General features: G+C 36.8%; 1 protein-coding gene and 1 non-coding gene across 5 annotated transcripts; one reads left to right on the top strand and one right to left on the bottom strand.

Moving 5' to 3' along the window:
• Positions 1 to 152,284: 152,284 nt before the first annotated feature.
• Positions 152,285 to 573,793, top strand: CNTN1 (contactin 1). 4 transcript variants are annotated; one of them, XM_069584609.1, is made up of 25 exons: positions 152,299 to 152,452; positions 300,380 to 300,481; positions 387,127 to 387,264; positions 388,500 to 388,532; positions 397,563 to 397,695; positions 401,412 to 401,584; positions 404,115 to 404,210; positions 412,497 to 412,703; positions 415,212 to 415,311; positions 415,461 to 415,642; positions 418,581 to 418,705; positions 419,349 to 419,466; positions 425,891 to 426,041; positions 429,284 to 429,411; positions 429,718 to 429,893; positions 449,794 to 449,914; positions 473,723 to 473,881; positions 492,792 to 492,941; positions 502,985 to 503,055; positions 505,929 to 506,163; positions 508,753 to 508,856; positions 516,472 to 516,658; positions 524,220 to 524,332; positions 525,103 to 525,259; positions 571,302 to 573,793. In XM_069584609.1, exons 3-25 carry the CDS (start codon positions 387,204 to 387,206, stop codon positions 571,376 to 571,378), a joined length of 3,057 nt encoding a protein of 1,018 aa, XP_069440710.1. In that variant the 5' UTR covers positions 152,299 to 152,452; positions 300,380 to 300,481; positions 387,127 to 387,203; the 3' UTR covers positions 571,379 to 573,793. The 4 variants fall into 4 exon arrangements, with proteins under 4 accessions (XP_069440709.1, XP_069440711.1, XP_069440710.1 ...); XM_069584608.1 differs by lacking the exon at positions 300,380 to 300,481 and having other exon boundaries at positions 152,285 to 152,452; XM_069584611.1 differs by lacking the exons at positions 473,723 to 473,881; positions 492,792 to 492,941; positions 502,985 to 503,055; ... (4 more) ...; positions 525,103 to 525,259; positions 571,302 to 573,793 and adding an exon at positions 466,777 to 468,248 and having other exon boundaries at positions 152,308 to 152,452.
• Positions 474,366 to 474,437, bottom strand: TRNAF-GAA (transfer RNA phenylalanine (anticodon GAA)). The gene has a single exon. It is a non-coding gene; the product is annotated as a tRNA-Phe (tRNA).
• Positions 573,794 to 576,716: the final 2,923 nt, after the last annotated feature.

The following is a 576,716-nucleotide window of genomic DNA, read 5'->3' as shown; positions in this document are numbered from 1 at the left end:
TTAGATATCAACTACAGGGAAAAAATATAAAAAGACAAACATATGGAAGCTAAACAACAAACTTCTGAATAACCAACTAATCACTGAAGAAGTCAAAAAGGAAATCAAAATATGCATAGAATGAAATGAAAATGAAAACACGACAACTGTAAATCTATGGGATTCAGTAAAAGTAGCCCTAATAAGGAAGTTCATAGCAATAGAAGTCTACCTCAAGAAAAAAGAGAAACATCAAATAAACAACCTAACTTTACACCTAAATCAACTTAGAAGAGCAATTAAAAAAAACACACACACACACACCAAAAACCCAAAATTAGTAGAAGGAAAGTAAGCATAAAAATCAGAGCAGAAATAAGTGAAAAAGACATGAAAGAGACTACTATAGCAAAGATTAATAAAACTAAAAGCTGGTTCTTGGAGAAGATAAACAAAATAGACAAACCATTTGCCAGACTCATCAGGAAAAAAAGGGAGAAGACAAATCAGTAAAATTAGAAATGAAAATGGAGAAACTACAACAGACAACACAGAAGTACAAATGATCATAAGAGATTACTATGAGTAATGATATGCCAATAAAATGGACAACTTGGAAGAAATGGACAAATTATTAGAAAAGTTTAACTTTCCCAAACTGAACCAGGAAGAAACAGAAAATTTGAACAGACCAATCACAGCACAGAAATTGAAACTGTAATAAAAAATCTTCCAACAAACAAAAGCCCAGGATCAATCACATGGCTTCACAGGTGAATTCTATCAAAAATTTAGAGAAAATCTGACACATATCCTACTCAAACTCTTCTGAAAATTGCAGGAGGAATTCTATGCAGCCTCATTCTATGAGGCTAATACCAAAATACCAATCAGACAAAGATACCACAAGAAATGAAAACTACAGACTGGTGTCACTGAATAACATAGATTCAAAATTTCTCAACAAAATTCTAGCAAACAGAATCCAACAACATATTCAAGTGATCATACATCTGGTCAAGTGGGCTTTATTTCAGGGATGGAAGGATTCTTCAATATTTGCAAATCAATCAATGTGCTACACCATACTAACAAATTGAAAGATAAAAACCATATGATTATCTCAATAGATGCAGAGGAAGTCTGACAAAATTCAATATCTGTTTATGATAAAAATTCTCCAGAAATTAAGCATAGAAGGAACATACTCAACATAATAAAAGCCATATATGACAAACCCACAGAAAACATTATCCTCAATGACAAAAATCTGAAAGCATTTCCTCTAAAATTAGGTAGAAGACAAGGGTGTCCACTCTCACCACTACTATTCTACATAGTTTTGGAAGTCCTAGCCACAGAAATCAAATAAGAAAAAAATATAAAAGAAATCCAGATTGGAAAAGAAGTAAAGCTCTCACTGTTTGCAGAAGACATAATCATTTACATAGAAAACCCTAAAGATGCCACCAGAAAATTACTAGAGTTAATCAGTGAATATAGTAAAGTTGCAGAATATAAAATTAACACACAGAAATCCCTTGCATTCCTGTACTCTAATAATGAAAAATCAGAAAAAGAAATTAAGGAAACAATCTCATTCACTATTACAATGAAAAGAATAAAACACTTAGGAATAAATTTGCCTAAGGAAACAAAAGATCTGTAAACAGAAAACTATAAAACACCGATGAAACAAATCAAAGATGACATAAATAGATGGAGAAATATATGATGTTCTTGGATTGGAAGAATCAGTATAGTGAAAATGAATATACTACCCCAAACAATCTATAGATTCAATTCAAACCCTATCAAACTACCAAGCATATTTTTCACAGCACTAGAACAAATAATTTCACAATTTGGATGGAAACACAAAAGACCCCGGATCACCAAAGCAAACTTGAGAAAGAAGAATGGAACCATCCTTTCTGACTTCAGACCATACTACAAAGCTACAGTCATCAGGAGAGTATAGTACTCATACAAAGATAGAAATATAGATTAATGGAACAAAATAGAAAGTCTAAGGATAAATCCATTTACTTATGGACAACTTATCTTTGACAAATAGAGCAAAAATATACAATGGGGGAAACACAGTCTCTTCAACAAATGGTGCTGGGAAACTTGTCAACTGTGTGTAAAATAATGAAACTAAGAACACTTCTAACACCATACTCAGAAATAAACTCAAAATGGATTAAAGACCTAAATATAAGGCCAGAAACTATAAAACTCTTAAAGGAAAACATAGGCAGAAAACTCTCCTGTATAAATCATAGCAAGATCCTCTATGACCCACCTCCTAGAATAATGGAAATAAAAACAAAAATAAACAAATGGAACCTAATTAAATTTTGCACAATAAAGGAAACAATAAGTGAAAGTGAAAGTCACTCAGTCATGTCCGACTCTTTGCGACCCCATGGACTGTATAGTCCATGGAATCCTCCAGGCCAGAATACTGGAGTGGGTAGGCATTCCTTTCTCCAGGGGATCTTCCCAACCCAGGGATCAAACCCAGGTCTCCCTCATGGCAGGCAGATTCTTTACCAGCTGAGCCACAAGGTGAAAAGATAGCCCTCAGAATGGGAGAAAATAAGAGCAAACAAAGAACTGACAAAGCATTAATGTCCAAAATATACAAGCAACTCAATACCAGAAAAATGAAAAAGCCAATGAAAAAGTGGGCAAAAGACCTATGCAGACATTTCTCTAAAGAAGAGAGACAGATGGCTAATAAACACGTGAAAAGATGCTTAACATCACTCATTATTAGAGAAATCAAAACCAAAATGAGGTATCATCTCACACTGGTCAGAATGGCCATCATCAAAAAGTCTACAAACAATAATTTCTGGAGAGGGTATGGAGAAAAGGGAATCTTCTTACACTGTTGGTGGGAATGTAAACTGATACAGCCACTATGCAGAACGATGTGGAGATTTCTTTTTTAAAAAATGGGAATAGAATTTCCATGGGACCTAGCAATTCCACTGCTGGGCATAAACACCAAGGAAACCAGAACCGAAAGAGACATATGTACCCCAGTGTTCATTGCAGCACAGTTTACAACAGCTAGGACATGGAAGCAACCTAGATGTCCATTGGCAGATGAATGGATAAGGAAATGTGTTACATGTACACAATGGAATATTACTTGGTTATAAAAAGGGATGCATTTGAATTGCTTCTAATGAGGTGGATGAACAAGGAGCCTATTATACAGAGTGAAGTAAGTCAGAAAGAGAAAGACAAATACTGTATATTAACAAAAATATATATGGAGCTTAGAAAGACAGTAGCAATGATCCTACAATCAGGACAGCAAAGGAGACACAGATGTAAAGAACAGACATTTTGACTCAGCAAGAGAAGGCAAGAGAAGGGTGGAATGATTTGAGAGAATAACACTGAATCGTGTACATTACTATATGTAAAATAGATGACCAATGCAAGTTCTGTGCATGAAGCAAGGCACCCAAACCCAGTGCTGTGGGACAACCTAGAGGGATAGGGTAGGAGGGAGGTGGGAGTGGGCTTCAGGATGGAGGGGACACATGTATACTTGTGGCCAATTCATGTTGATGTACAGCAAAAACCATCACAATACTGTAAAGTAATTCTCCAAATTAAGATAATATATTAAAAAAACAAGAAATAAAAAGTATGAAAACTTTTAAAGTGAAAATGGCAAAGTGAAGTATTTACTTAACAAGTCCTTAATTAAACCTTCAGAATACCTCTAAAAAATAAGTTATTACTATGAACAACTATACATCAATAAAATGGACAAAAAAAAATCAACAAATTCCTAGAAATGTACAACCTGATAAGACTGAACCAGGAAGAAACAGAAAATACAAATAGACCAATTACCAGTAATAAAATTGAATCAGTAATTTTTACATTACATTACATTTACAAAAGTTCAGGAACAGATGGCTTCAGAAGTAAATCCTACCACTTAGAAGAAGAAAAATATTTTGTTCTTCTCACACTATTCTAAAAAATTGCAGAGGAAGAATCAGTTCCAAATTCATTCTATGAGCCAGTGTCACCCTAATACCAAAACCAGACAAAAGAAGGAAATAACAGGCCAATATCACTGATGAACATAAAGGTGCAAAAATCCTCAATACAATGTTAGCGAACCAAATCCAACAATATGTTAAAAAGATCAAACACCCTGATCAAGTGGGATTTATCCCAGGGATACAAGGATTGTTCAATATCTGCAAATGAATCAGTGTGATAAACCACATTAAAAAACTGAAGAATAAAAATCATATGATAATCTCAATAGATTTAGAAAAAAATTTTTTGACAAAATTGAAGATCTGTTTATGATAAAAAAAAAAAAAACCTTTCAGCAAATTGGTTTTAGTGGGAACATATCTCCCCATAGTAAGGGTCATATATGACAATCCACAGCTGACATCATACTCAGTGCTGAGAAGCAGAAAGCTTTCCCTCTAAGATCAGGGGTGTTCAAAGATGCTCACTATTCCCACTTTCATTCAGCATATCATTGCAGGTCCTAGCCACAGCAGTCATAAAAGCAAAAGAAACGAAGTGAATACAACTTGGAAAGGAAGAGGTAAAACTCAGTTTTTGCAGATGACATGATATTTATATTTTTTAAAGTCAATTTACTGAATGGGAGAAATAATATCCAAAATATACAAATAGCTCATACAACTTAATTTTTAAAAAGCACGAACACCTATTGCAGAAAACCTGAATAGACATTTTTCCAAAGAACAGGTACAGATGGCCAATGGGCACACGAAAAAATTCTCAACATTGTTACTCATCAGAAAATGCAAATGAAACCCACAATGAGATATCATCTTATGCCTGCCAGGATGGGTATCATTTTGTCCACATTGATGGATTCAACAAATCTTGGACTGGAAACAGGAGAAAAATTCCAGAAATTTCCAAAAGGCAAAACTTGAATTTGCCACATGTCAACCCCTGTTTGTTTTTTCAGCATTCACCTGTATTAGGTATTACAAGTAATCTAGAGATGACATAAAGTATACAGGAAAAAATGTGTAAATTTATACAAATATTACACCATTTTATACAACAGACTTGGACATCTAGGGATTTTGGTATCTATAGGGGTCCTGGAACCAATCCTCCACAGATATGGAGGGACAACTGTATTGTGGTTATATATTTTCTTTTTAATCCTTCTCTATTAAATATATATACTTGAGTATTTATTGATGGTGATTTGATGTCTCTGATTTGCTTTAAAATCTCCAGAGGGAAAAAAAAAGTGATGATACTCTTATGTTTCTTCTGACACATGCTAGATAAAATTTGGCAAAAGGGATTTTTTAGAGACAATGAGGCATAAAGGAATTAATGTCTGGCTTTGGCTACACAAAGATTTGAAATAAAATTTATTTATATTTCAAAGAAATACAAATATGCAGATGGCACCACTCATATGGCAGAAAGTGAAGAGGAACTAAAGAGCCTCTTGATGAAGTGAAAGAGGAGAGTGAAAAAGCTGACTTAAAACTCAGATTCATGTTGATGTATGGCAAAACCAATACGGTATTGTAAAGTAAAAAAATAAAATTTAAATTAAAAAAATTCTGATAATTACCCAAAAAAAAAAAAAAAAACCTCAACATTCAAAAAATGAAGATCATGGCATCAGTTCTCATCACTTCCTGGCAAATAGGTGGGGAACAATGGAAACAGTAACAGACTTTATCTTTTTAGGCTCCAAAATCACAGCAGATGCTGACTAGCCATGAAATTAAAAGTTGTTTGCTCCTTGGAAAAAAAGCTATGACAAACCTAGACAGCATATTAAAAAGCAGAGACATTACTTAGCTGACAAAGGTCTGTATAGTCAAAGCTATATTTTTTTCAGTAGTCATGTATGGATGTGAGAGTTGGACCATAAAGAGTGCTAAATGGCCTGTTTGTAAAGTTAAAAAAATAAATAAATAAATAAATTTTTTTAAAAAAATCTCAAAAAAAAAAAAAAAAGAAACGAAACGAAACACCAAAAAAGAAAAAAAAAAGCTAAGTGGCAAAGAACTGATGCTTTTGAACTGTGGTGAGGAGGAGGACTCTTGAGAGCCCCTTGGACAGCAAGGAGATCAAACCAGTCAATCTTAAAGTAAATCAACCCTGAATATCCGCTGGAAACTGAAGGTCTAAAACTTTGGCCACATGATAGTAAGAGCTGACTCATTGGAAGAGACTCTCATGCTGGGGAAAATCGAAGGCAGGAGAAGGGAATGACAGAGGATGAGATATCTGGATGGCATCACTGACTCAACTGACGTAAGTTTGAGCAAGCTCTGGGAGGTGGTGAAGGACAGGGAAGCCTGGCATGCTGTAGTTCATGGAGTCACAAAGAGTCAGACATGACTGAGCAACTGAAAAATAACAATTGTCCGAGAAATTAAACGCCTTGTAGTTCCATATGATATTTAAATCTATACTATAGCGGAGAGTGACTTATTTCTCTATATTTTAGAAGTTTTTAGAGAGACGTCTAAATTACTGTTGTGTACATGAAGGGTTTAGCAAATAATTCTTTTTTGACTTAAGTTTAATCTCTCTTGCAATAAAACTATTTACAAGAACTTCCAATAAAAGAATAATCACATTATGTTGTATTTGAACAAGTCCTGGTAGATGTGAGAGAGAGAAAAGAAGGAATAGGGCTTGATAAGATAAAAATTCATATTTAAAGACAATAAAAATTTAAACAAATTTGTTTTCTCTCCCCAATTTCCTCCCTCCCTTCCGCCTAATGTGCACTGTGCATCTGCATTTTGATTTTCCTAAAGCCAAAAACACCTGCTCAATTATAATAATTTTTTTTTCTTCTTGCACCAGCTATGTAACTTCTTAGAAGATAACATTCTTTTTTCAACCCTGTACGGAATTACAGTGACTCATCACTCACCTTATATGTTGAGCTTTATGTATAATGCCAATATACCATTTTCTTGAAGATATCAATTAGTACAGAACAAACTGGTCAGATGGCCTGATGAGATCCTGGGTCACACCTAATCGAAGTTCTTAGCTTAAATATTTACTGTTATCACCAGTAATAAAATCATAAGTAAATATTTAAGCTAAGAACTTTGATTAGGTGTGACCCAGATCTCACCAGGTGATAATAGTGACTAGGTGACATGAGAGAAGAGAATGGCAATCTCAGTATTCCAGCCTTGAGAGCCCCATGAACAGTATGAAAGGCAAAACGAGAGAACACTGAAAGAGGAACTCCCCAGGTTGGTAGGTGCCCAATATGCTACTGGAGATCAGTGGAGAAATAACTCCAGAAAGAATGAAGAGACGGAGCCAAAGCAAAAACAACACCTAGTTGTGGATGTGACAGGTGATGAAAGCAAGGTCTGATGCTGTAAAGAACAATATTGTATAGGAACCTGGAATGTTAGGTCCGTGAATCAAAGCAAATTGGAAGAGATCGAAGAGGAGATGGCAAGAGTAAACGTTGACATTTAGGAATCAGTGAACTAAAATGGATTGGAATGGGTGAGTTTAACTCAGATGACCATTATATCTATTACTGTGGGCAAGAATCCCTAAGAAGAAATGGAGTAACCTTCATAGTCAACAAGAGAGTCCGAAATGCAGTACTTGGATGCAGTCTCAAAAAAGAGAATGATCTCTGTTTGTTTCCAAGGCAAACCATTCAATGTCACAGGAATCCAAGTCTATGTCCCGACCAGTAATGCTGAAGAAGCTGAAGTTGACTAGTTCTATGAAGATCTACAAGACCTTCTAGAATTAACACCCAAAAAAGATGTCCTTTTCATTATAGGGGACTGAAATGCAAAAGTAGGAAGTCAAGAAACACCTGGAGTAACAGGCAAATTTGTCCTTGGAGTACAGAATGAAGCAGGGCAAAGGCTAATAGAGTTTTGTCAAGAGAATGCACTGGTCATAGCAAACACCCTCTTCCAACAACACAAGAGAAGACTCTACACACGGACATCACCAGATGGTCAACACTGAAATCAGACTGATTATATTCTTTGCAGGCAAAGATGGAGAAGCTCTATACAGTCAGCAAAAACAAGAGTAGGAGCTGACTGTGGCTCAGATCATGAACTCCTTATTGCCATATTCACACTTAATTTGAAGAAAGTTGGGGAAACCACTAGACCATTCAGGTATAACCTAAATCAAATCCCTTATGATTATACAGTGGAAGTGAGAAATAGATTTAAGAGGCTAAATCTGATAAACAGAGTGCCTGATAAACTATGGACAGAGGTTCATGACACTGTACAGGAGACAGGGATCAAGACCATCCCCAAGAAAAATAAATGCAAAAAAGCAAAATGGCTGTCTGGGGAGGCCTTACAAATAGCTGTGTAAAGAAGAGCAGTGAAAAGCAAAGGAGGAAAGGAAAGATATACCCATGTGAATGCAGAGTTCCAAAGACTAGCAAGGAGAGATAAGAAAGCCTTTCTCAGCAATCAATGCAAAGAAATAAAGGAAAACAACAGAACGGGAAAAACTAGCGATCTTGTCAAGAAAATTAGAGATACCAAGGGAACATTTCATGCAAAGATGAACTCAATAAAGGATAGTAAAGGTAGGGACCTAACAGAAGCAAAAGAGATTAAGAAGAAGTGGCAAGAATACATACACAGAAGAACTGTACAAAAAAATTTTCATGACCCAGTCATGATGTGTGTGATCACTCACACCCAATCACGATGCTGTGATCACTCACCTAGAGCCAGACATCTGGGAATGTGAAGTCAAGTGGGCCTTAGTAAGCATTACTATGAACAAAGCTAGTGGAGATGATGGCATTCCAGTGGAGCTATTTCAAATACTAAAAGATGATCCTGTGAAAGTGCTGCAGTTAATATGTCAGCAAATGTGGAAAACTCAGCAGTAGCCACAGGACTCGAAAACATCAGTTTTCATTCCAATCCCAAAGAAAAGCAATGCCAAAGAATGCTCAAACTACCACACAATTGCACTCATCTCACATGCTAGTAAAGTAATGCTCAAAATTCTCCAAATCAGGCTTAAATAGTAGGTGAACCATGAACTTTCAGATCTTCAAGCTGGTTTTAGAAAAGGCAGAGGAACCAGAGAACAAATTGCCGACAACTGCTGGATCATTGAAAAAGCAAGAGATTTCCAGAAAAACATCTATTTCTGCTTTATTGACCATGCCAAAGCCTTTGACTGTGTGGATCACAATAAACTGTGGAAAATTATGAAAGAGATGGGAATACCAGACCACCTGACCTGCCTTTTGAGAAATCTGTATGCAGGTCAGGAAGCAACAGTTAGAACTGGACATGGAACAACAGACTGGTTCCAAATAGGAAAAGGAGTATGTCAAGGCTGTATATTGTCGCCCTGTTTACTTAACTTATATGCTGATTACATCATGAGAAACACTGGGCTGGAGGAAGCACAAGCTAGAATCGAGATTGCCAGGAGAACTATCAATAACCTCAGATATGCAGATGACACCACCCTTATAGCAGAAAGTGAAGAAGAACTAAAGAGTCTCTTGATGAAAGTGAAAGAGGAGAGTGAAAATGTTGGCTTAAAACTCAACATTTAGAAAACTAAGATCATGGTATCTGGTCCCATCACTTCATGGCAAATAGATGGGGTAACAGTAGAACTGATGACAGACTTTATTTTTGGGGACTCCAAAATCACTGCAGATGGTGATTTTAGCATGAAATTAGAAGACGCTTACTCATTGGAAGGAAAGTTTTGACCAACCCAGATAGCATATTAAAAAGCAGAGACACTACTTTGTCAACAAAGGTCTGTATAGTCAATGCTACTGTTTTTCCAGTCATCATGTATGGATGTGAGAGTTGGACTATAAAGAAAGCTGAGCACAGAAGAACTGATGCTTTAAAACTGTAGTGTTGGAGAAGACTCATGAGAACCGCTTAGACTGCAAGGAGATCCAACCGGCCATCCTAAAGGAAATCAGTCCTGAATGTTCATTGGAAGGACTGATGTTGAAGCTGAAACTCCAATACTTTGGCCACCTGATGCAAATAACTGACTCATTTGAAAAGACCCTGATGCTGGGAAAGGTTGGAGGTGGGAGGAGAAGGGGACAACAGAGGATGAGATGATTGGATGGCATCACCGACTTAATGGACATGAGTTTGAGTCAACTCGGGGAGGTGGTGATGGACAGGGAGGCCTGGCGTGCTTCAGTCCATGGCGTCTCAAAGAGTCAGACATGACTGAGTGACTGAACAGAACTGAACTGAGATGACTTGAAATGATTTAAGTGATTTACCTAATATATAGTTCTCCAAGATCAATGATTTTAATAGTGTAATTCTAGATATGGGAAGAAGCAAAAACAAGGAACCTTTTCCTGAATACTGTAGACTAATGAGGCAGGTGGTCCAGAGGCTTTTGACTACTGTTAACAGGGTGTAGTCCAGTAGCACATTAAGTGGCCTACCAAGAAAATCCTCACCTGACCTAGGAGTGAACATTCATATCTCTGTGAGACAAATTGGTTATGAGATGTTTCTCAAACCTTAGTTGAAATTAAGACCTAAGAAGGAGATTGTAAAATAAAGACAATTGCCCAAAATACAGTTCCACAAGAATTAAGCCGTTAGTCACTGTAGTCATTGACCTACAAATACACTTTAAAATAATTTCAGGGTGAAGATCAGGATGAGGCACTTTGTGTTCTGGGAAAACTGGCAGAACCAGCTCTCAGAGAGATATTTTCAGGATAAAAATTTATAAACTCAATTTCTTGCATCTTCCCTTATTTGGCAAAGCACTAAAACCAGTAAGATATATGTTCCTTGAGAACAGAAACCTTCTACCTAAGATGAGTGCTTGATTGCACTAATCACATATTACTGGCCTTCCCATTCAACTTTTTGGAACAGTAGTCAGAGCTCTCTGAAAGACAGTCTCCAGGTTATAACCCTCAGGTTTGTTTGAATAAAAATTTCCATTGACTATTGTTTAATTTTTTCATTGACAGGTTAGATTTCAACTCCAGTGATTTCTAACTGAGAGTAAGAAGAGAATACCAGTATACACTGAGGGTCTGGCACTGGGGGAATCAAGTTTGGATCTAAATTTAGAACTTGGGAGGTTAAGATCCCTGATCCATTCAATCATATCACTGAAAAGCCATGCCCAAGGTCTGGTATGATATTATGATGTAAGAGAAGTACATGTGTTTGTTTTACACCTTGTTCCTGCCATAGAACTCCTAAACCTAAATGATGAGAATTTCCTCAGTGATGAGAGTTATGAGGGAGTTATGTTAATGATAAGACTTTCAGAAAATGCCTAAGGATGGGGACTGTTGACTAGAAAAATCAGCCATGTCATTAGAGGGTTGAAATTTTCAGTTACATTTCCCCCTGCCCTCCATATAAAACACTCTGGGGTAGAAGAATGGGGCTAGAGATTGGGTCCAATCACTGGTGACCAATAATTTAATCAATCATACTTATGTAATGAGGATAGAATAAGAAATGGGGTCCTGAAAGCTTTTCTGGTTGGTGAACATAGAAATCTCTGGTTGGAGATTCAGGGAGAATGGCAAGTTCAGAGAGGACCTAAATCTGTGAAAACTTTTTTTGGGTTCTGTGAACCATTTTAGCAAATTAAACCATATGCATCCCAACAGACGCAGAAAGAACTTTTGATAAAACTTAAAGGAGGAAGAAGAGGGCAGCCTAGGAAGCTCTCATCTATAGCCTGTCAGAAGACTACCTTGATTATAATTGGCATCTCACATTTGAGGAGGTGGAGTGGGACTTAACCTATAGGATCTGGGGCTAACTCCAAGTAGCTAGCATCAAAATTGAGCTGAATTGTACAACATCCCATATGGCTTAGTGGTGTGGGGAGAAAACCTTCACTATTGTAATTGGTGACCAGAATTTTAGGTAAGAAGACTACAGAAATACTGAATTACCAAAATATAAGAGGGAAGAGAGAAGGGAGGTATACCAGAGTTTATACTTGAGATACTTGGCTGTCTCACTGAAAGGAAATGTTACATTTTATAGCTGTAATCACCTTACACAAAATTGTATAGGACATAAAGACACAAACTTTGTCCTAGTTCTGGACTATGAGAAGAATTCCAGATTATTGGACTTAACTTTAATCTTGTTCAGAAGAAATATGTGTGGAGAATATATTACAGAGGAAATCATGTGCCAAAAATTGTGTTTGTTTATATTGGCCTACCCAATATAAGTTATTCTGACAGTTTATTAAGAATGATTGTATCTCAAGAAAAGACAAATGCTTGTTCTGTTTATGCTCATCATAAGTATTATCTATTCTTTCATTAATTTATCTGTTAAATTTTTACTGAACATATACTCTGTGCTTTGGTCTGCAAATATGCCATGAACATGATCTTGTACTCATGGATGGTTACAAGATGTGATCACAAAGGAAATAAAAAGGAACTTACTTTAAATACAGCACAGCATAAGGCTTCTTCGCGATGAGGTTTGAGATGAGACCTGAAAAATGAAAATAGGTGCCAGCCATGCTAAGAATAGTGAGAAGAGCATTATGTGTGGGAGAAACAACATAAGAGAATCTTGCATCTTCAAAACTCAAAAAATCAGCTCACATCACTTAATTTATTAAGGCAGAAAGTATTCTGAATTGAGGCCAGAGAACAAGCAAGTGCCAAACACATGAGGTTTTACAGGTCAGAGGATGGCTTTTGTATTTTATTCTAATTATAATTTTTAGATTCATATGTATTTATAGAACTTGAATGCTAGATATGTGGAGAATAAGTTGGGAAAAGGACAAAAGAGGAGATGTGCTAAGTTGTTTCAGTCGTGTCCAACTCTTTGTGACCCTATGGTCTGTAGCCCACCAGCCTTCTATGTTCATGGGATTCTCCAGGCAAGAATACTGGAGGGGTTGCCATTTCCTTCTCCAGGAGGTCTTCCCAACCCTGGGACCAAACTTGCATCTCTTATGTCTTCTTGCAATGGCAGGCAGGCTCTTTACAACTAGCACTACCTGGGAGACAGTAAGTGCTATACTTAGTATTTATTCATTACACATCTATAGGAAGAAAATTGTGGCAGATACACCCTTTGGTTTACAGATAAGTGTTTTTCTTAGTGAAATTTTCTTAGCCAAAATTATCTAAATATGTTCATATCTTCTCTAAACTCTCAATTTATATTCATTCATCTTTAAGTCAATAATCCAGACAGTAATTATAATTCTACCTGACACAAACCATCTGTACCAGTCATAGTCTCTGTCATGGAGAAATGTAGAATAAGAGCACTGGGGCATAAAAACTAATATACCTTCCCAAGGATAAATTATTGTAAATGCCTATCTGTAACAATAAAATAGTTTAGATTTTCCTCTACAGAATATTGGGCTAAGAATGTATTTTCTAAGTTGGATTAATTTGGAAAGAGAAAATATTTGCATAATACATCAATTAAAATAGAATTCAGAGATGTTTTAACAAGAAGACTGGATTTCAAGAACTAAAGTTGCTAACTAACTTTAGCAACCTGGACTCTAGGATAAAGTAGGGTCCAAGTCCATGCCAGATCTAACTTTATTGATTAGTAACCAAGTGTAGCCGACTGAAAACTGATGGAAGTAATTCATTTATTTGTAAGAATAATACAAGAATTAATACTTCCCAGTGTTTAAATTAAATTTCATATTTTCAATCTTCAAATAGAGATATTTAAAATAATTAAGATCAAATATGGTCCTTCCTTTATGACATTCAGTTTTACTAAAAAAGAAAAGAGCATCAAGTACACATCTGAAGGACTTTAGAAACTGTTTTATCTACTACCTGGACAAGCTAAGGATATCTCCAGAGCAAGAGTATAGCAGGTTAATTTATTTCACATTGACCCAGCAACAATGTATGCAATATTACTGAAACATTTGCCTACTTCCATGGCAGGACTAAGAAAGATGAAGTCCCTTGTGGTTTATACCTTCAAAATTTTTTCGCATTCTCTGAAATATTTAATGTATGTTTCTGCAGATATCTTCCTTTTTGTTACCAGAAACTTACTTTGTAGTTAAAAACTAGCAAAACATAGACACTAAAGGGCAAATTAGCAAGCACCAATGGTGGTTTATAATCCAGGGTCAAAGTTAGCTATAATAGTAGAAAGAAAATACTTTCTGGACTCTACATTTGTCATTTTAGTGAGTGGCTTTAGCAGGCAAACAGTTGAAGATTTAGTGTAGTCTGTAAAATGATCCTGTATTAAGTTGGTGCAAAAGTAGTTGTGGTTTTACATTTTTGAACTTTGCCATTTGATGTTGATGTTGGAATACATTCTTAAACAAATGTGATTTCTTTATATACATTTTAATGGGCATTTCTTCCTTTTTTTTTTTGCTAATGACATAACTTGCTGCTTATTTTATATTTATTTTAGACTATAGAAATGATGTCAGACAAAAAGCAAATTCAAGCAATTTTTAAAATTCTAATTCAAAATGGTTTGTAAAGCGGTGGAGACAACTTGCAACATTAACAACACATTTGGCCCAGGAACTGCTAAGGAACATACACTGCAGTGGTGATTCAAGAAGTTTTGCAAAGGAGATGAGAATCTTGAAGATGAGGAGTGTAGTGAGAAGCTCCAAAGCACTTCCCAAAGCCAAACTTGCTCTTAAAAAAGGCATGGTCACTGTTTGCTTTTCGGCTGCCAGTCTGATCCACTACAGTGGATCCACTACAGTCTGAATCCCAGTGAAACCATTTTATCTGAGAAGTATGCTCAGCAAATCGATGAGATGCATTGAAAACTGCAATGCTTGAAGCTGGCATTGGTCAACAGAATGGGCCCATTTCTTCTCCATGATGATGTCAGATGACATGCCGCAAACCAACACTTTAAAAGTTGGGCAAATTGGACTACAAAGTTTTGCCTCATCTGCCATATTCACCTGACCTCTCACCAACTGACTACTGCTTCTACAAGCATCTTGACAACTTTTTGCAGGAAAAATGCTTCCAGAACCAGCAGGAGGCAGAAAATGCTTTCCAAGAGTTTGTTGAATCCCAAAGCATGGATTTTTTTTTTTTTTTTGCTACAGGAGTATACAAACATTTCTTCTTGGCAAAAATGTGTTGATTGTAATAGTTCCTATTTTGATTAATAAAGATGTGTTTGAGACTAGTTATAATGCTTTAACGTGGTTGGAATACAATTACTTTTGTACCAACCTAAATTTCTTTCGTGTCTTTCATTTTTGTTTTTAGTGTAAATTCATTGACCTACTTCTTTTGGTGCTTGCCTGTTCAGGAAGAGATACTTTATGACAGCTGTCTTTCTTTAGTCATAAAATGTGAGGAGTTTGACACTTTTTCAGTCTTTTCTGCCTATTTTCTGGTTACCCTAAATACTTAAATACATGAGCATTCTCGGTTCTAAATAATCATAATGAAGCACTTAGATTTTCTTGAACATGCCCTTCTATGTCATCTGTGTTATTATTTACTATTTCTTTACCTACTTTGTTAAAATTGTAAATACCAATTCTCTTCTCATAGACCACCTGTCCACAAGCTCTTCTCATAAGAGTATATAACTCATGGAAAAGAAAAGTCATATATCAAAGGCTTCCCTGGTAGCTCAGTTGGTATAAAATCTGCCTGCAGTGCAAGAGACCCAGGTTCGAACTCTGGGTTGGGAAGATCTCCTGGACAAGGAAATGGCAACCCATTACAGTATTCTTGCCTGGAAAATCCTAGGGACAGAGGAGCCTTGCAGCCCACAGTCAATGGGGTCGCAAGAGTTGGACACGATTTAACAACTAAACTGCCACCGTATATCAAGATGCCCCACTCCACCTGGGCATTGTTGACTGTATCAGGATGGATAACTGGTACAACCAAAGCTAATCAAATTCTCTTTTACCACAATTTTGGATTTGGGATAGAGAGGGGCTATACAAAACAACTTCAGGCTGTACAAAAACATACACAGAGAGACAAAATCAGAACTGGTCATGGGAACAGAAAGATCATTTAAAGTGAGGTTAGTTGGTACCAGCAAGCCAAAGCAACACGGAACTTGAACCGATGGCAAAGCAGGAACTAAATGTCCTAAGGAGGAAAAGTGAGAAGACTGGCAAGAAAGGAGAGACAAACTCAGTTCAGTTCAGTTCAGTCACTCAGTCATGTACTATCCTTTGCGACCCCATGAATCGCAGCACACCAGGCCTCCCTATCCATCACCAACTCCCGGAATTCACTCAAACTCATGTCCATCGAGTTGGTGATGCCATCCAGCTATCTCATCCTTTGTCGTCCCCTTCTCCTCTTGCCTCCAATCCCTTCCAGCATCAGAGTTTTTTCCAATGAGTCAACTCTTCACATGAGGTGGCCAAAGTATTGGAGTTTCAGCTTTAGCAGTCCTTCCATGGAACACCCAGGACTGATCTTCAGAATGGACTGGTTGGAGACTATGTTGCTCCGAAGAAGGAGGCAGAGAGAGCAAATGTATCAGTGTGCCACTTTCAGAAAGAGATTGATTTTCTTCCATATTTTAAAACTAATTTCCTTTCAACTAGAGTATCTGGAGTGGGTTTCTCTACTTATTAATAAAAAGTTGTCTTAAAAGTATTTTAAATTTATTGCATACTTATTGACTATGCCAAAGCCTTTGACTGTGTGGATCACAATCAACAGTGGAAAATTCTGAAAGAGATGGGAATACCAAACCACCTCACCTGCCTCTTGAGAAATCTGTGTGCATGTCAGGAAGCAACAGTTAGAACTGGGCATGGAACAACAGACTGGTTCCAAATAGGAAAAGGTGTACGTCAAGGCTGTATATTGTCACCCTGCTTATTTAACCTATATGCAGAGTACACCATGAGAAACGCTGGACTGGAAGAAACACAAGCTGGAATCAAGATTGCCAGGAGAAATATCAATAACCTCAGATATGGAGATGACACCACCCTTATGGCAAAAAGTGAAGAGGAGCTAAAAAGCCTCTTGATGAAAGTGAAAGAGGAGAGTGAAAAAGTTGGCTTAAAGCTCAACATTCAGAAAACGAAGATCATGGCATCTGGTCCCATCACTTCATGGGAAATAGATGGGGGAAGCAGTAGAAACAGTGTCAGACTTTATTTTTTGGGGCTCCTAAATCACTGCAGATAGTGACTGCAGCCATGAAATTAAAAGACGCTTACTCCTTGGAAGAAAAGTTTTGATCAACCTAGATAGCATATTCAAAAGCAGAGACATTACTTTGCCGACTAAGGTCCGTATAGTCAAGGCTATGGTTTTTCCTGCAGTCATGTATGGATGTGAGAGTTGGATTGTGAAGAAAGCTGAGCGCCGAAGAATTGATGCTTTTAAACTGTGGTGTTGGAGAAGACTCTTGAGAGTCCCTTGGACTGCAAGGAGATCCAACCAGTCCATTCTGAAGGAGATCAACCCTGGGATTTCTTTGGAAGGAATGATGCTAAAGCTGAAACTCCAGTACTTTGGCCACCTCATGTGAAGAGTTGACGCACTGGAAAAGACTTTGATGCTGGGAGGGATTGGGGGCAGGAGGGGAAGGGGACGACAGAGGATGAGATGGCTGGATGGGATCACTAACTCGATGGACGTGAGTCTGAGTGAACTCTGGGAGTTGGTGATGGACAGGGAGGCCTGACGTGCTGCAATTCATGGGGTCACAAAGTCAGACACGACTGAGCAATCGAACTGAACTGAACAAAATTTAACAAGATCTTAACAAAAGATTTACTTTAACAAAGTTTTAAGTACACATTAAACTATTGCAAACTATAGAAATTATGCTGTTCAGTTGATTGCTAAAATTTACTATCTTGCTTAAATAAAATTTTATGCTGTTGACTAGTTTTGCTTAAAATACTGTCCTTCTACATTTACCTTAATTCTACTCCTCCTGCTCAGCAGCTTTTTCTCTTCAGAATACCTCTCTCCTGCTACCCTTGTCCAGTAGAAGGACCGCTCCCTTCTCAGGTGCTTCACAATTCTTAACATGCTTTTCTCATAACCCTCATAAAATTTTACTGGATGAACTGTTAAGTGTCTATCTCCTTTTGGTTAGATGGTAGAGTTTTTCAGAAATGAATTCTGTCTTTTTGAGATTTAGATTCCTGACACCTAGTACTATGCCAAGCACATAACTCGCACAATAATATATGTCTATGGAATAAATGAGAATGCCAAGAAGATAGTCTCAGGAGAATACACATTTGAAATTTTAAAATTTTATTTTATTTACCCACCCAATGGAATAAATGAAAGATTGGATGGGTAAATAAAATAAAATTTTAAAATTTCGAATGTGTATTCTCCTGAAGCTATCTTCTTAGCATTCTGTTTTTTTCCTTCTAGAAGTTCTATACTATACTAGTGTTTTCCAAATTCTAGTCTACAAATAGGTACTTAGTTGGTAGCCTAATAATAAGTTTCTAAAATTCAAATTTAGTGGGACTGAAGTGTGGGCTGCACATTGGTATTTGTAAGCATGTTTTGAAACTCATGTTTTCAGATAATAAAACTTCAGACTGCTTCTACAGTGAGAAAACCATTTTTTTTCCAGGATCAGTTAACTTAAAAGGCTAAATCCCACAAACCCTCTTTAGTCTTCATCCTGTCAGTGCTACTTTCAGCACCTGCCATTATTATTTATTCACGTAAGTTTCTCTGTCCCAGAGAATTTGAAGGGAGTTTTACTTAAATACTCATGCCAGTTTTCTAAATCTCCCTTAGTCTTGATCTTTGGCTTCTCTACTTAAATTTCAAATTAATGTGCCTCAAAACCTAAATCTGATCTAACAAAGCAAAGGGAACTGAAAATTTAAAAGAAATGCCATAAATAACAAACTAGCACCAGAGACAGTCCCAGGCCCTGGGAAGGTTACATGGTGGAGTGAATGCTAGAACAGTGTCACATCGAACTTTAGAGCCTCTGTTCACTCTTTCTCATAGACTCAGATTCGTTGGAATCCATGCATTCATCTGTTCCAACCTTTTAATTGAAAGAGAACTCATCCCTGAGAGTATAAGTGGCTTTTCCAAATTCACAGTTAATGTAGAGCCAGATCCGAAACATACAACACTGGTGATACAATCATGTGCCTTTTCTAGGAGATAAACAGAATTTTACCCCTGTTTTATAGGTTTGTTTTTTCCTGATTTGTTTCTGTTTTTTCCTGATTATACAAACAATTTGTATACAATAATTTTGGAAAACTGCTTGACAGTGTGCACTAAAGCTGAGAATTGGAGACCCTCTAGCATAGAAATGCTACTTCTGGGTATACACTCAGAAATGTGCACATATGTTTACCAAGAATTTCATAGTAGAATTATGTTAATAACTCTCAAATGGAAATGACTCAAATGTCCATTAACACTAAAATGGATAAATAAATGCTACATATTTAGAAAATAGAGTGCCAGGTAAGACATTGAGAATCAAAACAACAACAACCAAAAAACTTCACAAAAAATAAAACCTCACGACTATATATAATAATACAGATTAATTTTACACAAATAATATTAAGGCAAATCAGCCAGACATAAAACAGCATATATTTCATGGCCATTTTTGTAAAGTTCAAAAGCAGGCAAAACTTACTATGATGAAAACAGAGAGTAGTTCCCCTGGGGTGGTAGTGTTAGAGGAATGACTAAGGGGGCAGAAAGGAACTTCTGGACTTTAGGTAATGTTTTGTTCCTTGACATGGATGCTGGTTACACAGTGTGCTTACCTTATGAAAATTCAAGGTGCTATAAATTTTTCTATCAAGGGTACTTTTATTAAATTTATTAAAATATAAATTACCTTAAGGAAAGAACAAATATCTTTAGAGAATTGAGAATGCACAGAAAATATTATTTTTACACATTTCCTACTATATTTTCTGCATATATACAATTTGTACTTTTATAATCCCCAAAGTTCAAAACTAAGTTGTTTTTCATACTGACCCCTGGAACCTATGAATATAGTAGGTTACATGGCAAAAGAGAATTAAGCTGTAGACAGATTATGGTTACAATCAGCTGATCTTGACATGAAAAGATTATCCTAAATCATCTGAGTGGGCCAGTATAGTCACAAGGGTCCTTATGAGTGGAAGAACCAAAGAGACGGCAGTGTGAGAAGGACTCAGCCCAACACTGCTGACTTTGAAGATAGAGGAAGAAAGCCATGAGCCAAGGAAAGCAAGAAATCTTTAGAAGCTGAAAAAGGCAAGAAAACATTCTCTCCAAGAATCTGCTATATATAACCTATTGAATACCTTGATTTTAGCCCAGTGAGACCAGTTTTGGACTTCTGACAGCCATAACTGTAGGATCATAAATTTGTGTAGTTTTTAAGGTACTCTTTGTAATTTGTTATAAGCAGCAGTCAGAAAATAACACATGTATTTGCATGTGTATACCATAGAATTTATGCACATGCATATGGATACATATGCACATATATGCATTTCTAGCCAATATTTAATTTATGCAGTGCCTGGCACAGGATAGAAACTCAAAGAGAATTTTAAATATATAAATGAATGAATGCATGAATAAATGAATAAATTGAATGACTACTCTGTTTTATGTATACAGATAGGAAAGAAGTTGATAGTGGAGCATTAGCTCTTGGCCTGTGTAATAGTCAGTTCATGCTGCAAAAAACCCCTCAGAACTTCTATGGCAAACAACATGAACATTCTTTCTCACTCACAAATTTTCAGGTCAGCTGGAGTAGCTTAACTTCACATTTCATATCAGATGGGTGGTTTTATGTGTTTCTCAACCTATTCTCATGGTGATGGCAGAAAGAATGGTGGTGGCCCAACTAGCCAAGCAAGCACATGACCTGCATCAAGTCTGCTAACTCACTGACCAAAGTAGATTTATATGGCTGAGTCAAAGTTCTACGGGCAGGAAGTATATTTACCTTTTGCAGGGAGAATTTCAAGGTTAAGGTATTGGAGGAAGGGAAGAATTGAGACCAAAAATTTATCATAACCTCTCTTGCTATTTACCAAAAAGTACTACTGAAACCAAATATTGATATTGGAGTATTCCAGATAAGACCTTCAAGGATCCAAGAAGGAAAGTGTACACTGTCATGTAAGAAAGAATGAATAAGAAAGATGTCATTATCGAAAAAAGAAGATTTCATCTGACCAACCTAGATAGCATATTAAAAACCAGAGACATTACTTTGCCAACAAAGGTCGGTCTAGTCAAGGCTATGGTTTTTCTAGTGGTCATGTATGGATGTGAGAGTTGGATTGTGAAGAAAGCTGAGCGCTGAAGAACTGATGCTTTTGAACTGTGGTGTTGGAGAAGACTCTTGAGAGTCCCTTGGACTGCAAGGAGATCCAACCAGTCCATTCTGAAGGAGATCAGTCCTGGGATTTCTTTGGAAGGAATGATGCTAAAGCTGAAACTCCTGTACTTTGGCCACCTCATGCTAAGAGTTGACTCATTGGAAAAGACTGTGATGCTGGGAGGGATTGGGGGCGGGAGGAGAAGGGGACAACTGAGAACGAGATGGCTGGATGGCATCACTGACTCGATGGACATGAGTTTGAGTGAACTCCGGGAGTTGATGATGGACAGGGAGGCCTGGCGTGTTGAGGTTCATGGGGTCGCAAAGAGTCAGACACAATTGAGTGACTGAACTGAACTGGACTGAACTGAATAGACTGAGAGACTGAACTGAATGGATTTGTAATGGTATTTCACTGTTGTTTGAATTTGTATTTCCTGAGGACATATCATATGGAGCATATAATCATATGACATGTCCTCTAATATACTTATTTTCCATCTGTTTATATTCTTTGATGAGATCTCTATTAAGATCTTTTGGTCTTTGAGTTATTTGCTTTCTTGTTGAGTTTTAAGAGCTCTTTGCATGATTTGATGAGTACTTTATCAGATGTACTTTTGCAATTATTTTCTCCCAGCTTGTGATTTGTGTTCTCATTCTTTTGACATTCCTTTCCACCGAACATGAGTTTTAAATTTAATAAAGTTCAGTTAATCAGTTATTTCTTTCTTAGATTGTGCCTTTGGGGTTGTATCTAAAAAGTCATCACCATACCCTAAATCATTTAAATCTGTACTATCTTATCTTTCAGGAGATTTCTAGTTTTACATTTCATATGTAGGTTGATAATCTATTTTGGGTTAATTTTTGTAAAGGGTGTAAGGTCTGTATTTATATTCATTTTAAAAATGTGGATGTTCAATTTTTCCACAACCATATTTTGAAGAGACTATATTTTCTCCACTGTATTGTCTTTGCTACTTTGACAAAGATCAGTTTGCTATATTTATGTGGATCTCTTTCTGGGTCTTCAGAGTGTTACATTTACTCTGTCTATTCTTTCATCAGTAATACTCTAGCTAAATTGCTATACCTTTGTGGTAATTCTCGAAAATGATTAGTATCAGTTCTCTGACTATTCTCCTTCGTTATAGTTTTGGCTACTTTAGGTCTTCTGCCTCTCCATATAAACTTTAGAATTAGTTTCTTGACATTCACAAAATAACTTGCTGGGGCATGGTTTTGCACTGTGTTGAATCTGTAGGTCTATTTGGGCAGAAATGACACTTTGAGAATAGGAGTATTCATGTCCATAAACATGGAATATTTCTTCATTTATTTTCTCTTTGTTCTCTTTCATTAGAATATTATTATTTATCTCATGTGGATAGAACTTATACATGCACTTTTTTAGATATATAATATGTGTTTAAAATTTTGAGGAGTGCTAATATGAATAGTATTGTTTATAGCAGCCCCCAACCTTTTTGGCACTAAGGATGAGTTTTGTGGAAGATAATTTTTCCTTGGACTGGGGTGGGGGCATGATTTCAGGATAATTCAAGATCATTGCATTTATTGTACAATTTGGTAACTCAGAGGTTAAAGCGTCTGCCTGCAATGTGGCAGACCTGGGTTTGATCCCTGGGTTGGGAAGATCCCCTGGAGAAGGAAATGGCAACCCACTCCAGTATACTTGCCTGGAGAATCCCATGGATGGAGGAGCCTGGTGGGCTACAGTCCACGGGTCACAAAGAGGCGGACACAATTGAGCAACTTATGGTTTGGTTGGTATGTCTATTATTATTATATCAGTTCTACGTCAGATTATCAGGCATTATATCCTGGAAGTTGGGGATACTTGGCATTTTGAATTTCAAATCCACTTGTTCATTGCTAATATATAGGAAATCTATTGACTTCTGCATATTAACCATATATTTTGCCATCTGACTATTGTTGCTTATTAATTTCAGGAAGGGCCTTTTTATTGAGTCTTTTGGGTTTTCTACACAGATAATCATGCTATCTTTATTTCTTCTTCCTCTATTTGTATACCTGTTTACTTTTTCTTGTCTAATTGGAGAGCTAGAACTTCCAGTGTGATGTTGAAAAGGAGTCAAAAGTGGGGCTATCCTTGTCCCTTTCCTCGTCTTAGTGGGAAAGCTTTCCATTTCTTACCATTAAGTATGACAGTGTAGATGTTTTGTAGGTTTAATTAAATGTTATAGGTTTTAATTAGTCTTATTAATTTTGTAGGTTTTATTAGGTTTAATTAGGTCCTATTTCTTTATTTATGTTTTTATTTTCATCACTATGGGAGATGGGTTGAAAAAGATATTGCTGCTGTTGTCAGAGAGTGTTCTGCCTATGTCTTTCTCTGAGAGTTTTTATAGTATCTGATCTTTAATCCATTTTGTGTTTATTTTTGTGTGTTGTGTTAAACAGTTTTCTAATTCCATTTTTTTTACATATAGTTGTTCAGTTTTCCTGGCACTGCTTATTGAAGAGAATGTCTTTCCTCCATTGTCTTGTCCTCCAATGCCTTGCCTCCTTTGTCATAGATTAATTTAACCATAGGTGCATGGCTTCAAATCTGTGCCTTCTATCTGGTTCCATTGATCAGTATCTCTGGTTTTATGCCAGTACCATACTGTTTTGATGACTAGTTTTGTAGTATGGTCTTCAGTCAGGGAGCCTGATCCCTCTTCCTCTAGCTCTATTTTTTTCTTTTTCAAGGTTGCCTTGGCTATTTAGGGTCTTTTGTGTCTCCACAGAAATTTTAAGATTTTTTTTTTGTTGTTGTTCTAGTTCTATGAAAAATGTCATTGGTAATTTGATAGGGATTTCATTGTACCTGCAGATTGCCTCAGGTAGTATAGTCATTTTTCACAATATTGATCCATCCAATCCAAGAACATGGTCCATATTTCCATTTGTTTGTGTTGTCTTTGATTTCTTTCATTAGCATCTTATAGTTTCCAAAGTATGAGTATTTTGTTTTCTAGGTAGGTTTTATTCCTAGGATTTTTATTCTTTTTAGATGCTATGGTCAATGGGATTGTTTCTTGAATTTCTTTTTCTGATCTTTTGTTTTTAGTATATAAAAATGTGACAGATTTCTATGCATTAATTTTGCTTCCTGCCACTTTACCAAATTCATTGATGAGCTCTAGTAGTTTTCTGGTAACATCTATAGGATTTTCTATGTATAGTGTCATGTCATCTGCCAACAGTGACTGTTTTACCTCTTCTTTTCCTATTTGGATTCCTTTTGTTTCTTTTTCTTCTCTAACTGGCATTGCTGGTACTTTGTAAACTCTGTTGAATGAAAGTATTGACAGCAGACATCCTTGCCTTATTTCTGATCTTAGAGGAAATGCTTTCAGTTTTTCACTGTTGAGTATGATGTTAGCTGTAGGTTTGTCATATTGTAGATTGTATTATGTTGAGGTATATCTTAGAATATTTTTTATCATAAATGTGTATTGAATTTTGTCAAAAGCTTTTAATGAATTTATGTAATGATCATATGTTTTTGTTCTTTAATTTGCTGCTGTGGCATATCACACTAGTTAATTTGTTGATACTGAAAAACCTTTGTATCCCTGAGATAAATCCCATTTGAATATGGTGTATAATCCTTTCAACTCAAAAGCTTTTGGACTGCAAAAGATACTATAAACAAAATGAAAAGACAACAGAAGGGGAGAAAATATTTGCAAACAATGTGACTGACAAAGAATTAGTCTCCAAAATTTACAAACAGCTCATGCAGCACATAGCCAGAGGAGAGGAAACATTGGTGGTGATGGTGGACTAGCCACAGGGGAGTCAGCAGCAGCTGAGAAGCTGAGGGGGGCCTTCTGCTCTGGGATGGCCTAACGGCTCTGGGGAGAGCAGTGACTCCTGGGCGGATCAGTGCAGATCAGCAGCAGGCTGGTGGCAGCAGTGAGGCTGGAGTGCCCTCTGCTTCTGGGCCTCCCCCAGAACTCCTTCCCAGAGTCTCTCCAGTGGGGACTTGCCTCGATCTCAGGCTGCAAGTTGACTGACACCCGATGGCCAGTAAAGGTCGACACACTCAACAAGGACCAGCAGTGGGACAACCAGGGCACCAGGCACGTCACCCAGCTACGTGAAGGGCATGTGCCTGCTAGTTAAAGCCTGACAAAACATGGTTCACTGGAAAAAAGAATGCACACCATGTCAGTATTCTGGCCTCGAGAGTCCCCTGAACAGTTGAAAAGGCAAAAAGATATGACCTGAAAGATCAGCTCCCCCAGGTTAGTAGGAGTCCAGTATGCCACTGGGGAAAAGCAGAGAAATAGCTACAGAAAGAAAGAAGAGACTGAATGAAGTGAAGCAGAAATGAAGCCCAGTTGTGGTTGTATCTAGTGGTGAAAGTAATGTCCATGTTGTAAAGAACAATATTGCATAGGAACCTGGAATGTTAGGCCCATGAATCAAGGTAAATTGGATGTGATCAAACAGGAGATGGCAAGAGTGAACATTGACATTTTAGGAATCAGTGAACTAAAATGGACTGGAATGGGTGAATTTAACTCAGATGATCATTATATCTCCACTGTGGTCAATGGAGTAGACCTCATAGACAACAAAAATTCTTAAATGCAGTACTTGAGTGCAGCATCAAAAATGACAAAATGATCTCAGTTTGTGTCCAAGGCAATTGATTCAACATCACAGTAATTCAAATCTATGCCCCAATAACTAATGCTGAAGAAGATGAACGATTCTGTGAACAAGATCTATAAGACCTCCTAGAACTAACTCCAAAAAAAGATGTTCTTTTCATTAAAGGGGACTGGAATGCAAGAGTAGGAAGTCAAGATACCTGAAATAATGGAGAAGTATGGCCTTAGAGTACAAAATGGAGCAGAGGAAAGCTAACAGAGTTTTGCCAAGAGACCACATTGGTCACGGCAAGCACCCTCTTCCAACAACACAAGAGATGACTCTGCACATGGACATCATCAGATGGCCAACACCAAAATCAGACTGATTATATTCTTCACAGCCAAAGATGGAGAAGCTCCATACATTCAGCAAAAACAAGACTGGGAGCTGACTGTGGCTCAGGTCATCAGCTCCTTATTCCAAAATTCAGGTTCAAATTGAAGAAAGTAGGGAAAATCACTAGGCCATTAATGTATGATCTAGATAAAATCACTTATGATTATACAGTGGAAGTGACAAATAAATTCAAGGGACTAGATCTGGTAGACAGAGTGCCTAAAGAATTTTGGATGGAGGTTCGTAGCATTGTTCAGGAGCTGTTGACCAAAATTGTTCCCAAGGAAAAGAAGTGCAAGAAGGCAAAGTAGTTGTCTGAGGAGGATTTACAAGTACCTGAGAAAAGAAGAGAAGCAAAAGGTAAAGTTCCATGGAATAGCAAGAAGACATACTAAAGCATTCTTAAGTGAACAATGCAAAGAAATAGAGGAAAACAATAGAATGGGAAAGACTAGAGAAAACTGGAGATACCAAGGGAACATTTCAGGTAAAGACAGGCACAATAAAGGACAAGAATCTAACAGAAGCAGAAGAGATTAAGAAGAGATGGGAAAAATACACAGAATAACTGTACAAAAATGTTCTTCATGACCCAGATAACCATGATAGTGTGGTCACTCACCTAGAGCCAGACCTGGTGGAGAGTGAAGTCTAGTGGGACTAAGAGGGCATTGCTTTGGACAAAGCTAGTGGAGGTAATGGAATTCCAGCTGAGTTATTTCAAATCCTAAAATCCTAAAAGATGATGCTGTTAAAGTGCTGCAGTCAATATGCCAGTAAATTTTAAAAATTCAACAGTGTTCAGAGAACTGGAAAAGGTCAGTTCTCATTCCAATACCAAAGTAATGCAATGCCAAAGAATGTTCAAATTCCTGTACAATTACATTCCTTTCACATGCTAGAAAGATTATGCTCAATTTCCTTCAAGCTAGGGTTCGGCAATATGTGAACCAACAAATTCCAGATGTACAAGCTGGATTTAAAAAGGCAGAGGAACCAGAAATCAAATTATCAACATCTGTTGGATCATAGAAAAAATAAGAAAATTGCAATAAAAACATCTTCTGTTTCATTGACTATGCTAATCCCTTTGGCTATGTGCATCACAACAAAACTGTGGAATATTCTTGAATATATGGGAATACCAGACCACATTACCTGCCTCCTTAGATCTGGACATGAAACAGCAGACTGGTTCAAAATTGGGAAAGGAGTATGTTGAGGCTATATATTGTTACCCTGTTAACAGAGTACATTATATGAAATGCTGGGCTGGATGACTCACAAGCTGGAATCAAGATTGCCAGGAGAAATATCAACAACCTTAGATATGCAGATGATACCACTTTAATGGCAGACAGTGAAAAGGAACTGAAGAGCCTCTTGATGAAAATGAAAGAGGAGAATGAAAAAGCTTACTTAAAACTCAACATTCAAAAAACAAAGATCCTGGCATCTGATCCCATCACTTCATGGCAAACAGATGAGAAAAAAAAAATGGAAATGGTGTCAGATTTTATTTTCTTGGCTCCAGAATCACTGTGGACAGTGACTGCAGCCATGAAATTAAAAGACAATTGCTCCTTGGAAGGAAATCTATGACCTACACAGCATATTAAAAAGCAGAGACATCACCTTTGCTGACAAAGGTCCATATAGTCAAAGCTATGGTTTTTCCAGTAGTCATACATGGATGTGAGAGTTGAATCATAAAAATGGCTGAGCACTGAAGAATTGACACTTTCAAACTCTGGTGCTTGAGAAGAATTTTGAGAATCCTTGGACAGCAAGGAGATAGAACCAGTCAACTCCAAAAGAACTCAAACTTAAATATTCATTGGAAGGACTGGTGCTAAAATTGAAGCTCCAATACTTTGGCCACTTTTTGAGAAAAGCTGCTTCATTGGAATAGACCCTGATGCTCTGAAAGATTGAGGGCCAGAGGAGATGGAGGTGACAGAATGAGATAGTTGGATCACATTGTTGATTCAATGGCATGAGTTTAAACAATCTCAGGGAGATAGTGATGGACAGGGAAGCCTGGCGTAGTGCAGCTGATGGTGTTGCAAAAGGTCAGACACAACTTAGTGACTGAACAACAACATGCAGCTCAATACCATAAAAACAAACAACTCAGTCAAAAAGTGGGCAGATGATTCAAATAAACATTTTCCCAAAGAAAACATACACAGCCTTGAGCAAGAGGTACATGAAAAGATGTTCAGTGTTGCTAATTATTAGAGAAATGCAAATAAATACTATAATGAGATATCACCTCACACCTGCCTGTAAGGCCATCATCAAAAAATCTACAAACAATTGACTTAGAGATGGTGTAGATAAAAGGGAACCTTCCTACACTGTTCATGGGAATGTAAACTGGTACTACCACTATGAATATCTGTGTGGATGTTCCTTAAAACACTAAAAATAGAGATACTATATGATCTAGCAATCCCACTCCTGGGCATATATTTGGAGAAAGGTGAAGGTGAAGTCCCTCAGTCGTGTCCGACTCTTTGCGACCCCGTGGACTGTAGCCTACCAGGCTTCTCCATCCATGGGATTCTCCAGGCAAGAATACTGGAGTGGGTTACCATTTCCATGGAAGAAACTTAAATGTCCAAATGAATGAATAAGGAAAATGTGGTACATTTATACAATGGCATATTACTCAGCCATAAAAAAGAATGAAATAATGCCATTTATGGCAACATGGATGGACTTGAAGATAATCATATCAAGTGAAGTAAGTCAGACAGAGAAAAACAAATATTGTACAATATCACTTATATGAAGAATCTAAAAAAAGACACAATGAAAACTATTAGCTTGTTTTAAAATGGTATAAAGTGCATGTTCATAAAATATTAAAAGAATGATCAGATTTATGTCATGATTTCTTAATATAAATGGTTTCAAAATTCTATGGATTAAGTAATATTTTCTTTATGAAAAAATTTAAGGAGCCATTTCAGTCCTCTTAATTGTCCCCTTACTATTCATGGGCCTGGTGAGCAGCACCCCATAAAGATGATCTGCAGATTCTCTCTTATTCAAGAAACATAACCAGGTTCTGCTTCTAGCATCCTCTCTGAATGCTCTTCATTGGATATTCAGTTCTTTCTCATTGCTCTGTATTCTCTGCATGGCTGCTTCAGAATCAGGTCAAGGAAGCAATTTCAATTCTATTGTTTATTGAAAGCTTCAACTCAGTATCCTTTAATCCATCTTCTGTGGCCTTTATCTCCATCCTCAGACAATCCAGCCCCAGTTGAGATTCTCAGAATTCCTGTCACACTCCAACATCTCAGGCTCCAACTTATTGACAATAAGAGACTTAAAGTTATGAATAGCTTGGATTATTCATAATAAAGAAATGTTTTATTTATGGATTTGTACTTTAAAATTCTGCTTCATATATATATATTAATAGAAGTATGAAGCATGTATCATGGAACATATATCGTGATCATTTATACATAATGGATTCATCAAGGCCTTTTAAAGACTTTACTCAAAAGGGTCCTTCATGTGACATATTCTAAAAATAAAGTAGAATTTTGGCTAATGGAACCAGAAATGATAAACTGCTTAGAAACTTACACTCAGTAATAAAATTTTACGAGATTAGCAATCTCTCAACACAAGTAGTTTCCATGAGAAACCATTCTATAACCACCTGTTGGGGAGGATAGCACACAAATAAACAGGTTGAGGTATCCTGAATCATTATTTCCTTCCATAAATATACCTGCCAGTGAAAGTGTGAAACTTGAAACCACTGACCAAGTTTGCAGCTCTGATAAACATCGGTTAGCTACTTACTGATTTCTGTTTCTGTTCCTCCTTGTTTCTACATGCTATATGATCTGTCTTCTTTTGCCAGCCCTTTCCTTTGGGTATGTCAATACTGTTACATATGCAAAGTGTGACTTTGAATAAACATTTTCACTGGAACATGGATGCTCAGGAAACTTCCTAACCACACGTGTTCCTGATATCTCATATGTAAGGTGGTTTTGGATGGCTCACTTTATTTGTTATGCATTGATATTATTAGATTAGAAGTTGGGCTCTGAGGAATCCACCTCACTGATTCTTTCAACAGATATTTACTGTCTACTGTGTGGGAGGCATTGTTCTAAGTATTGGCAATTAACATTGTTTTAAATTACTAGTTTATGCCCTTTTGGAGCTGATATTATGATGGAGAGAACTGCCTTTAGCTAAACAAACAATTGTAATATAATATTAGGCTCTGATATGAGCAGTAAAGAAAAAGCAGAGTATAAACAGAGTTGTGTGCCCATGGTCAGTCATGTCCAACTCTTTGCGACCCCATGGACTTCAGTCTGCAAAGCTCCTCTGTCCATGCCATTTTCCATGTAAGACTATTGTAGTGAGTTGTCATTTTCTCCATCAAGGGATCTTCCCAACCCAGGGGTTGAACCCACATCTCCTGCACCTCTTGAATTGGCAGGCAGATTCTTTGTCAGTGAGCCTCCCGAGAAGTTTGAATCAGTTCAGTCACTCAGTTGTGTCTGACTCTTTGAGACCCCACGGACTGCAGCACTCCAGGCCTCCCTGTCCATCACCAACTCCGAGTTTACCCAAACTTATGTCCATTGAGTCAGTGATGCCATCCAACCATCTCATTCTCTGTTGTCCCCTTCTCCCCTTGCCTTCAATCTTTCCCAGGATCAGCGTCTTTTCAAATGAGTCAGCTCCTCGCATCAGGTGGCCAAAGTATTGGAGTTTCAGCCTCATCATCAGTCCTTCCAATGAATATTCAGGACTGATTTCCTTTAGGATGGGCTGGTTGGATCTCCTTGCAGTCCAAGGGACTCTCAAGAGTCTTCTCCAATACCACAGTTCAAAAGCATCAATTCTTCAGCGATCATCTTTCTTTATAGTCCAACTCTCACATCCATACATGACTACTGGAAAAACCACAGCCTTGACTAGACAGACCTTTATTGACAAAGTAATGTCTCTGCTTTTTAATGTGCTGTCTAGGTTGGTCATAGTGTTTCTTCCAAGGAGTAAGTGTCTTAACTTTATGGCTGCAGTCACCATCTGCAGTGATTTTGGAGGGCACACCCCCACCCAAAAAATAAAGTCAGCCACTGTGTCCACTGTTTCCCCATTCATCTATTTACCATGAAGTGATGGGACCGGATGCCATGATCTTAGTTTTCTGAATGTTGAACTTAAGCCAATTTTTTCACTCTCCTCTTTCTTCATCAAGAGACTCTTTGTTCTTCTTCACTTTCTGCTCTGAAGCTCTTTGGAAGGGAGTAAAAGAAAGTTTTTCGGATTGGACTTTCAACAAAACCTTTCCTAGAAACTGATCATTAAATTTGTATATAAAGTGAATGAGGAAACATGTCTTATAAGTTTCTAATGGAAAATATTTTAGGCAATGAAAACTTAAGTTCACATCCCCATGAACTGGAAATACAATTGATGTTTTCCAGTATGGCAAGAGTGGACAGAGGAGTGACTGAAAAGACAGTGGCAGGAAATCAAATCATATAGGACTTTAACAGCCATGGGAGAGACATTAGATTTTTTCCCCTAAGTTAGGGTTAGGGTTAGGGTTAGGGTTAGGGTTAGGATTAGGGTTAGTGTTGAGTTGAGAGCAGAAAATTGACATGACAATTTAAATTTTGAAAGGATTACTGGAAATCCTTACAGTGAGAGTTATACTGTGAAGACTAGGGAAGAGAAAGTAAGAAGAAAAATTATTTTTATTTGCTATGGTTCAGGCAGACAGTGGTGTTGGCTGTGTCTGTGGCAATGGCAATGAGAAGGTGAGAAGTGGCACAGTTGGAATAGAACAGTTGCAGTGTGACTCTAAAGCTTTGGACCTGAATAATGGAGTGGTGTCCATTTTCTGAGGTGGGCTATGTTGGGAGAAGAAAAGTGTTGTAGAGAGAGGTTTGTATGTGTGAACTTTAAGATCCCCATTTAACAACCAAGTGGAGATGCCATAAAGAGAGTTGGTATCTGAGCCTAATATTCAGGGGATGGTTTGTACCAGAAATGCACCTTAGGGAGTCATTTCCAAGCTATAGATATTCTTTGGAACCATGATAGTGGACAAGACCACCTACAGACTGAGTCCAGTCAGAGGAGTTTTGAGGTTGGATTTCCAGGGCACTCCAAAAACCAGAGAATGAGGACCCAGAAAAAGAACCTTGTGAGGGAGGAGATATCCTGGGTCTCCAACCCTATACCCTGAACATCTTTGCTAAGCCAATCATGAGAACATGACAATCACTGTTTCTCTAAATCCCTAATATAGGAACCAATATTTATGCCAATAGTTGTTAATAAAATATTGGTAATAAGAATAACTTTAAGACACTTGCCCATCTCTCTCTTCCACACAATAACTAAAAAAACATAATGAAACTGGCTTTTCCTTTCGAAACTTCCCACAAAATTCTAAACTGAGGCTGGAAAAGAAACCCCAAACCCTAAATTTATTATGTATTAGATAGGTATAACTCTCACTCCTTAGAGATATTCCAGACAAGACTTTTGGTTGGTGTGGGGATTCACTCAAGTACACAAAGTAATGAACACTTAGCATATATACATAGGTGCCTTCCATGCCTCATAGTATTTGATAGTAAGATACTGTGGACTGATAATCTAGAAGCAACTAGAGCAAAGTGATGAAAAAGTCTAATTTTGACTCAGATTATCCAAAAAGGCTCAATTTTGGATAACCTCGATTTTATATGACTTCTGTTTTGCTCTTTATAATTCATTTGCCATTGTTCAGTTTCTAGAATTTCCAAAGGATTTAATAGATTTGATTTAAAGATATGTTATTAGAAGCAAACTTTTGCAATATGGTAAAAGCACTGAAACAAACAACCCAATCAAAAAATGGGTAGAAGACCTAAATAGACATTTTTCCAAAGAAGACACACAGATGGCCAAGAGGCACATGAAAAGATGTTCAACATCACTAATCAATGTTGGAGAGAAAGTTAAGAGAAAAGAACCCTCCTATACTGTTGGCAGAAATGTACATTGGTACAGCTATCTTGCTGGACAGTATGTAGATTCCTTAAAAAACTAAAAATAGAGCTACCTTATGACTCTGCAATGCCACTCCTAGGCATATACTTGGAGAAAAATGTGATCCAAAAGGACACACTCAACCCTAATATTCATTGCAACACTGTTTACAATATCCAAGACATGGAAGCAACCTAAATGTCCATTGACAGCAGAGTGGATGAAGAAGACATGGTGCATTTATAGAGTGGACTATTACCCAGCCATTAAAAAGGATGAAATAATGCCATTTGCAGTAACATGGATGGACCTAGAGATTGCCATACTGAGTGAAGTAAGTCAGACAGTGAAGGAAGAATATCATATAATATCCCTTATATTTGGAATCTAAAAATAAATGATACAAATGAACTTACGAAACAGTAAGAGACTCAAGGATAACCAGCAAGGACCTGCTGTATAGCACATGGAACTCTGCTCAACGTTACGTGACAGCCTGAATGGGAGTGGGAGTTTGGGAAAGAATGAGTACATGTGAATGTATACAGCTGAGTTCCTTTGCTGAAACTATCACAACATTGTTAATCATTGTATCCCAGTACAAAACAGAAAGTTAAAAAAATGGCTAAAGCTAAAAAAATATAACACTTTAAATATATACTAGAAATTAAGGATGTTTTAAAAATATATAATTTTGTCAATTTCCCTTGAAGATAGTAAAAGAAACTTTAATTCAATCCATTAGAAAAAAAAGTGATTTTTTTTTAATAGAAAGAATTCCCTGGGAAAGGAATTAATTAGTCATAAAGGCTATTAAATCTCCTAAAATGAACAAAAGGTTCCACTGGAAATTAGATGTTATGTTGCTGGCTGTTGTTGTGTAGTTACTAAGTCACGTCCAACTCTTTTAAGACTTCATAGACTGTAGCCCGCCAGGTTCCCCTGTCAGTGGGATTTCCCAGACAAAAGTATTGGAGTGGGTTGTCATTTCGTTCTCCAGGGGATCTTCCCACTCGAGGGATTGAACCCACATCTCTTATACTGGCAGGCAGATTATTTAGCTCTGAGAAGAGATTAAAAGAAACTTAAATTCAATCCATTAAGGGGAAAAAAACCTAATTTTTTAAAAAGAGAAGTCTCAGGGAAAGGAATTAACTAGTCACAAGGGCTATTAAATCTCCTTAAATGAACAAAGTATTCCATTGTAAATTATATAAATATTCTTTAAAATATTACTTTTACTGAAAAGATGTCATTTACATTATTAAAATGACCTAATTTGAAGAAAATATCCTTAGAGACATACAAAAACACAGGGTGGTAAGAATATTAAATATGATGAATTTTTAAGCCCTTAATCCTCCTCTTTTATCTCCTTATTTTTATCCCCCTCCCTTTTTAAAAATGAATTGCTTTAGAATCAGGAAATTTTTGTAATGTATCCTTGGTGTGATGGCTTACTGGTGATGATCAACTAATTTTCACTGATGAAGGAAGGTTATATTGTCAAAAAAATACAAAAAAAAGAGAAAAAAAACACTTTCCAAGCATAGGATGGCAAATTAGCAACTTTGAGTTCTATTTCTGTCTTGTTTCTGTTTGGCAAATTATGCTCAGAAATTGAGATTGTCTTTGGCAAGAATTTATTCAACATAGGTTCACTGTGGAAACTATAAAATTTCACAAATCAAGAGCATATGGGATAATGTTTCTTAAATATACTCTATAGCAATAATAGATGGATCAAACTATTGTTCCACACAAGGGGAAGATGATAGGACTAAAGTTCAAATTTAGTTGAGGTGTAAGTTTCTACAAGTTTGTTCTCAGGACACTGGGTTAACCAACTAAGAAAGAATAGCCAGCTGCCCAAGCAAAAGTGAAAGTCCTTTGCTGCTAGAGCATGTTGCTAGGAACAAAAGTACTGATATCAGCAGGTAAGGAGGTTTCCCTGGAGGGGCCTGCAGCTCTTCATCACTGCCAACAAAGAGTTGTTTTCCCCAAGCAGGAATTAACATCCCTAAGTCTTCAGAGAGCAGTTTAGATCAGCAGAGTAAACTCGCACAGATCAAACACTTCGAGTTGCTGGTCAAACTTCTTTGTATTTAGAGCTAAAAGTCCCCTAAGCCATAGTGAAATGAACACAATTGTATGGTAGTTTGAACATTTCTTTGGCATTGCCCTTCTTTGGGACCGAAATGAAAACTGACCTTTTCCAGTCTTGTGTCTACTACCGATTTTTCCAAATTTAGTGACATATGCCCAAAGAAGGGCAATGCCAAAGAAATGTTCAAACTACCATACAATTGTGTTCATTTCACATGCTAGTAAGGTTATGCTCAAAATTCTTCAAACTAGGCTTCATCAGTACATGAACTGAAATTTTTAAGTGTACAAGTTGGATTTTGAAGAGGCAGAGGAGCCAGAGATCAAATTGCCAACATTGTTGGACTGTGGAATTCCAGAAAAACATCTACTTTTGCTTCATTGACTATGCTAAATCCTTTGAACATATGGATCACAACAAGCTGTGGGAAATTCTTAAAGAGATCAGAGTACCTTATCTGTAGCCTGAGAAACCTGTATGTAGGTAAAGAAGCAACAGTTAGAACTGAACGTAAAACAACTGACTGGATCAAAATTGGGAAGGCAATAACAAGCCTGTATACTGTCACCCTGCTTATTTATCTTATATGCAGAGTATATTATGCAAAATGCTGGGCTGGAGGAATCATAAGCTGGAATCAAGATTGCCAGGAGAAATATCACTAACCTCAGATATGTAGAAGATACCACTTTAATGGCAGAAAATGAAGAGGAACTGAAGAGCCTCTTGGTGAAGGTGTAAAGAGTGCAATGAAAAAGCTTGAAATACAACAGTAAAAAAATTAAGATCATGGCTTTCAGTCCCATCACCTCAAGGCAAATAGAAGGGGAAAAAGTGGAAGGAGTGACAGATTTTATTTTCTTGGACTTCAAAATCACAACACACAGTGATTACAGCCATAAAGTTAAAAGATGCTTGTTCCTTGGAAGGAAAGCTATGATAAATGTAGACAGCATATTAGAAAGCAGAGACATCACTTTGCTGACAAAAGTCCATCTAATCAAAGCTATGGTTTCTCCAATAGTCATGTACGGATGTGAGATTTGGATCATAAAGAAGGCTGAACACCAAAGAATTGATGCTTTTGTGCTGGAGAGACTCTTGAGAGTCCCTCAGACTTCAATGAGATCAAACCAGTCAATGCTAAAGGAAATCAATCCAGAATATTCATTAGAAGCACTGATGCTGAAGCTAAAGCTCCAGTACTTTGGCCATGTGATGTGAAGAGCCAGCTCACTGGAAAAGATCCTGATGCTGAGTAAGAGTGAAGGTAAAAGGAGAAGGGGGCGGCAGAGATTGAGATGTTTAGATAGTACCCTGACTCAATGGACATGAATTTGAGCAAACTCCGGGAGACAGTGGAGGAAAGAGGAGCCTGGTGTGCTATAGCTCACGGGGTGGCAAAGAATCGGACATGACTTGGCAATTGAACATCAACAACAACCTGAAATTGAGTTGCTGGATTCCTGATGTAGCAATTATTTATACTAGATTTGGTAATAAAAATTTCCCTTAATTAAAAAAATAGATGCTTTAAAATTATCTTCTTATGTGAATATATAGTTTTGCATTATGAATTATATTGGCTAGAAAAAAATTTAGAACTAACATACTCTAAAATTCTGCATTAAGATTGTGTCAAAATCTTTAGAATTACAGGAAAAAAGAAAAAGACTTTCTTCTGAAACTGTTAACTCTCACACTAACTTCTGTTATTCTAGATTGATCTCTCTCCTACTATATGATTCTACTTTTGGAAGCAAAATGTCAGACCTTAGAATACCATTAGAATTAATCTGCTTTATTAAAAGATATGTTTCTGCATAGTAACTCAAATCTGATTTAAAAACGTCTCCAAAGCAGATGTATCTACCCTTAGAATGGCAATTTTTACTAGGTTCAAATTGTGCTAACACTTTATGTCATAAGCAACCAATTTTTTTACATTATTCATTTTGAAATTTTATGTTTTTCTCTGCTTCCATCTTCAGTCTTAGTTCAGGCTGCTATAACAAAATGCCATAGACAGAGTGACTTTAACAACAATGTTTATTTCTCACAGTTCTGGAGGCTAGAATGTCCAAGATCAAGGGGACAGCAAATTCAGTATCTAGTAAAGATATTCTTCCTGGTTTTCAGGCAGCTACATTTTCACTGAATAAGAAAGGGCTCTCATCTCTTCCTTTGGTTATAATGACACTAATCCCATCACCAGTAGTTCACCCTTGTGACCTCTAAACCTAATTAATTTTCAGAGGCTCCACCTCCAAATACTATCACATTGTGGGTTAGGGCTTCAATAGATGAATCTGGGGAGGGCACAAACATTCATTCAGCCTACAGCAGTCTCTTTTAAAGCATGTAAGGCAATAATAATGCCAACAATAACAACTTTTATTTGCAGAACACTTGCTCTGAGCCAAACACTCCCTTGAGGATATTACAATCATCCTAGCTCATCTAATCTTCACAACAAATCTGTTAGGCAGGGTGATTATTATCACCTCCATTTTACAGGGAAAACTGAGGAAAAGTGACACTAAGTAGCTTGCTTAACGTCATTAATTTGGGAAACGGCAGAGTTGGGATTTTAACTCAGTCTGATTTTAGAGACCATTTTCTTTATCAGCATTTTACATAGATTTTTTCCTTACTCCTATTTGTTTGTTGGTTTTTGTTTAGCTTATTAGTAACTTTTAACAAAGGGTCTAGTACTCAGGGCTTCCCAGATGGCACAGTGGTAAAGAATACCTTTGCCAAACAGGAGAGGCAAGAGACAGGGTTCAGTCCCTGGTCAGGGAAGATCCTCTGGAGAAGGAAGTGGCACCTGGCTCCAGTATTCTTGTCTGGGAAAGCCCATGGACAGAAGAGCCTGGAGGGCTACAGTCCATGCTGTTGCAAAGAGTCAGACACATCTTAGAGATTGAACAACAACACAATAGTACATAGAATGAAGGAAAGCAATCTCTAGTTCTCATTTAATAACTGATCATTAGCACTTGCTGTTGTTCAGTTGCTCAGTCATATGCCAGTCATTTGTTTGCCTCCCTGTGTACTATAGGACGTCAAGCTTCCCCGTCTTTCACTAGCTCCAGGGGTTGGCTCAAACTTATGGGCATTGAGTCGATGATGCCATCCAAACATCTCATCCTCTGTTGCCCTCTTCTCCTCCTGCCCTCGGTCTTTTCCAGCATCAGGGTCTTTTCCAATGAATTGGCTCTTCACATAATGTGGCAAAGGGTATTGGAGCTTCAGCATCAGTCCTTCCAATGAACATTTAGGATTGATTTCCTCTGGGATTGACTGGTTTGATCTCCTTGCTGGTCAAGGGACTCTCAATATTCTTTTCCAGACCCACAGTTCAAATTCATCAATTCTTTGTGCTCAGCCTTTTTTATGATCCAAATCTCACATCCATACTAGGAAAACCATAGCTTTGACTATACGGACCTTTGCTGGCAAAGTGATGTCTGTGTTTTCTAATACACTGTCTAGGTTTGTAATAACTTTTCTTCCAAGGAGCAAGCTTCTTTTAATTCCATGGCTGCAGTCATTCTCCTAAGTGATTTTGAAGCCCAAGAAAATAGTCTGTCACTGTTTTCCTTTTTTTCCCATCTATTTGCCATGAAGTGACGGGATTGGATGCCATGTTCTTAGTTGTTTTGAATGTTGAGTTTTAAACCAGGTTTTCCACTCTCCTCTTTCGCCTTCATCAAAAGGCTTTTTAGTTTCTCTTTGCTTTCTACCGCAGAGGTGGCATCATTTGCATATCTGAGGTTATTGATATTTCTCCCAACAATCTTAATTGCAGCCTGGCATTTTGCATGATGTATTGTGCATATAAGTTAAATAAACAGGGTGGCACTATACAGTTTTGACATTCTCCTTTTCCAATTTTGAACCAATCCATTGTTCCATGTCTGGTTCTAACTGTTGGTTCTTGACTTGCATACAGGTCTAATGATTCTCAGGGTTTCCAGCAAATCAGTGATTGTGTTTCAGAGCCCTGCACAGTTACTGGTTTATTTCATAACTGCTGAGTTGGGATAGCATGCTGAACTCTGTGAACAGCACCCAGGTAACTCCATGTAAAAACTGTATTTAATGTAGAAGATGGTAGAATTAAAGAGAGGTTCAGATTAGAGGCAGCTGAGTACACCAAATTTTTCTAAGTTGGGGGTATATTTTACTAGTAGCAATTAATATTTGATTTAATTCAGAAATATTTTAATATTCAAATTCAATTAGGGAGTTTCTATTATGAATTAATATAGTTTCATATAATTTATGTGTTTCCCTGGATAGCCCAATAGTATGCTAGTAGCAATGCTTTTGTTAAAAGTATTCATATCAAAACAACAAATAAAGCATGCTTTTATGTCCTCTTTTCATTTCAATACCATTTTTATTATTCAGCTATAAGTATTTAGAGAAATCCCTAAGAAGATCTTCTGTACTATTAATTTTCAGTTGCCCATAATAAATTTCTTTGCTCTTCTTCAAAGAGCTTTTCAACAAAAGATCATTACTTTAAATATAGTGGCAGGCATTGTTAACCGTATCATACAGACAATCATTCCTGAGGCATAGACTTAGAATATTGCCTGATATTGCAAAGCAAGTCAGTTTCAGAGTTAGACTGATGTTCTAATCTGTTATTCATACCACAATCTGATAAAAAGTTAAAAGTTTTGTGAATTAAAAATAATAGTAGTGGTAGGACGTGGAATTTGAGTACATATAAATTTGTATTATAGAATTCTTACATGAAAGGGCTCTTAGGGAACAATCTTGTCAAATTTCCTGGTAAATAACAGGTAAGGATAGATTAAGTGATTTACCCAAGGCCACGCAGTTTTCTCATGATACTGAAAGTATAGAATTTCATTTTATTTTCATTCTACACTTATTGACAAGATAGTGTATCCCAATTTTCTGCTGTGTGGCAGGAATTCAAAGATGCACTAGGATTGCAAGTAAAGGAGAAAAAGGAGGTAAAAGAATAGTTGCAATGTGGTGTGATTATTTCTGTGAGATGGAGAGTCCAATCCTTTCTAATACTGCTCTGCCCCTATAGCACTGCCTCCTCATATTCCAAGTCAGGAAAACAAATGCACTGTTGTTAAAATGATCAAATTTTGACTGAGAATTACTCATAATTATAATTCTAAATTAAAATCTGGAAAACTACAGATTATAGTTGGCAAAGTGTTTTGTCAAATTTTATGATATTCTCTTGCTAGAAAGATTATCAAGTGTAAGATATGGATATAAATGTGTGCATAGGTTTATTAGTGTTATTACACTTAGTAAAGTTTATTAAATTTATGAAAGTCAGATTATAGAGTATTGCATTTCTTGTATTCAGGTCTATTTTGAGTCAAATATTCACAAACATGAAGGTTTCTCCTGAAGCTTACAATTTATCCCTGACCTACAGATGCACATTCCAGCCCCCAAAGGAAACACTGAATAGATGAGGAAGTCCAATAATTAATTTCAATGATTTACTTAAATTTGGGGCTTTGGAAATGACGATAGGTTTTGTAGTACATACAGAAAGCTTAGCAGAAAAGTAATAAAATGAGAAAATCATCACTCAAATTAACCTCCAAGATTCCTGGAGGAATTGGGGCAGCACTGAGAATTGGTACAATCAAAACACTTTCATTTCACAAAAGGAATATAAATTTGAGCAGTTACCTTAAATGAGTAGTTCCCTGGTGGTCTAGTGGTAGGAGTCAGGGCTTTCACTGCCAGTGGCCTGGGTTCAACCATGGGTTCAATCCCTGGTCAGGGAACTGAGATCCCACACACTGTGCAGTGTGGCTAAAAAGAAAACAATTTAAAAAGCAGATTGATTTCTAGTTGGTTTGGCTTCCCTGATTGCTCAGAGGTTAAAAAGCATCTGCCTCTAATGCGGGAGACCTGGGTTCGATCCCTGGGTTGGGAAGATCCCTGGAGAAGGAAATGGCAACCCATTCCAGTATTCTTGCCTGGAGAATCCCATGGACGGAGGAGCCTGGTGGGCTATAGTCCATGCGGTTGCAAAGAGTCGGACATGACTTAGCGACTTAACTAACTAACTACCTTAAATAGTATAAGCATCTGGCTCAGCTGGTAAAGAATCTGCCTGCAATGTGGGAGACCTGGGTTTGATCCCTGGGTTGGGAAGATCCTCTGGAGAAGGGAAAGACTACCCAGTCCAGTTTCTGTCCTGGAGAATTCCATGGACAAAGAGTCCAACATGACTGAGTGACTTTCACTTTTACATGTATATGTTATATTTCCCCTAATAGTCTGATCCTAAAGTTTTTTATATCTGTATATTCTCTTAGTATATACCTATTTTTTCAAAATTCAAACTGAATTCTTATTTCTAAGGGTAAGATAATAGCTTGTGTTCTTGCATGCTCAGCAGCTCAGTCATGTCTGATTCTGCGACCCCATGGTATGTAGTCTCCAAGGTTTCTCTATTCGTGAAAATTTCCAAGCAAGAATACTAGAGTGGGTTGCCACTTCTTACTCCAGAGCATCTTCCTAACCCAGGGATTGAATCCATTTCTCTTGGGACACCTGCATTGGCAGGAAGACTCTTTAACATGCACCACCTGGGAAGCATCCAGAATCTGTTAATACTATAACCCTACATTTATTTTCACACAATTGCATTTCTTGATATCGGTTCATTCTCTGTCTGATCCTAGGCATACCATAGGTAGTATATCATTTTCTAGAGATGTTAAATTGATAAAATTAGTTTTGCCAAAAGCATGTCTAACATGAAAGGAATAGATCTCACAGAAAAGGTTGCGCCTGGTTTTCTGAACAGCCCTAGGTGTATCACTGAACTTCTCCATGGTTACTGCATTTTTTTTTTTTCTCTTTGAGCACATCTCTTAGGTATGAGATCTTAGGGCTTTAAAGAAAAAGATTTCTGATAAAGAAAAGGGGTACCCATAGGAGAATTCTCTTAAAATCAGATGTGACTAAGGGAAGTTTGATAGAATGTGGTAAAACATAGAATATGGAAAAAATTAATGGAGGAAGTGGAGCAAGAATGATGAGGGGAAATAAGCCAGCTATGCAAGATGCAATTTCCTGTTTGTTGTTTGTTCTTATGATATTTCTTTGTCAATGGTGTGTCTATTTTAACATTTCTTGGAGGATGTATATGTTTAAAATCACTTTTCGTATCAATAGATGCAATCACACACAATAAAAAAAAACTCTCAAAAGGCAAGTCTAAAAAGCAAATATTTTGATTAACAGGATCAATGTGATTTTAAAAATGCAAGCATAGAAAGCATTTGCTCTTTTGCTCATAGTGCTAGTGTTAAGTCGCTTTCAGTTGTGTCCAACTCTGCAACCCCATGGGCTATAGCCCACCAGGCTCCTCTGTCCATGGGATTCTCCAGGCAAGAATACTGGAGTGGGTTGCCATTTCCTTCTCCAGGAGATCTTCCCGACTCAGGGATCAAACCACATCTCTTATGTCTCCTGCATTGGCAGGCAGGTTCTTTACCACTAGTACCACCTGGGAAGCCCATTTTGTTCATTGAAAGAACTACTTACAGTTATCAGGATTCAAATCAATATTTACTTTATTAAAGGTAAAATAGCTTAACTTTCCCTTATGCCTCGGAGCTATATTTATAAATCTCATTATGAAAATAAATAAAATGTGAATATTTCTCTTAAATTTTCCTTTGATTAGTATTTGACCAACTTTATTTGAACAGAATAAATTCCTTTAAACAAGAAGCCTCACTTATTAATTTAATTAGTTAAATTTTCTGGAGCATTTTATACTGCTTTTAAAAATACGACATATTTGAACTACAACACATTGTTGAAAGCAACTACAAAAAGTTACTAGAAGATATTAAATAATATTAAAATAAATTGAGGTAGTCGATATTCATGGATCAGAAAATGACCCTGATCCTGGGAAATATTGAATGGAGGAGGAGAAAGGGGCCATAGAGGACGAGATGATTGAATGTCATTATCAACTCAATGTACATGAGTTTAAGCAAACTGCAGGAGCTAGTGGAGGACAGTGAAGCCTGGCATGCTGAAGTCCATGGGGTCACAAACAATAGGACATGACTTAGTGCCTGAACAACAACAATTGATACATGACCCACTGAATGTAGCTAGAGGTACTAGGTCAGTTTCAATGGGGGAAATAATAATCTTTTCAAAATAGAATCCAGATAATAATGGTTTCCATATGTGAAAAGATGAATTATCACTCTTATCACACACTGCACAAAATTTAACTCAAAATGGACCATAAACTCAACTCTACCAGTTAAAATTATGAACTTGGAGAAGAAAATATAGACACAAATCTTCATGGTCTTGGATTAGGCTAAAATTTTTTGACTGAAGCCAAGCACATATGATTAGGGAAAAAAAAAAAACAAAAAACGTAAGTTAAGATCTTTGTGCTGCAAAAGGCACCACTGAAAAAAATACAAAGAAAAGGCACAGAAGGAAACAAAATATTTGCAAATCATATATCTGGCAAAGCACTTGTATCAAAAATACCTAGAACTTTTATAACTCAATAAGAAGGCAAATGACCCAATTTTTGAATATATATTTCACCAGAGCAGGTTTATGAATAATTACAAGATAAGATGTCAAGCACAATTAGTCATTGCATTATAAACTGCAATAAGATATTACTTCACATCCACAATAATGGTGATAATTTAACATATATGCAGAGGACATCATGCCAAATGCCAGGCTGGATGAAGCACAAGCTGGAATCAAGATTGCCAGGAGAGATATCAATAACCTCAGATATGCAAATAACACCACCCTTATGGCAGAAAGTGAAGAAAAACTAAACAGCCTCTTGATGAAAATGAAAGAGGAGAGTAAAAGTGTTGGTATAAAACTCAACATTCAAAAAGCTAAGATCATGGCATCTGATCCCATCACTTCATGGCAAATAGAAGGGGAAACAATGGAAACAGTGACAGACTTTATTTTGGGGGGCTCCATAATCAGTGCAGACGGTGACCGCAGCCATGAAATTAAAAGACGCTGCTTCTTGGAAGGAAAGCTATGGCAAACCTAGACAACATTACTAAAAAGCAGAGACTACTTTGCCGACAAAGGTCAGTCTAGTCAAAGCTATGGTTTTCTTCAGTAGTCTTGTATGGATGTGAGAGTTGGACCATAAGGAAAGCTGAGCACCAAAGAATTGATGCTTTTGGACTGTGGTGTTGGATAAGACTCTTGAGAGTCCCTTGGGCTGCAAGGAGATCAAACCAGTCACTCCTAAATGAAATCAATCTTGAATCCATTGGAAGGACTGATGCTGAAACTGAAGCTCCAATATTTTGGCCACCTGATATAAAGAACAGAATCACTGGAATGATTGATGGCGGGAGGGGAAGAGGATGACAGAGGATGAGATAACTGATGGCATCACAGATGAATATGAGTTTGAGCAAGCTCTGGGAGTTGGTGATGGACTGTGAAGCCTGGTGTGCTGCAGTCCATGGGTCACAAAAAATTGGACCTGACTGAATGACTGAACAGAACTGAACTGACTGATAAAGAAAGACAATAACAAGTATTGGTGAATATATGGAGAAATTGGAAAACTCATCCATTGTTGGTAGAGATACAAATGGTGAAGTCACTTTGGAAAATAATCAGACATTTTCTTAAAAAGCTAAATACAAATTTACCACATGACTCATCAATTCTAATCCTCCATACATTCCAAACAAAATGAAAATATATCCACACAAAGACTTTTATGTTGATGGTCATTGCAGCATATTTATAATAACCAAAATGTGAAACATTCCAAATATTCATAAACCATGAAATGGGCAATCAAATTATGGTATATTCATACAGTAAAATACTAATTAGCAATAAATAAAAAGGAAAGATATTAAAGCATGGATGAAAGATGCCAAACACAATGATCACATATTGTTTTATTCCATTCATATGAAATGTTTCAGAAAAAAAAAATCCATAGAAATAAAATTAGATTAAGGGCTGGGTATGGAAGGAAAATATAGTAGTTGAATGATGGTCCACAAAGATGTCCATATCCTAATACTGAAAGTCTGTTTTCTTATATGGCAAAAGGAATTTTGCATAGGTAATTTAGTTAAGAATTTTGAGATGGGGAGATTATTCTGGATTATATGGATGGGCCTAGTATAATTACAAGAGTCCTTAGAAGAAAGCAAGAGTGTCACAATCAGAGAAGACAATTTGGAGATGTTGCTTCTGGATTTAAAGAAGGATAAAGAGGCTAGCTACGAACAAAGACATGCTAACAGTCTCTAGAAGCTAGAGAAAAGATGATGTAAGAAATGACTAGCAAGGAAACAGATTTTCCCTTTGAACTTCCAGAGAAGAAACAACCCTGTTAACACCTTAATTTTAGTCCTAAAAGATCCATTTTGACTTCCAACTTCTTTTTTATGGTCCAACTCTCACATCCATACTACTGGAACAACCATAGCTTTGACTAGATTTGCTGACTTTTGTCAGCAAAGTATGTGTCAGCTTTTATAATATGCTGTCTAGATTTGTCATAGCTTTTCTTCCAAGGAGCAAGTGTCTTTTAATTTCATGGTTGCACTCACCATCTGCACTGATTTTGGAGCCCCCCAAAATAAAGTCTGTCACTGTTTCCATTGTTTCCCCATCTATTTGCCATGAAAGTGATGAGACTGGATGCCACGATCTTAATTTTTTGAATGCTGAATTTTAAGCCAACTTTTTCACTCTCCTCTTTCAATTCTTTCATACATCAACACTTATTTCTACTTAATATGATTCAATATATCTATTAACTGTCTGGTTGAATTCTGCATTATTTTTGTCCTTCCTGTATAGGTCACCACATTTCTAAAGTCATTTTAATAAAATCTCTTTAGATTCCTACTTTGTTCTATCTTTTGTAACAAAAATCTCCATTCTAGCAGGAATTTGATGTTTGTGCTGAAGTTTTGTAAATAATGCTTCTCTAAAATGGTTTATATCACCCCCTACTTTTGCTGAGTCTACAAATAATTGGAATATATCCAGTAAACCAAGGATGTCACAGTCATCAGCAATTGTAGCCACACCTTATGGTGAGCTGGTGAGCCCAGAGGGAACTCAGAAAAGAACACCTGCCATTTAGCAACCATCAAACTGCAGCCAATTCTTAGGTGAACCCTGAGGAAACTCAGGATGTGAAAACACAGGATACTGGCCCCAGATAAATGAAGTGAACCAAAAAGGAAGACAATGATCACCTGAATTAAACTCTCTTATCCCCATCCATTTTAGTTCACTGTTTCATAATATGTCAATGTTAAATCTTGCAATCTCCTGCTTGACCATGCCTAATTTACCTTAATTCATGAATGTAACTTTTCACGTTCCTATGCAATATTGTTCTTTACAGCATTGGACTTTACTTTCACCACCAGACACATCCACTACTGAGCATCATTTCTTCTTTGGCCCAGCAGCTTATTTCTTTCTGAAGCTATTAGTAATCACTCTGCTCTTCAAAGTAGCATATTAGGTACCTTCTGACTGGGGGAACTTCATCTTCCAGTGTCACATAGTTTTGCTGTTTTATAATGTTAATGGGGTTCTTGCAGCAAGAATACTGGAGTAGGTTGCTCTTTCCTCCTCCAATGGAACATGATTTGTCTGACCTCTTCATTATGACTCATGTGTCTTGAGTGGCCTTGCAAGTCATGGCTCATAGCTTCACTGAATTGCGGAAGCCCCTTTGCCATCATTGGCTGTGATCCACCATTATCATTGTATTTAATACCGTGGATGGATAAGAGTCTTTTAGAAGAAATGGAGTAGTCTTCATCGTGAGCAAAAGAGTCTAAAATTCAGTACTTGGGTGCAATCTCAAAAATGACAGAATGAACTCAGTTTATTTCCAAGGCAAACCATTCAACATCACAGTAATCCAACTCTATGCCCCAACCACTGATGCTAAAGTTGACCAGTTCTGTGAAGAACTACAAGACCTTCTAGAACTAACACCAAAAAAAGATGTCCTTTTCATATACTGGATTGGAATGCAAAAGTAAAAAGTCAAGAGATATTTGGAATAACAGGCAGGTTTGGCCCTGGAGTACAAAATGAAGTAGGGCAAAGGCTAACAGAGTTTTGACAAGAGACTGCACTGGTCATAGCAAACACCCTTCTCTAACAACCCAAGGGATGACTTTACACATGGACATCACCAGATGATCAATACTGAAATCAGATTGATTGTGTTCTTTGTAGCTGAAGATGGAGAAGTTCTATACTATCAGCTAAAACAAGACCTAGAGCTGACTGTGCCTCAAATCATCAGCTCCTTTTTGCAAAATTCAGGCTTATATTGAAGCAAGTAAGAAAAAGGGTTTGATTTGATCCTTTTTGATATTCATTGGAGGTGATAAATAGATTCAAAGCATTGGATCTAGTAAACAGAGTTCCTGAAGGACTGTGGAAGGAGGTTTGTAACATTGTACAGGAGGCAGTGAACAAAAACATCCTCAAGAAAAAGAAGTACAAGAAGGCAAAGTGGTTGTCTGAGGAGGCTTTAAAAATAACTGAGGAAAGAAGAAAGGTGAAAAACAAGGGAGAAAGGGAAAGATACACCTATGTGAATGCAAAGTTCCAGAGAATAACAAGGAGATCTATGAAGTCCTTCTACAATGAACAATGCAAAGAAGTAGAGGGAAACAACAGAATGGGAAAAGTTAGAGATCTCTTCAAGAAAGTAAGAGCTATCAAGGGAATATTTCATGCAAGGATGGGCAAGATAAAGGACAGAAAAAGTAAGAACTTAACAGAGGCAGAAGAGATTAAGATGTGGGAAGAATATATAGAAGAACTGTACAAAAAAGGTCTTAATGACCCAGATAATCACAATGGTGTGGTCCCTCACCTAGAGAAGGACATTCTCGAGTATGGAGTCAAGTGGGCTTTAGAAAGCATTACTACAAAGGGCTTCCCTAGTAGCTCAGCTGGTAAAGAATCCACCTCCCATGCAGGAAACCTTGGTTTGATTCCTGTCAGGAAGATCCACTGGAGAAGGGATAGGCTACCTACTCTAGTATTCTTGGGCTTCCCTGGTGGCTCAGCTGGTAAGGATCTTCCTGCAATGCAGAAGACCCATGTTCAATCTCTGGGTTGGGGAGATCCCCTGGAGAAGGGAAAGGCTACCCACTCCAGTATTCTGGCCTGGAGAATTCCGTGGACCTTATAGTCCGTGGGGTCACAAAGAATCAGAAACGACTGAGTGACTTTCACTTCACTACGAGCAAAGCTATTGGAGGTGATAGAATTTCAGCTGAGCTATTAAAACCCTAAAAGATGACACTGTTAAAGTGCTGCACTCAATACATCAGCAAATTTGGAAGACTCAGCATGCCCACAGGATTGGAAAAGGTCAGCTTTCATTCCATTCCCAAAGAAGGGCAATGCCAAACAAGGTTCAAATACCATACAGCTGCACTCACTTCACATGCTAGCAAAGTATGCTCAATATCCTTTAAGCAAGCTTCTGCAGTACATGAACTAAGAACTTCCAGAGGTACAAGCTGGATTTAGAAAAGGTAGAGAAACCAGAGTTCCAATTACCAACATTTGTTGGATTAGGATCATGGAGAAAGCAAGAGAGTTCCAGAAAACATCCACTTCTGCTCCACTTTTATGGCAGAAAGTGAAGAAGAACTAAACAAACTCTTGATGAAAGTGAAGGAGGAGAGTGAAAAAGTTGGCTTAAGCTCAACATTCAGAAAATTAAGATCATGGCATCTGGTCCCATCACTTCATGGCAAATAGATGGGAAAACAGTGGAAATGGTGGGTGACTTTATTTGGAGGGGCTCCAAAATCACTGCAGATGATGACTGCAGCCATGAAATTAAAAGACACATACTCCTTGGAAGAAACGTTGTGACCAACCTAGACAGCACATTAAAAAGCAGAGGCATTACTTTGTCAACAAAGGTCCGTCTAGTCAAGGCTATGGTTTTTCCAATAGTCATGTATGCATGTGAGAATTGGACTATAAAGAAAGCTGAGTGCCAAAGAATTAATGCTTTTGAAGTGTGGTGTTGGAGAAGACTCTTGGGAGTTCCTTGGACTGCAAGGAGATCCAACTTGCTCATCCTAAAGGAAATCAGTCCTGAATATTCATTGGAAGGACTGATGCTGAAGCTGAAACTCTAATACTTTGGCCACCTGATGTGAAGAACTGACTCATTTGAAAAGACCCTGATGCTGGGAAAGATTGAAGGCAAGAGGAGAAAGGGACGGCAGAAGATGAGATAGATGGTTGGATGGCATCACCGACTCAATGGAGATGAGATTGAGCAGACTCCAGGAGTTGGTGATGGACAGGGAGGCCTGGCGTGCTGTGGTCCATCGGGTTGCAAAGAGTCAGACATGACTGAGCGACTGAACTGAACTGAACTGAACTGCTCCACTGACTTTACTAAATCCTTTGACTGTGTGGATCACCACAAACTGGAAAATTCTTAAAGTGATAAGCATACCAGACTATCTTACAAGAGAAGATACGAGACCTTACCTGTCTCCTGAGAAACCTGTATGTGGGTTAAGAAGGAACAGTTAGAACCACACATGGAACAACTGACTGGTTCAAAATTGGGAAAGTGGTACGACAAGGCTTATTTAACCTATATGCAGAGTACTTCATGTGAAATGCCAAGCTAGATGAATCACATGCTGGAATCAAGATTGTCAGGAGAAATATCAACAACCTCAGATATGTAGATGATACCACTCTAATGGCAGAAAATGAAAAGGAACTAAAGAATCTGTTGATGAAGATGAAAGAGGACAGCTAAAAAGCTGGCTTGAAACAATGTTAAAAAGCTAAGATCATGGAATCCAGTACCATCACATCATGACAAATAGAAAGGAAAAGAGTGGAAGGAGTGACATTTTATTTTCTTGGGCTCCAAAACCACTGAAGACAGTGATTATACCAATGAAATTAAAAGATAATTATTCCTTGGAAGGAAAGCGGTGACATATTTAGACAGCATAGTAAAAAACAGATACATCACTTTGCTGATCAAGGTCTGTATAGTCAAATTTATGTTTTTTCCAGTAGTCATATACAATGTGAGAGTTTGACCATAAACGTGAGCACCATAAAGAGTCTGCTGAAGAAGACTCGAGAATCCTTTGGACTGCATGGAGACAAACCAGTCAATCCTAAAAGAAATCAACTTTGAATATTAATTGGAAGGACTGGTGCTGAAGCTGAAGCTCTGATACTTTGGCCACGTGATGCAAAGAGCTGACTCATTGGAAAGACTCTGATGCTGGGAAAGATTGAAGGCAAAGGGAGAAATAAATGACAGAGGATTAGATGGTTACATAGTATCACTGACTCAATGGACATGAATTTAAGCACACTCCAGGAGATAGTGAAGGACAGTAAAGACTTGTGTGCTGTAGACCATGGGGTCACAAAGAGTTGGACATGACTAGTGACTGAACAGAAAACAACATATCAAAGGGATGATTTCAGTGAGCTCAGTTCAGTTCAGTTCAGTTGCTCAGTCGTGTCCGACTCTTTGCAACCCCATGAATTGCAGCATGCCAGGCCTCCCTGTCCAACACCAACTCCTGGAGTTCACCCAGACTCATGTCCATTGAGTCAGTGATGGCATCCAGCCATCTCATCCTCTGTCGTCCCCTTCTCCTCCTGCCCCCAATCCCTCCCAGCATCACAGTCTTTTCCAATGAGTCAACTATTCACATAAGGTGGCCAAAGTACTGGAATTTCAGCTTTAGCATCATTCCTTCCAAAGAAATCCCAGGGCTGATCTTCAGAATGGATTGGTTGGATCTCCTTGCAGTCCAAGGGACTCTCAAATCTTCTCCAACACCACAGTTCAAAAGCATCAGTTCTTCAGCGCTCAGACTTCTTCACAGTCCAACTCTCACATCCATACGTGACCACAGAAAAAACCATAGCCTTGACTAGATGGACCTTAGTTGGCAACGTCAGACTATTGAATTTCCCATATATACCAAACAGCTATGTTCCTAGAATATATACCAAAACATTCCTTTTTAAAATTTATGAACTCTATTGGGCTATTGTTATTAAAAAAAACAATATAAAATTTGCTTGAGAAGGATAACAGACTTTCTCAGCAAAATTAATTCTTTTGTATAACAGAATGACTATATATATAATAGTTTTACATATTCATATGGTTATATGTATACGTATGTATATATGAACATACGTATAGTTATATATATATGTATAACTATATGTATATAGTTATTCTGTTATACAATGTATGTATATATGCATACATATGTGTACATATACACACATATATACACATATGTATACATAGTTATACATACACCAACTCCGGGAGTTAGTGATGGACAGGGAGGCCTGGCCTGCTGTCGTCCACAGGGTCACAAAGAGTCGGATATGACTGAGCGACTAAACTGACTGACTGACTGATTCATACATATATATACAGTGTACTATATATATGAAAAGTGAAAGTATTAGTCACTCATCACGTCTGATTCTTTGCAACGCTATGGACTGAAGACCAGCAGGCTTTTCTGTCCATGGAATTCTCCAGGCAAGAATACTGGAATGGGTAGCCATTTTCTTCTCCAGGGGATCTTTGTGACCGAGGGATCAAACCGAGTCTCTTGCATTGCAGGTGGATTCTTTGCCATCTGAGCCACTAGTGAAGCCAACTATATATATCCATATACATATGATATTTTATCACATATATTGCTATTTTTGTTTAGTTGGTAAATCATGTTCCACTTTTTTGTGACCCCATTGACTATAGCCTGACAGGTGCCTCTGTCCATGAGATTTTCCAGGCAAGAATACTGCAGTGAGTTGCCATTTCCTTCTCCAGGGAATCTTCTTGAACCAGGGATTGAACCCACATCTCCTTCATTGACAGGCAGATTCTTTACCACTGAGCCACCTGGGAAGCCTCATCGTATGTATACATATCACATTTATACAGTTGCCTTGCCATTTCCATTTCCTTTATCCTATCTAATGTGTTGTTTGGAAGCTGTAAACACAAAAATTTCTGCATCTCTAGAAGATCAATAATACTTTCTTGAAAGTTTCAGCAACTTATTTCTTGCTCATCATGTACAGATACCTGGTAATATCGTAAATTAAGTGTTTATTTTTCTCACATATAAATGAGTTCAGAATCAGTAGTCCATGGTTGGTCCAGTGACTGAATGCAATCATCAAAGACCTAGGGCCCTTTGAGCCTACTGATTTCCTATCCTTAGCATGAGACTCTTATCCTTATGCTCATGAAAGTCTATGATCATACAAAGATATATGCTGGAATTACTATTAAAATTGCTATTATAATAGTGTTTATGTATGTACATACACTATATACTATGCATACATTATTTTATATTCTATGAATACTCTATATAATAGTTACCTCAATCACTATTATGTGTGTATATATGTATGTATATACATACATATATATATATATGCACAAGCTGAAATCAATAACCTCAGATATGCAGATGACACCACCCTCATGGAAGAAAGTGAAGAAGAACTAAAGAGCCTCTTAATAAAAGTGAAAGAAGAGAATGAAAAAGCTGACTTAAAACTCAATATTCAATATTCAGAAAGCTAAAATCATGGCGTCTGGTCCCATCACTTCATGGGAAATAGATGGGGAAACAGTAGAAACAGTGACAGACTTTATTTTGGGGGGCTCCAAAATCACTGCAGATGGTGACTTCAGCCATGAAATTAAAACACGCTTGCTCCTTGGAAGAAAAGCTATGACCAACCTAGACAGCATACTAAAAAGCAGAGACATTACTTTGCCAACAAAGGTCAGTCTGGCCAAGCTATGGTTTTTCCAGTAGTCGTATATGAATGTGAGAATTGTACTGTGAAGAAAGCTGAGTGCCAGGGGCCAGCGTGAGGAACTCCACCCATGGCAAAGGTCATGAGGAACGAGGCTTGGCATACGCAAAGGCATGGTCAAGCCTCAGGAAACCCCCTGTTCCCGATCATCTAACCCCAAAACCAGAGTCTGTTTTATGCTCTCACCTACACCTCTGACTTTACGGGGGGCTCTCCCCCGTAACCGTTTCTCTCAGAGAAGGAGTAAACGTGCAGCTCCAAGGCAATAAAAATTCTTGGGCGTGACAGGAGTGTTTCAGCTTACGGACTCCTCTGAAGGTTATCTAGCCCACCTGTATAGGTTCGTCCGGCCACATGTGATTGTTTACAGCCTCCCAATCTGAGAGGCACGAGATGTTTTAGACTTACTAAAGGCACATTCTTTTGGGGAGTTAGAAATTATTAGTAAAGTGGGTTGGTTAGGAATTATATTGGTGAAGGGTTTTTCATTTGTTGTGTCAATAATTGCTAATTCCCTGCTCTGGGTGGGACAAGGATGTCTCAGGTCAGACCTCTCTGCTGACAGACTAGCTTGTGTGACAGGATTATCCATACTCCTGCCACATGATTGTTTACTACCTCTTAACCATAAACAGCACAGAGAGTTTTGGAGTATTTTGAGAGTCTTAATTAGCATAGGACTTTTTCTTCTTGTCGAGTCAATGATTGTCGCCAGGCCTCCGTATCCTTAGGCACTTGGGAATATATTAATCAATGTATTTGGAATATAGAAAAGGAAATATAGTAGTTTTAAGGTTAGCAATACTAGGCTTTTTGAGTTAATGGATTTTCTCTTTTGTAATAGATCACTGTACTTTGTTATAAATCACTGTGTCCTTGCTATGTAAAAATGTAACTTTATCATATCTTAAGACTAAATAGATCTTAAGGGGAGCATTGGTGAAAGGATTTTCATTTGTTGGGCTGATGTTTGCTGCTAAATCTCCATATTCCCTGCCCTTATAATGAATATAACTAACATATAGGAGAAATAAGTATTAACCTTTAAGCATATAGGAGAAATAAGTATTAACCTTTAAGATTAATCCTGTTAACCTTGGGTTAAATAAATTCCTTTCTTGATTGTAACTCACTACTCCCTCGCTCTATAGGAATACAACTTTATTTGGAGGGTGGTGCCTAGTTTAAGAGAAAACACCCTTGGAAAAAATAAGATTTTTGGTTATCAGAAAGAAAGGATCATAAAATGTCAGCAGGTCTCACTCATGGCCAGAAGATGATGTACCTTTTTTATACATTTATGTAAAGCACCTGATTTTGATAAAGGTCAGGACTGCTGACCCCCGCATGACTCTGTACTCATCCCTATATGTAACAAAAGGTATATAAGCAAACCCAAAAATAAAGAAATCGGATCAGTGTCTGGAAAGACTGATTCCCCCATGTCGCTTCTTTCTTGCTCCCGTTTTTCTGGCTGAATTCCCATCTGCAGCATGGATGCTTTTCCACGTAATCCAAGTTATTCAGCCTCTTTTTCTCCACTAATCTTCCTACTACACTATCCATTTCTAATCTCTCTATATCTGTGATTAAATATATATTTTTCCAAAGATGCCGACTCCGTCCCCACCTTTGAATCACCCTGGATCCACCGGGGCTGGACCCTGGCAGCTGAGTGCCAAAGAACTGATGCTTTTGAACTGTGGTGTTGAAGAAGACTCTTGAGAATCCCTTGGACTGGAGGAGAGTCCCTTGGGGATCTCTTGCAACCAGACAGTCCTAAAGGAAATCAGTCTTGAATACTCATTGGAAGGACTGATGCTGAAGTTGAAACTTCAACACTTTGGCCACCTGATGCAAAGAACTGACTCCTTGGAAAAGACCCTGATTCTGGGAAAGATTGAAGGTGGGAGGAGTAGGGGTCAACAGAGGATAAGATGGTTGGATGTCATCACCAGCTGGATGGATATGAGTTTGAGCAAGCTCTGGGAATTGGTGATGGACAGGGAAGCCTGGCGTGCTACAGTTTATGGGGTTGCAAAGAGTGGGACACAACTGAGCAACTGAACTGACTGACTGACATACAGCCATAAAAATTGAATCTTGCCATTTGAGAAACATAAATGCATCTAGAGTGTAATTATGTCAAGTGAAATAAGTCAGACAAATACAGATATCATATGATCTCACTTACACATGAAATATTAAAAAGAAAACAAGTGAACAAAGTAATGCAGCAGACTCATAGATGCAGGAAACAAACAAGTGGTCACGAAAGGGGAGAGCTGTGAGGGCTGAAGTGATGAAGGGAATTAAGAGGCATAAACTTTCAGCTATGAAAAATACGAAGGTATAATATATAGTACAATAAATATGGTCAATAATATTATAATAACTTTGTATGGGAAGAGATGGTTGTTAGACTTACTTTATTGACCATATTGTAATGTATTTAAATGTCAAATTACTATGTTACAACCTGAAACTAACAGAATATTGTATATCAACAATATTTCACTAAAAATATAAAATAAGTGTGTTATTTAAAACTACCAATGTTTATCTGTATAAGTTGAACTGTAGAGGTACTTAGTTTTATTTTTCTACATTTCTAATTTATATAACTAGTATGCATTATCTTCATAATGCAAATATAAAATAAAGGTTGTCATTTAAAGGGGGAAATTTAGCTTCCCCTAAAATCTTAATAAAATACTCTTCCATTTATATATCTTTTCCCTGCATAAAGTTGTCAGGTCACTTCTAACTGTAAATGAACTCAGGAGGTAATTATTTCTGTCCTAAACAAAGTGGGGTTTTGATAATAAATAAGAAGTAAGGAGAGGATGTATTTTGAGTTGGCAAATGGCAGTGTCCATTGTAGATTAAGTGTGTACTGAACTTTGTATTTTAGCTGAACCTTGCCTATAAGACTGATTTGTAAATAGATGTATAATTATAATATTCTTATGATATGTATTATTATTCATTTTATATTGTGTTAAGCATGTTTGAGTTCCAGAGGTAGGAAACTGACAGTTTTTAAGTAATTAATTCTATTAATTGAAGAGATACCTGATTTTTGCTAAGTTCTTTCTTTAATTGACTCAAATTTGTCTTCCATTTTATACCCAAGGCTTCTACGAAAGTAGACAACTTTCTATTCATAGTGTTGGACCTGGGGTTGTTATTATTTTCAATACAACTTTTATCTGTTTCAAAGGCAAAATATTTCCTGACATGTTTTCCATTGCAGTAATATTTCTTTTTTTTTGTTGCCAGTGTGATTCCAGCAAATAGCTGCTTTTATAAATTAACTTTGATATTACCTAACTTATGAATATGAATGTGTCCAGTTTGTCCATTTCCTTTCAGAGAAAGCACATCTGGTACTCAGAAGCATTGCTGCAATCTCACACAAAGAGGGTTAGTTGATGAAGCTTCTTGAATATCCCAAGTGCCAATGAAAGCAACTTGGCTTCCTCTGAATACTCTATTTCATGCCCCAAATACTGTGTGAGTGTCTAAAACTGCACATGTCTTTCTGATAGGTTTTTGCTTCCATGATACCCAGGCCAATATCAAAGGCATTCCTCTGTCTTCTTGGTGCATTATCTGAATCCCAGGGTGTCTTCCAAGCCTGATGTTTTCATGGGACTGAGAGTCAATAGGCCCATCTGCCTCACCGGAAGTGCTTTTGCCATCTGGCTTGAGGAAATTGGGTCATGTCTAATTGGTTCAAAGTGAACTGGTAGTAAATCTTTCTTATGTGCAGCTCAAATACAATCATGAAAAGACTGCCTTTGAAAGGTGGAGAGACACATCTTTGAAGTGATGCTCAGCTTAGTTTACCTACATACGCTGACCAGGAAATCATCAGTCTTAATACAATTTATGGAACATCTATTATATGCAAGGTGTTTTATATCATTATCCTTAATACAAAAACCACATGTAAGTTTTGTTTTCCCACTTAGCAGATCTGTTCCTAGGCTTAGAGAGATTAATTGAGATGCCCAGAGATGTGCAGCCTAGCAAAATTACACCTTGGATCCAAATCTTCCACAGCCTCCAGGCACACCTGTTTTCTATCACTGAAAATCAGCTTGCTGTGTGATTCTTCCAGTTTCTGTGCCATTTACTTATACCATGGACAAAGGGAGTTAGGGTTTGTTTATTTGTATTTATTACTGCAGGGATTTTTCCTGAAATAACAAGCTTTGAATTTACACAAAACAAAAAAGTGTTTGAGCTCTAACATTTTCAAAAGTCAGAAAAAAGAGAAAGTCCTTGAAAAACTTCCAAGAATTTTCTTTCATTATGTTAGTCATTCTGACTTTCAGCTCTTTCTCAGTTGGTAAGATTTGTTTACTTACTTGAAAACAAAATGTTTTAAGCCAACTTATCTGTATTCATTTGGGCGGAAAAAAGTTAAGTAGCATGCAAATGTGTTACGTAAAAAGAGTATCTAGTTAAAATTGCTAGATCACTGAACTGGATATTAATAGACTCTTAAAAGCAGGCTGGGGGTCAAAGCCAGTATTTGGGATAGATAATACAGTTTGATAAAGGTGTTACAGTTTGATACAGGAAACAGTAGGTGTGGTGCTTTCCAGGTGGCATTAGTGGGCGGCACTAGTGGTAAAGAGCCCACCTGCCAATGCAGGAGACTGAGATGCAGGTTCAATCTCTTGGTCAGGAAGAACCCTAGAAGAGGTCACGACAACCCATTCCAGTACTCTTGTCTGGAGAATCCCATGGACAGAGGCACCTGGTGAGCTACAATCCACAGGGTCACGAACAGTCAGATAGGACTAAAGCGACTTAGCACATACGTATAGAACTGGAGACTTTAGATAGAACATGAGTGGGATACTATATGGTCACAGTGGTTTTGGAGAAAGAAACAAAGCATTAAGACAATAAAACAGGATATTATGCCAGCAGTATTGCTTTGTCCTATCTTATTTTGCTATGTATCTTCCTAGATGATATTCTAAATTATAGATTAAAATAACATCTTTAATATAGTCATGGTAGAATTTATATTTCAAGTGTAGATCTCTCTTCTGAGTAATGATTTCACAAACTTCTGCCCACATGTTGTCTCCACCAGAGTGAATCAGAGTTATAGTTTTCAAAACAGAAACCTTGTATTTTCTTGCAACTAATTTTTCACTTCTAGTCTTCTTCATTTTAGTAAATAGCAATGTCACTCTCCTGCCAATTGCTTATGTCAAAATGTCCCTCTTTTTGTTCACTTACCTAAGTCCTACTGATTTTATTTCCAGAAGATTTCATGACTCATTTATCTGAAAATCCATTGACATCACAAAGTTCAAGATACTATCACCAGTTATTTAGATCACAGTGTTGGAATTCGCCAGGCAAGAATACTGGAGTGGGTTGCCATTCCCTTCTCCAGTTAACTCCTAGCTTATTTTCATTTTAAAAAATTTATTGAAGTATAGTTGATTTAGAACGTGGTACTTCCTGCTGTACAGCAAAGTGATTCAATTATACATATATATATTCTTTTTAAAAATCTTGTTCCATTATGATTTATCACAAAATACTGAATATTTTTTGCTGTGCTATACAGTAGGACTTTGTTGTTATCCATTCTACATATATGCACCTGTTAACTCCAAACTTCCACTCCATCTCTTTCCTATTCCCCCACTCCCTTGGCAATCAAAAATCTGTTCTCTATGTTTGTGAGTCCATTTTGTTTCATAGATATCTTTATTTGTGTTAAAATTTAGATTCTACATTCCTAATCCCTGGGACCTCTATATCCATTCATCTGTTGATGGGCATTTAGCTTGTTTCCATTTCCTGGCTATCAAGAACAGTGCTGCTATTCTTGATATTCAAGAGTGCATGTATCCTTTTGAATTATAGTTTTGTCTGGATATATACCCCGGAGTGGAATTACTGGATCATAAAGCTGAGCACCAAAGAACTGATGCTTTTGAACTGTGGTGTTGGAGAAGACTCTTGAGAGTCCCTGAGACTTCAAGGAGATCCAACCAGTCCATCCTAAAGCAGATCAGTCCTGGGTGTTCATCGGAAGGACTGATGCTGAAGCTGAAACCCCAATACTTTGGCTACCTCATAAGGAGAATTGACTCATTAGAAAAGACCCTGATGCTGGGAGGGATTGGGGCAGGAGGAGAAGGGGACGGCAGAGGATGAGATGGCTGGATGGCATCACTGACTTGATGGACATGAGTTTGAGTAAACTCTAGGAGTTGGTGATGGACAGGGAGGTCTGGTGTGCTGCAGTCCATGGGGTTGCAAAGAGTTGGACACGACTGTGTGACTGAACTGAACTGAACTGATGGCAACTCTATATTTAGCTTTTTGAGGAACCTCCAATACTGTTTTGCACAGTGGCTGCACAAACTTACATTCCCACCAACAGTGTAGGAGAATTCCCTTTTCTCCACTCCCTCTTCAGCATTTATTTATGGAATTCTTAATGATGGCCATTCTGGTGTGAGATGGTACCTCATTATAGTTTTGATTTGTATCTTTTCATGTGTTTGTGGGCCATCTGTGTGTCTTCTTTGGAGAAATGTCTGTTCTTTTTGCTCATTTTTTTGATTAGGTTGTTTTTTGTTGTTGTTGTTGAGTTATATGCATCAACAGTCGTGTCCAACTCTCTACAACCCCATGGACTATAGCCCACCAGGCTCCTCTGTCCATAGGATTTCTCAGGCAAGAATACTGGAGTGGATTTCCCTTTCCTATTCCAGGGTAATCTTCCCAACCCAGGGATGGAACCCCGGTCTCCTGCATTGCAGGTGGATTCTTTACCATTAGAAGTTGTAGACACTCTTTGTACATTTTAGAGATTAAGCCCTTGTCAGTTGTATTGCTTGCAAATATTTTCTATCATTCAGTAAGTTGTCTTTTTGTTCCACTTATGGTTTCCTTTGCTCTGCAAAATCTTCTAAGTTTGATTCGGTCCCCATTTGTTTATATTGCCTTGGGACTGACCAGCTCATTTTCTTCATTTCCATCCCCTTACAACACAGTTAGACAGAAGTGAGTAACTTAAAATATAAATTGTACCACATCATTTCTCTTGATTAAATCTTCCCAGTGTTTTTGTTTGTTTGTTTGTTTTCCTCCACTGAACACATAATAAAGTCCAAAAACCTTTCAGTGGGCTAAAGACCCTGAATTATCAATCCTAGGTTTCCCTACCCTTCCCACCACATCATACTTAACATCCTCTATGTACTGAACATTTCAAGCTCTCTCTTGTCTCATTAGTTTTACATGTGCTCTCTCTTGGAATGCACTTATCCCAAATTTCTACATGATTAGTTCATTCTCTTTCTTTAGATTTCAACTTCAACATTATATCCTCATGAGGTCTTCTCTGACCACCTTTCCTAATGTAGGGCCTCATTTGATATTATACTCCATGCTTGTTTTCTTTGAAACTGTCATTACAACTTAAAACTGGTAATTTATTTGTCAATTTCCCTGCCCCCCCCCAACCCCCCATCCCTCCGTTACTGAGAGGGTAACAGGCAGGAAGGCTAGGGCTCTCCAAACGGAGGAAATAGGCTGCATGCATCAGATTTTTTTTAATCTCTCTCTTAAGTGTCAGGAAGAAACAAACTACAATTGTCAGATTTTTTTCTGTTCTCTGTTCAAAATTTAAAGGAGATTTCTTTTAAAATTCTGTGTTGCCATGGAGACACCTAGTTCCACCTGAACTTAACTTTTCTCAAATCTTGAGCTAACCAATGTGTTTGTCTTATGGAAAAATTTTTATAAGCTATGTAATTAACTATGTATTTACCCTAGACTCTGTCTTTCTTCAATTAGTTCCACCTAAGACTCAAAACTGATAATGGCTCAATAAACCAGTATATTTTACTCATACAAATGTTCTCTTAAGCTATGTTAATGACCCTACGTATTTGCTTGGAAACCTGCATTTCTTCAAGAATTGTGTCAGTTGTTTTATGGCCCCAGATGACTCACCTTGTGCTAATGTTATCTCAAAATGCATGTTGTGGATGAGATGCCTGGTGCCACTCTCTGAGTTTTGAGACATTTCCTTTCTCCTATTAGCAGCCTGCATATAGGTATATAACTTCTTGCTAAAAACTAGCAAGGGGGCACTCTTTCTGACCCCTTCTGATGTCTATGTCAGAAACTTTTTCTATCTCTTTTATATTTAATAAAATTTTATTACACAAAAGCTCTGAGCAATCAAGACTCATCACTGGCCCTGGATCGAATTCCTTTACTCCAGAGGCCAAGAATCCCGGCATCTTTAACAGCTCAACAGCAACCTTTCATTATTGTCACTACACTGTAAGCTCCATGATTTTCTTGTTTACTAAAGTATCTCAAGCATTTCTTAAAGTGAAAGATTAAGTATAATAAATAGTTTCTGAGTGATCAAAAAGCTTCATTTGTTTGTGTGAAGGAACATTTGAGAAGATGGACAGAGAAGCTTCTTTGGGCAGGGGTAATTTCCATGGAATCCTGGGTTTGTTGCAGGAAGGGGGAGCCCTTCCAGGGCCTGAAACTAGGCTCTTGTCTAACACTCAGAAATGAATTGTCTGAGGAGACACATGTGCTGACAAAGCAAGAGATTTTATTGGGAAAGGGCACCTGGGTGGAAAGCAGTAGGGTAAGGGAACATAGGAGAACAGCTTTGTCACATGGCTTGGAGTCTAAGGTTTTATGGTGATGGGATTAGTTTCTGGGCTGTCTTTAGCCAATCATTCTGACTCAGAGTCCTTTCTGGTGGTGTATGCCTTGTTCAGCCAAGATGGATGCTAGAGAGAAGGATTCTGGGAGGTGGTCGGACATGTGGTGCCCCTTTTTGACCTTTCCTGAACTCTTCTGGTTGGTGGAGGCTTATTAGTTCTGTGTTCCTTACCAGGACCTCCTGTTGTAAAACAACTCATGCAAATGGTTACAATGATGCCTGGCCAGGGTGGGTGGTTTCAATCAGTGTGCTTCCTCTAACAACTTCCCCCTGAGAGACTTCATAGTCAAGATACTTCTTGGGAATTGGGACAGAGGTCTCTTTCTTCTGTAACTTCTTCCAGCTGTGCATGGGCAAAGGCCTGCCTAGCAGAGCAGAAGTCTCTCTCTACCTTATCTAAGTCAAGATATTTTTTGCCTGAAACCAGCATTCACCCTAGTAATAACAGCAATTTAGTTAGAAACTGTTGGCTCTTCTCAGAGATGAAATAGACAGGGACCAAACAGGAGACCTAACAGGATGGTCATCACTGGTCCCCAGAAACAGGAGGCAACTTTTGGGGTGAGGGCTGCAGGGTTTACGATTTTTTTTTTTTTTTTTGGTTGTTGGTGAGGCAACAGAGCTGTACTCCAGGAATCGTGTTTAGTCTGAAGTTACCATCCTCTACCTGGGTGGGGGCCTGGGTTCTGTAGAAGAACTCAATGACATTGTTATGCATATTTCTTTGAGTAGGAACCTGGACCCTGTCTGGAGGCTGTACCATCATTTGATTGTTTCTCCTCTGTTTTTGTATCCCCTCCCTTCCCTGATTAGCAATTGTTTGAATCTACCCTTTGGAACTCAGGGAAGGTCAAGGAGGCTGCTGCTGCTGCTAAGTCACTTCAGTCTTGTCCGACTTTGTGTGACCCCATAGACGGCAGCCCACCAGGCTCCCCCGTCCCTGGGATTCTCCAGGCAAGAACACTGGAGTGGGTTGCCATTTCCTTCTCCAATGCATGAAAGTGAAAAGTGAAAGTGAAGTCGCTCAGTCGTTTCCGACTCTTAGCGACCCCATGGACTGCAGCCTACCAGGCTCCTCCGTCCATGGGATTTTCCAGACAAGAGTACTGGAGTGGGGTGCCATTGCAGACAAGAAATGGAGTACAGAACAGATCTGTACTCTAGAGCCCCACAGAGTTCTGTTCAGTTTTAATTTAGGGAACATGGCAACTATGACTGTGATAACTTCCTGTCAAAATGGGGTATAGGACTGCCTTAGCTTGGAGAATAGACACTGAACTGAAGTATTCCTGAGTTCCAAGTTCTAGATCTGAGTATTGTATGATTAAAATCTCGATCCCTTGGTCTGCCATTTTGGTGTAACAAACCCAATTAGAAGTAGTTGGAGGAGTGATAATTGGAAATTTAATAGACAAAATAAATCTAATTTCTTTTTAGAAAAATAGGCCTGAAACCCAGTCTGGACATGGCACTTCATGGAGACTTGTAGCCAGGTAACCAATTGACTAGCTTTATAAAAAGTAAGGTTGCCATTAGTAGCTTCCAGCAGACATTGTTTTGGGAATGGTGGCATCCAAGCCCAACATGACTCAGAAAACTCAAGTGTTTAGCAATACAAGGTCTAGTCTGAAAGTACACCCACAGTATCACCTGGTTAGTTCCCAGGATGTCTGAACCACAACTACACTATTTTGACTTTTAATTGTATAATTTTTCTCGATAGCCAAAGCAGATGTCACCATTAATGATGTCAGTGTTTCTCTAGACACGAGAAGATGCAAGAATTGGAACTCATAAAATCTTTTCCTGAAAAGATCTAGCTATCTGAAGGCCTTTCTGCCAGTTTTTCTCAGAGCACACAGTGCCTCATTCCTGATTTTCACCCTGAACTACTTTCAGGGGAGCTGAAGGTCAGCAGTTGCAGTGGCCATGATTTAATCTTTGTAGACATAGATGACAAGTGTCAGTCTTCGGTTGGCAGAGCCCCTTTTTGCTCATAAACTTGACCATGATTTTGAAGGAGGCATTTCATGACCATTTATCCCATGGTGCTGAGAATGTTTATTCTCAAGTTTGGCAAAGATTTTGTTGACAGGCCACTCAATGTGTTGTTACTGGACTAGGCTATAAAACAGTATCCAAAATTCTCTGCACCACCTGTCTTACTAGCCTCTTGGTCCAGGAAAACATTCCCTCTTGTTGCTTCTTCCCATATCTAGAGTTACACTGTTACCATCATTGATCTCATAGAACTATATATTATTTTATCAGAGGCCTCAGTCACACATTTGGCAGTGTAAGAAATAGCAATTTTGTAAAACAGGTAAAATACAAATAACATAGTCAGTAGTATTAATAAAGTCACAAATAAGACTTAGCTTCCATTACAGGTAGCCCAGTATATCCCAGGTCATCTGACATAGTCTACACTGTAGAATCTTTATCTTCCAGGGAAATTATATATTGGTACTGTCTATAAGGCACATAGCCCAGTTTCCTAGTGTTACTAGACTTATTATCCTTCAATTCAGTTAAGTCACTCAGTCATGTCTGACTCTTTGTGGCCCCATGAACCGCAGCACATCAGGCCTCCCTGTCCATCACCAACTCCCGTAGTCTACCCAAACCCATGTCCATCGAGTCGGTGATGCCATACAACCATCTCTTCCTCTGTCGTCCCCTTCTCCTCCTGCCCTCAATCTTTCCCAGCACAGAGTCTTCAAATGAGTCAGCTCTTCGCATCAGGTGGCCAAAGTATTGGTGTTTCAGCTTCAACATCAGTTCTTCCAACGAACACCCAGGACTGACCTCTTTTAGGATGGATTGGTTGGATCTCCTTGCAGTCCAAGGGACTCTTGAGAGTCTTCCCCAACACCACTTTTCAAAAGCATCAATTCTTCTGCACTCAGCTTTCTTTATAGTCTAACTCTCATCCATACATGACCACTGGAAAAACCATAGCCTTGACTAGATGGACTTTTGTTGGCAAAGTAATGTCTCTGCTTTTTAATATGCTGTCTAGGTTGGTCATAACTTTCCTTCCAAGGAGTAAGCATCTTTTAATTAGTATGATTTAATTGTTTCCAACATAGAGGAGACTTTAAACCTAAATTACATAGCCTGGTGTTACTACATAAATCAATCCCATAATTGTGGGAAATTTTGCCTCCTTTGATGAAATTTTGCTTGTTGCTCTGATTGAGCTTGAGTAATAGAAGAAAACTCAAATTTATGGCTAGAGTCAGAGCAGGCATTGTTAATTGGCCCACTGAGGGGTTCCCATCTAGTGATATCACAGTGTCCTGAATATGACTATAACTTTTTTTTTAAAGTAAATTTTCTCAGGGTGAACCAGTTAGAGCCTTGTTATAGAGAAATTTACCAAGGTAACCCAGAATTAGACACAGGTGATTGGCACAAACCCAACAATTGGACTGATTTCTAAAACTTTCATAGGATCGGGCCTATGATAGAAAAGCATTTCATTTGTATGCAAAGGTCTAAGAAGTCAAGAAAACATTATAAATGATCATATGAATCAGGTCCAGCATCTTGGGCAAACTGTCTACCTCTGATGTCATCGTCTTCTCATCCTGGTATACTGTAGTTTCTCCTCTGTTTGAACATCATTTTAAGGTGAGATCAGGTCAGCTGTCTTCTCTATAGACCAATCCAGTGCAGGGTTCTCTGGAAGTGCGAATTAATCTAAGAGTTAATTTCCCTTCAGTTTCATCATGCATGAGCTAGTTAAGAGTATCTGATAAAAATGTCCTTCCATTCAGGTTGGAGACAGCCCCTTAAATTATGTTTTTTTTCCAGTTCTGGTTGCAGGTCATGAGGCATCTGATCTTCATAGATTACTGAGATAAGCTTCAGAAATAATCTTAGGGTATCCTTTAAGAATTCAATTAAATTTTACATTAATATCACATAACAGCAAAGAACTATCCAAGAAATGAGTCTTACTAGATGTGGACCTCCATTAACAATCTGGGATTTAACATTTATTGAAAATCTTTTTCTCCCTACTATTACCATCATTTTTATCAAATATAACCAAATTAAGGCTAGTTTGTTTGCAAAATAGGTCTGTTCGAATTTTGGTCTGATGATTTACATAGCCATAATTGATCATAGGCTTTTTATTTTGCTGAGACATTTATAGAGTCTCAGACTAAACTTTTAGAATAAAACAGGGCTGGAAAACTCACACCAAAGGCTTATCACAGATTTTGCCTAACAAATCTAGGTGAATTCTTCCCTTTTTCAGTTCAGTTCAGTTCAATTCAGTCACTCAGTAGTGTCCAACTCTTTGCGACCCCATGAATCACAGCACGCCAGGCCTCCCTATCCATCACCATCTGGCAGAGTTCAATTATACTCACGTCCATCGAGTCCATGATGCCATCCAGCCATCTCATCCTCTGTCGTCCCCTTCTCCTCCTGCCCTCAATCCCGCCCAGCATCACAGTCTTTTCCAATGAGTCAACTATTCACATAAGGTGGCCAAAGTACTGGAGCTTCAGCTTTAGCATCATTCCTTCCAAAGGAATCCCAGGGTTGATCTCCTTCAGAACGGACTGGTTGGATATCCTTGCAGTCCAAGGGACTCTCAAGAGTCTTCTCCAACATCATAGTTCAAAAGCATCAATTCTTTGGCCCTCAGCCTTCTTCACAGTCCAACTCTCACATCCATACATGACCACTGGAAAAACCATAGCCTTGACTAGATGGACCTTAGTCGGAAAGGTAATGTCTCTGCTTTTGAATATACTATCTAGGTTGGTCATAACTTTTCTTCCAAGGAGTAAGCGTCTTTTAATTTCATGGCTGCAGTCACCATCTGCAGTGATTTAGGAGCCCAAAAATATAAAGTCTGACACTGTTTCCACTGTTTCCCCATCTATTTCCTATGAAGTGATGGGACCGGATGCCATGATCTTCGTTTTCTGAATGTTGAGCTTTAAGCCAACTTTTTCACTCTCCTCTTTCACTTTCATCAAGAGGCTTTTTAGTTCCTCTTCACTTTCTGCCATAAGGGTGGTGTCATCTGCATATCTGAGGTGATTGATATTTCTCCTGGCAATCTTGATTCCAGCTTGTGTTTCTTCCAGTCCAGCGTTTCTCATGATGTACTCTGCATGTAGGTTAAATAAGCAGGGTGACAATATACAGCCTTGACATACTCCTTTTCCTATTTGGAACCAATCTGTTGTTCCATGTCCAGTTCTAACTGCTACTTCCTGACCTGCATACAGGTTCCTCAGGAGGCAGGTCAGGTGGTCTGGTAGTCCCATCTCTTTCATAATTTTCCACAGTTTATTGTGATCCACACAGACAAAGGCTTTGACATAGTCAATAAAGCAGAAATAGACGTTTTTCTGGAGCTCTCTTGCTTTTTCCATGATCCAGCGCATGTTGGCAATTGATCTCTGGTTCCTCTGCCTTTTCTAAAACCAGCTTGAACATCAGGAATTTCACGGCTCACGTATTGCTGAAGCCTGGCTTGGAGAATTTTGAGCATTACTTTACTAGCATGTGAAATGAGTGCAATTGTGTGGTAGTTTGAGCATTCTTTGGCATTGCCTTTCTTTGGGATTGGAATGAAAACTGACCTTTTCCAGTCCTGTGGCCACTGCTGAGTTTTCCAAACTTGCTGGCATATTGAGTGTAGCACTTTCACAGCATCATCTTTCAGGATTTGAAACAGCTCAACTGGAATTCTATCACCTCCACTAGCTTTGTTCATAGTGATGCTTTTTAAGGCGCACTTGACTTCACATTCCTGGATGTCTGGCTCTAGATTAGTGATCACATCATCATGATTATCTGGGTCGTGAAGATCATTTTTGTACAGTTATTCCTTGCATTCTTGCCACCTCTTCTTAATATCTTCTGCTTGTGTTAGGTCCAACCATTTCTGTCCTTTATCGAACCCATCTTTACATGAAATGTTCCCTTGGTATCTCTAATTTTCTTGAAGAGATCTCTAGTCTTTCCCATTCTGTTGTTTTCCTCTATTTCTTTGCACTGATTGCTGAAGACGGCTTTCTTATCTCTTCTTGCTGTTCTTTGGAACTCTGCATTCAGATGCTTATATCTTTTCTTTTCTCCTTTGCTTTTCACCTCTCTTCTTTTCACAGCTATTTGTAAGGCCTCCCCAGAGAGTCGTTTTGCTTTTTTGCATTTCTTTTCCATGGGGATGGTCTTGATCCCTGTCTCCTGTAAAATGTCATGAACCTCATTCCATAGTTCATCAGGCACTCTATCTATCAGATCTAGGCCCTTAAATCTATTTCTCACTCTCACTGTATAATCATAAGGGATTTGATTTAGGTCATACCTGAATGGTCTAGCGGTTTTCCCTATTTTGTTTAATTTGAGTCTGAATTTGGTAATAAGGAGTTCACGATCTGAGCCACAGTCAGCTCCTGGTCTTGTTTTTGTTGACTGTATAGAGCTTCTCCATCTTTGCCTGCAAAGAATGCAATCAATCTGATTTCAGTGTTGACCATCTGGTGATGTCCATGTGTAGAGTCTTCTCTTGTGTTGTTGGAAGAGGGTGTTTGCTATGACCAGTGCATTTTCTTGGCAAAACTCGATTAGTGTTTACCCTGCTTCATTCCGCTTTCCAAGGCCAAATTTAGCTGTTACTCCAGGTGTTTCTTGACTTCCTACCTTTGCATTCCAGTCCCCTAGAATGAAAAGGACATCTTTTTTGGGTGTTAGTTCTCAAAGGTCTTGTAGGTCTTCATTAAACCGTTCAACTTCAGTTTCTTCAGTGTTACTGGTTGGGGCATAGACTTGGATAACTGTGATATTGAATGGTTTGCCTTGGAGACGAACAGAGATCATTCTGTCGTTTTTGAGATTGCATCCAAGTACTGCATTTCAGATTCTTTTGTTGACCATGATGGCTACTCCATTTCTTCTGAGGGATTCCTGCCCTCAGTAGTAGATATAATGGTCATCGGAGTTAAATTCACCCATTCCAGTCCATTTTAGTTTGCTGATTCCTAGAATGTCGACATTCACCTTTGCCATCTCTTGTTTGACCACTTCCAATTTGCCTTGATTCATGGACCTGACATTCCAGGTTCCTATGCAATATTGCTCTTTACAGCATCGGACCTTGCTTCTATCACCAGTCACATCCACAGCTGGGTATTGTTTTTGCTTTGGCTCCATCCCTTCATTCTTTCTGGAGTTATTTCCCCACTGATCTCAGTAGCATATTGGGCACCTAATGACCTGGGAGTTCCTCTTTTGGTATCCTATCATTTTGCCTTTTCATATTGTTCATGGGGTTCTCAAGGCAAGAATACTGAAGAGGCTTGCCATTCCCTTCTCCATTGGACTACATTCTGTCAGACCTCTTCACCATGACCCACCTGTCTTGGTTTGCCCCACAGGCATGGCTTGGTTTCATTGAGTTAGACAAGGCTGTGGTCCTAGTGTGATTAGATTGACTAGTTTTCTGTGAGTATGGTTTCAGTGTGTCTGCCCTCTGATGCCCTCTTGCAACACCTACCATCTTACTTGGTTTCTCTTACCTTGGTCGTGGGGTATCTCTTCAAGGCTGCTCCAGCAAAGCACAGCTGCTGCTCCTTACGTTGGTTGAGGGGTAGCTCCTTACTGCCACTGTTCCTGACCTTCAATGTTTGATAGCTCCTCTAGGCCCTCCTGTGCCTGCTCAGCCACCACCCCTCAGGTTGCTCCTCCCTGCCGCCGGCCCTGGCCTGGGGCTCTGGGTGGCTCCTTAGGGTCACTGGCCCTGACCTCGGACATGGGGTGTCTCCTGCCAGCCGCCACTGGCCTCGGATGCTGGGTAGCTCCTCCTGGCCGCCGCCCTGACCTCGGACGTGGGGTGTCTCCTCCCGGCTGCCACTGACCTCAGATGCAGGGTGGCTCCTCCTGGCCATTCCTGTGCCATCGCAGCCTGGCACTCTGGGCTGCTCTTCCTGACTTCAGACGCGGGGTAGCTCTCGGCCGAGCTTAGTGCGCTGGCCCGCCACCGCTGCCTACACATAAGGTCTCAAAAATTCTTTGAGATTTTTCTATCTGTGAGTGAGATAAACTTCCTAACTCATTTCATAAACTTACTGGAAATCTAAGAGTTTCCAATTTCTGGAGGAGTCAGAGAGAAAATATAATTGTTTTATTAATAATGTATAATTTTACAAAAGTATTGTCATAATTAGTTTGAGAGGATGGTTTTCCCTACTCCTCGGAAAACAAGATTCAAACCTGTAATTTTTCAGATAGAAACCATAAAAGTTATAATCATATTTGCTGGTTCATTCAGTCCTTTGTTAACTTTTATGAAGTCATCAGGTTTTTCATTAGAATACCAGGATATCAGAATGTTAAGAGCTCTATGTAATTTCTAGGATATCTATATTAGGAATATTTATCATACATTATAACATGAGAGGATTTATTACTCATTTGATAATATTTTCCATGTAATTTAACCAACCAAATAAACACAGTTTAATATCTCTCTTTGGGATGTTTCAGGGGCCTCCTGAAGCACCCCAAAGTTAGCTAAAGGTCAAAGGAACTTCAAAAGAATTCGACTTAGGAAGTTTTATCCAAAAAATCAATTAAAAGGGTTTAGAACATTTGGTCAGATTTAGTCAATGTTGATGGGTGTATCATTTAGCTTGTTGATATGTCAGGTAGGGCTCAAGGTCTAAAGTCTTGGACCTAGTTGCTTCTAACCAGTTTTCCTATGGCTGTGTCGTTCCTAACAAAATTCATTTATCTAACTAATTGTAATCCAATTTTTTAAAAATCCTGATCATACATAATACTTTTTAGTATTTTTTGTATCTTTTTTTTATTTTTTTTACTGAAAACACACTTCTTACTTTCCTTTAGCAACAAAGAACTGACTTTTATATTAGCATTTTATAGATTGGTGAGCATAAATACCAGTGATAATTTTTAAAACTCTTACTTTCTTAAAACATTTTAGGATGGTACCAAATATTATTCATTTATAGTCCCAAATCTCTTTAGTTTTTCTGTAAAAGGAAATCAGTGTTTAGTAGTAAATGTTTTAAAATCTTATTTTATTTGGAAGTGAACTAACTATTCAATAGACTTCCAACACTCAGTTTAGCACAACCCTTAGAAATTCAAGTCATCCCAATCTGGAGATTAGACAGATATTCCTTAAGCATAATTATTCTTAACAGAGCTTACCTAAAAGATCATATCTCATTTCCTTCTTTTTTTTAGAAGTTTCTTCACTCAAGGTAATTTCCTTATTGACAAATTTGTAACCAATATGATAATATTTAACTTATATTAACCCTAGGTACAATGAAAATATTCTACTTAATGTTAATTACTTTAAGACATGTCTATATTAGATAGGTCAACAAACAAACATTAATATTAGGTATTTACTACTAAATATTTACCAGTTCATATGAACCTGGAGTTTATAGTTTAATTTATAATTATTTGATTTGTAAGCACTTACCTTTCGTTAAGCCAATTAAATAGAGCTCATTTACAAATTAATCTCAAAAATATTATCCAGAGACAAAGACTTACTGAGACATATTTAGACAGACACAAGATCTAGCTTGACTGTCTAAGTTTAGTAATGAATTAGACATTACAATATAAAATTTATTATTAGATATTACAATATAAAATTTATTAGTTTATAAAAAACAGTTGGAATAAACAAAAATTTTAAAGGCTTTTTCCCATTTTTCTTCAGTCTCAGGAGGTAGAGATGGTCTAGATAAGTGTTTCTGAGAGCCCTGGTCTCAAGGCACAGGGAAAGAAAATCAAGTTCTAACAAAATGGTGGCAGGTCTAAACCAAATGGTGGCCAGACAAAGCAAAATGGACATCAAACATTACAGAATACAGAGTTAAAACACACATATAAACCTGGCAGTCCTCATCAGACACTCCCTTAAATACAAGAATACAGTCTCTCAGAAAACCTCCTATAGAGACACAGAACTTCAGATCCAAGTACTATCATAGTAAAGAAAAATATTTCAGGTCTTCAAAGACTTCAAAGGGAGAAAAGGAAGCCAGGTTGAAAGAAGAAGGGGGAGGAGACGGGAGAGGGGGTACAAAAGGAGTGGCCTTACAGACGTCTCCTGCCACCTGCAGATACCCAGGTATTATGGGGACTTCACCCTGGGCCTCCAGAGAAGGGAGGACTAGAACTCAGCCCTACCAGAAACCAGACCAGAACAGAACCAGAATTCGAGGGTGATCAGTCCCCAATCCTCAGCTCAAGCTGAGGGCCTTTGACCAGATTCCTGCATCCAGGACTGGGGGACTAGAAAAAAGGGGAAGGATAGGGAGGGTTAAGGAGAGGAAACAGAAAGGGAAGGGGAGAGAGGGCAATAAAGTCTCTTGTTCCTTACTGGTTGGGGCACTCTGGCCTGTTGTCCACGTCAGGAGGAGACCAGGGACAAAAAGGTCCCAGTTGTGGCCGCTGGGTCTGTTCCAGGAAACACACTGATTGAAACCACCCACCCTGGCCAGGCCCCATTGTAACCATTTGCATGAGTTGTTTTATGACAGGAGGTCCTGGTAAGGAACACAGAACTAATAAGCCTCCACCAACCAGAAGAGTTCAGGAAAGGTCAAAAGGGGACACCACATGTCCGACCACCTCCCAGAATCCTTCTCTCTAGCATCCATCTTGGCTGAACAAGGCATACACCACCAGAAAGGACTCTGAGTCAGAATGATTGGCTAAAGACAGCCCAGAAACTAATCCCATCACCATAAAACCTTAGACTCCAAGCCATGTGACAAAGCTGTTCTCCTATGTTCCCTTACCCTACTGCTTTCCACCCAGGTGCCCTTTCCCAATAAAATCTCTTGCTTTGTCAGTACATGTGTCTCCTCAGACAATTCATTTCTGAGTGTTAGACAAAAGCCTAGTTTCAGGCCCTGGAAGGGGTCCCCCTTCCTGCAATAGGTTGACAACATTCAGGAACATGAGTTCTTGCAGGATTCTTTGTCAGCTTTGTCTTGATCAAAAGAATCTGTTGCATCTTATATTAATTAATCTTACTGTCATTCCATCTGCTAGTGGTTAAAAAAGTAGGGTCATTGAGCATTTTGAGAATCATGAATGTCAGAGAAACCATATGCCAGAAGGAGAAATTTTGGGGGGGTTCACAGTAGATTGGTTTTTGGTAAAGCTGACCTATTATCTTCACAGGGGCTTGGAAGTGAAACCAGAAGAGACAGTCTAATGGCAAAATAGGCTGCCATCCAATGTCAATAAACAGTTTCTTCTTGCTTGGCTATTTATTTACTTTGCCTCCATTTAATAATATTAAATTATGATTATTTACCATAGTCAAAGCGTTTGTGGGTTTCCCCATATAGTACTTATATCTGTTTATGTCAATTTTTAGAGTAAACTGGAAAACTCCACTGCTGAAAAATGTATCTTCAGAATGAAAAATTCAAATTTTCAAATTTATTGAACTTTAAATGATAGTTATCCTTTTCTAAAATATTATTTTTTCTCAGAATCTTAAAATAAACATAGAATATACAAATGATGAATATTATGATATAAGCATTTAATATTTGAAATGAATTAATTCACTTGATACAAATTTTACTCAAAAAAATAAGAAATGATACTTTGTTGCATCAGGTGCACTAAGAGCTGATATAATTTAGTAAATTATTATCATCAGTTTGCTCCCCTGTTAGAATTTAACTACTTCAGCTGGCACTTTGAACCTGAATTAGATTTACCAACAGTAGCTACAATCAGTTCCCTTTGCATTACCTATTCTAGTCACGGAAAACTCACCATTCCCCAAACACTTCTTTCACTTCAGTGCTTTTGCTCATGCTAGTCCCACTTCTGGGAATAATTCACCAGCTCTTTTTACCTGACAAGTTCTTCTTATTTTTCAAGATCCATACCAAATGTCACTTCCTCTGAAAAGGTTTTCTTCCTTTCACTGCCCTTCAAGCAAAATGACCCTCTTATTTTAATTTCTGTAATATTGTATGTATACACACACACACACACACACACACACACATGGGGGGATGGCACATCATTCAATTATTCATCCAGTAAACATTTTATTATAATAATAAATAATTACTATTTAATTAGCCATGCACTATACTGGGTGCCAAGAGATACAACAATTATGTCACTGCTGTCAAAGACTAGCAGAATAAGGAGACTTTATATGAACAATTAGAGTATGATGAAGGCTATGAAGACCTATTAAAAAAAAAACAAAACAAGTCTTTTGCGTATAATATACGCTTTCCTAGAGAGTGAATCTAGGAATGGATAGAAGTTAGAAAGACAAAGTGGCAAGCATTCTAGGCAGAGAAGAGAGCATGTGTGAAACCCCTCAGTTAAAAGCTGACATATATTAGTTTAAGGAAGGACTCAGGATGCCAGATTGAGGGGAAGAATCACATTCAGATGAGATGGAGAGTTAGGCTGGGGTGGTTTGTGAAGACTGCTTAAAGCCTTATTGAGGATATTGGACTTTACCTAACAGTAAGGAGAAATGAGAGAAGCTTTTAAGAAGAGGACTAAATAACCAGACACTGTGTTTTCGATGAATTGTTCTGACTGTGAAGCTCAGAACAAATAGAGGAGAACACAGGTTTAGGGACGTGTAAAGAGATTATTGTAATAGTTTAGACAAACGACTTCTGTGATTCTACAGGGGCCTTCATCATGAGGATGCAGAAGAAGTGGATTGATTTACTTGTGTTTTAGGAGAAAAATTAACAGGATGCACTGATCAACAGTGAAGAGTGAGAGAGAAGAAGCAATTGAGGGAGGCTTCACGGTTTCTAGATAGAGCAGCTGAATAGGCAATCTTGCTAATTCTAGAAGTGAATAATTTTTATTTACCAATTAATATTTAGAAATACATTGATACTGTATATTTTAATGTGATCAAGAAGTATAGCATAAGAATGAGTGTAATAATACATTAAATCTAGGATATGGAATTTCTAAAATTCATATTAAAAAGACTTTCTGAAATTTCAAAGGAATATAAGTTGTAGAAGTTTTCATTACAATAATGAATGGGCATAATGGACTGGGAAATTTGCAGTAATAATAATTTCTGCTACCAAACTCATTCTGTGGTTACTTCTCAAAGGAAGCATTTGCAGCTCTTTTTATTTCCCTATTTTTACTAAGGTTCACACCTTTCTGTATTTTGCATACATGATACTTAAAAATTAAAAATAGAATCTCCAAGCTGCAGATATTCTAACTGAATATTTTAATAAGATCTTTTCTTTGTGTTAATCAACTTTCTAAAGTTTGAGCTATTTTTAGCTCCAGTTATACTTGTACCTTTGGGTCCAATTCTAATTCTCTTCACATCACAGATGATCTCTCTGCAGCATTCTCTTTGAAATCAATCAGGGCTTTCAGAAGAGAAAGTTAGGCAGTAGAGGATGAGAACTGGGTCATGGCTAGCATTCTCCTTCACATAATACTGAATTCTTTTACTTCCAGGTGCAAAGACAGGGTTAGATGACTGTCATTTAAGTAGCACAAAGAGGGCTATTAGAATAGATGAAAAAAAAAAAAGTTTACTTCAGTAAGGTTATTTCAGACTGGCTGCATCGTCATTTCGTTTCCAGAATTTTAACTTTACTAACAACTAAAATTGCTGTAAAAATAGTCCTAGTCTTAAATGGCAAGTAGTTTGTAACGTAGCGTCCTCACACTCAGAACCTTGAGAAGACCCAAAAAAGACTGGCAGAACGTCTACTCCTTGGCAGATCATCTACTTCCAGGAACTTTAGAAATTTCCATTAATTTCAAGTTTGAAGGGATTTAGAACAAAGAATATAGTGATTTGCCCATTTTTTAAAGGGGAAAAAGGAAAGCCACCAATTTGAAAAAAGTTACAAAATCTTTCATCCTTCCCCTGTGGTCTATCTTTTCATTAGCACTTCAAGTTCTGTATCAACCAGAAAAAAGAAAATAATTTCTGTGCTATTTTCATTTTTATTTTGGAACGATCAGAAGATGATTTTTCAGCCTTTTCTCCCCACACCCATAATTCAAGTAAATTGGGGTAGGTTGGGTTGGGGTAAACAAGAGTACTGAAGAATCCAGTGGGGATTTTAACTGCATGTATTACATTAGTTCATGGGATGCAGGAGAATATTTCCACACATGAAAGAATTTATGAGAAGACTATCAGGAGATTGGTATAAAATTTGCAGCTATTTCCACTCATTTATCACACAGATGTAATTGCTTATTCACTCACCTACTCATTTACCTACTGATGTAACTGGTCCTTGCTGTCTTAAGAACCTTTCAATTGCTTCTGAAATGGGAGGACACTAAAACTTCTAAAGAAAAAATAAATATCCCAGTGAATTTCTAAGAAAAAATACCAGGAATAAAGGTCTTAAATGCAAGGAAAGGAAAAGTAATTTTTGATTTCCACAGTAAATAAGTAAATATAAAAATAAAAGCTTTGACTATGCTGAAATAAAACTTGAAGGAAGAGATTATAATGCTGGAGTGGAAAGTGTGTAGATGAAGAGTCAGTTTCTGATTCTCTTCACTATACATTTTTTCCCCTTTAATGGCCTAGCAGCTAAATAATTAAAGTTCTTTATATCCCAGGGAAAGGAGCTTGGGATTTGGGAATGAAGAATAAGAATGTTCCTATGTGGTATCCAGGAAAGGTACCTTGCTTTTGTCCATTTCAAGGCCAAAATCTGGGCTCGATAGAAACCTTCGAGTAGGTTTAGCATTGGAGAGCAAGAGTGCCCTGTGTCTTATCTTTTATCTGGGTTATAAGGAAGGAGGAGATATATACAGCACTCCAATGATAATGGAGTAATAATGGATACAGTGCAGTTCTTGGAAGAGAGAGACTATTACCCATTTTCTCCTTCTCTCCATGAGTCCAGTATGAATGAGTATCTGAATGGTTCTATGGTCCCTTGAAAATGATAGAAAAGAAGGCTGAGAAAGTACAGGTGGCATGCCTTGAACAGGAACAAGGAATATGTGATGTAAACAGTACTGTATTGGCAATTGAAAAGCAAGGCAATGCCATGGATAGCAGCAGCAGATGGCAGAGGGACTGAATGGAGATCATTCAAGGTTAATATGGGTCATAATATCTTGACAAAGGCAGACTAGGGAAGAAAATGGCCATGGTTAGGTGTCAACTGCGGCCTTATGAGAAAGAAATTTCTCTCTACCCATGTGACTGATATAATTAATTTATAAGTCAGATTTACAAGAGATAATCAAACAACAGTTTAATAACATGTATACATGAGAGAAACCCAGGAAAACTAACACACCAAAATGTCCAAAGCCCTCACCTTAAATGTCTTTGATTAAAATTAAAAAAAGGATGTTGAGGGTAGCATTTGGGATCTCAAAGCAGAGGAAGGCAACTAACATGAAAATGGAAAAGCAAATGTTTGGAAAAGAAATGTTTGCTGACCATGCATAAACCACGGGGGACAGAGTGGACTTTGATCTCTAGACCCGGCTGAGTTTTTCCCATCACATCTAGTCCATATTCTTTGTGGACATCTCCAGTGATAGCTCTACTCCAGGAACAGACTCGTGAGGCAGCTAAAAGGGAGGTAAAAGGAATGAGTTTCTGAATCTTCTGTTTCTTAAAAAGAATCAACCTCAATTAATCCTCATATTTTAAAAGAGTGATTTTTAGGTTATATGAATTATATCTCAATAAAGTTGTTATTAAGAAAAAGGAATTATTGGAAAGTTTGAATGGAAATATAATTTTTGTGTTTTTAACTAAACTCATGGAATAGAAGACATGAGTACATATTTTTGAAGTGATTGTAAGTTTCAGAAAGTTACTAAGTCATAAACTTACAGTATATTAAAAAATCACTTTTCAATCAGCAGGTTGTTATTGTTGTTGTTTTTTTGCAGGCACTTATTCAAGATGCATATATTCTTTGGATAATGATGACCTAAAATGATTTATTGCTAATGATATCCAGCAAAGTTTGGAAACTAGAGAAGTAAGACAAAGTCAAAAAGAAATAGATTATTCTGAGAAGTGAATATAAGTCCTCTATGAAAGGTTATCCTAGACCACGGTGACTATGATGGAGGGTATAAATTAGGTCTTTTTTTTTTTTTTAGATTGGTTCTTTTTTTTGGATATAATAGTTTTACAATGTTATACCAGTTTTTGTTGTATACCAATGTGAATCAAATCCCTTATGATTATACAGCGGAAGTGAGAAATAGATTTAAAGGCTTAGATCTGATAGATAGAGTGCCTGATGAACTATGGAATGAGGTTCATGACATTGTACAGGAGACAGGGATCAAGACCATCCCCATGGAAAAGAAATGCAAAATAGCAAAACGGCTGTCTGGGGAGGCCTTACAAATAGCTGTGAAAAGAAGAGAGGTGAAAAGCAAAGGAGAAAAGGAAAGATATAAGCATCTGAATGCAGAGTTCCAAAGAATAGCAAGAAGAGATGAGAAAGCCTTCTTCAGTGATCAATGCACAGAAATAGAGGAAAAGAACAGAATGGGAAAGACTAGAGATCTCTTCAAGAAAATTAGATATATCAAGGGAACATTTCATGCAAAGATGGGCTCAATAAAGGACAGAAATGGTATGGACCTAACAGAGGCAGAAGATATTAAGAAGAGGTGGCAAGAATACATAGAAGAAATGTACAAAAGAGATTTTCACGACCCAGATAATCATGATGATGTGATCACTAATCTAGAGCCAGACATCCTGGAATATGAAATCAAGTGGGCCTTGGAAAGCATCACTACGAACAAAGCTAATGGAGGTGATGGAATTCCAGTTGAGCTGTTTCAAATCCTGAAAGATGATGCTGTGAAAGTGCTACACTCAATATGCCAGCAAATTTGGAAAACTCAGCAGTGGCCACAGGACTAAAAAGGTCAGTTTTCATTCCAATCCCAAAAAAAGGCAATGCCAAAGAATGCTCAAACTACTGCACTATTGCACTCATTTCACACGCTAGTAAAGTAATGCTCAAAATTCTCCAAGTCGGGCTTCAGCAATGCATGAACTTCCTGATGTTCAAGCAGGTTTTAGAAAAGGCAGAGGAACCAGAGATCAAATTGCCAGCATCCGCTGGATAATGGAAAAAGCAAGAGAGTTCCAGAAAAACATCTATTTCTGCTTTATTGACTATGCCAAAGCCTTTAACTGTGTGAATCACAATAAACTGTGGAAAATTCTGAAAGAGATGGGCATAGCAGACCACCTGACCTGCCTCCTGAGAAACTTGTATGCAGATCAGGAAGCACCAGTTAGAACTGGACATGGAACAACATACTGGTTCCAAATAGGAAAAGGAGTACATCAAGGCTGTATATTGTCACCCTGTTTATTTAACTTATATGCAGAGTACATCATGAGAAACGCTGGGCTGGAAGAAAAACAAGCTGGAATGAAGATTGCTGGGAGAAATATCAATAAGCTCAGATATGCAGATGACACCACCCTTATGGCAGAAAGTGAAGAGGAACTAAAAAGCCTCTTGATGAAAGTGAAAGTGGAGAGTGAAAAAGTTGGCTTAAAGCTCAACATTCAGAAAATGAAGATCATGGCATCCGGTCCCAGCACTTCATGGGAAATAGATGGGGAAACAGTGTAAACAGTGTCAGACTTTATTTTCTGGGGCTCCAAAATCACTGCAGATGGTGATTGCAGCCATGAAATTAAAAGACGCTTACTTCTTGAAAGAAAAGTTATGACCAACGTAGATAGTGTATTCAAAAGCAGAGACATTGCTTTGCTGACTAAGGTCCGTCTAGTCAAGGCTATGGTTTTCCCTGTGGTCATGTATGGATGTGAGAGGTGGACTGTGAAGAAAGCTGAGTGCTGAATAATTGATGCTTTTGAACTGTGGTGTTGGAGAAGACTCTTGAGAGTCCCTTGGACTGCAAGGAGATCCAACCAGTCCATTCTGAAGGAGATCAGCCCTGGGATTTCTTTGGAAGGAATGATTTTGAAGCTGAAACTCCAGTACTTTGGCTACCTCATGTGAAGAGTTGACTCATTGGAAAAGACTCTGATGCTGGGAGGGATTGGGGGCAGGAGGAGAAGGGGACGACCGAGAATGAGATGGCTGGATGGCATCACTGACTCGATGGACGTGAGTCTGTGTGTACTCCGGGAGTTGGTGATGGACAGGGAGGCCTGGCGTGCTGCGATTCATGGGGTCGCAAAGAGTTGGACACGACTAAGCGACTGAGCTGAACTGAACTGAATGTGAGTCAACTATATATATATATATATGCCCCGCCTCTTGAACCTGCCTCCCACTCTCCTCATCCCACCCATCTAGTAGATCCTTGGAGAGTGCCAACCTGACTCCCTGTGCTATACAGGAACTTTCTACTAGCTCTTTATTTTACACATAGCAGCGTACATGTGACAATGCTACTCTTCCAATTTGTCCCACTGTCCTCATCCCCTGGTGTATCCTATGTTTATTCTCTATGTCTGTCTCTATTCCTGCCTTGCAAATATCATTTTTCTAGATGCCACGTATATGAATTATTACAGAATGTTTGTTTTTCTCTTTCTAACTTACTTTACTATTTCTGACTTACTTCTAGACATACTCTAAGTCCATCCACATTACTAGAAATGATCCAATTCTGTTCCTTTTAAAGCTAAGTAATATTCCATTGCACTACTCAAAACTGTATCATACTAAAACAAAAATATAAATACAGATCAATGGAACAAGACAGATAGTCTAGAGATAAACCCACACACCTATGGTCACCTTATCTTTGACAAAAGGGGAAAGAATATAAGTTAGCTTCTACAATGTCTTATTTTCTTTTATCTGCTTCCTATTGGCTACAATTCCTTCAATATACAGTATGACTTCTTTTTTTTCTTCCAAATGCTACAGAAAAAAATATGATGGTTTTTAATTGCTTAAAAATTAATTATTTATGCAATGAAAGAAACTTGGATTTTGCTATCACAGAGTTAAAATTAGTAAAAGAGGTTTCTATTAAATCATAGAAAGAGAAATCCTAATATGTTGTCATAATTGTTATTTCATTACAGAGTAACAGTCATAAAATTGTGAACAAATTCTTATGTATCAATATATTATATAGCATTTATTAGCACCACTCAGATATACAGCCTCCATGAATGAAAAAACAACAATAATAACAACAAGACTTTGCAATAGGGTATGTGGTATGTGCTTAGTATTATATCAATAATAAATGTTTGGCTTAAAGTACTGTGTTCAAATTTTAAAAAGAAATTGTGAAATAGACTAAATTCCAGAAAGAAAATATTTTGATTAAAGTCTCTAAACATTTGAGACTCACAAATGAAAAGACCCAAACTCTCCAACTTTTAAGTCCAAGAAAGGGGCATCACCACTTATCGACTATGTTGAGGGCTACACTGTAAACAGTGTAGTTTATACTCACTAGAATATTCCTTCTGAAGCAGCTCTTCACATGGAAGAGAGCAAGTTTTTACTGTTTTATTAGCTTTATTTAAATGTTGAGAAACAGAATCCCCTTTGTCTCTTAAGCTGCAATGGAACTGCTATTTCAGGGATTTAGCATTTCCCTTACTTTACAAAACATGCTCAGCAAACTATCAGTTAACCACAGATCAGTAAGTTGGATTTATTATCATTGTGACATCTGAAATGTTTTGTAAAGCAACTGATTTAATATAATGACAAACATGAGAACTCAAAGTAAATCACGTGAATAAGATCCATACATGTCTGTCAGACTCTCGAGAGCCTCAGGAACAAACTGGCATGGTGGCAAGGGTGACACGACATTTACGTTCAGGCTTTGCCTCATCGAGGTTAATCTGGTGAACAGTATTGTTAAATGTTCGATTTGCTAAAACAGAGGCTGATGCTGCACTTAATATGCCACATTCTTCAGAGGTACCAGAAAATATATGGTGGCAGATTATTACTTTGAGCCTCATCATACTGATTTGTTCTCCCTGGAACAGACATTTATCCATGGACTTAGTGAATACCTCATTGACAATTTCAGATTTCCTCATAATATTGATTCTAATGAAATGACTCATTTTCTAGGGGAAAAACAGGACAGCACACCAGAGCCTGAGGAATTTCCCGATTGTACTATGTCTTTTGTTATACCAAAGAAGATATCCTTATTGAGTAATGAAACAGTATATTGAAGACTCAGTTACGACATTTTCTGGAAGGTACTACCTTGTGAGGTTGTGCGACTCTTCTGGAGAATGTAGTGTATGATTTTAGGCAGTGATGCATGCCATAATAGGCCTTAATTTAAATACTATTAAAAAGAAAGAATTGAGAGACCACTGGAAAAAAAGAGAAAGTGCTATCAAGTAGACCAGTTTGCAGTCATTGTAAGAAGTGGGCCAAAATCAGAGGCATAACCTAACACAAAGAAAAGACAAAATAGAAAAGTATGGTTAACAATAATTTTTCGTCTGTAGCCATAACATAAAAGTGAAGGAACCAAGGAGTGGAAATAAAAGTGATGCTCTAACCCACTGCACCAAAACAAACAAACAAACAAACAAACAAACAAACAAAAACAAAAACAGCCGTTAAAAAGAAAAAAACTACTATATGTACTTGTCAAACTTTTATTTCAAGATTGATAAAAGAATGAGACCCAAGCAGGCCAATTTAAAGGTTGATGTCTTGCTAGTGACACTTATATAGAGAAAAGAGTTGCTAAATAATCAATAAAATGCTGACTTTCTGATTGGTGATCATTAGACTTTTAACTGGCACTCAACTGGAGTAAAATGGTGAATGGGTGACTAGTTTTCCAGAACAGATTTTGTGCTTATTAAAGTTCATCAGAAAAGTATGCAATGGTACCTAAGCAATTTTATTAGAAATTACAATTTCAAAGAAAGAGATTGTGAGATTATACCAGACTAGGTTTGAGCAGTATTTTTTCAATTTATCAAAAGGAGAAATGCTTCCACAGGGGATAGAAAAATGGCTGCATTTTAGACTCTTCTTGCAACAAGTCAAATAAAATAAAATAAGGCAATATAAAATAGGATGGGAGTAGAATAACTGCATTTTCCAGTGATTTACCTAATCTCCAAATAACAGTAGGGCTAGTTATTTTTACAATGAGGAGTACATATGGAGCCAATATATCTTCGGAGTTGCTTTTTCTACTGGTTTATCAGATGGTAAAATAACTTACATTGACCATTGAACATTCAGGCAAGACCATGACAGAGCCAAATATATTAGAATGAAGACTCAGATCAACCTACAGACAAAAACATAAACCACCAAGCAAACCAAACAAATATACAAAACTAATCATATAAGATCTTGTGTGAAAGTAAGAGGATATGGCATAGGTTTCATGAGTATTTGTAGAAGTTACTACTTACAGAGATGCATAATTTATCTCTGTGTTGCTTATGTATCTACACCTACTAAGTAAATTTTATTCTCCTCTAGTGTGTTGGGCTTTAAGTTTATTTTTCTTTCATTATTATTCTAGGTTATGGTATAGGACTGGACAGTAGTTTGAGCAATTACCAGGGATTAGGAATCTTTTTACTGTCAAGTCTCTCATTGCTAGAATGAGTTCCTTGCCCATCATGCCAAATGTAACCCAACCTCACATCCATATTTCAGCCTGGAGGAAAGAGGAAGAAAAGGGGGGATAACATGTTTAAGATACCATTTTAGCTAAACAGAAGAGGGATGAGTATCATTCAAAGACAACTACAGTATCTGATTAGACTGATTTGCATCTTTGGGAGAGGGTGACTGCATTTAAATATGTTTGGCAATGGGTATTTTGGGTTGTCACTGCTATCTTTGAAAGTTAAGTATAGAAAGAAATGTGTGTATAAATGTTAATTATAAAAGAGATTGGATTTGGTGGACACAGAGAAATGACACTCATATTCATTCATTCCAACTTTCTCTGAAAATAAGCTTCCTACTCTGCAAAAGTTGGGAAGTGAAAATGACTTTAAAAATTCTCTTGAAGCTGAAGCTGAGGATGAGAGTTAAGTTCTGTCCATTAGATTGATTTCAGATGGAACTGCCTCCAATATGGAAGGAAGAAGTCTCCCTGATGCCCTGCGTGTTGTTTCTGGCAGGCACCACTGTATAATTGCTGTGTTGTTGTTGTTTTGTTCTAAAGCTGAGTTCTAGGGTGGAGGTTGGTATACTTTTGTAAGAGTCTTGATAGTATATATGCTATGCTTTTGGAATAAGAGGCCACACAGTAGCTCTGTCTCAACAGCTCAACTCCTACTGTTGTGAAAAAAGCCATGGACAAATACAGAGGTGAGTAGCTGTGCTTAGTGACTGGATTTGGCCTTGGGAAGCTCAATTCCCTACATTAAGTTAATGTCTGCTTAAAATATATATATAATAGGTCTTGTTTCCTGCAACTGAAAACTGTCTGATCACTGCTTGTCTCTATGTCAGTCAGAAACTACAGCTGCCAATAGGTAATGTGCCAGGAAAGAGAAGCAAAGTCCAAGTGAATTCTAGGATATTTGATTACATAAGAATTAATGCCCATCCCCATTTTCCCAATGGAAAGCATGGATAACAATGTGAGCAGTAAATGTTAGTCTTAGTAAGGAATATTGGCTAGGACAGTATAAGATCTGACTTTAGACTCACTCAACAAAATCACACTGAATAATGGCTAGGTGTCATAAATTGAACACTTCAAGTTTTGTTTGTTTGTTTGCTTCCATTTGGACAGAAGTGCTACCAGCAACCAATGGACAATAAATGGCATATGAAGTGTTCTTTTTTTTTTTTTTTTTTTTTTTTAGAAAATGCTAGGCCTGGTTTGGTTGCTCCCTATTCCAAATTAGTAAATAGAAAATAATTTATGGCTCTGTTAAAATGCTAATGATTGAGAGGTCAATATAGTTCTAACATTTTTTTCCTTCTAAATAGAACATCAGAAATTGTTAGAAGACATCTGATTGAAGCAGATTAAAATGATAGAAACCTAGAGGTCAGAAGATGTGGAGGCAAAAGTACAAAGGCAGACAGAAGAAGAAAAAGTTAGAAATATCAAAGAATCTCAAAAAAATTAATTTTGAAAAAAGAACACAACAATAAAGTTGCAAAATATCAAATCAGTGGTGTTGTAGAGGAATTTTAGTATTTCTTCATGAATACAGAGAAAAAAGACCCAGTTGAAAAATTAAGGGAAAATGACATCCAAAGAGAACTGAAAATAGAGATCCAATTTAAGAAATATTTACAGTTCAAAGGAAACTGAATGTAATAAGCAATTAACTTATGGGAAATTTTTCTGAGGTGAAGAAGAATTACATGTCCTGGACTGAATGTACTCATAAAATTCCAGGCAACTACAGTGAAAAAAGAAACAGGAAATTTTAAATCAAGTTTAGAGTAAAACGTTTTAAAAATTAGCCGTTAGAGAGGTTTTTAAAAATGGTGTATTTAATAACCCATATTGCACAGATATAGACCTATGTGATAAATGGTAGCACTGGCCTGACATGGTCTGACTACTAAGCATTGGCTTAATAGCATCCCTGGTTATGACATAATTGTATATCCATTCATCTTTGGGTGAATTCAACAAAAGCTATTTTAAATTATCCAAGGTCTTAAAACATATTGCTAAGAACATATTCTTATTGAGAAAACTACTTGGCATTACTTACAAACAAGAGATGAATTAAAATCAAGATTTGGTTGCTGCCCTTGCTGCCCTGGAAGTGTGTGGGCTGCCACCTCTAAGAGACATAGAAATAGGCACCAATCACTGCCCCTGCTGTCCTGGAGACATGTGGGCCATTGATGCTGCTCACTGTCTCCATAATTCCAAGAGTTTGCATGAGCTGTCACCCTTGCACATCTCCATATAAAGGGGATAAAGGCCAGCATGCACTGAGACTCAGTGGGGTGGGGGAGTGGGGGAAAGGACACCTGTGGCACTGGCCCCAGGGAATACTTGCTGAGAGAGCTCTCCAGGAAGTCCACCATAATGGCACTGAGACCTGGTCCAACCCAACAGACCTCAGGCTCTAATTCTGGGATGCTTCAGGCCAAACAATTAGCAGAGTGGGAACACAGACACACCCATCAGAAGACAGGCTGCTTAAAGTCACACTGAGCTGACAGCCACCTCTCAGTTGAGTCCCTCAGTCGTGTTCGACTCTTTGCAAAGCCATGAATCACAGCACACCAGCCCTCCCTGTCCATCATCAACTCCCAGAGTTCACCCAAACTCGTGTGCATCGAGTCAGTGATATCATCCAGCCATCTCATCTTCTGTCGTCCCCTTCTCCTGCCCCCAATCCCTCCCAGCATCAGTCTTTTCCAATGAGTCAACTCTTTGCATGAGGTGGCCAAAGAACTGGAGTTTCAGCTTCAGCATCATTCCTTCCAATGAACACCCAGGACTGGAATCCTTTAGGATGGACTGGTTGGATCTCCCTGCAGTCCAAGGGACTCCCAAGAGTCTTCTCCAACATCACAGTTCAAAACCATCAGTTCTTCAGCACTCAGCTTTCTTGACAGTCCAACTCTCACATCCGTACATGACTACTGGTAAAACCATAACCTTGACTAGATGGACCTTTGTTGGCAAAATAACATCTCTGCTCTTCAATATGCTGTCTAGGTTGGTCATAACTTTCCTTCCAGGGAGTAAGTATCTTTTAATTTCATGGCTGCAGTCACCATCTGCAGTGATTTTGGAGCCCCCCCCCGCAAAAAAGTCTGACACTATTTCCACTGTTTCCCCTTCTATTTCCCATGAAGTGATGGGACCAGATGCCATGATCTTTTCTGAATGTTGAGCTTTAAGCCAACTTTTTCACTCTCCTCTTTCACTTTCATCAAGAGGCATTTTAGTTCCTCTTCACTTTCTGCCGTAAGTGTGGCATCATCTGCATATCTGAGGTTATTGATATTTCTCCTGGCAATCTCGATTCCAGCTTGTGCTTCTTTCAGCCCAGCATTTCTTATGATATACTCTGCATATAAGTTAAATAAGCAGGGTGACAATGTACAGCCTAGACATACTCCTTTTCTTATTTGGAACAAGTTTGTTGTTCCATGTCCAGTTTGAACTGTTGCTTCCTGACCTGCATACAGATTTCTCAAGAGGCAGGTCAGGTGGTCTGGTATTCCCATCTCTTTCAGAATTTTCCACAGTTTATTGTGATCCACACAGTCAAAGGCTTTGGCATAGTCAATAAAGCAGAAATAGATGTTTTTCTGCAACTCTCTTGCTTTTTCCATGATCCAGCGGATGTTGGCAATTTGATCTCTGGTTCCTCTGCCTGTTCTAAAACCGGCTTGAACATCAGGAAGTTCACCGTTCACGTATTGCTGAAGCCTGACTTGGAGAATTTTGAGCATTACTTTACTAGCGTGTGAGATGAGTGCAATTGTGCAGTAGTTTGAGTATTATTTGGCATTGCCTTTCTTTGGAATTGGAATGAAAACTGACATTTTCCAATCCTGTGGCCACTGCTGAGTTTTCCAAATTTGCTGGCATATTGAGTGCAGCACTTTCACAGCATCAGCATCATCTTTCAGGATTTGAAATAGCTCAACTGGAATTACATCATTTCCACTGGCTTTGTTCATAGTGATGGTTCCTAAGGCCCACTTAACTTCACATTCCACGATGTCTGGGTCTAGGTGAGTGATCACACCATCATGATTATCTAGGTCGTGAAGATCTTTTTTGTACAGTTTTTCTATGTATTCTTGCCACCTCTTCTTAATATCTTCTTTCAGGTCCCTACCATTTCTGTCCTTTATTGAGCCCATCTTTGCATGAAATGTTCCTTTGGCATCTCTAATTTTCTTGAAGAGATCTCTAGTCTTTCCCATTCTGTTGTTTTCCTCTATTTCTTTGCATTGATCACTGAGGAAGGCTTTCTTTTCTCTCCTTGCTATTCTTTGGAACTCTGCATTCAAATGGGTATATCTTTCCTTTTCTCCCTTGCTTTTCACTTCTCTTCTTTTCACAGCTATTTGTAAGGCCTCCTCAGACAGCCATTTTGCTTTTTTGCATTTCTTTTCCATGAGGATGATCTTGATCCTTGTCTCCTGTATAATGTCATGAACCTCCGTCCATAGTTCATCAGGTACTCCGTCTATCAGATCTAATCCCTTAAATCTATTTCTCACTTCCACTGTATAATTATAAGGGATTTGATTTAGGTCATACCTCAATGGTCTAGGAGTTTTCCCTACTTTCTTCAATTTAAGTCTGAATTTGGCAATAAGGAGTTCATGATCTGAGCCACAGTCTGCTCCCAGTCTTGTTTTTGCTGACCATAGAGCTTCTCCATCTTTGGCTGCAAAGAATATAATCAATCTGATTTCAGTGTTGACCATCTGGTGATGTCCATGTGTAGAGTCTTCTCTTGTGTTGTTGGAAGAGGGTGTTTGCTATGACCAGTGCATTTTCTTGGCAAAACTCTATTATTCTTTGCCCTGCTTCATTCCATATTCCAAAGCCAAATTTGCCTGTTACCCAGGTGTTTCTTGACTTCCTACTTTTGCATTCCAGTCCCCTATAATGAAGAGGACATCTTTTTTGGGTGTTAGTTCTAAAAATATTGTAGGTCTTCAAAGAATCGTTCAACTTCAGCTTCTTCAACATTTCTGGTTGGGGCATAGGCATGGATCACCATGATATTGAATGGTTTGCCTTGGAAACGAACAGAGATCAATCTGTCTTTTTTGAGACTGCATCCAAGTACTGCATTTCGGACTCTTTCGTTGACCATGATGGCTATTCCATTTCTTCTGAGGGATTCCTGCCCACAGTAGTAGATATAATGGTCATCTGAGTGAAAATCACCCATTCCAGTCCATTTTAGTTCACCTATCCCTAGAATGTCTATGTTCACTCTTGCTGTCTCCTGTTTGACCACTTCCAATTCGCCTTGATTCATGGACCTGACATTCCAGGTTCCTATGCAATATTGCTCTTTACAGCATTGGATCTTGCTTCTATCACCAGTCACATCCACAGCTGGGTATTGTTTTTGCTTTGGCTCCATCCCTTCATTCTGTCTGGAGTTATTTCTCCACTGATCTTCTGTAGCATATTGGGCACCTACTGACCTGGGGAGTTCCTCTTTCAGTATCCTATCATTTTGCCTTTTCATACGGTTCATGGGGTTCTCAAGGCAAGAATACTGTAGTGGTTTGCCATTCCCATCTCCAGTGGACCACATTCTGTCAGACCTCTCCACCATGACCCATCCGTCTTGGGTGGCCCTACATGGCATGGCTTAGTTTCATTGAGTCAGACAAGGCTGTGGTTTGTGTGATCAGATTAGCTAGTTTTCTGTGATTATGATTTCAGTGTGTCTTCCCTCTGATTCCCTCTCGCAACACCTACCATCTCACTTAGGTTTCTCTTACCTTGGATGTGGGGTATCTCTTCACGGCTGCTCCAGCCTAGCCCAGCCACTGCTCCTTACCTTGTATGCGGTCACCCCTCCTGACCTCAAACATGGAGTAGCTCCTCTCACCCCTCCTGGGCCCGCATAGCTGCTGCTCCTGGATGTGGTGTTGCTCCACTTGACCACCACTCCTGACATCAGACGTGGGGTAGCTCCTCTCAGCCTCTTCCTCTGACCTCGGATGTTGGATAGCTCCTCTTGGCCGCTTTTGCACCGTTGCAGCCTGGCTCACTTGTTTGCCACCCTTGACCTTGGACATTGAGTAGCTCCTCTCGTCCGCACTTCTGTGGGGTTCGTCACAGCCAGTGCTAGACACACTCTTTAACATAACCCTGCCTACTAGAGGGACAAGACCCAGCTCCATCCGCCAGTGAGCAGGAACTAGTCCTTCCCAAAAGAAGCCTGCATAAGAATCTCTCTCTAACAACCTCACTTACCAGGCAGCAGAAACCAGAAGCAAGACGAACTACAAACTTTAGTCTGTGGAAATGAGACCACAAACACAGAAAGGCAAAATGAGAAGACAGAGAAATATGGTCCAAAAGAAGGAATAAGATAAAAACTTAGAAGAACAACTAAGTAAAGTGGAGACAGGCAATCTACCCGAAAAAGAAGTCAGAGTAATAATAGTAAGAATGATGCAAGATTTGGGGAAATGAATGGACGTGCAAATTGAGAAGACATAAGAAATGTTTGAGAGAGATAGAAAATTTAAGGAACAAACAGAGATGAAAAATACTATAACTGAAACGAAAAATACACTAGAAGGACTCAATAGCTGAAAAATTGAGGCTAAGAACAAATAAATGAGCTGGAAGACAGTGATGAAAATCACTGCCATGGTACAGAATAAATAAAAAAGAATGAAGAAAAATGAGGACAGTCTCAGAAACTTCTGGGACAATATTAAACCACCAATATTTGCATTAGAGGAGTCCTAGAAGGAGAAAAAAGAGAGAAAGAGCATGAGAAAATGTTTAAAGAGATTATAGCTGAAAATTTCCCTAACATGGGAAATGAAACATTCATTTAAGTCCAGGAAGTATAGAGAGTCCCATACAGGATAAACCCAAGGCTGAACAAGCCAAGAAACATATTAAACTAACAAACAGTAAAGACAAAGAGAAAAAGTTAAAAGCAACAAATAATATGCAAGGGAATTCCCATTTGGTTATCAGATGATTTTTTTTTAGCAGAAAATCTGTAGGCCATAAGGGAATGGTATGATATACTTCAGGTGATGGGAAGGATAAACTTACAACCAAGAATATTATATCCAGCAAGTTCTAATTCAGAGTTCACAACAAATCAAAAATTTTACAAACAAGCAAAAGCTAAGAGAATTCAGAACCACCAAACCAGCTTTACAACAAATGTTAAAGGAATTTTTTTAAGGCAGAAAAAGGGACACAATTAGAAATAAGAAAATTACTAATGGGCAGCTTACCAGTAAAGACAAACATATAATAAAGGTAGGAAATCATTCATATTTGTAAATATTTATGCACACAACATAGGAGCACTCACTGCATAAGGCAAATATTAACCGCCATAAAAGGAGAAATCAACAGTAGCACAGTAATAGTGAAGGACTTTAACAGGTTGTTTTCATCAGTGGACAAATCATCAAGGCAGAAAAATCAGTAAGGAAGCACAGGTCTTAAATGACATATTAGACCAAATGTACTTCACTGATATTTATAGAACACTTCATCTGGAAGTAGCATAATACACATTCTTTTCAAGTGCATATGGAACTATCTCCAGGACAGATCACATACTGGGCCACAAAGTGAACTGTGGCAAATTTAAGAAAATTGAAATCATATCAAGCTTATTTTGTGACCAAAATTCTTTGAATTATAAATCAGTGTCAAGAGGAAAAAAAACTATAAAAACACAAAAATGTGGAGGCTAAACAACACATTACTAAGCAACCAATGGAACACTGAAAAAAATTGAATAGGAAATTAAAAGAGAGAGAAAGAGAGAGACAAATGACAATGAAAATACAATGATCCAAAACATACGGGACATGGCAAAAGTGATTCTAAGAGGGAAATTTATGACAATACAATTTTACCCCAGGGAATAAAAATAATCCAAAATAAATAACCTAATCTTACACCTAAAGTGACTACAGAGACAAGAACAAAGAAGGCCCAAAGTTAGAAGAATCAAAGAGATCATAAAAATCAGAGAGGAAATAAATGAAATAGAGTAGAAAAGATCAATGAAAGTCAAAGCTTGTTCTTTCAAAAGATGAATGAAATTGATAACCTTCTGGCTAGACTCATCAAGAGAAAAGGGAGAAGACTCAAAACAATAAAACTAGAAATGAAAAAGGAGAAGTTACCATTGACACAACAGAAACAGAAAGAATCATAAGAAACTGCTAAACCAATCAAATGCCAAAAAAACAGACAACCTAGGAAAGTGGACAAAGTCTTAGAAGGGTACAACCTGTGAAGACTGAACAAAGAAGAAATAGGAAATATGAACAGATCAATCACAAGTACTAAATTGAAACTGTGATTTTAAAACTTCCAACAAACAAAAGTCCAGGACCAGATGGCTTCACAGGCAAATTCTAACAAACATTTTGAGAAAAGTTAACACCTACCCTTGTGCTGCTGCTAAGTCATGTCTAACTCATTTGTGACCCCATGGACTGTAGCCTGCCAGGCTCCTCTGTCCATGGGATTTCCCAGGCAAGCATACTAGAGTGGGTTACCATTTCCTTCTCCAGGGGATCTTCCCAACCCAGGGATCAAACTTGGATCCTGCATTGCAGGCAGATTCTTTACCACTGAGTCACCCTTACCCTTAAGAAACTATTATAAGAAATTGCAGAGAAAGAAACACTCCCAAACTCATTATATGAGACCTCCATCACTTCAATACCAAAACAAGGTAGAGATATTACAAAAAAGAAAATTACAGGCCAATATCACTGATGAGTATAGATGCAAAAATCCTCAATAAAACACTAGCAAAATCAAGTCCAACAACATATTAAAAGGATCATACATCATAATCAAGAGAGATTTACCTCAAGAGTACAAGGACTCTTCAATATCTGCAAATCTATGAGTGTGATACACCACACAAATCAAGTGAAGAATAAAAACCTGATGATTATCTCAATGCATGCATAAAAAGATTTTGAGAAAACTCAGCACCCATTTATGATAAAAACTATCCAGACAGTGGGCATAGGAGGAACTTATCTCAATATAATAAAGGCCATGTATGAAAACCCATAGCCAGCATTATTCTCAATGGTGAAAACCTGAAAACATTCCTTTTAGGATCAGTAACAAGACAAGGATGTCCACTCCTGCCACTTTTATTCAACTTAGTTTTGGAAGTACTAAACATGTCAGTCATGTATTTTCATGAGAAGGAAAAAAAATAAAAGGAATCCAAATTGGATAATAAGTATAACTGTCACTGTTTGCACATGGCATTATACTCTATGTAGAAAATACTAAAGATGCTACCAGAAAATTCTTAGAACCCATCAATGAATTAAGGGAAGTTGCCTGATACAAAATCAACACGTAGCAATCTCTTGCATTTCTATACACTAACAGTGAATGGTCAGAAAGAGAAATTAAGGCAACATCTGATTTATCATTGCATCAAAAAGAATCAAATACATAGGAATAAATCTACCCAAGGAGGTAAAATATTTATACTCTGAAAACTATAATATACTGATGAAAAGAATCATATATGACATAAATAGGTGGAAATATAAACATGTTCTTGGATTGGAAGAATCAATATTGTCAAATGACTATACTACCTGAAACAATCTACAGATGCAATGCAATCCCTATCAAATTACCAATGGCATTTCTCACAGAACAAGAACAAAATTTTTAACAAACTTTTTATGGAAATGAAAAAGACTCCAAATAGTCAAAGCAATCTTGAGAAAGAAAAACAGAGGTGGAGGAATCAGATGCCCCGACTTCAGACTTTACTACAAAGCTACAATCATCAAAACAGTACAGTACAGTTCAGTTGCTCAGTCGTGTCCTGCTCTGCAGTCCCATGGACTGCAGCACCCCAGGCTTCACTGTCCATCAACAAATCCCTGGGCTTGCTCAAACTCATGTCAATCAAGTCGGTGATGCCATCCAACCATCTCATCCTCTGACGTCCCCTTCTCCTCCTACCCTCAATCTTTCCCAGCATCAGGGTCTTTTCAAATGAGTCAGCTCTTCACATTAGGTGGCCAAAGTATTGGAGTTTCAGCTTCAGCATCTGTCCTTTAGATGAGTATTCAGGACTGATTTCCTTCAGGATTGAGTGGTTTGATCTCCTTGTAGTCCAAAGGACTCTCAAGAGTCTCTCCAACACCACAGTTCAAAAGCATCAATTCTTCAGTGCTCAGCTTTCTTTATAGTCCAACAGTCTCATCTATACATGACAACTGGAAAAAACAATTTTGACTAGGTGGACCTTTGTTGGCAAAGTCATGTCTCTGCTTTTTAATATGCTGTCTAGATTTGTCATAGCTTTTCTACCAAGAAGCAAGTGTCTTTTAATTTCATGGCTGCAGTCACCATCTGCAGTGATTTTGGAGCTCAAGAAAATAAAGTCTGTCACTGTTTCTATTGTTTCCCCATCAGTTTGCCATGACGTGGTGGGACCAGATGCCATGATCTTCATTTTTGAATGTTGAGTTTTAAGCCAACTTTTTCACTCTCTTTCACTTTCATCAAGAGGCTCTTTAGTTCTTCTTCACTTTCTGCCATAAGTGTGGTGTCATCTGCATATCTGAGGTTATTGATATTTTTCCCAGCAATCTTGATTCCAGCTTGTGCTTCATCCAGTCTGGCATTTCACATGATGTACTCTGCATATAAGTTAAATGAGCAGGGCTAAATAACCAGGTTTCCCTGCTGACTCAGCTGATAATTTGCCTGAAATGTGGGTACCTGGGCTTGATTTTGGGATTGGGAAGATGCCCCAGAGTAGGGAACAGCTACTGACTCAAGTATTCTGGCCTGGAGAATTCCATTGATGTATAATCCATGAGGTTGCAAAGAGTCAGACATGAGCAAATTTTGCTTTCAAAACAATACAGTACTGGCACAAAAACAAATACAGATGAATGGAACCGGATAGAAAGGCCAGATATATGCCCACATACATTTGGTCAATTGATCTATGAAAAAGGAGGAAATAATAAACAATGGATAAAAGAGAGTCTCTTCAATAGATGGTACTGGGAAAACTGGACAGCTCCAAGTAAAAAGAATGAAATTAGAAAACACCCTAATATCAAACACAAAGTTAACCTCAAAATGGATTAAAGACCTAAATGTAAGGCTGGCTGCTCTAAAACTCTTAGAGGAATACATGGGTAGATTGCTCTCTGACATAAACTGCAGCAAGATCTTTTTTTAAAATGTAATTTATTTAAATTTAAAAAATCTAACAATCTTTTGTTGGTTGCTGCCTTACAATAATTCAAATAAGCCACAATTATACATACATATCCTCTCTTTTTAGCTTCCCTTCCCTTCCCCCATCCCATCCCTTCAGCTCATCACAGAGAATCAGACCGGGTTCCCTGTGCTACACAGCAACTTCTAACCAGCTATCCATCCTACACCTGATAGTGTGCATATGTTGGTGCTGCTTTCTCTATTTTTCCCACTTATCCCTCCCTCACCATTCATCCATTTACTAGAGTAATGAAAATAAAAAGAAAAATAAACAAATGAGAGCTCAGTTTAGATCAGTCACTCAGTTGTGTCCAACTCTTTGCAACCCCATGAACCACAGCAAGCCAGGCCTCCCTGTCCATCACCAACTCCCGGAATTCACCCAAACCCATGTCCGTTGAGTCAGTGATGCCATCCAACCATCTCATCCTCTGTCGTCCCCTTCTCCTCCTACCCTCAATCTTTCCCAGCATCAGGGTCTTTTCAAATGAGTCAGCTCTTTGCATCAGGTGGCCAAAGTATTGGAGTTTCAGCTTCAGCATCAGTCCTTCCATCAGTCCTGTGAACTGATCTCCTTTAGAAGACTGATCTCCTTTAGGATGGACTGGTTGGATCTCCTTGCAGTCCAATGGACTCTCAAGAGTCTTCTCCAACACCACAGTTCAAAAGCATTGAGTCTTCGGCACTCAGCTTTCTTTATAGTCCAATTCTCACATCCATACGTGACCATTGGAAAAACCATAGCTTTGGCTAGATGGACCTATGATGGTAAAGTAATATCTCTGCTTTTTAATATGCTGTTTAGGCTCGTCATAGCTTTTCTTCCAAGGAGCAAGCATCTTTTGATTTCAAGGCTGCAGTCACCATCTGCAGTGATTTTGGAGCCCCCAAAATAAAGTCAGCCACTGTTTCCACTGTTTCCCATCTATTTGCCATGAAGTGATGGAACTGGATGCCATGATCTTAGTTTTCTGAATGTTGAATTTTAAGCCAACTTTTTCACTCTCCTCTTTCACGTTCATCAAGAGGCTCTTTAGTTCATCTTTGCTTTCTGCCATAAAGGTAGTGTCATCTGCATATCTGAGGTTAAGCACAATAAATATTTGCTATTGCAATATTCTGATAAAAAGAAGACAATGAAAAAAGAAGAAGAAATCTTTGTTTACCATTGGTCATGAAATTATTTACCTGTGTTTTCTTCTAAAACCTTATATTTCTTTTGACAATTAGGTTTATTAATTAATTACTGTGTATGATATACTATGATAGTCAATATTTGCTTTTCATTTAAATTAGCTGCTTGGCCTAGCACCATTTATTAAAACAAAACATCACTTCATTTCTCCACTGGTTGTCAGTGACACTTTTGTCTTTGATTGCATATGTGTGTGTTGAATTCTGGAATCTCTATTTTATTTTGTTGGCTTATTTACTATCCTTATGCAATACTACATTATTGTGATTACTGTAGTTTTACCATAAATCTTGGTATCTTGAATTGTAAGTCCTCTGCTTAATATTCTTGATGATTATCTTACATTGTTTTCTTTCTTTCAGTTTTCTTGAGATATAATTGATATACTTTTAGGGTTAATTTCCTAGCTTCTTCTTTATTTCATATAAACTTTAGAATCAATTCTGTAGCTTTCACATAGACACCTACACAAACCTTAATAACTTAATTGCAATAGCACTAGAACTATAAATAAATTTAGGGAAACAACATTATACTATTACAATTAAAACAATGATAATTCTTCTGGACAGATTTGTAATCCAAATAATTACAATATTTTATAGAAAATTGGCAAAATTCACAAAGTGTGTTTTGAAGTCACTGAGTTTTGTTAGCTTAGAAAGATATCCTGGGATCTTGAAAATCAAAACAAATAACTTCTGTCTTAAGGAAAATACATAACTCAGTGAAAATGTTTCCTGATATACTTTTTCCTTCTAAACATCCTCTGTAATTGTACTGATCTATGGGGGTTCGATTACTAGCAAATGCTTACATAGAGCTTTCTGCTTTAGCAGTGGTTTTATAAGTGTAAATTTCTGCTATAATGGTTGAATTTCCCACAGTGATATCAATGGAAGCAATTTAAGCACCATTTACAGCAAAATAATGTCAAGCAAAGGTCATTTCCTATGACTGAGAAGTTGAGATGAAATTAAATTATTCATGTATAATGACAAAACCAAAGTCTGCAAAAAATTATCCTACCTACTGGAAAGTGTGATTAGTAAGTAGATCATTTACATCCTGATCAAAATAAAATAATATCAGAAATTTTTTATCTTAACGACCTCAACTCCCATTTTGCATTGGAAAGATTGCCAATGAAAGTTATCAAGTTGGAAAATGTTACTTTCTAATTTTTTACTTCAATAGTCACCAAATTTGACTACTACTGATCTATCATCTATCATTTTAAATTCCTCTAGCAAAATTTGTATCCTTGCGTGCAGCATGTAGACATAACCAGCTCCTAAGGTTTCTATTAAGTGGGAAGAGATTTATGTTCACTCCCCTCCTTTCTACCTTTTTCTACCTCTCCTCATGGTTCCTGCCTCCCTATTCTCAAGAGTTTGCATACTGCTGCTGACAGTCTACTTGTGACTACATCCCAGAGATGGCTAGTGGTTTCTAATGTCTGTGCCCCGCTGACACTGCTAATTACATTTTCCAGTCCCTCTCTCAGATATGGCCATCACACTGAGTTCAGTAAACTGCAATATTTACAAGTCTAGTCCTTAAAATCTCCTGTTAAGATCCCCCTTCACTCACTCTTCCCTTCTCCATTAGCCAGGTGCAAAGGTTCCACAGAAGACTCAGAGGCCCTTAGTGATAGACATTTGATAAAAAGAACCTGGGTACCTAAAGGACATTCAGGGCATCCCCTTACAACAGGCTCTACCCCAACTCATCTCCACATTGGACCTTGATGGGAATCAAAAACAGTTCACTATTTCATTAAGTCTTGGGGTTTGGGAATTGTTTGCAACAGAAATTAGTACATTTTGACAAATACAGTGCCCTTATTTCAAATCATTTGTCCACTCTCTATTTACCTTTTGGACTACAGATAGTTGGCTCAGTGCAGTCAAGGCCTATTATTTTACAGCCTGCACTACAAAAATGTATTAAAAAAATTTTTTTTAGGGATTTGCTTGAAGAATGAAAAGGAGGGGTAGGAAGAGGACCAGGAAGAGGAGACACAATGTAACAGATAATATGTGCGTGAAAATCAAAAATATTTACCGTCTAGTGTTTTATTGAAGAAATTTGCCAGTCTCTGCTCTAGAATATTATGAAAGTCCCAAATCTTTTGTAGAAGCCTTAGTGTGTCAGGACTGCCCGTCATAAGATCCCCAATATCTACAGCAAGGATACTGACTGAACTCTACCACAATTTTCAGTACCCAAGTATCCAAAGCTAGGGAGTTTGGGATGGACGTGTACACACTGCTATATTTAAGATGGGTAACCAAAGAGAACCTACTGTATAGCACATGGAACTCTGCTCAATGTTATGTGGCAGCCTATTTAGGATAGGAGTTTAGAGGAGAGCAGACACATGTATATGTATGACTGAGTCCCTGCGATGTTTACCTGAAATTATCACAACACTGTTAATTGGCTATTCCCCAATAAAAAACAAAAAGGTAAACAAAACAAGGAACAAAGCGCACAGGGCTCTACAGAGATACAATCTTGACATGGGGTGGGCATCCTCATGCAGCCCTGAGCCCCACTTTTTAACATGGGCTCCCAAGGTGGTTCTCTTTTTGCTCAGAGCCTTACAGCTTCCCTTGGAGTAGGATTATAAGCTTTTGGTTTTAATTCTTCAAGGGCTGAAAATCAATCTCAAATGCTTAGGAAAGGAGAAAGTCCTCCCAATCTCTCTCATGCTTTTCATGTTCTAACTTATGTTTCAAACTTCTCTTATCAGAGGAAACTTCGTCCCCAAAAAATCTCTCTCAGACATAAAGACATGAATGGAGATTGATTCTTGTTGTTTACTTAGGGAGAGTGTATCTGAGGGTGTGAATGGTTGGTGTGCTTAAGGTGTTGTCTACACTAGCATGCAGCTGGTTAAAAATAATCTTTTACACTTGCAGTTGTATAGGACTGACACTGAATAAAAGTATTTAAGATTTCAAGTGGCCAGTAAAGAAGGTATCTATGCCAGGCATTGCCTTTTTTGTTTGTTTGTTTGTTAATTTTTATTTTTACTTTATTTTACTTTACAATACTGTATTGGTTTTGCCATACATTGAGGCAGGCATTGCCTTTTGAAAGTATGAGTGTCCTGTCCCTGGAATGATTTTTTAAAATTAGTAATAACTTAGTCAAATATATTTAAGAACATTTTGAAAAGTAAAAACTGAGGCACTGGAGACAGGGAGCAAATACCACAGCCTCTCTTTGTGAGAGACTATTATATGCACCTCATTAAGATTGTGAGAGGCAGAAATCTTAATACCTAAGCACAGGGATGAATTTTATAATGGTGGTGTCTATCCCAAACAGTGAAAAATCTGGCAACTGAGTTATCATAGAATATATCAAAAAAAAAACAAACAATTTTCAATCAGTGAAGAACTTTAAAATCTCTTGGAATCCAAATTAATGCAGGACTAAATCATAGTTTAATTAGAATAAATTTAAAAGCAAAAAAAAAATAGTACCAAAAAATGGGCTGATTGCCTAAATAACACCAGACTTTCTGACACTTGCTGACCATGCATTTTTTTAATCTTGTCAATATTTTGTCAAAAAATAAAGCTTATCTCAGAGACGAGCAATTCTTATTTCTGGGATTCTAAGAAATCTCTGGGATTCTAAGTAATTCTAAGAATCTGTGGGATTCTAAGCAATCATAGAAGTTTTAATGAGTTTATGTTGGAAAAAGTTTCCAAGAAGAATTAAGCTTTAAACTGTGGGTTTCACAGAATATGCTAAAAAGGCCAAATCTCATCATGCTCTATAAATATTTTAAGCTACATACCCATATTAGAGTAAATCACTTATTTCTCCAAAGCAAATGGACTGCTGAATGCAATGGCCCACTCTCTCTTCCATATTTGAGAGAACTACCGCAGAGCCAAGAGACTCTTGTGCACAGAAGAACACATGGATGGAACAAATCCTGTTGCCAAGCTCCCTCCAATGACTTCCAGGGAATTAACACTGACAGGTTTCCTGATGTCAGCTCATCTTCTCCACCAGGCTTCTTAGCCATTTTAATTCCCAGATGAATTGACTGGATAAACAAATCCACAGTAGGTTGACATCAAAAACTAATGCTTTCTGTTCCGTCAACAGATTCAATAACTTTAGTTTTTGGACAAGGTTTGCCCTCTCAGGGAAAAGAATGTCAAAACCTTTTGTAAAACCCTAAAATTACTCTTACTTGTTCAAAGTTATTTTAGACAGAATGCTTGAAGACAAGATAATTGGCACATATCCTCAGTGTTTAATGTTGCTGGTTTAAACTAGAAGGAACATGTCATACACAATTTTTTTGTATTTCTGTGATAATGGTGATGTTTCTTAGTAGGTGAAAATCTTAGGACTTATGGCAGGAATTTTAAAAATTTGCTCTTTTCCTAAAGGAATATTATTTTTGTAAAGAACACATTTTAATATATTTAAACATTTTTATCATTCTAATAATGATTAATCTAAACTTCAGAGATGAGCTAACGATGAAGTTCTGAAAAAGACTGGCATCAAAGATTATTCTTGGACAGTGCTAATGTGTATAGTACATGGTTAAAGTCTAAAAGCAGACATATGGCTTCTATAGGAGGGCAGTTTGCCTGAGTGGGCAGATCTGTACTCTGAGAATGAAACACTACCACTTGCTTACAGGCCATTCCCATCTTTATCTGCTTGTCGTAAAATAAACTGGGAGAAGTTTTCTTCTGGCATTTTATTCTCTTATTTTCCTTGTCACCCTTCTCTTGCCTTCAACAGCAGAGCCCTCTGAATGAGGACCTCTAAGAAGATTGCAGTTGTTTCTGCCCACTCAAGACCTTTGTCCTGTAATTCTAAACATACAGATCTCATATTTTCTAGTGTCAATTCTAATAAATTTGATATTAAATTGATGTTCCCTAAAGCAAAAGTTAATTTCTTTCCTTCCATAATAGTTTAGATTACCTACACATTTTAGAAGTATATTTTAAAAGCTTATTTACTGCTATTTAATGTATTTTATTTTCCCTTGCATTACTTCACAATTTATTTGAATAGTTGATGGTTTCATATAAAACTGAGTACAGCTGAGTTTTTGTCTCACTTCTTATAAAAAATTGATATGCAAAAGTTGTACATATTTAATCTATAACTTGATGAGTTTGTACATAGGCACACACTGGTGATACCATCACTGCAATGGAAGTACTAAACATATCCATCACTTTAAAAAATTTCCTTCTGTTTGCATGTGTGTATGCCTGTGTTAGGAACACTTAAGGTGAGAATTTTCGTCAACATATATTAAAACACACAGTCCTGTATTTACCAGGAGTCTCTAGAATTTATCCATTTTGCATAACTGAGACATATCCATTGAGTAAAAATCCCCTGTGGCCCTGTTCCCCTATGTATATCTCGTTATATTTTCAATGTTACCATGTTTTAGTAAAATAGTTATAAAAATCAAGTTTTTGTAGAAAATCCATCTAAAAATAGTAGTCTTAGTAAAATAACAATTTAATGCAATGCTATCTTTTATATACAATTTATTGTATATAAATACAAAATATCTGTAAAATATTCTGTAAAATATCAATACAAAAGTTTTTAAGAATGCTTGTGAAAGTACAAAGCTGTACTTCACTCACATCCTGAAGAAAACAAGAATCACTTAGAATACTTTGCCTCACACACACACACACAAAATCCTTCATTAGGTCTGAAATGACCTACAATCTTATGCAAAATTATTTGAATCAAGCTAAGTAGAAACTATTGAGAAACTATCAATGAAGATAATTTGATGATTTAGATAGGAATCAACAAGAAAGGCCATTAATCATCCTGCTGATAGAGCAAATATCATACCCTAGTGATGCTTCTGAGATGATGGAAGGCTAGGCAAACAGGAAAACTGCTGTGGCTGTTAAGTGTTCAAGAATTTTTTTCCAAGCAAAAGTAACATGTATTATGTAGACAGGAAGAGGAGACAGAATTTGCTTTCATGGGAATTGTTTAAAGACAGCTATTTTTCCCCAGACTTCAGATATTTTGATATATCTAAGATCTTACATTTATAAAGCAATATACAAAAAATGTAATAGCCATACCTACTTAACAACAACAAAAAAACAACTTCTGTTAACTATATAGGAAATTGTAAGGAATGTATTGTTACTCTATTTAGCCCAAAATAATATTCACAAGTGGGTCAGTGGAAAACCTTCTGAGAGGTCATGCTAAATTTCAGGGGCAGAGATATTATGATATAAATATAATTAAGTAATTTAAGATGCAAGTTAGAATTAAAGCAATAAGATTCTGTGACAAATAGTGAACTTATGTTTCTTGTAAGTACATGAATTTAGACCTTTATCACGCTTTCTAATGACAGATGGGGATTAAAAAACAATAATGTATTTAAATAGAATATTCCCAGTAAACATCTAAATGCTATTTAGTGCCTAAAAAGGAAATGAAGAAAAGGAGAGCAGGGCAGGGACTGTTTGAGAATGAAGGAAGGATGGAGTAAGGAAAAAGAAAAGGAAAGGAAAGAGGATAACAAAGAAAATAAACCCTTTCCTGAGGACTTTAGGAACTGTGATAGGTGATTTCACATATGCCACATGATCTCACTCTTAAAATAACTTTTGAGATAAATATTATTACCCCACTTATATAGATAAACTGAGATCTATGAAATATTTCTAAAGTAAACTGAAGCCAGGATTCAAATTCATTTTGACTGTTAAGCTCATTCATTTTTTGCGCTCTCATAATTCATCCTTGGGAATCATAACGATTAATCTTCATGCATTTAAATGACTAATCATTGCTCAGTGAAGAGCATTTAAGTCTTAAAGCTGCTCATTGTCCATTCAGAGCTTGAATTTCCAAAGGGACCTCTGTGTTTTTGGCTCCAGATCATGTACAGGGGGTTTTAACTGTGGAATCCACATGCGGAAACCACGGAAGGCAGTCCAAGGAGACTTCAATGCCTGTCAAATTGTTAGAATGTACTGACAAAGAAGTCCCTCTGTGATGACCTCTGTGTTCTGGGTTAGGAACAGTCATTTCCCTTTAACATATAGAGTAGTGTAGCTTCTGAGAAGCAAGAATATTGTGGAGAAACATTCTCCTTTATAATTAACTTCTGTATTCCTAGACAAGATGTAACTGGCTTTTTGTCTCAATATTTCAGTAATTTTCTATACTACTCTCTCTGTCTCTGATTTTGTTCCCTATGCCAAGTTGTTCTCCCTTATAAGCTCTACTCTTAGTTACTAACCTGACTTTCTCCCCATTCCACATTCTCTTATCTGATTTTTTGAATCCTTGCTCCATCTTTTGCATCCTCCCATCATCGATTCCATCTTGGCTGCTTTTCTGAATTTGCCTCTTGCCCCTTTTTCATTTTAAGCCCTGCTGTGTGTTCTGGTTTGGGCCATCTTGCCCCCTAAAACACTCTATGGCATCATCGATTTCCCCCTTTTAACAAATCTTTCCCAACATCATACCAATAAGCTATATCTCTAATCTATATCTCTCTTGCAACTGTCCTTTCTCAATCTCCTTTTCAGTAAAACTTTAAAAAAATGTTGTCAATGTTTGCTGCCTCTACTGTTCTCTTCTAATCTTTTTCTGAATCCAGGCCAATCAGGCTTTTAATTCATTGAATCAGCTCTTGTCAAGGTCTCCAATGACCTGTTCATTGCCAAGTATAATAGTCAATTCTCTGTTCTCATGTAATATTTAATAATATTGAGCATTTCTGAATTCTTATTTCTTCACTTGCCTTCTGGAATATCTCTGTCCTTCTCATTGTCTCTCTGTCTCTCTTCTATCTCCCCTCTCAGTACCCTTTTTCCTTATTGGCTACTCCTTCACAGTATCATTTGCTGGTCCTTTCCAATCTCTCCTCACTCTAAATTGGAGGGTCCATAGTTTAGCTCTCAGATGTCTTACATCACTCCCTAGATGATTTCAGCCAAATTAGTAAGTTTCAAGTTTATGCATCTAAGCTAGCTGTTTCTGCTGAACTCCAGACTCATATACTCAACTGTCTACTTAGCATGTCCACTTGAATGTCTAATAGGCATCTTAGGCTTAACATGTCCAAACTAAATACCAATATGTCACCATATTCATCCTACTAACTAAAACAACTTGATCTTTGTTCAAAATGCATCTAGAATCTCACTACTTACCATCAGTTCTACCATTATTACCTCTGCCCAAGCTACTGTAATATTGTTTGCATTATACCAAAAAGCTATTAACTAGTCTTTCTACTTCTACACTTATTTCAGTATTTGGTTTATTTATTAGACAGCAGCTAGAAAGACCTTTTCACAAATGTACGGTCAGGTCTTATTACTTTGCTGACCAGTGACTTTCCAGCTCACTGAGAGTAGCAGCCAGAGTCTTTGTAGTGGCTACAAAGCCAACCTTCCTCTTCTTGACTTTCCAGCCTTGACTCCTACCACTTTCCCCTCCCTGTTTATTCTACTTCAGCCACACAAGCTTTGTTGCTGTTCTGAGAAGAGCAAATTCAGGAGTTTTGCACACGCAGTTTCTTCTACCTGGAATGCTCTTCTCCTGACTGTCTCATGGCTCCCTTCTTCACTTTGTTCAGGTCACCACACTTATGTTGCAACCATCAGAAAAGCCTCCCTGACTCAGGGTTAAGGAGCACCACATTTGTTTTGTTGAGTTTTTTTGTTAGCCATCTCATCTTCCTAGACTATAAATTCTAAATTCCTTGCCCATTTCTTTGACATGTCCCTTATGCCTAGAATAATATCTGTCTTAGAGTAAATGTCAATTAATATTGTTGAATAACTACATGAGCATCATATAAGATACTAATCTGACTTGTTTAAAGAAGAGACATTTTATTAGAATTAACAGAGATAGGTTTTAAATATCAAAGATTTTAGGCAAAAAAGAGATGGTAACATCCACCATGTCCTGGTAATTTACTTTGATAGTGACAAAATAAAACCCTGTTAATCTACCTAGGAGTTCACAGAAATTCAATGAGTTTTGCCATTGCTAATTCTGTTCTGTGACGAATACTGTTTTCAAACATAGCTGGCATTGTTCATGGCCTACCATTATTTACTGTGGGCCAGAGCTAGGCTCTGGAGACTGCCTTGCTTATTAAACTAAGTAGGTATCATGTCCAACAAGAAGGAAATAGCATGGGACAAAAGTCAATAGGTACATAGTTTAGGTAAGTCAGTCTCACAGGGAAGGGGGTATAGGAATAAAGTAATAGGATATCCTGGCACATGGATGGGGCATAGACCATGCAATTCAAGAATCAGTTTATGAGTCAGGAATCCTTCTAGTAAATGACAGAAACACAACTCAAAGAAGCTTTATCAAAAGACAATACACTGGTTCATGTATCAAGAAGTCTAAGAGCACTGAAGTTTCAGTCTCAGTCAGATTCAGGACTTAAATGAGAGTGTGAGTACTCTGTCTTGTTCTTCACTTCATGAATAGGCTCAGGTTACATGGTAGAGAAGATTCTGTTTAGCCTGGCTTGAGTTTTTCACATGTATTCCTGAACAAGTCACAAGGTCCAGAAAGATGGGAGAACTTTGGCTAGTCCTGGATCATATTCCATTGTCCGTGTTTCATGGGGAGTTACCAGACTCATATAGTCTCATAGAATAGGTTCCCCAAAGGAAAGAAGAATTTTATTATGGAATAAGGAGCAAAAACTACATAGACAAAAACAATTGACATCTATTATATAGGCAATACAAATTCAGAAAGACAGGTGTTTGACATGAAGGAAGCTTTTCAATGTGTGAAAAAAGGAGAACTCTTTATGTGTGTCAGGAATGTTTAGAGATGGTAAAGATAGCAGTGGAGAGTCAACAGGAGGCTATTGCAATATTCGTTTTTACCTAGAATATCAGTAAAAAACAGCAATTGAATAACATCAAACTAAAAGATAAAAAACAAATTTTTTACCATCTTTATCTTTTGTTTTCCACAGAGTAGCAGGTAAAAGATATACTCCTTCCAAATAGAATATTAATTTAAAATGAGCTAAACTCAAGATGTCAAAGAAATATCAGTTATGAATTCTCAGCAAAGTTAGTGAAAATATAAAGCATTTAATTACTGAAAAATGAATATAATACATAAATAGTTTCTATAAAATATAATAAAATGATTTACCATTTACCTGTGTTCCAGTTTTTGTTATAATTATAAAATTATCTGTATGGGTTTTCTATAGAATCCATTATCGTCTAAATTATCTTTTACTATTTTTATTTTTCATTCTTTCTATTTGACTATTTCTGTTTCTTTGACAGCTAATTAAGAGGTGTTTCTCTTCCAGTGTAGGAGGGAAAGATATCTTTAGTAGAGAAGAAAACGATCAGGTTTGGGAGTTATTGGCTGAGCATGTATTCTTCCCTGAACTACTGCCTCTGTCTATCAGGAGTCAAAGAATATCCTGGATACAGCATTAAGGCTCAGAGGTTAAAGCATCTGCCTGGAATGCTGGAGACCTGGGTTCAATCCCTGGGTCGGGAAGATCCCCTGGAGAAGGAAATGGCAACCCACTTCAGTACTCTTGCCTGGAGAATCCCATGGAAGGAGGAGCCTGGTAGGCTACAGTCCATGGGGTTGCAAAGAGTCAGACACGACTGAGCGACTTCACTTCACTTCACTTCAGTCCTGAAAGCCAAAATGAATTTCCCTGAATAATGAGGAACTGTTGAAAATAAACATTAATGATTACTTTAATTGAATTATTAACAAAATCAAATAATTACATAATTATATAATTAACATCACATAATCAATAAATTCAACATTAAGAAAAACTAAGATCATGGCATCCAGTGCCATCATGGCAAATAGAAAGGGAAAGTGTGGAAGCTGAGTCTTTTCTTGGACTCCAAAATCACTGTAAACAGTGACTGCTGCCATGAAATTAAAAGATATTTGCTGCTTGGAAGGAAAGCTATGACAAACCTAATACAGCATATTAAAAAGCAAAGACATCACTTTACTGACAAAGGTCTGTATAGTCAAAGCTATGGTTTTTTCAGTAGTGATGTATGGATGTGAGAGTTGGACCATAAAGAAGGTTGAGCACTGAAGAATTTATGCTTTTGAACTGTGGTGTTGGGAAAGACTCTTGAGAGTCCCCTGGACTGGAAGCAGATCAAACAGGTCTATACTAAAAGAAATTAACCCTGAATATTCATTGGAAGGATTGAAAGAAGCTGAAGCTTCAATACTTTGGCTACCATATATGAAGAGCTTACTCACTGGAAAAGACCCTAATGCTGGGAAAGATCAAAGGCAAAAGAAAGGGGCAGCACTGACTCAATGGACATGAATTTATGCAAACTCTGGGAGATAGAGAAGGATAAGGGAGCTTGGCAGGCTGCAGTCCTTGGGGTTGCAAAGAGCTGGACATGACTTAGTGACTGAAAAACAGCAACAAATCAATAAATATTAATGAGTATATGAAGTATTACCTGTCATAAATTCTTACACTTTGTGAATCATTTTTATTACATCTGACTTTTTTATAGGAACTTGATGTCCCTAAATTCTTCACCCTTTTATGTGACTTGTCCTCTTTAAAAACCAAATAACAGTTTGCTTTTCCCTCTCTTGCCTGATCTACAGAAAATAATGTTGTTTATCAAGTTTCCCTCCCTAAAAATTTCTTGGTAACTTTTAGGAATATTTTATTGTTTCACTAATGCTTCCTGTATGTCACTTGGCATCTTCAATTTCAGCTGCTTCTCTGGACAGCTATATAGATCACAGATTGCTAGGTCAATATTACTCCTCCATGAGCTCTTCTAAGTTTGAGAACACATCCATCCTATGATTCCTTAAAGTTTATTATTTAAGAAAGTTTTACTCAAAGAACAGAGAACTTTTACTGAGATCAGAAAAAATTACAATGTAGCCTGGGGAAGGAAATCATAGAAATTGCAGCCGTGAAATTAAAAGATGCTTACTCCTTGGAAGGAAAGTTATGAGCAACCTAGATAGCACATTAAAAAGCAGACATTACTTTTCCAACAAAGGTCCATCTAGTCAAGGCTATGGTTTTTCCAGTAGTCATGTATGGATGTGAGAGTTGGACTGTGAAGAAAGCTGAGTGCAGAAGAATTGATGCTTTTGAACTGTGGTGTTGGAAAAGACTCTTGAGAGTCCCTTGGACTGAAAGGAGATCCAACCAGTCCATTCTAAAGGAGATCAGCCCTGGGTGTTCTTTGGAAGGAATAATGCTAAAGCTGAAACTCCAGTACTTTGGCCACCTCATGTGAAGAGTTGACTCATTGGTAAAGACTCTGATGCTGGGAGGGATTCGGGGCAGGAGGAGAAGGGGATGACAGAGGATGAGATGGCTGGATGGCATCACCAACTTGATGGACATGAGTTTGAGTGAACTCTGGGAGTTGGTGATGGACAGGGAGGCCTGGCATGCTGCAATTCATGGGGTCACAAAGAGTCGGACATGACTGAGTGACTGAACTGAACTGAAGTGAACTGAAACAGAAGTTTCTAGTTCCATATCTGTCTGCCAGGGATCTCCCATTACTCTCCTAACCCCTAGACTTACCACTCATGTCTATGTATCTTTCCATTAGGGCTCTCCCATGTGGAATCCAGACATATAAACTCAAAAGATACTGGGCAGAACATTTAGTACTTCAGTATATGGAAATATTCCTTTCTGGAATAGAATTGGATTTACACTTGTATATCTAGAAGTCCCCTTTAAAGAGTTTCCCAATCCAAATCCAATCATAATACATATATCACACACACACAATCTTCATGAAAGATCACTTCTATTTCCATCACAGAACAACAGGCAAAGTTGCAATTTGTCCTGACAACACTATTTAAAAGAAGTTAGTAAATGAACTACATTTTAGAAGTGAAAGTATGAAATTTAAGACTGAAACTTACTCTCTCATTTTTATGAATACAACTTTGTAAGTCTCTAAGAATGATCCGGACTTTCAAATATGCAAATGATGTATCAGTGTGAATTTAGGGAGTAAATGACTATCACAAATTGAATCTTCAGTCTTTCTATGAGACATTTCTAAAATTGCCTTGATTTGGAAATTTCTGGAGCAGAAAGCAGATTGCCAAAGTCTATGTTTACAAACTTAGCTTCCCTGGTAGCTCACACAGTAAAGAATCTGCCTACAATGCAGGAGACCTGGATTCAATCCTTGGGTACAGAAGATCTCCTGGAGAAGGGAATGGCTATCCACTCCAACATTCTGGCCTGAGAATTCCATGGACAGAGGAGCCTGGTGGGCTACAGCCCATGCGGTAACAGTCGGATTTCACTGAGCAACTAGTACTTTCACTTTCATGTTTGCAAGCGGCACAGTTTGTAATAGTCCTTGCTGTTGTTGTTTAGTTGCTGCTGCTGCTGCTGCTGCTAAGTCGCTTCAGTCGTGTCTGACTCTGTGCGACCCCATAGACAGCAGCCCACCAGGCTCCCCCATCCCTGGGATTCTCCAGGCAAGAACACTGGAGTGGGTTGCCATTTCCTTCTCCAATGCAAGAAAGTGAAAAGTGAAAGTGAAGTCGCTCAGTCGTGTCCGACTCTTAGCGACCCCATGGACTGCAGCCTACCAGGATCCTCCGTCCATGGGATTTTCCAGGCAAGAGTACTGGAGTGGAGTGCCATTGCCTTCTCCTACATTGACATAATTTTGAAAATATGTGGAAATAATGCTTCCCTTTCTAAGGGTTTGGATATCTATGTTAATATGAAAGAACAGCAGTGGCAAGATTCCATGTCAGAAAATGGTGCTACTTTACAGAAGAGAGGGGATTCTTTTGCCCAGCAAGATTTCTGCAATTTTTAGCTGGTGGATAGCAGGCAGATACAACTGAGGTTTGGATGATAACTGTGAAACTGAAAAACCTTTGTGATTAATTTGAATGGTGGTTGTATTTGAAAACATAATAATCTCACTCACTTAATGGACATGAGTTTGAGCAAACTCTGGGAGATAGTGAAGGACAGGGAATCCTGGGGTGCTGCAGTCCATGAGATCGCAGAGTCAGACACAACTTAGCAACTGAATAACAACAACTCATGCATGAACAAAAGACTATTAAATAAGCAAACATGCAATGCACGCAATAAGGAAAGATAGAAAATAATTAGACAGTTCAGAGGAAAGCCATTCCAGGCATAAGAAGGCAGAATTAGGAACAACATGAGGGATAATTTATATGGAAAAACTGAGTACATGTAAGTGGAATTTGGAATATGAGACAGGAAGATAAGTTGATCTGACCTTGGAGGGCTTTGAGGATCACACAAAAATGCTTGTACATTATTTCATAATAATAAGGTTGTAGCAAAAGCTTTTAGCCAAGGAGGGGCATAATCAGGGCTGTGCTTCTGAAGTCAATCTGTTTCATGGCATGGAGAAGGTAATTTTAGGATAGAGGAAGAAAATAAAAAGTCTGGGAAATATTTGACATACTAAGTGCCTGTTCTTGAAATTTGACATACAGAAATCATTAATGCATTTCAAGTGAGAAAAAATAGTTTGACCTTTAAGGGTCCACATTTCATGTTTATTTAGCTTATATAAATTATTAATCTGAAACTACTCCAGATGTTTTAAAATGTTTATAAAGTTTATTCCTGGAATTTCTGATATTTGCAAATACATAGCAGTCAAATGAAAAATGCTCAGAAGCAGAAAAAAAGAAAGCTGTCCTTTGTCCCTCTGGCCATGTTTAGTGAGTGTGTGAAACAGAATGCCTACAGGATTACTTAGTCTAAAAGCACAGAGCTGACTCCGCTGGGTGGTGGCAGAGAAAGGAGAAGGCATTCACAAAGTGTTCTTGAGGACATATTTGCCTCAAGACAAGGACATTTTCTTTTCAAACCTTTTTCATGTTGAACATTTTAACTGACTTAATCTTTGGAGAGTTAAGAGAGTATCTGGAAGATGGAATTGAAAGCTTCCTCTGGAGAATTCTTATGAAAAAAAAAAAAGCCCACAGTGTTGGAAGTAAAGGAGGTTTTATGTATTACTTAATATGTGTTAAAATGTTATTAGCATTCATGCTAACAAGAGTAGAAGAAGTTCACCATTCTCTGACACTGAATCTTCTTTATCCATGCTCTCATTTATCTAATAAAGGTTTAGGAGTATGAAGCACACATCACCCTACTAAGGATAAAAGTTTAAAAGTACGAAGCACACATTACAGTGTGGGAGAAATGTCAGGGACTCTAGCTTAGGGCACACTAAGCAGTACGATAGCTAAGGAACGTGGGAACAGGAAACAGAATGATGTGTTCAGAAGTGGGAGGTGCCAGAGAATGCAGCTGATTAAAAGGCAGAGATCAGATCATATATGCCTTGCATAAACTATTAAAGGATCTGGAATGTACCCTGTAGCAAGTATGATTCTTTCGGATAGCCATTTCATATACTGAAAATCTGAAATGTATGAACACCATACTTACAAACAAAATCTCTTCGGATTCTCATTTCTTTTGATCATCGTTTGAATTTTTATGACTCACTCAATATCAACACAATAAAGACAGATTGTTGTTAAAACTAGAACTATCTGCTCTGACAGATTGTGGGGTCACTGATATAGGCCCTAAATGTGTAGTTGGGCAAATTGAAGTACTTTGCAGTGAGAAAATATTTTGTTGTCAAAGCAATAGCATCTGTGAGTGAAAATTTTGATTGTGAAGCACGGAATAGGAAAAGAGCTATGAACACTTAACAGAATTGGCTTAAGTAAATGAGTTAATTTTTGTGAAATACTTAGACCAGTATTTGACACATAGCATTCAATACATTTTAGCTACTAATAATGATAGTGTCATTTAATTTTTAAAAGAAGATTGAAATAGGAAGAAATAAGAAAAATTCTATATATAGAAGAGAATTATCTGCTTGTTAATTCAGTGTGAAGATATCCCAAGTAATACTACAACAAACCCTCATCAGTACATCTTCTGTGCCAGGAATTGATGTAGGCTGTGGGGACAAGTAGGAATCAAAGGAGAAAAAAAGCCTTGCTTTGGGGAGGTTACACTCTGGGAGTTTCTGGTTTAGATTTTGAAGTCTGGAGCCAGGGTCATATAACTGACTCCAAATCCAACAATAGCTCTTCCCACCTCTCTTGCAAAGCCTAGTTAAGAGCGTCCTGGGGAGGGGTAAGACAGTGGCCGGAAGAGATGGCACCAACCCAGGGGCTATTGCTTGGGTGCAGAACTCACTCTTCTTCTGGCTGCTGCTTCTGAATCTCCTGGCCTGGTGCACAGCCCCACTTCACCTGCTAACTTCTCTGTCTGTGGAGTGATGGTCTCTTTAGAGTATGTGATATTTTTACTGTAAGACTGTTTCTCCTACTCTGTAATGGGTGCCAGTAGAGCCCAGTTCAGTTTTGAACTGAATACTGATCAATTATCAGATCAATTATAATTTAGAAGCATGCTTTTCTCAGCAACCTGATCTAATTTATCATTAGAAAACTGATACTTTCCAAGCAAGAAAAAGTATCCCCCTTTTTCTTTGTATAAACTATATACTAATATGTGGGAATAGATGATCCCAAAGAAAGGCAGAGATTTCCATCATGCCTAAGTTTCTACTTAATACCCTGAGGGCTCCTTTTCACCAGGTTTTTGGGCTCCAGTTCTGCCTCCTATAGGTGAGTGATGAACACTGATCATAAGAACAGCCCTGGCTCTGTCTCTAGCCCTTTCAACTCCAGCCCTACCTCTCACCAAAGCAGTAGCTGCTAGAATACCCTAGAGGAAGACATGGCCTGTGTTCACTTCAGATCCAGCTCTCCTACCAAAGCCACTGGGCATATGCAGACTGACTGGGATGCTCCCACACTAGGAAAATGCCTTCAAGACTGTGATAGGTAACTGTTTCATTTAATTTCATAGAGACAAAGTTAAAATAAGAAGACAGAGAAATATCTTTCATTTGAAAGAATAAGGAAAAAGCCCTGAAAACTTCTAATAAAGCATAAATAAATAAATAATTTACCTGATAAAGAGTCCAAAACAATAATAATAAGAATGCTAAATGAACTGGGGAAAGAAAAGATTAACGCAGTGAGAATTTTAACAAAGAATGAGAAAATATATATATATATAAAACAGAGCTAAAGAATAGAATAATTGAAGTGAAAAATACATTAGAGGGAATTAACAGGAGATTGGTAGATACAGAAAAACATAAGCAATCTGGAAGATAGACTAATAGACATTACCCCAGTATAAAAAGAAAATTCTAAAGGCACCAAGAGAAAAACAAAAAGTCACATTCAAGGGAACTTCCATAACCCTATCAACTGACTTTTTAGCAGAAACTTTGCAGGCCAAAGGGAGAAGTGCTGAAAGTAAAAATCCTACACCCTAGTCTACTCTACTCAACAAGGTTATCACTAAGAATGAAAAGAGAGCTAAACAGCTTCTCAAACAAGGAAAAATAGAAAGAGTTAATCAGTACTGAATATTTACAGAAAGTGTTATAGGGTCTTTTTAAATGAAAGAGAAAAGAACATAGAAAAACTACAAAACAATCAGAAAACAATTAACAAAATGGAAATAAATATGTATGTAATATACATGTCAATGATCACATTAAACATCAATGATGACTTACAGGATAAAAGCAAAAAAATATGATCCATCTATATGGTGCCTACAAAAGACTTACTTCAGACCTAAAGACATATACAGAGACTGAAAGTGAAAAGATATTACATGAACATGGAAATTAAAAGAAACCTGCAGTAGCAATGCTTATATTGGACAAAGTATATTTTGAAACATAGACTGTAATGAAAGACAAGAAAGGCTTTATATAATTTTAAAAGGATCAATACAAGAAGAGGATATAATGTTGGCATACATAAATGTACCTAATATAGGAGCACATATTACATAAAGCAAATATTAACAGATGTAAAAAGAGAAATTGACCATATTACAATAATATTAGGGAGCTTTAATGACCCACTTACATAAATGGATAGATCATCCACATAGAAAATCAATGAGAAAACAGTGGCCTAAATTGACACATTAGATCAACTGGACTTAATAGGTTTCTATAAGACATTCCTTCCAAAAACAGAATAATAAACATTCTTTTCAAGTCCATATGGAACATCTTCCAGAATATATCTCATCCTAGGAACAAAACAAGTCTCAACAAATTTAAGAGGATAGAAGATTTTATAAAGCATCATTTTTGACCAAAATGGTATGAAACTAGAAATCAGTCTTAGGGAAAAAATGAAAAACACATACATATGGAGACTAAACAACATGGTACTAAAAGACCAAATGGGTTAAGGAATAAATCAAAGACAAAATCAGGAAATATCTTGAAATAAAACACAACTTTCCAAAATCTATGGACTGTAGCAAAAGCAGTTCTAAGAGTGAAGTTTATAGTGATACAAATCTACCTCAAGGAAAAAGGAAAATCTCTAATAAACAACTTAATTTACCCTCTAAAGGAATTAGAAAAAAAGAATAAATGAAACCTAAAGTCAACAGAATGAAGGAAATAATAAAGCACAGAGAGAAAGTGAATAAACCCAAGAGCTATATTTTCTTTTTTTATATATGAGGAAAATTGATACTTATTAAGAAAACAGAGAGAGGACTCAAATAAACAGCATAAGAAATGAAAATGGAGAATTATAATCAATGTCACAAAAACACAAGTCAGAAGACAATACTTTAGTTATGTGTCAGCAAATTGGACAACCTAGAAGAAATGATAAATTCCTAGAGATAGATAATCTTCCAAGGATGAATAGGAAAAATGGACAATCTGAACAAACTGATTTTTTACTGAAATTCAATAAATAATCAAAAGCTTCCAACAAACAAAATGCCAGCACTAGACTGCTTCGCAGGGGAGTCCTACCAAACATAAAATGAGTTAATCCCTATCCATTCAAAGACAGAACACGCCCAAATTCATTCTGTGAGGCCAACATTAGTATTATATGAAAACCAGACAAAGAAAGAAAATTACAGACCAATATTCCTAATGAATATAGATCAAAAAATCCTCCAGAAAATATTAGCATTGGCCACCTCATGTGAAGAGTTGGCTCACTGGAAAAGACTCTGATGCTGGGAGGGATTGGGGGCAGGAGGAGAAAGGGACGACCGAGGATGAGATGGCTGGAAGGCATCACTGACTTGATGGACATGAATCTGAGTGAACTCCTGGAGTTGGTGATGGACAGGGAGGCCTGTAGTGCTGCAATTCATGGGGTCACAAAGAGTCGGACATGACTGAGCGACTGAACTGAACTGAACTGAACCGAAATTCAAGAGTATACAGAAAGGATCATATAGCATGATAAAGTGGGGTTAATTTTGGGGGTGAAAGAATGATTCGGTATCTGCAAATCAATCAGTGTGATATACCACACTAACAGAACAAAGGATAAAAATCCCATAATCATCTCAATAGATGCAGAAAAAGCATTCAACAAAATTCAGCAGCATTCATGACTAAAAACTTTCAACAAAGTTGTTATGGAGGAAACATACCTCAATATAATAAAGGCCATTCATGACAAATCCACAGCTAATCTCATACTCAGCGGTGAAGGCTAAAAATTTTCCTCTAAAATTAGGAAGAAGACAAGAATTTTCATTCACCATTTCTATTGAACATAGTTTTGGGAGGCCCACCCATAGCAATAACACAAGTGAAATAAATAAATACATTCAAACTGGAAGGGAAGAAATAGAACTGTCACTGTTTATAGATGACATGCTCCTTGGAAGAAAAGCTGTGACAAACCTAGTCAGCGTACTAAAAAGCAGAGACATTACTTTGCTGACAAAGGATCCTATAGTCAAAGCTATGGTTTTTCCAGTAGTCATGTATGGATATGAGAGCTGGACCATAAAGGTTAAGCACCAAAGAATTGATGCTTTTGAACTGTGGTGTTGGAAAAGACTCTTGAGAGTCCCATGGACTGCAAGGAGATCAAACCAGTCACTCCTAAAGGAAATCAATCCTAAATATTCATGGGAAGGACTGATGCTGAAGTTGAAGCTCTAGGACTTTGGCCACCTGATGCGAAGAGTCGACTCATTAGAAAAGATCTTGATTCTGGGAAAGATTGAAGGCAGGAGGAGAAGGGGATGACAGAGGATGAGATGGTTGGATGGCATCACCAACTCAATGGACATGAGTTTGAGCAAGGTCTGGGAGATGGCAAAGGACAGGGGAGGCTGTCATGCTGCGTCCATGGGGTCACAAGGAGTTGGATATGACTGAGTGACTGAACAACAACAAATGATATAATATATAGAGAACCCCAAGACTCTAATAAAAAACTAATAATAAATTCACTGAAGCTGCAAATACAGATTATTATACAAATATCTGTTGCTTTTCTATACTCTAATAGTGAATTATCAAAATAAGAAAGCAAGAAAACAATCCCATTAACAATTGCATTAAAAAGAATAAACTACTTAGAAATAAACTTGCTAAGGAAGTAAAAGACCTATGCTCCAAAAAATAACATTAATGAAGGAAGTTAAATATGATTCAAATTAATGTGGCGATATCTCATGTCCATGGATTGGAAGAATTAATATTGCTAAAATATCTCTACTACCCAACACAATCTACAGATTTAATTCTATCCTTATCAAAACGGTCATAACATTTTTCACATGTTTAGGAAAAATAATTCTAAAACTTGAGTGGAAGCACAGAAGACCCCAAGCAGCCAAAGCAATCTTGAGGAAAAGGAAAAAGAGCTGGAGGGCACAAAATCAGATAGATCAATTCAAAAGGATAGAGAACCCAGAAACAAACTGATGCATATATTGTAAATTAATTATCAGTTACTTAAAGAAGGTAAAAATATGCAAGAGTGTCTCTTCAATAAGCAATATCAGGAAAACTAAAGAGCTACATGCAGAAGAAAGAAATTAGAACATTTTCTAATGTCATATACAAAAATAAACTCAAATGGATTAAAGACTGAAATGTAAGGATGGAACCTATAAAATTGCTAGAAGATATCATTATACTATAATCTTTAATATAAGTCTTGTGTGTGTTAGTTGCTTAGTCGTGTCTGATTCTTTACGACCCTGTGGACTGTAGCCCAGGTTCCTGTGTCTTTGTGATTCTCCAGGCAGGAATAGTGAAATGGATTGCCATTCCCTTCTCCAGAGTACATTTCCCACCCAGGAACTGAACCAGGGTGTCGTGCACTGCAGGCAATTTTCTTATCACTGCTTCACCTACACTCCCGATATAAGTCTTAGCCATGTTTCTTTGGATCTATCTTGTCAAGCAAGGGAAGTGAAAGCAAAAATAAGCAAATTTTACCTAATTAAAATTAAAAAACCTTTTGTATAGTGAAGAAAACCATAAACAAAAATGAAAAATTATCTAACTCAAAGGGAGAAGATATTTGCAAATGTCTGAAAAAGGCTTAATATTCAAAATACCAAAGAGCCCATACAGTTCAAAATCAAAAAAGTAAAACAACCAGTTTAAAAATTGGGAATCCATTTTCCCAAAGAAGACAAATTTAGCCTACAGGAACCTGCAAAAGATGCACAGCATCACAATCATTAGGGAAATGCAAATCAAAACCACAATGAGATATTGCCACAAACATGTTAGAATGACTATCATCAAAAAGATCACAAGTAACAAATGCTGAGGATGTGGAGAAAAGGGTATTCTAGTTCACTGTCAAAGGGAATGTAAATTGGTGCTGTTGATATGGAAAATAGTATGGAGTTTCCTCAAAAAATTCAAAATAGAACTATCATATGATTCTGCAGTTCCTCCTCTGAGTGTACATTTGAGGAAAATGAAAACACTAATTTGAAAAGATATATGCATCCCAATGTTCATAGCCACTATTTATAATAATAAGATATGAAGCAATCCCAGTGTCCATCAACAGATGGTTAGATTTAGATGTTGTAAATATACGTATGTGAAAATAATATTATATTATGTATATAAGACACAATGACAAAATGTACTATTACTCAGCCATAAAAAGGAATGAAATATCACCATTTGCAACAATATGAATGGACTTGGAGGGTATTATGTTTAGTGAAATCAGACAGATAAATATGGTATATTTTCAGTTAATTGTAGAGTGAAAACATAAAACAAATGGATGGATATAAAAAAATAGATGTGGATTCACAATAGAGAGGGTAAACTAGTGATTACTAATAGGGAAAGAGGTGAGGGGAAGGGTAAAAGAGGGGAAGGGGATTAACAAGTGCAAAGGAGCAAACTACTAACAGTAAAATAAATAAGATACAAAGACATAATATTCAGCACAGAGAACAATCAATATTTTATACTAACTTTGACTGTTATGTGCTTAGTCACTTTGTCATGTCCGATTCTTTGCAAGTTCATGGACTGTAGCCCACCAGGCTCCTCTGCCCATGGGGATTCTCCAGGAATCGATACCGGAGTGGGTTGCCATCCATAACCTCCTCCAGGGGATATTCCCAACCCAGGGACTGAACCCATGTCTCCCACATTGCAGGCTGATTCTTTACCATCTGAGCCACCAGGAAAGCCCAAGAATACTGGAGTGGGTAGTCTACCCTTTCTCCAGGGGAACTTCTTGACCCAGGAATCAAACTGCAGTCTCCCGCTTTGCAGGTGGATTCTTTACCAGCTGGGCTACCAGGGAAACCCATAATAACTTTAAATGGAGTATAATCTATAATATCAAATCTCTATATTTTACACATGAAACTAATATAACACTGGAAATCAATCATATGTCAATAAAAAGATTTTTCCACTTACCAGAAATAATGATGAAAGGAATACTAAGATGTAAAATTTCCTTATCACTGGAAATTTTTAACTAGAAATTAAATTAATTAAATTAAATCACATATACAAAGCTGATAAAGTACTCCTGGACTGTGTTGAAGGTAGCTTTGTACTATTCAGACTCTTATGGATTTTCTAAATACATTTTCTGAAATTGTTTAACTGCTGTTTTAATTTCTGTATTTTGATACAGGATTCTCTGGAATATCTCCTTTAGTTTCATGAAAAGCCAAACTCACAGAAAACGTAAATCCAAAAAGGATACTAGTATTCTTTTCAACTCTTTCAATGAAAACAAACAATTTTTTTTTTTTAGTGTAGCATGTCCAAGCAAGCTTACACTGAAATTACGCACACATAAGTCATTTCTAAATAATAAAACTAGTTTTTCTTTAACTAACATACATAGCATTTCTTTATTTCAGCTTTATATATATATACATAACTGAAATAAAAATCTTATATATAAGCATACATACACATAGCTGTATATGTAGAAACATATATATATGTGTGTATGAAAGTCGTTCAGTTGTGTCCAACTCTTTGCGATCCCATGGAATGTAGCCCACCAGGCTCTTCTCTGTCCATGGGATTCTCCAGGCAAGAATATCGGAGTGGGTTGCCATTCCCTTCTCCAGGAAGGGAATTGTGTGTATGTATATACATATATATATATATAAGGTTTTTAATCTTTTTAATCTTATGTCTGCTTGGAAATGTTTCTCTCTGCTTGAAAATATTTATTTTTTTCTTTCTTTTTTTCTCCTCAGCCTATATAGACTCATCTCTTTTCCTCCTTATTTCTAGAATGTCAGATTTACTATCAAAATCACAATGCCTACTTTCTTCCATAGGCCAGTTTTCTGGGAGAATTCCATGGCCTATGCCTTGCACCTAGTCATGCACATCTCTTCTTCGGATTCACATAGAGATAGACCAGGGCCGGATGAGTCAGAGTCTTTTAGGCCATGAGGAAAAAAGTTTATTCTTTTCTTCTGAGAGCTGGAAAATTGTTATATTTTTGAGCATAAGATGACATATCTATTTATATTTAAAAATATCATTCTTTCTATTGCTGAGTAGGAAAATGATGGCAGAGAGCCAAAAGAAGGCAGTCAGCCAGGGGCACTTATCAAGCCAGAACTGACTGTATCTTGGGCTAAAGTTAGTAGTGAGAATATATTGTATTCAGATAAAGTTCTCAAAATGTATATAACTGGCATGAGAAAAACTTTAGCTACATAAAAACCGGAAGTTGGGCTCTTAAATTATTACTTTGTCCTCTCTCATTTGGTAATTACTAACAAAAGGAATACTTAAAAGGGCACAAAGTTGTTCTAGTGAGCATTTCTGCAAAAGGGCTGAGAGCAGTTGTTAGTAATTGCTTTTGCATTTCTTTGCCTCTTTTTTTTCAGGAAAAGAGAAAAAATTAGAGCTTTTAACACTCAAGACGTTACCAAAGTTGATGAAGTTATAAAGATACAGTTTATGCATGTGTTCATTTTTGTCTTTTTTAAAATTTTTATTATTTTTTTTTAATTTTTATTTTTACTTTATTTTACTTTACAATACTGTATTGGTTTTATTTTTGCTAGTGCAATCACATCCCTTCATGGATCACAACCTTGTCACAGTGAAAGGGCTTGTGTAACTCAATGAAGCTATGAGCGATGCCATGCAGGGGTATGGAGACAGATGAGTCAGAGTGGAGAATCCTGACAAAATGCGGTCCATTGGAGGAGGGTATGGAAAATCACACCATTTTCCTTGCCGTGAGAACCACATGAACAATATGAAAAGATAAATGACATGACCCTTGTGCAATTACATAAGACTCATCTGTACTCCCTTTGGGTAAGTAAATATCTGACTTGGGAAACACATGTATTTTCTGCAAATATAAGCACTTTAGTGTATAAATGGAAAAGCATTAACAAAATAGAACTACATCATTACCATTAGTCTGCTTAGATATTAAATATATGTGTTGTTTAGTGGCTTAGTTGTGTCTGACTCCTCTGTGACCATATGGACTATAGTTCCATAGGCATTTCTGTCCATGTGATTTCCCAGGAAAGAATACAGGAGTGGGTTAACATTTCTTTCTCCTTGGGATCTTCTTGACTCAGGGACTGAACCCAGGTCTTCTGCATTGGCAAGTGTATTCTTTAACATAGAGCAACCCCAGAATTCCATCTTCCCTCCTATCAGGGATTTTTGTATTCTCCAATATAAGAAGGGTATGGTATATAAGTTTTGGTGTCAAATAACTCAATAGAGTTCAGAATTAATGTCATCAACAGAAAAAAATCAGTACCTCAATTCTTTAATATGCTACTGGATATGAACGAGATCAGCGGAGAAATAATTGTAGAAAGAATGATGAGAAAGAGCCAAAGCAAAAACAACACCCAGTCATGTATGTGACCAGTGTTGGAACTAAAGTCTTATGCTATAAAGAACAATATTGCATAGGAACCTGGAATGTTAGGTCCACGAATCAAGGCAAACTGCAAGTGGTCAAACAGGAGATGGCAAGAGTAAACATCGACATTTTAGGAATCAGTAAACTAAAACGGACTGAAATGGGTGAATTTAACTCAGGTGACCACTATATGTACTACTGTGGGCAAGAATCTCTTAGAAGAACTGGAGAAGGAATCATATTCAACAAGAGTCCAAACTACAGTACTTGGATACAATCTCAAAAATGACAGAATGATCTTTGTTAGTTTCCAAGGCAAACCATTCAATACAACAGTAATCCAAGTCTCAGCCCTAACCAGTAATGCTGAAGAAGTTGCAGTTGAATGGTTCTATGGAAGACCTACAAGGCCTTTTAGAACTAACACCCAACAAAGATGTCTTTTTCATTATAGGGGACTGGAATGCAAAAGTAGGAAGTCAAGAGATACCTGGAATAACAGGCAAATTTGGCCTTGGAGTACAAAATGAAGCAGGTCAAAGGCTAACAGAGTTTTGCCAAGAGAACACACTGGTCATAGCAAACACCCTTTTCCAACAACACAAGAGAAGACTCTACAAATGGACATCATGAATGTCATATATGGTCAATACTGAAATTAGATTGATTATATTCTTTGCAGCCAAAGATGGAGAAGCTCTATACAGTCATCAAACACAAGACTGGGAGCTGACTGTGGCTCAGATCATGAACTCCTTATTGCCAATTTCAGACTTAAATTGAATAAAGTAGGGAAAACCACTAGACCGTTCAGGTGTGACCTAAATCATATCTCTTATGATTATACAGTGGAAGTGACAAATAGATTCAAGGGACTAGATCTGAGGGACAGAGGGTCTGAAGAACTATGGACTGAGATTCATGAGACTGTACAGAAGGTAGTGATCAAGACCATCTCCAAGAAAAATTAATGCAAAAAGGCAATATGGTTGTTTGAGGAGGTCTTACAAATAGCTGAGAAAAGAAAAGACCTGAAAGACAAAGGAGAAAAGACTTACCCATCTGAATGCACAGTTCCAAAGAATAGCAAGGAGAGACAAGAAAGCCTTCCTCAGTGATCCATGCAAAGAAATAGAGGAAAACAATAGAATGGGAAAGACTAGAGATCTCTTCAAGAAAATTAGAGATACCAAGGGAACATTTCATGCAAAGATGGGCACTATAAAGGACAGAAAATGTATGGACCTAATAGAAGCAAAATAAATTAAGAAGAGGTGGCAAGAATACACAGAACTATACAAAAAAGATCTTCATGACCCAGATAACCATGATGGTGTGATCACTCACCTAGAGACAGAGATCCTGGAATGAGAAGTCAAGTGGTCCTTAGTAAGCATCACTATGAACAAGCTAGTGAAGGTGATGGAATTCCAGTTGAGCTATTTCAAATCCTAAAAGATGATGCTGTGAAAGTGCTGCACTCAATATGCCAGCAAATTTGGAAAACTCAGCAGTGGCCACAGGACTGGAAAAGGTCAGTTTTCATTCCAATCCCAAAGAAAGGCAATTTCAAAGAATGCTCAAACTACCACACAATTGCACACATCTCACACGCTAGCAAAGTAATGCTCAAAATTCTCCAAGTCAGGATGCAACAGTACATGAACCATGAGCTTCCAGATGTTCAAGCTGAATTTAGATAAGGTGGAAGAGGCTGAGATCAAATTGCCAACATCTGTTGGATCATCAAAAAAGCAAGAGTTCCAGAAAAGCATCTGCTTCTGCTTTATTGACTACACCAAAGCCTTGGACTGTGTGGATGACAACAAACTGTGGAAAATTCTTAAAGGGATGGGAACACCAGACCACCTCACCTGCCTCCTGAGAAATCTGTATGCCGGTCAAGAAGCAACAGTTAAAAATGAACATGGAATAATAGACTGTTTCCAAATTGGGAAAGGAATATGTCAAGGCTGTATATTGTCACCCTGCTTATTTAACTTATATGCAGAGTGAGTGAAAGTCGCTCAGTCATGTCTGACTCTTTGTGACCCCATGGCCTATACAGTCCATGGAATTTTCCAGGTCAGAATACTGGAGTGGATGGCCTTTCCCTTCTCTGGGGATCTTCCCAAACCAGGGATCAAACCCAGGTCTCCCACACTGTGGGCAGATTTTTTACCAGCTGAGCTACAAGGGAAGCCCAGAGTACATCCTTAGAAATGCTATACTGGATGAAGCATAAGCTGAAATCAAGATTGCCAGGAGACATAGCAATAACCTCAGATATGCAGATGATACCACACTTATGACAGAAAGCAAAGAAGAACTAAAGAGCCGCTTGATGAAATTGAAAGAGGAGACTGAAAAAATTGGCTTAAAACTCAACATTCAGAAAACATCAACATCAAAAAAGATCATGGCATCTGGTCCCATCACTTCATGGCAAATAGATGGGAAACAATGGAAACAGTGACAGACTTTATTTTTAGGGAGGTGTAAAATCACTGCAGATGGTGAATGAAGCCATGAAATTAAAGACGCTTGCTCCTTGGAAGAAAAGTTATGACCAACCTAGATAGTGTATTAAAAAGCAGAGACATTACTTTGCCAACACAGTCTGGCATGCTGCGGTCCATTGGGTCTCAAAGAGCTGGACATGACTGAGTGACTGAATTGAACAAGAAAATATCTGTACCTCAATTCTTAAACACCATTTTTGTCCAGACACCCTAATCTTTTATTCAGGATTTTTTTTAGATGATTGGCAGGGAGGATTGGTGAGTTTATTAAAGCCAGAATGCTTCCTCTGTCCCATTATAACCAACGTCTAAACAGGAACTTGGAGTCTACCTGGAGAATTTCCTATATACTGACAGTTTTTTGTTTTTGTTTTTGTTTTTTTTTTTACCATTTGAATTCAGTTCAGTTCAGTTCAGTCACTCAGTCATATCTGACTCTTTGTCACCCCATAGACTGCAGCACGCCAAGTTTCCCTGTCCATCACCAACTCCCGGAGCTTGCTCAGACTCACATTCATCAAGTCAGTGATGCCATCCAACCATCTCATCCTCTGTCATCCTCTTCTCTTCCAGCCTTCGATTTTTCCCAGCATCAGGGTCTTTTCTAGTGATCAGTTCTTCACATCAGGTGGCTAAAGTATTGGAGTTTCATCTTCAACATCAGTCCTTCCAAAGAGCACCCAGGACTGATCTCCTTTAGGATGGACTGGTTAGATCTCCTTGCAGTCCAAGAGACTCTCAAGAGTCTTCTCCAACACCTCAGTTCTTCAAAAGCATCAATTCTTCGGTGCTCAACTTTCTTTATAGTCCAACTCTCACATCCATATATGACCACTGGAAAAACCATATCTTTGACTAAATGGACTTTTGTTGGCCAAGTAATGTCTCTGCTTTTTAATATGCTATCTAGTTTGTTCATAACTTTTCTTCCAAGGAGCAAGCGTCTTTTAATTTCGTGGCTACAGTCACCATATGCAGTTATTTTTGGAGACCTCCCAAATAAAGTCTGTCACTGTTTCCATTGTTTTCCCATTTATTTGCCATGAACTGATGGGACCAGATGCCATGATCTTAGTTTTCTGAGTGTTGAGTTTTAAGCCAACTTTTTCACTCTCCTCTTTCACTTTCATTTAGAGGCTTTTTAGTTCTTCTTTGCTTTCTGCCATAAGGGTGGTATCATCTGCATATCTGAGATTATTGATATTTCTCCCAGCAATCTTGATTCCAGCTTATGCCTCATCCAGCCCAGCGTTTCTCATGATGTACTCTGCATATAAGTTAAATAATCAGGGTGACAATATACAGCCTTGACACACTCCTTTCCTGATGTGGAACCAATCTGTTCTTCATGTCCAGTTCTAACTGTTGCTTTTTGACCTGAATACAGATTTCTCAGGAGGCAGGTCAGGTGGTCTGATATTCCCATCTCTTGAAGAATTTTCCAGTTTGTTGTTATCCACGCAGTCAAAGGCTTTGGCATAGTCAATAAAGCGGAAGTGAGAGGGGTGTGAATATCTATCTTGTGTTTTCATAGTTTGGCAAACAGTGTAAATTTTGAAACTGAGATTTTAAGAATAAAATGAGAAATTACCTGACTACCATTGGGAATAGTTATAAATAATATTTTGAGTGTGTTTACTTACTAGATTGAATGTACAATTTTTTTTTCTTTTTTGTTTAAGCTGTGAATTTCACTTGGCACAGCTTCCGAGAATGATAGGGGAATTTAGAAGCAGCTAGAGTTGCCCTCATTTTCACTTTTGTTGAGATTGATGGCTGAGGCTTGATAGAATACAAATTTGGGTGACTCCACCTTGCAAGTGGGAACATCCTGCTTACTTAGGCAAAATACACATGTTATTGTGTTGATTCGACTTTTTGCATAAATGATTAGAACAGAAAAGTCACTATAAAAAAGGAAGAAAGAGGAAATGAATATTGACTTGCTGAACTTGAGCACTGTTGAACTTGAAAAAGCTTAAGTGAAGACAGAAAGTAATTCAGAGAATAGTGGAATCAGAATCTAAGTATCTGGATTTGAACAACAGCCCTGACACTCAGAATTGTGACCTTGGGCAAGCTATTTGCTTTCTCTGGTTTCAGTATCCTGATGCCTGTTTTAAAGATTAATCATCAAATCCTGACTCAAAAAGAGCCTGGCACACAGGCTCTTGAATCTGAGAACTCATTGTTCTTTTATTCCAAGTTGCCTGGCTTTTGCTATATTTCATTATTTTTGAAAGTTCTGGCTTAAGTATTTATTAATAATGTTACAAAGTAAATCCAAAGTAAGATAAGCTTAAAAGGAAGGATACTGAATGAGCTTTGTATTTTTTCTCATTTCTTTTTCTGGGAAGTTCTCCTAAAGATTTGTACCATATACGTTGTTTTATTCTTTTAGCGGTTTCTATACTTTGAAAATTGTCTTTCAGCTAATTTTATTTAATTATCCACGTATAAAGCTATTGACTTCTGCTACTCTTGTTACTATTATTTGATGGTTTTGATCCAGATATCTTTTGTAGCTGTCAGATATTTTAGGACAGTTTTTCCACCTTTAAAAAAGTGATCATCCAGATACATTTGAGGAGCATAATATGTTTAACTGATCTTTCAAAATAAGTAGAATATTATGATTAAAAACAGATAATTATTAGAAAATTGAAGGTGCCTTTTCAAATTTTAGTTATGCTTCAATAATTATAATTTCTAAGAGTTCTAATATTCTACCCCTAAGATGATACTGGAGTAGGTCACTGAGAGAACATGACCCCCAGTTGACCCTTGATTTGGACCCAGGCAATCAGAGACTCCTCATCCTCAACCCCGGTCTTTGAATGTATGTTCTGCCTGCCATTGCTGCACTAGGAGCCACTTCAGGGATGCAGTCTTGAGAAAGCAATGTGGTCTGAGACCATCTGGATGGTGTACTGAGTGAACCCAGTTAAAGGTCTTTATATATACTTGTAAGTTTCTGGTGTGCCAAGGTGGGTGGAAGTTTCATCTTGTGACCACCAAGACAAGGCTCATTTTAAGTTTCCTTGCTTATTGAACCTGGCCTCTACCAATCTTCTCTGGTCTGCCTCTTTCTTTGATCTTTCCTTGCCCTCTGTGTATGAGGGCCACTTTCAAATTTTCATCTGGGAAGCTCCTGAGTTTGCAAACCAACAGGTGATGTCCCTGATTTCTCTACCTCTCCTTCCTGCCTGAAGATGTGTCATTTAGCTCTGATTTCCCTTTTTGATTTTGTGTGTGTGTGTATATTAATTTATCCCTTGACCAGTATCTTTTAAATTTTTTTCCTTGGAAGGATATATCAGTAGTATACTTTATGAGACTTGCATTTCTAAAATCATGTTTCTTTTCTCCTTTCAAATAAATGGAAAAGTGGATTTGACTCCCAGGAAGAAAGTCAAGAGTTCAGTAAAAGCTCAGTGTCAGAATGAGATACTTTTATTTGTATTCTAGTTAAGACCAAGACTGGCAATATTAAGTCTTAAGACATAAAATATTTCTAATGCAATGACTTTTTACACCTGTTTCATTGGCGTTATTAACACTAAATACCTCCAGGAAATCTCCAGTGTTGTGTGTTTACTTAGCTGGGACAAGAAAAGAGAGGACAAATTTATAAACATGTTTTTAATCCACAGAGATCAAGTGGTAGCAAAGGAATTGTTCTGGTGGACAAAACCTTAGGGCAATAATAGAGAAAAAGACAAAGGAATGAATATAGTATCATCCCAGGAGAATATTTTTTGTCTTTACTAGATTAATTTTATTTTTTGTTTATTTTTATTAAAGTATAGTTGATTTACAACATTGTATAGTTTCAGGTGTACAACAAAATGATTCAGTTATACACACACACACATATGTATTCTTTTCCTTTATCAGCTCAGTTCAGTTCAGTCACACAGTTGTGTCCGACTCTTTGCAACCCCATGAATCGCAGCACGCCAGGCCTCCCTGTCCATCACCAACCCCTGGAGTTCACTCAGACTCGCATCCATCGAGTCAGTGATGCCATCCAGCCATCTCATCCTCTGTCGTCCCCTTCTCCTCCTGCCCCCAATCCCTCCCAGCATCAGAGTCTTCTCCAATGAGTTAACTCTTCGCATGAGGTGCCCAAGTACTGGAGTTTCATCTTTAGCATCATTCCTTCCAAAGAAATCCCAGGGCTGATCTTCAGAATGGACTGGCTGAATCTCCTTGCAGTCCAAGGGACTCTCAAGAGTCTTCTCCAACACCGCAGTTCAAAAGCATCAATTCATCAGCGCTCAGCTTTCTTCACAGTCCAAGTCTCACATCCATACATGACCACTGGGAAAACCATAGCCTTGACTAGAGGGACCTTTTTTGGCAAAGTAATGTCTCTGTTTTTCAATATGCTACCTAGGTTGGTCATAATGTTTCTTTTCCTGGCTGTAGTCACCATCTTCAGTGATTTTGGAGCCCCCCAAAATAAAGTCTGACACTGTTTCCACTCTTTCCCCATCTATTTCCCATGAAGTGATTGGACCAGATGCCTTTATAGGTTATTACAAAATATGGAGCACTGTTTCATGTACTATACAGTTGGTCCTTGTTGGTTATGTACTTTTATATAGTAGTGTGTATATGTTAATCCCAAACTTCTAATTTACCCCCTTTCCACTTTTTCCCTTTGGTAACCAAAAATTGGTTTTCTATGTCTGTGAGTCTATTTCTATTTTGTATATAAGCTCATTTAATCTTTTTTTTTTTTTTAAGATTTCACATATGAGTGGTTCATGTTTCTCTGTCTGACCTACTTCACTTAGTATGATAACCTCTAGGTCTATCCATGATCCTGCAAGTGGCGTTACTTTATTATTATTATTATTATTATTTTAACTTCCCGGGTGGCTCAGACAATAAAGTGTCTGCTTACAATACAGGAGACCCAGACTCGATCCCTGGGTCAGGAAGACCATCTGGAGAAGGAAATGGCAACCCACTGCAGTACTCTTGCCTGGAAAATCCCATGGATGGAGAAGTCTTGTAGGCTACAGTCCATGGCATCACAAAGAGTTGGACACGACTGAGCGACTTCACTTTCACTTTTCACTTTATTCTTTTTAGGCCTGAATAATACTCCATTGTCGGAGAAGGCAATGGCACCCCACTCCAGTACTCTTGCTTGGAAAATCCCATGGACAGAGGAGCCTGGTAGGCTGCAGTTCATGAGGTCGCTAAGTCGGACATGACTGAGCAACTTTACTTTTACTTTTTCACTTTCATGCATTGGAGAAGAAAATGGCCACCCACTCCAGTATTCTTGCCTGGAGAATCTCATGGATGGAGGAGCCTGGTGGGCTGCTGTCTATGGGGTCGCACAGAGTCGGACACGACTGAAGCGACTTAGCAGCAGCAGCAGCAGCAGCAATACTCCATTGTATAAATATACCACATCTTCTTTATCCATTTATCTGTCGATGGACATCTATGTTGCTTCTATGTCCTAGCTATTGTAAATAGTGCTGCAATGAACATTTTCAAATTATTTTTTCTGCAGATATATACCCAGAAATGGGATTGAGGAATCACATGTTAGCTTTACTTTTAGTTTTTTTAAGGAAGTCTATACTGTTTTCCATACCAATTTACGTTCTCACCAACAGTGTGGGAGGGTTCCTTTTTCTCCATTCTCTCTTTTATTTTTAGCATTTATTATTTGTAGATTTTTTATGATAGCCAAATCAGTGTGAGATAATACAAAATTTTTTGATTTGCATTTCTCTAATAATTGGTGATGATGAACATCTTTTCATGTGCCTTTAGCCATTCGTATGCCTTCTTTACAAAGTGAAAGTCACTCGGTCGTGTCCAACTCTTTGCGACCGCATGGACAATTCAGTCCATGGAATTCTCCAGGCCAGAATACTGGAGTGAGTAGCCTTTCCCTGCTCCAGGGGATCTTCCCGACCCAGGGATAAAACCCGGGTGTCCCGCATTCCAGGTGCATTCTTTACCAACTGAGCCACAAGGGAAGCCCAAAAATACTGGAGTGTGTAGCCTATCCCTTCTCCAGGGGATCTTCCTGACCCAGGATATGAACTGGGGTCTCCTGCATTGTAGGCAGATTCTTTACCAACTGAACTATCAGGGATCTTCTTTAGAGAAACGCCTATTTAGACTTTTGATTGTATTGTTTGTCTTTTATCATATTCAGCTATTTGAGCTGTTTGTATATTTTGGAATTTAATCCTTTTTCAGGTACCTAACCTATAAATATTTTCTTCCATTCTGTAAACCGTCTTTCATTTTGTTTATGGTTCCCTGTGCAAAAGCTTTTAAACTTAATTAGGTTCCATTTGTTTATGTTTCCATTACTCTAGCAGATGAATAAAAAAAAAAAAATTACTGCTGCTATTTAGGTCAAAGAGTCTTACCTGTTTTCCTCTAATATTGTCATAGTATTTGGCCTTACATTTAGGTCTTTAACCCATTTTGAGTTTATATTTTTGTGTGGTGTAGAGAATATTCTAATTTCACTGTTACATATAACTGTCCTATTTTCCCAACACTGCCTATTAAAGTATCTTTTCTCCATTTTATATTCTTGCCTCCTTTGTTATAGATTAATTCACCATAGGTGCATGGGTTTATTCGGGGCTTTCTATTTGGTTCCATGGATCTATATTTCTGTTTTTGTGCCAGTACCATAATCTTTGACTGCAACTTTTTATAGTATAGTCTTATGTCAGGGAGCCTGATTCTTCCAGTTCCTCTTTTTTTTTTTCCTCTCTCAATATTGTTTTGGGTATTTGGGGACTTTTGTATTTCCATATGACCTTTAAATTTTTTTTCTAGTTTTGTGAAAAATGCCATTGGTGACTTCATAGAGATTGCATTGAATCTGTAGATTGTTTTGCATAGCATAGTTCTTTTGACAATATTAATTCTTCCAATCCATGAACGTGACATATCTTTCTCTCTGTGTCATCTTTGATTTCTTTCATCAGTGTCTTATAGTTTTTGGAGTGTTTTGCCTCCGTGTGTGTGTGTGTGTGTGTGTGTGTGTGTGTGTGTGTGTTAGTTGCTTAGTCGTGTCCGACTCTTTGCAGTCCCATAGACTGTAGCCCACCAGGCCCCTCCGTCCATGGGATTCTCCAGACAAGAATACTGGAGTGGGTTGCCATTTCCTTCTCCAAAATGAACTATAGAAGATAGGTTTATTCCTAGGTATTTTATAAGTTTTGATGTGATGGTAAATGAAGTTTTCTCCTTAACATTTCTTTCTTATTTTTTGTTGTTAGAGTATAGCAATTCAGTAGAGTTCTGTGTATTCATTTTGTAGCCTGTCACTTTACTGAATTCATTGATGAGGTCTAGTAGTTTTCCAGTAGTGTCTTTACAGTTTTCTGTGTATAGTATCTTGTCATCTGCAAACAGTGACAGTTTTACTTCCTCTTTTGCAGTTTGTATCCATTTTATTTTTCTTCTCTGATAGATGGGTTAGGACTTCCAAAACTATGTTGAAAAAAAGTGGCAATAATAGACATTCTTGACTTTTTTTGATCTTCTAGGAGAATATATTTAGAATGATACCTCTATAAGCATTTGTCATAGTCTCTAAACTAGCTCTTCAAATATTTCACAACTGCAGGAAAAATTCCTTTATAGTGCTACAATCTTTTACAAGGTAAATAATACTACAAAATAGAAGTAATTCCGCCCCCACCCCCACCTCACCTCCTCTCTCTAACTTTCAGCTTCTGTTTCCCTGAGACAAAATTTGTTAACTCATTTGATGACTTTTTTACTATTTATTATAATCATAAACTATAGGTTTATTCTATAAACCATGTCTTCTCTACTTGTCATTTTCAAAACATCTAAAGATGAATATTAACATTTCTTAGGTTAAACTCTTTTAGGTATCCCAAACATGATCCACTCTTCTGCTCTCCTTTCTTATAAAACCATTTAGGCAAATTTTTACGAAGTGGAAGCTTGTTGTGTTCTGTTGTTGTTCATTCCCACAGTTGTGTGGACTCTTTTTGACCCCATGGACTGCAGCAAGCCAGGCTTCTCTGTCCTTCACCATCTCCTGGAGCTTGCTCAAACTCATGTTCATTGAGTCAGTGATGCCATCCAACCATCTTGTCCTCTGTCATCCCCTTCTCCTGCCTTCAATCTTTCCCAGCTTCAGGGTCTTATCCAATAAGTCAGCTCTTTGCATCAGGTAATAAAGTATTGGAGCTTCAGCTTCAGCATGAGTCCTTCCAATGAATATTCAGGACTGATTTCCTTTAGGAAGGACTGTTTTGATCTCCTTGCAGTCCAAGGGACTCCCCAACACCACAGTTCAAAAGTTATCAACTCTTTGGCATTCAGCCTTCTTTATGGTTCAGCTCACATCTGTACATGACTACTGGAAAAACCACAGCTTTGACTATATGGACTTTTGTTGGCAAAGTAACATCTCTGCTTTAAATATACTGTCTGTTTTTGTCATAGCTTTTCCTCCAAGGAGCAAGTGCCTTAATTTCAAGCTGCAGTAACAATCCCCAGTGAATTTGGAGCTCAAGAAAATAGTCTGTCAGTTTCCATTGTTTCCCCATCCGTTTGCCATGAAGTGATAGGACTGGATGCCATGATCTTTATTTTTTTTTGAAGATGCTGAGTTTTAAGTCAGACTTTTCACTCTCCTCTTTCACCTTCATCAAGAGCCTCTTCAGTTCCTCTTTGCTTTCTGCCATAAGGGTGGTTTGTCATCTACGTATCAGAGCTATGGGTATTTCTTCTAGCAATTTTGATTCCAGTTAGAAATTCATCCAGTCCAGCATTTCACATGATGTATTATGCATAAAAGTTAAATAAGCAAAGTGACAATATACAGTCTTAATATACTTCTTTCCCAATTTTGAACCAGTCTGTTGTCCTATGGCTGGTTCCAGCTGTTGCTTGTTGACCAGAACACAGGTTTCTCAGGAGCAAGTAAGGTATTCCCATCTCTAAGAATTTTCCAGTTTGTTGTGATCCATACAGTCAAAGGCTTTAGCATAGTCAATGAAGCAGAAGTAGACATTTTGCTGGAATTCTTTCATTTTTTTATGATCAAATGAATGTTGGCAATTTGACTTTTGGTTCCTCTGCCTTTTCTAAATCCAGCTTTCATATCTGGAAGTTCTTGGTTTCCATACTGTTGAAGCCTAACTTGAAGATTTTCGCAAATTACCTTGTAAGCATGTGAAATGAGGGCAATTGTGTACTAGTTTTAACATTCTTTGGCACTGTCCTTCTTTGGGATTAGAATGAAAACTGACATTTTCCAGTCCTGTGGCCACTACTGAGTTTTCAAAATTTCCTGGCATACTGACGGCAGCACTTTAACAGCATCATCTTTTAGGATTTGAAATAGCTCAGTTAGAATTCCATCACTTCCACTAGCTTTGTTAGTTCTTCTGTGTATTTTTGCCACCTCTTCTTAATCTCCTCTGCTTCTGTTAATTTCATACAATTTCTGTTCTTTATTGTGCCCATCTTTGCATGAAATGTTCCCTTGGTATCTTTAATTTTCTGGAAGAGATCTCTAGTCTTTCCCACTCTTGTTTTCCTCTGTTTCCTTGTGTTTTTTACTTCAGAAGGCTTTCTTATCTCTCTTTGCTATACTTTGGAAGTCTGCATTCACATGAGTATATCCTTTTCTCCTTTGATTTTCACTTCTCTTCTTTTCTCAGTTATTTGTAACAACTCCTCAGACAACCATTTTGCCCTTTTGCATTTTCTTTTTCTTGCAGATGGTTTAAATCCCTGCCTCCCATACAATGTTACAAACTTATGTCCATAGTACTTCAGACACTCTATCAGAACTAATCCCTTGAATTTATTTGTCACTTCCACTGTGTAAACATGAGTGATTTGATTTATGTCATACTTGAATGGTCTAGTGGTTTTCCCCACTTTCTTCAATTTAAGCCTGAATTTGCAATAAAGAACTCATGATCTGAGCCACAGTCAGTTCCAGATCTTGTTTTTGCTGACTGCATAGAGATTCTGCACATTCAGCTGCAAATATGATCAATCCTATTGTGATACTGACTATCTGGTGATGTCCGTGTGTAGAGTCTTCTCTTTTGTTGTTGGAGGAGGGTGTTTGCTGTGAGCAGGGCATTTTCTTGGCAAAACTTTGTTAACCTTGGCCCTCCTTCATTTTATACCCCAAGGCCAAACTTGCCAGTTATCCCAGAAAACTTGACTTCTTACTTTTGCATTCCAATCCCCTATGATGAAAAGGATTACTCTTTTGATGTTAGTTCTAGAATGTTTTGTGGGTGTTCATAGAACTATTAGCCTTCAGCTTCTTTGAGAAGAAGAAGACTTGGATTTTCTGTGATATTAAATGGTTTGCCTTAGAAACAAACCAAGATCATTCTGACATTTTTGAAATTGCATCCAAGTACTGAATTTTGACTCTTTTGCTGACTATGAGGTCTAATCCATTTCTTCTAAGGGATTCTTGCCCACAGTAGTAGACACAATGGTCTTCTGAATTTAATTCACCCGTTCCAGTTCATTTTAGTTTACTGATTCCTAAAATGTTGATGTTCATGCTTGGTATATCCTGTTTGACTGCTTCCAATTTACTTTTATTCATGGACCTAACATTCCAGGTTCCTATGCAATATTATTCTCTACAGCTTCAGACTTTATTTTCAGCTCATTCATATCCACAACTGGGCATTGTTCTTGCCTTGGTTCAACATGTTCATTCCTTCTGGAGCTCTTTCTGCACTCTTCTCCAGTAGCATATTTGGCACCTACTGACCTGGGAAGTTTATCTTTCAGTGTCATATCCTTTTGCCTTTTCATACTGTTCATAGGGTTCTCAAGGCAAGAATGCTGAAGTGGCTTGCCATTGCCTTCTCCAGTGGACCATGTTTTGTTAGAACTTCCACCATGACCCATCCATCTTGGGTCACCCTACATGACTTGGTTCATTGTTTCACTGAGTTAGACAAGGCTGTGATCCATGTGATCAGTGAGGTTAGTTTTCTGCGATTGTGGTTTTCATTCTGTCTGCCATCTGATGAGTAAGTATAAGAGGCTTGTGGAAGTTTCCTGATGTGAGGGACTGGCTATGGGGAAAACTGGGTCTTGCTCTGGGGGGGGGCAAGTCCATGTTCAGTAAATCTTTAATCCAATTTTCTGCTGATGGATGGGGCTATGTTCCTCCCTATGGTTTGGCCTGAGGCTAAACTGTGGTGGGGGTAATGGAGACCTCCTCCAAAATGACTATGCCACCATGCCTCAAGTTGCAGGACTACTGCAGTCAGTGCCCCTGAGTTCTCAACAGACCACTGTCAACTCACGCCTCCACCAGAGACTTCTGAACACTCACAGACAAGTGTGACTTAGTCTCTTGTGGGGTAACTGCTCCTTTCTCCTGGATCCTGGTATGCACAGGTTTTGTATGTGCCCTTCAAGAATCTCTTGAGTCTCTGTTGTGTTCTATAATGACATTTTATTGGCTAAATAACATTTTCCGCCCCTCTGGAATTAAGATATATTATATGTTTGTGATACATTTATATGGATACATTATACTTGCATGCCATATTTTTATATTATATTTATGTTATTTATTTACATGATACTTTTTTTTTTGGCATGGGAATTTCTTCTGTAACCTTCTGTTGCAAAACTTCAATCAAGACTTTGTACTACATTAGCTTATTGCACATCTGGGTTCCTTGTTCTTTTTTGCACTGAACCTAGAATCCCCTTTATTTCTCTCCTCTAATTCATCACCTGTTTTGTGTATGTTAGATCTAGTCCTAGATTGCTGTAAGGATTTCATTGATTCTAGGATCAGTAGAAAAAAAATCACAAATTTATAATGATATTTCTAATTTCAATGCCATACCATATGGTTATTCTTGCCTTTCCTCCATTCCATTCTTGTATTTCCTCTTTCATAGTACAGATCTGACAGTGAGTGTTACCCAACTTTCTTATTTGGACAATCCTACCATACTTGTAGTATAGAATCAGAATTCATATAGGTGTGAAAATTATACATATTAAAATGTCTTTAAGATTTGATATGGTTTCTTTCTTTTTTCCTAGATTTTGTTTATAGTTAAACCATTCTGTTTAAAAGTTAGATCTCCCCACACTACTTGAGTGTGGTCATATTATTAATCTGAATCCATTTATTTTCACTGAATACAATTCTAATGTTTTTTTCTGTTTTTATTTAATTTTAATATTTTAAAAGGGAAAATATTCTTTTAAAATTGAAAGCTGTTTAAAAATTAAGCTAAAGAAGTATTATTATCAGCTATGAACCTTCTCCTGGCTTCTTGCTCTACTCTGCTCCTTGCAAGTAATTGATTTCATTATTTTGTGGCTTATTCTTCCTGTTCCTTTTTGCAAAAGTAAGGACACACACATGGTATATCAATGTACTAATATGCACTTTTTTCATTATTATAACTTAAAAATCACTCCATATCTATTCATATAAATCTTCCTCACTCTTTTTACAGCTCATAGTTTGCCTTTGTGTGAATGTATAGTAGTTTATCCAACCAATCTCAATATTCAGATAATAGATAGCTTTCAATATTTTGCCATTACAAATAATATACAGCACATGTTTTCATAGTATTCTAAACATATCTTCATGGTAACTTTTTAGAAGTGAGATTTCTGGTAAAAAGTGTAAATGCATATATAATTTTGTTCAATATTGCCAAATTCTTCAGAAGGATTGTGCAGTTTTGTACTCCCAAAGCAACTTCCAGAGCCTTGTCAAGCAGAGTGCATTATTAGGCTTTTGAACTTTTGCTAACCCAATAGTGAGAAACAATATCTTAGCATAGTTTTAATTTTGTATTTTCTTTAATATAAGTAGCATTGAACAGCATTCATGTGTTTAGCGATCATATGCTTTTCATGACTTCTAAGTTCATATCTTTTGCCACATTTTCTATAGAATTTTTGTAAGTTTTATATTCTGTGGCCTATTCAAGTGTAACTGTTATAGTACCTTCAATTACCTTATCTCTTACTTAATATTTCACTGTGCAGTTTTTAAATTTAAATGGTACACTTTGCTTCCCAACTATTTACTTTTACAATAGTCAATGATCTTACTCTGCTTTTCCTTTCTTATTCTTTCCTCCTTCTATTCATTAGTTGCATGCAGTATTTGTACTTTTTAAGAATATATGTTTACAAACTATTTTTTTCACTCATGTACCTAAACCTATATCTAACCCTGTATTAACAGTTCTACAATTAGATATATTAAACACTCATCTTCTGTCCTTTTGTAAAAGGCTTTTGTAAAAGCCTCCCCAGTCATTATTTATTTTGACAAGGTTCATCTAGTAGAAGAATCCCCATGAAGAGAGTTAATGGTTACAGTATATAGTGAGTTCCTTCTCATTCAGAGTTCTTTATTATTATAAGCTTAATACTTGGAGGATTGCTTGACTGGATATAAAATCCTTGGCTCACACTTTCCTTAGACTTTTAAACATGCTGCTATGACCTTGATTTTCATGTTGTTCTTGAAAAGTCTGGCACAGTATAGTGGTTTTTTCTTTTAATTTGATGTTTTTGTCCAGGAACCCTAATAATTTTGCTTTTATATTTTAAGCCGAATAGTTTCAGAGTTTATTGTTCTGGGTCAGTTTCTTCAGGTATACAATGGACCCTTACAGTATGTACATTTAGCACTTTTTTGAAAGTTTTTTTGAGTTACAGTTTTAAATACCACTTCTGTTAGATAGTTTTGCTTTTCTTCTTCTGAAACTACTTATCTGCATGCTAGGCCTTCTTTCCTTACTTTCTGCTTCATTCAGTATCTCTCTAACCACTTTTATTTCCTTATATGACTCAATTTTCTTGATTTTCTTTTTCTTTCTTCAATGTCCTTTGTTAAATTTTCTTTTGAATTTATTATCCCTTAATCATTTTGCAATTTATTATTTTCAAAGCTGGCTTATCTTTTTTCTTAAATATCTTTCCTGAGTTCACTAAACTCTGCTTGTGTTCTTCCTGTGAGGAATTTTTTGGTTGCTATTTTTATGTCAATTGTTTTTACTTTTTAAATTTTTGATTCTTGATTTTAAAAAAAAAACTTCAAATTTTTGTTGGAGTATTTAAACTTCCAATTAAAATGTGATGTAATTTCCTCCTATTTGTGTGTTTTATTTTTTATTTTTTCAGGATAAATTTTTTAACGGAAAATTTTGATTCACATTTTCTTTGTTCTTCCCTTTTAATAGCTTTGTATGAAGTTTGTCTTATATTTTTGTACTCCTGAATTTTTAATGGACAGGATTTTTCGTTTGAGTGTTACCTCTCTCAGTTCATCAAAATATAGATTAGCTAATGGATATGTTTTTTTTCTTTTGGTAATGCTAGAGGATGACAAGATGTTTTATTTTTGCCCCTTTCTGTTTCTGTAAGATAGTTACTTCCCATCTTCTTACCCTTTCCTTTCCCTTTACTACTGTATCTTCCCCAAATGTACCATTTTTTCTCTATTTACCTTACTCCTCCAGAAGCAGCTCTTCCCTAAAGCTCCTGCCTCAGTTTTAAATGCCTTATCCATGGTTGGTGCAGGGAATTTCCAATATTTGGGTAATTGATATTGAACACTTTTTCGTGTATGTACTCTGTCTCTCTTCTCAAGGAATCTCTTATTTTCCACACCTACAGGAGTGTAGTAGCAATGAGAACTTTCTTGGACTTTGATAGTTGTCTTTCTCTGCATAAGCTAATATGTTTCAAGGACTGTTTTTTGTAAATATGTAACAGAACTTAATCTGGTCTGTTTATGACTTAACTGAATAATTTCTCAGTTCTTCCTTTCCTCCCTTCCCATAAATTAAGCTTACACTTACTCAAAGTTTAAGGAAATTTAGTATATGGTAGGGAGTGAAAGTTTGACTACCTAAGCAGAAATTATGAGGGTGTTCGAATTATTTGAAGAAATTAGTAAATCACTATAACTAGGAAATAAAACACCAGATTGTTTAATATAAAAGTGTCAGAAAGCTTTTCTTAGATGGACTCTGTATCAGTAGTGCTGACTAACTCTCCTGAGCCCATCAGCTGCCAAAGGAGCAGATCCAGGCAGCCTGCTCCGAGGACACCAGATGGACAGCTCTACAGGACAGTGCATCCAGGGAGAGCTGTCATTCTGTGATTAGTTGAGTGCTCACCAACAGTATTCATTGATTACTTTATTGCCTCCCTGGGATATTACAAAAAAAAAAGTCATGGTGTCATGATGGTTGTTTACCTAATGCTAAAATATCTGTTGAGCATGAACTATGCGCCATGCATTGTTCTAGCAATGGGAGAGACAGTAGTGAATAAAACAGACCAGGTCCTTGTCCGTATGAAGCATATATCCTGTAGAGAGAAAGAAACAAGATAAACAAATAAAGATTGAAACACCAGATATTATTTTCTATATTAAAGTGTTGTGAAGGTAAAGCAACAGTGTGATATAATAGAGAATCTGAATTAGGGGATGTCCTTTAGGAGTGCTATCACAGGAGTCTTCTCTGAGATGATATTTAAGATTAGTCTTGAAAACTCATAGAAAGCCAATCATATGAAGAACTAGAAAAGCCTCTTAGAAAGAAGGAATGGCAACTAAATTTGGCTTATTCAAGGAACAGTCAGTATGACTGGAACATATTAAGCAAAAAACTGAGTGATTTGAGATATCAGAGAGATAGAGGTGAGCCAGATCATAATGGGAAAAATATTGGACACTCAAAATGTGATGCAAAGCCATTAGAGAATTTAAAATGAGGGAGGACTTAAATGTGAGGGGAATTTAAGAATGTGAGGACCATCCTCCAGTGAAAGAATCTAGCTCCAACAACCCTGGGTCTCCCCTCAACTCTGTTGACCTCTTCTAAACATCCTTTTCAAAGTATTGTGGAATATATAAAAAAACCTCAACCCTACTCATATTTTTAAGCCCATAGTCCAAATGAGCCTCTGGAGGGTCTCTTTTCTTTTGTAAATGACTTAATCTATGCCCTAGTTCTTTGAGTTTGTACTAGAAATCTGCTAGTCAACCAAAGAATTCTTGATAGTATAAGAACTACCTGTTTAACCAGGGATGGCTAATAAGATGGAAAAGGCAATGACAACTTAGAAAAAGTTCAGACATTCAGGCAAACTGCAAAAGTAGATTAAACGGCTTCTAGCCATATGTTTAACATATACATGTATATTTGAAATATATGAAATATGTCACATATATACATATATGTCTAAAATTTAATATAGATAGATAGATATAAACTCCCCTCCCCTCCAGATAGAAAACCTATTAGAGAGGAGTCCAGGCTTTGAGTCAAATATTTTTTCAGTGTCAAATGGTACAAATTTGAGGAGAAAAGAATAATTATATCCATGTAAAGGTTAAAGTAAAATTTCTTTTGAGCAGATTATCATTTAATAATTGGATAGCAGCAAAATTCTGAGATTTCCCAGTAGTATGTAATACTTTTCTTAAGCTGTGTTTGGTACTTTTTTGTTTACTGAGGTACTTTTGCTATATATTCCTCATGTTACTACTGAATACTTGGAGGAAGGGTAATAGAACAAATGAAATGGCATTTCTGACTTAAATTTCTTCAAAAATAAAAAATAATTAAGACTTCTAAAATATAAATTTTACACATTGTCTGTTTGTTTGGATGGATTTCTATTTTTTAGGTTCTTTTATAAGCAAATTGCTGTATTTCTCATAATTAACTTTCAAGGTAATAGTTCACTAAGACAAAACATGATTTAGCTGTTCTTTTCATAGTAACTATTAACATGATCCTAAAAAAATCTAAGTTTTGCAATTTAAAAGTGAGCAAACTAAAAAAATATTACAATTTTAAATTATAAAATGGTATCAGTGTTATTCCTCTATTTAATTTAAATTTGTTTTTTAAAGCTCTAGTGCATTTCCCATCTTCTTTAAAGGCTTCTCAGATAACATGTAACAGAAGGTAGAAGGGATTAGCTCTTTTTTCCTTAGTTCTTATCAGTATTCCTAATCAACCAAATAACACCTTTGCTTTTCATTTGCAATGAAGAGAGATATATCAGCAAATGACTACAATAAAATGTTATAGCATCACAATAAATTTATTTGTAAAAAACAGATGTACAAAGATAAAAGTAACTGTGTCTGTGGGTTTGAGAGGAAAGCTTGGGTTTCATCAAAGAAAAAACAACTAACACAGTTTTGGAGAATACGCAAGACTTTATTTGAGTGAAAACAGCCTGTGTAGGGAGGAGGAAAGAATAGTTTCCAGGACTAGAGAACACTAGAGTCAAGTAAAAAGCACGGTATTATGGATGTTCTGCTTGTGTGTTTGTATGTGTGTACATTTCTAATTCTTCATCCTTTTTCCCCTCGCAGGCAACAAATATATACTGAGTAACTATTATGTCCCATGGACTGCTTGTTCTAGAAATGAGCACATAACATTGAACAAAAAGTCAGTTTAAGCCTTAGTTGATATTGAATTCTAGATGAGAGGAGGGTAGGCAAATTCTGCAAGAAAGGAAATAAACCAAATGAATATAAAAAATGTATAGTATTGTATTTGATAAAAAGAGTCATTGAGGAATATGAAGTAGAGAAGGGAACAGGAGTTCTGGGATGAGGAGGTGTTGATTTGAAATGAAGCAAATAAGGGTAAGCCCATTCAGAAGATAACATTTCCATTTTAATAAAAACCTCAATAAAGGACAGAAATGGTATGGACCTTACAGAAGCAGAAGATATTAAGAAGAGATGGCAAGAATAAGCAGAAGAACTGTACAAAAAAGATCTTCATGAACCAGATACTCATGATGGTGTGATCACTCACCTAGAGCCAGACATCCTGGACTGTGAAGTCAAATGGGTCTTAGAAAGCATCACTACGAACAAAGCTAGTGGAGGTGATGGAAATCCAGTGGAGCTATTTCAAATCCAGAAAGATGAAGGTGTGAAAGTGCTACACTCATTATGTCAGCAAATTTGGAAAACTCAGCAGTGGCCACAGGATTGGAAAAGGTCAGTTTTCATTCCAATCCCAAAGAATGCTCAAACTACGGCACAATTGCACTCATCTCACAAACTAATAAAGTAATGCTCAAAATTCTCCAAGTCAGGCTTCAGCAATACATGAACTGTGAACTTCCTGATGTTCAAGCTGGTTTCAGAAAAGGCAGAGGAACCAGAGATCAAATTGCCAACATCCGCTGGATCATGGAAAAAGCAAGAGAGTTCCAGAAAAACATCTATTGCTGCTTTATTGACTATCCTAAAGCCTTTGACTGTGTGGATCACAATAAACTGTGGAAAATTCTGAAAGAGATGGGAATACCAGACCACCTGACCTGCCTCTTGAGAAATCTGTATGCAGGTCAGGTAGCAACAGTTAGAACTGGACATGGAACAACAGACTGGTTCCAAATAGGAAAAGGAGTATGTCAAGGCTGTATATTGTCACCCTGCTTATTTAACTTATATGCAGAGTCCATCATGAGAAACGCTGGGCTGGAAGAAGCACAAGCTGGAATTGAGATTGCCAGGAGAAATAATAATAACCTCAGATATGCAGATGACACCATCCTTATGGAAAAAAGTGAAGAGGAACTAAAGAGCCTCTTGATGAAGGTGAAAGAGGAGAGTGTAAAAGTTGGCTTAAAGCTCAACATTCAGAACACTAAGACCATTGTATCTATTCCCATCACTTCATGGGAAATAGATGGGGAAACAGTGTCTTACTTCGTTTTTGGGGGGCTCCAAAATCAATGCAGATGGTGATTGCAATCCTGAAATTAAAAGACACTTACTCCTTGGAAGGAAAGTTATGAGCAACCTAGATAGCATATTAAAAAGCAGAGATATTACTTTGCCAACAAAGTTCCATCTAGTCAAGGCTATGGTTTTTCCAATGGTCATGTATGGATGTGAGAGTTGGACTGTGAAGAAAACTGAGTGCCGAAGAATTGATGTTTTGAACTGTGGTGTTGGAGAAGACTCTTGAGAGTCCCTTGGACTGCAAGGAGATCCAACCAGTCCATTCTAAAGGAGATCAGTCCTGGGTGTCCATTGGAAGGACTGATGCTGAAGCTGAAACTCCAATACTTTGGCCACCTCATGCAATGAGTTGACTCATTGGAAAAGACCCTGATGCCGGGAGGAATTGGGGGCAGGAGGAGAAGGGGACGACAGAGGATGAGATGGCTGGATGGCATCACCAACTTGATGGACATGAGTTTGGGTAAACTCTTGAGTTGGTGATGGACAGGGAGGCCTGTTGTGCTGACATTCATGGGGTCGCAAAGAGTCAGACACTACTGTGCAACTGAACTGAACTGAGTTTATTCAGAAAAGAAGGAAGGGCATTTAAAGAAAGGAGGTCAGCAGGTGCAAAGGCTGTACCATCGGAATTTGCCTCATTTATTTGAAGAATAGCAAGCAAGCCAAAGACGTTTCTAATCCTTTTCGTTCTCTTCATCCTTATGCTTTAAGCATCATCAAAGTCTCTCAATTACTAGGCATGACTTATTATTTTTAATGATATATTTTTCACATTCTTTTCCAAACTATGAATATTATCTTAAATTCTGAATACCGACAATTCTTCCTTTAAAAGTCCACCTAAATATCATCTCAATTTTCCTCTCTCAGACATACTGTGATTCTGTTTTCATAATGTTCCTCTGTGCCACTAGCCAATATAATTATTTCAGTCTGAGTATTTTGAGTTTGATATGATTTTCAATCATCCACATAGAAAAATTTACTAGAAAAATAGGTTTTTGAGTCTGAAATGCAGAGTATATCCAATGTTAGAGAAAGATTTAGAAAAATTATTGTATAGGGGGATGTTAGAACCAGAAGAATTTGTGCTACCACACATTGGAAGAGGTAATAAGAATCAAGCATTGGGTATAAAATTATTCTCTAATTTAACATTGAAAGAAACAGAGAGAAAGAGACAATTTGGAGACGAAACTTTAGAATTCTTAGAGAACTAGGATTAAAACTATAAGAAAATTAAAAAGTGATAAGGATGTATGAGGGCCACAATGGAAATTTTTCAATTTTCTAGGTCTTGTACCATAATTAGAGGGAAACCCAGGGTTAGAGTAATTTTTCATGAAAAAGACAAACATAGTTTTTATGAAAAAAGAAGTCTAGAAAAATGGATATTGACAATCAAAGAGATACAAATAATAATTGTTGAAAAGGAGACAGGAGACAGGAAGACGTAGGTGGAGAAGAAAGTATTTTTAGTTGGAATTGAAACTAGTCAGCCTTCAATAAGAACATTCATGAAAACTCAGGAAAATTTGTAGTTACAAAAGCCTAGTAAACTAACAATATCAAGCAATAATTTACCAATTTCTGGATAGATGATTTCTTTTCAACTTTTATGCCTTCTAAATTTTTATAGTTTGTATAATAAAAATAACTATTACATTGTGTTAGATCATGCAAGAAACAGATTCTAGAATAAAATTTTGTATGCAGAAAATTTGGGGGGCTAAATGTTGTTTAGACAACTTTGTGGTTTTTTTTTTTCCCTTGAGTATAACTGTAATAGCAATTTCAAAATCTTTGTCTGCTAATTCAAATATCTGCCTTTACTTTTAAGTAAAATCACATTTTCCTGTTTTGTTTTTGGAAGAAGGGTATCAGAAGCACTCAGGTTTGTCTAGTTGTTTTAGATTATATTTTGGACATTGTGACAATACATTTTGGAGATTCTAGATATTTTTTAGTTTGTTTTTGAAGAGTATTAATGTTTCACTTTTTGTGTCAGAAGGCTGTTACTTTAGCAGCATGCAAAGTTCAAACTCTGTGCCCCCTTTGGCAGTCAGCAGTTGAAATTTCTGGTAAGTTCTTATATTAGTTTCCTTATGGCAGCTGTAACAAATTATCACCACAACAAAACAAAACAATAATTATCTTCTCATTAAAAACAATAACATTTATTTTTTCATTGTTCTGAAGTACAGAATGTCCGAATCAGTATCACTGGGCTAGAATCAATGTGTCAACACAGCCACCCTCTTTTCAGAGGCTCTAGGGAATATCTATTCCTTGCTTCTTCCAAGTTCTGGTGGCTGTGGGAATTCCTTGGAAAATGGCTGCATCACTCCAAATTTTGAGGCCAGAATTCTCAAATCTCTCTCTGCTCTGCTTTCACATGTCTTCTGCTCTGCACATAGTAAAATCTCACTTTGTGTCCCTCTTATAAAGATATACGTGATTGTATTTAGGATGGAGCAGGATAATCTGAGATAATCTTCCCATCTCAAGATTCTTAATCATATCTGGAGAGACTTTGCCATAAAAGGTAACATTCACAGGGTCCAGCAATTAAAGAGCATTATTCAGCCTACTACAGTTCCTTTAGCCTTATTTGGCCTGCTAGGAGTCTGACCTGTATATACACAGTTCCGAAGTCAGTTTAAACTTGACTTATACTCGGGATTGAGGACTCTCCCTTTATCTCTCCTTTCTGGAATTTTTCTCTCATTTTCTTTCTTCCATCACTATCCAGAACTCTGTCCTCCGTTTCTTCAAACCAGAAAGATTTTTTTTTTCTTTTTTACCATGTTATCTTTTGATTCCTCAAGCCAGAAAGGTTTTATTTATTTGTGTATTTATTTGTTTTAGTTTTATCCATCCTGTTTGGCACCTACTGGAACTTTTCCTCAAGGCCAAAGTGTATAAAATGGGAAACTCATTTTCTACCATTTCTTTTTCCCACATATAGAGAAGATACCTCATCAGATTCTGCCTGCTTTTGGTTTTTAACAGCGGCCTCAAACAGGTTTTTATTTTTTCTTTTTGCCAGAGCTTATAATTTGTACATATGTATATGGAGGATGGTTCCACAACAGCTATTCCTCTATCACCAGAAGCTGAACTTTTTTTTTTTATTTTTTAAGAGTACATGGGACGTTCACCAAAATGCATTATAATTTTGCATTTAAGCAAAGCCTCAATAAATTGCCAAAGTTTAAAATCCAAAAGGTTTAGAATATTTTTCTGACAACAGTAAAATTAAACTAAAAATTTAAAAAGACAAGCAGGCAAACCTAAGGTGACTTTGGATCAAAAAAAGAAAAAGAAAAAAACAGAGATTAGAAAATATTTGAACTGAACTATATGACAAGACATTAAAACGTGTAAGATATACTAAAGCACTACTTAGAAATAATATTACAGCATCGAAGGCAAATATTAAAAAAGAAGAAAGGCTGAAAAATCAATGACATATACTTGGATCTCAAGGACAGAGAGGAACACCAAGTTAAAAGTGAATGAAGAGGAAGAAAATAATAGAGATAAGAGCAGAAATCAATGGATTACAAAACAAACATACAATAGAATAAAATAATAAATCAAGAATTGATATCTGAAATGGTTAATAAAACTTATAAACACTGGAATAAGGGAAAAATACAATTTCTTGAGAATGAAAACGGATTATATATACAAATCTAATAGATGTTAAACACATAAAGGGTATTATAAATAAATTCAGACCAATAAATTTGGATGAAATGGACAAATCTTTCCCTCTGTTCTTTTCCTTTTACTTCTTTTGGTTGTTTTGGGAGTAGGATATATATTTGGGTAGATGATCTTTCATAAAGGTGCTGATATTATACTCTTAGCAAATAGTTTTGTATTGTGCAACTTTGCCCCTCTTCTTATGGCACTGGAAACAGGTTTAAATCCAGTCTCTATCCTCTCAGTTAGTTATTAGAGTAGAACAAAGGTCTTCTAACCCCCTGTTCTCTGGCCCTGTGTCTGCCTCAGATGGTGAAACTGTCTGCCATTTCAAGAAAGTATTAAAGAAAATGGGATTTTCAGTATCTACAATGGCAGTTAAAAAGAAGGGAAAGGACATCCTAATTAAGGCTGTTAGTAAGAGTTAGTGAGAGTTAGTATCTGACCTGCTCTCAGAGAAGAGAGATTGAAGTTACAGTTTAATAACTGAATTGAGAATTGGCCCCTCCTATGAGTTCCATCAGTTGAAGGAATTTAAAAGACATATTGGCTATGAATTAAGGAGTAACATGCCCTTTTGTTATATTACACATGGATTCTTATGAACCAAAATGAGCACTACTACAGAATCCACAATAGTGAACTCTCGTGAAACAGTGGAATCTGTGTGAATATATCCTTGCAATGTTAGCATATGACTTTTCTGTAAATCCAACTTTTTGGTGCATGATAGTCATTGTCAAAACAAAAAACATTGTATTCTTACTCTTAACCACCAAAAAGATTGCAGAAGCTCTGGGTGAGCAGCAGGTTGCTACTGTTGACTGTATTTCTAGTCTTCAGCACTTGAAAATTATCTGCCCAGCCTTCTTCCCACCATGTGGTTCTGATAGTGTGTGTGTGTGTGTGTGTGTGTGCGCGCGCGCGCGCACGCATGCATGGCTTGTGTGTGTGTGTACATGTGCACAAGCACATCCCTTGGCCTGTGTTTCCAATCGGCTCTACAAAAGCTAGGTCAGTGGGCTGATGTGATTTTCCTTGAGATGCTGCAGGCTGGGATCAGCATGACTGTCTTCAAACCAGTTTCTGCTGTGTTAAGTTTGCTTGAAATTTTGATTGGAAAAGTCTTTTTTTTCTTACTCTTCCTTCTCTTTCCTATATCAGGCTGTTAGCAACTGTTCTCCTGGGAAGCTTCAAAGTGATGAAATGGTGGGTGGATCAGAGGAGAAAGAAAGGGAATGCGTGCTGTGGAAAGCTGTTCTGTTGCTGTAGTTTCCTTTCCTTTCACTGAGATGTAATCACTAGTTGGAGAAAATTGGAATGTTTCAAGAGTGAGAGCCAGTGCAGGGTGGAAGAGGAAGGGGATGGCAGGAGAATTCAATAATAGGGCCAAGGGGAGATTAGCAATGTAATGCCCAGTAAATTGTGCTGTGGAACTCTGCCAGTGATTAGAGAATCAGAGCTACTGGGGGAAAAGGCAAATTTTCCTAGTGTTTCTTTTGAAAATTTGCAAATAAGTTTGCTACCGTGCTGCCAGGTAAGGGAGGTTTGAGACATGTTTCTGCAGTTCTATTCTTCCTCACGTTAGGGACAATATGTGCTAGAGGCCACTGGCCTAGCTGACCACTCATTTTATCTGCTTTCTTTATACCCAAACACCAGCCCCAGTTACTCTGATTTCAGTCTGGTGAAGCAGATCCCAAATTTACAAGCAAACTGAATCTCAATTACTGATTATGCCTTACATAATTTCCAATTAAAGTGACATGCTTTCGTATATATTTATAGATGTTGGAAGATGAGTACACCATTGTGTCAGTTCTGAAAGCTTCAAAAGGTTGTGTGGTTTGGAGTATGAACTATCCAGGACTATACAGCCAAAAATTTGCTGTTCATTGAAGTAGAAAATACAGTGAACTGATTTCTACATTCAGCTTTGTCCCTAACTAGGTACATGATCTTGAACAAATTATAATGTCTGAATTGCTCCTTCATAGAATAATGGATGGAAATTGACGGTTTCTAAGTTTCTTTAAACTTTCATACTTTGTAATGTACATATTCATCAATGAGTATATGTTGGATATCTCCTACATATGAAGCATTATATACCCAACTAAGTTTTTTTTATTAACTTTTGTTTCAAAGTAATAAATTTCCATGGCTACTTCAATTTCCTCAGTTGTGAAACTGGACTCATAATGGGCCTTCTTAGTTAAGAATATAAATACTGATTGTATCTGAAAGTGATTTGGAAAATGTAAAATGCACTGTAGCAGATCAGTTCAGTTCAGTCACTCAGTCATGTCTGACTCTGTGCCTCCATGGACTGCAGCACGCCAGGATTCCCTGTCCATCACCAACTCCTGGAGCTTGATCAAACTCATGTGCATCAATTCAGTAATACCATCCAACCATCTCATCTTCTGTCATTTCCTTCCCAGCATCAGGGTCTTTTCTAAGGAGTCAACTCTTCGCAACAGGTGGCCAAAATATTGGAGTTTCAGCTTCAGCATCAGTCCTTCCAATGAATATTCAAGATTGATTTCCTTTAGGAGTGACTGATTTGATCTCCTTGAAGTCCAAGGGACTCTCAAGAGTTTTCTCCAACACTACAGTTCAAAAGCACCAATTCTTCAGTGCTCAGCTTTCTTTATGGTTCAACTCTCAAAGCCATACATGACTACTTGAAAAACCATAGCTTTGACTAGATGGACTTTTGTCAGTAAAATTTTGTCTCTTCTTTATAATATGCTATCTAGGTTGGTCATATCTTCTCTTCCAAGAAGCAAGTGTCTTTTAGTTTCATGGTTGCAGTCACCACCTGCAGTGATTTTGGAGCCCAAGAAAATAAAGTCTGTCACTGCTTTCATTGTTTTCCCATCTATTTGCCATGAAGTGATGGGACCGGATGCCATGATCTTAGTTTTTTGATTGCTGAGTTATAAGCCAGCTTCTTTCTCACTCTCCTCTTTCACTTTCATTAAGAGGCTCTTTAGTTCCTCTTTGCTTTCTGCCATAAGGGTGATGTTATCTGCATATCTGAGGTTATTGATATTTCTCCAGGCAATCTTGATTCCAGCTTGTGCTTTATCCAGTCTGGCATTTCGCATGATGTATTCTGCATATAAGTTAAATAAACAAGATGACAATATACAGCCTTGGCATGCTCCTTTCCCAATTTGGAACCAGTCCATTGTTCCATGTCGAGTCCTAACTGTTGCTTCTTGACCTGCATACAGGCTTCTCAAGATGCAAGTAAGGTTTTCTGGTACTCCTATCTCTTTATGAATGTTCCACAGTTTGTTGTGACCCACAGAGTCAAAGGCTTTGGTGTAGTCAGTAAAACAGAAGTAGCAGATACTGCAGCAGATACTGCAGCAGATACTTGTGATGTATTTACATACGTGGGAAAACATGTACTCCAGAAACAGCCATGGAGGTTTTATTCTCTGAGATGATAACCAATAACCTGGAGACAATTTGCTTTATCTGAAAATATATGAGGCACCTGTGACCAAATAGACCTCACCTAATAGTGTTCCCAAATTGTGTGTGTGCACACATTTCATTCATTGGCATGTTTACAATAGTAATATTTATCAAAGAAATGAAGGAATGAAACAATGAGGATAGAATAGAATTTTTAGTAATCTTTTCACTTTCAATTTCAACTTCCATGCTAACCTCAGCGCTCAGTAGTTTTCTTTGATACTCTGCTTTCTCACTGCTTAAATCTAGAGGAGGGTGTGCTAGAATTGATTGTGACTCAATATATGCTCAGGGATCAAAAGATGTTAGTACTGACTATGTACACTTTTTCTATAATATTTTACTACCTTGTTTCCTGAGTCCCTCTTTAATAAGTTCAGTGGATTATTCTTACTTTATTCCCTAACACCTAACACAGGATGTGGCACAAATTAAGTGCTCAGTAAATGCAGTAAGTCATGAACAATTTGTCCAGTTCAATGACATAATTGGTATGGGTGCCTAGGTGAAGGCACAAGACTAATGGGAATATTATGTGGAAATATGAATGATGGGATCTTGAAATTTGCTATTGAATTTTAGTTATTTCTATTAGTGTTAAGAGGATTCTTGACATAAGAATCTTGTCTATTGTTCACTATAAATTATGTCTAAGATCCCTTCTGCTTTTCAAATAAATTAATTCCTCCATTTTCATGAGGAGAACATTTTATGAAGAATCTGGCTTAACAGTGATGACAATCTTAAATATGAAGCTAAGAGCCTACACTTGCTTAGCATTTTAATAACAATGTCATCTTCTCTACAGTTGTCCAGTGACCCATGCCCATCATAAGCTCTGAGAATGCGAGTTCTGTCATGCTCTGCACTAGTTAAGACAACTACTTAATTTAGGTGGATGAAGAACTTGGCTCTTTGCAGAAAGAAGGCAGCCTGTGAAGAAGAAGACTGTTTCCTTATATGGCATTAGAATAGGATGCCTCCTTACCCCCAATGTGACTTGTGATTTTCTATGATTATCCCTAATCTGAGCAATGGCTTGAATTCCAGGACTTTCTGACTCCCCCTAGACCAATGGCAGAGATAAAAGTGGGCAGAAAATGGTTTTACCATCCTCCTCCTTCACCTAAAAGGTAGACTTGGGATCATGTAGGTTTGAGTTGGCTTATCCATCCTCTGCTTCTCAGAGTTTGAGTACAAAAGAATCACAATCAGTAGAAAGGGAACAGATTGATTTATCAGTCTGGTGGTAATTGTTTGAAAATTTTTGCCATCAAATGAACTGCCCAAATAAAGTCTCTTAAGCAGTTTAACCTTAATTGCCTTCCTTTAGTCTTTTTTTGAGAGGTGATTATTGCAACATTTTCCCTTCTAAAACATTGTTCCTACCAGGGGATATTTTGGAGTCTCCCTGCTCTATAGAATGAGATGTTCAACCTATTTCCCCTCAGGGAAACACTGCCATGTTACATTTAGGAATAAAAAAAGAAAAAGAAACTCGAAACAAAGTCTGCAAGATTTTTTCCTTTTCTTATGATTTTTTTTTCCACGTAATTATATGTATTTTTCTATCTAGCTTCATTCGTTACCGAAGTTCGTGCCCCTCTATCTAGGCACTCACTCTTCCTAATATTTTGGCCTGTCAAATCTTCCAGAGCAGATGGTCCCTTCAGGAGAGCCCTGGAAAGTATTGGGTGTCTGGTTCTGCCTGGTCCCTCCCTCCCTCTTGGGGTCTCAGATGACAAGTCAACAAACCAGTTTCCTCCTCTTAGGGGTCACGGATCCAGTGGCTGCTGGGTTTGGTTCCAGGGACTGCAGAGACCGGTGCGGTTGGGTCTAGCAGCAGCTACCCTGTTCCGCAGCAAGCCCTGGTCTTGGGGTGAGTGACATCCCATTTGACCAATCAGAGACGCGGCTTTCTCTCTAGCGCCCGCCCCACTTTCCTTGCCGCTCCAATAACCGCTCTAAAAGGCCCGGGTTCTGCTGTCAAGTAGCTGGGGTGGGCTCGGCCGAGGCGAGTAGGGGCGCCGGGTGGGGAGATGCGCTCCCAGGTGTTTGCGGCGGAAGTGGGAAACCTGTAGGTTATGGTCCAGCTGTGCCGCGCCGAGGCGAGCAGAAGCAGGGAACAGGTAGGAGGCAGGACTTTCCCTTCTTTGCAGACAGAATGAAGAATGCGTATTTTCCTGCGGCTGTTGCCTCCCTTCCCCTTCCCCCAGCCCCGCCCCGCCCTCGTCACCCCCCGATCTCCTGCGGTCTCCGCAGCTCTCGTTGAGAAGGATGGCAGGAAGGGCTGGGTGAAGGGAGTGTCGTACCGGGAAGGAAGGGTGCGGGCTCCGGGAGCCCGGGGTGACGGGCAGGGCAGCCGGCAGTGCCTTGGGAAAGGGGACCTAGCCCCCGGGTCTCCTCTCGTCAACTTTCCTCTCAGAGGCTGCGGCCGACACCGCGGGAGATGAGCCCAAGAGGTGCCAAGTCGACCGGGCGGGGGAGGGTCTGGGGGAGCAGACATGTCAGCAGCCGGTAACCCAGGTCTTCCTAAACTGAGATGAGCGTCTGCTCCTCCCCACGCCTGTCCGCTCCCGCTCGTTTCCTCTCTCCTACCTTGTCTCTAGACTAGCACAACCCTGAAAAACTGGGAATGGTTGCGCGGAGAGGAAAAGGGACTTGTTTTCTCCCTGGCCCTTGGGGAGTGGGGGTTGGGGGAAAAAACCTGCAACTCGAGGGGCATTTTCCAATTAATTACATCTCCATTAAGAAGACATCAGTCCGTCTCCCCTATTTGCTGCAGACTTGAGGAGGGGAGAGGCAGGGAAGGCTTGGCCTCTTCTCTCCTAGCGTGGCGTTTTCTATCCTAGTTTTTAAAAGATGGGTTTATCCTGGGGGATTCCCAGAGAGTTAAGTAATTGTGCCAGGATGGGCTCCCAGGGGCTGCAAGGCAGCCTCCCTGGCTGACCACATCTGGGTAGTAGGTGTTGGCCCAGTGCCGGTTCCTGCTAGAGTCAGATTGCTGGAATCAGTAAGCAGAACTGCAGAGAAATTGGGCGCTGCATCACTATCAGGGTCTGATGACACCCTGCTTTGAAAATTACTCAAACATTCTGGTGATGGGAAGAAGGAAGATGGGAGGAGCTGTAACCTCTCCTTATTTATTCATGCCCCATCCAGCATGGGCATTTGTACATATACTTGTGTGTGCATATCTCCAAGGTGGAGCTATATATAGCTCCTGCACACCCAGCCCTGTTTGCCTGCTGCTGAGCAGGCTGGCTTGGCCTTCTGAAGCAATCTGGAAACACTGAGTGGGAGGGGAAAGAGGGAATCAAATTCTCCATTGGGGGAAAAGCCAGAGAAGATGCACTCAGACTGAGGAAACCTTGCATAAAATAATATTTTTGTGTTGCCCATGAAGATTAATATTTCCAAATATTATTTTGAATACATTCTTGGAATGCTAATTTATCTTCATCCATTTCCCTGCATTTTCAGCTTCACAGTGTAGCTTATCAGCATGAAATGTAGCATACATATCAAATAAATATTAATCATATCTGGGATGCTTGTGTCTGTATCTTGATTGTTTGATGGTAAATTTATTTGGTAAGTTGTAGTTGACAGTATTTGGAATCTGGAGGAATTGACCCACACATTTTATAGGATATAAAGCTAAGGGACCTTTAGAACCTCAGAAGGTAATTTTGATATATTTTTTGTAAAAATTTTACTTATAGATTTGATATTTAAACTTTTGCTGTTGTTTTATATCAAGTCTATTTGCCCTACATGGACTTTCTTTGCATTTATTTCCCCATTGCCTGGAATTATTTAATTTTGGTGATAACCTTTCCATTTTCTTAGATGAGAAAACTAAGATTTTGAGGACAGAAATAATTTGTTTAAAATCTTCCCCAAATCCACTATTTCTACCCTAACATTCGAAAACCTACTGTGAATTACTTGCATAGCAGTTTGCCATCAAACAGAATACTTCAGTGTCCCATGGTTTTTGGTCCTGGTAACAAAACTTGATCAATATTGATATCACTAACAGTATAGGCCAAGGTTGGATGGGAGGGCATATTGGCAGGAGAATGGATACATATATATGTGTAGCTGAGTCCCTTTGCTGTCCCTTCTGAAACTATCACAGCATTGTTAATCAGCTACACGGCAATATAAATTAAAAAGTTAAAGAAAATCAGTATAGGCCAAGGTTATTCAGTTAATCAGACACTAAGTATCATTTGATTGGTTTAATTTTTTAATTTTTTATTATTTGTATATCTGATTTGTCTTCTAATTAGGCAGTATGTACTTTGTAGAAAAAGATCAAAACCCCTATTTGTGTATACATCAAGATGAACACAGTTCTAAGGAGGCTTAAAGATTCTTACTGAGGAAATATCATCATAAGAAATTGTTTGGATGAGTGCAGCAGTGGTTTGGGGTAATCTATTAATTGATAGAAGGCTCTGTGTTGGGAACTAATTTTGGAAACTTCCTTTGGCTCCATTATTCTCTCCATGGGGAGGAATGAATGACATGAGGCATTTCTATATCCTTCCACAGAATGATTCTATTTTCCAGTAGAGGTTATGAAGATGTACATTGTTATTCTATGGATTCTCTGATATCTTCTTCCCCTTGAGACAAAGTTGAAAAATAGATAATCCGTATTTCTCCACGCAAAACATGCCATCCCACATGCCTTATTAAAAAAGAGATCAACAAGGTCCATCCATTTCTAATGATAAATTGGCCATGGCCTGTGTCATATCTAGAACTTATCCCCTCTAAGTCATCAGTAAGTCCTTCCTCAAGTCCAGTCTTCAGTTTTTTTTAGTGGTGCATTCATCTTATTCCCTTTTAATCTGCCATTTCTGCCATATTGCCCATCTCCTCCTTGAAACTGAGACAATAGCTACTAGAAGAAGAAATACTGTTTATAGTAATTATACTGTATTTAGAGAAAACAATTTTTTTTTTTGCTTTTCCACCATTAATAATCATCATCCACTGGCTTTTAGCAAAGGATACTGCAGTTTTCTAGGCTTTTCTGATTTGTAATCAGTTTTTTTTTCTTATGTCTACTTCCAGATGCCCACCATCTATTCAGTAATTAATTTATTTCATTTCTATTCTCAGTCTAATTTGTATTTTTCTGCTTTCCTTAATGCCAGTTTCATCTGTCATTGTATGACTCCATTAGTGCAGTTATCAAATATCCCTGTGTATAAGTTTCTCTGCTTAAATCTGAGATGCCAAATATTATTATTGATATAATGTATTTTTAATGTTCCTTATTGATTCAACTCTGCTTTGAATCTTTCACTGTGCTTTTACTTTGTATCTTGAAGAGCACTGGCTTTGGAGCAAGAATACGTGAGTTCAGATCCTTAGAACAGGAAATAGCAGTTGTATGAACTTGGAAATATAGCAAGGATGGGACATTATTTCACTATGGTTGTCTGAATGACTTACTGTATAAAATTGTATTTGAAAGAATATTCATTTAGTATTAAATTTAAATGTTAAATGATAGCTTTTTATAGTTATAAGGAAATACAGAATCATTCAAGAAAAATTGGAAATAAAGATAGTCTCATCATGCACAGAGATCTACTATCAACCTTCTAGTTTTATTTTTATGAATATGCATACATGTTTTAAATTTACAGATCTGAATTTACAGTGAATATGCATTTTGGCATTCAGCTTTTTTCTAGCATAACAACACACCATAAATATTCATTTATTTCATTTAATATTCTTACTAGCCATGTTCTTTTATGGCTGCCAGTTTTTGTTTGTTTTTTTTGTAACAAAGCCTTTAGATAATTTCATTTTTCACACTTGCAGAACTAAACATAGATACTCATTAGTCTTTACCTTTCAGATCATTTCTGTACTATAACTTCTTAGATGTTATTGGATCAAATGTATAAATATTTCCAGACTCTGAATGCTAATTCCCAAATTGCTGTTACAAAAAAAAAAAAAAAAGGTGCACAAATTGATACTCAGTTTAAACTGATTGACCGTAATCTCATTAACACTTATTATTATGGTTAAAACAACTGTGACTATTTCGTAGTCAAAATTATATATCTAGTCATTCTTTGAGTTGTGTCTCTATGATTTTGAATGAGTTTGACATATTTTCATTTCTCAAACCTTTATCTTCTCTTTGTATTTCTTTATTTGTGGATTTTACTTGACTATTTCTCTATTGGAATATTCATAGTTTCTTCATATAATAACAAATCTGATATAAACTGTGAAATTTTTCCTCACCCTGTTTTTTTCCCCTTTCTTTTTTTATGTTGAACATGCAGAAATTTATAACCTTACTGTAATGTAATCTATAAATCTATTTGCAGTGATATTTTTCATCACTTTAAGGCCCATAAAACTTTCTGCTACCTGCAAAGAATTGAATATAACAACATGCATTTGAGAGTGCTTTTGCTGAAATTTTTCCTTCTTTGAAGTGGGATTTGGCTTATGTATATCATGTATCTCTGTGTGAAATGGCTCTTGGGGATGTATAAAATACACTCACAGTCTATTGAGATCCCATTATTATTTATGTGGCTTTCCCATGAAGTGAATAGTACCTTAATTCTTTCTGAGCTACTGTTGTCCATTTCAAAAGTGCCACAGGGCAGAATGTACTATGGAAGATATTAATGACCAGGTTACTCAGCCAGATAAGGGCACATTGTTTGCACAATTATCTGAATGACTCAGACACTAAATCTGCTTTTGCCAGGATTATCCAGATGGTCCTTAATTCACTGGATAATTGCTCACCCCTGCACTTGATTTTGATGATGTAGACTTGACTCTGCCATTGCTTTTCCTACATTGTTTTGTTGGTTGCTATTCTCTAAGTGCTTAGGGTTTGTCACATTCATTTCTTTTCCTCAGAGGCGTTTTCTAAGGTCCTTGAAAGGACACATTTTAGAATTATTCAGAGCTTTGCTTGAGACCTAGCTCAGCCACTTACAAACTGTGTGATTCAGGGCAAGGTATTTAGTTTCTTTAAACCTTTGTTTCCTATGTAGGAAATGAGGATATTCTGAGCATGTTCAGACTTCAGAGCCCCTACTTCAGTCCCGCTGTCCTGTAGTCTTCTCAAGCACATTCTCTGCACTATCAGTTATCTTTCTGAAACCAATCTCAACAGGTACCTCCTCTGCTGAAAAATTTTTAGTGGAGTTTTTTCTCTCTCTTTCTTAAATAACAAACTGCCTGAAGTTCTTTAACTCTTTTTCTTAATTAAGGACCTAATGTCCTTTATGAAGTGGTCCTTGTTTACTTCTCTAAATTCATTTCCTCATCATTTCAGTTTCTTCCATCTCCAATATTCCACAGTGCCAGTCATACTAAACTTTTTGCATTTCACCTTATTTATTATATTCTTCCTCTATTTTCCCAAACCCCACTTCCCCTCCATAGTCTATTTTCTGCCAGACATTTTCTGTCTCCTTGTCTGCCATGTAGTTGGTCTGCCTCACCTCTTTAAGGCTCTGAAGCTGCCACCATCTTAAGGAGGACTTTCCAAAATTTCCAGGCTAAGTTTTAACTCTTATTCAGTGCATTCATAACAACCTGTGGGTATCCTAACCATAGCGCTTACAATACTGTGTTATAACTGTCTATTTACTTGCTTGTTACCCCTATTGTAAACCCTTGAGGACAGGGCCAATGCCTTATTCCTCACTGGGCCCAGTGAAGACACTGATGTATATTTCTGAAGAAATGAATTTAAAGAAGGTTAAGACTAGGTACCTTTTTAAGATGTCAGAAGATTACAGATTTATATCTCTACCTTTGAAATAAGAAATAAAACTAGAGGCTATGTCAATCGTCTTAATTTTTCAATGATTGCTGGGTTTGTTGATTTATACAGCAAGACAGATAAAAAAGAATCTTTTAATAAGTAATTTGTCAAGATAGGGCTTCCCTGATGGCTCAGTTGGTAAAAAATCCACCTGCAATGCAGGAGACCCAGGTTTGATGCCTGGGTCAGGAAGATCTGCTGGAGAAGGGATAGGTTACCCACACTAGTATTATTGGGCTTCCCTTGTGGCTCAGCTAGTAAAGAATCCACCTAAAATGTGGGAGACCTGGGTTCAATCCCTGGATTGGGAAGATCCTCTAAGGAAGGGAAAGGCTACCCACTCCAGTATTCTAGCCTAGAAATTTCCATGGACAGTATAGTCCATGGGGTCACAGAGAGTTGGACATGACAGAGCAACTTTCACTCAATTGTTTGTCAAGATAAGGCATGCTTAGGACATTGAATAACTAACAAATGCTAAATCAGTAGGTAATTCTTAATTCTCCATTTTAGAAGAAGAAATAAATGTGTAGTTACATGGATTATGTAGATATATAAGTTTAGCTGTGTTTGAACTAAATACTTGTGAATTGAATTCTCTTTCTCTTCATTTAATAAACAGCCTTTGATTGGTATGGATTCTGGAAGTTTGTAAAGCATCAGTTCTGTTCAGTTCAGTTGCTCAGTCATGTCCACCTCTGCAGACTGGCTGCAGCACGCCAGTCTTCCCTGTCCATCACCAACTCCCAGAGCTTGTTCAAACTCATATCCATCAGGTTGGTGATGCCATCCAACCATCTCATCCTCTGTCATCCACTTCTCCTCCTGTTTTCAATCTTTCCCAACATCAGGGTCTTTTCTAATGACTCAGTTCTTCTCATCAGGTGGCCAAAGTATTGGAATTTCAGCTTCAGCATCAGTCCTTCCAATGAATATTCAGAACTGATTTCTTTAGGATAGACTGGTTGAATCTCCTTGCAGTGCAAGAGACTCTCAAGATTTCTTCTCCAACACCACAGTTCAAAGTCATCAATTCTTTGGCACTCTGCTCTCTTTATGGTCAAACTCACATCCATACATGACTACTGAAAAAAACCATACCTTTGACTAGATAGAACTTTGTTGGCAAAGTAATGTCTCTGCTTTTTAATATGCTGCCTAGATTGATCAAGCTTTCCTTCCAAGGAGCAAGCGTCTTTTAATTTCATGGCTGCAGCCACCATCTGCAGTGATTTTGGAGCCCCCAAAAATAAAGTCTCTCACTGTTTCCATTGTTGTTCCCTCTATTTGCCATGAAGTAATGGGACCAGGTACCATGATCTTGGTTTTCTGAATGTTGAGTTTTAAGCCAACTTTTTCACTCTCCTCTTTCACTTTCTTCAAGAAGCTCTTTAGTTCTTCTACACTTTCTGCCAAGGGTGGTGTCATCTGCATATCTGAGGTTATTGATATTTCTGCTGGCAATCTTGATTCCAGCTTGGGCTTCATCCAGTCCAACATTTCGCATGATGTACTCTGCATATAAGTTAAATATGCAGAGTGACAATATACAGCCTTGACATACTCCTTTTCCTATTTGGAACCAGTCTGTTGTTCCATGTCCAGTTTGAACTGTTGCTTCTTGACCTGCATACAGATTTCTCAAGAGGCAGGTCAGGTGGCCTGGTATTCCCATCTCTTGAAGAATTTTCCACAGTTTATTGTCATCCACACAGTCAACGATCAATGGTGTAGTCAATGAACCAGAAATAGATGTTTTTCTGTAACTCTCTTGCCTTTTTGATGGTCCAACAGATGTTGGCAATTTGATCTCTGGTTCCTCTCTGCCTTTTCTAAATTCAGCTTGAACATCTGGAAGTTTATGGTTCATGTACTGTTGAAGCCTGGCTTGGGGAATTTTGAGCATTACTTTGCTAGTGTGTGAGATGAGTACAATTGTGCAGGAGTTTGAGCATTCTTTGGCATTGCCTTTCTTTGGGATTGGAATGAAAACTGACCTTTTCCAGTCCTGTGGCCACTGCTGAGGTTTCCAAATTTGCTGGCATATTGAGTGCAGTACTTTCACAGCATCATCTTTCAGGATTTGAAATAGCTCAACTGGAATTCTATCACTTCTACTAGCTTTGTTCATAGAAATGCTTCCTAAGGCCCACTTGACTTTGAATTCCAGGATGTCTGGCTCTATGTGAGTGATCACACCATTGTGGTTATCTGGGTCGTGAAGATATTTTTTGGTGCTAGAAAATTAACTCACTTTTCTTCCCAAAAAATTATTTGGAATGATGATGAAACTAAGACATCTACTTTTTTTTTTAATTTTAGTTTTTTATTTTTTAAATTTTAAAATCTTTAATTCTTACATGCATTCCCAAACATGAACCCCCCTCCCACCTCCCTCCCCATAACAACTTTCTGGGTCATCCTCATGCACCAGCCCCAAGCATGCTGCATCCTGCGTCAGACATAGACTGGCGATTCAATTCACATGATAGTATACATGTTAGAATGTCATTCTCCCAAATCATCCCACCCTCTCCCTCTCCCTCTGAGTCCAAAAGTCCGTTATACACATCTGTGTCTCTTTCCCTGTCTTGCATACAGGGTCGTCATTGCCATCTTCCTAAATTCCATATATATGTGTTAGTATACTGTATTGGTGTTTTTCTTTCTGGCTTACTTCACTCTGTATAATCGGCTCCAGTTTCATCCATCTCATCAGAACTGATTCAAATGAATTCTTTTTAACAGCTGAGTAATACTCCATTGTGTATATGTACCACAGCTTTCTTATCCATTCATCTGCTGATGGACATCTAGGTTGTTTCCATGTCCTGGCTATTATAAACAGTGCTGCGATGAACATTGGGGTACATGTGTCTCTTTCAATTCTGGTTTCCTCGGTGTGTATGCCCAGCAGTGGGATTGCTGGGTCATAAGGTAGTTCTATTTGCAATTTTTTAAGGAATCTCCACACTGTTCTCCATAGTGGTTGTACTAGTTTGCATTCCCACCAACAGTGTAGGAGGGTTCCCTTTTCTCCACAGCCTCTCCAGCATTTATTGCTTGCAGATTTTTGGATCGCAGCCATTCTGACTGGTGTGAAGTGGTACCTCATTGTGGTTTTGATTTGCATTTCTCTAATAATGAGTGATGTTGAGCATCTTTTCATGTGTTTGTTAGCCATCCGTATGTCTTCTTTGGAGAAATGTCTATTTAGTTCTTTGGCCCATTTTTTGATTGGGTCGTTTATTTTTCTGGAATTGAGCTGCATAAGTTGCTTGTATATTTTTGAGATTAGTTGTTTGTCAGTTGCTTCATTTGCTATTATTTTCTCCCATTCAGAAGGCTGTCTTTTCACCTTGCTTATAGTTTCCTTTGTTGTGCAGAAGCTTTTAATTTTAATTAGATCCCATTTGTTTATTTTTGCTTTTATTTCCAGAATTCTGGGAGGTGGATCATAGAGGATCCTGCTGTGATTTATGTCTGAGAGTGTTTTGCCTATGTTCTCCTCTAGGAGTTTTATAGTTTCTGATCTTACATTTAGATCTTTAATCCATTTTGAGTTTATTTTTGTGTGCGGTGTTAGAAAGTGATCTAGTTTCATTCTTTTACAAGTGGTTGACCAGTTTTCCCAGCACCACTTGTTAAAGAGATTGTCTTTACTCCATTGTATATTCTTGCCTCCTTTGTCAAAGATAAGGTGTCCATATGTGTGTGGATTTATCTCTGGGCTTTCTATTTTGTTCCATTGATCTATATGTCTGTCTTTGTGCCAGTACCATACTGTCTTGATGACTGTGGCTTTGTAGTAGAGCCTGAAGTCAGGCAAGTTGATTCCTCCAGTTCCATTCTTCTTTCTCAAGATTGCTTTGGCTATTCGAGGTTTTTTGTATTTCCATACAAATCTTGAAATTATTTGTTCTAGTTCTGTGAAAAATGTGGCTGGTAGCTTGATAGGGATTGCATTGAATTTGTAAATTGCTTTGGGTAGTATACTCATTTTCACTATATTGATTCTTCCAATCCATGAACATGGTATATTTCTCCATCTATTAGTGTCCTCTTTGATTTCTTTCATCAGTGTTTTATAGTTTTCTATATACAGGTCTTTAGTTTCTTTAGGTAGATATATTCCTAAGTATTTTATTCTTTTCGTTGCAATGGTGAATGGAATTGTTTCCTTAATTTCTTTTTCTACTTTCTCATTATTCGTGTATAGGAATGCAAGGGATTTCTGTGTGTTGATTTTATATCCTGCAACTTTACTATATTCATTGATTAGCTCTAGTAATTTTCTGGTGGAGTCTTTAGGGTTTTCCATGTAGAGGATCATGTCATCTGCAAACAGTGAGAGTTTTACTTCTTCTTTTCCAATTTGGATTCCTTTTATTTCTTTTTCTGCTCTGATTGCTGTGGCCAAAACTTCCAGAACTATGTTGAATAGTAGCGGTGAAAGTGGACACCCTTGTCTTGTTCCTGACTTTAGGGGAAATGCTTTCAATTTTTCACCATTGAGGATAATGTTTGCTGTGGGTTTGTCATAGATAGCTTTTATTATGTTGAGGTATGTTCCTTCTATTCCTGCTTTCTGGAGAGTTTTTATCATAAATGGATGTTGAATTTTGTCAAAGGCCTTCTCTGCATCTATTGAGATAATCATATGGTTTTTATTTTTCAATTTGTTAATGTGGTGAATTACATTGATTGATTTGCGGATATTGAAGAATCCTTGCATCCCTGGGATAAAGCCCACTTGGTCATGGTGTATGATCTTTTTAATGGGTTGTTGGATTCTGATTGCTAGAATTTTGTTGAGGATTTTTGCATCTATGTTCATCAGAGATATTGGCCTGTAGTTTTCCTTTTTTGTGACATCTTTGTCAGGTTTAATAAAACATTGCATTGCTTTTATTAAAAAAAAAAAAACTTTTGTTAGAATAACAGAAATATAGAAAGTCACACAGAAAAGAGTCATGAAATCAAGATTCAGTTCTGAGTAAAGAACTTTGTCAGTACCCCAAACCCCCTCTTCCAGCAATCATTACCACCTTGTTCTTCCACAAAAGTAATCACTAATTCTGACTTCCAGACCATAGAATTGTTTTGCCTGTTTTTGAAATTTGTATAGACAGAATCATACCATATGTGGCTTTTTTTGTATCAAATTTCTTTTGCTCAGTCTTTCTGTTGAGATATATCCATTCTTTGAATGTAATAATAATTCATTTTTGTTGTTCTATAAAATTCCACTGTACTCCAACACGGACCTATCTGTTCTACCTGTTAGATGTCTAGGTTGTTTTCAGTTTTGTGTAATAGTTTTCTTATACATTCTTTTACATGCCTTTTGTAGCACATGTATGTATATGCATTTTTTGCTAAGATATGCCTAAGATTAGTTTCCTGTGATTGTGGTTTTCAGTCTGTCTGCTTTCTGATGGAGAAGAGTAAGAGGCTTATGGAAGCTTCCTGATGGGAGAGACTGACTGAGGGGAAAATTGGGTCTTGTTCTGATGGGCAGGGGTCATGTTCAGTAAATCTTTAATGCAATTGTTTGTTGATGGATGGAGCTGTGCTCCCTCCCTGTTATTTACCTGGGGCCAAACTATGGTGGAGGTAATGAAGAAAATGGCGACCTCCTTCAAAAGGTCCCATGCATGCAATGCTATACTCAATAGCTCCAACCCACATCAGGCCATCACCGACCCACACCTCGACAAGAGACTCCTGGACACTTACGGGCAAGTCTGGGTCCGTCTATTGTGGGTCAATATACCTTTCTACTGAGTCCTGTACACACAAGTTTCTGTTTGTGCCCTCCAAGAGACTATTTCCCAGTCCTGTGTAAGTTCTGGCGGCTCTGTGGTGGGGTTAATGGTGACCTCCTCCAACAAGGCTTATGCCATACCCAGGTCTGCTGCACACAGAGCCGTTGCCCCTGCAGCAGTCCACTGCTGACCCGTACCTCCACAGGAGATGCTCCAACACAGTTCTGCCTGTCTCAGTCTCTGTGGGGTCTCTGGGTCCTGGTGCACACAAGGTTTGTTTGAGCCCTCTGAGCCTTCCTAGTAGGCATGGGGTTTGATCCTAAACGTGATTTCGCCCATCCTACCATCTTTCTGGGGCTTCTACTTTGTTCTTGGATGTGGGGTATCTCCTCACAGTTGCTTGAGTGTGGCACAACTGCTGCTCCAGCGCCTACCATCTTGCTGGGGCTTCTCTGCTCTTGGACATGGGGTATCTCCTTAAAGCTGTTTCTGCACCACACAGTGGCCGCACAGCCTGTACCTCAACAGACTTTTTTCCCTAAGCTTCCCTTCTTTGTCTATCACTTCTATGCACCAATAGGGTGGCAGTGAGAAAGACCCAGCAAATGAAACTCTAAAACCCCAAGATGGATGGGTCATGGTGGAGAGTTCTGACAAAATGTGGTGAACTGAAGAAGGGAATGGCAAACAACTTCAGTATTTCTGCCTTGAGAACCCCATGAACAGTGTGAAAGGCAAAAAGATAAGGACACAGAAAGATGAACACACCAGGTTGGTAGGTACCCAATATGCTACTGGAAATGAGTGGAGAAATAACTTCAGAAATAATAAAGAGATGGAGCCAATGAAAAAACACCCAATTGTGGATGTGCCTGGTGATGGAAGTAAAGTCCGATAATGTGAAGAACAATATTGCATAGGAAGCTGGAATGCTAGGTTGATGAATCAAGGCAAATTGGGAGTGGTCAAACAGGGGACAGCAAGAGTGAACATTGACATTTTAGGATTCAGTGAACTAAAATACACTGGAATGGGTGAATTTAACTCAGATGACCATTGTATATACTACTGTCATCAATAATCCTTTAGAAAAAATGCAGTAGCCATCATAGCCAACAAGAGCCCAAAATGCAGTCCTTGGATGCAATCTCAAAAACAACAGCATGATCTCTGTTCATTTCCAAGGCAAACCACTCAATATCAGAGCAACCCAAGTCTGTGCTCCAACCAGTAATGCTGAAGAAGTTTCAGTTTGAGTCTATGAAGAGCTACAAGACCATCTAGAACTAACACCCAAAAAAGATGTCCTTCTCATTATAGGGGACTGGAATGCAAAAGTAGGATGTAAAGAGATATCTGGAGTAATAGGCAAATTTGGCCTTGGAGTATGAAATGAAGCAGGTCAACAGCTAGTAGAGTTTTGCCAAGAGAATGCACTGATCCTAGCAAACACCGTCCTCCAACAACGCAAGAGAAGACTTTATATGTGGACATCACCAGATGGTAAATACCAAAATCAGATTGATTATATTCTTTGCAGCCAAAGATGCAGAAGTTCTATACAGTCAGCAAAACAAGACCAGGGAGATGACCGTGGCACAGATCATGACTCTTTATTGCCAAATTCAGACTTAAATTGGGGGAAAGTAGGGAAAACCACCAGACCATTCAGGTATGACCTAAATCAAATCTCTTATGATTATACAGTGGAAGTGACAAATAGATTCAAGGGATTCGATCTGATAGTGTGTCTGAAGAACTATGGACAGAGTTCGTGACATTGTCAGGAGGCAGGGATCAAGATCATCCCCAAGGAAAAGAAATGCAAACGGCAAAATGATTGTCTAAGGAGGCCTTAAAAATAGCTGTGAATAGAAGAGATTTGAAAGACAAAGGAGAAAAGGAAAGATATACCCATTTGAATGCAGAGTTCCAAAGAATAGCACAGAAAGAGAAGAAAGCCTTCCTCAGTGATCCATGTAAAGAACTGAGGAAAACAATAGAATGGGAAAGACTAGGAAGCTCTTCAAGAAAATTAGAGATACCAAGGGAACATTTCATGCAAAGGTGGACACAATAAAGGACAAAAATGGTATAGACTTAACAGAAGAATAAGATATTAAGAGGTGGCAAGAATACACAGAAGAACTATACAAAGAAGATCTTCATGACCCAGATAACCATAATGGTGTGATCATTCACCTAGAGACAAGAGATCCTGGAATGTAAAGTCAAGTGGTCCTTAGTAAGCATCATTATGAACAAAACTAGTGAAGGTGATGGAATTCCAGTTGAGCTATTTCAAATCCTGAAAGATACTTCTGTCAAAGTGTTGCACTCAATATGCCAGCAAATTTGGAAACCTCAGCAGTGGCCACAGAACTGGAAAAGGTCAGTTTTCATTCCAATCCCAAAGAAAGGCAATGCCAAAGAATGTTCAAACTACTGCACAATTGTACTCATCTCACACACTAGCAAAGTAATGCTCAAAATTCTCCAAGCCAGGCTTCAACAGTACGTGAACTTTGAAATTCCAGATGTTCAAGCTGAATTTAGAAAAGGTAGACGAACCAGAGATCAGATTGCCAACATCTGTTGGTTAATTGAAAAACCAAGAGAGTTCCAGAAAAACATCTACTTCTGCTTTACTATGCCGAAGCCTTTGACTGTGTGGATCATAACAAACTGTGGACATTCTGAAAGAGATGGGAATAGCAGACCACCTTACCTACCTCTTGAGAAATCTGTATGCGGTCAAGAAGCAACAGTTAGAACTGGATGTGAAACAACAGACTGGTTACTAATTGGGAAAGGAGTACATCAAGGTTGTATATTGTCACCCTGCTTATTTATCTTATTTGCAGAGTATGTCATGAGAAATGCTGGACTGGATGAAGCCCAAGCTGGAATCAAGATTGCTGGGAGAAATATCGATAACCTCAGATATGCAGAGGACACCATCCTGATGGCAGAAAGCAAAGAAGAACTAAAGAGGCTCTTGATGAAAGTGAAAGAGGAGATTGAAAAAGTTGGCTTAAAACTCAACATTCAGAAAACTAAGATCATGGCATCCAGTCCCATCACTTAATGGCAAATAGATGCGGAAACAATAGCAACAGTGGCAGACTTTATTGTGGAGGGGCTCCAAGATCACTGCAGATGGTGTCTGCAGCCATGAAATTAAAAGACTCCTTGGAAGAAAAGTTATGACCAGCCTAGACAGCATATTAAAAAGTAGAGACAATACTTTGCCAACAAAGGTCCGTCTAGTCAAAGCATTTATACAGTAGTCATATTTGGATGTGAGAGTTGGACTATAAAGAAAGATGAGCACCGAAAAATTGATGCTTTTGAACTGTGGTTTTGGTGAAGACTCTGAGAGTCCCTTGCACTGCAAGGAGATCCAACCAGTCCATCCTAGAGGAAATCAGCCCTGAATGTTCATTGGAAGGACTGATGCTGAAGCTGAAACTCCAATACTTTGGCCACCTGATGAGAAGAACTGACTCTCTAGAAAAGGCCCTGATGCTGGGAAAGATTGAAGGCAGGAGGAGAAGCGGATGACAGAGGATGAGATGGCTGGATAGCATCACCGACTCAATGGACATGAATTTGAGCAAACTCTGGGAGCTGGCGATGGACAGGGCTGCCTGGTGTGCTGCAGTCTATGGGGTTGCAAAGAGCTGGTCATGACTCAGCGACTGAACTGAACATAAGGTTAAGTTGCTTAATCAATGAATAATGCTTAGTAGAAATTCCTAGATTTTCCAATGATCGAGCCAATTTCCAGTTCAACCTTTGGTGTGTGAGATTTCAAGTTACTCAGTAGCTTTGCCTTCAGTTGGTTTTTGTAGTCTTTTTAACTTTAATAGTCTTCTTAACTATTATAGAAGGTGAGAATGTGTGGAGACGGATGTCTCATTATGGTTTTAATTTGCATTTTCATTAAAATATTGTTAAATATCTTTATATATATGTATATAGGCTGTTTGAATATGGTGTTTTGGTTTTGTTGGGTTTTAGTCACTAAGTCATGCCCGACTCTTTTAGACCCCATGGGCTGTAATCCTGTCAGACTTCTCTGTCCGTAGGGTTTCCCAGGAAAGAATACTGGAGTAGGTTGCTATTATCTTTTCCAGGGACCTTCCTTACTGAGTGATCAAACCTTTGTCTCCTGCATTGTCAGGCATACTCTTTGCCACTGAGCCACCTGGGAAGGCAATGACGTTTGAGAGTACCACTCAAAGAATTTGTCTACTTTACTGTTATCTGCCTTTTATTTATTGATTCATAAGTGGCTCCTTATATTAATATATTTTGAATTTGAGTGCTTAGAAAGTATTTGCAAATCTTTTCCCTGGTGGCTCAGATGGCAAAGAGTCTGAGAGACTCTTGAGAATAATGAGTATTTTTCTCTTATCCATTCTTTGTAACTTTTTAAACATCTTAACTTATTATGCTGACTAAGAGCTCTAGGACAGTTCTGAGTAGAAATGGTGTTAATTGACTCATTCTTTATCTCATAAGAAAATTTCTCAAAAGTTCATCTTTAAGTATCAGATTTTTTTGTAGATAACTTTCATCAGGCTAAGATGGTGTCAAATTTATGTTGGTTGCACTGTTGAGATGAGATATATTACCTCTTTTTATTCTGGTAAGAGTTTGTGAATGATACATTTTAATTTTCTATAGAATCAACTAGTGAAGACATTTGGCACTAGAAATTTTTCTCTGGCAATATTTTAAACTAAAAGTTCATTTGCTTTATATATTAAGAAAAATTCAGTTACTTTGTCTCTTCATATTTTCTATGTATTATTTAATCTTTTTTGTAAGTTGGACTTGTCTAGGCGTTTGCCCACCTAAACTGTCAAATGTATTAGATATTGTTCTTGAAAACAATCTCATACTATCTTTTTAATATGTATATGATTTTTAATGATGAATTTCTTTTCATTCTTTTAAATCCACTGACAGAGCTGACTATTCTTAATATTTTGTATATATTTTAAAAGATTTCAAAATGCAACAAATTATGTATAGTGCCCTATCACTTTTTTATCTTGGCCAATTTTTATTTTCACATATTGTAGTGCTAACACATCTTTTTTAGTATTTGCATGCTGTCTCTCTACAATGAACACAGTTTATTTATGTCACTCTTATTGGATCTTTGCTTTATTTGTAATTATTTTTTTAAAGAATGCCAAAAGAATACCATTCTACATGTACTTTGGTACATTCCTTAGAATACTTCACTAATACATTTCTAGAGTGAAATTTCTAGCAAAGAGTTACATCTTTTGTAGAGTATCAGTATTTCCAAATTGTTCCTCAAAGACATTATAACAATTTATAATCTTCTCCAACACCACAGTTCAAAAGCATCAATTCTTCGGCGCTCAGCTTTTTTCACAGTCTTAACTCTCACATCCATACATGACCACTGGAAAAACCGTAGCCTTGACTAGATGGACCTTTGTTGGCAAAGTAATGTCTCTGCTTTTGAATATGCTATCTAGGTTGGTCATATCTTTTCTTCCAAGGAGTAAGTGTCTTTTAATTTCATGGGTGCACCATCTACAGTGATTTTGGAGCCCCAAAAAATAAAGTCTGACACTGTTTCCACTGTTTCCCCATCTATTTCGCATGAAGTGAAGGGACCAGATGCCATGATCTTAGTTTTCTGAATGTTGGGCTTTAAGCCAACTTTTTCATTCTCCTCTTTCACTTTCATCAAGAGGCTTTTTAGTTCCTCTTCACTTTCTGCCATAAGGGTGGTATCATCTGCATATCTGAGCTATGGTTTTTCCTGCGGTCATGTATGGATGTGAGAGTTGGACTGTGAAGAAAGCTGAGCGCCGAAGAATTGATGCTTTTGAACTGTGGTGTTGGAGAAGACTCTTGAGAGTCCCTTGGACTGCAAGGATATCCAACCAGTCCATTCTGAAGGAGATCAACCCTGGGATTTCTTTGGAAGGACTGATGCTAAAGCTGAAACTCCAGTACTTTGGCCCCTCATGCAAAGAGTTGACTCATTGGAAAAGACTGTGATGCTGGGCGGGATTGAGGGCAGGAGGAGAAGGGGACGACAGACGATGAGATGGCTGCATGGCATCACTGACTCGATGGACGTGAGTCTGAGTGAACTCCAGGAGTTGGTGATGGACAGGGAGGCCTGGAGTGCTGTAGAGTCACAAAGAGTCGGACACGGCTGACCGACTGAATGGAACTGAACTGAACTGAACGTGAACAAGAATGTTTTCTGTTGTATATCTCCCTTGTGGGCTTCCCTCAAGTGGCTCAGAAGGTAAAGAATCCTCCTGCAATACAGGAGACCTGGGTTGATCCCTGGGTTGGAAAAAATCCCTTGGAGAAGTGGGATGGCTACCCACTCCAGTATTCTTGCCTGGAGAATTCCATTTTCAGAGGAAACTGGTGGGCCACAGTCAGTCCATGGTGTAGCAAAGAGTCGAACGTAACGGAGCTACTAACATTTTTGCTTTTTTTTCATCCTCCCTTGTACTGAGTATTATCAATCTTTGAAATACTTTTAGAGGAAGTTTTTCTTTCTAAATGAAACCACTACTAAAAAAATAATATAAATGAATTGCAACTATGCACTGATGTCATCATAAAATATAAAATTGATATTTCCCTATAGATTTTTTACTTTATACATAAAACATTTTTGGCTATTATTGGGATTGTAAAATATTTCAAATGAATTTGGCACTAAGTTGTTTCTATAAAATTTAAGTGCTAAAAACTCTTGCTTTCATTATTTGTTATAGCTTTTCAATATAATATATGGCATGTCTGCTTGTGCAGGAAAGAATATAGTACTAGATGTTCATTAACATAGGTTTTTAAAAATTGAGATATATTTATTACAGAAAATTCATCTGTTTAAAAAATAGATTTTTATTGGAGTATAGTCGATTTACAATGTCGTATTAGCTTCTGCTGTACTGCAAAGTGTGTCAGTTATACGTGTACATACATACAGTCTTTTTTAGATCCCTTTTCCTTATAGGTCATTATTGAGTCTTGAGTAGAGTTCCCTCTGCTAACAGTCGGTCCTTTCAGTTATCTATTTTATGTATAGTAGTATGTATATATCAATCTCAGTCTCTCAATTTATCCCTCCACTGTTTCCCCCAACTTGTAACCACAAGTTTGTTTTCTACATCTGTGACTCTAATACTGTTTTGTAATTTCATTTGATTATTTTTTTAGATTCCACATATAAGCAATATCATATGATAACATTCACCTTTTAAGAGTATACAATATTTTTTGTTGTTTTTATAGTACTCATTATCTGTGCAACCATCACCTTTACCGAATTCTAGAACAATTTCATCACTCCAAAATACAACTCTTAATTGTTCCTCCCATTTCCTAACCACTTAGTTAGGAAATAGTCTGTCTCTATGACTTTGCCTATACTGGACTTTTCATAGAAATGGAATCACACAATGTATCCTTTTCTAGCTGTCTTCTTTCACTAAGCATAATGCTTTCAAGGTCCATCCATGTTTTAGCATATATCAGTACTTTTTATTGCTTAATAATATTTCATTGTATGGATATACTATATTTCATTTATTCATTTATCAGTTGAAGGGCATTTAGGCTGTTCCCACTTTCTGGCTACAGTAAATAGTAGTGTCATGAATGTATGTGTACACATTTTTGAATTAATATATATTTTTAGCTCTTTTGGGTATATACCTGAGAGTAGAATTGTAGGGTCATATGGTAACTCTATAAAAAAATTTATTTATTTTTAATTGGAGGATAATTGCTTTACAATATTTGTTGATTTCTGGCATATATCAACAAAATATACCATAGGTATATGTAGACATAGATTTAAATCTAAATTCTGGCACTTAGTAGATATGTATTCCTGAGAAATCTACTCAGTTCTTATAATTATGAGTGGTTTCATTTCCTATTGAGGAAAATACATATGAAAGTAAGTTTGCAATATTGCCTGTCATCTATTTTCTAGGTGTAGTTTAAATGATTAAGCTAGTCAGGCAGGGCCTTTTCTCTTTCACTTGCCTAATTATGGCCTTGTCAATGTTACTTGTTCTTCAAGGAAAACAGTTTCCAGATATGAAAAAGGACTATTTCCCATAAATGATCTATGAAGTTGAGCTAAAAGTAGATCTTCTGCTAGAAGTGGAGAGAAATAATGTGATTAATACCTTTTCCTTAATTTATTATATATTGTATTTGTCAGTGGAAGGAAGGGAGAGAGAGAAGGAGAGAGAACAGAAATACATCTCCTGTGTAGTAAGCTTTGTAGAATAAATAAATCAGACTTTTCCTTCCTTCAAGAAGCTTCTAATATAAGTGGGGGAAATAGATGAAAAGATAACCCCAAATTGTGTGTTAATGTTAATTGAATACTGTATGCCAGGGACATTTACAAGAGTATGACTGGTTTAAGTAACTGAGAGAAATCTAATATATGACAGAGTATATACTAGATCTCCTGGATTGGACAGGCAGGTTCTTTACCACTAGTGCTACCTGGGAAGCCCATAAAGTAGCAAAATATATGGCCAAAGAGGAGAAAATAGTAGATCAGGAAATCTCTACTTTGTATTTTTCCCTAGAAGCAGTGGTTCCAAGAAAGACTGTGATTTAACTGAATATTGTTAAATGTGTTGGGAGAATTTAATGAAGTTAAAAATAAATATTAGGTATGAGAGGACATTGCAATTTCAAAAATGTGGAAATTAACTAGATTTGAAGCAGCATATCTAGATAATTACTGATAAGAAATATTGCTACAAATTGGCAGGATTGTATTCTCCAAATCATCTTTTAAAATCTCTCATAATAATTTCATTTTGACTTCATTTTGCTATTCAGTTCAGTTCAGTTCAGTTCAGTCACTCAGTCGTGTCCGACTCTCTGCAACCTCATGAATCGCAGCACGCCAGGCCTCCCTGTCCATCACCAACTCCTGGAGTTCACGCAGACTCACGTCCATTGAGTCCATGATGCCATCTAGCCATCTCATCCTCTGTCGTCCTCTTGTCCTCCTGCCCACAATCCCTCCTAGCATCAGAGTCTTTTCCAGTGAGTCAACTCTTCGCATGAGGTGGCCAAAGTACTGGAGTTTCAGCTTTAGCATCATTCCTTCCATAGGACACCCAGGACTGATCTCCTTTAGAATGGACTGGTTGGATCTCCTTGCAGTCCAAGGGACTTTCAACACCACAGTTTTGGTGTCTTCTCCCAACACCACAGTTCAAAAGCATCAACATTACAAAAATTAATATAGAGATTATGAGTCATTGCATTTTTGCTTTATGCCTTTAGATATACTATCTGACTTGTTGCAACAACTCTTGAGTTGTATATTATTATCCCTTCAGATGAGGGACATGAAGCCTATTTAAATAAAATAACCTACGATCATTAGTTAGTCTGGAACTGAAACAGTTCAAATGCAAATCTGCCTGATCCAAGTGGCTGCATGTGCTTAATCACTGTCACGTAATACTCTTTGCAGCCCCATGGCTCCTCTGTTCATGGGGATTCTCCAGGAAAGAATACTGGAGTGGGTTGCCATTCCCTCCTCCAGGGGATCTTCCCAACCTAGGGATCGTTCCAGGTCTCCCACATTGCAGGCAGATTCTTTACCATCTGAGCCACCAGGGAAGCCCTAGAATACTGGAGCTGGTAGCTTATCCCTTTTCCAGGGTGGCTTCCTAACCCAGGAATTGAACCAGGGTCTCCTACACTGCAGGCAGATTCTTCAACAGCTGAGCTACCATGGAAGACCAGTGGCTGTATACTGTGGGCCTACTTATATAATTTTATGGACTGCTTGTTTAAAATCTAAATTTAAGGACCAGACTCTCCTTTTCAAGGTGTTGTACTACATATATATATTATCTATTGAACAATAACTGTCTCTGTTTCCTCAAAAGAATTTTTTTTTTTTGCTATCTATCTTCCATACAAATGACCCACATTACTGCTGTTGTGTCTTTGTTCATGCTATTTATTGTAAATAATGGTAGCTGCTTCCACATATATCCAAATTCTCTCCTTCTCAGATGCATTTCATTTAAAGCTTAGGGCTTTAAGAGATTCTCGAACTATTTCTAAAGACAGTGGTAATTTCTGAAACACCTATAGTATTTTTTTTTCTAATCATATCAACTAAAATTTATTTAGAATTACTTTTAAGGCACTGATCTTAATTTAAGGAAGCTTTCACAATTATAGAAGTGAAATATTCCTCACATATAATTTGTGTATATTATTTAATAGTTTCATGTTCAAGTTTCTTCAGCTGTCTTGAACACAAATGTGTGGCCAGACTCTTTTGTGTCAATTTCACCACAAAGTACATTTTATTGAAAAGTTGATAAGTGAACTAAGTATTTTATTTTTAACTCCTATTGCTTTTACTTTTACTGCCCTCTCAAAAATATCGTTGAAGTAACATGTCATCTAGAGAATATTTCTCTCCCTTAAATCATAGATTTATATAATATTGAAATAATCATAAGAATTGACTTATTTATGTTATTAAGTAGATTAAAATAAAGTCATTGTTTTTGTTTAGTCACTAAGTCGAGTCCAGACTCTTTTGTGACCTCATGGACTCTAGCCCACCAGGTTCCTCTGGCTATGGGATTTACTAGGCAAGAAGCTGAGAGTGGGTTGCAATTTCCTTCTCCAGGGGATCTTCCAGACCCAGGGATCAAACCCAACTCTCCTGCATTAGCAGGCAGATTCTCTACCACTGAGCCACCAGGGAAGCCTATAAAGTTAGCCAAAAGCTGTAGCCTCAAGGTTAGTTAAGGTCTCCATCATACTCATTTATAAGAACTAAAGTATATGAAAAGTAGGATAGAGTTACTCAATAATTTCTATTTCTTTGTGTTATAATTTCTGGATTATTTGACATATTTTAGGTAATTTTTAAAATATTTATTTTATTGAAGGATAATTGTTTTACAGAATTTTATTGTTTTCAGTCAAACCTTAACATCAGCCATAGATATACATATATCCCCTCCCTTTTGAATGTCCCTCCCATCTCCCTCCCCATCCCACCCCTCTAGGTTGATACAGAGCCCCTGTTTGAGTTTCCTGAGACATACAGCAAATTCCCATTGGCTATCTATTTTACATATGGTAATGCAAGTTTCCTTGTTACTCTTTCCATACATCTCATCCTCTCCTCCTCTCTCACCATGTCCATAAGTCTATTCTCTATGTCTGTTTCTCCATTGGTGCCCTGTAAATTAATTCTTCAGTACCATTTTTCTAGATTCCGTATATATGTGTTACAATACGATATTTATCTTTCTCTTTCTGACTTACTTCATTTGTATAATAGGTTCTAGACTCATCCACCTCACTAGAACTGACTCAAATGTGTTCCTTTTATGGCTGAATAATATTCCACTGTATATATGTACCACAACTTCTTTATCCATTCATCTGTTGATGGGCATCTAGGTGGGCATCTAGGTTGCTTTCATGTTCTAGCTGTTGTAAATAGTGCTGCAATGAACAATGGGATACATGTATATTTTTCAGTTTTGGTTTCCTCAGGGTATATGCATAGGAATGGGATTGCTGGGTCATATGATGGTTTTATTCCTAGTTTTTAAAGGAATCTCCATACTGTCTTCTATAGTGGTTGTATCAATTTACTTCCTACCAACAGTGCTAGAGCATTCCCTTTTCTCCACATTCTCTCCAGCATTTATCGTTTGTAGACTTTTTGATGATGGCCATTCTGACCAGTGTGATGTGATATCTCATTGTAGTTTTCATTTGCATTTCTCTAATACTGAGCGAAGTTGAGCATCTCTTCATGTGTTTGTTAGCCATCTGTATGTATTCTTTGGAGAAATGTCTGTTTAGGTCTTTTTCTCACTTTTTGATTGGGTTGTTTGTTTGGCATTTTGGAAATTAATTTTGTATATTATATTTTAGAAATTAATCCTTTGTCAGTTGATTCATTTGCTATTATTTTCTTCCATTCTGAGGGCTGTCTTTTCAACCTGCTTATAGTTTCCTTTGCTGTGCCAAAGCTTTTAAGTTTAATCAGGTCCCACTTCTTTAGTTTTGTTTTTATTTCCTTTACTCTAGGAGGTGGGTCATAGAGGATCTTGCTTTGATTTATGTCATCGAGTGTTCTGCCTATGTTTTCCTCTAAGAGTTTTATAGTTTCTGGTCTTATATTTAGGTCTTTCATCCATTTTGAGTTTATCTTTGTATATGGTGCTAGGGAGTGTTCTCATTTCATTCTTTTACATATAACTCTCCAATTTTCCCAGCACCATTTATTGAAGAGGCTGTCTTTGCCCCACTGTATATTCTTGTGTCCTTTGTCAAAAATAAGGTACCCATAGGTGCCTGTTTATTTCTGGGCTTTCTATCTTGTTCCATTGGTCTATTGCTGCTGCTGCTAAGTTGCTTCAGTAGTGTCCGACTCTGTGCGACCCCATAGATGGCAGCCACCAGGCTCCCCCGTCCCTGGGATTCTCCAGGCAAGAATAGTGGAGTGGGTTGCCATTTCCTTCTCCAATGCATGAAAGTGAAAAGTGAAAATGAAGTTGTTCAGTCATGTCCAACTCTTCACAACCATATGGACTGCAGTCCACCAGGCTCCTCTGTCCATGGGATTTTCCAGGCAAGAGTACTGGAGTGGGGTGCCATTGCCTTCTCCATCCATTGATCTATATTTCTGTTTTTTTGTGCCGGTACTATACTGTCTTGATAACTGTAGCTTTGTAGTATATCTGAAGTCAGGAAGGTTGATTCTTCCAGCTCTGTTCTTCTTTCTGAAGACTGCTTTGGCTATTCAGGGTCTTTTGTGCTTCCATAGGAATGTGAAAATTTTTGTTCTAGTTCTGTGAAAAATGCCATTGGTAATTTCATAGAGATCACATTGAACCTGTAGATTGCATTTGGTAGTATAGTCATTTTCACAATATTGATTCTTCCTACCCAGGAACATGGGATATCTCTCCATCTGTTTCTGTTTCTATCTTCTTTTATGTCTTTCATTAGTGTCTTATAATTTTCTGTGTATAGTTCCTTTGTCTCCTTAGGTGAGTTTATTCCTAGATATTTAATTCTTCTTGTTGAGATGGTAAATGGGATTGATTCTTTAATTTCTCTTTTTGATTTTTCATTGTTAGTGTATAGAAATGCATGTGATTTCTGTGTATTGATTTGTGTCCTGCAACTGTGCTAAATTCACTAATTAGCTCTAGTAATTTTCTGATACTAGGTAAGTTTTTCTATGAAATCTTTTGCTAAATTTTTATGAAATGGCTTAACAGATGTAAATTTTTAAGCATAGTTTCTCACAAAAGAAGCATTTGAAAATAGAAGTTCTGGGGAGGTCATGCTGAAGATATTATGCTTTTCAGGTTCTACCATGTTAACAAAAAAGTATTATGAAGGCAGAGAAGAAAATTATTATTCAGGGAGAATACCGAGGAACTCTCAATATACATAATAAAATAAGTGAAAAAGTAAGCAAAATTTCCAACCAAAAATTCTTCTGTTTTGTTACCTTACCAAATACTGAAAAGTAAATTTATATGTCTTTCCCATATTTAGTCCTATGGTTTAAATTATATTAATTGGCAGCATCATACTGGTTTTTTTTTTGATGATATTTTCAAATTATACTCTGCTCCATTTCTCCTTGCTAAGAGAAACTAGATGAAGTCAAATGCCTTCCCTGTGTAGTAATTGGAATTCTTCTGATTCTCTTTCTCCTTGACTACCTAGATGGTAAGAGATGGCTTGATTAATTGTGTCCTCATTCTATTCTATTGTTAGAATTTGGAGTACTAACTGAAAAATTTCAGGCTTGACCACCAGTGAAGTTGCTCAGTCATGCTCGACTCTTTGCAGTCCCATGGACTGTGGCCTACCAGGCTCGTCCATCCATGGAATTTTCCAGGCAAGAGTTCTGGAGGGGGTTGCCATTTCCTTCTTCAGGGGATCTTCCCAACCCAGGGATCAAACCCAGATCTCTTGCACTGCAGGCAGATGCCTTATCATCTGAGTCACCAGGAAAGCCACCAGGTTTGATCACATATGAATATAAATCTAAAATCAATATAAAAGTTTAAAATTGTTAGATTTTTATTGAATTATCCATACAATAGCTCTTCTCTCACTATAAGAATAGTGGAGAGTTGACTTAAGCATCTTGTTTGTTTGAATAAGGAGAAGGAAATGGAAACCCACTCCAGTGTTCTTGCCTAGAGAACCCCAGGGACAGGAGAGCCTGGTGGGCTGCCATCTATGGGGTCACACAGAGTTGGAGACTACTGAAGCGACTTAGCAGCAGCAACAGCAGAAGGCATATTAAAGATTTTCAGCATTTCAAACACTATATGTTCATTTTAACCATTAGCAAACCCAGGAAGTTTATGCAATTTTGGCACTAATAAAAAAATGGAACAGACTTCAGAGTGTCTTAGTATGGGTCATTTCTGGAGTTAATAGTTTAGGAAGTAGCAATTATAAAATTTTATTTAGTGTCACATATTACTGAATTATAGCCACTTCCGTCTGTCCATTATTAAAATGTTGATCATTAATGATGCTATTATATCCATCTGTATTGGAAGGTAGAAAGATATAGTAGCATATGTAATTGCTAATTCTTTATTAGAATATTCTCGTCTCTTGTGCGTGTGTGTGCGTGTGCACATGGTCAGTCGTGTCTGACTCTGTGACCCCATGGACTATAGCCTGTCAGGCTCCTCTGTCCATGGAATTTTCCAGGCAAGAATACTGGAATGGATTGCCATTGCTACTCCAAGGTTCTTCCCAACACAGGGACGGAACCCCTGTCTTTCATGCCTCCTGCATTGGCAGGCAGATTCTTTACTACTGTGCTGCCTGCTTCCCAGGTATCTCTTGTATCTTCTCATAAATAAATGTTGCTGGGTAATGTTATATACTATATTTTTTAAGAAATGACACTTTGCATTACCTTTCCTGTAGACTTTTCAATTCGACAATTTATTCAGTTCTGACCTGGTGACCTTATAAGATGTAAGTTGTCAGGAACTCTAATATAAATTGTTTCATAAACACATATAAAGGCATTCAAAATGTAAGGTTTAATTTCAGTGAGCTAAAAATGCATATATCATATTAACATTCTGCAGTTTGTGCAACTTTTGAATTTTTATACACTCTAGTTCCCAAGAAATTGACTTTTTCAGAACCTGCTGAAATGGAATATGACTTTAATGTTAAATTTTATGTTCTATTTTCAATCCACTCACTCAAAAATGGACTGCAAGTGTTTAGTTTCTCATAAAATGTAAATATTGATCCTTTCAAATCAGAACCTCAAGTCCTCATGGTCATTCTGCAGCTGACTGAAGAAGTTCCCTCTACATTGAAATTATTTTGTAAACATTTTTATGAAACAAAGAAAAAATAGATATAGAAAGGAATGAGAGTACAATATATAACACTATAGATTATGAACTGAATTTTATTTGCTGTAGATATCCTCTAAGCCTATGGTTCTGAAGCATGAAAATAAGTATCTTTGGAAAACCTTGTTAAAACATATTCTAAAAGCTTCTGATTCAGTAGTCTGAAGTGGGGCCTGATCATTTGTATTTTAACAAGCTCTCAGGTGATGCTGATGCTGCCTTCTCAGGAATCACTCTGGGTATTGCTCTAATTACCTTTGGTACCAATCCTTTGTTAACTGGTAACACTTGCCTTGAGAAAATGATAATCACACCAACAGTATTAGCTAATGGAAGAAAATAACAAAACAGCTTAGTTAATTATACAGGATGATGCTGAGTAGCAGGCTTCTTTGCCATGATTTAACATTAGCCACATATTTTTTCCCTTGCTATCAAAAAATAGCAAAAGTAATATTTTATGGCCTGATTTGATAATTCTCATGTTGGAGAAAATATTTATATTCCTGTTGCTTTTGAGAAATAAGTCTGTTATGGTCTCAAGTGGGAGATTGGTCATTGGAACCTAGGTCGAAATGGCTGCAATGTCCATTCTTCTTTCTCTCCCTCCATGTTTATTGATGCATCTCTCTTTCTTTCTTCCCTTCCTCCCTCCCCTCTTGCTTCCTTTCTCCTTCCCCTCTCTCTCTCCCTCTATTTGTCCTTTTTTTAAAATTCAAATCTAAATATCCTGGAATAAGAAATGAACTCTAACAAATGCAGAAAGGTAGCACCCTATGAGAAGCAATGTATCCTTTAGACTATATACTCAGTACATATGGTGACAGCTTGCTTATGGTACCTTGCTCTTCAGTTCAGTCCAGTTCAGTCGCTCAGTTGTGTCTGACTCTTTGCAACCCCATGAATTGGAGCACGCCAGGCCTCCCTGTCCGTCACCAACTCCCAGAGTTCACTCAAACTCATGTCCATCAAGTCGGTGATGGCATCCAGCCATCTCATCCTCTGTCACCCCCTTCTCCTCCTGCCCCTAATCCCTCCCAGCATCAGAGTCTTTTCCAATTAGTCAACTCTTTGCATGAGGTGGCCAAAGTATTGGAGTTTCAGCTTTAGCATCATTCCTTCCATATAACACCCAGGACTGATCTCCTTTAGAATGGACTGGCTGGATCTCCTTGCAGTCCAAGGGACTCTCAAGAGTCTTCTCCAACACCACAGTTCAAAAGCATCAATTCTTCTGCACTCAGCTTTCTTCACAGTCCAGCTCTCACCTTCATACATGACCACTGGAGAAACCATAGCCTTGACTAGATGGACCTTAGTCGGCAAAGTAATGTCTCTGCTTTTGAATATGCTATCTAGGTTGGTCATAACTTTTCTTCCAAGGAGTAAGTGTCTTTTAATTTCATAGCTGCAATCACCATCTGCAGTGATTTTGGAGCCCCAAAAAAATAGTCTGACGCTGTTTCCACTGTTTCTCCATCTATTTCCCATGAAGTGATGGGACCAGATGCCATGATCTTTGTTTTCTGAATGTTGAGCTTTAAGCCAACTTTTTCACTCTCTTTCACTTTCATCAAGGGGCTCTTTAGTTCCTCTTCACTTTCTTCCATAAGGGTGATGTCATCTGCATTGGATGTGGGTAATATGTATGTCTGGAGATAGGAACACTATCTACATTTTCCATGCATGTCTGGAACTCATAGGCTTAACCTGCAGTGCAAAGGGCATCCAAAGGTAGGCAGATAGTCTAGCTACAAAATAATTACTGCTGTAATTATGGTTGAAACCAACTATGATATATTCCCATGGTTATAGAAATGATAAATCAATAAAGTCTATTTACTAAACTAAAATAAAAAATTCACTAAACTTAACTAAAATGAATGTCATGCTACTTTTCCTGTAAAGAGCTTAGAACAATATCTGTCATATAGTATGATCACTATTAATATATTTTTTGTATATTTTGACTTTCCAACTTAAAAATGTTTTCTTGCTGTAAGTTCTGGAATAAGCTCTTTAACATCAACTAGTCATGTAAATTAATATTTAAAATGAGTGAATTTCTGCTCATCAGCTGAGTGTCAACATTAGCAATATAAAATCGTTTTCAAATATACTTCATTTCTTCTACTCAAGTCAATTCTGTTGTTTCCTTGAGGGAGCATTATAACTTCACAAGAAAATAGTTTCATAGCTCGCTGTAAAAAATGTGGTTTTGTTTTTCTTGCATTGGTTTAGGTTGAGATTTAGTATAAAATCACCACTGGATAAAATCACTCCTGTAAGTGCAGTGTACCTAGTAATTGGAGGTAGCTCTTTAGTATTTCTTAAGCAAAAACGGGGACCTCTTGTAAATAATTGTATTTATGAATTTTTGTAAAATTAGATTTTTCACATCTAGCTCTGTATTATTCATTCTTTAATCAGGTTTAAAGACACTAAGTAAAATGGGATTTCTTTGGTTGTATATATTATCTATAGGCTTCCCAGGTGGCTCAGTGATAAAGAAGCCACTTCTCAAAACAGGAGACATGGGTTCAATCCCTGGGTGGGAAAATTCCCCTGGAGAAGGAAATGGCAACCCACTCCAGCGTTCTTTTCTGGGAAATCCCATGGATAGAGAAGCCTGGCAAGCTATAGTCCATGGAGTTACACTAAAGTCAGACATGACTTAGTGACGACAACAATAAATATTTTATCTCTCAGGAAGACAAATTCTAAATTTTTTATTGACTGGCTTATAAGTGCAGTAGATTATGGTTTAATTTTTTCTCTGTTTTTAAAATTATGTTTTTGTGTGAAATTCAGCCGTTATAATGTTTTTTTTTTTTTTTAATTCCATCTGATGGATACCTCTTTTTAAAGCAATGTATATTCTCATTTGAAACCAAGAACTCTCTGGATAGATTTAAAGGTGGTCCTAAGTGTTATGAAAGGTTTTTCAGTACCTTCTCTGGTAAGGAAACTGGAGCTTTCCAGTCAACACTAGGAGTTGGCTTTAATGAATTCAGGCTTGTCTATAGAGCCCGACAAACAAAAAGTTGACTTTAATGAATTCAGGCCTCTGGGGAAGGGGCTGAAGTAACTCTATCCCTCCTTAGCATGCTGGAACAGTGTGATTGAACAGAGTGCTTATGTGGCACTATAAGGCAGAAATTATCCCCTCTTTACAGATGAAGAAACTGAGGCCCCTAGAGATTACATGTTTAGCGCTACAAGTCACAGGTGGCATTTAGACTCAGATCTGATTAACTTTGTACCTGTCTCTCAAAGTTTTCCCAGGCTTTGCTGTTCTCTTTATCTGAACTGACTGGCTTGTATATTTCTAGGCTCTGGTTGCCCATCTGATAAAAATTTGGCATTTCTTTCCATCAAAGCATATTTTACAAAGGTGCCCTTAGGAAGACAGTTTCATTGAATTTTATTTTCCTTCATGGTGTGGGGGGGTTAAATCTTTAAGAGTTGCTTTTTGAAATCACCATTATCTGATTACCTGAATGTTGCTACAATTCAAAACTTTTTGAACATTGAACAATTAAAGTTATTTACAAAGTTATTCGTCCTTTGAGGACAGAAGGGTTGTTCATTCAGCTGGAAATAATGTACTCAAGATGGAAAATTTAACAGTTGCTGATTCATCACATGAGATAATGCATATTTATGGATATTCTTTTGTAATAATAGACCATGCTAAATAAATCAGTAATATGTGAAGACAATGGGAAGATGAAATAATAGTCACTTTGATTTAAAATTGAGGTTAGTTGTATTTTCAGAATATAGTATTTAAAGAAGCTTTATATATAGACCCAATCATTTAGCCACCACAAAATTCCTTTAGTCTAAGAATTTGCTATATAATTTCTAGGCTATTTTATAAGCAACTTCCAAGTATCAGACCTTCTTAACCTGATCATCTGGCAAATAAAATACAGATACTAAATATATCAGCTAAAAGAAAGGAAGCAGTAACTTTTATGAAAGAGAATTCAGCTTTGAATCAGGACCAGAACTTGACTATATTTCATGTAAAATTGTGGAACTCACTGTGCTTTGAGGTCAAGAAAATAAATAATTCTTATTTGCTTAATGTATTCTTTCATGCTTCAGAGGAAGTATATAATATACTAGTTACGTAACTGCTGAGACTTTTAGGCAGCAAAGGAAGTATTTATTAAGTATTTACCATGTGTTAGCATCATGCTAGGGCTTCCCTGGTAGCTCAGGTGGTAAAGAATCGGCCTGCAATGCAGGAGACCCTGATTCTATTCCTGAGTCAATAAGATGCCCTAGAGAAGGGATAGGCTATTCACTCTAGTATTCTTGGGTTTCCCTGGTGGTTCAGATGGTAAAGAATCCACCTGCAGTGTAGGGAACTGGGTTCAATCCCTGGATGGGGAAGATCCCCTGGAGGATGGCCTGGCACCCCACTGCAGTAATCTTGCCTGGAGAATTGCCATGGACAGAGGAGCCTGGCAGGCTATTGTCCATGGGGTCAAAAAGAGCTGGACACAACTGAGTGACTAAGTACAGCACAGCACAGCATCATGCTAAAGTTTAAAAGAGTAGAATTTTATTAAAAGATCTGCCTTGCTGGTCCTGATGCTGACATTCAACTATGTGCTTAGACTAATCTGCTTATGAATCTACTCTCCATATTCTTAGTTTATCTCCAAAGAATGTCAAAGTCAAAAAAGAGAGTTCAAAGGAACATACTTATTAGCAGTAATTTGATCTTTTAAGAGGATGAGATGGTTGGATGACACCACCAACTCGATGGGCATGAGTTTGAGCAAGCTCTGGGGGCTGAAAGTGGATAGGGAAGCCTGATGTGCTGCAGTCCACAGGGTCGCAAAGAGTTGGACATGACTGAGTGACTGAACTGAACTTATTTTTTAAGTTCTAGCTTCTTCATTGTCTTTCAAAGATTTAATTCAGAATATGTTTCAATACTATAGATAGATGTAGTCTAAGTAATAGATACCCATTTCAAAGGTTATGTGTGTGTGCCTCTGTGTGTGTATGCATGCATAAGTGTGGAGCAGTATAAAAATATTATGACACACAGTCAAGTGACATTTAGTTTGTATGGCTGTTTTGTGTCTTTGAAAACTGAATTTCATTTGAAGTGCCAAGGGTAATATGGTTGCCAGATATATGAATCCTATTATAAATCCCTTTGAAAAAGTAGCTATAATCAAGTAGTTTTTTTAATGTAATTCAACATTTTAAAAAATAATCTTGTCAGATTATTTAAATTGAAGACCAGCTATGATTGTTGTGTCAAATATAAAACTAGGAAAATACATTTTTGCCTTTTGAGAGAACTTTATTAGTTGATCCTCTTTCTTCTTTTTCCAAACACCAAGCATCACAGTTCATCAAGATGTCCTCATTTATCAGAATTAAGATAGTGATGCCCACATAAACAATGCAGTGCTTTGTATCTCAGTCCTTGAGCATCTCCAGTGCTCAACTTTTTGCTTTTACCATCACATACCCCCCAAAAACTCAATGAAATAGGCCACGTGGGTGATGGTCATAAAAGCACTCAGGACCAGCTCCCATTTTGTCTCTTATGTTTCTCTCTTCTTTTTACTCTCTTAAGATCTCTTATGGATCTTTTTTCTAAGTTTTAAAAGTCTTTATGTTATGTAAATAACTCTGAAATATCTTATTTTCATTGACAAAGAGAAATGCCAATTTGACTTTGGTACTCAGTTCTAGTTCTTAATGTACCCTCTGTCATTTATTGTCAAAAGGTGCTGATTGCTATTGAGACATGTTACATAAATTTGAGCTGTTGGGGACAACAGACTTATCCATCAACTAATAAGTACCTCATGGTTCGGCTACATACAGTACAAAAAAAAATGCAGGTCAGCATTTCCTTTCTTATAATTCTGTAACTCAAAAAAGCTTGAGACATACAGCACTGGTGATAAAACATGCTTTTGACCTGAACTTATGGTAGCAAATCTGTTCTGAACTGATCTGAGATGATTTTTGTCTTATTTATTCTATCTGAAGTGAATATGCACAATTTTTCCTAAAGAAATATTGATATTTTGATTATATATTACTATGCCAGACAGATACATGGTGGTGGTGGTGTAGTTGCTAAGTTGTGTTCAACACTTACAACTCCGTGGACTGTAGCCCCCAGGCTCCTGTGTCCAAAACAAATATATACTCTTCCAAAAACTCCAGAAATATTCTAATTCAAAACATATCTGGTCCCATGAAATTTGGACATCATCAGATGGTCATGGATGTCATCATATGGTCAATACCAAAATAAAATTGATTATATTCTTTGCAACCAAAGATGGAAAGCTCTATACAGTCAGCAAAAACAAGACTGGGAGCTGACTGTGGCTCAGATCATGAACTTCTTATTGTAAAATTCAGACTTAAATTGAATAAAGTAGAAAAAAAAAACTACTAGAATATTCAGGTATGACCTAAATCAAATACTTTTTGATTATACAGTGGAAGTGACAAATAGATTCAAAGGATTAGATCTGATAGATAGAAGTGCCTGAAGAACTATGGACACAGGTTGATAACACTGTATAGGAGATGGTGGTCAAAACCATCCCCAAAAAGAAATGCAAAAACTCAAAATGGCTGTCTGAGGAGGCCTTACAAATAGCTAAGGAAACAAGAGAAGTGAAAGGCAAAGGAGAACAGGAAAGATATACCCATCTTAATGCAGAGTTCCAAAGAATAGCAAGGAGATATAAGAAAGCCTTCCTCAGTGATCAGTGCAAAGAAATAGAGGAAAACAATAGAATGGGAAAGACTAGAGAGCTCTTCAAAAAATTAGAGATACCAAGGGAATATTTCATGCAAAGATGGGCACAATAAAGGACCAAAATGGTATGGACCTAACTGAAGCAGAAAATATTAAGAAGAGGTGGACAGAATACAGAGAAGAACTACTATACGAAAAAGATCTTGATGACACAGATAACCACGATGGTGTGATCACTCACCTAGAGCCAGACATACTGGAGTGTGAAGTCAAGTGGGCCTTAGGAAGGATCTCTGTGAACAGTTAGTGGAGGTGATGGAATTCCAGTAGAGCTATTTCAAATATTAAATGATGATGCTATTAAAGTGCTACACTCAATATGCCAACCAATTTGGAAAACTCAGCAGTGGCCACAGGACTGGAAAAGGTCAGTTTTCATTCCAATCCCAAAGAAAGGCAATTGCAAAGAATATCAGACTATCACACAGTTGCATTCATCTCACATGCTAGCAAAGTAATGCTCAAAATTCTCTGAGTTAGGCTTCAACAGTACATGAACCCAGAACTTCCAGATGTTCAAGCCGGATTTAGAAAAGGCAGAGAAACCAGAGATCAAATTGCCAACATCCTTTGGATCATAGAAAAAGCAAGAGAGTTCCAGAAAAATATCTACTTCTGCTTTATTGACTACACTAAACCCTTTGACTGTACGGATCACAATAAACTGGAAAATTCTTCAAGAGATGGGAATACCAGACCACCTAACCTACCTCCTGAGAAACCTGTATGCAGGTCAAGAAGCAACAGTTAGAACTGGTTATGGAACAATGGACTGGTTGTAAATTGGGAAAGGAGCACATCAAAGCTATATATTGTCACCTTGCTTATGTAATTTATATGCAGAATACATCATGTGAAATGCCAGACTAGATGTAGCACAAGCTGGAATCAAGATTTCCAGGAGAAATATCAATAACATCTGATATGCAAATGATACCACCATTATGGCAGAAAGTAAAGAAAAACTAAAGAACCTCTTGATGAAAGTGAAAGAAGAGAGTGAAAAAGCTGGCTTAAAACTCAAAATTCCAAAAACAAAGATCATGTCATCATGTCTTATCACTTCATGGCAAAGAGATGGAAAAACAATGGAAACAGTGACAGACTTTATCTTTTTGGGCTCTAAAATCACTGCAGATGGTGATTGCAGCCAATGAATTAAAAGATGCTTGCTCCCTGGAAGAAAAGCTAGGACAAACCTAGATGCATATTAAAAAGCAGAGACATTACCAGAAAAGCTCTGTATAGTCAAAGTTATGGTTTTTCCAGTAGTCATGTATGGGTGTGAAGAGTTGGACTATAAAGAAAGCTGAGAGCCGAGGAATTGATGCTTTTGAACTATGGTGTAGAAGACTCCTGAAAGTCCCTTAAACAGTAAGGAGATCAAACCATTGGGAAAGACTCTGATGCTGGGCATGATTGATGGCAGGAGGAGAAGGGGGATAACAGAGGATGAGATGGTTGGATGGCATCACCGATTCAACGGACATGAGTTTGAACAAGCTCCATTAGTTGATAATGGACAGAAAAGCATCGCATGCTGCATTCCATGGGGTTGCAACGAATTGGACATGACTGAGCAACTGAATTGAACTGAACTGAAAATAATAATAACAGTAGCTACCACATAGAATTGTGGGATACTTGCATCATGTGATGCATATATTAGAAAATGCCTAACACATAAGAATCACACTCATGCTGCTTATTATGAAGTTATTCTTCCCTAGGCCCAGTGACTAAAGTTATTTTTATGCTATGGAATTCTATATAATTCATTCTTAGCTAATCAAGAGAGTTGTTTTCATTGCATTTCATTTCATTTCATATAGATTTTCCTTCTGTAGGATAATTTTTTTCAGAACCTTTTTAAGATATATCTAATAAAGCAATTATCTAGTGAAGAAGCCATCTTAGCATGATATTTACTCATGTTTATTATTGGAAGCACTCAGCTGACTCACATGTGACTTAGTTTTAACTTCTCCATGAAGCAGAGGAAATTGAAACTACAAAATATTTTGTCTCATGAAATACTTGGTGTGTTGTTTACTCTTGATGAGTCAAGTTTTATAGCTAAGCCATTAAATAAACTCATAAGGTGATCATATCCTTTGTCCTGCAAGAATCTCATTGAAATGAGCAATAATAAGCTACAAAATTAGAGTTTGGGTGGTAAATATGGCAAGGGATGATATTCATAATAGAAACTTTGTTATGTCTTTGCTAGACGTAGTGAAATCTTACTAGAATGAAGGAACTACTAACATGACCGAGAAGCCCTGTGTGTGTTAGAACAGACTCACCAAAAAAGGAAAGTGGAAGACCATATTGTGATTTTCATGAACCCCAGGCACTTCTACCTTTATGGGTCCATTTCTCCATAAAAAATAATTACAAATTATATTTTCCAATATATATTTCCAATATATATTTTCCAATTTTCTTTACTTAATATAAAGATAAATATAATCCAAGCTGATTTATTCTTATATATTTATTAATATTATATCTGTTTTCTCTTCTTTTAAAGCAAATTAAAATTAAAACATTTTTATGAACTCCTAAAAGTAACATGGACCATGGACATTGTGCCTGCTGTACCTCTCTCATGGATAAATGCTGTCCTCGATGCCGATAGAAATTCACCAATGCTTTTTGTTAAAAGCCAAATATCAGCGCAACACCTTGATTTCTACAAGAAAATTTAACAGGCATAAAATAGGAGCGTGACCCAGCCAACTAATGTTCTTTCAATAAAGAAAAAGAAAACTAATCTTCAAATTAAACTGGCACATCCTGTCCTGACTTCCTCCAGTTCTACTTAGTTTCTTTCCAATATCATCCCAGGCTCCTGGATCTCTTGTTAGCATAATGAAAGTAACATGATTGAAAACTACTCCCTTACCCTTTCATTTGTACTGGAAAGATTTGGAAATAGATTCTCAATTTTTTTTTTTTTTTGGCAGAATCTGTCTCAATGTTCAGTATTTAAAAAGCATGCTCTTCTCTGTGAGCACAACAAACAAAACACTCTGATTCAAAAGACAGTGACATTTGAAACAAAGATAGAGTATATTCTTGTGCATTTGTTACTACAACACAGTAGAAAATTTTGGAATGTGTTAGGTTGACTTATGAATTATTTTTAATTTTAATCAAAGAAATAAACAACTGCAGTTTACAGTGGCGCAAAATCATAATGAGAGAATGATCTGAAATAAGAAAATCCTCATGGAATGTAAAACACAATTGCCATATTAAAACTTGAATAAAAATAGAGACCACTGATGGCATTTCAAAAAATCAGTAATGTAAATGACATATTTAAGAAATTCTTCCTGAACTTGGAAAAAGTATGAGTAACAAAAGACAAAGGAAGTGTGACCAAAATAGCCTTGAAGTTCCCCTCAGCTTAACTAACTTTCGAGAGGCTTTTCCTGACAATGGGTCTCTCTGATTTCCTTTTCTTGAAGGATTTACTTTAGAAAACTTCTTGAAAATTCTTTCTCTGCCCCTGTGAAATTTATATAAATCATTCCTCAGCTTTCTAGCCAGTTTTATAATCCAGGAATGTCTTTTTCAAAGACCTAGGAATCATTCTTTCAAAATATAGCCATCAAGAAATATGGCACCCCCAACTCTCAGTTTCTGTTGAAGAATAGGAAACTAACCTCAACAAGCAACAGTTAGCAAACAGATGGTCTAATCACAATGACCCTCCCACTAACATCTTTTAGTACTTTTCTACTAGCTCAGTTCAGTTCAGTCACTCAGTCATGTCTGACTCTTTGTGACCCCATGAACTGTAGCACACCAGGCCTCCCTGTCCATTGCCAACTCCTGGAGCTTATTCAAACTCATGTCCATTGAGTCAGTGATGCCATCCAACCATCTCATCCTCTGTTGTCCCCTTCTCCTCCTGCCTTCAATCTTTCCCAGCATCAGGTTCTTTTCAAATGAGTCAGTTCTTCACATCAGGTAGCCAAAGTATTAGAGTTTCAGTTTCAGCATCAGTCCTTCCAATTAATACTCAGGACTGATTTCCTGTAGGATTGACAGGTTGGATCTCCTTGAGTTCCAAGGGACTCTCAAGAGTCTTCTCCAACACCACAGCTCAAAAGCATCAATTCTTCTGCTCTCAGCTTTCTTTTTAGTCCAACTCTCACATCCATACATGACCACTGGAAAAACCATAGCTTTAACTAGATGGACCTTTGTTGGCAAAGTAATGTCTCTGCTTTTTAATATGCTGTCTAGGTTGGTCATAACTTTTTTTCCAAGGAGCAAGCATCTTTTAATTTCATGGTACAGTCACCATCTGTAGTGACTTTGGAGCCCAAAAAAATAAAGTCTGCCACCGTTTCCGCTGTTTCCCCGTTTATTTGCCATGAAGTGATGGGACCAGATGCCATGATCTTAGTTTTCTGAATGTTGAGTTTTAAGCCAACTTTTTCACTCTTCTCTTTCACTTTCATCAAGAGGCTCATTAGTTCTTCACTTTCTGCCAAGGGTGGTGTCATCTGTATATCTGAGGTTATTGATATTTCTCCCGGCAGTCTTGATTCCGGCTTGTGTTTCCTCCAGCCCAACGTTTCTCATGATGTACTCTGCAAATAAGTTAAATAAGCAGGGTGACAATATACAGCCTTGATGTGCTCCTTTCCCTATGTGAAACCAGTCTGTTGTTACATGTCTACTAGTACACATTCTATTAGCTCACCACTGATCTAAAAACTCTCCCACTACTTGTTTCAATGGAGTTGAGTTCAGTCTCTTTTCTTATTACAATAGTTCTAATAAAGTCTTCCTTGCCTGTTTAAATTTGTCTAGTATAATTTTACTTTGACACATCAAAGTCAGATCTTTGAGATTCAGTGGGCATTTAATAAGCATCTAATAATAATAGCAATAATAATAATATTAACAAATACAGGGATAACTATTGACTGTGGTCCATTCCCAAAGCAGCTCTTCTTAGTCCAGGACAGTTTTCCAGAGAAACTATAGCCGTGAACTCAGTAGCTGGGGGACATGTGTACTGACCAGCAAAGGAGACTTGAAGGGGGCTGGCAACATGTACTACAGACATGTTTTCTGTTAAAACTAATTTTAACTGCAATAAAGAGAAAATATGATGAAAGTGGTTTAAACAAAGTAAAGGCTTTATCTTTCTCATGAGTCTAGGAGTCAGAGATAGGCAGTTTAGACCTGTGAGTGGCTCCAGGACTTCCTTAAGGATCTGTGTCCTTTCTCCCTGGTTATAGTGTCCTGCTTAGTGTGTGGTTTCATCCTTGTATTCAGGATGGCTGCTAAAGCTTTGTGCATATGACCACATTCCAGGCAGTATACAAGCACATATTCATAGCTCACTCATGTTGTTGTAAGGCAGAGCTTGTATATTGACTGTCTTGTCCCTTCAGTCCTCTGCCCGTCCCCTTGTTCCTGCGTGGAATGTGGTCATATGCACAAAGCTTTAGCCTTTACTTTATCATTTATCATTCATCACCTTCCTCTGTACATAAGAAACCAACACAATATTGTAAAGTAATTATCCTCCTATTAAATATATATATATATTTATTTCTTTTTATATATTTATGTATTTACATACATAAATATGTATATATGTATATATATGTATGTATATGTATATATATATTTAAGCTCTATTGGGAAAAAACCCTTAGCTTTCCCAGTAGTACTACCCAGTGACTTCAGTTAACATCTCATTGTTAAAAGTAGATCACATATTCACCCATAGTTATTGAAACTTTCTGCTGTCTACCTTCTTGTAGGAAAGGAGGTCAGATGAGAAGGATTGGGGATGACTCTAAACATCCATTGCATTTGGCAAACTGAACATTTTCACATTTGGGATAAATAACTTTCTTAACCCTGACAAAAGTAGAGATCCAATTCTACAATTATATGATGCTTAAAAATAGCAGAGAAAAAAATGCATAAAATTATGCAATAGGCCTAAGCTATATTCAGAAAATATTACATAATAAAAACTGAAAATAAGTGAACTTAGTGTTGAGTTAATCAAGAAAAATATTAAGAAAAAATGCTTAAGGAAAATAAAGAAGAAAAAATCATGAAAAGCAAAAGTTTACGTTTATAAATTTGAAAAAAAATGAGCAGGGGGAATGCAATTATTAAATTAATCCAATATTTGTTCTTTACAAGGTTGGTGAAATAGACGAACCCTTGGGCAAAATGTATAGGGAAACAAAGGAGAAAGGCACTATGTTATGTTAGGAATGATAGAGAGGGTATAACAACATATTTTGGGTGTTTTCTTTCTTCAGGATAAAGAAAATACTGTGATGGTCATATGTTAAGAAAAGGCAAAAATATGATGAAGTGAAAGTTTTTTAGTAAAAGGAAAATGAACAAAATTGATCCTATAGATAATAGGATAGCATGGAGAAAATGGTTGAAATAGTAACTTAGTTTCAAAACAATGCAAGTCTAGTGGAAATGGAAGCACTGATTTAAAAGTAAATTTAAAAACTAAAAATTAAGTATATATCCTCTATATTAGAATTTTCCTTACAGGGATTTTTCTTGAGGGGAGAATGAGGCATATATGTAGATTTATGTGACTAGATGTGCAATGTGGTGCTATTCATTACCACTATTTACTATAGAAAAATAATGAAAAAATAAATATGCAAATATAGAGGATTGTGGCTCATACATGCAAATGTATTAATAGATTTAATTATATGATATTGGTGTTATCGAGAATTTCTTCTCTACAAAACCAGAGATTTCATATGCTCCAAACTAATAAATACACAAATACATATTTATAAACCCCCAGGTTTCAGCTGTGGCTATCTCTGAGTTAGGGAGATTATTAGTGGTTTTAATTGTCTAATTAATTCTAATAAATGAACAAAATGAGCAAATAACATGCATATCTTACTTTGTAGTGTTGCACTAAACCATGCACTCTTGGGGAATGTATATTTGATTTTGGTAATTATTACATTCCTGGTTCAGGGTGAGTTCTACAAATATTTGTTGAATCAATGACTGAAAGAATTTATACTATAAAAGACTTTAAATTGCAAATGAGGAGAGTTAGGGAAATTGCTTCTTAAGTTATTTGCCTCACTATGTGGAAGGGTTAAGGCAATTTTGAGCCTATCATGGGTCAATTTAGGCAATTATTTTTCCTTAATGGATTCCATATGTGTAGCATCTGATATAGGGCTATTATGAGATTTTATATTGACTTTATTGTTATCTTTGAAAACATCCAATTAAGTTTCACAAATATAATTTGATGTGGGAAATAATGAAAACATCAATGATAAATGGAGATATACAATCTCAAGAGAAAAGTTTCTGCCCCACAGTTCAGAATAGAATGGTAACATAGCATTTGAATCTATAATCATAATGGTATATGCTGCTGCTGCTGCTGCTGCTGCTAAGTCACTTCAGTCGTGTCTGACTCCGTGCGACCCCCATAGACAGCAGCCTACCAGGCTCCTCTGTCCCTGGGATTCTCTAGGCCAGAATACTGGAGTGGGTTGCGATTTCCTTCTCCAATGCATGGTGCATGCTAAGTCACTTCAGTCATGTCTGAGCCCATGCGACCCCATAGACAGCAGCCCACCAGGCTCCTCTGTCCACAGGATTCCCTAGGCAAAAATACTGGAGTGGGTTGCCATTTCCTTCTCCAGTGGTATATGAAATTGCATCAAATACGTTTCACTGATTCAGTATTCAAATTCTCAAATTTTAAAAATGATGTCCTGGACAATGTATCACAGTTTTATAGACTAGGCTCATGGCCTGCCAGGAAAACTGTATTTCAGCACTCTGTTTACTTTCTCTAATATAAAAAATGTCAAACGGAATCACTGACTCTGATGGTCTTTACTGCAAAAGAAGACTGAAATCCACATTTGCTCAGAAATTCTATTAGTGCTTCTATTGAGGAAGGGCAAAGAAAAGCATTGAATTGTTAATGATTTACTTACAAATATTTTTGACCATGTGTTTGGATAAACTAACAAGAGTTAATTGCATAAATTTCTTTCTTTCAAATAATTTTGCTGATGTAAACCTCCCAATCCAGTAACTTTCTTTGATAATCCCCTTAAATATAAAAATACTAATTTTTGCCCATATAAATTAATAAATGATGTAGGCATTTTGTATCATTATCTGCCCTTATTCATAGAGTTGGTGTGTGTATATATATAGTTGGTATATATTTTAATTAGACACAAAATTACAACTGCTTTCATTTTTTAAAAAATCCTTTACTTCTATTTTTTAAATTTTTTTAATACAAATTTATTTATTTTAATTGGAGGTTAATTACTTTACAATATTCTATTAGTTTTGTCATACATTTTTACTAGAAAGCATATTTTTTCAGTCAGAGATATGGTAACCTATAGAGGAATTAGAGGCACAGTCTTTGCATTCTGTTTACAAAAAAGATGCACTTTCTGGGTATGAACTTGGGCTTTGAGGGAAATAGGTAGACCAGGAGAGGATATTTATGAATATTATAAGTAGATATATTTGGTCATAATATTTTGTGACTGATGTCATATTTAATTTTCATTTTTTGAGACACAAAATACAGTGTTTCAGGAATATAATGTTGCCCAGTAACAAAAAGTTTATAAACCCATATGAGGCTCCATTGATTTTCTGGTTTTGTTTTTTTCCCAGTCATTAATAAATAGCTTAAAAATGAAATCTGAAATATACATTCAAAGCTTGAATTCTTTATATGCTATAAAACTCAGATTTTTTTCCAGGTGTTAAAATTTATTTAGTGGCAATATTTGGCAGCAAAATACAAGGGTTATATTTTCCTATGATGCCATCATTTTCAGAGTGTTCTGATAGATCTTTTTCCTGAGAGGAAGAATTCTGAGATTTTGACACCATGACACAAAGAAAGCCAACAAGCTTGAAAAGCAGCATGAATTATGTAGGTTGACTGTGTGTGAAAAAAATCTTTATTTCCAAAAGTATTTGTTCATCATTGAAATAGGAAGAAAATTTGCAGAATATTTCCAATTTGATAAAATACCACATATAATACATTTTTAAATTTATATTTAATAGGAATATAGTTTATTCTTTGTCCTGAGTTTTTGCATTCACCTTTAATGCCAAGTAGCTCCATTTAATTTGGAAAGTTTGTGCCTGATAGACAGAATACAACCTCTCAATTGATCTCTGTGATTGTGAAGAGCACTGATGATTGATCTGATTGCAACTCCAGCAGTTAAAGGTGTGTTCATTTCATGATCAAGTAGCTTGAAAACATTTCTCTAAAATTAATGCTTCTTTTCTATTTGGTGATTCTTTCAGTGCACACCAGGGTTTTTCTTGCCTGGGTTTTCCCTGAAACCCCCCTTTTGACATTTCCATTAAACTATAAAAAAATTAGTGTTTACTGATTAACATCTCACTTTAAGAGCTCTGCTAAAAGCCATATTCATAAATCAAAGTCTGTGTTTATCACTGGTAATTAACTTGACAAAAGTCAGTTTTCCAGGCTAATCGTCTTCTTGCTGCTTTATGTGATGGCTGTCAGTTCAGATCTACAAAGCAATTGGAGTCTGCTAAAGTGGAGGGGAAGGCAGAAGAACTAGTGGTTAGGTCATGTTCTCTAGCTGGGAACATATTCTAATTAAAATTCAGAAGTATAATGGAAAAACAGAAACATTCAAAAATGTTGACTTGAGAATCACATATGTATAATTATGTAAACCAGCTTAAATAAGATCAAACTGGTGGTAGGAGTTAAATGTGAGTCAGTGTAATAAGTATCCTAGGTTTGCCATGTGAATGTTACTGAGCAAGATGCTTTACAGGTAGTAGATCATCTATGGCACTGCAGAGTTTTGTGGTTATGAATGCTGCCTCTACAGTGAGACATGCTCAAGTATTGGCCCTTTGCTAGTTGTGTGATTTTGGAAGCACTACTCAACTTTATTCTGCCCTCATAAAAAAAAATCACATATCTTATATCCTTATTTATTTGATCCCTGGGTCAGGAAGACCCCCTAAAGTAGGAAATGGTAACCTGTTCCAGTATTCTTGCCTGGAAAATTCTATGGACAGAGGAGCCAGGTGGGCTACAGTCCATGGGGTTGCAAATTTTGGACACAACTTAGTGACTGGGTACACACATACACATATGTCTATTTTAATATATTTTTTGATTAAACCAAATGACGACCTTAATCCACTGCCTGGCATTTAGCAAATGCAAAATAATTACCATCTATTATAATTCTAACTATTATTATCACAATCTGCTACTAGGTGAAATGCCAAGTACACAAATTGTTACAGTATAATATAATAATATAATATGCATGCTAAGAAAAAAAAATATATGAACAGATTGTCCTTTGGTTTCAGAAATGCAGAACCAACATCTGGGCTTGAAAATCTTGGAAGAGGAGGAGAAGTTGATTTGGGTAATGTTCTTTAGAAAGATAGCTAATGTTTATCAATTAAGGTGAGGATATCTCACCTATTTAAAAGGTATTCAAATCTTTAGTTGAAGAGTATGAGCAAAATGATGCATCAGGAAAAGCACGATGTGTAATTGAGGAATAGTAAAGCATTCCTTGTACTGGAGCATAAGATTTTGTAGTAGAGCAAAAGATTATTCTTCAAAGATGGCTAAATATTGTTGAGTTTAATATACTTCAATAATCAATAGATTGTTTAAAGTTTCAAAGGATACTTTAATTACTTTTTGCAGGCCAAAATATTCCATTATCAGAAAGTCCAACAGAACCAAAACAGACTGAGATTTCCTAAAAAATCTCAGTTAGCCTCTATTTAATAATTAAAGCCATTTATAAACTTGTATTAGAAGTGCTAGGTTTTATGGAAGTTGATTAAATACCATTTTTTAGAAGCAGCAAGAATCTTAAAAATATATGACAAGATGCTTAAAAATGTACATATGGTTCATACAAAGAAAGGACACAAGTAGAATCTTTTAAATAATATTAAACACCTCTATCTTTGTTTGATAGATGCATGGGTCTATCGAGGTATGAGTCTTGCTTCTACAGCAGAATCGCCTGTGGTATTTGTCAATTTACACAGCTTTGAACTGACCCTTAAAGATTCTGGGGCTTCCTTGGTGTGTCAGAAGGTAAAAGAATCTGCCTGCACCGTGGAGACCTGGGTTTGATCCCTGCATCAGGAAGATCCCCTCGAGAAGGGCATAGCTACTCATTCCAGTATTCTTGCCTGGAGAATTCCATGGACAGAGGATCATGACAGGCTACAGTCTGTGGGATCACAAAGAGTTAGACACAACTAAGTGACTTACCACTTTCACACTTGAAGATTCTGATTCCATTTGTTAGAATGCAACTCAAGGCACAAATAATTTTCGGAAACAAAGGGATTTCAATTGTGAAAAGAAAGAGCAGAGACACTTTCCTTTTTTCTACTTTTAAATTATTAAAAGAAAAAATATATAAACCATGTCTTTAACAAAACTAGGAGTATCTGTACTCTTGAATCACAATTTAAGAAGCTTCCAAGGTGGTGCTAGTGGTAAAGAACCTGCCTGCCAATACAGGAGAACAAAGAAATGTGGACTCAATCCCTGGGTCAGGAAGATCCCCTGGAGGAAGGTGTGGCAACCCACTCCAGTACTCCTGCCTGGAGAATGCCATGGACAGAGGAGCCTGCCAGCCTACAGTTCATGGGGTCATGAAGAGTCGGACACGACTGAAGAGGTTTAGCATGCACGTTGTCAAATACAGTAGATATCAATCCAGGGTTTCCAAAGATCCTGACAGAGACATCAGTAGTCATATGTCTCACAAATACCCAGCTAAATACAAATGTTCAGAGTATGCTAAAGAGAAAAAGGCAGCAATCTTTGATATGAGCCAGTGGAAATATGTTTAAATCATTTATATGTTTTAAAGACATGTAAAACGATGCTGTGAAGTGCTTAAGATCACAAAACGCATAGAGGTAAAACTTTGAAATCTTTAAGAATGATACAAAACGAATTCAGTTAAGCTTGTCAGATTTAGCAAATAAAAATACATTCAAATTGCAGATCACATGAGCTATAATAAAAATTAAGTCATTATTTATCTGGAGTTCAAGTTTAATGAAGAGTCCTGAATTTTATATAGCAATGCCACTTGGGAGGTGGTCTAGAGGAGTGCCCAGAGGTGATGTTTGACCTCTTTATGGAAAATCAGAAGCAAGGATAATCAAATGTTAGAATTTGATAGAACTTCATGTTTAATACAGGCCTATCTATTTTGTAATCCTTTTTACTACTGTGAAAATAATTTTCAATATAATAGATGAACAGACTTCATTGATAGTAACACAAAGGAGAAGCTACCTTGGTATAAACTTATCAGTAAATGTCTAAGACCCATTTGAAGAAAACATACTGAACTATTGAGTGTTAGGAAGATATGCATAGATTTAAAAAATATTGTATTTTGTTATTGTGTGGGAACACTCATGATGTCAAGAAACCTGTGGTTTCTATGTGAATTAACAGATTTAATGAATACTTCTAAGAAAGACTCAATACACATTTTTGTAAACTAGACAGTATAGTAATTCTAAACTTTATAAGGATAAACACATTTGCAAGAACTGCCAGATAAATCTGACAATGATGAATAATAAAGGCAGTATGCCGACACTGTAATAAAATATAAATATACTGTTGCTAAAATGAGTGCTATGTAAAAATATCATATAATACATATCAAAATTATATTTAAGCAAAAGTCATGTTCTGTTTTAACACACTGGATGGCTATAGAAATAAAATTGTGACAATCATTGCATAATGTGGATTTACTCACAATGTGTATATATATATATATCTGTATATATAATATATATTTTACATTTTTATTAAAGTATAGTTGGTTTACAATGTTATGTCAATCTCTGATGTATGGCAAAGTGACTCAGTTTTACACATATATACATTCTTTTTTTCAAATATTCTTTTCCATTGTGGTTTATCCCAAGAGTTTGGATATAGTTCCCTGTGCTATACAGTGGGGCATTTTGTTCACAGTATATTTTTGAATCTTTGCTATTGTTTTAATCTTTAAAATTTTGCTCCAGTTCAGCTCTTTGTTACCTTCTATCTGCAAATTGCAATTGCTCTTTAACTGCTTTTAATAGTTGCAAGTCTTTAGGTCTTTTGTTCCACCTCAGTTAAAATGATCTTTTGCAAATGCATATGATAGTGTGTTAACTTCCTTACATAAAGTAGGCTATTCATTACATACTGCTGCTGCTGCTGCTGCTGCTAAGTCACTTCTGTCATGCCATCTCTGCGCGACCCCATAGACGGCAGCCCACCAGGCTCCCCCGTCCCTGGGATTCTCCAGGCAAGAGTGGGTTGCCATTTTCTTCTCCAATGCATGAAAGTGAAAGTGAAGTTGCTCAGTCCTGTCTGACTCTTCGCGACCCCATGGACTGCAGCCTACCAGGCTCCTCCGTCCATGGGATTTTCCAGGCAAGAGTACTGGAGTGGGGTGCCATCACCTTCTCCGTTATTACATACTAGACAAGTGTAGTCATAGTAGCATGGAATGAAGGACGCTCTAGAACCCAGCCTTACCTCTGCAGTCTTGTCTTTAGCACTCACATAACTCGGAAAGTTCTTCCCATCTCCTCACACACACATGAGTATTTCTCACTGCCTGGAATTTCGTTTCAACTTGTTTCACCTGTCTAATTTGCACTGGGATGACCCAGAGAGATGGTATGGGGAGGGAGGTGGGAGGGGGGTTCAGGATTGGGAATTCATGTACACCTTGGTGGATTCATGTTGATGTATGGCAAACCAATACAGTATTGTAAAGTAAAATAAATAAATAAATAACAACCCCCTCCCCCCCAAATTAATTCAGCTACTACACCTGACCTCTCCAGTGGATGGACTAAGTGTACCATCTCTGAATATCTCCCTGTGTCTATTTAAGAGCTCATGAGTGAATCTTGGAATTTCTAAATTATATTCCATTCTTTATATTACTTAATATACTCCTCAAGACAAAATTTCATTTATCTTTTTGCACTTAGTTCCCAGTATACATAATTAATGGTTAATAAATACTGAAGTGACTTGTTAAATATCAGTTGGAATCCTTTCAGTAAAATATACAACACAGATGCCCAGACAAGTGATATCTCAAACAACTAACCAAGCAGGTAAGCTAACACTAAAATTCCTGGAATATGAAGGTGGACATCATATTTCTAATTTTATTGGCTATATACTAATATCTGTATCTTTATTTTACTTATAAAACAAAGTTTTCATAATTTTAGTTGTTGAATTCAGTTAAATTTATACATAAAATAAATAAATAAATCATAATCTGACCCTTCAGCTTTAATTGAAACCTATTTACCAATCTTCTCATAAGACTTTGATTACTTTAATATACTTAATTAATTACTTATTTCTACCAGACATTATAAATATTAGCAGAATACTTGAAATAACCTTCGCACTACATATTATTTTTTCTTTGTTGTGTTCAGTTGCTAAGTCATACCCAACTCTGTGAAGCCCTGGACTATAGCATGCCAGGTTCCTCTGTCCACTATCTCCTGGAGTTTACTCAACTTCATGTCCATTGAGTTGGTGATACTATCCAACCATCTCATCCTCTGCCACCCCTTTCTCCTTTATTTCATTTATTTTTACTTCACAAGTGAGGGAATATGAGATTTAGTGGTGAAGCAAGTTGTTCAGCGTAACAAATAGTGAATGTCAGCTGTCAGAGAAACAAAGTAGATTAATTAATTTTACCTCAGACTTTATTTTTCTTGATTACAAATATGATCCTGTTTTTATCTTCTGTGATAGAGGTATATAATAAATAATACCACATGAATTAAATTTTAATAGAAAAAGTTTTTAAAATTCTAGAAGTAGAATCATAATGTTATCATTACTAATTAATTACATTTGAACTTATTACATTTTTAAATTTGCTTGGAGAGGCAGAATTTCTTTCTTCCTCTCATTTTAGATGGAAAAAAAAATTGAGATTTCTAAACTTTTCCAGAGTTTTATGTACACTTTTAAGAAATGGAGCAGATCTATTTCTACTATAATAGGCCTTTCTCTTAAGTTAGACAAACTGGCCCAATAATATCACATTACAATGAGAGTTTGGCTTAAAATGTTTAAAATAGAACCTGTGTAACCTAGCCACAACTGGAGGGAGCCAATAATGTTCTCCTACTGTTTGATGACAAAAAGAACTTCAGGGAAGTTTCATTTATCCTGCTCTTTCACTATGCAGCAAGGTGGCTGCCAAGTTGAGTTTCACAATAGCTTAAATGGTCTAAAACTAAAAACATTTGGTAGAGTGGTGTTTCACCATAGTAGCTCCATGGCTTGATAGCTGATCCAAGAGTTTACATAAAAAAGGAAAAAGGAAAATAGTTTGTGTTTGTAGCAGAGAATTCTGTCCAAATTAACTTGCATTTGATTACTTAATACTTCAGAAATGACAACATTTTCAAGGGAGTAAAGTTTGTCTTTGCTGCTTTTTGACTCTTCTGTCACTTCTGTATCTCATCCTCTTTCATGTCCTTTGACTTATATCCCTAGAGACAGTTCAGGCTTCGTTACTAGTTCTAAGTCTCCCTGAACTTGAAGACTGTCTGATAAGAATTACTCTTTCCATGAATATTTGCTTTATAATGTGGTACTCTGATAATTTCCCACATCAATCATTTATCAAAGGTCTGTTATGGCAGGTATTGAGTTAAGCATTAGCATGTGTTCTATATTCAACTAATATTACTGGAAGAGAAAATGATACAATGATGACTAAGACCCAGTCCCTACTCTGGAGGAGATTATCGTTTAGTAAGAAAGCTAGATTAGCCAATAATTAAATTCTATTGCCTTGCAATAAATAATGTGTAATATATACGAGTACAGTGTTATGAAAATGTAGAGACTAGGACAAGTTATTCTGCAGGATGATGACAGAGGGAAGGGAGGCTTTGTTGAAGAAGAGAATTTGAGTCATATATTGTGGCTATGTTTAGGAGAGACATGTTGAGACATTCATAAACCAATAGGATTGGGAAAGGACCCTGCAAGTCCTTAGTCTTTCTGTTCAGTTTGGCAAAAACACATGGGATTGGGTAGGGAGAGTTAAGAGATGTGCTTGGACAATTACCCTTGCTCTAGACTTCCAAGAGCTTTTTTTGAAACACAAATGAGTTTGAATTGTTACAAACTGGGCAATGGGGGAAAATATTTTTTAAAGTAATTAGAAGTGACATAAATAATGTTACAATAGTTAAGGACACCAGCTTTGCCTCTTACTAGCTATGTTAACAAATTGCTTATCCTTTTTCTGTGTCATTTCGTCTATAAAAGAGGGCTGATGTGTATGATTGGTGTAAAGATTAAGTGAGAGAATATAGGCTAAATATTTAGAATTAGTGTTTGGAAAACAAAGACCACCATAGATGAATGCATCAATTAAATGAGAGTGAAGATGCATCAAATTAAGGGGATTTCTAGAGTAAAAGAACCTGTAATTGGTGACTGGTTATTCCTGATAGGAGAGATAAAGAAAGAGATGAAGTTATCTCTTAAGTTTTCCAGCTTGAGAAACAGATACGGTCATATGAAACCCCACAGGCCAGAAGTAATTGAAAGACTTGCTGTTAACACTTTTGTACAACATCTTTTCAAGAAAACTCTGGTACATTCAGTTCTCAATAGAATACAGAGGACTGGAACATAAAATAGAGGCAGTGTGGGTAGATACAAGGTGATGTTTGATGCTCTTGTCTTTTCTTCTAAGTATAGCAACACACTGGAGTTTTCAGCAGAATTGAGACCTGATATGATTTACATTTTAAAATATCAGCTTGGTTGCTGTGTGCAGAATGAATTGCAGAGGTCAAAAGAAGAAATAGTGGAGTCAGAGGTTATTGCTGTAAAATAATAGCATAAATAACAATACAAAGAAATTGTGAGAAAAAAACAAGTCATAATGCCAATGGACTCAACTTTGATTTACTGTTGAAGAAATGCTCCTTAATAGGAATATGTGATACAAAAAAAAAAGACAAATTCATTATAGGCAATGGAAAAACTATTTTGGTAAAAGAGGTTTGAATCTGCATTTCTTCTTTCTGGGCAATGAGTAGTCCTGGTTTGGAGAAATGGAATATCTGTGAAGAAAAATATTAGGAAATAAAGCTGTGTAGGCAAGAGATCCAGATAGTGGAGGGCATAAAATACAAGTTTAGGAATTAGTAGTTCCTTCTGCAGGTAGCAAAAATAACTGTAGATATCTGAAAAGGACAATGCAGTGTACAATTTTGCACTTTAGACAATTTGATTTGGCAGTGGTTTTTAGTATTTTAAGGAGCTGTCTGGGCTTCCCTCTTGTGTCAGTAGTCAAGAATCTCCTACAATGCAGGAGACATGGGTTTAATCCCTGAATCAGGAATATCCTCTGGAGAAGGAAATAGCAATCCACTCCAGTATTTTTGCCTGGGAAATCCCATGGACAGAGGAGTCTGGTGGGCTACAGTCCATGGGGTCACAAAAGAGTTGTGACTTAGCAACTAAACAATAACAACATTGGATGCAAGAGAATCTACTAGGGAGAAAAGTATCTGGAGGGATAAGAGGTGAGCATCTGGGCAGAGGTCAGGTTTAGTCTTTATTGTTAAGTGAGAGACAATGGAAAGAAAGAATTGATGTAATGGGTCAAAGGAGAAGGAAGAATGAAAGGTAACTTCAAGTTTACATAAAAGATACATATCACTTTTAATCCCTCAAGAAACTGGTGAGGTAGGCGATATTCTTATCTTACAGAGGAAGAAACTGAGGCGCTAAAGGCATAGTGGTTTGCCAAGTTCTTGTAGCAAATGAGTGTCAGTTGGGATTTTTAAACCAAGGTAAATTATACAACAGTGTCTCAAAATGCTCTGAAATAATTTAAATTCCTAGAGATTGATTATATATGTATATTATACTCTGTTTTCAAGATATTTATTCCCATGGAATATGTTTTACTTGACACCTGCTGTGCTCATTTGAAAATACTCTGATGGTATACTCCAGGTATTAAATAAATCAAAACTGCATTTAAATAGAACTTTGGCTTTTATTCTCATTATTTTCATTTAATCATAAAAATGATTTTAATATGTTGGTTTCTAATCTCTTATATGTTTTATTATATCTGCTTCCTTACTGATTTAATCAACTATGACAACTCCAACAAGCAAATAAAAAAGTGAAATAAAGTCAAAGGATCAAATTGAGGAAACAATTTAGTAGAAGATAAAATGTTTTTACAGTAAGTCTAAACTCAAAATTTAAAATAGTTTAAAAATTATAGGTGTGACATTTATTTGTAATCTATCTTTTCTTTCCAAGTTAGTATTAAAATGTGTTAAACCCGAAAACAGGTAAAATTAGGTTCTTATACTTGGTCTTATACCATAGAATTCTTTAATATTAATGAATTATTTCAATTTAATTATTTCACTTATTATAGAAATGATGAACTTGATTTCTGTCTTCTTAGTTACATCTAAAGAGCACTAATACTTTATCTCTCTGAAATTCTATTCCATTTTGCAAGAACAGTTCAGGGACTGAACTACATAATAATTGTACAGAACTGTCCCTTTTTAAATATTTAACATAAATAACCATAAATTCATACTAATTGATCTCACACAGTGAAATATACATTATAGCAAAGTAGGTACACAGTATATATAAAGTAGACAGCCTATATCTTCACTGTTCACCTTTCAAGGATATTTTTGACTGAAAAATATTTCTTTTGATTGTTATGCTTAATCTTATACATGTTTTTGCAAATAGCATTGTAAATTATATTAATACTAACATAATTTTCAGTGAAGGAAATAAGGCTTCTGTTGGGTGTCTAAGAACCATAATATAAGATCAGTGCAGTAATTATTTTCATTAATAAATGGTAGGTGTGAGGTCCTGAGTGAACACTGAACAATAAGAATATATAATAGCAAAAGTAATAATTACATTAGTTTATTTAATTCTCCCAAGAACCTTGGAAACCTGATCTTCCTAATGATCACTCCATTTTCATGGATAATAAAAATGAAGTTTAGAGGTTAAATAACATGACCAAAAACATGAGATGGGAGAGCCACAATTATAATCCAAGTGTATATGACCTTGAGTGCTATAAAGTGCTCCTAATTACTATATTTTTAAAACATTTAAAAGATATGTCAATTGGCTAATGCAAATGTATGATAAAATAAGAATCCTAAATTTTGGTTAAGCCAACAAGAGATTATATTGATGTTCTTTTTCCTTAGCATGTTAGCATTGCTGTAGACTTATTTACTACATAATTTGATCTAAGCTTTAGAAAGATAATATTATATTTGTAGTCACATGATATAGTGCAGATAAGAATTAGAAGGGTCTGAAATAAATTCATCAATTAACGTATTGGTGTAAACAGTAAAAATAAATAGTATAAATGATATTTAGTGAGTGCCTAATGTGGGCTGGAGACTGGTGTAAACACAAAGTCCTCACTCTCATTGAGCTCACATTTCACAAAAAGTAAATATATGTCAGGTAGTAACAGGTACTATGAAGAGTTTCAGTAAAGTTGGTTAAAGGAGAGAGAGAGTATACAGAAGAAGGGGCTTTGGGGACTGGGGTGTTATGGATAGGATTTCACTGTTTTTTCATACTTGAATAAGGAAGTCTTGAAAGTGTCTTGAGAAGGAAGGAATGAAGTACTATATTAAGTACTTCTACTGGTATTTATACAATGGGAACAGAGGATTGACCATTAATCTGATGATGTAGACATCTCTAGAGCCTTGAGGAGAGCTATTGTGGATTGATAAGATGATAAGCCTGATCAAATTGGTTCAAGAGAACAGAAGAAGAGGAAGGGGGTTAGTATTAGTAGCTTTTTTGAGTTTTGCTATAAAAGAAAGCAGAGAAAAGGAATAGTAGTTGGATGGGAATGTGCATTAAGTAAGGTTTGTTATTTTAAAGATGAAAAAATTCCTTAAATCAGGTTTGCATGATGATGGAAATCATCCAGAAAAGAGGAAAATCAAGATGGCAACAGGCAGGATGATAGTCTAGAGTACTGTCTTTGAGGAGCCAAAAGTTATGGATGAATTCCAAATAGATAGGTGGGATTAGCTTTAGGTAGAATTAGGGTGGGCTTCCCTGATGGCTCTCTTGGTATAGAATCTGCTTGTGATGCAGGAGACCTATGTTCGATCCCTGGGTCAAGAAGACCCCCTGGAGAAGGGAATGGCTACCCACTCCAGTATTCTTGTCTGGAGAATTCCATGGACAGGGGAGCCTGCAAGGCTATAGTCCACAGTATAACAAAGAGTCAGAACTAACACTTTCACTTGGAAGGCATAAACAAAACATTGTGCGCACCAGAACCTAGAAGAAAGGAGAAGTGACCCCATAAGAGACTGAGCCGGACTTGCTTGTGAGTGTCTGGGAATCTCTGGTGGAGTTGTGGATCAACATTGGCCTGCCATGGGGTTGGGGCACTGAATACAACAGTCCTGGCATAAGTCCCTTTGAAGGACTTGCCCCTACCATAGTTTGACCTCAGGCCAAACTACAGGGAGAGAACACAGCCCCACATAAACAGAAAATTGGATTAAAGATTTACTGAGCTTGGCCGGGCCATCAGAGAGAGAAAGACCTAGATTCTCCACGGCCAGCCCCTCCCATCAGGAAGTTTCCACAAGTCTCTTACCCTTATCTATCAGAGGGCAGACACAATCCAAACCACAATTACAGAAAACTAATCAAAACTGCAATTATAGAAAACTAACCAAACTGATAATTTGGATTACATCCTTGTCTGATTCACTGAAACTATGAGCTGTGCCATGTAGGGCTACCCAAGATGGACAGGTAATGGTGGAGAGTTCTGACAAAACATGGTCCACTGGAGAAGGGAATGGCAAACCACTTCAGTATTCTTTCCTTGAGAACCCCATGAACAGTATGAAAAAGCAAAAAGATAGGATACTGAAAGATGAACTCCCCAGGCTGGTAGGTGCCCAATATGCTATGCAGAAGAGTGGAGAAATAACTCCAGAAAGAATGAAGAGATGGAGTCCAAACAAAAACAATACCCAACTGTGGATGTGACCAGTGATGGAAGTAAAGTCTGATGCTATAAAGAACAATATTGCATAGGAACCTGTAATGTTAGGTCCATGAATCAGGATAAATTGGAAGTGGTCAAATAGGAGAAGGAAGAGTGAACACTGACTTTTTAGGAATCAGTGAACTAAAATGGACTGGAATGGATGAATTGAATTCAGATGACCATTATATCTACTACTGTGGACAAGAATCCCTTAGAAGAAATAGAGTATCCCTCATGGTCAACAAAAGAGTCCAAAATCCAGTATTTGAGTGCAATCTCAAAAACAACAGAATGATCTCTGATCATTTCCAAGGCAAATAATTCAATATTACAGTAATCAGGTCTATGCTCCAACCACTAATGTTGAAGAAGCTGAAGATAAATGGTTCTATGAAGATCTACAAAACCATCTAGAACTAACACCCCAAAAAGATGTCCTTCACATTGTAAGGAACTGGAAAGCAAAAGTAGCAAGTCAAGAGATACCTGGAGTAACAGGCAAGCTTGGCCTTGGAGTACAGAATGAAGCAGATCAAAAGCTAACAGAGGTTTGCCAAGAGAAAGCGCTAGTCCTAGCAAACACCCTCTTCCAACAACAGAAGAGATGACTTTACAAATGGACTTCACCTGATGGTCAATACTGAAATCAGATTGATTATATTCTTTGAGCCAAAAATAGAAAAGCTTTATACAGTCAGGAAAAACAAGACCAGCAACTGACTGTGGCTCAGATCATGAATTCCTTATTGCCAAATTCAGACATAAATTGAAGAAAGTAGTCAAAACTACTAGACCATTCAGGTATGACCTAAGTCAAATCCCTTACGATTATACAGTGGAAGTGATTCAAGGGATTAGATCTGATAGATAAAGTGCCTAAAGAACTATGGACACAGGTTCGTAACATTGTACAGGAGGCAGTGATCAAAACCATATCCAAGAAGAAAAAATGCAAATAGTCAAAATGGCTGTCTGAGGAGGCCTCACAAATAGCTGAGAAAAGTAGAGAAGCAAAAGGCAAAGGAGAAAAGGAAAGATACACACTTCTGAATGCATGTATCCCAAGAATAGCAAGGAGAGATAAGAAAGCCATCCTCAGTGATCAATGCAAAGAAATAGAGGAAAATTAGAATGAGAAATGAGAGCTCTCTCAAGAAAATTAGAAATACCAAGGGAATGCAAAGATGGGCACAATAAAGGACAGAACGTTATGGACCTAACAGATGCAGAAGATATTAAGAAGAGGTGGCAAGAATACACAGAAGACCTATATAAAAGAGATCTTAATGGCCTGGATAACCACCATGGTGTGACCACTCACCTAGAACCAGTCATCCTGGAGTGTAAAGTCAAGTGGGCCTTAGGAAGCATCCCTATGAACAAAGCTAGTGGAGGTGATAGAATTCCAGCTGAGCTATTCAAATCCTAAAAAATCATGCTGTTAAAATGCTGTACTCAGTTCGGTTCAGTTTAGACTCTCAATTGTGTCTGACTCTTTGTGACCCCATGGACTGCAGCACATCAGGCTTCCCTGTCCATCACCAACTCCTGGAGCTTATTCAAACTCATGTCCATTGAGTTGGTGATGCCAATCCATTCTCTGTCATTCCCTGCTCCTCCTGCCTTCAATCTTTTCCAGCATCAGCATATTTTCTAGTGAGTCAGTTCTTTGCATCAGGTGGCCAAAGTATTGGAGTTTCAACTTCAGCATCAGTCCTTAATGAATATTCAGGACTGATTTCCTTTAGGATGGACTGGTTGGATCTCCTTGCAGTCCCAGGACTCTTGAGAGTCTTCTCCAACACCACAATTCAAAATGCTGCCCTCAATATGCCAGCAAATTTGGAAACATTAGCAGTGGACACAGAACTGGAAAAGGTCCATTTTCATTCCAGTCCCAAAGAAAGGGCATGCCAAAGAAAGTTCAAATTACCACAGAATTGCACTCATTTCACATGCTAGCAAAGTAATGCTCAAAATTCTCCAAGCTAGGCTTCAACAGTATGTGTACTGAGGACTTCCAGATGTTCAAGCTGAATTTAGAAAAGGCAGAGGAATCAGAAATCAAATTGCCAACATTTCTATGTTGGATATAGAAAAATCAAGAGAATTCCAAAAAAACATATATTTCTGCTTCATTGACTATGCTAAAACCTTTGACTGTGTGGATCATAGCAAACTGGAAAATTCTTGAAGAGATCGAAATACCAGATCCACCTTACCTGCCTCCTGAGGGAAGCCTGGTGTGCTGCAATCCATGGCGTCACAAAGAGTTGGACATGCATGTACTATTTTGTAAAGATTGGGTGAAGCTTCACGATATGTGGCTGTGACTGTTGAAGGAAATATCATTAGAGGTTAGTAACGTAAAGTGAGAGTCTTCCCTGGTGGCTCAGATGGTAAAGCATCTGCCCGCAATGCGGGAGACCTGGGTTCGATCCCTGGGTTGGGAAGATCTCCTGGAGAAGGAAATGGCAACCCACTCCAGTACTCTTGCCTGGAGAATCCCACAGACGGAGGAGCCTGGTAGGCTACACACCATGGGGTCACAAAGAGTCGGACACGACTGAGCGACTTCACTTTCACTTTCAACTTAAAGTGAAATGGTATTCAGTGATTATTTATATTTTAATAAAAATTTCCTAAATATCTCCTCTGTGCCAGGAATCATCCAAGGGATCCTTGAACAAGCAGACATTGTGAACAGAAGTGACAAAAACCTAGTTCTCAAATATCCTACATGGTGATTTAGGTTATTTCTTTTTGCCTAGAAGCCTTGAGCATTTTAAAATCTTATATTAGCAGAAAGAGTCAAAGGGGAGAGTGGAAAGAAGAGGTGGTTCCAGGTCATGACATAGTGAAGGGGAGTACACAAAGTGTATGGGGTAGTCTACATCACAAGAGGAAGTGCCTATAAATTACCAAAAAAAAAAGAAAAAAGAAAGAATGTGTATTTTCAGCTTATGACATTTACATGAACAAGGATTGTGTACAGAAACACAATGGCTCAGTGAGAAGAACAATATAATAGTTTTCAGAAGATTATGGTTTTAGCCCCACACTTAACTAGTTATACAAAAGAGGAAAGAGACTTGTGGCTGCTTCAGTTTAAATTAGTGGTATCAGTTCAATTGCAAGGTGTTCTTACATTGGTTAAATGAGAGTATAGGTTCTCTGAAGAGCCTGATACATTTTTGTTATAAGAAAATGGTAATTGACAAGGCACATCTGCAAATCTTCTGACCTCTATTTTGTGGTTCTTTAATCTTTATAATCATTATTTTTATTTATTTGACTATAATTGAGGTAAAATATCTCTATTTAATATTTTAATGATTTTTATATTTGTAAAATATGTTTACATTTATAAAACACTTTTTTATGATGAGCAAGTTAACAAAATAAATTTAGAATATATTATTCCCTTTGACAACTGTACACTAATATAAAAACAAGGACTTTATTATACCTTGTGTGATCACATGTTATAATAGATGAGCCTTAGCATACAATTACTGCTTTGTCTGATGTTTATTAGCCCATGCTTTGGTGCAATTGAATTTGTCCTAAATTCACTGTTTCAGAGCTACACCATGTGTAAGTACATTCATTGTCCTATGATAATACTCTCTTGCTTGAGTTAAGAGACTATAACTTTAGGACTGTAAGGGTCTTTTCTTTAGGTTCTAGAAACTCCTGTTAAAATGTTGAAAACATGTAGACATTAAAATATTTCAAATGATGGAAGCATTATCCTTATCTGATACAATTTTGAAAAATAAGCATGTAATCTGTACAGGATGAGCTCATTTCTCATTTTCCCTTTTGGTGCAAGCATTACTGAATGTTATCTAAGTGGATAACAACTTTTAGATTATTTTATTTAATTCCAAATAAGATAATTCCATGATACATTAAATTGTTTATAATTCTAATCTGTATTATTGGGACTTTCCAATAAGTTTGAGACTATTACTTCATCTTCTTAAATGATATCACAAAAGTTAAAAAAGAAATTTGAAGTGTAGCATTTTAACCCTAGAATGCTTTGGAATCTTTTAAGATATATAACATCTGATTTATAAAAACAATAATGCTGTTTTCCCTTAGTCTCTTCCATATTAACACATAGGCAAATAAGAATTTAAATTCAGAAACATTCTATGACTGCCCGTTTGGAATGTAGAGCCTAGATTACACAACTACAGTATATGTCATTGCCTTTGGTGGTTTTAATAACAAAGTATCTGGTGGTGGTAGTGGTGGAGAGGATAGAGTGAGTGAGCATAAAAAGCTAGTTTATCCTGTGCAGGGGCTGAAATGTGACTGGAAATAATTCTACCAGTTCCCGCTAAATTGAGTAAAGAGAAGAAAACTTGACTCTCCTTACCAACTTGCCTCTTTCCTTTTAAAAATCTTTATCCTCAATATTTGTTGCTTTATCAACTGCTATATACTTCTATATACTGAATATACTTCTATGAAAAAGGTTGAAAATACTAAAGAAAATTATAAGTGCTCATAGCTCCACCAGAATAGATACTCAATACTTTGCCTTACATCTTTTGGTATATTATTTATAATGAATACTGTAAGGAATTTTACTAGAAAAATTAGACAATTTATGATGATACTGTTTTGTAATCTCCACTTAGATTTGGCTCTCTACCTGAAGCAACATTAGATAGCCTTACATTTTCTTCAAGATAATATTTTTAATTGTTCCAGCACATCCGCATACTAACATAAGGATATGTTATAATTTATTTAGTCTACTATTGAAAATTCATATTGTTTTTTAATTTTTTGTTGTTATAAAATAACCATAATTTTAAATTTTGATTTGTATTGACAGATTACATTTAGGAAGTTATCAGTTGATATCCCAACTAGTATGAGAATCCTTACTTCCTTGTATGTTTCACAATATTGGATATATTATATTTATGGATATATAAATATATCCATATGTCCACCATGTATATATGTAAGCATGTGTAGGCATGTAGGTGTATATATAATAAAGTACAATATATAAATTTAAATATATTAAACATAAAGCAATGATGACATCTCATTTTATTTTTTAATTATTGTTTTATTTTGCATTATTAAATATTGGTAAAAATATTTTTCATGTGTTACTGTCTATCTCTATATCTTCTTTTTAAATTCTTAATTATATGTATCACTCAATTTTTTTCTTTTGAGAAATAATCTGTAAAATTTATTTCTATTTTAGTGATATTGTCCTTTTTCTATTAATTATGCTGCAAATTTTCCCCACATCCTTACTATTTTCATAGTTTTTAAAAAGCAATCGATTTACTTTCTTTTTGTTTTGAAATGCCATAATTATTACATCTAATGTTAGGTCTGTTTATGTACCTCTAGTTCATCAAAAATATGTGCCTATTTTTACTGCTACTGCTTTTATATTATTATTGTTTTATAGTAGGTTCTAATACATTTAATACAATGCTTCTTAATAAATTCTGTAAGTTATTTAAATTGCTTTGTTATTCTTGCTGTTTGTTCATTTGTCCTTCCAGAAAAAAAAAAAAACAGCTATTTATTTTCTTATTTCTTCACTCTTCTAAAAGAGTACGTTTGGGAAAGAGAAGTAACAGCAAATTTGTGGGCTAATGGAAGTAAATGATGGGTATTGAAAAAAATGTTGATACAGAAGAAAAGGGGAGACTTACTGAAGTGATGTGAGTAAGCTAGAGGAATGGGATCTTATGTATAAGTGGAGGTTTTGATTCTGTAGAATAACATTTAACATGGTGTTTACTAAGTAAAGGTGGCTAAGGAGGAGGAAATGTTCACAGTCTGAGAGAAAGTACGAAAATGTGGGATGATTAGAGAGTGAATGGTCTGGTTTAATAGACCTTTTCAGGATACTGTTCCTGAATGTAAGATGAAAACCATTCAGTATGATTAGATGGTGTGATTTATTTTTCTAGCCATGTTTAGATTCATAGGTGTAGGCACATAACAAGTGGAATCAATTTTAACTGGGATTAGATTAGTCAAGAGAAAAGCAAGAAAAAGACAGGGAGTTGGAATTTTAGACAGTAAAGTGATTGTAGTGATGTTTCATGAAATTTGATCAGTAAAGAAAGTAGTGAGGACCCCATGGACTATACACTCCATGGAATTCTCCAGGCCAGAATACTGGAGTGGGTAGCCTTTCCCTTCTCCAGGGGTCTTTCCAACCTAAGGATCGAACCCAGGTCTCCCGCATTGTGGGTGGATTCTTTACCAGCTGAGCCACAAGGGAAGCCCGAGGAGACAGAAAACAAGTGGTAACTCCGCAGACTGTAGGTCCTCGTGGGGCAGGAGAATCACTGGCATCAGAGTGCTTAGAGTGAGTGCACTGGGAAGAAAGAAGGTGATAGTCAGGAAGTGTGATGTTGTAAATTGAGACTGTTTGTTTGTTTTGTTTTGTTTTCATTGGTACGACCAGAGGAGCAGAAGTAGTGTTGATCTCTAAAAGAGTCTAAATCAAGAAACCCAGAGTCCTGCATTTTGAAGGAGTTATGGGTATAGATAGTAAAACAACCAAAAACTGAAATGAGATTAGTGTTGAAGATAGTGACAATGAGCTGAGATTTCTGAGAAACTGGTACCTGACCTTACTAAGCAAGGGTTCTAGATGGATGGGTGACTTAATATTATGAAATTAAATATGAGCATTGTTAGGGAGACCTAGTGCACTAGATGTTTCCTATGCCTAGACTATTTCCTCCCAGTCTCCCCAATAGTTTGCTCCTTCTCATTCATTTAAGAGGGTTTCCCAGGAGGTTTGGTGGTAAAAATCCAACTGCTAATGCAGGAAGTGTGGGTTCAGTCCTTGGGTCAGGAAGATCCTCTGAAGAAGGAAATGGCAACTCACTCCAGTATTCTTGCAGGGAAAATCCCATGGACAGAGGTTACAGTCCATGAGGTTGCAAAGAGTTGGACACAACTTAAGAGACTGAGGATGTACACATTCATTAAGAGGTTTTGCCCCAATCTCCAATCTAAAATAGTCCCTCAAGGCTTTCTCTACTTTGCATTTACTTGTTTTTATTATTTAATGGCATTTATGACTAATGGAAAATGTCATTTATTTAATTCTTTTTTATACACTGGTTCCCTTATAAAATATAAATATTTTTAAAACAGTGATTTTGTTTATTTTGATTGTGGGTAATTTCCCAGACAGGGTTTCTGGCACATAGCAGACAGTCAGTAATTAGTTGTTGAATGATCTGATGGACATGCATGGGTTTAGTCTCTCCCACTTTCTTGTAACTTCTTCCTGAATCTGAATATGTTTTCTTAAAGCCATCTTCCAACTCAGAGCATTTATTTTTTGTAAAAATTCCTATTTAGAGCTTTCTGCTCAAGAAAGATTCTTTGGAGGGAATGATGCTGAAGCTGAAACTCCAGTACTTTGGCCACCTCATGCGAAAAGTTGACTCATTGGAAAAGACTGATGCTGGGAGGGATTGGGGGCAGGAGGAGAAGGGGACAACAGAGGATGAGATGGCTGGATGGCATCACGGACTCAATGGACGTGAGTCTGAGTGAACTCCGAGAGTTGGTGATGGACAGGGAGGCCTGGCGTGCTGCAATTCATGGGGTCGCAAAGAGTCGGACATGAATGAGCGACTGAACTGAACTGAACTGAACTGAACTGAAGAAAAGGTTAACAGTAAGCTTGCTCCATTTGCCTTGTGATGGTTATTGAAGTTAGGACTCAAAGATATTGTCACTCATTACTTCAAGAAAGACTCACCAGTTGGATAATGAACTTGAGGTATAGTTACCTTCTGATTTATTGTTTTCAACTATCACTATACAGTTATGTCTAGCAAACAGCTACCCAAAGTTTAGCAGTTGTAAACTGGATGCACCTTTTAGTATGACTGTACACTCTGTTCACAATTTTTGGAAACCAGAAAGATGAATTGAAAATCTTATTAGTCAGAAAAAAATGAGAAAATCCATTTATCTATCTTCACTTGTTCTTTCTTTATATTAAAATCTAAATATATTTATATTTTTGTGATAAATACAATATACTGAGGTAAACTTGTATTCTTATGTTTTGACTCTAAGTAGAACTATTACATAATTAATTAGCATCTTATTTGTTGTTGTTCAGTTGTTCAGTCTTGTCTGATTCTTTGCAACCCCATGGATGCAGCATGCCAGTCTTCTCTGTCCTTCACCATCTCCTGGACTTTGCTCAAACACAGGTCCATTGAGTCAGTGACGCCATCCAACCATCTTGTCCTCTACCATCCTCCTCTCCTCCTGCCTTCAGTCTTTCCCAGCATCAGGGTCTTTTCCAAAGAGTTGGCTCTTTGCATCAGGGGGCCAAAGTATTGGAGCTTCAACTTTAGCATCAGTCTTTCCAATGAATATGCAGTGTTTATTTATTTTAGGACTCACTGGTTTGATCTCCTTGAAGTCCAAGGGACTCTCAAAATTCTTCTAAAACACCGCAGATTGAAAACATCAATTCTTTGGCATTCAGCCTTCTTTGTGATCCAAATCTCACATCTGTACATGACTACTGGAAAAACCATAGCTTTGACTATATGGACCTTTGTCTGCAAAGTGATGCATCTGCTTTTTAGTATACTGTCTATGTTTATCATAGCTTTTCTTCCAAGGAGTAAATGGCTTTTAATTTCATGGCTACAGTCACTGTTTGCAGTGATTTTGGAGAAAATAAAGTCTGTCACTGTCACTGGTTCCATTGCTCCCCCGTCTATTTGCCGTGAAGTGATGGGAATGGATGCCATGATAGCTTTTTTTTTTTTTAACTGATTTATTTTAATTGGAGGATAATTACTTTACAACTATATGATGGCTTTTGCCATACATAGACATGAATCAGCCATGGGTACACATGTGTCCCCCCATCATGAACTCCCCTTCCCGCCTACCTCCCCACCCCATCCCTGTGGGTTGTCCCAGAGCACCAACTTTGAGTGCCCTGCTTCATGCATTGAGCTTGCCCTGGTCATCTGTTTTACATATGGTAATATATATGTTTCAATGTTATTCTCTCAAATCATCCCATTCTTGCCTTCTCCCACAGAGTCCAAAGTCTTTTCTTTACATCTGTGTCTCTTTTGCTGCTTTGCATATAGGATTGTCATTACTGTCTTTCTAAAATCCATACATATGTGATAATATGCAGTCTTAGTGTTTCTCTTTCTGACTTACTTCACTTTGTGTAAGTGGAGTATCAATTCTGGTTTCCTCGGTTGTATGCCCAGCAGTGGGATTGCTGGGTCATATGGCAGTTCTGTTTCCAATCTCTTAAGGAATCTCTACACTGTTCTCCAGAGTGGCTCTACCAGTTTGCATTCTCATTAACACTGTAAGTGTTTTTCTCCACACCTTCTCCAGCATTTATTGTTTGTAGACTTTTTGATGGCAGTCATTCTGAACGGCATGAGATGATGCCTCAATGGGGTTTTGATTTGCATTTCTCTAATAATGAGCAATGTTGAGCATCTTTCATGTGCTTATTAGCCATTTGCATGTCTTCTTCGGAGAAATGTCTGTTTAGTTCTTTGGCCCACTTTTTGATTGGGTTGTTTGTTTTTCTGGTATTGAGCTACATGAGCAGCTTGTACATGTTGGAGGTTAATTCTTCGTCAGTTGTGTCATTTGCTATTATTTTCTCCCATTCTTAAGGCTGCCTTTTCACCTTGCTTATAATTTCCTTCATTGTGCAAAAGATTTTAAGTTTAATTAGGTCCCATTTTTTATTTTTCTTTTTATTTCCATTCCTGAATGTTGAGTTTTAAGCCAGCTTTTTCACTCTCATCTTTCACCTTCATCAAGAGGCTCTTTAGTTCCTCTTTCCTTTCTGCCATAGGGTGGTGTCATCTGCATATCTGAGGTTATTGATATTTCTCCGGGCAATCTTGATTCCAACTTGTATTTCATCCAGCTTGTCATTTTGCGTGATATACTCTGCATATAAGTTAAATAAGCAGGGTGACAATATACAGCCTTGATGTACTCCTTTCCCAATTTTGAACCAGTCCATTGTTGCATGTCTGGTTCTACTGTTGCTTCTTGATCTGCATACAGGTTTCTCGGGAGGCAAGTAAGGTATAAGCTGGTATGCCCAGCTCTTTGAGAATTTTACACAGTTTGTTGTGATTCACACAAAGGCTTTAGTGTAGTCAGTGAAGCAAAGGAGATATTTTTTTCTAGAATTCTCTTGCTTTTTCTATGATCCAACGGATGTTGGCAATTTGATCTCTGGTTACTCCACTTTTCTAAGTCCATCTTGACAATCTGAAATTTCTTGACTCATGTACTATTGAATCCTAGCTTGAAGAATTTTGAGCATTGCCTTGCTAGCATGTGAAATGAGTGCAATTGTGCAATAGTCTGAACATTCTCTGGCATTGCCCTTCTTTGGGATTTGGTTAAAAACACCTTTTCCAGTTCGGTGGCACGGCTGAGTTTTCCAAACTTGCAGGCATATTGAGTACAGCACTTTCACAGTATGATTTTTAAGAATTTGAAATAGCTAAGCTAGAATTCTATCACCTCTGCTAGCTTTATTTCATAGTGACGCTTCCTAAGGTACTTTGACTTCATACTGCAAGATGTCTAACTCTAGATGAGGGATCATACCATCATGGTTATGCAGGTCATTAAGATTTGTTTATATAGTTCTTCTGTGTATTCTTGCCACCTCTTCTTAGTCTCTTCTGTTTCTGTTAGGTCCCTACTGTTTCTGTCCTTTATTGTGCCCATCTTTGCATAAAATATTCTCTTAGTATCTCTAATTTTCTTGAAAAGCTCTCTAGTCTTTCCCATTCTCTTGTTTTCCTTTATTTGCATTGTTCACTTCAGAAAGCTTTCTTATTTCTCCTTGAAATTTTTTGGAATTCTGCATTCACATGTGTATACATTTCCTTTTCTCCTTTGCCTTTAGTTTCTCTTCTTTCTCAGCTATTTGTAAGGTCTCTTCAGACAACCATTTTGCCATTTTGTATTTCTTTTTTGGGGGGTGGTCTTGATCACTGCCTCCTGTACAATGTTATGAACCTCCATCCATAGTTCTTCAGGCACTCTGTCTATCAGGTCTAAGTCCTTGAATCTATTTATCAATTACACTATATAATTGTAAGGGATCTGCTTTAGGTCATACCTGCATGGCCTAGTGGTTTTCCCTGCTTTCTTCAATGTAAGTCTGAATTTGGCAATATGGAGTTCATGATCTGAACCACAGTAGTTCCCTGTCTAGTTTTGCTGACAGTATAGAGCTTCTCCATCTTCAGCTACAAAGAATATGGTCAGTCTGATTTTGGTATTGACCATTTGGTGATGTCCATATGCAGAGTCATCTCTTGTGTTGTTGGAAGACGATGTTTTCTACAACCAGTGCATTCTCTTGGCCAAACTCTATTAGCCTTTGCCCTTCTTCATTTTGTACTCCAAGACCAAACCTTCCTGTTACGCCAGGTCTCTTGAATTCCTGCTTTTACATTCCAGTCCCCTATGATGAAAATGACATCTTTTTTTTTTTTTTTCCTTTACTGTTAGTTCTAAAAGGTCTGTGGGTCTTCATAGAACTGTTTAACTTCAGCTTCTTTGGCATTAATGGTTGGGGCATAGATTTGGATTACTGTGATATTGAAATAGCATCCTATTTAGTTTATATATAATAAACTAGAAAGAACATGGATCGCAGACATTCTAACTGGTGTGAAGTGGTACCTCATTGTGGTTTTGATTTGCATTTCTCTAATAATGAGTGATGCTGAGCATCTTTTCATGTGTTTGTTAGCCATCCGTATGTCTTCTTTGGAGAAATGTCTATTTAGTTCTTTGGCCCATTTTTTGATTGGGTCGTTTATTTTTCTGGAATTGAGTTGCTGGAGAGGGTGTGGAGAAAAGCGAACCCTCCTACACTGTTGGTGGGAATGCAAACTAGTACAACCACTATGGAAAACAGTGTGGAGATTTCTTAAAAAATTGCAAATAGAACTGCCATATGACCCAGCAATCCCATTGCTGGGCATACACACCGAGGAAACCAGAACTGAAAGAGACACATGTACCCCAATGTTCACCGCAGCACTGTTTATAATAGCCAGGACATGGAAACAACCTAGATGTCCATCAGCAGATGAATGGATAAGAAAGCTGTGGTACATATACACAATGGAGTATTACTCAGCCGTTAAAAAGAATTCATTTGAATCAGTTCTGATGAGATGGATGAAACTGGAGCCGATTATACAGAGTGAAGTAAGCCAGAAAGAAAAACACCAATACAGTATACTAACACATATATATGGAATTTAGGAAGATGGCAATGATGACCCTGTATGCAAGACAGGGAAAGAGACACAGATGTGTATAATGGACTTTTGGACTCAGAGGGAGAGGGAGAGGGTGGGATGATTTGGGAGAATGACATTCTAACATGTATACTATCATGTGAATTGAATCGCCAGTCTATGTCTGACGCAGGATGCAGCATGCTTGGGGCTGGTGCATGGGGATGACCCAGAAAGATGTTCTGGGGAGGGAGGTGGGAGGGGGGTTCATGTTTGGGAATGCATGTAAGAATTAAAGATTTAAAAAAAAAAATAAAAAAAAAATAAAATAAAATAATAGGTGTTTAAAAATTAAAAAAAAAAAAAAAGAAAGCTGTGGTACATATACACAATGGAGTATTACTCAGCCGTTAAAAAGAATACATTTGAATCAGTTCTGATGAGATGGATGAAACTGGAGCCGATTATACAAAGTGAAGTAAGCCAGAAAGAAAAACACCAATACAGTATACTAACACATATATATGGAATTTAGAAAGATGGCAATGATGACCCTGTAGTCAAGACAGCAAAAAAAACTCAGATGTGTATAGTGGACTTTTGGACTCAGGGGGAGAGGGAGAGGGTGGGATGATTTGGGAGAATGGCATTGAAACATGTATACTGTCATGTAAGAATCAAATCACCAGTCTATGTCCGATGCAGGATACAGCATGCTTGGGACTGGTGCACAGGGATGACCCAGAGGGATGTTGTGGGGAGGGAGGTGGGAGGAGGGTTCATGTTTGGGATTGCATGTACACCTGTAGTGGATTCATGTCAAGGTATGGCAAAACCAGTACAGTATTGTAAAGTAAAATAAAGTAAAAATAAAAAAGAAAGAAAGAAAGAACATGGTATAGTTGAATGAGCCTTTTTTGTTGTCAAGGACTAACTAGGATAAAAAATGTAAATTAATTTCCCTTTCTTTTCTTTTTAACATACCAGATATGTTATTTATCTTCTTATAGAAAATAAAATTATTCACCTTAATTTGATGCTCAAGGCAAGAATTTTTTTCCGTGTTGTCAGTGGTTATTATGTAACATGATGCTAATTGTTGCTGCCCCATTTTTATAAAATGTCATTCTGTAATCAAATCAGTGATTTAATGTTTCTAATCATTTACATTTTAAGCCTCTGTTATTATGAATATTTTACACAGTAATTTGACTTATGTTTATGTACTCGTAATATTTCAAGTTCAAAACAAAGTGTTCTTTTTTTGTTCTGAATATTTCATAGGCTACTGAAAGAGAAATTTGCTGCCACTTTCAACTCCGCTTCCATTTATTGAGCACCTACCAAATGAAAAGTGCAGTCAGCTTAGGCTGCCATAGTGAAATACTGCAAACTGGATAGTTTAAGCAACTGAAAACTTATTTGTCACAGTTCTGGTGGCTGAGAAGTCCAACATTATGATTGGGTTCTGGTGAGGATTCTGCTCTGCAGACAGCCACTTTCTCATGGTGTCTTCAGACATGACAGAGCAAGAAGAGGACAAACTCTCTGGTATCTCCTCCTATAAGGACATTAAAATCCCGTCTTGAGGGTTCCACCCTCATGACCTCATCCCCAAGGACCTACATCTAGTACTCTCCCAAATACCATCCCCAATACCATCACTTTGGGAAGTAGGGCTTCAACATATAAATTTGGGGGACATAATTCTGTCAGAATGGACCTTAAATTAAGAAACACACTACTTTTTTCCACTTTTTTTTTAATTGAAAGATATTTGCTTTACAGAATTTTGTGCGTTGCTGTCATACATCAACAAGAATCAGCCATAGGTACACCTAAGTCCCCTCAGTTAGATTATAGTTGCCAGAGGTTACTACTATTTATATTTCCTGTTAGAATGTGGCTCTTTATAATTCAAAATTATATTTTCTATAGATTATGAAACACTTATGGACACTCTACACTGTAAGATTTTACATCTGAACAGACTGTGAGATCTGAGGTTTGATGTTTGTTTTATGAAAATGGCTTTTATATGGAAAAAGCTAGACAGGAAAGTTAATGAACACTTTTGCTCACATGACCCAGTTTCAACAGCTATCAACTCAAAGTGAATGTGGGTTTCTTTTTACCTCACAACTTACCCCAGATCTGGACTCAATCTTTTCTCCGAGTTCTATGATTCCTTTACTACTTTAAGTCTCCAATTTTGCTGCTGCTGCTAAATCACTTCAGTCATGTCTGACTTTGTGCTACCCCATAGATGGCAGCCCACCTGCTAGGGAACTTTATTGCTCCTGAGTGGATTATTATTTTTCTGTTTGTATTTCAGTTGACAAAACAGGACAAATATGTTCTGTTTGATCTTAAAAATCAAATATATTGTTAGTTTAAATGTATTAGTAGATTACTTTCTCTAAATTATTTGATCATTGTATATGGATGTCCCTTCCCCAGTTTTTTTCTTTTTAATTCTGATAATTTTACCAGATATGTTTTGGTGTGAAGTAAATTATTTCCCAATAGCTTCCCTGGTAGTTCAGACAGTAAAGAATCCACTTCCAAATATGTAGTATGAACTTTCAAAACACAGTTTCAAATCTTTTCCATTTTTTTTCAGAATATGATTTAAAATTGTAGTTTTTGGTATTTGTTCTGTGTTTTGGTTTTATTTTATAAGAATATAAGTGAGTTACAGTTCAAATTATTCAGTTAATAGTCATTAACTTATGGTTTGCCGCATGGGGACAGCTTTGGCCAATACAATCAGAATTTTACTAGATCTAATTAGAGGTGTGTTACACAGTATTTCCTCTTTGATCTTATGGTCAAAGGCTAAGGACGAACTGTTAGCTGGCTTCCCCAAATTAAACTTTACCCAAACTATGTGCTACAACACATTGAAATGTTTCTTTGGAAAAATACTCTTTAAAGTAAATTGAGGAAAAAAATCTGGATTTGTCAGATTAAACAAGTTTGTCAAAAACATGCATTATAATACTCAGAAGATTATATGTAGCCTTTTTCTTCAGAAAAGAATTCTTGTAGTATTTTACAAATGTATTTGATTTCACAAATCATTTTTACATTAGCTAGAATATTTTTTCCAGTTTTTTGTTCACTTGAATTTAGGGAGTTCTTTGTGTTTTCAATGAATAATCATTACAAGCTAGAATCATAGAGAAAATAGAGTGTTGTTTTGAATATGCTGAATTTGTAAGATTAATCAACCTTTCAAACTAACAGCAGAATTTTAATGTAAGTGGAGTGGCGTGTGATAGCTGATTGCTCTGTTTTTTAGTGTCAGTTGTTACTGCGCACCTTGGCTAGCATGGGCATCACAAGATCTCCATGCTCCAGACTGTACACTTTTGATTCCTCTTTAATTCATTATCAAGCTCAACTGTATTACCCTTTGGTTTATTATGAATAAGCATATATTTAACTTAAACTAGACTTTCTTTTACTTTGAAAGGAATAGAATACTGAGTACTTATATTATGAATTTTACTTTTGTAAATACAAAAAAATCACTCCTAAGTTAACCATCTACAATTCCCAAAGATGAGGAAATTCATTTAAACTATCACACAAGAGAGATTAAGGGAAATATCTTGACTTTTGATGAAATTCAGTCATCAGAGATGGATTACTAAGTATACAGTTTAACTTTGTAAGTAATAATTAAGATGAGAGAGAAAAGAATTGGTCAGTGAGCATACAGTAGAGACTATCATGTTGGAGGACAGTTTAGAATTTAAAATGATCTTGAAAATTCAAAAATTGATCTGAGTTTATCCAACATAAAATCATAATTAAACAGAAAATTTATCTGAAATATTGGAGATAAGTAATATGTGCAATCACAAAAACTGAACATGGATTAAAAATTTTTTTTAAAAAGCTAAAATATAGTCCTCTTTATATAGTATCCAAGGGTAAAAACGCTACTGCATATAATAGTGAGAAGAAGAATGGACTTGTGCATAGCTAGCTCAGTTTGAGTCTTCACTCTTCATGTATAAGAACAGACAGAGAACCTGCTTTGTGGTGTACCATGTGAAAGGTCTGGAGGTACAACAGCGAGTAAAATCATACATGATCCTTTGTCTTCTGTGGTTTCTGTTTAGTGGATGAGAGAAATTAATCACATAATAATGAAAATATGTAGTTAAATAATGAGATGAGTGGTTTAAAGGCAAATAAGATCAGATTTTAAACTGCATATTAAGGGAACCTTAACCTTGAGTGAACTGAAGATTAACAAAGACTTTACTAATAGAGATATTTAAGTGCAATCTGAAAGTTTAGTAGATTTAGTTAATGAGGATGTTATACAGCCAAGAATATTCCAGGATGGGAAAAAAGAGTAAGAGCAAATGTTATATTGAAGAAAGGCACATAGTGTATAAGGAGAATAGAAGGAAGAGGCACTGATGAGAAGATTTTAAAGTCTGAGGCAAGGCCTTTAATAGAATATTTAGAAAACTCTACTATCATCTTCTACAGTATGTAGAAACATGTGTAATGGGGAGGTTGCTCATGCCAATGACTATAGGGTGTTGCAAGCATTTAGTAGAGGGACAGTTCAGTTCAGTTCAGTCACTCAGTTGTGTCCGATGCTTTGCGACCCCATGAATCGCAGTACGCCAGGCCTCCCTGTCCATCACCAACTCCCGGAGTTCACTCAGACTCATGTCCATTGAGTCAGTGATGTCATCCAGCTGTCTCATCCTCTATCATCCCCTTCTCCTCCTGCCCCCAATCCCTCCCAGCATCAGGGTCTTTTCCAATGAGTCAACTCTTCTCATGAGGTGGCCAAAGTATTGGAGTTTCAGCTTCAGCATCAGTCCTTCCAATGAACACCCAGGACTGATCTCCTTTAGAATGAACTGGTTGGATCTCCTTGCAGTCCAAGGGACTCTCAAGAGTCTTCTCCAACACCACAGTTCCAAAGCATCAATTCTTTGGTGCCGGGGTCCAGCCCCGGTGGATCCAGGGAATTCAAAGCGGGGATGTAGTCAGCGTCTTAGGAAAGAACTATTTAATTAGAGATATAAAGAGAGATTAGGAAAGAATAGTGTAGTAGGAAAATTAGTGGAGAAAAGAGGCTGGTATTCCTTGGTTTACACGGAAAGCTAATAAAGTCTCAAGAAACTGGCACCGTCTATGTTAGGCCACAGGCACTCACTTGAATATTGGAGGGTGCCCCACCTTGGGCTCCCTCTCGCATGGGTCTTAGAAGCCAGGGCAAATAAGTAGACACAGAGAGCCTCCGCATTCCAAGGGATCAGCCTGAAAAGGAGAGGGAGGGAGAGGGAAAAAGAGAGAGAGAGAGTCAACACGGGGGAGGCCAAGCTTGTGCAAAATCCCCATAACTTTATTTTAAAAAGGTGTTTATATACCCTAAGTTTTACACTGGAGAAGGCAATGGCACCCCACTCCAGTACATAATGGAAGATACAGAGTCATGCAGGGGCAGCAGTCCTGACCCTTTCTGTGTATCTTTTTGTATACAAAAGGTCTCAGTTCAGTTCAGTTCAGTCGCTCAGTCGTGTCCGACTCTTTGCGACCCCATGAATCACAGCACGTCAGGTCTCCTTGTCCATCACCATCTCCCAGAGTTCACTCAGGCTCATGTCAGTTGAGTCAGTGATGCCATCCAACCGTCTCATCCTTGGTCGTCCCCTTCTCCTCCTGCCCCCAATCCCTCCCAGCATCAGGGTCTTTTCCAATGAGTCAACTCTTCGCATGAGGTGGCCAAAGTACTGGAGTTTCAGCTTTAGCATCATTCCTTCCAAAGAAATCCCAGGGCTGATCTCCTTCAGAATGGACTGGTTGGATCTCCCCACAGTCCAAGGTGATTTACATCATCTTCTGGCCAAGAGGCCTGTTAACGCTTTATGGCTCTCTTCCTTAATGAATGTTAATCTCATTTCCCCTGAAGTGTTTTTCTTTAATCTGCATCACCCTCAAAGCACTAAAGTTACATCCCTATAGAACAATGGTGTAGTGGGTTATAACAAAGAAGGTACTTAACTCAAAGATCTATGTTGCTACTTGTTTTTTTCTGTACACCAACCATATAAACAAATAAAAGATATGAAAATTTGATAGCAAGTATTGGCTCAACAAATGAAACCCTTAGTCAGTCCTATTCTAAAGATTTTGACTCCTCAGAAGCCCCTACATTCCTAGGATGTTTTGAGCTTCCTGTGCCTCTCAGGTCAGAAGGCTGCAAACAATCACGTGCACAGCTGTAAGAGTCCTGTAGGCAGGTTAGAAAGCCATCAGAGGGGCTTTTGGATTGAAACATTCCTATTATGCCCAGAAAACTTATTATTTAAAAGTTCTAAATTAACTTTTTCCAGAAAAAGATGGTGGCGGGACAGCCCCTGTTAATGTCAGAAGTGTAAGCGAAAAGCATAATGCAGTACGGCCTGCAGACTCTGGTTTTGGGGGTAGATGCTTGAGAAAATCCAGCGAGGCTCCCTTGAGGCCAGACTCGCCTTTGCCTATCAGACCCCTTAACCTCATGACCTTTGCCGTGGGCGGGACTCCTTGTGCTGGCTCCTGGCACTTCAGTGCTCAGTTTTCTTCACAGTTCAACTCTCACATCCATACAAGACCACTGGGAAAACCATAGCCTTGACTAGATAGACTTTTGTTGGCACAGTAATGTCTCTGCTTTTGAATATGCTATCTAGGTTGGTCATAACTTTCCTTCAAAGGAGTAAGCGTCTTTTAAGTTCACGGCTGCAATCACCATCTGTAGTGATTTTGGAGCCCCCAAAAATAAAGTCTGACACTGTTTCCACTGTTTCCCCGTCTATTTCCCATGAAGTGATGGGACCAGATGCCATGATCTTCGTTTTCTGAATGTTGAGCTTTAAGCCAACTTTTTCACTCTCCTCTTTCACTTTCATCAAGAGGCTTTTTAGTTCCTCTTCACTTTTTCTGCCATAAGGGTGGTGTCCTCTGCATATCTGAGGTTATTGATATTTCTCCTGGCAATCTTGATTCCAGCTTGTGCTTCTTCCAGCCCAGCATTTCTCATGATGTACTCTGAATAGAAGCTAAATAAGCAGGGTGACAACATACAGCCTTGACGTACTCCTTTTCCTATTTGGAACCAGTCTGCTGTTCCATGTCCAGTTCTAACTGTTGCTTCCTGACCTGCATACAAATTTCTCAAGAGGCCAGATAGTCTGGTATTCCCATCTCTTTCAGAATTTTCCACAGTTTATTGTGATCCACACAGTCAAAGGCTTTGGCATAGTCAATAAATCAGAAATAGATGTTTTTCTGGAGCTCTCTTGCTTTTTCAATGATCCAGTGGATGTTGGCAATTTGATCTCTGGTTCTTCTGCCTTTTCTAAAACCAGCTTGAACATCTGGAAGTTCATGGTTCACATATTGCTGAAGCCTGGCCTGGAGAATTTTGAACATTACTTTACTAGCATGTGAGGGTAATGATACTAAATTTCCTGGAATCCTTGAGTGGGTTTCTCTGCTCAGCTTATTCAGTAAATGCCAACAAAGCTTTTCTAAACAGAGAAACACCATAGTAGAGTCTGCTACATGGCTGAAAGTATTGGTAGTTGGAGATTGGGAATCAAATACAATATGACAAATGTTTTAAAAGTAGGATCCACTTAATCTGATGATGTATATAATGGGTCTGAGGTAAAGCAAGATTGTGACTGCCACAATTGAGACATGAATCACTGTATGGGTGGTAGTTCTTTTCAGTCAGAGAGAAATATAGGGACAGAAGCAGATTCCATCAAGTGAGAGATGATGAGTTTGTTTTGGAACAGGCTAAAGGGCTTGTGGGACATATTCAAGTTTGATGTCCAGTAGATAATTGAAAATCGGAACATGGACTTCAGAATATATTGGGAATGAAGATAGAGTTGAAAAACATATGTTGATATTAATGAAAACCCAAAGTAGGTAGTATTTCTCAGGGATAGTTAGTAGAATAAAGAGAAAAAACAAGTCAAGATAAAAAGTAAAATTTTATGTGCTTTGTTCAAAATTCTTCTGTCATATAAAACTTAGCTGAGTTCTATAAAGTTGTCTTAAGGAAAGCAAATGTAGTGATGCAAGGAACTGTATATTTTTAATATACTCAATCAGAGTATTGAAAATTTCCACTTTATTTTACATAATATCTAATCTGGCACTTACTAGTGGTCAAATAATATTATGATGTAAAATGTTTTCTCTTCAATTATTCCTTAATAACAGAGTTGTTTTACTTTTAGTGTCTATTCTTTTCATGTTACTTAAATATTACCTGGGAAGTTATCAAACTAAGATAATTTTCCAATCACGTTTCTAATTTTTCCCTTTTTTAAAACTAAAAATAATTTTAAAAGTGTTTTTCTTAATAAATTTACTTTCTTAACCCAGGAAATTGTAGGGATGATTAATATCTTTTCAAACTTTGAATTCAGGGTCCCAACAGTAAAAATATTAATGTAAGAAGTGATTTCATTGCAATATCTTATCATTTTTTACTACTGTAGGTTAATGACAATAATTTTAAAATTAATTCTCTTTCTAGTACAAATGGAAATTGGCTTTACAACCTTACTTCATATTCTTATTCTATTTTGTTATATTTTAAATTTCTCATGACATTTGTGTAACATCTCATAATTACAAATTATCTGTAGCTGCCATGTTACTTAATTCTGACTTCAACTTGGTAGCATAGGAACTAGTAATGCTATTTTATGTAAAAGTATACTTCAAGTGAGAACCCAATGTTTTATAGCTCATAAGGGTAGAGAGAGCCCTCAGATCAGCTCCTCATCCTCACTATTCAGAGTGCTTTGACTACACCTGAGCAGTTTCAAAATATTATATGTTTTGTTAAAGCATTTGCTTGTGTTGTACTTCCAAATCCCTTGTGAACACAGATGAAGTTAGAAAACCATATACTTTAAAGAAAATGGCTATAACATGATTAATTCCACCATCCCACCCCACCCCTGATGTTTTTATATTTAATGAGGTACAAGAGTCTCCTCTGAGATTGAAATGAGAACTTTTTTTGTGTTATAACAAAGAAAGATTATTTTCATCTCCAGCAGTTCCTGGCTGATCACAGTGTTCTGTGCCACAGAAAGGCCTGAATAACTTTATTAAAGAAAGCACTGAAGCCAAGAAGTAGCATTCTGTCTGTCTGAATTGCAATTGCACACAGGTTGGCTTCTCATTTTTGCTGCAGTGTTTTCATTATGGTAATTGAAAGGCTGCCCTCTCAATTCACAGCAAAATGAGAAATTTAGACAAGAAAGTGGATCTTTAGCAAGAAATTATCTCTATGGCATCCTTTGTACCTTTTTCTCAAATTTTGTATAATTGAAGATTTTATGGTTGTGCTATCAAGGGCTATCTACTTTGATATTATTATACATAAGATTCTGTTATTTACAGTAACTCTTACAAGCTCTGGTGGTCTTCTCTGAAACAGTGTGATGTGAAGGTCAGTGTGAGACACTCTTCCAAAAGCAGCATCAATAAAGCATCTGAAATCATATTGGGGTTCTCTAGTTGTGACTTATTTGTAAATTACAAAGTGGTACTTACTATAGTACTTCTGTGTAGAAGTATAAACAATTTATTATTATTATTTTTATCTGTGGACTCAAAATGTTTGTTAAAAAACTTAAGTGTAACAAGTCTATCAAAGTGAAATGTAACTAAAATTAAATCTTTATCTCAAGCACATGAGCAATTTGATTAGTATTAATAACGAGAGAAGAATCAGTTCAGTTCAGTCACTCAATTGTGTCCAATTCTTTGCGACCCCATGGACTGCATCACCCCAGGCTTCCCTGTCCATCACCAACTCCCAGAGCCTACTCAAACTCATGTGCATTGAGTCGGTGATGCCATCCAACCAATTTATCCTCTGTAGTCCCCTTGTCCTCCCACCTTCAATCTTTCCCAGCATCAGGGTCTTTTCCAATAAGTTGGTCCTTCTCATCTGGTGGCCAAAGTATTGGAGTTTCAGCTTCAGCACCAGTACTTCCAATGAATATTTAGGACTGATTTCCTTTAGGATTGACAGGTTGGATCTCCTTGCAGTCCAAGGGACTCTCAAGAGTCTTCTCCAACACCACAGTTCAAGGGCATCAATTCTTCAGCGATCAGCTTTCTTTATAGTCCAACTCACATCCATACATGATTACTGGAAAAATCATAGCTTTGACTAGATGGACCTTTGTTGGTAAAGTAATGTCTCTACTTTTTAATATGCTCTCTAGGTTAGTCATAGCTTTTCTTCCAAGGAACAAGCGTCTTTTAATTTCATTATACTAAATCGGATCTCTTAGTAAACTTGATTTTAATCCTCCTCAATATCACAAAGAATTATGATTCTTGTGGGAAAAACAGCAGAATATAAAGTGTATCTCACATTTGCCCATGGCCAATAATTAAAATTCTATTTATAAAGAGGATAAACAATGAAATTGTAGATTTAGTGTTTAACAATATTTGTAACAACTTTTATGAATTACTGTAATTACTGTATACTTAACCAGTTAAAATGAAACAAGTAGCAAGTATAAGGACTTCTTTAGCTAGATATAGTTTATAAGATCTTTATTTAAAATTTTAACATTAAAATTTTAACATTTTCTTCATCATGGATTTTTGCAATTATTTTGATGTTTTAAAATATTACATTAAAATGTTACTTATTTTGATTGCTAATTTTGAAAGGTTCTTCTTAAATTTTGCACTGGGGCAATGCCTTATTTTTGTCACTGTGGTCCTAGATATTTTAAAGACAATAATGAATTTTAACATTTGCAGAAATATACCTCTAGGAAGGGTTTCTCCTTAGCCTGTTAACTAGTTGTCTGTGAATATCTTTTTGGCATAATGGTAGTAGGAAGAAAAAAAGAGAAATATTTATTGAGAGAATAAGACACAAGGGTTTCAGAACTGTACTGCAGAGAAATGAGAAGAGAGAGACTGCCAGATTATTTTGCAGTCTGATACAGTGTTCTTTTTAGAGGTCATGAAACTGAAACCTTAACCTCGTCACATTTGGAGAGACCCTGTAGCCTTAGGTATGCCAAGCTTAGGTATGCCAAGCTTAGTATTTCAATTGTTGTTGCTATTTAGTCACTAAGTCATGTCCAACTCTTTTGGAACCCCATGGACTATATCCCACCAAGCTCGTCTGTCTTTTTTAGGCAAGAATACTGGAGTGGGTTGCCATTTCCTTCCCAGAGGATCTTCAGATCCAAAGATCGGACTCTCATCTCCTGCAGTGGCAGGCAGATTCTTTATACCTGAGCCACCAGGAAAGCCCTTTGTATTTCAATAAATATTACCAAATCATTCTTTTTGAAGCAATCAAGTTACCTTAGCACCTAAAATGATGTCAAATTACCTGGAGATAGGGTCCCTGGTGGAATACATTGGCAGTTTTCATAGCCTCAAATTATACTGAGAGGTAGATTCACCAAGTGTGATATCTAGAAAAAGTATAGCTCTCTGTCCTAATCTTTTTGAGAAAATTTTTAGAGGAATTGTAATTCATTTTAGCCTTTTCTAAAGAGCAATTTAGATGTGACATTTGAAACTGGAAATAAAACTGGTGCTAGAATCAGTTCAGTTCAGTTCAGTTCAGTCACTCAGTCGTGTCTGACTCTTTGCGACTCCATGAATTGCCGCACGCCAGGCCTCCCTGTCCATCACCAACTCCTGGAGTTCACTCAGACTCACGTCCATGGAGTCAGTGATGCCATCCAGCCATCTCATCCTCCGTTGTCCCCTTCTCCTCCTGCCCTCAATGTGGTGTTAGAATAATTTGTACTAAAATACTATGTAAAACCCAGAAATTTTCTATCTCATTTTTTTAAAAATATTGCCATTAGATTTATTAACTGTTCATCTGTATACAGTCAGAATTTTGGATATCAAGGCCATGAAAATAATTTTAATATAGTTTTTGCCAATTTGCATTTCAAACTAGTAATTTAGCCCATAAAGAGTACAGAAGGCTTAACAGATAACATATAATTAACAAAAATAAAATCATAAAAAAATTCTAAAATTTGTGTGTAAAAGGAGATTATCAGCGACTATGCAAAAGAAAATAATTCTTCCTGGCTAACTTAGTGTTTTTTAAATTACTTGAGATATACTGGATAATCTAAGCATGTGCTATGTGCAAAACAAAAATAGGAATCAATTTAAATTTTACTAGTGACAGTGAAATAAGCTGAGGCAGGTGCATTATGAAACAAATGATATGAAACTTCCTTACTAGGATTTCAATTTTAATAAATTGTTTTCCAATTTCATGAGTTAAATCTTAAATTTTTTATTAAGTCACAAGTCTCAGTGCATTTTCATTTGTTGATAAAATATTGTGTGACACACTGAGAAACCTGCTCCAATTGGAAACTCAGAAAAGAAATCCAATAGGATCTGGTGAAACCCTTAAACTGGTATGCATTTCAAAAGGAAACCACATTCAAAATAGATCTCAATGTGCTATAGTTTTTTTAAAAAATGATCCCTGTGAAAGCTGGTTGACTTACTCAAAATCACAGTTACAAGATATTAGAAACTCGCCTAAAACCATTTCTTTTTTTTTTTTTTATTCTTTTTTTTTTTAATTTTAAAATCTTTAATTCTTACATGCATTCCCAAACATGAACCCCCCTCCCACCACCCTCCCCATAACATCTTTCTGGGTCATCCCCATGCACCAGCCCCAAGCATGCTGCATCCTGCGTCAGACATAGACTGGCGATTCGATTCAAATGATAGTATACATGTTAGAATGTCATTCTCCCAAATCATCCCACCCTCTCCCTCTCCCTCTGAGTCCAAAAGTCCGTTATACACATCTGTGTCTCTTTCCCTGTCTTGCATACAGGGTTGTCATTGCCATCTTCCTAAATTCCATATATATGTGTTAGTATACTGTATTGGTGTTTTTCTTTCTGGCTTACTTCACTCTGTATAATCGGCTCCAGTTTCATCCATCTCATCAGAACTGATTCAAATGAATTCTTTTTAACTGCTGAGTAATACTCCATTGTGTATATGTACCACAGCTTTCTTATCCATTCATCTGCTGATGGACATCTAGGTTGTTTCCATGTCCTGGCTATTATAAACAGTGCTGCGATGAACATTGGGGTACATGTGTCTCTTTCTATTCTGGTTTCCTCGGTGTGTATGCCCAGCAGTGGGATTGCTGGGTCATAAGGTAGTTCTATTTGCAATTTTTTAAGGAATCTCCACACTGTTCTCCATAGTGGCTGTACTAGTTTGCATTCCCACCAACAGTGTAGGAGGGTTCCCTTTTCTCCACACCCTCTCCAGCATTTATTGCTTGCAGATTTTTGGATCGCAGCCATTCTGACTGGTGTGAAGTGGTACCTCATTGTGGTTTTGATTTGCATTTCTCTAATAATGAGTGATGTTGAGCATCTTTTCATGTGTTTGTTAGCCATCCGTATGTCTTCTTTGGAGAAATGTCTATTTAGTTCTTTGGCCCATTTCTTATTGATTAAATACCAGAAGATTTTCCTCTTCACCAGCTTGACTCGCTATAGTCTTTACTTCAATGATCAGTACTCACATTTTTCACACTGGCTAAAATATAGTTGCCTCGGTATCCTTGCCTTGAGAACTCCATGAACAGTATGAAAAGGCAAAACGGACACTGAAAGATGAACTCACCAGGTCGGTAGGTGCCCAATATGCTACTGGAAATCAGTGGAGAAATAACTCCAGAAAGAATGAAGAGAAGGAGCGAAAGCAAAAACAACACCCAGTTGTGGATGGGACTGGTGATGGAAATAAAGTCTGATGCTGTAAAGAGCAATACTGCATAGGAACCTAGAATGTTAGGTCCGTGAATCAAGGCAAATTGGAAGTGGTCAAACAAGAGATGACAAGAGTGAACATCGACATTTTAGGAATTAACAAACTATAATGGTCTAGAAAGGGTGAATTTAACTCAGATAACCATTATATTTACTATTGTGGGCAAGAATCCCTTAGAAGAAATGGAGTAGCCATTATAGTCAACAAAAGAGTCTGAAATGCAGTACTTGGATACAATCTCAAAAACGACAGAATGATCTCTGTTCGTTTCCAAGGCAAACCATTCAATATCACAGTAATCCAAGTCTATGCCTCAACCAGTAATGCTGAAGAAGCTATAAGTTGAATGGTTCTATGAAGACCTACAAGACCTTCTAGAACTAACACCAAAAAAAAGATGTCCTTTTCATTACAGGGGACTGGAATGCAAAAGTAGGAAGTCAAGAAATACCTGGAATAACAGGCGTTTGGTCTTGGAGGACCGAATGAAGCAGGGAAGGACTAATAGAGTTTTGCCAAGAGAACACACTGATCATAGAAAACACCCTCTTCCAACAACACAAGAGAAGACTCTACACATGGACATCACCAGATGGTCAATACCAAAATCAAATTGATCACATTCCTTGGAGCCAAAGATGGAGAAGCTCTATAGAGTCATCAAAAACAAGACCGGGAGCTGACTGTGGCTCAGATCATGAACTCCTTATTGCTGAATTCAGACTTAAATTGAAGAAAGTAGGGAAAACCACCAGACCATTCAAGTATGATCTAAATCAAACACCTTATGATTATACAGTGGAAGTGAGAAATAGCTTCATGAATTAGATCTCATAGACAAAGTGCCTGATAACTATGAACTGAAGTTTGTGACATTGTAGAGGAGGCAGGGATCAATACCATCCCAAAGAAAAAGAAATGCAGAAAGGGAAAATGGTTTTCTGCGGAGGCCTTACAAGTAGCTGGAAAAAAGGAAAGTGAAAGGCAAAGGAGAAAAGGAAAGATATACCCATTTGAATGCAGAGTGCCAAAGAATAGCAAGGAGAGATAAGAAAGTCTTCCTCAGTTATCAATGCAAATAAATAGAGGAAAGAAATAGATAGGGAAAGACTAGAGATCTCTTCCAAAAAATTTGGAAATACCTAGGGAACATTTCATGCAAAGTTGGGCACAATAAAGGACTGAAAACATATGGGCATAACAGAAGCAGATATTAAGATGAGGTGGCAAGAATACACAGAAGAACTATACAAAAAAGATCTTCACGACCCAGATAGTCACAATGGTGTGATCACTCACCTAGAGCCAGACATCCTGGAATGCACAGTCAAGTGGGCCTTAGGAAACATTAGTATGAACAAAGCTAGTGGAGGTGATGGAATTCCATTGAGCTATTTCAAATCCTAAAAGATGATGCTGCGAAAGTATGCACTCAATATGCCAGCAAATATGGAAAACTCAGCAGTGGCCACAGGACTGGAAAAGGTCAGTTTTCATTCCAATCCCAAAGAAAGGCAGTACCAAAGTATGTTTAAACTACCAAACAATTGCACTCATCTCACACGCTAGTAAAGTAATGCTCAAAATTCTCCAAGCCAGGCTTCAACAGTATGTGAACTGTGAATTTCCAGATGTTCAAGCTGGATTTAGAAAAGGCAGAGGAACAAGAGATCAAATTGCCAGCATCTGTTTGATCATCGAAAAAGCAAGAGAGTTCAAGATAAACATCTACTTCTGCTTTATTGACTATGCCAAAGCCTTTGACTGTGTGGATCACAACACATTGTGGAAAATTCTTAAAGAGATGGGAATACCAGAGCATCTAACATGCCTGTTTAAAAATATGTATGCAGGTCAGGAAGCAATAGTTAGAACTGGACATGGAACAACAGACCGGTTCCAAATTATGAAAGGAGTGCGTCAAGGCTGTGTATTGTCACCCTGTTTATTTAACTTATATGCAGAGTATATCATGAGAAACGCTCTACTGGGTGAAGCATAAGCTGGAATGAAGATTGCCAGGAGAAATATCAATAACCTCAGATATGCAGATGACACCATCCTGATGGCAGAAAGCAAAGAACTAAAGAGCCTCTTGAAAGTGAAAGAGGAGAGTGAAAAGGCTGGTTTAAAGCTCAACATTCAGAAAACTAAGATCATGGCATCTTGTCCCATCGCTTCATGGCAAATAGATGGGGAAACAGTGAAAACATTGACAGACTACTTTTTTCGGCTCCAAAATCACTGAAGATGGTGTTTGCAGCCATGAAATTAAAAGATGCTTGCTCCTTGGAAGAAAATTTATGACCAACCTAAACAGCATATTAAAAAGCAGAGACATTACTTTGCCAACAAAGGTCCATCTAGTCAAAGCTAAGATTTTTCCAGTAGTCATGTATGGATATGAGGGTTTGACCATAAAGAAAGCTGAGTGCTAAATAATTGATGCCTTTGGACTGTGGTGTTGGAGAAGACTCTTGAGAGTCCCTTGGACTGCAAGGAGATCCAACCTGTCAATCCTAAAGGAAATCATTCCTGAATATTCATTGGAAGGACTGATGCTGAAGCTGAAACTCCAATACTTTGGCCACCTGATGTGAAGAACTGGCTCATTGGAAAAGACCCTGATGCTGGGAAAGATTAAAGGTGGGAGGAGAAGGGGATGGCAGAGGATGAGATGGTTGGATATCATCACCGACTCAATGGACATGAGTTTGAGTAGGCTCTGGGAGTTGTTGATGGACAAGGAGGCCTGCAGTCCATGGGTCCCATAGCATCGGTAACAACTGAGCAACTGAACTGAACTGTGCTGAGAATATAGTTAACTGAGCAGCTTAATTTTCAACTAAGCAATAGTAGATGTCAACTGTTATTTCTTTTCTAATACTCTTCTCCTACATAGTCTGCTAAATATGGGAAAATCTATATATTTAAGAGGTTATAGAGTTTAGATCAGAGAAGGCAATGGCACGCCACTCCAGTACTCTTGCCTGGAAAATCCCATGGATGGAGGACCCTGGTAGGCTGCAGTCCATGGGGTCATGAACAGTCAGGCACGACTGAACAACTTCACTTTCACTTTTCACTTTCATATATTGGAGAAGGAAATGGCAACACACTCCAGTATTCTTGCCTGGAGAATCCCAGGGATGGGGGAGCCTGGTGGGCTGCCGTCTTTGGGGTCGCACAGAGTCGGACATGACTGAAGCGACTTAGCAGCAGCAGCAGCAGAGTTTAGATAGCTCAGACATAGGAAATGTAAGAATATATAATATACGTTGCTACAGAAAGTTGTTAATTTGTGATTAATTAATGTAACTGTAATAAGTGAAAAAGGTTTGCATTGCTGTTTGATGATTATCTGTTCCACATTGTTAACAAGTAGAATGGGCAACTATGGGCTGAAGTTGCCTACAGAGCAGTTCCCAACCTTTTTGGCACTAGGGACCCTTTTCTTGGAAGTTCATTTTTCCAAAATGGATGATTCAAGTGCCTTACATTTATCATGTACTTTTTTTCCTATTGTTATGACATCACCTTCACCTCATATCATCAAGCATTAGATCCCAGAGGTTGGAATCCCTGGCTAGAGCACTATCCTAGGAGGAGAATGGCCAGTTTTAAAATCAGACTTGTCTTAGGGTGGGTGGTGGAGCTCTAACATAAGTGACTGAAAATAAAATACAGAATATGTTCTTATTGTTTAACAATACTAATTATTTAAGTATGCCAATTTTATAAAGAGATTTAGTTGTTGCAAAAACAATGTAGATGTTCCTTATCTCCTCTGTCCTCCCCAACTGCTATCTATTAAAAGAAAGATGTGAATGTGGAGATGGTGGGGGAGTGTTTTTCTTTCCCTTTAGAAGTGGCCTCTATAGCACCAGGAAAGCATAGGGTAGCAGTAAGGAAAAAAAAAATTCCTTTGGAAAATAAATACATATTTTCTTCTTCATTTGAGGTCTCTATCCTTCATCTTAGATTATGCTATATGGATTCCATTAATTTCTCAAAACTTCTGTTGTAATGCTGAAAGAGTAGACTGCTTTGTAAATAAGGACATATGGGATATACACATAGCAATTTGGATGGAGTTACATGGCAAATGGCAGAGGATGGTTAGAACCTAAGTCTCAAGGGCTGCTGTTGCCTGAGATTTCTCAGGAAATCATCTTGTACCTTTACATGTTAAAGTGAGTTTGCTTGGGAGAAACCTGGATAGCACAAGTTGGAATATTAATTTTGGCTTCACTTCTTTTTCTCATATTTATATTTTATCTGTAAATAATGTAATATATATATTATATAGAACAGTGAATATTCAAGTGATTCTAAGTAGAGTTTCTAAACTGCTTTCTTAGCCGTAAAGATAAATGTCTTTTATGTATATTGTATAATTAAAAGCAAGGAGAATATGTTCTTTCCTTGATTGAAACAATAACATCTGTGGGTTTATAATCATAATCTCTGTTGCTTTCACTTTATGACAGATGAATTACATAAGCAAATATCTGGAATAGGGATTTTAATTATTATGTGAGAAGTTGAAAGCCAGAAAATAAACAACTAAAATCTAATCTGGAATTAACATTAGGGAAGAAGCAAAATATAAAGCAGGCATGCACTACTTGTTCAAGTGCTATATAATTTGAAGATTAACTTTATGCCTATAGGATATATCAAGTTGAATATTTAAGATCACCAAAAATGATGTGAGTATAATTCCATACTGTCAAGCTCAAAATTAATGTTCAACAGATATTGGGAAGCCACTTGAATGTATCTGAACAGATCAATCATGTGATTAAGGCTGTCACATTATCTGGAATCAGTGTGCCAGAAAAAAGTGGAATAAAGTTGTTGTGATTATCTAAACAGTAGATTGAATGACTTCATTAGAACAGGACAGTGAGACTAAAAAGGTGTTGTTGTTGTTCAGTCACTCACTCCTGTCCAACTATTTGCTCTTCCCTGTCCTTCACTGTCTCCCTGAGTTTGATCAAACTCATGTCCATTGAGTTGGTGATACCATCCAACTATCTCACCCTCTGTCATCCCCTTTTCCTCCTGCCCTCAATCTTTCCCAGAATCAGGGTCTTTTCTAATGAGCTTGTTCTTCACATTAAGTGGCCAAAGTATTGGAGCTTCATTTTCAGCATCAGTCCTTCCAATGAATATTCAGAGTTGATTTCCTTTAGGATTGACTGCTTTGATGTTTTTGCACCTGTCTTTTTCTGTCAAGAGTCTTCTCCAGCACCACAGTTCAAAAGCATCAGTTCTTCAGTACTCAACCTTCTTTATGGTCCAACTCTCATATCTTGCATTTTTTTTTCCTTAGGAGTGGTTCTGACCACTTCCTCCTATACGATGTTATGAACCTCTGTCCACCTAGTTCTTTGGGTACTCTATCAGATCTACTCCCTTGAATCTTTTGTCACTTCTACTGTATAATCATAAGGGATTTGATTTAGGTCATACCTGGAGAAGGAAATGGCAACCCACTCCAGTATTCTTTTGCCTAGAGAATTCTGTGGACAGAGGAGCCTGGTGGGCTACCATATGTGGGGTCACACAGAGTCAGACATGACTGAAGTGACTTAGCAGCAACAGCAGCAGCAGCATACCTGAATGACCTCATAGTTTTCCCTACTTTCTTCAATTTAAATATAAAATTTTCAATAAAGTGTTCATGATCTAAAAATGTGTAAACTCCATTAAAATTGCCACTTAGAAGCACTTACCTTCAAAGAGAAATAGAAGTAAAATGTACTGTTTCAAGATAGTGAGGAAGAAGGGATTAATGAATACTGAGCCTCCAGTAGTCATGTATGAATGTGAGAGTTGGACCATAAAGAAAGCTGAACACCAAAGAATTGACACTTTTGAACTGTGGTGTTGAAGACTCTTAAGAGTCCCTTGGACTGCAAGGAGATCCAACCTGTAAATCCTGTAGGAAATCAATCCTGAATATTCATTGGAAGGACTGATGCTGAAGCTGAAACTCCAATATTTTGGCCACCTGATGTGAAGAACTGACTCATTTGAAAAACTCCTGACGCTGGGAAAGATTGAAGGCGGGAGGAGAAGGGACGAGAGAGGATGAGATGGTTGGATGGCATCACCGAACCAATGGACATAAGTTTGAGTAGGCTCTTTGAGTAGGTGAGGGACAGGGAAGCCTGGTGTGCTGCAGTCCATGGGGTTGCAAAGAGTCGGACACGACTGAGCAACTGAAGTAAACTGAACTGATCTTTACTATATGCCATCCGCAGAATGCCACTTACACACATTATATCATCTGTCAATAACAGAAATACAGTCCACAGGAAAAGAAAGAAGTTATGAAGGGGATTAGCAAAAAGGGGCACCATGAGTTTCCAACCCTAAAATCTCTAGCAGGATTTGGAAATTCAAGAATTAAGCATCATGATTCTGGAAAATCTATGAAAAATCTAGAAATGATCATTAAAACATTGAAAGTACATTAAACAAGTCATGTTTGATCAGAGGAAAAGATAAGAAAATGCTGGTCCAAATTTTGGCTAAAGTCTGTAACTTCTATTGGGTGTGAAACACACCCACACACACACACACACACACACACACACACAAGCAGGTGATAAAGAAAGATGAGTCAATAGAGAGTTAGTGGAATGTCCAAAATAATGCTTTATCATAAAAACCAGAAAGAAAGGAAAAATTGAACAATGGCAATATATGCTTTAGAGGAAATAAGAAGAAAGAGGATTAAGACTAAGTTTGATATTTTGAAAGTAGAAAGTAATTGGTGATTACTTTTTTTTTTTTTTTTTTTGAGAAAACCAGAACAAATTTATGGTCTTTTGTGAGAAAAGTCAGCAATTCAAAGACTAGGCCAGGATATAGCAGATCTAAATTCAGACATTTTTGAGAAGAGGATATTGTTGAAAACGCAATGTGGGAAATTTCTGTGATTGCCATTGGAAAATACAATCAAGCTGAGGCATTCAAACTGTTTAATTACTGGACTTAGAGAAAATTGGTCCATATGCAATCTGGAAGGGCTGAGAGGTGAAGCAGAAGCACAGCAGGAAAATAAATATCAGTAGAAGACTCGCTGAAGCTGAAACTCCAATACTTTGGCCACCTCATGCGAAGAGTTGACTCATCGGAAAAGACCCTGATGCTGGCGGGATTGGGGGCAGGAGGAGAAGGGGACAACAGAGGATGAGATGGCTGGATGGCATCACCAACTCAATGGACATGAGTTTGAGTGAACTCTGGGAGTTGGTGATGGACAGGGAGGCCTGGTGTACTGTGATTCATGGGGTCGCAAAGAGTCGGACATGACTGAGTGACTGAACTGAACTGAACTGAGAAGACTCTTGAGGGTCCCTTGGACAGCAGAAAATTAAAACAGTCCATCCTAAAAGAAATCAACCCTGAATATTCATTGGAGGGACTGATGCTGAAGCTGAAGCCCCAATCCTTTGGCCACCTGATGCCAAGAAGCAACTAATTGGAAAGACCCTAATGCTGAGAAAGATTGAGGGCAAAGGGTGGGGGAGTAGTGGGTAAGAGAGGATGAGATGTTTGGATGGAGTTATTGACTCAATGGACATGAGTTTGAGCAAACTCCAGGAGATAATAAAGGACAGGGAAGCCTAGGGTGCTGCAGTCCATCAGGTTGCCAAGAGTCAGACATGACTTAGCAACTGAATAACAACATTTATGAGATGAAGACTTCTGAATAACCTCACTCACTAAGATTCAAAAAAAGGCGAATGAATGATCGTGATCATTACAGAATTCTGATATTGCAAATCTGGGTTCTGTGTTTAAAAAAGAACCATTGTCTTGTTGCAGGAAAGAAACAGTGTCTTGCTGGGTAATATCTTGTGTTCCTCAGCAAAGTACCTCTCACAATATACAGTCTTTAAATGAAGCAGGAGTTCAGGAAATGAATGAAAAAGTAGTGAGTTTTGAACAGAAGAATGAAAAGACTAGGATGATATTTTAGAAAGGTCACTCTGTCTGATAAGGATTTGCTCTGGGAGTAATTGTAAATAGCCAGGCTCTTGCAGAAACATAGATGACAGCTGTAGAAGAAATGGACCATGATTATTTAAATGGGGATAAAGATAAGGGGATAAATTTGAGAGATGTTTGAGTTGATGAATCATCAGAACTTGGCTATCAGAAGTATGAGGTGAGTGAGGGAGGGGGCTAGGATGGTGCTCAGGTTTCTGGCTTGAGCAGTAGGATGAAATTTGGTATCAACAACTAAATGAAGAGAATTTAAAAGGGATTAATTGGGAGATGGGTAATGACATGATAATGAGTTTAAATTGCATTATATTTGTTAAATTTGGTATCTCTGTTGACCACTAAGTAAAGATGATCAGTAAGCAGATCTGAAAAAGGAGAGTTGGACCTGCAATGTTGAGATATGGGCTTTATCAGCATGTGCTTAGCCATGCTTATTAAATCATGTCTATTAAAACCATGGAGAGAAATAAAATTGCCAACAAGAAATATACATAAGAAGAAAATAGAAGGAAAGATAGATGTCTGAGGAATTTCAACACTAAAGAATGGGCAAAGGAGCTCACAAAAGAAACCTAGGAGTAATTTAGGGAGTGGAGATGAAATAAGAGGAGTGTCGTGCCGCTGAAGGAAGAGCTAAGGGTGACAAGGTTGAATAAATGTCAGAGAAGATCAGAACTAAAATTTTATGGACATTTCAGATTACTTTTAATTAGGCCACTGACCTTGATAAAAGAAATTTCAGGGGAGGAAAGTGGGAGGGAGCCATCTGCAGTGTTAAGAAGTGGGTGGAAACTGAACTCTTGGAGCTAGCTAGTATGTTAGAGAAGTGAGACAGGGTTGAGGAGAGTAATGTAAGATTCAAATAGAAGCTGAGAGTTCAAGATCCTTTTCAAAAATTTGGTTTTGGATGATGAAACAGGGCTATAAGTTTACACTGTTATAGTCCCCAAACTTCCCCCCAAAGTGATACCTGGTATATGGAGTGAACTGTGGATAAAGGCCAGGTTCAAAGCACTAACAGTGTGTGTTTTTTTGTTGTTTTTGTTTTTTGGTTTACAATGTTATTCAGAGTTGTGAACAGGAAAGAGAAGAAGCATTATTGTGAGTCATTTTTGCTAAAAGCAGACAAATCCCAGTTATACCATAATCCCTCCTTATAATTTCTCATTTTCCTTATATTCCTGCTATTCAAAGCAGGCCAGAGTATTTTGTCTTTCCTCCACCTAAGATATCACATAAGGTTTTAAAAGTACTCTTTTCACAGAATTTTGAACTACACAGTTTACCAAAATTAATTATGTAGCTTATAACAATTTAGAAGTGTCAAAATGTATTGTTGTACTTTAAGTGATTCACCATCCTTCAGGATAAAATATATATATTATCAAATAGTAGTACTAACAATATTTGACCACAAAGTCCCATATCTATATGTATGTCTTTATCTTACTCATACCAATATCTATCTATCTATCTACATGTATGTATTTATACACACTTTCCATATTTGGTCTTTTATAGGCAAATATGCATAAATACAACTTTGGCTGATATATTATCCCTTGTAAAGATTCTATTCAATACACTGTAGCCATTATATCTCTTTTGACTCTGATATTAATATTTGTAAAAAATAGCACCTTCAATAAAATTAGCTCCATGAAAATTAATACCAGAATTAAATAAAACTGAATTCTAGATTTGTTGTATGAAACAAACTGCTGATAAAACATTCTATGTAGGTCTATAGCCTATTCCCTTTCTGCACTGTCTTAGCACTTTTCACTTGAGAAAATGGCAATATGGTTAAATGCATTTAATTTTTACTTTTACATTCATCCTCCACATCAGTGCAGATTCAGGCATTTTACCATACTTTCAATCTTCAAAAGCTATATTTATTTTTTTAATATAAGAATGGATATACAAACCTAGGGAATGATTTAAGTATACATAACATAACATTTTATTGATTTTGTATGTCAAATTTGTTCTATTGTGAACATAAGAAGTGAAAGAGACTTCAAAAACCAAAATGAAAATGAAATAAAGTAGTAGCTTTATGATAGTGCTCAGCATTCTTTACTTGAAAAAAAAAAAAGTTCTGACCTCTGCTTTGTTCATGTTGCTATTCTAAATACTTTGTAGCAAGTGTTAGATATGACACCTGTTCTTAAGACACATATTCTTCAAAATGATGGAGGAAATTCTCAAACCAATATATCAGCAAAAATTTGTTGGCATTATTTATAACTGTTAAAAGCATATGTTTAGAATAGAACATAGGACTCCACTGTGGTTCAGATAGTAAAGAAGCTGCCTGCAATGTAGGATTTGATCCCTGGGTCAACAAGATCTCCTACAGAAGGGAATGGCTACCCACTCCAGTACTCTTGGCTGGAGAATTCCATGGACAGAGGAGCCTTGTATGCCATATAGTCCATGGTGTCAGAGAGTCAAACAAAATTGAGAGATTAACACTCGCTTTTTCACAGGAGTCCAGATATATTCGGATCAAATACAATCTTCATAGATCTTATTTTTATCAGCACATTTAGCATCTTCCTTCTCTAAAATTTAACCTCATTGGGAACAAAGACTTGTTCTCATTGATTGTTGTTTGCAAGTTCCTAGCACATAAAATGAGCTCAATAAACTTCTGTTGGTGATTTTTATTACTTTAACATAAATTATTAAGGACTTCCTAGGTGGCTCAGCGGTAAAGATTTCACCTGCCAATGCAGGAGATGTAGGAAATTCAAGTTCAGTCTCTGGGTCAGGAAGATCCCCTGGAGGAAGAAAAGACAACCCATTCCAGTATTCTTGCCTGGAAAACTCCATGGACAAAGGAGCCTGGTGGGTACAGTCCATGGGCTCACAAAGAGTTGGAGGTGACTGAGAATGCACACACGCACAACATAAATTATTATTTCTGTGATTATGGATGCAATTTTATCGTGCATTCTGATTACAGTATTGACTCATATTCAACATTATCAACACAAACTTCCATATTTTTGTCTTTTTTTCTTCTTTGTTTTGAAAGCTATGATTTCTCCATCATGTATTGATACTGTTTTGCAGAAGACAGGGAGGCTCTCATGAGGAAAAACATGGGATTGCAAACCAAGAAGACTGTAAAGTAAGGTAATAACTTGCTGTAAGTAGGCTGAGTTCATCAGTGAAGATAGATGAAGACAAAATGAATTAGACATAGGAGAATCACTTTCAAAATTAGGATCAAAAAATGAGGATTGTTGTTAGGAGTCTTACATTTGAAATACTTGCCTGGAAAATTCTAAAGTAGTATATAGACATAGTATGATTGGAATACCATTCTAAGAAGGCAGTGATAATTATAGTATCAGGAGAATTTCAAAGACCGGAATTCACTTTTCAGTGACAGGTGAAGAAATGGATCTATTCATTGAGAGCAGGAGAAAAGGGACAGACAGAGAAGGGGCTGATAGAGGTTGGATGGCATCATTGACTAAATGGACATGAGTTTGAGCAAACTCCCAGAGATAGTGAAGGACAGAGAAGCCTGGTTGGTGCAGTCCATGGGGTTGCAAAGAGTTGGACATGACAGTGACTGAAAACAGTAGCTCTACTATCCATGGGAGGAAAACTTTGCAATCCCACAAGACAACATATAGTTGAATAACGATTATACCAAATGCAACTGAGTTAGTAGTAATCTCCTCCCAAAGTGAAAAAAATCTAATGGTGATTATCATCTTTTGTGAAAATTTTAACAAACAAACTCAAGGTGGTAAAGTCTGTACTTCAAAAAAGCATTTCACCCTTTCCTACCAAGTCGAATTTTACAAATTCCTACAGAAATGTCACACAAGGTATCTCAGCATAAAAAATTGTTATTAATCTTCTTTCATTATGATAAAAGAACATTTAAATTGTCTTTCTTTTCTACTTCCAAAATTTTTAAATCTTTAGATTTTTAAAAATCAAAGTTACTAAAATTTTGAGAAAGAAATTAGACCAAAGTCAGTCTTAAATATTTTTAATGTTTAATGAGAAAATGGTTATTTTTCTTTATCTATTCAATAGAGAAATATTAGTTTTAATAACTTTACATACTGTATTTGAAGAAGAGCTAACATATTCAAATAGAGACTTCAATTAATTTTTTTCAATATAATGCATGTTTCTTTAGGTACATTTTCTTCTGTAGATCTTAAGTTGGGGAAATTTTTAAATATGAAGTATAACTCTAGAAGCTTGGGTAGTTTGCCTTTAGCTCTACAATTCTTTTCTTTGTTATTTGTTACATATTTGAGTACAGAATAAAAATCAAGTTGGCCCAAGGTGTTCTATAGGCTGTCAAATGCAGTTTATTTAGAATGTCATTTTTTGTTCTTCCAATTATTTTAATTATTTGCACAATTTTAAATAGGCAAATAAAAGTTTTAGAATCTGGGAAAAAACCTCTCTCTCTAGCTCTGATATCCTGATAGGAGTAACATATAGAGGTATATTATGAATAAGCCATAGTTCATTTTTTTTGTACTGCCTACATTTTACCTTTTTTGAAGAAACTTTGCTCCCAATTTCAGGCAAAACAATGAGCTGTACGTCTAGAAATCATCATTTAGGAATAAAAGTGTCCAAACATCTACATTCATGAATTTCATGAAAGACTACAGAGAGTTACACAATGTTTCGTTATTTGTACACACTAGCAAGTTTTCAAAAACCTAAGATCAAGATTAAGCAAGAATTATCACAATGGCAACTTGAAATTATACAAAATTCCCTTTGGAATTAAGGCCCCTCAAAAGCCAGCAAACAAACACAAAGCTTAGATGTCAATATAAGGCAAAAATGTACCATAAGTAGTACCTTACTGTGTACATTACTTTAGGGGTCAGTTATGATGGCAACCCACTCCAGTATCCTTGCCTGGAAAATCCCATGGACAGAGAAGCCTGGTAGGCTACAGTCCATGGGGTCGCAGAGTCGGACACGACTGAGCGACTTCACTTTCACTTTCACTTACAAATCTTGATGGTAGAAAACAAAAGTATATTTGTGAAAACTACAAATGCAACTATTTAGGACATTTGCTTCATGATGGCCTTTAATTCTGATGCAGTTCATAGCACTGACATTTCTCTATTATTCTTTTGTTTTATATTTCTATTATCATGATTAAGCTGGGAGAATCTGCAATATTATAAGACAGATAAGATTATGCTTAAAATGTGCTGACTTTATGATATGCAAATGATATTAAGTCCTTAAAAGAAGATATAAGCAAGATAAGATATCACTTGAAGCCACTGTTGATTTGTGACTTTGGATTTACAGAGTGAAATACAGTAGTATCAGTTATCCCTAATTTTTAATTTTTTAATTTAATCCTCAAATTTCTCCTTTTCTCCAGATAGTTTTCCACCTTTAAAAATGTTCAGTCAGCTTCCATTCATAAAATTGAATATGAAACAAACCAAATCTTTCTCTATGCTTCTTTCCTCCTTTTCTGCCTTCTCCTACATTTTAGATTTTAAAAAAATTAGTCTGCACACTCTATTTCTACATCTTTATCCCCCACCCTGTTCTGGCCCCTCACTTTACTATTGGATTAAGACTGACTTTGCAGAATCACTAGTTATTCTGAGATTTCCAGATGTAGTGATTTCCACACATTTCTCATCTTCCTAGAACCCTGTGAAGTAGGGGACATTCTTGGGAATCTCTTCTCATTAACACATTATTTTTGTTTGTTTTTTACTTCAGTGATGCTGTTTTTAACTTGTCGTATCCCTCTCTAATTAGAGTTCTGCAGTGTTATGTATTTTTTGCCTCATTGTGTAGGTCCCTCCCTCTCCCAGTTCTAGACTCTTCCCACCTATATGCTCTCATTCTCTTGATGTTAGCTCTCACCCCTCTATAAAAATGGTACTCAAATCCCTAGCTCTATCTGTACTTACTGCTTTGGGTACATATTTTCTACTTTCTTTTTGATTATCCTATCATCTCATACTGAACTTAAAAAAAAAAAGCATTTCCTTGTCCCCCAATCTTTATCTCCTAGTCTTAATTAATAATATATTCATGCATCTATTCAACCACCTTATAATATTTATATTATCTCTAATTCCTCTCCTTTTCATCCTCTATATCCAGTCAGTTACTAGGTCTTGTCACATAACTAAAACCCTTTTCATATTATATAAAAACTTTTTCTGTTTTCATGGTAATAAACCATTCCCAGGTCTTTAGGCAGAGAAAGGACTGTTTTATATATACAATCTAGGAACACAGAATTCCTTCAAGACCTTACTTTTTGTAATAACCCAGGATGCTATCCTGACACAATATTCAGCAAAATGTGAAAGAACAATGTCTTTAGAATCAAGCCAGGAGTGGAGTGTTAGAAAAAGAATCCTAATACATAGATCTTGCTATTAAAAACAGTCATAATATTGATTTTGTAAGACAAGTAACCTTTTTTGCCCCTGTGGGAAGTTTTCAGTAATAAATACACAAATCTACCTCACCTATTTTTTGAGGGCAGGAGGAGAAGGGGGTGACAGAGAGTTGGATGGCATCACTGACTCAGGGAACATGAGTTTGAGCAAACTCCGGGAGATAGTGAAGTGAAGGACGGGGAAGTCTGGTGTGCTGCAGTCCATGGGGTCACAAAGAATTGGACACAGTTGAGTGACTGAACAGCAATAACAACCTCACCTATGCCCTTATATATGCAGTGTTCTAACGAGTGTAGAAATTGTGCAACAATGCATGAGAGCACTGTGTGGATCTCCAGTTTTCAAATTTTGGTCCTATAGCTATGTAATATTGGTAATATACTTAATTACTTTAAACTTCAGATTCATGATCTAACAAATGTTACTAATACTACTATCTCTTCCAGAGTTTTTAGCAAGGGAAAATAAAGAAAATATATGTGTGTATGTATATATATATATATATAAATTAACAACTTCAAATTTACCTCAATTGTTCTCCATCTACTATTTCAATAGTACAAGATGCCAGATTATGGATGTTCTTACACTAATGTAAAGAAAAGGAGAAAATGTTGTTGCTTTTGACAGCTCACTATATATCGTTAAAATTTTATCTCTGAAAATATTTCACTGAGGACATTAAAAAAATAGGAGAACGTGTGTCCTATTTTTCTAATAACTAAAGGTATCGTCCAGAGCCTAAGGTTTATACTGAAAGTTACTGTTAGTAATTTGGACAAAATGAGGAGGAGGCTTTAAACACACTACAAGAAAGTATATTGGTTTTTCATTTCTATGTTATGATTATATTTTATTATTCTCTTATTTTAAGGTCAGCAAACTACAGGTCATGGGCCTTATCCAGCCTACGTGCTGATTTGGTAAATAAAGTTTTATTGGCATGCAGCCACACACATTTATATATGCATTATCTAGACTGTTTTCCCACTACAACGGTAGAATTGAATAGCTGTCACAGAGAACTGTCCGTTTACTAAGCATAAAATATTAACTATCTGGCCCTTATCCTAGAAAGTTTGCTGATCCCTACCTTTTTGATCACTTAAAAAATATTAATTCACTTGAACTTCCATTTTTCTCAATTTTATACATAAGTTAAAACAAAGAATTCTTTAATCTGGAATATGAGTAGTCTTATTTTTCCTTCCAAAGTATATCTTATAGATCAACAATGGAAAGCTGCGTTAAAAATGAAGACACATGTATACCCATGGCTGATTCATGTTGATGTATGGCAAAAAGCATCACACTATTGTAGAGTAATTATCGTCCAATTAAAATAAAATAATTTTAAAAAATAATGAAAAGCTAATTTCTACATGCTGCTGTAAACATGTACAATTCCTAGTTTGTTTGTTTGTTTTTTTTTAACAAAACAATGCCAACAAAAACCCCTTAGGAAAGAGCAGCCTGTTTCTTTTCATCAGATTTGTATTAGAATTTTCTAGAAATTGTTTCCTGTAAGAAGCTTTCCAACAACTGATCTTTTCCTTTTTTTTAATATTAAAAAGGATAGTTGGGGAAATGTCCATTTAATAGTCAGAAGAGCCATGAATTTGATGACACAGTGATGGAATTAGTTGCCTAGTGGAAATTATTTTTGATTGAAATTCAGGGAATTCTTGATTACTTATTGTGTTCATAGTAGTTGAAACCATACTTTCCACATGGGAAAACAATTCCTATTTTGCAAGATTTAACAAAATAATGTATGTTAAAAGCTTGGTGAATAATAGTCTCTCAGTGGTAGCTATTATATTTACTATAAATATTGTTTATTAAATAAAATGTTTCAAATTATTCAACATATCTTTCAAAAAGTCTACTTAATACTCAATTCCCCATCTGTTTGTTTTGAGTTATTTAGCAGTTCCTCTGTGTGCTACTTCTCATTTTAAAAAAATTAATACAAATTTAATACTCCTCAACTTTTTCTCATCTGTAACTTAAAAGAATTCTACCAAAGAGATTTATAATTTAAAGTCCAGTCGTCTGGTATCATTTGGGTGTGTAGATACACCTAAAGGTACAATTAGTTTGGGAGCAAGAATATACACAGCAAAATGGAAGAGATTTAGGGGGTTATTTTGCTTTTTTAAAAAAAATTTATTTTATTATTATTATTATTTTTACTTTACAATATTGTATTTGTTTTGCCATACATCAACATGAATCCACCATGGGTGTACCCATGTTCCCAATCCTGAACCCCCCTCCCACCTTCCTCCCCATCCCATCCCTCTGGGTCATCCCAGTGCACCAGCCCCAAGCATCCTGTATCCTGCATCGAACCTAGACTGATTTAGTTTTTATCAGGATTTTCAATTTCCTAAATATCAACGGTCAGGAATTACACCTTAATAATATGTACACCCTCCAAGAAGTTTGCTGTCATTTAATACATTATTTGTAGTGTATTTTAGAGCTAAGTCCTGAAATTTAAGTATTCTTATTATTAGCTATGAACAGGTAAGAGATATTTTGTGATTCAACATAAAAAATCTTCAAAGTTAAATAAAACTGGTAGTAGAAATAAAATCTATTTTTAAAAGAAGAAATTGATTACAAAAGTAGCACTTCCACTAATATGAAAATAAATGTGCAAAGTACAACAAGATGGATATTGGCTAGGTTATAAAAGATATTCATAGGCAAATATAGTTCAATGCAATCTAGTTAATGTTCCTCCTCCTTCCATTGTTATAAAGACTCATCTGAGCTGGAAATATAAATTTACATGAAGTCACTCTTGTTCTTGGAGTAAATATAAGAACTTTGAGGTTTAGAATTTAGTCTGTATTTCTAAAATCTAAGAGGTCCCTAGGTCAGTGGTGCCCACTGGAGAAGAGTGGAGAAACAGCTCCAGAAAGAAAGAAGAGGGTGAGCCAAAGTGAAAACAATGCTCAGTTGTGTTGATGGAAGTAAAATACGATGCTGTAAAAACAATACTGCATAGGAACTGGGAATGTTAGGTGCATGAAGCAAGATAAATTCATTTCAGTTCAGTTGCTTAGTCATGTCCAAATCTTTGTGACTTATGGACTGCAGCATGCCAGGCTTCCCTGTCTATCACTGACTCCCAGAGTGTGCTCAAACTCAAGTGCATCCAGTCAGTGATGCCATCCAACCATCTCATCCTCTGTGGTCCCCTTCTCCTCCTACCTTCAATCTTTCTCAGCATCAGAGTCTTTTCCAGTCAGTTCTTCATATCAGGAGGCCAACTGTTGGAGCTTCTGCTTCTGTAAATGGTCAAACAGGAGAGGGCAAGAATGAACATTGACACTTTAGGAATCAGTGAACTAAAATGGACTGGAATGGGTGAATTTAATGCAGATGATCATTATATCTACTACTGTGGGCAAGAATCCTTTAGAAGAAATAGAGTAGCCCTGGTAGTCAACAAAAGAGTGTGAAATGCAGTACTTGGGAGCAATCTCATAAAAGAGAGAATGATCTCTTCATTTTCAAGGCACCCATTCAGTGTCACAGTAATCCAAGCCTATGCCTCAACCACTAATTCTGAAGAAGCTGAAGTTGAACAGTTCTATGAAGACCTACAAGACCTTCTAGAGCTAACACCCCCAAAAGATGTCCTTTTCATCATATGGGACCGGAAGGCAAAAGCAGAAAGTCAAGAGATACCTGGAGTAACAGGCAGGTTTCGCCTTGGAGTACAAAATGAAGTAGGGCAAAGGCTAGCAGAGTTTTGCCAAGAGAATGAACTGGTCATGGCAAACACTCTCTCCCAACAACACAAAAGACAACTCTACACATGGACATCACCAGATGGTCAATACTGAAATCAGATTGATTACATTCTTTGCAGTCAAAGATGGAGACTATCTACATAGTCAGCAAAAACAAGACCAGGAGCTGACTGTGAGTCAGATTGTGAACTCATTGCCAAACTCAGACCTAAATTGAAGAAAGTAGGGAAAACTAATAGCCCATTAAGATATGACATGAATCAAATCTCTTATGATTATACAGTGAAAGTGACAAATAGATTCATGAGATTAGATCTGATAGACAGAGTGCCTGAAGAGCTATGGATGGAGGTTTATACAGGAGGTGGTGACCAAGATCATCGCCAAGAAAATGAAGTGCAAAAAGGCAAAATGGTTGTCTGAGGAGGCCTTAAAAATAGCTGAGAAAACGAGAGAAGCAAACGGCAAAGGAGAAAAGGAAAGATATATCCGTCCAAATGCAGAGTTCTAAAGAATAGCAAGAGAGATAAGAATGCCATCCTCAGAGATCAAAGCCAAGAAACAGAGGATAACAATAGAATGAGAAGGACTAGAGATCTCTTCAAGAAAATTAGAGATATCAAGGGAACATTTCATGCAAAGACAGGCAAAATAAAAGACAGAAAGAGTATGGACCTAACAGAAGCAGAAGAGACTAAGAGGTGACAAGAATACACAGGAGAACTATACAAAAAAGATCTTCACGACCCAGATAACCACGATGGTGTGATCACTCACCTAGAGCCAGACATCCTGGAAATGTGAAGTCAAGTGGGCCTTAGGAAGCATCACTATGAACAAAGCTAGTGGCGGTGATGCAATTCCAGTTGAGCTATTTCAAGTCCTAATGGCTGATGTTGTGAAAGTGCTGCACTCAATATGTCAGCAGATTTGGAAAGCTCATCAGTGGCCACAGGACTGGCAAAGGTCAGTTTTCACTCCAATCCCAAAAGAGGAAGTGTCAAAAAAATGTTCAAACTCGTGCACAATTGCACTCATCTTACATGCTAGCAAAGTAATGCTGAAAATTCTCCATGCTAGGCTTCAACAGTATGTGAACCCAAAACTTCCAGATGTTCAAGCTGAATTAAGAAAAGGCAGAGGAACCAGAGATCAAATTGCCAACATCCATTGGATCATAGAAAAGCAAGAGAATTCTGGAAGAACATCTACTTCTGCTTCATTGACTATGCCAAAACCTTTGACTGTGTGGATGACAACAAATTGCGGAAACTTCTTAAAAGATGCTAATACCAGACCACCTTACTTGTCTCCTGAGAAGCCTGTGTGCAGGTCAAGAAGCAGCAGTTAGAACCAGATAAGAAACAGACTGGTTCCAAATTGGGAAAGAAGTACATCAAGGCTGTATATGTCACCTTGATTTTTTAACTTATATGCAGAGTACATCATGCAAAATACCAGACTGGATAAGCACAAGCTGGAATCAAGATTGCTGGGAGAAATATCAGTAAACTCAGATATGCAGATGACATCACCCATATGGCAGAAAGCAAGGAGGAACTAAAGAGCCTCTTGATGAAGTGAAAGAGGAGAGTGAAAAAGCTGGCTTAAAACTCAATATTCAAAAAATGATCATGCCATCACTTTATGGCAAATAGATGGGGAAACAATGGAAACAGTGACAGACTTTATTTTCTTGGACTCCAAAATCACTGCATATGATGACTGCAGCCATGAAATTAAAAGATGCTTGCTCCTTGGAAAAAGCTAGGCCAAACCTAAACAGCATATTAAAAGCAAAGACCTTACTTTACCCACAAAAGTTCATATATTCAAAGCTATGTTTTTTCCAGTAGTCATGTATGGATGTGAGAATTGGACCATAAGGAAAGTTGAGTGCCAAAGAATTGATGCCTTTGAACTGTGGTGTTGGAGAAGACTCTTAAGAATCCCTTGGACTGCAAGGAGATCAAGCCATGGAAATCCTAAAGGAAATCAGTCCTGAATATTCATTGGAGGGACTGAAGCTGCAGCTAAAGCTCCAATCCTTTGGCCACCTGATGCAAAGAACTGACTCTCTGGAAAAACCCTGATGCTGGGAAAGATTGAAGGCAGGAGGAGAAGAGGACAACAGAGGATGAAATGGTTGGAGGGCAGCACCAACTCAATGGACATGAGTTTTAGTGGGCTCTGGAGTTGGTGATGGTAGGGAAGCCTACCATCCATGAGGTTGCAAAGAGTCAGACACAACTGAGTGACTGAACTTGGCTGAACTGAACTGAAGATCTTTTGGATCATGTATATGTCTTTTGAAAAAAGACAATATGTAGTCTAAAGACTCTTGTTTTTGTATGAGGTTCAGAGCTTATTGAATAAGACATGATGTGTTTCCTGGAATGATCCATTGCACTAAAGGGTAGGCTTTCTTTTTTTAAAGAACTTTATGGAAGGATTACAGAAGTCTACTTTTTTAAATGAAAATGTATGACTCCTTAATGAATCAGGCTTTGTCTTCACTAGACTGTAATCACATACTCACTTATTAGGTTGCCTCTGTTAGTAAGAACTGTCTCATCCATAAGCAGCTAAAAGTGGAAAAGCATGAAAATAAATTGGATGCAAAACAAACTCAAGATCTTGAAAGGTAAGTGATCACTAAAAGGAATGATAATCTTGGTACATAAGTAATGACTGTGCTAGGTCTTTTAAGCTATCTTTGAATAGAGGGGTAAAGTGCTAGGAACAGGCAAATCCACAGCCGTGTCTGGGACAAAGGGTCTCAGATGAGACAAAAGGATGAAGTCAGATGTGGAGAAATATTTTTGTAAGCCACCAGAAGACACACTAACACTGCACTCACACATGGGTCTCTATTTCCTTGGGCATCTGTCATGATCATTCAAAATAGAAAATTTAAACCTCAGCTCAGACTGGGCCATTGCACATGGCCCCAGTCCTATGTTGAGTATGTGTCAGAGACTCCTGGGTAAACATTCCTCTCCTTTTCTAAGGGCCCCATTGGAGACAAATCCCCCACCACAATATATTAGGAACAACTTAACTGTAGCATGAATTTTGTTTGTTTGTTTGTTTTTTACTATTTTATGTGGAATAAGGGGATACTTGGCCATTGTCATTTTTCTTTCCATAAAATTAGTTACCAAACTGAAGTACTCGAACAAGAGTACCCAAAGCCACACCATTAGGTGAATAAAGGAGCATAAAAGGCCATATGTTTCATTATGTCTGTGTGTGCAGTGTGTCTTCTCAATTGTACTCTATTACAGTCAAAGTGGATCTTTATTGATTTATTTAATGTCTGCTTTTATTTTGGTTCCTTCACCTGGTTTCACGTTCTCTTAGGAGAACAGAACAGCTTTCCCTTAGAGAAGCAACATAAGTGATCAGAGTAACTAATCTTCAGAAACCAAGGGCTCTCATTTCTGTTCTCTTCTTTCTACTGTTTTTCATTAGTCATCTTGGGAGGTTAAATTTTCTTTAGAATACAAATTGGATGTAGTTTTGCCTTGTCGCTTAAAAAATTGTTAATCTTGGAAGTTAAATCTTGTGACAAGACAGCATTTCAATTAATATAACAAAATGTGTCTAATTTTCAAGGAAGAGGTCTGTAATTCTCCTGTAAGAAAATACTGAGTAATGAAAGTATGTCTGGAAAAGATTTTTTCCCCAGCCCCTCACATGATTTTTCTCCATAACTAAAAAAGGTGGGTGGTAGGAGAGGAGGCAGCAGGGGAAGGCATTCTAAACAATAACTCCAGTTTTCAGTTCAGCAGAGGAAAGCCCGTAGCAGCCTTCTCTAACTTACTGAATCCAATGAACATAGTTCAGTCCTCACCAGGTTTGTTCTCCACAGACTACACACTCGACCAGTCAGCATCCCTCATTCCAAAGGCCTTTCTTCTTTGTGTCTTCCATCATGCCACGTTCCACTGGATTTTCTTGAGTCTCTTTGTTTCTCTTCAGCTTTCTTTGCTGGTTCGTTTACCTTTGTGTAGTCTTTAAATGTCTGTCTTCTGCAGGCCTCTGTTGGCAGTAGCCACCTTTCTCACTTCCCAACTCTCCTACTTTATAGAGTGCAGCTAAATCTTTAACAACTCAGGCCACATAAAAATACTAACTACACTTAATCCTGTACATTAGTTTCCTATTGCTGTGTAGCATGTTGCCACAATTTTGTGGCTTAAAACAACACTCATCTAGCATTTCACAGTTTTGTAAAACAGAAGTTTAGGTGGAGTTCAGTTGGGGCCTCTGCTCAAGGTCTCAAAAAGCTGAAATCTATCTAGAGGCTAAAGCTAAACCTCGTCTGAGCAACTTGAGTTTTCTTCCAAGCTCACTAATGTTGGCAGAGTTTAATTTCTTGTGATTATAAGACTGGCATTCCTATATTCTTGATGGCTGTTGGCCAGGGCCTGTTCTCAGTTCTTAGAAGCTACCTACGATTTTCGGCCACCTGGCCCCCTACCTAGGCCTTCTCATACTGCCAATCTGATGTCCTTTTAAAAAGTGAACTGATTATGCCAAGCCCATATTATCTCCCTTTTGGTTTTGATTAACTCAAAGTTAACTGATTAATAATTATGTAGTAGGAATTTTATCCCATGACATGTACAGCTTCTGCTCAGCATGGGAGAGGAAATTGTGTATACAAGATATGTACACCAGGGGTTGGGAATGTCAGAGACCATCATAGAATCCTGCCTATCACAGCTAGTTCTGCCATCTATTAGCTGTGTGAATTTAGGCAAGTTATATAATTTCTCTGTACTTTGTTTTTTTCATCTTTAAAGAGGGATAATAAAATAACCTTTGTGGAGTTATTTTGAATATTAATGGGACTGATATATGTAAAATCTTTAGTTCAGTTCAGTTCAGCTACTCAGTCAGGTCGACTCTTTGTGACCCCTTGGACTGCAACATGTCAAGCTTCCCTGTCCATCACCAACTCCCGGAGCTTGCTCAAACTCATGTGCATTGAGTTGATGATGCCATCCAACCATCTCATCCTCTGTTGTCCTCTTTCCCTCCTGCCTTCAACCTTTCCCAGCATCAGGGTCTTTTCTAGTGAGTAGTTCTTTGCATCAGGTAGCCAGACTATTGGAGCTTCAGCTTTAACATCAGTTCTTCCAATGAACACCCGGGACTGATCTCCTTTAGAATGGACTGGTTGTATCTCCCCGCAGTCCAAGGGACTCTCAAGAGTCTTCTCCAACACCACAGTTCAAAAGCATCAATTCATCAGTGCTCAGCTTTCTTTATAGTACAACTGTCACATCCACACAAGACTACTGGAAAAACCATAGCTTTGACTAGATGATCCTTTGTTGGCAAAGTAATGTCTCTGCTTTTTAATATCCTGTCTAGGTTGGTCATAGCTTTTCTTCCAATCCTTAGACCTGTGCCTAATACACAGTAAATGCCTACAAATTTTCAGCTATTGTTATTAATCTATTTCCTCCCTATAGATATCACACCTGCTCCCATAGCTTCAAGATTACTGATATGTAACTTTCAAATTAATATCTCTTATCAAGATCTCTTTTCTGAGCTTTAGACACTTAAAATTTCCTACTTCATATCTCTACTTGGATATCAAATAAACAATAAATTACAGTTTTTAAATCTAAACTTATGATTTCAGTTGCAAATTTGATCTTTTCTAGTAATTCCTATCACAGAAAATAGTAAACTTTCATGAAGTTCCTTATACTTTCCAACTTTCTCTTCCTTTCCTGCCATTCATTCATTAATTTTTTTATTTTTATATTCAGCTATGTGCAGAGCATATAATGGCAGAGGATATAAAAGAGATGTCATTAAAAGATAGAGTCTCTTTCCTCATAGAACTTATAATCAAGTTAGGGAGACAGACTATATTCTATCACCCCAAAGTTATTAAAACAAACCATCTTTCAATATCTTTTGCAAACTCTCAAGTCAAAGCCACGACCTCTCTTTCCTGAACTAGAGCAATACCCCCTCGGTGGGTTCTTACATTGACTCTTCCTCCACTTTTTTCTCCTCCTTGTCTTCAAGGAAGCTTTATTATCTCACTCATCTACAGAAGCCCTTTCAATGACCTCCTGTAATATGTAATACAAAACAAATCTTCATAGCCTGGCATGATCCTGGCTAGGCTCTCCAGCTCTATGCACACTACTCACTCCTCCCTGTCTGTGCTTTATCCTTATGATCTTCTTCCCCCTCCTCCACAGTGCCTCATTCCTTCATGCCTCAGCAGTTTGCACCTGCCAGTCCTTCTAAATGGCCATTCTTTCCCTTTATTGCTCTGTCTTTGCCTGATAATTCTCAATTAAAATTTTATTTTTCATGAAAGTCTCCCCTAATCCCTCCAGAATAGATCAGGATCCTCATTATTCTCAAAGCACTATATGAACCCTCTTCATGACGTTTAATATAGCCTATTTTAATAGTTATGTGTTTATCTGGGCCAGTATTTAATTAGTATCTGCCATCATTCTGAGCAAGGAGTGTTTGAGACAAGATCAAAGGGAGGGGCTTTGGCCATGTGAAAAAATAAACTTCACAGTTGTGTTTCACTTATGAGGAAACATGACATAGTTTGTATTTTAAATGTAAAGGCTAATCTCAGAATTGGTCTTTGAAAGGACTTTGCTTCCTGTATAACTGTGTTTGTGTTAATTCAGACCAAGCTTACCATAATAGCATTTGGGAAGGAACACGTTCATGATCATGATGGTTATTGAAGACCTGAACAAGAATGTGGAAAAGTGTCCTATAAATTGTTAAACTCAAAACAAGATTTTGTTGCTGTTATTGTTAATATCACTAAAATATCAGTTTATCCAAACACTTGGGCTTGGTTGAATTTGATCCGTTTGATTGTACCCAAATACTTGGTTTCCTTTCCCAAATGATTTACGTCTATTTGTGTTTTTTTCCCTTTAAATTTACACATGTTGTGTATGTGTGTTATACCATTATGTCTATCAATATGCAGCTATGAAGTAAAGTCCCCAACTCTTTTGGTGCCAGTGACCAGATTGTGGAAAACAATTTTCCCACAGATCAGGGTTGGGGGATGGTTTCAGGATGATTCAAGTGCATCCCATTCATTGTGCTAATGATAATGTGTATTATCAGCTGTTCCCCAGGGCTAGCATCACTGCTTCAGCTCTACCTCAGATCATCAGGCATTAGATTCCGCTAAGGAGCATGTCACCTAAATCCCCTGCATCCACGGTTCACAGTAGGGTTTGCACTACTGTGAGAATCCAATGCCACCATCTGGCAGGGGAACAGATCTCAGGGAATGTGAGTGATGGGGAGTAACTATAAATACAGATGAAGTTTCACTCACTCTCCTGCCTTTCACCTCCTGGTCTTGGCCCAGTTCCTAACAGGTCATAGATAAGTACCAGTCTGTTGCCCAGGGTTTGGGGACCCATGCATATGTGTACATACATTTTGAACACACACACACACATATCATGTATGTAGGGTATATATGGTATATACACATTCTTCCTAAGATATATTTTGGTCTAGGGTTCAGTATCATAAAACTGGACACATGCAGCAGTGATGTTATTATAATTTTATTTAAAATGTTAATTTTAATAAACTTCAATAATGCTGAATAAGATCATACTTGGGATATAACCCATCAATATGCTTTATGAACAGTAAAATAAGTATGAAAAGTAAAACAAGTTCCTTTAGCTTAAAAGCATTTACAGATTTTCAGAATATACTTTACAAGTATTCTAAAACACTAGTGGTCAAAGCAATAAACAAAAACTTCTGGAGGATGAAAATGCTACTATTCTTTATAGAAAATATAAAATTCATCACTAAAAGTAAAAACATCTTTATCTTCAAGCTAACTGACTGTAGTTTCATAATTATTGATTTGTAGATATCTGCTTTGGATTATTTCTGAAGCAAAACTTGAAACAATTTAAGGGAAGCTGTTTACTTGGGGGATATGTATGTCTATTTTCATTTTTTAAATATAAATCTATTTATTTTAATTGGAGGTTAATTACTTTACAATATTGTATTAGTTTTGCCATACATCAACATGAACCCACCACAAGTATACACGTGTTCCCCATCCTGAACCTCCCTCCCTCCTCCCTCCCCTTACCATCCCTCTGGGTCGTCCCAGTGCACCAGCCCCAAGCATCCAGTATTATGCATCAAACCTGGACTGGTGATTCATTTCATATATGATATTATACATGTTTCAATGCCATTCTCCCAAATCATCCCACCCTCTCCCTCTCCCACAGAGTTCAAAAGACTGGTCTATACATCTGTGTCTCTTTTGCTGTCTCACATACAGGGTTATCGTTACCATCTTTCTAAATTCCATATATATGCATTAGTATACTGCATTGGTGTTTGTCTTTCTGGCTTACTTCACTCTGTATAATAGGCTCCAGTTTCATCCACCTCATTAGAACTGATTCAAATGTATTCTTTTTAATGGCTGCATAATACTCCATTGTGTGTATTATATGACAAAATTGTGTGTAGTAGAATATACAAATGTATTTATAGTAACTGTGCTTTGAAAAATTTTCCAATTCATGATAAACACTCAATGATATTGGGTTCTGTTTTTTTCTTTTTTAGAATTCTCAAGTTCAAAAATATCAAAACAGATGATAAATTCTTTGATGACTACTTATTAATATTAAGTGTCCTTTCAGTGCCCTCTTGGAAAATACCCATAAAAGTAAATCACTGTACAGATACATAAAACAAATAAAGGATAATTAATACTGCATAGCATAGTGCTCAATATTGCTGAGTTAATAGAGTTTGAAATGAGTTATCAGAAATGGGCTGGATAATTGGGGAAATGTCTTGGAATTAATAATAAAAACAATAATATTAGTAACACTGCTACCAATAATAATACTGTTTCAGTTCAGTTCAGTTTAGTCACTTAGTCATGTCCAACTCTTTGCGACCCGATGAATCGCAGCACGCCAGACCTCCCTGTCCATCACCAACCCCCGGAGTTCACTCAGACTCATGTCCATCGAGTCAGTGATGCCATCCAGCCATCTTATCCTCTGTCATCCCCTTCTCCTCCTGCCCCCAATCCCTCCCAGCATCACGGTCTTTTCCAATGAGTCAACTCTTCGCATGAAGTGTCCAAAGTACTGGAGTTTCAGCTTCAGCATCAGTCCTTCCAATGAACACCCAGGGCTGATCTCCTTTAGGATGGACTGGTTGGATCTCCTTGCAGTCCAAGGGACTCACAGGAGTCTTCTCCAACACCATAGTTCAAAAGCATTAATTCTTCGGTGCTCAGCTTTCTTCACAGTCCAACTCTCACAACCATACATGACCAGTGGAAAAACCATAGCCTTGACTAGATGGACCTTTGTTGGCAAGCTAATATCTCTGCTTTTCAATATGCTATCTAACTGTTTTAGTGTTATATCAGAGACACTTTTCTAAACACTTTATCTGCTTTAGCTTGTACAGTCCTCACAGTTTTACAAAGCAAAATTATAATTCTATTACAGTTAGTTCTGTTAGTCTCTAGTTGTGTCTGACTCTTTGTGACCCCATGGACTACAGCACACCAGGCTTCTATGTCCATCACGAAGTCCCAGAGCTTGCTCAAACTCATGACTATTGAGTCAGTGATGCCATCCAACCATCTCATCCTCTGTCTTCCCCTTCTCCTCCTGCCTTCATTCTTTCCCAGCTTTGGGATCTTTTCCAATGAGTCAGTTCTTTGCAACTGGTGGTCAAAGTATTGGAGCTTCAGCTTTAGCATCAGTCCTTCCAATGAATATTCAGGGCTGATTTCCCTTAGGATTGACTGGATTGATCTCCTTGCAGTCCAAGAGACTCTCAAGAGTCTTCTCCAACACCACAGTTCAAAAGCATCAATTCTTCAGCGCTCAGCTTTCTTTATGGTCCAACTCTCACATCCATACCTGACTACTGGAAAAACCACAGCTTTGACTAGATGGATGTTGTCAGTAAAGTAATGTTTCTGCTTTTTAATATGCTGTCTAGGTTGATCATAGCTTCTCTTTCAAGCAGCAAGCATCTTTTAATTTCATGGTTGCAGTCAACATATGCAGTGATTTGGGAGCCCAAAAAAATAAAGTCTGTCACTTTTTCTACTGTTTCCCCATCTATTTTCCATGAAGTGATGGGACTGGATGCCTTGATCTTTGTTTTAAGAATGTTGAGTTTTCAGCCAGCTTTTTCACTCTCCTCTTTCACTTTCATCAAGAGGCTCTTTAGTTCCTCTTCACTTTCTGCCATGAGGGTGATGTCGTCTGCATATCTGAGGTTATTTGTATTTCCCTCAGCAATCTCGATTCAACCTTGTGCTTTATCCAGTCCAGCATTTTGCATGATGTACTCTGCATAGAAATTAAATAAGCAAGGTAACAATATGCAGCCTTGATGTACTCCTTTCCCAATTTAGAACTAGTCTGTTGTCTTATGTCCAGATCTAACTGTTGCTTCTTTACCTGCGTGCAAATTTTTCTGGAGGTGATCTGGTATTCCCTCTCTTGAAGAATTTTCCACGGCCAAAGGCTTTGGCATAGTCAATAAAGCAAAAGTAGATGCTTTTCTGGAACTCTCTTGCTTTTTCTATGATCCAGCAGATGTTGACAATTTGATTTCTGATTCCTCTGCCTTTTCTAAAACCAGCTTGAACATCTGGAAGTTCTTGACTCATGTACTGTTGAAGTCTATCTTGGAGAATTTTTAGCATTACTTAGCTAGTGTGTGAAATAAGTATAATTAGGCAGTATTTTGAACATTCTTTGGCATTGCCTTTCTTTGGGATTGGAATGAAAACTGACCTCTTTCAGTTCTGTGGCCACTGCTGAGTTTTCCAAATTTGCTGGCATATTGAGTGCAGAACTTTCACATCAGCTTTTAGAACTTGAAATATTTCAACTGGGACTCCATCACCTCTACTATCTTTGTTCATAGTGATGCTTCCTAAGGCCCACTCGACTTCGCATTCCAGGATGTCTGCCTCTGGGTGAGTGATCACACCATCATGGTTATCTGAGTCATTAAGATCCTTTTTAAAAAATTCTTCTGTGTATTCTTGCCACCTCTTCTTAATCTCCTCTGCTTCTGTTAGGTCCATACCTTTTCTGTCCTTTATTGTGCTCATATTTGCATGAAATGTTCCCTTGGTATCAAATTTTCTTGAAGAGGTCTCTACTCTTTCCCTCATAGCTCAGTCGGTAAAGAATCTGCCTGCAATGCAGGAGACCTGGGTTTGATTCCTTGGTCGGAAAGATCCCCTGGAGAAGGAAATGGCAATCCACTCCAGTATTCTTGCCTGGAAAACCCCATAGACAGAGGAGACTGGAGGGCTACATTCCATGGGGTTGCAAGAGTCGAGAGTCAGACATGACTTAGTGACTAAACCACCGCTAGTCTTTCTCATTCTATTATTTTCCTCTATTTCTTTGCATTGATTACTTAGGAAGGCTTTTCTTATCTCTCCTTACTATTCTTTGGCATTCTGCATTCAGATGAGTGTTTCTTTCCTTCTGTCTTTACCTTTTGCTTCTCTTCTTTTCTCAGCTATTTGTAAGGTTTCCTCAGACCACCATTTTGCATTTTTGCATTTCTTTTTCTTGGGGATGGTCTTGTTCATTCCTGTACAATGCCATGAACCTCCATCCATAGTTATTCAGGCACTCTGTCTATCAGATCAAATCCCTTGAGTCTATTTGTCACTTCCACTGTATAATTGTAAGGTGTATGTTTTATGTCATATCTGAGTGGTCTAGTGGTTTTCCCTGTTTTCTTCAACTTATGTCTGAATTTGACAATAAGGAGTTCATGATCTGAGCCACAATCAGCTCCCAGTCTTGTTTTTGCTGACTGTGTAGAACTTTTCCATCCTCAACTGCAAAGAATGTAATCAATCTGATTTTGGCATTGACCATCTAGAGATGTCCATGTGTGGAGTCATCTCTCACGTTGTTGGAAGAAAGTGTAGGCTATGACCAGTACATTCTCTTGGCACGACTCTGTTAGCCTTTGCCCTGCCTCATGTGTACTCCAAGGTCAAACTTGCCTGTTATTGCAGGTATCTTTTGACTTCCTACATTTGCTTTCTAGTCCCCTATGATGAAAAAGACGCCTTTTTTTTTGGTGTTAGTTCTAGAAGGTCTAGTAGGTCTTCATAGAACTGTTGGACTTCATCCTCTTTGGCATTAGTGGTTGGGGCATAGGCTTGGATTTCTGTGATACTGAATGGTTTGCCTTGAAAACGAACAAAGAACATTCTGTCTTTTGTGAGATTGCACCCAAATACTGCATTTTGGACTCTTTTGTTGACTATGAGGGCTACTCCATTTCTTCTAAGGGATTCTTGCCCACAGTAGTAGATATAATGGTCATCTGTATTAAATTCACCCATTCTGGTCCATTTTAGTTTTCCGATTCCTAAAATGCTAATGTTCACTGTTGCCCTATCTTATTTGACCACTTCCAATTTACCTTGATTCATGGACCTAATATCCCAGGTTTCTTTGATATATTGTTCTTTACAGCATCAGACTTACTTCCATCACCAGTCACATCCACAACTGGGCATTGTTTTTGCTTTGGCTCTGTCTCTTCTTTTGTATGCATTTCTTCATTCTTTATGCTTCTACTCTTTCTCTTCATTTATTCACTCTTCTTCATTCTTAATACTATAGTTAATCTCATTTTACATTGAGAAATCTGAGGCTGATTAGTTACATAGCTGGTAAATTGCATACTTACAAGCTGAGGCCTAACTAACACCCAAGTTTTGGTTACCTATCAAATTACCTGGAAAAAGCAAGAGTTAAACCAATCTTGAGAATTTTCTACTGAGTAGACAATGGGAAGGGCATTTGTGTTGTGGTATGAAGACCACAAAAAAGCATGAAAGATCCTGTAAATATGCATTATACTAGAGCAACATGTTGGAATTAAGAGCATTTGAGGAAAATGTAATAAATGTATATAGCCAGAGAACCAAGATTATAGACATACTTTGACGGATAATGTTAAGTGACTTTCCCAGTTTCACCTCCAGTATCCTCTACTTACAAACTATTAAATGGGATTATTACTGCTGGAGTTTAGTATAAGAATCCATATTCTGGTCAGGGTGGTCAGTTAAAAAAATAAAATACTGAATCAGAAGGGATCTTGGAAAATTATCTATTCCTGTCAAGCCATGAAATGATATGCTAATTTTGATAGAGATCTGAAGATGTGGGAGCATCAAATATTACAGTTCTTTATGATAGATTAGATTAAAGGAATAAAGGATAAGGAGACCAGAGAAGGCTTTAAGTCACTCAGTCCTGTCCGACTCTTTGTGACCCTGTGGACTGTAGCCTACCAAGCTCCTCCGTCCTTGAGATTCTTCAGGCAAGAATACTGTAACAGGTTGCCATTTCCTTCTCCAAGGGATCTTCCCAACCCAGGGATCAAACCCGGGTTTCCCGCATTGGAGGCAGACACTTTAACCTCTGAGCCACCAGGGAAGCCATATGATAGATTAGATTAAAGGAATAAAGGATAAGGAGACCAGAGAGGGCTTTAAGTTTATTCCCATGGCCAAATAAAGAAAACATTCAAAAATTATAGAAAAGAGATATAAACTGTTTTCTTAGAGAACAGAGTAAGTTTGGTTTTTCTGTTCTGCATCTGAAACATCAAAGGGGACCCACATTCGCAGTTTGTAAAAGTCAAAGATGGGAAGTTAAATGAAGAAAAGTGATGAAGATTGGATCCCAATTCCATTAAATACATTTATAATTTTAGAGGGGGTGATTTTAATGGAAGGATTAGTATAAAAATAGAAGCACATGGGGCTCATACCTAAACACTATTTTCAGTTGAACATTTTAAAAGAAAAATATAACTAGGTAAGCTTGAAAAATATATGTGAGAAGATGCAATTTGTATGTCTTGCCTTCTATGTGTAACTCTAACTTCTAAAAGGTTTTATTTGTTTGAGATTTGTTTATTTCTGTTTGGCAGGATAGTTTTCTTTTTTAAAAAGAAGTAATGTAAATTACTTCAAAGTCAACTCTGGAAAACATTTATTTTAAATGTTGGCAATATTATTCCCTTACTAAGCATTTTCTTTCTTTGGGCATTATCATTATCCTGTTAACAATACTTTAGGCAAATATAATTTAAACTTACATTTATTTAAGAATCTAAATCCTCATTCATTCTTTGTGTTAAAAATATGTGAATTCGATGATACATGAGAAGAGAAAAAAGACAGGAAACTACTGGGAGGGTAAATTGCTTCATTTAAAATGATGTCTCTCACTAATGCTGGCTTACAATTCTATAATATTTCTAATAATGCTAAAACAACTTTTCCTAGTATTAGTTTAAAATATAGGTTAAAATAATATGATACAGAATTATAAACTTCTTACATCTTACTGAACATACACACTCATGGATTAAATTCATCAAATATTTATTCAGTATCTATCAGTTCAGTTCAGTTCAATTCAGTTGCTCAGTCATGTCCGACTCTTTGTGACCCCATGAATCGCAGCACGCCAGGCCTTTCTGTCCATCACCAACTCCCGGAGTTCACTCAGACTCATATCCATCGAGTCAGTAATGCCATCCAGCCATCTCATCCTCTGTCGTCCCCTTCTCCTCCTGCCCCCAATCCCTCCCAGCATCAGAGTCTTTTCCAATGAGTCAACTCTTCACATGAGGTGGCCAAAGTACTGGAGTTTCAGCTTCAGCATCATTCCTTCCAAAGAAATCCCAGGGCTGATCTCCTTCAGAATGGACTGGTTGAATCTCCTTGCAGTCCAAGGGATTCTCAAGAGTCTTCTCCAACACCACAGTTCAAAAGATTCAATTCTTCGGCACTCAGCTTTCTTCACAGTCCAACTCTCACATCCATACATGACTACTATGTACATCCATACATGAAAACCCATAGCCTTGACTAGATGGACCTTTGTTGGCAAAGTAATATCTCTGCTTTAGAATATGCTATCTAGGTTGGTCATAACTTTTCTTCCAAGGAGTAAGCGTCTTTTAATTTCATGGCTGCAATCACCATCTGTAGTGATTTTGGAGTACAAAAAAATAAAGTCTGACACTGTGTCCACTGTTTCCCCATCTATTTCCCATGAAGTGATGAGACCAGATGCCATGATCTTCGTTTTCTGAATGTTGAGCTTTAAGCCAACTTTTTTATTCTCCACTTTCACTTTCCTCAAGAGGCTTTTTAGTTCCTCTTCACTTTCTGCCATAAGGGTGGTGTCATCTGCATATCTGAGCTGATTGATATTTCTCCCGGCAATCTTGATTCCAGCTTGTGCTTCTTCCAGTTCAGTGTTTCTCATGATGTACTCTGCATATAAGTTAAATTCGCAGGGTGGCAATATAGAGCCTTGACGTATTCCTTTTCCTGTTTGGAACCAGTCTGTTGTTCCATGTCCAGTTCTAACTGTTGCTTCCTGACCTGCATATAAGTTTCTCAAGAGGCAGGTCAGATGGTCTGGTATTCCCATCTCTTTCAGAATTTTCCACAGTTTATTGTGATCCACACAGTCAAAGGCTTTGGCATAGTCAATAAATCAGAAATATATGTTTTTCTGGAACTCTCTTGCTTTTTTGATGATCCTATATCCAGCGCTAAATTCTGGGACTACTACAATACTTTTAGTATTTATGGTTTCTCTTTTCAAGATGGGCTTCCCTGGTGGCTCAGAGGTTAAAGCATCTTTTCAAGATGCTCATGGTTTGGTATATATATATAAACAAATTATTACAGCATAATGTTCAGTTCAGTCACTCAGTTGTGTCCGACTCTTTGAGACATAAAGTAATCCTTTTTTATGGAAAGACAAAGGATTGGATTACTTGTGATTGAGTGGAACAGAATGCTAATAAATATTATCAAGGAAATGTAGATCTTTGGTTTACAAACCTAGAAGTAAATATACTTTCTAAATATGGAATGAGCTTTATGTTTATTTAAAATACAAAGGCAGTATAAGGACTAATTGAATTTCTTAGAATTTGATTCTCAAAGACTGTTTTTTTTTTTTTTTTCTTCATTTGGAGTCTGGAGCAGAGTCTTTATATAGTGTCATCAACATATATTTAGAAAGTAGGGATTTAAAATGTGAAACATATTGCCAGTGGTCTGTTACTTATTTTTCTTGACATTAGTACCATCAGGAAGTATATTTGTTAAATGCATCAAGAAGTTAATGAAAAAATTATCACTTTGCTAACAGTTTTACTTAAGGTAATACAACCCTTATACAGGCAATGAAATACATTACTTCAATTTTTAAAAAATAAATTTTACTATGCTTAAGAATAATTTATGGAGCATTCCTTTTCTGGCTGCTGTTAAATGAAAACAATCTAAAAATATGACTACCAAACACTTCTTTTAAAATGCTTTTCTTAAAAGGTAAGAAAGCAAAGATTCGAAAGGGGATGAAAACCAAGTGAAAACAGCAACCCAAGAGGTAAGCAAGGGCGACACTGGGACAGACGATGAAGCATAGTGCTAGCCCTGGTGGAATCTGAAGTGTCTCTCTCAGAGAACCAGGGTGCTTATAAGGACATCACACTGAGTGAGTCTATTCGAAATAAAACTACCACCAAGAAAGTGCAGCAAAGAAACATGCCTATCTAGACTTTGCACTGGGTGGAGGAACACAAAATTGCCCTTAGAACTCAGAAATAATACATGGCTTTCTCTAAGATTTGCTGACAGAATTTACCTTTTGATCCAGTAAACTTTAGCCAACAATTTAGAGTGGTTCCAGGTTCACAGTCAGTGAGTACAAATAAAATAAACCATTTGAAGCGTGAACCCAAATTCAATGTTTAGATAAATTTCTAAAATAATTAGTTACCAATTTAAAAATTACAAAGGATAAAGAATAAATTAGAGTTGAGAGAAGATTAAAGAAAATGATAACAGAAGATATAGTCTTGCAAAGATGTACTGGAAAAATTATTTAGAAAGTGTATTTAATATTCCAAACATTAGAAAAGAAGTATATTTAATATTCTAAAAATAAATGTGAAATTAATTTTCTATTTTTATTTTCTATAACAAATTACCACACGTCATAAAACAACATATTGCACAAATGTCACCAAATGAAAATCAAAGTATAGGAAGGATACAATTAATTCTGGAAGCTCTAAAAGTGTTAGTACTCAGTCATGTCCAACTCTTTGGATCCCATGGATTGGTCTGCCAGTCTTCTCTGTCCATGGAAGTTCTAAGGGAGAATCAAATTAGTTTCTTATTCATTTGGGATTTTGACACAAGTCAGTTCTTTGTGGTCAAGGACTAAGCTCCTTGTCTTGCTGTTGGCTCTCTGTTAAGGCTTTCCCCCAGTTTCCAGATGCTGCCACATGCCTTAACTTTAGACCCCTTTTTATTTTCAAAGCCAGCAATGGTAGGTTGAGACCTTCTTACATCTTATCTCTCTGACCCCTTCAGTCCAAGTTGGCAGTGTCTCTGCTTGTATAAGATTCACAAGAACTTGGTCGATTTTCCATAAATATCAAAGAATTCATTTTTTTTTCTTTTTTTTTCTTTTTTTTTTATGAACCCCCCTCCCACCTCCCTCCCCATAACATCTTTCTGGGTCATCCCCAAGCACCAGCCCCAAGCAAGCAGCAACCTGCGTCAGACATAGACTGGCGATTCAATTCACATGATAGTATACATGTTAGAATGTCATTCTCCCAAATCATCCCACCCTCTCCCTCTCCCTCTGAGTCCAAAAGTCCGTTGTACACATCTGTGTCTCTTTCCCTGTCTTGCATACAGGGTCATCATTGCCATCTTCCTAAATTCCATATATATGTGTTAGTATACTGTATTGGTGTTTTTCTTTCTGGCTTACTTCACTCTGTATAATCGGCTCCAGTTTCATCCATCTCATCAGAACTGATTCAAATGAATTCTTTTTAATGGCTGAGTAATACTCCATTGTGTATATGTACCACAGCTTTCTTATCCATTCATCTGCTGATGGACATCTAGGTTGTTTCCATGTCCTGGCTATTATAAACAGTGCTGCGATGAACATTGGGGTACATGTGTCTCTTTCTATTCTGGTTTCCTCGGTGTGTATGCCCAGCAGTGGGATTGCTGGGTCATAAGGTAGTTCTATTTGCAATTTTTTAAGGAATCTCCACACTGTTCTCCATAGTGGCTGTACTAGTTTGCATTCCCACCAACAGTGTAGGAGGGTTCCCTTTTCTCCACACCCTCTCCAGCATTTATTGCTTGCAGATTTTTGGATCGCAGCCATTCTGACTGGTGTGAAGTGGTACCTCATTGTGGTTTTGATTTGCATTTCTCTAATAATGAGTGATGTTGAGCATCTTTTCATGTGTTTGTTAGCCATCCGTATGTCTTCTTTGGAGAAATGTCTATTTAGTTCTTTGGCCCATTTTTTGATTGGGTCGTTTATTTTTCTGGAATTGAGCTGCAGAAGTTGCTTGTATATTTTTGAGACTAGTTGTTTGTCAGTTGCTTCATTTGCTATTATTTTCTCCCATTCAGAATTCAGTACATTAGACAAGAGACTCATGTACATATCTTTCCAAGAAAATCTCCTCTGCTTTTGACTTCTGCTGAGATGACTGATGGGATTTATTATAACTTCCTTAATTTTTTGTCATTTTTTGCTACTGATTACTTTGGCCTTTTGATCTTTCTGATATAGCTCAGAAAGATAATCTCTTTATTTTATATTAAAATTAAATTTAAATGAATATCTTAATTTTAGCATCTGTGATAGGATGAGAAGTTCCAAAATCAAGTCCTGGTTTCTTTTTGTTGAACAGTTCCTCTATCAGTTTATCTCTTTCCTCTTGCATTTACAACTGAAGAAATCAATCTGCACATTGAACACTTTACTTATAAATCTACTCACCTAAATATCCAAGTTCATTACTTATAAGCTCAGCTTTCTACATAACTGCATGTCCCAATCCTGCCTCAGTTCAGTTCAGTCGCTCAGTCGTGTCAGACTCTTTGCGACCCCATGAACCGCAGCATGCCAGGCCTCCCTGTCCATCACCAATTCCCAGAGTCCACCCAAACCCATGTCCATTGAGACAGTGATGCCATCCAACCATCTCATCCCCTGTCACCCCTTTCTCCTCCTGCCCGCAATCTTTCTCAGCATCAGGGTCTTTTCCAATGAGTTAGCTTTTCGCATGAGGTGGTCAAAGTACTGGAGTTTCAGCTTTAGCATCAGTCCTTCCAAAGAACACCCCGGACTGATCTTTAGACTGGACTGGTTGGATCTCCTTGCAGTCCAAGGGACTCTCGAGTCTTCTCCAACACCACTGTTCAAAAGCATCAATTCTTCGATCCTCAGCTTTCTTCACAGTCCAACTCTCACATCCATACATGACCACTGGAAAAACCATAGCCTTGACTAGACGGACCTTTGTTGACAAAGTAATGTCTCTGCTTTTTATATACTATCTAGGTTGGTCATAACTTTCCTTCCAAGGAGTAAGTGTCTTTTAATTTCAGGATTGCAATTACCATCTGCAATGATTTGGGAGCCCAGAAAAATAAAGTCTGACACTGTTTTCACTGTTTTCCATCTATTTGCCATGAAGTGATGGAACTGGATACCATGATCTTTGTTTTCTGAATGTTGAGCTTTAAGCCAACTTTTCACTCTCCTCTTTCAATATAAACAAAAATCCCTTTTCCTCTGGTTTCCACTAATTCATATTCCTATTAATAGTTGTTCATGACCATTTATATTTTCTATGAGGCAACTTACGATTTCTCTGTCATATTTTTTATTTTCTTCTGAGCCCTTATCGACAGTCCTTAATTTCCATATTTTTGCTAATAATCTACTCAAAGAAATCTAGGCTTTTTCTTCTGTGTTTCTTGAAATTCTTCCATCCTATACCCAAAATCTGATACCAAAATCAATTCCACATTTTTAGATATTTATTATAGATATTTAGATATGTATTACACCTCAATTCTGATAATAAAATATATATTAATTTTCTATTGTTGCTAACAAATTATTACAAACTTAATGGCTTGGAATATAAATTAAACATTTTATAGATCTGAAGAACAAAAGTTCAGTACAGTTCTCATTGGACTAAAGTTAAGCATGGCAGTTTTGTTCCTTCCTGGTGGCTCTAAGACAGAATCAGTTTTCTGCCCATTCAAATTACTGAGTTAAATTCCTTGTGGTTATAGGGCTAGGGTCCCCATTTTCACACTGGCTATAAACTGAAAGTTGTTCCCAGGTTCCAGAAGCTGCTGCCTTTCTTGATTTATGGCCTTTTCCTTACCTTTCTACAGCCAGCAACAGTGGGCTGTCCTTTTCGTATTGCATCTCTTGACCCATTCTTCTTTCCTTTGCTGCTTTTAAGAACTCATGTAATTGGATTGGGAATATCCAGGATATCCTCGTTTGCATATAAGGAAATATATTTTCAGGTTCTGAAGTTTAGATCATAGGTATCCTGGGAGGAGAAGAAGGGGTATTATTCTAACTACCAAAATAATATTTAAAGAAAAAAAAAGTTTGAAAATATGAGCAAGGAACCAGACACTGTAAAAATTAGAAGCAGTTTTTAAAAAGAATAGAAATGAAACATATTGTAATAGAAAATTATAAACTGAAACAGCAGTTTAACAGAATTGACCGAGCAAAATTTGTGATCCAAAGAAATAATTATTAAAGAAAGAAATATCATTTTTTTAAAAAGTGCAAATTACCAGACAGACTATCATCGACTATGTAACAAATGATGAACAGAATGAAAAAATGTAAAATACGTAATTAGTGCTCTAAAATCATAAAATAGAATTAAGGAAGAGGAAGAAATAGTTAAAGAAGTAACAGCAGAGAATTTTTCAGAATTGAAAAATGCTTATTCTTCAGGTCTTGGAAGACTAAGGAATCTGAGATAGGGTAAAGTATAAGAAAGTTTACAAGTAAAACATAAAAATGAAACTGCAGAATATCAGCTTTAAAGGAAGAACTGGAAGCAGCCAGTGAAACAAGAGACAGCATTGCTAAGTGAAAGGTAATTAGACTAGCGGGCAACTTCTGAATAGCTAAAACGGAAGCCAGAGTTACAGGTATATGAGATCTACCAGATCAGCCCCTACTTCATGCCACTCACCTCTGTCTTTCATTTATGGGTGTTATGGTGAAAGTCTTATTTGTATATCTTCACTCAACCTTTAAATATTGTGAGATATTTCTAATATCTTACAAATATGAGCATAAAAATAAATAACAAAATAATATCAATTTATTCAACAAATATTCATTATCAGCTCCCTGTGATGCTCACTATAAAACAGATTCTATTCCAGGCATTGGGGATATTAAAAAAATATTTATCCCTGTCAAGTTATCTATTTATATCAGTCTTTCATGGCCTAGTGATAAAAAAAACTCACCTGCCAATGCAGGAGATGTAAGAGATGTGGGTTCAGTCCCTGGGTCCCCTGGAGGAGGAAATGGCAACCCACTCCAGTGTTCTTTTCTGGAGAAACTACATGGACAAGGAACTTGGCGGTCTACAGTCCATAGGGTCGCAAAGAGTCGGACACGATGACTAAAGTGACTTAGCACGCATTCATAAATTAGAAACTTTAAGTGTAAAGTCACACCTGTCTTATTTACAGAGTAACTCTCCTCATTTGCCTGTCAGTTATAAACCTTGATGTCTCTACATCTTTCATATGATTTTCAACATTTCCATGCACTCTTGTAAATGCTACAGTTTACTCAGGACTTGACAGCTATCATCAATCAAAAGTAATTTGTTTAGCACCAAATGTGTGCTCACTCTTATACTTGGCACTTTGGGGAACAATTGGAAAAGCACTGTAGCCCCAGTGTATCTTTTAATGCCTTTAAAGAATATTTATTATAGTGAACTTTGGCAGACTCTCCACCTTGTTATTACTGGTGAACAACTGAATTATTTTAGATGTTTAATAAATTATATCATAATTATTGAATAGATATTAAAAGTCATGGCTTTATTTTTGAGCATGCCTAACGTAAGAAAATCACATGACTTTTTACTCCATTTCATCAAAACAATATTCAATAAAAGAAAATCCAGGGAGGCACAAGGCATTTAGTGCTTGAGATTTAATGAAGAATAAAATAAAATGACTGAGAACTTTTTGTAAAGCAAGCATAAGCTTTATTTTCTCCCAGAATTGCCCAACAGCATTCATCTATAGTTTAAGAAAACATTTTACTAATTACTAGTGAATAATCATTTACTAAATTCTGTTAGATGTATAATTTTATCTAGAAAGTGTATAATGTCTTGTGACAACTCTTTTGTAGAGGATAGAAGATTAGTGTCAAACAAAATTGGTTTGAATTCTAGCTTTGCAAATTATTAACTGTGACTCCTTAGGCAAAAATCATTTTTGAGCCTTCCTCTCATGATAAATAAAAACAACTGACTCAAATGCAGTCACTGCAGTTATATGTCTTTTATTTTTCCCATAACTTGAAATTTGTCATGCCCATTTTATCAGGAAGTCCAATGACTCTTGAGGTTCTCTCTACCCTCACACCCACTGCCAAAGATTCCAGAGGATAACTCCATCTAATGCTTCTGCCCTGCAACCAAATCCCAAGCAGAGAGAAAACTGGGGAGTCCGTCCGTTGCTTTCCATCAGCACACACAGAGCTGTTATGGAAAACCGGTTCCCCAGAACATTCCACTTAGTGATTTTGCACTTCTATAGGGAAAAAAAAAATCTGTCTGAACTGATCCCTTCACACTGTGGGCTTAATAATTCTACCTGTTGTCTAGAAGCTCAGCTATCCGTCCTGCAATGTCCATCATCATACCATCCTGAACATTCATCCATGTCCAGGACCAAAAGGGTGCCAGCTTCAGCCTTTCCTCAGAAATTTCTAAATCATGGTTATGAGCTTGGGTCAATGGCCTGTTCTCCCTTGCCAGAGAGTGACCTTGTTGAGGCTCCTGTCTACAACCTCAGTGAGAAACAGATATCCTTTAAAGAAGTTTAAATAGCATTAAACCACAAAAGGATCTTCTCTAACCCCAAATAACCTCTTGGAGGGCTTCCTTTGTGGCTCATCTGATAAAGAATCCACCTGCAATGCGGTAGACCTGGATTCGATCCCCAGGTTGGGAAGATCCCCTGAAGAAGGGAAAGGCTACTCTAAAGGGAAAGGCTACTCAGGCCAAAGTATTCTGGCCTGGAGAATTCCCTGGACTGTACATATAATTCATGGGGTCGCAAAGAGTCAGACATGACTGAGCAACTTTTACTCAACCTCTTGGAAAATTTACTCCCACCTCTTGTGGGAGGTGAGCCATAATTTAACAGGTCATAAAAAGTACTATTATTATCTTTCCCCAGGAAAACAGGTACCTATTAGGTTACTGAGGACAAATGAAATGACTTTTTAAAAAAGAAATTCTTTCTGGATTTCTTCCTATTAGGTTCTGCCTCACCAGACACATCGTGCATCCTGTTGCTTCAAGAATTAATGAGATGATATATAGCAAGTTCCCCTCGGTGCCCACTATTTAGCAAACACTTAAAACATTCTAATTTTATCCTTTGTTTTATATTCTTAATTTTTAGTTTAACCCTTTATTGTTATTTCAATTTTTCACATATATTTTCTATGTGAGATTATAAAACCTGTAAAGGAAGAGAGTTATGTCTTGTACATTTTTTAAGCCTCAGCATAATGCCTTACAGGAAAACATTAATTGCTATGTAATTACTGATTTAATTATTGCTCTGAAACTTATTTTTCCATCTTTAGATAATATAATCTGCTTTTTAAATTATTTTTCTATTATTCTGCTATCATACAAATGTTAAGTTATTATTCTGAGCAAAAGCTTGAGAGGGAAAGGATAGGAAATTCTAACATATATATTTTCATTTTGATTACTAAATCATCTATTAGTCAATAACACCTGAACTGCTTAGAAATTTTCATGAACAGTTGAAATGATGGGTTTCTTTCCTTTTCAAAATGGTGAAAAAAGAATACATTTGTATGTGCTACAGAGAAGAAAACCAAAGAAAACTTAAATTTGAATTCTAGGTTTCTAATGATACCTGTAAGAGTATAGGCAAGCCATTCAATGTGCCTTCTATGGCACAAAGGGTAACAATAAAGCAGTTATTATAATGATCAGAGGAAATAATTGTATAAGTGCCCTATAACAGAAGTCCTTTAATTTAAAAAATGCACACTTTTTTTGAAAAAAATGGAGAATAAGAGAAATAATGCATAATCTTACATCTCAGATACAAGCTTTTATTAACATCTTGAGATATTTTTCAGTCACAGATAAATAAATTTTAATATTCTATTTTTTACTTCATCTTATAGTGTGTTGAATTTTGAAATTTTTATATCAAAAATTCTTCAAAATAACATTTTAATATTATGCATTATATAATTTGACCATATCTCATGGTTATATAAATTTCTTTCCTAATGTTTCACTTAAAAATAATTTAATTTTTAACATCCTTTCAAGATTCTGATATTCATCTTTATGAACATTTGTAAGATTCTTACATTTTAGATTTATACCCTTCATACTTGTTACTTTAATATCCCTTGATCCATTTCATCTTAAAATACTTCTGCAGACCCATGACTAATACAAATCTGTTATTTACTTTACTGATGCTCACACATCTGTGCTGCCCTGGGCTAGTGTCAACAGCACTCACTTCACTATTGAGTGAGTCTACTGGCTGCATGCGCCTCTCTCACTCAGCTTAATTGTTCTCCCCTTTCTACAGTCCACACTGAATCTATCCTTTGTTACACTGTTATAGTAATTCAAGGGATTCCCTGGTATCTCAGATGGTAAAGAGTCTGCCTGCAATGAGGGAGACCTGGGTTCGATCCCTGGGTTGGGAATATCCCCTGGAGAAGAAGATGGCAACTCAACCCAGTATTCTTCCCTGGGAAATCCCATGGACAGAGGAACCTGGAAGGATACAGTCCATGGGGTCACAAACAGTCAGACACGACTTAGCAACTTCACTTTCACTTTTCTATAATAATTCATAGATTTCCCAGCATCAAATTGTTCTTCTACCCAGAATATTCTTTCAATTCATTTATTTTGCTAGGATTTTATTTATTTTTTAGCACTAAAACCACATCTATACTTTTTCCTTTCTGTGCTTTGCTTATTAAGTTTGGTGACAGAGTTGTAGTTCTAGGTATATACAGTGAAGGTGGTAGACTAAATCATATTCTACAGAGTTCAGTGCAAACATGGGAAAATTAAACTTAAATATAATAATAGCTTGCCATAATATAGCCCCAGGAGCCAATACTTTGGAAAATAGGATCAGTATTCAATTTATTGCAGCAATAAATTGAACACTGAGCTCAAACCAACAAGATAAAATATTTTAGACATACATACAAACTTTTCTTTTTATATTTGAAAATATAATTTTATAAATATGAGGTGGTTAGGGATCTGACTGGACACCAATCCATAGGAAATAAATAATTGTACTTTTTAGAAGGACCACAAGTATATGCACCAACAAAGCACAGAAGCTGCTGATATAACTTGTGTCAAATTACATTGAGTTGATAAATCAGAAGAAGGATAGTCCTTTTCTCACCATGTTTCTGAGATTCTGGTAGTAAGTTCTAGTACATGAGACTCAGACAAATATGTATGCCTACTGCTATTAAATCTTATATCCAATTGGTCTTTGGCACTTGTTTTATCCAGCTGATACCCTTAGCTGCCTCTCAAGGGTAACACAGAGGAAGTTTAGGAGTCAGTGAGCTCTCCTTGCAGCTTCCTGAGATGGGCAGTCTTATGGATAAGAAAACACATTCCCTCAGAGAGCTGTTCCCACTCTCTGTGATACTATCACTTCATTCTACCAGCATACCCCTTACAAGACTGATCCCTAGGTCAGAGCTTCCAAATGTGGTCGTGGACTACCTAAACTAATAGGAAACTCACAGTTCTCACCATGCATCATGGAGTCCCACAGGAGAGCAGAGTGGGCTTTGCTCCCTTCTCCCTGTCTATGCCTTGTGGTCATCTCCCAGCTGTCCAGTTCCCAGGACCTGACAGCACTGGAAACATCTGGTATTTTTGTCCTCAGTAACCTGCAAGCAGGAAGGAAAGCCAGCACCCTGCATTCAAAATCATATCCAAATCTCAAGGAAGGGTTTTCTGTCCACCTCTCCTACACACTACCATCACCCAACAGAGAGAGCCGGGAAACTAGTACGACACTCTATTTCTCCATACATTCTTCTCTCCAACTCTCTTTCTGAACCTTCTTTTAGCATCTCTTCTATGTTAAAATATCATAGAAAATCAGTCTTGTTTGTTTCCCAAGGAATTATGACCTTGACCCAAACTTGAGGGAGACTCCTTTGCAGCAGTTAAGGGTTGAGCCTTTTTTCTCAGCCAGCTGAGGATTGCCAGGATTGAACCCTGCCTTTACCTTTCAGACACAGCTAGTAGCAGACACTTTCTACTACTCTATGGCTGAGGTTAGTAAGGAACACTTTCTTCAAATTCTTTATTGTATGTTGTGATGCTTTTGAACTGTGGTGTTGGAGAAGACTCTTGAGAGTCCCTTGGACTGCAAGGAGATCCAACCAGCCCATCCTAAAGGAGATCAGTCCTGAGTGTTCATTGGAAGGACTGATGCTAAAGCTGAAACTCCAATACTTTGGCCACCTCATGTGAAGAGTTGACTCATTGGAAAAGACCCTGATGCTGGGAAAGATTGAGGGCAGGAGGAGAAGGGGATGACAGAGGATGAGATGGCTGGATGGCATCACAGACTTGATGGACGTGAGTCTGTAGTTTATCACTCAGTTACTGTTTACATTTAAACCAATGTAAAGATGAACACTTTTAAAATTTCATCAGTTTATCTTTGGTTTTGCTTAATCCATGTCACTGTATTACTCCTGGTTTATTAACTTGTTCTAGCAATAAGGACAGGCAGCAGTAGTGCTCATCTCTTTTACCACTCAGTACATCCCAAATTCTCTACTATGGTCTGAAATTCTTAATGTTCCCTTCAGTGATGCTCTTTGTGATCAAAGCTGGACCATTTTCCCTAGCAGGGTAGTTAAAGTATATATGGGCATTGATTTTTTTTTTCTTCTGAAGCAAAGACATTGATTCAATCAAATTGAATCAATATGATAGCCTCAAGGATAAATTTTGTAAGAACTCAGAATTATGGATCATTTATAAATAAATAATCTAGAAAGTAGACTATATTTTTAAATATTGTAATCATATACCTATATTTCATTACTCTAGAGTCTAAAACATTCATTTATGTACAAAATCATTTTTGACCTTCACAAAATAACTGGGAAGTAGGTAGCTTATACAGATTCACAGGTTATTAGTAGTAAAACTACAAGGTAATATAGATACCCTTTGTTAGGATATACAAAAATTGAAGATACACTCCATATGAGAAAATAACCTACTTTCATCTTTCCCATGATCACTGTCAATGATTGATGATTCATCACTGGAGAGAGAGGGTTATACTGAAGAGAAACAAGGGATAAAACTCCTAAAGATGCAGCCTTATCAGTCCACAGATGTTTCAAGGGAGCCACTCCATAATCAGCACTGTTTAAAATTTAATGGATGATTCAAAAACAACATAAACTGTGGTTATCCGTCAAAGATCTCATAATCCATGTGTGGACAAGAAATTAACCTGAAGAATTATTAGAAAAAAGTTAAATGTTAAATGTTAAGTGTGAAATGCTGATCATAAGAATTCATAGAAAGGAGAGGGCAGTAGAGATTGATGACCTAAGAGGGTAGTTCTGAGAGAAAATAACACACGAGCAGAGCTTTGGGGATAAAGGTGATCTGGTTGCTCAACTCTCAGCTCCTCCACTAACTGTTTATATTTTCCTGGGAATATTACTAACTTCTTTGAGTCATACTTGGCTGTTCTTATAGTAGTGACACAAGCAGACAGTGTTTACTTTCCTTAATTTAAAAGTTGTTGTAAGAATCAATAAGATGTTTTATATAAAATACTCAGAATGCTTGGCCAAAACAATACATTTAATCATTATCACTTCTGTTTCCTCTCTTCTCTTTGAAATAGGTAAAATCAGGATATGTAAAGGAAAGAAATTAAAGCACTGAAAAAGGCAGAGCAGAGAAAATATTGTAAACCAAAATACTAAAGTAGGAATCCACAGAGTAGGTATAGAGATGGAAACAATATATAGTCTTAATTTTCAAAGACTTTTTTCTATATTACTATCTTGATTTATAGTTAATTGCCATATTTATTGTTTAGCTATGAGATCTTGGCCAGTTTTGCTTTCATGTTTAGGTTTTAGTTATATTTGTTTGTATTCTCCAAAAACCTTGGCAACGTTTGTTGCCTATAGAAACTCAGGAAATGTTAATTACATGTGCATGCAGTAAGTAACTATTTGTTCTGCATCTGTTCTGTGAATAAAATCAGGTTGTGTAGAAAACCCAAAACATATTCCTGAAGCTTGTTGACCTTAGAAATCAAATTATGATATTCGTGAGATGGAAAATAATGCTTGTGTTTCTCTTCCACTCCAAGTTATGCCTCATTCTCTACCACTCTTCAGACAGAATGAAGCACTTCTTTTATATGGCTCCCTTTGTCTGGAATAAAACTTTGTCTGCCACCTTATCCATCTAGAAAATGCTTACGTTTTTCTAACACTGAATTGAATGAAACTTTCCTCACCTGCTTTCCTATCTCAAGGAGATTAGCCAGCCTATCCTTTCTGTTTCCTCTAAATTTGGTGATTATTTTTACCAGTCTACCTATAACATTATGGCATCTGGCTGTTCACTTCTCTCTTCATTAGATTAGAAATTTGAATACTAGGTGGAGGTGGAGGTAAGGAGGAAGCTCATGTCAGTAAATTTGTAAATTTGTATCAGTTCTTTTATACATATCTATTAAATGTCCCACAGTTGAGGATTTTACCTAGAAGTATGTAAAATGAGAAAGTATTTGAGATCTTGAGAAAATAAGGAGTTTAGTCAAATATCTCTGTTGTTGCACAATGAGAAAATGAACTGAGATAAATACCCTCTTCGAGTAGCACTTTTCATGAATATTTTTTAGCTATTCCTGTAAGAGACAGCAACATTATTTTTGTGTTGCTGAAGTGCTTTGAGAGTAATGCCCTGGTGACAGCATAAACAAAACACAAAGGCCAGTTTGTTTTCATATCTAAATGGGGGATTGTTGGTGAAGCTCTGTGCCAGCCAGTGCAGAGTGGAATAGTGTTTTATTCCTCTCAAGATAGATGGATTGCTGAATTGCCTGAGTTCCTGCTGTTTTATTCCCTGCCCCTTGAATTTGAAAATGAATAAATGGTCTTTATTTTTTTCTGAATGGGTAGTGAGAAAATATATAATTTCAATAAAATTCAGCTCATAATATTGCCATTAAAAATATGTCTGCCTGGTATTTTATCCACCCAATATATTACCAAAATATTAAGCACCTTATTTATTAAATATTCTATTTTAGTAGTTTATCATTATTAAAACAAGGGATGGACAATTTGCCAATAGATTACATTTTTGAAATGTTCCTTCGAATGAAGTGAAATAAGTTTTAACTCATTGATAATGCCATTATTTGAAACTTTTTGCTGAGAGATGATAAATTCAACATATCCTTTGAGTGCCATGGTGAAAATTCTCTATAGGGGATAGACATAAAAAGAAAACATAGTCCCCACAATCTGGGAGATTTAACAAATAGAAAAAAACAATTATTAGGTACAGAGGGTGATAACACAGAGGGATAACAAGTTACAATGACTACGAGAAAGTACTTCCCATGGAGATGAATAACTGGAAGCAACGGAACTTGGAAAAGGAGTTTCACTATTGAAGAGGGAGAAATTAGAAGATAATTGGATCATGGAGATTTTTAAATATGAAGAGAGAATCTGATTTTTGTTCTGTAGATATAAAGGAGTTATGATGGCTAATTTTATGTTTCAGTTGACTAGGCTATATACGCAGTCATTTATTCAAACACTAATTTGGTTTTACTGCGAAGACATTTTGTAGATGTGGTTAGCATCTAAAATCAGTTGGATTTAAATAAACATGTCAGTCTCCATAAGGAGGAAGGGCTTCAGCTAATCATTTGAAGGCCTTAAGAGAAAATACTGAAGTTTCCCAGAGAGGAACAAATTCTGCCTTAAGTCTGTAGCATCAACTCCTGCCAAATTTCCAACCTATTTATTACTCTAGGGATTTCTTATTTGCCATCCCCGCACAGCCCAACCATCTGAGCCAATACCATAGAATAAATATCTTTATCTATATACACATATACATCCTATATACTATACATGTATATTCTCTATGTTATACTTATATTCTCTATGTTATACGTACACACATATTATATTGGAGCATCCTGACTGAATCAAGAATTTTTGCAAGTTCTAAACAAAGCTATGTTTATAAATTTTATGACAGAATTAAGTCTTGTAATTTTAAACTTTTACTGAACATTAATTTGTGCCAGGTTTAGGACTTCCCTGGTAGCTCAGCTGCTAAAGAATCCACCTGCAATGTAGGAGACGCTGGTTCGAGTCCTGGGTCAGGAAGATCTGCTGGAGAAGGGATAGGCTACACACTCCAGTATTCTTGGGCTTCCCTGGTGGTTCAACTGGTAAAGAATCTGCCTGCCACATGGGAGACCTGGGTTTGAAACCTGGGTTGGGAAGATTCCCTGGAGAATGGAACAGCTGCCCACTCCAGTATTCTGGCCTGGAGGATTCCATGGACTGTATAGTCCATGGGGTCCCAAAGAATTGGACACAACTGAGTGACTTTCACGTTCACTTCATGCTACCTGCTACTGAGGAAAAAGAAGCATAAAATAAAGTCAGTTTTAGTAACATATTGCACTCCTGAATGGCAGGAAATGCTGTTTTGTTTTGTTTGTTTGTTTGTTTGTTTCAAAATTCTTTCATTTGACCAATCAATGCAACATTCCTATGAGATGGATGTTAATAATGAGGCTACTATTATATTTCTAATTTTAGAAATGAATAAACTGAAATTAGAGCTAGTATATGTGAGACTCAGGACCAAACTATAGGCTACAGCTCATGAAATGTTGTGTATTTAGCCGTTAAAATACACATCTTCTCCTAAGGTAAAACAAACTGACTATGGTCAATGACAGGTGAACGGAATAAACTATGTTTTTAAGTATTCATTAAAGGAAACGTAAATAGTTATATTTGTTATAGAAAAGGATCCTCAAGAAGACTTCATGGATGGTAGAAGGCTTACAAAGTGAAAACAGGGAAGTAGCTTAAATCATGATTACCAGATCTAAGAAAAGTTAAAGTACGACTTCAGACAACACTTTCTACCAGTTTTAATAAACTTGATTTAAACTGTAACAATAGTGCTATTCAAAGTGTGATTTTAAGACTATTAACATCAGCCTGACCCAGGAGTTTACTAGAAATGAAAATCTGGGAACTCCAACCCAGATTATTTATATGAGAATTTCTTAGAGTGAGGCCTTGGGATTTGTCTTTTAAAAGAGTTTACTGAGTAATCCATGGCATATAAAGTTTGAAAAACATTTCTCTACAGCAATAAGGACCAGTAAATAAGAAGCTGAAGTGAGCTTCCCCAGGACAGCAGAATGAAAAATAAACAAGTGGAAAATAACTAGAATTAATAATGGTTAATGAATTGTCTTTAATGCTTCCCTAGTGGCTCAGATGGTAAAGCGTCTGTCTGCAATGCAGGAGACCCAGGTTTGATCCCTGGGTTGGGAAGATCCTCTGGAGAAGGAAATGGCAGCCCACTCCAGTATTCTTGCCTGGAAAATCCCATGGACCATGGAGCAAAATGAACTGTCTTAGGCTATGGTACAAGATGAGGATCTGGGATAAAAATAAATTCAAAAGGGACAGACCTTAAGTAGGATTATGAAGAAGATGAAATTCTGTCACTCAGGTGATGATGAGTTTGGATACAAAGTCAGAACAGATTACCATAGCATAAATGAAAGTGGTCAGGGTGATATGCATCAAGGATCAAAGCCGAGTTAAAGATTAGGGAAGATGTGGTAATCTGAGGAGGCAAAAATCCTGGGACCAAAGAACAGCTATTTTAGAATGAAGCTAAAGATGTAAAAATCTATAACCAAAGGTCTGAACTTGAGTATAAACTATTTATTTGGAAGCAGAAAGTTCAGATCTGTTAGGCCAACTCCATTAATGTTGCCAATTTTTCATCCTAAAGAATTATGTCTTGTTAATAGGTAATGCAATTACAAATTGTGCCACTACGAGTCCAAAAAATATGTTTGGCACTCTCTACATGTCAAATGCAGTGATAAATAACAGAGATAAAAATTTAAGTGAGACAAATGCGATCTTTGCCATTAGAGGAGTCAGGTATTAAATTAAAAAAATATTATACAAGCACTTAATTATGATTGCTGTAAGTATTACCCAGAAAAAGTACAGGTATTATAAGAATGAATTACAGGATACTTAGCCAGCCTGCAAAGAGGAAAGGTAGGAGAGCCAGGAATGTTTCCCAGAAGAAGTAAATTTTAAGTTATAAACTCAAAGATGAGATAACATTGATTAAGACATGATTTGGGGGAAGGGCATTCTAGGGCAAGAATGCAACATGTATGGAGACTGGGAAAAAAATTAGGATGGTCAGGGTAACTAGAAGGTAGTGAATGGAGGGGAATGCACAAGATGAGAATAGTGTGATACAGAACCTGTTATACCCTATTGAAGAATTTAATGACATCCTAATTGTAGTAGAAAAACACAGGACAGTATTAAGCTAGTAAATAATATAATGAAATTTGAGTTAAAAATATATTATTTTAGGTGATATGATAAAGTATTTGATACAAATCACAGTAATTCAAGTCTATGACCCAACCACTAATGCCAAAGAAGCTGAAGTTAAACGGTTCTATGGAAACCTACAAGACCTTGTAGAACTAACACCAAAAAAAGAGAGATGTTTTCATCATAGGGGACTGAAATGCCAAAGTAGGGTGTCAAGAGATACCTGGAATAACAGGCAAGTTTGGCCTTGGAGTACGAAATAAAGCAGGGCAAAGTCTAACAGAGTTTTGCCAGAGAATGCACTGATCATAGTAATAATCTTCTTCCAACAATACAAGAGACGATGCTACCCATGGACATCACTAGATGGTCAATACTGAAATCAGATTGATTCTATTCTTTGGAGCTGAAGATGGAGAAGCTCTGTACAGTCGGCAAAAACAAGACTGGGAGCTGACTCAGATTGTGAAGAGCCCCTTAATGCAAAATTCAGACTTAAATTGAAGAAAGTAGGGAAAACCATTAGACCATTCAGATATGACCTAAATCAAACTGCTTATGATTATACAATGGAAGTGACAAATAGATTCAAGGGATTAGATCTGATAGACAGAGTGCCTGAAAAACTATTGAGGGGGGTTTGTAACTCTGTAGAGGAGGCAGTGACCAAAACTATCCCTAAGAAAAAGAAATGCAACAAAGAAAAATCATTGCTTGAAAAGGCATTACAAATAATTGAGAAAAGATGTGAAAGGCAAAAAGGAGAAAGGGAAAGATATACACAGTGGAATGCAGAGTTCCAAAGAATAACAAGGAGAGATAAGAAAGCCTTCTTAGATGAACAATGCAAAGAAATAGAGGAAAACAACAGAATGGGAAAGACTAGAGATCTCTTCAAGAAAATTAAAGATATCAAGTGAATATTTCAAGCAAAGATGGGCACAATAAAGGACAGAAATGGTATAGACCTAACAGAAGCAGAAGATATTAAGAAGAGGTGGCAAGAATACACAGAAGAACTGTACAAAAAAGATCTTCATGACCCAGAAAACCACAATGGTGTGATCACTCACCTAGAACCCAGACATCCTGGAATGCAAAGTCAAGTGGGCCTTAGGAAGCATCACTACAAACAAAGCTAGTGGAGGTGATGGAATTCCAGTTGAACTATTTCAAATCCTAAAAGATGATGCTGTGAAAGTGTTACAGTGAATATGCCAGCAAATTTGGAAAACTCAGCAGTGGCCACAGTACTGGCAAAGGTCAGTTTTCGCTTCAATCCTAAAGAAAGGCAATGCTAAGGAATGTTCAAACTACCACACTATTATACTCATTTCACATGCTAGCAAGGCCATGCTCAAAATCCTTCAATCTTGACTCCAACAGTATGTGAACTAACAATTTCCAGATGTACAAGGTAGGTTTAGAAAAGACAGAGGAACCAGTTTAGATATTTAACTTAACTCCTTTGTATGAATCTATTGGATCATACAAAAAGCAAGATAATTCCTGAAAAACATCTACTTCTGCTTTTTTATTACACTAAAGTCTTTGTGTGGATCACAACAAACTGTAGAAGAGTCTTAAAGACATGGGAATACCAGACCACCTTACCTACCTCCTGAGAAACATATATGCAGGGCAAGAAGCAACATTTAGAACTTACATGGAACAATAGACTGGTTCAAAATTGGGAAAGAAGTACATCAAGGCTGTATATTGTCACCCTGCTTGTTTAGCTTCTAAGCAGATTGTGTCATGTGAAATATTGGGCTGGATGACTCACAAGCTGAAATCAAGATTGCCAGGAGAAATATAAATAATCCCAGATATGCAGATGACACAACCCTCATGGTAGAAAGTGAGTAGGAGCTAAAGTTCCTCTTCATGAAGTTGAAAGAGTAGAGTGTAAAAGATGGCTTCAACTCAATTTTCAAAAAAATAAGATCATGGCATCCAGTCCCATCACGCACGGCAAACAAATGGGAAAAAATGGAAATAGTGACAGCAAACTCTGGGAGATATTGATGAACAGGGAAGCTTGGCATGCCGCAGTCCATTAGGTTGCAAAGTGTTGGACACCACTGGGCAACTGAACAGCAACAATAACACAGGGAAAACTTTTAGATTACCATACTAATTCAGGAAACCCTGATGATGACTCAGAATATGTTAACAGTAGTGAGGAAAGAAAGAAGTAGACAAAATCAATATATATATTTATCAAGTACAAAGCAATGAGCTGGTAGCCAAAAAGGAAGAAGGGAATATAAAATATCAAATCTAGGTTTCTGGTATGAATATGTGTGCTCAGTCTTGTAGTAGATAATGGTCTCGAGCTCTGAAGATGCTTTGTCTGAAGATGTAAGTTTGGCTTCATTATACACTTCCTTCTCCAGGGGATCTTCCTGACCCAGGGATCGAACCTGGGTCTCCCACTTTGTAGACAGACGCTTTACCGTCTGAGCCACCAGGGAAGTCCTTATATACAGTAGGTCAAGTTATTAGAGTGGATGAGAATGACTTGGAGAGAAAATGAAATGAGAAGAGATCTATCTTTCAATCTTTAAGGGATGGTAGTAAAAACGTTGCACTGGCAAAGAGACTAAATAGGAATGGTTAGAAAAGCAAAAGATTTTTGTATAGCTTTATAAATGTCTTGTACATGCTGCATGCTAAGTTGCTTCAGTCCTGTCTGACTCTTTGTGACCCATGCACTGTAGCTTGTCAGGCTCCTCTCTCCATGGAATCTCCCAGGCAAGAATACTGGAGTGGGATTCCCCTCCTTCAGGGGATCTTCCTGACTCAGGGATTGAACCCATGTCTCCTATGTCTCCTGCATTGTCAGGCAGGTTCTTTATCACTAGCACCACCTGGGCATATATTTGCCTTTATCAAAGATTTTTCCTTTCATAATTTTTGTATTTCTAGTTGTAGTCTTGTCTTTTCCACTTAGAGAAGTCCCTTTAACATTTCTTGTAAGCCTTATTTGGTAGCAATGAACACTTCCAGCTTTTGTTTTCTGTAAAACTAGCTTTTATCTCTCAAACCTGAATGATGTCCTTTTCCTGAGATAGAATCATCTGAGTCATTGTAACCTGATAAAGCAAAAGGACTCAGAAAGAAAATTTGGTTGAATTCTTCAATCAATCAATAAACATTTGTCACAAACCTGTTCTTTGCAAGCTCTGTGCTAGATACCTATTATTCAGCAACATAAAATGTGGTGCTAGCTTGCAAGGAGCTTATGTGATAAAAGTAACTAACAAAATTTTAACACTCAATTTGTTGAGCCACTGTATGAGGTAAGTCTTTTTTTTTTTATTTTTCGTGTTCTTTAATTTAATTAAATCTCACAGTATTCCTGTTATGGAGGCATTATTTTTATTTTTGTAATTTGCATTTAACAAATAAAATATTGTAATGCAAGAGGCTTAAGTAACTTGGCTGTGAACAAACAGCAAGTGTAAAATACAATACTAAGCTATAGGGTGTAAGAAATGAGATCTTGTGCTTTCAATGATTAGATCCACTGACTCTTTATAACTCATTGGGAAGGCAAGAAAAATATGTTTTTTTTAAATGAACAAACAAATTAGGAGAAGAAAATGCTCTTTAATTTTTCTTTGTTTAGACAACATGCTCTACTATTAAATAATACTTGTGAACTTATTAAATAGAAAAAAATAATAGTGAGCATCTTCAGCAGCTAGAGTTTTCCCAGTTTTAATAAAAAAGGAAAGAGATAGCTTAGTTGGTGAGAGTACAGAAATAGATCAGCTCACTCCCTGAAAATCAGAAGTTAGATAAGTTAAAGCCATCAAATCAACTTCTCTGGCATTTATCTCCACACCAAATTTGAACACTTAAACTACTAGAAATTTAGGAGCTAGATAAGAAAATTATCAAAGGGCTGAGGAGAATCTCCCTAAAGAAAGCAAAGTTGAAACAACAGCTGAAGTTGTTAGAATTAATATGAGTTAATCAGTGTTCTGTTTAGCTGAACCAACATGGATATATAAGACAACGGAGAATTCAGGTAGGTCAGGGGCAAAGCAGAGAGTGTGGAGATAATAAAACTTTCCCACTTATGGATAAATGAGTTTGGACAAAAAATCAAAGCAGACTGTCAAGCATGGGTGACAAAAGTTCAAAGTCTCCTGACCGGTATCCTGGAACAGAGACAAATAGTACAGATTTTTAGATAGAAGCTTAATATATGAGAATCTTTAGCCAAAGATCTAAAATAAATAAAACATTTATTTAAAGGTAAGCAGCTCAATTCCGTGTGATCAAATCTATCACAGTGCCTGATAATTCAAACTTGAATAACCAAACCCTCTAAAATAAGCACACACTGTGTATTGATTATTCTTTCATGCATTCAGCACATATTTGGTACCCTGTATAGCAATCACAGTGATACACATTATACCTGTGATAAATGTAAGGCAAATGAAACAAATATGGTCTTTGCTGTAGTGAAAATTATAATGTAGTAGAAAAGTTAGACATTAGCTAAATAATTACAAAAACATGTTTTTAATTAAAATTTTGATCAGCTATAAAGGAAAGTTAGTATTGCAAGAATTATTTATAGAAGGACAATCTTATTTTATAAATTGATAGAGAAAATTGTATAACCTGAAAGATGAGTCAATTAGCCAAAAAAATATTTGGAAAAAAATTACCGACAGAGGAAAAATAAAGTCTTAAGTTTAGGAAAAACAGGGAGATGGCCAAAGTAACTAGGATATAGTGAAGAAGGGGGAAAAGAGAACACAATGAAGCTGCAGGATTAGCTAGAGGCCAACAGGACATTATATGCTGTGTTAAAGATTTAGAATCTTACCTTAATTTTAGTTCAGGAAACACTGAACATTGTATGCCAGTAAACAACATGATGACATTGGCATATTAAAAAATCCTTTTGGGTAATCTCACTATGTATTTGGTATGGATTAGCCAGCAGCAGAGTGGATATGGAGAGTCACCTTTAAGACTATTTCGCTAGTTTAAGCAAGAGGTGATCACAGCTGGAACTTCGCTATTGACAATGAATACAGAAAAACATAGATGGATACAATATATAATAAAGTGGAAACAAAAAGAGTTGAAGCCATAGACTCTAGGCATAAACAGGATGATGTAGGGAGATGTCATTTACTAGGATAAGAAGGAATGGAGAAGATAAGATTTGAGAGAAATATTGAGAATTCAGTTATCTAAAAGTGAGATATAACCAAGTAGAACTATGGAGTTGATGTGTTGGATTTCAGAAAAGATATCTTGCTGAGAGACAATTTTGAGTTCATCAACATATAGGTAATCTTTCAAGTAGAAAAAGATTATATCTCCATTTCTAGAATAAATAGATGATTGATGGTAACATTTCCTAGCACCGAGGAGAAAAAGAAAAAACAAATTTAGAGAAAGTCAAGTTTATTTGTGAACTGCCTGAGACAGACCAGTGTAAACATCAAGAGCAAAACTACCCTGCTGGATCTGGGGTTCGGAAAAGAGATTTTGGCTGGAGATGAAGTTTTAATTCAGTATGCATTACTATAAAGTTATTAAAGTACACAAGATAATGGTTATATTAGTTAATTATCAATGGTGATTGTCTTTAACAACTGTCTTGCAAATTATCTGACATTTACAATTATCTTTAAAAATGGGCTTTCTCCATCAGACCACTGATTCTAAGTTACTGGAGATAATGATGTTCAGATTCCTGGCACCAAGTTAGGTTTTGACCTATAGCCCATGTCAGTGAATATTTGCCATGTCAATGAATATTTTGGGGGAAAAAAAATGCTCAAGTCAATGTCAACTGGATTGAAAGAAAGATAGGTGTTCTTTGCATTCACACCTGCATTTCCCAAGCCAGATTTTTTCCCTGCTATTTAATATACCTGTTTTACTCTGTGTCGTTCATATGGATGATTTTTCAAACATAATTATTACTGGCCAGACAAGAAGTTTGCATCTGATGATTTTGTACCAAGGGTCAGTCTAGAATATATGTTATTCTTATACAAAGACTTTCAATTCCTATATTCAGTCAATTTTCTATTTTTAATTTAAATTCATATATTTCAGTGAAGTATCACTTCATTCAGAAAGACCCTCACATCCACTTCCTACAGCTAAAATATTAACTATATTTTTAAGATACATTATGAATGCCTCTCCAGTTTCACAGGAGAAATACCTGTAATAAAGTCTTTTCCAGGAAATTACAGTTGCAAGACTAAAGATAAAACTCATGAAGAAGCAAAGCCTTATGCAATAACTCTGTGAAGCAAACATTTTACAAGAGAACTTACTGGAATATTAATATCTTGCTATGAAATCAGGTTTTCGGTAGAAAAATAAAATTCATTATGAAGTATTTATATGAAAAAGATACAAAATCACCTTATTAAAGTATAACAGATACACTTTACATTGAACCTATGGTCAAATAAAAATGGAAAGAATGTGAATAAAAGCTTCTGTCCAAGGTGTTACTTATGGGTCAAAGCATTCTTTTCAAAAAGCTCAGAAATCTTAAAGACCTAAAAGTTTACATACTCTTTTTGACTAAAAGAAATTGAGACAGAATGAAGTAAAAGTAAATTATCTTGACACTAGAAATTTATTTATATCAGACTATTTTGCAAACATTGAAATTTGTTACTAGAGAAAAGAAACAGGGTTATACTTTAAAAATTATTTTCTAAGGTGTATGTAGAGATACACAGTGGCATGTACACAGAGCTTTTTGGGGAATCTCATGCAACAGAACTGACTGCTGGTATCTCTGGATTAAAGTTAAATGTGTCTTCCTTCAAGAGTATTTAATCTCTTAAAAAGGAAAACTACTCTAAAGATAACTTAAAGTAAATAAAATTAAATAAAGATTATTATGATTATTTGGCAGTTATACTTTTCAAAGACTTAAAAGTTTTATATTTTTCAATTATACCTGTTAGCATTAGCAGAATTCTTAGTAGTTTCATTCTATATGCTGACTGAACTACAGTTGGGTAATTTGTATGAGACCTTGGGAATCATTTGAGTATATTAAGTTTTGCAAGCTCACTGAAATATTGAGATATATTAATGGACTTAGAACTCTTTAGTGTTGCATGGACAATGTCACTCAGATTTGGAGACATGTTAGGATACCTGTTGCGTATAGCTGGTTTTTTTTTTTTTCCTTAACTGAAAGATGTGTGCCCACTACCAGCTTAATAAATAAAAGTGTATGCAAATAAACTTCTCTGTATTCCTCTTCCCCAGTAATAACCTTCTTCTTCTCCTTAGCAATAAGTACAATCCAGAATTTGATATTTATATCCAGACCTTAAATTTCATGTATCATATATACATATACCTTTAGGCAAAATATAATATCATATCACTTTGCTTATTTTTAGATTTTATGTAATAGGAATTATGATATATGAGTTATACATTTTCCCCTAGCATTAAGCATGCAAGCTCCATCTATGTTGATAGTTGTAGCTTTGTTTTTTTTTTTTCAATTCTTGGCTAATTTAAAAGAATATTGTTAAAGGAAATTACAGTGTAATAAATCTGGGCTTTGGTCACATGGAATTTTAATTCTGTGTTATTCTTTATATCGTTCTACGCTTGTGAAAGTTACTTAAAACTGTCTCAGCCTGTTTTCTTATCTACCAAAAGGGATCATAATGTCTTCTTTATAAATTATTTTAGACATAATTGTAAAATGTACATTTGGAGATAAGTATATAGATATATAAAATATTATGTATTGGGAACAATAATAAATGATTTTTTCTTTTCCATATTTTTCCTTTTAAGTAAGTAGTGATTGTCAGACATACTTTTAATACAAGCTCACTACTTGTTGGACTTTTGGGACATACAAGAGCAGAGACAGTTCGTGGAAGTGGTTCAGTGGTTTTATACTGTTGAAGTGGTGTGAATTGTATACTTGGAAAATCTAGATGTGACTTCAGGCTCACTTGTTCATTGATCATGTGACCTGATCAAATTTCTTAATCTTACTTTGAGTAGGAGGCTTCATTCTTAAGTGGAGGTAAATGCTACTTGTCTCACAAGAGCTTTGTGATGATCAAATTAAATCCATGTATTAAAGTACTAAGTGTGTTCTAGCCGTATTATATGTGTTTAACACATATTAGCAGTTTTCCCTTTTGTAGTCAATTTACTAATGATGTCAAGATATTTATTTAATGTAAAGCTTTTAAGTACATTTTCTTATCTACATCGCAGTGTTTCTTCCTCCGTCTTCTTTTCTCTGCACTTTCAAACCTAAGTTGTTCTCTCCACTTTCATAGCTTAAACAGTTCTGACCACTCCCAAACCTATTTAGTGACGTGTAGCTTCTTTAGCCAAATGTCTTAATGAAAGTTCTATAAGTATCCAATTCTTTATCAACTCTTCATCTTGTTTCCTGGTATACCCCTCTTTTGTTACATTCAATGTCATAATCTAATTACCTCACCATCTTCTCATAACATCAGTGGTTCTTCTTTTCTTTCTTTCTTTTTCCTTTGGATAGAGGCAAGAGGAGGGTACACTGAGTGGCCCAAGTCTTAACGTCTTCCATGATTTCTCCCTGTCTTTTAATCTATGTAGTCTTACCACTTTAATGTTTAAATAGTTCTGGAATATCTCTATTTCTGCTTTGTGGAGGCCCTCATCACTTCTGGTGGACTAAAATGATGTTCTATTAAACACAGTCTTTTAATCTGTTACTGTATCCAATCTATCTTCCAGTCACAAAACCTAGTCGTATTACTCCCTTGGTGAAATCTTTAAATATCTCTTTCTCTGTTGAATAGCTTCAAACTCCTTAACAGTATTAAAAATGTTGTATATAATCATGATTTTTAACTATTTTTGCTATCAGATTTTGTATAATCTCGTGTCATCACCTGAAAATATATGTATTATATCCAAAATTATAAAAAGATACTTGTTTCTCAAGCATGTCATGTGATGTCCTGTTTCTCTACAAATGCATGCTTTTCTCCTTACTAAAAATGACTTTCCCTTCAAGACAAATTTGGAAGAAAATAAATTAATATTTCTAAAGTCCTTACTGTGTCAGAACTGTGTTAAGTGACATAAAGGCATTGCAATATTTGAATCTGCTAATAACTCTGTGATGTCAATGAAGTTCCTATTTACACATGAGGAAATCAAGGCAGGATTTAAACTCTCATCTGCATGACTACAAAAAAAATGTATTTTTAATTATTGTAGTCTAGGGCCATTTATTTAATTCATACAAAAGATAAAGCGATAGAGGTTTAACTTGATTTCTACATGATAAAACTCGTGTTCGTGGAGTATGGGTATCATGCCATGGTCACATAAATTTGTAACCCAGTAGGACCCTATGGCACCTTCCTGCAGCAGATATCTACCCCTGGTTCTCAGCCTGCCTTCTGTTTGTAGAAAAGCTGTATTTTCCCAGGGCCCTCCTGAGTTACAAAAGCCTGGCTCAAGAATTAATGATGGGAAAGATGTGAATCAGTTCAGTTCGATCACTCAGTCGTGTCTGACTCTTTGCAACCCCAGGGACTGCAGCACGCCAGGCCTCCCTGTCCATCACCAACTCCCAGAGTTTACTCAAACTCATGTCCATTGAGTCAGTGATGCCATCCAACCATCTCATCCTCTGTCGTCCCCTTCTCCTCCTGCCTTCAATCTTTCCCAGCATCAAAGACGTGAATATATAGTGACATAGGTAGCAGTTGAGTAGAAGTGCAAGCATGCTCAGTCATGTCTTTGAGACCCTATGGACTATAGCTCTCCAGGTTCCTCTGTCCATGGGATTTTACAGGTAAGGATTCCTACTGCAGGGGATCTTCCTGACCCAGGGATGGAAGCTGTGTTTTCTATGTCTTCTGCATCAGCAGGTGAATTCTTTACTACTGAGTGGTGGTGTAAGTGGTTTGAGCCAGGAGAACTGGTAACAATTTAAATAATAAATCAGCCATATGGCAGTCACAGAATCTTTAGTTCTTCCCTAAGCTACCTAGGTAACAGTATCTCAAATATAATTCCTAAGTTTTTAAACAGATGCTAAAATCCCACCAAATGGGAGAAGTTAACTACTTGATGTCCGTGATCTATGGGAACCTGAGAATTGATAATGTTAACCAGTGATGCCTGTAATGTTGCCAGTTACCTCTTCATGTGTAAGCTGATCACATACCTTGGGACTCCTCTCTCTCAGTTTGCCTTTAAAAATGCTCCCTGAAACTCATCTGGGAGTGTAAGGTTTTTGAGCATTAGCTGCCCCAGACTCCTTGTCTGGTGCCTTACAATAAATGCTGCACTTTTTTCTTCACAACATCTCAGCGTTATCCTTGGATTTACTCTGCAGGGCAAGAAGACTCAATCTCTTCTGGGTAACAAATTCAGAAAGTTTGAATTTAATTTCAGATTTGTGAAATATCATAGCCCATGTAAGTTTTATTTACCATTCAGATTCTTCAAATATCACCTCTCCATGAATCATTTCCTAATGCCGCATGAGCAGGTGGTGAATACCCAATTTCTTCTACTGCTCTGCCTCATTGTATAACACTTATCTATCAGTTACTTAGCATGCAGTCACAGCATGCTTTAGTAGTTATCTCATTTGCATACCTTAACACATATCAGAAGTGATTATAGTCATCACCCGGCATGTATGTCTTTATGTGTTTTTCTCACTAAAGTATGAATATCTTTGGAGCAGTCATTATACATATTTGTCTTCCTAACATGTAGCACAATTCATTGCATATAGAAAGTACATAATAAATATATTTGATTGAATGAATGTGTTATAATTAGGGGATGACTATATTATAGTTAGGACAACTTGAGAAAAGGGGAAATAATGTCTTAAATGTTAGAAAATAAATGCAGCCTGCTCCCACTCCCCTTGAGCTCAGGAATGTGGAAACTTTGGCAGACTAAATTATTTTCTTAATTCTACATGGCATTGTGTATTCTTAAAATGAATACAAATTATGCATTTTTCCAAATGACAGGTTAGGTATATATCTTAATAGATATTGCAAATTTAGCTGACTAAATATGTTTTGATTTATTTACAACTTTTGATTCGATTTATTGAGCCTATTGTACATTACAGAGTTTGCTCCATATTTTATATGTATTATAAATTCTTAATATTGAAAGCCTCTAGATCTGCAAAGAGATCAAATTCATCTAAAAGAGGCACCTCTGTTTTCCATACACTTAAAAAGAGAGGTTAAGTGTGTTTCTTAAGCATAGTCAGGCTTCTGGAAAATGGAAATCAGTTCTTGTCACTTTCTCAGGCTTTTTCTTGTGTGGGAATACAATAGGTTGTTTTTACTCCTGTGTTTCCCCTCAAGGTTTCCCCTATCCTGATTTCCTAGGGACTTACCATCTCTATAGCTTTTGTTATGCCATACTTATCTCTGCTGAGTCTAATCTTGGTCTAGTCTAGGTTGATGAGGTGTTTGCGTGTGTATTCTCTCCCCACATTTAAAACAGTTGAATCTGTTAGGTGCAAACCAAGTCTCAAACTCAGTTCTACTTTTAGGTCAGTCCTCTTCCTTCTTTTTTTTTGCAAATTTAATTAATTTTTTTATTTATTTTTTTTTTACTTTATTTTACTTTAAAATACTGTATTGGTTTTGCCATACATCAACATGAATCCGCCATGGGTGTACATGCACCTAACCGCTATGTGGTCTTTTTATTTGCTTATTCAACCCTTCTTCTTGTTAAAAAAAAAAAAAAGTGATGATAGTTTATATGACTTTGGTAGACCATTTAACTTTTTGGGTCTTAGATTATTTACCTGCAAAATATGTCACAGGGTTACTGTGAATATTAATTAAGAATATGCATGTGATAAATTTTAAATTTATAGATCCCTAATGAGATTTCCTGATGACTCAGGTAAAGAAGCCACCTGCCAGTGCAGGAGACACAGGTTCGATCCCTGGGTTGAGAAGATCCCCTGAAGAAGAAAATGGCAACCCACTCCAGCATTCTTGCCTGGGAAGTCCCATGGACAGAGGAGTCTGGCAGGCTACAGTCCAGGGGGTTGCAATGATTTGGACATTACTTAGTGACTGAATAGCAACACAAATTAAACATTATCATTCAAAAAGGTAGCTGCTAGCCATGCATTGATATTAAATACTTGACATGCAGCTAGTTTGAATTGAGATAATTTATAAGTACAAAACATATGCTGCGTTTTACAGGCTTGGTACAGAAATTTTGAAAAATGAAGGTCAGTGGCTCAAAGATTTTATTTGTTGATTGCTCATTGAAATGATGATATTTTAGACATATTTGGTTAAATAAAATGCATTATTTAAAAAAATAAAAATAAAACAGTTGAATCTGAAAATTCACCAAGTAGGTCCAAAGATATCATCATCATTTTAGATCTGGGTCTTGGAAATTTGTATGCAGGAAAAATATTGACTTTCCTCTCACTCACTGCAGAAGGAGAGAAGGACAAAGCTAATGCTTTTCCTATCCACCTGGTTATACACTATTGAATCATGTCGATTCAGAGAATTTAAATTTCCAATGTTTATATTTGCAATTATTTTTGGTTTTGTCAGCAATTTATATCTCTTAAATGCTTGTACACTGTATCCTTATACATGATAAGCTAAATTTCAAAGTTTGTGATTTTCTACTAGTTTAGACATTATCTTCATACAAAACAACTTCTAGATGACTAAATTGATAAAACTCTTGGTGAAACTATTTGGTGTCATCTGAGGGGCTCTGAAGAACTCTGGTACCAAGTTCTTTATATCTCAGGGCAGAAAAGATTCAGTAAGAGGCACAGTGAAAGATAAGAAGTGATTTATTAGAATAGGATGCTTGTGATGTTTACAAGCGGGCAGGCAAGAGGGTGTCATGCCTTGAGAACTTACTAGGCTACAGTTTCATAATCAAGGGAAAATGGGGAGGGGAAGAAGAATGTCTTTATCTTTCTTGAGTAGACATCATGCTTCCTTATCTTTCTTGAGTAGACATCATGGTTCCATCATCAGCTTCTCCTTCAGCTTCAGCAGGGGAGTTTCTTTGTCCCTACATGGTCAAGCTAGGTCCACAAATTATTGTGTTTTTATGTGTGTAGAGGACATGTCCTAGGGATCATTAGTTTACTGACCTCACTGGGCAGGATGTAGCTATCACACCACCATTGGTTTATTGTTTGAGGACATGTCTTGTGCTTCTGTCTCATGGTTTTGTTGCTAAACAAGCCTTCTTGTTTTGTAGTTAAGCAAACATGCTTTCTTGAGTAATCATTAACTTATAGGGATCTCATACACACACACACACACACACACACACACACACACACACACACACACACACATATATATATATATATATATATATTGCTTACAATCCCCTAGTGGGATTAGCTATTTATTAACTATTTAATTACCTACTTTGTCCCTTTATTCCATCCCTGTCATTGGCAGGAAATTTATCCTTAGCTATAACTTCTAAAACTTTTAAATGTTAGAGGTCTTTTGTATAAAGAATAAAAAATATTACTCAATTAAATAGTATAAAACAAATTCTACTTGTTGTTAACTTGAATTTTTTATGTTAGAAGCAATATGTATTTTTAAATGTACAAATAGAATCTGAGTTGGATACAACAGAATATTGAGGAGTTTGGAAGATATAATGTATATAGTAATTGGAGAGTTAATTTCTCAGACACGTTTAGAATATTTTAGCATAATCTTTATCAGCTGAATATACCTATTTTTTCCCTGGCCTAGCAAGGATTATGCTCTTATTGCACTTGGAAGGAAAACTCTCTCCCTGACCATCCCTAAACTCCATCGCTGTTGCCATGCCTCCTACTGCCTTCGCAGGCAGGTATAAATTTTAACTGGTTTATTGACTGAAAATCACCATGATCATGCCTCCTCCGAGAGTGAATTGCTCTCTGTAGTGTAATCTTTAGATGGGAAACCTTGATTATACTCTGAGAGTTATTCTCTACTCCAGTCCTGAGCATGAATTTGAAGGCTTCGCTCTGGCCTTACAAATGGCAAAGTGTGGTGAGATAGAAATATTGCCTTTTTGTGTATGTGGTACCTGTGTATATACAAAATATAAGATATATATAGTATATATATGTATGAAAAGGCTTTGAAAAGACATGGCATTAAGCTTCTAAATAATCTTAGTAACATCTGTTCTCTTTGGTGGATAAAGTTTAAATAGTTTTTACAATGAAGATACTTTGGGAAATAGACAAACATTTATTGTACATTAAATGCATTTGCCATTTCATTTTACATGGATCTCTCATTATGGTAATTTTTCCAAATACTACTGTGATATTTCAAAATGCTACCTGTGTTTTCTCTTGATGAATATTAGCATAATAAAAAGCATAATTAGTTTTAAAGCTTACTTGTTTTTTGAGGCAATGAAAAAAGACTAGTTGAAATCATGGCATGTTCTTAGGAGCTTAAATTCTGAGAGAAAAGGCTTTCGAACTACTGACACACCCAATGTACAGGTGCTCAGAATCCAAAATAGTCAATGGTGATGAACAATGATGTACTCACTATGATGATATTTTAAAAAAGAATCCTCTTCCATATTATTGAAATAAAAATTAATTATTTTTAACTTAAAATCTTCTAAGAAGTGTTATTCAAATGAGCCCATATAAAATCTCCTAGAGTATGATTTATAGCAATTCATCATTGTTCTTTTTTCTTAATTTTCAGCTTAGCACTGTTGATTTTCCAGAAATCGTAGGAAAAAAATCAACTCTATATATCTCACTTCTAATATAAAATATTCAGCCTAAATCTGCAGAAATGATGTGTTTTGAATAAAAGTAAACAGATGTTATAGCATTTCCTCAGAAGAGTCCAGTTTAAACATTCTGCAATATGCAAATGCCATCCCGTCTATGTGAGTGTTTTACCCTGGTGGATGCTGCAGGGTTGGAGGTTTCTGCCTGTGCTTTAGGTTGTAATTTTATTTGTGGAAATAAACCAGTCGCGGAGCTCCAATTGTCTTAGCGATGAGGTGATCAATAGCCCATTACTGGATAGAACAGCGACTACAGGAAGTGCATTGAAGATTTTAATGCATGAATTATGCATGCGGTGCTCATTCTTTAGTCTCTGAACAGAATGACAGGGTTTGTGAAGTCGCCTCAGATAGTTTCTTGCATTAAGTGACTGCAGTGAAATGCTTAATATTTTCAGGCATAGAAGCAGCATTGACTCTAGCCAGCTGAATTTGGATGTAAATCCCCCAGCTCCTAGCACAGAATGCTTTATTTGAAAGTATTGCTATGTAGCGAGCCAGCTTTACTGTCATCTAACCTGCTCTCCCCAGAAGGTTGGCTGAAGGATGGGAGCGGCTGTGCCTGCCTCTGAGGTCACAGCTTGAAGTCCTTTTAACTTGCTTTTTGCAGCAGGAGAGAAGCGTACTGTGGTGTAACTGTCGCCGCATTCATTCAAATGGACAGTTTGCAATAAATACTATACTCAGAACGACAGATAATTCAACATATGAGGTAAGTCCGAGGCTTTCCTCTAGGTTAGAAAATTGCAAGCGAAAATGTGCTGAATTCGGATAAGGATGATGCAGTGTTAGTAGGACTGACTTACACCTCAGTATTGCGATGCAGTGTCGGGATTCTCAATTGTTACGTTAATTGAAGGCTGATTTTATTCTGTATTTTTGACAATATTTGTGCCGCAGGGTATTTTATTTTGCACGCAAAAGCTTTTCAAGACTGTACCCGAGCTCAGATGTGTGTGTCTCAGATAGACTGAAACCTGCAAATTGGGGAGGGGCGGCACCGTGAGTATGAGTGGGATCAATAAAAATTACCTCCTGTGGAGAAGTTTTAGCAGGGCTGTGGTATTCCTTGGCTCTTATTGTTTCCTTAATGTCAGTATTTTCAAATTATGGTAAAAAATGTTGATAAACACCAAAAATGTTCACTCCTTTCCCCAGAAGCAGAGGAAAGCACTGAGGTACTGTGTTGCATACAAATGGAACAGATGGAATTAAAATAATTTGGAATAGCTTGTCCTTGAAGGAAGACCTTGTTGTCAGAAACAAAACAGTCTGACTTCTACCTGTGGTGTTCTCTTTTTTCCCTCTTGTCCAGAATACCCTACCCCAAAAAGAATATATAGACGGCAGATTTCAAAATGTATGCTCCCCCTCCATGACAAAAAAAAAAAGTTTTATTTCATTCTTGGTCTTTAAAAAATTAAGCTTATATGATTGCAGAACTCATTATATAGAAGCCAAATAAAATTTACAAAAACTCTGTAAAACTGAAAAACATAGCTCTGTATTCTGCTATATTTGCCAGTCTTTGTGGATTAAAGCTGCTTGCTTAAATACCATGAAATAATGAATAAAAATGCAAGTTATGTGCACTATGAAATAAATTTTTAAACCTTTTTTTAGGGTGGGAAAATATCATTAATGAATATTCAGTAAGAAACTCTAGATATATAATAACATTTTTAAAAGATGCTTTTCAATAATATTTATACTATTACTGTATATATATATGTATACACATAGGCATATATGCACACATATGTACACACAATATATAATTTATAAAACATAATATATGCCATATAACATGTATGTCATATAAAGTAGATAATATAACATTATCTACTCAAGTATGTTAATTAATGTTGTTTTTAACAATGTGTTTTCTAAATAATCTATCAAGAACCAGTGATAGGGACTTCCCTGGTGGTCCAGTGGTTAGGACTCCAAACTTCCACTGCAGGCGGCATGGGTTCCATCCTTGGTTGGGGAACTAAGATCCCACATGCCACACGGCATGGCAAAAAATAAATCAGTAAAATAGAACCTTAAATTTTAAAAAAAAATCAGTGATAGATAAGGCCAACTGTTTTTGCTAAGATAGTGTTCTTGCCTGGAGAATCCCAGGGACGGGGGAGCCTGGTAGGCTGCCGTCTATGGGGTCACACAGAGTCGGACACGACTGAAGTGACTTAGCAGCAGCAGCAATAGTGGGGATTATTTATGAAAAATAAAAAGGAAATGTAGAGCACTGACAGTAAGATCACAGGAGAAATACCCTTCAAGCATTTCACAGTGCATTTCAATTTTGCTACAGTGTTACCTTGTTACTTGGGTTTCCTGTCAACTGTCTGGTGGTGGTGTGGCACTTGGTTCCCAGGACTGTTCAATGTGTTTAAATCTTCCAAGCTCATCTAGTTTAGATACATAAATACACTCACACTTGGAGTGAAGCTCTTCCTTAGGGAAGGGAAGAAAGGAAGGAGAGGTGTCTCCCAATGCTGAGTCATGGTATTCAGTTCTGTTTAAATGCCTTCTGGGTGAGGTCCCTCAACAGCTAGTAAAATGGAATCTGAAAGAAAATGAGAAAGAATGGAGGGGACAGAAACGTAGTGTATTTATAATAATAAATGTATTTAATAATGTATTTATTGTGTTGACATACTAAATTCTGAGTAACGAATATAATGGCAATGCTACTTGTTGGAGCTTGTTGAAGTGACAGTAGAAGAAAAGCCTCCATGCTGGGTGACAAGACCATAGCAGTAGAATTAATGGGCCAACATGGGACAATTGTATAGACAAAGGGGTCCATGTAGCACTTCACTTGTACAAATCTAAGCCTCTTTGTCATTGTTCTGGTCTCAACTCAAGCCATTATTCAGTCTCACTGAAAATATCTGATGGTTTCTATAAAGAATATTCCCTAGGTCATGTGAGGAGACTCTAGAATGAGATGTGCTCAGTTCCCAGTTTCCACATTAGCTGCAACTAATTTTTATAGGTTATCAATTGGGAGAAACTAGCAAGAGATTAATCAGAATATTTGAAAATCAACCACAACATATGAGGTAAAATGCCATAAATGAATTTAAGTAATGATTACCATGGCAAAGTATAATCATACTAAATTCAGCTGGAAAGGAAACTGAAGATATAAAAAGGATATAATAAAATGGAAAGAGAGAAAATGCAATGTGAAACATCAAAAGTCAACTTTTTGAAAAAATAAATTTAATTCATAGTTGATATATTTATTAATACCCCTAAATATCAATTTATAAGATTTCTGAAATATTATAATTCACTAATATAAGATTTTGTAATTTAACTTAAAAAAGGAACTTTAAAGGTGAGTTAATAAACTAAGAAAGCAGTTGAGAATAATATTTTAAATGATAAGCAGACCATTTTGTTATAGGGAATAAATACATATATTGATAAAGAATGTTGACATGTACATCATAATAAATCTAAGAAGAAAACTGTATCCATCTATCTATACTATATTCAGTATTGACTAAGATTGTAGAAAAGTTATGAATCCTTTATGGAAGAGTGGAAGAGTAAAAGACGAGAGATGATTAGCCCATTTTCCAAGCCTAAAACACACATATAAATTGATTAAATCTGAGTTAATATTTATATGGTACATCATGAGAAATGCTGGGCTGGAGGAAGCACAAGCTGGAATCAAGATTGCCGGGAAAAATATCAATAACCTCAGATATGCAGATGACACCACGCTCCTGGAAGAAAGTGAAGAAAAACTAAAGAGTCTCTTGATGAAAGTGAAAGAGGAGAGTGAAAAAGTTGATTTAAAGCTCAACATTCAGAAAACTAAGATCATGGCATCAGGTCCCATCACTTCATGGCAAATAGATGGGGAAACAGTGGAAACAGTGGTGACTTCATTTTTCTGGGCTCCAAAATCACTGCAGATGGTGACTGCAGCCATGAAATTAAAAGATGCTTGCTCCTTGGAAGGAAAGTTATGACCAACCTAGACAGTGTATTAAAAAGCAGAGACATTATTTTGTCAACAAAGGTCTGTCTAGTCAAGGCTATGGTTTTTCTAGTGGTCATGTATGGATGTGAGAGTTGGACTATAAAGAAAGATGAGCACCGAAGAATTGATGCTTTTGAACTGTGGTGTTGGAGAAGACTCTTGAGAGTCCCTTGGACTGCAAGGAGATCCAACCAGTCCATCCTAAAGGAGATCAGTCCTGGGTGTTCATTGGTAGGACTGATTTTGAAGCTGAAACTCCAATACTTTGGCCACCTGATACGAAGAGCTGACTCATTTGAAAAGACTCTGATGCTGGGAAAGATTGAGGGCAGGAGGAGAAGGGGACAACAGAAGATGAGATGGTTGGATGGCATCACCGACTCAATGGACATGGGTTTGGATGGACTCTGGGAATTGGTGATGGACAGGGAGGCCTGGCATGCTGTGGTTCAGGGGGTTGCAAAGAGTCAGACATGACTGAGTGACTGAACTGAACTGAACTGAATCCTCTGTAGGTTTCTTAATATTTAGAGAGGTATTAATAACTTTTAATACACAGAAAAATTTTTCAAATATAAATTTATAACAAAGAATGATACTAAGAGATTTCATATTCTTTTCTCTTCCATTGGAGAAAATGATAAAATTAGTTCCTCCTTAAAATATTTTCTCTAAGAAATTATAGCTTATGAAGCACTTTCCGTTTATATATGCTTTTAGGAGCTGACTCCAATGGTTGTGTTATTTTACCACAGCTTAATGCATGTTTCACCAATTTATTTCCTCTGATTATAAATAAGCATTTTACCCATTTACCCCATTATTTATTGTTTCTTAATAACTTTTAACTGTACAAGACAACTCAGTGCAATGAAGAAGCATTTATTAAGGTCTTGTGTGATTTTGCTCAATACTTGCTTTAGATGCAGAAAAAGATGAAGGGCTATATGTTCAGTAAAACAAATAATTCAAATGCAGGGAAAAAATTAGCATAGCACCAGCCCAAAAATATTTCGTTAAATGGTTCAGTTTCACAGGAGAAAGGAGGAACTAGGCTCAGAATTTTTAAATGAAGTCCAAGAGAATAATATCCATAAACACATGGAAATGAAAATTAATACTATATATCCTTGTGTCAGGACTGAATAGAGGAATTTTCTTTGATGGAACTGAGAATAAACTGAGAATAAACAAGGTGGGAGCCGGTTATTAAGACTTTAACCTGCAGAATAAAAAGTTTAGACATAGGCCTAACAATCATTGGACAGGACACTCACAGACATTATTTAATCATACTGGAGACATTCAATGCTAAAGATATTTCTAAACCTCTGAATCAGATGAATTCTCAACTTTTCTTATTAATGGTTGCTAATCCTGAATTAAATATTGTATTAACCGTACATTTTTATCTGTATTCTAGTGCTTTGCCTTGCTGACCCTGGAGGGGCTGTGGCTCCCAAAGTGAGCCAATATTGGGAGTTAGTAAGCCATTGGCCCTCAAATTCCCTTTTCAAGTACAAACTCATCATTCTAAAGCACTGCCTTCAACCACTCTCTTTATTAGAGTTCTCACATCTACCACTTCTTTCTTCCTAATTGCTCCAGGGAGGAGTACTTAGAGTAGACCACTAAGTACAGCCACAATGCCCCAGTGAAAGTAAAAGTTACTCAGTTGTGTCCAATTCTTTGCAGCCCCAAGGAATTCTCCAGGCCAGAATACTGGAGCGGGTAGCCTTTCTCCTCTCCAGGGGATCTTCCCAACCCAGTGATTGAACCCAGGTCTCCCACATTGGAGGTGGATTCTTTGCCAGCTGAGCCACAAGGGAAGCCCACAATGCCCCAGGGCTCTCTGAAATAATTCAAACTGGCCAATCCCACATCCACTTTTATCTTGCATCCTTACTGAGAAAAGCATAATACTGTAAAGGCTCATGCCTACTGTTGCCCTTCTCCCACTGCCTTCTGACCAAGCCCTCATTATTCCCACAATTCCCTGCAAGTCCCCAGGCATATGCTGCCTTCTCGGAATTTGTAACAAGCTATTAACAAGCTATTTTTTCCAGTGACTATCATCCCTAGATCTGTTGGCTTTCCATACCTAGGTAATAATAAAATATATTAAAGCAACAAACTTGAAAAAAAATGAACATCTTTAATGTTAATTGACATCTATAGAAGTATTGTACTCCTAGTGTTTAAAATAAATCAGTCAAGTCTTTCTCAAATCATTACCTTTTTATTAAAATGCTATATTGTTAGAGCAAGTTTGTGTGCCCAATGCACAGTAAGACTAAACAAACCAAAATGTTGGAGTTTGGAGCAGAGAAAGGTTTATTGCAGGGCCATGCAAGGAAACAGGTGATTTATGTTCCCCCAAATCTAGAACTCCCTGAAGGGTTCAACAAAACTTTTTTTTAATATCACAAATATATTAGCTCATAGTTCTGTAGTTGGAAGTCCAGGCACAATTGGCTCACCTGATTCTCTGCTTGCGTGTCATAAGGCTTAAATCAAGCTGTTGGCTGGACTACATTCCTTTCTGGAGACTATGAGGTGAATCTACTTCGAAGTTCATTCAAGATGTTGGCAGAATTCTGTTCTAGTTCTAGACTGAAGGTACCATTTTCTTTACTAGCTGTCAGCTGAAGGCTGTTCTCAGCTTCTGGAGGATACCCTTCCTCCATTTTGAAGGCACAACAGTGAGTAGCAAAGCATTCTTAAAAGCCAGGGGAGGGAGGGGGATTATAGGGATGTGATCAACTCATACACAATTCTCTGATTTGCTGATAGTGAGAATTAATCACAGGGCAGTATCACAGGAGTTAATATTATCAATCCTCAGGCTCCAGTAGGCATGCAGGTTATGTGCCCATGCTCATCAAGTAGTTAACATCTTCTATTTAATGAGAAGAGGGAGGGGTTTCACATCTGTAAAACAACTCAGGAAATGTGCATCAGATACTGTAATCTAAGGGTACTCCAGAGAGGAGCTAAAGCAGAGGATATGCAGAAATGCCTATCTTGAAAGATCCTATACATCCTGCTCCATTACAATATTATTTAATTTAAGAGAAATTTCTCAGTGAACCTCCTGTAAGTACAAGCTCAATTCTCTTGAAAGATGTGGTTAGAAGAGGAAGCATATTATTCTAGAAATGTAAGTGGACAATTCATTTTTAGTCTCATAACAAGGTGTGCAGGTCTAAAGTTTTAAATATTTTCCTGAGTCTGCTTTAATTTGTTGCTGTTCAGTCACTAAGTAGTGTCAAACTCTTTGTGACCCCATGGATTGCAGCATGCCAGGTTTCCCTGTCCTTCACTGTCTCCTGGAGTTTGCTAAAACTCAAGTCCATTGAGTCAGTGAGGTCATCCAATCATCTCATCCTCTGTCATCCTCTTCTCCTGCCTTCAGTGTCAGGGTCCAGCATCAGGGTCTTTTCCAAAGAGTTGGGCTCTTCACATCAGATGGCCAAAGTATTGGAGCTTCAGCTTCAGCGTCAGTCCTTCCAATGAATATTCAGGGTTGATTTTCTTTAGAATTGACTGGTTTGATTTCCTTGCTGTCCAAAAGACTCTCAATAGTCTTCTCACACACTATAGTTTGAAAGCATCAATTCTTCAGCACTCAACCTTCTTCATGGTTCAACTCTCACATCTGTACATGACTACTGGAAAAACCATCACTTTGACTAGATGGACCTTTGTTGGCAAAGAGATTTAACTGCTTTTTAATATGCTGTCTAGATTTGTCATAGCTTCTCTTCCAAGGAGCAAACATCTTCTAATTTCATAGCTGCAGTCACCATCCACAGGGATTTTGGAAACCAAGAAAATAAGATCTGCTACTGTTTTCATTTTTTCCCAGTCTATTTTCCATGAAGTGAAGGGATTGGATGCCATGATCTTCGTTTTTTGAATACTGAGTTTTAACCCAGCTTTTTCACCCTCCTTTTCACCTTCATCAAGAGGCTCCTCTTCTGTCATTACGTTGGTGGTATCACCTGCATATCTGAGGTTGTTTATACTTCTCCCAGCAATCTTGATTCCAGCTTGTGATTCATCCAGCCTGGCATTTCTCATGATGTACTCTGCAGAGAAGATAAATAAGTAGGGTGACAATATACAGCCTTGACGTACTCCTTTCCCAATTTGGAACCAGTCCATTGTTCCATATCTGGGTCTAACTGTAGCTTCTTGACCTGTAGATTGGTTTCTCAGGAGGCAGATAAGATGGTCTGGTATTCCCATCTTTTTAAGAATTTTCCACAATTTGTCATGATCCACACCGTCAAAGGCTTTAGCAAAGTCAATGAATCAGAAATAGATGTTTTTCTCAGATTCTTGTGCTTTTTCAATGATCAAATGAATGTTGCCAATTTGATCTCTGGTTCTTTGCCTTTTCTAAATCTAGCTTATACATCTGGAAATTCTCAGTTCACATACTGTTGAAGTCTAGCTTGAAGGAATTTGAGCATTACCTCGCTAGCATGTGAAACAAGCATACTTGCACAGTTATTTGAACATCCTTTGGCATTGCCTTTCTTTGTGACTGGAATGAAAACTGACCTTTTCCAGTCCTGTGGTCACTGCTGAGGTTTCCAAATTTGCTGGCATACATATTGAGTGCAGCATTTCAGAGCATCATCTTTTAGGATTTGCAATAGCTCAGCTGAAATTCCATCACTCCACTAGCTTTATTTATAGTAATACTTCCTAAGGCCCACTTGACTTCACACTCCAGGATGTCTGACTCTAGGTGTGTGGCCATACCATCAAGGTTATCTAAGTCATTAAAACTTTTTTTGTATAGTTCTTCTGTGTACGCTTGCCACTTCTTCTTAATATCCTCTACTTCTGTTAGATCCTTACTGTTTCTGTCCTTTATTGTACTCATCTTTGCATGACATGTTCCCTAATGGTATCTCTAATTTTCTTGAAGAAATCCCTAGTCTTTCCTATTCTGTTGTTTTCTTCTATTTCTTTGCATTGTTCACTTAAGAAAGCTTTTTTTAATCTGTCCTAGCTATTTAGATCTCTGCATTCAGTTGGGTATATCTCTCCATTTCTCCTTTGCTTTTCACTTCTTTTCTCAGGTATTTGTAACTTGTAGTATGTTATATCTACTACATGAAAATGAGTACAAGTGTCTCAGTGGGTAAAGAATTTTCTTGCAGTGCACTAAATGCAGGAGATGGGGGTTTGTTCTGTGGTTCAAGAAGATTCCCCTGGAGGAGGGCAAGACAACTCACTCCAATAATCTTTCCTGGAGAATCCCATAGATGAGAAGTCTAGCAAGCTATATTGCACAAGGTCGCAAAGAGTTGGACATGACTGAAGGGACTGAGCGCACACACACACACACACACACACACACACATCAAGCAACTAAATCAATATCCTAGGGAAATGCCATCTTACGCTCCTTAAGTATCAAATTCTGAAACTGTAATTATCCAATGCTAGTGTTGTTTAGATAACATCTTTGACATTCAGTAGGCAGCTATATTGGAGAAGGCAATGGCACCCCACTCCAGTACTCTTGCCTGGAAAATACCATGGATGGAGGAGCCTGGTAGGCTGCAGTCCATGGGGTCGCAAAGAGTCGGACATGACTGAGCAGCTTCACTTTCACTTTTCACTTTCATGCATTGGAGGAAGAAATGGCAACCCACTCCAGTGTTCTTGCCTGGAGAATCCCAGGGATGGAGGAGCCTGGTGGGCTGCCGTCAATGGGGTCATACAGAGTCGGACACAACTGAAGTGACTTAGCAGCAGCAGCAGCAGCAGCAGGCAGCTATATCTCATCCTAAACAAAAATATTTCTGCTACATTAAACCTAAAATATTTAATTGAATTGTCTTAAGAATGTGGTCTTTAAGAAAAGATTGTTAGTAATCAGTGAGCGCAAATCTTTGGAGTAATGACAAATGCACTTAACCACAAGACTAAGAAAAATTGAGCCATACAGAAGCAGTGTGCAGAAGAATATATGTGAAAAGACATTTGTGATGTATTTCATTAGTGTGCATTATCCTTCAAAAAATTATCAGTGAAAGAAGCTGAGAACAGTAAATAAATTTAACAGGTAGAAGAATTAAAATGTGAAATGCATGTTTGAATGTTTTGGCTTTTAACTTCCCTTTCTGCTCCATGATTGTATGATTACAAATAATTATTGCCATCACAAAATCCTTTAAGAGATAAACTTTTGATGAAATTTAGTAGAAATTTGGAGACAGTTTAGGTTGGGAACAGGTTAATAAGACACCAGTCATGCTAGCAGATGGAAGGGCAGCAAGGTAGGTGGCTGGGAGGGAATCTGGAGGCGGAGATGTGCCAGAAAGAACATAGAAATTTAAACAGATGGAAGATGATATATTAGTTGGCAACAAGAGAAGCTGGGTGACAAACAAACAGAAATCTACTGAAGAACTGGGTGAGTAGGCAACCAAGAGGTGAATTAAGTGGACTTAAGTTAAATAAATCAGTAAGAGGCACCCAAGTTACAGAATAGATAGGTAAGAATATAGAAAACTACAAATTTTCCCTTTACTTGAACCCAGGAATTGACTTTTATTATAATTTTTAAGGTGCTTTGAAATCCTGATGAACAATGAGCATCTATGAAGGGACAATTTTAGGAGAAAATTCAGAGGTGCTTACTACTGAGGATAAAAATTGCTTGACAATATTGTAGTGTTTTTCGCCATACAATGACATGGATCAGCCAAGGGTGTACATGTGTCCCCTGATTCTGAGCATCCTCCCATCTCTCTCCCCATCCCATCCCTATGTCATCCCAGTGCACTGGCCCTGAGTGCCCTGTCTCATGCATTGAACCTGGACTGGTGATCTATTTCACATATAGTAAGGGGCTAGATCTGATAGATAGAGTGCTTGATGAACTATGGAATGAGGTTCATGACATTGTACAGGAGACAGGGATCAAGACCATCCCCATGGAAAAGAAATGCAAAAAAGCAAAATGGCTGTCTGGGGAGGCCTTACAAATAGCTGTGAAAAGAAGAGAAGCGAAAAGCTAAGGAGAAAAGGAAAGATATAAGCATTTGAATGCAGAGTTCCAGAGAATAGCAAGGAGAGATAAGAAAGGCTTCTTCAGCGATCAGTGCAAAGAAATAGAGGAAAACAACAGAATGGGAAAGACTAGAGATCTCTTTAAGAAAATGAGATTCCAAGGGAATATTTCATGCAAAGATGGGCTTGATAAAGGACAGAAGTGGTATGGACCTAACTGAAGCAGAAGATATTAAGAGGTGGCAAGAATACACAGAAGAACTGTACAAAAAAGATCTTCACGACCCAGATAATCATGATGATGTGATCACTAATCTAGAGCCAGACATCCTGGAATATGAAGTCAAGTGGGCCTTAGAAAGGATCACTACAAACAAAGCTAGTGGAGGTGATGGAATTCCAGTTGAGCTATTTCAAATCCTGAAAGATGATGCTGTGAAAGTGCTGCCCTCAATATGCCAGCAAATTTGGAAAACTCAGCAGTGGCCACAGGACTGGTAAATGTCAGTTTTCATTCCAGTTCCAAAGAAAGGCAATGCCAAAGAATGCTCAAACTACCACACAATTGCACTCATCTCACATGCTAGTAAAGTAATGCTCAAAATTCTCCAAGCCAGGCTTCAGCAATACGTGAACCATGAACTTCCTGATGTTCAAGCTGGTTTTAGAAAAGGCAGAGGAACCAGAGATCAAATTGCCAACATCCACTGGATCATGGAAAAAGCAAGAGAGTTGCAGAAAAACATCTATTTCTGTTTTATTGACTATGCCAAAGCCTTTGACTGTGTGGATCACAATAAACGGTAGAAAATTCTGAGAGAGATGGGAATACCAGACCACCTGACCTGTCTCTTGAGAAATCGGTATGCAGGTCAGGAGGCAGCAGTTCGAACTGGACATGGAACAACAGACTGGTTCCAAATAGGAAAAGGAGTACGTCAAGGCTGTATATTGTCACCCTGCTTATTTAACTTCTATGCAGAGTACATCATGAGAAATGCTGGACTGGAAGAAACACAAGCTGGAATCAAGATTGCCGGGAGAAATATCAATAACCTCAGATATGCAGATGACACCACCCTTATGGCAGAAAGTGAAGAGGAACTAAAAAGCCTCTTGATGAAAGTGAAAGAGGAGAGTGAAAAAGTTGGCTTAAAGCTCAACATTCAGAAAATGGAGATCATGGCATCTGGTCCCATCACTTCATGGGAAATAGATGGGGGAAACAGTGGGAACATTGTTAGACTTTATTTTGGGGGGACTCCAAAATCACTGCAGATGGTGACTGCAGCCATGAAATTAAAAGACACTTACTCCTTGGAGTTGCTTTAACCTGCATACAGATTTCTCAGGAGGCAGGTCAGGTGGTCTGGTATTCCCATCTCTCTCAGAATTTTCTACCGTTTATTGTGATCCACTCAATCAAAGGCTTTGGCATAGTCAATAAAGCAGAAATAGATGTTTTTCTGGAACTCTCTTGCTTTTTCCATGATCCAGTAGATGTTGGCAATTTGATCTCTGGTTCCTCCTCCTTTTCTAAAACCAGCTTGAACATCAGGAAGTTCATGGTTCACGTATTGCTGAAGCCTGGCTTGGAGAATTTTGAGCATTACTTTACTAGCATGTGAGATGAATACAATTGTGCGGTATTTTGAGCATTCTTTGGCATTGCCTTTCTTAGGGATTGGAATGAAAATGGACCTTTACCAGTCTTGTGGCCACTGCTGAGTTTTCCAAATTTGTTGGCATATTGAGTGCAGCACTTTCACAGCATCATCTTTCAGGATTTGAAATAGCTCAACGGGAATTCCATCACCTCCACTAGCTTTGTTTGTAGTGATCCTTTCTAAGGCCCACTTGACTTCATATTCCAGGATGTCTGGCTCTAGATGAGTGATCACACCATTGTGATTATCTGGGTCATGAAGATCTTTTTTGTACAGTTCTTCTGTGTATTCTTGCCACCTCTTCTTAATATCTTCTGCTTCAGTTAGGCCCATACCATTTCTGTCCTTTATCGAGCCCATCTTTGCATGAAATGTTCCCTTGGAATCTCTAATTTTCTTGAAGAGATCTCTAGTTGTCACTTTAATCCCTTGAATTATTTTGAGTCCAAAGCTAATAGCAGTATCTTCCCAAGTTCTAAGTGCCCAGTTTATGTGTGTATGTGTGTACAAACACACAAAATTCTCTTGAGCTGAAGAAGCATATTTGGCAAATCTTGCACATATGTTAGCCACTATGCCAGAATTTAGGGATACAAAGATGAGTATAACATGAACCTTCCCATCAAAGAGTTTATATTCATGTAGAATAAATAGATTTATATATACCAGATACTATGGTACAATCTAACTGATGGACTGAAGTTATATTCATGTGTAATAGACATGTGTATCATCCTACATGATTGTGAATCTGTTGAGGTCAGGGACCACATTTATTAATTCAGCAAATGTTTATTAAGCCCCTTCTAATATACAAAGGGAAATATATTGCTTGTTTCCATGAACAAAATTGTCTATTAAAAAAAGGAGAGAAGATAACAGAAAGTTTACTGAATAAAGTTAATACTTCTAAAGATATAAGTACTCTTTGGAAAAGACCCTGATGCTGGGAAAAACTGAGGGCAATAGGAGAAGCAGGTGACAGAGGATGAGGTGGTTGAATGGCATCACTGACTCACTGGACATGAGTTTGAGAAACTCTGGGAGACAGTGAAGGACAGAGAAGCCTGGTGTGCTATAGTTCATGGGGTCACAAAGAGTCAGACACAACTTAGCTAGTGAACAACAACAACAAAAGATATAATAAGTACATATAAATCAGGCTCTAGCAAAATTAGGGGTGACCATCAAGGATAACTTCTTTAATGAAGCAGAAAAAGATACTTAAAAATGTTTAAAAATATTTATAAAATGTTTTTTTCAGTGTAGTTGTGAAAAATGGTGATGACTATAAACTTCAGAGGTCCACACTGAAAACGGATAGATAGTTAGTAAACACAACTTGAAAGGAAAAGGTTTGTGCTGAGATCATGCTTAAATAAATAATGTCATTTAATCCTCTCTAGAAGAAAAAGCAAGAGAGTTCCAGAAAAAACATCTATTTCTGCTTTATTGACTATGCCAAAGCCTTTGTGTGGATCACAATAAACTGTGGAAAATTCTGAAAGAGATGGGAACACCAGACCATCTGACCTGCCTCTTGAGAAACCTATATGCAGGTCAGGAAGCAACAGTTAGAACTGGACATGGAACAACAGACTGGTTCCAAACAGGAAAAGGAGTACGTCAAGGCTGTATATTGTCACCCTGCTTATTTAACTTCTATGCAGAGTACATCATGAGAAATGCTGGGCTGGAAGAAACACAAGCTGGAATCAAGATTGCCAAGAGAAATATCAATAAACTCAGATATGCAGATGACACCACACTCCTGGAAGAAAGTGAAGAGGAACTAAAAAGCCTCTTGATGAAAGTGAAAGAGGAGAGTGAAAAAGTTGGCTTAAAGCTCAACATTCAGAAAACGAAGATCATGGCATCTGGTCCCTTCACTTCATGGGAAATAGATGGGGAAACAGTGGAAACAGTGTCAGACTTTATTTTTTGGGCTCCAAAATCACTTCAGATGATGACTGCAGCCATGAAATTAAAAGGTGCTTGCTCCTTAGAAGGAAAATTATGACCAACCTAGACAGCATATTGAAAAGCAGAGACATTACTTTGCCAACAAATGTCCATCTAGTCAAGGCTATGATTTTTCTAGTGGTCATATATGGGTGTGAGAGTTGGACTGTGAAGAAAGCTGAGCACCGAAGAATAGATGCTTTTGAACTGTAGTGTTGGAGAAGACTCTTGAGAGTCCCTTGGACTGTAAGGAGATCCAACCAGTCCATTCTAAAGGAGATCAGCCCTGGGTGTTCTTTGGAAGGATTGATGGCTAAAGCTGAAACTCCAGTACTTTGGCCACCTCATGTGAAGAGTTGACTCATTGGAAAAGACTCTGATGCTGGGAGGGATTGGGGGCAGGAGGAGAAGGGGACGACAGAGGATGAGATGGCTGGATTGCATCACTGACTCGATGGATGTGAGTTTGAGTGGACTTCGGGAGTTGGTGATGGACAGGGAGGCCTGGCGTGCTGCAATTCATGGCGCCACATCGGACATGACTGAGAGACTGAACCGAACTGAGAAGACTATGAGATCCTCACTTTGAAAATGGGAAAACTGGGAATTGGAGATTACTAAAACTCTAGCTTCAGGAATAAGAGATCAAAGCTTCTCTATATCCTCATAATTTTACTAACTTTTCTTGGCACTCTGAAGGAATCTTCAAATGCTAATACTCATATATAATCAATGACCTTTTGAATCTCTATGTTCATAGGTTTGTTCATCTTTCATTTTAAATTAAAATGGGCATAGTGGAGGCAGTGCAAAATTGAAAATTAATTTTTATTTTGATTTACTAATAGAAGAAAATCAAGTTTAATTTGAAAAAAATCATCTGTAAATATAATTTAAGTTTAAAAAGGTCACTTTGCTCAAGTATGCAAAATCTGACTAATGGATAAGGAAAAAGATGCTACTTGAAGAAATACATAAATTTTGCAAAACATCCAAGTCATGTACTCAGCTTTTTACCGAGTAGTCTGATGAATAATGTTTTCACTAAATTTATATTAATTAGTTCATTATTGATTTCTCTAAAATATGAATTAATGATTAGAGTAATTTTTAAATTCTTTTGTTGGGAGATATGCTTTTAGAACCTTTTTCTCCTTACCTCTTCAGAAGGAAAACTGATATTAACCAGGGGAGTCTTCTGTATATGATTGAAAAATAGAAAGGGCACATGTATTCCCAGTGTCTAGTACAGTGCCATGAACAAAGTAGTTGTTCAATAAGTCTGTATATAATGAATATTCACATGAATTAATGTTACTGCATTTTATTAGTTCTAAGACACTATTGTTTAAGTCACACTATCAAGTGAATAGACTTTGGGTAAAATGTTTGTTATGTTAATTGTACATATCAAATGCAAGATGAATCCTGTAGTAGTAGATATTTTCTTCTTTTCTTTGAATTTTGGTTGATTTATAATATAATAGTTTCAAGAGTAAAACATAGTGATATTTTTATAGATTATTCTTTTACTAACTTCAATACTCATGTGAAAACTTCATTTAAAGCTATTGCAAAATAATGTCAAAGATCTCAAACTAGTTAGGAAAAAGAGATTTTTTGGAAGGATATGATGTCATGTGACTCAAGGCTGTACAAGTAAATGATAGGAAGGATGAGTTGGGATGTAGCTGGGCCTAAAGTATGACTGTACCTGGAGATTTGATTGTCATGTCAAAAATGCCAACCTCTCAGAGAGATCAGCTTTGAAATACGCCTTAGGGAACATATCTGGCTACCAGGATTTAGTTATCTTTTCAACTTGCAGCCCCTTCCTTACCACTTCTACCAATCAGTGAATGTATTTTATAGTAATTTTTTACAAAGAATGTGTTGAAATGGCAAGTTCAGGTGATTGGAATGAATCAAGTTTTTTTTTTGTTGTTTTTTTCATTATTAATTAGAAAATTAATGTAAAAACATTTAGTGATTTAAAACTTCAACAAATATTCTGTCCAGCAAATGTGCTGTGGCTATTTTAAGAAAAGAAAAATTATGTCTTATGCAGATGCTGTTATGTCAACAATAGGCATAAAAATAATGAAAATATTTTAAATTATTTTAAATAATGTTCAACATATTTTCAGACTCTATAGAAATATTTGTTCTGATTATGTCCATATCCCCAGCATTTAGCACATTGCCTGATATATTGTGAATAGTTGGTGAATATTTATCATTAATATATTGATAATAAGGTCTTCTTCACTCACATAATTAATTCATAATAGCAATAGTGAAATGGACTATAGCGAGAAAGTAGAAATGTTGTGTGCTGTGCTTAGTCACTCAGTCATGCCGACTCTTTGTGACTGCATGGACTGTTGCCTGCCAGGCTCTTTCTGTCCATTGGGATTCTCCAGGCAAAAATATTACAGAGGGTTTCCATGCTCTCCTCCAGGGGATCTTCCCAACCCAGGTATCAAACCCAGGTCTCCCACATTGCATATTTAAAACATCAGTGAGCGGATTCCATGTTTTACATATTCATACCTATATAAACATCTTATTAGCTATGATAATGTTAATAACTATAATAATACAGCCACCATGGCTTCCCAGTTGGCTCAGTGGTAAAGAATCCACTTGCCAACATAGGAGATGCAGGCAATGAGGGTTCAATCCTTGAGTCAGAAAGACCCCCTAGAGGAGGAAATACAAGCCACTCCAGTATTCCTGCCTGGAAAATCCCATGGACAGAGGAGCCTAGAGAACTATAGTCCATGGGGTCACAAAGAGTCGGACACGACTCAGTGATGGAGCTATAATAAATGACAAAGTATATAAAACTATATATTTAGCAATAAGTGGCCTACAACATAACCAGAGATCCAAGCCAAAAAGAACGTGTCTTGTTGACTCTGGCTTTATATCATTTATTAAAGATGACCTGAAATTGTGCATTTTTCTCTGGAACTTAAGATGTTGAGTACATAAAAAAATTCTTGAGGGGAGTAGGACTAAGCAGAAACAATAATAAAGATATTGAGAGAACTGGTTATTTGTGCCAGAACACTCAGCTAGAAGAGAGAAAACATGGCCAAATGTTTACATGGATATATTTGGATGAGACCTTTGCAGAAGAGCATGAATGCCAAATGCTGTTGGTTTTTAAATAAATGACATATTTTAATCATTTCTGGAGGAAAAAAGAAAATTCTTTAGCACAGTGGTTATTCTGAAGTTGCTAAGTACAAACAATAATAAATCTAGTAATTTTCTCTTTTTTTAATTGCAGTAGGATACAGCCCTCACCTATGGAAATGTTAATGCCTATAGATTAATGCCTCCTTTTATTTAGATTTAACTTAAATAGATGCTTCATGCAGTAATGAAGAAAATATTTTTAGTAATCCAAGAGGAAGATTATTTAGAATTTGTCTGTCTTGTCCCTCATCTAAGATAACATGAAATTATAGATGAGTTCATATAAAAATTGTGACTAATCCCTAATTTTTGCATCTGAAAACTGAGTTTCTAATGATTGAATTTTACAGTTTAACAGCCTTCTATTCAGACATACCTACCTATAGAAAAACAAGCTTCAAAGCATACATGGTTAAAAATTCAAAAATAATAAAAAAACTTCAGCAATTTTCCCCTTAATTGTAGAATTCTTAATTCAGATGTAATGTTCCTCATGTAATTAATTTCTTAGCTCAGTGGAACTTTTTTTTAATGAATTGCTTTTGCGTCTTTAAATTATCTGTCTAAAGAATGATTCTTAAGAAAATAAATTTCAGTGAAAGAAAACTACTTCTCTGTGATTCAAAACATGTCAAACTCCTAGATCTTAGCCACAGAGCTATAATGTTGGAAGATATCATTCATGAGCATTGGCAAGGAAACGGGCACCCCTTGAGACATGCTAAATATCAATATAAACTTAATTCTTCCTTAAAAGAGCTAGTCATGCATCAATCGATGTGCTGAAAATAAGTGTTTTGCTTATATGACTTAAAAACAAAATTTTCCATAGTTTATAACTGAGGAAGAAACAGGAGTAAATGTATTAAAGTTGAAACAGAGGTTGTATGAATTTCTATTGCTCATATGGGAGGCTGGTTAGGATTAAATTGGCCCAGCAAAAAACAGAAATGTAATAGATGCTACATGGAGAAAAATAATGACAATCATAATGCCTAACAATTAATAAAATAGGGAGAATAAAGAGCACAAATTTGTTAAAATTGCCTGTAGATATTACTACCTGTTTCAAAGCAAAATTTCATGTGTTTTGTTGACAGAATAAAATATAACTTAAAGATAGAAATGGGTATACCAACATGCACATTTATTTAAATGTTATCACTGGAATAACAATAAATATTTAAAATGCGTTAATAAAGCCCAACATTTTATTTTTGCATAAAAATTATATCTTTGTCATATATGTGTCAACATAGGTGATTAGTTTTTTTTAAAAAAAACTTAGTATTGAGTCTTTGTGCAATGCATAATTGTGTATGAGACAAATTGCAAAGAAATATAGCTACCTATTTATTACTTTGTTAAGAATAGAGTGGCTAGGTTTGAGCTCTAAAGAAACACATCAAAAGTGCATTTGAGTAGAATGGAAATCAAGTATTCCAAATAGGCAGTCAAAATAATTCTACACAGATTGAGTTAACTGGGGAAACTGAATTATGTGATAATTTTAGAGCCTTATCTGCTACTGCTAAGTTGCTTTTGTCATGTCCGACTCTGTGCGACCCCACAGACGGCAGCCAGGCAGCCCACCTGGCTCCGCCATCCCTGGGATTCTCCAAGCAAGAACACTGGAGTGGGGGTTGCCATTTCCCTAAATAACATGAATTCAGCAAATAAATCAATGGAAAAGATCCACTATATAGATGATAGAAGAGATTACTTTAACACTGACACTGTAATAGAAGTTAGAAAAACATATGGATATTTTATAATTGATATGAAAAGAGTTAGAGTGAATCTACCAATAATTGACCAAACAAACGAAAAAATGGCAAAGATTGGGAATAAGAATGTTAACAACTCAAATTCAAATACTTCCAAATAAGTTTCCTTATAAATTTAAATATTCACTTACTTCTTCCTATGTATCATCCCCCACCAAGCAGTTTTTTTTTCCTTCAATATTTCTAACAAAGTAATTTAGATCTGCTAAAGCTCTCACTTTTGTTTTCTACATGCATATTTCAGAGTGAAAATTGAATTTGCTAGTGGGTACTCCATCTTTGATCTGTGTCACTTTCAAGCATTGAGTGACTTATTATTTATGCCAGCTAAAAATGTGAACTAAAAATCATTTCAATTTTAAAGATCTCAAAGATCTTAGGGAAAAATTGAAAAGCAGTGACTTAATAATGTGAATAACAACTAGAATTATATCTTACTATTCATGTCACAGGAACATTCCTAAAAAGGGAGCAGTAGAATTATAGCCTGAAGGAGTGAGCTGTTTCTCCAGAGCTTCTAAACTTCTCAACTCAACAGATACATTGTCATTGGAGAAGAAGCTTTATGCTTGATAGAATGAATTCATACAGCTGCAATTTGACATCAGAATTTAAGATAAGAATTTTTATATGAAGAATGCATCTGATGTTCTTTTAAATTATTTTTTTCACAATGATATTTCTGTAACGTCAAAATTTTTCCTAGTGTTCAATGTTAGAGATTTTACTTTTTGTTTATTCTTCATTATAATACCATTCAGTTAATAAGTAATGTCCCCTAAGCAAGTTTACATGACATCCTTCATATTGAGATCTCATTCTTCTATCACTGTGCTATAATCTTCATTGACTATTATTAATACATAAAGATGATTTGTAGTATTAAATAAAGAATTTCAAACAAATTTTCAGCCTGATTTTCAGGTCATGTACAATCAAAGTAAAACAAACTCAAATTAGGAAGAACATTTCTATTTTCACCCCTGTGAGATACAGAGTACTCTCTTAGTGGGAAATATATATGAATCAGTAAAGAATCAGTCAATCAACCAGTCAACTCTGCTGAGTGATTTTAAAGTTATGTATTTGTTGATACTTACAGCTTTTCTTCCTTGAAAGAAAAGTTATGACAAACCTAGACAACATATTAAAAAGCAGAGACATTACTTTACCAACAAAGGCCCATATAGTCAAAGCTATGGTTTTCCCAGTAGTTGTGTATGGATGTGAGAGTTGAACCATAAAGAAAGTTGAGCCCCGAAAAATTGATGCTTTTGAACTGTGGTGTTGGAGAAGACTCTTGAGAGTCCCTTGGAGTGCAAAGAGATCAAACCAGTCAATCTTAAAGGAAATCAATACTGAATATTCATTGGAAGGGCTGATGTTGAAGCTGAAGCTCCAATATTTTGGTTACCTGATGACTCATTAGTAAAGACCCTAATGCTGGGAAAGAGTCAGGAGGAGAAGGGGATAACAGAGGATGCTAATGATAAGACAGTGAAGCCTGGCATGCTGCAGTACATGGGGTCACAGAGTTGGACACAATTGAGCAACTGAGCTGAACGGAACAACTTTAGCATTATAAGTGCTGCTTTTTCACAGGAAACTCTGCTCAAAGTTATGTGGCAGACTAGAGGCGAGGGGAGTTTAGGGGAGAATTCATTCATGTATAGGTATGGCTGAGTTCTTTGTTGTCCATCTGAAAATGTCACAGCATTGTTGACTGGCTATACTCCAATACAAAATTAAAAGTTATTCAAATTAAATTGTGTTTTATACAAAAGCACCCCACAATTTGCACATTTTTTTCTGAACATTCTTTCTGTGGATATGCTTTCCTATACTGTTCATTTTGAAATCAACACACAACACATCTAATTGTTCATTTATTTTTAAAAGACTGTCAGCCTAAAGTTTCTGAGAACTTGTCCAGAATTATTTTTTCTCTGAAATGATTCAATACGCTTCAACTGTTGCATTATCTATATCTCAAACAATGTCATACAGGGCTTCCCAGACAGAGTGCAGTAAAAGGAGGGTAAAAGAAGTGAATAGTAACTAAAAGCTTTGCTTCTTTATGAATCATAAAAAAGAATGCACTTGTTAAAGCCTCAAATCTATTCCTTGATTATGCTTTGTATTTTAGAAGAAGCTTCCACAAGATGCAGAAACACAGTCTGAATCTATTATTGTTCCCATTTCAGCTGACATAATCAAAATTACCCAAAGTGATGATATCAGAATACGAGCTTGTCTGGAGTAGGTTTGTATCTAAATAAATAAGATAGATAGTTTTGTATTCTTCAGTGATCTATGAGATTATAGTTGGTTCAGATATATACCAATTGATTTGAAAGCATTTATTAATTGGAGTTAAGTAGGGACTTCCCTGGTGGTTCAGTGGTAAAGAATCCGCCTGCCACTGCAGGAGACACAAGAGCTGCAGGTTTGATCCCTGTGTCAGGAAGGTCCCCTGAAGAAGAAAATGGCAACTCACTCCAGTATTCTTGTCTGGAAAATCCCATGGATGAAGAGTCTGGTGGACTGCAGTCCATGGGATTGCAGAGTTGGACACGACTTAGCAACTAAACAACTAAACAAATTTGTTAATGGGAGTTGTGGATGAGGCTACTCATCTTTGCAATATCACTGCACTAAACCAAAACCACGGAGAAGGCGACGGCACCCCACTTCAGTACTCTTGCCTGGAAAATCCCATGGACGGAGGAGCCTGGTAGGCTGTGGTCCATGGGGTTGCTAAGAGTCGGACACGACTAAGCAACTTCACTCTCACTTTTCACTTTCCTGCATTGGAGAAGGAAATGGCAACTCACTCCAGTGTTCTTGCCTGGAGAATCCCAGGGATGGGGGAGCCTGGTGGGCTGCCATCTAAAGGGTCGCATAGAATTGGACACGACTCAAGTGACTTAGCAGCAGCAGCAGCAAACCAAAACCAGTTATGAATCATCCAGTCTCCCATTTTATCATTTTTCAATTTTAGCTTTAAAACACCCTCTCTTTTTGGCATAAGGATGATAAACTCAGTGTTAATGGTTATATCCATTTCAATTGCCTTCAACAAGAATATCTACACCATTGATCTAGATCACTTATGCAGAACATAAGAGAAATATTCCAGTTGGAACTCTGCTTAGGATTGGATTTATTAGGCAGTGATTTGCTACAAAGTCATTTCCAAAAGCCTTGCATAGACTGCTCTTCAGAAAACTAATAATAGAGCAACTATATGATCAAGTAATTCCACTCCTGGGTATATAACTCCTGTGTGTATAATTCCTGAGAACAAACAAAAATACTAATTTGAAATGATACATACACCCCAGTGTTCATAACAGTACTATTTACAACAGTCAAGATATAGAGACAACCCAAGTGTCCATTGACAGATGGATGGATATATGTGTGTGTGTGTATATATATATATATATATGTGGAGTGTGCACTAAGCTGCTTCAGTCGTGTCCAGCTTTTGTGATCTTATTGATCATATCCCTTCAACTTCCTCTGTCCATGTGATTCTCCAGGGGAGAATACTGGAGTGGGTTGTGATGACCTCCTCCAGGGAATCTTCCTGACCCAGGGATCAAACCAGTGTCTCCTGCATTGCAGGCAGATCCCTTCCCACTGAGCCACTGGGGAGATCTTGTATATATGGAATATTATGCCTTTAAAAATAATGAAATTCTGCCATTTACAGCAATGTGGATGAACCTAGTGTATATGTCAGAGAAAGTCAGACAAATGTCAGAGAAAGAAAAATGCTGTACGATATCACTTTATGAAGAATCTAAAAAATAACAAATGAATATTTTAATATTAGGAAAACAGAAACTGACATAGCTATAAAAATAAAACAAGTTTTTACTAGTGGGGAAAGGGAAGGCAGGAGGAGCAAGATAGGAGTATGGGATTAAGAGATACAAACTATTATATATAAAATAGATATGCAAGAAAGATATATGTATATAAGCACAGGAAATCATAGCCATTATTTTGTAATAATTTTAATGGAGTATAATCTGTAAAACTATCGAATGACTATGCTGTATGCCTAAAGATAATATAATATTGAAAATCAACTGTACTTGAATTTTAAAAAATAGACTTGTAGTACTCCGGTACTCTTGCCTGGAAAGTCCCATGGTCGGAGGAGCCTGGTAGGCTGCAGTCCATAGGGTCACTAAGAGTTGGCACGACCGAGCGACTTCACTTTTGCTATTCACTTTCATGCATTGGAGAAGGCAATGGCACCCCACTCCAGTATTCTTGCCTGGAGAATCCCAGAGATAGAGGAGCCTAGTGGGCTGCCATCTATGGGGTCGCACAGAGTCGGACACGACTGAAGCGACTTAGCAGCAGCAGCAGTAGTGGTGGAAATTGGAGCTTTTTGGATCAAGCTCTTAGTGAAAGGTACTAACAGAGCTTGCGTGTACCTGGTGTATCAACAAATACTCTTGCAAAAACAGGACTTAGAAATAGACGTGACTTGGTCTTTAATTTGCATGCATCGTTTTTCACTTTTTTCTTTCCTTCTTTTGCTCTTTGCTTTCCCAGTGCATTACTGATGAAAGCCCTAACTAATATGTGTGTGTGTGTGTGTGCAGTGCCTGTGTGTATGCATTTGCATGCATGTGTAAATGCTTTAAATCATATTTTACAGAAGATCAGATATTCATATGAAAGAACCAGTCAAAAAGGAAGTTCAACATTTTGTGAGCCCCCTAGGACATATGACTTTAACATTTCACATCTTATACTCTCTGGGGTTAGTCTTGCTATAGAACTATATGTTCGTTTTAGTTAAATTAAGCTTTAATTTGTAAAATTGTTACGTGTGTGTGTGTATATATATATGCATAAATAGCTTAGGAATAGCTGAGAAAGGTATGTGTATATATATGCATAAATATATATATACACATACACATACCTTTCTCAGCTATTCCTAAGATTGATGTGAAAGATATTTTTGTTACCATTTCATAGACGAGGAAACAGATTCAGAAAAGTTGGCTTTATAAATGCCATGAGACTGGGTAAATACTAATTTTTAATCTAGGCCAGTTCTATCTAGGACCACTGTTCTTTCTGTACAAGGTAGGATTGTTGCTTGGTTTTCAAGCTTTTTAACACATTTCTTAGGTTTCATTTTATTTATCCAAAAATGTTTATTAATATATTGTAAATCACATCATCTTTTTTGCATAATATTTTTCATCTCCAAATGGCACATTTTCCCCTTTTTAATACTATTAAAATTAAGATGCCACAAAAATTCATGTCATAATGACATTTTTATAAAATTTGAAATTAAATTGATAAAACAAATGTTGCAAAATAACTCAGAAGGCAGTTTTTTTGTGTCCCTGTGCTTAGGTAACATAAGTAATATGTCTTTGCTTCCTTTCTCACTGAAAAAAATATTCTCCACTTCTGCCTAAAAACTTCATATAAAGATTCAAATACTATTTCATTAATTCTGTTCTTATAAGTCTCCCAGGTGAGGTGAAGTTGCTCAGTCGTGTCCAACTCTTTGCGACCCCGTGGACTGTAGCCCACCAAGCTCCTCTGTCCATGGGATTCTCCAAGCAACAGTACTGGAGTGGGTTGCCATTCCCTTCTCCAAGGGATCTTCCCAACCCAGGGATCGAACCCAGGTCTCCCGCATTTCGGGCAGACGCTTTAACCTCTGAGCCACCAGGGAAGCAAACTACTGTCAAATCTTCCTTTATTAATTTTCATAACCTTCTAAATTTGTTTTTTTAAGTCCCTTGGTTTCCTCCTGAAAAGATAATTCTCATGAGCTTCCCTGGTAGCTCAGATGTTAAAGAATCCATCAGTAATGTGATGACCCAGATTTGATCCCTGGGTCAGGGAGATCTCATGAAAAAGGTAATGGCAATTCATTCCAGTATTCTTGCCTGGAAAATCCCATGGACAGAGGAGCCTTGCAGGATACAGTCTGTGGGGCTGCAAAGAGTTGGACACAACTGAGTGACTAACACTTTCTTTCACATAGTTTTTGAAGAGAATTTGATCTAATATCTGTCAGTTTTTTCAGTGATTTCACTGAATAGTTACTGAGGTTTTTTAATAACAGCTTGATTCATTGCAGTATCTTTTCTCCATTGTTGTTGTTGTAAACATTACTCTGTCTTCAAACTTACCTGTAGTTCATGATATCTCTGAAGTGCTTTTTCAGCTTAATGGGGAAAATATATGTGAAAAATTGAGTTTTAGAATTTCTTGCTGAACTTTTCTGTGTTTGCCTTAACTTGTGTGTGTTTTGTTACAAGGGATAACAGGAGCAAAGTCAGGTTTGAAAAAAATTGAACTGTCCAAACAACTGACCCTAAGACAGGAGAAAAGCAGAGTTAGATAAGATTTCAAATGAATGGACTCATTCAGATTCAAAACAATGGTTCCATATTGAGGGGCAAATGAAACAGTAGCCTAAGAAACTGAGGCTGAGTCCTTGTTGAATTGCCCTACCCAGACAGAAAATGTTAGTGAAAAAGTAAACTCAATCCAAGGCACTGCTGCTGCTGCTGCTGCTAAGTCACTTCAGTCGTGTCCGACTCTGTGCGATCCCATAGAAGGCAGCCCACCAGGCTCCGCCAACCCTGGGATTCTCCAGGCAAGAACACTAGAGTGGGTTGCCATTTCCTTCTCCAATGCATGAAAGTGAAAAGTGAAAGTGAAATCACTGAGTCATGTCCAACTTTCAGCGACCCCATGGACTGCAGCCCACCAGGCTCCTCCATCCATGGGACTTTCCAGGCAAGAGTACTGGAGTGGGATGCCATTGCCTTCTCCAATCCAAGGCACACATGACCTCAAAACTATTTTCAACAATTAACGAATCATAAATCACTCATGTTTATTGTCTTGTTCTGATTTTATTCATTCATCTAGTATCAATTTATTGAACACACACTATATATGACATTCTATGCTAGGCACTGGAGCCTTAGTGCTAGGTGTTAGATAACTATCTTTTTTCTGTAGATTGTCACCTAATTTAAATGAAAGTAGAAAAACTGCTGGTAGAAGGGTGGTATATTTTGAATACTAAAGGGTGAGGATTTCTTCCAAGCCAGAGCATGAAGAAATAATTAGGAGTTAGCCTTAGCCCGTCTTCTCCTATTACTAGATTTACACATTTGGTCTTGTTTTAGAAAGATACCTTTATATGTCTATAAACTTGGGTCAGAAATCAGCTGGAGAAATTTAAAAAAAAAAAAAATACCACCATGCAAAAAAAAAAAAAATACCATCATGCAAAAATTTGACCATTTGAAATACGAGGATTCAAGGAGCCAAAACAAGGTAAGCAAATAAGTTTGGCTTCCATTATAAATTCTGTTTCTAAATCTGAAGTCATGTGCTATGCCAACACATTAAGGGGATTTCTGACTCATAATTGGAGGACCGAGGAGTATTTTCTGACACAGCTGATTTCAGAACCGAGACCAGAGTGATGATTAGGAGTTTATGAAAAGGAGACAGGCAGATGGTGGAAGGAGGAAGTGGAGGAAGGAAGTGAGAATGAATCAGGAAGGGAAAAGAACTTGAGAAAGGGCCCAGAGACATGAGGCTCAGATGTCTTGTAGTTCAGTTTCCATGGGATGTTGGTAAGGCAGCAGTGGCAACAGTCACTGGAAAAACTCACAAGGAAAGACAATGAGAAGCCACTGCATTGTATTAATAGTGACCTCATTGAATTTTTGTATTTAAGCATATCATTCTGACTCCAGAGAAGGCAATGGCAACCCACTCCAATACTCTTGCCTGGAAACTCCTATGGATGGAGGAGCCTGGTAGGCTGCAGTCCATGGGGTCGCTAAGAGTCGGACATGACTGAACAACTTCACTTGAACTTTTCACCTTCAGGCACTGGAGAAGGAAATGGCAACCCACTCCAGTGTTCTTGCCTGGAGAATCCCAGGGATGGGGGAGCTTGGTGGGCTGCCATCTGTGGGGTCACACAGGGTCAGACACGACTGAAGCGACTTAGCAGCAGCAGCAGCATTCTGACTCCAATTTTCTTTTTTATTTATTTACTTAATTTTAATTGAAGGATAATTGCTTTATAATATTGTGCTCATTTCTGCCATACTGGCTGAAACGTTTTGAAAATATTTTTGAGTGAGGAATGGCTGCCAAGAAGGAAGAATACTAGAAGATATTGCAGTGACTTTGGTGAGAGATAATGGCTTAGATGAGTGGTCTTCAAGCCTTTTTCCTTAATTACCCCCTAAAGAATTTTTTAATGTAAATATTCTCTCATATAATTACGAAATGACTTACAAACTCATCATAAGTTTAAACAGTTGCAAAAATGTAACTTTCAACATATTGTAAACTTTGACATTTTAAAATAAATCTGCTGTTTCACACCTAAATATATTCGTTAGACTCTGGAGAGTATTGAGATTCCATTATTATGATTAATTTAAAAATATTTGAAATAGATCTTGTAAAACAAGCAGTTCTCCAGATATCAGGTGGGTATTCAAGAATTTAGCTAAATTTTGGCACTATTTCCCCTGAGATAGGATCAGATTCCAACCCTTTAATCACATTGTTGGCTCCTTCAGCAATCAGTCCTCATTCTTGAAAGTGAAGTCATTCAGTAGTGTCTGACTCTTTGCAACACCGTGGACTGTAGCCCACCAGGTTCCTCCATCCATGATATTCTCCAGACAAAAATACTGGAGTGGGTTGCCATTTCCTTCTCCAGGGGATCTTCCCGACCCAGGGATCAAACCCAGGTCTCCTGCATTGTAGGCAGACACTTTAACCTCTGGAGCCACCAGAGAAGCCCAATCAGTCCTCATTCTTAGATGCTTTCAAAAAGTCACCTTGTTAATGTATCAAAAGACACCTGTAATCAACACTTTGGGAATTTCAGTCATTTGGGGAGCTATGAGCCAAGAACTGTGGACAAAGACATCAGAAATGTATATTTTGGCCATTTGAAAAGACAAATGTTTATTTCTTATAAAATGCAATACCATAACACTCTTTTCAAAATCAAGTGAACATAAAGGTAAAGGTTTATTTCTGTACTCTGAATTCTATTTAATTGTTCTATATTTCTATCATTATACTAGATTACACTATATTGATTATTGTCACTTCATAGTAAATTTAAAATTTGGAACTGTTAATTCAACTTTCTTATTTTTTTCACTATCTTTTGACTATTCTGGGTCTTTTGGATTTCCATATTAATTTTAGGATTGATTTGTTAAATTCTGCAAAAGCCAGATGGGATCTTGAAAGAGATCACATTCAATCTGTAGAACACTTTGAGGAATATCACATTTTAAAGTCATTAAATCTTCTGATCCACAAACACAAGATGGACATCCTTTATTTATCTTATTTAGCTTCGTAAACAATGTTTTCTAATTTTCAATGTAAAAATTTTACATTTCTGTTAATTTATTCCTAAGTATGTTATTCTTCTACATTTATAATAAATGTAATTGTTTAAATTTCATGGTTTGATTCATATTTGTATATTTATCTTATATCTTGCAACCTTGATAAGCTCATTTATTAATTCTAGATTTTTTAGTGAATTTCTTAAGATTTTCTACATATAAGATTATGTCATTTGCCAATAGAGAAATAGAGATAGTTTTATTTCTTCCTTTACAATCTGTTTTGTGAGATGTGTGTGTGTGTGTGTGTGTGTCTAACTCTTTGGTTAGTTCCTTGAGTATAATATTCAACAGAAGTTACAAGAGCAGAAGACATGTTTGTCTTGTCCTTATCCCTTGATGCTGGGAAAGACTGAAGGCAGGAGGAGAAGGGGGCGACAGAGGATGAGATTGTTGGATGGCATCACCGACTCGATGGACATGAATTTGAGCAAGTTCTGGGAGTATTGGTGATGGGCAGGGAATCCTGGCATGCTGTAGTCCATGAGGTCACAAAGAGTTGGACATGACTGAATGCCTAAACTGAACTGAACATGAATCAGTCTTTCTAGCATCCAACATCAGCTTCCTCACTGCTCACAACCTGACCAGATACTCTTGTCTTACACTTTAGGGTGAGTTTTGAATTTGTAGCAGCATCCCCCTTTAAGGTACCAATTTTTTTTTTTTATTAGTCAGACATGTTAAACTATACAACAGTTATAAACAATCTTAGTATCTGTTCCAACCTAAAAGCTTATTTATTCACATCACGTCTCTTACTTTGTTATTTGGCATATGCGGCCCCTTAGGCCACTGTGTTAGGGGAAAATATGGCTGGGGAATTTTAAGGACCAGGCTTAGAAAAAGGCCTTAGACAGAAGAATCATAAGGCTCTAAACTTATAAATGCAGAAGAGAAGACCAAAAGAATAGTGCTTGTAGTCTCTGCCAAATATTAAAATATTTTGTCATCATAAAGTCAGCATGAACCTACTATTTTTACCAAAGCCTTCTTTCATGTTCCAGCACTGTCAAGCACAGTACCAACTAATTTCTCCATTAACTAATGTTTTTTTTAACAATTTATTCAGTACGCATACCATGCCTAGAACAATAGAAGAACTTAGAAAGCAAAAATAAGGCATATTGGAGATAAATATATAAATAATCAGGAGGTAATTCAGAATGCTAGAGGGATACAAGAAGACACAATGCTTCATTTTACTGTAGGCTGTTGGAGAAGTTCAGGTTTTAATTATCTGAGTCAAAGAAAGTGACACATGAATCTTGTGTTTCTAGATAGAGGAGGCTAAAAATAATTGTGGCATAGTCAGATTTTAAACCAAAATCAAATTAAATTTTTGTTGTTCAGTCACTGAGTTGTGTCCAATTCTGTGACTCCATGGACTGCAGCATGCCAGGCTTCCCTGTCCTTCACTATCTCCCAGGGCTTGCTCTAACTCATGTTCAATGAGTTGGTGATGCCATCCAACCATCTCATCCTCTGTCTTCCCCTTCTCATCCTGCCTTCCGTCTTTCCCAGCATCAGGGTCTTTTCTAATGAGTCCACTCTTCATATCAGGTGGCCAAAGAATTGGAGGTTCAGCTTCAGCATCAATCCCTCCAATGAATACCAAGGATTGATTTCCTTTAGGATTGACTGGGTTGATCTCCTTGCAGTCCAAGGGACTCTTCAAGAGTCTTTTCCAACAGCACAATTCTAAAGTATCAGTTCTTTGGTGCTCAGCCTTCTTTATTGTCCAACTCTCACACCCATACATAACTACTGGAAAAATCATAGCTTTGACTCTATGGACCTTTGTTGGCAAAGTGATGTCACTCCTGAATGAATCACCTTCTTGACTGTGCAGTTATGAATCACTTATATAAACTTAATAGAATCTCAATGTATCTAATTATTCTATAAACCTTAAATGAATTTAACACATACAGAAATATGTGACACATACAGAAATATGTGACTGTCTTAAGAAGATTAGTAGTGAGTAGAGGTCTAGTATTTAAAATTAGCATACTCAGAATTTATTTTGCTCTAATTTGTATTTTGCTCTTTGTTTTTCTGCCAAAATCTTGGCTCTCTATGCACCGAAGCTGAACAAAAATATGGAGACAGAGTTATGGAGGAGAAGGAAAGCTTGGCTTTATTTTCTCTGCCATGCAAAGGAGGAACACAGTAGGCTAGCACCTCAAGAACTGTTCCTCCCTCCCCAGGGAATTGTTGTTACTCAGTTGCTAAGTCGTGTCCAGTTCATTGCCACACCATGGACTGCAGCATGCCAGGCTTCTCTATCCTTCACTATTTCCCAGAGTTTGCTCAAACTCGGGTGCATTGAGTCAGTGATACCATCTAACCATCTCATCCTCTGTTTCCCCCTTCTCCTCCTACCCTCAATCTTTCCCAGTGAAGTAGAAATTGCCAGGCATTCAGTCTTGTTTTCAATAAATATCTCAATCCATTAGCCTAATGCTATAGCCTTTGTCACAAATTCCTGGAGCATGTCCTTGTCTGAAAAATTATTAGCATTCAGATCCAGGGAAGGGCAGTAATTAACTTCTGTTCTATATGCCTGAGAATCCACCTGCAATGCAGGAGACCCTGGTTCAATTTCTGGGTTGGGAAGATCCACTGGAGAAGGGATAGGCTACCCAGTACCGTATTCTTGGGCTTCCCTTTTGGCTTAGCTGTAAAGAATCCTCCTGCAATGCAGAAAACCTGGGTTCGATCCCTGGCTTGAGAAGATCCCCTGGATGAGGGAAAAGCTACCTACCTCAGTATTATGGCCTGGGAAATTCCACGGACTGTACAGTCCCAAAGAGTTGGACAAGACTGAGCGACTTTCACTTCATTTCACTTCTTTATCTCTGAGGGAAAAACAACTGGTGATTATTAATCTTAAACCCTATGCCTGATACATTGTAAGTGGCCAGGAGGCATGAAAAAGGGTGGCAACTTAATCCGAGGATCAAGAGAAGCCATAAAGATGCTAAACATCTTGACCTTTAAACTGATGGGTTAAAAATGACTAGGAGCCAGTGAAAAATGTATGGATTAAAAATATAAAAACAGCTGTAGGTCCCACTTCTGGGAGACCCTTTACCCCCTCTCAGTATCTATGCTGAGAGCTTTGTACTTCTCTTTAATAAATCCTGTTCACTTACAACCAAGAGTGTTTGTGTTTGTTAAGTTCATTCCTTGACTCCATGAACAAGAACTCAGATTCCCATTTCACCAGAATCAGGGTCATTTCCAATGAGTCAGCTCCTTGCAAAAGGTCACCAAAGTATTGGAGCTTCAGCTTCAGCATCAGTCCTTCTAATGAATATTCAGGACTGATTTCCTTTAGGATTGACTGATTTGATCTCCTTGCTGTCCAAGAGACTCTCAAGACTCTTCTCTAGCACCACAATTCAAAAGCATGAATTCTTCAGTGCTCAGCCTTCTTTGTGGTCCAAGTCTCTCCGTGACTACTGGAAAAACCATAGCTTTGACTATACAGACCTTTATGGCCTAAGTGTTGTCTCTGTCTCTCTCTCATTTAATATGCTGTTTAGGTTTGTGGTTATGTAATAAGGCAGGGATATGTGGTGAGAATCAAGCAATAACAGTGTTGCTTTTTTCTTCTGCAAAGTTTCAAAAGGATGATATTGCTGTTAGGATTAGGGTGTCTGCTGGGTCTTAGCTGCTCTGGAATCCTAATCTTGATAAGCCTCTGTGGTCTCTTTAATCTTGACTAAGGTGGTTTGCTACTTTTGCATTCCAGTCCCCTATAATGAAAAGGACATGTTTTTTGGGTGTTTTTTCTCAAAGGTCTTATCGGTCTTCATGGAACCGTTCAACTTCAGCTTCTTCAGCGTTACTGGTTGGGGCATAGGCTTGGATTACTGTGATATTGAATGGTTTGCCTTGGAAATGAACAGAGATCATGCTGTCATTTTTAGATTGCATCCAAATACTGCATTTTGGACTCTTTTGTTGACCATGAGAAATGGCTACTCCATTTCTTCTGAGGGATTCCTGCCCACAGTAGTAGATATAATGGTCATCTGAGTTAAATTCACCCATTCCAGTCCATTTTAGTTTGCTGATTCCTAGAATGTCAACATTCACTCTTGTCATCTCCTGTTTGACTACATCCAATTTGCCTTGATTCATGGACCTGACATTCCAGGTTCCTATGCAATATTGCTCTTTACAGCATCAGACCTTGCTTCTATCACCAGTCACATTCACAGCTGGGTGTTGTCTTTGCTTTGGCTCCATCCCTTCATTATTTCTGGAGTTATTTCTCCACTGATCTCCTGTAGTATATTGGGCACCTAACGACCTGGCGAGTTCCTCTTTCAGTATCCTATCATTTTGCCTTTTCATACTGTTCATGGGGTTCTCAAGGCAAGAATACTGAAGTGGTTTGCCATTCCCTTCTCCAGTGGAGTATGGAATGAAGCAGGACAAAGGTTAATAGAGTTTTGCCAAGAGAATGCATTAGTCATAGCAAACACCCTCTTCCAAAAAGAGAAGACTCTACACATGGACATCACCAGAGGGTCAAAACTGAAATCAGATTGATTATATTCCTTGCAGCCAAAGATAGAGAAGCTCTATACACTCAACAAAAACAAGACTGAGAGATAACTGTGGTTCATATCATGAAATCTTTATTGCCAAATTCAGACTTAAATTGAAGAAAGTAGGGAAAAGCACTAGACCATTCAGGTATGACCTAAATCAAACCCCTTATGATTATACAGTGGACGTGAGAAATAGATTTAAGGGACTAGATCTGATAGAGTGCTTGATGAACTATGGACAGAAATTTGTGACATTATATAGGAGACAGGGATCAAGACCATCCCCATGGAAAAGAAATGCAAAAAAGCAAAATGGCTGTCTGAGGAGGCCTTACAAATAGCTGTGAAAAGAAGAGAAGCGAAAAGCAAAGGAGAAAAGGAAAGATATGCATTTGAATGCAGAGTTCCAAAGAATAGCAAGGAGAGATAACAAAGTCTTCCTCAGTGATCAATGCAAAGAAATAAAGGAAAGCAACAGAATGGGAAAGACTAGAGATCTGTTCAAGAAAATTAGAGATACCAAGGGAACATTTCATGCAAAGATGGGCTCGATAAAGGACAGAAATGGTCTGGACCTAACAGAAGCAGAAGATATTAAGAAGAGGTGGAAAGAATACACAGAAGAACTGTACAAAAAAGATCTTCATGACCCAGATAATCACAATGGTGTGATCACTCACCTACAGCCAGACATCCTGGAATGCAAAGTCAAGTGGGCTTTGGGAAGCATCACTATGAACAAAGCTAGTGGAGGTAATGGAATTCCAGTCGAGCTGTTTCAAATCCTGAAAGATGATGCTGTGAAAGTGCTACCCTCAATATGCCAGCAAATTGGAAAATTCATCAGTGGCCACAGGACTGGAAAAGGTCAGTTTTCATTCAAGTCCCGAAGAAAGGCAATGCCAAAGAATGCTCAGACTACTGAACAATTGCACTCATCTCCCATGCTAGTAAAGTAATGCTCAAAATTCTCCAAGCCAGGCTTCAGAAACACATGAACCGTGAACTTCCTGATGTTCAAGCTGGTTTTAGAAAAGGCAGAGGAACCAGAGATCAAATTGCCAGCATCCATTGGATCATCGAAAAAGCAAGAGAGTTTGAGAAAAACATCTATTTCTGCTTTATTGACTATGCCAAAGCCTTTGACTGTGTGGATCACAATAAACTGTGGAAAATTCTGAGAGAGATGGGAATACCAGACCACCTGACCTGCCTCTTGAGAAACCTATATGCAGGTCAGGAAGCAACAGTTCAAACTAGACATGGAACAACAGACTGGTTCCAAATAGGAAAAGGAGTACGTCAAGGCTGTATACTGTCACCCTGCTTATTTAATTTCTATGCAGAGTACATCATGAGAAACGCTGGGCTGGAAGAAACACAAGCTGGAATCATGATTGCCGGGAAAAATATCAATAACCTCAGATATGCAGATGACACCACCCTTATGGCCAAGAGTGAAGAGAAACTAAAAAGCCTCTTGATGGAAGTGAAAGAGGAGAGTGAAAAAGTTGGCTTAAAGCTCAACATTCAGAAAACAAAGATCATGGCATCTGGTCCCATCACTTCATGGGAAATAGATGGAGAAACAGTGGAAACAGTGTCAGAGTTTATTTTCCGGGGCTCCAAAATCACTGAAGATGGTGATTGCAGCCAAGAAATTAAACGATGCTTACTCCATGGAAGGGAAGTTATGACCAACCTAGATAGCATATTCAAAAGCAGAGACATTACTTTGCCAACTAAGATCCATCTACTCAAGGCTATGGTTTTTCCAGTGGTCATGTATGGATGTGAGAGTTGGTCTGTGAAGAAAGCTAAGCGCTGAAGAATTGATGCTTTTGAACTGTGGTGTTGGAGAAGACTCTTGAGAGTCCCTTGGACTGCAAGGAGATCCAACGAGTCCATTTTAAAGGAGACCAGTCCTGAGTGTTCATTGGAAGCACTGATGATGAGGCTGAAACTCCAATACTTTGGCCACCTCATGTGAAGAGTTGACTCTTTGGAAAAGACTCTGATTCTGGGAGGGATTGGGGGCAGGAGGAGATGGGATGACAGAGGTTGAGATGGCTGGATGGCATCATCGACGCGATGGACATAAGTTTGGGTAGGCTCCGGGAAATGGTGATGGACCGGGAAGCCTGGTGTACTGCGATTCATTGGGTTGCAAAGAGTCGAACATGACTGAGCCACTGAACTTAACTGAAGGTGGTTTCCTATCACCTTATCTTTTCTTATCACCTTATCACCTTTATCACTTCACTGGGAGAAATATATATAACCTCAGATTCAAGGATGGCACCTTCCATCCTTATGGCATAAAGTGAAGAGGAACTAAAGAGCCTCTTGATGAAAGTGAAAAAGGAGAGTGAAAACTTTGGCCTAAAACTCAACATTCAAAAAACTAAGATCATAGCATCTGATTCCATCACTTCTTGGCAAATAGATGGGGAAACAATGGAAACAGTTAGATACCTTGTTTTCTTGGCCTCCAAAGTCATTGCAGATGGTGACTACAGCCATGATATTAAAAGATGCCTGATCCTTGGAAGAAAAGCTATGATCAACCTAGATAGCCTACTAAAATACAGAGGCATTACTTCTCTGACAAAGGTTCATCTAGTCAAAGCTATGGTTTTTCCAGTAGTTGTGTATGTGTTAGGTAGATAGAATAGGAAAATGGAGTCCAAAATGGCATGGGTAAAAAACAAAGAAGGGAAAAACCCCCAAAAATAGGACAAAGGAAGGTCCTCAGACCTTCCTCGGAGTTAGGACCTCAGGTAACACAAACAGTCCTCCTGGCTACCCAACTTACACAGGGCAGGTTCACAGGGGAGGAGACAAATGTATAAAAGGAGGAAGCCTAGAAGGATTGAGCCTCTCTTCTCTTTTTTGGGGGTCGGCCCACTCTCACTCCTTGAGGGAGTATTATCCTTTGTTTTTCCTAATAAAATTGAGCTGTAACACCGATTCACCCCTCACTTCAAATCTTTGCTGTGGCAAGACAGAACCAAAGGAATTACAACCGCCCCCCCCCCCCCCCCGCCATTTCTTATAGGCAAGAAGATGAAGCTCCAATAATTTGTCCACCTGATGCAAAGAACTGACTCATTGGGAAAGACTTTGATGCCTGGAAAGATTGAAGGCAGGAGGAGAAGGGGATGGCACAGAATGAGATAGTTGGATGGTATCACTGACTTGATGGACATGAGTTTGAGCAAACTCCAAGAGTTGGTGATGGGCAGGGAAGCCTGCTGTTCTTCAGTCCATGGGGTTGCAAAGAGTTGGACAAGACTGAACTGAACTGAACTGAAAGTGGATTCATGGATGCTTGTCCCTTGATCAGCAACTGTTCTGCCCTTTGGAACTCAGAGGTCATGAAAGCTGGAGTCTTGCCTATAAGAAATGGGGGACAAAAAGGACTCCATGCCTAGGAGTCCATAGGACCCTGCTCAGCTTCATTTTGTCAAATATTTCATAATATAAGTGGATCAATGCTGGGTCCTTTATGCAAAGGGAGAGAAAAATACAGTTGGGCTTCCTAGAGCTATTTATTTACTATAATAATTTTTTTCTTGCTGATGTTTTGGTGGTATGTTAATGTTTGCTTTCCTGACACTAGAAATTCCTTTTGATTGTTTCTTAACTTCAAATATTTTGGGACTTGTAATTAAAGGCTTTGCCTTTATCAGTAACTACTGGAAAAAATATCTGCTTTGAGGAATTAAAATTTTGTTAAGCTAAAGCCACAATTTATTGAGATTATTTTTATATTCTATTCTTTCTTGAGGTGATGCTTCCTTTCTTTGTTTGTTTGTTTTTATTTCAAATGTAATTCCTTTCTTCCAGGGCACAAGATATTTTTCTCCATAACTGAAAATATTAATCACCATGGAAATTTTATATTAATTAGATATAGTGGCCATTGGAATTCTAAATTTTCTTTATACAGAAAACATTGCTATTTTAATTTGTAAAGTTCAGTTCAGTTCAGTCACTCAATTGTGTCTGACTCTTTGTGACCCCATGAACTGCAGCACGCCAAGCCTCCCTGTCCATTGCCAACTCCCCGAGTTCACTCAGACTCACGTCCATCAAGTCAGTGATGCCATCCAACCATCTCATCCTCTGTTGTCCCCTTCTCCTCCTGCCCCCAATCCCTCCCAGCATCAGAGTCTTTTCCAATGAGTCAATGCTTTGCATGAGGTGGCCAAAGTATTGGAATTTCAGCCTCATCATCAGTCCTTCCAATGAACACCCAGGACTGATCTCCTTCAGAATGGACTGGTTGAATCTCCTTGCAGTCCAAGGGACTCTCAAGAGTCTTCTCCAACACCACAGTTCAAAAGCATCAATTCTTTGGTGCTCAGCTTTCTTCACAGTCCAACTCTCACATCCATACATGACCACAGGAAAAACCATAGCCTTGACTAGATGGACCTTTGTTGCTAAAATAATGTCTCTGCTCTTCAATATGCTATCTAGGTTGGCCATAGCTTTCCTTCCAAGGAGTAAGTATATTTTAATTTCATGGCTGAAATCACCATCTACAATGATTTTGGAACCCAGAAAAATAAAGTCAGCCACTGTTTCTCCATCTATTTCCCATGAAGTGATGGGACCAGATGCCATGATCTTTGTTTTCTGAATGTTGAGCTTTAAGCCAACTTTTTCACTCTCCTCTTTCACTTTCATCAAGAGGCTTTTTAGTTCCTCTTCACTTTCTGCCATAAGGGTGGTGTCATCTGCATATCTGAGGTGACTGATATTTCTCCCAGCAATCTTGATTTCAGCTTGTGCTTTTTCCAGCCCAGCATTTCTCATGATGTACTCTGCATATAAGTTAAATAAGCAGGGTGACAATATACAGCCTTGACGTACTCCTTTTCCTATTTGGAACCAGTCTGTTGTTCCATGTCCAGTTCTAACTGTTGCTTCCTGACCTGCATATAGGTTTCTCAAGAGGCAGGTCAGGTGGTCTGGTATTCCCATCTCTTTCAGAATTTTCCACAGTTTATTGTGATCCACACAGTCAAAGGCTTTGGCATAGTCAATAAACAGAAATAGATATTTTTCTGGAACTCTTGCTTTTTTGATGATCCAGTGGATGCTGGCAATTTGATCTCTGGTTCCTCTGCCTTTTCTAAAACCAGGTTTAACATCTCATGATGTACTCTGCATATAAGTTAATTGGATATGTGTAATTCAAAGTAAAATTTCAAAGCAGTATTTCAAAGCAGTTTTTTTATTCAGTTTGTTAACGGGATTACAGAGTGTGTCTATTTCTATTATTACTGTCATTTGAAGAAACTTTAAAAGTTATCTACCCCATCTTCCTTTCAAAGTGCTAGGTTTCATAGAGCCCCTTGATTATGCCAAGGTGCTTAGTGAGGTAAACATTGTAAAGCTCTATTATTGTGAAATCATAGACTTTAGCAACTATCATAGACATGCTGAACCATGATCAACTGGAAAGCTGTATTTCCATTGTGTACTGTGTGTAAATTGTTATTGTTGTTATTGTCCAGCTGCCCAGTTGTGTCTGAGTCTTTGCAACCCCATGGACTGCAGGACACCAGGCCTCCTGTCTGCCGCCATCTCCCAAAGTTTGCCCAAGTTCATGTCCATTGCATTGGTGATGCCATCCACCCATCTCATCCTCTGACACCCTCTTCTCCTGCCCTCAATCTTTCCTAGCATCAGGCACTTTTCCAGTGAATTGGCTCTTTGCATCATCAGATGACCAAAATACTGGAACTTCAGCTTCACCATCAGTCCTTCCAACTAGTAGTCAGTGGTGATTTCCCTTAAAATTGACTTGTTTGATCCCCTTGCTGTCCAAGAAACTTTCATGAGTCTTATCCAGAACCACAGTTTGAAGACATCAATTCATTGACGTTCTGCCTTCTTTGTGGTCCAAGTCTCACAACTATACGTGACCACTGAGAAGACCATAGCCTTGACTATACGGACTTTTCTAGGCAAAGTAATGTCTCTGCTTTTCAAGACACTGCCTAGGTTTGTCATAGCTTTCCTGCCAAGAAGCAATCATTTTCTGATTTCATGGCTGCAGTGACCATATGAATGGTTTTAGTGATTTTGACCCCAAGAAGAGGAAATCTGTCACTACTTCCACTTTTTCCCCTTCTATTTGCTTATATATTGAGAATTTAAGATATTTTTTTAAAAAACTTTCTATTCCCATCTTAAGTGACAAGCTAAAACCTCAATGTTTTTCTTCCCTCAAAATTCATGTGTGGAAATCTAATTTCCAGTGTGATGGTATGTGGAGGAGAGACATTTGAAAAGTGATTAAGTCCTGATCACTGGTGTCCTCTCAAATGCAATTAGTGCCCTTATAGAAGAGGCACTAGGAAGCTCTCTTTTCCCTTCCACCATGTGAGGACCCAACAAAAACACCACCAGCTATGAGCCAGGGAGTGAGCTTTACCAGACACTGAATCTGCCAGGGCCTGGATCTTGGACTTCTCAGTCTCCAGAATTTTGAGAAATAAATTTCTGTTGTTTATAAGCCACAGCCTATGGTATTCTGTTACAGCAGTCCAAATGGGCTAAGGCATCATTCATCTCCAAATATTTTTCAATAATTCAGCAATTCCAGTATTTTTAAGCTTTTCATTACTTAAACATGCTGATACACATGAAGATATTTCAACAAATCAGTCAATCAAAGCAAAATATGTGGAACATTTCTAACCCACATTTAACTTAAATTCATTTCTTAAAATTAGGAAGGATAAACCAATATTGAGAAACCTATTGTTTTCATTCATCTAATTAATAGATCGGAGAGTACTCAAGTAACCAAAGATTGGTCTGCACTAAAATAAAAACTGGTAACTCAAATGTAATTTCTAAAGTAGGTCAGGGTATAATTCAGAGAGAATGAAAATGCTGTGTAAGTGAAAACTAGAGAATCTGAGGATTGTGGAACTGATTACAAGAGATGTGTAATTTCTTTGGGTAAGATTCTTAATTTAACCTATCAAATTCTGAAATGTCAATAAAATGATAAATATGTCATATATTTTTACTGGTAAAATTTTTAAATTTTTCTCTGGTTTGTATTATTTGTTTTCTTAATTGTTACCTTCTCCATCTTTAGCATTAATATTTTCTAAAGGATATCCACTTTCATGTTCATTTGCTGTAGGGATTAAATAAGTTAATTAGGTGGGATACTTGAGTCAGGTTGAATGCTTATTAACAGTGACCACTCAATATTTATTAAGTGATATTTAATTTATTAAGTGATACTTATTAATTCATTAAGTGAATCCTCAACTAATGTATCTAAGTTGAATTATGTCAGTAGCTGTTTATATCTGGTCCTATTAATTTATTCTGCAAATATCTTTGTGTAAAGCATTGAGCTAGATACTATGAGACCTATTCACAGTAATATGACTATATCTGACCTTCAAAGGTTTACAAGCCATAGTAAAGCAAAGAGGCAACTTTTTACCTAATAGAGTTTTTGTTTTAGGTTATCACATATCCCATCTATATTTTCATCTATGTTTTCCTTTCATATTGATTGAGGCATTGCTCCTAGTCAAGTAATGTTCTTTTGAAAACCCCTGTTCATTTCTTACAATGCCAGTTGGAAATAGTAGCCATTGACACCATCATGATCTGTTATCACAAGAACACAGATGAGTTTATTGTACTAGCCACTATCCCCACAAAGCTCTGGAGAATAGATCATAAATCATTATATTTTCATTAGAAATGAGTACACAGGGAAGAGAACAACAGTGACATAAAGCCTTCAGCAGTAGGAAAAGTTTAAGTTACCTTGTGTGAAAGAAGTTTTACTTTTCTTTAGTCCATCGTAAAGCTTGCTATTCATATTGGCTCTTGGACCTATTGCAGTCATCTCTGGTATTTGCTTGGGCCGCATCCCACATCTTGGGAATCACTGTGTAGTTACAGGAGAGGTGGAAGCAGAGGTTCACATTGAAAGGGTGCCTATTTTATATGACTCAGAATTAAAATAAAAACCTAGCCTGCTTGAGGTACAATAGCCATAACAAATTCTATAAAAGCTACAAAGGGTTAATATGAAGATGCTCAAGACAAACACTGACCTCCTCAGTAGCATCTCTCTGCTCCTCAATTCCAGGCCCTACAAGCCCTGTACCCTGCTCCAACCTCCTAGAACTACTTTCTTCTCCCTAAAAGCTGTGCCTTTTGCTCCTCTAGATGTGTTTGCACATGCTCCTGTTTTTAATTTTCCTTTTAATTTGCGCTGCCATTGATCCCTCGTAATGCATTTCCCTCCTCCTAGTCTGAACATCCATTGTTGGTTGTTGCCATTTACTTGTCTGTACATCTCAGTAGATTATAAATTCCATGTGAAACTGACAGTAGTGTCTTTCACCAACAGCTGTAACGTCATAAGTCCCTAGTACTGTTGTGGAATGCTTAAAAGAAAAAAGGTGTCAAGGAAATAAAACTCTGGCAAATTCATAGTTTTGCTTGAGTTGTGGATCTTGAGGGTAGTTACTTCCTATTTAGAGATTTTAACTATTACTGTCATTATTCATTTTACTTTCCTTCCAGCATATTAAGGTCAATATTTGTGTGAAAAATGAAAAAAATTTTCTGATAACCTTGAATAAAATACTATATATATAATGAGTATTTTATATAATGAATAAAATGCAAAATAATACAATAATAACTTATGTAATATTCTAAAAGATTTGACCTTGGCACATTCAAATATGCATTCAAATACTGAAAAAAAATCTAAAATTAAATCCATTGCTGCATTCCTTTTGCATATATGCATATTTTTATAATCAATCAGAAAGAACTATATACATAAAAATATTTTATATATAGTTTCTCAATAAATGATACTTATTATTATGTTAAGTTAATTGAAAAATCTGCAGTGGTTTTTCATTTCCTATTACTCTCATGGTTTGCAAGTTAAACACAAATGAACTGTCACAGCCATTGATTATTTTGTCCCTTGGACAAGATATTGAAATTATTTTGAATTGCAAATATAAATATATACTTTGAAGATAATTATTATTTTTCTCATATATGTACATATCTCATTGTAATTATTCAAGGAAGAGGGCAAAAAAAATGAACATAAAATGACAAAGTTCTGTAAAGAAGTAATTACACAAGGCAGAATCCATTTATTACAGCAAAACTGATTACACCTTGTATAAAATGCTATTTTATTGGTGATTTTTTTTCAATTCTTAGACCAAAAAAGTGAATTATGTTCTGTATTTTAATTTTCAATCTAAGACCAAACATAAAGTTACTTTAGCTTCCATTTCTTGATGTAAGGGGCATGTTGATCTACAATCAGCTAGATAGACTAGAAATATTCAATTTCTAAACCCAAAGTTTTAAATTTCTGGGCATTATTTTTGAAGGAAGTTAATAAATCAAATTTTAGTGAGAATTCAATTACTGAGTACCTACTATGGTGGATGCTATAGCAGGGATATGTGTGGGTGAAGGAATGTTAGAGATTTGAGAGACACAGTTGCTGAATTAAGAAGCTTATTATCTGGTATGTAAACTACACATGTGCATGCAAGAGCACACACATTTACACACGCACAGACATGCACAAGTACAAAGTGTCATACCGTTGTACGTGGTCAGATCATAAAGAGTGATCTGAGTTGAAACACTAATGAGAACGGTGACATTTTGGGTTTAAAGCTATTTTCATGTTGGGTTACACAGAACAAGAAGACAAGCAGCTAAAGATGCAAAGGAGTGATTAAATGCAGTTTCTTAAATTCCTAGTCAGTACATCCATCAGGAGGAAATACTAAAGTTAAGCCAAAAAAGCATAAAGAAGGGTTCAAATCCATACTCTTACCTAAGCCCCTTTTATTTTTCTACCTGCTACCATGAATTGTATACTAGTAGTCATTCTAACAATTCAGTTCAGTTCAGTCACTCAGTCGTGTCCGACTCTTTGCGACCCCATGAATCGCAGCACGCCAGGCCTCCCTGTCCATCACCAACTCCCGGAATTCATTCAGATTCACGTCCATCAAGTCTGTGATGCCATCCAGCCATCTCATCCTCTGTCGTCCCCTTCTCCTTCTCACCCCAATCCCTCCCAGCATCACAGTCTTTTCCAATGAGTCAACTCTTCGCATGAGGTGGCCAAAGTACTGGAGTTTCAGCTTTAGCATCATTCCTTCCAAAGAAATCCCAGGGCTGATCTCCTTCAGAATGGACTGGTTGGATCTCCTTGCAGTCCAAGGGACTCTCAAGAGTCTTTTCAAAAGCATCAATTCTTCGGCGCTCAGCTTTCTTCACAGTCCAACTCTCACATCCATACATGACCACTGGAAAAACCATAGCCTTGACTAGACAAACCTTTGTTGGCAAAGTAATGTCTCTGCTTTTGAACACGCTATCTAGGTTGGTCATAAGTTTTCTTCCAAGGAGTAAGCGTCTTTTAATTGCATGGCTGCAGTCACCAAAAAATAAAGTCTGACACTGTTTCCACTGTTTCGCCGTCTATTTCCCATGAAGTGGTGGGACTGGATGCCATGATCTTCGTTTTCTGAATGTTGAGCTTTAAGCCAACTTTTTCACTCTCCTCTTTCACTTTCATCAAGAGGCTTTTTAGTTCCTCTTCCCTTTCTGCCATAAGGGTGGTGTTATCTGCATATCTGAGGTTATTGATATTTCTCCCAGCATTCTTGAGTCCAGCTTGTGCTTCTTCCAGCCCAGTGTTTCTCATGATGTACCCTGCATATAAGTCATTCTATACTAGTAGTCATTTAGTACAGGCAATTCTATACTAAATATATTTGTAGTCATTTACAAAGTTAATGCAAAGACAGTAAGAAAGGACTTGGATCTGTTAGATAAAACAAAGCTGGAGGGCAATAACACAAGGGAAATGTATTATTCCATAAGCCTTGTAAGAAGCCCAACTGCAATGAACATATATTGCATGACTCTGGGGTAGGGGGATATAAATTACCTTTTTAAAATGTCACTGTAGCAATCTTATGGACAGCAGACTACAAGATGGTGAATTTGGGGTTTAGGGATTCTGGATTAGAATGGTAGCAGAGGCAAAGTGGTTGCACTGGAATATTCTGAAGCTAGAGTCTAAAAGATTTGCTAATAGATCAGATATGAAAGCAGTGGCACCCCACTCCAGTACTCTTGCCTGGAAAATCCCACGGATGAACAAGCCTGGAAGGCTGCAGTCCATGTGGTTGCTGAGGGTTGGACACAACTGAGCGATTTCACTTTCACTTTTCAATTTCATGCATTGGAGAAGGAAATGGCAATCCACTCCAGTGTTCTTGCCTGGAGAAGCCCAGGGACGGCGGAGCCTGGTGGGCTGCCGTCTATGAGATCACACAGAGTAGGACATGACTGAAGTGACTTAGCAGCAGCAGCAGCAGATATGAAAGAAGTGAAAGAGGTAATCAATAATCATCTCTTTTGTGCCTGATCAACTGAGTGAATAATAGCTCCATTCTTAGGAGTGATTCCCAATGAGGGAAGAGAGGATAAAATAATTTACACAAAAATTTAAGGTTATGTTTTATATTTTACATTGCCAAACAGGATAGAATCAATTTGGCTAAAATTACTGAATTTAGTGAAGAAAATCATACAAATTTGCACCATTCTAAATTACTTTGAAGGTTTATCCATTATTATTATTATTTTTGACTGGAAGTTGTTGGCAGTGGCTGTTTAACAAAAATATTTGAGACATTTTTTTTTCTGCCATGTATGAGTAGCAAAACATTTAGGCATACCAAAAAAATCTGGTTTCATAAGTGGCATTCTGTAGATGAAAGGTATTTTCATTTTTTTACAATGTGGATTTATATTTGTTCTTTGTTCACCACTCATTGATGAGGTTAGATAATTTTTGAAATGGAATGATAGCAAGGTATTTTTAATTTTCTTGGATCCATTTCTTAAAGTTTACCTCAGAAATTGTCTAGTGTGACTCTTAATTTTACAGATAAGAAAAGCATTAACCCATAAATACCAAATGAATTGGTAAAAATACACAGGCATTTACTCAGACAGTCTAGACTAGAGTTTGATCTGTTTGGGTTGCAGTGGGGTTTTACTGTTGTTGTTTTGTTTTTTTACTCTATTGTGATATAGAGAAATTATGATAATTTTTATTAAATTAAAAACATGTAGTTTATATGAAATGTAATAAATAGATATTAAGAAGAACCATTAAATACATTGATGTAGATTCCAATAAAGTCTTCCACAACATAACTGAAATGTTGCTTCTATCCTACCTTGAGCATTTCTAGTAAGTTCATGTTATATGCACTAAAACATTGTCTTGTTGCATATTCAAAAGCAACCTTATGAGTTTGATACTATTATTATCTCCTTCTAACATATTAATAATCTTAGGGTGAGAGGTATGATAAATAGGCTAAAATGATAATTGTAAGAGTCCAGTCTAGGATTTAAACCCAAGTCTAGGTGATACCAATTCCATCCTGCTCTCCACTCTGTCCTGTCATTTTTAGTTGGGAAGTGAGTATAAATATCACAATAGTGTGGCTTCATTCTTACAGAAAATAAATATTTTATTATTGAGACAGAAAGGGACAGGTAAGTAAGGAACATTTTCTGTAAAGAACAAAATTTAGGTAAAAAATAGTGCTAAAAATTCCTGTGACATATAAGAAATATTTTAAATTCATTTTTAAGAAGCGTCTCACAAATGAAAGAATTATCATTATCACATATTCCTAAAAATTTTAGCAATTTAATCATCTGCTTCTTTATACATAATGTGATACACTATGGAGTATATAAAACAAAACTCATGTATCAAAGAATAGTTAAAAATCTCTTTCTATTTTTCAGCTTTATTGAAATAATTCACCCATAACATTTCATAAGATTACGATGAAAGACAGGTTGATCTGATACACTTATATATTGCAAAATAAGTACCACAGTAGTGTTAGCTAACACATCTAATCACTGTAATCCTCTTTATTAAACACAACTTTGATAAAGTTTACCTTGGTTAAGGTTCTGATAAGATAGGTATTTTAGAACATGATGCAAGCTCTCCACTATGGGCTTATTCTTAGAATATTTTTGAAACCAAGCAAATAAAAATTAGCAATTTTTAAAAATTTTTCAATTTTGCTGCTTTCAAGCATTCATGGTAAAATTTTAGTGTTTTATATCAAAAGACATTCATAATCATATGAATAGCTTTAACTATCTTTGGGAATCCTAGGATATTTGGTCAAGGATCTTGCTTTTAAAACATCATACACTGTAAAATTTAAATTGTATTTAAATTTAAAAATAAAAAAATTTTAAATTTAAAAATATAGAAGTATATTTTATTTTTTATTTTTTATTAGTTTTTTATTTTTTAAATTTTAAAATCTTTAATTCTTACATGCGTTCCCAAACATGAACCCCCCTCCCACCTCCCTCCCCATAACATCTCTCTGGGTCATCCCCATGCACCAGCCCCAAGCATGCTGCATCCTGCGTCAGACATAGACTGGCGATTCAATTCTTACATGATAGTATACTTGTTAGAATAAAGGCAAAGTCTATAAAATAAATAAATTAATTTAATCATTCCAAATTTTCCTGTCTTCTCCATCTTATACAAATTGTATCTCAGCTTGTCATTTTGTGCTTTAAAAGCCTGCAATGGCTCCTCATTGCCCCCAGGCTAAACAACTTCCAGTAGCTGTCAACTATTGGATATTCACTATGTGCTGAGCCCTTTGCAGCCACTGCTTCTACACCTCTCAACCACCTTGCTACAGATGGAGACTGAGAAAACTAGGGCTAGGGATCAAAAATAAAATTCAGGTCTATCTAATTTCAACACCTTGAATTCTTGCCACTAGAAAATGATAGCTCACAGTAATTATATGCCTCATTTAGGGTAAATAAGAATACCTTACTGGGTTATAGGGAAAATAAAGTGAATAATCTCTTTAAAGAGCTTAGAGTCTAGTATATAATTAAATAATTAAATATTGGCTATCATTATTATTATAAAATACTTCAGATATATAAGAGCTATAAATATATCAAAGCTATCAAAGTATTTATTCAAAATTAAACTGAAAAGATAGAACATTACAAATACATTTAAACATACGTGTACTCATCCCTAATTACACTCACCTCCACCCTCTGCAGGAGAAGGCAATGGCAACCCACTCCAGTACTCTTGCCTGGAAAATCCCATGGACAGAGGAGCCTGGTGGGCTGTTGTCTATGGGATCGCACAGGGTCAGACACAACTGAAGCGACTTAGCAGCAGCAGTAGCAGCAGCATGTACCCTCTGCAGATGTAGCCATTTCTTAAATTTCAATATTTATTCTTATTTATGGTTATATTCAATTACTAAAGTGGTATATATTGTTAATATATGAAAATGGTTTCTCATTTTATAATGAATAAGATCAACTATATTCTGTACTCTAGCTTTTAATGATATATATTATACTTATGAAAGTCACCATTATTATTATTTAAAGTACTGGCTCATTTAATTTCACTATCTAGTGTTCTGTTTTATGAATGAAAGAGATTTCTTCGTCTATTCTCTTACTGATATATATTTAGATTTGTTTCCAAAATTTTACTCTTTCATAAACTGTTATGGAAATAATAAAATGATGAAAGTAATATAAATACTTTTTGATGATTATGTTTTAGGCACTAAGTAATTTACAAATATTGAATTATTTAGTTTCACAACAATTTTTAAGGATTACTATTTTATGCCATGTACATATGGGGAAAGAGAGTCAACATTACAGAGCAAGTACATGATGCTGCTAGAAATCAAATGAAACAAATATATTCAAAAGTTAGTTCTCCTAACCATATATCTCCCTGGACACACAAGTGAAAAGAGCTCTAAGGCTGATTGTTAGTCCTATCTGTATGTTAGAATCCTCCAGGTGCTTAACTAAAAAGGACATATGCCCAATCCTCCATGGATCAAGTGATTCAAAATCTCATGGGATAAAGTCTGGGGACTCTATTATAGTTTCACTTAAACAGTTTTATTTTGAAAATAGTTTTGGTTTATTTCACTGCACTGAGGCTTCCATATATTCTGTTTTGTATAAGGATAAAATTGTAATCATATAATAATATTTTATCAAACAATCACTTTTAAAATAAGCATGCATAAATACAAAATAAACATAGCTTACTTTTCCTTAATCATGATACCCTATTAAAGTAATATATCCTTCATCATAGGAAAATTTGGAAATATGGAAAACATAAAACCGAAAATATCATCCATAATGACACAATACGGAAAAGACCATATTTTGGTATGATTCATTCATATGCTATTTTCTCTAAATACTGAGTAGATGTTAGCTAGGGGTTTTAAAGTTGTTGTTGTTTCTTTCTTTCTTTCTTTTTTTTTTTAAGTATGTTCCTTGCCTTGATGGAGAGTTTTGAAAAAATGTGGTCCACTGGAGAAGGGAATGGCAAACCACTTCAGTATTCTTGCCTTGAGAACCCCATGAACAGTATGAAAAGGCAAAAGGATAGGACACTGAAAGATGAACTCTCCAGGTTGGTAGGTGCCCAATATGCTACTGGAGATCAGTGGAGAAATAACTCCAGAAAGACTGAAGAGACATAGCCAAAGCAAAAAGAACACACAGTTGTGAATATAAATGGTGATGGAAGTAAAGTTTGATGCTGTAAAGAGAAATATTGCTTAGAAGTCTGGAATGTCAGGTCCATGAATGAAGGCAAATCAGAAGTGGTCAACAGGAGATGGCAAGAGTGAATGTCAACATTTTAGGAGTTAGTGATCTAAAATGGACTGGAAGGGGTGAATTTACTCAGATGACCATTATATCTACTCCTGTGGGAAAGAATCCCTCGGAAGAAATGGAGTAGCCATTATAGTCAACAAAAGAGTCTGAATTGTACTACTTGGATGCAATCTCAAAAATGACAGAATGATCTCTGTTCATTTCCAAGGCAAACCATTCAATATCACAGTAATCTAACTCTATGCCCCAACCAGTAATGCTGAAGAAGCTGAACGGTTCTCTGAAGACCTACAAGACCTTCTAGAACTAACACCCAAAAAAAGATGTCCTTTTCATTATAGGGGACTGGAATGCAAAAGTAGGAAATCATGTAATACCTGGAATAACAGATAAATTTGGCCTTGGAGGACTGAATGAAGCAGGGCAAAGGCTAATAGAGTTTTTCTAAAAGAACACACTGGTCATAGCAAACACCCTCTTCCAACAACAGAGAAGAGGACGCAATACCTGGACATCACCAGATGGTCAATACCGAAATCAGGTTGATTATATTCTTTGTTGCCAAAGATGGAGAAGCTCTATACAGTCATCAAAAACAAGACCAAGAGCTGACTGTGGCTCAGATCACGAACTGCTTATTACCAAATTCAGGCTTAAATTGAAGTAGGGAGAACCAATAGACTATTCAGGTATGACCTTAAGCAAAGCCCTTGAGATTATACAGTGGAAGTGACAAATAGATTCAAGGGATTAGATCTGATAGACAGAGTGCCTGAAGAACTAAGGGCAGAGGTTTGAGATGTACAGGAGGCAGCTATCAAGATCATCCCCAAGAAAAAGAAATGCAAAAAGGCAAAATGCTTGTCTGAGGAGGCCTTACAATTAGTGGAGAAAAGAAGAGAACGAAACACAAAGGAGAAAAGGAAGATATACCCATCTGAATGCAAAGTTCCAAAAAATAACAAGGAAAGATAGGGAAGCCTTCCTCAGTGACCAATGCAAAGACATAGAGGAAAACAACAGAATGGAAAAGACCAGAGATCTCGTCAAGAAAATTAGAGATACCAACAGAGCATTTCATGCAAAGACAGGCACAATAAAGGACAGAAATGGTATGGACCTAACAGAAGCAGAAGATATTAAGAGGTGGCAAGAATGCACAGAAGAACTACACGAAAAAGATCTTCACGACCCAGAAAACCATGATGGTGTGATCACACTTGGAGCCAGACATCCTGGAATACAAATTCAAGTGGATCTCTAAGAATACTAAGAGGCATCACTAAGAACAAAGCTAGTAGAGGTGATGGAATTCCACTTGAGCTATGTCAAATCCTAAAAGATGATGCTATGAAAGTGCTGCCCTCTATATGCCAGCAAATTTGGAAAACTCAGCAGTGACTACAGGACTGGAAAAGGTCAGTTTTCATTCCAATCCCAAAGAAAGGCAATGCCAAAGAGTGTTCAAACTACCGCACAATTGCACTCATCTCACATGCTAGGAAAGTAATGCTCGAAATTCTCCAAGGCAGGCTACAATAGTACGTGAACCATGAACATCCAGATGTTCAAGCTGAACTTAGAAAAGACAGAGGAACAAGAGATCAAATTGCCAACATCTATTGTTGGATCATCGAAAAAGCAAGAGAGTTCCAGAACAAATATCTACTTTAGCTTTATTGATTATGCCAAAGCCTCTGACTGTGTGGATCACAACAAACTGTGGAAAATTTTGAAAGAGATGGGAATACCAGACCACCTGACCTACCTCTTGAGAAATCTATATGCAGGTCAGGAAGCAACAGTTAGAACTGGACATAAACTACAGACTGGTTCCAAATAGGGAAAGGAGTATGTCAAGGCTGTATATTGTCACCCTGCTTATTTAGTTTATATGCAGAGTACATCATGAGAAACACTGGGTAGATGAAGCACAAGCTGGATACAAGATTGTCAGGAGAAATATCAATGACCTCAGATATGCAGATGACACATCCCTTATCACATAAAGCAAAGAAGAACTAAAGAGTCTCCTGATGATTGTGAAAGAAAAGAGTGAAAAAGTTGACTTAAAATTCAACATTCAGAAAACTAAGATCATGGCATCTGGTCCTATCAGTTCATGGGAAATAGATGGGGAAACATCTATTTTATTTTGGGGCACTTTAAAATCACTGCAGATGGTGACTGTAGCCATGAAGTTAAAAGACGCTTGCTCCTTGGAAGGAAAGCTATCATCAATCTAGACAGCATATTAAAAAGCAGAGACATTGCTTTGCCAACAAAGTTCCATCAAGTCAAAGGTACAGTTTTTTCAGTAGTCATGGATGGATGTGAGAGGTGGACTATAAAGAAAGCTGATTGCTGAAGAATCGATGCTTCTGAATTGTGATGTTGGAGAAGACTCTTGAAAGTCCCTTGGACTTGGACTGCAAGGAGATTCAACCAGTCCATCCTAAAGGAAATCAGTCCCGAATATTCATTGAAAGGACTGATGCTGAAGCTGAAACTCCAATACTTTGGCCATGTGATGAGAAGAACTGATTCATTTGAAAAGACCCTGATGCTGGGAAAGATTGAAGGCCAGAGAAGAAAGGGATGACAGAGGATGAGATGGTTGGATGGCATCACTGACTCAATGAACGTGAGTTTGAGTAAACTCCAGGAGTTGGTGATGGACAGGGAGAGCTGGCATACTGTAGTCCATGGGGTCACAAAGGGTTGGACTCAACTGAGCAACTGAACTGAACTGAGCCTATGCTTATGTGCTCAGTAGCTAAATCATGTCTGACTCTTTTTGAGGCATGGATTTTCACCTGCCAGGCTCCTCTGTCCTTATAATTTTCCAGGCAAGAATACAGGAGTAGGTTACCATTTCCTACTCAAAGGATCTTCCTGACCAATGGATTGAACCCATGACTCTTGTGTCTCCTGAATGGGCAGGCAGATTCTTTACCACCGTGCCACCTGGGAAGCTATAACCTATGCAGGATTCTAAAAGGACCTAAAAAGGACTCTTTATATATATGTCAGTTAAGTTTAAACATTAAAAAAAATATATAGAGAGAGTGTTAAAATGCAATATTGAAAACATAAGTCAAATATATAATTACTAATTTTTCACTAAGGTTTCTAAGATATGAATAAATTGATGTATGATTTTTAATCATAGCTTATGGTTCTAGACTCTAGAATTTTAAAGAAACATATTTTATAAAATGAAAAGGAAACAGATTTGTGTGTCTTTGTTCTTTTTCATATTTCTATTGCTGAAACAGAGAAAAGATAGAAAGTATTTTTTAAGATAAAATTCCCTGATTTGTAAGGAAAGCAGCAAGGAAGCCCTGCTGCCTTCCCTGCAAAGACAGAGAGACTATGGAATTATTTAAGAGGCAAACAGGCTGAGTGCCTCTCAATAAATAATATTGAAACCTGTGACAGACATGAGAGGGAAGAGATAATTTTCCTTGATTTAGTAGCTGGTAGAAAATTAGAGATACCAACGGAACATTTCACGCAAAGATGGGCTCAATAAAGGACAGAAATGATATAGACCTAACAGAAGCAGAAGAGACTAAGAAGAGGTGACAAGAATACACAGAAGAACTATGCAAAAAAGATCTTCATGACCCAGATAACCATGATGGTGTGATCACTCACCTAGAGCGAGACATCCTGGAATGTGAAGTCAAGTGGCCCTTAGGAAGTATCACTATGAACAAAGCTAGTGGAGGTGATGGAATTCCAGATGAGCTATTTCAAATCCTGAAAGATGATGCTCTGGAAGTGCTGCACGTAATATGTCAGCGAATTTGGAAAACTCAGCAGTGGCCACAGGACTGGAAAAGGTCAGTTTTCATTCCAATCCCAAAGAAAGGCAATGTTAATGAATGTTTAAACTACCGCACAATTGCACTCATCTCACACGCTAATAAAGTAATGCTCAAAATTCTCCAAGCCAGGCTTCAGCAATATGTGAACTGTGAACTTCCTGATGTTCAAGCTGGTTTTAGAAAAGGCAGAGGAACCAGAGATCAAATTGCCAGCATCCAGTGGATCATCTAAAAAGCAAGAGAGTTCCAGAAAAATATCTACTTCTGCTTTATTGACAATGCCAAAGCCCTTGACTGTGTGGATCACACCAAACTGTAGAAAATTCTGAAAGAGATGGGAATACCAGACCACCTGACCTGCATCTTGAGAAACCTATATGCAGGTCAGAAAGCAACAATGAGAACTGGATAGTGAACAACAGACTGATTCCAAATAAGAAAAGGAGTACGTCAAGACTGTATATTGTCACCCTGCTTATTTAACTTATACGTAGAGTACATCATGAGAAACACTGGGCTGGAAGAAGCACAAGCTGGAATCAAGATTGCTGAGAGAAATATCAATAACCTCAGATATGCAGATGGCACCACCCTAATGGCAGAAAGTGATGAAGAGCTAAAGAGCCTCTTGATAAAAGTGAAAGAGGAGAGCAAAAAAAGTTGGCTTAAAGCTCAACATTCAGAAACTAAGATAATGGCATCTGATAATCCCCATCAGTTCATGGCAAATAGATGGGGAAACAGTGGCAGACATTATTTTGGGGGGCTCCTAAAATCACTGCAGATGGTGACTGCAGCCATGAAATTAAAAGATGCTTACTTCTTGGAAGGAAAGTTATGACCAACTTAGAGAGCATATTAAAAAGCAGAGACATTACTTTGCCATCAAAGATCTGTCTAGTCAAGGCTATGGTTTTTCCATTAGTCATGTTGGATGTGAGAGTTGGACTATAAAAGCTGAGTACTGAAGAATTGATGCTTTTGAACTATGGTGTTGGAGAAGAACTTTGCAATCTCGTGGCCTTTAAGGAGATCCAACCAGTCCACCCTAAAGGAGATCAATGCTGAATGTTCATAGGAAGGACTGGTGTTGAAGCTGAAACTCCAATAATTTGGCTATCTGATGCAAAGAACTGACTCATTTGAAAAGACCCTGATGCTTGGAAAGATTGAAGATGTGAGGAGAAGGGTACAACAGAGGATGAGATAGTTGGATGGCATCACTGACTCAATGGACATGAGTTTGGATAAACTCTGGGAGTTGGTGATGGTAGGGAGGCCTGCCTTGCTGCTATCCATGGGGTCACAAAGAGCTGAACACAATTGAGAAACTGAACTGAACTGAACTGAGAAAACCTTCGTGGGAGGAGAATGTATGAGGACAAAGAACAAGTTTTCCGTCTCTGACTGCCTTTTAATTCATCCCACAATATCATGCCAGTGGGGTACAGGCCTGGGCTGGCAGATATTCACTTCATGGGGCCAGTCATTTGAAAGTTCTTTAAAGTATTTTGACTGAAGCTGTAAAAAATTATAGCAAACAAAAAATCCTTCTTAGGCTATTCTCTGTAAGAGTTCAACCTTGTCTTAGGAAATGCATTTCTTATCTACCCATTTAATGTAGGAGAGAGGTCTATTAAGAGGTTGGTGAGAAGCAGCTAGGCCGATCATAAAAATCACTGTCCCTCCTTAACTCAATTTTAGGCCATAATGTGAAGCAGAAAAGACAAAAATTGTGACTCTTATGGGCGCTTTAAAACAAAACAAAATTACTAAGATAGTTTAATATAGTGATACAGTTAGAATGTGATTGAAGAAAATAAAAGGGCAGTTGTTATGTCATTACTTTTCAGTCTTCAATTTATCCCTGCAGGTGTTGTGCTAATTGTGCTTGTTTTTAGGGCCATAGAATAATTATGACTTTCAAGACATTTGTTAATTTATACATGCAGAGATTTTTTTTTTATGTTTATTAAACACTTCTTGAACTGTGGTGTTGGAGAAGACTCTTGAGAGTCCCTTAGACTGCAAGGAGATCCAACCAGTCCATTCTAAAGGAGATCAGTCCTGGGTGTTCTTTGCAGGACTGAAGCTGAAGCTGAAACTCCAATACTTTGGCCACCTCATGTGAAGACTTGACTCATTGAGGGCAGGAGGAGAAGGGGGCAACAGAGGGTGAGATGGCTGGATGGCATCACCAACTCGATGAACGTGAGTTTAAGTGAACTCCGGGAGTTGGTAATGGACAGGGAGGCCTGGCATGCTGCAGTTCATGGGGTCGCAAAGAGTCAGACACGACTGAGTGACTGAACTGAACTGAAGCACTTCTGGAGTAATTAGGCATTATGGTAACTTCCGGGAATTTTATAATTTGCATTTGTTCTGTGATCTATTTTGAGATCTTGTGTGTGTGTGTGTGTGTTTGTGTGAAGAGTGTGAAGTTTTTGTCTAAATTCATTGTTTTTGCCTCTGGATGCCTCATTCTAGTAGCATATGTTGAAATGATTCTTTGCTGCCCTACATTGCCTTTGCTCCTTGGTCAAAGTTGACTGTATTTATACAGGTCTATTTCTGGGCTCTCTATTCTATTCTATTCATCTGTGTATTTTTTCACCAATGTCACAGTATCTTGATTACTAGAGCTATAGAACAAGGCTTGAAGAAGTGTAGTGTCAGTCCTCTGACGTTGTTTTTCTCCTTTAATACTGTGTTGGCTATTCTGGGTCTTTTCCATTTTGATATAAACTTCAGAATCAGCTGTCAATATGCAAAATAATATAAAGTAACTTGCTGGAATTGGGATTTTATTGAATCTATAGAGCAAATTGGGAAGAATTGACATCTTGACAATGCTGGATCATCTTTCCTGTCTTTTCCTCTATGGATAAAATTTGCCAAAATATTTATTGAATAAAAGAATAAACTAAACTCCTCCATACCAGAGCCACATCTGAAAAGTTACATTCCTTCCAGAGCTTAGCACTGGCCAAATAACCAGCTGGCCAATAGAGTCAAACAAAGGTCTACCACCCGGAAATTGCATCTTTGCATTGAGCCTATCTGAAGGTGAAGGATATATTGATTAAATATACTTAGCAGAAGGTGAGAAGAACAGTATAATTACAATGTACCAGAACTTACATCAGGTTCAAAATCTATGTGATTACATACGTGCCAGGTGGGTTGGGAGTTTTTCATTCTCAGCAAAACATTGTATACGAATGAAGAAGTTTTATGTGAAACAGTGTATTAAGTATTAATGCCTATTCAAATAAAAATATTAATTGCAGAAAACAAAATTTCACCCTTCAAGAGAAGGAAACACATCAACAGGAGAAAACAAAACCATAACCAAATAATAATTACTATTGGCATTATTAAAGATGTCCTGAGGTTGGGTACCTATAATAATTGACCAACCTTCTTGTGTATCTTAGGAGTAACACCTGATTTAGTTGAGATATTGTCTGTCTTTTATAGAAATGCTAATCATTTTTGTGACATAACTTTTTCAACAATTGTGTACTTTGGTTCTGTTCAGTTCATTTCAGTCGCTCAGTCGTGTCTGACTCTTTGCAACCCCATGGACCGCAGCACACCATGTTTCCCTGCCCATCACCAACTACCTGAGCTTGTTCAAACTCAGGTCCATTGAGTTGGTGATGCCATCCAACCATCTCATCCTCTGTCATCCCCTTCTCCTCCTGCCATCAATCTTCCCAGCATCAGGGTCTTTTTCAGTGAGTCTCTTCTTCATATCAGGTGGCTAAAGTATTGGACTTTCAGCATCAGTCCTTCCAATGAATATTTAGGACTGATTTCCTTTAGGATTGACTGGTTTGATCTTTTGCACTCCAAGGGACTCTCAAGAGTCTTCTCCAACATCACAGTTCAAAAGCATCAATTCTTTGGCACTCAGCTTTCTTTACGGTCCACCTTTCACATCCCTACGTGACTACTGGAAAAACCATAACTCTGACTAGATGGACCTTTGTCAACAGAGGAATGTCTCTGTTTTTAATAGTCTGTCTGGTTAGTCATAGCTTTTCTTCCAAGGAGTGACTGTGTTTTAATTTCATGGCTGCAGCCACCATCTGCAGTGATTTTGGAGTCCAGGAAAATAAAGTCTGTCACTGTTTCCATTGTTTCCCATTCTATTTGCCATGAAGTGATGGGATTGGAATCCATGATCTTAATTTTCTGAATGTTGAGCTTTAAGCCAACTTTTTCACTCTCCTCTTTCACTTTCATCAAGAGGCTCTTTAGTTCTTTACTTTCTGCCATAAGGGCGGTGTCATCTGTGTATCTGAAGTTATTGATATTTCTCCCAGCAGTCTTGATTCCAGCTTGTGTTCCACCCAGCCCAGTATTTCAAGAGATGTATTCTGCATACAAGTTAAATATGCAGAGTGACAGTGTTCAACCTTGGCATATTCTTTTCCCAATTTTGAACCAGTCTGTTGTTCCATGTCCAGTTCCAATGGAAGCGTTGCTTCTTGACCTGCATATGGATTTCTCAGGAGGCAGATAAGGTGGTCTGGTATTCCCATCTTTAAGAATTTTCTATAGTTTGTCATGATCCACACAGTCAAAGGCTTTGGAGTAGTTAATAAAGCAAAAGTAGATGTTTCTCTGGAACTCTTTTGCTTTTTTGATGATCCAACAGATGTTGGCAATTTGATCTCTGGTTCCCCTGCCTTTTCTAAATCCAGCTTGAGCATCTGGAAGTTCATAGTTCATGTACATTTGACGCCTATGGAGAATTTTGAGCATTACTTTGCTAGGGTGTGAGATGAGTGCAGTTGTTGAGTAGTTTGAATATTCTGTGGCATTGCCTTTCTTTGGGATTGGAATGAAAACTGACCTCTTCCAGTCCCATGGCCACTGCTGAGTTTTCCAAATTTGCTGGCATATTGAGTGCAGCACTCTCACAGTATCATCTTTCAGGATTTGAAACAGCTCAACTGAAATTCCATCACCTCCACTAGCTTTGTTCATAGTGATGCTTTCTAAGGGCCATTTGCCTTTGCATTCCAGGATGTCTGGCTAGGTGAGTATCACACCACCATGGTTATCTGGGTCATGAGGATCTTTTTTGCATAGTTCTTCTTTTGCATAATATCTTCTGTTTCTGTTAGGTCCATACCATTTCTGTCCTTTATTGAGCCCATCTTTGCATGAAATGTTCCCTTGGTATCTCTAATTTTCTTGGAGAGATCTCTGGTCTTTCTCATTCTGTTATGTTCCACTATGTCTTTGCCTTGATCACTGAGAAAGGCTTTCTTAGCTCTCCTTGCTATACTTTGGAACTGTGCATTCAAATGGGCATATCTTCTCTTTTCTCCTTTCCTTTTAGCTTCTCTTCTTTTCTCAGCTATTTGTAAGACCTCCTCAGACAACCATTTTGCCGTTTTGCATCTGTTTTTCTTGGGTATGGTCTTGATCACTGCCTTGTGTAGAATGTGTACTTATAGTTTCTTAAATGAAACTTCACTTCTTCAAAGGCAAGATATTTGTAATCTGATATTTTGCAACTTTTTAACAGTCCTGTCTGTGAGGCAACTTGCCAATATCTCATAATATAATATATAGTAAAAGAAATATAAAGGGGAACACATATTATTTTTTGCTTCTCTGGAATGCTAAGAGAGATGTTTGATTCAAGAGAATACAAATCATCACAAACACCCTTTCCCAGAAATTCAAGACATCAATCAAAGCAAATGGAACAAAAATGAAAACAGCTAGAGAGTGAGTAAAGAAAAACATGATGGAGTTGAAAACACAATGCTTTTATTAATTGAAAAGAATGACCTACTAAGATATGAAAAATTAACCATAAATATTCTGGTGGTTATTATTATTATTAAAGATTTCAAATATTGTTCAAATACGAACAAAGAATGAAGGGTCACTTAGATAATTCAAATAAAAATATTGCATTTTGTCTAAAATTTTCTGCAAAAATTCTTCTTTTTTACCTTGACTGTGGAGATCGTTATATCATAACCAAGTAAGAAATTTAATTTTCAAGTGAAATTAAAAATCTCTTACAATGTCAATGGTAATTCAAGATTTTGTACAGACATATGGACATATTGAATTCAAAACTGATAATTAAGACTAAAGGGCCTTGAAAAGTCATAATAAACCTTGTATTATGCTTTCAAAATTAGTTCAAGAGTGGACACATTTCTGCTTTTTAAAACTTGTGAGATCTTTATTCTAAGAAACTGATACTAAACTAGTGACATTTACTAAATCTTCAAAACACCCAAGAAACTGTTTTCTTTTAATCTTTTAAAAAAATCTTCAGCAAGAAATTTTGAGCAAAAGCCAAAACATTTTTTTAAACTCATAAAGAAAATAATTCTGGCAGGAGTGCAAAGAGCTGCAAGGTTCCTGCCAAGATGCAACTGTAACTGCTTTTTTCTTTTATTTTAAAGTCAGTGGGCATGATGGGTGAAAAATTAATCTCAGGTGTACACTTCTGCTGTTTAATTTATCTTCGTTTAATTTCTGTACTGCATAAAACAAATTGATTTAAAATGTTCTACCCATTACTGAACTTCCAAAATATTAGTTCTTTGCAAATCCCCTCCCAATGCCTATTCTCTAACCCCAAATTCTGGTCTCACTTACTCAAAATGTTTCACTACTTGGATGTCTAATAGGAAACTCAAACCTAACATACTCAAAAGTAGATTTTTTGTCAAGTCACCTTCCTACCAAAACCCTACCTCCCCTCTGCCAAATGGAAGCAGTTCTACTACCATGGGGAAGCTGAGAGATAAGCACTCATTTCTGAACTCCTTCCTTTTGCTTATCTTCTACTTCCATTTTTTATGTCTTACTGGTCATACTTGAAGTCAAGTGCCACTTATTTTGTGCCTACTAAATCTCTATGATCTAGCCCAGTGTACACGATAGACACTTAAATATTTTAAAACAAATAAAATTGCCTGTACAACTGCTTCTACCACTAGGTACTGCTGAGTGAATTGATGAGTTTACCTACCTACGTTGCAAGTTGTATTGACAGCTGCACTGTATTAGAGAAGTCATTAGATCTTGGAAGAGAAATGGTATCATATCATTCCTCTCAAGATAAATACATGGAATTATCCTCGTCAGGGTTAACTATTTAACAGTGATTAAGTTCTAAATGAAGGCAGTGTCATAGCCATTCACAACTGTGGTGCTTTTTCCCTCAGTCATCAGCTTGTTTCTCTGACATGCAAACCTTCTGTGGCATTGAACACACACATACTCATACACCAGTGTGCACACACACACACATATATATATTAATCACAAGTTCTGTGCAAAGTATTTAATCCTTAATAATATAAAGACACATATATATATGGCACATTCTGTTCCCTAATTTATAATGTAGTTCTGGTGATGAAAAATTAACACAGATGTACAAATGTCTTGTGTACATTTTTCAAATGATTCTCGCTACTGACATAGGCTGGAATAACTTGCCCAAAATGAAATAACTATATGAGTAAGTTCTGATATTATCCATACTCTTGTCTCTCAGTCTCACTGTCTTTTGATAATACAAAAATCTGAAATACTGTGACCATATGTACAGATTTCCCAGGAAAATTTCATAATCAGATATTTTTCTCTACTTATTATCTTCATAAGCCATTAAGACCTATCAGAAATATCAGATTTTGACAAAGAAACAACTTATCCAAAATACTTTTTTCTTCACCTCTTAAATTGTCCTCAAATGTTTAATAATCAAATGTCCATATATTCTTTGGAAGTGGCCTTGCATTTGGAAGGCAAGCAAGAGCATAATAATGACATATCAGGGAGTCAGAAAGGGAAAGGGACAAGACCTCATAGAAGGATATTGTCGAGGACAGTTTTTCTTATAAAGATAATCTTGATCTAGGTTTTAAAATACAGGAAAGGTTTTTGTTTTCTTATCCATTGTAGGGAAAGAGCAAATTAACCAAGATGGTGATGGTCAGGCTCTGTCACCCCACAGCCTCTCCTTCTCATCCTACATTTAGTAAATATACGGTTATATAACAGATCACTTATAGCACTGCACATGTGCCTCATGATGTACCTGCTTGGCCAAGGGCCACTTTTGCTCTGTAAATCTATATAAAGTCCACCTGGAAAGCCCTTGCAGCTGTGCCATGGCCGTGTCCACTGGGTCAGCTTCAAGGGAATGCAGCATGTCTGTAGCTGCTACGTCTGCTGTGCCAGCCAAGAGAAAATAAACATGTCTGCAGTTCCTACAACTCCTTGAGTTTTCTTCCAGCTTCCCTGCTCATGCCTTGCCTATCCTGTGTTCAGCGCACAATGAGATACAGTAAGATCATGAACTGAGGTTAAGAGTATTAGCTACATTATTGGTTCATGTAAAGATTACTTGAGTTAATACTTAAGTTTCTAGAACAGAGGCTAGCTTACAAAATGAGAGGTGATAGAGTGTGGTTATCTTAACTACTAAGCTAAAACATATAAGTGAGTTTTTAAATTTCTTTAATGTATAATGCGTACTACATATGATAGATAATAGATATTTGTTGAAATTTATATCACTGATAAATTTTGAGGCAGAGAGTAAAAGCAAGTCCGTTAAATTTTCTAAAGATCAATTTTAATATTATTCACTAGGTTTCAGATATTTGGATACATGTTCATTAAAATAGTAAATGCATAGGTAAAGTTTCCTCTTAATAGCAGGCATCAAAGGGATATCCACTGAGATTGCTCTGAATCTTGAGCCTAACTAGACTCAAAGCTTCTGAAGTTTGAAAACTTGCCTCTACTTCAGTTTACAACCGTGGCTTGTATAGCGCCCTTCACATATTAGGTACCCAGTCAGAATTTGCTGATTGATAAGACTTGGGTATGACACAAGAAATCATTATTTACATTTAGAAAGAATAAAATTATTTCCAGAAGTTATAGATCCTTTGCTTTTATATTTCAGTTTTTAAATAATCCACATATTTGTTCTGTAAGTTCATATAATGGAGTGATATCCACTCTGGCCTTACAATTTAATCTTTGATATAAATTTGAATAAAAAGGGATAAAGTTCTCTGTATAGCCCATGACCATGTTACCCCTATCAATGTGAAAACTTGATGCTATGAATGCATCAGGGTGCAGAAGGTGGGGCGTGTCACCAATATCTCTTCTGGCACAGAACACTGAAGAAGAGCCTGAAGAACAGTGGTCATCAACAAAAGTATTCAGAATTGAATATCATGACCATATTTTCTTGCAGAACAATTCAGCAAAAGAAACTTAACTCACTGCCTGTGGAAGAAACCAAAAGTTCAACACATGACATTTAAGGTCCTATAATTTGACAACATTTTTCTCCCTGCTTATTAAATGCTCCCATGAGTGCAGGCCCTGGTATATTAAATGCCTCAGAGTTCTCTGAATTTGACACATACTTTCCTACTGTATGCTTTTGGTATTGTTGCCTCCTCCTGCTTGCTTGGATCTGTGAGTCAAAAGTAAGACCAGTGATTTGCTTTTAGTAATAGCTCATTAAGTTTATTCAACAGATATTAAATTGAATATTTTCAATGTATAAGATATTATGTCAGGTAATATGAGACCCTGAAAAAGGAACAATGCAATCTTATATTGAGCCATTTCTAACCATGAAATTTCCTCACTGAATATGTCTTTGATTTACAAATAGTTATGCTGCTTGCTACTATGAAATGTATCAATTTGATAGATACTTCATAAATATATATGGAAATTATGAATAATTAAAAATTACCACCCAGCTACCTTTACATGATTATTTTATTTTATACTCTTCAAAGAAAATGAAACAAACTTCTTGGTCTTTGAACAGCATTCAATAAAAAAAAAAAGTCTATTAAATCACACAAACATTCAATGACATCCCCTTACATGTGTTTCAAAAAATGAATACTTATTAAATTGTTCTAGTTGAAGCACATTTTCAAAAAGTGATTCTCTTATGCTGTTTCTAGAAATAAGGGCCTAAAATATCTGAGTAAAAATCAGTCATAAGTTTAAGTACTGAAACAATGACAGGAGTTAGTAACTTTTCCTTGTTTTTTAAAATGAAATGTCGGTGGTTACTTGTTGCCATTTCAGAGGTCTGTGCCTTCTGTGTGGTATTTCTCTTAATCTAAACAGCAGCCAATAGGATCTACAAGATCATCAGCTTCATTCTGCAATCATGGATGCATCAATTGTGGGAGAACAGCATGAAATTTTATGTACCTTTATTGGTGAGGTAGATAAAGGTCTGCTCTTTTATACACAGGACATACAGTTAAATCTGTGCAGCACAGAGCAGTCTCTCACATCATGGGCCTTTGCAACTGCTTTGGATAGAAGGGCTTAGAGTGGAGCCTCAACAGCAGAGTGGCAGCAGCAATAAAGCCTTGCTGTTAGATGTGGTCATTTCCACAGAAGAATGAAGCCATACAAAAGGGAGACTATGGCCCAGGAACTCTTTAAAACTCCCAGTGTAAATTGAGTGAGGGTTTCAACCTGCCACCTTTTCTTCACAGATCTTGTCCTTTTGTGCATGTGTGGGAAGGAAAAAGGCAAAGAAGTTGAAAGTTCTGTCTTCCTGGCAGGGGAAATTTTTTCTGCTGTCAAGGACTTATTAAATCCTACTTTGGATTTTTAGATATGGTTCACAGGGAAAGTATCACAGAGTAGGTTTCTTTGTAGTAGTACAGCTATCTCAGATCATTTTGAACTACAGTTAGGCAACAAGAGAAGTTATTTCATTATAGTCCAACATGAGGGTCTCATTTTAAAGTAGGAAACCTTCCAGGTAGGTGTCAAAGCAATATATCAAAATGCCTCTTCACTACAATGTAGCAAAGTAAATCAGATATAGACAGAAAGGATATTCAATTCTCACTCAGACAAATGCTGCAACAAAGTATAGTGTAGACATAATTTTAAGAGGTAGGTTATTAAGTGTCGCATATATTTTGATTTTTAGAGTGCACTGGCTAAAGATGGGGCCTAATGAATTCAGAAACCATTTGCATATTCTCTGACTGGTGGAAATATTCCAACCTTAACTTAATTTATTTATTATAATAGTTCTTGAACTTTAGTATGCCTACAAATTACCTGGGAAGCTCGGTTAAAATGGAAATACCTGAGCTGTTCCCTCAGAGACTCTAATTATTCTTGAGAATTGTCAGAAATCTATTTTATTAACAAGTACACCCAATACTGTTAATGTACGTGGTTCCTAGACCATACTTTGGAAAACACTGACAGTATTTTGAAAAATATGTTAATCATTGAATGTACAAAATATCATTTATGATTTAGAGGAAGAACAGCTAAATATCTTCTTAAAATTTAAATGGTAGAAAGTAAAGGATTTAAGTCTGCCTGGAATAGAATTCAAATTTAACTCTGTTTTTAGTTGTGTTTCTTTGGGTGATCCTCAGAACTCGGTCTGTCTCTCAAAATCTCACAGAAATTTGGCAAGATATGGCAGAAAGTGAAGAGGAACTAAAAAGCCTCTTGATGAAAGTGACAGAGGAGAGTGAAAAAGTTGGCTTAAAGCCCAACCTTCAGAAAACTAAGATCATGGCATCTGGTCCCATCACTTCATGGGAAATAGATGGGGAAACAGGGGAAACAGTGTCAGATTTTATTTTGGGGGGCTCCAAAATCACTGCAGATGGTGATTGCAGCCATGCAATTAAAAGATGCTTACTCCTTGGAAGGAAAGTTATGACCAATCTAGATAGCATATTCAAAAGCAGAGACATTACTTTGTCAACAAAGGTCCATCTAGTCAAGGCTATGGTTTTTCCAATGGTCATGTATGGATATGAGAGTTGGACTGTAAAGAAAGCTGAGCGCTGAAGAGTTGATGCTTTTGAACCGTGGTGTTGAAGACTCTTGAGAGTCCCTTGGACTGCAAAGAAGTCCAACCAGTCCATCCTAAAGGAGATCAGTCCTGTGTGTTCATTGGAAGGACTGATGCTAAAGCTGAAATTCCAATACTTTGGCCACCTCACACAAAGAGTTGACTCATTAGAAAAACCCTGATGCTGGAGGGATTAGGGACAGGAGGAAAAGGGGATGACAGAGGATGAGATGGCTGGATGGCATCACCGACTCGATGGACATGAGTTTGAGTAAATTCCAGGACTTGGTGATGGACAGGGAAGCCTGGAATGCTGCGATTCATGGGGTTGCAAAGAGTTGGACACAACTGAGTGACTGAACTAACTGAACTGATGAGATAATATAAAAGGAAAGTGAAAGCAAAGTCACTCAGTCGTGTCCGACTCTTTGCGACCCTGTGGACTGCAGCCCAGCAGGCTCCTCAGTCCATGGGATTTTTCAGGCAAGAATACTGGAGGGGGTTGCAATTCCTTCTCCGGGGGATCTTCCGGACCCAGGGATCGAACCAGGTCTCCTGCATTGGAGGCAGACACTTTAACCTCTGAGCCACCAGGGAAGCCAAGACAGTATGTAGGCTGGGAATTTACAAGTTTGATTGTTTGTTTGTTTGTTAGCACATATAAATGTTGTACTGTGTGCTGTGCTTGGTCACTCAATCATGTTCAATTCTTTGCAACCGCATGGACTGTAGCCCGCCAGGCCCCTCTATCCATGGGAATTCTCCAGACAAGAATCCTGGAGTGGGTTGCCATGCCCTACTCCAGGGGATCTTCCCAACCCACGATCGAACCCAGGTCTTCTGCACTGCAGGAGGATTCTTTACTGTCTGAGCAGCCACTAGAAAAGCCCCCATATACATATTGAAGTGAAGTGAAGTTGCTCAGTCATGTCCAACTCTTTGCGACCCCATGAACTGTAGCTTACTAAGCTCCTTGGTCCATGGGATTTTCCAGGCAAGAGTACTGGAGTAGGTTGCCATGTCTGTCTCCAGGAGATCTTCCTGACCCAGGAATCGAACCCGGGTCTCCTGCATTGTAGGCAAACGCTTTACCGTCCAAGTTACCTGTTGCTCCTTAATTGTTCCTATGTGTGTGAAGTTACCATGTTGCTTTCAGTTTTGTTATTCATCCATCTGACTGCATTTAGTTCTTTCCAACCTGAACCATAATGTAAACCACTGACAACACAAAGATTATCAAGGCAACTCCAAATTACCATTTCTAACTCTTACTAAAATTCACCTGCTGTGCTTTACGTTTCATTTAGCATTCATTTGATATTTTGAAGAGCAATTCTTTGCTGTACCCAGCAGTGGATTCTGAGGATTCAAAGTAGGATAAGATATGGAGTTGAATAATAAATAGATTCTTTTAATATTAGTATCATTGATTTAAAATACCAGTTTTAGGTGTACAATATAGTGATTCAATATTTTTATGGGTTATGCTCCATTTAAAGTTATTACAAAGTATTGGCTATATTCCCTGTGTAGTGCGTGTGTGTGTGTGTGTATGTGTGTGTCCGTGAGTGTGTAATCAGTTGTGTCTGACTCATTGTGACACAATGGACTGTAGCCTGTTCCTGTGCAATACAATGCTTGTATTCTTGTATCGTTTTTAATATTTGTTGTTTTAAGGATCTTGAGTTTATTTATAAACACTTTATATAAGAGTGTTATCCAAGTCTATGCCCCAACCAGGAACGCTGAAGAAACTGCAGTTGAACAGTTTTATGAAGACCTACAAGATCTTTTAGAACTAACACCCAGAAAAGATATCCTTTTCATTATAGGGGACTGGAATGCAGAAGTAGGAAGTCAAGAAACACCTGGAGTAACAGGCAAATTTGGCCTTGGAATGCGGAATGAAGCAGGGCAAAGACTAATAGAGTTTTGCCAAGAAAACAAACAAACACCCTCTTGGTGTTTGGTCATAGCAAACACCCTCTTCCAACAACACAAGAGAAGACTCTACACATGGACATCACCAGATGGTCAACACTGAAGTCAGATTGATTATATTCTTTGCAGCCAAAGATAGAGGAACTCTATACACTCAACAAAAACAACACCGGGAGCTGACTGTGGCTCAGATCACGAACTCCTTATTGCCAAATTCAGACTTAAACTGAAGAAAGTAGGGAAAACCGCTAGACCATTCAGGTATGACCTCAATCAAATCCTTTATGATTATACAGTGGAAGTGAGAAATAGATTTAAGGGTCTAGATCTGATAGATAGAGTGCCTGATGAACTATGGAATGAGGTTCGTGACATTGTACAGGAGACAGAGATCAAGATCATCCCCATGAAAAAGAAATGCAAAAAAGCAAAATGGCTGTCTGGGGAGGCCTTACAAATAGCTGTGAAAAGAAGAGAGGTGAAAAGCAAAGGAGAAAAGGAAAGATATAAGCATCTGAATGCAGAGTTCCAAAGAATAGCAAGAAGAGGTAAGAAAGCCTTCTTCAGCAATCAATGCAAAGAAATAGAGGAAAATAACAGAATGGGAAAGACTAGAGATCTCTTCAAGAAAATTAGAGATACCAAGGGAACATTTCATGCAAAGATGGGCTTGATAAAGGACAGAAATGGTAGGGACCTAACAGAAGCAGAAGATATTAAGAAGAGGTGGCAAGAATACACAGAAGAACTGTACAAAAAAGATCTTCACAACCCTGATAATCATGATGATGTGATCACTCATTGAGAGCCAGACATCTTGGAATGTGAAGTCAAGTGGGCCTTAGAAAGCATCACTATGAACAAAGCTAATGGAGGTGATGGAATTCCAGTTGAGCTGTTTCAAATCCTGAAAGATGATGCTGTGAAAGTGCTGCCCTCAATATGCCGGCAAATTTGGAAAACTCAGCAGTGGCCACAGGACTCGAAAAGGGCAGTTTTCATTCCAATCCCAAGGAAAGGCAATGCCAAAGAATGCTCAAACTACTGCACAATTGCACTCATCTCACATGCTAGTAAAGTAATGCTCAAAATTCTCCAAACCAGACTTCAGCAATACATGAACTGTGAACTCCCTGATGTTCAAGCTGGTTTTAGAAAAGGCAGAGGAACCAGAGATCAAATTGCCAACATCTGCTGGATCATCGAAAAAGCAAGAGAGTTCCAGAAAAACATCTATTGCTCCTTTATCGACTGTGCCAAAACCTTTGACTGTATGGATCACAATAAACTGTGGAAAATTCTGAAAGAGATGGGAATACCAGACCACCTGACCTGCCTCTTGAGAAATCTGTATGCAGGCCAGGAAGCAACAGTTAGAACTGGACATGGAACAACAGACTGGTTCCAAATAGGAAAAGGAGTACGTCAAGGCTGTATATTGTCACCCTGCTTATTTAAATTATATGCAGAGTACATCATGAGAAACGCTGGACTGGAAGAAACACAAGCTGGAATCAAGATTGCCGGGAGAAATATCAATCACCTCAGATATGCAGATGACACCACCCTTATGGCAGAGAGTGAAGGGGAGCTAAAAAGCCTCTTGATGAAAGTGAAAGAGCAGAGTGAAAAAGTTGGCTTAAAGCTCAGCTTTCAGAAAATGAAGATCATGGCATCTGGTCCCATCACTTCATGGGAAATAGATGGGGAAACAGTGGAAACAGTGTCAGACCTTATTTTGGGGGGCTCCAAAATCACTGCAGATGGTGACTGCAGCCATGAAATTAAAAGACGCTTACTGCTTGAAAGAAAAGTTATGACAAACCTAGATAGCGTATTCAAAAGTAGAGACATTACTTTGCCAACTAGGGTCTGTCTAGTCAAAGCTATGGCTTTTCCAGTAGTCATGTATGGATGTGAGAGTTGGACTGTGAAGAAGGCTGAGCACCGAAGAATTGATGCTTTTGAACTGTGGTGTTGCAGAAGACTCTTGAGAGTCCCTTGGACTGCAAGGAGATCGAACCAGTCCATTCTGAAGGAGATCAGCCCTGGGATTTCTTTGGAAGGAATGATGCTAAAGCTGAAGCTCCAGTACTTTGGCCACCTCATGTGAAGAGTTGACTCATTGGAAAAGACTCTGATGCTGGGAGAGATTGGGGGCAGGAGGAGAAGGGGACGACCCAGGATGAGATGGCTGGGTGGCATCACCGACTCGATGGACGTGAGTCTGAGTGAACTCCGGGAGTTGGTGATGGACAGGGAGGCCTGGTGTGCTGTGATTCATGGGGTCGCAAAGAGTCGGACACGACTGAGCGACTGAACTGAACTGAACTGAAAGCTGATTAATAATATTGTGATAGTTTCAGGTGACGTGTATCTAATTTTATATATAGCATTGTGTACCACTTATTCCCAGTGGCAACTGCTGGCTGTTCTCTATATCTGTGAGTCTGTTTCTGTTCTGTTATATTCATTTGTTTATCTTTTAGATTCTATGTGTAAGTGATAACATTTAATATATGTTTCTCTCTGATTTATTTCACTAACTATAGTACCCTCCAGGTCAATCAGTGTTTTTCTAAATACTAAAATTTTATTTTTTAATGGCCGAGTTATACACACACACACACACACACACACGCACCATTTCTTCTTTATCCATTCCTCTATTGATGAACACTTAGGTTGCCTCTACATCTTAGCTATATAAATAATCTATGAATCTATAAAAAAGCTATGAACATTGAAGAGCATGTACTTTAAAAATTATTGTTTTCATTTCCTTATGAATATGTACCCAGGAATGGAACTGTAGGATAATACGGTAATTCTATTTTCAGTTTTTGGAGGAATCTGCATACTGTTTTCCATAGTACTGTGCCAATTTGCATTTCCACCAGCAGTGTTTAAAGCTTCCATTTGCTCAACGACCTTGCAATCATTTGTTGTTGTATAGTCTCTTAAGTTGTGTCCTACTCTTTTGTGACCCCATGGACTCTCAGTTCAGTTCAGTGCAGTCTCTCAGTCGTGTCTGACTCTTTGCGACCCCATGAGTTGCAGCACGCCAGGCCTCCCTGCCCATCACCAACTCCCGGAGTTCACTCAGACTCACGTCCACCAAGTCAGTGATGCCTTCCAGCCATCTCATCCTCTGTCGTCCCCTTCTCCTCCTGCCCCCTATCCCTCCCAGCATCATAGTCTTTTCCAATGAGTCAACCCTTCACTTGAGGTGTCCAAAGTACTGGAGTTTCAGCTTTAGCATCCGTCCTTCCAAAGAAATCCCAGGTTTGATCTCCTTCAGAACGGACTGGTTGGATCTCCTTGCAGTCCAAGGGACTCTCAAGAGTCTTCTCCAACACCACAGTTCAAAAGCATCAATTCTTCGGTGCTCAGCCTTCTTCACAGTCCAACTCTCACATCCATACATGACTACTGGAAAAGCCATAGCCTTGACTAGACAGACCTTAGTTGGCAAAGTAATGTCTCTGCTTTTGAATATGCTATCTAGGTTTGTCATAACTTTTCTTTCAAGCAGTAAGCATCTTTTAATTTCATGGTTGCAGTCACCATCTGCAGTGATTTTGGAGCCCCAAAAAATAAAGTCTGACACTGTTTCCACTGTTTCCCCATCTATTTCCCATGAAGTGATGGGACCATATGCTATGATCATCATTTTCTGAAAGCTGAGCTTTAAGCCAACTTTTTCACTCTGCTCTTTCACTTTCATCAAGAGGCTTTTTAGCTCCCCTTCACTCTCTGCCATAAGGGGGGTGTCATCTGCATATCTGAGGTTATTGATATTTCTCCCGGCAATCTTGATTCCAGCTTGTGTTTCTTCCAGTCCAGTGTTTCTCATGATGTACTCTGCATATAAGTTAAATAAGCAGGGTGACAATATACAGCCTTGACGTACTCCTTTTCCTATTTGGAACCAGTCTGTTGTTCCATGTCCAGTTCTAACTGTTGCTTCCTGGCCTGCATACAGATTTCTCAAGAGGCAGGTCAGGTGGTCTGGTATTCCCATCTCTTTCAGAATTTTCCACAGTTTATTATGATCCATACAGTCAAAGGTTTTGGCATAGTCAATAAAGGAGCAATAGATGTTTTTCTGGAACTCTCTTGCTTTTTCGATGATCCAGCAGATGTTGGCAATTTGATCTCTGGTTCCTCTGCCTTTTCTAAGACCAGCTTCAACATCAGGGAGTTCACAGTTCATGTATTGCTGAAGTCTGGTTTGGAGAATTTTGAGCATTACTTTACTAGCATGTGAGATGAGTGCAATTGTGCAGTAGTTTGAGCATTCTTTGGCATTGCCTTTCCTTGGGACTGGAATGAAAACTGCCCTTTTCGAGTCCTGTGACCATTGCTGAGTTTTCCAAATTTGCTGGCATATTGAGGGCAGCACTTTCACAGCATCATCTTTCAGGATTTGAAATAGCTCAACTGGAATTCCATCACCTCCACTAGCTTTGTTCGTAGTGATGCTTTCTAAGGCCCACTTGACATCACATTCCAAGATATCTGGCTCTCAATGAGTGATCACACCATCGTGATTATCTGATTTATGAAGATCTTTTTTGTACAGTTCTTCTGTGTATTCTTGCCACCTCTTCTTAATATCTTCTGCTTCTGTTAGGTCCCTACCATTTCTGTCCTTTATCAAGCCCATCTTTGCATGAAATGTTCCCTTGGTATCTCTAATTTTCTTGAAGAGATCTCTAGTCTTTCCCATTTTGTTGCTTTCCTCTCTTTCTTTGCATTGATCGCTGAGGATGACTTTCTTATCTCTCCTGCTATTCTTTGGAACTCTGCATTCAGATGCTTATATCTTTCTTTTTCTCCTTTGCTTTTCGCTTCTCTTCTTTTCACAGCTATTTGTAAGGCTTCCCCAGACAGCCATCTTGCTTTTTTGCATTTCTTTTCCATGGGGATGATCTTGATCTCTGCCTCCTGTACAATGTCACAAACCTCATTCCATAGTTCATCAGGCACTCTGTATCAGATCTAGGCCCTTAAATCTATTTCTCACTTCCACTGTGTAATCAAAAGGGATTTGTTTAGGTCATACCTGAATGGTCTAGCAGTTTTCCCTACTTTCTTCAATTTAAGTCTGAATTTGGTAATAAGGAGTTCATGATCTGAGCCACAGTCAGTTCCTGGTCTTGTTTTTGTTGAGTGTATAGAGCTTCTCCATCTTTGGCTGCAAAGAATATAATCAATCTGATTTCGGTCTTGACCCTCTGGTAATGTCCATGTGTAGAGTCTTCTCTTGTGTTGTTGGAAGAGGGTGTTTGCTTTGTATTGAGATATAGCCAATTAACAATTTTGTGATACCTTCAGGTGAACAGTGAGGGGGCTCAGCCATACGTATACATATATCCTTTCTCTCTCAAACTCCCCTCCCATCCAGGCTGGCACATAACATTGATCAGGGTTCCATGTGCTATACAGTAAGTACTTGTTGATTATCCATTTTAAAATATAGCAGTCTGTACATGTGAATGCAACTCTTCAGTTTTCCCAGCACCACGTGTTGAATAGATTAGTCTTTTCTCCATTGTATATTATTGCCTGCTTTATAGTAGATTAATTGAATATAAATGTGTAGCCTTATACTGGGATCTCTATTCTGTTCCATTAATCTATATGTCTGTTTTTATGCTCATACCACATTGTTTCAATTACTGTAACGTTGTAGTATAGTCTGAATACAGGGAATGTGGTGGCTCTAACTTCAGCCTTTTTATTTTTTTAATCAAGATTGCTTTGACTATTCAGTCTCATGTGCTTCTATTATCAATTTTAGGACTATTTGTTCTACATCTGTGAAAAATGTCCTAAGTATTTTGATAGGATTGCATTAAATCTGTAAATTGCTTTGGCTAGTGTGGGCATTTTAGTATTATTTCTTCCAATCCATAAACATGGGATATATTTCCATTTCTTTATATCATCTTCAATTTCCTTCAACAGTGTTTTATAGTTTTCAGATATTAGGTCTTTCACGTTCTATTTTAAACAGGAGTGTTATCCTGCTTTCTCTTTTCTTAAGTTCACTATTGATGTATAGAAAGCAATAGATTTTTGCATGTTAACATTATATCCTTCAATTTTATATAATTATTGTATTAGTTCTAAAAGCTTCTGGTAGAACTTTAGGATTTCCTCTATAAAATATCATGTCATTTATAAATAGTGATAATTTTACTCTACCCTTTTCTTTTGGATGTTTTTTATTTTTATCTGATTGTTGTGGATTGCAATCAGAAAAATGTGGCTAGCAAAAGGCAAAATGGTTGTCTGAGGATACCTTACAAATAGCTGAGAAAAGAAGATAAGTGAAAGGCAAAGGAATAAAGGAAAGATATACCCATCTTAAGGCAGAGTTTCAAAGAATAGCAAAAAGAGATAAGAAAGATTTCCTAAGTGATAAATGCAAAGAAGTAGAGGAAAATAATAGAATGGGAAAGACCAGAGATCCCTACAAGAAAATTAGAGATACAAAGGGAACATTTCCTGCAAAGATTGGACAGAAACGGTATGGACCTAACAGAAGCTGAAGATATTAAGAAGAGACGGCAAGAATATACAGAACGATACAAAATGATCTTAAAGACCAGATAACCATGATGGTATGATCACTCACATAGAGCCAGACATCCTCAAGTGTGAAGTCAGGTGAGCCTTAGGAAGCATCACTGCAAACAAAGCTAGTGGAGGTGATGGAATTCCAGTTAAGCTATTTCAAATCCTAAAAGATGATGCTGTGAAAGTGCTGCACTCAATATGCCAGCAATTTGGAAAACTCAGCAGTGGCCACAAGACTGAAAGAGGTCAGTTTTCATTCCAATCCCAAAGAAAAGGCAATGCCACAGAATGCTTAAACTACTGCACAATTGCACTCATCTCACACGCTGACAAAGTAATGCTCAAAATTCTCCAATCTAGGCTTCAGCAGTTCATGAACCAAGAACTTCTAGATGCTCAACCTGGATTTAGAAAAGGCAGAAAAATCAAAGTTCAAATTGTGAACATCTGTTTGACCATAGAAAAAGCAAAACAATTCCAGAAAAACTTCTATTTCTGCTTTATCGACTATGCCAAAGCCTTTGACTATGTGGATCACAACAAACTGAAAAATTGTAAAAGAGATGGGAATACCAGACCATCTTACCTACTGCCTGAGAAATCTGTATGCAGGTCAAGAAGTATATTCATGTCAATGTATGGCAAAACCAATACAGTATTATAAACTAAAATAAAATAAAAATAAAAATAAGATATGTAAAAAAAATAAGCAGTTAACATAACAACAACAACAAAAAAGTATAGCCAGTTAGAACCAGACATGAAACAATGGACTGGCTCCAAACTGGGAAAGGAGTACGTCAAGGCTGTATATTGTTGCTCTGTTTATTTAACTTATCTGCAGAGTACATCATGTGAAACAATGGATGGATGAAGCACAAACTGGAATAAAGATTGCTGGGAGAAATATCAATAACCTTAGATATGCAGATGACACTACCCTCATGGCAGAAAGTGAAGAGGGACTAAAGAGCCTCTTGATGAAAGTGAAAGAGGAGAGTGAAAAAGTTTGCTTAAAACTCAGCATTCAGAAAACTTAGATCATGGCATCTGGTCCTATCTCATCATGGCAAATAAACAATGGAAACTGTGACAGACTTTATTTTCTTGGGCTCCAAAATCACTGCAGATGGTTAGTGCAGCCATGAAATTAAAAGATGCTTGTTTCTTGGAAGAAAAGCTATGTTAGACAGCATTTTAAAAAGAAGAGACATAACTTTGCCAAGGTCCATCTAGTCAAAGCTATGGTTTTTCTATTAGTCATGTATGGATATGAAAGTTGGACCATAAAGAAACCTGAGCACTGAAAAACTGTTGCTTTTGAACTGTGGTGTTGGAGACCACGGTTTAGAGTCCCTTGGACAGAAAGGATGTCAAACCAGTCAGACTTAAAGAAAATCAGTCCTGAATATTCATCGGAAGGACTGATGCTGAAGCTGAAACTCCATCCCTTTGCCACCTGATGCAAAGAACTGACTCATTGGAAAATACCCTAGTGCTGGGAAAGATTGAAGGCAGGAGGAGAAGCAGATGACAGAGAATGAGATGGTTGGATGGCATCATCACCTCGATAGAAATGTGTTTGAGCAAGCTTTGGGAGTTGGTGATGAACAGGGAAGCCTAGCGTGCAGCATTCAATGGAGTCGCAAAGAGTCGGACACGACTAAGCCACTGAACTGAACTACTGTGGATAGGACTTCTGAAACTATGTTAAATAGAAATGGTAAAAGTGAAAATCTTTGTCTTCTTCCTGGTTTTAGAGGAAAATCTTTATTTTTTACCATCAGGTATGATGGTAGCTGTGGATTTGTCATAAATGATATTTTGTTAAGATATGCTACCTCAGGCGTGACTTAGGGACTGAATGGCTTATCCTGTTTCCTTTGTGCCATCTTTGATGAAAGCTTTAATCACAAATGAATGTTGAGTTTTGTCAAGTGCTTTTCCAGTGTTATTGAGAGGAACATGTAAAATTTATCTTTTGTTTTGTTAATACAGTATATCATATTGTTTTGCGGATATTGAACCACCCTTATATCCCTGAATATAATTCCACTTGATCATATTGTATAATCCTTTTTATATTGGTGAATTTGATTTTCTAATATTTTGTTGAAGATTTATTGTATCCATAAGCATCAGAAATATTGGCCTATAATTTTCTTTTTATAGTTCCTTTGTCTGGTTTATGTATCAGAAATAATGTGCCTCATAGAGTGAGTGTGGGAGTGTTCCCTCCTCTTCTATTTTTGGAATAGTTTGAGAAGGATAGATATTAAGTATTGATTGTAGAATTCCTCTATGAAGGGTTTTAATCTTGGATTTTTGTTTGCTGGAAGTCTTTTGGTTACTGATTCAACTTCATTATTATGATTGATCTGTTCAGATTATCTATTTCTTCCAGATTCAGTCTTGGAAGATTGTATGTTTAGGAATTTATCCATTTTTGTAGGTTGTTTGTTTTTGGCTGCAATATTCCTTATTACTTTTTGTATCTCTGTGATAACAGTTGTAATATTTCACCTCTCATTTCTCATTCTGTTTAAATGAGTCCTCTCTCTTTTTTCATAATAAGCCTAGCTAAAGGTTTATCAATTTTGTTATCTTTCCAAAACTAGCTCTTACTTTCATTGATCTTTTCTACACTTTGTATACATTTTATTTATTTTTTTTCTAATAGCTATTATTTTCTTCCTTCTGCCAACTTTGGATTTTGTTTGTTCTTTTTCTAATTCTTTAGATGATAGATTAGGTTGTTTATTTGAGTTTTTTCTTGTTTCTTGAGGTAGGTCTATATTGCTACAAACTTCCCTCTTAGAACTGATTTTGCGGTATCCCATTCATTTTGGAAAGTTGTGCTTTTGTTTTATTTGAGGAGGTATATTCTGATTTCTTATTTCATTTCTTTACTGAACCATTGGATTTTTAGTAACATGTTTAGTCTTCACATGCTTGTATTTTTCCCAGTTTTCCTCCTGTAACTGATTTCTAGTTTCATACCTTTCTGATTGGAAAAGATGCTTGATATAATTTCTATCTTCCTAAACTTCTTGAGATTTGTATTGGGGCCTAGAATGTAATCTATCCTGGAAAGCATTTCATTGCTGGTTTTAGATGGAATGTTCTATGTCTATTAATTAATGCCTATTAATCAACTTGTCTGATATATATTTTAAAGTAGTTTTCCTTATTGCTTTTACATCTGGATATGTTCTTTTATATGTGAGGTACCCTACTATTTTTGTATTATTGTCAGATTTTCCTTTTATCTATTATTGGTTGATTCATATATTTAAGTACTCCTCTATTAGGTGCATACATGTAAATAAAATGTTATATCCTCTTCTTATTAGGATCCCTCTATCATTATATAATGCCCTTCTTGGTCTTTTGCGTTTTGTTTCTTTAGTTTAACGTCTACTTTGTCTGACATGTGTACTGCTATCCCAACCTTTTTCTATTTATATTTTTATAAAATATCATTTTCCATCTCCTCATTTTCAGTCTGTGTCATTAGATCTGAAATGAGTCTTCTGAGGATAGCATTTTTTTCCTTGGCAGAGATATCAGTGGTTTATTGGACAGGGAGATCTTACAAGTCTAATACAAAGAGTCTTGGAGTGGCAACCCATAGTGTACAGCCGATAGCATGCAGGATATAGTCTTTTTGTTTGTTTGTTTTAATCTGATCTGTCACCTCTGCCTTTGAGTGGAGTATTTAGTCCATTGAACATTTAATGCAATTATCACTGAGCATGTACTGTTCTTATTTGGTTTCAGTTGTCTTTGTGGTTATTCTCTGTCCTTTCTCTCTTTTTTTTTTTAGCCTGTTCCCCTATGGTTTGATGATTATCTTTAGTGCTATGCTCTTATTCCTTTCTTTCTAGTTTTTGATAATCTATTGTGTGTTTTTCATTTACAGTTACCATGGGTTTCTATTTGTTTTATTGATAGTCATTTAACTTCAAATACATTCTAAAACAGGTACAATTTTTACTCTCCTCCTCCATGCTTTGTGTTTTTGATATTTTGCATCATCATGTCTATCCCTTACATGTTTATTGTAGCTATATAGATTTTACATTTATTGTCTTTTAATCTTCATACTTGCTTATTTAAATTGTTGATCCACAAACTTTATTATATATTTACCTTTACTAGTGGAATTTTACCTTTCCTATAAATTCTTGTTGAAGCCTATTCTTTTCCCATTAAAATTGCCATTTAGCATTCCTTTTGGGGTCAGTTTGGTATTGCTGAACTCTTATTTTTTCTTGTTTGAGATATTATATTTTTCATCTTTAATTCTGAATGATAATTTTACTGATTATAGCATCCTAGGTTTTAGGTTTTTCATTTCAGCACTTTAAATTATAATGTCATTCCCTTCTGGCTTGTAAAATTTCTGCAGAAAAAATAAACTGAAGCCTTATAAGAATTCACTTATAAGTGACTTTTTGTTTCTCTCTTACTACCTTTACAATTTTCTCTTTATGTTTAACATTTGTCATTTTAACTATGACCCATCTTTGTATGGGTCTCTTTGAGTTCCTCTTGTTTGGGACTCTTAGTGATTCCTGTACCTACAAATCTGTTTCCTTTTTCAACCTCAGGAAGTTTTCAGCCATAACTTTATCAAATACATTTTCTACCCCTTTCTCTCTTCTCCTCCTGAATCCATACAATGCGCAAGTTAGTACACTTTATGTTGTCCCCAAGGTCTTCCAAGCTATCCTCATTTCTTAAAATTTGTTTTTATTCTGCTCTTATTTGGTGATTTCTATTATTCTGTCTTTCAGATCATTTATACATTCTTTCTACATCACCGATTCTTAGTTCCTTCTAGTGTAATTTTTAGTTCAGTTATTGCATTTTTCTAAAGTAATTGATCAGAAGAAGGAGTGGCTAGGGCCAGATCCAGGTTTGAACTAAGACTTCTCTTGTGCTCAATGGCAGTCATCCCCCTATCAAAGGCAGAGTTGGTGCCCAAGGCACTGGAGCAGAAGCCCTGAAGTTTGTATCTGAGCTGGTTTCATTCTAATTGTGTGAAGTCTACTGGCAATGGCAGCTTTCATCCTGTTGGAGAGCAACACCAGTGCCAGAAAGGCTGGAGCCAGTGCCAGGTATGGGCCAAGGTACACGCTGGGGCAGTCACAGAAAACTGGTCAGAGTCCTAGGCAATTTTCAATGTACAGTTTCTGCACTGTTACTGGGAGTAAGCAAGCATCTGTATGCATGCTTCTTGAGAAAAGTCTGTTTCTTGTAGCTCTCTGGTAAGTTTCACTGGTTTTCAAACCAGCTAAGGGAACTCATCTTATCAAGATCTGAATCCAGGACTGAGGTGTCTTATATGTGATTCGATTCCTGGGGAAGATCCCTCAGCCTGGGATATCCCCATTCCTCTTCTGTGTCTCCTGCTAAGGGCTTGGATCCGATCCATTCACTTCTTCTCCCTTCCTACCTGATTCCATGTGGATCTTTTTTTAAGGTTTGGTTGTAGGAGATGTTTTCTTGCTGGTCTCCAGGTTGTTTTCAGCAGGAGTTGATCCACATGTAGATGTAGTTTGATGTGATCATAGTCGGAGGTCAGCCTAGAAACCCCTCACTCCGTCATCTTGATCTCCCTCATAAACCAATTCTTATTAATACACTGATGAGAAAGAGTTTGAATGGAATCCCCCATGTATATGTTTGAGTCTTAAATCTTTTTTGACAAAGCAACCCTTCCCTTGTTCATTGTTCATCCAAAATCAATAATTTGGGAATTGCAAATAATCAAGAAATCTTATCACCTCATTAGCTTATTACTGTATTTTCTGTTATCATCTCAGTTTTGTAATTTCAAACAGAATAATTATGTACTATTGGCATCATGTCCGGAGAGGGCAATGGCACCCCACTTCAGTACTCTTGCCTGGAAAATCCCATGAACAGAGGAGCCTGGTAGGCTGCGATCCATGGGGTCGCGAAGAGTCGGACATGACTGAGCGACTTCCCTTTCGCTTTTCACTTTCATGCATTGGAGAAAGAAATGGCAACCCACTCCAGTGTTCTTGCCTGGAGAATCCCAAGGACAGGAGAGCCTGGTGGGCTGCCATCTATGGGGTCACACAGAGTCGGACACGACTGAAGTGACTTAGCAGTAGACATCATGTCAGTTTCATTGAGGAGACAATTTCAACTCAAAAAGGACTTCTCTACTTTCTTGTATTTCAAGCGATATCTAGCTACACGCACACATACTCCTGAAATGGGGGACAAAATTCTGTAGGACTTTATTTATCATATAAAAGTGAGAGTTTCTTGAAATTACCCCAACAAAAAGCATATCAATTAAGACATGACTGAATGACTAATACTTTCACACTTCTTTCATATCAATTAGTCCTACATGACATAATGTGCTGACAAAAACTTACATGTTATAAATATCATGAATAGGATTGCATTATTTTTAAATCCTTCTGCAGGCATTACATCATTTTGGAAATAAACAAGCAATTAATTTATTCATAAATTCAATTATCTAAAAATATGAACAATCAGTTGTTTTGTAAAATGCAGGGTATGCTGTCAACACTCAGTAAATACCCATATCTTCAAAAAGCCTTCAGATTTTTTTTTCCCTCAGCAGCCTCCAAGTCATTAATTTCACAGTCCAATAATTTTATGTTTATTAAAACGCTTGAAACATATTATTTTGCTCCTCTTTTTATCTATACTTCACACACAATCCAGTATCAGGTTATTTCAGCAGCTAATGTAGTTGCAATCTGAAAACTGTCATATCCTACCTGTTAGTTGAACAGTGTCTGACTCTATTCTGGAAGAGAAGGACACTGTTTATAATCATTTTCAAAAAACGCATTTTTCTTGGGTGTGTACTTTATTACTTGGCTTAGAACAGTATGTTCTTCAGAAATTTTTACTAAATATACTTAATCATAGCTGTAAGCTGCTAAAACACTATTAATAACTTTGCAGAAAAACTATTAAACTTAGACAAAAATAATTTGATAATAGAGTTTTAAGCTGAGACAATAATAATTTGATAATAGAGTTTAAAGAAGTGTGAGGCTGAAGAAGACCTCCTAAAGTATGTAATTATGTAGCTAGAGGAAGTTATGTCTATGTTTAAGTTGTTTTCAATAATCTGAAAATTATACTGGAACAGTATAATATTGATGTGAAAGTGCTTAATATATAATGTATATAGTATCCCCTTTCTGAGGGATAAGACTTTTAAAATATATAATTTCCCTTTTCTAAAACATTCACATATTTTAAATTCAAAACTAATTTGAGTCTTCCCTGGTGGCCCAGTGGTTAAGACTCCACACCTCCACTGCAGTGGGTGTGGATTCCACCCCTGGTCAGGGAGCTATGATATCCCACATGCCACACAGCCAAAAAACAAACAGAACAACAAAAAATACTGACTTTATTTCTGGAGATTTTTAGTTAATTTCACTTCAGTGTTTTGACTTCTATTATGTACATGTCACAGGACTGAGTGACTGAACAACAGTGTAACTATGTCAAAAGGCTTTTACTTACACACACAGATGTGTACCTATATGCATGCATAACTTGTGTGTGTGTACCCAGTCACGTATGACTCTTTGTGACTCCATGGACTGTAGGAGGGTCCTCTGTCCATGGAATTTTCCAGGCAAGAATACTGGAGTGGGTTGCCGTTTCCTTCTCCAGGGGATCTTTCTGACCCAGGGATTGACCCCATGTCTCTTGAGTCTGCAGCATTGGTAGGTGGATTGTTTACCACTGTGCCACCTGGGAATCCCCATGCATAATCTAGTCCTCACAATAATCTTCTGAAGAATGAACTTGAATTTCCATTCTACAGACTGGGTAACTGACACCTCAGGAAGGTTAAGTGATGGGTGCAGCAGAGACCGATTTTCAGATTGAGTCTGAGGACAAAATAGTCCCTGATTTTAAAATGTAGAGTAAGAGATATTGATGTCTTTTTACCTAGGATAATCTGAACTCAGCACAAACAGGTTTCCTCTATTTTCTGGAAACTGAAATTCATGGCAAATGTTCCTTAGAACCAGAGCAGAGTGATGAGTATCATAAATAAAATTTTAGGTTAAATATTTTTAACATGATCTTTTATGAGCTTTGTTGAGGATCAGTCAGAATAGATGCCTGAAATCCTGCCAAATCTTTTTTTCTTTCAAAAGAAATGCCACCATTTGCTAATACATATTCATGTTTTATCCATATTTCTAAATTTTGTTCTCTTTCAAGGTAAATGCTTGTATAAGCATCAATTCAATGAAATATTAGATTTTGGTATTGTTGGCGCAAACTCTGATTATATCCCAATACTAAATACTTTGTGAATAATTGTGAAAGTGAAGTCGCTCAGTCGTGTCCAACTCTTTGTGATCCCATGGTCCATGGGATTTTCCAGGCAAGAGTACTGGAGTGGGGGTGCCATTGCCTTCTCCAGGAGATCTTCCTGACCCAGGGATCGAACCCAGGTCTCCCGCATTGTAGGCAGATGCTTATGTTTGCTAATGTATAGTTGAAGATATTTTAAATAATTTATATGAATTATCTCATGACAGAACAAAACAAGACAAGAACTAGATGATACCTGTCTAGCAGAAAAATGCATACGTAGATATGGACCAGATTTATCAAAAGAGAACCATAGCATCATCTACAGTAAAGAGGCAGGGGGGCGGGAGGAAGAAAAGCATGGGAAGACAGAAGAGAGCATGAAGGAAGGAGATAGAGACTGTCACCCTGTGTTGCCTTATATTTTTGTTTTTGTAGTTGTTTAAGTACATAAGTAAGTGTCTTTGTAAAGGATGTTGAATTGTTTGGAGACCACTATAGCACCAATACATGTTAGGGAAACAGCAGTCACTAGACACCCATAGAGCTGTGGTTAAGCTGTGAGATGAGCCATCTGCAGTACCTGGTGAAAAGGCCTAGGGGAGGGTAGGAGAAACCAGGAGCTGTTTTCTAGCACACCATGGCATGTGGACAGGAATGCATCCTCAGGTTCTGCTCATTCTGTTCTTTTGGATACTGAGAAGAAAAGGTCTGCTTCTTTTATTGGCACATCTTTGAGCTGTTTTCTTCTTATGCCACTTCACTTGCTACAACACTTTCAGGAATATGGGGGCTGGGAGCCGGCTGGATTACTGAGTGGTAGGTCCTTAAAGGAGAATTAAGAAGAGCTGTTTCTTCTGCACCAGCAAGTGTGGACTCAGCCTTGCCCCTCTCTCCTCTGCTGCACTCTGAGACGATGAGATCAGGAGTCACAAGTGATGGGATAACTGGTGACACAACAGAACAAATCAGTAGCAGAAAGTGATGTGAGAGATGCTTTTATTCTGAAACAGAAAGAAATCCATTAAATAAAATAAAATACGTGCTGCCAGAATAATCACTCACTGTCCTATTGAAATAGACAATATTGGAGTGAAGGAAAAGATAGTTTGCCTCAGGATAATGGAAAATGTCTCCTTCTGATGAGGATGAAAATATTGAAATTGGAAGACAGTCTTTCAAAAACACTCAATAAAATACATATTAAAAATGCTTCAAAATATTGCTGCTTAGACTATCCTCTTCTCGGGTGTATATATAAGCAGCAATAATCCATAACTGAGACCAGAGCCCCAGTAAGAAATACTCTTTATTACCTATTGTAAGTATTTTATGCTTATTTGAAGGAACTAAAGTTAAATTTTAATTTGTTTGTGGCAAGTGTTTTGAAATACAGTTATGGAATGGTCCATTCATTTCTTCAGTAAATATATATCAAACGACTTCTCAGTGCCAGGCATTAGAGACACAACAATAAACAAGTAACATGTCACCGTCTCTTGTAGCCTGATGGGCCCTAATGCCTGGCAGAATAATAGTTAATATTTATTTACTACTTTCACAGTAAGCATTTCACATGTATAATCTTATATGACACTTGTAAGAGTTCTATGAAATGCACATTTTTTTTCATATTTTGTACATGAGTCAGAACTTGAGTAATTTTCCCAAAGTTGCAAGCTAAAGACTGGTTGAGCCAAGTTTCAGACAAGATCTGGCTGACTTTCCTGGATTTCCTTTGACTATGCCTTACCTCAGGTTCCCATATACTGTGGGTGTTGTCTAAGAAGGCAATATAAAATAATATCCTTGACCTAGAAAATTATTCTGTATCTTATTTTTAGTTTCTTGAAATTGCTCACTCATAGTTACTCTTCCTTTAGACCTGCCCTCATTCTTTTGCAGATTCTCTATATAGTTAATAAGGTAAACAGACCAAGATCTCACTCACCTAATTTGTCAAAATTAATAATCTGAAGGGTACTCTTCAGAGTAATTGTTCTTTAATTTTACCTGATTCTTTTTCTCTCTGGTCAGTACCTCTTCCTCTATAGTCAATAAAAAAAAATTGTACCAGCATCCCTTGCTCTTAAGATGAATATTATTAGTATGTAGAGTTATTATTTTCAATTATTTGTTATCAATTTAAGTTTATTAATTGACAAATTTGAACTATTTAAAATCCAATAATCACTGACACATTAAACTGCACATGCTTTGTAATTTGCAAAATGTTTGCAAATATATTATCTAAATTGATCTTTAGAAAAAGAACTGTTTGATAGACACAACAGTTTTGGCATAGTTTATGTCTGCCTTTCTCCCCTCCTCCTCATTAAAGGAATTCATCTTAATTAGTGTGTATAACTCAATGAAAAGAATTACAAACCAATGGGCCAAGAAAATGCTGAAATGTACATTTTTGGAGACAAACTTTAAGAGATATAAATAATGTGTATAGGTTTCATAATTTTTAATTTAGGTTTATTTTTGAATATTAATGATAACACAATGAAAAGCTGAATTCTTCAAGAGATCATTTAATTGATTCCCCTGCCTCCTGAAGGAATTTATCTTTATTCTTCACCTTTATTTACCTGTTTCTTTTCCTTTCTAATCAGTTCTGTTTAGGTAAAGAAATAAAATAAAATTTAAATTAAAAAGTCTAGACAATACAATCTATACATTTGTGTAGTTCTCATCTTCTTACCAATGTCCAAGAGAAATAAATTGGTCATAAATCAATCTTGGCATTTAAAAATCCTCTGTTGAATATTTTTCCTCTTGCAAAGATATTTAAAAATTTCCCGTTGCTCCACTGATCCATTTTTACTATGTTTGATCTAAAAATTCAACTCATTTTTTTCAAGAAATAAATGATTTTTCACTGAAAAATAACCTATACACTAAAAGGAAAAAATATTTTTTCCTGATCCATGTAGTAACACTAAATATTTTTACCAGTCTTGGAAAATGCTGGAATTCTAGCAAATTAAAGGCAATAAATATGGCCTTAAAGTCCATCACACTTAAAAAAATAAGTAGTACTCTACATGTCATTATTATGCAAGAAATCAGTACCATTTTATTTTGGCTGCTTTAGATAGCATTTAAATGTATCTATATATTGATAATAATAACATTAGGTATTTTCAGAATTGCTTTCATGCTTTAATTTATATTTTACATTCAATTCTATGTCGAGATTCTTATATCCTATTTCTTACCTATTCTTTGAAAATATGATTTCATGTGTTTTCAAATTGAAGAGCCTATTGCATCTCAATTGAAGAAGTCAAGTCTCTTTCTAATGCCCTGGAATATTTGAAAATTTGTTATAGTGCCACCACCAGGTCCATCTGAGACATATTTTGCAGTGTTTTTAATAAAATGATTAACATGCTTTCAACTTTAATAATATGTAGATCCAAACAAGTCTCTCATTGCACTGACCTCTGTACATATAAGCATTCCTGTCGATCTGTGAACTTTTTAGGGGCAAGCAGACTATGTCTTTCTTTTTGATTCTTTTATCTGCATGCTTGGTCACAGATGGATCTACAAAGATGATGATGAGGCTTAAGTCAAAGAGCCCCTCACTAAAATGAGGCTATTTCAGTGCCTTGAAACCAATATAATCATGTGGTCAGAAGTTTTTACAAAATTTTTTAAAAGCAAGATATTTTACTTAGACTGATGCATAGTTTTGTAGCATAGTTTATTTATTTATTTATTTATTAGTATTTTTTAAATTTGGCTGTGTTGCATCTTAGTTGCTACATGTGGGATCTTCCATGTGTAGTGCAGGATCTTTCATTGCAGCTCATGGACTCTCTAGCTGTGGTGAGTGGACTCAGGAGTTATGGCACGTGGGCTTATTTGCTCCATGGCGTGTGTGATCTTAGTTCCCTGACCAAGGATTGAACCTGTGTCCCCTGAATTGCAAGGCGGATTCTTAGACTTCCCTGACCACCAGGGAAGTCTCTGTCGCTTAGTTTATATTAGTAATTTTGTCTTCTTATCTTTAAAGATGGCTCTCCAAATTTTAAAGATTTTGACACACAAAACCTAGCTTCTCTCTTATAAGGAACAATTATTTACATTTTGTTGAACGAATAAAGGAAAAAAGTGAAAGCAGGGAAAGGGAATAAACATGTTATTGATCAATATACGTTAACACTTAAAAATTTAGCTTTTCTGGCAAAAGTTTTCCCTAAACCACCAACAGGCAATGCTAACATATAACTCTTGTACAGTGTCTATGAATTTACAAAATTCTTAAACAGATATGGTTGTAGTGATGATTTAGTTTCTAAGTTGTGTCCAACTCTTGAGACCCTGTGGACTGTAGCCTGCCAGGCTCCTCTGTCCATGGGATTTTCCAGGCAAGAATCCTGGAGTAGGTTGCCACTTCCTTTGCTAGGGGATCTTCCCTACCTAAGGTTTGAATCCGGGTTTCCTGCATTACAGGGGGATTCTTTTACTGCTGAGCTACTAGGGAAATTCTTATACAAATATATATATTTTACTAAATCTTTCTACCAGCACTTCAGGTCAATCATGTGCATAGTGGCAGGAGTATGGATAATCCTGTCACACAAGCTAGTCTGTGAGAGGTTTGACCTGAGACATCCTTGTCCCACCCAGAGCAGGGAATTAGCAGCAATTATTGACCCAACAAATGAAAAACCCTTCACCAATATAATTCCTAACCAACCCACTATACTAATAATTTCTAACTCCCCAAAAGAATTTGCCTTTAGTAAGTCTAAAACATCTCGTGCCTCTCAGGTTGGGAGGCTGTAAACAATCACATGTGGCCGGACGAACCTATACAGGTGGGCTAGATAACCTTCAGAGGAGTCCGTAAGCTGAAACACTCTTGTCACGCCCAGGAATTTTTATTGCCTTGGAGCTGCACGTTTACTCCTTCTCCGAGAGAAACGGCTATGGGGGAGAGCCCCCCGTAAAGTCAGAGGTGTAGGTGAGAGCATAAAACAGACTCTGGTTTTGGGGTTAGACGCTCGGGAACAGGGGCTTTCCTGAGGCTTGATCACGCCTTTGCGTATGCCAAGCCTCCTTCCTCATGACCTTTGCCATGGGCGGAGTTCCTCACGCTGGCCCCCGGCAATTTTCCATTCCTTTTCTTTCCTTTTCCTTATCTTTCCTCTTCCTTCTTCTCTTCTCTTTATGCAGGTGTTTAATATTATCCAACTGCCATAAAGTTAAAGCTTTCTTTTTGAAATTTGAACCTAAATTCTACTGAACACAAGATGAAAATGTGGTTGCTGTTCAGTCTCCTTGTAATAATATCTTTTAAAACTTGTCTATCAGGTAAGAAATATCCTGTCTATAACATGTAACTTCCACAATTTATGTCAATGTAATTAATATTCTTTTCACTATATTGAATCTGGTGTATAAAGTTCAGAATTAATATTTTCTTTTGCCATCTGGATCAGGCAAGTAAATGCATATATATTAAGGCTGACACTTTTGTTCTTTTTTCTTTTTGGTTTCAATTAAAATTTCATAAGATAAGTTAATCAATCTTATATAGTGATGTGCTGGTAAATGTTTAAAATCTGAATATCTGGGAGGGAAAAAATATCCCTGCTGTAGCATTTGTCAATTCCTACAGAGTAAATTGTCCTACTGTGTCATTTTCAACTGGAAACCATTTAAGGTGGTGGGAGTAAAGTTATGCAACAACACACCATTATATAGTATATTCACTATAGGGGGTAAAATCAACTTAACCTCATTAGTATACATAAAAGTAAAATATAGTAAAATATTAGAAAATAAAGGGTTTTAAGCTTTTGATACCTTTGTTTATTTTTATAAGTTAATATAATTTAATTTTTATTATTGGCTGGTCAATCTTTTGAAAAACAATTCAAAAATAATCTACAGTGTATTCAAGGACTTAAGAATAACAATGCAGTTTTAAGTATACTGTAGTTTTAGGAAAAAAACACTATATTTCTATTTTTCAAAGATAAGTGTGAAAGATTCAAAAATATTTTCTGAAGGAACATTGTATTTTTATCTGAAGCAGTGTGTTTTCTAACAATATTTTCTAATACCTCTGTTTCAGTTACCTTTATTCAGCACTTGGTGAGTTGCTATTAAGTTCAAGATATAGATGGATCTCATATTTTCATTTATGAACCTCCCTTGATTGCTTTAATAATGAACTTGATGGGCACACACATATAGAACTATTTGCATATATGCATACATATTATTTAAATATAATAAAGAAAAATTTGTGGCAAGGTTATTGCTGTCTACATTTATGAATAGAATAAAACAAAGATATTCTTATTAGTTCTGAAAATTCATGCCAATTCTTTAAAATTTTGGTGCTGTAATTATAAAAGTGCAAAGATAAGAAATAAATATTTCCAAAGACATGGTCATACTTCAGCCTTAATGGTGAAGAGCTGATAATCTAATTTCATTAACTAATATCTCGATTATTTGAGTAACATTTGAAATCAAAACAAAGAGCAGCTTTGGGATTAATATTTTTCTGTTTTTGTCTTTTTTTTTTTTCTTTTTAGAGTTTACATGGCACAGAAGGTATGGTCATGGAGGTAAGTTGATGAAAGGGTAAATTTTTAAATATATTTCTTCAAATAAACCGTATTTCATCTCTACATTAAGCTATTAAGTTTTTAAACTTATAGCAAGTGGTTACAATTAGAGCAGTTGGAAATTTTGTAAATGTTTTATCTGAGGTCTTCATGTAACTGATTTGATTACCAAAATAAATGAATAGATACACCACAAGCAAATATCAAAATGGAGGATTGTAGCAGATAGAATATATTCAATGCAACCTCTATTTTCCCTTCATGTTTTTTAATAATCCTATAGTACTTAATTTTGCAGCAATATTTTTAATATTGTAAAATTCTAGCTTGTTTGAAAGCCTTCTGCTTTGCTGCAAGAAGGAGAATTAACATTAATAAGCTTGGAACCTTAAGATTCAGTTTAATTAGAAATCCAGATAGTGGAAAATTTATTGTTTATCCTTCACTAAATATAATTAGCGGTCCCGATAGTTTAGATTATATTTTAACCACTGAATAGTTCTTGCTAGAAATATAGACTGGAAAAACTAGAGTCTAGAGTAAGATCAGTCTGGACTTACATATTCAACCTGGTATTCACTATGTGATCTTGGGCAAGTTATTCAATTTCTATGAGACTTATGTTTCCTACATGTAAAAATCACAGGATTCTTGTGAACACTAAAAGTACAATGTAATGATAACTTACAGCACTGCTGCTGCTGCTAAGTCGCTTCAGTCGTGTCCGACTCTGTGCGACCCCATAGACGGCAGCCCACCAGGCTCCCCCATCCCTGGGATTCTCCAGGCAAAAATACTGGAGTGGGTTTCCATTTCCTTCTCCAATGCATGAAAGTGAAAAGTGAAAGTAAAGTCATTCAGTCGTGTCCGACTCTTCGCGACCCCATGGACTGCAGCCCACCAGGCTCCTCCATCCATGGGATTTTCCAGGCAAGAGTACTGGAGTGGGGTGCCATTGCCTTCTCCAACTTACAGCACAGTGACCTACATAGTAAACAAATAAAGATGGTAACACTGGTAATCATTGAAAACCACAGCATAATGGTAAGAGAATGAGTAATTAAGAAGAATCACTGAGTAATCAGTGCTATTGCTTCCACGCCAAAGCAAGATTTTCATGCCAGAGTGAGTCAGAATCTCCATCGATAGGGGATTTATAGAAAGGAACGTCTCAGCAAGAAGCATATCAAAGATATTTCTGTTTCCTCCTTGTGAGTTAGCCTATATAGTGTGAATATAGGCTATATAAAGATCAGTGACATATGCTCCTTGATTTCAAGAACCTTACATATAATAAGGAATAATAAAAGTCAGTGGATAACAAATTCATAAGAAAAATATGATAGGCTTTTTAAAATAATTGAGGAATTAATAAATATTTAATGATGGAGCTAGTAGGCAAGGGAAACCGGAAGTATTTCAATTATTAGAAATGGAAATAATTCTTAGAGGAAGTAGAACAAATGAACTACACAAGTGGGTAAATATGGACTGTGTTAGGTCACTAATTCAAAGAACACTTGTTCTGCAGGATGTTGGTAGGACTTCACTGTCAAATAAATTTGAGAAAGGCTAGTTCATTACACTTCAACAGTTTATTATTATGCATGTTGTTTTTGTTCAGTCCCTCAGTCGTGTCTGATTCTTTGCAACCCCATGGAATGCAGCACACCAGTAATGGACGTGTTAGTTTCCTAGGACTGCTATAGCTATAATAAAGCCACCAACTGGATGGCTTAGAACAACAGAAATTTATTGTCTCACATTCTGAGGCGAGATGTCCCAAAGAAAGGAGATATCAGAGTCAGGTTTCTGCTGAAACCTGTATGGGAAAGCTCTTCCCTTTCATCTTTCAGCTTTTGGTACCCCAAACACTGGGCTTCCATTGTGGCTCAGATGGTAAAGAATCTGCCCACAATGCATGAGACCCAGATCAAGAAGACCCCTTGGAGAAGGGAATGGAAACCCACTCCAGTATTCTTGTCTGGAGAACTCCATGGTCAGAGAAGCCTGGCAGGCTACAGTCCATGGGGTCACAAACAGTCAGACACAACTGAGCGACTAACACACACACACACATCCGGAACATTCCTTGGCTTATGGCAGCAAACACAGGCAGACATAAGGTAGGTGTGAACAGATGCCCAGATTGTTATGCAAAACACAGTGTCTAGAGCTTTGAGATTGCACCATAGGTCAAGGAAGTGGTTGTCATTAACAAATGTGAAAGGCATTTCTTAGGCAAATAAAATCATGCAAGGAAAATTTAGTCAACTTAACCATTCTGATAGCCTGATCTTAATTTTCCTTCTAATAATTGGATTCCTGTACATTCTCAAGACCAACTTGTCATATTTTAGTTACGATATATTGCTGCACTGTTACCTATTACCCACGAGATTAAAGAACTCACGAACCAGAGTATTCAAAGCCTAAGCCCTAAATGTCCTTATTCTCTTATTAGTGAGAAATGTTTGAAAATGGAGATAATAATAATGCTTTGAGCCAATTTAAATATTGTCTCATTTAGAGAGTTTACTGTATTTTAAGAGGGCTTACAACACTCCCCAGGCCATATCCACTGAATATTGCAAACACTGTAAAAATTCAAATATTAGACTGCTAAAATTTTGTTATCATTGCTTTCTTCCTGAAACTCTCATTAAAACATACTTATGCAAAATTATGTTTGAAAACTAACAGATTAAGTTGACATATTACAGAATGAGAAATAGGATTTCTTTCATTGAATATAAAATGAATAAAAATAACTCTCAAGAACAAATTGTAATTATACTTTCAATTTCCAGAGATAAAATAGGATAGCAAGGTTACAGTGGATCATCTCTACATAGCAGGAGGTTAAGTATTTCATTTACGATCGTACACTAACTGACTACATTAACTGTGAGACTGAGAATGCTACTGAAAAAAAGCAGCAGTTTTTGCCTTTCTGTTAATCTTCTTGATCAAATTTAAGAAATGAACTTACTTCTGCAATAGATGGAGAAGGAAATGGCAACCCACCCCAGTGTTGTTGCCTGGAGAATCCCAGAGACGGGGGAGCCTGTTGTGCTGCCGTCTATGGGGTCGCACAGAGTCAGACATGACTGAAGCGACTTAGCAGCAGCGGCATATGGTAGAAAATAAATTTGTATTGAGTAAATCAAAGAACTATTTGAAGTAATTTTTTCAACTAGCTTGAGAAGTTATCTATATAACTGTGTGCTCCTTTTTAGAAGACTATATCTAGCACAAAAAAAGAGCATATGTTTTAAAAACAACCTAATTTTGTTAACGTATTTTCCATTTGTTTCTATACCCTTTAACCTCATAATACTTCCAAAGCATGATAATTTGTCATCTAATTATTTCTATTGCCCTAGACATAAAGCAATGGATAACTTAATTTTTGTTAACAGAGATTATAATGCTTGTATTAATGGATCCTTTGCTGAACCTTGTGTTGTATTACCCCTGAAAAGTTATTTTTCCTCAATCTGAGTGCCCTAGCTCAGCTAACAGAGCAATGAGCTTGGATAGTCTTCAAGCGGGTTCTGAAGCTTACATTCAGAAGTTAACACTGAGCATACCAAAGCAATTCGAAGCTGCTGATGAATAATTTATCTTCCAAGAGCCCAAATATGTCCTCAAAATAAAATGTATATTGTAATTGGTAAACCACCTAATGAAATACATTATTTTATTCAGGCTTGAAAATATTAGAAAAGCAAGAAATATTTATAAAATTTATAAATATATGCTAATATTTTATAAATAGCATTTGTAAAATAATACTAACTAGAAACACTAATGTGATATCAAGTGTGTCATATTTTCTTTTTGTTCTTAAAATGGGCAAAAGGAAATATCTTAAATATAATATTTTGTCAAAATGGAAAAATTCAGTGTTTTATTGGAAACTAGTTTCATATTTTATCACTTAAGTGATTCATTTTCTTTTCCTGTAAAGGGCAAATGGAAATGGAGCACTTGGAAATACCTGCATATAATTTTGGAAAAGCACTTGAGAATAAAATAGCTTGGGGCACTGATAATATTCAGTTTGGCCTATAAACTTCAACCCAACTCACCCCCAAAGTGTTTTATCTTTACTTCAATCAGTAGAGGGATTGCCAATCAATAGATATAGTCTGATCATTATTAACATATGGCATTCCATTATTTTCAATGGAAATTGCCATTGCTGATATCTTTTCCAGAAAAAAATATGCCTTATGATCATGATGAGGAAACTATAAACATATGTTCAGTTTTCTCAAAGCTGATGAATTTTTATCTCAAAGTCACATATCTTAAAATCAAAAGATAATGATATCAAAAGAACATTTAAAACCATGTATTTTATGAAGATATGCAAGTGTACAACTAACCTCTACCTCCACACAGATGTATATTTATGTGCAGCTGTGTGTATTTCAAGGCACCATACAATACTTGAAATAATTGAAGCAATTAGGAGTGAACAAAACTCAACTATTTCAAATGATGAAACTAGTTATTTTAAGAAAATTAATAAATTATTAATTAAATTGAGAATTCAGGAATGTTATAATCCCAATAAGGCTTCCCTGGTGGCTTAGATGGTGAAGAATTGACCTGCAATGCAGGAGATAATGACACTACCAGAGGACTCTTTAGAAGCAGGTGCTAGACAGGCCAGGATTAGCTATTTCTATATTGGAAATACAATACTATTAAAGAATATTTATTAGTGCAACTGTGCACCTATTGAGATGAGTTCAAATTTTTTAAAATTGTATGTGATCACAATTATTAAGGAAGTACATATTTAATTAGTGGAAAGTATTTCCAGTTTGCTACTTATTCCAAAATTCTCCAATGTATGCTGAAACGGATCTAAGGAAAATCTCTAATCTTGAAGACCTAAAATTCTATTAACAGTATCTTTCACAGAACAGAACTTTTAAACTTGAATAAAGTCCAGCTTATCATTTTTTTTTTATGGATCATGCTTTTGAAATTATGTCTCAAAATTCTTCACCATATGTTAAGGTCTGAATCAAGTTATTGACTGAATTAAGGACAGCCAAAACCTCTAGTTCATTAAACTGTAGCCTCACAAAAGACCATTTAAAGTTCTTATGTTACCTCTAATGTAACAAGTTCACGGTTCACATATTGCTGGAAGAAACACAAGCTGGAATCAAGATTGCCGGGAGAAATATCAATAACCTCAGATAGGCAGATGACACCACCCTTATGGCAGAAAGTGAAGAGGAGCTAAAAAGCCTCTTGATGAAAGTGAAAGGAGAGCGAAAAAGTTGGCTTAATGCTCAACATTCAGAAAACGAAGATCATGACATCCGGTCCCATCACTTCATGTGAAATAAATGGGGAAACAGTGGAAACAGTGTCAGACTTTATTTTTTGGGGCTCCAAAATCACTGCAGATGGTGATTGCAGCCATGAAATTAAAAGACACTTACTCCTTGGAAGAAAAGTTATGACCAACCTAGATAGTATATTCAAAAGCAGAGACATTACTTTGCCGACGAAGGTCCATCTACTCAAGGCTATGGTTTTTCCAATAGTCATGTATGGATGTGAGAGTTGGACTGTGAAGAAAGCTGAGCACTGAAGAATTGATGCTTTTGAACTGTGGTGTTGGAGAAGACTGTTGAGAGTCCCTTGGACTGCAAGGAGATCCAACCAGTCCATTCTAAAGGAGATCAACCCTGGGATTTCTTTGGAAGGAATGATGCTAAAGCTGAAGCTCCAGTACTTTGGCCACTTCATGTGAAGAGTTGACTCATTGGAAAAGACTCTGATGCTGGGAGGGATTGGGGGCAGGAGGAGAAGGGGACGACCGAGGATGAGATGGCTGGATAGCATCACTGACTCGATGGACGTGAGTCTGAGTGAACTCCGGGAGATGGTGATGGACAGGGAGGCCTGGTGTGCTGCGATTCATGGGGTTGCAGAGAGTCGGACACGACTGAGTGACTGAACTGAACTGAATGTAACAAGTGGAAACTCAAGATCTATCCAGTATAGATAAGTGGACTTCTTTTTACGTTTTATAATTGCACCAACCATTCATTCCTCTTTAAATTTGATGATCTTTTCTGTTGATAATGATAGCAATACCATAATCATCAAGCTTGTGTATAAATACAATGTATTTAGAAGATATTCATGAGCTTAAACTCCCCTAAAATGTATTTATTTTAATATTCTGAATAATTAGTATGTTTAAATTTTTTAAAATTGCTCAGAATTGTCACACTATTCATTATTCATCAAGGGTTAAAGTGAGAATAGTATTAATCTTACCTTCAAGAAGAGAATCAAAATATGTTGATAAAATTGAACTTCACTGCTCATCTTTTTAAGCATTTTTGTGTGAATTGGGAAGAAACAGCAGAAGCTCCAAAGCATCAGAGTTACTAAATTTCTCCAGTTAGTAAAGCTGGGCAATTGACAGAGATTCAAAGAAGTGTTCATGAGATTGTTGAAGTGGGAGAAGAAATATCACATGACTTATGTCATAGATATGTGCTTAGTCGCTCAGTCATGTCAAACTCTTTGCAACCCCACGGACTGTAGCCCACCAGGCTCCTCTGTCCATGGAGACTCTCCAGGCAAGAATAGTGGGGTGGGTTGTCATGTCCTGCTCCAGGAGATCTTCCCAACCCAGGGATCAAATACAGGTCTCCCTCGTTGTGGCTGGATTCTTTACTATCTGAGTCACCAGAGAAGCCCAAGAATGCTGAGTGGGTAGCCTTCTGCAGGGAACTTACCAACCCAGGAACTGAACTGGGATCTCCTGCATCGCAGGCAGATTCTTTACCAGCTGAGCTACCCAGGAAGCCCTTTTTTTATCATAGATAATTCCAAAACTATTTCTTTCTTAAATCAAAAAATCTAGAACCTACATACAAATGAAGGTCTTGTTATTAAGGATTTGAGATTCATTACATGTTTCCCTGTCATGCTATTTCTTCCTAAAGGCCAGAAAACATTGGTCATCATCAGCTAATTATTAGAAGCAAAGCAGAAAACATTATAGTATTTCTAGTTTTTAGTCTCAAGTATATGGAAATAAACAGCTTAAAGCAGGACTTCAAAAATCATTAGCAAATGACTTCTGTTTACACCTTGCATTCATCTTCTTACTTAGGGTTGCAGTAGGCCTATGGAGTCCTTAGGGCACATGCCCCAATTCCTTTTTTTTTTTTTTTTAGTGTAAATACCATATGGAATGAAAGACTTGTATAAAGCAACAGCTAGGAAACCAATGTTGAGCTAAATCCCATTTTCTCTAGTTCCTCCAGTTCTGATCCAGTGATTTATCTGTGATCTGAAATAGGATGATGCTATATAATGTAACTGAGATCCATAAATTCTTGAATGGCATTTTCAGCAAATTCCAACTAAAAATGAGGCTTCTCCCTTTGAAATATTTTAGGTCAGTTTAGAAAAATTAGTACTGGGAAAATTAATACTCTTGATATTGTGAGAAACTAACTGAGGTTTTTGATTAATCATCTGTGTACACAAAAATGTGTATTGACATGATGCTTGTGGTACCAGAATTAGAAGAATGAATAAAATTTGGCTTCTGAAACTTTTGAAATTAGTCTAAAGGGTGATATATGTGAGACATGGAAATTAAATTTTGAAAAGATTGGCAAATTCATGAAAATGTGGGTTGTCTCAATGTAATTCTCACAATAGTCAAATGAGGTAGGTTTTAATATTATCTACATCTTATAAGGAGTGATATCAGGCTTGGAGATATTAAATAAGTTTTCCAAAAGCACTGATAAACTTCACTAAGGCAAGATTTAAAAGATGTAATTAAACTGCTTGTTAAGAGAAACTAGGAAAAAGCTCTTATCCTCAAGTTTAATGTTAGAATAGCCAATTTTTCAGTATGACATTTGCCTTACACTTGCTCTTAAAAAAATAAATTGGAAGAGTGAACCATAGCTTTTGATTAAGCAGAGACCTACAATGATCCCACATAAGAATATTCCTCCTTTCTAGCCATATATATATATATATATATATATATATAAGTATAAAGTCATCTGGAGCATCTGGCTCTGTGCTGGGCTCTATAAAAAATGTTCCAAACTGATGACATGTGAGTGATTCTCTTCCTCATCCTGCTGTGAGGTGTCACACCTCCTCTCCAGAGAGGATACGCTGTCAGGAACAACTGCTTCAACACTGGTATTTTTGTGGTAGATTTTAAACCAGCTGACCAGATCCCATATCCATTTACTGATAACTCATGGATTGTTCAGTAATTTACAGATTGTTCTAGATGCTACCAGTGCTGGTCACATGTTTAAAGAGAAAAACAAAACAGGAACTGACCCAAGAAAAGGACTCATTTCCTCAGAACTTCTAGAAATGTATTCATTCTATTGTTTGAAAATTGTTAAACAATTATTATATTCCACACTGCTAGACAGCTGTGGAGGAGAGTGCGGTATAGAAATTATGGCATCTGCAATCTAGTAAACCTTTCCCCAGGCATCTGCAATCTAGTAAAACAGAAAATTGCATCAAGAATCACAGCAGCTGTGTTAAGTGCCATAAGCCTGCTAGGGAGTGATGAGAATGTGGACCTACTAAAACTAGGAGGAGTTTGAGAGCTGGCTCCCCGAAGGAGCTAACTTTATGATTGTCATTAAGGATTGTACAAATTTTGATGCGAGGAGAGAAATGAGATGGTGGTGCCAGAAAGAGGAAAAGCTCAGAGGCATGAAAGCATGGCTTGTTTGAGACACGCTAATTAGTTAAGCATGGCAACGCAGAGTGCTTTTCAGAAAACGATGAGAGATAAGTAGAAAAGAATTTTGAATAAACCTAAATATTTTCCTCAGAATCATAGAGGCAAACATCTTTGGTTCAAATGACACTGGAGATTCCATGTTTCTGACCTTTCTTTCAAAAAAACCCTTTTTAAATGTACTCAAATTTTCTTTGACTTCTAAAATAAAGGAATATAAAATAATTTTATTTTTCTTATAGTTTCTGAGGAAGACAAAGGATTTGGACCAATTTTTGAAGAACAGCCAATCAATACCATTTATCCAGAGGAGTCACCGGAAGGAAAAGTTTCACTAAACTGTAGGGCACGAGCCAGCCCTTTCCCAGTTTACAAGTAACGTACCTCATTGCTCTTTTCAGAATGAAGTGTTGGACTAAGATTACAGATCAGCATCTATGATCCTGTACCTATAGAGAAAGTTATGGCCTAAAGCTTTCTACAAAATCTAGGGTCATTATCAAAAATATTGTCATACAGCTAATTTTTAAACAGTTGTTTAATACTGAAATAGTTTCTTAAACATATGCATATAATTCACTTCCTATTTCCTGCACAGAGAATGCCAGTACCATTTAGCATTATCACTTAAAAATTGGCTAATGGAGATCATGCTATTAAGTAAGAAAATGGTTACCTGAAAAATATGCAGAATTTAAATATATGCACTTGAGGATAAACTGTTTTTCTATTTATTGGCCTGCTGCTGCTAAGTCATTTCAGTTGTGTCCGAGTCTGTGTGACTCCTAGATGGCAGCCCACCAGGCTCCTCTGTCCCTGGGATTCTCCAGGCAAGAATACTGGAGTGGGTTGCCATTTCCTTCTTCAATGCATGCATGCATGCTAAGTCGCTTCAGTCATGTCCAGCTCTGTGCGACCTCATGGACAGCAGCCCACCAGACTCCTCTGTCCACAGGATTCTCTAGGCAAGAACACTGGAGTGGGTTGCCATTTCCTTCTCCATGTATTGGCCTGGATAACTCATATATACAGATGACAGATAATAGTCTATATTAACCACATTTACAGAGCATATTACATAGATAATTCTAGAAAACACCATTTTTCAGTAGTCTCAAATCTATATTCCACACAACAAAACAAATTTTTTAAATGACTCTACCTATCAGACAATCTATATATCTCTTCATGTTTTTTCTGGAGTACCTATTAACACTATCAAAAGTAAATTTATAAAAAGTAACCATCAGTTTTCATGCTTTAGGGTGTTCAGAAAAATATACTAACAGTTTCTAGTCTGATATAAAGAATAAGATTTTTAAATTAACCAAATGCCAATGGATTTTGGTTCCATGAAAACAAAGCAAGTGATTGACAGGGAAATTGGGGCTCTTGTGCGTTCATATCACCTGAGTTAATTGAAGGTTGTCATTCAACAAAGTTGATTTTAGTAGTAGATTTTTCTTTTCATGGATAGAAAAACAACTTTTCATTGCTCTTAAACATTTATTATCATGAAGAATACACATTCCTTTCATTTCATTATACTTGAACTCATTTCCTAGTGCCTTTAACTATAATTGCAAAATTTTTCATAAAATAAAATATAAATTTATATGCAAAATCGCCATCTTGGAGTGCAGTATAAGTGGATATTTTATAAATTATATAAATAACATATTTGTTCCGAAAATATTTGATGGGCTAGATTTATTTCTACCCTTAAGTCGTTCAGGATGGGAGTTTACATAAACTTGGACTTGGCATAGTGTAACTAATGACAGGCTCTAGAGAAGTACAGAATTTTACATCAAGTACAGAATTTTATAGGAAAGGAAGCTGTGAGCTATATAAGTAAATTGACTTGCTCCAGAACTAGTAAATCACAGCTCTAAGACTGAAACACAGGTTTTATGACTTTCAATGACTTTCAAGGAAACATATAATTTTTTTTCATTATTCATCTATCTAGACGGGTTGATAGTATTTGAAAAGCTATTTTCAGTGATGGTTATTCTGTGATTCTCTTTCCTTGATGTTCATACACGTGGAACCTAAGCAAATCAGCCTCCAGGCTCCCATGGAGAATAAAAGAACAGAAAGAGGTTGTTCTCAGATAGTGTTCTAAGAACGTGTGCTTCTCTTTGCTGCCCCACTGCCACCATAGAGACTGTAAGAAGCAAAGTTTTACATCACTAAAATTGTGTACATATTAACACCCCCTTACATCTGCCTCCCCAAAGTCCCATTTAGTTTTCTTACCACAATTTAAAAAATAACAATAAGAAGCAAAACTTGGCTTGGCAAACATATCACCAACTTCCTCCCACAGACTACAGAAGCATTTAAGTCCCCAGGGCAAGTATGCCCTTATTATCTATACAGTAATATAGAAAACTGATGGGAAGAAGTAGATGTCTAATTTTTGTGAAGATGGTCTGCATTTGACAGCAAAGTGAGAAAAAATTATTCAGCTCATGATGTAGCTTGTCTGACAAAATAACACTTGCCATAATGAAAATTTACTTAATATTCAAGGAAAGCCATACTAATCTTGGTAATCATGCAATTTGTCATTCACATAGTACTTTGATATTTATAGTATGTTCTGTGATAATTTGTTATTCATGGCAACATCATGAAAGTTAAAACAGGAAACTTTTTTACTTATCAGTCTTGAGACTTTCACTATCTTGCCCTGTCTCCCACAATAACAAGAACTCTAATAAAAATTGTATTTAAGGCTGTGTGAAAGGGATTATAACAATGGTGAATATTCTGAAAAATCAACTAGACGGGTGAACTTACCTAATCACAGCAAAATTTAATCATTATATGACATTAAGAACAGAATCAGACCCACTGGGAAGAAGTTAAATCAAGAAATAAAAATTTGGAGTGAATATAATGGGGAGGAATTTATATTGATATCCTATATTTTGATATAACTAGTGCTTCATAAGGGAAACCACTGCCTTGGCAAATGCTAAGTGACTCGACATTGGATGGTTCAGGCAGGGACAATATTGCTATCAGCTAGGATGAAGGGGATGATTTATTCATAGGGCTGATATTTGGTAGGTTTTGAAAAGCAAAGCATGATTTTCTGTGTTTGCTTTTAAATTACTTCCCGCACTGTAAAAAGTAAAACTAAAAATGTTCTAGTAATTTGGTTTATTAAAAATATTATAAAATTATTAGGCCTTTCTGGCAAGATGCTAACCCTAATCAGAATTCTGCAGCCAGGAGGTGAGTGATGGGGCCACAGCCCATTGGTTGACATAGCTCTTGTTTTAGAACACTGCAGAAGACATGAAACTTTAACCCTAAAAGAGAATGATTATAAAATAATGTAAGGGGTCAGATTAATTGAAAACTATTTTATATATGCAATCCTCTCATCATCTCACCATGAAGGTTTCCTGTTTCTAGTTAGTTTATTCACCATCACCATCAATATACCTGCAATAATGTATCTGTGGCCTAATACCAGGACCCAATTGACTTTAGCCATTTTCAAATGGTGTGATCGGCCTCTAGTGGTCAGAATATGACATTAACTGAGTAAAACCCTGATTTCTATTGGTTTGTTTTACTCAAAATGAAATTTTATGCAAAAATGACTTTGATATTGATATCTTATATTTTGATATCTTATACTTTGGTATCTTGTATTGATATCATATTTTATTTCTACTAGAGTAATATTTTAAATATTTATATAACATTTATTTATTCTTGAATCTAACTACTGCATAAATGGTTATCATTTATGATCCATGTATATCTGCTAAGAAACCAGTTTATGTAGCAAAATTCAATGAAATATTTGTCCTTTGGAATGCCTCATGCTAAAAAAGGAAATATCTCATATACTTGAACATTTACCTTTCTGTGCCTGAACTAAATTATAAATCATGAGCCCAGAGATATGGAATTATAGAATATGAAGAAGTACCACTCTGAGTCAACTATTTAATCATCTTCTTTCATATGGAGCTGTACTCATATTATTTTAGAACAATGTTATCCCAGGATACTGATTTCAGTCCTCCTGACATTTGATATGGCATTTACTTATTTTTTCATAGATGGAGAATGAATAATGGGGATATTGATCTGACAAGTGATCGGTACAGTATGGTAGGAGGAAACCTTGTTATCAACAATCCGGACAAACAGAAAGATGCTGGAATATATTACTGTCTAGCATCAAATAACTATGGGATGGTCAGAAGCACTGAAGCAACCCTGAGTTTTGGATGTAAGTAACTGTGACTTTAAAATGGGTATGTGCATTTAGGTAAAGAAAATTTTAGACATTATCAGAAGAATTAAGCATAAAAAGGAGAAATCCAGGAGAAAGAAAAGTGAGAGAAAGACTTATAGATGAGGTGAGTTTTACAAGATTAGTGGGTCTTAATTGTATGGAGAAGAAAAACAATTCCAAGAGAGCAAAGTGTTATGAGGAATATTATGAATGTACTTAAAGTAGTGAAAAATAACATTGGAAAATAAACCAAGGTCAAGTTCAGAAAGATCTTGAATAAGTTTCTAAAAACTACTCTCAGTGGAAATGCTAAGCTTTGGATTCTCACTGGGGATGATATTGTTCCCAAGGTAGTGAAAATCAGTTCTTGGAGGGAGGGAACCATTTTATATATTACAACATAATGGTCTTATTCCTTAGTATTTAATTTTTCTTGTTAGTAATGAATTAAATGTTAACTGATTTAAGTTTAAATTAAATAAAACTTCTCCTTTCAGGGACAATAATAATGAAAATACTTTGAGAAACATTGTGCTAAACTAAAAGTTAGAGGTTACTATGAAATAAAAATGTGTATTGGGAGAAGAGTTAGACTAGATGTTCTCCATAGATGATTTTATAAGTCACCATTTAAATATTTTACAAAGTGAATTATAGGATGAAAGTGACATTTTTAAAAGGACCCAAGTGGTACTGATTACCAGAAGGGAGTGAGACAAAATCAGCAAGGGCAGCCAGATTAAATTCACGTGGCGACAGTGAGAGGGTAAATGATAAACTCAATCCTTGAAGAAATATGCAGCAGATTCACTGAAGGAAAAAGACCTTGCATATTTCCTTAAGGAAAGTCTAGTCAAAGGGCAGAAACATTTTGCTCTCTTTAAAATGGAATGGGAGCAATTAAGACCAATTTCAAGGATAAAAGGAAGCACTTCAATGGTCTCTTCACATTTAGAGGAGACATTGTTATCCACAGTGAGATAGACTCCAACTAAGTTTTAGAATATGAATAGCATTCCAGGGAGACATCAGGACAGGAAAAGTAGATTTGAAGGGTTCTTTGCAAAAAGATAATTATTGGAATAATAATTTTTCAGAGATATAAACATATTAAGAGAATTAAAAACTAGATTTCGTAATTTGAGTACTGACCATAGCATATTAAAAAGCAGAAACATTACTTTGCTGACAAAGGTCCATTTAGTCAGAGCTATGGTCCATTCTGAAGGAGATCAGCCCTGGGATTTCTTTGGAGGGAATGATGCTAAAGCTGAAACTCCAGTACTTTGGCCACCTCATGCGAAGAGTTGACTCTTTGGAAAAGACTCTGATGCTGGGAGGAATTGGGGGCAGGAGGAGAAGGGGACGACAGAGGATGAGATGGCTGGATGTGAGTCTGAGTGAACTCTGGGAGTTGGTGATGGACAGGGAGGCCTGGCGTGCTGCAATTCATGAGGTCGCAAAGAGTCGAACAGGACTGAGTGACTGAACTGAACTGAACTGATGGCCTTTCTAGTAGTCATGTGAGAGCTGGACCATAAAGAAGGCTGAGTGCCAAAGAATTGATGTTTTCAAATTGTGGTGCTGGGGAAGACTCTTGAGTGTACCTTGGACAGCAAGGAGATCAAACAGTCAACCCTAAAGTAAATGAACCCTGAATATTCATTAGAAGGACTGATCCTGAAGCTGAGGCTCCAATCCTTTGGCCACCTGATGTGAAGAGCCAACTCACTGGAAAGAACCCTGATGCTGAGAAAGATTAAGGGAAAGAGGAGAAGGGGGCTACAGAGGATGAGAAGGTCAAACGGCATCACCAACTCAATGGATATAAGTTTGAGCAAATTCTGGGAGATAGTGAAGGACAGGGAAGCCTGGTGTGCTACAGTCCATGGGGTCGCGAAGTCGAACATGACTTAGTAGCCAAACACCAACTGATCACACATAAGGAACTGGAGATGAGACAAGACTGAAACAGGATGAGAACCAGTAACACAAATGAAGAATCAGAGAGTAGACTATCCAAGAAACCAAGCAAAGTGTGAGTTCCAAATACACAGAACACAGTGAAGGAAATAAAAACTGAGGAAAGTCCAGAATTTGAAAAAGAGCAAGATTATTGACCTTCACGTTCCTCAGCGAGGATTCTGCCCTTCATCCTTACTCCTTCTCCCCACTGGAGTCCTCTCTCAGACTTTCTCTGGTAAAGCCCTGGATTTGTCTGTTCACATCATATTTCCAGATACTCTTACAGAGAGTCTTCCTAAATCTGAAGCAAAGTTTAGGAAATGCACAGTCTTCCGGGTTGTCACAACAGTTACACAGATGCTGCCAATGTCCATATTCTGTAATGTGTGCACATTCCAGTGTCTGAAAAGGCTGGAGTAAGCTTTGGATAAGCTTCACCAAACCAACAGAGAAATATTGTATATAAAAGTGAATCAGCAGCTGAAAAAGAAACTTTAATGAGTATCAATTTTTCCATTGCCCAGAGAATGAATGTTTTCCTTCTTGCTTTCATGACTAGATCTTGATCCTTTCCCACCCGAGGAACGTCCTGAGGTCAGAGTGAAAGAAGGGAAAGGAATGGTGCTGCTCTGTGACCCTCCATACCATTTCCCAGGTAAACTTAGCTCTTCTATGATTATAAGCATCTAGGAAATGAAGTGGGAACATTTTATTTCTTAATGATATTGGAGCATTTATAATTAAGACTCAATATTTGTATAACCTAATACATCACTTACTAGAGCTTATAGATGCTTGCTTTTTTGATTCTTTAAACAGTTGTCCCTAATTCCAAAGGTCTATGATCATTTCAGCTTATAAATGACATGCATGTTGGATTATGTTCCTAGTAAAGTATTGTTACACTGGAGAAAATATGGTAGATTTTCTACAAATAATTCCTGTAATAGAATAGTACCAAGGAGGAAATAATCATTTTATTAATAATTTGGCATCTAAAATATACTTCTGTAACTGCTGCTAAGTCACTTCAGTCGTGTCCAACTCTGTGTGACTCCATAGACAGCAGCCCACCAGACTCCCCCATCCCTGGGATTCTCCAGGCAAGAATACTGGAGTGGGTTGCCATTTCCTCCTCCAATGCATGAAAGTGAAAAGTGAAAGTGAATTCACTCAGTCGTGTGTGACTCTTAGGGACCCATGGACTGCAGCCAAATATATTAGGAGCTGTAATTAAACACCAGAAAGAAAGAGACATAATAAATTATTAATCTCTTTAGGAGTTCTAATCCACAAACAAAATGTGAGTTCCAAATACATATAGTAAAGAAAATAAAAGCTGAGGAAAATCCAGAATTGGATGCAGAGCAAAATTGTTGACCTTCACATTCCTCAGCGAGGATTCTGCCCTTCATCCTTACTCCTCCCCGCTGGAGTGCTCCCTCAGACTTCCTCTGGTAAAGCCCTGGGTTTGTCTGTGCACATTGTATTTCCAGATACTCGTATAAAGAGTCTTCCTAAATCTGAAGCAAAGTTTAAGAAATGTGCAGTCTTCAGAGTTGTCACAACAGGTACACAGGTGCTGTCAATGTATCTCTGTACACAAGAAAGAGGCTAAACTGAAGTTCATCTGTTACAAGATTCAGCTTTGGAATACATGTTTTCAGTAATTTGATATGGCTAAAATGAAAGCTACAAAACCATTGATTAAAAGATGAACACTGCATATATAATATCTTCATTCATTTCATTTATCAAACATCTTCCTCAAACAATATATTTATACCACTTTTCTCTCATAAAAAAGCATTCTGGGTTCTTATAGTTTTCATCTTATGTCATAAAGTTGTCTCTAAATATCTCTATGTAGAATGATTCATAACAGACTATTATAAATCTGGAATATATTAATATGGAATATACATACATATACATATATACTATTCTGATTGTGTATAAATAATAGACTGTTTATAATCAAATGTTGATCATTTTTTTCTTATAACTGTGGGAGAAAAAGAATTAGTTGGTATACATAGGAGACTCAGTAGACATGAATCTGAGCAAACTCCGGGAGACAATGGAGGACAGACGAGCCTGGCATGCTGCAGTCCATGAGGTCGCAAAGAGTCTGACATGACTTAGTGGCTGAGCAACAACAAAAGGAGAAATTTATGAATTCAAATGTTGTAAAAAAATTTTCAATGAAGGAGTGGTCTTTTTTTTTTTTAAAGAACTGACAAAATTTTGAAAAAATCCCCTCATGTTCATAGTGTTTCCCACAAACCATTGGCATGTGCTTTGAGTGAGATTTTCATTAAAGCGCTTTGAGCAGAAGAATCACAGGGCATCACTTAAGATATAGAAAGACAAATCTGGTTACTGTTCTAAGAAAAGACTCAACAGAGTATAAAAGTGAAACCAGGAGTTCAGTTAAAGGTACTGCCATCATGTAGGCCATGAATGATGGACCAGAGCAGGGGAACTGGAGGTAGGAAGAAGTTGTTAAATTCAAGATATAGTTTGCAGGAAGAGGTAAGAGTACAGGCTGGCAGACTTTGTGTGTGAGGAATAAGAGAAACCCAGGAGTCAAGATGACATCAGAGTATTTGTCATGAGCTCTGGAGAGGACGGAGTTGTCTGGAAGAACAGGTGTGGATGTAAGAGTGAGGTACCTAATTTAAAATTCCAAAAAGAGTTGTTCAGTTGGCAGTTCTATGAATGTGGAACCCAGGGGCAACTTCTGAGGTAGGAGTATCAGTTTGTGATACAGCATTATACAAATTGTTTTCAAAGTCATAGGACTGCATATCATTACCTAGGGAAGTAGTATAGATAGATATAGGGGGAATGGTTCAAGGAACACAAACTATGGGATTTTCCTGAGATGGGTCTTGTTTTCAAGCCTCTGGTGGCATCTTTACAACTTTGTTGACTGAAGAATTTCATGGACCAAGACTAAGGTTGCTAGAAGCTTCAAATCATTAAGCCAAATGAGTATATTACCTCTTCATCCTGATAAAGATACAAATGTTTATATGGGTAGGGGCAGGACTGGAAGGTCTTTTAAATAAGCCAAAGAAACATCATTAATCACAGAACAGAACCTGAACTACTCTTCATCTCCACTTGTGCTCTTAGTGGATTATGACCTCTTTGAACATTAGACATGACACCTTCAGATATAAGAATGGACATATGCTACAAGACCATAGTGTATATGTATGTGTGTACTATTTTACCATTTCCATGTCATAAATCTATCTTTCCACTATATGCAGTTAAGGTTTTATATATTGCAGTTAATATTTCATGGAGTTGGATTCTGAAACTCAAAGAATATTATATATGCAACTATTTATAGTAGTCAAATCTTGTTGGCTCTATTTGGTGATCTGATAACCTAAAATTTACTCCTTACTAAGTCAAGTTAACTTAGCCATAACTATATCTCAGTTTACTTGTTTAAAATTTGAGAGTAATAATTCTTGTGCCACCTACTTCACAGACCTTGTTATGAGATTCAAATTTAATGTTTTTAAATTATAAAATGGATATTTAATTTAAAAGGACTATTATTAAAGTAAATAAAATGTATTTAATGCATTTAATATTATATTTTGAATCATCATTAAAACAAATAAAGTATATCTCACTTCACTAAGAATTTTTTTATTCACAACTATTGAATTCACCTCTGATTTATGCACAGGAAAAAGATCTAGGGGACAATCTCATCATTTACAATCACTACATTTTTCTATGGATTTGGGTGTTCTACAATTTCTTGCAAAGAGGAAACTCTTATTTGAACCAGTTTGTTTATTTATTAGAAATACTTATATTTAACCATATCAATAAAAATGTTGATTCAATTTTATAACAACACTTGATATGCAACAGATTGCCGCGTGCCTAGCACAGGATATGTGTCCAACAAATATTTGAGGAATGAGAAAGTAAAAGAGTAAATAAATGTGTTCATTAAATTGATAGATACATAGTGATTATAATTTTAACAAAAGATAAATTTCCTGTTTAGATCTTGTTTTATTAAATAGAAGCATTAATTCATTAATGTGTAAAACTTTCTAAACCTCTGGGTCCTCAGAAAATGGAAAAATGATTCTTTGATTCCAAGTAATTTTGAGAACCATCAGAAACTGAGTTACACATCTCACAAAATAGAAATCATATATGTGCATATTTGGTAAGAGAATAAAACAAGGCCCATCATATGAAGAGTGAGTACTATTGAGAAAATATAGGATATCTAATAATAGACATGGTGTGGATTTTTAAATAAATAATAAAGTGGGAATACTCTGAAGAGAAAAAACTCATTAAATGTTAAATATGATATTGAATGAATCTCAATAGACTAGAAAGGTAAGCATAAAAATAGACAAGCATGCTAGACCATAGTAGGGAATATATGAGTCCACAGTATAACATGGTATAAATTTCTTTCTAAAAGAATTTAATATATAGGTTACTATAGGTGTCAAAGAAAAGTTAGAAGCTATTGTGATTTTATTGGTATAGGTAAATTCTGTTCTAATGAGGTTAATTAACAATAAGAACAACAACAAAAAGTACAAACATCTTCAAAAAAGTTTGTAGACAGAGAGAGCACTTAAATACTTCAAATATATTTCAAGGAGAAATGTAAAATTATTTATCAAGCTTGGGTAAGTGGTATATTTCAAAGTAATACAATGAAACTGATCAAATGCACTATAATTGGCCCAAACAAATCCCCCCTGTAATATGGTCCAGACTCTCTTGAGGCAAAGAAAAAAATCCCACACACCTATCAATAAAAGCAATGTTTTTGAAACAGTCCTGGTATTTACTCTTCCTAAAAAATAATTTTATAATAATTTATTATTTAAGCCAGACAGCAAGGCTATGAGGAAAATAGCTGCTGACTTCTTCAGAGATGGTGAATTTTACCATTTGCAGGGAGTAAAGGAAGACACATAATCCACTGAATGCCCGTGAGAACTGGGTCAGAGTTTGGCTCTTGATTACCTAAATTAAGCTTCATTCTTAAGTCTGATCAGCAGGCCAGCAACCACACCAATTGTGGAACAGTTTTGGTAGTTCCGGGGTGGAAAAGGAAATTAGAAGATCAGTTCTGCCTTCCTATTGCTAAATAGAGTCCCTTGGACTTCAAGGAGATCAAACCAGTCAATCCTAAGGGAAATCAGTCCTGAATATTTATTCAAAGGACTAATGCTGAAGATGAGGCTCCAATACTTTGGCCACCAAAGAACTGACTCATTGGAAAAGACCCTGATGCTGGAAAAGATTGAAGGCAGGAGGAGAAGGGGATAACAGAGGTTGAGATGGTTGGATGGCATCACCGACTCGATGGACATGAGTTTGAGTAAACTCCAGGGGATGGTGATGGACAGGGAAGCTTGGCGTGCTGCAGTCCATGGGGTCACAAAGAGTAAGACATGACTGAGAGACTGAGCTGAACTGATTGCTATACATCCTTGGGCAAGTCAACCTAGCTAAACCTCTGTGTCCTTATTTTAAAATGACAATAGTGATCTCTAGCTTTGATTTAGTGAGAAAAGATAGCCTCCAACATATTGCAACTATTCTTTTGTCCAAGTAGATGGCTTATCAGTAGACAAAAATCTATTAAATAAATTTATATTATCAATATTACAAGTCCCACAAGGGCAATGACCAAATTTGTCTTGTTTAGTGGCACATAGAAGTGGTACCCCACTCCAGTACTCTTGCCTGGAGAATCCCATGGACGGAGGAGCCTGGTAGGCTACAGTCCATGGGGTCGCGAAGAGTTGGACACAACTGAGCAACTTCACTTTGACTTTTCATTTTCACGCATTGGAGAAGGAAATGGCAACCTGCTCCAGTATTCTTGCCTAGAGAATCCCAGGATGGGGGAGGCTGGTGGGCTGCCATCTATGGGGTCGCACAGAGTCAGACATGACTGAAGCGACTTAGCAGCAGCAGAAGATAACTCAGTAAACTGAAGGGGAGGCCCAATTTTGATCCGTTGGTCAGGAGGATCCATGGAAAATGGAATGGCTACCCATTCCACTATTCTTACCTGGAGAACCCATGGACAGAAGAGCCTGACAGGCTACAGGCCATGGGGTTGCAAAGAGTTGGACACACTGAGCAACTAACACTTTCACGTTGAATATTTAGGAAAATACCCAGTGGCCCTTAAATCAGCCAGACCAATTATTCTGTAGTACAAGATTTATGTTTTTACCAACATCATGGCAATAACTTCTCTGACCTAACTTTTCTCCCTTTAAGATTCAAAGAGTAAAACATCCTGTTCCTCTTCTCTAATGAGTGGTACACAGAAAAATTTCTTAGAATTTAGAGAAACTGAGTAATATGGTAGTTAAAATAGCCTGACCAAAGTCATATTAATATTTAGTCTAGAATTAAAAATACAGGTCTCCACACTGACATAACTATGGAGTACTCACAATATTCTAAATTAGTTTTGTGTGTGATATCTTGAAATATTGTATAGCTAAGAAAATTCTTCTGTAAGGAAATCTGTACTTTCCTGACTCTTTCTGATTTTTTTGGAATTTGTGTCCAGAAATCATTACAAAAATATTAATTTTCTTTATAAGTGAGAATACAAAAATTATTTCAACACTAGACTAACTCATATCTGTTAAATATACTATAAATATTATTTTGATTCACAGTCTGTTAAAATATATGATAAATGTTATTTCTAAATACTATAAACATAGAATTATTTGTTTCACAATTCCAAAAACCTGATTTCAGCAATTTAAGCAGCCTCCAAAGTTTCTGCTTATTTTGTTTCTTCTGTGGTTTTTACCTGACCTTCTTAAATCAGCATAAGGATAACAATTAATATTAATAGAATCATTCACTTCATGGCAAATAGATGGGGAAACAGTGGAAACAGTAAAAGACTTCATTTTCTTGGGCTTCAAAAATCACTGCAGAGGGTGACTGCAGCCATGAAATTTTAAAAATGCTTGCTCCTTGGAGAAAAAGTTATGATAAACCTATTCAGCATATTAAAAAGCAGAGACATTTCTTTGCCAACAAAGGTCCGTATAATCAAAGCTATGATTTATCCAGTAGTCATGTATGGATGTGAGGGTTGGGACCATAAAGAAGGCTAAGCACTGAAGAACTGATGCTTTTGAACCATGGTGTTGAGGATGACTTTTGAGAGTCACTTGGACAGAAAGGAGATCAAACCAGTCAATCCTAAAAGAAATCAACCCTGAATATTCATTAGAAGGACAGATGCTGAAGCTGAAGTCTCTTTGGCCACCTGATGCAAAGAGTCAACTTATTGGAAAAGATCCTGATGCTGGGAAAGATTGAAGGCAAGAGGAGAAGGGGACAACAGAGGATGAGATGGTTGGATGGCATCACCGACTCAATGGGCTTGAGTTTGAGCAAGCTCTAGGAGATGTTGAAGGACAGGGAAGCCTGGCATCCTGCAGTCCAGCCACAAAGATTTGGACATGACTAAGCAACAGCAACAAGAATCATTCACAGATACAAAGGTCTAGAAAGATGTATACTAACAACAAGAATGTTGAGTTGAAGAAATATGGTGATTTCATTTTCTTTCATACTTAACTTTGTATTTTTATTTTTGGAAAACAAACAGTAAACTTCTGTAATTAAAAAGTTCAGATGGAAAAACAGAATAATCATCTTCATTTACTTTTATGAGACTGTATCTTGCTGGAGAAAATTATATAGCTAATTTAAGTGGAATCCCCTGGACTATTATTTTCAATCATACTGGATGTATATAGTATGCAATTCTTTTAGTTTTTCATATTCAGCTCTTTTTCATGCTCCATTTATCAGCGTTACCAGTCGATCACCTTGAGTTCCATTAAGCAAAATGGTGTCAGGTCATGATTATTTCATTTTTAAAATATCTTGATTTTCCACCATCTTGCATCTAAATCTTTTCTAACTTGAACTAAGAGATCTTTTTCTGAGGGTACCTTTTTTTAAAAATTCCCCTGAGGGTATTTTTTCCCTCTGTCACTATCTCCCTAGTGACAGTTGTCTTCACATGGTTATAATGTTTTAAAGGGGATTAGGATTTTGAGACTGAGAAGTATGTATCACCCAGCATTCCTTCTCATACATTACTGCTGTGCATGACTACTGGATTGCCATCCCTCAAAACATAAAGGGGAGATCCGAATGGAAAACCGGGAAAAGCAGCAATTTAATGAGGAAATTCAACTTTTGCCCTAACCAGCCAGTATGCTTAGCCAAAGGAATTTACAACAGTTAAAAGTTACCATATGATCTGCTTCTTAATATTTAAGAAAACAAGTAAAATGCCTTTTTTCCTTTTCTGTAGTTTTTACTTTTTAATGTGGCCAGGATAGGTTGCATAAACTCATTTCTAAATCTGTCATGTACAATAGGAGAATAGAAAGATATAAAGCTACAGTACAGTTGATTTTATCTTTTAAATGCAATAGAGAAGATGGAATTTGAAACTACTAGACCTGGATTCAAAATCCTAATTCTACTTAGTCATGAAATTCTAAGCAAGTCATTTAAAGTGAGTTGCATTTAGCCCATAATTAATTAAAAGAATATTAGTAATTCATGAATAATTAAGAAACATATTATTGCTTAGCATCACTTTATATTCAAACTACAGTAGCTTTTAGAAAATTTGTGCTGTTTATCTTGGCCTGCTTCCAACATTTGCTCTACAAAAGCCTAGATTAGATTATGTGCTAGTTTATTTCTAGAAAACAAGACTTTTCCTTTTGGAGAAGAGCTTAAAACTGAGTCAATAATATTTGAAAAGCCTAGATTAGGTTATGGACTAGCTTACCACCAGAAAACAAAATCTTTGCTTTTGGAGAGAGTTTAATACTTAGTCAACAATATTTTCTTCTAGATGATCTTAGCTACCGCTGGCTTCTAAATGAATTTCCTGTATTTATCACAATGGATAAACGAAGATTTGTGTCTCAGACAAATGGCAATCTCTACATTGCTAATGTTGAGGCATCTGACAAAGGCAACTATTCTTGCTTTGTATCCAGTCCCTCGATTACAAAGAGTGTGTTCAGCAAATTTATCCCGCTCATTCCACTACCTGAACGTAAGTATGTTTGTTCCTCTGTTTTTGTAAGGTTCTCTACTTATGACATACTTATAATAATGAAAAGAAATATCCAGTGGGCAAACCAGCTGACCGCTTCACCAGGACAAATAGAGGACATATACTTTGAAAGTCTTGATTTTTCCTTAGATTTTCACCTAGAGAAGAATTACATCATAAAGTGTCCTAAGGTGGTTGAGTTTGGATTGGTTGCCTCCAGTTCAGTGAGTGTATAGAAACCCAATTGATTTACTAGCAAAATGCCAATATATTGGTTATAAATGGGAATCACCACCATCTTTTTTTTGTTTTTTGGTCAGTCCTACTTCTTAGTCAATTCATGAAAGTGAATGAATGATTATATCAAAACAAGCTGCAGTGATTACAGAATTAGGGTGAAAGGAAAAGCAATCAGATCATTTTTTATTTTTAAGGACTTATTTACATGAAGCAAATAAGTATATAAATTGCCTTTCTTTTGTAAGTAGTGTAGGGTATGACTGCTGTGGTACCTTATTGAATGACAGTTAAGAGTTAACACACTCTGAACTGGCCTTTCTTCAGGCTTCAGCTGAATGAACTGCATTTCATTTTTTAATGGACCTCTTCCTGCGAAAATCAGAATACAGTGCTTTCTTACTTCAGGTTATTTTTATCTCAGTCCTGCTGCAACACTCATATCACTCAATTCAAGCTTCTGAGGAAATACTGGCTCTGTTGTTGACGGACTTAGGTTGCAGTCTTACCTCTAAGTTTTGTATAATAATGGTGGCAAGTCTATCACAGACATTCTATTTTATTATTATTCTCAAGATAGCAGTCATATGATTAGTATTCAATAAACATCTTCGTATTATCTGGCTTTTTTTTCCCCTCTCAAATCTTAGGAAATACTCTCACCAGTATCTCACGGAATGAAAAGGAACCATCATGTGAAAACTTCCCTCATTTTCTTCCCTCAAAATTCAGTGCTTCTTCCCTTCTTTCTCAGTGGAAAAAGTGTTTTTCCTGCTGCTCAAGCTAATTGCTCCAGCTGCTCTGATTTACATTCCATTTGCTTCATTTAAGGCTGTCATTGCATCACTCTTTCTTTTCTGAATCTTCAAACGGTCCTCCATTTGTTTCCCTCTGCATATTCTTTTGTATTCAATGCAAACAGTCTTGAGTAATCAAAACCACTTCTTACTTGCTAAACCCAAAGGACATTTTCAGGTCTGATTCTGTATGAAATTTGACCCTTGTTGATCTCTCCTGCCTCTCTTGAAATCTCCTTTCTTTTCCTATTTTTTATGACTATTTCTGCCTCTGCTTATTTCCCAGCTGCCTCGGTAACAAACTCTATGCAGTATCCTTCATCAGATCTTCCTCATTCTAATATTTCTTTCCAATCTTTTTCTAGATAGTCTCATTCATTTCCACCTTTATTTCACTAGAAGCCCTATGTGCTGACCCGAGATTCACTTCTCCAAAACTTTTCCCTAATCCTACCTGCATTCTGGGCTTGACACGCAGAAGCTTCTCAAGAGTGTTAGATTTGAAATATTCCAAACACATCTTTCATCTCCTCTCTAAACCTCCTCTTCTGGTGTTCTTCATCTCATTGAATAATACTATCATATTTCTCACCAGTAACTCAGGAGAGACTTTTAATCGTCAACTCCTTTCCACTGATATCCTGAGGACAGTGAACACAGCAGTTCTCATTTAGTACATAAGCACTTGGGGAGTTTGAGGAAAATGTGAACCCAAAGATAATGATTCATCTGACCCAGGATGTGACCCAGTAATCTATAGGTTCAGTGAGTATCCCAAGAGATTTTAATGAATTGGATTTTTGATCTGTATCTTGAGACAACATTGATCCAAGAAGCAGTTCTTTTGATTCTGGTTCTAAAACACAACTTAGGTCTGTGTTTTCCTTTCTGTCCCCACTGTGACTCTGCTCTTGTTCAGGCCCTCACTTAGACCTCTGACTCTCTGCTATATTTTTCTTCTCCCTATTCCTTCCCTTAAAACTGCCAACAAATCTTCTACTTAAACTAAAGGTAAAATTTATATTTTGTCTCTTAACAAACCCTATTAATAGCTAACCATTGAGGAAATTGGTCTCAAAATCTTTAATATCAGTTTTAAACCTTTCTATATTGTAGATTCAAGTTCATCTTCAACTATATACACTTCAATATCATTTTGATTCCTAGACTTTTTATAATTGCCTACACACTCCTGAAGTTGTGTCAAAGTATGCTATTTCCTCAACTTGAACTGGTCTGGTTCAAATGTCCTCTTTGCCTGAGATTCCCTCAGCCCTTATTTATTTCCAACAATCCTCCTTGGCCACCATTTTTTTAGAACAATTACTATTGATTTGGTTTATATTTCAGGTCTTTGTGTATCTATTTGTCTTTCAAGTGTTCTAGAGTATAAAGTACACACTCATGTTATGATTCTAAGCAGTGTATTTAGCCTTTTTGCTCTGCTTGCTAATTTTGGTTTTTCTTAAATTAGGAACAACAAAACCATATCCTGCTGATATTGTAGTTCAGTTCAAGGATGTATATGCATTGATGGGCCAAAACGTGACTTTAGAGTGTTTTGCACTTGGCAAGTGAGTATGCTCACAGTTTTCATTAATGTATATAGAGTTTAAATCTTGTATTGTTAGGAAATACATGTTTAAAATATTTAGCTATAAACATAGAGTAAATTGCCTTTTAAGTGCTGTGGACCATTAGCTCTTATTATTTTCTATTTAAGTCCTGTTCCTGATATCCGATGGCGAAAAGTCCTAGAACCAATGCCAAGCACAGCTGAGATCAGCACCTCTGGAGCTGTCCTCAAGATCTTCAATATTCAGCTGGAAGATGAAGGCATATACGAATGTGAGGCTGAGAACAATAGAGGAAAGGATAAACACCAGGCAAGAATTTATGTTCAAGGTAGATACATTGTTTTAATTTTCCACATATTTAATCAATATCTTCCTTAAAACCATTTTCTCACTTGAAAAACTAGCATAAAATGATTAAGCTTAAAAATAGTAATGTGTATTACACTGCAAAAAACGATAAAATATTGATCTTTATGTCTAACTAAGTCACAAACATGAGTAGAGAAGTTAGGAATTTATGCCACTGGTATTACAGGAACATGAATGGATCAATAGTAGTGTTCTTGATACTTTTCAGAAAATACAATTCATATGGCTTGTTGACTTTCTTCAGGCTCTTTCTTATTTGTAGAATAACCTATGCATTATGACATAGTTTAAGCCAGTGATTCACAAACTTTACCATGTTTTAAAATCATCTGGAGGGCTTATTTAAAGACATAAATTGCTGGTTCTTATACTCAAGAGTTTCTGAGTTAGAAGGTCTATTTGGGGTGTGAGAATTTGTATTTATAAAAAGTTCTTAGGAGATAATGCTACTTGTCCAGGAGCCACTCTTAGAGAATTACTGGTTTAAGGAAAGTTTTTCTTTGACACAAGTTTTTGATACAAGTATTTAATTGAAATAAGCTTTATTTGGGAGGAGAGAATATAGTTTCTCAGCCAAAGCTTAAAACTTTACATACTGAAATCCTTCCTACAATGTTCTCCAATGTGAAATTTGCAGGTCACACCTGAATAAACATCTAAGGCTTCAATAAGGTCATTCACTGAAAGTACTGATGAATGTACACAGAGTGCGTCCTCAGAGGCAGACACAGTAGGAGCTAGAAGAGTTAAATATAGGAAATATTTTGTCCTTGAGGAGTTCATACTCTAGTCATACCATATGAAAAACCTCCAAATTTATACAGTCATACACAGTCAAATAAATATCTACCCCTAATGTATATAATTATAAAGAAAATTGTGAGTACAATATGGGGAATTACATATGATATTGATAAAGCATTTAATAGAGGGGTACTTTAGTCTCATCAAAGTATGGACGATAGGAAAAACTACAGATGATGCCAGAGGTGAACTGGAATGCCAGTAGACTAAAGGGTACTGTGGCAGTGTCGAGACCAACCCTTACCTCCTATCCCTAGACTCCAGGCCTCTGTCTATATAGGATGAAGTAAGCATCTCCAATGACCCAGCACATGCAGCCTCATCAGCACCATCTCATAACATCCACTAGAATTAGGATCGTTTTAACTTTCACCTTGTGCATTTCATTTGCCTTAAGAAACCCTTGGACCCCAGGGCCGTCTTATGGGCTACACTTTCATACCCACATAGCTCTGCATCTTTCCTACTCAGACTCTATATTCTCCTCATTCCTAACTTCTGAAGTTCTTTTAACATGCCTCTAGAACACATAGTCCATCATTATCAGAATCCCCTATATCCGTAACTTCTTTGCACATTCCCTTTACTTATATTTTACCTGTTTTTATTTATTTATTTTTTATTCACATTCCCTTTAGTCTTTGCTGCAACTGACACTGTTTCTACTGCAGACCACTCAAGCAGTGGCTGAATTTTCTTTCACAACCCTCATCCCCAGGTGTGACTTGTACACTTGTCCTCCTTGCTCTTTATTGCTATTGCTAGACTATCTTTCTTTTCCTTTAATCATCTAGTTTATAATCTTATGTCAGGTTACCTCCCCAACCCATTGTTCTAATAGTTTCATTATTAACAGCTATCACCACTACGGGTCTTCTCATGACTTCATTCTTGGTGACATAAAAATCACATGGACTATAATAATTTTTCTAATGGTCTTGTGTCCCACTTCCTTTGAACTCCTCTCTTCCAAAGCTCTCGTTCTACAATCTTCCTCAGCAATCCACTCCCAAGGCTGAGGGTTCAGACCTTATTGTTACCAAAAGCACAATCCCTTTACAATCTTAAGTTTAAGTGTTTAAACTCTGATCACCACCTTTCAAGGTCCAATACCTAGATTCCTACGGTCCTTTTAATCTACCACCAACTATAATCAGTTGGTCTTACTCTGTTTTAACTTCCTCTCACTTTCCCTTACTTGGCCATCTCTTTCCTAAACCTGGGTTCAATCATTATCATTTCTCTGCACACCAGCTTAGCTCACTCATCTCTCTCCACTTTGTCTTGCTACTTTGGAAAAGAGTAATACTGGAAAACTCTGGCTCTCTGCCTTAGTGTCAGAACCAAGGAACTTGAATATGACTTGAAATGAGCACTGCCAAGTTGATTAGCCTATGTCTAGTTAAACATCACAGCATCACTAACTTTAAATAGGCCCTTAATGTTGCCTGGTGACTAGACTATTTTTCTTCAGATTTACTTACTCTCTCATTTTATTAGATGACCATATCATGCCTTCATGGTTTCCATTAAACCCACAGTAATTCCTTCTACAACCTTCCTCTAGGCTAATAACGTGGCTTCCTATTTTACAGAGAAAATGGTAGTAATTAAATTAGAACTCTGACAAACGTCTGTTCTGTTTCTACTAACACTTGCATCTCCACCCATCTCTTCTTACTCTAGAGTCAGCTATTCTCTGAGGACAACACCTCCACTTGGGCACTGGACTCTATCCCTCTTACACAATAAATTGAAACATAATTCTTTCAGACCTCAAATATCAGTTTGGAAGATTCATAAGAAAAAGTTCAGTTATTTTAGTGTTATTTATGAATCAGCTTTCCAACAAAACATGGTTCACAAATAGAAAAACAATTATAAATTGAATTAGAATTACCTTGTCTCTAATAATGTAAAGTTTACCTACAGACCTATATACAACTTTGATGATTCTATCATTGATTCTAAGACTCAGAGAGTATCTGATGTATTCTCCAGAAGAAAGTCAACTAAGTATAATATTTGTCATCTTGAGTTGATGACGAATGCTGAGACTTGCATTTGCATTTACAATGTTCTTTACTTTTTAGCATTTCCTGAGTGGGTGGAACACATCAATGACACAGAGGTGGATATAGGCAGTGATCTCTACTGGCCTTGTGTGGCCACGGGGAAGCCCATTCCTACCATCCGATGGCTGAAGAATGGATATTCGGTATGTGTGTTCAAGTGCTTTGCAGTTCTTGAGCCTATGTTCAGGTAACATTTCCTATAATCCCAGGAAAAATTAGCAGGAGTGGCATGTAGGCCCTGAAATATAAAAGTTTCCTTTTAAAAAAAACAACAAAAAAGTGAACATGAAGTATCTTTTTTCAGCTTAAACAGTTTTCTGTAATCTTATGTCTACCTTCTCTTTCTCTCTCCTTATTGTCTCCTTTGTTCCACTTCCCCCTTCTTCCTTTGCATCCATCTCCACTACCTGATATTGTCCTCTTTTTCTTACCACTGTTTCCCTGACCCCACAGAAACAGAGGTAAGAGTGAAGGTCCTACCTTTAGCCCTGGGGACAAGTAGCAGCAGTGGGGTCCTTCTCTACCTTCCCACTGTAATCTCTCAGCTGGGCCGAGAGGGAAAAAAGGTGGACTCTCTGCTCTGTAGGATGAATAGAACAAGAGCCACTGGGCATGGTAAGTGGGTTTTACTTCCCCATACCATGAAAACCCCACTCCACTCGACTTAATTAACAGTGGGGGAAAAATAATGTACTTAAAATGGAAGACAACCAAGCCCAAACCCAAATGAAAGCATTTCTGTTAAAGTTTTTCAAGGAGACGTGTTTTACTTTGTGTTCTTTTCAGTATCATAGAGGGGAATTGAGGCTGTATGACGTGACCTTTGAAAATGCTGGCATGTACCAGTGCATAGCTGAAAACACACATGGAGCAATTTATGCAAATGCCGAGTTGAAGATCTTGGGTCAGTATCACTTTTTGTTTCTGTCAACAATCAACAAGAAAGCAACACATTAAAAAGTATCTTGGGTTATCTAGATTATATTTAATTTCATATTACTTTCTTGAATTAATAGTTTCTTGAATTAGAAATTAAGCATTTCTAAAATGTGGTTTGTATTAGAATGGTATTATTTTCCTTTCATTGAAGAATAGTAAATAAGTTGGAAGCAGTATAGAGTATAAAGGTTTTCAAAATGTTTTTAATGGTAAAGCAAACTTTACACATGTCAGTTTTTGCAAGTCTTGCTTTCTCCTATGTCTGGGCAACTAAACACTGCCAGAACATCACATAGTACAGCTGCTCTCTCAATGCCTGTGAGGCAGCCTCAGAGAGTCTTTGGCACTTAGTAGCTTTATCAGTCGGAGAAGGCAATGGCATCCCACTCCAGTACCCTTGCCTGGGAAATCCCATGGGTGGAGGAGCCTGGTAGGCTGCAGTCCATGGGGTCGCAAAGAGTCCGACACGACTGAGTGACTTCACTTTCACTTTTCACTTTCATGCATTGGAGAAGGAAATGGCAACCCACTCCAGTGCTCTTCCCTGGAGAATCCCAGGGACAGGGGAGCCTGGTGGGCTGCCGTCTATGGGGTCGCACAGAGTCAGACATGACTGAAGTGACTTAGTAGCAGCTTTATCAGTCCCTGGGTTTCATATCCTACAATTGCTATTCAAAACTTCAGTCCCCTTACCCTACACTGAGTTTCTTCTTCATGAAAATTGAAAATCATGGAGATAAAATGTTTCGACTTCCTATCCGTCATTCAAAACTATCTAAATCTTTATTACACTTGTCTTTTAGATACTCTTTATCCAGAGGATGATGTTCTCTGTATTCAACACATATCCCTTCTCTTTGTGTGTATATGTGTGTGTGTGTGTGTGTAAATATGTGTATGCGTATCTCTCAAGATGCCTCTCTTTCTGGTCATGTTTTCCTCTCAAATTCTCCTCTCCATTGTGTTTAGTGACCCAGTGCTGATACTTCCTATATTATTTCTTCTTGATCACGTCATTTTCTCCTTTTCATCCTTCCCTTTGCTCAGTTGAAAATCTTGCTCTTTTCCAGAGTTCCATTGCTCTGGCTGCATTCCGTTTTCTTCCTCATTCTCGCACATATTCTGTGATATTATTCCTGAATTATTATTATTTTGAAATTAAAATTATCCTGGAGGATATCTTCTTCTCCCATTAACTATCAATGACCCCTTAATGTATATCTCTGGGTAAGATTTTTATCCTCAGCTGATATCTCAGTATGAAAAACTTCTTAGCAAAAATGGTCATCTGGGTAAATTCATAGATATCCAAAACTTAGCATGTCTGAAATTAAAGTCACTGTTTCTCATTCATCCAGAACTTTTCCTCTTGAAATGTTTACTGTTCTATAGAATGAAACAATCCATTACATTCTTTTCCCCTATAAATCCTTTTACCCTATAAATCTTTCTGAGATTTTTTTACATTCTTATTTTCATTACAACTACCTTAAATAACACCTTACTATATCATACCTTTTTCATACTACTTGAAGTGGCTATCATTGAGTTTAGTTATATTTTAAGTAATTAATCCAGATGGGTAGGCTTCCTCTTCTGGATATGATTACTGAAAAGATAAAACAATAACTCAGTGCAGCTTATTTGATTTTTGCTACACCAAAGGGTAGTTCTTCAAAACAGTTGTACCACTACAAATTGAGTGACACTGAAAGAATGTGAAAGGCAGTGAAATAATAATCAGAAAGTATTAAAGAAAACTATCTTTTAAAAGAGTTGAAGCCTTCTTAATTTTAACTTTCCCTGATTCTTCTTAAATTTTAAGGATCATATTCCCTTTCTTCCCCTTAAAGTCAAATTCCTTGCTTATATATTCAATCTAGCTTCTTTGGGTATCAAGCAGATGTTTAGGCTTAGGCTTCATACTGTATCACTTTGGTGAAAAGTACAAAGAAATCATTTTGACTTTTAGGAAAGATATTTGGTAAGTTTCAATTATATCCCAAATGTAAATTCTTTTGTTTTCTATTGTAATTTCTTCTTTTTTTAAAAATTAGTTTATCATTTTTTTAATTGGAGGATAATTGCTTTATAATATTGTGATGGTTTTTGTAACACATAAACATAAATTGGCATACATGTGTAACCCCCATCCTGAGGCCCCCTCCCACCTTGCTCTCTATCCTATCCCTCTAGGTTTTCCCAGAGCAGCAGCTTTGGGTGACCGTAATTGTTATACATGACAAAATGATAAGAAAATACAACAGTTCAGATTGAAAGATCTCTTTGTCTTCAAGCCAAAAATCTTCCAATCATTTAATGTCTATTAATGTACTAATTAAGCAAACTGAGCATTTTGAGATTGAGATCAATTCCTAAGCATCTTTATATTTGTTTCAATCTATTTTTTTGTTTATTGCCTATAGAACTGCTGTTTCTCATTCTTCTTTCCTGAGTTATTTAGTTAAATTTTATTTATCTATGAAATGATTATTGTGTACTTTTGCTGTACCATATGTTAGTCTATATTAGCCTTGTCTAACTCAGTGAAACTAAGCCATGCCCTGTGGGGCCACCCAAGATAGGCGGGTCATGGTGGAGAGGGCTGACAGAATGTGGTCCACTGGAGAAGGGAATGGCAAACCACTTCAGTATTCTTGCCTTGAGAACCCCCAAAACAGTATGAAAAGGCAAAATGATAGGACACTGAAAGAGGAACTCCCCAGGTCAGTAAGTGCACAGTATGCTACTGGAGATCAGTGGAGAAATAACTCCAGAAAGTATGAAGGGATGGAGCCAAAGCAAAAACAACAGCCAGTTGTGGATGTGACTGGTGACAGAAGCAAGGTCCGAGGCTGTAAAGAGCAATATTGCATAGGAACCTGAAACGTTAGGTCCATGAATCAAGCCAAATTGGAAGTGGTCAAACAGGATATGGCAAGAGTGAATGCTGACATTCTAGGAATCAGTGAACTAAAATGGACTGGAATGGGTGAATTTAACTCAGATGACCATTATATCTACTACTGTGGGCAGGAATCCCTTAGAAGAAATGGAGTAGCCATCATGGTCAACAAAAGAGTCCAAAATGCAGAGTCAGACATCCCGGAATGTGAAGTCAAGAGGGCCTTAGAAAGCAACACTACGAACAAAGCTAGTGGAGGTGATGGAATTCCAGTTGAGCTATTTCAAATCCTGAAACATGATGCTGTGAAAGTGCTGCACTCAATATGCCAGCAAATTTGGAAAACTCAGCAGTGGCCACAGGACTGGAAAAGGTCAGTTTTCATTCCAATCCCAAAGAAAGGCAATGCCAAAGAATGCTCAAACTACCGCACAATTGCACTCATCTCACACACTAGTAAAGTAATGCTCAAAATTCTCCAAGCCAGGCTTCAGCAATACGTGAACCATGAACTTCCTGATGTTCAAGCTGGTTTTAGAAAAGGCAGAGGAACCAGAGATCAAATTGCCAGCATCTGCTGGATCATGGAAAAAGCAAGAGAGTTCCAAAAAAAATCTATTTCAGCTTTATTGATGATGCCAAAGCCTTTGACTGTGTGGATCACAATAAACTGTGGAAAATTCTGAGAGAGATGGGAATACCAGACCACCTGACCTGCCTCTTGAGAAACCTATATGCAGGTCAGGAAGCAACAGTTAGAACTGGACATGTAACAACAGACTGGTTCCAAATAGGAAAAGGAGTACGTCAAGGCTGTATATTGTCACCCTGCTTAGTTAACTTACATGCAGAGTACATCATGAGAAACACTGGACTGGAAGAAGCACAAGCTGAAATCAAGATTGCCGGGAGAAATATCAATAACCTCAGATATGCAGATGACACCACCCTTATGGCAGAAAGTGAAGAGAAGCTAAATAGCCTCTTGATGAATGTGAAAAAGTTGGCTTAAAGCTCAACATTCAGAAAACGAAGATCATGGCATCTGGTCCCTTCACTTCATGGGAAACAGATGGGGAAACAGTGGAAACAGTGTCAGACTTTATTCTGGGGGGCTCCAAAATCATTGCAGATGATTATTGCAGCCATGAAATTAAAAGATGCTTATTCCTTGGAAGGAAAGTTATGACCAAACTAGATAGCATATTCAAAAGCAGAGATATTACTTTGCCAACAAAAGTCCGTCTAGTCAAGGTTAGATTTTTCCAGTAGTCATGTATGGATGTGAGAGTTGGACTGTGAAGAAAGCTGAGTGCTGAAGAATTGATGCTTTTGAACTGTGGTGTTGGAGAAGACTCTTGAGAGTCCCTTGGACTGCAAGGAGATCCAACCAGTCCATTCTAAAGAGGTCAGTCCTGGATGTTCTTTGGAAGGAATGATGCTAAAGCTGAAACTCCAGAACTTAGTATTTTGGCCACCTGATGTGAAGAGTTGACTCATTGGAAAAGAGTCTGATGCTGGGAGGGATTAGGGGCAGGGAGGAGAAGTGGACAACAAAGGATGAGATGGCTGGATGGCATCACTGACTCCATGGACATGAGTTTGAGTGAACTCCGGGAGTTGGTGATGGACAGGGAGGCATGGTATGCTGCGATTCATGGGGTTGCAAAGAGTCGGACACAATTGAGCGACTGAACTGAACTGAACTGAAGCTCAATAAAGAGAAAAGAGAATATACATGCATGCACATGTGTATATATATGTATGTATATGTATACGTACACATATATATGAACATAGTCTAGATTCTGTCACTAGAAATTCAAATATTACATAAGCATAAAGTCATTCTAATGACTGGACAAAAGCAACTATTTCATTAAAACTAAACTGATTCAAGAAAAATTCTCATTTTATAAATGAATTTAGACTTTTTAAATATAATTCTAAAAAAAAAAATAAATAAATAAATAAATATAATTCTATTACATTTTCTCTCATTTTACAAACAGTATGTTACCCATAATATTTATTGAACCTAGACAGAGTACCACATGCTGTGTCTGGTATACAACACAAGTTGGTTGTTTACTTATATATTTATCGTCAATTATAAAACACAAACTAAAAGAACAGTGGAATAACCTATATCTTTTCCATAAGAAGTGTGTTCCTCAGAGTATGTTCCTCACTTCCTAGAAGTGCTGAATTTCAGTTTCACCCCAGACCTACTGAGATCTCAGCAGCATTTTTATCGAGATCCTCCTATGGTTCTGATGCTCTGATAAAATTTGAGAATCATGGAACTAGATGATGAAGCACCAAGACCTGGATAAAGATATACTTAGACTCAGAAAAAGCTGTAGAAAGGACAGTTACAGATGACTGGAATATGTGGAAATAGAAGGAATTCCCCCAGAGTCTGGGGGAAGATGAAGAGTTTGAGAAATGAGCCAGATGTGGGGACACTAAAGAAAGTGAGATATCATTAAGAAAGTGATTCTAGAATCTAACCTGTTTTCATAATTTTTGTTCTATACTTTGAGGTAAGGAGATGTACCATGTACTCCTCAGTTAATTGAAAACATCATTCCCATAGCTGTTTGTAGGTTGGTCTTAAAGGCAAGGGTCTGTTTATTAAGGCATCTCATAGTGTCTGCACATAGTTGGTGCTCAATAAATGTTTGTATAATGAAAAAGTAGTCTTCTAGTTTACTGAAAAGAGCATGCTTGTGAATCAGATGAACTAGATTCAAATGTAACTCCCACCTGATAACCCTCTGCCTGCTATACCTTTGGCAAGTTACATAATCTTAATAGATATTAGTTTTCTCACTTGTAAACTAGAGACTGTTCAAAGTATGGTTAAAGAATACTAATTATAAATATGTGTCAGTATTAATAATGGTGCTCCATTTCCTCCAGCCTTTCACTTAACTTCCCTTGTGAAATTGAGTCAAGAAAATTGAATTAGATGTTACTTAAAAATTGCATTTGACTGCAACTAAAATTTATAATAATCCAGTTATCACCAAGAATTGCATATTTAAAATGGGCAAGATTTAATAAATAAAATATACCTTAGTGAAGTTATTAAAGCAAAGAAAAACTACTAGTATTATGTATGGAATGTCTGTTGGTCATAGTGGATAATATTTGGTGAGATGAATCCTTTCTGGCTTCCCAAGTGGCTCAGTGGTAAAGAATCCACCTGCCAATGCAGGAGACCCAGGTTTGATCCCTGGGTTGGGAAGATCCCCTGAAGAAGGAAATGGCAACCCACTCCAGTATTCTTGCCTAGGAAACCCCACGGACAGGGAATCCTGGTGGGCTACAGTCCATGGGGTCACAAAAAATCAGACACAATGACCAATAGCAACAACCCTTTCTATTGCTTATTAATGAAAAGGAAATAAAAAGTGCTATAGTATAGAAGAATTTTCTTTTTAGTGAAAAAATAAAATAACTAGTTCTTTCTTTATAGCTTTGGCTCCAACTTTTGAAATGAATCCTATGAAGAAAAAGATCCTGGCTGCTAAAGGAGGACGGGTTATAATTGAATGCAAACCTAAAGCTGCACCCAAACCGAAATTTTTATGGAGTAAAGGCACAGAGCGGCTTGTCAACAGCAGCAGGTTAGTCCAGAATGCAGTGCAGCATTTGGAAAAGTTTACTTTGTAAAGAACCTGTTTTCACATTCATAATGTAGGTATTTTTGTTCTAACTTTTCTCCACAGATGATATCACAGTTCTAAGTTAAATTGAAATACTTACCCATCACTGTCCCTATCTATTATAAACATTTAAACATCTATAATTTATAAGGATACTTTAAAATTGAGGCCCAGAGATTTGTGATAAATTGCCCAAGGCTTCAAAAGTAATTAACAATGGGAAATAAAACAGAATCTAATTTTTTCCCTAACAAGCACATCTATAGCCATTCATATTTGATTTAATTTTATGCGATTAGTCTATTAAACATTTCAGTGGGGAAATAAAAGGTGATTTCAAAGTACAAGCCACCTCTTCCCATCTTCCAAAGTGAACAGGAACTTCTAATCTTCCTAACTACCCATCAGTATTTTAGAGGCTTTGGGATAAAACATAAAGCATATGGCTTGCATAGACTATTTGCATAAAAGCCAAACTGAACGGTTTTTATAAGTTTCCCAGAAGAAGTTATGATTATATTGAGTACTAAAGTATGGGGAGAAGCCAGTCACATTGGGAAATAAGAGAGGTGGGATATGAAGGTTGAGGAGCAAGAAATATTTCATTCAGGGGAGTGTAGTATATGCAAAGGCCCTAAGGAAGAGGGCAGAGGATGTATAAAGATTGTAAGAACTAAAATCAGTGTGGCTGTCTTTAGAGGAAAATGAAGTGTTAAGGGATGACACATAGTAAGCCAGATGATCAGCAGTGTTTTTTGTGCTGAGAGACTTGGTTTCATCTACGAGTAATGGAAATCTGTCTAGAGGCTTAAATAAGGAAGGGAAAAGTAGCTTTTGCTTTAAAAAATATTCTGGCAAAAATGTAAAATATAAATCTTCTTATAATAATCCAATAAAGAATGTAAGATGGGTGCTACCATCTCTACTTTTATATACCTAAAGCCTGGAAAGGTTTAAGTAACCTTCTGAAAATATGTCAAATGATCTCTAAGCAAGAACTTTGAACTTGTGCCATGTTGATATGAAATGAACGTATTTCTCTTGTTAGGATAATTGCAGGTATGACTATGTATATGACAGAAATGGAGTGGGAAGGGGTATGCAGGGACAGCAGCTGTTTCCCAGAACACATGAACTTTTATAGTTAACATGTTTGACTGAGTTATTAAGACTAACAGAATGATACCTGAAGAATTAATGTTAAAGGACAAGTCAATTTGTGCAATAAAGCATTGAAACTTTAGCAGTCAGACAACGAATGATACAGACCGTAATCAAAAGGTAGTTCCATTCTCAGGTATTCACTGCTACAACAGCCTGGGCCACGGCATTCCCAACTGGCTGCATCATTAGCTCTCTCTCCTTATTGAAAAAAATCTTGCTCTGATTCCTATGAGGACTCATGTCATAGGCCTCTGCAACCATGGATTTCTCAGAACCATGCTTCATGGATTATACTGAGATAATTTTGGCAACAAGTGACTGATTTATTAAAGACCACATGGTTCCTGGCTTCTGTGACTGTTTGTGTATATCATATTTTCTGAAAATAAGACATATTTCACTTGTATATGAAATCTAAAATATGACACAAGTGAACTTATTTATAAATCAGAAACAGACTCACAGACATAGAGAAGAGACTTGTTGCCAAGGAGGAGGAGGTGGGAGGAGTGAGGGGTTGGGAGTTTGGTTTTAGTAGGTGCAAACTATTATATACAGACTGGATAAACAACAAGGTCCTACTGTAAAGCACGGAATAGTCAATATCCTGTAATAAACCAAATGGAAAACAATTTTAAAGGTTTATAAAATAAAGTAAAAATCCAGGGATAGATAATCCAATAATGACCCTAAGTGCAAACATTATATAATAAAGTTATATAACAATATATAAAGTATTAATATATATAATATAAATCATGTATGATATATCATATGTGATATTAATGTCTTATGAATTACATGTAAAAATTATAAGAAATGCGTTTTTGGTCTCCTGGCTCTAAGGAAGAGGCAGACAGGCAGAGGAAATAGATTTAAGTTCTGTCATATGAAAGATTTAGTTTACATTCATAGAAGAATTTCCTAAGTAGTAATTTATACAGAAGCTTTCACTAATGGAGGTTTTACAATATCTTTGTTTGAAAGTTTCTAAAAATAAAATATGTTTGTATTTCTCTGTAACTGTGGAAATAGCAGTCTGTTCTAACTTCTAAGTCTGAAGTTCTGAGGTCACTTTCCTGGAAGATCTGGTCTCATATCTTTCAGGCTTGTGACTAGTCTAAGTCTATCTCACAGTGGCTTAAAAATCATTTTACAGTGGTGTGTAGACAGCCACTGCTTCAGTCAGACTCCATGTAGTTCATATATTCAAAATCAGGTTGTTTCAGTGCCTCTTCAGTGTCCCATGTCTCCCTCCTTAAGGAGTTTCTGGAAAATAGTATTTTTCGTTTTGTTTTTTCCTAATGAATGTATATGTTTATTGATATGTTACCTCGTTGGAGACAGGGCTAAAAACAAAGCAGAGAAAAATTCCTGACATCTAATGCAAAGATAGATAAATAAGTAAAACTGAAGTACTTTTCTGACGAAATAAGTATTAGGAAGAAAAATTCTGGGAACAGGGATAGCAAGAGGAATGCCCGGACAGTAGCAGAGCCATGTGTGCCTGTGTACATCTCGTAATATCTAGAGTTGTCAGGCAAAGCTTTACTGAAGGTGCCACTGTGGAAAACCCCGAAGAATGTAGGAAACGAACTGTGAAATTTTATTGGGCCTGAAAGGACAATCTGAGGACTGTGGCCCTTACTATGCATGAGGTGGAAAAGTCACTGGAGGGTCCTGAGCTGTAGAGTGACACCAGTGAGCCAGAGAGTGATGTGATAGTAGTCATATGACATACATCTTCAGGTCTGGCTGACATGTGGGAAAGGAGACTGGAGAGACAAGGATGGCAGCAGGAAGGTAGGATGACTGTGATAGGCCAAGAAAAAGATGAAGATCGCTTTCCAAAACAATTTGATGTTGGGAAAGAATGTTCTAAACAAAGGCAGAATGTTTCATCTTTAAAAAGTCTCTGTCAAGCAATTTATATAAAATGTTAATGATACAAAGATGTTAGTGTTTTTAATCTAATACATAGAATAATAACATTTCATTAAATTAATTTTGTGAAGTTATGTATTTTTTTCATTTCATAGAATACTCATTTGGGAAGATGGCAGCTTGGAAATCAATAACATTACAAGGAGTGATGGAGGTGTCTATACATGCTTTGTGGAAAATAATAAAGGGAAAGCTAATAGCACTGGGACTCTTGTTATCACAGGTAAGACAACATTTGATTAATTTTACATTTTTTTAAAGTTTAACAATGCTTAGTTTCTAATGTGCCATAAGACATGTGATTCTGTACTAAGCTTATAAGACAATTCATGTCTTGATGCTTCCTTTCAAAAGCCTTCTGGGAAAACTCTTGCTTTGTGAAACTATTCCTGGAATTTGATTAGTAGACATCTTACCCCTTTGCCCAGGGAACTCAATTATATTGATTTCTATTTTGTAATATACTGGATAATATGGGGTCTCCTAATTTTTTGAAATGTGCTTTACTCCTTTATTTAAAAATATTTAGATCCCACACGAATTATATTGGCCCCGATTAATGCTGATATCACTGTTGGAGAAAATGCCACCATGCAGTGTGCCGCTTCCTTTGATCCTGCCCTGGATCTGACATTTGTTTGGTCCTTCAATGGTTATGTGATCGACTTTAACAAAGAGAACATTCATTACCAGCGGAATTTTATGGTACGTGTTTTATTTATGGCATGTGCTTATTTTCATCTTATTAACATTCTGACAACCCCCATGTGTCTGCATTGGAATTTTTATTACTAAATCATATACCTGAGACTGAAAAGCAGGCAATATTTTTTTCATGGGCCTCCTTGAATTAATCATAGTATTAAGACTTTCTAAAAATTATTAGCCCTGAGGATTTTGGTAGTGAGCCACTAGGGAAGCCGAACAATATTGGAGTGGGTAGCCTATCCATTCTTCAGTGGATCTTCCTGACCCAGGAACAGAATCATGGTCTCCTGCATTGCAGGTGGATTCTTTACCAGCTGACTACCAGGAAAGCCCTCATTATGTCCATTTTCTCTTTATTGTAATACAATTTTTATATTAATGTGCACTCTACCTCATTATATCTATACTTTAGGTTCTAAGTGACTTCATTTCAAATGAGGTAAGAGCAAAGAACTTATCTTTTGCTATAATGATGATTTTAAGTCATTTATTTTTTTTTTCATTGAGGGTAAGAAATAGACAAAATATATACATGGAAAGCTCAACATTCAGAAAACTAAGATCATGGCATCTGGTCCCATCACTTCATGGGAAATAGATGGGGAAACAGTTGAAACAGACTTTATTTTGGGGGGCTCCAAAATCACTGCAGATGGTGATTGCAGCCATGAAATTAAAAGACGCTTACTCCTTGGAAGCAAAGTTATGACCAACCTAGATAGCGTATTGAAAAGCAGAGACATTACTTTGCCAACAAAAGTTCATCTAGTCAAGGCTATGGTTTTTCCAGTGGTCAGGTATGGATGTGAGAGTTGGACTGTGAAGAAAGCTGAGCACCAAAGAACTGATGCTTTTGAACTGTGGTGTTGGAGAAGACTCTTGAGAGTCCCTTGGACTGCAAGGAGATCCAACCAGTCCATTCTGAAGGAGATCAGTCCTGGGTGTTTTTTGGAAGGAATGATGCTCCAGTACTTTGGCCACCTCATGCAAAGAGCTGACTGATTGAAAAAGACCCTGATGCTGGGAAAGATTGAGGGCAGGAGGAGAAGGGGATGACAGAGGATGAGATGGCTGGATGGACATGAGTTTGTGTAAACTCTGGGAGTTGGTGATGGACAGGGAGGCCTGGCGTGCTGTGATTCATGGGGTTGCAGAGTCGGTCACGACAGGGACTGAACTGAAAATACATGGAAAGGTTTGGAGAAGTAGTTCATGTGATTTTTAAAGGTCTGAATGGCTGTATTTTAAGAATAGGAAGCATGGTGATATCACTGTATAGAAATAAAGAAAATAGAGGAAAAGGAGGAGGAGGTAATGCAGGAATAACAACTTCCGTAGGAACACCCTTGGTTGCGCTGATAAGGCTCCTTAAGTTGTGATGAATTTAAAGTGCAAATTGATCCCTGCTCCTGTCAGTCTGTTCTCTAGGAAGGCAATCCTTTAGGAGACTAAAGATCTATCTAGATCATATGCTTAAGTAAGAGACTAAGTTACTTCTTTTAGAAGTCAGTTATAGTAAGTTTGAATTAACTCAGTATAGTATTTAAGATTTTTCAAGTGCTATGAAATCTGAAGTTTGATACATACCTATCATAATATACTTTCAAATTGTCTGCTGCTGCTGCTGCTAATCTGCTGCTGCTAAGTCGCTTTAGTCGGATCCGACTCTGTGCCACCCCATAGATGGCAGCCCACCAGGCTTCTCTGTCCTTGGGATACTCCAGGCAAAAATACTGGAGTGGGTTGCCATTTCCTTCTCCAACACATGCTAAGTCACATCAGTCATGTCCGACTCCTTGTGACCCCATAGATGGCAGCTCACCAGGCTCCTCCGTCCACAAGATTCTCTAGGCAAGAATGCTTGAGTGGGTTGCCATTTCCTTCTACGTTCAAATTGTTTAACTATCCTTTAAAAATTCATCTAGAGCATCACACTTTAAAAAGCCAAAACAAGCATTCAGTCAGGTGGAGATTGATTTTACCAGGCTGGAAAGACTTATACTTAATTCTTTATTAGATAGATGCATAAAACAATTATCAACACAGTATCAATATTTATGCCTTCCATATGTCCACTGTAATTCCAGTTTCTTTCTTTCTAATCTAACAGATCTAGGTACAACTGTGCATATACAGAGAATCTACTCTCTTTCAGTGTCTGAACCAAATTTACACTTTAAAACTAAACAGCTGGGAATTTATAGAAGACAATTTTAACAGAACATGTCATACTTTTTCCTTATATGTCTATTTCGATGTGCTTAATCATAAGCATGCCCAACATTAGTAAATTTAGTACCATTGTCTTTGATAATTTCTTCACATTATGTTTTGTTTTGCAAGAAAAGCAAATGCCACTCAGTTTTCATTCATTTGAAGAAAAAAAAAGTAAACAAAATAGAGGTGAATTTTGAATTTTAGTTCCTTGGTGTTATATACTGAATAATGTCTAAAATGCAGCAAGTATAATTTATATAAGTACTTACTTTTATCTGCAGTGGAGTCTATAAAAATAAATTGGCAGTTATAAATTGCCCAAATTAAGCTGAAACTTCATATGTCGAGCCTCTATTTTCTTTAAAATAATAGTTTCTTTTTGTTGACTGATTCAAATAAACATTTCAAAAGAAAGAAATTAGAGGAAGGAAGAAAGGAAGGAAGGGAGAGAAGGCGAGAGGAAGGAAAGAAGAGAAAGAGAAGTTGGGGTAGGGGAGAGGAAAAAGAAAAAAGGGTCATAAAGAAATAACTGAAATACTAATTAAGAAATTAAAATTAAATTGGCTGATAATGATGTAAAAGTTGGCTTAAAGCTCAACATTCAGAAAACTAAGATCATGGAATCTGGTCCTATCACTTCATGCAAATAGATGGAGAAACAGTGGAAACGCTGGCAAACTTTATTTGGTGAGGGGCTCCAAAATCACTCAGATGGTTATTGTAGCCATGAAATTAAAAAATGCTTACTCCTTGGAAGAAAAGTTATGACCAACCTAGATAGCACATTAAAAAGCAGAGACATCACTTTGCCAACAAAGGTCCGTCTAGTTAAGGCTATGGGTTTTCCAGGAGTCATGCATGGATGTAAGTGTTGGACTTTCAGAAAGCTGATCACTGAAGAATTGATAAATTTGAACTGTGGTGTTGGAGAAGACTTTTGAGAGTCCCTTGGACTGCAAGGAGATCCAACCAGTCTGTCGTAAAGGAGATCTGTCCTGAGTGTTCATTGGAAGGACTGATGTTGAAGCTGAAACTCCAATACTTTGGCCACTTGATGTGAAGAGCTGACTCATTGGAAAAGACCCTGATGCTGGGAAAGATTAAAGGCGGGAGGAGAAGGAGAGGACAGAAGATGAGATGGTTAGCTGGCATCACCAACAATTGACATGAGTTTGAGTAAACTGCAGGAATTGGTGATGGACAGGGAGGCCTGGCATGGTGCAGTCCATGTGGTCGCAAAGAGTCAGACAGGACTGAGTGACTGAACTGAACTCAACTGAACTCAACTGAATGATGTAAAAGTCTTTGATCATCATTCATTCACTGTACTCCTTCCTTCTGGATGTTAACCACAGAGGTTCATACTTTCCCCTCAGAGAAGCCAGAGCAGACCCTAACTGCAGGCCAATGCTATGGCCTCAGGGACTTAGTTTCAGCTTCATTTCACCAAATAAGGAGTATAATAATAATCAGTGGCAGAAAACGTACTCACTGGCTAAATATGCAAATTCAGTTCAGTTCAGTTCAGTTGCTCAGTCATGTCCAACTCTTTGTGACCCCATGGACTGCAGCAGGCCAGGACTCACTTCAGTTCAGTTCATTGCTCAGTCCTGTCCAACTCTTGGCGACCCCATGAACTGCAGCACGCCAGACCTCCCTGTCCATCACCAACTGCCAGAGTTCACCCAAACCCACGTCCATTGAGTCGGTGAGCATATTGGGCACCTACTGACCTGCAGAGTTCATCCTTCAGTGTCCTATCTTTTTGCCTTTTCATACTGTTCATAGGGTTCTCAAGGCAAGAAAACTGAAGTGGTCCATCACCAATTCCTGGAGTTTACAAACTGATGTCCATTGAGTCAGTGATGCCATCCAACCTTCTCATCCTCTGTCCTCCCCTTCTCCTCCCGCCTTCAATCTTTCCCAGCATCAGGGTCTTTTCAAATGAGTTAGCTCTTTGCATCAGGTGGCCAAAGTATTGGAGTTTCAGCTTCAACATAAGTCCTTCCAATGAACACTCAAGACTGATTTTCTTTAGGATGGACTGGTTGGATCTCCTTGGAGTCCAAGAGACTCTCCAAAGTCTTCTCCAACACCACAGTTGAAAATCTTCAATTCTTCAATGTTCAGCTTTCTAAAAGTCCAACTCTCACATCCATACATGACTCCCAGAAAAACCATAGCCTTAACTAGACAGACCTTTGTTGGCAAAGTAATGTCTCTTCTTTTTAATATGCTATCTAGGTTGGTCATAACTTTTCTTCCAAGGAGTAAAAGCAAAGGCACACTTTTAGCACTTTGTAGATGGACAAGTCGATTTAATTCTGTAAATAATTTTAAAAACCAGAAAAGAAATGTATTTTAAAATAAATTGTTAAACTTCACTCAGTCTTTTGAACCTAAAAAAGACCAGTAACACTTTCCCTTGCATCTTCCTTCTTTTTCAAAGCAGTTTCAAAGTCATACTTCACTGTTAAATGTTTCTGATCCACATTTTGTAAGAGAGTCCTAATGAGTAGCAATTGCTTCTGAGGTTACTAATAGATCACTCTCGGAAGAAGAGGCTCTTCCAATCTAACACTCAGTTAATGAACACATGATAGTGATGGCAAGTATGGGGAAAGCAAATGTGAGGAAAGGATCACAGCTGCCTGGATTTGTCTATTATTCAAGTTGCACTATTAAATACATCAATATATAATGCTGGAGATTTTAAAATCATGTTTTCATATTTTATTTAATTCTGGCAACATTTTAATTATTAAATATCATGTAGTCACTCAAAAATATAATATTGAACCCATACTATGGCAGAAACAGTGATACGCACTAGAGTAAAGAAAACTCTGAATAAGACAAATGCAGGCACTATTGAGATCTATTTTGATGGGGCTTTTTCTGTAAACCTACATCACTGGAAATGCCTTGAGCAGTAACTATGTAGTTTCCTTTACTTACAGAAATACCTGTTAGACCATAACATTTTGAAGTGTATCCATATTCCATTGGAGGTCAAAGAAGCCCAGCTAAAGAATTGTGGACTGACTGGCATGACAACTGTGGGTTCAGCAAAAATTGTTTTTTAAAAGGCAATCATCAAGATTATGACTCAGACATTGGAGTAGCTAAGTAACTGTGCAAGGACTCAGAACATGTGAAATTCCTAAAAAATTTATTCAGATAATTTTGCCTATATTACATTACACATAATAAAAGAAAGCCCTTTACATTTTTTGTAGGAAAAAAAACCACAAATACAAGCACTGATCTAAAATCATAGCTACCCTATGAGTTTAAAATTCAAATTTAAATAATTTGGAAAAAAATGATGTGGTAGTTATCGCAGTTAACAAAACTATCATCATATTTAAATCATTTACATTGCTAAAAATTAATAAAAACTCTAATTCATGAAGAATATAGACATCAAAATTTAAACTTGTAATTTTAAGAATTTGTTTGTATTTGCTAGTTTGATTTCAGAAATATATCATAGTCAATAATCAAGCATTCTTGATTTTAGCTTGCTATCTTTGATCTTGCCACTATGTGGCAACCTTACATAAGGTTTTAAATTTCACAACATGGACTCTGGAAGTTTTTTCAAACTAAACAAATATATTTCCTTAGATCGAAGATGTATGATTTTATTTTTTTCTTTCTACTTCTTCAAATTATATTCATATAATTATCAAGGGAAAAGTAACTATAATTTTGAAGATGTGCATTTCCTTTAAGAATTTATAGTGATCTATAAAATTTAAATACATAAATAACATTTCTATTACATTTATAATCTTGCTTTATGTAAAACTCTTTTGAATTAATTAATTTTAAAATGGAGCTATTAATTTTAAAGCTGTAAGTAAAGAGTAATGATTATAGAAAAAGACTTAAAAGTTAAGTATATAATTTACCTGCCATGTTATTTATCTTGTCACTATTCAAATAAATATTCACTGAGTATTGTATGGCTATGTAATCAGGGTCAGTAAATGTTTCATTTGAACTTGAATTTATGCATTGATGTTAAGTATTCTTATATTTATACATATATATGAATTACAAATGTCATAACTTTGGAACTTTGATACAATAAGCTTATAATTAGTTTATCTGGCATTCTTTTATTCTGTTAAAATTGTATGGCAAATACATAAATTTTTCAAGTCCAAATATAAAATGATTTTTATTTTGATTTTCCAATCCAGTAGCTACCTCTCCTGTAGAGTAAATAAAAAAGTAGCATGATTTTACTTACTAATTTAATTTTTAACCCCTTTTGTTCTAGAAAAGACCTGAGACACTTTACCAAAAAATATATATTTATAACATATCATTTTTTGCCTCTCCCATGGTGATACCTGGTATGCAGTTTTTTTTTTTTTCAAGAATTTTTGACATCTACTTTGAGTCATTTTCTATCAACTATTCATCAATTCTCCCTGTCAGAGCCACTATCTAAGTTTAAGTTTCTTTAACTTTCTAATTCTGGTATTGCCACTGAAATAACTTAGCTCTTTTTCTAATTAAAAATAAAAGTTAAAATTATAATTCAGGTAGAAGATTTTATATACCTGTTTTGAATTCATAAATATCATATAAATTGTTCAGAGACTTTGCCATAACTGGAGCTCTAAGCTCTATGTTTTTTCATTTCTTATTCTGTGACTCTGAGTCAGTGATTAAGTCTCCCTAAGTTTCATATTTCCCCCTTGGTAAAATTTTATAATTCACCTACTTCATTAGTTACTTCATTGGGTTTGCAACATGGATTACTTCACAGTATTTTTGTGAGAATTCAATGAGAGAATGCCTATAAAGTGCTTGGCACAAGATCTGGCAAACTGTAAGTGGTTTATTACTAATACTTTTATAGTAGAGCAATCATTCTTCATTGAAAACTCCAGAAGATTTTGCCAGATAGTCTTGTCTGGTTACAGATCCCATTTTTCATGATTTATATTTTGCACTGCTTGCTTTGCTGAATACCTAGTCTGAGACAAAGGATTCTAGGTATTTCCTTGCTGAGAACAATGGAGAGATGATAAATAGTCAACATTTTATTGAGTTTGGCAAGCGTTGGGCCTAATGTTTTTCTTGTGTTTCTCAGTTGATCTTCATATTTTCTATGGAGCATATATTGCTGTGATTGTCTCAATTTCCAAGATGAGGAAACAGCATTTGAAAGGTTAAGTAGCTTATCCAAAGTCATATAACTTGCTGGTGGTAGAGGATTTGAAACCAAGATGGTTTGATTGCAGACCCTGTGGTCCTCCCCACTTCAGTTTCCAATCCATTGGCTGGTACTCATGTCTATATCTATTTAAATAATCTCCCTCCCATTATTTGCAACACTATTAGACAACAGTTGAACAGCAGTTCTACTCCTAACTTATTCTATATCTTGTTTAATGAACTTTGTAAAAATTTCATTCACTTTTGGTTGTGTTGGGTCTTTGATGTGCACAGGCTTTCCTCTAGTTCAGGTGGTGGGGTGGTGGGGCTACTCTTCATCGTGATGCCTGTACTTCTCATTGCAGTGGCTTCTGTCGTTGTGAAGCACAGGATTTAGGTATAGTGACTTCAGTAGTTGTGGCTTGGGGGCTCTAGAGTATGTGCTCAGCAACTGTTTATTTGCTCCATGGCATAATGGAATCTTCCCAGACCAGATCAAACACCTGTCCCCTGCATTGGCAGGCAGATTCTTATCCACTGTAATAACAGAGAAGTCTTAATGAAATTTTTATGTTCACTCAAAATTATCCAAATTACCTTATTCTCCCTACACTTTTAGCAAACGTTTTGTACATAGTAAGTCAAGTCTACAGAGTTTCCGGTGGTTCTTAATGATCTCCTTTAGCAAGATAGGTTATATGTGTGTTTGCAGGTATGTGGCAACGCATTTGTTCTGACTGCATAGACAACATTCAAAAAAGGCAGATATTTTTTACCCTAAGGCTAAAAGGAAATATTAATTCTACTGAAAAATGTGTTTAAATTTGAAACACATATATCTCATACTAGAAAGTATTATGAATTTGAACAGATATTTTGCTTCTGTGTGTATGAAAAGAGAGTAACAATAATAAAAAGGAAGTCATTATTTTTCTTTTAATTTCATTGGTTCTCTGTCATTGTCAAGCAAGAAGGTAATCATTGTCCAGAGTAATGAGGCAACAAATATCTGTGGAAAAAGCATTAGGCCACAATCCAGGCAAATAAATCAAATTAGACCTGAAGAAACAGAGAAGAAAGACCAAGAAGACACAGTGAGATGATGTAAGCTCTAAAATGATGGTTCTACACCAGGAACAACTTTTCTCCCCGGGGAAATTTAGTCATATCTGGGGACATTTTTGGTTGTCACAGCTGAGGGGAGGTGGTGTAGTATTGGCACCTGTCTAGCATGGGTGCTGCTAAATGTCCCATAATGATGAGGACAATCCATGACAGAAAATTATCTTGACCAGACTGTCGATCAGGTCAAAGTTGAGAAATGCTGTTCTCAAGGAAGATTAAAAAAAAAAAGATGATAAGAGGACTGAAAAGTCTTAAGCATGGTATGTTGGAAACAAGGAGAAGTTATATTATTTTGAACAGATGACAGTGCTGAAGACAAAGGAATGATGAGATATATAAAGATACATGAATCATCTTTCAAAATATATTGAATGTATTTTGTGAATTTAAGACTCTGAAATTCTGATGAATGGTGGCAGAAAGAGATATGCAAAAATTCTTCGGACATAGTTCTATGACCTACAAACAATTGAAAGTGTCAGTTACCTCTGCCCAAATTGTTTCTCTACTAACATTAATTAATTGGAAAAGAGAATTCTATCATACCACATCTTGTATGAATTTTCTCAAACTCCCTTTTGCTATTGTAAAAAGCCTACTTGTACCATGTTTTACATTTTGCCATTTTCCCCCAGTAAACATGGAGGGAGGTAGGTTCCTATGCTCACTAGATGTATCTATACTTAGGTTGGCTTTTTCTGTATCATCACACTTCCAGTGTAGAGATCATGCCAACTAAAGTTATTCTCTAACAGAGTTCCACAGTCTAGCCTTTAGGAAACATTTGTTGAAGATCATGCTCAGTTCAGTTCATTCACTCAGTCGTGTCCAACTCTTTGCAACCCCTTGGACTGCAACACGCCTGGCTTCCCTGTCCATCACCAACTCCTGGAACTTAATCTCATGTCCATTGAGTTGATGATGCCATCCAACCATCTCATCCTCTTGTTGTCCCCTTCTCCTCCTGCCTTCAATCTTTCCCAGTATCAGGGACTTTTCTAATGAGTCATTTCTTCACATCAGGTGGCCAAAGTATTGGAGCTTCAGCTTAAGCATCAGTCCTTCCAATGAATATTCAAGACTGATTTCCTTTAGGATTGACTGGTTTGATCTCCTTGCAGTCCAAAGGACTCTAGAGTCTTCTCTAACACCACAGTTCAAAAGCATCAATTCTTCAGCACTCAGCTTTCTCATATCCATACATAACTACTGGAAAAACCATAGCTTTGACTAGATGGACCTTTGTTGGCAAAGTAATAAATAGAACTAAGCGTATATGGCTAGAAGTCTTTATTCTTCAGAAATGCATTGGCTTGAAAAAGTTTCCAAAAATTCATTCAAAATTAAAGTGTCATTTGTTTTACATAAAACTCCTTGCATACTTAACTATCACTGGAGTAATTATTCTGGTTCTTTATGCTTGCAAAATATAGTGTGAATATAGAAATACATATATAAAATAAAAGGGAAAATAAGCATAAACTTTTGGTGTCTTAGGAATTTTATTTTATAATTTCATGTTGTTGATTTTGATGTTTTATTTATTATATCACACTAGAAATATATTATTTTGTCATTATTTTGTCATATTCCTGCAAAATAGAACTTTTTTAAAATCTAGTTTTTAAAAACAGAACATTATCTAAAGATCTCGAATTCTGTTGTGATTTTGCCCTTGACAAATTACATGGCCTTCAGCAAAGCAGTCACTCTGAGCCTCAGGCTTCTCATCTGTCATATGAGGAAGTTGGGCCACAGCAGAAATTTTGAAAAACAGCAACAGAAGGCTTTTAGCAGCAGAATTCTTTTCCCAAAGAAAAGTTAAATTTAAATTAAAACTCAAATAAATATCCAAGGTGAAGTTAAAATTACTCTGACTGAAGAAATTGTATGCACAATTTCTGAGAATCTGTTTGTGAGGATTTCATGGTTGTAGGAGCCCAAAGACCTAACTGTAGGGTCTCTCACATCTTCCTATCCAAAAACACATCTTGTTCTGATCCCTTCTTTCTACCAAGCAATCCATGAAGGTTTTGGAACTCTAAGGCTAATGGAAGTCAATTCAAAAACCACAAAATTAAGCAATGTTCCAGGTTTTCTTTCAACTGTAAAATATGGGTGCTAAACCTACGGCTTTCATGGCTTTTCCATCATTTAAAATGCCTAGTAGACATCTCCTTCCTTGTGAATTTTAATTTAAAATGATCCAGTTGACCACAATTGAACACTTCAGCCATCAGAATAGCCAAATTTAGAGATAGTCAGTGTTCCACTGATCCTGTAAGTACTGAGCAACATCTTAGTAGTTGTCCTACATGATTTCCCTAATATATTTAAGTGTGTCTGTTTGTTATGACAATACTCATTTTCATAAATTTTTTGTAAGCTCTATCTTTTCACATTGTTTGTTTTTTAACATTCAAGCAAATTTAGAGCTGATACATTACTTAAAATTACACTAACTTGAATATGTTAATTATGCCATGTGTGAAAATTATTTTGTGATTAAGATAATGGCCTTACTTTTTTGGAGATTCAATTTAATGTTTTAAGAAATGAATTATAGTATCAGTAATTTATTTTTAAGGGTTCAACACTAGGTAGATGCATAACTTGATATATAGATAAAAGCAAATATGGCAAGAAATTTTTAATTGTTGAATCTAATTGATTAGTATATGGGTGGCCATTGTACTATTCTATTCTCTTATGCTTGAGTGTTTAGGTTAAAATTTAAATAAAAAAGAAAATAATAATATGTTGTATTTTTCCTGTTGTGAAAAAAATATCCACTTTTACCTACTAAACTGTGAACCTAAATTCAAATGTTTGATCCATGAAGTACTGCTTTGGCAGCAGTTTAACTTGATGAAAATACGTTAACTATTGAGCCTTCTTTGTTGTTGTTGTTGTCTGGTCATTAAGTTGTGTCTGACTCTTTTGTGACTGCACAGACTGTAGCCCACTGGGGCTACATTCTCTGTACATGGGATTTCTCAGGCAAGAATACCGGAATAGGTTGCTATTTCCTTCTCCAGGGGATATTCCGAACCCAGGGAATGAACTTGGGTCTTCTGCTTGGCAGGTGGATTCTTTACCGCTGAGTCACCTGGGAAGCCTTCTACCAGTAGCTTAAATTAAAATCTCAAATTCCTTATCCATAAAATAGAAAGATTAATTATATTGCCCTGAACATTATACAAAAAATAAGAAAATATATTTAATGTAGCTAGCACATTGCCAAGCATCTAGCCTAGTGTGTGTGTGTGCTCAGTTATGTCTGACTCTTTGTGACCCTATAGACTGTAGACCACTGGGATCCTCTGTCCATGGGAGTCTCCAGGCAAGGATAGTGGAGTGGGTTGTCATTTCCTCCTCCAGGGGAACTTCCTGGCCTGGGGAATGAACCTGAGTTTCCTGCATCGCCCGCATTGGCAGGCAGATTCTTTACCACTAAGCCAAGCATCTAAAGAGCCTTTAATAAATAAGTTAGATCAAATAGTTCACAGTAGCAATAGCAATGGCAGTAGCAATAGTAGAAGTTGTACTGGCATTCTTAATAGTGGTATTAGCAGCAGAAGTAGTATCCTAGTAACAGCAACAGTAGTGGCAGTAGTAGTGGTTGTAGTAACAGTAGTGTTGTGTCCTCATCTTTAAAATAAAGTTAAGAATAGTACCTCTCTTCCGGGGTGGTGGTTGTAAATGAATTTTCACATGCAAAGTATTTGTATTAGCCTCTGGCACCTATAAAACCCTTACTAAATATTAGTTGTTGTGTTGATGATGGTGATGTTAAAGTTTGCAGTTGCATCTGATGAATTTGCTACAGTTATCCCTTCTTTAACCTAGCAAGCCAAAAGTAAAAAAGAAAAATATTTTCCTAGATATAGCATGTTTCATACATATTTATTAATTTTCCTTATAGGTTTCTAACATATTCTCTTTAAAGGCTCTGCTTTTGTCCACCCTTCTATATTTGTCTCTTCATTCTGAACTTCAATATAACAAAAGAAATGTTTCTATAGAGACACTGTGAGTTCTAAGCTTTATTCAGACCTTGTATATACATACCATTTAGCATTTTTCTTTGTTCATTATGGTTAATTAAATTTGTTAATACAACTTAGTAATTCAGATTCATTTACACTACAGGAATAATTTTTCAAAGTTAGTTCATGGAGAGGGGGAAGGAAGGAATGGACATTTATATTTTGGAAGTCTTTTGACTTAAACTTGGGAAATTTCTCAGTGGTAAACCACATATACACTTTGGAACATCCCTGAGCTGTGCTATCACAATTTCCAGTATGTGATTCAACCCTCCTCATATGAAGGGAAGCATTTTGTAATTCAGCCAAGCAGTGGTTTGTAGTGAAAATATAGAGAGCATTTGTATCTAATTTGCGGCTAGAATGTGCTGAGATCCATGATCTTTACTTGCTTTGTAAGCGTTCTGTCAACCACTGAGAACCTCAACTTCTCTTGAGGTATGGAAAGCCCTAGCATCATTTATAAAAGCTTCAGCAAGGCTTTTGTCCATACACAACTCTACTGGAAGTGATATATTATATTTTTTCTTTGCTTTCCTTTTGAGGTGTTTCAATACCACACCTTCACCAAAAATAGACCAATGAGAATAAATGTTTAAGTACCTTATTATTGTTTTATGTGAGTAGACCTATCATTAGCTACGTAAGTCCTAATGTTTAAAACAGGGCTGACATTTAAAATGAGTTTAGCATTAAACTTTTAGAATAGTTTAGTTAAAAGTTTTTAAGGAGTTAATTCTGAAGATTCAGTAAGTATAACTTTAATATGATACTTTAAGACATAAACTAGTTTGTGTTTTTCATTGCATGTGAAAAGTATAAAAAATATGACCACATTATTCCTCTCAGAATTAAGTAAGTGAATATAAAGAAGCAATATGCTTCAAACTGAGATTTGGGGAGGAAATTATAGCAATTTCATTAAAAGAAGATTATTAGGTATATAGCATTCAAGTATTTTACAAAGGGTAGTTATGGTTCCACAATTTTTAAAAATTATTTTTGCCCTCATTTTTTTAATTATAAGGTTGAATTTTTAAAAAATTAATTTTTGAAGTGTTTTATTTTTGTTAATTCCAATCTAATCACATCGCTCGTTAAAACAGCCAGAGTTTAACAACAGGATTATCTTTCGTTAGATACATGAAGCAACCAAAGTAGTGAGTTCACATAATAAAAGCATATAATAGAGCTAAGTGCTTTTCACTTCATGCAAACATTATTCTTTCTCAAATATAGCTATTATCTTGTGTCATAATAGTGTTAAATTGTTTTATTTAGTATCTTTTCATACTGAATATTTAGTGTCAAAAATTCAGTCTATTAAGGATGTAAAAGTACATCAGTCTGTTTCATAAATATATAGTGATTGATTATTTTTATTTTACTATGGTTACTTTACATTATTTTTTCTCACTAGAATTTTCTTGAAAAATACGTGCCAGTTAGCCTCTATGATGGCTCAAGAAAAACTCTATTACTTTCCCCATATACACAATTTTACTCCGTATTTACTTCAAATATTTTTAAAGAGTTATAAATGATAAAATAATATTTATTTACTTCCTCTCTTACTTTAATTCTACTTAGTAGGAATATGAGGAGTTGATTATGAGGACTTGGCCAACTACAAAGGTGGGCAAGCTCCCAAGACAATCCTCAATTCTGAACCCAACTACAAGTTCCAAGAGTTGCCAAAACCACCCTCAGCTTTGATTTTCTAGAATTCCCTGAAAGCTATTATGCTTATGATTATAATTCATTACCTGAATGCTGCTGCTACTGTTTAGTCACTAAGCTATGTCCGACTGTTTAGTCACTAAATTGTGTCCGACTCGTTGCTACCCCGTGGAATAACATGCAGATTAAAATCAGCCAAGGGAAGAAGTGCATGGGGTAGAGTCCAGAAGATGTACCAAACACAGAGCTTCCATTGTTCTCTCCCATGGAATCAAGATGCGTTACTGTATCACTTTGGTGTGTGGCAGTATGCACAGAGTATTGCCAACCGGGGAGTCTTTCTTGAGCTTTGATGTCCAGAGATTTAGTTGGGGCTTAATCATATGGCATTGATTGATTGCCCAAATATAATAGTTAATCTCAATCTCTAGGTTGATGGTTACTACATGACTCAAAGCTGCTACTTGGAGAAGGAAATGGCAACCCCCTCCAGTGATCTTGCCTGGAGACTCCCAGGGACAGGGGAGCCTGGTGGGCTGCCATCTTTAGGGTTGCACAGAGTCGGACATGACTGAAGTGACTTAGCAGCAGCAGCAGCAGCAAAGCCGCTACTAGAAGTCACAATATTCATCTTTTGGCATGGCCAGCCCCTACTCTAAAATTACACAGTTGCAGCTAATGGCCACCCTAAACCACATGATTAGAATTGTTTAGTATGACCCAAGATAACCAGGCAAAGAAAGATACTAAAGATTACCTTCCAGAAGCTGAGGCAAAGGCAAATCTCTCTTTGTAAATTGGTGATTTGCATTACAAATTTGGAATCTGTAAAGGCTTAATTATTATTTTTTTTTTTTTGGTAGGCTTAATTCTTTACAACAGATATTGTCGTTGTTGTCTAATTGTTAAGTTGTCTGACTCTTTAGACCCCATGTACTACAGCCTGCAAGGCTCCTCTGTCCACCAGATTTTCCAGGCAAGAAAAATGGAATGGGTTGCCATTTCCTTCTCCAAGGGATCTTCCAAACTCAGGAATTGAACCCATGTCTCGTGCAATATAGGCAAATTCTTTACCACTGTGCCACCAGGGAAGCCCCTATCACAGGTGGTTGTATAACTTAGAGGTGTCCATTTTCTTATATGTCACCTGCATTCTTTCCTCTATAAATTTACATATTATTCCTAAAATGTTTATATTTACTCATGAAATTCATTTGTAAATAATTTGAAATATAATATTAATTGACACTTGATCTCATGAATATGGACAGCAACAGTTGCTCTTAATTCAGCTATTTTATCTTATAATATGATCATTATCTTACCTGAAAAATCACAAGAAATTACTAAAATAATTTATAAAAACATTGTAGATAATAATTCTTTTAATTCATTTATGCAATATTTATTGGCTGAATTCCTCTTGTATGTCAGATATCACAATATGTAATTTGTATATAATAATAAATAAGTCCTAAATTCTTTCTCAAAGAATTGCAATCTAGTAGAAGAAATTAAAAGCTAAACAATTAGAGTCAGTTCAGATTAGTTCAGTCGCTCAGTCATGTCTGATTCTTTGTGACCCCATGAATTGCAGCACACCAGGCTCCCTGTCCATCACCAACTCCCAGAGTTCACTCAGACTCACGTCCATCGAGTCAGTGATGCCATCCAGCCATCTCATCCTCTGCCATCCCCTTCTCCTCCTGCCCCCAATCCCTCCCAGCATAAGAGTCTTTTCCAATGAGTCAGCTCTTCACATGAGGTTGCCAAAGTACTGGAGTTTCAGCTTCAGCATCATTCCTTCCAAAGAAATCCCAGGGCTGATCTCCTTCAGAATGGACTGGTTGGCTCTCCTTGCAATTAGAGTAGAAAGGAATAGTTACAATGAAAATATACAAGGGACGACTCCTTAACTGGCACTTTGGATTCCAGAGGAGAAAGGAGCAGCTAACAACTTGAAGCTAACCAAGTGATAGAAGTGGGAAATGAGAGAATTCAGGCAATGGAAACGATACATAAACAAAGGTCTGCAGAAAAGAGAACACATAGTAAAGTGTACGTTACTGGGGTGCAGGAAGTGGGAAAGGAAGTAGCAAGAATGTGTACTTCATCCTGACACCAAAATAAGTCTCATCATGTGCTTACAAAATGCTGCAATTGTGATGCTGCTAAGTCACTTCAGTCGTGTCTGACTCTGTGAGATCCCATAGACTGCAGCCCACCAGGCTCCCCCGTCCCTGGGATTCTCCAGGCAAGAACACTGGAGTGGGTAGCCATTTCCTTCTCCAATGCATGAAAGTGAAAAGTGAAAGTGAAGTCACTCAGTCGTGTCCGACTCTTAGCGACCGCATGGACAGCAGCCCACCAGGCTCCTGAACATGCTATCCTAACTCTGCTGCTGCTGATGCTAAGTAGCTTCAGTCATGTCCGACTCTGTGAGACCCCATAGACGGCAGCCCAGCAGGCTCCCCCGTCCCCGGGATTCTCCAGGTAAGAACACTGGAGTGGGTTGCCATTTTTGCTTGTAGCTAAAAAGTAAGTACATATTATCTCAAGATCTGATGTCAGAAGTCTTAATAAGCATGTCGACTTGTCCATTCAGATGATGTACGTTTGGTCTTATGTTCCTGGCACTGCTGTGCTGGTCCTAGAGATACAGCACATACAGCTGTATGTGAGTAACACAGGGATTCAAAGCTGAATAAAATAGGAAAGGCTTTTCCTTCAGGGAAACCAACTTTAATCATATAATTGTATAAATATTTTACTGAAATGAGATATATAATTGCACATTAAGTAAATTGTGCTACGGCTAAACATAACAGAAAGTAGAAAGACTGCCTTAAGGAAATGACTTGAACTGATTCTGGTCGGGGAGGGTAAATGTTATTTTGGTGAAGGAAGGAAGAGGGTAGGATATAAGGACACCAAATCCAGGAGAGGAAACACTCTGGAGAACAAGAGATAAGAGATAACAAGATATATTAAACCCTAAATAGGGAATGTTCTGGAAAGCAGAGTGTAAGTGAAATAGTGGCACTTGGTGAGCTGGAATATTGGACAGAATTTAGAGAATGGATCCAGGTTGACCATCATAACACTTACAGCTTTTATTTCAAGAAGCGGAATATTTTTAAAGGTTTTTGTTTGTTTTTATAGAAAGGGATAATTTGATCATATTTGCATTTTTAAAAGGTTACTGTGGGTGCCAAGTGGAGAAGAGAATAAACAGGACTGGGGTGGAGGTCATGACCAAATAGGATATAGTAGTTCAGTGACAGATATTAGTAGCTTGGACAAAGGCAGAGGAATGGTGATGAAGAGAAAGGGATAAATTCAATAATTCATATGATGGAATTGAAACTGAAGAAGAGAAAGGGTTGAGAGTTTTCTCAAAATTTCTGGAAAATGTGCTCTCACAGATGATAAGAAAAGTTGAATTTTGGGGGACAGAAGGTCAATCATGCAAAATGAGTTTAAGAAGCAGGAACCAGCTTGAAATGGATTGAGGAGTAAGAGGTAAATAAATGGCAAAAGCTAAAAACAGAAAGTTGGGTTTTGATAATTAGGTATGGTCAGGAAGCAAGCAATCATACAAGAATTAAGCAGCTTAATATAAGGAAAGAAGAATAGTTGATTGTTTCTAGAGGAAACAAGAAAGAGCAGTGAGAGGTAAGCTATGGGACTGGGAACAAACACCAACAAGATGGCAGGGAACTGGGAGAAGTAAAGGTCACTGAGAAATCCTTAATAAAAGTATGACCTATAGGACTTTTAAGAACAGAAATATATATTGGATGATAATTGCTCTACTTTGTGGGATACAACCAATTCCTTGAACTTCAACTCTCCTGTAAACCTACTGTACTAGGGGAAACATTGTGTTAATAGGTTTCAAGGCAAAATAGAGAAAGGGCTGGTCCGAGGCTCCTTAGTATGGCAAAAAAAAAAAAAAAGGACAAGAGAACAGAGGGAAAGAAACCCCCTACCTTAGGAATGCACAGAAATCTTGAAATCTGGATTTTTACCCAATTTAGACCTCAAGGGGCAGGAAGATCTACAACTAACATGAAATTGTGTTATCTCTAGCTGTGTTTTTACTGAAACTGGCTAAGAGCGAGTGCGGCCACTGACCAGATATTTATATGGAGATAGCAGTATTCTGTTACAGTCAATTGAATCAATTTGTTCAGATTAACTAAATTCTTAATTAATCTTATTAATCAAGCAAGGATTGCAACCCAAATACTTTCTAAGACTAGCAGGAAATTTAATATGTAAAGGGCCCACTGGCAGTACCAATGGTGAAGCAGAGCATTCATTTACATACAGTCATTAAATAATCAAAAGTTAACATTAGCAAATATGTCATATAAAAGAAACAATGCCTTCATGAAAAACTGACTTAACCATTAGTTTTTCATCCTTTTATCTGTCTGGATATCTATGATCGCAATAGTAAATCAACACTTTGGATTTGTAGGAAAACCAAATATCTGTTTAAAAATTGAATTTTCCATATTTGTCTTTTAAGAGGATATTTGGAGATAATGAGCATGGACTATGTTATGCTTCTCCTAACAAAGAAAAAAAAGTAACTATAGTTAAATTACTTGGATGCTCTGTCTCACTTTTATCTTTAATAAAATGTACAAATTAGGACTTATCTCATAGAACTGTCCACAGAAGAGAATAGAATGAGAAAAGCTGTACAGAGGAGACTTTTGATAAATATTAGCTATTTTTAGAAATTGCATTGAAATGGTACTTTGTCATTCACAAGCAAAATTCCTTTAAGCCTTTTTCAAAAAATATATGTTAAACACTATTCTAAGCACTGGGCATAGAGCAGTGAACGAGACAAAAATCCTTCCCCACATGGAGCTTATATTATGGCCCAAATGGAACATGTTAGTAGAACTGTCCATTTTAACATTTTCTACACACTTTCATTATCATTGTAAAATGGACTGACACACCTTGAAATTAATAATTCTTTGTAGCCAAAGAGCATATATGTATCCGCATTGATATTCAACATCAAGTTTCATCCTGTGGGTTTTCTCAAAAGGACCTCTGATTATAAGAATAATAGGATGCTAAAGACATTTCTGAAGGAGATCAGCCCTGGGATTTCTTTGGAAGGAATGATGCTAAAGCTGAACTCCAGTACTTTGGTCACCTCATGCAAAGAGCTGAGTCATTGGAAAAGACTCTTATGCTGGGAGGAATTGGGGGCAGGAGGAGAAGGGGACGACAGAGGATGAGATGGCTGGATGGCATCACTGACTTGATGGACTTGAGTCTGAGTGAACTCTGGGAGTTGGTGATGGACAGGGAGGCCTGGCGTGCTGCTATTCATGGGGTCGCAAAGAGTCGGACACGACTGAGTGACTGAACTGAACTGAACTGAAAGACATTAGAGCTAAAATGGACCTTAAGTAATTCACTCTATTTTCCACTTCAGATGCTGAAGACCAGAGGTTTAAGTAACATAAGAACACACTGTCAGCACGTCCAAAAGAGATGCCTTTTAATGAAAATGTTTTCATTTTTTTTAGGGGAAAATGTACCTCTCATATAATAAATACCACTTAATTGGTGAAAAAGTTACTGATTTGAATGACTGCTATTTTTGCCTACAGCTGGATTCCAATGGGGAGCTGCTCATCCGAAATGCCCAGCTGAAACACGCTGGGAGGTACACGTGCACTGCTCAGACAATTGTAGACAATTCTTCAGCCTCTGCTGACCTTGTTGTGCGAGGTAAGAGTTTCGACATTTTAGCATCATAAAACCAAAGCTATTTGACTTGCATAAATATGTATAATTTTCTGGTAACTCTGGTACGAATTCTTATATATTTAGAGTCTCGATATTTGAGAACAGCTCTTCACCCATGCCTAAGACTGACTTATGCCAGACAAGTAGTAAACAAAACTGATTTTGTTTGTTTTACTAACTACATATCTTCTAGAAACTTATACCACATACCTCCTACTAAATGTTTATGCTTTTAAACCTAGTACTTACCAGAAGTTCTCAGTTTCTGCTAATACTTTTTGTGTTTGAACAGCATGTTTCCTTTTTTAATCTTTTATGGAAAAAAATATACTAATGATGTTTATTAGAACCTCAATTGTTTTTTTTAATTAATTTATTTTGATTGGAAGCTAACTACTTTACAATATTGTAGTGGTTTTTGCCATACATTGACATGAATTAGCCATGGGTGTACATGTGTCCCCCATCCTGAACCCTCTTCCAACCTCCCTCCCCATCCCATCCCTCAGGGTCATCCCAGTGCACCATCCCTGAGCACCCTGTCTCATGCATTGAACCTGGGCTGTTTCACATATGATAATACACATGTTTCAATACTATTCTGTCAAATCATCCCACCCTTGCCTTCTCCCACAGAGTCCAAAAGACTGTTCTTTACATCCGTGTCTCTTCTGCTGTCTCACATATAGGGTCATCGTTATCATCTTTCTAAATTCCATATATATGCATTAGTATACTGTATTGGTGTTTTTCTTCTGACTTACTTCACTCTGTATAATATATAACCTCAATTGTTAACACATTTGCCACTATCATCTTAGAATAAAAAATGATTTTACAGGTATCATGTTTCTATTTGTTGCTGATTTTCAAACCTGTGCTTATTGAAAATCCCACCACTTTGCTACTGATCTCTGCTGTATAGCTGTGAGGCCAGCTCAAAACATGCCTCACTTTATTTAAAATCATTCATCTGCTCTTCACTCACTGTCTAAAGAATGAAGACCTTTCCTTTTAGCTAAGCACCTGAGAAGTTCCATACTGTGTGGTGACCTCGGCCTGTTTAGCTTTAATCTCTCACCATTCCTGCTTATCAACTAGTCCACAGAAATATCCTAAGATTTTTTACCTCTGTTCCTTGGTTCACAACATTCCTTCGACATCCTGTTTTCATTGCTTGTTGCCCAAGTCTTAGCCATCCTTCAAGGTGAGGTGAAAGTTGCTCAGTCAGTTGGTCTGACTCTTTGCGACCCCATGGACTATACAGTCCGTGAAATTCTCCAGGCCAGAATACTGGAGTGGGTAGCCTTTCCCTTCTCCAGGGAATTTTCCCAACCCAAGGGTTGAACCCAGGTCTCCCACATTGCAGGCAGATTCTTTACCAGCTGAGCCACAAGGGAAGCCCTCCATCCTTCAAAGGTTCGCTCAAAAGTACAAAACTCATAAATCATTTTTTGATGTCCCAATTATTAGCCGTCTTTTCTAAACTCTGTAACAATAACTATTTTCTCTAATGAGTTTTATAGCAATTTGTACATATGAGTTATCTCCTCTACTAAGTTGTGAAATTCACATATGCATTTTTATTATTAATAATATTTAGTGAGCTGCAGAATTTTATTTAACAGCTTCATAGTTCTCTTTTTCCCTCTGTCTCAATAGCATGTTAAAATTTGTATTTTTTCACACTTTTCGTTACTAAAATATTTATTGACCATTTTTATTGTACTTTTCATCCATTTTTGCATAATCATATAAATTATTAGTAAATGAGATCATACACATGGTTTGTAATATTACCCAACTAAATCCAGATCAAAAATATAATTTCACTCAATCTCATACATGTCTTGCATTTTCCTCTAGAGCAAAGGCAGTATGGAGTCCCCCATCTCACTCAGAAAATATTGAAAACACTTATCTCAGTTAAATATATGCTTCAGTAGAGTATTAGAAGTCTAGCTGAAATTTCTTCATCCAAATAAACCTAGGTATTTATTACACACAACCCTTATTGAAAATTAATTAAACTCCAAGGCTACAAAATGTTAAATAAACTTCCTATAGGTTCAATATTTCCATTAAGAGTATTTTGTTTTCTTGGACATCTGTCTGAGAGTTATCTGGGAGAGGAATTACTCACTATTTTTAGTAGTCAGACCACTTGCTGCTAAGCCGCTTCCAAGGATAGCCTATGTTTGCATTTAATTGACTTTGTTTGCATGTTAAATGATTACTATTAGCATTGCAATAGGTGTGCTAAGTCACTTCCCATGTGTCCAACTCTTTGTGACCTTATGGACTGCAGCCTGCCACTGCACTGCAGTCTGCACTCTGCCCATGGGATTCTCCAGGCAAGTATACTGGAGTGGGTTGCCAGGCTCTCCTCCGGGGATTCTTCCTGACCCAGGGATCGAACTGTGTCTCTTACGTCTCTTGAAATCGGCAGGCAAGTTCTTTACCACTAGCACCACCTGGGAAGCCCTATCACAATCGGGCTTATATTATAATGTATGTACATCAGTGTCTTCATACAACTTAGATGTTGTTGTGTAGTCACTAAGTCGTGCCATACTCTTTGCAGCCCCATGGATGGTAGCCCACCAGACCCCTCTGTCCATGGGATTTCCCAAACAAAGATACTAGAGTGGGTTGCCATTTCCTTCTCCAGGGCATCTTTCTAACCCAGAGATCAAACCCCTGCCTTCTGAATTGACAAGCGTATTCTTTATAGATGAGCCATCAACATTGCAGCAAACTCCTGGTATGCAGAGAGAAGAATAAGTTTTGCAGATATAGTCAAAGAATATTAATAATCTTGACCACTCATACTAAGTAATTAATAATCATCATAGTGTGTATTTTCTATGAAAGTAAAAACCAGTATAAAAATGTATAGCAGTTATTATGTGAAAATATAAGTTTTTACTTCTAAAGCCTTTTAGCTCTAAGAAAAATAACTTAAAACAATGGAAACTGAGTTCCTGCACTATAACAGAATGTTAAAAAATCTATAGCCTGGTGGGTTACAGTCCATGGGTTGCAAAGAGTCAGACACGACTGAGTGACCAAGCGCAGCACAGCACAGATAAAAAGTATTTCTTCAGTTCAGTTCAGTTCAGTTCAGTTGCTCAGTTGTGTCCGACTTTTTGCTACCCCATGAATTGCAGCATGCCAGGCCTCCCTGTCCATCACTCCCGGAGTTCACTCTAACTCACATCCATTGAGTCAGTGATGCCATCCAGCCATTTCATCCTCTGTTGTCCCCTTCTCCTCCTGCCCCCAATCCCTCCCAGCATCAGAGTCTTTTCCAATGAGTCAACTCTGCACATGAGGTGGCCAAAGTACTGGAGTTTCAGCTTTAGCATCATTCCTTCCAAAGAACACCCAGGACTAATCTTTAGAATGGACTGGTTGGATCTCCTTGCAGTCCAACGGACTCTCAAGAGTCTTCTCCACACCACAGTTTAAAAGCATCAATTCTTCGGCACTCAGCTTTCTTCACAGTCTTAGCACTGAAAAAGTCTAAGCTATAATCATTCTCCAAATTTTATTATTAATAATAAAGATTTTTGCATCAATAAAAATTTGAAATTCAAATAGTCAGATGCATTTCTACATAGCTTGTGTAGAAAATATATATAAAGTAAACCTTCAGATATGATTTATATATCATGGAATATAGAATTAAGGTTTTCCTTATTTCTTAAAATAATGATGAGTAATGACATAGTATGACTTTAGTAATATTGTTTACCCACCTCATTATGTTTTTTTATTTAGTCTAGGAAATCATAACCTGGAATCCATGGATAGGCTTCAAGTGGCCTATGGACCTCCTGAAGTTAAATGGAAAATTCAATGAGTATCTAGATTGTCCTGAGAAGAGAATTTATCACTTTCATTAAATTTCCATAGCCAGCAAAGACCCAAAAGGCCACTTTTAGCTAAAAGACCAAGGAATTTAATCTATTATTTTTTTTACCCCATCTAGATGAAGATTCTCAAAAAAAGAAAACATAAGGGATTATTTTTCACTTCATGCTAATAAAAAACTAATGAATTTTATGTAGTGAGGTCTAATAGCACATTTAGATTATAAATTGCTTTCAATCAGTTTTCTCTCAACTTTTCAAGAATATATCTGTCTATAAATATATTAACCATGCTATATATTAGACAATATATGAGCTTGCTAAATCCGAGGTAAATTAATTCTCAACAGCTTAGATGATAAAGAATCTGCCAGCAATGCAGGAGACTGTGGTTTGATCTCTTGGTCAGGAAGATCCCTTAGAGAAGGGGCTGACTACCCACTCCAGCATTTTGCCAGAGGAATTCCATGGACAGAAGAGCCTGGTGGGCTACAGTCCATGGGGTCTCTGAGTTGGACACAACCAAGTGACTAATGTATACACACAGTACTAATTCACACTCAGATATCAGTGATCTGAACTGAAGTTTGTAAAATTATGAGAATGTCAGTGCTATGAGAGGGACAGTGAACAGATTAGAGGGGAAAGTAATTTCTTCTTATGATCATTGAGGAAAAAAATTTGACAATATATCCATCTTAGTACATATGCCTTATCAGAAGGCTTAAACAAAAGTAGAAATATTCAGGGATAATTTGGACAATGTGGATCTTTTAGCCTGTGTTCTCTTGCAGTAAATGAATACATAGTGAAAATTTTGTATCCACCTTACATTCTATGTGTGTGTGTGTGTGTGTGTGTGTGTGTGTGTGTATTTGCAAGCTTGGATGGATGGTTGTGCAGGTAAAGCCCGATGAAAGTAATTTGAATAAGAGTGAAAAATATATTTTAAGCTTTTGCCTTTCAGCATCATTTTTAAATTGAGTTTAGAATGGAGGCAGTGAATTAGTTAAATATGAATGTTTCTAAATATAAAACTGAAATTAAATTTAGAAAAACACATAGCTGAAGGAAAATGTAACATTAGATCTGCTTTTGTAGGACTTTTTTACCCAGAGATAACTCACTTCCCCGCTTATCCATTCAATGTTTGGTAGAACTGAGAAATAAAGAAGACAATAGCAATTGTTGTCAACTGAAAACAATTTACAGAAAATGGACCAATAATCGAATATAAGCCATTGTCATTTTGTAGCAGTCATAAGTGTTTACATGTAAAAACCTGTAGAACTTCAATTGCTTTACCCACTAGTTAAGTCCACAGATGCTCAAGGAAAAGAAACATAAAAGAGACACACCTTGCCTATTTCTCCAGTTATGCAAACAATTTCAAGTTATGAGTTAGTGCTGGCCGTGTAATTTTCACCTTTGATGCCCCAAACTGCCTTTTCTACTAGTTCTATCCTTTCAGTTTGGAAATATTTCTCTTACTATTTCTATAGTGTAGACATTATTCCTGTAAATGTAACCTTTATTTAAACAATGTTGTTCTGGAAGCCCAAGATATAGAATTCAAGCTGCCCTGATTGAAAGAAATGAAAAGTTTTTCTTTTTGGCAAAATGTTCATTCACTGTTTTAAAAATGCACAAGAAACACAAAACATTTTAGATAAGTCAATAAACGTTCTTCATCACAGCCAAGGCAAATATAAAGGAATACCATCTCTGAAATAGTGAGCATTCAACACAGCCCTTTAGGATTCCAACAAATTTAGATCAATCAAATATTGAATTATGTAAAAAATGACAAGCCATAAAAATGAATCAGGGAGGATTAAAAACAAAGCAATAAAGTCTAGAGTCTATCAGGTACTCTAATCATCAGAATAAGAATTAAAATTATCATGCCTAAATCTTTAGACAAATAAGAGAGGAAATGATAAATATGAGTTGGAAATAAGATACTATGAAATGAAGCAGTTTGAGGGAAAAAAAGAACTACAAACAATAAACAGTCATTGGGAATTTAAAATAAATCATTGGATGGGTTAAACAACAATTACAGACAAATTAAGAAAAGATTAGGGACAGCATTCATAGCCGTTTTCTTCATGGTAGTCCAACACCGGAAACAAATGCTCTCAAACACAAGAGTGGTTAAACAAACTGTGGTATACTAGTACTGTGGAATACTATTCAACAATAAAAATAATAATCTATTAATGTGTGTCATTTGGATATATCTCAAGTGAATGCTGCATGGAAACAGCCAATTTGCATACGCTATGATTCCATTTATTTAGCACTGTTGAAATGAAAATTATAGAGATGGAGACTAGATTTTCAGTTGTTATGACTTAAAGAAATTAGAAGAAGGGGAGTAGTTGTAGCCATAAAAATGTAGCGCAGGGAATCCTTATAATGAGATTGTTCTGTATCTTACCTGTGGTCTTGGTCACTGAAGTCTACACGTGTGATAAAGCTAAAAGTTTCTTAGAAATAAACAAGCACACAGACACACAAACTAGTGAAATCTGTACTATAAGTTTGATGGATAGTATCAATGTCAATTTTCTGGTTGTGCTAACATATTTAGTTGGGCAAACTGCTGTGGTGAGTAAATGAATGAAGGATATTCAGGACCTTCCTTCATTAATATTCACAATTGCATGTGAATCTATTATTTCTCCAAAAATTTTTAACAAAAAAAAATCAATAAACATAAAACACACTGAAAATATAAAGAAAATATGTATATGTTTTCTCTTTTTTCAAAAATAGCATAATATTACTAGGAAGCGTAGATCACAGCATACCCAGAAGTCATGTTTGAACAAGTGGCAGCTACTAAACTGCCTTCTGAGGAAGTTGATCCAAGCCTGGGAAGGACCGAGTGGGGCTGTAGCTTTGGGACCAGAGTTGAATTACCAAAGGCAGTAGCGGAGAATGTGTTGCCTGCTTCTTTACCCAGAACCCTCCTTCACTCTTTTCCCCTATGCGTTACTGTATTCTTTTCAAATAAGTATTGGATATATTTTTAAAGAATGTCATTATGGAGGGCATCAAATTATACCATTCCAGAGTAGCCAAATGTTTAAACCCGGCCTGAGTTGGCAAGTCTCTTTTATTAATAAAACCACACAATGCTTGTGATAAAGTGGTCTTTAAATGGTTTTCAGAAATTATTGTTCTAGAGAATTCATGGAAAATGGTTTGAAAGTCATATTGTTTTGTTTGTAGAATGGATAAAGAACATTAGAAATGTGTTTCAGAAAGATAATAAGATCCTCTTTTCCTCCAGTTTATCCTGTGCAAACCAAATAGAAGTCTCAACAAATAATTGAAAAAACACTTATGAATATTTGGCTAGAAGTCAAGGAAGGGAGCTCTGATGTAAGGACAGGAATGTTATGGGAATGGAAGAAGGCGGTTCAGGTGGTGAGAAAAGAGTTAACTCCAGCTGGTTTTCCCTCACCCTCACACAGTTTTAGCACAACTGAACTTTAAGCACTAAATCACACCAAGGAAGATAATCAGCTTCAAAAACTCTAAAGTTAATCAAGAACCACTCAACCTATGTATCAACAATAAGTAAAAAAATAGATACAAAATAAGATGAAATATTCCCCAGCTAGAGCTAATATAAAATGATATGATAAAAATATAACATATAAAAAATGAAGGTAACTTTTATAAGAGATTATAATACCTTCTTGGTATTATGACATTTATAGTAATTTGTAGATAATTTTAGTGACTTATTTTTCTATTAGAGCACACACTGACCTCAATTTAAAATAATATTGTACTAGTGAAAGGGGCAATTTCAGAATAAAACTTTAAAACACAGGCATGTATGATATAGCCAAGGGGATGTAGAACTCAAATTGTTTAGTAGCTAAAAGACCTTTATAGTCTAAGATTATTTTTAGTTAAACAAACAAAAAACAGCTATTTTTAGGCTTCTTAGAAACCAAATCAAGACGATTGATACAAATTTCCATTTTGTTATTGTTTTTGTAATAAAGGTTGTACTTAATAGGTCCCATGAAGGTATAATTCAAGTTGCTTCATCAAGTAAGTTTTGGTGCACATCAACAGCCCTGTTGTTTTCAGCAAAATGTTTCTAGAGGACTTAATGCTTTTCAGTTAAAAGAAAAAAGTGTCATTTATAAGGAAAGGTTTCTCAGGATTCATCTCACAGCACTTTTGGGAACATTTATGTAGCTTGCCAAATTTAAATTCTCTTTTATGAATGAACTTTTGGATAATATTCAAAAATGGACCATAATATTAGGCCACAAAGGCAAGAAATTAGGCTTTGACATACGTGTTTTACTACTTTCTGTGGCATTTCTGCTGTATTATAAATTTCCCTGGTACTGCTACTAACTGTTAGCACCCTCCTGACACCTGGCTGAACATAATGTTTGTCACTAAAATTGAAAAAATAGAAAATGTAGTCATGATTATTCTTTTCATATCTGCCCCCCATTTTTATATCTTAAATACCATATTAAACAACATTTCTTAATACAAGGCTGAGATTAAAAAAACAAACAAAAGATAAAAAGACTTTGATTCTCTGAAACTTTTAGTCTGATTCTCAATACTAACCTATGCTATGTGAAATTTGGAAATGTTTTGGAAAAAGAATAACTGAAGTTAAAGTGGATAATACAAAACTATGCAAACTATTGAATCCCCAAGTCAAGTTTGTATTGTTATATTAGAAACTTACATGCATAGTTTTAAGTAGATTTTTATTTAGACAAGAATATTATGTGTATGCATATTTATACTTTATTTCTAATGCCAAAATACAGTTGCAGAATGGAAATGGATGTAAGTAAGATGTCATCTTTGTTTGATGGAATCCCCTGAAGTTTTTATTACTTGGCCTAATGACACGGTTACCAGATTCTTTCTTAAGGAGGTCATTTTGGTTGATGACTAGCTCACTTTTAAATTCTGTGTTGGCTAAGTTAAGCTAATATGGTCAAATAAATAACCTGATGGAAGCTGGCAATATAATTTTTAGTCTGAATAATACTGCTATATTTTAAACAATCATAATAGTTGGCTAAGTCTTTTCTACAGAAAATGCCCTTGGGTATTTATTATTTCCAGATGTTCTGTTAGCAGAGTTCACATCCAAAGCACACTCTCTTTGCTATCCAGACAAACTTAATTTTGAACCATTTACTTGGAGATGTTGTTCCAGATTCATTAGTACTCTTTCTTAAAAAAATATGAAATAAACATTTTCTTTGTCTGAGATAAAAGGGCTCTAATGGCCCTGTTATTAGAAAATCATGCACTAAAATTACATTTTTTTCCCTTCTAACTTCTTCCAAGTAGCAACATGAAATACCTACATTTATCTTAACGCTGGAATATACAGTTTCAAATCTAGAATTAGTCCTAGAGGTCATCTAGACAGTTCCCATCCCTTTTTACTACCAAATTTAGATTTCCAGAGAGACTTGCCTTGAATTACCCATGTATTTTGTGACAATTATCTTGGAAGTTCAATTCAATTTTCTGATAATAGATGTCTTTCAGATAGTAGGAATAAATAAACTCTATAGTTAATTTCTAAAACTTTTGTACCTAAGGCTTTAAAATTTTAATACTTTAATGCTTTAAAATGTTCAATAGTTAATATGGTATAATAGCCAAAAGACGACCAAGTCTGTTGTAGAATTGCTGCTATGAAAGCTACTGATTGCAGTTCTGCTCTGCTCACTTTCCCATTATTGTCCAGCACATGTAATAAATAGTGGTTGGGGTTTTAAACATCAAGGGAAAAATAAAGCCAGAGACATTTATTTTAAAAGGTTGAAATACCTCCTCTTGGGTTATTTAATGTTGTATTTGTATGGTTAACTCAGGAACCTTGGCTATTTGTGAACGCAGGACAATGAGACTGCCGTCGTGTCAACAGTTAGTGGAACTCTTGGTGTTTAATCAGGATTTAGACTTCTGCAGTATCTGGCATAAATATTCGCACTGTGTTCAAGAATTCCAATATTCAAATGATCAAATAACCAAATGTGGATTTATGTTCAAAATTATTATTTAAGTAAGGCATGCCTTAATTAATTCAAAAGGACTTTCACATTAATTAATTTAATAACTATAAAATTAGGAAGGACAGATTAAAAAGTTTCATGTGATATACACACAAACTTAGACAGACATAAAATTATGCATGCACCTTACCACCCTTCACCTGCTAACACACTCACTGTTAGTGAAGACATCCAGAAAAGAGATCACTTATATAGGCAGAAAGATGTGTCCAGATCGTCATCGCCAAATTAAAGATAATAGTTGAGGTAGTTTTTCAAGTATTTGGGTCATAAAAACACACATTTATTTCAGATTCTTGGATAATTGCCTTTGCTTTCCACTTACTTTGGCCAAGAAAATTTGCCACAGAGACAGACTAAAGATTCCATCTCATCAGTCCTTGTAGGCAGAGACAGGAAAATGGCCCTCCCTGCCCACACTGGTTACAACAACGACTGACCGGGCGCCATTCAGAGGCATCCTAACCCCACTTGGCTCTATACCACAGTAATACATCTATGAATAGTGAAGATTGCCCAGAAATTAAGCTTTCTCATTTTCATTGAGAATCAACTAATTCACAAGCTACTAAGCACCAATTCTCCATAACTGTTAAATGCTAAAGCTGAAATGCATATTTGTTTATAATAAATGCAGAATTTAGAAGTAGCTTGATTATTTCAAAGCTAGAACTTACTAGTGGTTCTATTTATAAAAGCTCTAGTAAAAATTAGCAGCTTTCCTAATTACTGCTAAAATTACAAAGTACAGTAATAACTTGAAATTGTATTTTTCAATGTCAATTCAATGTATATTGACATAAATTCAAGGAAATGTTCAATTATATCAAAGAAGTATGTAGTTCTTTCAGACTGAGATATGATATTTTAAACTTTAAGACGGATCTTGGAAGTGATTTAGTTTAACCCTTCGTTTTACAACTTCAAAAATCGAAACATAACAATATCAGGGTTATAAACTGGTAGATGACACTCTGGAGAATGCACTGATATAAATTTAATAACTTTTTTTTCTTCATTGAAGTACAGTGAGAGAAGTTTCATTGCAGGATTTCTTCTTTTTTTCAATTAATTGTTCTCTTTTTCTAATAAGCTAACTGGTCATGTTTTGGCAAACTGGAATTTATTCTTTGCTACAGTGGGTTTATATCCATGGCTCCCTTAAAAAAACAATCCACAAACTGCTTCCCCTCACTCTGATTCCAGAAGAGAAAGCAGGAAAGCTTTATAGAACTTAATAGCCTGGCATGTTGTTAAACACTTCATTTCACTAGCCCATAATGATCTTAATACATTAATGTATATTTACCAGACAATAATCCAAATTAAACTGACAAATATGTCAAATTACAAGAGGGGTACAGATAATCAGTGATATGCACAAGCCTTTACGAGCATGCTGCTGCTGCTGCTAAGTCACTTCAGTCGTGTCCGACTCTGTGCGACCCCATAGACGACAGCCCACCAGGCTCCCCCATCCCTGGGAGTCTCCAGGCAAGAATACTGGAGTGGGTTACCATTTCCTTCTCCAATGCATGAAAGTGAAAAGTGAAAGTGAAGTCGCTCAGTCCTGTCCGACTCTTAGAGACCCCGTGGACGGCAGCCTACCAGGCTCCTCCGTCCACGGGATTTTCCAGGCAAGAGTACTGGAGTGGGGTGCCATTGCCTTCTCCCTTATGAACATGAATAAGTGGCAATTGGCTCATATTAAAAAAATTAATTTTAATTTACATTGGCAAAATATATATTTATAGCTCTAATCTTTATGCTGTGAAAGATATATATTTTAATATAAAATTAAAAGATCTGTTATTACATAATTTAATGTATCAATCAGCTCACTTCAGTCACTCAGTCGTGTCCGACTCTTTGTGACCCCATGAACTGCAGCATGCCAGGCCTCCCTGTCCATTACCAACTCCCAGAGTTCACTCAAACTAACGTCCATTGAGGCGGGGATACCATCCAGCCATCTCATCCTCTGTCATCCCCTTCTCCTCCTGCCCCCAATCCCTTCTGGCATCAGACTCTTTTCCAATGAGTCAACTCTTCTCATGAGATGGCCAAAGTATTGGAGTTTCAGCTTTAGCATCAGTCCTTCCAAAGAACACCCAGGACTGATCTCCTTCAGAATGGACTGGTTGGATCTCCTTGCAGTCCAAGGGACTCTCAACAGTCTTCTCCAACACCACAGTTCAAAAGCATCAATTCTTCGGCACTCAGCTTTCTTTACAGTCCAACTCTCACATCCATACATGACCACTGGAAAAACCATAGCCTTGACTAGATGCACCTCTGTTGGCAAAGTAATGGCTCTGCTTTTGAATATGCTATCTAGGTTGGTCATAACTTTCCTTCCAAGGAGTAAGCATCTTTTAATTTCATGGCTGCAGTCACCATCTGCAGTGATTTTGGAGCCCCCCCAAAATAAAGTCTGACACTATTTCCACATCTATTTCCCATGAAGTGATGGGACCAGATGCCATGATCTTAGCTTTCTGAATGTTGAGCTTTAACTCAACTTTTTCGCTCTCCTCTTTCACTTTCATCAGGAGGCTCTTTAGTTCCTCTTCACTTTCTGCCATAAGGGTGGTGTCATCTGCATATCTGAGGTTATTGATATTTCTCCTGGCAATCCTGATTCCAGCTTGCTCTTCTTCCAGCCCTGTGTTTCTCATCATATACTCTGCATAAAAGTTAAACAAGCAGGTTGACAATATACAGCCTTGACGTACTCCTTTTGCTATTTGGAACCAGTTTGTTGTTCCATGTCCTGTTCTAACTGTTGCTTCCTGACCTGTGTATAGGTTTCTCAAGAGGCAAGTTAGGTGGTCTGGTATTCCCATCTCTTTCATAATTTTCCACAGTTGATTGTGATCCACACAGTCAAAGGCTTTGGCATAGTCAATAAAGCAGAAGTAGATGTTTTTCCGGGACTCTCTTGCTTTTTCGATGATCCAGCAGATGTCGGCAATTTGATCTCTGGTTCCTCTGCTTTTTCTAAAACCACCTTGAACACCTGGAAGTTCACAGTTCACATGTTACTGAATCCTGGCTTGGAGAATTTTGAGCATTACTTTACTAGCATGTGAGATGAGTGCAATTATGAGGTAGTTTGAGCATTCTTTGGCATTGCCTTTCTTTGGGATTGGAATGAAAACTGACCTCTTCCAGTCCTGTGGCCACTGCTGAGTTTTCCAAATTTGCTGGCATATTGAGTGCAGCACTTTGACAGCATCATCTTTCAGGATTTGAAATAGCTCAACTGGATTTCCATCACCTCCATTAGCTTTGTTCGTAGTGATGCTTTCTAAGGCCCACTTGACTTCGCATTCCAGGATGTCTGGCTCTAGGTGAGTGATCACACCATTGTGATTATCTGGGTCATGAAGATCTTTTTTGTACAGTTCTTCTCTGTGTTCTTGCCACCTCTTCTTAATATCTCCTGCTTCTATTAGGTCCATACCATTTCTGTCCTTTATCGAGCCCATCTTTGCATGAAATGTTCCCTTGGTATCTCTAATTGTTTAATATATGACAAATCATATACTATATATAATAATAAAATACATATTGCAGTATACATTTATTATATTATTCCAGGATATATAGTATTTACTAGAGACTTACTTTTACCAGGCACTATTTTAAGAGATGGATGGATACTGCTGTTATCTCCATTTTACCCATGAGGAAATTGAGTCCCAGAGAGGCTAAGTTACTTGCCTAAGGTTATTCAGCTACTAAGCAGAAAGATAAGATTTGAATATAGGCAATCCCGCTTCACATATAATGCCCAGTTCATTGCTGCAAAGCAATGTAATTAAGCACTAATTCAAATATATTCAGAGATAAAGTAATCAATGTGAAAAGTTAAATTGTAGGCCTTTTTTTTCCAAGAAATGTTAATTTTATAGAAAAGTTACTGATGCAAATTTTGCAATTTTATTTTGCCCATAATGTATTTGTAATAGGTCTGATGGCAAAAGAAAGCTATAATATTTTTTCCTCTATTAACATTATAAATTATAACTACAATAGCAAAAAGAGTAAATAAATCAAAATAGATAGTTTTAAACTTGATTTTTACAATGTGTTTTTTGGCCTTAAAAATAGTTCATTCAAAATGTTTAAATGTTTTAGATTAAAATGTATGTGTCTACAGAACTTTCATATAAATTTTTCAGGTCATCCTAACAAAACTGCTGCATGTTAAAAGTGCAAGGACTTATCTTTCTCACTTTTCTTTAATATTTATCTTCCCCAGATATAAAATCAGATCAGATAATTTTTATTGTGCATCCTTTTTTACTGTTGATATATGGTTTGTTTTATCAAATTAGTTAAATTGTCCACCCAAACACCCTGAGGCATTGATAATTAGAAGTTAATTTACAGAGTAAACTTTTAAGTTACTTGAAATTAGAATTTCTTAATATCTTCTGTTCTTGGTTAATTTTATTTTAAAAAGAATAGAAAATACCTGAGCTTCATTATTGAAAAAATAATCAACAGGATACTCAATGATATATAATTCTTTTTAAGCAAAACAATTTTTTTGGTATGATTTTTGTGAAATCTGCCATTTTGAGTCTCAGAAATGTGCAATTATTTCCTCATGGTACCTTTTGCAGACTGGCTTCCTGCCACCCCCATCTTCTTCCCACCAGCCAACCTCACTAACCTGGTCACTAATCAGGTCACAGAATTTTTTACACCTAAGTAAAAGAAAATGAAGGAAATCAGAGAAAACCTTTACCCTCTAAACCTGTGGTCAGTTTAAGAAGCTGCCGAGAGAGGATTTTTGTCCCTTTGAATTCCTATCACATAGCTCATCTGACTACCATCATCACTGGGGTTAAGTGAGATAGACTCAAAGAGTCTATCAAAGAGAGTCTTCAAAGAGAAGGGCAGAGATGTTGAAAGGGTAATCCAGCCTACTATGAATCTCCATTGGTATTCTAAAAAGCCAGCTATTTCATGGTTTACACCTTCCCTATTTCCTCCTTAAAGGTGACTACATGATTCAGTCCTTGTATACATGTATTTAAATCTGGCTTAGGATATCTCATTAGATTAGTACGATGGGAAGCTCTTTCTGCCAAACACTTTTGCATTATAATGTTTAACTGACCGATACACTCATGAGTGAATGCAGATTCTGGAATAAATCCAAAAGATTTTTTTATTTTCCAAAAAAGTAAAATGTCATTTTGATTTCTAATTGTCCAGTGCTAATAATAGTCATTCTGTGGACATGGGATGAGGTGAGGAACTTGGTTGGGGTCCATGTGCGTTTCTCAGGACAATGCTGAAACACCAACCCCTTTATCTGAAAGTACATTAGGATGAAGGTAAGAAAGAGCTAGCAAAATTAAAAGGATGTACTTGAATCTGCTTCATTTTTACAAAAAAAATGTACAAAATTATGAATTTTCAATATTCTTAGCAGCAAATAATGTGTGACCCACTAGAATGTAGGTGTGTACAGAGTAGTCTGGACTCTGTCACAGTGAGGAATATACTCCTGAGCATCAGCTCACTACATTCTTCAAGGCCTCAACAGCCAGTGTTTGAGCCCCCTGCACATCTCTGTGAATTTCTTCAGGGGCAAGGGACTGTTCCTGAATAGAACATACCAGGTGCTTCTGATTGTGGTTTAAATAACTTGGAGGACCACTATTTGATATATTCCTTCAAAGGCTGGAAGCTACTGTTAACTAATTTAAGAAATAGCAGTCTAATGTGCAACTGTTTAGGGAGGCTTCCTGTGTGACTGTTCACAACTCCCTCTCTCTCTGCAAAAATACCAAGACTTCATTTGAAAGGGAGAAAAAAGAATATCTCAAAAATTATCAACTTCAGCTCTCATAAAAAGACTTGGAAATCTCTAACATTTGAAAGACACATAGAAGTGACAAATGCATTAAGTAACCTTTGTTACCATTTATCATAGGATTAAATTTGCAACAACTAGTCAGCAATTTTCCTAGCAAGTTTTTCTATACACTATTACTCCTATTCAAATAACTATAACTAGGAGGATACTAGTGGTTACAAAATAGCGTAATTATAATCAAACTATCCCTAGTTATAGTAAGGAAACATAGGAGGATGACCATCTTGTTAATGTCATGATTTTCTATAATGGTATAGTTATACTAGTATATGCATAGAGTCATTAAAAGATCCATGTGATGCAAAGGGAATGGCCTGGCTTTTGGTATTAGGTGAGCATAGATTTTAAAGCACTTCACCTGCTGAATAACCTGTGGTCTTGTAGGTCTCAGAGTCCATATTTATGTAATAGAATAATAACAGCTCCAGTTCACGTGTTGCCCTTGATGACTTTTTATAAACATTTCGTTTACTTTGCTCCCCTTTTGCCATAAAGTCCATATAGAAATAAATAATAAATATATTTCTCAAGACACAGGTTCCTATAACTTCCAACCCCCATCTCTGATTAATTTTTTAAGTCACAGCTTAAATTTACCCTCAAGCTCTTTTTCTTAATTAAAAGTCTTGAAGGCACAAACATATTTTCAGAAGGTAGACTTGTTCTTTGTGGAGTGAAACTACAAAGGCTTTAGGAGTTTTTTGTTTTGTTTCACTTGTTTATAGAGGGGAAGAGGGGATTCGGTTACAACTCTTATTCTTTAGAAAGTCAGTCATTATTTCTGAGGTTGAATGGGCCAAAGCTTGTCTCTTCAGGCTTCTTTTCGGACTCTCATCCACAATGTCTAGAAGTTGCTCTCTGTTCATATTTCAACTTACCAATTAAGGATATATGACAAATTTTCAAAGTACATGGCTTCCTGCTCCTAAATGGGCATCAACACTTGCCCTTCAGCCTTGATCTTTCCTCTTGCAGGTAAAAACAGAAAAGATGGAGAGAAAAACATGGTGGATCCTTTTCTCCCCGTCTGTGCGAGCCTGCCTCCAACCTGGTGATCGCTGACACTCACTATTTGTGTGAAAACTTTTTTTTAACACATTATACTAGATTTTACTAATTAATTCAATATTGTAGCTTCTGACGTTCCCCCTACCAAAATCCAATTCCTAGAGGATTTTTTCCTTTTGAACACCTAAACATACTTTGAACAGAAAGATACTTGAAAATAATTTTATAGCTTTACTAATATCTGAAAACTGTCTGCTGAACTAACCCAGTACATCATATGATGGCCAAGTAAAATTTTTGTGTTTTCATGTCCTGTCATTCTTTGAAATTGCATATATCAGAAATTAGCTCATTATCTGAAAAAAATATGAAAAACTGGTGAATTATAATACGAGAGTATTGCCACTGAATGGACTGTTTGATTTCCCAAGCAGGTAATGAACAATCCTGTTGTCAAATTCACTAATGAGTCATCTTAATTAGGATGTAAGCCAAGGGGCATTATTCCAGTGGCCTTCTGTACCCTGGTTCCATATATATAATTTGGCAAAAAAAAGATGTAAAGCAGCAAGAAACAACTGAAGCCTGCTCATGGCCCTGTAGGGTTTTTGGAACAATTCCTGGAATTGGGAAGTGAAATTGGACAGCATGTGGAGAAAACTGTCATCTCAGTAGCTAGATTTAAGTGAAGATAACAAAGTGATTAACAGCATGTATACATATTTAATTGTTAACTCCTAGCATCAGCCTTCTTGGATCTTTATTTTGAAAGGAAGGTCAAGACTTTTTGGAAGGACATGGGTAGAAATGAGAGAGTAATTTTGGAACTGCTTTAATTTCATTATTTGAAAATATTTTCCTTTCCCCTCTTTGGTCAAATAAACGTGCTTAAAATTCTTATTTCTTCAGAAGAAATACTTTTGCTCTTCTTAAACGGGCTTACTTTTAGGCATGGGATATTATATGAACATCTCCTTTAGTAACTGTAGCATTCCTATCTGTGGTTGGAAGAACTCTTAGGGAAGTTTTGAGAGAAATATATATGAATCCCAAATATTTATGTAATTAAAAAATAATTGCTCAGTCATCTTAAAGGAATACATATCTCTGGCTCAAAATGGTATGTATTTCCATCATTTTTTACTTCTCATTTTCTAGTCTCAATTATTGTCACAGAAAGAAGCATCCTAGAATGTAGACTGGAGATCTATGGCAGTTGTCATTTTAATAAGATTTTCAAAAATAATTTGAGATTGTCATATATCCATAAATATTGCCATGGAGATGTACATGAATCAGCATTGTAGGCACCTTAAGTGATCTCTAATTGAAAGTATACCAGCAATATATACCATCAGATATAAATATAGTTTGGGAAAGGATTGATAAAAATTAGAAAGGAAACCACATGATAAGTATGAAAAGTGCCAGGAAAAAAAGAATGCTTTCCTTCTCCAGTTTCTTTAGATAAACTGTATCAATATCAACTAGAATTGCACAGATTCATTTACCTCCCTTTAACCTCATTCTCATTTCTAATGGGGATCTAAGTTCATTTTTATCATGCAGAAGGTTAAAATACCATTGTTAGGGATTAAAGCTACCATATTCCCATTTAATATTCAGCTTCATCTTAATACAGCCTTATGCTTCAACAATACCACACATCAATTTGTGTTATATTACCTTATGATAAAGCAGTTGCCTTAACTAATTTTCAGAGCAAGGACAGGCTTGTAGTAAAAAAGGGACTTCAGTTGATGTATTTTTGTAAGGAGAAGCCACCTGCCTTAATATAACTGATGTTCTTTCAGCATTGTTATTTTCAGATTATTTTATTTTAAAAGGGACAGTAATTTACACTGAACTTTTCATTAAGCTCTTCATTGGCATTTAGCATTCAAACTGCTCATTAAGATTTACTATTTTAGTAAAAATAAACCGTGAACCACGGGATAGGATATTATATGTGATGGTTTGCTCTTAATTGCTTACTGAGCAATTACAAGTGGAAATAGGATGACATTGGGATACGTTTCCTGTTTAGTGTCAAGGCTTATATTAAATGTGTGCTATGTGGAGTGGAATCCCAGAAGGACAAAAGTATGTTGGATCCAATTCCAACCACAGTTGTTTAGAAAGCCAGTCAGTGTTTAAGCAGAAGAAAGTGCATTAAGGTTTTAGGCTAAGTATTGTCACTGACTCATGATGCTAGACTACTATACATCCTGTTTAATCTTGGAGGATCCCAGTTTCAAATCTTCTATGCCACTTGACTTCAGTGAAAATGAGTCTCAATTACTAATGGAATGAATAATGGGACACATGTGTCTTTTTCAATTTACAATAGCTAGAACATGGAAGCAACCTAGATGTCCATTGACGATGAATGGATAAAGAAGTTGTGGTACACATACACAATGGAATATTACTCAGCCATAAAAAGGAATACCTTTGAGTCAGTTCTAATGAGGTGGATGAACCTAGAACCTATTATACAGAGTGAAGTAAGTCAGAAAGAGAAAGATAAATACTGTATTCTAACATATATATACAAAATCTAGAAAAATGGCAATGAAGAATTTATTTACAGGGCAACAGTAGAAAAACAGATATAGAAGATGGACTTATGGACGTGGGGAGAGGGGAGGAGAGGGTGAATGTATGAAGAGAGTAACATGGAAACTTACATTACCATATGTAACATAGACAGCCAACAGGAATGTGCTGTATGGCTCAGGGAACTCAAACAGGGGCTCTGTATCAACCTAGAGGGATGGGATGGGGAGGGATATGGGAGGGAGGTTCAAAAGGGAGGGAGTATATGTATAGCTATGGCTGATTCATGTTGAGGTTTGACAGAAAACACCAAAAGTCTGTAAAGCAATTGTCCCTCAGTTAAAAAATAAATTAAAAATTATTGATGGAGAAAATATAGTCAACTTACAATGTGTGAATAATCATTTTGAAAAAAAATTTTCCTCTATTTTTCCTCAAATGCCTAAAAACTATTTCACAGAGTGTTACTACCTTCCTAAAGAAGAAATGATGGAATTGAGAAATAATTGTATTTCTGTTCATTTTTTTCCTTCTAATTATTTTATATATGAAAGAGACTGAGTGGAAATCACATCTGTATTTTGTTCATACATAGGGTTTTTTTTCTTAAAAATTGGTAAATTTCAGGAAAGATGAACAAATACTTTTATAATAATAAAAACAAAGCCTTAGAATGTAATACAATAGGAATTTATCTGATGTATTTATGTGATGTATTTATCTTCATTTATCTGAGTTAACAGATCACAAAAAAGATATAAAAAGCTATAATCAATGTAACACAGTTTTTTATCATTTTACCAAAATGCACACTAATGCCCAAGTAATTCATATTCTCCACAACACAAAAGGTCTCTAAAGGAAAGCTGTCAAGGCCATTTTTTAATTTGAATCTGGTAATATTGTTTTTAAATGATTGTTTTCACTGTAGTAAACTAAAAGCCTCATGGTAAATCAGTTGTGTTCAAATCTTAGCTTTAGCATTTGCTAGCTGGATAACTGTGGTTATTTTATTTAATCTATCCATGTCTGGATTTCCTCATCTATTATATTAAGGAGTGAAAATAATGTGCTTACATTTTAGGGTTATTTGTAAGAATTATAAAAGACTCAGATATAATAAGGATTTACTAAAATATATTATTTTGTTTGCCAGTAGTCAGTGATTTAATGGTAAATACATTGAGAACCTAGACAAATTTTGGAAAAGTGAGTATGGATATGGCCAGTGAGATTTCACTGAACCACAGAAGGTGCTTCATAACCACTCTGGCTATGTCCAGAAGGATGTTCAGTTTCTAAATGCTTGCCTTTGTGCTGAGGAACTAGTGGCTGCATTATTTTATTTTCTATCACAGCACTTTTCTCTCCATTTTGAACAGAAAAATGGAGCAAGTAACATGAGCCACACTGCTTAGAAAACCTTTCTCCTGGGAGACAGTGCAAGGCTGGCCATGTTTCTCTCCGCAGCACCCCTCTAGCTTTGCTGCATCCTGGTTCCTTTGTACACAGTAGAGGGCCTTCACATGACCAGTTTTCCTTATCTCCAAAATATTTACCAGAAACACCTTAATTTTGAGTGGAAAGAACTGGGGTTTACCAGAACAATCTGATAAACAGATCCTTGTTAATTATTATACAAGTATTAATCCTGTCCAATAGCTCAGATGTACAGAAAGCTCTTACCGGTGTAACAATGATAGTATTAAAGCTAAAATTTACTAAGGGCTTTCTGTAGACCAGGCCTAGCCCTACATTCCTTAAGGATTTTTATTTTAATCCTAACAACAATCTGGTCAATTTTTATTACTCCTATTTTATGTATGAGAAAATGAAAGCTTAGCCAATTTGATAAACTTGCCCAAGATAAATCAAGGCACTGACTTTAAAGTCAAGCCTTCTTTAACTCTAAAATCTCTGTTCTTTGTAGTATATTTCCTCTCAGGTATTTCCTAGGGGATATTTGTATTTAATTCCTACATGGGAAAAAATCTACTTAGTAAATTAATACCAAGTTATATTGCCGCACTATGGTTTTGGGGTTATCAACCAACTCCTTTCCATTTATTTTCTCAATTTCACCTTCTTAATGCAATACAGTTTCAGAGCAAATGAAAGAATGGAGATTGTATTGTGTATAACTGTTATGTTTACAGAGCTCTGAAGGTCAATGTGATAAATGTATTTATGTCTTCACCAAATATTTATTAAGAAGGGTCAGTATAGGCCAGGCATATATCAGAGAAAGAAATGCATAAATATAATTACAGCCTTTTGCTTCATATTGTTCCTCAGTGAATGGGATGAATTATTATGCATATAATGTCCCAATTAATACATTATTAATATGCAGCTTTAACCTGACCTTTCCAAAAGTCATTCATTTGCCATCGGAAAATTTCAGAGAGTAACAGTGGGGAAATGATTTACACCTTAATGATAAAAGACTAACCTATGGAAATTTTGCCTTAAATTCCCTTTAACACTTTCCTTATGCTCAGAAAATGTGTATGAATGCCTGCACTATAAGACTTTCTCTTTTCTTAAAAAAAATATAGTTTTAAATTTTTCATTTCTAAATTTTAATTTTAATACTCTGAAATATTCCACTCAGTAATTGACTTGGGCTGATGCTTTATGTGAAGTAAAGAACATTGTGGTTCTGATCAAGAATGTGTATTGTTTTTCAATGTGGTCTTTACATATGGAAAATGCAACATGTTCTTTCTGAATATCAAATGTGGTTTATATAATTTATGTGGCTATTTTCATTAATTTTGGATGGCATATTATTGTTACTTTTAATTAACATCAGTAAGTATAAAAATACTATTACAGATTATATATTTATAAGAATCTATTTGCCCTTATTAACTTATGTTTTTTGTTTCTAAATAAAATTTACTATCGTAAATAGGCTGTGTCTTGTGTTATTTTACTGTTAGTAGTAATGCAACTGTGTTGTTCTATACACATTTTTCTCTTTGGGACCAATTACAAAGAAATTGGTGCAGGTTTGGATGTTATCTATACCTCTGTAAAGACCAAAGCCCATGTGGAGAACAAGGCCCTGTAGATAAAGCAGCTGATCTGACATTTAAATGGGAAGGCACTTAAATAATGTGCCCATTTTCTCTAGCTGCTCTCAAGATTTCTCTTTGTATTTGCTTTCACCTAAAAGATAAAAACATGTGTTTTATTTAATACTTTAAAAATTTGCCACTCTACTAACATCGTTGGTTATTTTGTTCACTGTGCCTAATTCAGTCGAGAATGGCCTCCTTTTTGATGCAAAGAAAAGTGATGTCATTGTCTGAAATGTCTATTTTAGGAGTTCTCTGGCCACAGAACCTTGTTTAGCATTCTAAGTTATAGACACTACATTACCATCTAAGGAACTTTTTCTCACAGTTTTAAAAAGAAGAAATCATGATGCAAAGTATAAGTATGTTGTAAACCGTAATCCTGGCATTTGCTGCTGTCTTTTACAGTTGCTTATTTACTGTGCCATTTCACCCTTTCATGACAAAGATCTGTTCAAAGCCTGAAAGTTATGTCTCATTTATCTTTTCATTTCTACCACTCAACACAGTGTTCTCAGTTTAGAGAATAAATGAATGATATTAATATTGAGTTATTAAGCATCTGTGAAATCCTATTTTTAACATTGTCTTATGCAGTAATTCTTCTGACCTAAGTTTCTTCAGTATGTTATTTGATGTTTTTAGACCATTCCTGGTATGCCTGAATTATTAGTTGTTTTCTACCTTTTATACACATAGAAATATTTCTTTTAATATTATTTCTATTACTTTAACTAACATAGAATGTATTACCCAAAATGGTACATACAGTCATTTTCAGAAATTTCTACTCCAAGTAAAATAAATTAACTATAACATTTAAAATTATTAAAAAGTATTTGTTCCATTTTGGGGAGGCAGAAAGAAACTATGACTAACTATCCTCATATCTAGACAGTGTTATCTGCTCTGATTCATTTATTCAGCAAAATTTCATTAAATCTCACTATGATTAAAATCTGTTAGGTTCCTTGATGTCAATTGTATTTTATGAGTCAAAGATTATCATACGTATCCTGAATAATAATGCCATTTTTAAAGGATGGCATTTATCTCTTTTCATAAAAAGACATCATGAAATCATTTAGTAAAAACTACAAATACCATTAGTATTGCTTCTTATAGTTTATGCTTAAAAGGAATATGGCAACACTGATTTCATTGTGTAAATATTCTTTAGAATAATTGCAAGGAAGACAATTTTGTATGCCAATATGCACCCAATTCACTGGATGGGATTCATTGATTCGTTACCCAAATTTTCATTCCAGGCCCTCCAGGCCCTCCAGGTGGTCTGCGAATAGAAGATGTTAGAGCCACTTCTGTGGCACTTACTTGGAGCCGTGGTTCAGACAATCATAGTCCTATATCTAAGTACACTATCCAGACGAAGACTATTCTTTCAGATGATTGGAAAGATGCGAAGACAGGTGAGTTTATTTGTTTGATTAATCTGTTCATGTTTTGAGATGAATTCTTTTTTCTTGTATTATCTACTGTGAAAATTTTCTTTAAAAAAATTATTTTTTCAGTAACCCCACACTTTGGTAGTAAACAGAAAACCACAACAAACTAAATGTTTTAAAGCTATAAGGGATGAAGCAGCAGCATGTCTAATCTATTAATATAATGGGGGAGCAAAGAGAGGCCTCCTGGGTTTCTTATTTGAGCTATACATAAGTCTAAGATGTATTAGGAAAAAAGTATAGAGGAGGTGTTTTTTTGGCAAATGGTATCTATAGCATTATTTATTACCCTTTTTATCCAATTACATAGGTACTATGAAAGTGAAGTCGCTCAGTCGTGTCCGACTCTTTGCGACCCTGTGGACTGTAGCCCACCAGGCTCCTCTGTCCATGGTATTCTCCAGGCAAGAATACTGGAGTGGGTTGCCATTTCCTTCTCCAGGGGATCTTCCCAACCCAGGGATCGAACCCAGGTCTCCTGCATTTCAGGCAGACGCTTTAACCTCTGAGCCACCAGGGAAGCCCACATAGGTACTACAGTTCTGCATTGAAAAAAAAAAAAGACAGTTGATCATAAAGATTAAACACTTAAATCTTACTGCATAACTCCAAGTATGCTCCTGTCTGGCTTGAATTTCCTTAAAACAAGTTTTAAAAGAAATTTAGTAGCTCAACAATTTTTCCCCTCATATTTTATTTAGATTTTCTAAAAGAAAAAAATTCTAAGAATAAGTGGGTACTTTCCCTTGTGTAGAAGTTATTACCATTGTCATTTGTTATCACGTCTTCAATATCACATGTTTCCTTATTTTTTCAGATATCAAAGAAGATAGAGGATTGTTTTGATAAAATAGCCTGTTAATCCTTGTCATTGTTGACAATATTTCTAACCAAACTTGTAGTTATCAGAATTTATTTTAGATGCATAGGAAGAGGCATAAAATATGGCCTTTGTTATCACAAAGGGGAGAAAAAAAGACAAAACTGAATAGAAAGCCCCCTTAAACAACAACAACAACAAGAAGAATTAGTCCCAGCAAAAGTTAAACCTGCTCATTTTAATCTTTACATAGTGGAATTTATTTGTATTGCTCCCTGAGAAGTTTTAATTTAAATTCACCTTTTTAGGATAATGTCTTCTTATCACGGGAAATTAATGAAATATAAATTTGAAATCTATAACAAGGGTTTAGGATACATTTTTGGGTTTCTCAGGTAGCTCAGCTGGTGAAGGATTGACCTGCAATGCAGGAGACCCTGGTTCAATTCCTGGATTGAGAAGATCCTCTGGAGAAGAGATAGGCTACTCATTCCAGTATTCTTGGGCTTCCCTGGTGGCTCAGACAGAAAAGAATCTGCCTGAAATGTGGGAGACGTGGGTTTGATCCCTGGGTTCGGAAGATCCTCTGGAGGAGGGCATGGCAGCCCATGCCACAGTGGAGACTGGTGGGCTACAATCCATGGGGTTGCAAAGTGCTGGACACAACTGAGCGACTAAACACAGCACAGGATATATTTTATTGTTAAACAATTCTCTACAGTACCTGAATGGCCTAGTAGTTTTCCCTACTTCTTTTCAATTTAAGTCTGAAGAAAGAAAATTTAGAAAACTCAGCAGTTGCCACAGGACTGGACAAGGTCAGTTTTCATTCCAATCCCAAAGAAAAGCAATGCTAAAGAATGTTAAAACTATCACACAATTGTACTCATTTCATATGCTAGCAAGGTCATGCTCAAAATCCTCTAGGCTAGGCTTCAGCAATACCTGAACCGATAACTTCCAGCTGTACAAGACGGTTTTAGAAATGGCAGAGAAACCAGAGATCAAATTGTCAACATCCATTGGAGCATAGAAAAAGCAAGAGAATTCCAGAAAAACCATCTACTTCTGCTTCATTGATTACACTAAAGCCTTTTACTCTGTGGATCACAACAAATTGTGGAAAATTCCTCAAGAGATGGGCATACCAGACCACGTAAACTGCCTCCTGAGAAACCTGTATGCAGGTCAAGAAGCAACAGTTAGAACTGGACATGGAACAACAGACTGATTCAAAATTAGTAAAGGAGTATATCAAGGTTGTATATTGTCACCCTGCTTATTTAACTTCTATGCATCTTACATCATGCAAAATACTGGGCTAGATGAAGCACAAGCTGAAATCAAGATTGCTGGGAGAAATATCAATAACCTCAGATATGCAGATGACACCACCCTAAAGGTAGAAAGCAAAGAGGAACTAAAGAGCCTCTTGATGAAGGTGAAAGAGGAGAGAGTGAGAAAGCTCACTTAAAACTCAACGTTCAAAAAGCAAAGCCCATGGCATCCAGCTCCATCACTTCACAGCAAATAGACGGAGAAACAGCGGAAACAGTTACAGACTTTATTTTCTTGGGCTCCAAAATCGCTGTGGATGGTGACTGTGGCCATGAAATTAAAAGACTCTTTCTCCTTGAGAGAAAAGCTATGAAAAATCTAGACAGAGGATTAAAAAGCAGAGACATCATTTTGTTGACAAAGTCCATCTAGTCAAAGCTATGGCTTTTCCAGTAGTCATGTATGGATGTAAGAGTTGGACTATAAAGAAGGCTGAATGCCAAAGAATTGATGCTTTCAAACTGCGATGTCAGAGAAGACTCCTGAGAATCCCTTGGACTGCATGAAGATCAAACCAGTCAATCCTAAAAGAAATCAAGCCTGAATATTCATTGGAACAACTGATGCTGAAGCTGAAGTTCCACTACTTTAGCCACCTGATGTAAAGAGCTGACTCATTGGAAAATACCCTGATGTTGGGAAAGATTGAAGGTAGGAGGGAAGGGGAGGACAGAGGACAAGATGGTTGGATGGCACCACCGACTCAATGGAAATGAGTATGAGCAAACTCCGGGAGATGGTGAATGACAGGGAAGCCTGGTGTGCTGCAGTCCACGGGGTCACAAAAAGTTGAACACAACTGAGCGATTCTGTATATAAGTTTATGAAGTTCAAATGAATTAGAAACAAGTGAAACATTTCTATTACATTATGCTTGTGAGTATAAGAATTATTTATAAACATACTTGGCAAAATACAACCATTGAAAAACAATTTTTAAAACCATTTAGATATTTGATAAAATAATGCACAAGCAGTTTCTTCTTCTCCAAATAGAATGAAAATGGATGACAGTGATAAAACAGTAGATGATCTTCAATATCCAGTCAAATTAATGTTAATTATAGATACTGGAGAGCAAATGAAATACACACGTTTAAAATTTGCTTTGGCTTTGAGAAAGGAATAATAATTGCAATCATCTCCATTAATTGTGTATGCTTACTGTGTAGCTCAATAAAATATTTTTCTCACTAAAAAAATTATTTTATTATAAATTATGTTTCATGAGAAGGAAGATTCTTGTTTGATTCACTATTCTATTCCTAGCAACTAATTAGGGCTCATAAAGTTCATTCATTAAATGCATACATACTAAGCTCCCATTGTGTGTCTGAACCTGTCCTAGATGCTGGATTCATAATTGACCAGCTGTAAGTAAATGAGAGAGAAAAATAAAAGCAAAAAAAAAAAAAAAAAAACCCCAAACTAAACGCCATAGCCCTATCTTTAAAGAGCTTACATTCTACTAGGAGAGATTGTAGGAAGCAACTAACTGAAGTGTAAAGTAAGTAACATGGTGTTTAGTGCTAAAGAAAACAGGGAAGGGAGATTGGGAAGCAAAAGTTGCATTTGAATAGGGTGCTTCTTATATTAGCATAGAATCTATTTGTTATGGTTCCTGTTTCCATGTTATATCTTTTACAATTGCCAATCTATTTGTATCTTTGAATCTAAAGTATATTTTCTGTTGACAGCATATAGTTTGATCTTATTTTATATCTAGCCTACAATCTCTGTCTTTTGATTAGAGTATTTAATCCACTAACATTTGATATTATCACTTGTGTAGTTGAATTTATATTTGCCTGATATTTTTGCCTTCTAAATATTTCATGTTTATGTCTTTCTATTCCTTCTTTATTGCTTTCTTTTGCATTATGAATATTTTCTAGCATAAAAATTTAGCTAATTTAATGAGATTCTCTAAATATATAAACAGTTATTACTCTAGAGCTTACCTGATTTACCTGAGTTTATCAGAATAATCTTCACATTTTTACCGACAATATCAGTGAGATATAGAAACATTGCCTTTAATGGTGGTCTCTCAGCATTCTTCTGCGTCCAAACTCTATTGAATACATCTGGTGAAGCCTACAAAGAAAAAAAAAAAAAACTTGTCAACAGGAAAAGACTCTCCTTTATCTCCCAGGGATTAAAAAAAGTCATGCCAGCATGCACTCTGTCTTTAAATATCTATGAAAAGTTAAACTGAGTTTTTCTTATGAACATTTGTGACTACTTCTCTTCCCGTAACTCTATCAATGATGATTTAATTCATTAGATTTCCTCACAAATTCAACCCTCTGCTGGGCTCTGCAAAAACTATTATTATTTACATTATTTTGTATATTCTTCTTGTTAGTTGTATCAGTATTGTTGTCTTGTGATTGTGTCCTAATGTTGTAGCCATGCGTTCCAGGAAACAAACTCACTCAGAAGGACACTGTAGAGAGTGGAGTGCAGTTCATTACACCGCGGGCCCAAGGCAGAGTCTCCTCTTAGCCAAGGACCCCAACCAGTTTTTGTGAAAACCTTATATACCCTAAGTGTACATGCTCAAACCCACCTCCCCAAATTCTCTGAAACTAGTCTGAACAAAGGAAAAGAGAGACACAAAGTTAACCCGTGATTCTTGTATGCCTTAAGCCTAGGTAGTTAACAGTGGACAGTTATCAATAGGCCTGTGGGCATACCCCAATAAACATAATAAAATTTATGATTCTATTCAGTTACACAGATAATTAGGGTATTCTTTTAGGTGAATAGACTCTCTACCTAGAGTGGAATGTATAGATAAGAGCCCTGGGGCTCTCCCATCCGGGGGAGAGGAGGGTCTGGTTTCCAGTTGGTATGTCATTTCCATAGATACTGGGCATATAGCTCAAAGTCCACAGTCCAGCCCAAAATGGAGTCCTGCTTTCAAGATGGAGTCTGTTTTGTCTGCTTCTTCCTTCACTAAGTGGAAGTGAAAAATAATTTTTGCAACCAATGCAGAAATAAAAATCACATGGTTTTTATTTATAGTGGTGTCCACTGAAGAAAGGGGATGCCAAATTAAATTCAGTTTTATGAAGGTAATTATTTTAGGTGTCCAATAGGTATTTTTCAGATACCAGCTTTCAACATTCTAAAGATTAAATTTAGGATAATGACATGAAATAATGGAAAGCACATCTTTAAAACAATCTACTGTAAGTATTACTTCTCTCAAGCATTTTTGGGGATGAACAACATAAATTTGATACCATTCCTAGAGTTCCTCGAGATGCTCAGGTCAGATTTAGAATGTTATGTTGGGTTATATGCTACTGCTTTCAGAGGAAAAATTATAGAATACTTCTGGTGATGGTTTGTGTGGAAGAGAAATGCTGGCCAGAACATAAAATGGCCTGGAAATTGTGCTATGAGGAACAATTAAGAGAATCCTGGATATGTTTTCAAAAAAAAGAAAAGGAAGAAAAATGTCTTTATGTTTAAAGTTCTATCATGTGAAAGACTAGAATTGTTATAAATCTCTGCAATTATCATCTCAGTACATAAATGTTTCTCTGAATTTTAGTTTATTTCCACAGAATAAACATTTGTAATTTAAATTATTGAGTGTAAACGTGCTTAAGCTCATGAGTTACACTGCAAAATTACACTGTAGAAAGTTATAAATTTTTACTTCCACCACCAGTACATGAATTTCTCTTCTACCACATCTCTACTTAGTATTTCATACTTTTTTTTAATCTTTGCCAAAGTAATAGTTTAAAAAATGAAAAAAGAATTAGGCTCCTTGTAGGAAATCTGCATTTAAAAAATTTTCTGTTTTCTTGTTTGCTTTCCTGTAGCTTCACTTTTGTTGTTCTCATTTCAAATATAAATTTCTGAGTTTTTATGAGGCTACATGCAAATTTTCCTTAGAGAAGAATCAATGAATCATACACTCTGGGATGCCAAAACACAATCTACTTCTCTTTCTCTTCAAGGAACTTTGTCATACCTCTGGCTCCTCCCTGAGTCCTGCCAAATGGTCTATGTGTTGGGTCTAGAGCTTCTAACATCACACAGAGTAGTTGTGTCAGCGCCAGAGAGACCTTTAAATGCCCATTTTCATTTTCAAACAATGGACTAGTTTTTTCAGCTAGAATCCCCAAGTGGGTAATTGTTTCCAGGTACTTTAAAAAACTTGTGTTTTAGATTGAAATAAAAGATCCTGAGGATTTGAATTGTATTTAAATCCTGAGGAAATAGCAGCATTTACTATGGCAACATTGGAGAATCTAGAACAGGTGATACATTGCCTGGAGTTATTTTTGAAACATCTACTTTTTCTTAGTCTGGAGGTCATTCTGTGTGTTTCTGAAGCTGTTCAAAGAATTAATCAATGTGGCTTAGAAGGCACAGCAATACAAAGCATATGACAAAGCACCACAAACCAAAACCTTGTAACTTTTGGCCTTGGGATACCCATAAGGCTTGCTTCTCTTTTCCTCCAAAGAACAGTTAGAATTTGTCTTTTCAATTCTGAGCATTATGGGCTAAAAGTATTTGAAAATATATCTCTATGTTTTGCTCAGGGCTGGTTATCAAAATAAGACCTTCAAAAGAAGGGTCTTTTGATCTGAGTATTAAAGTAAGATTTATGTTTCCTATTCTGTATACTTTTGCAACCAATCTAAATACCTATCAGGTTAATATACTGTTGTAGACATGTGTTCTGGGAAACAAACTCGCTCAGAAGGACAATAGCAGATAGTGAAGTGCAATTTATTACACCGCGGGCCGAAGGCAGAGTCTCCTCTTAGCCAAGGACACCGACCTGTTTCCGTGAAAATCTTATATACCCTAAGTGTATGTGTTCAAACCCATCTCCTCAAATTCTCTGAAACTAGTCTGGACAAAGGAAAAGAAATATACAATCAAAGTTAACCCGTTATTCATATGCCTTAAACCCATGATTCGTATGCCTTAAGCCTAGGTAGTTAGCAGTGGACAATTATCAGTAGGCCTGTGGTCATACCCCAATAAGCATAATAGAATTTATGATTCTATTTGGTTACACAGATAATTCATGTATTCTTTTAGGCTATGGAGAGTCTATATACGAGCCCTGGGGCTCCTCCATGGTGGAGGTGGGAGGGGGTCTGGTTTTCCAGTTGGTATGTCATTTCCATAAATACTGGGCATATAGCTCAAAGTCCACAGTCTGGCCCAAGATGGAGTCCTGCTTTCAAGATGGAGCCTGCTCTGTCTGTTTCCTCCTTCATTCCCCACTCTTGATGCTCTTAACTCATAGTATGAGCATCACTCATAGGGATATATTGCACCCTGGCTCTCTGACTGCCAATTTGGGAGAGTGACACAGACCTTTGGGTTGCAAAGTTCATAATACATTGTAAAATGCAGTGTCCACAAAGCAGAACTATCAAGGCAACTGTAACAATGGTAAATATAATTTTCCATCAATCAGTCTTCACCCAAGATAGGACGGAGGTCCAGAAAGGAATGTTTTCATTTGACATTGTTTTTACCTGGTTTTTCATGTCATCTAAAGCAGCTGATACATTGCCAGATAAATCAGGAATATATACACAACATCCAACCTTAATTATAGCACAGGTCCCTTCTTGAGCAGCTGTGAGCAAGTCCAAAGCATTCTATTTAGAATTACTACTTTTCTCATTTGGATTTGTTCTTCATTTAAGGCTTGGATGGCTTTAGCACTATCTAGGAGGGCTTGTTTTGTGAAATTAGTCAAGGCTTCTAATTTAATCATAGTATCTGTTGTCCCTATAGAATGTATGAATAAGGCAGCAATATACTCATACCATTGAAACACAGACCTTGTCCACCTAGCATGTAAATAAGGCTTTCGTTACTTCTATGAAACTGGTGTTTACATCAAACATAACCCCATGACCCAAGTCTATTGACTGTAGGTCTGTCTTACCAAGAGAGCAGGGAGAGATTATGATTGACAAGAGAAAGAAAGTCTCTTTTTGTCATCCCAGAAATGAGCAGAGTGGTTTAAAATCTCCTTGGCAGAGCAGTGATACCCACCAAGGAAGTCCATCCATCACAGACAGAGGCATAGCCCCACATACCTAGTAGCTGGAGGTGTTGTGGAAGTCCACATAGGAATGTGCCCATGAGATGAAAAGATTGTCCTGAGTTGAAAGAGAAGTTAAATTCAAGATCATGTTGATGAGGCCAAGCAGCAGGAGTTGATTATGCAGCTTCTTCCTGAAGGGGCTCGTCCAGGATCTTCTTTTCCTTCTTCTTCTTGGATGATCTTAGTCTCTTGAGGGTCAGTGGGGTCCGTCTGCGCAGTCCACTCAGCGTTTTCTGGGTCTGCGTGGTATGTTCTCTTCATCCTCATGTGGTGGATCCAGGGAGTGACACCTGCAACTTTAACTGCTGTAGGGGTGGTTAGAACAGTAAATGGATCCTTCCAATGTGGGGCCAAGGAGTCATGTTTCCAGTCCTTGACCCACACCTGATCCTGGGGCACAAATTCATGAATCTATTCCCCGAGGGGAGTGGCACCCTTTTTTGTACAAACTTAGTTACCTGCTTTATTACCTTACCCAGTTGTTCCATCTGCTGTGAAATCTCATCTCCCCGTACCTGAGGCAAGTTTGTTGACACCTGTTTTATTATGGGAGAGGGCCTCCCATACACAATTTTGTATGGAGAATAGCCATGGGACCGTGGAGTCATCCTGAGTCTGAGCAGAGCCATTGGAAACAAGTCCACCCAGGAGCAGTCAGTCTCTATGATCCAGTTGGAGAGGGTCTCTTTAAGTGTCTGGTTGGTTCCTTCCACCATCCCAGAACTCTGAGGCATATATGCTGTATGTAATTTCCATTTGATGTTTAAAGTTTTGCTTACTTGCTGTACTGAATCAGCTACAAAAGCCATACCATTGTCCAATCCAATGCTGGTAGGAGATCCAAATCTGGGAACTATCTCCCTAAGCAGGCACTGGGCTACTTCTGATGCTGTTTCAGTTCGGGTAGGAAAAGCTTCTACCCATCCCAAGAATGTACATACCATGACCAGCAGGTAACTGTAGTGTTGGTGAGGTTTCATTTCAGTGAAGTCCACTTCTAGGTGTTCAAAGGGCAGGGTGCCTTTTAGCTGAATCCTCAGAGATTTCTGTTTGTGCCAGAGGCAGCAGGCTTGTGAGCAGGCAGTGCAGTTCTGAGATTCTGTCTTTTTGACAGCTGGCGGGTCTGGATTAGAGCATATAGTTCAGCCCATTGAGCAGACCAGTGTAATGTCAGAGAGCTAGCCTCAATGATGGCTTCTTCCATGACTACTGCATATCCCAAAAGTCATTGTCCTTGTTTCACCAGGCTGGTGCTATTGGTGTACAGGACCAAATCTGGGTCCGAGATTGGCTGATCTCTCAAGCCAGGTCTGCTGGCATATTTCCTTGCAGTCATGTGAGGGCCCACCTTTCTCCCACTGAAAGGAGAGTGGCCAGATTCAGAGCCTGACAAGGCTCAATAGTAACATGGGGGTTTTTATATAACAGTCCCTGGTATAGAGTAATCTGGGATGCTGACAGCCATTTATGGGGGCCCCCTCACAGGAGAGTGTTGACCTCATGTGGAACTTTTATGATCAAATCTTGGCCCAAAGTCAGCTTGGTTGCCTCCCAGACCAATAAGGCAACTGCAGCAACTGCCCATAAGCATCCCAGCCACCCAGTGGCAATATTGTCCAGCCGTTTCGAGAGATAAGCCACAGGTCTGTCCCATGTCCCCATAGTCTGAGACAACACTCCCATAGCCACCTTGTCCTTTTCAGTCAGGTAAAGAGTAAACAGTTCATATAGGTCTGACAGGCCCAAGGCAGGTGCTAATGTAATTGTACTGGGTTTGAGTTCTATCACCAGTGGGACTTGTTTTGCAAGCCTGGGGGGGTGGGGGGGAGGGGGGTGGGGGTTTTCTTCCTCCCAAACCTCAGGGAATTGTTGTGTTAACTCTCTCTCTCTCTCTCTCTCTCTCTCTCTCTCTCTCTCTCTCTCTCTCTCTCTCGACTGTTTAGCCCGTCTGGTTTCCCTTTTGGGAGATCATGCAACCTCCATTCATCTTGAAGGGTTATAGAGAGGAAGAGTAAATAGGTGGTTGATCTCACTCAAAGAGTGGGTCTTTTCTGGGGGGGAAAGGTCATTTGTGCCTCCAATTTAGCAAGTCTCTTTCCAACAAAGGTACTGGGCATTCAGAGATGTATAAAAATTCATGAGTCACTTGGTGTCCCCCATCTGACATTTTTGGGATAGGCTTGAGACACAAAGCCTGCATTTATTACCATCTGAGACCCAGCAGCCTCTGGATCTATTGGCATATAAAGTCTACAGACCTTGCACAGTCTTTCGTAGAACTCAGAGAGTGATTCGCTTTCCTGTTGAATCGCTCTGGAGAGTTTTGCCATACTCATAGGTTTTCGGGGCCCCCCTCTTGAGCTGTCCAACATCTCTCCAGGTGGCCCCTCTCTTCCTCTGTGTTACAGTCCCAATTGGGCCTCTCATCGGGGGTGGCTTGTTCTGCTCACCACTGAGGTTTGTAGTACCCTCAGGTGCCATTTCTCTTAACCATTTTCTGACCTCAGTTAGGATCCTGTGTCTTTCCTCAGTGCTAAAAAGGGAGATCAGTAGTTGGATTATATCATCCCATGTAGGGTGGTGGGTTCAAAAAATAGTCTCCATTAGACTAATCATGGCTCGTGGCTCCCCCAAGTATGGTAGGGTGTGTCTCTGCCAGTTTAATATATCTGTAGAGGAAAATAACAATACGCTACAGGGGGGTGATGGTAGTGCCCCCATGCGTCCTAAACTGGAGGCTGTTGTAGCTCTCTGAGGGGCATCTGTAGTGGGGTTCTTTCCCCCTGTTCCTTGGCGGAGCACAGCTTCTGTCTAATTCCTGTGTTTTCTTCCCCCTTCCTATCAGTACTCACTGAGAAAGGTGGATACCATCTAGGAGGTCTGGCTGAGATGGAATTCTGGGAGTGTTGACCAAAGGTCTCCATCAATGGGATCGGAGCCTGCTGAAATGGCAGCTCTAGGATCTCTGGGAGAGCTGGTGAAAGAGCAGAGGCTGCTGCAGGAATTTCACCTGGCCCTGGATTGGGCATTAAGGTGGCCTCCAGTCCTGGTGGAGCACTGGGAGGCAGGTGCATCATTATCCAGTATGGGGGAGGAGTCAGTCAGTTCAGGTCAGTTCAGTTCAGTCGCTCTGTCGTGTCCAACTCTTTGCGACCCCATGAATTGCAGCATGCCAGGCCTCCCTGTCCATCATCAACTCCCAGAGTTCACCTAAACTCATGTCCATTGAGTTGGTGATGCCATCCAACCATCTCATCCTCTGTCATCCCCTTTTCCTCCTGCCCTCAATCCCTTCCAGCATCAGAGTCTTTTCCAATGAGTCAACTCTTCGTATGATGTGGCCAAAGTATTGGAGTTTCAGCTTCAGCATCAGTCTTTCCAATGAACACCCAGGACTGATCTCCTTTAGAGTGGACTGGTTGGATCTCCTAGCAGTCCAAGGGACTCTCAAGAGTTTCTAGCAACACAGTTCAAAAACATCAGTTCTTCCGTGCTCAGCTTTCTTCACAGTCCAACTCTCACATCCATACATGACCACTGGAAAAACCATAGCCTTGACTAGACAGACCTTTGTTGGCAAAGTAATGTCTCTGCTTTTTAATATGCTATCTAGGTTGGTCAGGTCATCCCTGTCCAAATCCTGTAGAATTTCCTTTTTTATCATCAGTCAATCTTTGTGCCATTAATATTTTTTCCTTTCCCTCCTGGAATACAGAACCTTGTCCAAGTAGGAGGGTCTTGAGCTAACCCTAGCCATGAGTCAATATATGGATTTTGATCTGGGTGTCCTGGCTCTCCTGTGACTATTGTATAGACTGCTTCCACTATTTTTAAGTTCATGTTATTCTCTGGTGGCCATCCTATCACAGGGTATGTGGAGGCAGTTAGGCATCATCTTCACCCCATAGTCTCCTCCAAATCCCTTCTTTAAATTTTTAATCATGCGCTCCAATACAGTTGCCTTAGATTCACTTTCCCCCATCTTGCTTACCTTCTTGGACCTTCTTCTACTTTTCCTTTTTGTTCTGTCTATGAAGTTCTCAGTACCCTATCTACTTCTGATATTTCCACTCAATGAAACACTTAAATTGCCATTATGCCTCATTCCTAATTGAGGTGAGAAGAGCCTTACCTGCTAGATCCCAGACGGAGAAGGGGGATTGGCATGTCTTCACCTTCTGGTCAGCACGGTCAAACCAATACACCACATGGTCCAAGACTGTTTCTCCCTTAAATTTAAAAGTCCATTCTGCCTTGGTGGACTTGATCAGGTGCAGATGAAAACACAGATGGGTTAAATATTCCATGTCCTAGGCTATCTCTGGAAAAGCCAATTTGTACTCACTTATGTATTCCGCCCCTTCTAGCCTGACAATTCCGAGGGTATCAAGAATTTCACAGCAGATGGGACACCTCCTGGAGGAGGGTAGAATACGAGCACACAAGGACCAACTTTCTTCTCATAAAAATCCCCTGGCTGCTTCTTGGTAATAATTTTCCCCAAGATGACATGGATACCACCTCCTAAATGACCTTCACAAAATTCCTTCCTAAGTCCTAACACACTTGTCAACCTGTGTACCAAGCAATCACTGCCACCTGTTTATTCCAGGCCCCTGTGGGTCCGTGCCCCTTCTAGTGCCTCCCAGGGGGTGGTGATCAGGCCCCCTCTTCCACCCTGCCGGGTGGGTTCCTCCTCATCTGAGCACTCAGTTCCCTTGCTGCCATTCACTACCTGCCAAAGCGAAGAAACCAGGCATTCAAAGGCTGAATTCTTCCAGAGAGGCGAGGTGCCTTCCCCCTCTAAGAGATTCAAGCCACAAAGCCTCTGGGTGGCCTCAAATGAGACCTGTCTCCTCAAAGTAAGGAGTTTCCTGGCCAATGCACCAAATGTTGTAGCCACGCATTCCAGGAAACAAACTCACTCAGAAAGACAATGGCAGATAGTGAAGTGCAGTTTATTACACTGCGGGCCCAAGCAGCTTCTCCTCTTAGCCAAGGACACCGACCAGTTTTTGTGAAAATCTTGTATACCCTAAGTGTACGTGTTCAAATCCACCTACCCAAATTCTCTGAAACTAGTCTGAGCAAAGGAAAAGAAAGATACAATCAAAGTTAACCCGTGATTCATATGCCTTAGGCCTAGGTAGTTAACAGTGGACAATTATCAACAAGCCTATGGTCATACCCCAATAAGCATAATAGAATTTATGATTCTATTTGGTTACACAGATAATTCGTGTATTCTTTTAGGCGATGGAGAGTCTATATACGAGCCCTGGGGCTCTTCCATGGTGGAGGGGGTTGGAGGGGGGAGGATCTGGTTTTCCAGTTGGTATGTCATTTCCATTAATACTGGGCATATAGCTCAAAGTCCACAGTCCAGCTCAAGATGAAGTCCTGCTTTCAAGATGGAGCCTGTTCTGTCTGTTTCTTCCTTCAATATAATATTGTACCTTTTTTTTTTTTTAAACAGAGAGAAGCCTCTGACCTTATACAGTTAAAACTCTGATTTTCTACACTGATATCCGTAAAAAGTGACCTGACTCTGAACTGACTCAGTTGAAACTCAGGAACTTGAGCTCTCAGTCCTAATTCCGGGTACTTGCCTCTGTTGTGCAAAGTACTCACCTTTCTTTCTGACTCCAGAAATAGCAAACAGGTTGCAAGAGACTTGGCTGAAGAAAGGTGGCACAGAGTCCCTCTGCTCCTGATTATTGTCTGTTTGGCTAGGGGCATGAAACTCTTTCCAAAGGAAAGATGACCTTTCCTTCCAACCTATCTGTTTGGGTGGTTTTGGAAAAATAAAATACATCCAGTAGCTTCTACCAAGGCTAAAGGGATTGGATAAAATTACAAGAGGTACAAATCCTTTTATAGGAACATTTAGGGCTATGAATAAAATGAATAAAAATGAGGTAAAACACAGTAGCAGTGGAGGAGAGAAATCAGAAAGGACCAACTCAGAATTAAACAGAATGGGAGAGAGCATAAGAGAATGGGGACGAGCTTTATCCTCTGCTTTAGACAAGGCAGGATAATTTATGAGTTTAATATAGATATAAAAGCCAGAAAGCATGGATATTTTTTGGAGGGTTCAAGTAATATAATGCCCTCTTTTCTACTATCAGTAGGCTGCCTGATTCAGGGTTGAAGGAGAAAATAAAGTGATTGTTATACACATGGTTGTGCTGAGACATTGTAGACTCTAAATAAGCACAATTTCTGTATTTGTATTTATTTACAATTTCTACAAATATTTATCAAGTACTTTTAAACACAAACATATATATGGAGATATATATCCATAAATGACAAATAGGAGTAAATAAGTGGGACATAGAGATATATTATAAGTATGGCCTGGTATGGACATAGCCGATCTCAAGGTTCTAATTGTAAAATGATGATATGGGCTGCTTAGCTCAAGATTGGACAGAAAAAAAAAAATTAGAAAGCAAACTTTTAAATCCTGTTCTTGTGATGTGGTATGAGTCAAAAGTCCTGATCCCTTCTAGGGAAGGAAAGCAAGCCAGATACAGAACCACATTTAATTCTAGACACATTTTTCTAAAATGATTGGTATTAGTCATTTTTGCTAGATTAGCCCTACTACTTATATAAATGGTTTTCTACAGGGAGTATTGTAAAGATATGACAAAAACTTTTTTGTTTTAGATACTTACTATCTCATAGGTGCTGAGGTTAGTGTATATTAATAAGAATGATCATAACTGGTTTTTGTTCTTAAAAAGAGGAGCTTTTACACCTTTAGCTACATTTGTAGATATATTATTAGCTTATTGATGTCAAATTCTTTCTTTAATTATTCATAAGGTACATCTTGAAAGTCTATCTTCCTAACACCCACTTCCAGTTTCCTGTTTTGAAAGTCATTTGCATCACTGGGCCAAGGGTTTCCCACTGAGGCCTGTCCTCTCTTGGTTGTAATGTAACTCCAAGGCTCTTTGCTTGTTCTTCTTTCTTTACCTCAGACTTCATTTAGTCACAGACCTTACATCTTCATCTGGAATCTAAAACTTACCCTAAATTGACTCCAGTTTATTTTTCTTTATCTCTCACCATTCTTCCAAATATTTTCTGTTCTGTAGTCAAGTATGACTTTCTACTCAGGACATACTCCTGAGCTTCTATTTGTTTGGAGATATTTTAGTATTGGACCTTCATGCATGTTTGGAATCAGTTTATCAGCTGCAGTTTTTACCACACATCCATCAGGGTATTCCTGTTCTGACCCAGACTTCACCTGCCCCTACCTGTTGACTGCCCAGCTGCTTGGAAAAGCCCCAGTGTAGGTTTTACCATCTTGAGAGCACCATGCCCTTGCCAAGAATGGACCTTCAGAACAGTTTCAACATTTCCATTCTTCAGACATTTAAATGGGGCTGGGGTTTTGCAGCATAAGCCTCCTTGACCTTTCTGTTACACTTTTTAACTTGTACTTTCCAAACTCACAAACTCGCAGATATTTCCACCAGTCTCTGCCTCTAAATCTCAGTATTAATTCCCTAGGTCTATCATAATGGAGAAAGCAATGGCATCCCACTCCAGTACTCTTGCCTGGAAAATCCTATGGACGGAGGAGCCTGGTGGGCTGCAGTCCATGGGGTCGCTAAGAGTCAGACACGACTGAGTGACTTCACTTTCACTTTTCACTTTCATGCATTGGAGAAGGAAGTGGCAGCCCACTCCAGTGTTCTTGCCTGGAGAATCCCAGGGACGGGGGAGCCTGGTGGGCTGCCGTCTATGGAGTAACACAGAATTGGACATGACTGAAACGACTTAGCAGCAGCAGCTGTCATAACATGTTACCACAGATTCGGTGGTTTACAACAGAAGTATAAAATCATGGTGCTGGCAGTGCTGTACCGCCTCCAAGGATCTCAGGGAACAACCCATTCCTTGCCTTTTCCAGCTTCCAGAGGCTCTAAATACTCCTTCACATGTGGCTGCTTCACTTCAGTTTTTGCCTTTGTGGTCACATTTCACCCTCCTCTTCTCAATGTTTCCTTGTTGTGTTTCTCTTATAAGAACACTGGTCGTTGGCTTTAGGATCCATCTAGATAATCCAGGATGATTTTAGCCAAAGATTTTTAACTTGGTTTTAGTCTTAAAATTAAAATGATTGATAAATTCTTTGCAAAACAAAGTCACATTCAAGGTTCTGGTGATTTGAACATAGACATATCTTTTGGCGGGGGAGGGACAATCACCATTCAAATCATGGAAGCTCAAAATCATTAAAAGGCATCTAGTGAGGAAGACTCTACCCAGTGTCATAACAATGAGCCCTGTGTTTTCCCTTTCTCTGTGAAGAGTCCTGCACATTCAAAACTTCATCTTCCCTCTTCCAATTACCTAAAATTAGTTCTTATATATATGAAATAAGACAAACAGATTCTGATATGGTGTGAGAGTATGGTGGAGGAGATAGAAGATAAAGAGGCAGAATTAAAACAAAGGCAAAAGCAAAGCCAATGTTTTAATCAGAATGTCAAAAATATGTCAAATATATAAAACAAGTCCTTAACAAAATAAGACATTGGATGGTAAAATTAGTGTCTAGGAGAGTTCTGCCACATGTGGCATCGTGACACATGGGATAGGCTGAGCCATATAGGAATTTGTCCAAAAGTAGAAACTGACATTGTGATGCTTAGCATTTATGGTGGCAGTTGGTACAGTATCTTAAAAAGCTATGTATTCATGGTCTGCAGTGTTAGATAAAAATTTAGGAATCCCCTAAGTAATAAGATAATGAGTCATATGCAAGCTTAAGGGAACACATTTTTCAAATAAATGATGTATATCTGTTTTAGATGCATATGTATGTGTAGATTGATTATTAAAGACATATGAAAGTATTTTGTTGTTGTTGTTGTTTAGTGGCTAAGCCATGTCCACCGAACTATTGCTTACCTGGATTAATAAATAAATAAATAGATAAATAATCCCTATCTATGGGATTTCCCAGGCAAGAATACTGGAGTGGGTTGCCTTTTCATTCTCCAGGGGATCATCCCAACCCAGGGTTTGAACTCGTATTGACAGGCAGATTCTTTACCGTTGGAGAATTTTTTAAGGAAGCCCTAAAAAATATTTTATAAGAACTAACTTATGCAGATGACACCATCCTTAATGGCAGAAAGTGAAAAGGAACTAAAAAGCCTCTGGATGAAAGTGAAAGAGGAGAGCGAAAAAGTTGGCTTAAAGCTCAACATTCAGAAAACGAAGATCATGGCATCTAGTCCCATCACTTCATGGGAAATAGATGGGGAAACAGTGGAAACAGTGTCAGACTTTATTTTTGGGGGCTCCAAAATCACTGCAGATGGTGATTGCAGCCATGAAATTAAAAGATGCTTACTCCTTGGAAGGAAAGTTATGACCAACCTAGACAGCATATTCAAAAACAGAGACATTACTTTGCCAACAAAGGTCCGTCTAATCAAGGCTATGGTTTTTCCTGTGGTCATGTATGGATGTGAGAGTTGGACGGTGAAGAACGCTAAGCGCCGAAGAATTGATGCTTTTGAACTGTGGTGTTGGAGAAGACTCTTGAGAGTCCCTTGGACTGCAAGGAGATCCAACCAGTCCATCCTAAAGGAGATCAGCCCTGGGTGTTCTTTGGAAGGAATGATGCTAAAGCTGAAACTCCAGTACTTTGGCCACCTCATGCGAAGCATTGACTCATTGGAAAAGACTCTGATGCTGGGAGGGATTGGGGGCAGGAGGAAAAGGGGACGACAGAGGATGAGATGGCTGGATGGCATCATCGACTTGATGGACATGAGTTTGAGTCAACTCCAGGAGTTGGTGATGGACAGGGAGGCCTGGCGTGCTGTGACTCATGGGGTCGCAAAGAGTCGGACATGGACTGAGTGACTGAACTGAACTGAACTGAACTGAAAATAATGTATGGTCCTGCCTTGGTTGAATGTTTTCTAATAGTTCAATTAAATAAACAATCTTGAAGCATATCTTACCCCTAAGGTATAATTTTCCTATTAATATCTAGTAGCATAAATTCTGAATATTAAATAAATCTGAATGAATTATTTTAACATTTATTAATAACTGCCCCAAATGATTTGGGTTTAAATCTAAAAAGCTAACAACAAAAGGGTATAAACATATAGGTACTGTACTAATCAATCATTTGCCACCCATACACTATATCAGTTTGAGTCCAGAAAAATTTTAACTTCCTGAATCATACCCTCGCATCAAGAATTTTTCTGGATTCTGTCTTCAGAATACATATTCTCAGTGTTCAGAGTGTAGGCGGTGGACTAGCAGCAAAGACCTGAACTGGGAGTCAGTTAGAAGAGCAGAATCTTAGTGCTCCTGACCTATACTTACTAAATAAATGATACATATGTGTGTCTGTCTTTCTAAGGTCTAAGATTTTCTTAAGGACCTCTCTTCCAATTCTTTATATGTAATTAACATGTTGTCATCCTAGTTTTTATTTATATTTGACTTAGTGGAATATGTGCCATTTTCTCAAAAGAGTAAAATAAAAATAGGGAATTATAAGAGTGATATTACTCAACTAATATTCTCTATTTAATATTTGTTTTATTTAGATCCCCCAATTATTGAAGGAAACATGGAGGCAGCAAGAGCAGTGGATTTAATCCCATGGATGGAATATGAATTTCGTGTGGTAGCAACAAATACATTGGGTATGGGAGAGCCCAGTATACCATCAAACAAAATTAAAACAGATGGCGCTGGTATGTAGAAAAAATGTTTTAAAATTTAAAAGTTTTAGAAATTCAGTGATTACTTTTAATACATAATTGAACATATTTAGAAATAATGCTGTGAAGTAAGTAATTAAAAATGTATATATATGTATTTCACACATGTGTGCACATTATGGGCCAAGAAGTCAAAAATCAAAAGAGAAGATACAAAGCTTTAAAATATTTTTACATAACTAATGGAAAAGAGGTAAATAAAGGCAAGTCTGTGATCCTCTAGACACTACTTAAATGAATTTGGCGTTTAGAATAGAAGTGAAAGTGTTAGTCTCTCAGTCATGTCTGACTGTGACCCCATGGACCCACCAGGCTCCTCTGTCCATGGAATTCCCCAAGTAAGAATACTGGAATGGGTTGCCTTTCCCTTCTCCAGGGGATCTTCCCTACCCAGGGATCAAACCTGGGTCTTCCACATTGCTGTCAGATTTTTTACCATCTAAGCCACCAGGGAAGCCCATTTAGAATATAAATTTTAGAATGTAAATTTTGAAGCTTAACCAGGCAGAGTCATGTAAACAGTTTCCTTGATCTGGAAGGCTCGCATTTTTTTCTGTCTTTCAGAGACATTTATAACTGAATGGTCACATGGATGAAAGTATGGGCAGGAGAGTAGGATGAGCAGATTGTGGAGAGATAGTGAAGGAGACTGTCAGATCTGCACACCTGGGGAGTCAGAGCACCTTAGAAATAGTTATGTTCTTTTGAGTATTAAGTGTCACTCTAAATGTGCTCTTTTCAGCTCAACCATAGCTATTCTTCCAATTTCGGTTCAATTTTTATGCTGAAAACCAACTCCATTTTAATAACTGTTCATACAAGAAATATTCCACTCTGTTTTCCTTCTCCCTTGCATTTCTAGGCAAAAATATTGTTCTGATTCTAATAATAACTTTTCTTTATCATTCCTTGTCTATGAAAAAGAAAATGTTTTGTAGACTCTCTGAGTCTGTTTATTTTTACTATGCCTTGCCAAACTTCAGTGCTTTATTTGGCGAAAAATATTTTAAATGGATGACAGAACGCCATTAAAATTCTGCTGTGATATCTTAATAACGTTTATCCACATTTCTGGCTACATCAATCCCTTGGCCTAACTTCTAAATATAATTATGAATTGTACTGTCTTTAGTTTTTAAAGCTAAATTATTCACGAAGACTGCCATCAGTAAACTCTCTCTTAAAGTTTCATGTAACTTCATGTAGTTTACCAGATAAAACAGATGATTCTATAATAAAAAAAGAATAGAAACACTAAAATACTGATCTATTCTGAGTATTTTCACATACGTTTCAGTTAGTCCTCCTAATAATGTTTTGAGGTAGGTATTATATTGTTGTTATTGTTCAGTTGCCCAATTGTGTCTGACTCTGCAACCCCATGGACAGCAGCACACCAAGCTTCCCTGTCCCTCACCATCTCCTGGAGTTTGCCCAACTTCATGTCCATTTGATCGGAGATGGCATTCAACTATTTTATCCTCTGATGCCCTCTTCTCCTTCTGCCCTCAAGCTTTCCCAGAAGCAGGGACTTTTCCAATGATTCAGCTGTTCACATCAGTTGACCAAAATAAGAGATTCAGCTTCAGCATCAGTCCTAATGAATATCCAGGGTTGATTTCCTTTAAGATTGACTGGTTTGATTTCCTTACAGTCCAAGGAACTCTCAGGAGTCTTCTCCAGCACCACAGTTCAAAGGCATCAATTCTTTGGCCCTCTGCCTTCTTTACAGTCCAGCTCTCACAAAACTACATGACCACTAGGAAGACCGTAGCCTTGACTATACTGACCTTTGTCTGCAGAGTGATTTCTCTGCTTTTCAACACACTGTCTAGACCTGTCATACCTTTCCTGCCAAGAAGCAATTGTCTTCTGATTCATGGCTGTGGTCACTGGCCACAATGAATTTAAAGCCAAAATAGAGGAAATCTGTCATTGCTTCCACCTTTTCCTCTTCTATTTGCCATGCGGTAATGGGGCCAAACACCATGATCTTAGCTTTTTAATAGTTTTAATGGAAGGTATTATAATCCAATACTCATTAATAAGCAGTAGACTCAGAGACACTAAATAGTTTGCCTAGGTTGGTATAACTATTTTCAAGATTCAGAATTCAGATCCAGACCTGATACATTCAACTTTCTCTCTTAAAGGTGGTTTCTCAAGCAGGTTTTAAAAGCACAGTCATTTACATGAAATTTTATTAGTGTTCTAGTAGAAGTTCACATTTCATTCTCAATTACAGAAACATATGACTTAAATAACATTTTTTATTTGCCATCATATATCCACCTGTGAAATGAACACAATTGTTTCTTTTACTCTACTTCACAGAAATCTCATTAGGATACAGAGATAATATAAATTGCAGCTTTAGAGAATGCAGATACCAGACAGCCAGGATCCTTGAGTTTGGTTTTTATTATTAAAGCCTCATATGTTTGTAATAGAAGCTTCTATGTGATGAACTGAACATAGTTGTCCCTTCTTGAAAATCAAAAATAAAAAAGAACTGGGACATTATCTGACAGGTGGTTTAAACCACATAATTCTTGCTGAGAGGTCATGTACTTGCTTCAATAAGTATTCATTTTCTAAATAAAATTGCAAAAATATCAAATGATTAAATCAGTCAAAATAAACCAATTTCAGTTTAAAATTATAACAGATTTACCTTAGATATAAGCTTTTTTTTTTCTAATTTCATAGAGCTTGATTAATTTTCTGTCCTATGTTGACCAGTAAAATGTGAATTAATTCTAATCCAAAAATAACATTGTTCATGGGGAGGGAAGATATTTTCTCTGGCATCGACGATGTTAGTAGACCCTCCCTTTTCCTTCTGAGAAATTTTGTTACCAAAAAATTATTTATTTCAAAACTTATTGCTTTAATATACTTTGGTTGATCATCTGGCCAGAATTATCATAAGAATTTAGATTTTTTAATCTCAGTATAGAATCAATTAAATGAAATGTTTTTAAGAGCAACAATAAAAATGTTCAGAGAGAAAGATTTAATCTAACTGTTTCATATGTGAATCTCTGAATATAATTTATATTTAATATTATATTTAAAAGACTAGAATACTTTTTGATGTACATTTTGCCAGGAGTTTTCATGTGACTCCGAAGACTTTCCAACCTTAATGTTTTCATATCTTTAGAAATGCTGGAACAATTTGTTTCAGAGTGATATCAAACCTAAAATTTTGGTAAGGTTATTACTTTCAACCAATAACTTTTGGCATCACCTTCATGAAGTATCACCTCTAACATTATGTTTGCTGAAATGTATTTTGTTAAGGACTTAATTCTCTCTCTAGTGTGCTTGGAAAACAACTTCTCTTAAAAGCCTTCAAACACAAAACAAACACATGAAGCAGTAACAGTCATTCACAATGCAAGATATGACTCTATAGTGACATAGTGAAATGATGCATTCCTTTCAATTGTGAAAAAATAAAACCTATATTCTGTAATACATTTGTTAACCTTTCATAAGAAAATATTTTAGATCCTTTATTAATTAACTTTATGCCTACTATCATTTATGTACTTTCTGTGTGTTATCCCAGAGTGCTAAACTCTCTACTTTCATTGCTCAATTTAATTCCCACAGTAACTTTATTCACTTGTATTATTATTTCTAATTTACAGACAAAGAAGTCAAGATCCCATTCAGTTAATGTGAAGCAGAGCTGGAATTTAAATTAAGGGCTTTGTAATAATAAAAGCTTTATTCCTAAACAACTTGCTAGAAGGACAATGTGCAGTATTAAAGTTCTGGGACATTGATCCTTTAGTAGAATATTAGTTCCATCATTTAAAATCTCTGTGATTGGAGACACATTACTCCACCTCCCTAAACCTCAATTTTTTTCACCTCTAAGTGGAAATTATTTACCTTATGAAGTCTTTTAATGATTAGAAACATGTAAGGAAAGCAAAGTCAGTACTTTCCAGCATGTAATATTTGCTGAATCAAATTTTTATTATGATCTCAATGCTCATTTTATGCTTTAATATGGTTATAAAAAATATTATCTACTCTGAAATAAATCACCAGCTTTGGTAATGTTTCCATTTTTCTAAACATAGTAGAGAATCATATAATTTCAATCATCTTACAAGAATATGTCTATATATTTAATACAATAAAATTCAACAGACTTTCTCTTTAATTGCTGTTTTTTCTTTCATCCTGTTTTTGAAAAATTGAGTATTCATAAAATTGGACATTTATATTTTTTACCCGTACAAAAAAATACTTTCTGAAACAGGGGGTTATTTGTCTTGTCATGTACCATTATATCAAGTCTCTAAGAGATGCCAACATTTGTTATATGAGATAAAGGCTAGTTCCCATTTGATGGGAAGGGTACTGTGTGCCTCATTGTGCTGACTGAAAGACAGGACATTATCTAATGCAGCATACACCCTTATCTGTCCAATTACTTAATGTTAAGATCACAAGGCACAGTTGGGTATATTCTTTGGTTTCAGACAAGTGCATTATAAAATGGATGGTCCCAAATGAAGAATTAGAAGATGTGTTTGTAACCCATTTAATTTTGACTGTAAATGAGAGATAACAAAAGCATCCTTCAAAGTGATGTGTCATTGTAAGACCAAACCCTTATGGTTAATAGCTCTGTAGGTACAGTTGGCAAGCCAGTATCCTAAAATGGTATACTCCGGTTTGCTTTAAAAGCTTTTGCCATTTATTTACCAGACACAACTAAGAAGGAAAAGAGAAAAAATACTATAACACTGGAATCAACGCTTTCATACCATGTTTAGAACTTAAATTTCATGTCCAATGAAGATATTCTGCTCTTTCATATACTTTTATCTTTTAGATATGTTTGATAAAGGAGAAGAATGATATCAAGAACATATTTAATAGCCAGTAAGATACTATATTAACTTCAGTAGCTGTCACTAATAATACAATAGAAAAATCTTGTTTTAAAGTGCTAACCTGAGTACCCAGTTAGGTGTGATACATAAAAATCCTCTCGGAGTTCTATGAGTCTTAATACACTGGACTTTCTTACATGCATTCATAAATTCATCTCGTCCTTCCCTCATACCTCAGTTGGCAAAGAATCTGTCTGCAATTCAGAAGACCCCAGTTGTAGAAGGGATAGGCTACCCTCTCCAGTATTCTTGGGCTTTCCTTGTGGCTCAGCTGGTTAAGAATCCATCTTGTGGATGGATGTGGGAGACCTGGGTTGGATCCCTGGGTTGGGAAGATCCCCTGGAGAAGGAAAAGGCTACTCACTCCAGTATTCTGGTCTGGAGAATTCCATGGACTATACAATCCATGGGGTCACACAGAGTCGGACATGACTGAGCGACTTTCACTTCATACATTCATCCAGCAAACTGTTACTGGGGATTTTGTAATACATTGTAGATATTTAACATATGAATTAAAACTAGTTGTACATATTTAGCTTGTACTATATTAGCATCTTCAGGACTGAAATCAGATTTTATTCGTATTGTAACTTTAGTGCTTAGCACAGCTTAGTATCTATAAGTGGTACTTAAAATTATTTGTAGGAAAAGAGAGGAAAAAGAAGGAAAAGAGGATGGTTCTGGAAGTTGTAAATTAATAGAGGATAGTGAAAAGAAAAGTAGTGATCAAAGCTACAGTGATAATTGTATATAAAAATATAGACAAATCCATTAATAATTGCAATTTGTTTTGTTCAAAATAAAGTTAACATATGCATTAGATGCTTTTGTTTTTAATACAGTGAGATAAACTGGGAAGTGTTCATTCTTTCACTTAAATGAAATATCCATAATTGGTCTGAGTTCTTTATATTAATAATAAATTTACTATTTATTATGATTATTTCAGTTTGTAGCATTCTTTTCTGCCCATCTGAACTTTCTCCAGATTACTTGATTTTAGATTAACATTCCACTGAGAAATTAACAAATTTACTTTGTTACATGCTTTAAAATTTCCTGTTTGACAGCAAAATTTAGATTAATAAGCAAACAACAAATTTGGCCTGATAAGCCCTAAAGACATTAGTATTTTTGTGAACTATCTCAGACCCTATATCTCTTTTATCTGATGCGTGTGTGCTAGATTGCTTCAGTTTTATCAGACTCTTTGCAATGCTATCGACCACAGCCTGCTAGGCTTCTCTGTCATGGGATTCTCCAACAAGAATACTAGAGTGGGTCCCCATGCCCTCCCCCAGGGGATCTTCCTCACCTGTAAAGAGCATCAATTTAACATGGTAGATGCATTAAAATTGTTAGCAATGTGCTCCACCATGAGAACAGTAGATCATGGGTTATGGGCAACTCATCTGAATATCCAAATGTGCAGTTCATTTTATTTTATTAATTTTTTGACTTTATTAATTTTATTAATCTCTTCAGAAAGAAAATATATTTACAGATAGAATAAAAGCAGATGTAAGACTTTAATCGCTTTGTTTGGCTAGATTCTAGAGTATTACTTGCCAGTTTGAATTTCTTACTAAAAAATTTGTTTTAAATCACAAATTCTGATGCAAATTAAAATAAGAAGCTATTGGGTTAGCCAGGAAGTTTATTTAAGTTTTTCTGGATGATATTATGGAAAAACCCAAATGACTGTTTTTGATCGACCCAATATATCCATGGTAACTTTATCTCTGTAAAAATAGCTTTTAAAATTAAAGCAATAATTAATAAGAACTGAATAATCAATATATTCTGTCAAGAGCCTCTACTACATGATTTTTATAATTTAGAATATGTCCCAAGGTGATTTACATATTGTTAAATAAAATGCTAAAGTCCCCAAAGGTACTTCTATGCAAATTATTTAAGTGCTAAATCTAAAAATAAAATTGACAGCATTAGTTTCATAACTTAGGAAAGATGAATCATGGTATTGGCTTGATTTTCTTTTTAAATATTTTCTAGATCTACAACTAAAATTCAAAAGCCATCCTATAAACGTCATTAAGGAATCACTGTTAGACTGAAATCATGGCAAAAGCATGAGTTAAAAAACCTCAGTACTTTTAATTGTTTATTTGTGATTAATTCAAGAACTTTATATTTTTCAAAATATTTATTAAAATTATTTTTAATGATCTATCATTAAGAGAACACCTAGTTTGCTCACTGTTAAATGCCCTGGAGCCTAAAGTTAAATAAACTTCCTTGTGCTCAGGGTAATTTACTTCCTTGAACGGAATCACTATCTGACCAAGTCCAATGCAGGACTAAATACAAATACAGAACAGCTAGTTGCTCAGATTCATGTCAGATGTGTAGTCCAATTCCCTTGTGAAAAAAATGTCCCTTAGCTGCTAAATTTACAACTGAACATTAAAGCTCAAAGAAGGAAATTAAATCAATTATTATTCCAAGTAAAGTATAAGACACTCTGTTAAGAGATAGAGCTACTTTTATTTCTGAGCTTTTGTTTGTCTTGTTTTCAGCATAATGAACTCAATGGATGATCTTTGAAGAGCAAAATTATCTTTAGAATAAGTGTTATGAAATAGGAAAAACATTCACTATAACATAAGCAGACTATTTGATTATAATAAAAAGGATTATAGTGAAATGCTTTGGCAAATAATACTTGCCCTGATGAAGGCAATACCTGATTCAACAAATTCCAGTATAAAAAATTATTCTGGAGTTACTTTTGAAATTACTTGTCTGTCATCACAATATTTATACTTAAACACACAAAATTTGATTTATTCATTGATTGCAAGACAACATGCTTTTTGTTTCTCTATAGCACGTAGAGTTTAGGCTTCAGAACATGAGTTATGGAGTTTAAAGAATTTCCAAGAGTATTCTAATGTTTCAGCCTTCAATATGTGTAAGGTATAGTTCCAGACGAGACAATGAAGAAAGGAATATGACCTCAACGGAGACAGGTTACCTTTATTCAGGCAAGGAGGGACGATAGTCATTCTAACAACCAGGCTGAGTGGGTACGGGATTAGGAAGGCTTCATATCTAACGGGAGGTTTTGCAGAAGTGATTTGGGAAGATTTAGTCAGGCGGGGCCTCTGGGTAATCTTTAGCTGAGATGGCAGTTTGGGGATAAATAGGGTTGGCCGGATGGGCAGGGTCCTGGGCAGGGGTTGAGGGGTCCCATGCTGATGCAATCTGCCCTGAGTATCAAGGTGGGACTTAAAATTTAGTCTTGTCATCCCCCAAGTCAGATTGTTCAGCAAGGGCCCTTGAAATTGTTATCTTCTCTTCTAGGCCTGAGGACTCCTTTAATATGTATTTCATCTAAAGTGCTACAAGTAAATTAACTTTCAACACCCCCAAACACTAAATTTAATTTCTAACTCTCAAGTAGTGACAGTTGAATTAAAAAATCTCTCAAACTTCACATTAATTTCTTAATCTGGAAAGTAAGCCATATAATTTTATAGATATAAAAAATATCTTCCATTTTGTTTGTTTCTATATAATTACTATACATAGTTCAGCAAAGAATTTTCATAACTAACACAGAGGAAATTTTGAAGTATTTGAGAATCACAGTTACATTAGGATCTGTAAATAAATACTCTCTCCAAGGTGTTGCTGTTTCCTTTTGAAAGGACTATTTGGAAAGTCAAGGAAGAAACGACATTTCATCTGTTCTTTAAACTTTTAAGAGAACTGGGAATAATATCTCAGACTGAGTCATAGCAGTTGTGTGGGAAAATGTGTGTTCACAGTAAAGACACGGTCTTCTTCCGTGTAGCTGGGTAGCTGGTCTCCAAGTGCTTGGAGTACAGGAATAAACTGCTTTAATATTTATCTGTACAACTCCAATCAGATGCAAATCCAATAAGATGTAGCCTACAATAAGATACAGTATTTAATCTTATTTTTTAGTCGTGTTCAACTGTTTTGTAACCTATGGACTATAGGTTTTCAAATAAATAAAACATGGGAAGGCAAATCTGCCTCACTATCTTTTGTTGAAGTAAACCAGCACATTCATTTTGTCCATGAGATTTCCCAGACAAAAATACTGAAGTGGGTTCCCATTTCCTTCTCCAGGGGATCTTCCCAACCTAGGGACTGAATCCACATCTTCTGCATTGTAGACAGATTCTTTGCCAGTGAACCACCTACAAATCTGATAGGAGAGAGAATAACTTGGAGAAAAACAAAAAGCCATTGGAGTTGGTAGTTAAAAGCAATTTTGTGATTTTTGAGAGAGTGATTTCAGTAATATGAAGACATAGAAAACAGATTATGCATCGTTAAAAAGTGATTATAGAGTGAAGTACAAAAATAATCATGTATCAGTTCTTTGCACCTCAGTGACAGGAAAGGGTGAGATGGCTTGGAGGTTAAGTGTAAAGCAGTATTATAGGATGATTTTTAAGGCTGAGAGATTTCAAAGGATGGTCACTACAGTAGAGACACTGAAAAATCGAGTGATGTTATAAAAAGATAGAAGTAAGGGAGAACCCTGACAGGACAGGGTTCCTGAAGAGATTTAGGCGTTGAAAATGAGAACACAAGAACAGTATTAGATTTGTAATGTTTCCAAATATCTTTGGGAAGCACAATCCTATGTTAACGTGCATGTTCCATTTCTTAACAGTTATTTGTAGACTGAGGCATGAAACTAACCCAACAGTATGTTGTTAGAAGTTTATAGAGTTCAAAACAAGAGCTCTGAAATATTTTCCCAATAAAATGTGTCCAATCTTTCAAAATCATATTAAAAGAAAGGACACAGAAAATAATTTAAAAAGGGAAGGCAAATTTGCTTCACTACCTTTTGGTGAAGGAAACCAGCACATTTCCTATAGCACTGAATTAATTTTTATCTTGGCAGAAAATCAGATTATTACAGCAACTCTGGGGCATTGTCATTATAATAGAACATATTGTGTGCAGCTTGTCTTTCCTGGTAAAAGAAAAAAAAAATGTGTATGGTTTCTAAGTGAATAAGAAATCTAACATCAGAAAAAAATCACATGGCCTCTCTTTTGTGGTTTTATTTGTTTGTTTCAGCACCTAATGTGGCTCCTTCAGATGTAGGAGGTGGGGGTGGAAGCAACAGAGAACTGACCATAACATGGGCGGTAAGTGTTAAGAAGTTACACATGTTATTTGTTGCTTTACCTACACTTAATCTCAAACCCATTTTGTTTCCTGAAATAAACAACAATGCCTCAAGAACAAATAAGAATAAATTACTAAAATATTTTTTTTTCTCTAATGCATGCCAGATTTTGCCTAATTTACTATGGCTTAGTGTGCCATTCCTATGCAAAAATAAATTATTGATGCTATAGTCTCTATAGGCCTAGGCCTAAAAGATTAAATAAACATTCAATTCTTTCATTCCAGAGACAAATGTACTCTGTACTCACTGTGGCCTCATAACCCAGTTGCAATTCATAATTTTTGCTCTGGACTTTCAAAATTTCAAAGATTCAGTTAAAAAATCTTTTGTATCAGCATCTGTTTTTAAATTGGCCCTTGCTCTCTGATTTGAAACTTACTTTCATCAGCACATGTAATTTACCACTATAGGTCAGTCTTAGAAGGCCCCACAAATGACTTATTATTAAGGTATCCAAAATATTTTATTAAAATTTTATGACCCAAAGGGAGCTCTATATCAGAGATTATAATGTTTGGAAAATAATGCATCCTAGCTGGATTTTTGAAGTGACAGAGATATTGGGGATGGGGAAAACTTTGATAACATAAATGTGTCTGAATTAGATATCTGGCATTTATGTAGATAACATGCCTTATATAGCTCTATGTATCCATTAAATACTTTTAGTATTTAATCTCTGCTGATGGTCAAAGAACACAATTAAGACTCCAAAAAATTCCGAAAACTACAGATATAACGAACAGGTTTTATTCTTCATGTGTGTCAAATTAATTTATACAATAAGTGGATATTTAGCCAAAGTTGACTTCACTCTGTATTGTATAGTCATATTTTATACTTGTCATTACATCATATATTAAAGTAGGATTTAGGAAAAAATTGCCTCGTCTTCATTCAAATCTCAAATGATTTGACAGTTTTAGTGACAGTGTGATACACAAAAAGTGAAGATATTAGAAAATTTGAACATTTTACTTCTTTAGGTTTTATGTTCTCAACATGTATAGATGTCTGCCTCACAATAAGATGAGAAGCTTGTCAAAACATTCAGATTGGAACTCATTTACCATAAATTTGAAATCAAGTCTCTCAGAACAGGACCAGAGAGTCACTACATTCTGAAAGCTCCGAGGCTAATTCTAATATGTTAGCCGCTCAGTCATGTCTGACTCTTTGAGATACCGTGAACTGTAGCCTGCCACGCTCCTCTGTCCATGGAATTCTTCAGGCAAGAATACTGGAATAGGTTACCATTCACTTCTCCGGGGGATCTTCCCAACCCTGGGACTGAACCTGGGTCTCTCACATTGCAGGCAGATTCTTTACCATCTGAGCCACCAGGGAAGCCCAATTCTGATATACTAAATTGGAAAAATTAAGTATAGAACTATCAATAAGAAAAAGAAATGTTTAAAGTCTGGTGGGAATGTTAGGCTATTCTGTTAATAATGTAAAATTATGTTATGTACCTCCTTGTGATCATGCTTTACAGTTTCTATATTGTGCAACCAAGAACAACTTCTTCTTCCTTTGAACTTTGTACATTTACGTGCATCCCTGTTTAACATAAGGATATTCAAGCTACTATGTTGTACTTAATTAAAGGTTCTCCCTCAATACACTTTAACTGTGATATTTCTGTGTAAAAAGCAAATATATAATGGCCAAAAAAGATTAAATGATGAATTCAGTTCAGTTCAGTCGCTCAGTCATGTCTGACTCTTTGCGACCCCATGAATCGCAGCATGCCAGGCCTCAGTAGAATTTGTTTTAAGTCAGAATTTAGGGCTGACATGGACATCTTTATTGAGTAATTGACATGTAAGAAGTTGCTCAGTCGTGTCCGATTCTTTGTGACCCCATGGAGCCTAGCCTACCAGGCTCCTCTGTCCATGGGATTTTCCAGGCAATAGTACTGGAGTGGATTGCCATTTCCTTCTCCAGGGGATCTTCCTGACCCAGGGATCGAACCCGCATCTCCCACATTATAGACAGACGCTTTACTGTCTGAGCCACCAGGGAAGTCCAATAATAGCTCTAAGAAAATGTAAAACAGAGGTCTTTCTTCAGTATTAGAGTCAGACAGGGTGCCTAGCCAGTCACCTGCAGATGGAGGCAATGCTGTCTTTTTCTCATTTCTCCTTCTTTCTTTTTCTGTGACCAGTTTCTACTGTTCAGTTGCCGTACAGATATTCCAGGGTATAGTTAACTTTCTTATTATAGTCTTTCAACTCTAAAGAAAGTCATTAACTTATCCATTGAATGAATACTACTTGAGACTTTGTTTAGGTTTTAGAGATAAAGAGGTAAACGAAACTGTCAATAACCCTGTTCTTATGAAACTTACGTTCTACTAGGCAAGAAAGACAATAAAGTAGACAATCAGTAAATATATAGTGTAGATCATAATAGTGTAAAAGAAGGAAAAAATAACTGGGGATGTATTATATGGATTATTGCACAAAGAATCTTAAAATGGCAGATCCTGTGGCCAGGCAAAACTCTGTGTAGCTTTTTAGCCTTCAGAAAGTGAGGGAAGAGCCTTTGACTCAGGGAATGCACCCTTGATGGAAGAAACTGAAAGTAAAAAGACCCAGAGTGAGAAGTACCCCTCCCCCAGGGTGTTTCAGAAATAGTGAACTTGGTAAACAAAGTCTCACGTGTTGCAGCTCGTTTGTGCCAAATTTTTGTAGGCAGCTCTCACTTAGGAAATAAAAATGTTTTTACAGAAAGCTTGCTTCCATGTGTAGCATTTTTGTTTGCATATGATTTTCTTCCTGTTACCTGTATTGCTTAAACCTATTTAACATTTTAATCTCTATTTAGCCATTGTCAAGAGAATATCACTATGGCAACAATTTTGGTTACATAGTGGCATTTAAGCCATTTGATGGAGAAGAATGGAAAAAAGTGACAGTTACTAATCCAGATACTGGCCGCTATGTCCATAAAGATGAGACCATGCGTCCTTCCACTGCATTTCAAGTCAAAGTCAAAGCTTTCAACAACAAAGGAGATGGACCCTACAGTCTCACAGCTGTCATCCACTCCGCACAAGACGGTAGGTGAAAGAAAGGCCCCACTGACATGATGAGGGATTAAAAATCTGGTTCTCTAGTAGGCATTTTGTTTGCAGTCTTTTCAGTATTATTTTGAGCTAAGTCAGCATGTCAGTCTCTTTATCTAAATGACAAGAATGTTGCCAAAATATTTTTCATCCTTTACATTGTGTTTATGATAGTTAAATCGCCACTAAAATCATTGGCTTAGACCCTATTCCTGATCTCTTAATTATAATTTTGCTGTCAGAAATTCTCTAGATTTGAGAACCTCAGTGTGCCTGTTCATCCATAAAATTCACTAGTTTACCAACTCTTTAATATATTTAATTAATAATATAATGTTTTTATAAAATTTCTCCATTTAACTAAAAAATGTGTAATGTAGCATTTATGTAACTTTTTTTGTCATTACAGCAGCATGTTCATTAGTGTTAGTCGCTCAGTTGTGTACAGTTCTTTGCAACTCCACAGACTGTAATCCACCAGACTCCTCTGTCCATGGAATTCTCCCAGCAAGAATACTAGAGTGGGTTGCCATTCCCTTCTCCAGGGGATCTTCCTTACCCAGGGATTAAACCAGGGTCTCAAACATTGCAGGCAGATTCTTTATCAACAGTAGCATCCTGGAATTTTATTAAAGGGAATTTAGGCATAATTCTATGAAAAGGGGTCAGAAGGCCAATTGAAGTTTTTTTCTTGTATATAAAAATATATATGAAAGGGATAAAATTACTGATACTGGTTCTCTGTTTTTCTAGAAACTTTAATTGAACTGATCATGTTCCTGAAGAACTTTATATATCTGTGATAAATGATACATAGTTTTAAATGTAATTACTAATTTCTATGATTTCCTATTTAAGTTACTACATTTTTATTATTTATTTTCCTATTTAAAAAGATAATACTTCCTTATTATACCTTTCTACTCATGTGCACTAGGTAAATAATTAATAACTAAAAGAGAAAATAGAACTTTTAATTGCTTTCTGACCTAACACATTTGTGCTTGAATAAGTTTCACTTTGCACATGTGTGACAAGCAACCATGGAAGGGTTTTAAAACTTAAAGCTATGTGAAATATTCTTATGATTTCTTAGAGGAAAAGCATTATTTGTTAGTTTACCCAATTTACATTATGTTTGGTCCACAAGAAATATTTAGCTATCCCTGAAAGTTTATGCTCTATAGTCATAGATTTTTTAGCTTTCATATTTGTTAAAAATGTATATATTCAAATCATTCCATGATCTTTACTTCTAATACAAATATAAACAACTATCTTATATATGTATCTATGTACACACACTCTTTTTGAAAGATAAAACACATAGAAAAACAAGTAGAAATTTCTAAATTTATCATCAATTCTGGACTTTTTAATCCTCGGTAATGAATTTTACATTTTCAAAACTAGCTCTAATTTGGAAAAAATATTATAACTTGACTCAATCTTAATAGTTTGAATGACATATGTACAACTCACAGAGAAATTAAAATATAAAATATTTTACAAGTTATCTTCTCACCCAGTATCATTCCTAATGTATTTTTTGATGCTAAAGTAATCAGGTAAAGGTCATGCTTGTCATGTCTTTAGTTATGGCCATCTGTATTTAATTACATTTCTTTCCTAAATGTTTCAAAAGCCTCATAAAACCTGCATGTGCCGAAACTTGTATAAATGTTCATTTTCTCTTTTACTGCTAAGAAATCAATCATAGCACCACACATTTACCTTGTTTTGGAAAGACAACAGTGTTCACATGCAGGACACTTTAGCATAAAAGAGAATTATGGCTTGTTAAGAAAAGACAATAAAAATTGATCATTCCTGATCATTCCTGCTTAAGATTTCCTTAGTTTTTTTGTGTAATTTTTGTAAGGGATATAGAGTACTTTTTTTTCACTGAACAGAGGCCTTTTTGATACATATTTGACTTGATGCCCAGTTGGAAGATTAGACTTGTAAAAGCTTTCCTGAGCCCAAGAAAGAGTGAATGTCACAACTTGTTTCAAAGAATCTTAAAAAAAACTTAGCTTAAATGTAAAAGAAAAAGAGGAAAGTATTGCTGTGTATCTTTAGCTCATATAAAGAGCATGAGAAAGTTGAAAATTAATTGTTAATGAATAATTTTCTGTAAGAAATACCTACTTTCTTATTTTTAATAATATATAGAGAGTTGATAAGTTGAACATATTAATAATAAATTTTGATTTGCATTCACAAGTTTTCATAAACAAGTTAATTAAAAGAAATATAAAATATTATTATGGTTCTTGCTCAAGGATATCAGAGAAATTATTATGGATTTCCATATTTTGTAAAAGTGTGTGTGTATGTATATGTGTCTCTATATTAACATTCATATATATGAATATGTGTGTGTGTATATCACTGATGGCCATGACATAAATAAAAATAGAGGAAGAAGTAATAAAATTATTGAACTATTTCCTTTGGAAATATTAAAACTATTTTAAATACTAAAATATAGTTTCATTCGTTCATACAGCAAATGGTGCTATTTGAGTTTCTTAATATAAGCATCTTATGTAAGAATGCAATGTTCTCATCAAATTTCAGCTCCCAGTGAAGCCCCAACAGCAGTAGGAGTAAAAGTCTTATCATCTTCTGAGATATCTGTTCATTGGGAGCATGTTGTAGAAAAAATAGTAGAAAGCTATCAGGTGAGTTCAATTTTTATCAAACTGAAATACATCTGCTCATAATTATCAGCATATGTTTTCAAAAATGTTGCATCTTTCAATGTTCTGTGTCCTTCTGATTTATGTGACAACACTATATTTTCTGTGTTCAATATGTTGGATATTTATCAATTAATTATTATGAGCAAAGTGGAGATTTCCAACCAACTTAATCTATGAGAGATGTAGAGTCCTATGCGTAAGTAAACAATTGACCAAAATAAAAACTAAAGTAATAACACTCAGGCTTAAACATGATCTTTTGAAACAAATGTTCTCATTACATCTGATGAATCTCAAGTTTTGGGGAAATCATTTTGGTAATTTAAAATATTTATCATATTTGACTTGACTCAGTAGTTCCACTTCCAAAAGACCCTCCTTAGGAAACACTTCTAAATATACTAAATATGTATCCCATTATATTATATATGAAGGCAGAAAATTGGCAAACTCAAAATATCACAAAGGTAACTTCCTTTGAAATAAGACTTAAAAGAGTAGTAAGAATTAGCCAGCAGGAAAGGAGAGGACTTGTTTTAGTCAAAGGAAATAAGACCTGGGAAATTAAAGCTAGTTCGGTTGGGATCTTTATTATGAAATTTAGACTCAATTGTGTAGGAAAATTGAAGTCATCTCATAGCACAAAGACTGAAAATTAAGAGGAACTGACCTCATCCTACCTTTGCCAATGGGCAAATGGATGCCAAAGTGTTTCAGTGACTTGTCTTAGCACCAAGGGAAAATGTCAGAGACTGCCTAAAATTCAGATGTCCGGATTCCAAATGCTATGCTTTATGCCAAATCACAGACTCCCTTTATTTTATTCAGTGAGTGGACAATAACTGACCTTCTGGCCGTGGCTGGTGAGCTGCCCACCAGCTCAATTTGCCCTCAGTTCTTGTGCTTCATCATACATCAGTGGAATATTCATTTCATGAGGGTAGCATTTTGTCTCTTTTGCTCTCAGTGTCAAGAACAGTGGGCATATCATAGGCATTAATGAAATATTCCCTGAGTGCTGATAGAAATACTGAATTATGGTCAAATAAAATGCTGCAGTCTAAATTTCTCAAGACCATGTAACCACAGGAGCAGCCTAAGGTTTTAAGTTGCAAACATTCTACCTAACAGGAAGATCTTTCTTGGTATCATAGGTTATGATTGGGGTAGTTAGATGTCAAAATGTTTTCAGATTAGTCTTGCAAACATTTAGCTGAAGTTATCATCAAAACTGTGGAGTTATAGAAGTGGACTGTGAAGATCCAATATTCATTACATATTTAACTTCCATTTACTGCTGGTAAAAAAGAAATGGGAAACAGAGAAATTCAGTAAATGTTACAAGCCCCTATAATAAACTAGTCCAAGGTATCTTGAGAGAACACATCAATATTTAGAGTTTTCAAGCTATATTTTAGACATAGATTTTCTTCTTTTTTAAATATTATTGCTTTCTAAGTAATAGGAGAAAAAAGATTAATACATACCCCATGCATTGTCAAAATGCTGAAGATATATTTTTCTTTGTTAAAAACATACCACCGAAATACATCTTGTCTTTGTCAAATAATTATATATTAACTATTTTATAACTTCTGACATGCAGATAATAAAAGATTGTATGTCCTTTGATGCCTGGCACCAGTGAATTTAGACAATAATCAGAATATATGCTCTTGATGGGGAAATTAGCTAAATTAAGGATTGCCCAATTAAATAGTCAGCAAAAAATAATCTTCAAATAATCTTTAACAGCTATGATTTCCTCAAATGACAAAACACTGTATGCTAGCAAGTTTAGTTTCATGGATTTCTGGTGTTTAGCAACTCCACATTAGAAAATTATGAGGTTTGTTGCTGAGCAGACATGCATTTAATTTCTCAGCTCTGTTTCTTAGGAATTTTGTGGAATGCTTATTCAAATTGTCTGAGCCCTAATTTCCTCACCTACAAAGCTGAGAGTAGTCATTGCCTCGTATCCTTCCATCGTGTGGAAGAAATTAAATAACCCACACTTAATGTTATTCCCTTTTTCATGTAATTGGACATTTGAAGAAAACAATGATGACATTAATAATGATAACTGATAATATTTGTTAATCCTTATTATATTAAACATTTAATTAAGCTCATCATTTTGAATCCACACAATCACAAGGAATAAATACTATTATTTTTTTTTCCAATTTAAAGATGAAAAACTTGGAGGTTTAAAACCATTTATCTGAGTAATAATTGGTATATCCTGACTTGAACCTAGGTCTTGCCTCTCCAGAGAATAGTTAAAAGTGTTGGAAGTAAATCACAAAATTATTATTGCCATTTGTTCCTTCTTAAAAAGCCTTTACATTTTTCGCACAGAGCCTTGAATATCAAAGAGTCAAGCATGACAGTTTAAGAGACAATCCATAACATTTATTCTCCTCTAAGAAAATGTTCTTTACAGGGAAAAGCTTGGCTCGCTATAATATGGTTATTGTTTCTGTTTTAAAATATGAAGGAAAAAGTCAATGATTTAACAAGACAGATGATCATGAAAGCTAATACTCCACTACACTTCCCATGAAAATGTACTATGGGTATAAATTATAAAGAAACAGAAAAAAAGCAAATTAATAAGATAAATGAAAAGCTGTGTGATTGACCCCCATCTCAAGGTTAATTCCCTGAGATTTAAGTGAGAATTGTAGGCAGTTGGAATTAAAAATAAACCCTTGTGGTTTTAAGTTTGTCTTATAGAAAGTTCAAGTTTTATTTTCCTCCCCGCCTCCATCTGTCCCACCTTGGCTAAAGAGCTCACCACTTCTAACCTTGATCTTAATTTCCTGCAGTGTAAGTGAACTAGAAGAATTCAAGAAGTGTTTCTTATCAAAGGCATATTAGAACTCTGGGCTCCTGCTCAGGAATCCACAAAAGACTTAGTTTACTTACCCAGCAGGTAAAGAATTCCCTTAATGAAAACAAGCACAGTGTGCTATCAGGAATAACAGAAAGCCTCTTAGCAGCTGAATGAGAGATTAATGAAGATGATTGATTATTCTTAAAAGTTATCAATCCTGAGTAGTTTACTCAGATGTCTTAAAAAGTCAAATTATTGTGGAGAGCAGAAGCTCATGTTAGGAAATATGGTATTTTCTTATTTGGAGAAGGCATGTATCTTCATCTGATCTCCTAAAAGGAAAGTCAGACATAGGTGTAGAAAAAGTTAGTGATTTTGCTGTTGTTATTGTTGCTTATTTATTTGTTTTAAATATGATCTCAGGGAGTAAATAAGAGGAAAAAGTAGAATGAACAGAAGAGTGAGAAGCTAGGTTAGAAAAATGCTTTATCATGTTGGCAAACACTGGGGGCAACTGATACTTCATCCCTTGGGATCTTTGAGGAACATCATAAATGTGGTTCAAAACTGACCCACATGGGATGAAAGGGGAAGCTTTCAACCACTGTAATTGCCCACAGATTAAGAATGGCCCCAGGGGCACCACCTCCCTTCCCTGCGTGAAGGGCAGGGCAAAGTTCACACTGCAACATCAAGAATGATACAAGACAGGAAGTGAGAGTTTAGTGGAAATAGCAGAAGAAAAATGCAGGTAGTACTTACGGGAAGCTGGTTGAAGCCTGCATAGAACTGTTTAGTTCTTGAACCAATGGCTAAAATAAAAATGAACTTTGCATAGCTTCCAAGAGGTGTTAAGAATACAGATTTTGAAAGATTTATATTACTGCTCTTCTTAAGCCATAGAATGTACTAATGCATGACTTAGTCTGCGATCTGGATGCTATCAAGCTATTATACAACATCTTTTAGAGGTTGAACTTTTTGTTGCAGAGCCTCAGTTTTTATTTAAGTAACTATATTTAGATTATTTTCTGGAAAACTGTATTAAATCCATAACAAAAAAACATTCAGTTGTCATGTCCAACTCTTTGTGATCCCATCCATCAGTTCTCCAGGCCAGAATACTGGAGTGGGTAGCTTTTCCCTTCTTCAGGGAATCTTCCCAACTCAGGGATTGAAACCAGGTCTCCCACATTGCAGGCAGATTCTTTACCAGCTGAGCCACAAGGGAATCCCAGGAATATTGGAGTGGGTAGTCTACCCTGTTTCTAGAAGATCTTCCCAACCCAGGAATTGAACTGGGGTCTCCTGCATTGCAGGTAGATTTACCAACTAATCTATCAAGAAAGCCCATTAAATCTATAACAAAAAAAATATTCAGTTATCGCAAGATTTTTTTTCAGAAATTTAGATTTTGAAGGAGAGAATTTGGAAATCTGCAACAAAAGTTTACTACTGAAGTAGAAAATAACAATGGAGCAAGTCTAATTTTCAAAAGTGCTATATGTTTTTAAGCACTACTATAATTGTAACATCTAGGTCTTTATTTATTTATTAAAATTTATTACATTTCCCTTGGAAGGAATATAACTACTATCTTTATTCAAAAGTGGTATTTTTGTAGCTCATAAATGTATGGAAAGCATAATTATTCTTTATTACAAGTATGAGTTAGTCCTTTTTCTGAGGCTTTTCTTTTCAGATTTCCAATATTGTTACAAAGAGTCAATTTTCTTGGGGTGAAATTATACACTTAGATTATTCCATCAAAGATATTAGTAATCTATGTAGACTTAAACGTTCTGATTTCTTTTTTTAAAGATCTGTGAAGGCAAAAACATGTTTGCTTGGTTCACTACTATATTCCCAGCACCTAGCACAGTAGCTGGTACAAGGTATATACACAATAAATATTTATTCAATGAATGAATGAGTGCCATACATCAACTGCAGTCATCTGTACATCATGTTCAAAATAATTAATATTTGTCCTCAAGCAATTTATAATCTAGTAATAGCAGAGACCAGTAATGATGCAATTCCATAACTGTTTAATAAACACTAAGATAGATTAACACTAGACTTGGAGTGTTGTGCAGATTTTAGGAACATGTAAATAAAGAGTTAAATTTATATACTACCACAGCATGCAATAGAAATAAATACACCATATGTTGCTCTAGCACGTGAAAATGAATTTATGGTCTATTGCAGCAGCAGCAGCAGCAGCATCCTTAAAGCCACAGCAGCCTCATTTATTTGTTTATTTTTACGCTAGTTCGTTCAGGCTGTCTTTCGGTCTCCCTAGTGATCAGTCAAAAGCCATGCATTTGTTCTGCTCCATTCCTATGGGTTCACTTCATTCCAGGCAGTTTTCTCTCAGGTTAAAGTTGGTTCTTCACCTCCAAGGGCAACTCAGGGCAAGGATCAAAATGCAGTCGCCCAAATTGTCTATTTGGAAATTATCTCTAAGTGCATGGTCAATGGCTAGTTCAAAAAAAAAATACAATGCCATATTTTATATAGACTGTTTAATTTAGAATTGTTTGAAAATATTGCAATTTATATGTAAATGCATGATTTAAGGAGAGAGCTTATTGAACCAAAAGAATTTTATATCTGATGCTTTCATTAGTAGATGCTTAAAATACTGTAAAAATGTCATTCAAATCTCATATTATAAAATAAGGAAATCAGAGATTATTTTGCATACTCATTAACTCTCTGGGTTCCCTAGTTACCACGGCACAACTAAAGCAATGCTGAAGTTTATTGGGAATTTCAGAGGAGACCGTGTAACATAGATCTGTGTCAAAATCAGATGAATATAGTAATTAGACACTTAGGATATAGATACAAAGAGTAAATTAAAGAAAATTTGTTCTTTCCTTCTCTATTGCCAAAACGCCTCATGGAATTTTGGGTAAAATGTGAAAAAATTTGTCACTGTTAAGTCCTTATTTTAGTGCTTAGTATCTTAGGAATATTTAGTTAAAAATCTTTTCTTTTCCTTTATGGTTTATCACAGAATATGGAAAAGAATATAACAAAAATAATGTATATATGTATGCAACTGAGTCACTTTGATGTACAGCAGAGGAGGTTGGCACAACACTATAAATCTACAATGCCTTAAAAAAAAGTTTCTCCTATTTAAACTGCATAGAAAAGTTGTGATATTGGAATGAAGATTGTGAAAGGTAGTCTCAGTCAACAGGCATCCATATAAAAGTACCTGAAGCTCAGGGGCTTCAGTTTTGATTGTTATATAACAAAGTGTTGTTCTTCAGTCACTAAGTCGTGTCCGACTCTTTGTGACCCCATGGACTGCAGCATTAAACAAGGTAAACACTACTTTCCAGACTTGTTGAGAAAATAATACACGTGAATGATCCTGCTTTAGTACCTGGCATTTCACTGGAATATAAACGTGCATTTTATTTCTCTTCAGCCAAGCAGTGGAAGAGGCCTTACATGTCACGCAGTTCCAATGCCCACTGAAATGTAGGCTGTCTTCCTCTTTCTCAGATGAATGTAGGCACTGCCTGAAGGCTCCCAGCACGAGGAAACTCATGCCTTCACAAGGATACTCCTACCGCCATGAATCTTTTCTCTGCCATCTGACTTTGGAACCACTTGGTATAATTCTACTTCCTCAGTTCTGAGCCATCCTTGGTCAGAGAGCAGAAAAGCCAAAGAGATTCTATCAAAACTCTTCGGAAAAAATGTATTGGCGTCAGAAAAAATGAGCACTAGTCAACAAGATAAAAATATATCAAAGGAAACCAATCAGAAATTAGTAACTGGCCTTTTAAAAAAAAAATGTCCTCATTTTGTTACTATGGCAATTTGAGCTGTCCAGTTCCATTTTATAATGGGTTTATGGGTTTATGTAAAAAATAATTTCAGAATTATATCAATATTAAATATTATCTTATTGGTTAATTGTGAAATTAAAACCTCATTGTTTTATAGACAGGACATTTAAAATATAAAATAGAGGTAAACTTATAAACAAGCTTTTATTTTCATTTATAACAGATATAATTATAGATTTTTTAATCAAAAATTTATTTGAGGAATGAAAATTATAATTCATGGTTTTAACTTAAAATTTAAGAGCCTATGAAGGGTGTCATTGATATGCTAGATGGTAAAAGTAATCATTTCTAATCACCACATGAATGAAATTTTTAAAAACATTTTAAAGATAAATAATTTCTGCAACCAGTTATTAGGTATAATATTTCTCTGATAGCTGGTCTCTATATAGGTTCAAAGAAGATTCTTTTACCTATTTCTGAAATAAGCTAGCTGAAAATAATTATGCTAGCCTGTTTTAGACCACGTGGTTGTTTTTATCAGTGACCCTTGACAAATTTGCAATCATATAAAAAGAAATAAAGCAGAAAACCAATGATATAAATTATTGTGTCAAATGCTTCTAAACAGAGACCAGTTTTATGTTTTTGAGAGCAAACCTTATGCAAAGTTTTTTGGCTTTTTCTCTTTTTTCATCTGTGTATGGCTATTTCAGGCCTCGAAGTGAGGCTTTAATTTGTTTTCGACATCTTTAATCAGATCTGCATTATATGCTTTGCCATAGTCTAAGACTGATAGAAATGGAACAGCAAGTAACATTTGAGAATCTGATGCCCAGCCATCATCAATGGTGTCATAACAAGTTGAAAAGAATTTTTTACAACTGAAGTGTCTGAATCATGAAAAAACTTTACTTAACTTGCATGTTTGCAGATTCGGTACTGGGCTTCCCATGACAAAGAAGCAGCTGCACACAGAGTTCAAGTTGCTAGCCAAGAATACTCGGCCAGGCTGGAGAACCTTCTGCCTGACACCCAGTATTTTGTGGAAGTCAGGGCGTGCAATAGTGCAGGGTGTGGACCTCCCAGTGATATGATTGAGACCTTCACCAAGAAAGCACGTGAGTCTCAATATTTGCATTACATGCTTGCCAAAATTCCCAATTGATTGAATGATACAGTTACAGGTGAGAAAAATTTACTATCTAGCAATCTGAGCACATTTGGGTTTCAGTTTTAGCCTTTAAAATCACACAAGTTTTAAAATACAACAAAAACATTGTTAGTTATTGTAGATGAAAAATGTGGCAGATACTTTCACTAATTAATATCCATTTCAGAAATAAAATTGCAGAACCTCCTTTTCTAAAGACTATCTACAAAATCTTGCATCATTAGATAATTAGTTTATTATTTTAAACTTGATTTTATAAGAATGCATCAATAGCATGAGAAAATGAAAACTGTAATTTTTCTTTGCTTTGATTTATGTCATCATTGTACAATGCAAATGCAAGTTAAATTTTGAAGTATTATCTTCACTCTCTTATTACTGTATGTTCTCATTGTTAATATAATAAGACCTCCTGCCCTGCTCACCTTTTCTGCTCATCCTCATCTCCCTTGCTTCACTATGAGAGCTCCTTCTTGAAATTAAGTTGAACAAATAGAAGAAGAGAATTTATATTCAGAATCCTGGGAAGTTTCACAAGAATTTGAAGACATTATTACCATTAGAGTTTGGAAATTTATTTGGGTGAAAAGATAGTCCTAATGGTATAACAGAGCATGGAGGTAGGATTCAGACTTTGGTATCAAAGAGGGGTTTCAAATTTGTCTCTATCACTTACTCAATTGTGTATGGGTAGACATATTACTTCAATATTTAAACATCAACTTTGTAATTTATAAAAAGAGAATTCATTCCTTTGTTATTTTTTCAATTTATTAATTTATCAAAAGTATGCTATGTGCCCTCGACAGCTCTAGTTATTGAGGATAGAGAAAAGATCAAGCCAGACCCAGATCCTCTTCTCACAGAATTTAACAAACTAATGGCAAGAGAGGGAGAGAGAGAAGGAAGGAGAGAAAAATATGACAAATAAATATGATAACATCAAATGACAGAGCAATAGATTAAATAGATAATAAGGGAGGAGGAGACCAAGATGGCAGAGCAGAGGACTTGAGCTCACTTCCCTCAATGAACACATCAAAAACACACCTACATGTAGAGCAATTCTCTCTGAAAACAAACTGGAGGCTATTGGAAATACTCTTCTACAATCAAGGCTCTTAAGTAAGATCTACATAGAATCAAGTTGAAAGGGAGAAGTAATCAGGTTGGGACCATAGCCCTAGCAGGGGACATAGAAGTGGAAGGGGGATATCCCAGACTCAGAGATCCTCCCTGGAGAGTGGTTTGAGCCACATCTAAGGTTCCCCAACCATGGAATCCAGTACCAGGAAGATGAGTCCCAACAGCAGATTTCAATAGTGGTGGGACTTATAAGATGGCTGTAGAAAAATAAAATCTCATTCATGAAGAGAAAAATCTGCTGGAATGATTTCCTGGGACAGCCCCAGCATATGTCCCAGCCTGTACCAGATGCCTTCTTCAGAACAACTCCCCAGTAAAACAAAAGCTACATTGCCAAGGAGATTGTGCAACTGTGGGGGATAGAACTGGCAAAGAACAAGCACTGGATCTGAATGGAGCAAAGAAAACCATTGCTTGTGCTCACAGAGGCTGTGAATTGGGAGCTGTCTCAAGCTCTGACTGTCTTGCCAGGACTGTCTTATCTCATGCTCTAGCCTGCTCTGGGCACCCACTCTAGTACCCTTGCTCTAGCAGTGCTTAGCCCTGGGGGCAAAGATGCCATTGCTGGGGGGGAGAGGGAGAGCACATTTAAAGGGAATGAAACCAGCTTAAACTTGACCCTCAAGCCTTCTGCTCCAGCACCTTGGGACCCAAAACTACCCCCAGTAGAATGGTGATGGCCACTGAACATAGGAAAAGTTCCAGCTCCCATCTACCTTTGGATAGAGCACTTCCATTTCAGCCCCATATCCCACCAGCATGCTCTAGGAAAATATGTGATCTGTGCTAATTATAGATCCAGCTCTCCCACCAAAGCCACTGGGCATACGCTGACTGATAGAGCAACTACAACATAGGAACACACTTTCAAGAACTGGATAGAAATACAGTTGAGCTATTTCAAATACTAAAAGATGACACTGTTAAAGTGCTGCACTTAATATGCCAGCAAATTTGGAAAATTCAGCAGTGGCCACAGGACTAGAATGGCTCAGGTTTCATCCCAAACCCAAAGAAAGGCAATGCCACAGAATGTTTAAACTACCTCACAATTGTGCTCATTTCAAGTTCTAACAAAGTAATGCTCAATATCCTTCAAGCTAGGATTCAATAATACATGAACTGAGAACTTCCAGATGTACAAGTTGGATTTAGAAAAGGCAGAGGAATGAGAGATCAAATTGCCAACATCCATTGGATCATAGAAAAAGCAAGGGAATTCCAGAAAAAATATTTATGTCTTCCTTGACTACACTAAAGCCTTTAACTGTGTCAGTTCAGTTCAGTCGCTCAGTCGTGTCTGACTCTTTGCGACCCCATGAATCGTAGCACGCCAGGCCTCCCTGTCCATCACCATCTCCTGGAGTTCACTCAGACTCACATCCATCGAGTCCGTGATGCCATCCAGCCATCTCATCCTCTGTCGTCCCCTTCTCCTCCTGCCCCCAATCCCTCCCAGCATCAGAGTCTTTTCCAATGAGTCAACTCTTCGCATGAGGTGGCCAAAGTACTGGAGCTTCAGCTTTAGCATCATTCTGTCCAAAGATATCCCAGGACTGATCTCCTTCAGAATGGACTGGTTGGATCTCCTTGCAGTCCAAGGGACTCTCAAGAGTCTTTTCCAACACCACAGTTCAAAAGCATCAATTCTTTGGTGCTCAGCCCTCTTCACAGTCCAACTCTCACATCCATACATGACCACAGGAAAAACCATAGCCTTGACTAGATGGACCTTAGTCAGCAAAGTAATGTCTCTGCTTTTGACTATACAATCTAGGTTGGTCATAACTTTTCTTCCAAGGAGTAAGCGTCTTTTAATTTCATGGCTGCAGTCACCATCTGCAGTGATTTTGGAGCCCCCCAAAATAAAGTCTAACACTGTTTCCACTGTTTCCCCATCTATTTCCCATGAAGTGATGGGACCGGATGTCATGATCTTCGTTTTCTGAATGTTGAGCTTTAAGCCAACTTTTTTTGCTCTCCTCTTTCACTTTCATCAAGAGGCTTTTTAGCTCCTTTTCACTTTCTGCCATAAGGGTGGTGTCATCTGCATATCTGAGGTTATTGATATTTCTCCCGGCAATCTTGATTCCAGCTTGTGCTTCTTCCAGTCCAGCGTTTCTCATGATGTACTCTGCGTAACTGTGTAGATCACAATAAACTTTAAAATTCTGAAAGAGATGGGAATATCATACCACCTTACCTGCCTCCTGAGAAACCTGTATGCAGGTCGAAAAGCAACAGTTAGAACCAGACATGGAACAAGGAACTGGATCAAAATTGGGACAGGCGTAGGTCAAGGCTGTTTACTGTCACCCTGCTTATTTAACTTCTATGCAGAGTACATCATTAGAAGTGCTGGGCTGGATGAAAAACAAACTGTAATCCAGATTGCCAGAAGAAATAACAATAACCTCAGATAGGCAGATGCCACCACCCTTATGGCAGAAAGCAAAGAGGAACTGAAGAGTCTCTTGATGAAAGTGAAAGAGGAGAGTGAAAAAACTGATTTAAAATTCAACATTCAAAAAACTAATGGTATCCAGTCTGATCATTTCACAACAAATAGATGGGGAAACATTGGAAACAGTGACAGACTTTATTTTCTTAGGCTCTAAAATCACTGTGGATAGTGACTGCAGCCATGAAAATAAAAGACACTTGCTCCTTGGAAGAAAAGCTATGACCACCTTAGACAGCATATTAAAAAGCAGAGACATTACTCTGCTGACAAAGGTCCATCTAGTCAAAGCTATGGTTTTTCCAGTAGTCATGTATGATGTGAGAGTTGGACCATAAAGAAGCCTGAGTGCTAAAAAATTGATGCTTATGAACTGTGGTGATGGAGAACACTCTTGAGAGTCCTTTGGACTGCAAAGAGATCAAACCAGTCAATACCAAAAGAAAGCAAGCCTGAATATTCATTGGAAGGAATGATGCTGAAGTTGAAGCTCCAATCTTTTGACTACCTGAGGCAAAGAGCTGACTCATTTGAAAAGACCCTGATGCTGCAAAAGATTGGAGGCTGGAGGAGAAGGGGACAATAGAGGATGAGATGGTTGGATGGTATCACCAACTTAACGGACATGAGTTTGAGCAAAGTCCTGGAGATAGTGAAGGACAGGGAAGCCTGGCATGCTGCACTCATGAGGTCGCAAATAATCAGACATGACTGAGCAACTGAACAACAAGAAGTGTTTCACCTAATTTCAGAGTCTGAGAAACTTAAACCTGAATACAGAGGAATTAGGAATAGTTTAAAAGAATAAGGAAAAATATCCTTAAAAAATGACTAATAAAAAGAGGTAAATAATTTACCAGATAGAGTTTGTCATTAGTAATAAGAATACTAACTGAACTTGGGAAAACAATAAATGAAGACAGTGAAAATCTTAACAAGAATTAGGAAATATAGAAAGGAATAAGTCACAACTGAAGAATGCAATGACTGAAATGAAAACTAGATGGAATTAACAGCAAACTATGTGATACAAAAGATCTGGAAGACAGAATAATGGAAATAACCCGATCAGAACAGCAAAAGAAAAACAGACTTTAAGGGACTAGTTTAAGGGACCTCTGTGACAACATCAAGCATAGCAACATTTTTATTATAGAGCATTCCAGAATAAGAAGAGAGAACAAGGCCAAAATATATTTGATTAAATTATGGCTGAAAATTTCCAAACCTGAAGAAGGAAAGAGATATCCAGATACAGGAATCACAGAGGATTCCAAACATGATGAACCCAAGGAAACCTAAGACATATTATAAAGAAAATGGCAAAAGTTAAAGAGAGAATTTTAAAGTCAGTAAGAGAGAAATAAAAAAAAATCACATACAAGGGAACCTCCATAAGACTATTACCTGACATTTCTACAGAAACTTTGCAGGCCAGATGGGAGTTACCTAATATATTTAAAGTGCTAAAAGGGAAAACCCTACAAACTAGGATATGTTATTTACTATGGTTATCAATCAGAATTGAACAAAAGATAAAATAAGCAAAAACAGAGTTTATCAATACTAAATCAATCTAACAAAACTTTTTAAAGAATCTTCTCCAAGTGGAAAAGACAAGGCTACAATAAGTAGTAAGAATTGATAGAAAAGAAAAAAATCCTACTAGTAAAGTCAAATATATAGTAAAGGCTGTGGATCGAGCACTTGAATAAGCAACTATGAAGATTATAAAAAGAAATTATAAAATTAACTATAACCACAATAGACTATTAAGGGTTAAACATGCAGAAGTGAAATATGACATCAAAACACAAAACTTGCAAAGGAGGTTTAAAAAGTAGATATCTTAGAATGTGTTTGAACTTAATCAGTTTAAGACAGGCAGATATATTCATAGGTCAACATATATGAACTCCATGGTAAGTACAAATCAAAACCCACAATTATACACACAGAAAAACTAGAGAGATAGGAACACAAGCATGCAAATAAAGAAAATCATCAAACCACAAGGGAAGAAACTAAAAGAACAGAGAAGTGCAGAAACAACCAGAAAACAAGTAACAGAATGGCATTAAGTACATGTCTATCAATAATCATTTCAAATGTCAATATGCTAAATGTTCTAATCAAAAGACATAGAGTGAAATAAAAGACATAGAGTGAAAAAAAAAAAAGGCATAGAGTGGTTGATTAAGTAGAAAAAAAGCCCCATGTATTTGATACTTTCAAGAGACTCACTTTAGAGCTAAAGATACACATATACTGAAAGTGAGGAGATGGCAAAGATATTTCATGCAAATGGAAACTAAAAGGGACTAGGGTTACAGGATTCAGAGGTACAAGCTGCTGTATATAAAATAAATAAGCTACAAGGATATATTGTATGGCATTGATATACAATTACATAGCTGCTATTTTATAACTTTTTAAAGTGGTATAATCAAAAATATGAATCACTGTTGTACACCTGAAACTAATATGGTAAATCAACTACAATTCAATTAAAGATAAGTTATACATAAAACCCAAGAAATAACCAAATATGAACATTTAAAATGGCTTGGGTGGGAGCCAAATTCTAATCGGATAGTTGGGAATGTCCTTTTAGAGAAGACCCTATTTGACCTAGGATATGAGTAATAAGAAGGAGGACTTGGCTGAGGAGATTCTATCAGGCAGAGAAAATAACGAGTACAAAGCCTTTACATGAGAGGAGTTTGGTGTGTTTTAAGTGTAGAAAAGACAATGGTTCCAGCTCTGAATTGTGGAGGAGTCATATGAAGCAGGGTCTTACAGATCATAGTAAGGAGTTTAAACTCTAAGTGTCATAAGAAATCACTGGACAATTTTAAGGCAGAGAGTGATATCACATATATATATATATATATATTTAATTTTCTGCCTCCTGGGTAAACAAGGAACATGGTAGAATAAGAGGGAAAGCTGTATAGCCAATTAGGAGACCTTTTTTAATATTCAAGGAAGAGCTGATGGTGACCAGAGATAGAAAGGGATAGAAAGAAGCAGAAAATTTTCTGCAGGCAGAGTTGATAGTTTTCAGCTAATTTGTATGTTGGCAATGAATGAAACAGAAGATTGAATAGATTTTGGCTTGAAACATTGGGAGTTTGGTTGTGCCATTTAGTAAATTTGGGAAATAGAGAAAGGTAGATTTAAAGGGTACATAGTAAATGTCTGTCTTGATTATATTGCATTTGGGAAACCCTTTAGACATTGAGGAGGATATAGGAAGTTGGACACATATCTGTACAAGTTGAAAGATTACCTTGAGACAGAATCGTATGTATTTAAAGCCATAGGCCCAGATGTAAGGTTTGGGGAGATTTATACATAGAGGAGAGATGAGTTCCCAGGATCAAGTCCTAAGTCTTCCCAACATTGGGAAACTTGGCAGAGGTCATGGAGCTAGCAAAGAATGATTAATGAGAAGGAGCAACCTGAGAGACAGGAGGAAAGATTATAAGAGATTATTAATTTAAGAAAATATATTCAAGAAAGAATTAGAAGGTTAATTCTCTGAAATGCTGTGAAAATGTCAAACTTGAATAAAAAAGTGACATTAGATTTGGCCAACTGGAGGTGACTGATGACCTTGAGAATAGCAGTTTCTAAAGAGTGGTGGAAAAGAGACAACCAACTGAAGGTTGCTGAGAAGAGAATATGAGATCATTATATTACCTTACCTCCCAGGGCCACGAGGTACATTAAATAAAACCATGGATGCAGAGCACAGGGCCAAGCACGTAATATAGACATCAAAATCAGCTATTTTTATCCCCATATCACTATCAGTGTTCTGATTCCTGATGTGATGCAGCTTGCAGAGCTGAAGTTGCATGTGGTTACCATCAGCAGCATATTGTTACTTTTACAGCTCCAAGCCAGCCTCCGCGGATCATCAGTTCCATAAGGTCTGGTTCACGCTACATAATCACCTGGGATCATGTGGTTGCACTGTCGAATGAATCTACAGTGACGGGATATAAGGTATACAAAAGATTACTAGATTATTTCCTACACAAGCTTCATTCTTATAAAGAGTGATTGGTAATTGTTTTTTTTATTGTTGTTTTGTCAAAACCCATCCAGCTCTTATTCTAGTTGTGTAGTGGAATCAGATGACATAGTGCTATGATAAATTTTGAAATGAGAAAAGATCTTCAGTGAATTCCAGGAAAATACAATATCAAGTGAACAAAATAGAATAACTACTTTAATGAATAGAATTATTAGAATAATTAGTGTTTAAGGAAGAGAGGAAGAATCGATATTTGCTTGGCAGTGATTAAGATAATGTTGCCAAGCATATAGTGAATTCTTTGATGTATTGAGGCACCCTCTGTAACTGAACAAAAATGGAAAAAAAAGATTATTTCTATAAATTATTTATATCACTATCACATTTTTTAATGGATACCAAATTTTAGGAATAGTGTGAAAAATTCTAATTGTGAGGCAATTTTTTAGATTATTTCAATATATTGAAAGAGCCCTCATTTTATACCTTTTTCATTAAAAAATACATTTTTAATCTCTATTTTAGATAGTTTCAAAAAATGAAATTCAGATGCTTAGCCTAAAATAAATAAAATCTATGTGATTTAAAAATAATATGGATTTTTTAGCTAGTTTACACATAGCTTCTTAATATTTTTTTAAATTATTATAAGTGTAAGCATATTTATTCAAATTTAGTATTAGGGAATTGGTTCACTATTACCCATTTATTAAATAGTTATATTCTGAAACTTTTAAAGGTACTCTATAGACCTGATGGCCAGCATGATGGCAAGCTGTATTCAACTCATAAACACTCCATAGAAGTCCCAATCCCCAGGGATGGAGAATATGTTGTAGAGGTTCGTGCACACAGTGATGGAGGAGATGGAGTGGTGTCTCAAGTCAGAATTTCAGGTAAGCACATTTTTATTAAGTACTCATAAGTTTCTAGGCCCATATGGGTTCCCAAGTACAAATGTGGGACTGATATTCCCACTAATATCAGTATTATTTGTAAGTAGATTTGAAATGTTAAAGATGCCCTGAAATTTAATATTTGTCCCCTTATGTGTCACAAAAGTACATTGGCAACATATCAGATACTTACTTATTATTATCTGAACATCAAAACACAATGGCATTTATTAAAATAATAAATAATAATATACAAACTTATACAAATAATATTATCCAAAGATAATAATATCCAAACTTCTCTAATATCAAAAGAAAATTCATTGGACTACTATTAATATTTTCCTAAACACTCTTTCCTTACCTTACATATATTAGCATAATAATAAGAAAGATAGTAGATGACAATTCTTTCTTTACCAATATATCTATTTGTCTCAGTATAGCTATTCCTTTTCTGAAAACTCTATTTTCACAGCATTGGTTAATTTGAAATAGATATGTAAGGCATTGATTTTTTTCCTCTATTTGGATTTGTAAAACTCTACTAATTTTTTAAAATTTTGTTGCTTTTCTCTCACTCTGTACACATGGTTTAGTTTATACTGGATTAAAATCAATGTTATTTTGAGAATTTTATGAGACTATGAAATTCTAGAAGATGCTAAATCAAAGATGGAGTAATTGATTTAGAAGAAAATTTGATGATATATAATTAAATAGATGAATATGCTATACTTTAACCTAATAAAAAGTCCTTTAAAACAATGCCAGCATTTTTTGTCCAAACATAACTATACAAAGAAACTGTTGAATTAACATGAAATGTCAGATGTTAGGTAAATAGTACAATTCGAGACTTTAAAAAGATGTTTGGATTTATTTGCAAATTATTTAAATTATTTGCAATGAGAAAAGCATAAAAATATGAATGGAAATTTTATGTTTTCATATGAATTTAAATTATTTACATTAAAAACAATTTAGTTTAGACATTGTTATTATGTCTTTTTAAAAATTTAGAAATTTCAAAAAATGAAAGGAAAATAAAATAAATAGTCATATTCCAAACACTCTAACTGCTTAACTAATGTTCAGTGGAATTTGCTTTAAGTTACCCTATAGACATTTGTAATTTCATGTGTGGGCTTTTATTGAATATATCCTGTCGTATCCAGATTTTATCAATTATGTTTCATGAACATGGAAAAATTCATGAGTTTTATTTAAAATCTCTGTAGCTCAAACGGTAAAGAACCTGCCTTCAATGCAGTAGACCTGGGTTCGATTCCTGGGTCTGGAAGGTCTTCTAGAGAAGGGAATGGCAATCCAGTCGAGTATTCTTGCCTGGAGAGTCCCATGGACAGAAGAGCCTTGTGGGCTATAGTCCGTGGTGTCGCAAAGAGTCAGACACGACTAAGCAACTAACACTGCGACTACTATTCTCTCAAACAAATGTGCAAAATTATCTACCCATTTCAGTTTTTTCTATCATAAATAATACTATTTTCACTGCATTTTTATAAATCTTTCTGCAGGTTAAATTTAAATAATCTTCCTGAAGGTTAAATTCAAACAATGAGTTAAAGAGTTTTACTTCTATATTTCAAATTTTCTTTGAAAATATATATCAACTGTGTTCCTATTATTATTGTGTATGAGTGCATTTTCTACTGCACCACTCCAACATTAGTCTCTATCTTTTAAGTCATCACTATTTTGATAGGAGAACACGGCATCTTTGTATTTTTGAAACTTTTCCAAATTTTGAACTTGGATAGCACACAGATTCAATAGTTTTACACTTAGAAGGGCTCCTTCACAAAGGGAAATTATTTTGAAAGTGATAAAATGCAAAAAATCCTGAGTAAGTTACTTTTGAAAACTGACCTTCCCTCTCTAGAAGCCAGACAGTGGCATGCTGTTCATTTTCACCCTTGATGTGTTCCTAAAGTGAAGCAAAAGGTAATTTCTGGGATTTAAACTACAGAAGTTTGTAGCAGTGACAGTAGCATCAGTAGAGTTGTAACCAGTGATGTTCTGGTAAATGTTGAACAATTGACCCTCTGAAGGAGGGAGGAAGCCCTGGTGCATAGTGTTTGCCAATTTTTATGATGTAAATATTTTCATCATGTCTGATTTCAAGCTTGCTACATGATGTCCCTAAACATGGAGTTGGAAGGAGGTGCTCGGGAGCACAAGTTTCCCTAGTGGCTCAATGGTAAAGAATCTCCCTACAATAAAGGAGATGTGGGTTCAGTCTCTGGGTGGAAAAGATCCCCTGGGAAAGGAAATGGCAACCCACTCCAGTCTTCTTGCCTGGGAAATTCCATGGACAGTGGAGCCTGATGGGCTACAGTCAATGGGATCACAAAGAGTTGGACACTTGGCGACTAAACAACAAGCTCAGGAGCACACTGTGATAGGATTGTCACCATCCAGATGCAATAGGCATAACCTCATGAGCACTGATGAAGATGAACTGCTGTAGAGTGATGAGAGTGAAAGTGTAATCCACACAGCTGGCAGATTCCTTACCAGCTGAGCCACCAGGGAAGCCCGAGAACACTGGAGTCCGTAGCCTATCCCTTCTGCAGGGGATCTTCCCCACCCAAGAATCGAACCGAGGTCTCCTACGTTGCAGGCAGATTCTTTACCATCTGAGCTACCAGGGAAGCCTAGGGAAGGGATTCCCTCCTACCTCAGTTGGTATAGAATCTGCCTGCAGTGCCCGAGACCCGGGTTCAATTCCTGGTTTGGGAAGATCCCCTGGCAAAAGAAGCAGCAACCCACTCCAGTATTCTGGCCTGGGCAGTCCATCCGACAGAAGAGCCTGGTAGGCTACAGCCCATGCAGTCGCAAGAGTCGAACATGACTTAGCGATTAAAACCAACCAAAGCGATGAAGCTGAGTATTTACTATCTTTGTTCTAATTTTTTTCAATTAACTAATAAGTTTACATAGTTTCAATTTTAAGAACAGCATTTTAAACAACCCACTCACAAATTTCCTTAAAATGTAACAGTCACCTTTTGGCAGGTAGTATGGACCAGCTGCAGCACACCAAGTTTATAGTCTGATTTCAGGGTGTAAATGGCCCGTGTACAGAAGACACAGAGTATGATTTTTTAGAAACTTGAAATATACTCAGAAGAGTTTCCTTTTATTGCTAAATAATAGAAAATATTTTTATTAATGCAGAATTTCTGTTATTTATCTCTTAATTTGGTCAGAACTGTACCAAAAAAAAACCCCTCAAAAACCTGTAGACTTAATATTAAGAGATACCAGGTATTTTATGAACACACCATTCTAGAATTTTATCATGTATTATTTTCAAGTTATTTGTAATGGGAAAAGCATTTGAATACATATGAAAATGTTAGACTTTTAGTTAAGTTTAAAAAACTCCCAGTACTTTCCTTTGTTTCAGTTTTTGTGCCTAAAATATGTCACTATGAATATAATATATTGCTACATTTTCATGTCTATATGCATCATGCTGTTCATTCATTTTCTCATTCAAAAAATATACATTAAATGCCTAGAATACTTCAGGCATAATTTACATACTTAAAATGTTCTACCATTTGTATATTTCCACATACTTTGGAGTCTACATCACAATCATCCCCCTCTGGCTCTACTATAATTCTAAAATTTCTCTTGGCTTCCAATTTTGGCTTCCTATATATAGCCCATTCTCTGTATAACAGCCAGACTGATCCTTCCAAACATAAGTCAAATCATATAGCTTTCCTCTTAGAAAAACATCCCATAGAATAAAATCAAAATTCCTCACCACTCGCCTGTATAATCTGATCCACCCAAACACTCTTCCCTCAATTGATTTCACCTGTGCTGCTTTAACCTTTTTTGCTTCTTGAACACACCAGCATTTTCAACCTTTAAACATTATTCAACCTTTAAGCCTCTGTACTTGTTCTTGCTGCTGTTTGGAATTCTGTGGATTTTGGCACTGCTGATTATTTCTAGCATTTTTGTTTCTGCTCAGATGTCACCTTCTCAAGGAAGGATTATTATATGTCCATCAATGTAACATAGCCCCCTCCTCTAGTGCTTTTCATATCACATCATTTTTTCAATTTATTCATATTTATAGCTATTAGAATTATTTATTAATTTATACCTTTTATTGTCTATAACCTTACTTGTATCTAAGCTCTATGGGAGCAAGTTCTTGCCTGCCTTGCTCAATCCTTGAATCCTTAGAACTCAAGGAACATATCTGGCACGTAACAGGGTATTAACAAATAATTGTTTAATTAGTTCATGGTTTCTGTATAGAGGAAGATTTAGTTATAAGAATAATTGGGGCAACTTAAACTGTAATTTAGATGTCTAGAATGTTGATATGCTATCCTATTGGGCGCATGATTTATGCCTTGCGAATCTACAAATTTGTTTCTAAAACTTTGTATTAGAGATATTCTAGAAAATTTATTAGACATGGTAATCTGTAACTCCACTTATCTCTGACCTGAACACTGTCATCTGCTCTCTTAATAAATTATTCCCTGTCAGATTGCTTATAGTTCACATAGAGGCAAACATAACTCTGCAAATGTTTCATCACAAGCATAATATGCCTGATACACTCTATATTGTCTTTTAAGAATCCTTTGTTTTTATAGATCATTGTGAATGAAATTAAGAATCAAGTGAAATTTAACTATAAATTTTAATACAAAGTAATTTATCTTAATGGCAACCCACTCCAGTATTCTTGCCTGGAAAATCCCATGGATGGAGGATCCTGGTAGGCTACAGTCCATGGGGTCACAAAGAGTTGGGCATGACTGAGTGACTTCACTTCAGTTTACTTCTTCATGAAATATACACTTATAAAATTTCAGAATATAAATTAACAATACATATCCACAGAGAAGCAGTATTTCATTACTGATGTGTCAATGTGCATATTTTGAGCTTTTGTTTTTATTTTAGTTTTAAACACACTAAAGCCATCTTAGTCAAATCAAGACTTTCAAGGACATTTTAGAGTTTGGACTACTTGAAATCAAAAAAAGTAGTTATTTTGAACCCTTTACAGTGGTAGTAATATGACCAGATATTTGCACTTGAAAAATTACTTTGTTGTTTGTGGAAAATATATACAGTAGGAGAGTAAGATATAAGGAGATGAATTACAAGGTTATTATCATAGAATGATTAATATGATGATGGTCTGGATTGGAAAGAAGGCAGTGGTAAAGTCTAGGGTAGACATCTTTTCTGCTTGATTTAAAGTTACTATGTATTTATTTTGTTGACTTTATGTATTCTAATAAATCTGCAATTTATCCTGATGTTACCATAGATGATATGATCTAAACATTTAACCTACTATTTTTGGTAACTCCAAGCTATTAAGTTAAACTACATAACCAAAGCCACTGACTTCAACACTGATGAAAAACACATTTTGTTTTTTCAGTTTGTTCTCTTCACAGTAGAGAAGTTAAAGGGCTAGGAAACCGTTCTCTAGTGAAACCTTTAGTCAGATGTCTGACTATGTTACTCACGTGCTCCCTTCTCCACTGTCTATGTTTAATTCCTACTTTATGAAATTTAAATTTGTCATTAAAATCAGCAATTTTGCAAATACCTTGGTAAGCATTTTCAAAACCAAAAATAATCTGAGTGTCTAATTTTATACAATAGCCTGTATATACATGGTGGTCTAAGGCTTGCTTTAACTTGTCTTATTTACTGACAGGATGCCATTTACTTAAGTGATCTCCATATCTGTACCCTTGTAAATGTCCTGTATCATTTGGAAAATACATTTCAATAAATAAGTTAGCTACTAGCCTAAAATTTTGAAATGGTGTATTATATCACAGTAAAGTTATAGTTGAATGCCAATTTTACAGGTTCATCATCATAAATTTAAAGTTTTATATTTGTGACTATGAGATAATCAAATATTGTCATTCAAGAAATGCTATCACTCAAACCATTTTGAAATAATCAAATATTTTTTTCCTTTGCTACATTCTGTGTGGGATGCAAGAGGGTGAATTCAACCTGTATATTTCTAGGCTGACAAATATCTTACATTTAAAATTACCTCTAAAATATAAATTCCTTTTATTATCATTCTGTCATGACTACCCACTTAAAATGTTTTCTGATTCTATTGCAGTGCTTGACACTCCTAGTTTTGTAACAAGACTAAAATAAATGAGAAGTTATCTGAGCAAACTAATACTTTTTCACATCTTTATATTTGATATAGAGACTGACTCAGTGCCCTGATCATTCTCAATATATGAATGATCCATGTTTGTTTCAGCAGTTGATGGACAGGGTTAGGGACTCCCAGCAAAGAAGTTCTCAGAGGTTTACTTACCCTTCAGAAGCTTTGGCGGGTAATTCTAGGAGCAGATTTTGTCACTTCGTCAGACCATGGATAGCATCTCTCCATCTAAACTAATCTGGGTTCTCCTGAATCTTCTCCAAGGTTTTTATTTATTTATTTTTTAGTTACTAGTATGTTCACACAAATCCCAAGATATTTTGTTCATTAACTTTGTTGAGGACATAATTTGATTAGAAAGTTCCTCACTGGAATACATTATAAAAATAGAAGAGAAAATGAGAAATCATCCTCCAATATTTCAGTCCAGTGCAGTCACTCAGTCATGTCCGGCTTTTTGTGATCCCATGGACTGCAGAACGCCAGGCTTCCCTGTCCATCACCAACACCCAGAGCTTACTCAAACTCATACCCATTGAGTCGGTAATGCCACCCAACTATCTCATCCTCTGTCATCCCCTTCTCCACCTGCCTTCAATCTTTCCCAGCATCCGGGTCTTTTCCAATGAGTCAGTTCTTCGCATCAGGTGGCCAGAGTACTGGAGTTTCAGCTTCAGCAGCAGTCCTTCCAATGAATATTCAGGACAAATCTCCTTTAGGATTGACTGGTTGGATCTCCTCGCAGTTCAAGGGATTCTCAAGAGTCTTCTCCAACACCACGTTCAAAAGCATCAATTCTTTGGTACTCAGCTTACTTTATGGTCCAACTCTCACATCCATACATGACTACTGAAAAACAATAGCTTTGACTAGACGGACCTTTGTTGGCAAAGTAATGTCTTTGCTTTTTAATATGTTGTCTACGTTGGTCACAGCTTTTCTTCCAAGGAGCAAGCATCTGTTAATTTCATGGCTGCAGTTACCGTCTGCAGTGATTTTGGAGACCCAAAACTAAAGTCTGTAACTGTTTTCATTGTTTCTCCACCTACTTGCCATGAACTAATGGCACCAGATGCCATTGTAGTTTTCGGAATATTGAGTTTTAAGCTAACTTTTTAACTCTTCTCTTTTACTTTCATCAAGAGGCTCTTTAGTTTCTCTTCACTTTCTGCCATAAGGGTGGTGTCATCTGCATATTTAAGGTTATTGATGTTTCTCCAAACAATCTTGATTCCAGCTTGTACTTTATCCAGTCCAGCATTTCTCATGATGGATTCTGCATGTAAGTTAAATAAGCAGGGTAACAATATATAGCCTTGGTGTACTCCTTTCCCGATTTGGAACCAGTCTGTTGTTCCATGTCCAGTTCTTACTGTTGCTTCTTGACCTGCATAAGATTTCTCAGGAGGCAGGTTTGGTATTCCCATCTCTTTAAGAATTTTCCACAGTTTGTTGTGATCCACATAGTCAAAGGCCTTGGCATAGTTAATAAAGCAGAAGTAGATGTATTTTTGGAACTCTCTTGCTTTTTCAATGATCCAACGTGTGTAGGCAATTTGATCACTGGTTCCTCTGACTTTTCTAAATCCAGCTTGAACATCTGGAAGTTCATGGTTCACGTACTGTTGAAGCCTGGCTTGGAGAATTTTGAGCATTTCTTTGCTAACATGTGAAATGAGTGTAATTGTGCGGTAGTTTGAACATTCTTGGCATTGCCTTTCTTTGGGATTGGTATGAAAACTCACCTTTTCCAGTCCTGTGGCCACAGCTGAGTTTTCCAAATTTGCTGGCATATTGAGTGCAGCACTTTCACAGCATCATCTTCCAGGATTTGAAATAGCTCAACTGGAATTCTATCACCTCCACTACCTTTGTTTGTAGTGATGCTTCCTAAGGCCCACTTGACTTCACATTCCAGGATGTCTGGCTCTAGGTGAGTGATCATACCATCATGGTTATCTGGGTCATGAAGATCATTTTTGTATAGTTCTTCTGTGTATTCTTGCCACCTCGTCTTAATATCTTCTGCTTCTGTTAGGTCCATACCATTTCTGTCCTTTATTGTGCCCATCTTTGCATGAAATATTCCCTTGGTATCTCTAATTTTCTTGAAGCTATCCCTAGTTTCCCATTTTATTGTTGCATTGATCACTGAGGAAGGCTTTCTTATCTCTCCTTGATATTCTTTGGAACTCTGCATTCAAGTGAGTATATCTTTCCTTCTGTCCTTTGCCTTTTGCTTCTCTTCTTTTCACAGCTATTTGTAAGGCCTCCTCAGACAACCATTTTGTCTCCAGTGAAAATAATTTTTTCCTCTGATAAAATTTACTCTCGAAACATTCCATATTTGTGTAACATATTTGCTCTGCAGAGCACTGATTCATTCAATGGACATCTACTAAACACCTGCAATATGTCAGGCTATCACTAGGTTACTGGTTACAACAATTGGCAAGCCCTTCTGAAGCTTACCTGCAGCAACATGGATAGACTTGTAGATTATCATACTAAGTAAAGTAATTCAGACAAAGAAAGACAAATGTCTTATGATATTACTTATATGTGGATTCTAAAATATGATACAAGTGAACTTATTTACAAAACATAAAAAGACCTGCAAACATAGAAAACAAACTTATGGTTACCAAAGGGGAAAGGGAATGAGGAAGGAATAAATTAGAAGTTTGGGATTAACAGATACACACTACTTATATGTAACACAGATAAACAAGGACATACTGTATAGCACTGGGAACTATATATTCAATATCTTACAATAAACTATAATGGAAAAGAATATAAAACATGTATGTTTGTACATATATACACACATAACTGAATCACTTTATTGTATACCAGAAACTAATACAACATTGTAAATCAATTTATAAAAATAAGGACACTAGTAGATATCAGGAAAATAAAGCATTAAGCCAAATAATAATGTTTATCTAGATATATACTTATTAAAGCCTGTAAGAAAAAAAAAATAAAAATAAAGCCTGTAAGAAAAAAAATAAGCTAATATATCATGTTTGGGAATGCATGGAAGAATTAAAGATTTTAAAATTTAAAAAATAAAAAACTAAAAAAAAAAAATAAAGCCTGTAAGAAAAAAATAAGCTAATATAGAGAATAAAAGAAGTAAAACTGATTTAAATAAGATGTGCAGGTTAAGTCTCCTTTAAATATGAGATGTTTAGGCTGAAGCCTAAAAAGGAACTAGACAGACCACACAAATGAGGCTAAGAGTCACAGAGACAAAGAAGGAGCACGACATGTTCAAGAAGCTGAAAAACCAGTGTGACTATTACATAGAGGAAGGGGATGAACTGGAGATATTAGCAGGGGCAAAGCCATAAACAGCCATGATTCCATCTCAGACTCATACTCTTCTCCTCTCATTCTAATTCTCTCCCTCTTCCTATCCTGAAAGGTTTTTGTCAGGAGTTTGTACTTTATTCTATGTTCAGTGGGAAAATATTGATGAGCCTTTACAAGATGAGTGATGCAATCTGATTTAAGATCATCCTTGCTATAGGGCTGAAAACAGTTACAGTGGAACAAAAGAGGAATTGGTGGGGCTGGTGAGAAAATAGCAAGTTCGAAATCCAATCATTACAAGCAGATTCTCCTTCAGAAAGAATTGATATATAAGATAGTTTAATTTTTTTTATTGTTCTAAGATGTAAAGCAAATTGCAAGACATTTTCTAGGATAAATGACTAAAGAAGACATTATATACAATTCAGAGGATGAAATGTACATTTTAGAATGTTTTTAATAAAAATTTTCAGGTGGAATATTAAAGTTAGAGATATTAATAAAAACATAAAGAATTCATAAACTTGCTGGAAGAAAATGTCCATCTCATCTTGTTCAGCTCCTTCCCAAGGTTTGGAATTCCCTGCAGGACATTGATGGTTTATGCTCTCTCAGCATCGGCTGAAACACTGTTAGTGATGAGGAGGAAATTCACCCATTTTACAAGCAGTCTTGTAATTGTCAAAAGTTTTAATCAACAGATTATAAATGTCAATCAGTTCTATAATGATTGAATTAGTTTCCAAAAAATTAAACTCACAGGATCAAACTATATATTGCTACAGAATTGCTTCTTTTGTCTTCTGAAAGTGAAAGATGGTACAGATTTAGGGGAAAAAATAAAAAACATCTCTGGATATTTTAATCAAGTATTTAATTAGAGTCTTAGAAAACAAAACCTTTTATCAAAACTGTGATAATGAATATCTCTGGCTTTAAGAAAAGTAGCTAAAAGGAACCCACTTGGTGGTCCTGTTCAGTTCAGTTTAATCACTCCATCATGCCCGACTCTTTGCTACCGCATGGACTGCAGCACACCAGGCTTCCCTGTCCAACACTAACATCCAGAGCTTGCTCAAACTCATGTCCATCGAGTGCCATCCAACTACTTCATCCTCTGTCATCCCCTTCTTCTCATGCCTTCAGTCTTTCCTAGCATGAGGATCTTTTCCAATGAGTCAGTTCTTTACATCAGGTGACCAAAGTACCGGAGTTTCAACTTCAGCATCAGTCCTTCCAATGAATATTCAGGACTGATCTCCTTTAGGATTGACTGGTTGGATCTCCTTGCAGTCCAAGGGACTCTCAAGAGTCTTCTCCAACACCACAGTCCTTCTTTATGGTGCAACTATCACATCCATACATGAAAACTGGAAAAACCATAGCTTTGATTAGATGGACCTTTGTTGGCAAAGTAATGTCTCTGCTTTTTAATATACTGTTTAGGTTCTTCACAACTTTTCTTCCAAAGAGCAAGAGTCTTTTAATTTCATGGCTGCAGTTACCATCGGTAGTGATTTTGGAGCCCAAGAAAACAAAGTCTGTCACTGTTTTCATTGTTTCCCTTCTATTTGCCATGAACTGAAGGGACTGGATGCCATGATCTTAGTTTTCTGAATATTGAGTTTTAAGCCAAATTTTTCACTCTTCTCTTTCACACTCATCAAGAGGCTATTTAGTTTCTGTTCACTTTCTGCCATAAGAGTGGTGTCATCTGCATATTTGAGGTTAATGATATTTCTCCTGGCAGTCTTGATTCCAGCTTGTACTTCATCCAGTCTGGCATTTCACATGAGATATTATGCATATAAGTTAAATAAGCAGGGTAACAAAATACAGCCCTGATGTTCTCCTTTCCCAATTTGAAACAAGTCCATTGTTCCATATCTGATTCTAACTGTTCCTTCTTGACCTGCATACAGGCTTCTTAGGAGGCAGGTAAAGTGGTTTGGTATTCCCATCTCTTTAAGAATTTCCCACAATTTGTTGTGATCCTCACAGTCAAAGGCTTAAGCGTAGTCAATAAAGCAGAAGTAGATGTTTTTCTGGAACTCTCTTGCTTTTTTGATGACCCAACAGATGTTGGCATTTTGATCTTTGGCTCCTCTGCCTTTTCTAAATCCATCTTGAACATCTGGAAATTCTTGATTCATGTACTATTGAAGCTTAGCTAGGAGAATTTTGAGCAGTACTTTGCTAGCATGTAAGATGAGTGTAATTGCGTGGTAGTTTGAGCATTCTTTGACACTGCCTTTCTTTAGGATTGGAATGAAAACTGACCTTTTTGAATCCTATGGCCACTGCTGAGTTTTCCAAATTTGCTGGCATATTGAGTGCAGCACTTTCACAGCATCATCGTTTTTGATTTGACATAGCTCAGTCGGAATTCCATCACCTCCACTAGCTTTGTTCATAGTAATACTTCCTAAAGGCCACTTGACATCACAGCTCTGAATGTCTGGCTCTAGTTGAGTGACCACACCATCATGGTTATCCCAGTCCTTATGTTAAATGTGTTTTTTTGGAAATGTTAAATTAAATTTAAAAAAGAAAATAAATATGTTTTAATTTTAAAATTCTTTCATGGTATAGAAATTTATATTATTGAATCCATTAAAATTACAGGATAAGAAAACCTGCACATATTGAAATTATATCTGAAAATATCTAAAAGGGAGATTTACCCGAGATATGGAAAATAATGATTAATATCACTTGATCACTAAGGTTCAGAAATGACAATATGGCTTCCATATTTAGTCATTCCCATATTTTGTTTTTCAGTATTATGATAATATCATAATGGAAATAATTGTATACAGACCCTTTTTAATTATTTTAATTATTTTTTAAATTTCCTAGAAAAGATTCCCAGAAGCGGAAATACAGGATTAAAGGGGAGGATCTTTCAAAGACTTGGTAGCCCCTGCTTGACAATTGTCAAATTGCTACCCAAATAGTAATGCCCACATTTCATTAAAGTTTCATTTCTTCATTAAAGAAGGTTTTTATATAAATTTATTTATTTTAATTTTCTGACTAGCATTTTGCTATTAAAAAATTTTATAAATTAAGCAAAGTTATTATTTTGTAATTTTTATCATTTGCTATATGTTTAATAGCTACTTATTGTATCAGTTCTTCTTAATTCTATTATGGTTCATTTACTATTAATAACTTACTTTAAATTTTTATAACCAGTTTAAACTGGTTATAAAAGATTTTAAACATTTTCATGCCATATTTGTAGCAAATATTTTTCAAGTTCAGTCACTCAGTCTTGTCCAACTTTTGCAACCCCATGGACCAACACCAACATCCAGAGCTTGCTCAAACTCATGTCCATCGAGTTGGTGATGCCATCCAACCATCTCATCCTCTGCCGTCCCCTTCTTCTCATGCCTTCAATCTTTCCCAGCATCAGGGTCTTTTCCAATGAGTCAGTTTTTCACATCAGGTGACCAAAGCATTGGAGTTTCAGCTTCAACATCAGTCCTTCCAATGAATATTCAGAACTGATTTCCTTTAGGATGGACTGGTTGGATCTCCTTGTAGTCCAAGGGACTCTCAAGAGTCTTCTCCAACACCACACTTCAAAAGCATCAATTATTTGGTGCTCAGCTTTCTTTACAGTTCTACTCTCATCTCCATACATGAATACTGGAAAAACCTTTGATTACACAGACCTTTGTATTTAAATATTATTGACACTAGATTGGTTTTTAGTTTTAAACAAAATGATTAATTTCTATTATAAAAATTCTCAAATATTTAGTGCACATGAACAAGAAGTAATAGAATAATATATGTAGGTCTGTTTATGTGAAATTCAGAAAGAATATAATAAAGCAATTTTTTAAAAGGTATATATGTAAAACTTCCCCCAAAAGAGATTGATTAGCACAAAATTCAGCACAGTGAGCCAAAGGGCAATCAAGAAGAGGTTTATAGAATGGTGACAATGCTATTTATTTGCCTGCTGATAGGTATACAGACATTTTTTTGCTTTTTCTAAATAGCATTAAAAATATTAATTTACATAATTTATTTCAAAGTTGTAAAAGTTAAAAGAGTTTTGGCACAGCTGAATATTATTGAATTTGGTATTTATAAGTCTGTGTTAGTTAATTGACTTCCCTGGTGGCTCAGAAGGTAAAGCCTCTGTCTACAATGCAGGAGACCCGGGTTTGAGCCCTGGGTTGGGAAGATTCCCTGGAGAAGGAAATGGCAATCCACTCCAGTACTACTGCCTGGAAAATCCCATGGACAGAGGAGCCTGACAGGCTGCAGTCTACGGGGTCGCAAAGGGTCGGACACGACTGAGCGACTTTACTTCACTTCCTTAGTTAATTAGGGCTGCCATAACAAAGTACCACAGACTGAGTGACTTAAACAACAGAAATGTATTTTCTTTCAACTCTGGATGCTAGAAGTCTGAGGTGAAAGTGTTGACAGGTCTGACTTCTTTGGAGTCCTCTCTCTTTGGCTTGTAGATGGCCATCTTCTTCCCTGTCTTCATGGGTCTCTCTTCTGTATATATCTGTGTCCTAAATTCCTTTTCTTATAATAATACCAATTATATTAGACAAGACCCCACCCTCATAACATAACCCTGTTTTGACTTAATTACCTCTTTAAGAACTCCATCTCCAAATATAGTCATATTCTTAGGTCCTAGGGATTAAGGCTTTAGCATATGAATTTTTAGTGGTAAAATCCAGTCCATAAAAAAAATCACTGGAATTTCAAGAGGAAAGCTTCCATGAGATAGCATGGGTGAAAGTGTTATTTCTCTAAGCAATCTACACAGAACTTATATCCTAAAGAAAGGTGGCAAAAGCAGAAGCAGTTGGGTAAGATGGAAGAGGGTTAAGGCCTATGTTTTCTTATTTATTTATTTATTTTTTTCAATCCCAAACTCCCGGTCTACAACCTCCATTCTCCCCTGGTAACTACAAGTCTGTTTCTGTTTTGTAAATAATTTTATTGATAGTATTTTTCTTAAGATTCTGCATATAAATGATATCATCTGATATTTGTTTTCTCTGTCTGACTTGCTTCCCTTAGTGCAGTAATCTCTAGGTCTATCCACGTTGCTGCAAATAGGCCTTATTCCATTCTTTTTAATGTCTGAGTAATATTCCACTGTGTGTGTACCACTTATTCTTTAGCCATTCATCTGCTGATGGACATTTAGATTGCTTCTGTGCCTTGGCTATTGTAAACAGTGCTGCAGTGAACACGGTGGTACATGTATCCTTTTGATCCATGTTTTTCAATAGGCATGGCAGGAAAAGCCTGCTCTGATAGGATAACAGTGGAAAAAATAATCCAATGAAGTGAGGAAATGATGCATGCAATTAATGGGCTTAGATAGGATAACAGTGAAAAAAATAATAATAAGAAGTGAGGAAATGGCCCATGCAATTAATGGTCCAAGCAGGAAAAGTATTTGTACAGTAACAATAAAAAGCCTCAAGCAAGAAGGTATACTTGATAGCTCAAGGGCAAGCAAGATCACATGCCTGGGGCTGAGCAAGCTATGGGGCGAGAGGACACAGCAAGTCTGAAGAGTTAGATAGGACCTGAATCATAACTAGACTTATGGATCTTGGTTGAGGACTTTGGAATTTACTCTAAATGTGAGAAGAAACCATTGAAGCATTTTAAGATGTGGACTGACATGATTAGATTCTTATTTTGCAAGTTTTATTTTTTCAATTCTTTGAAAAGAGGTAGAAATTTTGTGAATTGTGGAGGAAATCTCTGTCACTATCAGGAAATAAGGAGGGCAGGAAATAGCAGCCTAAAGGTGAGAGTCGAAGCAAGAGATGATGTCAGCTTTGACTCTGTGTGTGTGTGTGTGTGTGTGTGTGTGTGTGTGTGTGTGTTAGTCCCTCTGTCATGTCCAACTTTTTGTGACCCCATGGACTGTGGCCTGCCAGGCTCCTCTGTCCAAGGAATTTCCCAGGTAAGAATACTGGAGTGGATTGCCATTTGCTTCTCCAGAGGATCTTCCCAACCCAAGGATTGAACCTGGGTCTCCTGCATTGCAGATGGTGTCCTTACCATCTGAGCCACACTATTTGACTAAAGTGGTCACAGCGAAAGAAGTGAGAAATGGCTATACTCAGGATTTATTTGGAAGAAGACCCAATAATATTTTCTGATGAGAGAGAAGGTGAAAGAATTGGCATGACTCTTAAGAATTTAGGTTAACCAATGGAATCACCTACTGAAATGGCCAACAGCATATCTACTTCAACACAACCAATTGCTGAAAATAGATAATTGGATAAAATAATTAGGAGTTCAAATTTTGATATGCTACTTTATGCTATGTCTATTAGACATCTAGGTATATAGATTTTAAAGCAATCATCTAGCCGAACAGAAACTAGCTGAGGTCAGATAACAAATTTGTCAGAAAACCAATTGGCACATCTGTAAGTATTTATAGCCCATACCAGCCTGATACAGAAATAGAGATAGCAGAGAGTTGGTGTTGCCCAAAACTGGTGCACTGCATGGTAATAGGAGATCAAGGGAAACAAGCAAGTATTACTTCTAGTTAAAGAAGAATTTAAATAGCTGGACAGAGTTTCATATCTATTAGGATATTTTCAGCTGTCAGAAGCAAACTCTCAACTCAAAATTGCTTGAGAAATAGGTAGGCTTTCCACCTTTGTGACATCAGTGTCTCAAACATATAATCAAGGACCAGTCACCCCACTCCCCCAGATTTGTCTTTTTGGGAGGTCTCAGGATTAGGTTCATTCTAAAGCTCATCTAAGGCTTCTGTGCTTGCATGATGGCTGCCACAGTGCTAGGAAGTATTTCATACAGACCTTATGACCTCCAATAAAGAAGAGTTCTGTCTCTTTTGAAACTCTATTTTTAAAATGAAAGCTCTTTCCCAAAAGAACCTCAGAAAACCTTTCCTTATTATCTAGAACTGGGTCACATATCTACCTTTAAACTAAAAAAATGGCATTTGCATGATTGCTCACTGTGATAAAATTTACCACAAATCTGGGGATAAAAAATATCTTCCTTGAGGGGAGAACATCTGAACAAAACATGGAAATGTGTTGACAAGGAAGCAAAGAGAACATTTCAAGTTTAACTTTTAACTTTTCAAAGTTAACTAACAAGGTAAATATACATGGAAATAGGGAAAGGAAGAAGAGGAAAGTAGGTCAAAGAGCAACTTCATAAAAATGCAGAAGAGGAAGGAAAGTTACAGGAAGGGTAGAAATTTAGCTTCAAAAGCAGAAAATTTAGGCAAGATTAATTTTTTAATTGAAATAAAAAGGAGACTTCACCAACAAGGATCCTGAGACTTAAACAAGGATTTAGTATGTCAAACAAGTAGCCAAAGAGTATGTCAGTAAACTGAGAGAACTCTAATCCAAAGTCAGTAAACACAAGTTTACTCTCAAAATTATATATGTGGCACTACCGCTCTTAAGGAAACTGACCTAAATCTAATCCCTTATGATTATACAGTGGAAGTGAGAAATAGATTTAAGGGTCTAGATCTGATAGACAGAGACCCTGATGAACTATGGACAGAGGTTTGTGACATTGTACAGGAGACAGGGATCAAGACCATACCCATGAAAAAGAAATGCAAAAAAGCAAAATGGCTGTCTGGGGAGGCCTTACAAATAGCTGTGAAAAGAAGAGAAGTGAAAAACAAAGGAGAAAAGGAAAGATATAAGCATCTGAATGCAGAGAGTTCCAAAGAATAGCAAGAAGAGATAAGAAAGCCTTCCTCAGTGATCAATGCAAAGAGATAGAAGAAAACAACAGAATGGGAAAGACTAGAGATCTCTTCAAGAAAATTAGAGATACCAAGGGAACATTTCATGCAAAGATGGGCTCGATAAAGGACGGAAATGCTATGGACCTAACAGAAGCAGAAGATATTAAGAAGAGGTGGCAAGAATACACAGAACTGTACAAAAAAGATCTTCACGACCCAGATAATCACTCACCTAGAACCAGACATCCTGATGTGAAGTCAGGAAGGCCTTAGAAAGCAACACTATGAACAAAGCTAATGGAGGTGATGGAATTCCAGTTGAGCTATTTCAAATCCTAAAAGATGATGCTGTGAAAGTGCTGCACTCAATATGCCAGCAAATTTGGAAAACTCAGCAGTGGCCACAGGACTGGAAAAGGTCAGTTTTCATTCGAGTCCCAAAGAAAGGCAATGCCAAAGAATGCTCAAACTACTGAACAATTGCACTCATCTCACATGCTAGTAAAGTAATGCTCAAAATTCTCCAAGCCAGGCTTCAGCAATACGTGAAGAGTGAACTTCCTGATGTTCAAGCTGGTTTTAGAAAAGGCAGAGGAACCAGAGATCAAATTGCCAGCATCCGCTGGATCATGGAAAAAGCAAGAGAGTTCCAGAAAAACATCTATTTCTGCTTTATTGATTATGCCAAAGCCTTTGACTGTGTGGATCACAATAAACTGTGGAAAATTCTGAAAGAGATGTGAACACCAGACCACCTGACCTGCTTCCTGAGAAACAGGTCAGGAAGCAACAGTTAGAACTGGCCATGGAACAACAGACTGTTTCCAAATAGGAAAAGGTGTACGTCAAGGCTGTATATTGTCACCCTGCTTGTTTAACTTCTATGCAGAGTACATCATGAGAAACACTGGGCTGGAAGAAGCACAAGCTGGAATCAAGATTGCTGGGAGAAACATCAATAACCTCAGATATGCAGATGATACCCACCAACATTATGGCAGAAAGTGAAGAAGAACTAAAGAGCCTCTTGAAGAAAGTGAAAGAGGAGAGTGAAAAAGTGAAAAAGGGTGAAAAGAGTAAAAAAGAGTGAAAAAGTTGGCTTAAAGCTCAACATTCAGAAAATGAAGATCATGGCATCTGGTCCCATCACTTCATGGCAAATAGATGGGGAAACAGTGGCTGACTTTATTTTGGGGGGGCTCCTAAAATCACTGCAGATGGTGATTGCAGCCATGAAATTAAAAGACACTTACTCCTTGGAAGGAAAGTTATGACCAGCCTAGACAGTATATTAAAAAGCAGAGACATTACTTTGCCAACAAAGGTTCATCTAGTCAAGGCTATGGTTTTTCCAGTGATCATGTATGGATGTGAGAGTTGGACTATAAAGTAAACTGAGCGCCAAAGAATTGATGCTTTTGAACTGAGGTGTTGGAGAAGACTCTTGAGAGTCCCTTGGACTGCAAGGAGAGCCAACCAGTCCATTCTTTTTTTTTTTTTTTGGTTTAAAAGTTTTTGTGCTTACTTTTGTTCTTTTTTTTAAATTTTTATTTTTACTTTATTTTACTTTACAATACTGTATTGGTTTTTCCATACATTGACATGAATCCACCACAGGTGTACATGTGTTCCCAAACATGAACCCCCCTCCCACCTCCCTCCCCATAACATCTCTCTGGTCATCCCCGTGCATCAGCCCCAAGCATGCTGTATCCTGCATCGGACATAGACTGGCGATTTGATTCTTACATGATAGTATACATGTTTCAATGCCATTCTCCCAAATCATCCCACCCTCTCCCTCTCCCTCTGAGTCCAAAAGTCCGCTATACACATCTGTGTCTTTTTTGCTGTCTTGCATACAGGGTCATCATTGCCATCTTTCTAAATTCCATATATATGTGTTAGTATACTGTATTGCTATTTTTCTTGCTGGCTTACTTCACTCTGTATAATCAGCTCCAGTTTCATCCATCTCATCAGAACTGATTCAAATGTATTCTTTTTAATGGCTGAGTAATATTCCATTGTGTATATATACCACAGCTTTCTTATGCATTCATCTGCTGATGGACATCTAGGTTGTTTCCATGTCCTGACTATTATAAACAGTGTTGCGATGAACATTGGGGTACATGTGTCTCTTTCAATTCTCAACCAGTCCATTCTAAAGGAGATCAGTCCTGGGTGTTCATTGGAAGGACTAATGTTGAAGCTGAAACTCCCATACTCTGGCCACCTAATGTGAAAAGCTGACTGCTCAGAAAAGACCCTGATGCTGGGAAAGGTTGAGGGCAGGAGGAGAAGGGGATGACAGAGGATGAGATGGTTGGATGGCATCACTGACTCAATGGACATGATTTTGAGTGGACTCCAGGAGTTGGTGATGGACAGGGAGTCCTGGTGTGCTGAGTTTCATGGGGTCTCAAAGAGTTGGAGCCGACTGAGCAACTGAAATGAACTGAACTGAACCGAAGTAGGTAAATGGGCTTCCCTGGTGGCTTAGATGGTAAAGAATCCACCTGCAATGCAGGAGACTCAGGTTTGATCCCTGGGTAAGGAAGATCCCCTGGAGAAAGCAATAGCTGCTCACTACAGTAATCTTGCCTGGAGAATTCCATGGAAAGAGGAGCCTGGTGAGCTGCACTCTCTGGGATCACAAAGAGTAGGACCTGACTGAGCAACTAATCCACGCTTTCAAGTAGGTAAATAGGCATGTTTAAAGGAACAGCTTAAGTCATTATTGTCATAGAAGAGTTATAAATGTCTACTTTGCTTTGCATCTTAGATTAGATACTCCACAATACTCCAATCTGTGAGACAAACCCTTCTCCTCAAGAGTTGCATTTAGTGAAGTTTTCTAAATTTAGAAAATTATATTAGGAGAGTGGAATCTGGAAAGAATATTGTTGATATAACTAAAATTGGAATCTAGTGTGCAAAGAGATTTCCTTATATAGTAAGTGTTTTACAAAATAGAGTTGCAAATTAAGGAATTAAACATTTTTAAAGAATATAAATGCATTGAAGAAGTTGCAAAAAGTGAATCAATGGTCCATTCAGAATGGGCTTTTTTTTTTAATTTTTGAGTATCAGCAAAACTACAGTCTTAGTAATTACTAATCTCTTTATTTTACCTTGTTTGCATAATACCAAGCTTTGTGGAATATAATAAAGTTTCAATAGATATTATGATGGGTCATAATATTATACATCAACAAAGTAATCACAAAATGGATTACCTTGTGCAATGGTTTTTCCTAAATATGTAATTTTAATTATTAGTAAACTCAATTTTACATTTTATGAATGTTGATATATTAGTGGCATAAAATGTTACAGTAAGGTATATATTCTGTACACGCAGATGGGTTAGATATCCTATGATCCTAAGGAGGGAATATTAGGATAAATGTCCTCCTCTCAAATCACTGGATATTACTTCATATTCTCTCTTGACTTAAAAGCAACAAATAATTTAATTAAAATAATTATATTATCTTAAACTGATATATACATCAACCATTAAAATACCATTTTGGAATTAATTTTCCTACAAAATATTATAGGCTCTGTTGAAATTTGTAACTTTCTTAGAAAGATATAGAGACAATTGTCTGTGGTGAGAAAGAAAGTTGGGTTTTGAATTTTCTCGCCTGAGGTTTGACACTCACTGTAATATGAACTTGAAAACCATTTAGAAAATAAAATGTCATTGTTGAAAATAAAACCCTGAAGATTTCTCACAAATAGTACTAGAAAACTTTAATGCTCTGATGAAAGGGATATAGCACTTAAACTGGAATGTGATATGTCAACATATTAAAATGATACTTTTGATACTACATTAGGGGCCAGCTTTACTAATTGATGAAACAATGTTGAGGTCTCAAAGTACTTCTCATAGTTGAGTAAGGCTAGAAACCAGATTCCTTGCTAGATTATTCACAGTATGAAAGTAGTGTAATGAAGCAAACAATGTTCCAGAGGCAGTTTCTTCAGATACCTTCTGAAAGATGAGCCAGACAAAGAGAAAATAAATCATATAGAACATATTCCAAGAGTATCAATTTTTCCATCCTGTAGTCTTTCTTCTATAGCCTACCACTCCAAAACAGACACTGAATAATTGACTTTCATCTTTAAAGCCAATCACCAGCCTTGGTCACATGGCCATGAGAAGCTGGTGGAGGGAAGACTGTCACTGGTTACAGAGGACTCGAGAAGAATCAAGGATACTGTAGGTTACAGAGGCGTAGGTCAACAAGATGCTTAGCGCATAGGTATTGCCTCAAAGTCCAAATATATTAATAGCTGGAAGTTCTGAAATCTTTGGATATCAATGTCTGTGGAGATGATCCTTCTGATATCCTAGCTTCTTAATTCCTCTTTCCTGATGATCTTGCCCTCTGCCTGGCTCTGCCACCCAGCCATGATTACATCTAGACAGGGCTTCACAAACTTGCATATGAATTAGAAGTTGAGTGGTTGCTGAAACTTGACTGAGAAAAAATTACATTGTAATTTTTACTAATTTTTAACTAAGATTTATTATTTCTCAAATATGAATTTAAATAACAATTCTGTCACCAGTAACAATCCCAGATGTTCTCATTTAATATTTCACCTGTTGCAATATCACTTCATCAAAAAATGTGATATTTATTAGACCACATCCTAGTTTTTTATGTAATGTTATAAGCACAGTGAAAGTGAAAGTGAAAGTTGCCAAGTTGTGTCTGACTCTGCAACCCCATGGACCAAACAGTCCATATAAGCAAACTACTTACATATTAATAAGCATATATTTGTTTTTCTGATATTTTAAAAATCATTTTAATATAATATATTTCCTTTTCACTCTATATATTGTATTTTATGTATATAAAAGCATGATTTTCAGTATTCTCAGAGATTCACAGAATGCCAAGGTATCTATGACACATAAAGTGATTAAAAATCTGCAAATCCTGACGTTACTGATACAAAAGACTAAAATTTTAAGCTTTTATTCTCTGACCACTATTATCTTTCCAATTTATTCCTTCAAATCTCCTTCCAACTCCAACAGTTCTCCCACTCCCACCCCAGACCTACTGCTATTTTTTTTTCTTGTTTTTTTCCTCTCTCATTCTCCTTCATGTCCTCAGTTATGTCCTTAAAGAGCTCAGATTCCACTGCCTTATCTGTACCTTGTCTCATTCTTTCTTTGTGCTTCTCACATGGTCAAATCTAAATTTTTATTGAACAAAACTTTCTGCATATTTTATGCCTGTATACAAGCAGAGGTCCATGTGTTGCCACCAGAATCTCCTCTTCAATCACCATCACTAACAATCACCACCTCCCCAGTACTACTACCTGGAGACCCTCAGATCTAAAGAATAAATACCACTTTGTGTGCCCCATTTTAAGGCTTCATTACTCTCCAAATTTAATTCTTAAACGTTCCTACTCTGCCTCTGGAATTACTGGCAGTCCTTGGTAGTATCCTATAATGTCCGTCTCTTCACTGACTGTTTCCTTCACCTTCTTTATTTATCAGAAACCCCACCCCTTGCTCCCAGTGATGTTTCACCTCCTATAGTCTATTCATATGCCTTGAACACTGGACCCCATGCAGGATAGGTGCTCTTCCTTTCTGTTGTTGCTTCCACTGTACTCTCCTTCTTTCTTGCCCCAAGTTCCCTGCTTAGAACCTCATGTCATCTGCCTCTCTGACTCATTTTATCTTCCTGAGGTTTGCTATGAGTTCCTTGAAGATCTTGATGCCCAGATCAGTCTCTGTCTCCAACACTACTTCTCTCCTACATTCTGATGATTTCCATATGCATGTCAATGATCCTTACATTACCTTGTCCTCTCAATTCTTTGAAACACGTCCTCCAATTTACGTTGTCCTTCCCATGGTTCCTCTTTTACTCTATTGTTTTTGCTTCCTTAATTTCAAATATTCTCATCTCTCTCCTCCACCCGTCTTTCTTCTCACTTTTTCTAGTACTCAGATTTCTGAAAATTTTTGACCCACCGGAAACCACAAACCCTTTATCTTACCACTTTTCCTACATCTCCTACTTTTCTCAGTCTCTACATATCCAACTGAAATCCCACAGTCATAAGTTATCATGACTCCTTAGCATAGACATTGACACCCTTCTACTTCTCTCACTTCATCATACTCACGTGGATAAATTGTGGATTAAATCTAACTGTCCACTTATTCCAAACCTACACTTTCACAGCTAACAGTGGCTAGAGAAAAATACCCCAAGTTAAGATTGATTCCACCTTGAATTTATGCTATGTCAAGTGGGCCCACAGTGCTGCCATCCCAACACTCTATCAAATAGCTCTTGTCAAGATCACCAGCGACCTTCATGTTTCCAATGCAGGAGTGAGTTCTTCTCTCCCACTCCATTTCTTAGCAATGTGAATACTGTTGATCACTTTCTTCTTGGTTTTCTGGGCACCAGTCTAGATTTTCTTCCTCCTTCATAGGATGCTCTTCTCAGTCTTTTACTGGTTCCTGATTATCCTTCCAGCCTCTAAATTTTAAAATGGGTAAGAGCTCAGTACTTCAATAGCTCTGTCCTTAATCCATAAGCAATCTTATTGTGTCAAGGCTGTAAATGCTAAAAACTCTCAAATATATATCTCTGATTTATCCAACTGTCTAACTGCTATCTCCTCTTAGATACCTAAGTTAAACTTTTCTTTCTTTGCTTTTCTTACACTTTTGTCTGTCTCAACAATGCATCTCCTGGAAATCACCTTTGACTTCCTTTTTCCTCTTATATGTTAGTTTCATTTCATCAAGAAATCCTATTGGTTTTACCACTAAATTTTTCCAGAAATCTCTACCTTTGCTGCCATCATCATGGTGCAGGCTTCATGCTTTCTCTCCAGGATTATAGATTAGTCATCTAACTGTTTTCTCTGCTTTGTGCTTAGCTACAAACCTACAATTCATTCTCAGCAGAATGACCACAGGGATCATTTAAAACTATATCAAGTCTCATCTGTGCAAAAACTTCCAATGACTTTCCACCTTTTCAGAAATAGATCATATTCATATTTATTATTTGTCAACCATGGTTATTACCATTAACACTTTAATTCATAAAACAAATTATTTCTGTGAGATTTTAAATTGGCTTTCTAATATTTTATGAATTTGAAAATTTGATTCCTCTAATCAAGATGCCTATCATATTCCTATATATTTGTATATATTTTTTATTATTTATATAGCATGATCATTTAACATAGGTATATTCTATGCTTTACATGTAGAATGGGAACAATAGTGTTTACCTTTTATGTGAGTAATAAATGATGAGCAAATTATTACCTTCTATTATTGTGAGTAGTAAATGATGAATATGTTCTTATTCACTATTATTGTGAGTAATGACTGAATAAATTAAAACTAGTCTTCATGTACCTTACGTCTTTGCCACCCAGTTCCAAACAGAAGAATAATTGAGAGAGATAATAGTCTATATCAGTGTTTCTCAACCTTTTTCACTGTTGTCTTTCTAATAAGCCTTTTACACAGTTTTTTTTTTCCCTTAGCAGCTGTTGCTGCTCATGAAATTTTAATACTATAGAAACACTGCATATCTGTTTATGTACTGTACTCTTCTTTTTATTGTTTGAAATTTTTCTCAGGTGAGGCTGAACCTAGAGAAGTGAACACAATAGGCCAGGCCAATAAATGAATACTTAAAATATCTGATACTTAATATTAAATAAGTATTTTTAAAATTTCTATATATAGTTTAACAGAGAAGATGAGATCTAATTAGAGGAAAGAAATGAAAGAAGTCCACTTCTGTTTAAATTTCTATAAAATTTTATCTCCTTAGGACACCCTCTGCTTCACACACATACATACACAAAAAATTGATACAGTTAAATAAATCCATTCTGCTCTGTATGCAGCTTAGATATTACTTATTGGGGCACTTTTAATAGAAACTTGTTCTCCACACAAACACACTCTAAATAAGTTATCAATATATTCCTTCAACACAGTACTCTCCTTTTGAAAATCAAGGGGTGATAGGAAGGGGAGAAGAAAATCAACACTTCTGGTAAATATGCCTTCTTAGTTTGTTGCATTTCCAGTACTGAATAGCATCCTTTACCCCAGGTACTGCCCAGCTAGCCTATCCCTTATCTAGCATCACTTCTCTGGTATAAGGACTAGAAATAGGACACTTTTCTTGAGCACGGTACTTGTTTGTATCTTTAAGATAATGGGAACTTAATGACTGAGCTACTTCTCTATTTGCATTCCCTGGCCAGAACCCTGGCTTGCTCCTTGGGAAGAAAGCTTTGACCAATTTAGACAGCATATTAAAAAGCACAGACATTACTTTGCCAACAAAGATCTGTCTAGTCAAAGCTATGGTTTTTTCAGTAATCATGTATACATGTGAGATTTGGACTATAAAGAAAGCTGAGCACCAAAGAATTGATGTTTTTGAACTATGGTTTTGAAGAAGACTCTTGAGAGTCCCTTGGACTGCAAAGAGATCCAACCAGTCCATCCTAAAGGAGATCAGTCCTGAATATTCATTGGAAGGACTGATGCTGAAGCTGAAACTCCAATACTTTAGCCACCTGATGTGAAGAACTGACTGATTTGAAAAAACCCTGATGCTGGGAAAGATTGAATGCAGGAGGAGAAAGGGACAACAGAAGATAAGATAGATGAATGGCATCACTGACTTGATGGACATGAATTTAACTAAGCTCTGGGAGTTGGTGATGGACAGGGAAGCCTGGCGTGCTGCAGTCCATGGGGTCGCAAAAAGTCGGCGGTGACTGAGCAACTGAACCAAACTGAAAGTCTTCCCTGGTGGCTCACCAGTATAGAATCCACCTGTAATGCAGGAGATGCTGGTTTGATCCCTGGATCAGGAAGATTCCCTGGAAAAGGGCATCTCAACCCATTTCAGTGTTCTTGCCTTGAGAATTCCATAGACTGAGGAGCCTGGCTGGACTTAGGGTCACAAAGAGTCGGACATTACTGAAGCGACTGAGCATGCATGTACACTTAAGGTCATAAACAATGTATTCTAAAATGTGAGAAATTATGAAATCTAAAGAAAAAATGCTAATAATGAGGAAAAATGGACACCATTTAAAATTGCTTGTATTATTAATATAATAATTTTTGTGGCCAATGGAGACCTGGCACATGGGATTCTTAAATTTCAAAGAGACTGTAAACCAAGGAGCAATTCCAAACATAAACAAGCTTAAAAGTAAAAAAGATTGGAGGCATAAAAAAATACCATCACATTAAAAATATATAGACATAATTATTATATAGTCATAATTTTAACATTCTTATGAATAATATATAGTCAAATTCTTATATTCTTCCAAGTACCTCAAGTAATTTAGTACCATTATGCATTCTGAAGTTTTTGAGAAATCTTTAGTTTCTATAAATGAAAAGATGTTCTTTCTTTTTATACTGTCACCATAAGAGACTCCCTAATCTTCCAAACTGGGCTTCCCCAGTGGCTCAGCAGTAAAGAATACACCTATAATACAGGAGGTGCAGGTATGATCAGGGGTGGGGAAGATCCCCTGGAGAAGGATATGGCAACACACTCCAGTATTCTTGTCTGGGAATACCTTGGACAGAGGAGCCTGGTGGGCTACAGTCCATGGGGTGGCAAAATTTGGACATAACTTAACAACTAAACAACAGCAACAACAACACTCCACACATATAAATATACTGACAGAGGTACCTGAAATCCAACATGAATTTAAGTAAAGAATGAAGTACTGCACAGATAAGTTTTTTGGCTTCTGTCTCATATGCTTTCACTGAATATATTTTTCTGTTGGTAACATTGAGTTGGTCGTTTATAAGATTGGCTCATTTCCGAGGAAGCCTAATTATTTTATGATTTTGTACATAACTTTTCCCTTTATTTGGATATTTTTGACTGTTGAACACATATTTTTGCAGTTCTCTGAAGCCACATATTATTTTGTTAGGATTTAAAAAATTGTCTCTATCAAAAAATTTTAGCTGATTATTGACATATTAACAAGATATATTAAAATAATATTACAAAAGAGATACTATCTTATATTTGTTCAGTTATTACACTTTTGTTGAACGTTGGGTTCAGTTAAAAAATAGGAAGATCATATAACATAAAATTTTCTTATTCCGATTTAAAAAACTTTTTTTGCCCATTCATCAATTAAATATAATTTATCACTAAATTTAGAGCCTCATTACTCTATTGTCTTATAATTTTCTAATTTTTCTAGAAATAGTTTCTATTAATTATAGTCACAACTATTAATTATATTCAGATAATTTTGTTTAAAAATTAGTATTTTATGTCACATAAAATGGCTCAACTGGTAAAGAATCTGCCTGTAGTGTGGGAGACCTGGGTTCAATCCCTGGGTTGGGAAGATTCCCTGGAGAAAGGAAAAGCTTAATACTCCAGTATTCTGGCCTGGAGAATTCCATGGACTCTATAGAGTTGGGCATGACTGACAGACTTTCACTTTCACAAAAGAAATTTTAAAACTATTCTATATCTGAATTTCTTAAAAATAGTTCCCTAACTTGGAGATGGGGAAATTTACATTGTTTTCAAAGAAACTAAAATGAAAACAAGGATGCTTTTTATTATTAGATGATCATTTGGAATTATATTTTTAAATATTTTTGTTATTCTTTCTGGATGAATGCTTATTTTACCAAAAATTGAGATTAATAATATGAGTAATAAATAATGCTAAGAATTACAGCATTGATATAAGAAAGAAAAATAAGCTATATATTTTTCAGGCAACATTAAATTCATTATTTTAAGTATTTCCTAGCGCATGTTTTATTATAAGCATTTCTCTGTAAATTAGAGATTGTTGTCAATTCTTGATATCCATTACATCAGATGTATGAGGCAAGTTTAGCTAGACAAAAGATGGGAAATCACAGTGAGAATGTGATTAGACAGTTTTTGCTTTGGCAAGGAACAAAATAATATGTCTTCTTACTTTAAATTTGAACAAATTTCTTATCTTTAAAATTAAACTATTATATAGGCAAAAGTACTTACCAGAGTGTATAACAATTACTCAGTAATTTTATTTAATCTTTAGCAGTCACCATTGAACACAACAATCCAGCACATGAATAGTGTGCTTTATAGGAAAATATTAATTTTTACTTACTAAATGAACTAAATATATTCATATACAAGTATATTTATATTTAGAGATTAAGTCTAAGGATGAATTTGTGCAAATTTAATAAATTCCTATTTATACATATTCATTTTAAAATGTGATGTCTCATGACATTTTAAAATGAATATGTTACACCAGTATATTTTTTATATAAATATGCTATGTGGTCAGTGAAAAGTATATCCTCTGTGGCTTATACTCACCCATTTTTAAATGGATTTCCCTGGTGGCTCAGAGGTTAAAGCATCTGCCTGCAGTGTGGGAGACCTGGGTTTGATCCCTTGGTCGGGAAGATCCCCTGGAGAAGGAAATGGCAACCCACTCCAGTATTCTTGCCTGGAGAATCCCATGGACAGAGGAGTCTGGTGGGCTGCAGTCCATGAGGTTGCAAAGAGTTGGACATACGACTTCACTTTCACTTTCTTTCACTTTCTTTTTAAGTAGGTAGCATGCAACATTTCAGGTTTTAAAACTAAAGCTTACTCATTATTCCAACTAAGACATTTTTGTTGTGGCTCTTTTCCTAGGTTAAAAACTTCTCTGACATTGAACAACTATATTTGAAATACAGTCTAACAGATTGTATATTTATATTATATTTATGTTAAAAAAAAGATCATGATAAACTATCTCCTTAAATTTTAAAGCATTTGCTTGCTTTTATTATTTTGGAGTGTTCTATCGACTAATTACAGAAGTTAATATTGCTTAGGGGATTTATTAGAACTTTAAATTAAATTAGATGATAATAAAGCCATGGCTTAGCATAAAACTTTATTTCCTTCTGAATATCAAGGATTATTTTTCATTAGATTTTTTTTAGTATGCATTTCTTGGTAAATATTTTATTATCACAAAGGGCATTTGTGAAGCACATACATATATTTTGTCCCATTTCTTCTTTCTAAGCTTGTGTCTCTTTTCCTCCCAGAAACTCCTTTTGCACCATCACCTGCAGCTTCCCACTCTTTGCTCCCATGGTGTCTTAGATATTCTGAGTGCAACAGTACAGCTTGGTTGACTTGTAATTCGGCTGTGATCTCCACCGGGCAGAATGGCTGTTTCTGCACTAGCACTAGGCAGAATAGTAGTAGGTTCTCATTTTGTGTAAATTGAATTCATGAAAACTTACAAACGCTATCTTTTTAAAAAAGCAGAACTGATTAGGTTAAATTTTAATCACATCCAGATGTCTATTGCTTACTTAGCTAAAATATCCAGTAACTCTATCTACAAGGTAGATCATGCCTGTGTAACTTTCTCAGCAGTGACTTCCTTCTCTGTCTTCTCAGCTTCTAGTTACAGCCTAGGGTCTCCTCACTTCTGTACCAGGCCGGGATTCAAGTTTGTACAACTTTGGAAATCCAGAGTGGTTAAACTGTAGTCAGAACAATGTGTTCCTTCCTGACTTGTCTTGAATGGTTTCCTAAATCTTAGCTGTTACTTAGCAAATGCCCTTCAGTTTGGACTTGGCCCAGTGTCTTTTCCTTCCTGAGTCCAGTAAAAACATTTTGCGGAATGTGATCTGCAGAGACCACAGATGAGTGGCAATCTCTTCTTTGACAAATGGAGCAGATCAGGAAAAGAACTTTCTAGTAATTGCAGGAGGAATAGCTACCGACTGTGAAGTATTTCTTTATAATTGCAATGCACTTTCTGTACCTTTAATTGTTGTAAGACTCAAATAAATAAATGTAGCTATCCTCATTTGACTGATGAAATAACTGAGATCAGAGAGTTTAAGTAACTTGCCCCAAATCACATTGCTGTTAAAGTGAAAGGCCTGGGTTCAGATAATTTAGATTTTCTACATGTGTTCTTGGTCTCTATATTACGTCCAGAGGAGGTTAATTTCATGTGGCAATTTTTAACAAGAACCTGATCCTGGGAAATGGTGTGGCACAGTGGAAGAAAAACGAAGACACACAGAAATATCTAGGTCATTCCATAACTAATTCTTCATTGCAGAACAAGTAGTAAATACCAGAGAAAGAAGTGAGATTTCCAGCAGCCAAATCCAAACCATATTTTGTTAATTATATAGAAAGCACCTTCACAGTCTCTACCATTATCTAATGAGACAGCATCTAAATAATCATTGAAGAAGTAAATAAACTCAGATTGCTTTAATTATTTAGATTCCATGTGGAAATTCATTTGATTTAAAGGTAAAATTCTTAAAGCACAAATTATGCAAATTAAAATATCTAAATATGTTCCTTTAAAGAAACAGTCTTCTCTTCCTGGTTCAAGATTATATTCTAGACATATTCACAACTTAAAAATGACCAAAACACTATAGAAAGCAAGAAAGATATTAAGTGACAGAAAAATCTCACAACTTCATTAGGAGAACTATCACAAGAGGAAAAAATAGTAAAGTTTTAGTGTGGAGCTAAATTATTTTGGTGAATTCTGTTACGTTTTTAATCCAAATTATAAAATAGTGCTAACAGTCATCTGACTAGCAGTTATTTTCAGAAAATGGACTATCAGTGAAAGACCTTGTTTGTACATTTTTAGCCCTTTATTGCATATAGGTTAAATGGGATGATTGCTTGATTTTGTGTCTACAAACAGATGAATATTTTATAGGGAAACTAACTTGTTATACTACATCTTCTCAGGAATGGTCTTTCTCAGATATGTCTAGAGAGAGAGAGATCTTTGGTAGAACTACAGCGGTGGGGGAGGGGCGCTCTAAAGCGGGACCATTACTGTAACTCATTCAACAAAAATGTACTGAGCATAACATGTCTATCAGGTAGGACTTGGTCCCTAGAAGTTGGAAGATGAATAAGAACATGGTCTCTATTCTTAAAGAACCATAAATTCTTAGAAAAATAAGATAGGTGAGAAAATAATTTGCAGCACTAAGTGTTGTAGAAGCAAGCTCTGCTCTGTGCATAGTTGCTCAGTCCTGTCTGACTCTTTGCAGACAGGAGGCTTGATAATCTCTACCCATGGACTGTAGCCCACCAGATCTCTCTGTCCATGGGCATTCTGCAGGCAAGAACACTGGAGTGGGTTGCCAGGGGATCGTCCCAACCTGGGGATCGAATCCAGGTCTCCACATTGCATGTGGATTATTTACTGTCTGAGCCACCAGCAAATACCTAGGAGGAAATAATTAAATTCATGCACAATTACTTAAAAGAATGATACTTTGATGACTCTTTTATGATCAGTGAGTGTTTTCCAGGTGTAAAAGGAGGTAAAATAGCACTTCAGTTTGAGGAAACAAGTGTTAATTCTGAGCACACATAAAAACATAAAAATGCCATCTCATTTAGTGTATCTTTAAGGAGAATTCCAAAAGTAGAGGAAGGTAAATATATTTAGACTATAGGTTACAGACAGATTGAAAAGGAGATAGATTGCTTTTTTTCATCTGTTTACTTTTTCTTGTGTTTAAGTAAGAGGTGATGAAGTCCTGGATAACTATGGCAGACTGTGGAGAGAGACAGTGGAGCAGAGAAATTCTAGAGCTCTCTTAGAGTTGGAATCAAGTATACATGGTGACCAAGATGGTGTATGCAAATGAAAGAGAAAAGCACTTTGAAAATGATTCTGTGTTTTTCATTCTAAGTAATTAAAAATGAATGGCAAACGACTAACTAAGCTAAGTAATTCAGAAGGATGCAAAAAGACTAATGACAGAACAGATAATGTAGAGAATGAGAGAGGCGGTGCTCCTATGTGGAATCTAACATGGAAAAGCTAGGGAAAGGAGGCAGGACACTCCAGGTGAAATAAATATCAAAGCAAATTAGTAGACTCAAACTTCTTTCAAGATTTTATAATATTTCTCTTAATATCTTGACAGTTATGTTATTTTGGTGGTGGTTTAGTCACTAAGTCACATCCAACTCTTGCGATGCCATAGACAGAGGAGCCTGACAGGCTACCATCCATGGGATTCTCCAGGCAGGAATACTGGAGTGGGTTGCCGTTTCCTTCTCCATGTTACCTTAAGCGTATTCATATATCATCATCAATCAACATCTAATAGTGCCTTTGTATAGAATACACTGTCACAAAACAAATACACTTTCATGAAGCATAAAGACACAAGACACCAATCTTGTGGAGAAAAAGTCAATAATTACTCCAGACATTTTATAATAAAGTGACTGGAAGAATACTGGTTAGAAAAATAGATGTTGACAAAAGAGCTTCAATTTCCACTCACTGTATAAGAATTTGACTTGTTCAGTATAAACAAAATGGTTCCTTAAGGCATTTCCCAGAATTCCTGTTGATTAGCAAGGAGTAACTACTAGGTTGACTTTTAAAATAAACTCTTGATACACATGATGAAATTCAACCTTCTTTTCTTCCACTTTGTTGTTGTTGTGTGGTCACTAAGTCTTTTCGGACTCTTTGTGACCACATGGATTGCGTATGCCAGGCTTCCCCATCCTTTGTGTACCTAAAAAAGAATTTAGAAGAGCTTAAAATTTCAGGGCTTAGTACCATGAAACATAACTAAGAATAAGCCTTTTGGGAAAAAAAAAAAAAAGAAAAAAAAAACTTTGAAAAATATATAAACAGAACAAAAATTCCATGTAGATGTCATCCAAAGTTATTGAAAAATTTTTATATCTTCTACTGAATCAGCACAAACTCTTATAAATCCTTTAGAGTAATTAATGCTGATTTCAGCCAGCAACTCCTTAGATGTTTCAGACTGTTGTTACAATAGCTGAGAAATTGTTTCTTCTGTGAAAGTACAAAAAGAAGTTTCACTTGATTATGATCCTTTTAAAAATTGTGAAGGTTCAATGAATTCAGACAATTTCTTATAAGGACTTCACGTGTATGTGGAAAAACAGCGAGACACCCATTAATCCTTGATAATATATGGGTGACACAGAATCTTGCACTGAGGCCTCAAGGTCTGACAAACATATCAGTTCAGGATCAAATTGAAAAGGAAAATCTTAAATAAAAAATACCACCTCAAACAGGTGAGTCCCTTATTTGTCATAGCCCCAAAGCAAAGAAAAATCAAATAGAACTTTTTTCTGGTTTTGCCCTGGGAAAGCATCTAAGTATTTGTGACTCTGAACCACCACATTTAACCAGTAAAGGACTGGAGTCTGACTTCTGTGGCATGGAGATGTTTGGATACTCATAATATTTTCTAACTCTCAAGTCATTACATTATGGAAGGAAGCATCCATGTAGCATCTTTGGAGTAGAGAAAATAACATTGGGACCAGGTTTCAGTTCAAAAGCCGATTTTGCCTTTTGCTAGGTGGCAAATCTGACCCATAGGCCTTTCATCTGTAAATGAGGATAATGAGACAAAATTTAACTGTATTATAAGAATTAAGCAAAATAACATGTTGCAAAAATTTCCTGGACAGAGCAGTCACTTAATAAATTAAATGAAAATAATCTTTTGAACAAATATTTTTTATTTTGTTATTAGTATTTTAAAAAAGTTTATTTTTACTTTCTTTTGCTTTACAATACTGTATTGGTTTTGCCATACACTGACATGAAACCGCCACGGGTGTACATGAGTTCCCAATCCTGAACCCCACTCCCACCTCCCACCCCATATCATCTCTCTGGATCATCCCCGTACACCAGCCCCAAGCATCCTGTATCCTGTATCAAACATAGACTGGCGATTCATTTCTTACATGATAGTATACATGTTTCAGTGCCATTCTCCCAAATCATCCCGCCCTCTCCCTCTCCCAGAGTCCAAAAGTCCGTTCTATACATCTGTGTCTCTTTTGCTGTCTCGCATACAGGGTTATCATTACCATCTTTCTAAATTCCATATCTATGTGTTAGTATACTGTATTGGTGCTTTTCTTGCTGGCTTACTTCACTCTGTATAATTGGCTCCAGTTTCATCCACCTCATTAGAACTGATTCAAATGTATTCTTTTTAATGGCTGAGTAATACTCCATTGTGTATATGTACCCCAGCTTTCTTATCCATTCCTCTGCTGATGGACATCTAGGTTGCTTCCATGTCCTGGCTATTATAAACAGTGCTGAGATGAACATTGGGGTACATGTGTCTCTTTCAATTCTGGTTTCCTTGGTGTGTATGCCCAGCAGTGGGATTGCTGGGTCATAAGGCAGTTCTATTTGCAGTTTTTTAAGGAATCTCCACACTGTTCTCCATAGTGGCTGTACTAGTTTGAATTCCCACCAACAGTGTAAGAGGGTTCCCTTTTCTCCACACCCTCTCCAGCATTTATTGCTTATAGACTTTTGATCGCAGCCCTTCTGACTGGTTTGAAATGGTACCTCATTGTGGTTTTGATTTGCATTTCTCTGATAATGAGTGATGTTGAGCATCTTTTCATGTGTTTGTTAGCCATCCGTATGTCTTCTTTGGAGAAATGTCTATTTAGTTCTTTGGCCCATTTTTTGATTGGGTTGTTTATTTTTCTGGAATTGAGCTGCAGGAGTTGCTTGTATATTTTTGAGATTAGTTGTTTGTCAGTTGCTTTATTTGCTATTATTTTCTCCCATTATGAAAGCTGTCTTTTCACCTTGCTTATAGTTTCCTTGTTGTGCAGAAGCTTTTAATTTTAATTAGATCCCATTTGTTTATTTTTGTTTTTATTTCCAGTATTCTGGGAGGTGGATTATAGAGGATCCTGCTGTGATTTATGTTGGAGAGTGTTTTGCCTATTGAACAAATATTTTTTAATGACAAGTATTGTTACTTAGGCCAGTTTTAAGAAAACTTATGAATAAATAAAGTAATTTTAAAGAAATCATTTTTATTCTTATATTACCACTATCTGTATATCTAAATTTTGGAGTTTTCCTCATTGTTAGGTGAAGATTTGATTTGAAAAGAAAAGTAGAGTTAATACTTAAATTTAAATTAACCTGCATCTATTCTTTGTTGAAACCTGACATGTGAATTGGAAACCACCCCCAGGTAGCCAGCCAGATGAAAGATGGCTGCCTAGTTAGGGTCCTACAAAGCAGTTACATAAAACTGAAAGAGTTCCCATTATAGGGATTACAGTGCCAGTTGACAGAAGATTTTCTGTGTCATCCTCAGCACTCATCTTTTGAAAAATCTACTATTCTAAGCAAATTTAAAAGGCAAGATACCTAACCTTTCCTAGAACTGCAGGATGACTTGTCCCACAAATATAAGTACCATAAATAGGCATGCAAATATGTATCTGCTAAAAATAGGTTATCTGTCTTATAATTTTAAGGATGCCTAAACAGAATAGATCCTCTATGAATAAGTAGTCATGATGTCTAGGAGCATGACTAAGCTTTTTTGCTCCGTGGTCTTACCTATAAGCAAACATTTTGCCTATCATGACCATAAGCATGAGTATTAAAATCAGCAAAAGATTATTTACTCAAATTTATTTTTTAAAAGAACTAAAAAAAAATTCAGTGAGCTTTGTAGTAAGATGTATCTACCTACTTCCCTTTTTTGGATTTCTTCATTTGAATTTCTTTGATTATATACACTGATGAGTTTAAGAAAAAGTGACTTTCATGACCAGTTAGTTTTATTCCAGGGCTATCCATGTTAGAATATTCTGCCAGTGAGCTATTTCTAGCACCAAAAGCAAAGGTGGTCCAGTAAGCTGGCTCTGGTTGTTTGTGAATAAAAAAAGCAAAAGCTTGAAGATTATTTGTTAAGGATTTTGAGGAAAAAATTAACCCCCTGAAATCCATTATATGTATGTCAAACAATTTATAGCACAGAAGAGAAGAGAGCTCTGAGTCTCTTTGGTCTCATCCCATGCTTAATTTATTCTCATAGATATTCACTAAGTAGTAATTTTTAAATGAATGTACCAAATGTCATATTTCAAATTCATAATTATCAGATGGTGCTTACTATGTATTTTTAACTTTTTTTCATTTAATTATCATGAATACTGTGCTATGGAAGTATTCCCCATTTTGCTGATAAAGAAATGGAGACTCTGAGAGATTAAGTACCTTGCAGGAGGTTACACACTCAAGTGAGGATAACAGTATTCAAGTAGAATTTTTCTTAGTGTCAAGTCTCATGCTTTAGTGAAAGCCTCATCTTACATTTCTAAAGAAGTAGGTAAACCAGTTTTAAAAGTCCTCAGCCTTATAGCCTCATCTTGCCCAAAAGTCATATCAAAATTAGGCCATGCACCATGTGCTTGTTAACCCTAACCCTAACCAGCAAGGAGGTCCAACCAGTCCATCCTAAAGGAGATCAGTTCTGAATTGGCAGTCCTGAATTGGAATTAGAAAGACTGACGTTGAAGCTGAAACTCCAATACCTTGGCCACCTGATGCAAAGAACTGACTCATTTGAAAAGACCCTGATGCTGGGAAAGATTGAAGGCAGGAGGAAAAGGGGATGACAGAGGGTGAGATGGTTGGATGGCATCACCGACTCAATGGACATGAGTTTGAGTAAGCTCCAGGGGTTGGTGATAAACAGGGAGGCCTGGTGTGCTACAGTCCATGGGGTCTCAAAGAGTCGGACACAACTGAACAACTAAACTGAACTGAACTGTTGGCCAATAATAGACAGAAGTTATGTTTACATTTCCCAACAAATAAGTAGTCATCACTCTATTAGAAATGCTTGCTCCTTTCTCAAAGTGGAAATGCATCCTTGAAATCTAGCATTTCCTGATAGGGAAAGGACCAGAGTCAACAGTAAGGAAAGTATACAACTACCAGAATAAGCTGCCAGCAAATCATATACCCTTGCCCAAAACAACACCATTTTGCTTGACATATGTGTTTATAATTGCCAAACAAATAGGAGTAGCAAGATTAGTGGGTTTCACCAGTTTTAAAGAACCTTCATAACCACTATCACTTACTCAATCAAGCTTTTAATGTATATATAAACAAATATCAACTTAGATTATCTTAGATAAGGAGAAATATAATAAACATCTTTACAAAGTTTATGGCTCAATCCCTGACATTCTTAAATTAATCATGGTTTGCATGGAATCACCTACCAATAGCCATACTAAGAACCCAAGGACAAATCAATAGCCTTGACAAGTAAAATGCCCAAAGATCATGCCAGCCTCAGAGTCATATTTTAAGTCCAAATTTTCTCTTTTCTCAAAGTTACACAACTAGCTATCGACAGGACTATAAATAGGTCTTAAATTGTCTTTTTCTCTTCTTCACACAGCTTAGTGTTTTGCTATCTGAAAGAGATGTAAGGAGAAAAAATTATAAAACACAAAATAAGCTAGCTGATACCACATAGGCACTATAATAAAATAGATCTCAAAGCAAAAAAAAAAAAAAAAAAAAATATATATATATATATATATAAAGTCTACAGTATCTCAAATAAAAAATCCATTTTAATTTTTTATTTCTTTTTTTTCTTTTCTAGAAACTCTTAAAAATAGATTAGATTATTCCATTTTATTAAAGGCAGGTATTTTTGCTTATAATAACTGAGATAACATTGAAAACTTTCTCAACATTTCCCCCAAGAGTTAGCAGAGTGACCTAACTTTTAAAAAGATATCTCTTTTAATTCTTCTTAGACAATTTATAAAAATAACTGTTCTGGTATACGGCCCAGAGTAAATTTTAAGGTTAACCTTACTAGTTACGGGAGTTTTACTGAAAATTCTTTACCAGATTCTAGGCAAGGATAAAAAATAGGGTGGACTAACTGGAAGAATCCAGGAAAGGTCAAAAGGAGACTCCACGTATCCTACCACCTCCCAGAATCCTCGTTGGCATCCATCTTGGCTGAGCAATGTATGCGTGAGACAGAGTAATTGGGCAGAGACAACCAGGAAACTGATCTTATCACCATAAAATACTGAGACTGTGAACCATGTCGCACAGCAGTCCTGGGTTTCTTTTCCCTCCTGCTCTCTGTCCAGGCACCCTTTCCCAATAAAATCCCTGGATTTGTCAGCAAAAAAAAAAAAAAAAAAGAAGGTGAGAATCAGGAAAAGGGCCAGAAGAAATGTTTATGGTTTGCCGGCTACTTATGCTGGCAGTTGTATACTTTTCCTTACTGTTGACTCTAGTCCTTTCCCTGTCAGGAAATGCTAAACTGCAAGAATGCATTTCCTCCTTGAGAAAGGAGCAAGCACATAGAGTGATGTCTGGTTATTTGCTGAGAACTGTAAACATACGGTCTATTATTGGCCAATAAGCACATGCTAAATAACCTAATTTTGATATGATTTTTGGGCATGATGAGTCTATAATTATGAGGACTTTTACAACTGGTTTACCTACTTCTTTAAAAATGCAAGAGTGAATATGAAAGAGAGAAGAGACATATAAGATGCAAAGCCTAGAAATTAATTTACCAATAACAAATCTATAATTGTTTTGTCTGAGACATTTAATAAAATCCCAGTAGTCGAGACAAATTTTAGTGGTTTTTTTTTTTTTTTTTTTTTTGCCTCAAAAGACTTCAGATCCTTCATGTTAAGTCCTGCAAGAAAATTGGAGTGTGTGATATTTAAAAAAAAAAAAAAAAGATCTTGGTCTTTTGGTCAGAAAATTCATTCATACATTAAATTATGTGTCAGAATTTCAAAGTAAGAAACAGTTTTTCCTCCTTTAACTTTGTTTTCACCCATTTCTGTCACAAAATTTAGGAAAATAAGTGCCATTTTCTCACTTAATCCTCACAACATCTAATTGGTAAACAGATACAAAATATTTTCTAAAAGGTACATAGCCAAGGAGTAATAGAGTCAGGAGGCCGAACTGGTTAAGCTAACTCCAAAAACAAAGCTCTTAATACCTGAGATTAGAAAGGTTAAAGTCTTCTTAACTGACCCTTCTCCTTGGCCAGAGTGATTGACTGAGGGATGAGATGGGCACCTACTCTAATCTAGTTCAATCACACAAATCCACTAATTCAGCCACAATATTGGTTTTACAGTAGGTGTATGACTCAGACTTCTCAAATAAGAATTTTTCCTTAAGAGTTTCCTCACTGGAGTTGGCGTTAAAAGAAATCATCTCTTTGCTTTTAAGAATGTATAATTGTGAGCTTCACACTCTGGTCTATCTTGAGGAGTCAGTCTGAGAATGTGAGGCAATCAGCAAAGGAAGAAGAGATAAATGCCAGAAACGTGGCAGACACAAGTGTTCAGTTAACCGGCTCTAGCTGTCCCAAAGCAGTGCAAATTCAGCTTTTTCTTCATTGAGTTCCAGTGAATTAAAACAAAGAATCCCCAACTACCATGTCACCAAGGAGATAACCTTGAACTGCTGCTGCTGCTAAGTTGCTTCAGTCGTGTCCGACTCTTTGCGACCCCATAGATGGCAGCCTACCAGGCTTCTCCGCCCATGGAATTTTCCAGGCAAGAGTACTGAAGTGGGTTGCCATTGCCTTCTCTGCACCTTGAGCTAGACGACTACAGAAAAGTGCAATATCCCCTGTATTGATATGTGAAAGGACGTTTCAGGGATGTTTGTGATCTAACAGGACACAATATATGATTGGGGAGCAGTAAGTAGGCATATAGGTTTCCAATGTAAGTTTTGTGCAGGGGGCACACCTACTTTCTCTATTGTTTTCCTTTGTTTTTATCTAACTATTTTTAAAAAATATAATCTAGGATTATATAAAGAGATGAACAACATCAAATGTATGAATTACTGTCATTTATGGGAGTTTTCTATCAGCCATGCATTTTTTGAAGTGCTCTACATAAAACAACTATTTTCAAACTGTGATAAGCAAAGCGCCACTCATTTTCTGGAGTGATGGGCTTGGGGGAGTACAGGAATCAGCATGAATGTAAAGGAGGTCAAAAATATCTGTGGTTCCCTGCCCCAGGCCCATCTCTAAATAAAGCATCCCCTCTCCCTCCTTGTTCAGTTAAAGAGCTTCCACATATGATTGCTTCTGAAGAAAGGTTATGCTGCTAAGACACATGGAAGAACCATCGATACACATCTTCTCCATGTCTTCTCAAAATCAAGACATGAGATATGTTATCCCTGTTTCTTATTTGAAAGAACTAGGACATAAAAAGATTAAAGAACATGCTCAGCATTACCTAGCCAATTGAAAGCAGAGGCAGAATGTGGACTTCATTATCCTTGCTTGGCTCTAGAGCCCCATGACACTATTGTTAGTACACCCTTACATCTCCTGGCAGGACGGTGGCCTGCTGACAGATCTTCATATTTGCCTATTTGTTCTCAAAATCTAAACATCCAAAGACCAAGTACAAAGTCGTACTCTGACAGGCAGTCAGACCATCTGTAATCGACTAGATGTAACAAGGAAACACACCTCAACAGAGGCATGGAGCAGCACTCAAGTAGGAGGGAGAAACATCTTATGTAAGGTTTGAGTTCTTGCTGAATAATCTAGAGGAGGGTCTAAGGGAAGAAGCAATCAGTTCTGAGTTATTTGCTCTTTCTAAGATAAGGCCAGGAGTATCAGGAATTAAGTAGGGTTGGGACCCATCATGGGGCTTCCCAGGTGGTGCTAGTGGTAAAGAACCCACCTGCCAGTGAAGGAGATGCAGGAGACATGGGTTCAATCTGTGGGTTGGTAAGATCCCCTGGAAAAGGAAATGGCAACCCATTCCAGTATTCTTGCCTGGAGAATCTCATGGACAGAGGACCCTGGTAGGCTACAGTCCATAGGATCGCAAAGAGCTAGACATGACTAAAGTGACTTAGCATGCCAGGGATCCATCATGAGAGGAGAGTAGTTTACCCACTGCATGTTCCTAGTGAAAGATAGGAACAGTAAAGAAGGTATGGAATATTATTAGTAAGTCAACAAGCCATTCAATGATGGGGTTGTTCTTGCATTTTCTAGTTGCTGCATGATCTTAGAAATGTTTCACAGTTGGCATTATCTTTCACTCTCATACTACTGACCTAAATAAAGACAGGTCACTTTGGGTTTGTTTTTTTTTTTTTTCACTCTGAGCTGATTTTTACTGTCAATCCCAGACAGACTTTTATATTTTCCAAACTTGCTGCTATCCCAGAGGGAGTTTTATTGAATTCAACACAAAGACACACTGATGTATACCTAACATGTCTGATATATATGAAGATGGGGATAAATCATCTTATCAAAACACTTTCTTCCCCCAGCCCAAGGCCAAGGATAAGACTGAAGGAATCCAAAGTAACATCCTACCAAGATAAGTTGGAGAATGCTTTGGGCTGAGGAGTAAAATAAGGCCTTTCTGATGCTGCAGATTTTTAACATTGTTTCTCTGATAAGAGATGCAGGTCACAGTGGTTGTCTTTGTCTTCTTCTTTAAACCCCCATGTCTTACCCCTTTACTATCTTTCTGACCTTGTACTCCACAATCAGAAAAGATTCAGGGCTTTTAACTGTAAGAATTATTTATATCATAACTTTATATTTAAATTACTATATGTTGGGCTTGGTATTAGACAACATAGCTGAAAATATAATTTGGATATATTCCCTGTCCTGAAATTGTTCACAATCTAGAGGTGTTAAAAATTGTGAACATAAAACATGACACCACAAGGAGAAAATCACAACAAACGTTAGCAATTAGGGTTGGAGCATGTCCAAACTTAATCATCAGAAAAGACATTTGTTTGTTTGTTTGTTTTTTTCATTTTTATTTTTATTTTTATTTTTTTAATTGTTTTTTTATTTTTTTTTTGTTTTTGTTTGTTTGTTTGTTTGTTTTTAATTTTAAAATCTTTAATTCTTACATGCGTTCCCAAACATGACCCCCCCTCCCACCTCCCTCCCCACAACATCTCTCTGGGTCATCCCCATGCACCAGAAAAGACATTTGTATTAAAAGCTGACTAGAGTGACTGTCTTGTGCTCGTGCTCAATGCTCAGTCGCTCAGTCATGTCTGACTCTTTGTGACCCCATGGACTGTAACCCCCCAGGCTCCTCTGTCCATGGGATTTCCCAAGAAAGAATACTGGAGTGGGTTGCCATTTTCTTCTCCAGGGGATATTCCCCACCCACTAATCAAACCCCCATCTCCTGCATCGGCAGGTGGACTCTTTACCACTGAGCCACCAAGGAAGCCTAGAGTGACTGTCTACTTACCATAAAACCTGAAAAGATGGTTAAGTACTGCTTGTTTTTTACTTAAATTTCTCTTCTCAATGTGTAACTAGGCAGTTTAGGGTAAAAAAAAAAATCCAGAAACCCAATGACATAGTATTCTAAATAGGCTTTACATGAGTTCCTATAGGCAAAAGTAATTAACCAGATTGATAATTTGTTCATGTTTGATATTCAGTGAAAGTGAAAGTTGCTCAATTGTGTCCAGCTCTTTGAAACCATGGACTATACAGTCCATGGAATTCTCCAGGCCAGAGTGGATAGCCTTTCCCTTCTCCAGGGGATGATCCCAATCCAGGGATCGAATCCAGGTCTCCTTGCATTGATGCAAAATACATGTTTTCAACTAACCATGTAAGTACTGAAATTATTCTTGATAGCAATATTATATACATTTTGTTAGGTAAAAAAAGAATATATGTTTAAAACCCCTCAAGAATATGGGGATCCCACATTTAAAATGGCTTTAAATAGCAATTCAGTGAGGTCTCTAATTTGTGTTTAGAATGTAGAAGAGAATTGAAGATGAAGACCACAATTACATAGGCTTGAGCCATTAGAGAAATTAAATATAACACACATAAACTTGAAGAGTTTATTTTAAATAAATCAAATATCCTGATGTTGCAGCCACAAGTTAGGAAATTATATTTTGTTTTCATACTAACACCAAAACTTCAGAATGGCATTCACAGTTGACTAACCTTCTTTCTGTTGCCACAGTTTGTACTGAGACAATCCACATATTGAGGCAAATACACGAACGTGTACCCATCACTAATGTAATTTGTGGTCAAAGGACAGAGCATTTCAGAGACCCCGCTGTCATTCTCAGACAAAGGTCTTCAGGAAAGATCATTTAAATTAGGTCAAACATTGAAAACTAATATTTTTCTGTGTGATTGAGGTCATTATTGGTCATCTTATTGAATAAAATAATATGTGTGCTGAGGTATAGTTTTAAAATATCTATGTAGAAAAAGAGAAGGAAAACTACAAGAACAAATACCCCTGGAAACAGCTTAGGAGCTCTACTTTCCCCTATGTCGTTTGTTTTCCTTCAGTGCTCTGCCCTGACACTTGAAGTGCAGGATGTAGCATTCGAGCGCTTTTCTAGACCTGGTTCCTTTCCAAAGTGATCTGTAGAAAGTGGCAGCAAGGTAGAAAGAGCATGGACTTTGGAGCCAGGCTGGTCTGAGATCTAATCCTGGCTCTGCCTTCTACTGGCTACTGGTCTTAAGCAGTAATTTTATCTGAATCTGAGTTACATAATCTATAAAGTGTAGGCATGAAATTAAGAGACACTTGCTCCTTGGAAGAAAAGCTGTGACAAACTTAGATAGCATTTTAAAAAGCAGAGACATCACTTTGCTGACAAAGGTATATATAGTCAAAGCTATGGTTTTTCTAGTAGTCATGTATGGATATGAGAGTTGGATCACAAAAAAGGCTGAGCTCTGAAGAATTGATGCTTTCATACTGTGCTGGAGAAGACTCTTGAGAGTCCCTTGGACTTCAAGGAGATCAAACCAGTCAATTCTAAAGGAAATCAACCCTGAATTTTCATTGGAAGGACTGATGCTGAAGCTGAAGCTCCAATACTTTGCCACCTAATGCAAACATCCAACTCATTGGAAAAGACCCTGATGCTAGGAAAGATTGAGAACAGGAGGAAAAGGAGATGACAGATTATGAGACGGTTGTATGGCATCACCAATTCAATGGACATGAGTTTGAGCATACTTCAGGAGATGGTGAAGGATAGGGAAGCCCGGCATGCCTCAGTCCATGGTGTCGCAAAATCGGATGTGATTGAGTGACTGAACAGCAACAACAAATCTATAGAGTCAGGATAGTAAGTTCTACCACCTTAGACTACTGTATAAATATCACAAAACACATAAAGGGCCAGTGTGGTTTCTGTCTTGTAATTACAGAGCCGTGAATAGCAGCTATCATAGTTATTATTAGTGTCATCATTGCTACTGGTAGTGCTGTTATGCAGCATCTCCATAACAAGGCAGCTACTTGAGGACCGATTATATTGTGCCTACTATTCTGCCCTCACTTTTACCTTCACTGCCCTGCTCACTTCTAAGAACCCCTTTATGTGTATCTCATAATGTTTTTTCTCTTACATTTTCCATGCAGTACCAAATGCTGCTAACAGGGCAATAGGGGAATATAGGTAGACACAATCATTGTCCACCTTACAAGGAGTATGACTGTGCTTTCAATGACCAAATTGAAGAGAAGATTCTTCTCTTCAATCTTGAGTCTTTTGAAATGTAAGGAGAATATGGCAAAGAAAGGGATATTTAGACAGCTGTTGATATAGTTGATAACAATGACTTAAAGTTTCAAATTTAGAGAACTTCCAAAAATCTATTATATTTACACAAATAGACACAAATCTATTATACTTGCAATCTGTTGACTGTATTTTTAGCCTGCCACTCTTCCCAGCAATGAGTTCATTAAAAAGAGTACTTAATAATTGTGGAGAGTTGAAAGGAAGAGTATACTTTTTTGATCCCGCTTTTCAACCCTTTCTCAAGAATTCCAGTGATGCTGGACTTAGACCCATAAATTTCCTTAGCACAGGAAGAGCCCTTCTAGATGGCACTCAAGATGTATTTTAAGTATATAGAATATCACATCGTTTTTATTCTTAAATCACAGCATTAGTATTTCAGGGCAATTGTTCTTTAGATACAAATTTGAATAGATTATTATTATCAAAAATACATTTCTCAAATCATTGTGTATAAGTCCCTAAATGTTTTAAAACTATTGATATATGGGATATGAAACCATGCAATATCTTCCAGTATACATATAATGTCATTCAGTTCAGTCGCTTAGCATGTCTGACTCTTTGTGACATCATGGACTGCAGTATGCCAGGCTTCCCTGTCTATCACCAACTCCCAGAGCTTGTTCAAACTCATGTCCATTGAGTCGGTGATGTCATCCAACCATCTCATCCTCTATTGTCCCCTTCTCCTCCTCAATGTCATTGTCCCAGGTTTAACATTATTTGCATTTTTGCTGCATCTTTTCATCTTATTGTGTCACAGCTTACTTATGATTTTTCACTTATGTATGTATGTTTCTTGACCTAGTGGCTTCTAGTAGAAGTTTAGGACTGCTGAATCATAGGAAAAATAGAAACATTTGTGATCTTATTATCTTAAATGATTTATATGAACTCGTGGTATAAATAGTCTATGCACTTTCACACAAAAAATCCTTGATCAACCATTTCTATTTTTACTAAGTCACTTAAGACTAAGAGAAGCTGGTATTTTTTTCGAAGGAAACACTTGTTTTTCAGGGTTTACATAATATGGTCTTCCCCAAAGCAGGGGAAATGAGCAATAGTGACTGTTATCAATGAACTAATAAGCACGTGTTTGATTTGCATTATAGGTGCATCCATCCTATCACCATGTCTTCTCGGCTTCCTGCTGCCTGCCCTTGGCATCCTTGTCTACTTGGAATTCTGAATGTGGTGTGACAACCTGCTTTTCCCAGCCCAGCTCAGAGAACACCCTTCATCCTTATGATGACTACAGGTCCTTCCAATCCCTGCGGCTCCATGCTAAGCCAAATAAATCATAATTTAACAAACTATCCAACTGATTCACAACATATGTTATGACTGAGGCATTCAGGAACCCCTTCATCCAAAAGAATAAACTTTTAAATGAATATAAAATGATTTTTAACTCGTTCCAATATGCCTTATAAACCACTTAAACTGATTCTGTGACAGTTGCATGATTTAATCCAATGGGACAAGTTACAGTGTTCAATTCAATACTATAGGCTGTAGAGTGAAAGTAAAATCACCATACACAGGTGCTTTAAATTTAATAACAAGTTGTGAAATATAATAGAGGTTGAAGTGTTGATTGTATGTGGTAAATGTAAGAGTACTATAGTCTCTTGTACTATCCTCTCTGTTTTGGGTCCTGCATATTTTTGAATGGCCCCTATCATTCTTGACATTTTGAGTTTTCTTAGAAAAAAAAATAGAACTGAAGAATTAGACATAATATCCAATACCAAATCATTTTATTGAATAAGTTGAAAGATTTTGAATATTGAAAACCAAATTCTAGAACTTATGATCAGTATTCCTATTTTGGAAGCAACTAATTTTCTAAACATTTGGTTTTCAGAATCAGTAATTCTTTTAAGTTAGTTTTTTAATAGTAAAATTAACATACTGTATGAAGTTTTTTTTTTTTACTTTTGTATTCTACTCTGATGTTCTTTTATGCTTTTCTTATTATCAATTTCAAACCTCAAAAACCATAGCTCTTGTGGTAGAGTATCATCATGTTGCTGTATTTATTCATATGTGAAATGATCAATTTTAAAAAGTAGAGAGCTCCCATTTTTTTAATTGAGATGTGACAGGCTTTACATAGCTAGGGATAAATGTCAGTTAAGTGAATATCAGAATTATCTAATATTCTAGTGTCTTTGTTTTTGTGCTTCATTCTAAGTAAAACCTTTCTTTATTAAAGGTGTGGGATCAAGAAATCACCTGTATCTTGGAAAAACTACAGTATTTCCCATTATTTTTTAAATTTAGTTTCAAATTCATTTCCTGCTTCAATGCAATACCGAAAACTGGCTAAAAATACCAAATCAAGGTTTGTTAATGGTACTTTGAAAAGTATCCAAAACTAGAAGGCTGGGAGGAGACAAATAGCTTGTCTGTGCAGTGGTATCTCCCAAGTGTTGGTATTTTAGGTTTTTATAAGACCTGGAAAGGAAGATGCACATTTCTTCATTCTCCATGGTGTGCACGGACATATGTTTGCGTGTGGATGTGAAAGAAGTCAAGTAATAAAGGATTAGCTGGCTAATGAAATAGTGCAATGTCTGATGCTTCAAGAGGTATAATCCTATTTTATTAGCACAACCTTGCTAGCTAATTAGAGATAGAGTTTATCTTTTTAGAAAGGATACCTTATAGGTTCATAAAAATATCTACAGGAAGCAAAATAGATCTATTACTATTTTACCCCCTTTTCTTTAATTTGTATAATTTTTGTACTATATATCTATGTGTAAATGTTTAGAGCTTTCATTATGAAAATACCAATAAATATTTCATTAGTTTACATTTAACTCTTTGTTATAAAATGAAACTTTTTAAAAACAAGTGAAAGGGATGATTCCCCAGTAGAAGTATGTCAACAGTCTGAGATCATTGCTAGATTTCATAAAATATTTAATTATTTGAAAAAGCAACAAAATCTCTTCATACTTTTGGGAAACAAATTTTCTGTAGGCCTTCTGTACAAATGTTTGTGTTTTCATTGTTACACTTTGGGGTTTTCCTTTTGCAATGTGACCCATGTTGGGCATTTTTATATAATCAACAACTAAATATTTTGCCAAATGCATGCTTGCCTTTTATTTTCTTATGTATGGTAATAAAGAGCAAAACTGGTTAGATTTTGCATGAAATGGTTCTGACAGATAAGAAGAAAACAGACTTTGAAGGTTGTTTGTTTAATTTTAAATTTGTGACAGAGATAAAATAGAGTAAAATCGCTCATACACTGATAATTCAAGCTTTCATTTCTTCATAGACGTGTACAAATTTGACTGGGACCATCAGGTTTAAACTGTTGTCAAGCTAACTAATGCATCATCTGCTTTAAGACACAAGATTCTTAATTAAACTTTATATAGTGATAGATACATCTGTTGTTTCTTTGTATTTCAAGGAAAGGTGGTAGTAGTTTTATTTGATACTGATAAATATTGAATTGATTTTTTTAGTTATTTTTTATCATTTTTTTCAATGGAGTAGCATAGGACTGTGCTTTGTCCTTTTTATGAATGAAAAAAAAAGTTATAAAGAAATAAATGTCTTACTGTTACCCAAGAAATAACAACTGTCCTTTCAATTTACCTGACTTTGAAAATTCATTTTTAGAGGATTTTCATTAAAAATTTAATAACATGGAAAAAAAATTACACATTAAACAAAACAACAGTTCACTGTTTGAAGCATTCTACAAAAAAAAATACATACAAACATATACATGCACACACTGGCATTACAATGACATATGATCACCTGGGAGATGACTTCAGTTTATGGAGAAGTCAGTGCATATCACTCAGTCTTATGCTGGACACTAATGCAAGCTGTTAGATACTGAAAAAATAAGACTGGTTAAACCCTGAATGAGCTGATACTCTTAATGGAGGAATTTACTTAAAAGCATAGCTGTGCAAACAGGAATCTGGTACAGGTGAAGCCTTCTCTGAGTCCTGAGCCAGACTGAACCTCAAATGCTGAATCCGAGAGGTTTCTGCCTTCCTTACATCCTCCCCTGCGTTCTGATTGTGATTTCTCACTGGCATTCTGACCTCTCTTCCTGTTTCATGAAGCTTGCTTCCACCCTGTACCCTGGCTCCCCTTTTGGACTCTGCCTCTGTTTCTTGACCCTAAATATTATATTACTTCCATTCTAATATTTTACTTTTGGTATTTGACCCAGGACTGACCCCATCTCTAATTCTCCAGGCTTTGGGAGATCAAAGCTTCTTTCTGTGAGTGCATTTTCCTTGTTAGTTGTCCTCAAACCTGGTTGTCCATCAGGATAACCTGGAGAATTGGAAAAAGCAAAACAGATTTCCTAGGCCTCAGTCAGGCTTACCAAATCAAAATTGGGCAGTGAGGCATAGGATCTGTATCTTTTTAGGTTGTTCGTGAGAGTCTAAAAGGGATCCAGGTTTGAGAATCACAGGTTTTCATCATTATTACAAGCTAGATTAATTGATATTTTAAATTGAATCAACAATATAAACATCATGGATACATAATTTAAATTCTCTTAAAAATAAATCCATTCTCTTGGTTTATCTAAAATGTTAATTTGTTCATTTGTTGTCTTTTGGTTCTATATCTTAAGTGTCAAAATGCTATATACGTTTTATCTGTTAAAATTATCCTCTAATTTGTTTGTGTCTAAAATCCATGCAGCAGACTGAAATGCATTTCAGGTTTTCTCTCTAGAGAAATGTGGATTTTATTTTAATTTTTTCTTTTCTCTTTTTGTAATGTGAAAAGTTAATTAAATTTTGATACCTAATTTCCTGAGTCTCTAATCTTCTGGAGACAGCTAATATAAAGATTGTTGAAAGGTGCCCCTTCCCCGACTTGAGCATTTTTTTTCAATGGAAACATGAGTGGTTATGAATGAGTTGACTTCAAAATTAGTGGGTAGGGAGGCCAAAATTAGTTTCTACATTGTTTATCACATTTTAGAAACAGGTTTCACTTTTCAATTACTACTAATAAATTTGATGCTTGGAGAAAGTATATGCATCAGTACCCATGATGCTATTACTATTTGACTTTTGAATTTAATTGGGCATATCCTAAGGCAAAACTGTGAAGTGAAGAAACTTGGTCTTAATCTATCTTATGTCCTCAGTCAAGCTCTTTTGCTTTATGAAAGCTGCCTTAAAAGCAATCCCCTAACTTTCATACCTTCTTGTGTTAGTTTCCTAGGTTTTTCACAGCAAATGACCACAAACTGAGTGGCTTCAAACAACAGAAATCTATCTCTTACATTTCTGGAAGCTGGAAGCTGGAATTCAAGGTGTCAGCAAGATTGGTTTCATGTGGAGATTCTGAGGGAGCATCTGTTCTGTTCCTCTCTTGTAGCTTCTTGTGGTTGGAGGCAATCCTTGGTGTTTCTCGGTTTGCAGCTGCATGTCTCCAGTCTCTGCTTCTGTTGTCATGTGACATTATCCCTTTGTATCTAAATTTCTCTCTTTTTATGGTTGCTGGGGTGAAGGACAGGAGGAAGGGATAATTGCAGAGCTTGAGATATGTGGCAACCTGAATGGGAGAGGAGTTTGGGGGAGAATGGATACCTGTATATATAGGGTGAATCCCATGGTTGTTTACCTGAAACTATCACAGTGCTGTTTGCTAATCAGCTATATCTCTACAAAATAAAAAAGTTTAAAAAATATAAATAAAGGAATAATTTTCTCTCTCCTTATAAAAACACCAGTCATTGGATTAGGGCCTACCCTAATCCAGTTTGACATGATCTTAATTTGATTACATCTAAAAAGTTCCCGTTTCCACAAAAGGTCACATTCATAGATTCCAGCTGAATATAAATCTAGAATACTATTCATCCCAGTATATGTCTCTTTTCCTCTTTTTAAAATCTGTATATCCCCACTCCGACTTCCCATCTGAAGCACTGGTAAAGAATCTGCCTGTCAGTAGAAGAGATACAAGAGACGTGGGTTTGATCCCTTGGTCGGGAAGATCCTCTGGAATAGGAAATGGCAACCCACTCCAGTATTCTTGCCTGGAGAATTCCATGGACAGAGGAGCCTGGAGGCCTGTAGTTCATGGGATTGGAAAAAGTCAGACACAACTGAGCAACTGAACACACATACACACACACACACACACACACATGCCCCACTCTTGCTCATGAGGATTAGACTGAAAAACTACTCCAGGCGTGCTTTCATAAAACATTTATGTTGATAATATACAACAGTATAGAACAGAATACATTGTGCTAAGTGAAAAAAAATCCAGATTGAAAAGACTGTGTGATTCCATTTATATGACATTCTGGAAACGGCAAAATTCTAGGGACAGAGAACAAGTCAGCAGTTATAAAGTATTAAGAGTAAGGAGGAGAGTTTGACCTAAAAGGGACAGCATGGAGGGAACTTCTCAAGGGTGCCAAAACTGATGGCAGTGACTCGAATTTATTTATCAAAACTTATAAAACTATACAACAAAAAAGTGAGTTTTACTGTATGTACACT

The sequence above is a fragment of the Ovis canadensis genome, chromosome 3 (assembly GCF_042477335.2).
Source record: "Ovis canadensis isolate MfBH-ARS-UI-01 breed Bighorn chromosome 3, ARS-UI_OviCan_v2, whole genome shotgun sequence".
Taxonomy (NCBI): Eukaryota; Metazoa; Chordata; class Mammalia; order Artiodactyla; family Bovidae; genus Ovis; species Ovis canadensis.
This window is presented reverse-complemented; position numbering and strand designations above follow the sequence as displayed.

Coding starts and splice junctions, on each gene's coding strand:
- CNTN1 (XM_069584608.1), top strand. CDS start 387,204: ATGAAAATGTGGTTGCTGTTCAGTCTCCTTGTAATAATATCTTTTAAA. Junction 516,659..524,219: donor GACCTTCACCAAGAAAGCAC/GTGAGTCTCAAT, acceptor TTACTTTTACAG/CTCCAAGCCAGCCTCCGCGG. Junction 524,333..525,102: donor CTACAGTGACGGGATATAAG/GTATACAAAAGA, acceptor AAACTTTTAAAG/GTACTCTATAGACCTGATGG.